Here is a 576,716-nt window from a genome sequence, read left to right as displayed (position 1 = left end):
TGAAATTAAATGCAAAAGGTAAAACTAACTTTATAATTGAATGTGATCTTGAATATCCAAAAGAATTACATGATCTTCACAATGATTATCCTTTAGCTCCTGAAAATATTAGAGTAAAACTATTAAAAAAGAATTTGAAATAGGAAAAAGTAAAGTAAAAAAATTAGTCCCAACTTTAATGAAAAAACAAGACTATATTGTCCATTTTAAAAATCTTGAATTATATGGACAATTAGGATTAAAAGTAACAAAAATACATAGAATATTAACTTTTGATGAAAGTCCTTGGTTAAAAGGATATATTGATTTTAATATTCAAAAAAGATCTAAAGCAAAGAATTCGTTTGACGTTTTTAAACTCCTGAACAACAGTGTATTCGGTAAGACGGTGGAGAATTTACGCAATAGAATCAATATTAAATTAACACATAATGAAAATATTTTATTAAAGTATATAGCAAAACCTTCATTTGTTAGTTCAACAATGTTTAATAAGAATTTGTTTGGTATTCATAGAATAAAAGAAAGTTTGTTATTAAACAAACTTTGTTATGCTGGAATGTGCATTCTTGATTTATCAAAATATTTAATGTATGATTTCCATTATAATTACATTATGGAAAAGTATGAGGATTCAGCAAAGCTTTTATTTACTGACACTGATTCATTATGTTATGAAATAAATACTGAAGATGCATATGAGGATTTTTATAAGGACAAAGATTTATTTGATAGTAGTGATTATGATAGTAATTTAAAATTTTATTTCGATAATAATACAAATGTAATTGGAAAATTCAAAGATGAAGCTGCCAGCATTCCCATTGTTGAATTTGTTGGATTAAGAAGTAAAATGTATTCATATTTTTTAGAAAATGAAGTTAACATTAAAAAATGTAAAAGAATTAAAAAACATGTGGTAAAGAAAACAATAGTTCATGAAAATTACAAAGATACTTTTGTTTAATTCAACCCAAATTAACCATACCTTTAAAGTTATTCGTTCTGATAAACACACTCTTTCCAGTTATGTTATTAATAAAACATCTTTATCATGTTATGACGATAAAAGATATATTCTTGTTAATGGTATTAATACATTAGCCTACGGAGTTTCAGCTCCTGATGAGCTTTAGCTCAGCCCGGTCACAGAACCATAAATTGTTAATTGAATATTCTCCACGTTTAAACCATATATATAAAAAACATCATTTGTTTTAAATTGATCAGCATAATTAATAGAAATAGATTCATTTTCTTCTGTTATTTTTTACATTGTAACTTTGAAGAATTTTATTTTCTTTGCTTTTTAATTCTAATTTAGCTTCTCCTTTATCTAATTTAATTGCATCTATAAGAATAATTAAAATGCAATTTTGTTTGATAGTTACATTATTACCATTTTGAATTAAACCAGGACTAGCATTTACAACATTCCATTTAAATAATCCAACAGCATCTTCTGTTTCAGTTGTTAAAACAATGGAGGTTTTCTTACTGTTTGTCTTTCTATTTTACTTACTTTTTCATTTATATATTGAATATTATATAAAATGAAAATAAATGGAAATAAATCAATTGACTGGATTAACCAGATAGATTTTGACAATAACTTCCTGGTTCTATAGTAAAATCCATCGATATGTCTCTGTCTACATTTAGCGAAATTTCAAATGTTGTTCCTCTGCTTAAATTAATTTTAATTTTTTTCTTAAAAAACAACGTTGTATTTTTAAGCTCAGGTGTTATATACTCTATTCCATTTGTTTGAAAACTCCGCCAGTCAAAAATAAACGAATTCAAAATTTTACCAGGGTATACAATAATAATGTTGATTTCAATTATGTAATCCCGATCTTGTTGGATTTCTAATGCAATATCTCCCGATTCTTCGTAGCCGGCGATAATACGTGTCTTTACGTTTTTGATAAAACTTTTATAATCTATAATCTTATTAACTCGTATTCCAAATAATGCAAATAAATATACGGTCTTTAATACCTTTAGTTGTAACTGTTTAACTTCAATATCAAATTGTGTTCCACTAAAACTACTCTTTACATGTAGTTGTCTGTTATTGTATTGTTCAAAAAGAAACACTTCACGTTTTACTTTTTCTAGTTCTTCTTCTGTTGCTTTATAATCTTCATTAAGTTTAAGAATTGCTTCAGCCAAATCATTAAGTCGTTTTGTTGTGGCAACTTCAGAAGCAGACAAATTGTCAACAGTATTTTTTTGTCCTAGCTAATCGTGTTTCTTGTTTTAAAAAAAAAACATTTTTTACTTTTTTAATTTCTTCTGCATTAGTGGAAATTGCTTCAGCATTAGCGGTTATTGCTTCAGTATTAGAGGTTATTGATTCTCCTTGTTTAACTGATTCTTCAACTACAAAGTCCAGTTCATTTTTATGTTTTTTTTTTCAATTTTATCATTAAATTCGTTAATATCTTTTTGTAACAAACCTGTAAGTTTAATTAATTCCGCGTACTTTAAATTGTGACGTGTGTCAACATTACTAATCAAGTTCCGAAGTTGTTTCTTATTTTTTTCTATTTTAGAATCAAACTCTTTTTCAAGGTTATCTAATGTTGTATCATGGTCATCACCTCTTTGTGAAGCTGCCTTTTCAAATTCAGATTTATATTCTGCAAGTATATTTGAAAATGTGTCAAGTAAATCTTGATTCTTTTTTGTAAGGTCAGTATTTAGTTTATTCATTTCTGTTCTGATTTCTAACTGATACATATTTTGTAACTTTTCTCAGCTTCAGTAATCTTGTCTTTTAGTTCTTTATGTTTAATCATAGTATTATTTATTTCCTGAACTTGATTGTATAAGTTTTCAAAATTGGTTCTGAATACTTCTTTTATCTGATTATCTGACAAATCAGATTTCTCTTCAAGTTCTTAAATAGAATTAACCATAGCTTTCATTTTTTCTTCAAATTTTTCTCTTAACTCATCTATTAATGCTTGATTGTTTTTTAAGTCTTTTGTTAATTCTTCAGTATTTTTTACTTGTGCTTCTAGTGTCTGTTTTATACTTTTGATATCTTCAAGATTATAGTCTTCTATTATACTTTGAATTTTTTATATATATAAACCATCTTGGGACTGCATCAGCGGGTTTATCTGGATTTCCTAGGTTAATTATTTCATTACCTCCCATATCTAATGGTCTGTTCATTTTGTTATCAAGTTCCTTATTTTATGAAGATACGAGTCCATGTCCTTTTTAAGCTTTTTGAATTGTTTTTTTTTTTGTTTACATAATCACTTAAATCAATATCAAGATTAACTTTACTTATACTGCCGGGTTCACTTATTTGTTCTTTATTATTAAAAACTCCCATTATATAATTATTATATAATTCCCGTAAAGTTTTTTTCTTAAAACTTCCTTGGTTTGTCAACATATAAGAAATCATTTGTTTGTTTTGTTGCATTAGTAAAAGAATCACGATTTATATTTTGTTCATTACAAATCATATCATTTTCCTTTTTACCTGGACTTTCAAACAAAACATAATGTGAACAGTTAATTCAAATATTTTTTGGTGTTTTATAGTAAGACTGACTTAAATAAATAATAGAACAGTTTTTGTGACGTCCTTGAATAAAGTATTTTGTTATTTCTTTTTGAACCTTTTTTTGTTCACAAATAAAATCATCACATATTACTATTTTTTGTTTATCTGATTCAAGATCATTAATCAATTATTTCATTATTAGAATATTCAAGTATTTCATTTGGATCTACTTTAATTCTTTTTGCAATTTCATTTAAGTGGTCTATTAAATCCTGATATTTAGATTGTTCTAGGTTTTTAGCATATAGGTATAATTTATCATAATATATAAGAGGTTTTCGTAGCATATGCATTAATGTATTTGTTTTTCCTGATCCGGAAGATCCACATATTAACATTCTAAAACATGAATCTGACATAAAAGGATAAAATTGCTTAAAGTTATTAGATTTATCGCTTTTTATATCAAAATTTGGAATTTCCATTATATAATAATATTACATTATCTTACATTATCATACATTATCTTACAATATCTTACATTATCTTACATTATTATATAAATGCAATCAAAACTAAATGAAATAAGAACAAGAAAAAACTTAGTCGGGCAAAAGGTAAGAGCTAAGAGAGATGAAATAATGAGAGAAAAAATCAGAAAAGCTACTGGTCGGAAAATGTATACTGAAATTTATAAACCAATTACAAAGGAATAGAAAGTCAAAAAGAACAATTATCAAGACAATTAAAAGCATTGCCTGGAAATAAAGAACAATTAGAGTCGCTCGATGACGAAATAAAAGACATACAAACATATCAAGGTTTAGCACAGCTATTCAAAGAACCATAACCATTATTACCATCATTACCAGACTCCTCTATACGTGTTGAAAATCCTGATATATTGAAAGATTATGAAAATAAAATAAGAGAAGAACAAGAAAAAGAAAAAGAAGAAATATATATATAAAAAAAAATAAAAAATTAGAAGAAGCATATAATAAAGAACAAGATGATGAAAAAAAAAAAAAACAGTTTTTAATACATGAATTAGATGAATTAGAAAATAAGCTTAAGGATTTAGATCCGGATGAGTACAAAGAAGCTGGAGAATCGGGGGTATATGAATTGGACGCAAATAAATGTGTTGATTTGGACTTATTAGATAAAAATAAATATCCCATACCGCAAGAAGGTCTTGGCTCATTTCACAAAGGAGAATTAACGAAAAAAGGTATAGAACACATTATAGAAAAAGCAGAAGAAGATAGAAAAAACTAAGCGCTACAGCTACCGGAAAACGAAATAAGAAAAATAAGACAAAAGCTGATGAGAAAGAAATAAAAGATTTAAGAAATAAAGCAATAAATATGGCGAATTATAAAGATTCGCTCGATGATATTATTAGATCAAAAAAGTATAAAAAGGGGAAAGGAATAAGACAAGAGAATTCATATAAAGTTTCACCAAATGGACAATATGGTAATTTGATCTTAATAAACTTTATGGTCAAAAGAAATTAATTGCTAAGGATAAAAGAACTGGAAAAGAAGTAATTAACGTTAAGATAGATAACGACCTAATTGATTTGATTAATAAAAGATATAACAATAATAAAACACATTCAATACTTTCTAGAAATATATTTAAAGAATTAACAGAAAAATCAGGATTACCTATCAATATAATATATATATTTTTTATAATATTTGATGAATATGACAATAAAAGAATTCGTTATAATAATGGTAAAGAATGGAAAGATATTATATTTACAAATGGTTCTTACAGTTATACGGACATTGATAATTATATCAGGGAAACACTAATAAGTAATGGTGATTTTGAATTTGATAAATCAGACATTGCTGCAATAAGTTTGGAATTTGATTTAAGTAGTTTTGAAATCCTAATTCCAATTCATGATAATTTTATGTTGGATTTAAGAATGTCAAATTTTCATACATTGCTTGGATTTGAGAAAAAAGCTTTGAGAAATACTGAATGGGGAACTACGACACCAAATATAATTGTGATCTTATTGATAATTCACTTGTTGATGGTAATTTTAGTGAAATTATCTATGCTTTAAGTACTGCAGATTTAACAAGAGCTTATCCATTTACGAAAGAACCACAAAGAGTCGGATATTCTGAAATTAATAAAAATGTTATAAATTCAGTTAGAATATATATTACAGATGTGTTTGGTAGAACAAACAATTTTAATAAAGTTGAAACAGGTTTTACACTAATTTTAAAAGAAAATATAAATATATAATGTACAAAAAGGTTTATGATAAAAAAAGGAATATTTATTTATGTTGATGCTCAAACCAGAGAAGAAATTATACAAGGTTCAGGTATCTTTGACACTTTAACAAAATTGTTTTCATCTTCTGTTTCATCTTCAATTGGTAGTGCTGGAAAAAAAGGCTCTGGAAACTGCAGGAAAAACTGCCCTTGAAAGTGGAACAAAAAAGATTGGAACGGAAGTCGGAAATTTAGCTGCTAATAAAATTAAAGAAAAAAATCAAAAGTTTTATAAAACCTGTAACACCTGCTGTTGGTAATTTAATTGCTAAGGAATTACAAAAAAACAAATTCAAATAATGAGGAGAAGAATATTAATATAAGAATAAATAAAATATTGTCGGGATCTGGAGCTTTAGCTCAGCGTAAACGTATTAACAAATGAATTTATAAAAAATAAAATAATATATAATATACATGTTTAGAACAAAACAATATTGTGAAAGATACGAATTAACTTCTATTCAATTAGATACAGCTTTAATATCTTTAATATCCGTCTTAGGAAATAATGTTAAACAGCAAAAAAAAAAAATGGATATCATTTTACAATTAATGATACAAGTTCACATTTTGATCTGTTTAATGCCTATTTTGAAGTAAGTTTTAAAGTAAATAAACTTGCTAATGGCAATAATTATGCTGATGGAGATCAAATTGCTTTAATTAATAACGCAGCTTCAATAATTGATCAGCTGATAGTTAAACAAAATGGAAAAATTGTCTATGATTGTAATAATTTATACAAGGTAATAAATGTAAAAAAATTAGTTGAACTATCTAAGGATTATGCAGAATCAACTGGAACAAATGAATTTATTCATTTAGATAATACCGATAGTGCTGAAAGTAGGGATGACCAAGCTGGATATAATAAAGGTTTTGCTATTAGAAAGGGATTAATCCAGGGTGGTAATGAGATAAATGCTAAAATTCCGTTAAATAATTATTCATTTTTTCAGGGTTTGGAACAAAACATGTTACCCCCAAGTCAAATACAAATAACACTCCAATTAACAGATGACGATGAATTAATTTACAGAGCTAATGCTGCCAATGCAGGTAGGGTAATTGTAACTATATTAATTTTGTGGGTTCCACGTTTAATTTTTAATGATTATGGACTTAATTTAATTTCTGAAAGATATACAAATGCAAGGTAGAAATACCTAAGAGAAATGATAACACAGTTAACAGATACACAACAGATTAATATGCCTTTTAGAATAACAGCTGGTGTAACAAAACCCAAACATGTGTTTGTTTATTTACAACGACCTGATAAAAGTAATTCACAAGAACATAACCCACATTTATTAGATACATTTAAAGTTAATGCAGCAAATAATAATTGTAATAAAGTTGGTAATGGTGTTGTTTTTTTTTATCCCGAAACGGAATATACAAGTATATCAAGAATTTACGATGATGTTCTAAATGATTCTTATAAACAAATTAATAAAACCACTGGAAGTCTCTTAAAAAGATTTAATTTTCAAAGTTTGTTTGGATTTGTTTATTTTAACTTAGAATATAAAAAGGAAGAAATTGCAGAAGATCCTAAGCATATTACATTAAACTTACATTTAAATACACTTCCCACTGCAAGATATCGTGTTTACGCAATTGTATTGTATGAAGAAACAGTTGAAATAAATACTGTTAGAAATGAACTTGTTATTGTTTAAATAAAGTATATATAAAATATATAATGACATCAAATTATATTGAATATAAAGTAGATTTAACAGATGGACAAAAGAAAAATTTAGCACAAGCCTATAACAACAAGATCCCATATACTTTTAGGTTAAAACATGAACAATTACGTGGAAACTTTCCTTTGCTTTTAACAAAAACACAAATTAATCAAATTGAAGTCTATTAGAAATAAGAAGGGATTAAAAATTACTATTTAAAAAAAAAACAAAAAAACAAATGTCCAGCCAAGGCCAAAATGGCAGATTTTTGGGAGCTTTGGCTGGTCTGTTAGGTCGGACAGTACTTCCGGTAGCTGCAAAAATAGCTCCAAAAATATTATGACCGTTAGGCGTCGGAGCTTTGTCAGGATTTGCCTGAACTGGTGTTAGTAAAATACTTGGAAATGGTATGATTTCGGTAGCTAATGATAAAAGAAACTTGATATCACCATATGTTACACCTAATCAAAGAAAACAAGTAGTGGGATCTGGAGTAATTAAATTAACACAGAAACAAAAACAAGACGGCGGGTTCTTAGGTATGCTTGCTGCTAGTCTCGGAATACCTTTGATTACATCCCTATTACGTGGTAAGGGACAAGGTCAGGGTATACAGATTGATTCTCAACGGAGACCTTACAGACGAATTCCTATAGTAAAAAAAAATACAATTTATAAACAAACCTATTTCTAACTTTGAAATTGAACAATGGGTAAAACAATTGAAAATTAAAAACTTTAGGGGTGTATTTAGTAGAAATAGTTTACCAAAAACATCAATAAAAAACAAGTGTGGAATAATCAATTTAGATGACTCATTTTATTTCTGGATTACCATAATCTGCACATTTTTATTACTTAATAATATGTAAATTTATGTTCTCTTATGAAATAAATTGTTTTAATTTTGGTGGGTATCGTCTTGTCTAACATAACGCCTCACTGCTAATCCGCACCTGTATTTGTATTTATAGTCGTATCAGTTCAAATACTAGTCTGACAAGTTTTAATCCCACGGGATTTTCATGGGCAAATTTAGTGCAGTGACAAGTACATTCTTTATCGGAAATCCGTAGAGAACAGATCGTTTACAAAAATTCCCTCCCACCCTTCCCATTACAGTAACTTTGTTGTTTTTTAACATATTTCTGCCGTCAAGTTTAATCTGTTTCAGGATCACAATGGTGAATCATACTGCTGAACCCTGCCACAAAATGTACTGCTGCACCAAACATGTCACGCCGCTTCTGTAAATCTATGGTATATTAGAGAACAAACTCTTTACAGTGTGTGTGTATAAACTCAATTTTGCTAGTATGCTTCTGTTGGTACATTTAATCATCATGGAACAATACGGTTGAATGAAACCGGCTTATTTCTTTCCTTTACTATATAACTAATACCAAACAAACAACTTTAACTGATTTCAAAGATGGTGGTTAACTACTGTTCATATAACAATCAATATCCCAATAACGCAATGCATCAATAGAACGCCTTCGAAATATATATAGACAGAAATATCATAATTCTTTCCAAATATGCATGTACTTATGCAATCAATATGCCGAAAGAAACATAAACTATACCGGACTATTTATGAACATATGCAGTAAGACAGAATACAGAATGGACAATTCATATGTAATATGACAAATACTTGTCATGTTATCTTAATCTTTACGCATTATTATTATTATTTTTGTTTTGTTTTAATTTCATCTAAAAACTACCCAGAAAGACAGGTTAATCGTATGCTGCGAGCCGGCTGCCCCAACCCTAACTCTTTTCTATTTTTTATGATATTTTTATATAAGAGGGGGGAGATAGGGAGAATCCGAGGCTCTGACCAGCGAAAAGGCTCTCTCCACCCCCTGCTTTCCGAGTATTTACTATCATCAATGTTTCTAGTAGATAAAATAAATGTGCCAAACAGAACAAAAACAACACGAAAAACTGGGTAATGTTCATGAGCTGTCATCGAATTATAAATCGATGTACAAAACGATGTCCTACAAAATATTTCAATTATGTTGTTTTTTGTTTGTTTTTTTTTTACAGAATAAATGACATTAAGACCATCTCGTCATATTTCTGCAAATACAATGCCAGAATTTGGCGAACCTGCATGCTATCGCTTTGTGTAGTAAACCCGCACTAATTCGTGATATCTTCTGCTTAAATTCAAACTAAATTTAACAAAAAAACAACAAACAAAGTACCAAAACGAAACAGATAGTAACATTCGGAATGTTTATAAATGAATACATGCAGTTAAAAATCAAGGCGTGTATGCGTATATAAACTTGATTTTATTAGTAAACATACATTATTTGCATTGACCTGATTTCATCAATTTAGAATTATTTTATTGTCGTGACTTAAATGGCGCTTACAAATTGTAATCTTTATTCGGGGTACAGTAAAGAAAGTCTTCTTTATTAAAATGTTTGGCTCAAGTCAATTCTAATTTCATGTTAATTTTTGTCCGTGTTGTGAGCAATATTTAGTGATCCACAAAATATTTTATTCTTGTATACCACGGCAGTATCAAAATAAAAGCTCACTTGTCTAGGTTGACCTTCTCGTATCTGCAACCTCGCGCTCGGTTGGTCATCTCTTATTATTGGTGTTATTGGGCGGGCGCTCTTTAACCGTTAGAGGGGGTCTTGTACCATGTGGTCGGCCATTTACCTGGTCCATGGATTGACTGTGTCTTATATAAACAGGGTTGTTCAACTTATCGGCCATACGATTATTAGTGATCAGTCGAAAGTTGCATTTGTTATATGTACGTGTAGGTCCGTACATATTTTTATAATTTGTGGATCACTTTGCTACAAACCTCTAACACATGGGTTATGTTGAAACAGACAAGTAAATCCCCCCTGTTTTCTTACGTTTCCAGTCTGCTGGTTAGCTCAGTCAATCGCTTGGATGGATTATATTATTATTGTAGCATAGTTTGCTATAACCATTCCCTCGCATCGGTCCGTTTGTTCATATATTACATTGAAACAATTCTTTCAATATTTTAATATTTTTGTGCGTTTGTTTGCTGAAGACTTTCTTGACTTACATCAGATTTTATTTTGATCTTGGTGTTATGTTTCATTTCGCATTTACTTAATCTAGGAAGAATATTTTTGTTGATATATCATCTTATATCATAGAGATCGGTGAGAGCATCTTTGCATCGTTTCTCATTAGTGCGAAGTACTAGAACCTACAATTTCCTATTAGGTCTGGTATGTTCTGCGCTTATTTTCATAGTTTTCTGCACCTTCGCGCTGCTATGTTGCTTCCAGGCATTTTAGCTGGAGCTTTGTCTTTCATATTTTCTCATCATTTTCATATATACCATGCTATATATTTACAATATGCCATAATATTCATTTGAAAATTTACAATAAAGTCACGGCCTTGTCCCACATAATTTTGTTTTGTTTTTGCTATATTACTTGGAACATTCACCTTTGTCTTAGAACCGATGAACTCCCTTATGCAGTCAGACCCGTACTGTAGACAGCCTCCAAAAAATATAACCTGCTTACTATGGTCACACGTCACCTGTCTTGAGAAAATATATGTTTTCACAAATACTGGCATTTTTCACCCACCAACAAATTAAACAGTAAACTTTTTATATCTAATGAGTGAAAGCGTGCTAAATGTTTATTTAGAAATATGTCTTTAAAAGTTGAACCCATCAAAACATATGATGTGTTTTAGTCGTTTTATTTGTTCTGAAGAGGACATATCGGATAAATCTAATCATACGGTTACCGTTGTAGTTACCATACAGTAATAATGTAAATTGCAGAATTTGGAAATGTGTCTTTTCTATCCAGAAAAGGAGAACGCAGACAAAAAGATCTTCACCGGTTTCCTGAACGGTCCAACGATACTTGAATGGTCAATACTCATTCTAATTATTGTATTGATATATGTAGGCAAACTAGAAAAGACAATAGGAACAAGTAACAATGTAACTATAATTCTAATTAAAAACAAAAATACAAATATGAATACATTGAAACTTTATACAAAGCCTGGTTGTCAGCAATTACATGAAAATGTCACAAAGTTTATAAAATCGTGCCCCTCCGCCAAAAATTATAATGATTTGAATATTTCTTTGTTTAATATACATAAATTTGCATCAGTTTTTGTCTGCATCTACGAATTAAGTCATGCCTAGCATCGGAATAATTTTGAATATATTTTCTTTTTGAGGTTGACAAATCATAATAGGTGAATTTCAAGGACAAGCAGTTCAGTTTGGATGCGAATTTGCTTCTTTGGTGAGTTTTTAACTAATAAACGTGTAGCCACTGTCTGATAAAAAGTAACAGAAACACCAGACATTGGCTGGTTTTTCCTTCGTTATATATTTGTTTTGTAATCTAAATTATCTATTTGCAGCTGGTAAAAGTCTGATGAATTAATCGTACATTTTTGACTTCCCGACATTAAAATCCGAAGAAAAAACATATTTCAATTTGTCAGTAAATTTAGAAACAGAGATTGAAAATAAACAAATTATGAAAACATTTCGAGTCACTCAGATTGAAACAACCTCTTAGAAACAGCAACAGTGACATTTGTGAAAAAAATATTATTTTCTGTTTAATGCGCGGTGAAAACAATCACACATGTTTGGAGATTATACGTGATACTGAACGAACAGGTAACAAAAATTTTCACTTGAAAAGGCCGAAGACTATACATTATCTGTAAGTGCCATATGGCCATAGACTGTAGAGGTATCTGTAAGATGAAGACGGCTCTAGACTTTAAGAACCGAACGGCTGTGTAGGTATCTGTAGGTGCCAGATGGCCGTAGATTGTAGTGGTATCTGTAAAAGTCTGAGGGCCCTTGACTGTCAGAGTCAGATGGCTGCAGAGGTATCTGTATGAGCCAGATGGCTATAGACTGAAGAGATTTTTGTAAGATTCAGACGGCCGTAGACTATACAGGTACATATGCGAAAATTTGACCCATTGTGAAAATCACCACAAAAGCCGATAAATTTGGCAAGGTTAATCGGCTGTCGGGACTGTTCGGCAGTACTTGGTGTACTCCGCTATTACTGGCCGGTGTCAAAGAGGCAATCCCTTCTCCGCCAGTGTACCGTTATATTAAATGTCCATAATGCTTAATTTTTTTTTATCTTAAAATCAGATGAAACCGCTTTCCAAATAGATGTTAGCATGCTTCCATGGTTAGAAAAGCACTACTTTTAATATTGCACATGAACTGTTATAGTTAGAGCCTTAAAGGGTGGTAAGTAGAATAATAGATTCAATAAAACATTCTAGTATATTCTGTAATATTCAAACCTTTGACAAATGTCAAAGAAAGTAATAATCTGAAATAAGATTTAACAAGAAATTAATGTATTTTATGTTCATAGCGGAAAATGTGACAGCCACATTTTAAACAGTCATTATGTGCCTTTAATAGTTTTGATCATATGGATTAAACATATATAATAAAATCTAATTTACACTGCTTGCAACGATAAATGAGAAAGATTATTAACAAAAATAAATTGGCCAGCCAATAAGAACCTAAATATTATTTGGTGAGTTAATTAAAATACATTTATAACGGTATTCTCAACAAAAACAACGGAATAATCACTTTGCAAAAAATAATTTCCCAGATAGAAGTCGGGTTTTGTAATACTTTGTTTGTTTAGCATAACAATGAAATAAAGGTTTTAAATACTTGTGTGTAATCAAGTGACTGAGGTTGTAAATCTATTATCAAATTGTTAGCCATGACACTGTCACCAATTTCTAACTCGCCTATAATCTTATGTCAGCTCGAAGATCGAAATTCAACTTCATAACTTGCCGAATTTCGATCCCAAGCTAACACTTAAGATCGAAATTCAAATTTTCAAAAAGTCTAATTTCAAAATAGCCAGCTCAGTGATCGAAATTTATAATGTTCCAAAAACCGAATTCCCACCTGGTATTGAATTAACAGCCTCTTTCAGAGACAGATACATTTCGCTAGCTCGAAAATTGAACTTCAAATTTTGAAAAGCTACCTTTCAATATAATACTAGATCTAATACTGGGGCCTGCTCAAGATCCTAATTTTAAGTTTAAAAAATCGTGCCAGATAGGGTATATAGAAATTCAAGTTTTTAAGAATCTAAATATATTACTCCTGTTATTATACATTTTGTAATTCAAGTCTGCTCGAATTTTCAAAACAATCGAATTTAAAGCTAGAATTGAATGTGAAACAAACCTTTCAAACAGCTTGCATCACACATGTACCCGGATAATCTTAACTCTGTTCAGCGACCCTCACTAAGTGCCAACATGGCGGATGTAAAGCCGATACAACTTTGTTTTCTGTGTAATAACGATGTATAAAGGAATGTTTCGGTTGTTATATCTTCTCCATTGATCAAGTGTATATTTATTCCAAAATACATCATGTTAAATATATCCACCCTTGTGTTTTCAGGTGGAAAAACGACGAACAAGGCAATTTTTTCAATGAAAACTTTTACAAAAAATCTTTAAAAATGCTTATATGCTTTTGATGCCTCGACTATTTTGTTGTTTGAAAGAAAAATATACTGCTTTATAGGCTCGTTAACACTATGTTGTTAACCCACTACATGCTGACACAATACATGTTCAAATGTACTGACAGAGAGAAAAGGGATAAAAACCTAACTTTGAGTTAATAAAAACCGAACTCAGTTTACATGAGGAATGGATAAAAACCTAACTTACACGAAATTGTGGGAAGGATAAACACCTTACTGACTAGTATTCTATAGAAATGAATGAGTTGACATGTGCATGGTCTGATTATTGTAAACATTACTTTATACGCGGTATTGTCTTCAAACTTTGTCATTAATTTTTTAAGATGTTATATGTATGCTCACTACAGTAAAATATTTTTTTCATAATTTTAATATTATGCAAATAGCAATGTTTGCAAAAATCTGGATAAACCCTCTAAAATAACTCAGTATAAAAGTCAAAATTATTATATAATTATATTAGAAATTATTTAATACCACTGATGTTCGAAGTTCTGTAACCCCCGACCCTCTCTCCCTCCATCTCTCTCTCACACACACTGTTTCAGAAGAATTGTGTTTGTTTCAAATCGTATAGTGTAAGAGATTTTTATAGAGGTGATAATGGAATATTTTTGATATTGTTTAAATGGGATTAGATTTATGATTAATTATTTAATTTGATATTTTTTTCAGACGGTAAGTAGGGAAGAAAAGTGTGTGTGTGTGGTGGTGGGGGTGGGGGAGTGATGCATGGACTGACAGGGCAGGGGTGTGGGTATCCTTACATTTGGCCATGGACACTTAAAAATCCATTTGTCCATAGTCAAATTTCACTTGCTCTGATTTGTAATATTAAACCTTCATGAAACTGCAAATAGACTGGAGATCGAGTTCTTTATTTAGGACAATGAAAAGAAGAAAAGCATATCACAGTAACTGTGGTAAAAAATAAGCTGTTAAAATATTTGCCTTTTAACGTTTATAAAAGTCTGAAATAGCGTAAGCAGGGTTCGGGATCTTTTGATGTCATGCCTGAAACACTGCCCACGCAATGGTGCAAAGCGATCTCTGTGTGCTTTTGATTTTAATTTGGCTGACTACTGGCTCCCATATTTCCGTTGACAGTGACTTATTGTCTCAGCAGTTGGAATTCTACCTACAAACTTGTCATATTACTTTTTTAAGCTCTTTACATTTCTGATATTTTATCATAGTCACCGAGTTACAGTGTGCGCGAGACCTAGTCAAAGAACCGGCAAAAAATCACGAGTCGGACAAGTTGGACATAGGAATCCCACATCCCTGCAGGGGTGGATAAGTCAAAGAACTTCGAGCATCTATAATCCATAAATAAAGCACAGACGAACAGCTATTTTCGTTTGGTTAGGTGTTTATCCATTCTAAGTTCGTATTTATCCAGCACTGTTTCCTATACCATTTAGGAATTATCCGCAAATTTAAACCCACCTCATAATCAATACAATTTTTAAGCTATAAAAATCAATTTCAAACTTTGATACTGTTAAACATTGTCAAAGAGATGTTTATGGAACTAATACAGTTGATAAGTAAGGTCTTACTGCAATTTCTGGTACTTTAAAACAGTTAGAAACATAAAACATGTTCATTTTGAAGACTTCTTGAGTACATTTTAATGAATTCCAGCCACATAATGTGACTTTTCGATTGAAATATTTAGTACACAAAACATGTTATCAATACAGGATATTATGACTATCAAAAGTTTTACGCTAACATTGCATACTAGCATAAAAACATGAAAAAGACGAAGAAATTAACTACATACATCGTCTTTCTGTCAGCCATGTTGGCACTAAGTTAGGGTCGCTGAACAGAGTTAGGATTATCCGGGTACATAGTGTGTTGCATTGAATTTAATTTCGAGTCCGCCCGACGTTTCGAAAATCTAGTACTGCATGTCGAACCAGCTAGGACATCAAAATTCAAATTTTCAGCTTGAATATCGAGCAGGTATTGAGTTTAGAGCCAGCCTGAAAATCGGAATTTTACCTCGAAATTCGGTGTTTTCTTTTGCTTTTAATTTAGATTCCCGAGTTTGCTCGAAATTCAATGTCAGCGAAATTCAACGTTATCTTGAATTTCGATCTTCTAACTTGCCCAAATATTTCGCTCCAAAATTTAATGTTTTGAAAGTATTCATTTCTTTCAATTTACAGGCTCGATTAGTTTTCCAATTTCGACAGATTCGAAGTCGACAGATTCGAAGTTCAATGCTTGCTCGAATTTAAGGCTGAAAATTTCAGTTCCGAGCTTCGAGCTGGATCTAAATTCGATGCGAAATCCTCAAGCTGTTTAAAATTGGCTGTTGACTATAAATAAAATCAGATTATGGAGCGTCCACTAATTTCTAAATCCGTACGTTTATGCAGTTTAGCAGGTGAGAAGAAATCAGCCTTTACCATTAGGGTAGAATTTTCGGAAAAATACGAGAATGTTCGAGTCTTGCCGATAACGAAAAAATACCTATGCTCATCTGCAAAACGCTAAAAATGTCCACTTTCTTTTTTCACATAGAAAACTGTAAGAGCAAAACGGCTGCAGACTGTACAGGGATATGTAAGAGAAGGATGGCCATAGACTGTACAAGTATCTGTAAGAGCCAGATGGCCCTACACTAGAGGTATCTGTAAAAGTCAGACGGCCGTGGACAGTAGAGGTTTTTGTAAGAGTTAGATAGCCATAAACTTGATTTCAAAGGTGTCTGTTAGAGCCATAGGGCCATAGACTGTAGAGATATCTATAAGAGCTAATTGGTCGTAGACTGTAGAGGTATCTGTAAGAACCAGACGACCGTAGACTGTAGAGGTATCTGTAAAAGCCAGACGGTTATAGACTATAGAGATATTTAAGAAAGAAATACTACACACTACCCTATCGATAGAGCCTTACCAACAAGTGCGTTTAATTAAACAAGCCTTGGAAATATTAATGTTGAAATGTAAAACCTTTTACAAAAATTTAAGAACGATCACCTGCTGTTTTCGCATAATAAACAGTTATCGAAAAATTTTTTGAAACAATGCCGCGAAATCTCTGAAATACAGTGTCTTAAGAATTTTTTTTATACTTTATTTAAGTGATTTTCGTGTGAATGAGATGGCCCCCTAAAACTTTTTTCAATACACATAAAAAGTAGCAAATTTTGTCAAAATGTATATCAAAATACTGTAAATGCAGTGAAAAATCTCAACTAAAAAAAATTAATTCTTGGGTTTGTTTACATGACTGACCAATCAAAACGCAGAGACGTTACCTTATTCCCAGGTATACACTTACCTCATTCTATGTACTTTTTTGAATTGGTGGTTTCTGACCTGTAGGGTCATACATTGTAGAGATATCTGTAAGAGCTAAATGGTCGTAGACTGTAGAAGAATTTGTGTGAGGAAGAGTGTGTATAAATAGGAGTCAGATGGCCGTGGACTGAAAAATATCTGTAAGAGCTAGATGGCCGTAGTCTGTAGAGTGTAGAGGTATTTGTGTGAGAAAGAGTGTTGTAGACTTTAGATGTATATATAGGAGTCAGATGGCCGTAGTCTGTAAAATATCTTTAAGAGCTAGATGGCCGTAGACTGTAGAGGTATTTGTGTGAGAAAGAGTGTTGTAGACTGTAGATGTAGATATATGAGTCAGATGGCCGTAGACTGGAAAATATCTGCAAGAGCTAGATGAACGTAGACTGTAAAGGTATCTGCAAGAGCTAGATGGCTGTAGCTTATAAAGATATCTGTAAGAGTTAGATGGCCGTAGGCTGTAGACATTTCTGACGAGACAGGTGTCCAGTGACCATAGAGGTATAATTATTATGTAAGAGCTAGATGTCAGTAGACTGTAAAGTATCTGTAAGAGACATACGACCGCAGATATTTGTATGAGCTAGAGGTTATAACACACTAAATAGTTTTTGTTCTTTATTCTATATAAAATTGACCTATTTCCAATGGCCGCAGCACACACCAGGACCCATTTTAAATGTCTGTAACCTACATTTTCTTGAAGAATATTGATAGTGCTAAAGAAAAATCAAAAGAAAAGTAGGGGTCATGTTTGATGCAAGAAAAATAATTTCAGTCAAACACACAAACTGCAAAATCAGCTAAAAAATGAGACCCCAAATTATACTAGTGGTGTATGATCTAAGTTTCCATGAAACATTTTGTCATGTTGTTATTTCATTATGAAAATGCTACCTACATGTCAGTAATAGGTATGTCATGTGATTTTAGCAAAAAGAATTGCAAAGAAAATAAGGAAAATAGCTCTACAGAGCAAAAAATCTGAGGACTATTTGTGTCCGCCATTATGCATTTTTCTATTTAGTGTCTGTATGCCTAGACGACCGTAGACTGTAGTGGTATCTGTAAGAGCCAGTTTTGAAAAAAGAAAAATACGTGGATGTATTACTGACATTTCGAAACAATAAAAACAATAGAAGAAGGGAGTAAACCTTTATGGCATAAGAAGGCAATTTTGAAGAATACAATATATCGGGGTACTCTTTTCGAATAAAGTTCAGAAATGTTTTAGTTATGCCTGCTTTTAAAACTAATGATTGCTTGATTTGTTTTTCTCATATGGTAATTTCATAAGGAAACTTTGTCACAATTGCCATCTGGCAATGAATAAACAATCAGCAGTGTCCGTATAACATTAAAATGCAGTTATGTGAAAACAACGGTATTACAAGTTGTGACGTAAATGTCATTTTGCATGCATACATCGCCATAAATTAATTAACCTTCAGGCTTTATTTTCTCCTTGATGGAAAACATTTTAAATGAAAAAAAAATCATACTGTCTAAAACAAATAAAGCTGACATTACTGTTTATGAAAAAGCACGGCTGACATTACTGTTCATGACAAAGCACGGCTGACATTACCTTATAGCGATGTTGTAAAGAACTGCCAGTAACTCAACTCATGCGTTACATTGATGTCGTTGACTTAATTAGTATGTATTTAATAAATATCAATAGGGATTGTTTTTCATAGCTTTTATTATCACTCTTTGCGACAACGTTTCGGCCCAGGGCCTTTATCAAGTCACATTCACAAGTCTTAGATCACATATTCTGCATTTTATCTTGCTTACAAATACATAAGATAAGTAACGTTATATGGAATCACGGAAATGACATTAACGTAAACAATACAAATGACGTACACCCGCCAATAATAAAGGGAGGTAATAAATCAATGATACGTATGATTTTTTATTGAAAAACTGTATCTATATAAGTAAGTCTTGGATTTCGCTTAGAATATAATTTTTATAATTTGGAAATGGAAATTTTTAGGAAAAAGAAAAGAACAGGAAACCTGTGCAATTGTAATGATAATCGGATATAAACAACAAATGTGAATTCTGCTACTTCTGAATAAAAACATTATTATAGACCACAATGTCCGTATGACGGAATGGATCGCAAGCTTGGCAGTTGAAATTATGTAACATTAAAATGCGTATTATTCTTTAATTTTACAAAAATAAATAATGTCAACGATATTTAACAATAGAAAGATAGTACTGTGTGTTATAACCATTATACTGTCATATATACCATAAATGTTAACAACTAAAATATTTATTTACCACGTTATTTTCTGAGTGGAAACGGGCACATACTAACTATAGGGATATTATTTTGTTTAAACATACCTATATATAGTTTAGCTCAAATGTATATAGTAGAGAGAACTTCTAACCGTACAAACAAACACGCACATGCCACAGCAAGTCCACTAACCCAATAAGAGTCGTTTCGACGCTGCTTTATATATGAGCCCGCATTGTACTACACATTCGTACTGGTTCAACATTTGCATATATATAATCAAATCTCTGTTTTCATGTCTCACAAATCAGTTGTGACATTTTAGTCTTTTTAATTGACTGGGACCAGAGAAGCTATATTTTCTCTCTCTGAAAGTAAACTGGATCTCGAGGATACGTTGAATATATATAGATAATTTGCATTAAGGGATATAACTATATTCAGAACAGTTGACAGTATATATCTACAGTCTGTTAACAATGTTTACTTGTATTCACGCCATAAGACACCTAAACTTGATTTTTATTTATGCCCAGTGGTGCTTCAGTTTCTATTCTAGTCCAGTCTTTAAAGGTCCATTACTAAGGGAAAGTGAGTTGGCAATTTTTTTCATAGCCAGTGCATAGACTTCTGCAAGACACTAAATAATGAAGATTGGCAGGTCAGAATTTACAGAAGGTCTTTGGAACTCAAAGAAATGTATGTGTATTACGTTGAAATTTCAATGAATCGACAGAATGACCCCCAGGTCTTTTTAACTTTCTTCATACTTCATAGAAAAATAATTGTACATATACTGCGATTTATTTCGAATTTCTACATACCAACTTTCATTTTCCAATAAAATGAAATAGTTTCTGTGCTTTTTAAAAGAAATTAAATGTTCACTTTCCTTAGTATTGGATCTTTAATCTGCCTGTAATATTTTGACTGGTCTTTTACAAGTTCTAGAAAGTTCACTCCCATGTTATCTTCACTGTGACCTGTTGCATTGAAATGGAGTGCTACTGACTTTTGTCTCTTCAGTCTTACGTCCACCTTGTGTTCTTTCATCCTTTCCTTCACCGTTCTCGACGTCTCTCCCACGTAAACAACTTTTTCACAGAGTGTACAATATATCCCGTACACAAGGTTAGTTGACTGGCATAACTTTATTTAGCTTTCCATGTACGAGCATATCTCCCAAGTTTCTATCACGTCTGAATGCAACTATTGTATTGTATTGTAATTATGTGTCGAATATCTATGTGAATGTTATGATGCAGATTCTTGCCATTATAGAAAAAAGAAAACTTTGGTTTTGCTGGTCGTTTGAAATGTTATTGGCCGATGTAGCTGGGCACCATTTTTATCGCTTTTTTAGTTACTGGAATATTTTAATAAATTATTTTCTTTTGATTGTAATGTAAAATTTCGCATTTTTTTTCATAAAATTTGATTAAATTTTACTGGGGCATCTTGATATTTGTCTCAAAATATTAACGACAAATTGTGTAATACAAAAGGTACAAGGAAGTATGGTAGAATAAGATGCATAAACAGACATAACATATCACTTTATGATTTTGAATTTAAATGTTGACGATATAAATTACACATGTTTTTTCTTGGCGCATTATCCTGACATTGAATTAGACTTTTCTGACTCTTATAGTTCTTTCTTGCACATAAAACATTGCATAGAAAGTGATTAGTTTTATTGGTATATATAACTCACTGTTGCTTTGGTATGGTTGTTAAAAGCACCAGTAAACAAGGAGGAAATGACTACTGTAATAATATATTGTAGAAAAACTCGACATGGGAAAGTTTAGTTTGTGTAGTGTCTTTGTGTTTCTGATGGCGAAAGCAGTGGACACACAAACAACAAATCATCAGGTATGCATGCTAGTACCAGAGGCAACACACGCATGCTTCAGGAGCTTTGAAGGAAAACCAATTGGTCAGCTCGCAGCTAGAATAAGTTGCTTACAGGTACTTTTCATTTTTTCGATAGAGTTTTTCAAAACGATTTGCATTTTCGCAACTGTCGAATTATGAACAAGCTGATTACGAATTGAATCAATATATCATGAATATTTCATTACATATAAAAAGGATCATATACGTGTGCACGTAGTCGTGTTTTGTCGAACGTGTCTAGTAAGTCAAACTGTTGTGCTTCTCAGTTACGCTTGATAATTTGATTATTACACATTACGTTTAACTGCCACCTTCAAAAATGATATCTTTAGGACATGCATTTCTTTTTTAGATTTAATTTTCTCGTGCACACGACATCTTATCTCATGCGCACGATATACTGTCTCGAGCGCACGACATCTTATCTCTAGCGCACGACATCTTATCTCGAACGCTTGACATCTGATCTCGATTTCTCGGCATCTTATCTCGAGCGCTTGACATCTTATCTCATGCGCACGACATCTTATCCTGAGCACTCGACATCTTATCTCAATCGCTCGACATCTTTTCTCGTGCGCGGGACATCCTATCTTGAGCGCATGACATCTTATCTCGTGCGCTTGACATCTTATCTTGTTCGCACGACATCTTATCTCGAGCGCTCGACATATTATTTCGTCCGCACGACATCTTATCTTGAGCGCACGACTTATTATTTTGAGCGCTCGACATCTTATCTATATATATTTTAAAAGGCCTTTTGTGTGAATTTAGGTCATTAGTAAAAACATACGGACAAGTAGATAATTAGGGTCCCGTCTATTTAAATGTTATCTAAACTTCCCGCAAGGACAAGTTTATCACATCATTTGGGAAAGGAGTGCACATAATTGGTCATCCTATCTTCAACATTTAAAGAACATAATTAATGATGCTACTGCATGTTAGAGTAGCTACTAATCGCAGTTGACTGACAGCATCAAATGGCACATGGTCAGAAATGGCATGAATTAAGATGGCACGGGAAAATTCTTTAATATATGGGCAAAGCCTACATATTAAATCTTTATTTTGTCAAGGACTTATATATTCCTTTGCGTCATTACCAGATTTTTGCTGGCTTTTTTGTTCAGTTTGTGTATTTAAATAAATACCCTGCAAACAAAAGTATAAACGAAACAAACGCAAAAACGGTGGCAGTCATACTGATGACCTGAATACCCACAAAGGGCCTTAATATATATAGATAAGATGTCGAGCGCTCGAAATAAGATGTCGTGCGTTCGAGATAAAATGTCGTGCGCACGAGATAAGATGTCGAGCGCTCGAGATAAGATATCGAGTGCACGAGATAAGATGTCGAGCGCTCGAGATAAGATGTTGAGCATACGAGATAAGATGTCGTGCATACGAGATAAGATGTCGTGCGAACGAGATAAGATGTTGAGCGCTCGAGATAAGATGTCGTGCGCACCTGATAAGATGTCGAGCGCTCGAGATTAGATGTCGAGCTCACGAGATAAGATGTCGTGCGCTCGAGATAAGATTTCGTGCGCACGACAAAAGATGTCGTGCACCCGAGATAAGATGTCGAGCGATCGAGATAAGATGTCGTGCGCACGAGAAAAGTTGTCGAGCGATCGAGATAAGATGTCGTGCGCTCGAGATAAGATGTCGAGCACTCGAGATTAGATGTCGTGCGCACGAGATAAGACATCGAGCGCTCGAGATAAGATGTCATGTACTCGGGATAAAATGTCGTGCACACGACATCATTTATTCTGAAAAAGATATATTTGCATGTCCTAAACATACCACCGTATTACAGTAAAAACTTTTTGACGTGTTGATATTAATTTACATGTTGTAATTATTAGTTTAACATATTATATATTGTACATTTGTACACTTAGCTTGTAATAAGCTAAGAAGATTAATGCAACATGGTTATGTTTATGAACAAGAGGGCCAAGATGGCCCTAGGTCGCTCACCTGAGAAACACACCATAACAGTGTAAACATGTTTGACCTAGTGATTTCATGGAAAAAAATATTCTGACCAATTATCATTAAAATTGGAGCAAAAATCTTCAGTATAAATAAGCATATTTTTTTTTATTTGACCTAGTGACCTAGTTTTTGAACCTAGATGACCCATATTCGAACCTGACTTAGATTTCATCAAGGCTATCATTCTGACAAAATTTTATGAAGATCAATTGAAAAATACTGCCTCTGTCGCATACACAATGTTTTTCTTTGATTTGACCTAGTTTTTGACCACAGACTATCCATATTCGACCTTGACCTAAATTTAATCAAGGCAACCATTCTGGCTAGATTTTTTGAAAATCCAGTGTAAAATGCAGCCCCTATTGCATACACAAGGTTTTTCCTTGATTTGACCTAGTGACCTAGTTTTGAAACCTAGATGACCCATATTCGAACCTGACCTATATTTCATCAAGGCTATCATTCTGACAAAATTTCATGAAGGTCAGTTGAAAAATACAGCCTTTATCGCATACACAAGGTTTTCCTTTGATTTAACCTAGTGACCTACTTTTTGACCCAGATGACCCATATTCGAACTTGACCTAGATTTCATCAATACAGTCATTCTGACCAAAATTCATGAAGATTAATTGAAAAATTCAGCCTCTGTCGCATACACAAGGTTTTTATTTGATTTGACCTAGTGACCTAGTTTTTGAAGCCAGATAATCCATTTTCAACCTCAACCTAGATTTCATCAAGATAATCATTCTGACCAAAATTCATAAAGACTAATTGAAAAATACAGCCTCTATCGCATACACAAGGTTTTTCTTTGATTTGACATAGTGACCTAGTTTTTGACCCCAGATGACCCATTTTCGAACTTGATCTAGATTTCATCAAGCTAATTATTCTGACCAAAATTCATGAAGATTAATTGAAAAATACAGCCTCTATTGCATACATACACTTTAATTTGACCTAGTGACCTAGTTTTTGACCCCAGATGACTCATTTTCGAACTTGGCTTAGATTTCATCAAGGTAACCATTCTGACCAAATTTCATGAAGGTCAGTTGAAAAATACAGCCTTTATCGCATACACAAGGTTTTCCTTTGATTTAACCTAGTGACCTACTTTTTGACCCAGATGACCCATATTCGAACTTGACCTAGATTTCATCAATACAGTCATTCTGACCAAAATTCATGAAGATTAATTGAAAAATTCAGCCTCTGTCGCATACACAAGGTTTTTATTTGATTTGACCTAGTGACCTAGTTTTTGAAGCCAGATAATCCATTTTCAACCTCAACCTAGATTTCATCAAGATAATCATTCTGACCAAAATTCATAAAGACTAATTGAAAAATACAGCCTCTATCGCATTCACAAGGTTTTTCTTTGATTTGACATAGTGACCTAGTTTTTGACCCCAGATGACCCATTTTCGAACTTGATCTAGATTTCATCAAGCTAATTATTCTGACCAAAATTCATGAAGATTAATTGAAAAATACAGCCTCTATTGCATACATACACTTTAATTTGACCTAGTGACCTAGTTTTTGACCCCAGATGACTCATTTTCGAACTTGGCCTAGATTTCATCAAGGTAACCATTCTGACCAAATTTCATGAAGATCAGTTGAAAAATACAGCCTCTATCGCATACACAAGCTAAATGTTGACAGACAACAGACAGACGACAGACGACGGACGCCGGACATCGAGCGATCACAAAAACTCAGCTGAGCATTGCTCAGGTGAGCTAAAAATGAGAATACTGTAATAATTTTATGGAAACTTGGAAAATATTCATATAATTCAATGTGTTTTAATAATTCCACGAGAAAAAAAGTATATATAAATGGCATTTACCTGTTTGTTTTCTACTGACTAAAACTTTCTTTTACAGGATTTGATGTGGAACATCGTCCCTGACATGTCATTAAACGAGAAAGATCGATCAGTCTTGAGAAATATATCAGCGTCTCTTGGTATGGAACCTATTCAAGAACCTTTTGCAATGCAATCGAATGCTGGTGAATTCGCAGGGAGTACTCAGGCCAGGACGTCTACAAAACGTCGCAGGATAAGCCAATACCCGCCGTCTGGTAAACGCACACGGAAAGAGTACCGGACGCTGTCTCCTAGAGAAAGGGAAAGGTTTCACAGAGCTTTGAAAAGATTATATATGGTACTGTACCTCCTTTCATTATTACTGCAAGTTTTTTTTTAGAGCTTTTATAATAAACTAGCCAATGTACAATAGTCATCGCGTGTGCAATAGTACACGTACAGAACACATTGTCATGAAAATTCTTTCATCCTTTGAATATATTGAAAATATATGAACTTTTGCTTGTTCTTAACAACAGTTAAATGCATAAGCGTACAATACACGGGGGAGGAAGTGTTACACGAAGGACGGAGTTCTTCTGATAACCTGTCATGTTTTCTTCTGATAACTGTTACGGCGTTCCTGGAAAACGTTACAGAGTTCTTCTGATATCTGTATGACAAAACAAGAAATCTGTCGAAGAAATGGTAATTATCAGTCTTTAAAAAGAGAGAATGGGGTGTAAAACTAAAGTCTGGTGATCAAGGTTGCCTCATGTTTTGTGCTATGCGTCTGAAAAAACTGTTTAATCTAATAATCAGCGCCACTTCTTTGAAATCAAGACATTTTGAGCAAAATATCGAAATCTTTTGTTTAGTCATACATATTAATCTATTCATTCACGTTCTTCATTCTCACCATACGCAGTAGCCTAATTTTAGTGCAAAGCTGCAAACATAAACCACTATCTAACAATTTTATGCCCGATTTTTCAAATGTTACGGAGTTCAGGTGATAACTCTGAAGATGTCACAGAGTTGATATGATAACTTTTGTTACTGCCATGGTGTTTCTTGAGCTATGTTATGATATTTTTTAGCTAATTTTATTATTTAGAAAGGATTTTAATCATGTTCTAATGTAATATGTTTATCCACGGCACAGTATTGTGGTTATATAATGTATGATATGAGTCTTTTGTAAAGTTTAAAACTATGTGCAGTATAATGACATATATATAGTAAAATACGAATAGGTAACAAATGCAGTAAATTGTATTGTTCATTCTATCAATGGATGTGCTAATGTTCATGAACAACGGTTTAGTGGATTCCGTTTGGATTGATCACTGAATTAAAATCAAATCCTTTATCTTTAATTTAGGGTACATCTAAATGCTGAATTTGCAGGAGCTGTTTTTTCTGAAGTGGTTTATTTGCATTACTATGTATGATTGCTGTTGTCATCCCATGCAATTCAATTGCTGCATATTCATATCATGACCTTTACGTTGAATTGATATGTGGTAGGTTGAAAAGGCCAATATGCTAGGTAAAGCTTTAGATAGTTGTCCTTTTTTTCAGATGCGACAGCCAGTTGTAAATACTGTCACAAAAGATTCCTAACACCGTCTAAAGCAGTTGCTCATGTTGTAAATATTCATCCTGAAAGGAAAGTCGCGATTACAACATTGAGGCCGTGTGACAAAATTAAACCATGCGTGACCATGCTATGACAAGAAGGAAATGATTCTAAATTAAAATTGTTATTGTATGATATTTGTTGATTAGGGACCATAATTTGCCACGCGACAGTAGATTATACTCTATAATCAACAAAAATCGTACAATAACTAATTAATATACGTAAACGGCGACAAGAAATTATACTAAAACACACCAAAATTATAGCTTCAGATGTACATGACAATATACATATAATTTATCAAGGATAATTGTGTGTATGCGATTTTGTTAATGTTTATCGCATGACCATTTTCATTAAGTTATAGACCCAAAACATTTAACCTTAATCCGAACGCTTTCGCATACTACTTGTTATTGTATTCATATCAATAGATTTTCATAAAGAATGTAATAATGATAATAATAATGCTATATATTATCAGTAATATAATTATAACTCTACCATCATAATTCTTCTAATCATTCATACAGTAGAATTTTAAAATTTGACGCTGAAAAAATACAGTCACAATGCGACATTATACAGAGGGTGAATTTAAATGTGACTGGCGTAAATTCTGCGATCAAACTTAATTGGTATTGTCATAACATCTTACAGAATGCATATAATTTTCAATGCGCTGAATACTGCGTACCAAAAAGGGGGTTGTCATCCTCATACATGCATATACTATTTGTCTTAAAGAATGTCATAATGCATATTAATGTGAATTTTAAAGTGCTGTCTATATCAGTCCTTCACCAGAAACGACCTTTGCATTTGCCAAAATGCTATAAGATGAATATGAGTACATTTTGAGTTTAGTTGTAAAAGTAAGAGGAATAGTTAGCTAGACCATCATTATGAGCGTACACAGTCCCTTTAAAAGTAACATCTAGTTAGAATTGAAAATATAACACTAAAACGTTATCATTGGAACTCAAAAACACACATACCATACATCATATAACCACAATACTGTGCCTTGGATAAATATCTTACATTAGAACATGATTAACACCCTTTCTAAATAATAAAATAAGCTAAAAAGTATCTTAACATAGCTCAAGAAAAACCCTGGCAGTAACAAAAGTTATCATAAGAACTCTGTGACATCTTCAGAGTTATCACCTGAACTCCGTAACATTTGAAAAATCGGGCATAAAATTGTTAGACAGTGGTTTATGTTTGCAGCTTTGCACTAAAATTAGGCTATTGCGTGTGGTGAGGATGAAGAACGTGAATGAGTAGATTAATATGTATGAATAAACAAACGATTTCGATATTTTGCTCAAAATGTCTTGATTTCAAAGAAGTGGCGCTGATTATTAGACTAAATAAATTTTTCTGACACATAGCACAAAACATGAGGCAACCTTGAATGATCATCAAACTTTAGTTTTACACCCCATTCTCTCTTTTTAAAGATTGATAATTACCATTTTTTCGACCGATTCTTTGTTTTGTCATAGAGATATCAGAAGAACTCTGTAACGTTTACCAGGAACTCCGTAACAGTTATTAGAAGAAAACATGACAGGTTATCAGAAGAACTCCGTCCTTCGTGTAACACTTCCTCCCCCGTGCAAAAGGTAACGATGTTTTAAAGACAAACACAAAAAGGAAGACTTGTCAAATAAAGAGAAAACTAGATATATGTCCATAGTACACTGATGCCTCCACTTTCTGTCTCTCCATGTGTACTTGTCGGCAATGCTATACTAAGTAAACTTTTATATTTCCTTCGACCGGGGTGCCTGGCGTTTGGGAGGTGGTTGAAGGGAGGTGGTTGAGTGTGTGTGTGTGTGTGTGTGTGTGTGTGTGTAGGGGGGGACCACTGAGAGTAAAATATTTAAATCCTGTAAAGCTTAATGACTCAAGGGCAAATATATTTTAAAATATGTACGGACTTTTAGGACCTTTATGCATATCTTTGACAGAATCAAGGGTCATAACTCTTGTCTTGCTGAGTTAAATCCCAAACAAAACACCAGGTGCATAACTTAAAACATGCTGAATTTTATTCCTACACGGTTTCATCACTATATTTGAAATGCTTTTTGAGATATCAAGGGTTCAACGCAGTAAAGGCCTACCTACATTTTTGAAAACTGTACAGAAGAAAAAAAAACTAGATTGTTTTCTTCTGTTTTCAGTTACATACAAATTTACATTGATTTTTCATTTAAAATTAGACATTTTATATGAAACACTTAACAACATTTACAAAGTTACAGTATAGTTTAAAACATATAACTTAAGACCATATTGCAAGATTTTTCATGTACGAATGCCGTTCAATATGTAATGTTGCTCTGTATGTAGTTCCGTAACCGCTTGTTATTTTAAGATGCGGTTTTCAGCAACACAATGTTATATAAATTATAAAAATTGGTAGATTCAAAGTAAAAATATAATCATTTGAGTGAGGTGTACTCGGGTATACTGACAATTTTATGTCCAAAATATTGAGATTGTAATATGCAATTCCTTGATTCTACTATTCAACAACTAGAACTAAAGTTCAATTTTCAGTTTAAACAGATAAAACAAATCATGATCTTTACAAAAACATATGAAAACTAAAATAAAAAGGTTTATAACAGTTTTAAATTGAGTGTGTATATTTTTACTCGAAAAATGATAAGGTGAGTACAGTAAATAAAATCTGGAAAGTAGAGTAAGCCTCTGCAATTTTGTCAGGCGCGATAATCATCCATTAAAAAATCTGGTATTTTAAGTTGATACTAGCATCTTAATTCTCGATTGCGAAACTAGTTCTTGCAACTTCGATTAATCGCTCTCAGCGCCCATTCAAGATGGAATCAACCTCGAGTTTAGATTTTTTAGTTGTGTTGTAAAATTAAAAATGCAATAAATAGTTTAAAACAAACGCAAACGCATCACAAATTGCTGTACCTCGTAGAAAGATGTTAGAATTTTGCGATTTATAAGTTATTCTATTTTTCTAAGACTCTGGATGCTCAGGACAAACCTAAATTATAATTATGGTCCAGTGTACCTGAGTACACCTCACTAAAATGATTATATTTTTATTTTAAACCTGCCGATTCTTATAATTTATATAGCATTGTGTTCCCAATAAATTGCTCTACAATGTGCTGAAAACCGCATCTAAAAATAACCAGCGGTTACGGAACTACATATGGAGTAACATTATATATTGAACGCCCCTCGTAAATCGGGGGAAATATTATATGCAAGATCGGCGCCTCCATTACAGGAAAATTTCTAGTTGTGTCACGTAACATGGTAGTATGTACAACTAAAGCATACTTACACTTTTATACTCATTTTAAATGCAACATTTAATAACATAATTAAAATAGAAGATTGTAACAGTATATTTTAAAGTATCAGACTTATTGCAAGATTTTTTTCTTGTAAATCCGGAGATTTTGTTTGCAAAATAGACAATGTTCTGTTTAACCTTTGCAGTAAAATTTTCTATTAAAATTGTGATGAATTTATCATTTTTTTAAGCTCGACTATCTAGCTTTTCTACTCACTCTGACGTCGGCGTCGGCGTCACACTTTGGTTAAAGTTTTGCATGCAAGTACGTATTGCTATCATTTAAAGGCATACAGCTTTGAAACTTATTTTCTCTTTTTTCTAGGTCAATTACTAACCTCACTGGGTCAAATGTATTTTGGCCAAATTATGCCTCCTTTTTTTGGTAAGCGGGCATAAATGTAGAAATCTTCAAATAAATGGTAATACATTAAATATGCTTTCAACAAAATCATTTTCTGAACTACTTTACAATTTTCAAGGGCATAAAAATAATTTTAAACCATGATGCATCTTATAAAGCTGTAAGGCTGTGGATTATAGTCTTGTTTCAACCATGATACACGTTTTTGAAATATTCAAAGACATAGGAATATTTCCTACGACGATACACCTTTAAATGTCCCCAAGAATAAGAATACACCTTAAAAATCTTTAAGAATACAGAATATAGACTTATTCCTTCAAAAGTCTTCAAGAATACAGAATATAAGCTTTTTACATGTATCAGCATAGCCCAGTTGACATTTTGAAACTGTTAATTCTGGATAAAATGTAATGTTCATTTTTTTTATAGAAATCTTTCTGTTTGACAATAATTAATATGGAGCTAACCAGGCTGCTGGGCTTTTAGCACAGTTAACTGCGATTTGATGAATGACAAGTCTATCATTTAATTGTAGCTTAACTTGAGGTTAACGGTCATCCATGCATACAGGGTGAATAGTACCCCTCCCATCAGCATAAAAAAGCTTTTCTTGAAGTCAGTGTCATAAAATGTGACAATACTACATTTAGTTTAAGAATCATGCTTCAAGATAATGTCCTCAGTAATATATGATGTCATCAGTTAACTGTTTACACAAGCCTGTGTTGCAGGATAGATAGACTACTGCTTACTTTTTTGCATGTAATATGGTAATAAGTCAACTTACTTCCATATTGCATGTAAAAAATGAGGTCATCTGAGATATGCCCTTATCTTGCCTCCTACACGTTTCTTGCATTTCTACTGGTCAATAGATGTCACGTGGAGACAGGATCCTGCTAGTACATTTCAGATATGAATTTTGATTCAAACAAATGGCTGCCGCTTTGTTAATTTACAAAAGATTATATTATAGCATGTAAGTAAAGGGTAGTCGGCAAGATAAAATCGTTACACAGCTTGTTGGTGACAGGATACGGGATATACGCTGTCGAGGAAATCGACAAGCTGTGTAACTAATATTATTGCAATATCAAAATAAGGATATAAATAGCTGAAACATTTTGTTTAAGTTTTCACAGTATATAGTTAGGTAAGAATAAAGTGAAAATCAGAAAAAGTGGTTTGGGGTAAAATACGTAGATGCGCCCTGTGGATGCATCTCATCGGCTCTCAATGTTCAACAGTGAGCCGTTTTGTTACAGGTCATGCTTCAGTCGTTTTGATTTGTCAAAGGGCATGTAATGTTATAACATTTTTCAGATGGAGAAGTATGGGTTAAAGCTCATATTTTCTAGTTAGCCCCTATTGCGTTGAACCCTCGTTATGTTCGACACAAACATTTAGGCCCTTTAAGCATATTTTATGCCCCCCTTCGAAGAAGGAGTGGTATATTGTTTTGCAGATATCTATCTGTCGGTCGGTCGGTCGGTATGTCGGTCGGTATGTGGAACAATTGGTTTCCGGATGATATCTCAAGAACGCTTGGGCCTAGGATCATGAAAGATGATAGGGAGGTTGGTCATGACCAGCAGATGACTCCTGTTGATTTTAAGTTTAAAGGCCAATGTCACAATGACCAGGAACATTTAAACGGTTTTCGGATGATAACTCAAGAACGCTTAGGCCTAAGATCATGAAAGATAATAGGGAGGTTGGTCATGGCCAGCAGATGACCCCTATTGATTTTGAGTTTAGTAGGTCAAAGGTCAAGGACACAGTGACCTGGAACAGTTAAACGGTTTCCGGATGATAACTCAAGAACGCTTAGACCTAGGATCATGAAAGTTGATAGGGAGGTTGATCATGACCAGCAAATGACCTCTATTGATACTGAGTTGAGTAGATCAAAGGTTAAGGTCACAGTGACCCGGAACATTTAAACGGCTTCCGGATGAAAACTCAAGAACGCTTGGGCCTAGGATCATGAAAGATAATATTGAGGTAGGTCATGACCAGCAGATGACCCTAAAGATTTTGACGTCAGTAAATCAAAGCTCAAGGTCACAGTGACCCGGAACAGTTAAACGGTTTCCGGATAATTACTCAAGAAAGTTTGGATCTAGGATCATGAAATTTGATAAGGAGGTTGGTCATGTCCGGCAGATGACTCCTGTTGATTTTGAGGTCAGTAGGTCAAAAGTCAAGGTCACAGTGACCTGGAACAGTTTAACAGTTTCCGGACAATAACTTGAGAACGCTTGGGCCTGGGATCACGAAACTTGACAGGGAGGTTGATCATGACCAGCAGATGACCCGTATTGATTTTGAGGTCAGTAGGTCAAAGTTCAAGGTCAAAGTGACCCGGACAGTAACTTGAGAATGCTTGGGCCTAGGTTCACGAAACTTGATAGGGAGGTTGATCATCACCAGCAGATGACCCCTATTGATTTTGAGGTCAGTAGGTCAAAGGTCAAGGTCAAAGTGACCTGGAACAGTTAAACCGTTTCAGGACGATAACCTGAGAATGCTTGGGCCTAGGTTCACGAAACTTAAAAGGAAGGTTGATCATGACCAGCAGATGATCCCTATTGATTTTGAGGTCAGTAGGTCAAAGGTCAAGGTCAAAGTGACCCTGACAATAACTTGAGAACGCTTAGGTCTGGAATCACGAAACTTGATAGGGAGGTTGAACATCACCAGCAGATGACCCATATTGATTTTGAGGTCAGTAGGTCAAAGGTCAAGGTCAAAGTGACCTGGAACAGTTAAACCGTTTCAGGACGATAACTTGAGAATGCTTGGGCCTAGGTTCACGAAACTTAAAAGGAATGTTGATCATGACCAGCAGATGACACCTATTGATTTTGAGGTCAGTAGGTCAAAGGTCAAGGTCAAAGTCACCCGGAACAGTTAAACCGTTTCAGGACGATAGCTTGAGAATGCATGGGCCTAGGATCACGAAACTTAAAAGAGAGGTTGATCATGACAGCAGATGACCCCTATTTATTTTGAGGTCAGTATGTCAAAGGTCAAGGTCACATTGATTTGAGGTCAGTTCCAAGTAATTTCTGTTCCTTGTGCAGCTACTGAATGCATCAAGGGGGACATTTCGTGTTCTACGAACTCTTGTTATATTCAAGTGTCATAAGGAATCTAGGTCAAATACTTTTGCAGACGTTCGATGCAAAATTATAGGTCCTCTTTAAGCACTCTGATTGGTGCCGAAATATTGTTACCATAATTCTGGTCTTACTGGGTGTAATCTCAAACAAACTCACCAACCCCACCCTCCCCACAAAAAAAAAATTCAAAAAAATTCACATGCTCAAAAATGTTATCGTTGTTCTTTTGAAAGTTAATTGAAAAATACAGGTAAGGTTTTAAATTAGTTTTGTGACCTCTACAACGATATATACGAGAAGAAGTACTCACAAAATCATCTTATATGTTGAAAACATGTCCGAAGACTACTGCAGAGGGGCTATATACATTATTTGTTAAACAATCCATGTACTGTTTAACTCTTTGTCAATTTTCCTTTAAAACATACGTTGTGGTATTTATTCGCTTGTTACATAAAACATCTGTTTCAGGATGGTTATATTGACCTATTTGCCAAGATTCACGCCGAAGCTTCAGATAAACACCACAGTGGTGCTTCCTTTCTACCATGGCATAGAGTTTATATAACCATGTAAGTGATTAAGTGCCACAAAAGATATTCTTTACAAAGCTAAATAATTTAACCCTTATCATGCTGGTCACGACTGGCACTGCCTTTGCGACCAGTGCAGATCATGATCAGCCTGCACACCCGTGCAGTCTGATCATGATCTGCGCTGTTCGTCATTCAGTCAGTATCTTTTTAGTATGCACCCCTTTTAACAGCTAATGGTTCTGTCCAAATTGAAAGATCAGCTTGTAATTTTGCATAGATAGAATAATGATAAAAATAATAATAACTTTATTTAAAGAAGGTAATATACGACATTTTTAAACATATTACGTATCTTAAGTTTCCATCTGATCTTCTTTGAAATAGAAAATTAAAGAATATCTAATCATAATGAAAAAACACACAGAAGATCAGTTTACGTAATACACATTTTAACGTAAACATTCGATTTTGACAAACACTCCATTTCATTTGAATATATGTATATTAATTCACAAAAACGAGAAACAGTCACACAAAATAAGAGGACAAACAATAGTGTTGGCAGAGAAAATGCAGCTTATTAAAGTCCTAAAAGATATTTTTATTTACTAGAAAGTGAATCCGTTTTAAAAATATTCCGCGAGATATACTCTTTATTTCCATATTCCATACTTTAGAACTAAGTGCAAATGTATAGCCAAAATGACTTTTTGGTATAATTTGTGCGATATTTCCGTTTATAATTTCATTATGTACAACTTTTCTATGGTCATAATTTTCTTCACAAAATAATCACTCTCAAACTAAGATTGTTTTACTTATAACAGTCATCGCTCATTCAAATAATCCGTAAAGCACGTGTCTATCGCAGTTTTCTTACAGTTAGGTTGACAATCAGCTATTCTTTTGAAATTATCTCCCTTTTTATGCAAAATTAATTTAATATTGAGCTTGGTATAAAGCGAAAACAAAACTGCTTGTGAAAATCAATGTTTTCCGATGTTTTTGAAAGTACTTTATCAATTACTAAATTAAATAGCTTTGATTTAGATTGGTTCAGCTGCCGAAACATCAATGAGTTTATAATACAGGCCCGGCGCCAGGTCGAGACCCAAGGGGCCCGTTGCACACCCTCCCCCTATTGGCTTAGAAGTGACCTACACTCATCAAAGTTGTTCCCAACTATTTTAGCAAAGGAATAATATTTCTCAAAAAGTAGAATAAAAAATGCACCAGAGTAGGCCCTCTGACCCCACTCTCCACTTAACATGGGAGAAAGGCCCGCTCACCTACCTATACCTATGCGCCTCGCCGGTGACTCCTCCGTTCCAAACTTTTATACCAACTTGAATCACCAAGGAAGGCGTACGGAGCCCGTACGGCGAAAGTAACGCTCTGCGAGCCCCGTGTGGCCATCGCACGTTATCAACACGGTGATCTTACCGGTGTTACCCGTGCGAGTCCCGTGCGATAGTCGTGCGAGCATCAGCAAGCCTCTCAGTTTTCCAAATCCGCACGGACATACTAAATGTGATCCGCACGGTTCCCGTACGGGCTCTTGCGAGCTGCTCCCGACTTCGAAAATCGCAACGAGCTCGTAGGGAACTCGGGAGCTTGATGAACATTTTCACCAAGTTCCCGAGTCCTCTACGAGTTCAAAAAATCCGTACGGCGCTCGTACAAGTCAATGATGTCCGTACGGACGCCGTACGAGTTTGCCAAAATTCGACTGAAAACCTACTCGTACGGAGCTCGTCGGGGTATTACCAAGTTATGTTACCGAATTTCTTTCGATATACTAAATGTCATTAAATTCGCTTAACTGAGGAGATAGAGTGTTTAAGTATATTTCCTCCCTTGATTACCTTGCGTACGTGTTGGTGTTTTTGCTTTTAGCTTATACAGTATATAGTTTTAAATATACCGATAAAAACTGATCATTCAAAATTAGAATAAAACGGTAGAGTAAAACAAGAATCATAATTGAATTTTCAAGTATCCCGCCCCCCACCCCCCCCCCCCCTCTCCCCCTCCCCAATATATCAGGAACATCGCTCCAACCTTGTAAATAAATTTGAGATTTTTCCTCCAAAACAGAAGTAATAAATTGATTATAGTAAAATAAAACGTTATGAATATTTCAGACAATTTTAGAGAAAACTATACTCTCCTTTAACACTTTGAAGGTTTGAAGAAGTATTGCGAATGTACGACCGTTCAGTGTTCCTTCCGTACTGGGCAAGCACGTTCGATGACGCCATGAGCAATCCTGTTAACTCTATACTTTGGACTGATTCATACTTTGGTAACGGAGAAGGGATAGTAACAAGTGGTCCGGCAGCGTATTGGGTGACAGGACAAGGGGGGTTAGAGAGGAATTATGGCAGAGGCACTACACTTTTCAAGAAGGATCAGATTCAGCAAGTCTTGTCTCAGTGCTATTTAGCTGTAAGTATCAGAATTTTACCAGTTTTCAGCTTACAGTCAGGACCACCCCCTCATCCACTCTCTGCCAATAGTCAGAAAACACCTTTTAACAATTAAAAGCGAACTGTATTTTCTACAAATCATATTTCACTCGGCTAAATGCACAATGATAGAATGTTGTTTTTTATTTTTAAATCTTAGATCTATTCCTTTAAACTGAATTTTGTATACTATTAACGTTTTAATGACACACACGCTGATGGAAATAGTTATAGATTATAATAATAAGTTTAAATAAACCATGTTTTGCACTAGTTGATCAAGTTTTTTACTTGCCAGTAGAGAAAACACAAATATAGGCAATGTATAAATAAGAATGCCTTGGTAGTGAAATGACAAAATAGCAGCAGTTTGCGGTTTAATTTTATACAATGATAGTCCAGGTGAAGGCTTGTTCTGAAGATACTATTTTACCATAAAATCGCCTATTCCGTTTTTAATGAAATTTATTTCTGATTTTGAAATTCTAATAGGGGAGTAAAACCTTATTATTTGATTTAAAAATTCTGTAACAGATTTTTGTGTCTTCTTTCTTTTTCAAGTACCAAATGAAAAATATGCATTATTCCAAATGCCTCCATGGGTAAAAGTAGGAATACACTTTTTGAATTTTGAAGACACCTTTAATTATCAAAAACATAAGTACCCTTCAGAATTGCATTGCAGAAATCACAAATAATAAATTTAAAAAAAAAATGACCCATCGTTACGCATTAAAATGCTATTATGCCCGATACGAAATACAGACGTCAATATCACTTATTTTTGATATACACTACACTACTCCCCACCATTATTTGCTTTAACTTAATTTATTATACCAGAATTACCATTGTTACTCTGGTAATGTTTTGATTACTCATTCATTATAGTTTATATTCACTTATGAAATGAATAAATTCTTATTGATGTATTAATCAATAAGGTCTTAATTTGATATGGTTAAATAGTAATACGTTGAAGAAACTCAACAGCAAAATCAATGCTTTTCAGAACATATCAAGACCTTCGGCCCCATCTGTCTATGACCTAGAGGGTTACCACGGCGGTCCACATGTTTGGGTGGGTGGAGATATGAGCGCTTTTTCAACAACTGGTTACGACCCTGTATTTTATATGCATCATGCTTATGTTGACTATATTTGGGAACAATTTCGACGCAGACAAAGATATATATGCAGAGTAGAACCGACAAGAGATTATCCTGAAGTTCCTGTTGGCAATAGCAACCACCCAGATGCTTCAATGACAGGCTTTGAATGGTACATCAATAGGGATGGAGTCGGACCACAATGGATCAATAACTGGTTTAATTATGACCCAGAACCAAGTTGCCCTGACTGCTGTCCTAACTGCCCCTCTCCAGCGCCACTTTACTGCGATAGTGTTAAAAACACGTGCGTATCTCGATCAAAACTACTAGACAGTAGTGGTCAATTAAGTGGGGGCTTTGCAGGTGCAATGGCGATAAGCTCAGCAAGAATGGGATCTGGACAGCAAGAGCGTCCTCCTAGGAACAGAGGTAGAGAATTTGACGCACCACCGGGTGATGGTAGAACTGCGGCAACAGCTTTACAGGACGCTATGGCCGCAGCTCCAGCAACGCTTCAACAACAATTTCGAACATTTCTGTAGTCATTTTAAAGATTTATCTGCAAAATGCAACGAATGTATTTTCGCGTATATCATTTTGAAAATGAAAATATTATACTATTTAAATAGCTAAATAAATAGCAAATGTAAACGCAACAAATTGCAATTTTTATGCACTCACTTGCTGTATTGTGACTTTGTCCATACTTTGACATATCACGATGTGACGCCGATATTTGCACAAAAATAGTTATAATACACAGAAAGTTTTATTATCATGTTCATATTTGCTACATATAAAGTGGTCTATGTTGTTGATCATGTGTTGTTCGGTGCTTTCTCATTATTACGTTCTTTCAGCGCTTTCTAACGATCATGCACATTCCTTGGCATTATGTCGACCCTTGACTTACGGATTTTGCTTTCTCTAGGTTACCACTGGCACAAATAGTTTTGAGTGGAAAATTGCGATGCTTTCTCTGCGCCCGTATGAAAGACGGGACGTACTATGGGAACAATCTTGGCGGGCGGGCAGCATCCATAAACTTTGTCCAGAGCATCTCTTCTTCATGCATGGAGGAATCTTGATGTAACTTGGCTCAAATATTTACCATCATATGACGGAGTGTCATGCGCAAGAACCAAGTCCCTAGGTCTAAGGTCAAGGTCACATTTAGAGGTCAAAGGTCAGATACAAGAATGCCAACTTTGTCCGGAACATTTCTTCTTCATGCATGGAGGGATTCAGATGTAACTTGGCACAAATGTTCACTAGCAAAAGACGGAGTGTTGCGCAAGAACCAGGTCCCTAGGTCTAATTATATAACATGGTCAAGGTCACACTTAGAGGCCAATGGTCAAATACAATAATGACAATAATGTCCGGAGCATTTCTTCTTCATGTATGGATGGATTTTGATGTAACTTAGCACAAATGTTCACCGCCATGAAATGAGACTGAATGTCATGCACAAGAATCAGGTCCCTAGGTCTAATAAAATCTGTAAAAAGATCCTTTGGAAGCGAAGAATGCAACCATTAAGAATAATAGCAGATTAGGTTTGATTGAGTCTGTTCATGAGAGTTATACCTCTCACGCCCCACTAGCACCGGCTTAAGCGGAACTCTATTACACATATGTTGAATGGACTCAATGATCCCAAAGGACCAGAAAATATAACAACACTGAATCCAAGTACGGGGAGACTTTTTACAGCCGCCACACGGCTCTGAAAGATTGCTGTTGTGATAGTTAATAAAATCTGTAAAAAAGATCCTTTGGAAGCAAAGATTGCAACCAAAAAGAATAATAGCAGACTAGGTTTGACTGAGTCTGTTCATGAGAGGTAATGAAAATTACAACACCTCTCACGCCCCCACCCACCTTCTAGCACCGGCTTAAGCAGAACACTATTACACATATGTTAAGTGGACCCAATGATCCCAAGGACCAGAAAATATAACAACACTGAATCCAAGTATGGGGAGACTTTTGACAGCCGCCACACGGCACTTAAAGATTGCTGTTGTGATAGTTAATAAAATATGTAAAAAGATCCTTCGGAAGCAAAGAATTCAATCAAGAATAATAATAGCAGATTCGGTTTTAATTGAGTTTGTTCATGAGAGGTATTGAAAAGTGTAACACCTCTCACGCCCCATAGAACCAGCTTAAGGGGAACTCTATTACACATATAATGAATGGACTCCGTGATCCCAAAGGACCAGACAATATAACAATACTGAATCCAAGTACGGGAAGACCTCATGCATGGAGAATTTTTTATGTAACTTGGCACAAATGTTCATCACCATAAGACAGAGTGTCATGTGCAAGAACTGGGCCCCTAGATCTAAGGTCAAAGTCACACTTGGAGGTCAAAGGTCAAATATAAGAATGAAATTTTCTTGTATGGCATTTAGTGGGTTGATGAATGCTTCTACATATTGTCACTAAACTGTATATGCAGGTCCCCCATGACACCCATTTGGAAGTCAAGGTTAATAGGTAAAATGTCCAGGTCAATGTGACCTTTATTATACAAATGCATATGAAAGGTGTATGCTTCCACATGTTGTCACCAAACTTTATATGTAGGTCACCCATGACACCCATTTTGAAGCTCTTTTTATAGACCTGTTACGGAAAGGACATTGTTAATAGTTCACATAATGACAGGAGACATTGGGAGGAAGTACAATGTACAAGAAACTTCGACTTGTTAATACTTTGAATTATTCATACTTTGTTTTTGTACAGAGTATAACTCTAATTTGTATGAATGATTCTATTGCTATTTCATAAAATGAAAGAGAACATTAAAAGATAGTGTATTAAACAAAAACAATTTATTTAACAATTCTTTAAATGTGTCGTGCATAACAATTACGACCCAGGAGCTATTTGGGTGAAGATCAAGGTCATAATTATTATAAAATACGATCTCAAGACTTGTTGTGTGGGTATCTAGACTACAAAACCTATTCAGAATAAATTTCTTAACTATACATCCACTGACAAATATGCAATTCGGGCAGCATCCATTTTTAAAGATAGCCCTTGTTTTCGTATATTTGAAAATACTGTCCTGATATTTGAATCATATGTGCAGTTCTGTAACAAACACCTTTCTTCTAACAAGCTCTTGATGGGCGTACTTTGTGACTATGGCACCCTTATTCACATTGGTTGACTACTGAAGAGGGTGAGAAATTGCGATGATTTGATAAAACTACGCAACTGATTATCAACAAAATGCCCACGGCGAGTCGCGAAAAAAGGTCTCAGTGGGTCGCGATGAAGTGCAATGGCTCGCGATATATACATACTGTATTGTCTACTGCAGTTATATTTGCGTCGATAATATTACAAGATTTAGGAATTTAAAGTCTCATAATGCCTTTATTTCCGCCATGAATACAAAAGCTATTAATATGTTGTTAAATCGAAAATTTGTTATCTACATTTTGTCGAAGTTTTGAATATTATGAATATAGTTGAAAGTTTATTCGAATTTTTTGTTTTAGGTTACTTCCCTCTATGTCTCTAACTGTATACGTTCATGTACAGTATTAAAAGTAGTGCTTTTCTGACCATATAATTGTGCATATCATCTTTTTCGACAGCTGTTTCATTTGTTCTTAACATAAAAGTTAAAGTCTTATGGAACTTTAACTAGTTCATAAAATTAGTGTTAAGAAGTAATTATTTTATTCGTTTAATTAGGTATTAAATTGAATAGCCTATCCTTCCTATTAAATTTCCAATTGTACATGTATTGTTATCTATGCAATGTTTTGTAGTTTTTGCAAGGTTTATTTCAGTCAGAAATATATATGAATTATTTTTTATAGGATAAATATTATATTCATTTCCACAATCAAACAGAAATGTAAGATAAGTACAGCATTCCGCATAGAAAGTCGCACGTGGTTTGTAGAACTGAAGCAGGAGAAACATTAACTTACCCGTTTCGCACTTCCTAAAAGAGTAAGTTTTTATACCCTATATTGCCATCATGTTTTGACACTTGAGACTTTTCGATTTCTGTAATGACACAAATACACATTGTGATATATTTTACTTGTATAATAATTAATAATTTTTATTTTTTTCTACTCTTAAGCGTGACCAGTTAGATATAATGTATATGAGTATTTCCTTATAATAATAGGATCTGTAATTAACCAGAGTTATATTCGTTGTACTACAGTTGACTGAAAATGGCAAAATAACTCATGAAATCAAATGAGATATTATTGATTTATATAAGAAGTGGCTAAAGCAACTTGCATCATGCGCTCTGTGAGTGCAAAAGGACATATTTCGTCGTGGCAAGAAATAATTTTTTAGATATACTGGGTGTTTTCAACCAAATGATTCTAAACCTAAAGTGAAACAGTTCAAAGTTGTTTCGAACCGTGATGTTTAAATAGTAAAGTAGTCGCTACACATCAGTTAAAGACAGTCAAGTTAACAGCTTCAGGTGGAACTTAAATGTGATGGAGCAGAACTTATTCGTGCAACGGGACTTAATTGTGAAAAACATAAGTACCCACAATTTTAGGTCTCTGCCATAACCATAAATTACTTCAACTATATTAACTTTGTCACAATATCACTCAAAACCAAAATCATTTGGTTTAAATACATTTAGCAAGCAGATGGCAGAAGATTAATTACACATGTTAAATGACTTAATGATACTAAATTTTGTAATGCTGATATTTTAAAAACAAATCCAATCTTATCGTAAAGTGTTTAAAAGAAACACTTACAAGAGAACAGATATACCACATTAAATGTTTGACAAGTTAAAACAATATGTTCACTGTCTTCAATTTTCCTCTACAGCATAATATAGAACTTTGTACATGGACAGCTTATAACAGGCCGCAATATACACTTGTCAATCACCGTGTCAATCAATTAACGTACAATCGGCACTTCATCGCGGTGCGCCTCTATCTGTCCCAGAGACACATCTCAATCGGTTTCGCGGTGAAATCCGTACCATGTAGTTCGGGAATGCCACGAAGGAAAAAGCGCGCATTGCCCGCGGTTCAGGAAATTGTTCGCGATATGGTTCAGTCGTGGGGAAGCATCGAAATTTAATTGGGCAGTATCACAAACACTTTATTTCATCTACAGACAACAACTCTGACGCCACTTAAGACAACTTAGCCCGAGAGCCCACTGACTTTTCTTGTAACAATTGAGGCCAAAAGATGTTTATACATTTTTGGAAACAATATTTCATATCCTCCATGAAAACCCATTTCTTAAGTGTCAAACCGTATTTTGTTCGCTAATGTTTGTGATAGGGGAGGTAAAACTTGCTTGTGAAAATATTTAGGGCTAGGGTAAAGTTTACATTTACCAGTTTTTTCACTGTTTGATTGCAGTAACTATCTGATTGTCAGTCAATGTATATAGAACAGAACAGAACATATAGTTTATTACCTGCGGCCTTCAGGCCGCAGGTATATTGGAATGCAACAAGTAGTGTAGCACATGGGGACTGGGTGATTTCACGTGACTTTTTACCGATATGCGATTGGCTTATCGCATTTATGTAACGCCGTTTTTGCAATATAGCTAGCACTCTATATGATATTTAGAGAAATGTTTGTGACCTGAATTCCTCATTCATTATTTCATATAATTTATTCAAACTTTCAGCAATGATCAATATTGATACCTTGTTGTGCATAAGGGTTTTTATGTTAATTGCTCGTCAATTTCCTAGATCATTATGGTCCTGTGTTGTCAAGCAAGTCCATGTGAAGGAATGAATCACATTTGTGAAAGCTCTAGTAAAGTATTTCAATAGTCAAGGAATGCGACCAGTTGAGCTAAAAGTTATGTTATACATGAAAGGGAAATATAGTTATTTTTGCTCAAAACAATAACTTTCAGAATTAAGAAATACATAGTTCATATATCTACTTGTAAATCATGTAGAATGGAGTAATATTTCTTACATTAAAGCGTAATGGTATAATAAAAAACAAAACAAGTACGTTATTTACCCATAAGTTACTATCATGAAATTCTGGTCTGTATAACTTCTGGCCGCAGGAAATCTTTCGACTTGTTTAGACTTGAGCAGAATACTCATCGTCATAACAATGTGTTTTATACATGTAAATAACAATACATGCGTTCAGAGAGAGCGAATACATGATAATAATAATAAAAATAAAGATACCCGAGCATGTCAATAACACAATATAACAAAGTCATATAGCAATATAGAAACATTAATCTAATTCATTGTCTCGTCTTTCAAAGGCTCTAATACAAAATAATGCCAACTTTTGCAGTACTGATTTTTGATCTTCGTTTAACAATTGTATAAATTTATGAACACTAGGATTAGTAGTTAAATACCTTGAAATATACATATATAATTTCTCAAATCACTATACATCGGACATATCAATATAAAATGAAATTCATCTTCTATGTCACCCGTATTACATAATGTGCATATTCTTTGGCTTCTGTCTATACCACTGTACCTTCCTGTTTCAATTAATAATTTATGAGAACTCAGTCGTATTTTGGCTAGCATATTTCGATGTTTAACGTTTTCTAATACACTAAGATATTTGGATTTTTCATAGCAATTTTTCAATTCTCTATATATTTGTAGCGACGAACATAGTGCCATACCAGCATGCCACTGTGTAATATAGATATCACGAAGTCGTAATCTAAACAGTGGAATGAACTGATTTATAATAACTGATTCTGGAAACAACCATACATCTAGGAAACCTGCATTTTGTAACATATCCCGAACTTTGGAAGTCCAATTTACAACAGCTTGGTTACTAATGATATCATTTCTTTGACTTTGTACGATCGATGACAAAATGCAATGTTCACTCTTATTTCCATGTAATTTTAACCAGTATTTAGCTATCCTTACATACCTCTCAATATACAGTGGAAATCTACCTAGTTCTGAGTACAACTGTGTTCGTAGACAATTTAACATTCAGTAACCATTTACAATTTTTTTATGCACACGTTCAATATTTTCTGCTTAAGCAAAGCCCCATACTTGACAGCTATAATTTAAAACTGATAAGACATAAGCATCAAAAAAATTTAACATTATTTCTACGGTGGCATCTAACTCTTTTGTAATGTTGCACAATGAATTCATTGCCCTTAGGCCTTTGCCACTAGGGTATTTGTTGCTGGTATAATCGAACCATCACTTGAAAAAACAATACCCAAATAATTAAAGTTCTGAACTGTTTCAATATCTTTACCATCATATGTCCATTTGAATTCTTTATTTAGTTTCCCACCTTTTCTGAAAACAACTATTTTTGTTTTGTCAACATTAACCGTGAGATTCCACTTTTTACAATACGTTTCTAGGTTGTCAAGAGAATTTTGTAAACCTTCTTTTGTTTCGGAAAACAAGACAGCATCATCAGCAAATAACAACAGGTAAATAGATATTTGATCAAGCGTTATACCGCCATTCAAATCTTCTTGTAAATACAATTCAATATCATTCAAAAACAAAGAAAACATTATAGGCGAAGTTATTTCCCCTTGAAATAGACCAATTTCACAGCTGAAAAAATCTGATAAGCTATTTATATGCCTGACACAAAGTTTATTATCGTACATAGCGCGAATAATCGACAACAATTTCCCATCTATACCCGACGTTATAAATTTGTACCATAAACAATTTCTGTCTATCAAATCATAAGCTTTCTTTATAATCCACAAAGCAACACATCAACTTGTTCTTATTTCTGATTGGTTTTTCAACTAAAGCATTCAATATTAAAATAGGATCGATAGTGCCATAGTTCTGTTTAAACCCGAACTGTGCATCAGTCAAATTATCTATATATCAAATAATGTCAGCAATAAGAAATTTATCAAAAAAGAATGAAGGTCAAACTTGATATTCAACGTCAAAGGTCAAATTTAGGTAAAAATTACAAAAATTGGCATATTTAAATTTATTTTCAGTCTTCAAAAATAGTTTGTGATCATAAGTCACTCATCTTTATTTATGTAATGTGTATATATCAGCCAAAGCCAGCAATGCAGATCTTAACGTAAAGAGTCAAGGTCAACCCTGGTAATTAAAGGTCAAAGTTCACGTTCATGCAAAAATGTTAAAAATATTTTGTTTACTTTTTCTCATCTTTCTTATATATGTGTTAAAATTATTAGTCACTGAAGTTAATTCGTTTTAATGTTTGTATGTCAGGCAAAGTCAGCAGTGCAGATGTAACCACAAAACTGCCAATCAAAGGTCAAAGGTCAAATTTATGTAAAAATCGCATGAATAGCTTCCTGTTTGCAGTACAACAGATATTTTTTATCATTAGTAACTGGTCGTGATTTATTTTAATGTATATATGTCCCAGAATGTCAGTGATAGAGAGATTGTCAGAAATTAGTCAAGGTCAAATGTGATATTAAGGGTCAAAGGTCATTTTCAAGTAAAATATTGAAAAAATAGCTCTTCAACTTTTCTCTTTGTGAATAATATCTTGTCGATATTAGTCAATGATATCAATTCATTTTAATGTGTAAATATTGGGCGATGTCTGGTATGCACTTCTAATCTCAAAACATTCAAGGTCAACCATAATATCAAAGGTCAAATGTCAAAGAAGTGTGTTAAATGTTGCAATAAAATCACCTTTTTGTAATAATTTTTATTGTTTAGTAGTATTTTTTTTGTCATTGTAGTAACTGATCGTTGTTCATTTTACTGTGTATATGTCAGACGATGTCATGGAAGAGATTATCGAAAATAAGTCAAGGTCAAACCTGGTATTTAAGGTCAGTGGTCATTTTTGTGTAAAAAATTAAAATGTAACATACTTACTCATTTCATATCTTGTTGTTGTTATTTATTGTCAGCAATTTATTTTAATGTGTACATGTCAAGCAATGTCAGCAATGTAGGTCTTATCCAAATCAGTCAAAGGCAAACCTATCATCAAAAGTCAAATGTCAGATTTGTGTGAAAATTCGCAAAAACAGCATTTTTTGCAATTATTTTTTTTTATTGTTTTATGGTATTTTTTGTCAAAACTGGTAACTGATGATCATTATTCATTTCAAGTATATATAATGGACGATATCACCGTTGAAATAATAATGAAAAATGAATCAAAGTCAAACCAGACATTAAAGGTTATTTTCATGTAAAAATTCAAAATACAGCATATTTATATTTTTCATTGTTAAAAATTATCTTGTCATTTTTTTCATTGAAAATAATTCTTTCTTATTTATTTTGTAAGGCAATGTCAGCAATGCAGATCTAATTTCAAAAACAGTAATTGGTAAAGCTTATATAAAAAGTAAAAGGTCCAATTTGTGTAAAAGATCGCAAAAATAGCATTTTTGTAATAATTTTTACTGTTTAAAAGGATTTTTGTCATTATTAGTAACTTACAGTTGTTCCTTGAAGTTTCATATATATATGGGTTAATGTCAATGATGAAGATATCATTAGACAAGAGTCTAGATCAGCCCCGATGTTAAAGGTTAAAGTTCATTTTTGGGTAAACATTCAAAAGATAGCACTGTTATTTTATTTCTTCGTTAAAAAATATAGTCATTACAAGTCATTGATGTTAATTCTTTATGTAAGCAACGAAGGTTGTTTACCAAAACAGTCAAAGGAAAACTTGATAACAAAAGTAAAGATGAAAGTTGTATAAGAAAATCGCAAAAAAAAACGTTGAAAGTTATTTTATGTCATTATTATTTACTAATCGGTATTCGCTTTAATGTATATATGTCCAACAATGTCATCGAAGAAAATATCATCAAAAATGAGTCAAGATCAAATCTTATGTTTAAAGTCAAATGTCATTTCCTTGATAAAAATCTAAAACAAAATGTCATTTCTATTTTCCTTATCAGTTTTAAAATATTTTATCATTTTAAAACACATATCCGTAGATATTTCAAAATACATGACACTGTCAGCAATACAGAGTTCAAAGATCTAACCTGAAATTAAAGTCAAACGTATGCTTCGTACGGAAATCGACATTTCTTGTAATTTATAATTTTGTATTGTTCGAAAAACATTTGTCAAGGTAGAACCAACTATTTACAGATAGGTCAAACATCATCTTAATTTTAAAATCTGAAAATGTGGCTTTTAGATAAAATCAGTGTTAAAACATTATAGAAAATAAAGATCTGGGACAAAGGTTGGAAATATGTTTTTTTTTGTTGGTATTAACGTCACATCAACAATATTATAAGTCCAGCTTTTCGTGGTGATGGAAGACCACAGGTGCCCCTCTTGGCATTATTGCATTACGGGCGGGTCCATGGCTAAATAGAAACGACATTCTGTAAGTCAGCTGGATGGCTTCCTCACATGAATAATTCTACACTCCGAGTGAAGCTCGAACCTACCTCGCCGATGTGCAAGTTCTTTAATGTCAGTGATCTTAACCACTCAGCCACGGAAGTGAACAGTAGTTTGTAAATTTAACAAAATAAGTCTGTTATTTTCTTTTTTTTTTTTTAGATTTTTACGTCATGATGATGTTTAAATGGCAGGTTTGGCCTTGACACATCTTTTTTTAAAAATGCAAATTAATAAGTTACAAGAACTGCTATTTTTCGTGAATCATTTATGTATAAATTAAACAAAGTTATAGATACTGATGATTCATTAATAATGATGAAATATTTTAGAATTATAGAGAAATCAGTAAACATGGCATTTTACGATTTTACCTGAATATGACCTTTGACTTTTAATATGAGTTTGGCGTGACTCATTTTGATGACCTCTTCATCTCTGACATATATATGTATCAAAATGAGTAATGATCATACTCTGATAATGACAAAAAATGTTTTGCATTTTTTTGCGATTTTCTAACGTAGATTTGACCTTTGACCATTGTTATTACTTTACCAATTGACTGTTTTGGTATATGACCTTCATTGCTGACATTGCTTAAGGATGAAAGAGCGTTTTTTTCAGGATATCCGCCATTTTGAAAAAAAAATGTTTCTTAGAATATTGCTTTCTAACAAATGTTTTGTCAAACATTAATGTCAAATGATTAGAATATGGCTAATAATGTAACATTTAACCAAAGAGATTCTACTTTTGCGGAAATTTTTTTTTTCACCCTTATTTTTGGCTGACATTTGCCTAAAATATACGTAAAATTTACAATGGGGTAGGGGTAGGTAATTTCAAATATCTTTTAAAGTAGATTAGGTTTGGTTTTGATATTTTTCTGACTGATACATTTAACGATAGGCTATAATTGAAAATAAAAGTTTTCAACATAGCACTTTATTTTATCTATATAATATAAATTAAAACTAAAAGAACAAAAATATCAAAATTCACCAGTTTTTAACAGATTTTTCTTAATAAATCTCTCAGATGCATGGTGACCCCAACTTTTTTCTTTCCATTTTAAAGCACTTTTGTGTGTCATTAGAATTGCAAAATATTTTGAAAATCTAAATCACTATATGCTGTCACGTGACCTGGTGTACGGCAAGAAAAATGCGAGATGGCGGACGTGGATATTGAAGAAAGGTAGGCTTCTTATTTGTTCATTGATTTGTCTGTTAATATTCCTTTAGATGAGAATTTTTGTCGTATAACACGGCACTGACATTTGTCATTCATCGGTTGTATACCATTACTTCAGACGACGGCTCGATTTTCTAGACTTTGCCCTTGAATGCAACAGAAACAACGGAAAATAAATTTAAGTGAGGAGAGACTAAGTTTTCGGAATTTTTCATCCCTTTCTTGTGCGATTTCTGCCATTTTATGAAGAAAACGTGGACTATGTACATAGGCAAAACGTGTGTATCAGCCAGTTCCCTGAAAACCGCATATTTCTTAAAAAACAATACTCGTTTTAATATTTGCCAAGTGCACGGCAAGAAGGCCGAGGTTGTTCTATCGGTGTACGGGAAGACGTCGGCAAAAAAGTGTACGGTATGAAGACAGAACTTCAAAGATTTACATAAGAAATGGTGTACGGAAAGAAGACAAAATCCTGACACGATCACTTATTGTCTACGAACTTAGAAGCATTAATGTGGTCTATATTTCGACATTAGTGCTGCCAATTTTCAATGTTTTTCAAAACAAGAGCTTCAGTCTTTCTAAGCCGTACAGAGTTTTAAAGATTATTAAAAAATTAGAATGAACTTGTTTCTGTTTTTAGCTCATTTGAATCTAAATCGTTTTGGATGTTAGATAGATTTGCATATAATCTGATAGATCTATTCTTGCTTACGCTTTCTTTAGACGACCTTAATTTGTTGGGAAGGAAAGTAGGGAGAGATTCTAACCTTGTAGTGTTTTGTTTTACCTGAACATTTGAGCTCACTTATGTCATCATTATGTGAAACCTTCGTGCAAATGCAAAGTATTATTTAATATTTCACACGATTTTTGTGTATAGTTTACCAAAATATGGCATGCTGCTCTTTTAGAAGAAACTTTGGAGTCGCCATTTGAGATGTTATTTATGATCGACATTTGAAATGTTATTTTGACGTATCGGATTAGACAAGATCAGGTAGGGATTTTCAATAAGTGCCATGTAATGGATCATTTACTGAAATATGCTTTAAAATATAGATATACTGATGGCGGCATGTTAAAGTTCAAATGAAGACCTTTCCACAGATATATTTGACACCTTATAGGTACTATTATTAGTGTTTACGAAAATCAACATAGAGATCAAAAATGCCTTTTTTAGCGTAATGCTGACGCAAAATGAATTTCAGTATTTTGTAATAGAGAAAATACACTTATAACAATAAAAATTATAAAATATTGATTTAGTAGGTATGTCACTAAAGTTGGTAATCAAGTTTGGCTACTTAATATAGAAGTGTTAGTGGAAAATGTGAGTATATACCTGCGTTATGTTTTTATCTTTTGCGGGGTTGTGTTGCATAAGTCATTTAATTTTCAACTAAAATGTTGCAAATCATGCTTTAATTACTGTACTGATTATATACAAGTGTTATTGTTGAGTGTTTCAAAGTCGGCATATGAACTTATGTGAATATCAGTATGTTGAATACCTGCCGTGTTGAAACGCGACATATTTTTGTAGTGTCCTTAGCCCTATTTAAAACTACAGCATAAACACACATCTTACATGGCATAATCACATGTTTACTATCTACTGTTTCATATCCACAGAGGGTATGACATTTCAAAAAGTTTTCACAAAAATGATTGTAGTTTATAAGTTGCGGGTCAATATTTGCTATTCTAAGCATATTAGTGTCCGTAGCCCATTGAAATTATCCATTTTTAAACAGATTTTCTCCTGAATCAATCATGTTCATAAAGTGCATTCATTTTATTAGTTATTATACTGTATATGAATAATAGAACCACTTTGGATGAATTCATGTTTTGGTCAATATCTAGTAAAAATATATGAAGTGGAATTTTAACAGTGGACTTATGAGAATTGCGTTGCTCATTCTTTCCTTAAATATATTTTATGCGGTCTCTAAGGTTATTAGGTGTACGCTCTGAGTGCAAAAACAGAACCCTTATTCATGCAATACCGTTACACTTTTGCGTTACAGTTTATGTTTTCTGTGCATTTAGCAGGCTGCGGATCAATAGAAACTCTAACTGTTTCGGCAATTTTAGATCATTTCAGTGAAGTTTTCCGTGAATATGTTGATCAATATTTACTCTAAATCCGGTCTTTATTAAATTATGACCATGTTTCTGGAAGAACTATTCACAAAATTGATGGAAACATTCCCAGTCCGTGATTCGAACCATAGCACAGTTTGCGTTAGGCTGATTTATGACTGAACTCTGATTTACTTAAAATATGACAGAATCACAGTCAAATGGATAACAATTTGCTATGCAAACATTCATTTTCGAAATATAGTGATAAATCGTAAGAAAATAACAGCTTGTATATTCATTTGTTCAGGTTAGCTCATATGCTCAGGTAAAACAAAACACTGTAATCTCTCCGTACTTTCCTTCCCGAAATATTAAGGTCATCTAAAGCAGGTGTATGAAAGAATAGATCTATCAGATTATATGCAAATATATTAAACATCATTCAAATGAGCTAAAAACAGAAACAAATTCATTCTTTTTTTTCAATAATCTGGCTTAGGGAGACTGGAGAATTTCTTGGAAACACATTGAAAATTAGCAGCACTAATGTCGAAATATAGACCACATTAATCCTTCTAAGTTCTAGTATAAGGACCATCACGATAAAAATGCAATTTTAGCAGCCCGAGGTGCAGATCCTGATCAGGCTGCACTGAGGCGCATAACGGCCTGGCTCTGCACTGATGGCAATCCTTTATAATTCAGTTTAAAGAAGTTAAGGGTTGATTTACATTGATAATAAAAGAAAAATGATATCTTTGAGCAACTGTTATAGGCAAATAGTTTTGGATTTTTCTCTTGCTGACACTTAGTTGAGTTTTGTGTTTTTGTTTTGTCTTTTGTGTGTATAAGTAACCCTCTGGACAGTCCACAGGCAGAGTGTCTTTTCTTAGAAAATCATCAATATAATACAATATACTATATATATATATATATATATATATATATGTATAAGTATAAACAGGGTTTCGACTTCCACTTTGTCTCTTATTTTTAAACTGTTGCCTAAAATCCTCGAATCTGATTTGGGTTCATTGTGTGGATGGCTGGGTCCAAGCTTCGCACATTATGTTATATACAAAAGTTAAAGGGAACCAGATATTTGATAGAGCAAGTACTCGTTGTAAAACGTTATGTTTGAATTTGGACCAATCAGAAACAAGTTCTAAAAATAGCACGTCTGCTGGGGTATAAATAGGTAGATGGATGACAAACAGCTCATTCGGTATCCAGCGGTTGAAGAAGACACATCGAGGATTCAACTAATAATTTATCCCAGTACCTTGATAAGGAGACTATTGCAGTTACCCTGTCAGGGCGGATAAATTATTAAAAAGAAGACTTTGGAAGTTCATAGACTAAAGAAGAGTTGCAGAATTTCAATAAGGTTTCGAGCTATAGGGCCAGCGCATAGGAGTTTTACCTTTATGGTAGTTGAATGCTATAGACTATAGCAAATATAGGCTGAGCATCGGAAAGCTGAGACAGAGACCCAGAGTTTGGTAATCTACTGAGAGTAGGAGAGTTCCAGCTTATAGACGGTTCAGCGTTATTGGCGGAGTACAGCCAAGGCATTGGGGATATACATATATGGTAGTTGAATGCTACATGTGATAGCATATAGGCGCTGAGCATCCAAGAGTCAGGGCAATCATATAGAGTTGTAACTTCAATTAAGAGGACGGAGGCCGAGCATCTATGCGATAGGACTCGTATGTTGTTGATTCAAAGACATTGTCTGACGGGAACTTCAACAAAAAGACCAGTTAAGTATAGTCTCCAGCCTATATGAGTTTGAGCTATTGAAGATTGTTAGTTTGAAACATTTAGTGATTTGCCTGATCCCTGAAATTGTCTAGCTCATAACTGAAATCATTTACGAATCATTGGTACACGAATCATTTAGGAGAGGTAGCCAGAGGAAAATTCTATATACGAGATACTTGGTCTCACCAACTATACGTTTTAACAAAAGGACATTCTATTTCGTTTGTCAGCTAGTCTAAGACATAGTCACCTTAGCGATTGGACCCATTTCATTGTTCAAGATATTAAAGGCGTGACATTTATGCTTATATAATACTGACATCTCCTTGTATTCATATTAACCTCAAATCCCTATATCATTAAGTGGAATATTATATGTTATATAAAGTATCACCATTTTTTCAATTTTACAAAATTTCAGAAATGCTTAAACAGTGGGTGAAGAAAATGCCCTATAAAATTAAAACGAGTCCGATGACCTTTGTTTTTTCTTCCCTTGTTTGTCTTGAAAACTAATGTTCTTCAAGCTCACAGAGTATGAAAAATTCTTAACGTTAGAAAAAAAATCGTTCCAACATCCTAAACATGTTTGCATTAAAATGAATTAAAATCAAAGAGTAATAATGCCAAGATATTTTTGAACAAAGAAATAAGATAATCCGAAAATGAACTTTAACCTTTAACATCGGGGCTGATCTAGACTCATGTCTGATATCACATTGACCCACATATATGAAACTTCAAGGAACAACTGTTAGTTACTAATAATGACAACAATACTTTTAAACAATAAAAATTATTACAAAAATGTTATTTTTTGCAATCTGTCATACAAATTTGACCTTTTACCTTTGATATAAGCTTTACCAGTCACTGTTTTTGAAATTAGATTTGCATTGTTGATATTGCCAAGCAAATATACATAAGAAAGAATTATTTTCAATGACAAAAAAATGAGAAGATAATTTTAAACAAAGAAAAAAATTAATATGCTGTATTTTGAATTTTTTTTACATGAAAATGACCTTTGATCTTTAATGTCAGGTTTGACACTGACTCATTTTTCATTATTATTTCAACAGTGATATCGTCTGTTATGTATACTTTAAAATGAGTAATGATCAGTTACTAGTTTTGACAAAAAATACCATATAAAAATAAAGAAATATCATTGCAAAAATGCTGTTTTTGCGAATTTTCACATAAATTTGACCTTTGACCTTTGATATTAGGTTTGCCTTTGACTGATTTGGATAAGACCTACATTGCTGACATTGCTTGACATGTATACATTAAAATAAATTGCTAACAGTGAATAATAACAACAAGATATTTTTTAACAAAGAAATGAGTAATTATGCTACATTTTGATTTTTCTACATAAAATGACCCCTGACCTTAAATACCAGGTTTGATCTTGACTTATTTTCAATAATCTCTTCTATGACATCGTCAGACATATATACAGTAAAATGAACAACGATCAGTTACTAAAATGACAAAAAATACTTTTAAACAAGAAAAAATATTACAGAAAGGTGACATTGCAACATTTAACACACTTCTTTGACCTTTAACCTTAGACCTTTGATATTATGGTTGACCATTAATGTTTTGAGATTAGATGTGCATACCAGACATCGCCCAACATTTATGCATTAAATGAATTGATATCATTGACTAATATCGACAAGATATTATTAACAAAGAGAAAAGTTAAAGCGCTATATTTTTCATTCTTTTACTTGAAAATGACCTTTGACCCTTAATATCACATTTGACCTTGACTAATTTCTGACAATCTCTCTATCACTGACATTGTGGGACATACATACATTAAAATAAATCACGAGCAGCTACTAATAATGATAAATAATATATGTTCTATTCTATCGCTATTCATGACCTTTGACCTTTGATATTAGCGTTACCCTTGGCAGTTTTGGGGTTTCATCTGCACTGCTGACTTTACCTGACATTGAAACAAACTAATTTTGAAGACTAAAAATAAATTTCAAATATGTCAATTTTTATGATTTTTACATAAATTTGACCTTTGACGTTGAATATCAAGTTTGACCTTCATTCTTTTTTGATGAATTTCTTATAGCTGACATTGTTTGACATATATACATTCACTGACAATTAGATAGTTATTGTAATCAAACAGTGAAAAATGGTGGTAAATGTAAACTTTACCCTACCCCTAAATATTTTCAAAAGCAAGTTTTACCTCCCCTATCACATACATTAGTAAACAAAATATAGATAGGCACGGCTTTGACACTTAAGAAATGGGTTTTCATGGAGGATGTGAAACAGTGTTCCAAAAATGTATAAACTTCTTTTGGCCTCAATTGTTGCGATAAAAGTCAGTGGGCTCTCGGACCAACTTGTTGAAGAAACATATCTCTGCCTTGAGTTATTTCTAAAACTGTAGACAACTGTTTTATATTGAATAAATTTAGAATTATCCCCTATTTGTACTTAATTCTTTCACATTTTTTTACATTTAAGGCAAAAGCTATGACTCTATCAACGGGTACTGTTTTGCATTTAGGGCGAAAGCTATGACTCTATCAACGGGTTTACATTTAAGGCCAAAACTATGACTCTATCAACGGGTACTGTTTTGCATTTAGGGCGAAAGCTATGACTCTATCAACGGGTTTACATTTAAGGCCAAAACTATGACTCTATAAACGGGTACTGTTTTACATTTAAGGCAAAAGCTATGACTCTATCAACGGGTACTGTTTTGCATTTAAGGCAAAAGCTATGACTCTATCAACGGGTACTGTTTTGCATTTAGGGCGAAAGCTATGACTCTATCAACGGGTTTACATTTAAGGCCAAAACTATGACTCTATCAACGGGTACTGTTTTGCATTTAAGGCAAAAGCTATGACTCTATCAATGGGTACTGTTTTACATTTAAGGCAAAAGCTATGACTCTATCAACGGGTACTGTTTTACATTTAAGGCAAAAGCTATGACTCTATCAACGGGTACTGTTTTACATTTAAGGCAAAAGCTATGACTCTATCAACGGGTACTGTTTTACATTTAAGGCAAAAGCTATGACTCTATCAACGGGTATTGTTTTACATTTAAGGCAAAAGCTATGACTCTATCAACGGGTACTGTTTTACATTTAAGGCAAAAGCTATGACTCTATCAACGGGTTTACATTTAAGGCAAAAGCTATGACTCTATCAACGGGTACTGTTTTGCATTTCAGGAGGGCATATTGCTACCGTAGGATAAAATCATTTACGTAAGCTGAATAAAATTGGAGAACATTATTTGATGATCAAGTTAAGTTTGCGGTTAACACTGTAATGCATGTTATTTGGCATTCTGTCAGTAGCGTTCCTCAAAACTCTGTTTAAATTCTTCAAGTAGTTTCATTACAATATTTGACCCAGTAATGGCAGGAGTTTCAAATGAGTACTTCATATCGGATGCAAAAGAAATAAGTCAGTATTTGTTGAACCATTGATAAAGAAGTTTCACTGCTATGTCAGTCTTGTAAACTGTTTCTTATAGGAGGATTTTTACCTGGCGCTGCGCAACTCCAAGTATCTTAAAATGCTGTTCAAATTGATAACAACTGTAAATGTAAATGAATTTGAGCTTAATTCGTATCTCTTACAAAATGAGAATCGTTTTCAATTTTGCAGCAGGACTAAAAGAGATATCCCAAGCAATGAAATTGGATTAAGATGTACCAAAGAATGATTCAAGTTTACAGAACGTATTATTAGCAGTTTGAGAGCCGCCAACAAACATGGTACAATTAAAGACTACGACATATTTAAATTGGACCGCCGGAAAAAAGGTAGAGAACTAAATAAAAATGATTAGAAAAGGCCGAGATAAAGAAATGCAATGTAGCTATTAATATGGAGAGTAGAGGAATATTAGAGACAGGTGAAGGATATGCTTGAGAAACGACATGATAGAGAAAGAATGAAAGACTTACCGGGGCAACGTAATCAACTACAGTATCAAGGATCACCAATGCATTGTAACTTCAAAAGAGGAGTCAGTGCCCGTAGAAAAGGAAAATGATTTAGTGGTGGAGGGAGGGAAGAGACTATCTGGAGGTTTAAGACGTGGAACTCAACAGTATGAGCGTCAAAATGCAGTAGGTAGCAATATATATTTTCACCTGGCCGTTACTTTAACTGTTATTAGACTGGACGTCTTATATGCAATTGTTCAAATGTGTAGATGCTGTGTTACAGGATCAAACAAAAGCACATTTAAATATAATAGTAAAATCTTATATATTTTCTCCTGCCTTTTGCTTGTAATTGAAGAATTTTCCTAGCACTGTCAATCCATATTCGCTTTCAGAGTTACTAATCACTTTTCAAAGGTCATTCCATGTCCCGTTCTTATTAAAGTTAGTTACTCGTCTGCTCATAAGCTTTTCATTAAGTAATATTGAAATTTTGGCCATGAAGCTTCTCCTTCTCTATCTTCCTCGAATTATCTTATCCTCAATGTTAACTTTCACATTTTAGGGGTTTAATCCTTACTTATATCGCCTTCGTCCTCAGCTCCTAAGGCTTTCATCAATAAACTTGTGTTCAGCTTTTCAAATAAATCTTAAATGCCTTTAAAGCTTCAATTAATGCTTTTTCCTCCACTGACATTTCTTTTGCTGCCGCAGCCACGTCGGTGATTTCACCTTCTACTACTCTCCCGCCACGGTATGCAATATTAAAATCAATATGGCTGGCGATAGTTGATGAAGTTCAATTCAAGATTTTGAATACTTCAAATAATATTTTAATTTGTGGAAGTATAATATTTACATATAAATATATTTCACTACCTCTTCTCTCACAAGCTCTCAACACTAGTTTTCTTCTAACAATACCGCATCCAAACCAGTACCTTTATAAGTACACATTGGGCGTCCTTGGGCGCTTCGTTCTCCTTGTTCTTCTGTGTCCGACACGAGATAGAATCGCCCTAATGACACGAACAAGGCCCAAGAACATTGTTCTCGGGTCAAAATATCATACCACCTCCTAATCGGGAGGACCGCGAACAACGCGAGAACAATATGGCGGAATGAGAAGGCATGATTTTCAGGGCAAATAAACATATGATAAATTTATAACTAAATAAAATATTATTTGAATGAAGAAATTACACTATTTTTGTAGAAATGTTGGTTTACCCCCGTCGATAATGTAAACAAGCACCGTAAACAAGGCTGTAAAACTCTACTTCCAGTTTCCGGTGTTAGAGTGTTTTACTCGAGCTACTTGATCCGACTCGACTCAATTCCACCCGGGGAATAAAAAGACGCCCATTAAGTACAATTTAAATCTTGCACGAAACAATTACCATTTTAGCTAACGTTACCTTTAAAGTTAATAGTTTTTAGTCAACTGTGATATAAGGAACACGAACACTTGTACTATACATAGTTTTGGACTGAAATATTTCTGCAAGAGAAACTAAATTCAAATTTATCAAAAGGAAACTTACAAATCTTCTATTACTGATGTGTACTGTAGAAACACGATCGGTATCAGATCCAGCCCTATTTCACTTCAAAACAGCTTTCACACGTTGCATCTTACACGTACAACAACTTCACTTTAAAGGAACTAGCCCACACATGTAAGACGAAAAATAATTTCCCTCAAAAACCCATAAAAACTAAGTACTCTTAAAGTGACTAGTGGTACAAACTTATTGACGTAAGATTTTTACTTACTGGCTCCATTGTTTGGTAGAAGTCTATAAATAACTTATAGACCTCTTAAGTAATTATCGGGCCTGTCCTACTTCTATTGTCTACAATGAATAGAAGACGAGAAGTCCGTGCATATCATTACAAAACAATATAAAAGTGTGCGCGTAAGTGACTAGGTAAATTTATAGTTACCTGTTATAAAAAAGTTTGTTTTAAACATAATTAGTTTTACATAAAAATATATTTTCAGATTTGTTCTAAATATTTAAATTAATTTTCATAACATGTCCCGGGATTTGTCTAACTCTTGAAACGGGCATAATTACTATAATTGTCGTGAGGTATCTTCCAATGCTTCGTGAAACAGCATCGTTTCAACAGAAATTATAACGACAAATGATAATATCGCAAAAAAGACAAACACCACCATCTTCCTCAGGGTTTATTATTAATGTAACAGTCAGAATTGTAACGATTGTAACGAACTATTTACATGCAATATAAGTTTCAAACTTGTATTTTAGAAGGTCCAATTTTACTATTCCGGATATACTTTATAGCGTTAAGGGGTTCGTCTGAAAATGGATGAACCTACAGTTTATTTTTTTTTAAAGACAGCAAGTTTCTAAGTAGTGGAGATGGGTGGGAGATTTGAGAAAATACGTTCCTTACGTCAGTTACTATACTAGAATTTCTGGGGTAATTTTAACTCCACAAGTGACTGACAACTTCTTTTTACAACCCAATTACCTTTTATAGACACATTTTCCAGTATAAAGTTTCATACGCCAGTAAATGTAAGAAAAGTGTTTCGATGAGTTTCAGGCGGTATTGAACATACTTGAATGCTCATTAACGGTCAATTAAAAAAAAGAAACCTCTGTTAATTGCGAGAGTTACATAGGAAAATGTTGAAGTAAAGAGAAATAATTCAGCTTCGTCATGTATATGATTATACAAGTCACTTTCTCTCTTCTTTTTCTTTTTTGCTGTTGTTTTGGTGTACATCTATTTGGAGGCATACTCATTTACCCATTTAAAACTGTGCATAATGACCTTTGCAGATGTGAAGCTCTACATAATATGCCGAATATTCAAGCCACTGCATTATGTTATGCAGATTTCTGGGTTTCAGATCAGTGCCATGACACTTGCAGACCTAGATCGAGTTAATACATTCTTCTAGGCGGATATATCCAGACTAAGTGTTCAGTAAAGCTATTTTAAGTGAAACTTTTAATAACTGGAGCCTATTTAAAAGTGCCTGTTACACAATAATATAATTTAGAATATGGCTTACTATTGGATCGTTTGAGGCTTATATCTTACTTAAAACATTGTTTTTATGACACAAGCAATAAAGAAGTACGTATAAACAATTGACGTAAAATATTCATAAATTATTTTGGTTTTATTTACTTTACCGCATTTAATAATGGTTGCTGTATGATTATGTAATACTCTGTAGATCCTCATGACAATACGCACGTTTTTCTCATAATGCACGATTGTGCTTTTCTCGTGTTTCTCGCCTTTGTAATATTGGACTTTCGTTAGCCCGGGATTCTCGTGATGCTATTAGCCATGTTAACTCATGTACGGAATATGCAATTTTATTTCACCGAGTGAGCTTTGAAAGTAGTATTCTCACGAGTGGCGGAGCGAGGAAAGAAATTTTGTGACATTTCGGAAACAAATACTGGATTTTTTTTTTAATTCATGGCAAGTTAAAGTGCTTTTGTTGGAAAAAAATACTGCTACAAACAAGTGCACTAAATGAGAAAATGGTTTATTTGTTTACCTGCCTGGCAATATACTGTTTAGACTTTTTAGTTCAATGACAGTTTTTGCTGGGCTGTACATGGATATGCCCGAAAATCTTCAAATTTGTGCAAGAATCCTTTACAGAACAGACGTTTTCACTATATTATCGGATACAGCTACTGGTAAGTCCAAACCATACTAAATGGTAAGTCCAAACCATACTAAATGGTAAGTCCAAACCATACTAAATGATAAGTCCAAACCATACTAAATAGTAAGTTCAAACCATACTAAATGATAAGTCCAAACCATACTAAATGGTAAGTCCAAACCATACTAAATGATAAGTCCAAACCATACTAAATGGTAAGTCCAAACCATACTAAATGGTATTATTTTCGTTTCTGTTAACTGGTTAAGGTGCCGCCATAATCAAAATTCAACAGCAGTTCATATTTTCAAGCCGAGTATTTTTCTCTTGAATAATGCACTAAAGTCAATAATTAAGTCATAACTTATGTTCTGAATATCTATTTGAACATATGCACGTGAAAGGATTTGCTTTTCACTACCTGTATTATGCTTTTATTAGATATTTTTCTCTGGCTAAAATGACAAAATTATGCAATTTTACATTTAGTCAAATTCAATGTATAAACTGCTTCGCCCCGCATGGGCTCCAAGGGTGAGCATCCCGGATTCTCCACCAAAATGTAACAGTCTCAGGAAAAATGTGCAGCCTCGACCAGGACCCGAACCTCGGACCTTTGGCTTACCGTGCCAACGCTCTACCAATTGAGCTACCGGGGCCACCCGATACCAGAACCGCTACACACCTTCCCTCTTATTGCGAGACATTGGCACTCCTGGCCAATGTCTGCCGCAGACTGTTAACCGAATTCAGATGCACACCCCAGCCAAACTGCTTCGCCCGCATGGGCTCCAAGGGTGAGCATCCCGGACGAGCCCCCAAATGTAACAGTCTCAGGAAAAATGTGCAGCCTCGACCAGGACTCGAACCTAGGACCTTTGGCTTACCGTGCCAACGATCTACCAATTGAGCTACCGAGGCCACCCGATACGAGAACCGCTACACATTCAATCATGTAAAAAAAGCAGACCGTAAAGAACACAGTCTTAGAGAATTTATTTTGAAATTTTACCTGGTTACTGAATTATACACAAAAACCCAAACACCATAAACTTATCCAATTTGTAAATTTGTTCACACATAATATACAGTTACATAATAACAGGTGATATTATAGGTTGACTGTACAATGAAAAACTATCTTATCTTCCAATATAAATCATTAAAGTTAGTGTAGTGTTGCACTGGTTTACCTAGCTAGCTGTGGTCAGTAACGCATGTACAAACAACTTTTTAAATTAAATTTACAAGGAGTTGTATTTTTGTGTCAAATGTAACAACCAGGGACAATTTTGACAAACATTCCATAAGATTTTGCAGTATACATATTATACTTCAAAAAGAACTAAATTTTGTCTTTTGTAAATATTTGTTTAATGGAGTTTGAATGCCCGTAAGATTTCAATATTTTAGGGTAAGCTTTCGGTCTAAACGAGACTCAAACATTTCCCAAGCGGCGTATGTACTATAAATCATCATGTGCTTCCATATTTGATGATAATTTGACCAACTGTTAAGACTTTAATGCAATTTTTAAGAGAAAAATACTCGGCCTGAAAATATGAACTGCTATGGAATTGTGATTGTGGCGGCACCTTAATACACGGCGCATAGCGAGGCGGAAGCTAGAAACTAAGAAAGACTTGGTTTCGATATGAATTTTATTTATACACCTGAAACTACTCTTATCTTAGTAATTACAGTGCCTGGGGCACCCTAAGGGGAAATAAATTTAAAGTAGTCCATACTGGAGCACTGTAAAATATATTTGGTATCATTCACTTAGAATTTATTAAGTTAAATTTAAATATTTTTTCACTTATATCTCAGTATTTCACCCGAAAGTATAAAATGAAATAAAATATACGAGTAAAAAATTCAAAGATTCGTGTAAGTGCATGTATTTAAAACTTGGGCACCTTATTTGCAGATTTTTTTTCTTTTCAAATAGGCAGTCTGAACAAATGTGAGCAAATGCTTCAGACACAAGAAATGAAGGCAGTCTGTTATATGTAGGGTGTTATAAGCGTTTATGTTTTGAAAGGAGCAATTTGTTTTCTTTCTTTCCTTTTTTTTCAATACGGAAATCGCCAAGGTTTTCGACGGAAAATTTGGAGTATTGGATAAAATGTGTTAGAAGGACCTAGAATACTCACTGAAATTATTAAGCATTTATCGTTTTGAATATTAATACATTCCATAGAAAACCCACAATGTGTTTCACCTTTTCCACACTGAAGGTATACTCAAATAAACATGAAATCTGAACATAATGGTAGATAATTATTATGGTTAATGCTAAAAATTCCTCTCAATACTGACAACAAAAATATTATTTGCAGGTGTTTACATGAACATTCAGAAACGTGTAAGCATAGTTTAGTTTTTTCTATGTACAGATCGATGTACGGATAAATTCGAATAATGTGGATTGTGACATAACAAAAAATGGACTATGTATGAGGATGCAGTTATTCACTCAACTTTCGTAAATTATTACTATTATTTTTGTGACTGAAATACATTTAAAAAGGTAGTTAAATGTAAAACAAACACTACCGAATTATTATGGTTGATTTGTTTTCAATTAACGGTAGTACTGTAGTTAATTTTTTAATTTCAAAGTAAAAGCGAGTAGTAAGGACTGTATGTCTAGTAGGTCCTCCCTCCTCTCGAGATCCAGGAATTTACTACAGTACAGCCTCAATGAACTATCATCATTGGTCTTATAAAACTGCTTTTTATACAGAGAGGAATTAAATTCTCGCACACTTCTTAAAACTGGAAACGTAAACAATATTTTTCAAAGGAATTTGTTGCTCTAGAAGGGTGTCGTTCAGGGAGTAAGACAACGTCGTCGCATGTAAAAATGTAAAATGTTATTTTAAACATTTTGCGATTACTTCCTATACATAAAACTTGAGTTATGATATTTATTTTCTTTTTTATTATGAGTACTGTGTTAGATCTATACTATGTAATATTGGACTGCGTTCAGTTGGTTACAGTATTTTTTGTATGGAAATCAATTATTGCTAAATATTGGACTACACGAGTAAATTGAATGTGTATATCATTCTTTTTCCTCGTGCAGTCCAATATTAAATAAGCAGTCTAATATTAAACAAATATTTGACTCCACGTGATAAATACTGTACTGAGTCCCATTGGAAGCAGTCCAATATAAAATTACAGTATTGCGAGTACAAAGGAGCGACGTCATGACAATGTTTTAAGAAAATGAGAAATAACAAGTACAACTATATCTATTTACAAATTGACAGTGGTATATACAAGGCCGAGACAATGTGTTTAATGTCCAAATATATTATTAAATTAATGTAACAGTATGCACAGTACTTGATGTATTAAGGTGAGTTTAGACCACAATTTGTTTCTACAGTGTAAGATAGTTATTATTCTGTGTTAATGAAACTATACTGAAAAGAGAATGACTGAATAAGTTTGCAGATGAAATTGTGAAAACACATTTATTCGGGGGGGGGGGGGGGGGGGGGGGGGGGCCTAAATTGTCCACCTGTCATCTTGTAGAATAGCTGTATTATACCAGTATTATCAGAATGATTTGCACGAAGTTCATGTGGGAGGAAAATGTAGGTCACTAGGTCGTGGTGGGTTTTTAGTTGTCATTTAGTTTAGCACATTCCAACTTTGCATGCAGCATGCTATCACTTTGGAGATAGAATGGATCCCCCGTTCGCAAAATGAAAAGGCTGTTTATCTCTCTCTAAGATCGTAGATTACGATGACTGGGGCATTTCTTTCGGTATATCATCTATCATACAGAGTAAATTTGGTGCTTTAAGCATTGACTGGTTTGCGTCAAACATAACGCGGAATTACCGCGATTTTATTCAAAGTTTTTGAATCCCGCGTCTTTAGGCGTAGACGCCTTTACTGTTTCCTGGCCGTCAGAGACTGATGAACTACCATCGGTGGACCAGGTGGACCTACTCCCGCAGTTACTGAAGAAATCCAGGGCAAAAACACTTGTAAAAAGTACGAACTGGCTTTCAGACGTTGGGAAAATTAAGGTCTGCGTAATTCTTTAGTGAATGGGGACAACCTGCCTGCTAAAGTTTTACCGGTGGACATTTATCTGTCATCTTTGATTCAGTCTGTGAATAAGCCTGCTCCTGTTGTAGCAAGTTTTTATGCCGTAAAATGGTTTCACGAATGTAATGAGTTAGTTTCACCTACAGATTCGAAAGTCATCGTCAGTATATTAGAAGCTTCTTGAAGAATTTTAGAAAAGCCTACTAGTAAGAAAGAACCGATTTCTGTTGGCATTATTTTGTCGATTTACAAGTGTTTGTATCAAGAGAAAAGTATAAAAAGTCAGAGGATTATTTATGCCATTATTTTAGCGTATACAGGTTTTTTTGCGCGGTGCGGAGCTATTGAATTAAAAAATATGTGACAGTGTTCGAGCAGTCTTACATGGCAATTTATATCGAGAATAGCAAAACTGACAAATATAGAAATGGATACTTGTTAATGATTGCCAAGACATGAACTGTATTTTGCCCTTGTGAAAATGATTTAAGATATATATACTTGAGAAAGACGATGTTTTGTTATGTAACTTATCTAAAACTAAGAGTGGTTATAAAGTGAGAAATACCTGTAAACCAACTTCTTATACAAACTTACGTGAACTGTTTTTGAATAATTTGAAATCCCACTTGGTTGATGTAGCTAAGTATAGTTTACATTCATCGAGATCTGGCGGGGCTACGGCCGCAGCCAATTCTGGTATTAAGGATAATATGTTCAAAAGACACGACTTTATATGAATTCGTAAGCTTAATAAAATGATATGTTTGGAAGACATATATTTGATGAATGTACATCTTTTGGCTAGCAAATTAATATCTATGGATTATATTACCTTCACTGAGGATAATATTTTTTCGGCAATAAATTGTGGGGGAAGAGGATATAAGGGCCACAAGAAGATTGTAGCTGGTCTTGAGACTTTGTATCTTTCTACTATCACCCCCACCCCTCCCACGACGGAGTTAGGGCTGAGTAGCCGCCTCGCAGCACACTGTATGTTTTCCTTGTTAGAATTAAAGACAATTGATAGTTTATATAACTTAAGTTGAGCTGAACAGGGTATAATTATAAAGATGGTTTGCAGTTTTTTGCTTAACAGTATAAATATGTGCAGTTTTCGTTTACTTTGAAATGTAATTAAAAGTATATGCACGATGTGTTGGTGTTAAAGCTAGATAACGTGTTAACAATGTAGAAACATGACAATGCAGATAACAAATCCTAAATGTGAATTGATGCATTTGTTTTCCTTTCTTCCCTTGATTTACTTTGATTATAGGATAAATGATTTATTTACGTTTGAGCGTAGCGAATTAGGAAATAAGTGAATATTGACACTCGATCCCTATTATTTTAATGCTAAATTCTGACTTTAATCGTTACTTGGTATAATATAAGGAAAGTAAAACAGTATTAATGCATAAAGATCAGCCCAATCCTTACCGAGCATATAGACTTACAATGAAGAGAAAATAAGTAGTTCAACACGATTTATTAATATACACATATAAGGTAGTAACGTTAAGTTTGTTCGTAACCAACTGAATCCCAAAAATTGCAAAAACCGTTTCTGTAATTAGTAAGAAGGTTATTTTTAGGCGTAAGAAAGTGCATAGTAGACGTAACGTTCATGGCATATTTAGGCCACGTTAATGCAGGTGAGAGTCTTCCTTTGTTAGGGTCAAGAGAATAGGCAAAGTTTGTCCAGTACATTAGCATACTGCTTGCAAGTTGTTTCTCCTCAGAAGTTGGTTTTCCTACAAGCTGATTTTGAAAAATATAGCCAAGTTCAGCAGCATGACAGACGTGACCCTCACAGAACCACTCCTTACCCCATCCCCCGTGTACCACTGTTGCGTGATCGAAAACATATAAATATAAATGGCTGTTACTGCTTCTTAAAAAGTTTCTAGTCGCATTTCTGTTAGCACAGGTAAATAAAAAATCGGTGCCAACTGTACACAGATCGTCCCTGTAATCGTCTAAATCTGGTTTAGGTGCATAAAACTCTTCAATTTTTTCGAAATGGGACGGATGAACGACAGCTAATGCAGCTTCATATTCTGTACGTGTTAAATTTTTCTTCCAAGCCCCGTAGACAAACAACCTTGCTTCCTCTGTAGTTGTTCCAATTATAATCGGAATATTTCTGAATTTGCCTTGAGAAGCTGCCAGCATCGGCTGGGTGGTTAGTTCTTCACCATCAATTATAGGTCCAATCGGTTCATAGTATTCATTGAATTTTCCAGCAGTAACTTTTAATGTTATTTCCTCTTGAGCATCGTTAATTTCATCTACTGCTTTTGTTCTCATACATGTCGCAATATCTCTCTCCGGACATTTTAATATTTTTCTGACTCTTTCCGTTAGCAGAAGTGCCTCTTCCTTTTCCCTGTAAGGCACGGCAAATGGGGGGCTCTCCATAATTACGGCACGAAATAGGCCATTTGTCTTTGAAGACATCAAGTGGATAAATGTTGATTGGGCGCCTGCGCTCTGTCCAAACAACGTCACCTGAAAGCATAAGTATAAGATACTGTTAGCAACAATTACATCACGTCAACATAAACAGCAGGTCTGCAGACCCAGTGAACAATCAATTGATCCAGTCAACAATAACGCCAAGTATACATATACAGTCAGCAACAATTTCATCACGTCAACGTTAACAGCAAGTCTGCAGACGCAGTGAACAATCAATTAATAAAGTCAACTATACTGCCAAGTGTACATATAGAGTCAGCAACAATTATATCACGTTAACATTAACACCAAGTCTGCAGACGCAGTAAACAATCAACTGATAAAGTCAACAAAAACGATCAATGTACAGATACAGTCAGCAAAAATTACCTCACGTCAACATTAACAGCAAGTCTGCAGACACAGTAAACGTTCAATTGATAAAGTCAAAAACACAATGTGTACATATACAGTATGTCAACAAGTACATCAGTTCAACATTAACCACGAGTCTGTAGACCCAGTAAAATCAATTGACCAAATTATTAATAACGCAAAGTGTAAATAAACAGTAGGTCAACAATTACATCTACTCAATATTAAAAGCATATCTGCAGACACAGTTAACAATCATTTGATAAAGTTAACAATAACGTCAAGAGTACATATATAGTCAGCAACAATTACATCACGTCAACTTTAACTGTAACTCTGCAGACCAAGTAAACAATCAACTGATAAAGTCAACAATAACACCAAGTGTACAGATACAGTATGTTAACAATTACATCACGTCAACATTAACAGCAATTCTGCAGACGCAGTAAACAATCAGTTGATAAAGTCAACAATAACACCAAGTGTACATATACAGTAGGACAACAATTACATCACGTCAACACTGACAGCAAGTCTGCCGACGCATTAAATAATCAACTGATAAATTCAACAATAAAGGCAAGTGTACAGACACAGTGAGTCAACAATTACATGAAGTCAACATGATGAGTAAGTCTGAAGAACCGTTAAACAATCATTTGATAAAGTCAACAATAACGCCAAGTGTACAGATACAGCCAGCAACAATGACGTCACGTGAAAATTAACAGGAAGTCTGCACAACCAGTACACAATCAATTGATAAAATCAACAATTATGCCAAGTGTACAGATACAGCCAGCAAAAATTAAATGACGTCAACATTAATAGGAAGTCTGCTGACCCAGTAAACAATCAATTGATAAAGTAAACAATAATACCAAGAGTAATGATACAGTCAGCAACAATTACATCACGTCAACATTAAAAGCAAGTCTGCAATCGCAGTAAACAATGAAGGGATAAAGTCAACAATAACGCCTAGTGTACAGATACAGTTAGCAACACTTATATCTCGTCAACCAACATTTAGAGCAAGACTGCAGACCCAGTAAACAATCAATTGATCAAGTCAACAATAACGCCAAGTGTGCAGATACTGTCTGCTTCAATTACATCACATCAACATTAACAGCAAGTCTGTAGACCCAGTACACAATCAATTGATAAATTCAACAATAACGCCAAGAGTACAGATACTGTCAGCAATAAAAACATCACGCCAACTTTAAAAGTAAATCTGCAAACATAGTACACAATCCATTGATTAAGTCAACAGTAGGGCCAAGTATACATATACAGCTGAAAAATAACATCAGGTCAACACTAACGACAAGTCTGCATATCCAGTAAAGAATCAATTGATAAAGTCAACAATGACGCCAAGTGTACATATACAAATAGCAACAATTACATCACGTCAACATTAACAGTAAGTCTGCAGACCCGGTAAACAATCAATTTATCAAGTCAACAATAACGCCAAGTGTAAATATACTGTTTGTCAACAATTACATTACTTCAACGTTAACAGCAAGGCTGCAAACCTAGTAAACAATCAATTGAGCAAGTCAGTAATAACGCCAAGTGTACAGATACAGTCAGGAAAAAATACATCACGTCAACATTAACAGCAAGTCTGTAGAAACAGTAAACAATGAAGGGATAAAGTCAACAATAACGCAAGTGTACATATACAGGCAGCAACTCTTACATTACGTCAACATTAACAGCAAATCTGCAGACTCAGCTAACAATAAAGCGATCAAGTCAACAATAACGCCAAGTGTACAGACACAATATGTCAATTATATCACGACAACATTATCATTAAGCCTTCAGAACCGTAAAACAATCAATTGATCAAGTCAATAATAATGCCAAGTGTACATATACAATCAGCAACAATTATATCACGTCAACATTAACAGCTAGTCTACAGACGCAGTAAACTATCAATTGATAAAGTCAACAATAACACCAAGTCTACAGATACAGTCAGTATCAATTACACCACTAGTACATTAATAGCAAGTCTGCAGAGCCAGTAAACAATCAATTGATATTTAAAGTCAAAAGGTACGGCAAGTGTACAGATTCAGTCAGCAAGAATTACATCACGTCATCATTAACAGCAGTCTGCAAACACAGTAAACAGTCAGTTTAATAAAGTCAACAATAAAACTAAGTGTACATATACAACCAGCAACAATTACATCTCGTCAACATTAACAGCAGGTCCGCAGACCCAGTAAACAATCAATTGATGAAGTCAACAAAAACACCGAGACTACAGATTCCATCAGCAACAATTACAACACGTACAATTACCAGGAAGTCTGCAGACACAGTACACAATAAATTGATAAAATCAGCAATAACGTCATATGTACATATATAGTAGGTCAATAATTATATCACGTCAACATTAACAGTAAGTCAGCAGATCCAGTAAAGAATAAACGATTAAGTGAATAATAACACCAAATGTACAGATACAGTAAGCAACAATTACCTGACGTCAACATTAACAGGAAGTCTGCTGACCCAGTAATCATTCAATTGATAAAGTCAACAATAATGCCAAGGGTACAGATAAGTCAGCAACAATTAAATCTCGTCAACATAAACAGCAAGTCTGCAGACCCAGTAAACAATCAGTTGATAAATTCAACCATAACGCCAAGTGAACCGATACAGTAGGTCAACAATTACATCACTCCAACAATAACAGCAAGTCTGCAGAGCCAGTACACAATCAGTTAATGAAATCAACAATAACGCCAAGTGTACAGATACAGTCAGCAGCAATTATGTCTCGTCAACATTAACAGCAAGTCTGCAGACCTAGTAAACAATCAATTGATATAGTCAACAATAACGGCAAGTGTACTGATACTGTCAGCAGCAATTACATCACGTCAACATTAACAGTAAGTCTGCAGATCTAGTACACAATCATTTGATCAAGTCAACAATAACGCCAAGTGTACATATTCAGTATGTCAACAATAAATTACGTAAACATTAACAGCAAGTCTGCAAACCTGGTAAACAATCAATTAATCAAGTCAACAATAACGCCAAGATACAGTCAGGAAAAATTACATCACGTCAACATTATAAGCAAGTTTGCAGACACAGTAAACAATCAATTAAAAAAGTCAACAATACCGCGAAGTGTACATATGGAGTCAGCAACAAAAACATCACGTCAACATTAACAGGAAGTCTGCAGATCCAGGAAATAATCAATTGATAAAGTGAACTATAAAGCCAAGTGGTTTCTACCACGCCAAGTGTACATATTCAGTATGTCAACAATAAATTACGTAAACACTAACAGCAAGTCTGCAGACCCAGTAAACAGTTAATTGATAAAGTCAATATTAACGCCAAGTGTACAAATAGAGTCAGCAACAATTACCTTACGTCAAAATTGACAGCAAGTCTACAGACCCAGTAGACAATAAATTGACAAAATCAACAATAACGCCAAGTGTACATATACAGTAGGTCATCAATTACATCACGTCAACATTAACAGTAGGTCTGCAGACTCAGTACACAATCAATTGATAAAGCCAACAATAACGCCAAGTGTACATATACAGTAGGTCAACAATTACATCACGTCAACATTGATAGCAAGTGTACAGTCCTAGTACACAATCAATTGATAAAGGCAACAATAACGCCAAGTGTACATATACAGTAGGTCAACCATTACATTACGTCAACACAAATAGCAATTCAGCAGACCCAGTAGATAAAGTCAACAAATGTGTCAAGTGTATATATACAATCAGCAACGATTACATCACGTCAACATTAATAGCAAGTCAGCAGACCCAGTAAACAATAAAGCCAAGTGTACAGATATAGTCAGCGTCAAAACTAACAGCAATTCTGCAGGCCCAGTAAACAATTATTTGATACAGTCAACAATAACGCCAAGTGTACAGATAGAGTCAGCAACAATTACCTCAGTCAACATTAACAGCAAGGCTGCAGACCAAGTAAACAATCAATTGATAAATTCAACAAAAACACCAGGTGTACATATACAGAAAGTCAGAAATTACATCACGTCAACATTAACAGCAAATCTGCTGACGCTGTAAACATTCAAATGATAGCATAGCGTTGATATCAAGTCAACTGTAACAGCAAGACTATCAGGAAAGTTAGCCAGCACTTTTATCAAGTCAACTGTAACATCAAGTCTACCAGCAAAGTTAGCCAGCTTTTATATCAAGTCAACTGTATTAGCAAGTCTACCAGCAAAGTTAGCCAGCATTTATATCAAGTCAACAGTAAGATCAAATCTACCAGCAAAGTAAGCCAGCATTTATATCAAGTCAACTGTAACATCAAGTCTACCGGCAAAGTTAGCTATTATATCAAGTCAACTGGAAGAGCAAGTCTACATTTACAGTAATCAAAAAATCATATCAAGCGAACAGTACCAACATATCAACAGATGCAGTAAGCAAACAATAAGATCAAGTCAATAGCAACAGCTACCAGTTACAGCAAGTAAAACAGTTACAGCAATCCAACATGTGCAGCAAGCAAATCGTAGCAAACACGGACAGTGAGCAGACAGTTACAGGGATTTAATTGTTATGAAGAGCAAACTGTTACAACAAGAAACATAGGTAAACAAGTGGGCAGTTATTCATTGCATATACATCGTGATAAAGACATTTCTATGTATTACATAAAACTTGGTTCTGAAAGCATTTTTACTTTGAAACACTGGAGTCTAATTACTGGCGAAATGAAGAGTAACTGTAAAAAATCGCTTATTTCAACAAGTCTGTCCCATATGGTTTTTTTCTCAGCAATCAAATATCCGTATAGTCCGTGGATGATGGCAGATTGTTTTAGTCCCCTAATGATTTTTTTCGTCCATCATTCCACCCGTCCATCCCTCTGTAATTGCGTGTCCAGTCCATAAGTCTGTCATTAATTAAGATATTTGGAGCAAATATTCCCCATAATTAGACAAAGTGTCATGAGTGAAACCCGGACCATTAGCTCAATGGTCAACAGTCCGGCCTGTAACTCAGCAATTCATCATGGGATTTAATATTACTTGGTACAAATATTTAAAATAATAAGACGATGTGTCATGCGTAACTTTAAGATCTCTAACTTAAAGATCAAGGTCACACTTGCAGGTTAAATGTTAGCATGGCATTAACAGGGTCTGTTTCGTGTCCGGTCTAGAAATCTGCATCCATCAAAGGATTACAATATTACTTGGCACAATTTTCTCTATGAAAAGACAATGTGTTATGCGCAACACCAAGGTCCCTAGCTCTAAGGTCAAGGTCACACTTGGAGGGCAAAGTCAACAGGTTTCTATTTCTGTCCGGTCCATAACTTTGTCATCCATTACCGGATTTAAATATTACTTGGCGTAAATGTTCCCCGAAATCAGACAACGTGTCTTTCGCAACACACAGACCCCTAGTTCAAAGGTCAAGGTCACTCTTCAAAATCAACAATCAACACATATTCCCCTGTCTGATCCTTAACCCCGATCTATCAAAGGATTTTAATATTACTTGGCACTAATGTATCCAATAATGAGACGACTTGCTATGCGCAATACCAAAAAACCCTAGCTCAAAGGTCAAGATGAATCTTTGAGGTCAAAGCTCAGTAGTTTCGTTTCCTGTCCGGTTCATAACTATCAACCATTAGGGGGTTTCGATATTACTTGGCACAAATATTTGCCATAAAGAGACACGTTGTTGCGCTCAACACACAGATCCCTAATTCAAGGTCAAGGTCACAGTCAGAGGTACATGTAATTCCCACCAATTTAAAAATGACATGTTATTAAAAAACGTTTTAATATTTATAGATGTTATACTGAAGCTGTCAACAACCGTACATTTTATATATGCAACTTTTAATCCAAACATTGTGTGTTTTACTGTGTATATATAGCGCAGTATTGTAAGTATACATCATTGACAGATACCAGATCATTAGGTTGTGTTGCCGTTGAGATATTATAGTAACCTTCCAGTAAGGGACCTTGTATTGCATGGTGATACTTCAGTCACTTGTCTTTTTTTGTTCCAATTAATAATGAGGTCCTAGAAACAAACCTGTTTATTATCTCCGTAAATTGTATAACAGGGTTCGGACAGACGCATATATTCTCAAGTCTCTTTTTATCGTGTCTCACAAATCAGCTGTGACATTTTAAAGAAAAGAATTATGGGAACTTTCTCAGATGAAAGTTAACTTTAATTTTCTACTTTTCAACCATTACATATTGCGTATTAATGGAAGAAAAACACATACACAAATATACACACACAATCAGCTAGAAACTAATAACGAAGAAAAAAATGGTACCGTTCTTCTGCAATCGCCACTTTAAACGTTTGATTCTTCACCAGATGTTGGTTTTGAGTTATATCTAATGCGAATATTTGAAATGTTGTTGTCGACTCTTGTCTCCAGAGTATTTGTGGTTGGTCATACATTCAGATTATTGGCATGTTTTGATAAGATTTCTTTTAAAGATCATTTTATTTTAGCAATACGTTTCAATGTTAAGCATTAATTTTTTGATTTGCAAAGTCTGAATTATAATATAAAGCTTTGTTGTTTTGTAATTTATACACCGTCATACTGACTTTTCTACTTTTCTGTAAATCTAACAGTTTTGAATCATTTAACCAAATACCTTTGTAGGATTGCCTCCAAAGTTACCAATATTTTGCTGTACCCATTGTAGTGCTAATCTTTGATCCTGGATTCCATAATTACCATTGGCATCAGTAGGTGCGTCCCCAGTATATAAAAATCCCAACAAACCTAAAAAGGAAATGGACTTTGAACAATGAAAATGTATCTACCAATACTCCCACAACACCTTTTTCATTAGGTTATACATTTTGTTTTCATCAAAACAGTTTTCAGTCTGAAACTTTACTAGCACATATACGATAGCTTATCTGTTTCTGTACTAGGTTGTTTTCACTTGATGTTTTCTAGTATTTATAAGCTTTTAGCAATTTACCACTTCACGTTGAATTTATTATATTTGGACAAAGCAAGAAGTTAAAGCGTATCCAAGACTGTAAAAATATACGTAACTGTCAAATTATCGAAACACTATGTTAAATATTTTGGTCAAATCCAAGATTGCGATGGCAATGATATGAATGAAGACTATATTTTTTGCAATACGCAAAATAAAGTACTACTGATGAATCTAAAAATAATTATATATCAGTTGTTTGCTGCATAATTGATATATCACTCAAAATAAGTTATAAGATTTCCTTATACAGTAACATCTACTCACCTAAGTTATCGTTTACCGATCTCTTGTATTTCCAAAACAGAAGACATAGTTATACAGCTTTTATGAGTTTTAATTATGTACATATGATTTCATTTATGATAAATGTCTTTTATACGTGCATGAAACTATTTGCAAATTTGTATGTATATAATCCGATAAAACTGCAGGTCAAAGAGTAAACAATCAACCCAGAGGTCGTGGGTTCGAGCCCCACTGGGGTCACGATCACTCCTTTTCATATTACACCACTACTGGTTTTTCAAGGAAGCGGACTCGAGAGTAGTTCAAAAAAGCTTGAAGCTTTCATCACAGTCGAGCTAAAATAAATTAGTATGAACTAAACTACACAATCAAGATTTTCTAAATATTTTATAACTGTATTAAAGCATGGCATTTTGTATGGAAGTGGATGAAGGCTGGGTAATTTTACACAAAATGTCGCCTAATGAATAGCCATGGAGGACATGCCCCTTGTCAAACTCCAACATAGTATTACTTCCCCTTATCGGTACAGTACACACTGTCATCACATGTACATTGGGTTAATTTTTTTATTGTTCAAAGTTTATATCTCAGTAGTTAAATATAATAGCGTTATTATAACAGTAGCTTGATATGGGATGCGTGTGGATTTTGCCAGATCGGATCTCACGAGGCGTGCAAGCGCCGAGTGTGATCCGACCTTGCAAAATCCACGAGAGCCGAATACAAAGTCCCAGATCTAGCTACTGTTATAATGACCCTTTTATTATATACCTTTATCATTTTGATTCTTGTTTTTTGTTTTGAACGAAATCTTCAATTTTTATCGATATTAATAATCAAAGCCTTGAGATGTCTGGTGGTTGCGGGTTTTGCTAGGTTAATTTTCATTTTAAATGCCAATCTATAAATATACATGTATATGAAACAAATACTAATATGCCTTGATCTAAGATAAACTCTGCCTGACCTTACATGAACAGCTGGAAGTCAGTGATGTAACCATGGGCTGGAATATCTAATCATTGACAAAGCTTATATAATCTAAATGGCCAGTGTGAATGGATAGAGGATGAATAAGAAATGCTTGATCATTGATAATTCATCCGCATTGTTCATGAATGGGACTACTTTGTGTAGCACATGAACAAATTCCTTTAGTTGTGATCTGGAATCAAATAAAGATGCTACATGATTGTCAGAAATACACTTAACTTTGTTTGCGGGATAAACCCGCAACCAAAAATAGTCCGGCAGCGTACAATTCGGAAGGTACAATACGGAATTTTAAAGGTACAATACGGAATTTTTGTCTGTCTGTTCATATTTAATTGTGAAATACAAGCCGATTTTTTACAGAATTTATATAGGTATATAATAAAATGTTTTGTTTGTTACACGAGCAAAACACATAACAAAACTAAACAATAATACATTCTAACACGACCCGATTCGTTTTTCTATTAAACAAAGAAGGCTGAAAACTGTGTATTATTTAAGAAATATTATATCTCATTCAGTGATTTGTCGCTGAATAAAATAATTGTTTGGTGTTCAGACGCGAAGGAATTATATCACGAGGGCGGAGCCCGAACGACAAGCAATGATTTTATTCAAGAGCAAGTCACTAAATGAGATATATTATTTCGATTCTAACACGTTATATCTACCAAGGATTTTAAAGTACATCCTTGACGACATCTATTAAATATCTGCCTGTTTTCTGTTGGTTTCTTTTCCAGCACGCCGCTATGCCGTCCAACGCCATTACATAATAATTGTGATGTCAGAACAGTGAATTGTTGTAAAATAACACACAGTTTTCAACCTTCTTTGTTTAATAGGAAAATGGAATGGGTCATGTTAGAATTTTCATTCTAACAAGACTTGATTTGTTTTCCTATTAAACAAAGAAGGCTGAAAACTGTGTGTTATTATTCAACAATTCATTTTTTCTGACGTCACAATTATTATGTCATGACGTTAGACGGAAAAAGAAATCAACAGAAATCAGGCAAATATTTGATGGATATCGGCAAGGACGTAGATAATAATTCTTGATAACGTGTTAGAATCGAAAAAATATATCCCAAAAAGTGATTTGTGCGTGAATAAAATCATTGTTTGTCGTTTAGATGCGTATGATTATATCAAGAGGGCGCAGCAATGACAAACAATGATTTTATTCAATGACAAATCACTGTTTGGGATATATTATTTCTTAAATTATACAAAATACTTCCTTTTCCCGTGTTGTGACGCGCACCTGCAAAAATTACTTGACAGTATTTTGAGTACAATCAAAGAATCAAACGAATCGCTCTCATTATATCTTTAAAGATTGTAGCATAAATGACAATTTGCCTGAAGATTGCGACAAACATTTGCTTTTACCAGGCGTTGCCAAGCTTGTCGCCATTTTCAGATCACATGATTTTACTCACACCCTCACGACCCCACGATCTATAAATCATCGCTTTCCCTACTGAGTTGCGGGGGTGTAAATAGGAAGAACAAACATCAATAACAACTCTCGTTTAAGAAGTTAGTTTATAGCAACAACCAGTTGCAAAATGTCTTCCCAATCACATTGGTTCAATGTGTTTCTTGACAAGGTGACGTCATTAGATAGATTTTTGAAATCAAGTACATTGAATGTTGTAAATATATTCTTCTGTTGTGCGTTTGTACAATATCGGTCTGTGCAAATCGAATACTATCTACCCTTACATTTACTATCATTTCTGCAGTATGGACAGCCATCATCCAATATAAATGCAAGAACTTGAGAAAATATTGACTCTAAAGAACATATTAGGTAACGTAAAGTTATTGCTGTCACGACTTCAATCTCAATTTTAAAATTTGGTTATCAAAAGTTATGGTGACCGAAAATTCCTAGGGGTTGGGGGCACTTTAATTATCAGAAATGTTATTCCTTATATATTTATTTTTTAATATCCGTCATTAATTTATTTAATTCAACGAATAAATCTAATTCTGTTGCATTAATCATGCATGAACCTGCTGTCCTTGCAATGGGAATTACATTTTTTTTTTAATTTGAGCAATCTAAGTATGACAATAAATTGTATTGCGAACAATTTCGCCTGATTCAGATAAGAAGTCTCAATAAAGTGGATTTCAGAATTTATAAGATATTAAATATAAAACATGTCCCTTATTTTTTATGAAATCATTTCATTCAAAGTCTTTGCTTTCCTATTTTACGAACAGATGCTTATTTGCCGGTAATACATTTGTCATTTTGAAATTCAATTTACCAGAGTATTATAAAACGAAAAAAGTGAAACTGTAATTAAAAGGAAGCGATCTCAAGAAATCTAAATTCATATACTGAAAGTAAAATATTATTTCCATACTGACTTAAAAGAAAGGATGATCATGTTGTCTTATCAACGACTGCGGTAAAATAATTTACCCGTTTTATATCATCATGGTTTGCACATACCACATCTAGACCACCATCAAATGTTTGGCCTTCAGTTATTTAAGAAATAGGCCTAATATGTCACAGACAGTGATTTGTCGTTGAATAAAGTCACTGTTTGGAGTTTAGGTGCGAAAGAATTATATGATATAAAAATGATTTTATTCAGGCGCAAACCACTGTTTGAGATAAATTATTTCGATTCTAACACGCTATCAAGGATTATTATGTACGTCCTTACCGATATCCATCAAATATTTGCCTGATTTCTGATGATTTCTTTTCAAGCGCGCCGCTATGCCGTCTAACGCCATGACGTAATAATTGTGATGTCAGAAAATAAATTGTTGAATAATAACACACAGACTTCAGTAGAAAAATAAATCGGGGCGCGTTAGAATGCCCTTTTGACTTTGTTTTGCAATTTCAGAATTAAAAAATAAAGCGTTTATTTGACTTGTATCTGGGTTTAGCGTTTCCAATTTCATGGTCTATCTTGGAAGTAATATAGAAATAATGATTACAATTTCATCAACAAAGCTTAGATACCTCTTTTATTATACTTAAGTGCTAAATATGAAACTATGTATGTTTGGATATGAAAACACATAAATATCTCCCTCTCTCTCTACCCCCTCCCCCTCCCCACGCCCCATCTCTCTCTCTCTCTCATCTTATTTATCTACCTACCTATCTATTAATCTATCATATTCCCAATTTATCTAGTCTATAATCCATGTTAACAACTACCACCTCTCCCTCTAAATTTACCCAGTATATAATCCATGTTAACAACTACCACCTCTCCCCCTGAATTTACCCAGTATATAATCCATGTTAACAACTACCACCTCTCCCCCTGAATTTACCCAGTCTATAATCCATGTTAACAACTACCACCTCTCCCCCTGAATTTACCCAGTCTATAATCCATGTTAACAACTACCACCTCTCCCCCTGAATTTACCTAGTCTATAACCACCTCTCCCCCTCAATTTATCTAGTCTATAATCCATGTTAACAACTACCACCTCTCCCCCTGAATTTACCTAGTCTATAATCCATGTTAACAACTACCACCTCTCCCCCTGAATTTACCTAGTATATAATCCATGTTAACAACTAAAACCTCTCCCCCTGAATTTACCTAGTCTATAATCCATGTTAACAACTACCACCTCTCCCCCTGAATTTACCCAGTATATAATCCATGTTAACAACTACCACCTCTCCCCCTGAATTTACCCAGTATATAATCCATGTTAACAACTACCACCTCTTCCCCTGAATTTACCCAGTCTATAATCCATGTTAACAACTACCATCTCTCCCCCTGAATTTATCTAGTCTATAATCCATGTTAACAACCACCACCTCTCCCCCTCAATTTATCTAGTCTATAATCCATGTTAACAACTACCACCTCTCCCCCTCAATTTATCTAGTCTATAATCCATGTTAACAACTACCACCTCTCCCCCTCAGTTTATCTAGTCTATAATCCATGTTAACAACTACCACCTCTCCCCCTCAGTTTACCTAGTCTTTAATCCATGTTAACAACTACCACCTCTCCCCCTGAATTTACCTAGTCTTTAATCCATGTTAACAACTACCACCTCTCCCCCTGAATTTATCTAGTCTATAATCCATGTTAACAACTACCACCTCTCCCCCTGAATTTACCTAGTCTATAATCCATGTTAAAAACTACCACCTCTCCCCCTGAATATACCTAGTCTATAATCCATGTTAACATCTACAACCTCTCCCCCTGAATTTACCTAGTCTATAATCCATGTTAACAACTACCACCTCTCCCCGTGAATTGACCTAGTCTATAATCCATGTTAACAACTACCACCTCTCCCCCTTGAATTTACCTAGTCTATAATCCATGTTAACATCTACCAACTCTCCCCCCGAATTTACCTAGTCTATAATCCATGTTAACGACTACCACCTCTCCCCCTGAATTTACCTAGTCTATAGTCCATGTTAACAACTACCACCTCTCCCCCTGAATTTACCTAGTCTATAGTCCATGTTAAAAACTACAACCTCTCCCCCTGAATTTATCTAGTCTATAATCCATGTTAACAACTACAACCTCTTCCCCTAAATTTACCTAGTCTATAATCCATGTTAAGAACTACCACCTCTCCCCCTCAATTTATCAAGTCTATAATCCATGTTAACAACTACCACCTCTCCCCCTCAATTTATCTAGTCTATAATCCATGTTAACAACTACAACCTCTCCCCCTGAATTTATCTAGTCTATTATCCATGTTAACAACTACAACCTCTCCCCGTGAATTTATCTAGTCTATAATCCATGTTAACACAACCACCTCTCCCCTAAATTTACCTAGTCTATAATCCATGTTAACAACTACAACATCTCCCCCTCAGTTTATCTAGTCTATAATCCATGTTAACACAACCACCTCTCCCCTAAATTTACCTAGTCTTTAATTCATGTTAACAACTACAACCTCTCCCCCTCAGTTTATCTAGTCTATAATCCATGTTAACAACTACAACCTCTCCCCCTAAATTTACCTAGTCTATAATCCATGTTAACAACTACAACCTCTCCCCCTGAATTTAGCTAGTCTATAATCCATGTTAACAACTACAACCTCTCCCCCTGAATTTACCTAGTCTATAATCCATTTTAACAACTACAACCTCTCCCCCTGAATTTACCTAGTCTATAATCCATGTTAACAACTACCACCTCTCCCCCTAAATTTTCCTAGTCTATAATCCATGTTAACAACTACAACCTCTCCCCCTCAATTTATATAGTTTATAATCCATGTTAACAACTACAACCTCTCCCCCTCAATTTACCTAGTCTATAATCCATGTTAACAACTACCACCTCTCCCCCTGAATTTACCTAGTCTATAATCCATGTTAACATCTACAACCTCTCCCCCTGAATTTACCTAGTCTATAATCCATGTTAACATCTACCAACTCTCTCCCTGAATTTACCTAGTCTATAATCCATGTTAACAACTACCACCTCTCCCACTGAATTTACCTAGTCTATAATCCATGTTAACAACTATCAACCTCTCCCCCTGAATTTATCTAGTCTATAATCCATGTTAACAACTACAACCTCTCCCCCTGAATTTACCTAGTATATAATTCATGTTAACAACTACAACCTCTTCCCCTAAATTTACCTAGTCTATAATCCATGTTAAGAACTACCACCTCTCCCCCTCAATTTATCAAGTCTATAATCCATGTTAACAACTACCCACCCCCCCCTCACCCCCTGAATTTATCTAGTCTATAATCCATGTTAACAACTACAACCTCTCCCCCTGAATTTTCCTAGTCTATAATCCATGTTAACAACTACAACCTCTCCCCCTGAATTTATCTGGTCTATAATCCATGTTAACACAACCACCTCTCCCCTAAATTTACCTAGTCTATAATTCATGTTAAGAACTACAACCTCTCCCCCTCAATTTATCTAGTCTATAATCCATGTTAACAACTACAACCTCTCCCCCTAAATTTACCTAGTCTATAATCCATGTTAACAACTACCACCTCCCCCCCCCCCACCCCCCAACCCCCTGAATTTATCTAGTCTATAATCCATGTTAACAACTACAACCTCTCCCCCTAATTTTACCTAGTCTATAATCCATGTTAACAACTACAACCTCTCCCCCTGAATTTAGCTAGTCTATAATCCATGTTAACAACTACAACCTCTCCCCCTGAATTTTCCTAGTCTATAATCCATGTTAACAACTACAACCTCTCCCACTACCACCTCTTCCCCCTGAATTTACCTAGTCTATAATCCATGTTAACAACTACCACCTCTCCCCCTGAAGCTAGATTGTTGCCATCGTAGATAAAATTGGAACCGGATCCCCACTTGAAGGAGCCTCCGTGAATAAACACCATCACAGGATACCCGGATGTCCTAGTAGCATCAAGTGGCGTCCACACATTTAGATACAGACAATCCTCTGACATCTTAAACAAGAAACGAATTACAAATGAAAACAAAGTGTGCTTCGAATCCCTAGAAAAAATGAGCATAGCAGGTGTTAACTTATTTTCACTGAACAGTAACAATGCTTTACTAGTACCAAAAACTGTTTTGATGTTTCAAACATGATCAATGCAACTTTTCTTGACGTATCTGCAATAATTTATGACAAAATTAACAAAGCGCTTCAAGTGAGCAATTGTACATCAAGGAAGCCGAACATGAATTTTGAAGTTACGCTGACTGAAACCCTAAATGAAATGATCTTGGATGATTAACCAGAGTAAAATCACATTTATGCAAGTTCTTCTGTTAAAACATTAAAAAGAAATCATAAATTTTGCAGTAGTTCATCAGTATGGTTCATTAAAATCTTTAGTAATTAGGAGATTCAGTCTAGATGTACTCAAAATATGAGCCGTGCCATGAGAAAACCAACATAGTGAGTTTGCGACCAGCATGGATCCAGACCAGCCTGCGCATCCGCCTATTGGAATTGGAGAAACTGTTAGCGAACAGCATGGATCCTGACCAGACTGCTCTGTTCAGGAAACATGAATACATTAACATGCAATCTAACAAATAAATGAGAGGCGATATAGTATAAAGAAAATAAACATTGTGAACTTATTGACTACAGATCCAAATACTTGGTGTTGCACGAACATATTTAACATATTCTTTGTTAGAACAGACATAGAAATTATTGTGGAGTCTTATCGTATATAAGTTAACAAGTGCAATTACCACCTCCTATAAACGACTGTACTCCACCTCTTTCTATTGCGACCGATCAAAACAATAAGCTGACCGCTATAAATTGAAAAAAAACTATTTTAAAGTGATTAATGTGCTTTGTTGGTGTGTATATTTATATTTTATTGGAAGCTGAACATAATTTGTTTCTTTATATAATGTGTTAGTTTGATTACAGGAAACATTATAGCAAAAAAAAACTCGATTGATCACTGATTTTGTCCAGACATTGCACATTGTCGGCATCAAAAGTACATATTTTCTTGCTTGAAGAATGATCTACATATAAATCCCACTGTTTCGTGGATAAAAAAACAATACTAGTTTGGTAAAATTAAATAAAATCATTGTTAAAACCTCCAATTTGTTTATAACCTTCAATGAAAGAGGACTCGGTGTGATGTCCTGACTGTATGCATGTTTGCTTGCAGTTCTGTACAAATGTTTGCGACTTTCGTAAAAAAGACTGTATGCCCGTAAGCAACTGACTTATTTATTAGATACCGGCTTTTCCCATGCTCCTGTAGTATTCCTTCGTAATTATAACCGGCAAACGAACTTTGAAAGAGGGGGTGGGGGTATATAGGAGCCATGCGTCTGTTTGTATGTGTGTCCTCATAAATTTGGTCCTGCAATTACTTGAATACTATTACACCTACCTCTGTCAAACTTCACACACATAGACAATAAGTAGTTAATGCCCGTCCTCTTCTTTTCCTTTTCTCTTTACAATTAATGTCACACTTAAAAGGTCAAAGTTAAAATAAGGTTAAATTTTTCGCGTCCCTGCAATAACTTCTTCATGCATTAAGGGATTTTATACGACTTGTTCATGACCTATCCGTATTCTGTATACTACCTGTTAATGATATATCCTTATTCTATATACAACCTGCTAATGATCTATCCTTATTTTGTATACTGCCTGCTAATGATTTATCATTATTCTGTATACTACTTGTTAATGATCTATTCATATTCTTTATACAACCTGCTAATGATCTGTCCTTATTTTGCATACTGCCTGCTAATGATTTATCATTATTCTGTATACTACCTGTTAATGATCTATCCTTATTCTGTATACTACTTGCTAATGACCTATCCTTATTCTGTATACTACTTGCTTATGATTTATCATTATTCTGTATACTACCTGGTAATGATCTTTCCGTATTCTGCATACTACCTGATAATGACCTATCCTTATTCTGTATACTACCTGCTTATGATCTATCCTTATTCTATATCCAGTCTATCTTTATTCTGTATACTACCTGCTAATGATCTATACTCATTCTGTATACTACCTGCTAATGATCTGTCCGTAGTATGTATACTAGTACTATTTGCTAATGAGCTATTTGTATTCTGTATATTATTATTATTATTATAATACCAGATTTATATAGCGCCCTTTTCATGATCAATTTCACGTTCAAAGGCGCTTTACATAGTTCAAATGCAGCCATACAGGGCGCATAATTCATCCTCTACTAGTACAGACACAGAGCGATCTGACCAGAGGGACAGAGTGAGACAAAGCCCCCACGACAGAGAGATCAGAAATCAGATACAGGCTTGTCCTAGCTCGTTGTGAATAAACAGCCTGGTTTTTTAACGTGCCCACTCTGTATAGCACTGATACACGCAAGGATTGCCTGGGTTCCTGACCAGTACACCTCTAGTTGGGGTGGAAACACTAAAAAGCGTTTCTGAAAATTCCCGAGTAGCTGCCGGGGATCGAACTCCCGACCTCAGGATTGGAAGGCCAGTGTTCAAACCACTGAGCTATCCGTCCACCATACTACCTGCTAATGATTTATTTTTATTCTGTATATTATCTGCTTATGACTTTTCCTTATTATATGTACTATCTACTAATGACATATACGTATTCTGTATACTACCTGCTAATGACCTATCCGTAGTATATATACTACTTGCTAATGACCTATCCGTATTCTGCATACTACCTGCTAATGACCTATCCGTATTCTGTATACTACTTGCGTAGTATGTATACCACTTGCTAATGACCTGTCCGTATTCTGTATACAACTTGCTAATGTCCTATCCGTAGTATGTATACTACTTGCTAATGTCCTATCCGTATTCTGTATACTACTTGCTAATGACCTATCCGTAGTATGTATACTACTTGCTAATAACCTATCCTTATTCTGTATACTACCTGCTAATGATCTATCCGTACTCTGTATACTACCTGCTAATAACCTATCCGTAGTATGTATACTACTTGCTAATGATTTATCTTTATTCTGTATACTACCAGCTAATGACCTATACGTATTCTGTATACTACCTGCTAATGCCTATCCATATTCTGTATACTAACTGCTAATGTCCTATCCGTAGTATGTATACTACTTGCTAATGTCCTATCCATATTCTGTCCCAGTATACTTCTTGCTAATGACCTATCCGTAGTATGTATACATGTACTACTTGCTAATGACCTATCCGTAGTATGCATACTTCTTGCTAATGACCTCGTATTCTGTATACTACCTGCTAATGACCTATCCGTATTCTGTATACTACCTGCTAATGACCTATCCGTATTCTGTATACTACTTGCTAATGACCTATCCATATTCTGTTTACTACTTGCTAATGACCTGTCCGTATTCTGTATAATACCTGCTAATGACCTATCCGTATTCTGTATACTACTTGCTAATGACCTATCCATATTCTGTTTACTACTTGCTAATGACCTATCCGTAGTATGTATACTACCTGCTAATGACCTATCCGTAATATATATACTACTTGCTAATGACCTATCCATAGTATGTATACTACCTGCTAATGACCTATCCGTAGTATGTATACTACCTGCTAATGACCTATCCATTGTATGTATACTACCTGCTAATGACCTATCCGTAGTATGTATACTACCTGCTAATGACCTATCCGTAGTATGTATACTACTTGCTAATGACCTATCCGTATTCTGTTTACTACCTGCTAATGACCTATCCATACTATGTAAACTATTTGCTAATGACCTATCCGTAGTATGTATACTACCTGCTAATGACCTATCCGTAGTATGTATACTACCTGCTAATAACCTATCCGTAGTATGTATACTTCTTGCTAATGACCTATCCATAGTATGTATACTACCTGCTAATGACCTATCCGTATTCTGTATACTACCTGCTAATAACCTATCCGTAATATTTATACTACCTGCTAATGACCTCTCCGTAGTATGTATACTACTTGCTAATGACCTCTCCGTAGTATGTATACTACTTGCTAATGACCTCTCCGTAGTATGTATACTACCTGCTAATGACCTATCCGTAGTATGTATACTTCTTGCTAATGACCTATCCGTAGTATGTATACTACTTGCTAATGACCTATCCGTAGTATGTATACTACCTGCTAATGACCTATTCGTAGTATGTATACTTCTTGCTAATGACCTATCCATAGTATGTATACTACTTGCTAATGACCTATCCGTATTCTGTTTACTACTTGCTAATGACCTATCCGTATTCTGTATACTACCTGCTAATGACCTATCCGTAATATGTATACTACCTGCTAATGACCTATCCGTAGTATGTATACTACTTGCTAATGACCTCTCTGTAGTATGTATACTACTTGCTAATGACCTATCCGTAGTATGTATACTACTTGCTAATGACCTATCCGTATTCTGTTTACTACTTGCTAATGACCTATCCGTAGTATGAATACTACTTGCTAATGACCTATCTGTAGTATATATACTACTTGCTAATGACCTATCCGTAGTATGAATACTACTTGCTAATGATCTATCTGTAGTATGTATACTACTTGCTAATGACCTATCCGTAGTATGTATACTACTTGCTAATGACCTATCCGTATTCTGTTTACTACTTGCTAATGACCTATTCGTAGTATGTATACTACTTGCTAATGACCTATCCGTAGTATGTATACTACTTGCTAATGACCTATCCGTATTCTGTTTACTACTTGCTAATGACCTGTCCATAGTATGTATACTATCTGCTAATAACCTATCCGTAGTATGTATACTACTTGCTGCGTATTACCTGCAAAGGACAGCTTGCATTTGGCAAATACGTTGTGCAGTATTTCTGAGGACATCCTGGTTTGTGTGAAGTAGCATTGTACACATCTGGTCCCCAAGATGAAGGAACAACAGGTTTTGTCCATCTATTTTTACGAATAAATATAGAACACATATATTTGTGAAATGTAGGTATATACATCGTTGATCTTACTTTCTTGTGTTGCTGGTATATACTTCGTTGATCTTACTTTCTTTTGTTGCTGGATATTTTAAGATTGTTTTTCAGCATGCCTAAGCCTATAAATCTATTTAGAGATTTTCAAGATTATTACATGTAACATGTCCGAGCAAAGGACACTTTCTAGAGAGGATGTTTACATAACTTCTTTTGTTATATATGAAACATAAAGATAGAAATGTACATGTGAATTCGATCTTAGACAGTCTGAAAAGTAAATCACAAGAAGGTAAAATTACATGGATTATATGACATATATACCTTAAAACTCCTGTAGGAGGTGAGGCATACGGAATGCCAAGAAACTGCAAGCTTTTGTCCGTCCGTACGCCTCGAACATCCCCGTATAATGTACGTACAATTGGATCAGTCGAATTTACACTAAAAACTGCAGTTAATACTAAAATTAAGAATACAAGCTCCATTTTTTTATATTTATCTTATTTAAATTACAATTATACACCTTTATATGAAAATAAATGTATCAGTATTTTATAAACTTTAATCAATGGTTTTATCTAGGTTACAATGAAGGTCATATCACTGATTTTCAACCTCAATATCTAAACCATAACACGCCACTTTGATAAAGATAAATACTAACCTACGATAACGTGATTCCCGACGCCTCCATTTACATGAAAAATCAGTCGCATTAAGATGTTTTAAGACTTTTTCCATCGCTTTTCCTGTTTACATTTTGTTTATTTCTTTCATTCAAATACAAAGAGGATATTACAAGTATCTTTTCATCTTTTCCTATTGAATTTATTAAACGTGTTGAAAAAATGATAAAATGCGAGGCTTCGTTCAACGAATTTAATAAATTCAAAGTGGAAAGACACAAACATTCTTTTATCACAAGTTAGCTTTTCCTGCTGAAATATAAAAAAAATCTTGTTTCTTTACCTATTATAGACCAAGTCAACATCTACTCTTCAAACAACGTCAACGGCAAAGCTTTATTGCACTAGTGTAATACCAAAATTATCTAATGGTTTTATTTCACTTCCGCGACGTCAAACATGTGACAATTATAGGCTATTAGATTTGTATAGAGAAACAAAAGATAAAGGTAAAGGTCTTGTTTATTATAGTGTCACCCCTACTTACAGTTTACAGTTTATTTAATACTCAATTCATGACATGCATGACAATATGAGCTATAACGTAATATACATTAGAAATACATGAGGCAAACACATATATACATTAGACATACAAGAGGCAAACAAATCATCTTACATATAATATGTAAGGGAGAGACGTTATACATAATACAAACATTTTACATACATTTCATCACATATAAAGCTTGAAAGCAACAAATAATGAACACAATATTTGCAATTTACAATCAAAAAATTTCAATTTCAACTACGGGTTGACAAATTTCTTGATAATTTCTTTAATAAATACACAGAAGTGTCGGTATTTATCACATTGTTTCGAATCGATATTCATTATAGACTTAAACATAATTGCATTTGGACGTTTATGATATTGACGTTCTAAATGTCTTTTTCTCAATACAGATAATTCTTTGCATTCTAATATATAGTGGTATTCATCACCAATACTACCTATGCAATTACAAAGAGAACATTTACGTAGGTGAAGCTCAGTTCTATTCCAGCTTCCTGTTTCAACAGGCAGTCGATTATTTCGAGTTCTAAATTTGATTACGTATCTAAGTAAATTATGAGGTGTATTAACTAAATATGGTTCAAACTGGAATGTTTCCTTAAACATTCGGTAATTTTTACATTTGCACGAATTGTTTACTATGGAATACCATTCATTCCAAAATAAATCAGATAATCTCTGTTTTACACATTTAATCAACCATTTATGGTTTGGAAAATTTTGATTAGTCCACACATTCTGTAAACCACACTCAACAAAAATGTTTTGGATATGTTTTATCCATTGGAAAGTATGTCTTTTTACATTGACAGAATTATTAAATTTTCTAAGTAGTAAATAATACAACGTGTTCGATAATTTTAGAACATTTGGTACAGCTAATTTGGACCAAAAGCTTATCATTCTGGTGTCAATATCAATATGTAACGGTTTAACACCAGTTTCGCCATATACCATGCAACTGGGTGTACTTGACTTAAGACCCAATATATGTTTAAGATACTTTAATTGAACTTTTTCTAGTACACTATTGTTACCGTAACCCCAACACTCACAGCCATATAATAAAATTGGCTTTACTAGTTTATCAAACAAATCAATTTGCATATCTATCGGTAATTGAAGGTGTTTTGACTTTTTGATCAGACAATACATAGCCTTGGTAGCTTGGTTTGCAATATGAGCCTTTGCTTTTACAAAACAACCACTTCTACTGAATAAAACGCCTAAATATTTGTATTCTTCAACAGTTTCTAAAGTATCATTTTTATAAGTAAAGTTATATTGTACAGGTCTTCCTTTAGAAAATACAAGTACTTTAGTTTTAGATGTATTCACAGTTAATTTCCAACTGTCACAATAACTGGAATATAAATTAATAGCATTTTGTAAATCTTCAGGAGACTCAGATACAATAACAGTGTCGTCTGCATACAATATGACAAAAAGCTTCACTAATCCAAACAGTTCGTCATCATTAAGAGTTACACCATTTGCATTGCTGCTTTCAAAATATTGGTGTAGATCATTTAGATACAGGGAAAACAAAATAGGTGACAAATTTTCACCCTGTCTTACACCAATTGAACATGGAAAAAACTCGGACTTTTCACCATTTACATTTACACACGTTTTAGCACTATTGTACATACTTTTGACAACAATGAGAAACTTTCCAGTGATATTATAATGACTCAATTTTGTCCACAAATGTGACCTAGATATGGTATCAAAGGCACTTTTCAAATCGATAAAAGCACAAAAAAGCTTCTTTTTAGAGTTGTGTAACAAATCAATAAGCATTTTAAGTACAAACATATTACCTACAGTTGAATAACTCTTTCTAAAACCAGCTTGATATTGATTGATCAGATCATATTCTTCTGAGCATTTTTGTAAACGTATATTAAGTAATGTAATAGGTCTGTAATTGCAAGGTTCAGTAACATCACCTTTGTTTTTAAATATCGGATTGATAACACCAACAGTCCAACAATCGGGTATAATACCCGTGTTAAAAACAATATTAAAAAGCTTATGATACACATTTTTCAAAACAGGAAAAGAGTGTCTAATCACAGGTGCTTGAAGCTCTATCAAACGAAATATATGTGCAGGTTAGATCTCTTGAAGAGATCGTAGATCTCTGAAAGAGATCCAGGTTGGCAACTTTGCGCCTCGATTCGATTTTTTAAACGGCGATTTTGAATGCAAATGATGTTGGATTTTTGTCCATGATACACCATTCCAAAGAGAAAAAAATAACTTTTTTACGTACTTATATGTCTAGGACTCATTTCATGTATAGAATACACATTTTGCATATAAAGTACATAAAATGTTCTGGTATTCGGCCATTCCGTATTCAACTTCCGGTCAGTCGGAGAGAATGTATCGCTTAGCAACAAATTAAGAATCTTTCGTCCCAAAATATCTACGAACAAGGACGAGCAATTGTTCAACTCGTAAAAATTGGATAAGCGTCATTTATACTGGTCGTTGTGGAACAGAAAGAACATTTTTGCTACCCCTGGTTTGAAACATACAGGAATTTGAAAGTGTAAACTGTACAGTACCTGACACATTTAAGAAGCTGAATGTCCGATTTCCGAAGTTAACACGAATATGTTTTTCACGAAATCTCCAATAACATAGTTATTTCCAAAGTCCATTTTCACATTTTATCGCAACTGACATAATAAACATGGCTGCAACTATTTCCAAGTACTACTGTATGTATGTGACGTCATTTGTTATCTACGTCAGTAATGAAATGAAACCATCGAGGCCCGTCAAGTGTTTTATATTATTCAGTTTTGTGTATCGTGTGAAAGAAAGTTCATGCTCTGGAAATTATCGTTACTCAGACCGCTGGAATGCATAGCACTGAATTACTTCTTGGATAAATTAACAAGAAATTAGAAAACTTTTTTAATAATTGGAGAGCATAATTATGTAAATGTCATGGTGAAAAATATATAACAGCGACTCAGGCGCGTAGCTGGTACCTTTTTCATAGTACGCAGGCGTGGTAAAGAGGGTATAGGTGTATTGTCTTTGCATGAAGATCACTTTTCCCTAAAATTAGTCGAATTTTTCCATGCTTGCAAAAATAATTTAAACAGCCGTACAAAATCGTATGTTAATAAATGAATGGTACCGATATCCGATGCCGACGTAAATTATCGTCATCATCCATATCAAGGACATATCTGACTCACTGTCAGGTATTTCAATATATTTGCGAAGCACTAGCCGATTCGGAAACTTTTTTTTTCAAGAAAACATGTTTAAGTCGCTACGAAAACCCACATCATAATATTCCCAACAGACATTCTCATTTATAATTATGGGAAGTCACTAATGTCGCACACAATCATATTTACTGCAGTATTACGCAGAAGTTTTATTTGCTTATACGTGGCCTAACATGGATTTGAACTATTAAACTGTTGCACACGCGGTGTCGAATTGTTAAATCGCTTATGTATCAATGCAAAGTTAAACTGCAAAAATCGCGAACATCAATTTCTTTAAAATACTTGAATGATTTATGTTGAGCATGATAAAAAAAAACAAAAGCCACGTGTTCATTTGATTTGCAAGGTGAACTTACCTTCTGTTAGTTTTAAATCATATTTTGCCTCCAGATTAAAGCAAATGATAGACAGACCTATCATAAATAAATGCATTTTTGCAGTTTAAAGTATTAATGACAAAGCCAGCATCGTAAAAAGATTTTTTTTAAACTTATTTTACGTTGAAGTAAAAAAAAATGTGACTTGCGAAATATTTCATTTCTTTCCCTAAACATAACCTGCCTAAATTATTTCCGTTATATGTTAAATAGTATGTGGCCAAAAAGATCTCAAGTTGTTACTTTCGACTTTAGCCATTTAAAGGCACTGACCTCGAGATTTTCGCTTTAAGTTTGGTCATATTTTGAACATCAGAACACGAGTTTTTGTTTCTAATCTGTCTTAAAATGCTAAATCAAGAGAGAGAAGAGTGAGAGAAAACATCCTCGAGTTGGGAATCAAACCCGGGCCGCCGCGGTAATAAAAATTTTCCTGCGGTTTTGACTAATACACCATGGAGGAATATGCACGAATGGTCGTTAAATAAATGTAAAGCTTTTATGATTAAGGCTGTTAACCTCCAGTATCCCGATTTTTGAATGGAAAAATCGCAAAAACAACTGATCCTTACGTGTTTCTATAACATAATCTGTCAGTAACTAAGTTTTAAAACCTTAAGAAAAATATAGCAATAATTTTCTGATATCTATTTCTTTTGTCGTACGATCTGGAGGTCAGTGCCTTTAACACAAGTTTACTCAAACATATACTGCGTGAAATCATTATTCTAAAATCTGATGGAATCATGTCCAAAGGAATTGTCTTGTCGGCGTCAGGGCATGATACAGTGTATGATTTAATGACTCGACATGATTCTTCCGAGGCCATATTTCAGTAGAAACTGTGCAACATCAAGAAGTATAAATACATTTATTTTTATAGCTCTTTGGCTAGTTCGATTTATACATGTTCGTACACTGTCCGGCAGATTTTTAGTTGAACACACCTACATATGTGAACGTTAAGATGGAAACGTGAATAATAAAAGAACCAGCCTTTACGAAAAAAAATCCTGCTTAAATATGCGTAAATGTCGGGCCGATGAATTTCTTGTTAGAACCGGAAGCAGACGTTTCTTCTTTGTATTTTCGCGGGAAAACTGCACGTGCATTCCATGATGCTCCTTCGGTAATGACCGCGTGCTTATACAAAATCACGTATTGGCGTTATATTTTCGCGTCACCAGAATGGTTACAGTGTTGAAACTTTCATATAATTATGATCAAAATGCTCTACAACCAAATGAAAATGCATGCTTAAGAGCTTGAATTTATATCGTGTCTGTACGTCCGTGACAGGCTCTGAAATGTCTGAATTTATAATTTTTTATTAGAGTTCTTAATAGCCGGAGCCCGCCCGCTTAGCTCAATAGGGAGAGCGTTGGTCTACGGATCGCGGGGTCGTGAGTTCGATACCCGGGTGGGGTGTATGTTCTCCGTGACGATTCAAGCTGGGAAGTTGGCAACAGGTTTGTACTGGTACAGAATCCAGGAACACTGGTTAGGTTAACTGCCCGCCGTTACATAACTGAAATACTGTTGGAAGTTGGCAGTTACCAGTTACTTGCAGAGAATGGTACAGAATCCAGGAACTCTGGTTAGGGTAACTGCCCGCCGTTACATAACTGAAATACTGTTGAAAAACGGCGTTAAACCCAAAACAAACGAACAAACAAACTTAATAGTCGGAGGCGGTAAACGTACATGTTTTAGGAAACGTGCTTATAATAAATCTGGTGGGTGGGGTATACACATTTTTCTATTCTAGCGGCAAATTTTCGAAGCGGAATGAAGCATTTCAGTGACTCTTTGATGTTTTTGAGATATAGAAAGGAAAAAGGGTAAATGCTTCCGTCATTGGTTATAACAAAACTTCTCCATGTTTTGATTTTCGTAGATTTGATAATTATATGTGGTAGGGGTTAGTGGAAAATTCATAATTATGGGTAGTGGGGTTGGAGGAAAATTAAAAATCATGGGTAGTGGGGTTGGAAACAACCCCCATACAGTTAATTCTGGAACTGCCCTAACTATTGGTTGGCGCATAGGTTATTGAAACCAACCAAATAACAATAACATTCAATGTTAATCTATATCGTTTAGAGAAACGTTTTCGTTAGACGTATATTAAGATTTACAAATAAACCAACAAAGTATGACTTGTATTGAAAGTTTAGCGATCAAACATTAAGTATTGTAAATACATTTTAATATAACAGCAATGAATACGGTCAAATTGAAAATGATACATAGATCTACTAAAATGCTAGGTTTCCGTCGTCGCTCATCTCGATAAAATAAGCACACAGCAGAACCTCTTCATCCCAAGGCTGTTATGACGTCACGAACATTACGTCACAGTTCCTTGAAATCGTTGGGGATTTCCAAAGTAAATAAAAGTTTTACTGACTGTATTCAGCTCGGATGGTTTACAAACTGGCGTTTTATAATTCTTTAATCACCATTGTTGTTCGATACAAATTGTTATCGGTGAATTTAGGTTTTTCTCGGAGGTGATTCACCTCGAATTTTAAAACCGGAAGCTGGAGAAGGTATGGCGGAATACCAGTACGGCGATTTCGATAGTGTAAGATAACGAATGAAATGAACGACTTGGGTATGTTTCTTACTAGATGTGCTCAGCGTCCCGTTAGAGGAATGATTATTTTACTATTTGAAAGGGTGTTTTCATTGCTAGTTGACATGTGTTTCGATTTATCAGTCGATAAAAATTGATGAAAAAAAAGACAAGATTTACTTGCCAACCTGTACTATTTCATAGTATATCAGGTGGGTGGGATATGGTAATGCATATATTTATTGATACAGCTTCAAGCGCCTGTGGTCTAATGTGCTCACTGAAAGGGCCAGCCGATTTGGCTTATGACACCTTTATTGTGCGTACCAATTACCTCCCAACTCCTACCAATATGCCAGGCGCCAGGCGGATAGAAATCGGTAACCATTCATTTAACTAGCTCGCGGCTCACGAACAGGCCTTTTCGGAATGAGTTCCATGACAAACATCCCCCGGACGAACGCTCCCCATTGGGCTCGAACCTTCGACCTTCCGATCCCGAGGCGGACGCCTTAACCACTAGGCCACGGTGACCGGTGCAAATATGCACGAGTTTTTCAGCGGAAATATTGCGCGACTTTAGGAGCACAATATCATTCAGACGAAGAAAGAGTGCATATTTCTCGATGCAGATCTAATAATCTTTTTATTACATACACATACTACACTTTATTACATACACATACTACACTTATAATTATTATATAAATGATATAATTTGTTATTTAGCCTGAGAAAATTGAATATATTGCCGTTAAAGAACTTTTAAACGCGAAGAAAATTTAATGCATGAAACTGACGTCACAAATGACGTCACGCACCCGATATGAAATTTGAACGTCAATATGGAAAAATATTGACGTTTCAGGTTCCGCTGTAATTTAACGGAGTTTATAAATGCGTATGTAATAAATATTTTTATTTACCTTTTTTCATTATCCACGTCCTATCAATAACTATTTTGCAGATTACAATTCAAATTACGAAACATAAACGAGACGGAAATTTTCATTTTTAAAGCCTGAAGTGCCCTAAAAATAACATCATTGAAAAATAATGAATCGCGGTTCAACTTATATATCATGAATTAATTCTTTAAAACATCAGTTTGCAAAATTCGAATTGCAAAAAGCAAACTATTTTGTACTTTTCAATTCAAAGTACAAAACCTAAGGCGATTTTAAAGCCTGAAAACTATCTTTCTGAGAAAATGAATCGCTGTACAATATAGACATGATAGATATCTTGAATTAAAAGAAGGAAAATGCAGTTTTCAATCTGAATTGCAAAATGCAAGGTATTTTGCAGTTTACAGCTCAAATTACAAAGCACATTTATCATATCTTGTATCGCAAAATACAAAATCAGTTTGCTATTCGAATCTTATTAAAACCCAAAAATTATTTAAATTACAAAGCACAACGGGACTGAAATGTTCAATTTTAAAGCTGAAATACCCTATGAACCGTTTTTCTAGGGAAGCAAATCGCAGTTCAATAACTCGTATCTTGAATTGCAAAATGAAAAATATGTTTGCAGATCGAAATATTTCGCAGCTTTTAATTCAAATTACTAAGCGCAAAAGATGCCATTATTAACAATACCATCTCTCTAGAAACCGAATCGTGATTTAATATATCTTGAATTATAATAAAAATTCAGTTTACAATTTTGAATTGCAATATACTAACACTTTACATTTACAATTCGTAAAGTGAACTACAAAGTCGAACAGCAGGTCCAACTTAAGGATGTACGAGCGTTTTTTTTCAGGATATCCGCCATTTTGAAAAATGTTTCTTCGAATATTACTTTCTAACAAAAGTTTTGCCAAAAATTAACGCTAGATAATTAAAATATGACTAATAATGTACCATTTAACCAAACAGATTCTACTTTTTGCGAAAAAAAATAATTTCACCCTTATTTTTGGCTGGCATTTGCCTAAAATTGACGTAAGATTTACAACTGGGTAGGGGTAGGTAATTTCAAATATCTATGAAAGTAGATCAGGTTTGGTTTTGATATTTTTCTGACCGATATATATAATGATAAGCTATAACTGAAATAAAACTTTTTAAGATAGCACTTTATTTTATCTAGAAAATATAGATTAAAACATAAAGAACAAAAAATATCAAAATTCACGGGGTTTTACAAGTTTATTCTGAATAATCTTTTTAGATGCCAAGGTGACCCCAACCTTATTTCTTCCGTTTTCAAAGCAATTTGTGTGTCATAGAAGCTGCAAAGTATATTTTGAAAATCTTACCGGTCACACTTTTTTTTTTAGAACTAAAAACATTGTGGATCCATTGAAAATAAAGTGGGTGGGTACTTATGTCAACAAGTAAAAAATGAAAGAGATATGTTAGTGACATTATTAATGCTTATATAAATACTGACATCACCTTGTATTCATATTAACATTGTAAGACATAAATCCCAAAAAATTAAATGGGATATTAATATTTTTTAATAAATACCCCCATTTCTCAATTTTACAAATTACAGAAATGCTTCAAACAGTGGGTGAAGAAAATGACCTATAAAATCAACCGACCCGATGACCTAGTATGAAAAAAATCTTAACGTTAGAAAAAATTCGCTTCCTACATCCTTTACGTTTATTTTAAGGTATGTCCAATTAATACTGTACCACCCTTTTGAAGAGTATTCAATTCCTTACAAAAAGCCAATTTGACTTAAATATTTTCAGAGGCATAGGATCAAGCCCACTGGACCAATTTTATACCCCTATATATTCCCTTATTACTACTGAGTATAGTAAGATTTTTCCTTTTCACAGATTTATTATTGATTTTATTGTACAGAAGTGAAAATTTTCTTTGATAAGCGATTCTTGCTGTTCAAGTGAAATTTAACCTCTGAAACAGAAGGGGAACAGAGTTAACATACTTTCAAATACTGAGTTACATGCGGTAAAAATCTGTATTTTGCCTTTTAATATACTCTTTAGATTACATATTATGAAGAAATGTAGTAGATTTACTTCTGGCCAAGGTTATTTTTGAATGAAGTAGCAACAATTTAAAACCGTCCCACAGGACTCGACCTTCATATTTAATGTTGGATTTAGAATTCTGTCTCTTTAAAACCTTTGTACTTGGAGCACCATAGAAAAAATAATATTGACACCTTTTTTTTTGTGTGTGTTTATAATTGTTTTTACTACCAATAGCTTGACGTTCCTAATATAACAATTAATGGCTCTGCCAAACCTTTTTTGGACATTGGCCATCCCTTGAAATTTGTCTCTACTTGAGCTTGAGGAAATATCATGAATTATACAAAATTTATAAAAAAACGGCATGATAAAAGTTGTTTCAATTTGGGCATACAAGCTCTCATTGGATACAGTATATTGCTGTAACATTGTTTTGACATTTGAAATATTCACCATTAGGTGGCTCATACTTAAGTTACTTTAGTCCCAGATGAAAGTAAACTGACAAAGTTTTTTACATTTGAATTTTGCCATCCATTCCAGGACGCTGACTAATTCCCTTTTTGCAACTCAAGATATGATATATAGAATCTAAGAAAGATGGTACTTTTAGATGTCCGTGACCTTTGCAGCATAACAGCTTGGTATTAGCAGCCTAATAACCTAAAGTGAAAGTCTGACAACTGATAAAATAAGTCAGAGTAAAAACCTTTTTTAATACATAACTCGATCTTTTTTGTTTTCAGTTTACTACAAATGGCAAACTATAACCTAGCAAAAGAATATCTGTTATTTATAGTAATAATAATAATAACAATAATAATAATAAATTCTTTATTTTCAGAAGGTAACATGTACAGACATGCAAATAAAACAAGTACAAACATTGAATTACACGACAATCACTCAGGAAACATAATCTTAAATCGCATTCAATACTTAAAGCGACAACCACACAACGTGGTGTCAGATTTTAAAAAAATCAACTTTTTGCTATATCACCTATATGCTAACAATGTATTTTTCATCAATCTGTTGAAAATCGTTGTTTGCCAAATAAATTAAGATAAAAAACATCCGTCTACAATTTCTGATAGGGTTTCCCGGATTTATAAAATCAAAACCCTGAGAGGGCTGTAGGGAAGCGTAGCTTACAGGTATGGGCGTTTTAAATCGAGAAGCCAGACACGAAAAGATTCCATCATTTTGCAGTATTTCCACTAAATGCTTCCAGTTTTGTGAACTCATTGAACCCAAAAAAAGTAACCCACATATCCAGAAGACCAAAGTCAGTAAAAGGTTACTCAAATCAATAATCTTTGATTGACTCCTAGATCTAAATAGGGAACCAATGTTCTGTCTGTATGAGATCTGATTCGTCAGTAAACAGCATTCGAAGGCTTTATAGGTCGTTTTGACCAGTTAGGGTTGTTTATGTCTTTAGCAAGTCTAAAAAATGGAAACGAACTAGGCTTAAAAGCAGTTCGACCAGGCAATTCATGGCGGATCTTCCAAAGCAGAGATGTCGAAATGCATAAACCAAGAGAACAAATAGAGAAAAATGTTAAAATGTTTTATTTTTCTTAATTGTGTAACAATTTTAAAAATCTTAACAAAACTTGTTTACCAATTTCATTAAAGAGCTTACAAAACTGTGTAACAAATTTTAAAAATCTTTCCATCAAATAATTAATATCTTATTCACCGCATAGACAAAACAATACATTATAAAATTTACAAGTGTATCCGACAAAACCACATTTTTTATTTAAAAAAAAGTAATATGTTTCACATTTATTGGCTATCCATAATAAATTTGCATCGATCTGTTTACTTCTCGTATCTTTCCAATTCCTTTGTAAGATATTTAACTACTGTTAGGCGAATGCACGAGTAAAGTAGCATTGAACCGGAAACCAGTGTTCTTGGTCTTGGCACGTGATAAAATATTTACGTCCAAAAGTAGTAACAATGCGTAGACAAGAACTTATTATCCCTCCATATTTTTTATTTACAAAAACATAAAAGGGTTGTTTTACTCACATTTATTGCATATGCTAAATAAATGGTATCGATCTGTTTACTCTCATACTCTTTGAAATTTCATAGAAGTACTGAACTACTTTATTGCGTATGTAAGGAGAAAGTAGTAGGCAATTGTAACTACATTTCACCAATGCGTAATACGTAGTTTGGCGACTTTGAGGCTAAGCTTCCAAAAACGATTCCCGTCATCAAATATCACGTGACCTATCAATAGTGCGCAGAATGTATATGTCTCGCACAATATTGAGACCGTTTTGAAATAAAAAAAACAAACAAACAATAACATAAAATAAGTCATACACGCTTAGTTACTAATAAACTTTGATAATGTGGCATTGAATCCAATAATCACGTCATATATTATCTTGGGGTTGCATTGCAAAGCCAATATACTAGTTTCCTTTGCCTGTATAACAACAGAACGGCATAACACATAAATTGCAACTAAAGACCTTCAAATATGTCATAAAGAAAATATACAAAAGAACATTATGTGATAGATTTTAATTAGAATTTTGCATAATGACAAATCTTTAATCATGAAAAGTATCTGCACAAACAGAAACATAATATATCCACATTTAGCCTAATGCCACTAAGCAACATTACATCTTCTAATACTGATAAAATATTTAAGGATAGTCAATTGTGTAATACGAAATAGTCTAGTGGGTTAAATGATGGAAATAACATTCACATCCTGACATGGCTTAGTCGAAACCTTGATTAACCTTACTTTTTTCTGACTGATTTTAAGTTAGGATTAGATTTCATTGTTATACACTTACTGATATTTTATATATTAGTTATAACGTTTCAAAGAGGGGTGTTATTTTATATTATATTATTATTTTTCTTTGTTTTTAGTTTTCGTTTGTTATGTTGTATCTTTTTTTTAAAATATGTTTTATCAAAAATGCATTTATAATAATTTCAAATTTCAAATGAAGAAACGTTAACCTTTAAAATCATCTGTAATGCATATAAAACGTAATGCAAGGTCGCCAAATAGTATTGCACGGCATTAATTGCTGAAAAAAGATGCAAATACAAATGTATTCATTAAAAATCTTTAATAAAAGTTTTACAGTGTCTCGAACGCTAAAAAACGGAACAGCTAGAATAAAATGACTGGAAGGCAACGTGCTAGTACACGTGCTTATCGAGTCTTTTCCTTATTATAGCAAATGTTGTTTAATAACTCTATACCTACCTGTTAATTTACCTGAATTAGAAAATAAACAGTGTCGATTGTTTGAGGTCAACAACCACATATCAAAATTTATTAGTACTCCTAGTTTTAAATGTGTCTAAGTGTTGTTGTAACTTATAAAATAGACTGGCCGGGTTATATGTTGGTCAGGGCTACGTGATATGCGATATGTATATGTATTTGTCCATTATTTTTTATCATGGAACCACCTCATTTTGAAACGTCAGGTTTACAACATACGTTAGTTATTTTGGTGAGTACGTTTACAATGCAGTCAGTGATTGCTCGTTAATTGTTGAGTCTTTTATTTTCCTTTCAATACATTCAATGAAGACAAAAACGAGTTTGTAAATCTAGTTCTAACAATTTCACTAAAAATATATGTCACAACTGACACGTAATTTATGGTCTAAATACACTTCACCTTTTAATATGAACTAATGTTTTTTTTAAGCTTTCACTGTGATATTTTTAAACAATGTACAGTTAGTTTTAACAGCTTTTTATAACAATCTAATACTTACACTTAATAAAAGCATTGCCCGATCCATAATTTTAGATTGACTGATTTATAGATACTACCAATTTTAACGAAAATAAGAAACAAAACAATAAATAGAAACCAGAGAAATACAAACTTACACAAATACGTAATGCATACTGAAAAAAATGGGATCGAACTACCCGATGAAAGGTATAATACGAAAACCTTAAAGCTCGGCTACGGTAATCACTGACTTAATCGTAAACTTATAGTTGTATTGGCTTGATTTAAATTTATTGTTTTGTTTTCACTTCTAAACGTCATAATACTGTGCGCTACCTATAGTTCGGTTTTTGAGGTGAATCGATGTTTGTAATACATTTAATAATTGAACGGTCCCGTTTATTTTAGGTTTGTGTTATTCAGTACGATGAGTAAGATTCCTACGCTAAATAAGTCAAAGTAAATCATGCTACTTCCCTAATAATAGACGAGTACATAAATTGAACCCATCAACTACTGCGAAACTTATAAAAAATTATTTGGTTTGCTGCCGTCTAAATACTGTAGCGTCTCGTTCTAAAATTAACAATGTTTACAAAATAAAGCGTTGTAACGGTTTTAATAAAAGTTCATGAGAAAAAAACCGGCTAAAAAATCCGAATGTTCCCGTACTTTTCTGGTAAACTATAAACTGGTCAACCATTATGTTTCATGTACATAAGAAACAGTGGCGCATTTTGGCCTTTCGGTTTATAAAAACTTTAAAAATTACAAATCACAATGTGTGTGTTTAGTCGCCTTTAAACTTTATACGGAAACAGAGTTTAAGTTTAACAGTCAAAGACTACAATTTAAACAACACCTTAATTGTACATTCATGTAACAAATTTATAAGGATTTCAGTGACTTTTTAAATAAGTTTTAGAGATTTGGAGAACGGTATATTTTGTAGGAGTGTTATTTCCTAATATGTGGCAGAGATATTAAAAAAAGAAGCTTTCAGTAATTAGTTTTTCGTTGTTTACGTGTAACTAAATGTTACTAAATCGATCTAAGGCTATATGCATTGTTGCTGAAAAAGTTTAGCATATTTTTTATATAATTTGGTTAGTTTTTCTGAGCTTTATACAACAAAACCGCCGCGTCATAATGACACCTGTTTCTAAATGACAATCATTTCAGTTCATTAAATAATATAGAGTTCGTTTTGTCTAATTCATTGTTTTATTAGTTTGCCATTCCTTTCTGAATGCATATATATGGAGTTAAGCAACTTATTTCCTGTCATCCCCACACAGTACAATAATCTAGTGCCGATAACATATATGGATTGTAGTACAGTATCTTCTTAAAAAAGTAATATCTAATCTTTTTGAAGAGCGCTATTTTATTATTAATCTGATACATACTTTGTTTAATTGTAGCTGCCATGATAATGTATTGTCTACGTAAACACCAAGAATCTTTTGTGAAGTTACATTTTCAGTTTCAGAGTCGGCTATATCTTACTTTACATACAAATCTTTTTTAATTTTAAATTTATGGCTCGTAGCTAATATCATACATTTGGGTTTTGTGGGATGAAGAGACATATTATTTACTTGGCACCATTTATTGATAGCAGTCAAGTTTGTTTGAAGTTTATTCTGTAATACTAGAATATCAGAGTCAGATTAAACTAGCGTAGACTCGTCCGCGTAAAGATCTATATTTCCAGTATTCGTTTCCAAGGCAATATATTATTAATATAAAGGAGAAAAAAAAGCGAACCAGGACGAGCCTTGAGGCACCCCTGAAGTTTATACAATTTGATCAAGTTCCTTTGATATTGTATTGTTTTGTCTAATAACCTGAGTTCTATTGAAAAAAGATGGCGATTTGAATATATTAATTGTATTGTTTAGAAAAATGATACATTCCAATTTATATCAGGAGCATATGATAGTCACTTAAAGTCAAAAGCTTAACCGAAGATCAAGAAACACTGACCTCCAACATATTCCCATTAATATATATCTTCTTAACAAGTATCTGTAAAGTTAATAAGAAGCAGTTTGGCACAATGCCGTGACTAAAGCTACTGTGTGAATGGATATTTAGTCGACTTAAAAAAGATCTAAAGCAGGGAGCATTTCGAAAATTTTTTAGACATAGTTGTACAATTGAAATCCGGTCGATAATATTGGGTCATCTTTGTTACTAACATTTAATCAAAGTACTGAATGTACAAGAAGGTCTGGCTACCACAAAACACTGGGAAGAAAAACTGTGGCGGAAAGATTTGCAAATCTCAGATATTATGTTTTTTTCCATAACAAAGTAAGGCTACATAGTGTACTGTTGTGAAGAACATCTTGATAACTTGAGAAGGTAGTGTAAGGATATTATAGACTATAGAGGTGAGCAAACATACATTCTTGTTTGCTCCCTGGGAAACATAATTAGTAAGAAAACGGCCGCATAATGCTTACTTGGAAGCTGAAAGACGAAAGATTAATTTCCTAACAAAAAAAGTCAGTTTCTCGAGAACAACATTCCAACAAACCGCAACCCCGTACAGTGTATAGTATTATTTGTACATATAAACATATCCCTTTGGAAAATATAAACGAAGTAAACAAATTAATAGACAAACGAGATCAAAATGAACAATGGAAAGGATCACAGACCGTTATCGACTTGTAAATGTCAGTTGCAAAACACCACAGGTTAATTTAAACCGGGTTTATGCTACGTTTGTAACCTAAATTGGCCCCACCATGGTTACAAAGTTAACACTAAAAAACCCAAGTTGATTCACACAATGACTTATAATATAGCATGGATTTGTAACATATAATAAGTATAATCTCATATCCAATAACCGTGTTTAGGAGACAGGTCCCTAAGGACAAATGAGATTGCTTACATGTGTAAGTTTTAAGGGTACAAAAAGAGGCAATACAAGACTTTCTTCTGGTTAAGACATTGCAAACAAAACTGAGGTATTATCAAGAACAATTTCAAGAAATGGAGTAACTAAAAAGGAAGAAGAAGTAAAGAATGTGAAAAATACCAAATTAAAACTTATGAATAAACTACCGGCATTTACTCTTGAACTTTTGTAACGATTACTCATATTTTGAAACAACGTTAATATATGTTTATAAAGAAATGGGATATATAACGATATTTTACTTTTTGAAAAAAAAAAACATTGAGGGACATAATATCAGATAACATATAAAGGTAACAAAAACAACATCCATACTCTTCGATATACAATCCCCCAACAGTGGAAGAAGATCTTAAGTACCTCTCCGAGCTTTGCTACAGACGTTGGCGGGCACCTGGGTAGAATCACCAACTTTTGAGCCAGCTGGAGGGTGTTGGGTGGAGGGCTTCCTCAGAGCGAGGTCTCGAACCCACGTCAGGGACAAACACTTCAGGGTCAGTGAATTGATTAATATACACTCTCGAGAATAAACTTATATAAAAGTATTATGTTAATCATTATCTAAACCGCAGACATGTTTTACTAAAATTTTAAAGAATTAAATTGAGCGTTCCCTTCTCTTCGCTCCGTTGAGTGGTTTATTGTCAATTTCGTGTGTTTCTTTTCAAGTAAAAAAAAGTGAAAAAATATTTTCATGAAAGTTAAGGTATAATGGTATTAAAAAGCTAATTCAGATGCAAGTATAATTATGTAAAAGCCCTTTTAAAATATGCCTTGAATTACCTGCAAGATTATGAAAATCTTGATAAACAGCAGATAAATCTTCAATTTATAACACTATGTCGTGTCGCAAAGTTTTGTATAATACATGAAACATTGTCAGTCAGTCAGTATGCGGATTCAATGATCACATTTAGCTCATTGGAAAGGCGCCGTTTTTGAATAATCCGACAGAGTCGATGTGACATCGGACGGCGACATGCTATTAATGTTGCATGCGATACAATATCTTTGAAACAAAACATTTCAAATGTCATTATAGAGTGCTCGTAATTTTTGAATGCTGTTTGCATAGCAGTTACTACTATTACCTTGTCAACTAAAGCCTTCAGAAGCAGCTATTAACGTTCCGGAATAGTAGCTTTACTAGAAAAGCTAATACTGTAACGTCAGACATCAAGGCTTTGCAAAGCTGTAAGCACGCTTGAATGCGATAAAAATGTCAACTGCACACTTTTTTTTGCTGTCACACGAGACATTCTTCCAATATTCCATTTAATCCCTGTCTTAGTAAATAGGTTTTATGACTTACGCCTAAAAGTAAGAACATGTCTGGATTGCGAATTAAGCCTATTGGAGGTATGATGGGAATCTCAAATGATTTAGTCAGACAAAAGATAAAAAGATAGTTTGTATACATACACTGCATATTCAACAACAACATGAAGTTGCGACGTCTAAATCATTAATAATATGCCGAAAATTAAACTGCGAAGAATGGCGTATATCTTATATATCTTGTATATGCTGCAAACATGGCTTGATAAGTAGCTTAAAACGGGCAGCAGGTTGGTTATGAATGTGCATGTTGACTGTTGCTTATCAAAATGTTTGTGTTTCTGTACATGGATTTCAAAACCATTTGATGTCATTTTTGGTCCTCCAAGATGGTCGCTGGTAACAGAGAAATGAAGTCAAGGAGAAAGGCAAGCTACAATTTGAATTAGCTCTTGCTTTATAAATCGTACTAAATAGGACACTTTTCTTTTTTAGTTAATTACTATAGATCGCATTTTCACTTGCTTGCCGGACAGGACTTCTCGTGCTGGAAAATAGTATTTTCCCGTGTTTTTGCTGGTGCTAGAAAAACTCATTTTACACCCCGGAGTGTAAGATGACTCACGCGCTGAAATGTATGAATGAATGCGTTAAGTTTTACGCTACCATAATAAAATAGTGCTTAAAAGAAAAGCATTTGTTTTATTTTATTTCTTCTATTGACTGAAGAATACGGCATGCAAGAAAAAGAATCTGTCACTAGTTGAAGGTGGGGATGGAAATATATGACTCTCAGGTAACTGTTTTGCGGTACTCGGCAGAGCCTTGTTACCGCCTAAACAGTTACCCTAGAGCCAGATATTTCCATCCGCACCTGATTCTTAAAATCTTACACCCCGTGGTGTAAGATGACTCACGTGCTGCAATTTATGACTGAATACGTAAATTCGTGCACTACTGTAATAAAACTAGTGCTTAAAAGAAAATGATTTCTTCTATTAAGTGAAGTAACTGAAGAAGACAGCTTGCAAGAAAGAATTTGTCACTAGTTTGAAGGAACAGATGGAACATCTGATTCTCGGGTAAACTGGTAGAAACCCCGTTACCCGCCCCCCCCCACTTCCCCGCCTAAACAATTACCCTCAACAGCTATTTCAATATCCTCCAACTACAACCAGTGACTGGAGCGGTGGGGTTGGATTTTACTTGGAAATACATGCAATAGCTAAATACAAGTCTCTTAAATTTTTTTTTAAAGAAGCAGAAGCAAAATGGTTGAAAAATCTGCTATTTATGTACATATATAAAAACTATATGATTGATACCTAAAAGATGAAAGAGCAATAAGGGGCATAGCCAGCCAAAAATGAATGTTGAGAGATAAATTAATGGAGTGCTCCCACGGAAAAAAATTTGTGCATTTAGCTCTGGTGCATGTTGTTATATATTTGGAGATATAACCTCACCCTTTTATAAATTAATGAAAAAATAAATTATTCCAAAGAAAAATTATGGACAAGAAGCCCGTGTGCCTATTTAACGGGTAATATGTTAATTATGCTAATAGCTAATATGTACACTTCTTGTGCTTATCTGATCTATTCGATGATCCTTAATATAAAACTATGATACCAGGCAAGGTTTGCGAGCGCAGCGAGCAGAACATTCTAGGCCGATTTGTAGGCGTTTCTAATTAATAGGCTTGTTATTCTTTAGGTGGGCTTGGTGTAACCCCTGAATCGATAGAGAATACCCATATTATACATGTATATTTGTATCTGGTGTATTATCTTTCAAGTTTAGGGCCCGGATGGGGGAGACTGAGGGAGGGGAACCCTATCCTGCAAAATGTTGGTGTTTTAAACGCTTAATCCTTATTCTGCTGAGTTTTTAGAGAAATAAATTTCTATCATCAAGTGATTTGCGGTTGTTTCACCAGAAGAAAAGTTTGTATTTTAACTGACTTATTAAATGACTTTTTTTGTGATAAAGAATTAAAAATTATAAATATTGTTATTTCATTTTTTGTCTATCTGTTTGAGAACTATTCAATTAAATGGTCATCTTATTCTAGTTTTAAAATGGTGTTGCAACCTTTCTGTATGAGTAGTGTACGGGGGTCCTCCCCTGGAAATTTTTGCAATTTGTACATGTCACATCCTGAATTTTAAGAGGATTTCAACACTAAAATATGGCGGTCGGTTACTCTAGGTTTAAGTTAAATTATGTCATATAGAAAGAAACATGCTGTGTAACACATTTTCATACCTTGAAATAAATGCAATTAAAATTACCCCTTACAACTTTTAATCACTTTCAAACCAATCTTGCACACAGTCTTCGCAGTGTTTAATATTTAAATGTATATGGAAATACTGTTCTTCCTTCATAACGAAGAAAGAGTGTAATGTAATGACGTATATATATATATATGGAGTAGAAAGAATTTTAATGAAGTGACATATCACCAAATTCAATCGAACATGAATATTATATAAATTAACCTTATTATATAATAATAAAAAAAAATCTAAAAGCAATTCAAAAGCAAATAACATGGCTTTCAGAGTAATGGAAATATTTTTTCTTCTGAAAATGACCTGGGGCCAACTGTGGCAAATCTAAGTCAAAAAAAAAAAAAAAAAATCCAGGACAAGCCCCAGACACCCACCCACCCAGCCCCCTCCCCCCCCCGCCCCCCTCAAACACGCCCCAACACACAGAATATCAAATGGTCGTACCCTTATAATATTACAGTACTATTATTATTTTAATATTATTTTGAGTAGAAGGTCTTACAAAAGAAAAAGGTAGACTCAGTTTTATATATCATAAACAAAATTTTAATGTGAATATGTTAGGCAGTAATTATGGTTGTAGTACGCTACAGAAGAGCCTGATGTATCAGGTACATACAGTACTAGATATCAATCAGTTACATAAATAATCCTACATGCTATTTTCTACATGTATGACACTACTTAAGAAGGAACACCAATCTAAATGTATGGTCAAAAATTTGGTGATTTATCATTTCAATAAAATATAAATTTTCGAGGGAAATACTGAAGAGTTTTTACTTCTTTTTATGTAAAATGTGTGGTGCATATAACATTTTGTTTAGATTACAGCTTAGAAAGTGGATCTAAATTTATGCATTTATTTGACAAGTATCTTCTCGCAGAAATTATAACTGGTGATTATATATTTATCAATGACTTGATAGGTAGGACTATAATGTATATGGAAATAGAAAAGCTTAAACATCATACTGCAGTATGATCAAATAAACACTCAAATATCACATTTTTTTCTTAAATGTTAAATATAAGCACCAAACATTAGTTGTTTTTTTATTGTTTTTCATAATTTGATTTTTATTGTACTATCTCAATGCCAAGATTACTTGTTATTCAATTGATAATGGACGTTTAGATAATTACAGTATTAACGAGCCAAAGTTTAAAATCTTCCTATTATTTAAAATGACAGCAAGAACACAGGTTCATCGATACACAATTAATTTAGTATTAGCAAAACTAAAAAACTGCAAATATTTTTCAGGCGTTCATGCAAAATGTCGGAAAATCGATGAATTACGCGATTCAAAATGTCGTAAATAGAAGATAATAAATTATATTTCTAAGAAGTCGATATATACTGTCAAACTGATTGCCTTTTGGCTACGAAGAGACAAATTGCCATGCTAGATAAGCGTCATAAGTTACTTACAAGCTTTCAGTAATATGTTTTGTCTATAAACAGGTATAATGCCCGGGTACGCACTGCATTTTCGCTATAAAGAGACATTCAGTCCGGCTAGACATTCTTCATTTACTCGCTTTTTCCTGTAAATATGAATACAGCTCAGCTAGTCATGCTTCATTCAATGTTATATACAGTTCGGGTAGGCAGGTTTATGTATTTTTGTCATAAAGAAATCTATCGCTAAGCTATGCTCCATTTAATGTCTTTTTGCATTAAAAGGTATACTGCTTATCTAGACATGCTTTATTGTACCCCGCGACAACAAAGTTGTAAGTGGGAGGGGGGGGGGGGGGGGGGGAGGGGTATACTGGTTTCAGGTTGTAAGCCTGTCCATTTCTCTGTCTGTCTGTCTGTCCGTCTGTCCTTGGACACAATCTTGTGCGACCAAATTTCCTCATCCCCTTTACAGAATTTAATGAAACTACACAAATAATCAGTAACAACAGGAGTTGTGCATGGTGCATGTTATGTTCTTTTAGGAAAAGAAATTTGCAGAGTATGGACAATGGTTTTTTAATTACTATAGCTAATATTACAATGGGTTTGCATATGTAATCCTTGTGCGCAAACACTCTCCTCACGCCTTGACACACTTGAATGAAACTTCAACAAGTGATCAGTAACAACAGTAGTTGTCCAAGTGGCATGTTACGGTTTTCTTTCAGAAAAACAAACAATTGCAAAGTTCGGACTTTATTTTTTGTTAACTATACTATATACATAGAGTCTGCATATGCAATCTGCAATCTCGTGCGCGCATAATCTCCTGAACCCATGTACAGAATTGAATGAAATTTTACACAAGTGATCAGTAGTAACCCTAGTTGTGCATGGTCATGTTAGGTTCTTTCAGAACAAAATTCTGCATATCTATGGGACTTTGTTTTTTTTGTTAATATACTATATACATACAGTCTGCATGTGCAAGCCCTTGCATACAATTTAATGAAACTTCACACAAGCGATCAGTACAAACCTCTAGTTGTGCATTGGTGCATGTAGGGGGGGGGGGTTTGGGGGGGGGGGGGGGGGGGGGGGCTTCTTTTTGATAAATAATCGCAGAGTTATGGGACTTTGTTTTTTTGTTACTATGGCTATGTAATATACCTAGTAGTCCTGCATAGGCAATCTTGTGCGCGCCTATCTCCCAAAACATTGGCACATAATTTAATGAAACTTCACACAAGTGGTCATCACCGCCTACTTGTGACATGTGCATATGAGGTACCTTTCAGAAAAATATTCTGTCAGGTTAGGGACTTAGTTTTTTGTTACTATACTATATACATAAGTCTATGTATATCAGTCCAACATAATCACCACGCAAATGTGTGTGCGACCAATGCAATGTACTCCTGTCAGTGCGTGCGGGGGGTATATTCATCACCTTCAGTTATAGCTCTAGTTATTTTTTTTGTTCTGTAGAGATACTGACCAGCTAGACATACTCTTTAAATGGCGGTCTGGCTATAAAGATACATACTGTAAGGTCGGGCAAGCTCCATTTATGTCTTTTGATTATATATGGATATGCAGCTTTACATGCATCGCCCGTATAAAATTGCTTTTCTGGCTAGGAAAGGGACTACTTTCGAGCGACGTGCTCCATTCAGTGGCAGAATCTATAAGGTAGCAAACTGCCGTTAGACATGATTAAACCGATCTGGCAATTAGGCTGACCTTTCGTTCCCAGATATTTAATGAATTTATGCTAAAAACAGATATACCACTCAAACAGACATTTTTATTTAATGTCGTCACGCTATGAACAGATATTCTTTAAACATGTAAACATATTGTCCAGCTAGACATGTTTCATATGGAGAAAACCAAATGATCAGATGAAGAAAACCACTGTGGAAAGTGTGACATTTTCTGAAGTGAAAGGAGTAGAATTTATTTTAAAAAGTTAAAACCAACAGAATTTCACGAAGTGAAATTTGTTGATAAACCTACAGATTAAAAGAGAACAATCTTTTATGTATGCGACAACTATCTTGAACTACGAGACAATCAAGGAAAATAATTTCAGGACTGCTAGTTGCATGACTGTTAACCTGTATTGCGGGTAACGTAGATTTCTTTTCCATTAAATTGAAATAGCATGTATAGGATAAGAAATAACAAACGATATTCAGTCAACAAATTCACTTTATAAACAGATTATTCCTTCGAGTAAAGAGGGTTTACTTGTAACATGTGTAAATGTTGAGTTCTGCTCAACCCGGGACTAGAGGGCGTGGACGGTAGCATGTTTCACTACCGTTCATAAACAGGGCAACATCAAGACCGAGCCAGCAACAAACTTACATTTTTTGCGACCTGTGGAATTTCCTTTGTTTCTATTTATTATCATATCAGCTATTGTTTGTGCCGTTTGGCGGCCGTAAAAACGACACTCCATCCGCGGAACATTCAGGTCAAAGCTGTTATATATCGACCTTTCGCACGGCAATTATGTTGTGTTAGTAGTACTGTTTAGATTTTCAACTTGAACATTTCGGTTTGGGTGGTCCCAATACTCCAGCTTTCAAAGCTTTGAAAATTGTTTAATCACCCCTTGGATACGTTGCCTGCTTTTTGATTTTGTCTTTTCGCAGTTCCTGTGATATGCAGTTACCTTATCAGACTCGCACATTCTTATTATTATAACTGAACATAATAACTGTAACACCCAACAACACATCATTTTAACTGAACATAATTTTGTTACCATATGCCTGTTTTCTTTAAGAACTGAAAAAACGACCTTTACAACCGAGCAACACATTGACTTGACTGAAGAAAATATAATCAGCACACAACATAATGATAGTACCATTAACAGTTCTTTCACAACTGAACATAATTAATTATAACACACCAAGAGCATAATCATTGCAGCAGAAGATAATGTGAGTACTTGTTCAATTAATACACCTGTCTCACCTAACATAATGATAGCACTACTTCAACTGTTTTCTCAGAGAAGAACACAAGAGTTTAGCATCAAACAGCATACTGTTATAACTGTACATAATAATGTAACTCCCTACAGTGCATCCTTTTAACTGAAATTAATTTTGTTACCACATGTCTTATCCAACGCCCTCAATATTTTTTATCCAGACTCACCAAAACTACATTAAACCAGGCATATCAGTCATTCTAAACATAAGACAGTCTAGGCGTTCCATAAAAACCGAATCGTTTCAAGGCCTGAGGTTGTACGAGCAATCGAAGTGCTAACCTAATATGATGGTTGAGTATTTCAGAAAGGAAACTACTTTTCTCCTTAACTTGTCGTAGTTGTCAGTTACTAGTGGAGAACATGCGAGTAGTGCAAAGCGAATGCCGTTATATTCCATTTATTGTCTTATCAAACATACATAGACACAACAAACAATAATTATTATTAAAGTTCGTGTTATATATATATACATCATTTGGAAATCTCTCATTCCCTGAAAGTAATATAACTTCTAACATAATTTAATATTCATGGACAATTTCTTTTTAAATGACAAAATATCTGAAGCAATATTGAAAGTGGCGTACATTCGTTTTATATGTATAATGCGAGTACAATAAGACCCTAGCTTTTGAAAGTGCTTATAAAGTGCAGGGGCCAGTTTCTTAGTGTTGCCCTGTTACAGAGGCAACTGAATGCAAAAGGTAAATTCAGCTGTTTGATAAAGTATAAAGGCCTAAAGGATTCCCACGACAATAATGATATTGTAAAAAAAAGTAAAGTAAGCATCGACTTTGCTAGCTTCTAATGAATAGGCAGAGACTAAAATAATTACCTAGATCAGCTCAAATTTGCGAAAAAAAAAAAAACATAACTCATCACCATTATTGATATCTGTCTCTGCTAAATAAATATACATACGTTTTCAGGACAGTCATATGCCGATAATCGGACAGGTCACCACCAGGTAACGCAATATATATTTCTGTCTCCCCCACCCCCTGCCTCAAAGTTTAGTTTGGTGAAAGAGGTATTCAATCATTTTTATCATTACAACAACTGAATTAGCAGGCTGAGTGTCGCTCTACTGCCTATTGACATTCCAAAATTGTATCTTTATGATTTTTTTTGCACTGGTATCAACAAAGTTTGGTGGAATTTTCAAGTTTACTGAACCTGCCCTCGAAACTCTAGACGACACGCCGTGTGCACTAAACACGCCAGTGTGTGAACTGTCATCTATTTTACGTACACTCCAACTACTGCTGTTCTATTGCCCCCGTCCCTGTGAAATAGAGCACATACCAGTATAATGAGCCATGATTACTAAGCTTTTCCTGTAGCTGCCTAGAGCAGCCTAGAATTCCTTCCTGTAGTTTTTCGGCTGTACCTCTCTCGTTTTTATTTCGCTTTCCTTTTTGTTTAACACAACGTACCTTACTTCTGGCAATGCCCTCGTTGGTGAAGAAGTTCGATGTTCTGTCAAGGATATTTCTAGGGTGTTAGAATTACATGTTTGATCCACAGAGAATAATACAGTAGAGGAAACTTTCCGTTCGTGAAATCAATATATGTTTTCACCTAATTCTCGAACGGGAAACTAAGTTGTTACTTAATATAATAAAATATGTAAAAAGATCCTTTGGAAGGAAAGAATGCAACCAAGAAGAATAATAGCAGACTCGGTTTGATTGGGTCTGTTCATCAGTTTTTGACTTCCTTCAAAAGACACGGTGCATCACCGTATACCTGGTGTCTTTAAATGCCAAGTTAAACTTAGCTGCTTTATCAATATTTCTACCGTTCAAAATGTTTTAATGTCTTTACATTTTTCATTTATCTTTTTTATTTCTGAATTTCAAAGCTTCCCGAACAGGAAACATAAATTCCCAGTCAGGAAACACAGATATATATATATATATATATATATATATATATATATATATATATATATATATACGAGGAGTGATCGGGAGGTTCGTAGACTTTTGCTAGAAAATAAAACATGTAACGGAAAGCTTTCAAATTCAGAAATATAAATATATCTATTTACATAAAATTCCATTTAGAATTGTCCGTCAACTAAATTATCCTATCAAATCTGATCACACAGTAAGAAATTTGAAACCAAACGGAAAGAAAATCTGTGCAACATGCATACTGAGGCAGTTAAAAAAACAGTTTTTAGGAACTATCTGGAAGGGGAAAGAATATATTTTCTAGTCACTTCCACTTAAATCACTCATTGATATATCCTACCAATTTAATCGAAATATGACTAAACTGTTACCTTGAAACTTACTCATATTAACTTTATAAAAATCATATCATTAGTAAGTAAGCCGAGCACACCCCTTTATTGCGTTCAGTCAGAATTATGACCCCTTTTTAAATCAGAAAAATTCATTTTTTGTTTCAGATTTTTATTCAGGTTCGTATATAGGTTTTTGATAATGCATACTATTAGATGAAATGATTCTGGGCCAGTATAATTTTAAGCAACATAACATTTAAAACAAGAGCTGTATGTGTATGAGAATAAACCGTGTATTTGTCAGAAATAAGTGTTTAAATATCTGGAAATATTATGTTTAAGCAATCGTCAACAGGGAAATTTAAAAAAAGTGTTTTATCAGTATCATTTGTGTACTTAAATACTTTATGAAAGATAAGCAATTCAGTATAAATTTATGTATAAGCTTCCCGACTGGGAAGTATTGTTTCCAGTTCGGGAAATTTTGAAATTAAGTAATTTCAATTTTGAATAAAATTTCATTTAAAACATTTAAAAATATTTGAACGGTAGAAATTAGATACATTTCTAAAGGTTACAATGGTGTATTTCTTTAATGGTACCATGCATGTTCCTACGCACCGCCACTTTTGAATGGTACCATGCATGTTCCTACGCACCGCCACTTTTGAATGGTACCATGCATGTTCCTACGCACCGCCACTTTTGAATGGTACCATGCATGTTCCTACGCACCGCCATCACTTTTGAATGTTAACCATGCAATGTACCTACGCACCGCCACTTTTGATGATCAAGAAAAAAAAGTTATTTTTCATGAACGTGAAACAAGTAAACACATCAAGATATCTCTGAAAATCTCTAAATCTTAACAGTATATTTTTTAGCTTTTAAATGGTGTTTTTCCCATTTAAATTGAAACTGGAGATCGGTAATCAATGTCAACACGTTAAAAATCGAAAAAAGGGATGTGTTAGTGAGATTTACCTTTATGTAATATTGATATCACTGTATATTTATAGTAACTTGTTACATTATTTGGGATGTTATGTGTTTCTAGAGTACTCTCATTTTTTTACAAATCAACTTAATTTTAGAAATGCCTAAAGATTGGGAGAAGAAAATGAAATACAAATATGTACAATTCTATCGTCAGGGCTTCTTTCATTCATTATAAATTATGGATTTTTGTCCTGGCTACAATTTGTGTTCAGGCAGTGTATATTTAAACCTTCGTAAGGGAAATCGGATTGGGGGGGGATTTCCATCCGTTATTTCTGCTGGCAGTTTTATTCTACTTATTTGGTCATAGAAATTATACTGGAAACCACATGGATCTTCTTTCATGAACAAGACATACTGAATAAAACTATATGAAAATACAAAATTCTGAAAACCACATATAATCATATTTACTTTAAATCATAACACTTTTCTTTATATAGATTATTTCTTTATATAGTATATCTATAGTATACAGTAGCCATAACGATAATTGTTTTTCATGTTATCCTATAACAAATAAGAGAATTATACATTTATCTATGTTTGGCTCTCACTTTGTTGATATAAATCTGCTAACAATATAGATTAACTAAAGATGTAAATGTATGGTCCTACTTTCTTACAAACATGTTATGTTTAACTTGTAGCTTAAATGCTGATGTTCAGGTATGGCACAAAACAAAATAAAATCTGCATATTACAGTGCCGCAGCTTATTAATGGTAGCTGAACACGTTTGGTTAAGCAGATTGGCAAACAAATCAGATATCTTCTCTAGCCAAAATTAAACAAGATAGAATAGATCAGTTTAGCACAGTAAGAAAACAAACAAATTGCACATCTAATTCCTCTTAACTTGTTTATCTGGATTTATCCATATCTGGTTCACACGTGTTAACTTGTTTATCTGGATTTTTATTCATATCTGGTTCACACGTGTTAACTTGTTTATCTGGATTTATTCATATCTGGTTCACACGTGTTAACTTGTTTATCTGGATTTATCCATATCTGGTTCACACGTGTTACCTTGTTTATCTGGATTTATCCATATCTGGTTCACACGTGTTACCTTGTTTACCTGGATTTATTCATATCTGGTTCACACGTGTTACCTTGTTTATCTGGATTTATTCATATCTGGTTCACACGTGTTAACTTGTTTGAGTTCTGGTAAATATCTAAAAAAGTATTTGAAATATGGCTCTAAAATTTTGGTATAAAAAAATATGATATAAAACAAAGTGGAATAAGCAAAAAAGTGAAAATTGAAGAAAATGTCAGATATTCACTTATGGCTCTAAACCAACGATATTTTAGTATCAAGTTTCCCGTTCAGGAAGCAGGGAAAAACCCAGTGGTTAACCTCCCGAACGGGAAGTTTCCCCTCAGTTAATAGGGATAACAAACGTGGAAAATATAAAGAAAAAAGCTTCGTCGAAGCTAAGAGTGTCACATATTCTTTAATTCTGTTTGTAAATTTACCAACGGACAATACCATTAGACGTACTATAAACTTTCACACTCTTAGTAGAAAATTATTCCTTCTTCAGAATTCATTTCCTGTTCAACTAAATCGCTTTAAATTTTAGGGCGTATTAAATGATTAGAGACAGAGGTCAAATAAAATTTTGAAAGGGCATTAACTTAATTCTGTCAATTTAGCGTTCCAAAAATAATATCATATATCATGTGTATAAATGACATTTATGTCGTGAAGTAAAATTGCAAACCTCTAAAGAGAAGTCAACGCACTAATTATTTATAATCACAAATTTCCTAATGAACAGCAAAGATAAGAGACACTGCTATACCGTTATGCAGAAAGCCGCTGGTAATCTACTTTAGATAACGTCTTCGGTTCAGAAGTTCGCTGCTAAAGCATGTTGGTTATTATCGTCGTTATTTTAACTTTAAAAAGTTATATTTTTGCAGCTGTTTAATGTATACTATAAATATTTGTACAAACACGCTTGATACGGTAGATTTGTTTCAAACATTCAGCACGCGGGGCTTGGTTAGAGTGAAACTATAGCATTTTTCACAATCACTTTGTTCCTCCTTGTTCAGCCTGTAAACTTAACTGGATTCGTGTAAATAACTAAGAAATGTCATCTTTGGCAATTAATCAACGAAGTTGTCCATGCCACAAACTCTCCATGTAACAAATAATTGCTTGGTTGCACATGTCTGAAGCATACTGTTCAGTTACAATGCTGACCTATTCATAAACTGTTACTATACTTCGGAATGGCCAATGTGACATTTTGTATTCATAAATCTAGAAGATAAAAAATGAATTCTTTTTACTTTTCAATCATGCTTTTAAATCATAATAGTGTATACATTAAAAACATTATTCAATTACATACCGGTCTACATTAAAAAGGTAGGGTTATACTATGCGCGAAGCGGTAGGTACACGTATAGGAAATCCACTGAAAACTTTCACTTTTGTTAATAAAATAAACAAAACTGAAATTCAAATCAATATTTACATCTCACTATACATTAAAGACATTAGCCGAACAATGTATAAAGAGGAGTTACTGAGGTATATACTATATTTGGAACACAATGAAAGGGTAATAACTCTTGTAATTGCATCGGAACTTGCAATTCAAACCTATGTAAACTATTAAATATAATGTTGATTGACGATACAAAAGCTCAATATTGTAAAAAGATTGGAAAGGTGTTTATATATATGCTTATATATGACATATATTTATAACTCATCTCGGTCCAAATCCACACTATATCAGACAATAAATAAAGTGCCATATCTAAACTTACATGATCGAACTGAAAATCGATCCATATTTACAATGGATTTCAATGCGAGTCACCAGATATGGAAGAAAGTATCCCAATAACCGACGAGGACTTTGACATAAAACGTTTCATGTACAAAGAGAGAGGCAGACATGTAAAGTCTATGTATCCCACTTGATGAAGTTTGTTTTGATATTACAATGTTATTTTATTTACACTTTGGAGCATCACTGTATCTTTAACACTGTGCATTGTATATGTGTTTTCCCCACATTTCCATAAGTTCATTAAAAAAAAAAGAAATTCAAGTATAAGGATATCCCTTTTGTGGGAATGTCAAAACGTTATATGTTATTTACGGACATACCAAGAGTTTATACAATTTTATCTTAGCAGTATCTTTAGCATTATAAATAACCTACCAATACCTGATACTGTAACAAACATCTTTCAGAGAGACACACTCCCCAGTCCGTACATTACAAGTGAACTGTATCTGAGATCTATAATCACTTCTCATCGGCAAGAAAATAGTCTTTATAATATGATACATGGTCCAATCACACTGTTGTGAACACATTGGTCAATCCATTACCAACCGTATCAATAATATGAAACCAATAACTGTTCGATAACTTCGTTTGGTACATTGTTTAATGCAATAGGAGTCAATTTCACTATATTCCAGGTATAACAGAAGTTTGATTATCATTAAAAACTATACTCTGTTTCCGTAATCTCTTGAATATTTTGATTCTGTCATGCACGTGCGCACTGAGCGTTTTGCATATCACGAACCCTTTGATTGTCAGACACGAAAATAACTTCTACAATGTCGTAGATTCTTTAAAGTCGTCAAGGTTAATAATCACCCTTTTACCGTTCATATTTGGTGTGCCAGTTTTTGATTCTTCTGGACTGTCGTCCTTTTGAGCCGCCTCAGTCATGGCGGACAGTTTATGCTGCAAGTGTCTGTTACCAATCTTCATATTGCGATGTTTTAGCGTCTCTAACTGGGTGTAAAGTCTTCGAAATTCCTCCTAGAAATCACACAAAATAGTCAATATTAGAAGTGTAAATTTTATTAGATTTTTCACAGGCGGTTTTCAATGTATATTAGATTAAAGCCCACGTGCAATGATGCTTAATTCAATACTGCTTACTTAATCAGTAACAATTATCTTTCCAGGACTGAAGTTTAGAAAGTTTGGTTGCTCAAATATGCAGGCTGGATAATCTTTTTTAATTTTTTAAAATATTTTTTGTGCATTTCTACATTTTCTGTTTCAGCAAATTCCCTCTTAGTTCTGAGTATCTACTTTTTGAAAAGAAAAGGGGCATAACTATACAACATTTGAACATATTCTTGGGTACATTGCTTTCAAGCTATTAAAACATGATTTATAATATAGGCACAGTTAAGATTGATCATATCCAACATTGGCTAACCAGGACAATACACCAAAAATTTAGAAGGTGGCGTTTTTTATAAGCTCCAAAATATTATTTTCCGTAGTAAGAAACGCGTAATTTTCAACGTTTCTTGATACTAAACTACCGAAACAATTTAGTGTAATAAATAACATTATAGAAACGACAATCAAAAAAGCAAACACAGAAGGCGGAAAAACACACCTCTGGCTAAAGTTACGTCCAGAGGACACAACTGTGCCTAGGAGCAAATAAAAAAATCAGAACAAGACGGACACACAAAACTGTGCCTGAAATAACGTCCAGAGGAGCATATAAAAATCAAAACAAGACGGAAACACAAAACTGTGCCTGAAATAACGTCCAGAGGAGCATATAAAAATCAAAACAAGACGGAAAAACAAAACTGTGCCTGAAATAACGTCCAGAGGAGCATATAAAAATCAAAACAAGACGGAAACACACAATTGTGCCTGAAATAACGTCCAGAGGAGCAAGCATCTAAAAATCAAAATAAGAAGGAGACACGCAAATGTGCCTGAAACTACGTCCAGAGGAGCATCTAAAAATCAACACAAGACGGAAACACACAACTGTGCCTGAAATAACGTCTAGAGGAGCATATAAAAATCAAAACAAGATGGAAACACACAACTGTGCTTGAAACTACGTCCAGAGGAGCATACAAAAATCAAAACAAGACGGAAACACACAATTGTGCCTAAAATTACGTCCAGAGGAGCAAGCATCTAAAAATCAAAATAAGAAGGAGACACACAAATGTGCCTGAAATTACGTCCAGAGGAGCATCTAAAAATCAAAACAAGACGGAAACACACAACTGTGCCTAACATTACGTCCAGAGGAACATCTAAAATCAAAACAAGATGGAAACACACAATTGTGCCTAAAATTACGTCCAGATGAGCCAAGCAACTAAAAATCAAATAAGAAGGAGACACACAAATGTGCCTGAAATTACGTCAGATGAGCCATCTAAAATCAAAACAAACGAGGAATACACAACTGTGGTTTAAAAAAAAATTTACGTTCCAGAAGGAGCAACCATCTAAAAAATTTCAAATAAGAAGGAAACACACAACTGTGCCTGAAATTACGTCCAGAGAAGCATCTAAAAACTGTGTCTGAAATTACGTTTAGAGTAGCAAGCTTGCTTCAAGAAATCAAAACAAGACGGAAACACACCACTGAGCCTAAAATTACGCCCACAGGAGCAAGCATCTAAAAATCAAAATAAGAAGGAAACACACAACTGTGCCTGAAATTACGTCCAGAGGAGTATCTTAAAATCAAAACAAGACGGAAACACACAAATGTGCCTGAAATTACGCCCAGAGGAGCAAACATCTAAAAATCAAAACAAGACGGAAACACATAAATGTGCCTGAAATTACGTCCAGAGGAGCATCCAAAATAAGAAAAAAGACAGAAATACACAACTGATCCTAAAATCACGTCCAGAAGAGCATCTAGGGTCTTCCTTTTTTCATATTAAGCTTCAAGTCGCCGATTGAAATAAATAATGTCTATGTAACTTAAAACCAGCAACAAGTGGGTCATGGCGGACATAGATCGCTAACCGGAGTTTCACAGATTGCTTGAAAACTTTGGTAGAGTGCCGCGCATAGAAAATATTTGTAATATTACTTTGAAATAGGGCCAATATATTCTGACAGATATTTTTTAAGTTTCTACGATATGCATATAGAAAATACTGTATAGGTATATGGAAAAGTAACTTTCCCCTCTGGTGGCCTTTTTTGTACACGGAGTTACAAATTTATCCTTCTATGATTTGCCCAAATGACCTAGTTTTCGACCTGGTTAATACAGACTCAAACAAGACCTAGATTTCATTGACACAAATATTCTGACAAAATGTTGTGACGATCAAGTAAAATGTGATATCTAGAGTGTTAAAAAGTATTTTCTATGATTTAACCTACTGACCTAGTGTTTGATCCTAAAATTTTAATGACCCAGGAACGAATTCGTCCGGAATTTTATTTAGGGTAACATTCTGACCAAGTTTCACTAAAGTTTGGCAAAAATTGTGACCGATCTCTAGAGAGTTATCATAATTAACACAACTTTTTGACGACAAACGACGACGGAAGACTGACCCTTTTATTTATGTTGATCAAGCAGAAAATATGACATTTTAATGTGTTAACAATGTTTTTCCTATGATTTGACCGAGTGACCTGGTTTTTAATCTCATGTAATACTGTTTTTAAACTGAACTAGACTTCATAGAGACAAACATGCAAAATTTTATGATGATCACAAGAGGGTCATAACGGCCGAAGATCGCTCACCTGACATTCACAACTGGATGGAATAATTTTGGGACAAGGAACAATGCTGTGAACTTATTTTGAAATTGGGCCAGCGGTTTCAGCGGAGAAGATTTCCAAAAGGCATAAAGGAAAAACTAGTCCCGCTCCTTGACATCCACTTTTTTGTTTTTTAATAAAACGGAATGATTGAAGAAATAAGTAGCGGTAACCCAAGGCAAACCTTACAGTAAAGTGATTTTCAAATCGAGCCAGCAATTTAACAGGAGAATATTTCCATACAGTCGTATATAGAAAACTAGACAGCCATGTTTGAACAAGTCATCATTGATTGCAGAAATTTGGTAGAGGATCACACAAGGGGCATTGCTGTCAAATTATTTTGAAATCGGTCTAGCAGTTAGAGAGAAGATTTTCGAAGATTTCCATATAATCATATAGCGAAAACTAGCACGTCCCCTGGCGGCAATATATTTTTATGAAACAGAAGGGATTTAGTAGAGGGTTGCCGAGATATTGCTGTCAAACTATTCTGAAATCGTGCCAGCAGTTTGAGAGGGGAAGATTTTCAAAATTTTCCATATAGCCATACAGGGAAAGCTAGCGTCAACCTCTGGCGGCCATTTTTTTAACGAAAAAGAATTGTTTGGAGGAATTTAGTAGAGGGTCACCAAGGAATCATTGTTGTCAAATTATTTTGAAATTGGATAAATAGTTTCAAAGAAAATATTCTATTCAAAGTTTTTCATATTACCATATAAGGAAAATTCGTCTGTCCCCCTGCCATGTTCTTAATTAGAAGGAATTTGGCAGATGGTTACTCGATGAACATTGTCGTAATTTTATTTTCTGAAATCAGACAAGCAGAAGACGATTTTCAAAGCTTTCCATATAGCCATATGGGTAAACTGCCCGCGTAAAATTATCTTAAATTCGGATTTTTAAAGCTTTCTTTTTTGTTGCCATTACAACCAGAAATCTGCACGATGGTATAGATTTGAAAGACATCCAAGAAAAATGCCTGTAATATTTGCTTGAAATTGGTATAGTGATTTAAATGTTGACGACGGACAGACGGACGACAGACATCCAGCGATCATAAAAGCTCACCGTAACAACCAATAGCCTGTGGAACAACCAACATTCCTCAAGCCCGTTAATTGCAGCAGAACAACCAATATTCCGAAAGTCAGTTAATTAAACCATCATTCCACAGACCAATTAATTGGAGTAGAACAACCAACATTCCGAAAGACAGTAACTACAGCAGAACAACCAACATTCTGCAAACCAGTTAACTAAAGTAGTAGAACAAACAACATTCCGGAAGCCAGTTATTGTAGTAGAATAATCAGCATTCCACAATCCAATTTACTACAGCAGAACAACCCGCATTCCGCAGGCCCGATAGTTAATGTAGAACAACCAACATTCCGCAAGCCCCTTAATTACAGTAGAGTAACAAATATGCTGCAACACAGTAGCACAACCAGCATTCTTTAAGCCAATTGATAACAGTAGAACAACCATCATTCTGCAAACCATTTAATTACAATAGAACAACCAACAATCCGCAATCCGTTTTGATACCAGTAGAACAACCAGCATTCCGCAAGCTAGTTAACTACGACAGAACAACCAGCATTCCACAAGCCAGTTCACTACGGTAGTACAACCAGCATTCTGCAAGCCAGTTCACTACAGTAGTACAACCAACATTCCGCAAGCCAGTTACCTATGATAGTACAACCAACAATCCGCAAGCCAGTTACCTACGATAGAACAACCAACAATCCGCAAGCCAGTTACCTACGACAGAACAACCAGCATTCTGCAAGCCAGTTCACTACGGTAGTACAACCAGCATTTCGCAAGCCAATTCACTACAATAGAACAACCAACATTCCGCAAGCCGGTAAACTACAATAGAACAACCAGCATTCCGCAAGTCAATTCACAACGGTAGAACAACCAACATTCCGCAAGCCAGTTAACTACGATAGAACAACCAGCATTCCGCAAGTCAATTCACTATGATAGAACAACCAGCATTCCGCAAGCCGGTTAACTACGATAAAATAACCAACATTCCCCAGGCTGGTTAACTACGATAGAACAACCAGCATTCCGCAAGTCAATTCACTACGATAGAACAACCAACATTCCGCAAGCCAGTTAACTACGATAGAACAACCAGCATTCCGCAAGTCAATTCACTACGACAGAACAACCAACATTCCGCAAGCCAGTTAACTACGATAGAACAACCAGCTTTCGCAAATCAATTCACTACGATAGAACAACCAGCTTTCCACAAGCCGGTTAACTACCATAGAGCAACCAGCATTTCGCAAGTCAATTCACTACGATAGAACAACCAACATTCCGCAAGCCAGTTAACTACGATAGAGCAACCAGCATTTCGCAAGTCAATTCACTACGATAGAGCAACCAACATTCCGCAAGCCAGTTAACTACGATAGAACAACCAACATTCCGCAAGCCAGTTAACTACGATAGAACAACCAGCATTCCGCAAGTCAATTCACTACGATAGAACAGCCAGCATTCCGCAAGCCGGTTAACTACGATAGAACAACCAGCATTCCGCAAGTCAATTAACTACAGTAGAGCAACCAGCATTTCGCAAGCCAGTTAACTACAGTAGAATAACCAACATTCCGCAAGTCAGTTAACTACGATAGAACAACCAACATTCCGCAAGTCAGTTAACTACGACAGAGCAACCAGCATTTCGCAAGCCAATTCACTACTATAGAACTATCAACATTCCGCAAGTCAGTTAACTACAGTAAAACAACCAACATTCCGCAAGTCAGTTAACTACTGTAGAGCAACCAGCATTCCGCAAACTAGCGGGGCGACTCACCAACACTGTTCAGGTACCAGTGATTCATCATCAGCACTGCTTTTCCATGATACCAATATTTAATTTCTATGTTACTTTAAAAAATGTCATATTCCCCTCTTTTTTTAAACTATTAGATATCAAAAATTATTTTCCAGTTCTTTTATACATACATGCACACTGTCCAACACATTTTCACGAGGGAACATTAATGGAGTGTTACATTCACATAGATAATTCACAGAATTATACATCGATACTTGAAATAATGAAAAATTTATAGTGCAACCCTTCTAAATTTCTCCCCTTAATAGACACGTACTCTCCCTATCGATGACATAGTCTCATTTGTTATATTGTTAAAACATGACAATGTCAGAAGAGCATCGTTTAGTAGAAATAGTTTACCCTAGAAAAGGGAATAAGAAAAAATGAAGGAGATTACGACCAGCAGAATAGCGTCTGTTAAAACTGTGCGTATTTGTGCAGGTTTCTTAGACCCGAGCAATTTCAGCTTTTGAGCTGACACATTGTCTCAAATCAACTTAATTCCGCAGAAAACATTACTGTCTTATACAAAGAAAATTAGTCCGTTTTTGCTGTATAACCTCAGTTTGTCCGAAATAGTTAATATTTACCTTTGTGTGTTACATGGACATATTATGTTTATACTACATTTAGAGGAAATTTCACCAATGTCTGATTTTTTAAACATATTATAGCTCTAATTGTAAAAAAAAAAAAAAAAAAAGAAAGAAAAAAAAACAAACAAAAAACAAAAAACAAAAAATGCAAAAAAACATGCGCCCACGACGGCTTGTCGGTGGTCATGGGATATTTCATTTTCAGAAATAAGTATGCTAGTTAAATATTCAAAAGCTAACATTAAAATCTGAGCCGAATTCCAAGGGGGGAGGGCGCGGTATTGAATTTAAAGCTCACTCGAGGATCGAAATTTAATGAATGAATGACAGTCGACCTTAATCATAATACTAAATGATAGCGAATGCTATTGAGGGGGTATTCAGTTTCTAACTTTTGTTTCCATCATGAAACTTGTAAAATTCTTGTTAAAATTCAGTCAATGCTTACTGTCTTCTCAGTTCGTATTCTGCTAAAAATTCAGTGTAAGCTATATTTCACTGATACATTAAGTTCATACTCTAAAACACACCAGAGAAATTTGAGCAGTTCTTGGCCATTTGTTAGGTATCCAGATCCATGTTGAATGTAAAATGAAATAAATACACACAAATGTATGATGTCCCTTTGATGTTTTAAGAAGAGTTACATTTCCTTGATGTTATATATAAAAACTAAATGTTCATAACTGCACTTTTGGTTAAAATATTATAAAGGTATCTATATTTGAAAAATATATCGACATTTGCATGTATTGCAAAGATTTTAAGCTTCATACCTACGTTTAGAAAAAATAGGTACTGTCTATACATTTAGTTGGATATGTTACGCTCTTAAACCATTTAGAACAGTTATTTGTAACAATTAATTAGCGCAGCAGTTTCTCAAGTCACAATCTCACTGTGATTGTGAATCTACGCCAAATATTTACTCAAGGATGTTTTGTTTGCATTTTGATTTAAATACAGTTCTAGTATGTGAAGATTTTTTTAAAACGTATTAAGATTTGCATTAGTGAAGCAAGTTATGGTAGAAATCTTAAAAGAGATCCACCATTTCTACACGACGGTTCATACAATGTAGATTCTCATCATTTTACTATATTAAAACTTGTCATCAAAATTGTAAGAAAAAATGTGACAAAGAGAAATTGAACTAAATCAAAAGCGCTAGGAAGCAGCCGTTTCTTAAAGGATGTTCAAGTCTTGAAAATCAAATGATAGCAATGATGACAAAATTGCTACAATTAAGTAAAAATCTGTGACCGAAGTCGCTTTAGTACATGTTGGCAAAATATTGCTTGAAAAAAAAATATTTTGTTATAGAATCGCCAGTAAATCATCCAGAGTCATACATTTATGTAAGTTTAACAATTTCTTTGTTCTGTATTGTTAAGGGACCTCCGAACCAACAAGAGTGAAAATAAGTGCATCATAAAACTTGAATTTACACATTTACATACATGTATTATGTATGTTACTACTGTTATTCCTTTAAAAAATAAGATCTTAATAAATCTTTGCTTGTTGTTCGTGTTTGTAAGAAATATATTATCATGACCATAATGATTTGTGTTGCTAAGTGGTAACGGTTATGTTGGATTTAACGGTCAAGTTAGTTAGCGATCATGTTGGTTTTAACGGTCATGTTGGTTAAAGCTCATGTTGGTTGTAACGGTCATGTTGGTTAAAGCTCATGTTGGTTGTAATGGCCATGTTGGTTGTAACGATCGTGTTCGTGTATCATCATGTTGGTTGTATCGGCCATTTTTGTTAACAGTCATGAATTATGTAACGTTGTAACGGTCATGTTGGTTGACGGTCATGTTGGCTGTAACGGTGATGTTGGTTCTAACGGTGGTGTTGGCTGTAACGGTGGTGTTGGTAAACGGTGGTGTTAGTTAACGGTAGTGTTGGTGGTAACGGTCATGTTGGTTGTAACGGTCATGTTGGCTGTAACGGTAGTGTTGGTTGTAACGGTGGTGTTGGTTAACGGTAGTGTTGGTTGTAACGGTCATGTTGGTTAATTGTCAAGTTGGTTCACGGTCATATTGGTTGTAACGGTCGTGTATGTTGTAATGGTACTGTTGGTTAAAAGTCGTGTTGGTTGTAACGATTTTTGTTGTATCAGTCGTGTTGGTTGTAACGGTGATGTTGGTTAATGGCACTGTTGGTTGTAACGGTCATGTTGGTTGTAACGATCGTGTTGACTGCAACGGTGATGTTGGTTAACAGTAGTGTTGGTTGTAACGGTCATGTTGGTAAATGGTCAAGATGATTCACGGTCATGTTGGTTGTTACGGTCGAGTTGGTTGTAATGGTCATGTTGGTTAACGGTCTTGTTGGTTGTAACGATCATGTTGATTGTAACGGTCATGTTAATTAACGGTCATGTTGATTAACGGTCGTGTTGGTTGTAACGATCATGTTGGTTGTAACGGTCATGTTAATTAAGGGTCATGTCGATTAACGGTCGTGTTGGTTGTAACGGTTTTTGGCTGTAACGGTCGTGTTGGTTGTAACGGTGGTGTTGGTTAACGATAGTGCTGATTATAACGGTCATTTTGGTTGTAATGGTCGTGTTGGCTAAACCGGTGATGCTGGTTAACGTAGTGTTGGTTGTAACGGTCATGTTGGCTGACGGTCATGTTGGTTGTAACGGTCGTGTTGGTTGTAATGGTCATGTTGGTTAACGGTCGTGTTGGTTGTAACGGTCATGTTGGTAAACGGTCATGTTTGTTGCAACGGTCATGTTGGTTAACGGTCATGTTTGTTAATGGTCATGTTGGCTAATGGTCATGTTGGTTAACGGTCTTGTCAGATGTTACAGTCATTTTGGTTTTAACGTTCATGTAGGTTAACGGTCATGTTGGTTGTAACAATCAAGTCAATATATTGCAAGTAAAATAATTTCGTAAATGTTATTGCACACCAGTATGTTGAATTATTTCGAGAAACGTATGGATTACTTTAAGCTAGACTGCAATTTGAGTTATCCACAATTGTAATTACCGTCAATTATATATCAAACCGAGATAATGTCAATAAAGCTTTTATCGAACAATCCATTTTACTGTCATTTTGTCTATAGTCTAGACTAGTTTGTTATTTCCTAGATGATTACATCGCAAATGTTTTTATGGAGGAATCACGGCATAATAATGCATCTTTATGCAAGGTTTGCACAATATTTTGTCATTTATTTTGTAGCCAAACATGCTAAATCGTATCTTGATGTCAGAATATGTTAACATTGGTTGTATTAATATTGCTACAAAATCAAAATCTAACTTCCTTTTCACAAAGTGCTGAAGGTTAATGTTATCGAACTGTGCCCATCGTCCGTCGTCGTGCGGTATACTACGTGTGTCTTGCGACTAGCGCCGACATCAGTTCTACAGAGGACATGTCCCCCTAATCTTTGTGAATGCTAGATCAAATGTGTACACTTAATAGAGCGCTCATTTCCCACCTGACCTACACGAAATATTTTTAGAATGTTTGTATTTATGAAGTTTATATAATAACGTTTTAAACTTAGCAATCAGGCCCTAATTTAACGGAAAACCTTAAGTAATTGCTTAGACAAGTCTGTTTTTTTTTTTTCAAATGCTTTTTTTTTGCCTTTATACGTCTTCAATGTTGATTTTTTCATCTATATCAGAACCGTATACGATTGTTTCATAGATCAAAACACAACAATTCTGAATTTTACAGAAAACGAAGTATAAAATAAGAAATATACTTTAGCAAATACTAAAGTTCGTTATATCGTGCATAAATAGAAATATAATATTTGCGAGACTGAAATAAGTACTGCAGACAAATGCTACAAACCACAGTATAATTTAGCTATAAATATATTGTTATAGAAAAAAATTAAATAACAATAACTTAATCAATGGCACGATTTTAAGTACGAGCGTTTTCTTTTCAGGATATCCGCCATTTTGAAAAATGTTTCTTTAAATGTTTCTTTCTAACAAAATCCATGCCAAAAATTAATGCTAAATAATCAAAATATAGCTTATAACGTACCATTTGACCAAACATATTCCACTTGGTGCGATTTTTTTTCACCCTCATTTTGGCTGGCATTTGCCTAAAATTGCTGTAAGATGTACAGTGAGGTAGGGGTCGGTAATTTCAAATATCAAATATCTACTGAAGTATATCAGGTTTGGTACTGATATATATATATAATGATAAGCTAGTTTTCATCATAGCACTTTATATTATCTAGGAAGTATACATTGAAACAAAAAGAATTAAAAATCACGAAATTCACCAGTTTTTAAACGTTTTCTCTAAATAAATGGTGACCAAAACTTCTTTTTTTTTCAATATTGAAGCATTTTTACGTGCTATTAAAACAGCAACATATTTTTAAAAGCTTAACGGCAGAATTTTCTTTGTAGATTTAAATACGATTTTTTTTTTTATTCAAATAAAGTGGGTGTGATAATTATGTCAGCATGTAAAAATGGAAGAGATTTGTTACTGACATTTATGCTTCTATATCACCTTGTATCATAGTATTATAACCTGTACGACCTGAAATCCCTATAACATTAAGTGTTATATTATATGTTTTATAAAATACCCCCATTTTTTAAATTTTATATAATTTCAGAAATGCTTAAACATAGGGTGAAGGAAAATCCCTATAAAGTAAAAATGAGTTCATTGGCCTGTGATTTTTCTGCTCTTGTTTGTCTTAGAAACTAATGTTCTTCAAGCTTACAGAGTATGAAAAAATGCTTAACCGGTAGAAAAAAAAAAACCGATCCTACATCCTTAAATAGTAATTACTTGATTTTTTTTCCGTGAAATTGGGGCCTTGTGTCGTCTATGTGATTTTTACTTTTAAACTAGAATCTCGGTCTTGTACATAATACATTGCCTTGAATGTTGGTGTTGAAAACTGTTTATTGAGTCATGAATACAGAAGATATAGACTGGCTGTCATTTCTGTTAAGTCATTTATGACGGGGGAGAATCGCCATTCTTTTGTAAGGCAACGAAAGAACCACGGATGCGCGTATTAGAACTTATGCCTCGCTTCGAAAATGACAATATGTTTTGTAGCCGGTGCCGTCTGTGCATAAAAGACCCATTACCTAAGGCAGCTAGGTTTTATGATAAAATCTGATAAAATTTGATCTAAAACGTGCAGAGTTTTGCAAAGATATGATTATTCAGACATCGGTACCAATAAGGGCAAGCAAAATAATTATGTTTGTTACTGTGTAACTCTCACGTGCAGTGGTTGGATTTATAAAGAAACTTTGAAAGTTTCTATCTCAGTGAATTCATTAAATTCTGTTTTCATCCTGTACGAACGGAATTTAATTACTTCTCTCGGATTTCGTAGCAGCGAAGACAAATGACATTAAAGCAGTTCCATCGAACCAACAGATGAAACGAAAATAATTACTCTGTAATGAATTAATTAATACAAAAATATACATGCAAGAAAACTACATTTGCGGTGCTGCTAGATTTTCAATACTACCATGTTTCGTTTGAAATTGTTTTAAAAAAAATATAGTGGCACAAAACATTTTTATAGAAATCTTACAATGGTATTCAATAACTTACAATTCGATTCATAGAAAAAAGTAAATGATACTAACAAATCTTTCGCGCTCGCCTAAAACAGTTAAAAATAACAACTGGAAAGTTGAGTTCTAAATTCGAAAGATAATAATTAAAGAGCATAAATTTTTATTTTAGCCACTATCAGCGATTTTGGTCAAAATAATTGTCAAGAAATGCACTCATATCAAGAAAATTTTGTTCCGTCATCACCATAACATAAAACATTTCAAAGACTTCTAATCAGTATATTTACATTTAAAGATATGTAGATCTACATATTTTGTTTCAAATGACTTTTGTTTCTCTATTATTTTATTAGAACGGCAACTTAAGTTTTTAAACAGTAAATAATAATTGTTATATTTTAATACTAAAACAAGTTATTGTGTTATTTGTCAATTTGGAATAATGTTGAGAGAATAATAATAATCTATGTTATCAATATTTCTATATTCGCCAAGTCATAAACATTTCTGTGAAGTTCGCACTTCTTTAAACAAGTTTACTGTAACTTGCCTTTTAAAAATATCACTTTATTCCTAAAACTTCTATAAAAATTGAAGAAGGATACCAATTTACATGTCAGTTGCTATTAAATTAAATGTACATGCTCGTCACCATTTAATGAATTTCAATTATTTCTTCTAAACTACAAATCATTTTAGTAAATGTTCTTTTTGTCGTGTATACTCAGTAAAAAGCTAAGTTGTCACTGCTGCATGAGCAGTGACACTGAAGGTGGATGGTCTGGTGTCCATTACATAAACAAAGTTTCCCCCGAGACTATAAGTCATAATTACATCATACTCGATCTGATGCGTCGTAGCAAGGTCTTTTGAACGATTCCGCTTTGAGCCTTTAAGAGCTCGTCGGAGCTAAAAATAATATAACCTTAAAGTCTATTCTTCTCATGAATCACTTAAAGCTTAACCCGGTTTGTAGCATCCTTTCGAGATTCTCTCTCAAGTTTGTTCGGCACCTTTTAGGGTCCACCCAAGCCACAAATAGATATCTTTAAACGACTTCTCCTCACGAACTACTTGATGGATCTCCACCAAACTTGGCCGATAACATTGTTTGTCAGAATAATTTGTATATTTGATATACTGCTAACATAACAAATAAGCACAGATAGCGCTTGCCTCTTTTTTTTTATTCTATATAATTATAGCTGAATTGTTGCTGTAAATAATAGACTTTGGGTCATTTATGGTCGATCTGGGATATTTACAGTGATTGCTGGATCCCAGCCTCACACATTATGTTATATACAAGAATAAACATGAACAGCAAGTATTCGTTGTTAAATACTATCTATGAATTTGGACCAATCAGAAACAATTTCTATAAATAGCACCAATCAAAGCGCACTTCTGCTAGGGTATTAATATATATATGAAGTAGACGGACGACAATCATCGGATATTCATTCTGTATCCAGGGATTGATGTAAAAACATTGAGGATTCAACTAATAATGTATCCCAGTACCTTGATGAAAAAGCTATTGCAGCTACGCTGTCAGAGCGGATAAATTAGTAAAAAGAAGACGTTTGGCGTTCATAGACTAAGGAAGAGTAGCAGTATTGAAACAAGTTTCGAGCTTTAGGGCCAGCGCATAGAAGTTGAACTTTTACGGGATTATGATATATGATAGCAAATGCAGGCTAAGCATCGGAAAGCTGAGACAGAGACATATGGTTTGGTAATCTATGAGACAGTAGGAGAGTTCCAGCTCACAGACGAGGTTCAACGTTATTGGCGAAGTACAGCCAAGGCATTTGGGTCATACCTATATGGTAGTTTAATGCTAATTATGTTATAGCATACAGGCGCTGAGTATCCAGGAGTCAGGGCAGTCATATTGAGTTGCAGCTTCAGTTAAGAGGACAGAGACTGGACATCTATGCGACAGAACTCGTATGTTGTTGATTCAAAGAAATCGTCCGACGGGAACTTCAACAAAAGGACCAGTCAAGAATAGTATCCACAGCTTATAGGAGTTTGAGCTGATTATCATTAGTTTAAGGTTGTTAGTTTGAAACATTCAGTGATGCGCCTTATCCCTGAAATTATTTAACTCATAATTAAAATCATTTACGAATCATTGGTACACGAATCAATTAGGCGAGATAACCAAAGAAAATTTTTATATATGAGAAATATGGTCTCACCAGCTCTTCGTTTAAGCAAAGGACATTCCACATAGTTTGTCAGCTAGTCTGAGACATAGTCACCTTAGCGAATAAACCCATTTTATTTCTCAAGATACTAAAGGCGTAGGAACTTCCCTAGGTCATGTAACTCGTATCCTGACATTGTTGTAAAATACCCTCTCAGCTTTATCAACATGATTTTGCTAGATCCCTTTAAAGGGCAATCAAAGCTAAAAATATAAAGTAGAACATTTGTAAACGACTTCTATTCATCATTTAAGGATCTTTACCAAACTTGTCTTGTAGAGCCTTGTAAGGTTCTCTCCAAAGTTTGATCAAATGGATTTGTCTGATCAAACAACGAAAAAAAAAAAAAAAAGATTCAATCCTTTACATTAATTAATCCTCGCTAATAACGAATCTGTAAACAATAGTTTTCGGATATTTTCACACCTATTTACCCCAACGGTTGATTGTTGTTTATTGCACGATATAACAAAGCCAGGTGTTGATTAATGTGTTACAACTGAAACAGGTATTTAATTTCTATCAATAAAAATCAATTACAATCAAATTTAGATCAGAAAATATATTGGCCCTACTTTTTTCTAAGTTTTTAAAATCGAATGTAGATTACCGCGGTGCCGATTTTGATGGGATCCGGACATTTGCCCCTCAGGACATTTGCCCCCCAATGAAAAAGTGGACTGCTGGACATTTGCCCCCAGTTGAAATGGTAGATAGGACATTGCCCCCAGTGCTTATTTCTGAAACGGACATTTGCCTTCAATATGTCTGTCCCCCAGTGATTTTTTAGGAACTTGGTACAATACATTCATCATATTTTAGGGACAATATCTTTGTTTTATACAATCTTGTAGTAGATAATTGCCAAATTAACAGGTTTGAATGTTAAAAACATTGCACTAATTAAGATATTATAACGCTGTTATGAGCACTTTTATTACTCAATAATATGCTATTATTTACCTTAACACCTAAAAGTAACTAACATATTTATCAAATTATTATCAATAAAACAGGATTTTTACTGAAAACTGACTTTTAGAGTAATTTTGATAATAAAACAACAAAAAATACAGTTATATATACTGAAGTAGTTTTCGGATTTTTCACACCTATTTACCCTTGTTGATTTTGTTTATTGCATGATATAACGAAGCAAGGTGTTGATTAATGTGTCACAACTGAAACAGGTATTTAATTTCTATCAATAATCAAAGCACTGAGAGGACTGATGTGGGCAGCGGTTGACAACTTTTGGTAATGGGCATGAACAGTTAGCTTAAGTTTGGTGATTCTAGTTAAACTACTTTTGATTAATAAGCATTTTCAACCTTTCTTTTACCAAAATCAAGGGGCAAAACTTTGCTTTTACTGTGTCAAAGGGGAAAAAATAATATATGAGCAAAGCTCGTGTGCTTATTAAAAAATTTGTGAGGTTTGGTTAATTTTGCTCAAAACCTTTTTTTGATAATAAGCGTTTTTTAAACAAATCAATGGGAAACACCCTGCTTTTACCGGAACAATGGGAATAACAGTAAATGTGAGCAAAGGTCATGGACTAATTGATAATTATGTATTATTTGGAGATTCTAGTTATAACAAGAGCTTGTAGAACACTTGCATGACTTAACTGACAAGGAACAGAAATTATTTGGTCACTGCGTACTGGACAATTAACGTATTGATCTTAAATCAATAATCACGGGTCATTTACCAGTCTTAAATGACCTCCGTATCAAATGTAATCTTAGACCAAAGCATAATCTAGTTTTCTGGCAAAAAAGTTCTATTGTCAATGTGATATTGACCTTTGACCTACTGAACTCAAAACCAATAGGGGTCATTTGCTGGTCATGGCAAATCTTCCGATCTCATGATCCTAGGCCCAAGCGTTCTCCAGTTATTATCCAGAAACTGATTTGTCTACAGACCGACCAACATCCATCATCAAACATTAATATTTACAATATACCCCTCCTCTTTCGAATGAGGACAACTAAATTTCCAATTAGAGGATGCCCATGTCTCCCTAGTCCCCCAATGCATTGTCGTACTAGGCAAGAAGTCAATAGAGGATAGGAGCGAAAGACAAAGAGACACTAATGTTTGGCTGCAATAGAGATCATCTACTTGGCATGTCCAATCACCATATGAAGTTACAAAATTCTTGGTCAAATGGTTCTCAAGTAAACCGTGTTCCATGTTCAGGCCCCTGTGACCTTGATCTTTGATCGAGTGAGTCCAAAATCTACAGGGGTCGTCTACTCTGCATGTCCAGTCATCCTATAAGTTTCAACATTCTGGGTGCTCTGTGTCAAATGATTCTAAAGTTATTGGTTGGAAACTGTTTTCATATCATCAAGTGACCTTAACTTTTGATCAAGTGATTCAAAAATCAATAGGGGTCATCTACTCTACATGTCCAATCATCCTATGCAGTTTCAACATTCTGGGTCAAGTGGTCCTCAAGTTATTGATCAGAAACGGGTTTTCCATGTTCTGGCCCCTGTGACATTGACAGGTGATTTTTTTTTCGGCGACGCCGTCTAAATTCGTTTTCGTTACCTATGCCACGTGACTTCAGTTTGCAAATCAAAATACTCGATAACGCATTATAGATAATTTATCAAGATGGAAGATTTATGTAACACTCTGCCTGATTGGACGAGAGTGTCAATTTCTTTCACTCTGTTGATTGTGCTACGCTGAGTGAAATGTAGACAAAGCGTTTATCCTAAACGACGCTGTTCACAGTTTTGAAGCTAACTTTGGCTCAGTATATTTAGCAAGAATATTGATATATCTCAAAATGATAAGTAAGTTTAATAAATATGATAAAAACCTGTTCAAATACCAACATATATCAAATTAAAGAAAGAGCTGAATACGGTCTGCGTATCACATGAATAAGGGTGTGATAAGAGTCTTTTATGCAGAGAAGTGCTTTTTAAAAGATTTTCCTTGTTACAATTGTCGTCTGAATATGAAAAGGTTTCTTGCTTTTGTGACTTATTCAGATTGCATATTAAAATGAGTACTTGTTTGCTTTGATATATTTGTTATAAATTATTTAACTGATTTATTATATATGAATATTTTTCTTTAGTATGGTATGCAAATATTGAACTCAGTTGAAATCTGTTTTATTATATATATGCTATATAATGACTGAATCTCATTACACTGAAATGAAGGTACGCTGCATACAGTTTATCTATGTGGTATGACTACGATCAAACTTTGCTTATGAAACAGAAATATTGAAATAATTACAATTGTATGTTTTGCTTGACCTTCACTTTTTTATAGGTGTGACGTCATTGTCCAAAGATTCAAGAATAGCGAATATGCATTTGTTAAAGCGGGATCAGTTGGCCTATTTTAGAAATAAATAAAAATAATAAATAAAAAAATCCTTTAATTGATTTTTATCTCATGTATTTTAATCAAACTTGATTTGTAGCATCTTTATTAGGCCCGCAGCCAACTTTGTTCAGCTGGGACATTTGATCTCTTTTAGGGGCAGTTAGAGCTAAAATTAGAAATGCCTTTATACAGCGTCTCATGAACAGCTTGGTGGATCTTTGTCATACTTGGTCTGGAGCATCATTATAAGGTCCTCTTCCAAATTTATTTATATAGGAACTTGGGCCCTATTAGGGACCACTATAGCTAAAAGTAGATATGCCTGTCTTTGCATTAACAACTCAAATGTAATGGATTTTTATCAAACTCGATGTGTAACAATATCATAAGGTCTCCTGCTATTTTGTTACAAATGGGGATAGGGATAGGGACCATATTAGCTAAAAATATAAGCACGTTTAATGACCTCTTGTCATGAACCGCTTCATGAATCTTCATCAAACTACTGCTGTAATTATTCGTCTTAGGATACACGAAACAAAATTGCAACCCTACGAAACCTTTACGAAAAATTAATAGAAAACCATTTAAATTGTTAAAGTGCGGTGTTTAGTTTTGTAATTTGAAAAATGTTAGATGAAAGATGACTGTTAGATGAAAAATTCATAAACTTCTTTCCTTATTACAATTCGCCGACCATCATTTTTAAAGATATTTCTTGTTTCCAAATGAGATCTCATCTTGGTAAAAGCAGGCTATGAATATATTATACATAAATTACATAGATAAAAGGCACTTCAGAATAGTTCTTAAGCTAAAAACAACCATAAAAGAATATTTACAATGAAATTACATGTTTTTTTCAATTTTAAAACAACCAAACCAACTACTACTATCTCCAATATCAGCACACAACATGATCTTCGGGTTGCATTTAGTCAATTTTCAGCTGTAGATTAATATAATATGCCTCATAATCATGCCAATATGCATGTTTTAGTGTTGTTATATTTTCTGGTCCTTTGGGATCATGGAGTTCATTCAACATATGTGTAATAAAGTTCTGCTTAAGCTGGCGCTAGGGGCACATTTCATTACCTCTCATGAAACAGACTCAATCAACCCGAGTCTAGCTGCTATTATTCTTCTTGGCTGCATTCTATGCATCCAGAGGATCTTTTTACGAATTTTATTGTTCAAATTCAAATATTAAAAACTGGAATTTTTCCACCTTTGTTTGAATGATCTCGAATTATTTCATTGCAGTTTTCAAAATCCCGCTATTGTATAATTATCCGAGAAGAAATCGTACGTCAGAACGTGAATATTTGGGGACGAAAACACCGCAAATCTACCGGCGATTAAAAAGGCGAATTTGTTAAAAATAATGCTTCTTTCAAATTAATTATACTCTTTAATGATATGTCAATCACAAACACCAGCTGGAATGTAATATTAAAGCAAATTGAAGTGCATACGATCGTATTTTCGGGAAACAGGTACGAATTTTTCGCCCTCTCCGTTACGGCTGTAATTATTTTCCTAAGTCGTGCAAATAAAAATTATCTACGTAAATATTATGAAGTGATCGTATCTTTCTCTATGAAAAATAAATAGGCTAACACCTCTTCTGTTGATTTCATGCATTATATCTTTCCATAAACCCATTTCTATGCTACAAAGTTCAACGGATGCTTGGGTGCAATTTTATCCGAAAATAGAATGCACGCCGTGCTAGTTAGATGTTTTCTGATCATGTGACCAAAACAAGCTCGTTGGTGTTGTTATGATAATAAAATTTCGATTAACTTTTCTAGCAGGAACTAAGTTTTAATTTTAAACGTTCACGAAAGACGCAACTTGGTTTTAATACCGATTATAGATGTACGCGGATGGTGCTGAAGTAGCCTACTATACTATATTCTCGTAGGTTATTTATAGTTTATTTTGGTCACGTGATGAAGAATTGTTTTGGTCATGTGATCAAAGCAAGCATGCTCATTTTCATACGCGTTGTTTTTGTTATAAAATATAGATTACGGCAAATTTGTACTTAAGCAGTGCATTTTTTGATAAAGTTGAATCTCAGAAGCTTTCTGAAAGTTAAACAGACTTCAATTACGTAAAATTTATGGAGGACATAGAGCTACTTGTTCTTCGGTTTCGGATAAGCATTTTGACTGTAAATTTGTGGTATGGTAAATCTGTGGTCACGCTTCGCTGCCCACAAAAATCAATTACAATCAAAGTTAGATCAGAAAATATATTGGCCCTACCTTTTTCTATAAGTTTTTGAAATCGAAAGTAGATTACCGCGGTGCCGATTTTGATAAACATTTCTCTTAAATAATTTTAGTAAGAGAAGATGTCAAGGTAAATATTGATATCAGGTACTGTTAAAGCTGTTAAACTGTTTTTGCATCATCATAGTTTGTCAAACACATCCTTTAAATTGGAGATATGAGCAATGTTTACAAAAGCGTAGTAGTATCCGGACAGACAATTTTGGATATCCAGATTTTAAAATAATTTTACTAGTTTTATTTTCGAGGAAACTAAGTGGGTTCATCAAAGACGCAGGTCGATCCATTTCCTAAACAGAATGTTGAATTGTTGATAAATGTAATATGAGAGTAAAAATGAAAGTCCACAAGTTTGTTTTTACTTTAATTCGTTTTTGCCATTTGTCTTGACTTGTACTCAGGGGTTCGATTTATGTATAAATAGCTGTCATTTTGAATATATAAGGCTTCATTTTGTGAGTTTAAACTGAAATAAATCTCATGTTGATGAAAAGGACCCTTCAGCTGAAATCCTAGGAGTCTCTATGTACACCTTTTCTAATTTCAAGAGTCAAAATCCCAAATCCGGGTCAAATGGAACCCCTGCGTACCGTTGTTTTAAAAATAAAAAATAAAAAAATAAAATTCTCATCCCCCCATGCCCCATTTTTAACCAAAATTTGGATGATAATCTAGGAATTAATTTATTATGGCCTTAATTACCTCTCATGAACAGACTCATCAAACCGAGTCTGCTATTATGTCGATTGGTGGCGTTCTATGCCTCAAAATGATCGTTTCACAGATTCGTAAAATGAAAAAAAAAACTGCTGCATCTTCATACATATTTCAACAGGTGTATCTGGGATTATCGCGTTAATGACTATTATTGAAATCTGCTAGTCCTAATTCTTGCATGGCTGACCTGGAGAACATGGTCTACTAAAAGATACAACGAGGGAACTTTGGATGATCCAAACATTTCTTTGAGTTTACTTTTGAACGAAGAGAAATTATTAGCAACCCCTGGGTCTACACCAATTTCGTATGATGATATGGTTGATCTCAATAAATATGGAGCCGACGTTCCACAGTGGCATAATCATCATTATTTCGTAAGGAAAAGGTCACTGCTGCAAAATCAGAAAGCGGGAACTGTTGTTAGGTCTCCATTTTAGTATTTATAGACTAAAATTGTTTTTGCATTGTTCTCCTTTCATTTAATGTGAGCCAGCCTATATCTTTCAAGAATAATTCCGAAGAGATTGTGAGTACCAATTCTTGCCGCGTTATATTGCATTTTTGCTAGTAACCTTTTCTCGTAAAGGGTACAGTCATCCCAAACTATCGATGCATATTCTAGAATTGTTAGTAGAATATATATAAAATTTGAGTTAGTGTTAAAACATTAACAGTCGCACAGATCCTAGAACAATTCTCGTCGATTTTGTTATACCAGAAATGTTCTTGTAAGTTCCATTGTCATTTAATGTGACTTCTAGGAACAAAATTTAACGGCGTACTTTGAAAGTATAGTGAAGGGAAATTTCATAATCTATGTCACGGAGGAGTTAAACTGTACACCTATTGATGTGCTCACTCTGACATGATCTGAAGATCATGACTGGTGGTAGCGTCATTCAAACTAACAGCCAGAGAATATGACAGAATGCTGAACACCAATGATAAAACTCCGTGAGCTTGGCGCGTCAATATGCCCGTTTATTTAACAACATTGATACTATACTCTGTGAGCTGGTCGCGTCAATATACTATTCTAATAGGACTAACAATGCTTAAATCATCACAACGATGTTATGTTGACGTCACGTCAACGTGATATTTAGCGCCATGTACGAATCAAGAAGTAGCGCTTTTAAATTTCATGAAATATTTTACTTAATAACATGTTTTAAACGAAATGTCACATTGCACAAATGTTTTGATTAATTTATACACATACTGAATTAGTTTTTCGCTTTGCTGAATAATTCGCAATAATTTTCGCTCGAACTGAATTCTGCCGCAAGACGTAATACCGTTTCCGGTCCTAGCGTGTTTTAACAAATACCTACTATTGGCGCCATCCTTGTGCGAAGAAACAGTGCCATCATATTTGATATAAATTTTACAATAAAGAACATATTAGCATCGAAATAATTTATAGCAAAACAGTGATTTATCACTATTTATACAGCTCGGGCGGTTATACGTCGTCCGAAATAATTTCACGAGGGCGCATACGTATAACCGCCCATCGTGTATAAATAGTGATAAAGCACTGTTTTGCTATAAATTATTTCTTAAATAAACTTACCACCGTTGATACGACTCTGTGAGCTGGGCGCGTCAATATACTAATAAACTTAACACCGTTGATACGACTCTGTGAGCTGGTCGCGTCAATATACTAATAAACTTAACACCATTGATACGACTCTGAGAGCTGGTCGCGTCAATATACTGATAAACTTAACACCATTGATACGACTCTGAGAGCTGGTCGCGTCAATATACTGATAAATTTAACACCATTGATACGACTCTGAGAGCTGGTCGCGTCAATATATTAATAAAATTAATACCATTGATACGACTCTGTGACCTGGTCGCGTCAATATACTAATAAACTTAACACCGTTGATAGGACTCTGAGAGCTGGGCGCGTCAATATACTAATAAACTTAACACCGTTGATACGGCTCTGTGAGCTGGGCGCGTCAATATACTAATAAACTTAACACCATTGATACGGCTCTGTGAGCTGGTCGCGTCAATATACTAATAAACTTAACACCATTGATACGACTCTGAGAGCTGGTCGGGTCAATAGACTGATAAACTTAACACCACTGACACAACTCTGTGAGCTGAAACTTAACATCATTGATATGACTTTGAGAGCTGGGCGCGTAAATATACCCAGACTTAGCACCATTGATACAACGCGTAAATATACTAATAAACTTAACACTATTGATACGACTCTTTGGCTGGGCGCGTCAATATACTAATAAACATAACACCATTGATACGACTCTGTGAGCTGGTCGCGTCAATATACTAATAAACTTAACACCATTGATACGACTCTGAGAGCTGGTCGCGTCAATATACTAATAAACTTAACACCATTGATACGACTCTGTGAGCTGGGCGCGTCAATATACTAATAAACATAACACCATTGATACGACTCTGTGAGCTGGTCGCGTCAATATTCTAATGAACTTAACACCATTGATACGACTCTGTGAGCTGGTCGCGTCAATATACTAATAAACATAACAACATTGATACCATTCTGTGAACTGGCCGCGCGAAAATGCTAGCATAAATAACACCAATGATACTACTCTGTAAGCGGGACGCGTCAGTTATTCGATCAATATGCTAGTATGCTAAACACCTCTAATGCAACACAAATAGCTAGGCGTGTCAGTACGCCTGCATGCTCTGTGAGCTATGCATTGATGCAGCTCTGTCAGCTGGGCGAGTCAATATGCTTGTTAACTCGTACTCAACGCCATTAATACAACTCTGTGAGCTAGGCATATCAATTGCAACATGCTTGTATACTCGTACTCAACGCCACTAATACAACTCTGTGAGCTAGGCATGTCAACATGCTTGTATAGTCGTACTCAACGCCACTAATACAACTCTGTGAGCTAGGCATGTCAACATGCTTGTATAGTCGTACTCAACGCCACTAATACAACTCTGTGAGCTAGGCATGTCAACATGCTTGTATACTCGTACTCAACGCCATTAATACAACTCTGTGAGCTAGGCATGTCAATTGCAACATGCTTGTATACTCGTACTCAACGCCACTAATACAACTCTGTGAGCTAGGCATGTCACCATGCTTGTATAGCCGTACTCAACGCCACTAATACAACTCTGTGAGCTAGGCATGTCAACATGCTAGAATGCTTAACTCTATTGACACAACTATGCGAGCTGGGTGCGTCCATATGCTGAACTCTACTGACACAACTATACGAGCTGGGCGCGTTCATATGCTGAACTCTATTGACACAACTATGCGAGCTGGGCGCGTCCATATGCTAAACTCTACTGACACAACTATTCGAGCTGGGCGCGTCCATATGCTGAACTCTATTGACACAACTATGCGAGCTGGGCGCGTCCATATGCTTAACTCTATTGACACAACTATGCGAGCTGGGCGCGTCCATATGCTGGTGTAAGATATAATCAATAATGAAATAAAATGATTCTTTAGTAAATATAAATCTTCGACCATGTAATATATAAACAGCAGAAAATATTTCACACAAACTTGATAAATATACAGGACAATAGAAAATCTGCATTTTAATGCCGTCGAGTGTTATACTAAATTTTGTTATAATAAGGTCATTTAAGATATGATCATCATATAAAACTTTACAACTGGCTTGTTTACGTTTGTGAATATACATCTTATTCTGTGACAGAAAACTTCAGATTAACAATTACGTTAAAAATAACGTCAACGATGTTCTTTTTAACCTACCACTTGTACATTGTTTGAAATCTGCGATGCTCACTTCCCTGTTAAATGACATTAGCTATGAATCACTTGGCGGCTGACAAATAATCATTTAAGACGAATGTAAGATGTCAAATCATGTTTACACTACAGCTTTACAGATTTTTCAAAATGTCAGACAAGCGATAAATTGCTCACATAAAGTATAATGTGAATCCATGTTTTAGTGGGCTTGTAAAACACCGAATGCTGAATTTTAACGTTTAGCATATAGCACATTTTTCGTATTCGGTAGAACTCGTAGCTGATTTGCTAAAATGACTTCGGTTCGAAGCAATTTTATCTATTTGCCTTCGTCGGTAAGAGATGGATGACTTGAAAAATTGACGGTAATTTCACGATGTTGCAAACTTCTAGGTCAACGCATAGAAAAACATATCTTTGTTGTCACATAAACAACAAGAGATGGAAATGGAATGGCCCCAGTAAATTGAACAACTACAAAGACTGTTCAAAGCATTAGAGTTGATATTGCGAAAATAATAACAAAAAAAAAAGATGTTTCAAACATCGCTAAATCTACACAGAAATTTAATATAACAATTAAAAATTTCAATTTTGTTATCAAGATACAAGGCATTCAAGTTGTCACATTTTAAATGGTATTGTTGACAGGGTGCGTATTTTAATGAACATTAAATTGCGGAAATATGATCCGATGCCTAACACTTCTTTTACAATTAAGTTTTAAAATCAGTATCAGTATTTGTTCAGCTATACCGTTGACAACAAGTACGATTTCCCCGATTGTGGCATTGAGACGTGCTCAATATTCTTCAATGTGGATAAGATAAATTAACTTTCCGCATGAAATGGTATCTGATAGTATCTGTAATTGAAACAAGTTTTCCAAGTATATCTTTTAATTATATCAGTCAGACTCTATTTACAAAATCTAAGCATTTATCTTAACTGGGAATTTCGTTTATAAAAGAGTACCACACGACTTTCAATGTAAGAACGCTATTAAGATAAGAAAACATCAGAAACGTCTCAAGAATAACGTGTGTTGTTCAGAAAATTACACGTTACTTGGGAATAAAAAAATAAATACACGCGTGCCATGTACAGTTACTTCCATCGGAGAAAAGTATTGTTCAGTTAGTATGTTTGGCATTTTTATTTCTAAGCCATATGGAGTTCTTTAAGAAATTGCATACCCCATGTCTTGATCAGACAGTATGTCTAAGAAATAGAATGTGGGAGTAAAATTACAAAAATGCAAGGGACAGAACCTGAAGTGTCGAGCAAGAGAATTGGTTGCAAACTTGCAATATGGCGGATATTTGTTAAAATCATTGCACATTCGCTTTTTTCACCAGTTAATTGGGTTTCTATGGTATTTTGAACTCTACTGATATCTGCATGCGTCAATTTTATGTCTACGTCGCGCTCGGTTTTGCGTTTCAACGTCTAGGATTCGAATTGACGAAGTTATTGAAGGTATAAAATGGTCATGTCCATGTTTTGATATTTAAACGGTGTGGTTTCTTGCCGGCTTTATAATTCTTATAGTCAAACTAGCCTGTTTTGTGGGTCCCTAAACTAGACACAACAACTAATTGTGAAGAATTTATAAAAGTTTTGTTCTGTATGTTTCATAGATGATTCTATACCGAAATAAATCTTGTTCAAGCTCTTTTTTGTTTCAAACTTGAACTTCAAGCAATATCGGACGTAAACATTTACTCCAACTCTTGGAACATACTGCAATCTTATATTTACCGGCATTGATAGAAATGAAGAATATCAACAAACTATAGATGAAATTAATGAGACGACTTCATTTTCGACACATTAGGTAAAATTTCTTCTTCTTGGATTTTATTTGAATGGTTTTTTCTGCAAACAAATCACACTCCTTTAGTTTCCAATGATTCCGCTGTATTAATTCCACTTAATTTTTGGAAAATCTATCGTACATTTTTGTTCAAGAGTTCTTAATGACGAAAAGGTCATGCGCCTCTTGAACGAATATCTGTATTTTATGAATCTTGGAATGGAAATAGTACATCTCTTTAAAAAAAAACAAAAACAAAACTATGCTTGTCCGGCATCTCTTCGTTGCGCTGTTTATTGCACTGGTTTGCTTTTCGTTTGCTAAACTTAAGGACTTTTTTATAACTTGCCTTGACGGAAATTCATCTCCAGCCTAAAATGTGAATAGGACATTAGATTTTTTTTTTTAATTATTATTTAATGAGATCATGTTATAGAGTTTAATATAGTCAGTGCATTCAATTGTTAGTCGTGCAATACTCGCTACAAAGCTCCACGAAAATATTACATATATCCGAGAGTTGGGCACTATTATTTAAGTAAAAGTTTTGCGTCCAACATTGCTTGAAGTACAAGTTTGCCCCTTGAAATGGAGATTTTGATTATAAGAATATTAATATTTTCAAATTAAAGTCAAATAAAATCACTGCTTGAGTGCTTACCGTCAATGTTTTATGTTTAAAGTCACCAAATAGCAGTATTGAACTTCTTAAAATGACCAAACATTATATTATATTCGCAACTGTACTCACTACCAATTTTTGGACGGATAGTCGAAGACAAATCCGTCCAGTGGAACCACAATAATATACGATTTCGGCTTAATCGATTTTTTGATAACCAAACCATATTTCACACTCCGCCGAGAGAAAATAGATCTCAAATGGGAGCACATAGAACAACTGGAATTACTACGCTTCACTGTGCGCTTTAAATGATGCAGACGATTAGTGTAGAAGACGATGTATCCGCTGATCAATAAACTAAGTACGCTTTATAGGCATACAGACACTAAATAGAAAAATGGCGCGAAAAAAAATGGTAGTCACATAATGGCGGATACAAATAGTTCTCAGCTTTTTTGCTGTGTAGAGCTATTTTCCTTATTTTCTTTGCAATTGTTTTGCTAAAATCTGACAGATTTATGCTTGACATGTAGGTAGCGTTTTCATAATGAAATAACAACAAGACAAAAATTTTCATGGAAACTTAGATCATACACCACCAGTGTAATTTGGGGTCTCATTTTTTAGCTGATTTTGCAGTTTGTGTGTTTGACTGAAATCATTTTTCTTGCATCAAACATGACCCCCACTTTTCTTTTGATTTTTATTTAGCATTGACAATACTCTTCAGGAAAATGTAGGTTACAGACATTTAAAATGGGTCCTGATGTGTGCTGCGGCCATTGGAAATAGGTCAATTTTATATAGAATAAAAAACAACTATTGTGTAGTGTGTTATAACCTATAAGATGGCATTGGTAAAAAATGAAATCTGGCCAGATGATGGTGGAAATGGGCTACTTTGATCAGAATTTGATGTAAAATGACAAAAGTATTGCAATTTTGTTGAAAATGAGGATAAAACCAAACAATATCACATTTTCACTGTTTTGAGTGTATTTTTTTTTCAAAAACTGCCTACTGATTGCTAATTTCTGGCCATAAGAGGTAAAAGTGAACATATTCAACAGTTTAAATGTGTACTTTGTATACAGATCAGAGTAGAAAATGTCAAAACAGGGCAAAACAAGGCTGCAAAATTATGTCGCGACAGCTATTTTTGACAAAATCTAACGTTTTGTCCTATGGTACTGAAAATGCCATTAAACCTTAGAAACTGTTGATATCAAGCTAAAACCTTGTATTTTTTCATGCAGTTAGGTTTCTTGTACATTTCAAATGAAACTGGCACAGTGTCAAAGAAAAAAGTTTTTCTTATACGAGACAGTGTTCTTATCGCTGGAAGACGGACATTTCATTGTAACTTTTACATCAATGGAATTCACAAATAAATTAGCTGTACTAAAAAAAATCAGAATTTAGGGGAAGTAAAGGCTCGGATATTTGTTATTTTTAATCACCACAAAGAAGTGAAATAGAATAAAAGAACTTTGATAGATGCTTTTGATAATCAAAATAAGTAAACGACTTTCCCAATAATTTTTATTATGATACTTGAAAATTTTTTGAGACAGGAAATTATTATTAATTTGCAACGCGGTAATCAGTTAATTGTGTATTCCAAAGTCTGATTGTACCTTCTATAATAAGTGACCTTAGAATGTGTTTCAGTACTGTTCCCTATATTATTATATTAACTTTGATGTATATTTGCCCAATAGTTCTTACAATATGTATGATTGTTTTGTAATCATGTGTATGTGTCTACTTGCACATCTGTGCAGTCTGATCATGATAGTCTGCGTTCTTCATATTCAGTCATTATATTCACAACGAACATAGACATTTGGCAAGGAAATAGTTACACTGTTGTAAAAAAAAAACCGAAAAAGACGTTTACTAGTTTAACAGTCCCGACAGAAAAGGGTCGTGGCTGATCTCGGACCTGACAAAGTCAATACATTTCAAGACAAGCCGTCCTTTCAGTATTTACAATGCTTTGATTGTTGTCGGTTTCAGTAAAATCAAAACAGTGGTTCAAGAGATGTTCTGATAAGGTTTCCTGATCAAAAAGCAAGAAAGGGCGACATCTCCATGAAAAGAAATTCGATCTGAACATGCTGTGATATGTAAATATACATTATACTTGCCATTGCTTTATTACAACCTAACCGTAAGTTTATAGGGCTGACAAGCACAATTTATACCATCCAGTCAATAAAGTGTTTATCAGCTCTGATAAATCAAAGAAGTATAAAATACTATATATTTTTATAGCTCTTTGGAATGTGCGTGAAATTAGCCAGAGCAGCCAGAGTAGCCAGAGTTCAGCCAGAGTTTAGCCAGAGTTCAGCCAGAGCTTAACCAGAGTAGCCAGAGAAGTCAGAACTCTGGTTACTCTGGCTAGCCAGAGTAGCCAGAGTTAAGCCAGAGTAGCCGGAGTTTAGCAAGAGTAGCCAGAGTTCATCCAGTAGCCAGAACTCTGGTTACTCCGGCTGGCCAGAGTAGCCAGAGTTTAGCAAGAGTATGCAGAGTTCATCCAGTATCCAGAACTCTGGTTACTCTGGCTTGCCAGAGTAGCTAGAATTCAACCAGAGTAGGCAGAATTTCTAGATTTTTAACATGTTCTGGCTACTCTGACCAGTCAAAGTAGCCACAGTAGCCCGAGAGTCACCAGGGTATCATTTGCTCTGGTTACTCTGGCTGTTTCTAACAGAGTAGCCAGAGTTCAGCCAGAGTAGCCAGAGTTTCTAGGATTTTGACATGTTCTGGCTACTCTGGTCAGCCAGAGTAGCAAGAGTAGCCACAGTAACCAGGTCCCGTGCTCGCAAAATATTTTCAGTCTTAGCTGAGTTTGATTATGAAACTTAATATGTCATTTCTATGTAAATACCATATTTAAAACTGAATTTTAAGTTAATTACTATTTTCAAGTGGTTAATTAAAGTAGCTCTGGTTACTCTGGCTGGCCAGAGTAGCCAGAGTTCCTGGGGTTTTAACATGTTCTTGCTACTCTGGTCAGCCAGAGTAGCCAGAGTAACTAGGTCCCGTGTTCGCAAAACATTTTCAGTCTTAGCTGAATTGGATCTTGAAACTTAATATGTCATTTCTTTCTAAATAGTATGTTTAAAACTGAATATTTTCAGTTGACATTTATAGTAGCCATAGTAGCCAGAACTCTGGTTACTCTGGCTGGCCAGAGTCGGCAGAGTTCAGCCACAGCGACCAGAGTTCTGGCTACTCTGGCTACTCTATATAGTCACTTGAAATAGTTATTAACTTGAAATTCAGTTTTAAACATGCTATTTAGATAGAAATGACATATCAGTCGCGCCATGAGAAAACCAACGTAGTGGGTTCGAGACCAGAATGGATCCAGACCAGCCTGCGCATCCGTGCAGGCTGGTCAGGATCCGTGCTGTTCGCTGACAGTTTCTCCAAGTCCAATACGCTTTAAAAGCGAACAGCATGAATCCTGACCAGACTGTGCGGATGTGCAGGCTGGTCTGGATCAATGCTGGTCGCAAAGCCACTATGTTTGTTTTCTCACGGCACGGCTCAATTATAAGATTTCATAATCAAATTCAGCTAAGACTGAAAATCTTTTGTGAACATGGGACCTGGTTACTCTGGCTACTCTGGCTGACCAGAGTAGCAAAAACATGTTAAAATCCTAGAAACTCTGGCTACTCTGGCCAGCCAAAGTAACCAGAGCAAATGAAATCCTGGTGACTCGGGCTACTCCGGATACTCTGGCTGACCAGAGTAGTCAGAACATGTTAAAATCCTAGAAAATCTTGCTACTATGGCTAAAATCCGGCTATTCTGGCTGAACTATGACTACTCTGGCTGAACTCTGGCTACTCTGGCCAGCCAGAGTAACAAGAGTTCTGGCTACTCGTGCTACTTCAGAGTAATCAGAGTTCTGGCTACTCTAAATAGCCACTTGAAAATAGTAATTAACTTGAAATTCAGTTTAAACATGCTATTTAGATAGAAATGACATATTAAGTTCCATAATCAAACTCAGCTAAGACGGAAAATGTTTTGTGAACCAGGTTACTCTGGCTACTCTTAAAATCCTAGAAACTCTGGCTACTCTGGCCAGCCAGACTAACCAGAGCAAATAAAATCCCGGTGACTCAGGCTATTCTGGATACTATGGCTGACCAGAGTAGCCAGAACACTTTAACATCCTAGAAACTCTGACTTTTCTTGCTGAACTCTGGCTACTCTGGCCAGCCAGAGTAACCAGAATTCTGGCTAGTCTGGCTGAACTCTGGCTACTCTGGCTAGACAATGTAACCAGAGTTCTGACTTCTCTGGCTACTCTGGCTAAACCTTGGCTGAACTCTGGCTGAACTCTGGCTACTCTGGCTAAACTCTGGCTGAACTCTGGCTACTCTGGCTGCTCTGGCTAATTTCACGCACATCTCTCTTTGGATAAATATATACTGTTAATTTATCAATTTTATTCATAAAGCATTAACTTTCGCGAATAGTTTGTTTGTGTAAATCCGCGAAATTATACCTAAACAAACAAAGAATATTCCTTTCTATTTCATCTTAAATAACAGATGCCTAATTCAGCAAGGAGTACTGAGAACAGTAATCGCTTGACTGGATTACTATATTCTTTATTTCTTTCAAATCTCTGTGTTTATTTCTGCTGAACCTAAAGAAGACAGTCTCCGATCGGCTTGCGAAAAGTCCCAAAACTGGCATCTGCTATCTTAACTTTAACCCACACGGGTTGGTTTTTTTGTCAAAACTGCGAACATTTAATGCTCACGAAATTAACTAGAGCTATCCCTAAAGGTGATGAATGTATCCCCCGCACGCACTGACTCAATATATTGCAATTTGACGCACACAAGATTGCCAATCTGACTAAAGTACTTGATCTTCTAAACGAAGATCTGAGAACGACCCATTCACATTCGTCTTCTGTATATTTTGGATTTCCATTATTGCTATTTTTATGTTATCCAATCAGACGACGATTGTCAAAGGATAAGAAAAATGTTTACCCCTCGCTTACAAAGCAAGTGGCCTACCGACTGAGCTAGCCGGCTATCTGATACATTACGACATAAGAATTGTAAATATCAAAAGTCAATGCTACATGTAGATTTGCAAGATGTTGTAAGCTAGGCTCTGATTGGCTAGCGAAAGAGCCGTCAGAACGAGGCAATGAATAGGTCGTTTTCAGATCCTATGCGTAGCGTAATATAGGAGATGTACTTTAGTCAGATTGACAAGATTGCATAATTATGTGGACTGTATGTACACAGACTGTATATATACAGTATAGTAACAAGAAACAAAGTCCCATAACTATGCAGAATATTTATCTAAAAGAACGTAACATGCACCTCGCACAACAAGGGTTGGTACTGATCACTTGTGTGAAGTTTCATTACTTGTGTGCAAGGGTTCGGAAGATTAGGTGCGCACAAGATTGCATATGCAGACTGTATGTACATAGTATGTTAACAAAAAACAAAATCCCATAACTCTGCAGACTATTTATCTAAAAGAACGTAACATGCACCCTGCACAACTATGGTTGGTACTGATCACTTGTGTGAAGTTTCATTAAATTGTGTGCAAGGGTTCGGAAGATTAGGCGCGCACAAGATTGCATTATGCAGACTGTATGTACATAGTATGTTAACAAAAAACAAAGTTCCGTAACTCTACATTTTTTTTCTGAAAGAACCTAACCTGCCCCATGCACAACTACTACTGTTACTGATCACTTGTGTGAAGTGTCATTAAACTGTGTCAAGGGGATAAGGAGAGATGGTGTGCACAAGATTGTGTATATGTATATAGTATAGTAACAAAAAACAAAGTCCCATAACTCTGCAGAATTTTTTTTCTGAAAGAACCTAACATGCCCCATGCACAACTACTGCTGTTACTGATCACTTTAAATTTGTGAATTTTCATTAAATTGTGTCAAGGGGATGAGGAGAGTTGGTGCGCAGAAGATTCTGTCTACGGACAGACAGACGGACGGACGGACAGACAGATAACCTGAAACCAGTATACCCCCCCCCCCACCACCACTTTGTTGTCGCGGGGTACAAATATAATGATTCTACAGTATTCCATGAACGATTTTGAAATAGAGACCTTGCAAAGCCTTGCAAAGCCGCTGTTGTGGTTAAATTTTGACTTGAGTCAAGTACTTGAATTTAAAAATAACTACCGAAATGAAATAAAAGGAAAGAGGTTCAAATTATCTGCTACTAACATCAGTACTTGCGAAATGTTCAAATGCCGTACATGCTGACCATGTCTGTACACTTTTTATCTAATTATCATCTATCATTACATAAAGTATCTGTTACATCCAATTAAGAATTTCGCATTATTGCAAAAGAATGGAAAAGCAAGTACAAAGAGGGGGAATAGATGAAATTTGATTTAGACAGTGTATTCTTATAAGAGACAATATGCCTCATCGGGAAGTGAACTTTTAATTCCGTTTTTATTTACATTTAAAAGCTACTACAGATGAATGCCTTTGACCACTTGGTCATGGTGGAGACTGGCTATACCGCGCCGTTACCTTGAACATACTTGTCCAATATACAATCGCAACCTTGTTTTTTCTATAAACTACAAGTTTTATTTGTACCCCTAATAGTAATGTTTAAAAAATGGCATTTGCTTGGTACATTCTTAAAGTTGACCATGTTTCGCACTGTGCTGCAAATTTTAAACAACTTTTACCGTACCGTTTTTTTTTTTTGTAAATTTTGTATAATTTATGGTATTTCCTCAAGCTCAAGTACAGACAAATTTCAATGTGATGGCCACTATTTAAAACGTTTGCAGAGAATTCATTACAACATTAATTTTGATAAAAGAAACCTCAAACTATTGTCAAACAGTTATAAACACAAAATAAAAATGTAAATATCATTTTTTCTAGGGTGCCTCAAGTAAACAGATTTAATGAGACAGAATTCTAACTTCAACATTGAAAAAATAAGGTCAAATCCTCTGGGTCTGTTTTGAATTTTGCTCACTTCATTCAAAAATAACCTTGGGGCAGAAGTAAAACCTACCTGCATTTCTTCCACAATATGTAATCTAAAGAATGAAGGCAAAATAGAGAACTTTTACCGCACATAACTCAGTATTTTTAAAGATGTCTAACTCTACCCCTCCTGATTCAGAGGTAAATTCACTCTGAACAGCAAAAAAATCACTTATAAAATGAAACTTTTCCACTTTTGTACAATACATCCATAATAAGTCTTGAAAGAAGTAAAATCTTCCTAGAAAAAAGGAAAATATGAAAAACAAAATTTGGTCCCAGTTGGGCTTGAACCTACGCCCCCATGAAAAATGCAATCAAAGTAGATTTATGGTGAGCATTGAGTACTCTTCAAAAAGTAGGTACTCTTTTACGGTTCCAATACCTTAATATATCAATCTAAATGTTATTAAGCCAGACACTATGTTTGATTTTTATTAACGGTGATACTGTCGTTTGGCAAGCGTGCTATAGACATAGGTTCTGAAACAGATAAATATTTCGTCTAAGTTTAATAAAATTTACATGTTTATTTTGATTAATAAATTCTATAAGAACAGCCTTTAGAAGCATAGGAAGTTAAAGGTCCATTACTAAGGGAAAGTGAGTTGGCAATTTTTTTCACAGCCAGTGCATGGACTTCTGCAAGACACTAAATAATGAAGATTGGCAGGTCAAAATTTACAGAAGGTCTTTGGAACTCAGAGAAATGTATGTGTATTATGTTGAAATTTCAATGAATCGACAGAATGACCCCCCAGGTCTTTTTAACTTTCTTCATACTTCATAGAAAAATAATTGTACATATACTGCGATTTATTTCGAATTTCTACATACCAACTTTCATTTTCCAATAAAATGAAATAGTTTCTGTGCTTTTTAAAAGAAATTAAAATGTTCACTTTCCTTAGTATTGGACCTTTAACAAACAAAATAATAGCTCGGTTTCATGTCTGTTCATGAGGGGTAATGAAATGTACCGGTTTAAGCGGAATTCAATTACAGTAAAAATAAATGTATTCCATGAACAACACTGAGTGAAAGTATGGGAAAACTTTTTACAGCCGTCAAAGGGCATTATTGACGTCAATTCGATGTATTATTTGGCGCCGAACAGGCGCCGAGAAATAGTGCAACAATATTTAAACATCGAAATGATATCACAGAATGAAATGGTGTAATATTTAATTCACATTCTCTGAATCGAACATTTAGCGCGCACAAAAATTCATAATAGCGATACGCCTACGTACTCCTTAATTATTCCATGGGACGAGTACACTTTTTGCCCAGTTTAGTATTATTAAACATATAACGTTTACCTGCTATTACATGCCATACATGCGTCATAGAATACTGTTTCTCTGTTTCATCTACTTGTTAAGGTAAAAGACAGAAATCGAAATGATATGTAGCAGAACCATGTTTTAATACATTCTGACATATGTTATTTTTTACTATGACACTGTACACAATATTAATTTGAGGTCAACACGTCAATTTCATTAGCGTAACATTTCACAGAAGTGTTATAAACATACCTTAGCGGGCTTACAAGATAAAGAGCTGATACGAAATAAAAGGGATAGAAGGAACTATACGAGGTCTCATTGAAAACAAATATTCAATGGGGAAATCATGAACGGGAAACTTGTCTGTGAAAAGCCACTAAACCGAATCGTGGCGATGGCCCAATGCTATGAAGTTTTATCAAACTCCGATCTAAGCTTTGGGAGATGAAGATCGAATAAAAACCTCTAAGAAAACCAAAGAGTTATTACAAAATGAAAACACTGAGCCATAATGAGACGGCAAAATGCACTGAGGTTAGATTTTTACGAGAAAACTGTAAATAAAAGACAAAGAGAAACATTCAATGACTGGTCATTACTCCGAAAAGAAGTTATTCGAGTCGAACGTCCCAACCATATACACAGTGTGACAATACTCCATTTAAATTTCATTAAAATTTGCCCAGGTAAGACAAGCTAAATGTTACGACGATAACAAATAGACGGATGACAAAAGCAATAATATAACTTACGTAATAAAGATGCAATTATTCTGTTTAATATTTTCACGAAAGACCTTAATACAGAATATAGTTCTTTTCACATAGAAAATGTATTGATGCTGATTCAGTCTCGACATACCATAGGTTCTAAAAATATCCCCGCTTGACTTTAATCCGTGGTCCCTGGCTACATCCTATGGACTTCCATAAATCATTACAAAACTTGGAAGACGAAAGCGTAAACCAATCCATATGAAGGCAGGAACAACAAATAGCTCAAAGGGTTTGTGTTGCAGAAGGCAAATTTTTACACAAGCTTTTACAAAACCACTTCATACACTAAGATATTGCATAAAAAGGTATTTGTAGCTTTTCCTAGGCAAAAACATGTAGATTTTGAAACTGACTCATATAAAGTCAACTCCATAAAATCCTTTGAAAGGCCACTTGATAAACGAATAGTCCATTCAAATTCTAAGACATTGAAAGTCTTCTTTCAACTGATTATAAAGAAAACCTTGTGAATTCTGTCTTGAAGCGATTGTCAAGTAACAAATACGCATGGAAATTAGTTGGGAGCGAAATAATATATATAACAAGAGCTGCCTGATGACAGCGCGCTTGACAATCCGAAGAACTGATGGAAGTATGGGGTCAAAATATTACCAGAGATTTTCAGACAAAAGAAGAAAAATAGATAAGACAAACAATGTACCTGTATTTGTGGATTTGGATAAGTCTTGCACTATATGGCAATGTGTGACCATGATGGTAAGCAAATGTTCAAAGTTTCAAAGCCATATATCAATTTAACTAATTTCTATGTCAAAAAGGGCCATAACTGAGCTGAAGTCCTTGTTCTAGTTATGTAGTCTTGCCTACATATGTAGACTATGATGGTAAACAAGTGGTCAAAGTTTCAAAGCCAAATGACAGGTTAGGCAAAATATGGACTGGTATGAAAAATGTAACTGATTTCCAAGTCCAAAAAGGGCCATAATTCAGCCAAAATAGTTGACAGAGTTATGTACTCTTGCCCACAGAAGGCGATCATGACGATAAACAAGTGTTCAAAGTTTCAAAGCCACATAGTCAAATATCAATGTTAAATTGGCAAATGGCATATCATACAATGATACATGTACCTTACTTTTCAAAATGCAGTTAAATAGCATAGGGGGTGAAGTAGTAAGGGTGTCCATTAGTAAAATTCAATAGCAATTTGTTCATGTGGAGTAGTCGTAATCTATGGATGTTTTTGTAGCAGGATATTCCTTGATATGTAATGTTGTCATGATAATGCCATCAAAAATCACAAGTGGTGAGGTGGTAATGTGAACTGAATATTACTATATCTTCATACTGTTGACACATTCTGCTATATTATGTAACATAATATGTGTAAGAACATCTGTTACGTTTTACAACTGAACGTACGTTCATACTTTAATTACAAACCTGTATATCTTTTTCGAGAAGACTCTCTGACTCTCCGTCATTTGCTGATTTTTCTACATATTTGTCAACAAAAGAGTTTGCATTGGAAGTGAGTGTATCAGTATTCATCGCGGCTTGTTTATTTCCATACATGTGTCGTGAGCCGCCGCCCTTCGACATCATTGTTGTATGTTGAACCTCGTTATTTTTACCACGATATTTATATACAAGATATGCCTGTAAAATAATAGCAAGTTTTAGATAATCATCACACAAAATTGAAAACAATGCTCGATATATTCTGGCTCATAAGATATCGTTTATGTTGGGTGCTTTATAAAATATTTAAATCAAATACGCAATTAGTAAATCAGCATTAATATATATTCTGAGATCTAGTAGGTATTTGTAGATATTTCAAAATAATATCTGGTCGAAATTATCTTTCGAGCAAAAAAAACAACAACAAAAAACAAGGAGCTGCATTCAATAAACGCTTGATGCCCCCGAAGGCATCCTTGTCGATACAAAGCAACCTAAGTCCAAAACGAGGTCAAGGTCAAACTGAGGTCAGGTGATGTTTGAAGATGAGGAATGGTCACAGGTTACATCTGTATTAGTATCAATTCATTCTTGTAAGCGGTATTGATGCTAGACGAAACGGTCCCATTTGGGTAACCAAGAGATGGCCCATATAAAGCAACCTAAGTCCAAAATGAGTCAAGGTCAAGGTCAAACTGAGGTCAAGTGATGTTTGAAGATGAGGAATGGTCACAGGTTACATCTGTATTTGTATCAATTCATTCTTGTAAGCGGTATTGATGCTAGACGAAACGGTCCCATTTGGTTAACCAAGAGATGGCCCATAAAAAGCAACCTCCTAAGTCCAAAATGAGTCAAGGTCAAGGTCAAACTGAGATCAGGTGATGTTTGAAGATGAGGAATGGTCACAGGTTACATCTGTATTAGTATCAATTCATTCTTGCAAGCGGTATTGATGCTAGACGAAACGGTCCCGTTTGGTTAACCTCGTACGTACGGACGGACGAACGAACGGACGGACAGACGGACGGACAGGACGATCACTATATGCCTCCCGCATCAGTAGATGCCGGGGGCATAAAAACATGTTTAATTTACCAGAAACGAAAGCCCCATCGCATGCTCGTAAAGATCACATGCTTCATTTAATGTCACTAACTCGATGCAGTTTTCAAATAAAAGTGTATACTGTTAATAAATCTTACTTTTCTTTTTGCTTTAAAACGATCAGTTTTGCTATGTTCTTTTAGTTCTATAATTATCAAATTATCTAAAGACAATACATAATTTACTGGCACATTACTTAGTTTATATATGCCAAACGAATACGGGCGAAATTTGTTCTGTGATAAATAATGTGTTTCTTACATGAACGGGCATAAAATACAATACTTAATATGTGTATATATCAGGATTAATGACAACCGCCGAAATTCCAATTTAAAATTTAACTTTTTTCTGAAATTGTCTATGAATATCATCAAAGTGAATTATTTGAAAATTCAATACACTTTTATCGTAAAGCCTACAGTGCCTTCTTTTGATAAAACCCTGTCAATAAACTGAATCAAAATAATTCTTATACATTTCTCCTATGAATCATGAGTTGCATTGCAGTAACATTTGAAGGAAATACGGCTCAATTAAAAAGACTTTTAACAACAGTTTACAACTACTTATACATGTTCGAATAAGTCCCTAATGATTAATGAGCTTCTGCAACACGAACACACATGAAATACAAAATAACACATTAAGTATCGCTATAACCACAAACGGTAACCCCGGTGCAGTACGTGCAGAAGTCTTCGTACAAAACAAACTAACATGCTAGTTTTTGATCTGTTTAGAAATAAATCAAAAGAATATGTCAGCTTCATCTCTGTTTAGATATTTGCATTTAATAAACATCAGATATTAAACGACCCTATCACTGACGATCACATATACGGACAGTTCAGATGTATGAGGCAAAAGGCAAAGTTTTCTTTATGGTAATCCTTTTGACAGCTGATATACACAACGCTACGTAAACATTTTGAAATGAGCCGTTTGCTTGTAATTTCATTGAATGACTCGAACAGTTATACTACTTCGTATCAGTGTTCTTAATAGATCCATGTTAAATTGTACTTCTACTGGAAATTGTCATTTAACTTGTTGAGACACAAAACTTCCGACGGCCACTGCACAGGGGCTTATACAGATCTTTAGCAAAATATCACAAATTTAGCCTACTTACTTTACTACCAAACAGGAAAGCTAACGTTACGGTGGTTGTTAAATTCGAATGAATGAAAATGACAAGGTACAACAAATCTGGATTCGCTGGAAATGGATCCTGTAAAAATATCCTGAAAATACAGATAAGAATTGTGTAATAGGTTGTAATGAGGACAAGCTTAGCTTTGTAAAAAAGCTAGTATGCGACCCGTTGTCGAATTAATTTCGTCACAATAGTTACTTTAAGATGTTTTAAACTTTTAGAAAGTTCGTTCAAATATAATTTTATGATACGAGGATTTGCTTGATTTTACTAGAATAGTCAGATTTACATGTATAATCAGCACGAAAATAATATATCAGATACAAAATTAATTTTTACACTAATTAATTTAAAGTGAATCCTGAAACAAGTTCTACCAACTTAGACAACAGTCTCCGCATCTCATTCATGCGAGATAACGAGTTTGAGAGAAGAGCCTGCTCTATCCGCATAATGCTGAGCATATTAAGGGAGCTCCTGGTACCATTTATCACATCCTTGGTACGCGACCGGGGATCGAATCCGTGACCTTCCGCACCGGAGGTGGACGCTAGATATCACCTGACCTTCCACACTGGAGGCGGACGCTAAATATCATTAAACAAAATTACTTCATTGAAAGTGGAATCGTGTGTCATGATAGCTTAGTGGTAGAGCGTCCGCCTCCGGATCGAGAGCTCCGTAGTTTGAGCCACACCGGAACGAGAGACAGAGAGACAAAGAGGTCACAGTTAGGCAGAGTAGCTGGTCCAGCAAAGAGACTTTATTATTGAGAGAGTGTCTTCATATTACAATTAAGCACAGCTGCTGGTCCAATACAAAGAATTTATTCCTTGGCGGGAACCTTTTCATCGAGTGTCTTTTCTCCACAACCGAGATTTCCGGACTTTATCGTAGATTTTCATATAAAATTTCTATCGTAATATCGTTCCGCCGAGGCGAGCCGAAACAAAATAGTATTTGAAATAAGCAGTTACATAAATGATTTTGTTTTACATCCCACAATATTCTACTATTTTCATTGGTTAAAAGGTGGTCACATGGTGATCCCCTTTATTTCTATGGATCTACAGGTCGATTTAGGTTAAAAATAAGAAGTTGACAAAACAAATCAATAATTGGCTCCGTTAGTGACACTCCACGGAAATATAAAAAGGTGACTAATTATTTATCATACTGACCTCACACATTTCTGTGGAGGATCACAAACAAACCCAATAACTAATAATCTAATATGAAAAATCTATACACATTTCATTAAAACACGGCAACATTGACGTCACGTCGACATATTATTTGGCGTCATGCAGGCGCCTGGAAAGAGTGCTTAGACCACATTTAATCTACTTTTCTATATAAAATACATTTCAGAATCGAAATGAAGTAACAGAACCGTGTTACACTTAACTCCCACATACAGTATCAATATACCTTATTCCGAGGGACGTGTTACTTCCCGAATTTCAACACTGTACAAACACGGTTAAGCGTTGACGTCACATCGCTTGGTGGCATATATGCGCCATTAAATTCTGCTTCCCTATTTCATCTACTTGTCTGTCCCTATTTCATCTACTTGTCTGTCCCTATGAACTATTTCATATACTTGTCTGTCCCTATTTCATCTACTTGTCTGTCCCTATTTCATCTACTTCTTGTCTGTATATAGGACATACAAGAATCGAAATAATATATAGCAGAACCATGTTTGTAATGTATCTCAACCATACGAGTCGGTTATACCATTTGAGTGTCTAAAATTAAACTAAAACTATTGAATTATTCAATGTGATTATTACATTTCAAAGGCAGAAAACTATTTCATACTTTCTGTCTTTTAGGAGCAACTGACCTGTTGCTATGGTAAAGTAAAAGCGAAGCTTTTGACAGTCATCATATTTCGGCATGTTAAAACAAATAACACACGCATGCCTGATCTGTTTATACGATATATTAATAAAGCATCAGCGTCTAGAATATCGTGTGTTATCATGTTTGTCAGGTAAAACTATTCTATATTATCCTCGCTGGCTTGTGAACACCATAATTATAATTTATTATTTATTTATTTATTTTGTTGGGTTTAACGTCGATTTCAATGAGCTTAAAAACATTTTCTAGCACAACTATTGCAATGAAACTTATTGTTTTGTTACATACTATAATGTTCTACCAACATACCCACAAAAGCAATGCATATGAAGAATGGAGAGATAAAAATAAGTTCGACAGATCGTGAAAACTAATGACAAAATTTGACAAATGGAATATGACTCATGACCTAATTCCTACTGTTTCAGTCACCTGACACTAATTAGGGCCATTCAAAACGTTTCGCATATATATTGAGGATGTATCTAATGAGCACATGTATTGGTAACAAAGTTTAAATACCTATTATGCATAACGGTACTTCAAAATATCTCAACCGTGACGTGTCCTTAACCGATTTTGTTATAAACAACTTTTGTTTAAAATATTTGTCATAAACGTTTGTTATGTTAGCTCCATGACACTCATAGAACAGAACAGAACAGAACGGTAAAAATATTGAGGTAGTAGATAATTTCAATTATTTAGGGACTGTATTTAACTACACTGGAAATTTTGCACTTATTCAAGAATATATCACAGGTAAAGCGCTTAAGGCATTAAATGTTTTAATAGTTAACTGTAGGAAATACAGTCTTAAGCCAAAACTATTATGTCAGCTTTTTGATCCTTTTGTTGGTTCAATTTTATCTTATTGTTCCGAAATATGGGAATTTACAAAGTCAAAAGAAATTGAAAGGATACATTTAAAGTTTTGTAAAACGATTTTAAATGTAAGATTAACAACCAGTTCTACAGGTGTTTATGGAGAGTTAGGAAGATATCCACTTTATATATCACGTTATTTACGTATTGTTAAATATTGGTTTAAAATATTAAACGCTGATAATATTATTCTACGCTATGTGTATCAAAAAACATTAAGTGATTGTAATAAAGGATTAAATAATTGGATTTTAAAATTTAAGAATCTTTTATGTGATTATGGTTTTGTACATATTTGGAATAACCCTTATGTAACTGAGTGTAAAAATTTTATGCATATATTTAGGCAACGTGATATTGACTGTTTTATTCAAGGTTGGCAGGTATCTAAAGAAACTAGTGCTGTGCTAGAGTTGTACAATAATTTTAAATTCAATCTTACTTATGAAAATTACTTGGATCTATTACCAAACAATTTGAGATTGTATATAACTAGACTTAGAACTTCTGCACACAGCCTTAGAATACATACTGGACGATACGCCAGAAATAGATTACAAAGAAATGAACGTTATTGTCAATGTTGTAATGAAAGGGATATAGAAGATGAGTTTCGTTTTATCATTGTATGTCCTTGTTACACAGATGTAAGAAAACAATATATCAAAAAATATTACTATACAAGACCAAGTATGTTCAAGTTTTTAGAACTGATACAAAGTAACAATAGGAATACACTGTTCAAGTTAGCAATGTATTGTAAAAATGCCACGAATATCAGAACTTCGATTTTGAATAATGTATTGTAATATCACATTATCATGTTGTATGTTTTCTTTATTGCTTCATTATACTGTTCATCCTCAAATAGTTTGAAATACTGCTGTACCAAATATCGCATTAGACCTATATATTGTTAAAAATTGAAATTATTGTATGTTTGATGATTTACGTTGTACAAGTCAAAATAAATTATATGTTCTGTTCTATTCTGTATAGACCGTGTTGACAGCTTTCGGCGGACTTTGATTTTGGTAAAGGAACGTTATTTAAACATGCACCGGTAAAGAATAGACTGAATGAATAGCAGTAGACCTTAGTCATAAAATATTTTGACAGCAAACGCTAAGGCGTAAAAAAATTGTTTGTTTCCGGTATCCCGACCTACCCTAAATTTTTGGCCCGACCCTAAATGTTTTTATGGCCTTGGAGAATATTTTTTTTCAATTTTTTGACAAAAAAACCTGCACTTTTTATGCTTTAAACATGGCCAGTGATGTTAGAAATCAATTTATTGATGCTCTAAAGGCATAACCCCCTTGATTGTATTTATTTTTGGACACAAAAATAATTTCCGAAAAGTCTCCCTTAATAAAAAAAAATTCCAAAAAATTTTTTTTTTCGACCTACCTACACTAATTTTTTTTAGCCTTTTACCGGAAACAAAGATTTTTTCAGGCCTAATGAACATATGTATGCGGAGAGGTATTTAATTTGTAACTGTAATTTACTAGCCATTGAAATCCCATCGAAATTCGTAAAATCGTTGTTGAAATTTGGACAAAGCTCGCTGTCATCCACGTCCGCCTGTGCTAAAATAGCAAATATAAGCGATTCCTTCTGGACAAATGATATTACAATGGGTCTATCAGTTAGAAAGTAAAAACGCGTAAGAGACGTTTTCATCGAAAAACTAGATTAAAACTTATTGTTTACACGAAAACTGCCTTTAGCGTAAATAATTCAATAAATCAAAGATCCATGTTACTGTCACAAAATGGTTCCAGCTGACGTAATGTAGTCGGGTGGAGAATAAGGGTGCACTTCCCTGCCTTGCTATAGTACCTGTAGTAGTGTTCATACGGGACAGGTCATTGGACCAAGTCCTGGTCAGCGTTTAAATATTTGCAGACTATTATAAGATGTATTAGCATGTCTATTCGATGGGTATCGGACTGTTCCACTGTTGACACTTGAATGTAAAGCTTTTCAATTTCATACCTAAGATTTGCAAAAAATAGGGTCTCTATTTGGTGCATAACTACAAACATTTGACCAGTCCAGTTGTGATGAAAACAGAAAACGATCGTTTTTGCTATAACTGAAGTTAAATTATAAAGGAAAGCATACCACGTAATATTTTTTTTATTTTGCTTAATTAAGCTCTCGCAATAATAAGCTGACAGTTTGGTCCATACACAATGTGTTTATTGACTTATCTTGAGATGAATCATGTATGACAATAGAAATGCATTTCTATGGAGAGCAAATATACGTCCAGTGTATTCAATTAACAGCACATGTTTTGTTCTACTTACATGGAAACATTGAGGAATAACGACAAAAGAGTTTCGTTATAAATGGCCCAGCTGATGAAACGGCTTTCATTGAATTCGGATGGTGCCTTTCTAACTACTATACACAAACGTATACCCCAGAGTAAAAATAACAGTTCGGCTGAAATAGAATAGAAACAATACGGTTTTAGACAGATTTATTATGTTTCTTACGATAAACTGTCAGAAAACTCATTCGTTTGACTACTGTGTTTGATATAATACAGATCATCCTATTTTGCGATGAATAAATTGCATATAATATGTTATTTGGAATGCTTAATGATATGTATGTTGTAAGTGAGACAAAGATATCAACCATGATCTCAAGCACGTAAGAATAAAACAACATTATTTCGAAACCTTACTGTCTTAAGTGATTTCTCATCAATGTGGCTTCATGTCGAACATGCTCATGTTAAACGTTTTTAAATATTAATTCGTAATAATAAAACAAATGAATAGAGAAAGGTAACGTTATTCTTGTGCTAGGTCTTCTTAAATCATCAAAGGCAGTGGAAGATTTTTAAAACAATTGCCTAACACAAGAATTACGAATATTGCAATGGCAACGTAAAATATCTGGAAGATTAGATTTGCTTTGAATATTTATTTAAACTTTATTTCTTACATTATCAATTTTTTCAGTCTACTTTTTCGAGGCAGAATAATAGAAATTTTCAAGCGTTACATCTTAAACTCAACATATGTTATATACTGGTACTGATGATAAACCCGAACAGAAAATGAGGTTTTTTACCTGTAACTTTTTTATTTCTGCAAATTGAAATCAATGGTCGGTATCAAAATAAAGCTTAACCTTTGCTGAAAACTTTACCTAATTCAAATTTATATTTAGTAAGCAAACTACACGAAGAGAGGGCCTGAAAGGGGTATGCACAAAGGGGACTTTATGAACGTTGACTGATGATAAATTCGAACCCTTTGTCATTTACAAAATTTTCTTGGTATTATTATATTGAAACTTTCCACAAAAAGCTGCAACAGTCATTCCTGATCAAGTAATGAAAAGTTAACAAATGTCAGGCCTTCGTGTTTCGACAGTGAGCATGTGCAAAAACACCCTCTTCCCCAGTAACTTTGGATACATTTTTTTTTATACAAATTTATGTAAGTCATTTATTTATACAGAATATTTACCAATTTTGTTTTTGTTTTCACCAGTTGGTGTTGTAAGTGGAAACTATTAGATGGTGTGTTCAATTTTATAAATAACCGATTGCAATCGAATATTTCCAAGGTGTTCGACTTTATCATCTGTCCGGGTTTATCATCAGTACCAGTACTATAACATTTATCAATCTATGTTGAAAAAGGCATACGCCAAAATAAATCATTGAGCAGTGCGTAAATGACATGACGTCATTTCTTTATTTTCAGTCCGCTGTATCTGTATTCAGTATTTATAATATCAATGACATTTACAAATATATATTTTTCGTGTGACTGTTTTGCTTTTATTCGACGCTGCTATGTTTACAATATGATTCCATATAAAAGACTGGTTATGAACGTGTTTATTTACATTCACTATATGTTTCGTATAGAAAGATAAAAGCGTTTATTTTTATATAAACAATATTGGTGCAATATTATCAAGGGTGTCCCTTTCCGCGAGGTTCCAAGCGTTTAAAGCATATGGAAATTGGCATCGTTTGAAAACATATTTCCAAATTTTACTCCAAGGTTTCAAAAAAGAGTATTAAATTATAGCTAATTCTTTTTCCTGGATCGAGACGGCTAAACGACTTTTTTCTATATTTTAAGAATATTTGAAATTAAAATCAGGATTTGTAATTTTATCAGAAGCCGAATTACAATTTAACTTGGGCGGGTCTTTTTAGTTCTTCTATTTAAATGTTGAAAAGATCGATATGAATACATTTATTTTGAAATTTCTGACACGCGTGGAAAGCAAATATCTTATTTTGTAGGAAACTACTGTAAGAATGTCAGTATAACGACTGAATGATATTTTGTGTGCGTTTGGACGAATATTTACTATATTTGGACTTCCTGCAAATCATCCAAGAATCTATGGATTTACAAAAAAAACAAAAAAAAAAACAATGTGGTTTATACCCGTCAAGACGCACAAAAAGCATTATTTTTTAAAAGCATGCACATTTTCTGATTACAGATATTAAAACTGATGTTGGTAGGCAAACATTTTCAACAGAAAAAGGAAACCTTAAGAAACATAGTTTCACACTTTTCCTAAGGAAGTATTTTTTTATAATATATTCCGTATCTCAGATTTAAAAAAACGAGTCGTGATTATACATTCAAACAACATCGTAAAGCGTAAAGGAAATGTTTCCATGGAGAAAAACAGTAAGTTCCAAATTAAGCAAATCACTCAGTAGCTGCTGACAGATGTAATGCCACTAAATAACAAAAAAGAAGAGAAAAAACAACAGGAGAGCAAATCAGCGTATTGTGTAAATAGCTGTTGTACTGATATGAGAATATGCACTATGAGAACAAAATTGTGCATAAATGAAAAAACTAGCATATGCAAATTGTACCTACCAATAGCCGCAGAGTGGTCCCACCAGTCTGAAGAACACTGGAAGGCTTTTAGACCACTCACATGTTTTCCTGTGATAAAAATATTATTTAAACTAAGATATAATTGAAGCTGTCATTTCAGAAATTGGGCTTTATTAGTACAAATGCAAGCATGTATTAAAAATTAATGAACGATTTTAATAACGAATATACCAGGACCGCATTGTCAACATATTAAGTGTTTGAAAACTGTCCAGCTATGGTGCGTTTTATTCGACCTGGCGGGGCGGAGTTAATCTCTGACTTATGCAAACAATGGTAATCACACAAGAAAACGAGCAAAATCGGTTGAGCAAAATATTTTTTTTAATTCCGTAACCAACGACTAAAATTCAACGCTACATTGGTTACAATGTAAAGTGGATGACCACTGAATAAGAAATCAGGTTGCCGAATATACTACATATTCTGCACAATAATGCGGTGGACCGTCGCGAAACTCCGCCCCGCCAGGTCGATTGAAAAGGACAATATCTTATATATCAGTGAAGTTGTTAGTAAATGAAACTTCAGTTAATTTTGACCTAAAATGAATAAAGAACAACAGTAACATAACCCAATTTAATATCACGAAATTATTTTGAACAATTTGCGTCATTTATCACCAACCGGAGCTCTAGGACGATGATGTTAGGGGAAATGAAAAACGTTGAATAATTTATTTCTATTTAACGAAAGAATAGTGACAATACATATTCGTGCTCGGCCTTCAACTTGGTCATAATACAAGAATGACCAATACATCCTACAATACTAAAATAGAATGATAACAGTATAAGCCTGCAACACTTCCTAACCTCGCCTGTTCAAAAAAAGCATGGGCTGTTTGTAAAACACATGTTCCCCAATAATGGTCTGTCGGGTCAAATGGGTACAAATGAACTTGACCTTTAAACTACAGACACAAAAGTTATTAGGGGTCATCTGTTGACCACAGAAATCATTCTATGTAAACTGGAAGTGGTAGGCCAAAGGGTTCTTAAGTTATTGAGGGGAAACAATTTTCAGTCTCGATGTCTCTGCTAACTTGATCTTTGATCTATTGACTCCAAAACAATAGAGGTCATTTATTGATCAGAGACAATCATCCTATAATGTTTAACGTTTAAAATGTATATGCCAAAGCTGTTTGTTTTTGAGTGAAAACAGTGTTCAGTCTCAAGGTCAATGTGACCTTGACCTTTAACAACAATAGGATAATTTACAGACCACAAGCAATCATCCTACAAAGTTTGACGACTATTTATTACATATTTTTCAGTGCATTATCAAAGATTAGAGTGAAATGTATATGGTATTTACATAGTGAAAAATATCAAATATACTTTCACTGGTAAGAAACATTAAAATGGGTAAATTTAGTAAAACTTGAAAAGAAAAAAGAAAGTGAAGACCAAAATATCTTTCAATCATAAACACCATATGTTACATTTTCACTCGTGGCTATGCTACTCGTGAAGATACTGCATCTGGTGTTCGCTCGCAAAAGATATTTCAATCTTATACTGAAACAAACAAATATCCTTTATTCATTACTTCTTTGGGGGAAACCTTTTTCAGTCTCAAAGTCGTTGTGATATTGACCTTTAAATCTACTGTCCCTCAAAACACTGAATGTCAACTGACTACAAGCAAGAATTCTATATAGGTTTCAGCGTTCTATAGTTACTGAGCGGAAACCGCTTCAGTTTCAAAGTTATTGTGACACGGACCTTTGAGTTTCAGACCCTCAAAATATAACGTCCAAGAATGATCTATGTATTGACCAAAAATCAAAAGATCTAAAACGGATCTATAGACAGGCAGACATACAGATAGAGGGAAAACGAGCAAAAGAATATATACCCTCTCCTGCGAGAGGGGTGGGGGAGGAAGGAGCATACAAGATACCCTCTCCTGCGAGAGGGGTGGGGGAGGAAGGAGCATACAAGATAGCCTCTCCTATGAGAGGGGTGGGTGAGGAAGGAGCATACAAGATACCCTCTCCTGCGAGAGGGGTGGGGGAGGAAGGAGCATACAAGATACCCTCTCCTACGAGAGGGGATTGAGGAGGAAGGAGCATACAAAATACCCTCTCCTGCGAGAAGGGGCTGGGGAGGAAGGAGCATACAAAATACCCTCTCCTGCGAGAGGGGATGGGGAAGGAAGGAGCATACAAGATACCCTCTCCTGCGAGGAGGGGTGGGGGAGGAAGGAGCATACAAGATAGCCTCTCCTACGAGAGGGGTGGGGGAGGAAGGAGCATACAAGATACCCTCTCCTACGGGAGGGGGTGAGGGAGGAAGGAGCATACCTGCGAGAGGGGTGGGGGAGGAAGGAGCATACAAGATACCCTCTCCTGCGAGGGGGGTAGGGGAGGAAGCAGCATACAAGATACCCTCTCCTGCGAGAGGGGTGGGGAGGAAGGAGCATACAAGATACCCTCTCCTACGAGAGGGGATGGAGGAGGAAGGAGCATACAAAATAGCCTCTCCTGCGAGAAGGGGCGGGGGACGAAGGAGCATACAAGATAGCCTCTCCTGCGAGAAGGGGTGGGGGAGGAAGGAGCATACAAGATAGCCTCTCCTGCGAGAAAGGGTGGGGGAGGAAGGAGCATACAAGATAGCCTCTCCTGCGAGACGGGGGGGGGGAGGAAGGAGCATACAAGATAGCCTCTCCTGCGAGAGGGGTGGGGGAGGAAGGAGCAGACAAGATACCCTCTCCTGCGAGAGGGGTTGGGGGAGGAAGGAGTATACAAGATACCCTCTCCTGCGAGAAGGGGTGGGGGAGGAAGGAGCAGACAAGATACTCTCTCCTACGAGAGGGGTGGGGGAGGAAGGAGCATACAAGATACACTCTCCTACGAGAGGGGTGGGGGAAGAAAGAGCATACAAGATAGCCTCTCCTACGAGAGGGGCGGGGGAGGAAGGAGCCAACAAGATACACTCTCCTACGTGAGGGGTGGGAGGAAGGAGCATACAAGATACCCTCTCCTGCGAGAAGGGTGGGGGAGGAAGGAGCATACAAGATACCATCTCCTGCGAGAGGGGTGGGGGAGGAAGGATCATACAAGATTCCCTCTCCTGCGAGTAGAGTTGGAGGAGGAAGGAGCATACAAGAAACCCTCTCCTACGAGAATGGTGGGGGAAGAAGGAGCATACAAGATACCCTCTCCTGTGAGTGGGGTTGGGGAGGAAGGAGCATACAAGATACCCTCTCCTGCGAGGAGGGGTGGGGGAGGAAGGAGCATACAAGATACCCTCTCCTACGAGAGGGGGTGGGGGAGGAAGGAGCATACAAGATACCCTCTCCTACGGGAGGGGGTGGGGGAGGAAGGAGCATACAAGATACCCTCTCCTGTGAGTGGGGTGGGGGAGGAAGGAGCATACAAGATGCCCTCTCCTGCGAGAAGGGGTAGGGGAGGAAGGAGCATACAAGATACCCTCTCCTGCGAGAAGGTTGGGGGGAGGAAGGAGCATACAAGATACCCTCTCCTGCGAGAAGGGCTGGGGGAAGAAGAAGCATACAAGATACCCTCTCCTGCGAGAAGGGGTGGGGGATGAAGGAGCATACAAGATACCCTCTCCTACGAAAGAGGTGGGGGAAGAAGGAGCATACAAGATACCCTCTCCCGCGAGAGGGATGGGGGAGGAAGGTGGATACACTCTCCTACGAGAGGGGTAGGGGAGGAAGGAGCATACAAGATACACTCTCCTACGAGAGGGGTGGGGAAGAAAGACCATACAAGATAGCCTCTCCTACGAGAGGGGTGGGGGAAGAAGGAGCATACAAGATACGCTCTCCTACGAGAGGGGTGGGGAGGAAGGAGCATACAAGATACCCTCTCCTGCGAGAAGGGGTGGGGGAGGAAGGAGCATACAAGATACCCTCTCCTGAGAGGGGTGGGGAGGAAGGAGCATTCAAGATATCCTCTCCTGCGAGAAGGGTGGAGAGGAAGGAGCATACAAGATACCCTTTTCTGCGAGAGGGGTGGGGGAGGAAGTAGCATACAAGATACTCTCTCCTGCGAGAGAGTGTGGGAGGAAGGAGCACACAAGATACCCTCTCCTGCGAGATGGGGTGGGGGAGGAAGGAGCATACAAGATACCCTCACCTTCGAGAGGTGCTGGGGGAGGAAGGAGCATACAAGATACCCTCTCCTGCGAGAGGGATGGGGAGGAAGGAGCATACAAGATACCAACCAATTCCAAACACTGCGTAACAGGAAAATTGGTACATACGGCAAAATTCAGCTAAGGACTGGGGTAGCAATATCATATCTACGTTGCTGAAAAACAGTTCCAGTTTGCCCACATTTTCTCAAAAGATCATATGAGAAACAAACGAAATACATGACCGCTGGATTTATCTAAAAAATATGTATGCAAACTGGTGTGAAATGAGAAAATGAAGGCTGACAGGAACCGGTCCGATATTTGATAAATAACGAACTACTGACATTGCTTGATCTGTGAAGGGCTCTGTTCGCATGAGTGTCTTTCTTTCTCTTTGTTTTACCATCTTTTGACATTTTTATGTTAAAGAACACTTCACTTAAAATAGTAAAAGGTAACGTTTATCTATTTCTAGGAAAAGGTATACGATTGTTGCAGAATGGACTGGGCCTTAACACAACACATTTGTTTTTATTTACACAACACATGTTTTTTTTTCGTTTTTCTTACAATTTTTTACTAATGACATATTTTATATACAAGTGACTTTATATGGTATACCTTGTACTACTCTAGGCGTCCCAGCTACTGTCCTAGCAGCCGAGTATGCAGCAAATATTAGCGCTATTATGACAAGTCTTTTTATAAGGTCTGTATCGGATATTTTGATCCGTTGTGCAGATCTTACTCGGAAAACTACTGATATTCTGCAAAATAATGAAAAACAACATTTAAACGAAACAAAGTTTGTAAACAAGTTTTACAGATTTTATCATTTATTCATAATGGTTTGTACCCTGTTGGACTTCTCGTGCATTTTACTGACTAAACTTTTTGTTTTCAATATATATTATGGCTGATATCTAACAGTGAATACTCCACTCAATATCACAGTTACAGTAAATGGTAGCAGAAAGGATTTGTTCTTTTAAGCTGCTGTCGATGGTTCAAAAGTCGCTCTGGCAGTACTTGCTCTAGAAGACATCAGTATCAGTCACCAGAATGGCGTCATTATCTTCAACCGTTCATTAGCAAAGTAATTCACATCTTTTACAGAAGTTATATAATTAGAAATCGTACTTACCTCCATGTTTTTAACAGTAAGGCCCCGTAAGAAATAGAGAAACCAATTTCTCTAAACCAAAACCGTAAACAACACGTCAGTACACTGGCTTCGAAATAACTTACTATCAGCTGTAATACAAATAGTGGTAAATTAAAAACAAACATATTATGATTAATGACACGAGTAATATTGAGTCGACTGCACTCTGTATACAGCAGGACAGATAAAAACAGTTTCTGTATGTACTGTACTATAAAAATAAATTTGGAAATAAATATTGCAAACTCTGCAAGTAGGATTGAGGCGAACGAAGTAAGAAGTGTAAGAGTCCAGCCCGGAAGACTTTCAACGTTTTTGTGGTGCATATACAGAACGTTCCTGTGAATGGCATGATTCTAAATCACCTTTTCCTTCTATGGCTATAAAAAGCTGCCATACTGGATCTGGTGCAGTCAATTTTCGTTCACACTGAAACCAAAATGAACGAAATGACATAACGTCAGAACGTTTGTTCGCCATATTAAACGAAGGAGGAAGGATGACATTTCATAGGGAGGAATTGTTTGAGAAGTCAATACTTCGGTATTAATGAGATATGTAAAGAAATGTATTAATATGAAATCCTTTACTTTACAGAGCTGACTTTCATATGGAAAGTCTTTTAAAACAGGGTATTTCCTTTTTCTACGCATATAATCAATGCTTTACTTTTATCTATTTCATCTTTAGTACAAATAACATTAATTCAAAATACATAACAATATTAATACATACTCATTATCCATTATTCAAGTAAGATATACAGCCGTCTCTCTCTCTCAACAAAATAAACAAGAGCAGTGCGCTGCCAACTAACAAGTCTTTCAAGTTTCACCTAAACACATACACCCGGATACGGTACTACAGAGGTATTATGGTCTTAGTTAAGGTGTCACCCCGGTATAGAAGTACTCCCGGGTCGTTGTATCCTAGAAAGTAGTTCTTTGAAATTTTGAAGTTCCCAATTTAACGCTATCCCTACTTTGACATGTTATATTCCAAATGTATTTATTGATACTGTGTACATTTTTTGTCATTTCTGATGTCTTTAACAGTTGTTTTATGTGTGTTTTTCAGGATTACATTTCTGTGCGGAATGATCAAAAAACTACACCAGACTGGTGGCCATGACAGATGTCAGTGGGAAATTTAAACATGGACTAGATACTTTGATGTGTAGCAAAAAAGTTTATCGTTGATGGTGCTGTTTTTATGTGATATATTGACTGGGATAGTATTACCCTTCGGAAATACAGAGCTGTCAATGCTGCAATTTTGTTGTGAAATTCACAATCCATGTCCAAATGTGCTTGTTTTACTATACAGCAAAGAAGGAGAAATTGTACTGGGCCGACACCTATATGGCAAATTCAGAAAGTGGAATATCTCAGCAACCATAGTGTTTACAGTCATGAAACTTCACACACTAGTAGCTGATAACAGTACAAATCAGTGGCTAAAAGGATATTTCTAAGGTTTGTGAAATGTTAATTTTATTCAAATTTTAAAAATTCAGTAGTTGAATTTTCTTTGAAATTTGAGTAATAGTTGTCTCCTCTTGATTTGTCAGTCTTCTACTATAGTGCAAAGACACTGAACAAGCAGGAAGCTTTAAAAATGCTATATAAAAAGAAGACACATAGTTTTTCACTATAATTTTAAGAAAAAAATATAAATTTAAATTTCTTAAATTTTTTTTTAAAAAAATTCTATTTCGCATAGCGTCTCTTTTCCGAAGAATTTATAAGTATATATATGTAAACATGTTACATAGTGCCGCAATAGACCGTGGATGAACGGTGTCGTATGTGTGGAAGCTGTACATTTTGGACCGGATGGGTTTATAAATGAGGCTATAGTCGGTTTCGTAACAGGACTCGGAGAGACTGATTGCTTGTCGGGCCTGGATCTCGAACCGGTCACGGTGTTATTACACTGATGTTAAAGCCAGTCAGCAGGCGTCTCATATATGATATAAAGAAATTGCGTGAATGTTCGTTCCCTTGCGTATGAGACGCATAACTAATATTACACGAAATAATTATTTTTCTCATTTCAGTCAAATCCGATGTGCTACCGGCATTTTGGCATTGAAGGACATTGCTTACCGGTGTGCCGAGTGCATTTGTCGGCATTATTAATGTATAACAAGTTTTCTTTACACTGACAGGACATTGGTTGTATTACACAGGATATTACATGGAGGTTGCTTCAGTGTGATAAAATAGTTGTTGTTGTTGTTTGTGTATTATTTTATTTATTCATTTGTTTTTTCAGTTTAGAACATATTCCGAGCTTTCAGCTTCAGCCCGCGTCAGGCCGTCGTCAGATACATTCTGCCTTGAATGGGATGCTTCTATTCTGATTTGCTTTTCAGGTTTACAATGCAGGTCTGTGTTACTAAGAAAATATTTAACGGGGCTGATTTCCTGGGTCGGCCTCGTGCAGTTACCTTAATATGTATTTGTCCTGGTACCGACTGGAAACACAACTTGACGGTATTTGTATTTCAGTTTTGCTCGATTCATTCTACTTTATTCTTTAGATAGGACTTTTCCTGTTGGGACTTTTATTCATGTTTTTCTGTATGTTGTTTTTTCGTAGCATTTATGTGTTTCAATTCTTTTAAATGTGCATTTCAGATACTTTGTTGTCTGTGCTGAAAGAGGTTGTCTGGTAATACTTATTTTAATATTCTTTTCACTATTTCAGCTTACATATATATGTAGAAAATTATTCAGTTGCAGTGTTTTAATGACAGACTTCCTGTAAAGCTCATGAACCAGTTGATATCAGAATGATAAAGAAATGATAGATGGTACCAATCTGTGAATATTATGTCACTTTTTTCTATAGGTGTTCCTGATCACACTTAGAACTATACACACACACTCGGTTGTTTCTCAAGAAAGGCCGACACCGGTTCACAATCTTTCTTTTGTCATTTGCAGGCGATGAATTCCATATGTCAGTAGGAATTTAGAATCGTACAACCAGTCAGCAGCTACCCATAAAACCAGACCATCCTATTAAGTCGAGCGGGCAGAAGCTGTGATTCCCAGTGTAACACCGCAGAATGACGGCTAGTTTTCGGTAAGCGATTTACATGTTCCACCGGTGCATTTCCCTCTGGTCCTAATGTCTTTAGTCAGAACTGTAGCCTTGCCAGTAACTGCTTGACAGTTTCAGGGGTACCCTGAGCTGTGTCTGGCTCCAGTTGGAGTTCTTGACCTTCCGCACTTGCCTGCTTCCAAGATGGCGCGGATCGGCTTTGCATTTGACGTTTCAGGCATTGCCAGGCTTAGTTGAAGAAATAGTTCATTTTAAGATAGGCTGTGATGTATTGATCTGTTTTACTTTCAGTAATTGTCATAAATATAATCACATTGGTCTTTGCTTGTGGGTTCTGGTCTTTCAATCATTAAAAGTTTCATTTTTCTGCAATTGTAGTGGGTAAATTATGCATTTTTTACTAAAAATTGCATATCTTTAAAGTAAATACTCATTTTGATACATCATTTTTCAAATAAATAAGCTTAAAGTTACATAAAACATACTATAAGCATTAACTAGTGATATCACAGTTGATTTCATGAAAATCTGATTGAAATTTTCAGAAGGAAGGCAAATTTTGTAATGTGCCTTTTTTCTTCAAAATTCCGGTTCCGAGCCAATTTCTCCGCAAAGTAGGTCTAATGTTTGAAATGTTTCTGCGGTACAAACTTTTCTTTGCGATAACAATGTCTTGTGTAACTTTTCTCGCAAAACCCTAAGTTACAAGATTTTATGGGAAAAAATTTGGCTAAATTAAAAATTTGATAAGATTTAGGTGTCACCCCGGTATAGAAGTACTCCCGGGTCGTTGTATCCTAGAAAGTAGTTCTTTGAAATTTTGAAGTTCCCAATTTAACGCTATCCCTACTTTGACATGTTATATTCCAAATGTATTTATTGATACTGTGTACATTTTTTGTCATTTCTGATGTCTTTAACAGTTGTTTTATGTGTGTTTTTCAGGATTACATTTCTGTGCGGAATGATTAAAAAACTACACCAGACTGGTGGCCATGACAGATGTCAGTGGGAAATTTAAACATGGACTAGATACTTTGATGTGTAGCAAAAAAGTTCATCGTTGATGGTGGTGTTTTTCTGTGATATATTGACTGGGATAGTATTACTCTTCAGAAATACAGAGCTGTCAATGCTGCAATTTTTGCAATTTTGTTGTGAAATTCACAATCCATGTCCAAATGTGCTTGTTTTACTATACAACAAAGAAGGAGAAATTGTACTGGGCCGACACCTTAACCTTGCTTTAATTCATTAGCTGACATTCCTAGCACAAGTTAGCCGTGAGATTCTTGTACTAAGCCGGTCTAGCGACACCTAGTTTCAGCTCCAGCCACTTTTATTCAATATGATTTTAAGAGCAATTTCTGGTAATTAAAGTCAAATGGACCTAGAAAATGTTTATTAATTAAGAGACCTTTCGGCTTTACAATTAAATATTTTTGAGTATTATGAAGAGATTAACGAATCTATTTTACCTCATCATTCGAAGGTTCGAGCTCGCGGTCATAAAACTTACGGTATTAAGGCTGGCAATTTCTCTCATTAGAATCCTGTGTGCGTGCAATGCAACGCCGATTCCTTCTCACCAGGGTGGCAGTTTTTAAGGTTTATTTCGTAACACCCCCTTTCTCGCCTAAAAGGATATCATATTAATACATATACATACCCCTTTAATACCTGAGCTTTTGCGACTAATGACTTTTCAAACTTTTCTTCTCAGTCTAAAATGGCGAACAAATATACTAATGTGACGTCATTTCGATTACATGAGAAATAATGCTCAATCCCGAAAACTGACTGCACCCAATCCAAGATGGTGGCTTTATACAGACGATGAAGGCAAAAAGTTATCTAGAGTCATGCCCTCCACTACTTATATTTAACGTGTGTTGCTTCTATAAGACAGAAAAGCTAACAGAAACATGCATTTGAAAATTAAATGCACTCCAAAAGACGGATTTTATTTACTTCAAAAGACTTAATCATGACATTGAATAGACAATAGGTCTAAGCAATGGAGGAATCGACATGTTTATATCAGATAAGATTCTTAGATCAAAGGACCTGGAAAATAATTAACGGATGTACCCATAGTGACATTTAATGACAGTAAGCTAATGTAAAAGAGCTTAAACCTCTTAGAATCAATATTATGCAGACAAAAGATTTTGTAAGAATATGTCTAGATGGTATTTAACGGTAACAAAATGACAAACAAACAAAGCTGTACTATGTCAATTAGTTATTTCCAACGACATATTACACGTAAGAAAAGACTACCAGACTGCTATCTCATTTCTCAAATCTGCCGCAGAAAGTCTTGCCATAAATAAAAAAACATCTGAATGAGGCTACTTTAAGTAACATTTTACAGAACTGGAAACCAGCAAACTCCGGTATGGTATTAGTGCTATAAAAGTAAATATCGGGAGACCACATGTTATCATGCTGTCCGGTCAACCATTGCCTTTTAAACAAATTCGGGTAACAATTAAAACGATGTGTTGCGAGAAATATTCAGATACCGTAGCTAAATGTACGGAGCCACACTTAGTGATCCTTTTTTACAGAAACATTCACCACTTAAAGACAAAATGCAGCGTGCAAGATTCAGGCCTTTGCTTTGAAGGTCAATGCCACACTTGTATTACAAAGATATTAGGAAGCCTTTACTACAAACTTTATGAATACATGGATAAAAGTAACACAATAAAGAGACATTGCTCACTTCTGTAAAAAGTAACTTTTGTAATATACATGATCTTATTGATAAAGATTATAACTGACTAAATACTATCTAAATGCACAAGACTATCACTGTTAAATTACATATTATTGTTTGTCTCCTTATAGTACAGAGCCAATTTATAAAGTATATTTCTGTTCCTCCCGCTTTTCGGCCCCTCCTTTTTAGTCTTATTTTTTGTCAAAGTTTCCTAGATTATGATTAATATAATTATGATGTAAAATATGTGTTAATTTAAAAACTACAATCTGTTTTGCTTTATACCCGATCGTATGTAAAAGTGCAGAGTGCATGCACGTTTCGTAGCTTAAAGTGTGCATTGACCAATGCGGCCGTGTATCTTTTTCAAAGATACTTCAAACAGTTTTTCTTTTTTATCTTCATCTGACATTTTGACATATTTGTATGATTAGTTCAGTTAAATAAAGCATAACAACATTTAAAATTGTAAGTGAATTCATTGAGATATTTCAGTTGCAATAAGGTAGCAAAAATGAAAAGTCACACAAAAATAATGCAACTTGGTGCTGGTCGCTATGTGGCAAGTAACGCCATCTGCGAAATTCATGATTTATGCGGCCAGTGTTGCACTCTTCAAGGGATAGAATAGGCTCTTATCCCGACATTTGAAACTATTCTGAGAGTGTATATTAGTAGTTAATCAATTTTGTATCGAGACATATACACGAGTTTTGCGATGGAGATTTTGCGTGATATTAGTTGCGCGATATTTATCAGCGAATAAAAAGCGCAAAGTTCTCGATGCAAATTTATCATTATTTTATTTTACTTATTAAATGTTACACATTTTGCTGAGTAAATTTGAAAATTACCGACGTAATATATCATCCATTAACTTGATGTCATTAGTGACGTCAAAAATCTGATTTGAAATGTACAGGTCAATATTGAAAATACTGACGGATAATAAATTTCTACAAAACAAAGTTGAAATATTAGTATATAATAAATAAATTCGAATTTCTTCTTTCAGTAGGTTCCAAGAGTACTGCTATCATTTGGGATTTACAAATTATTTGACCTTTGATTTAAAGGTTACATAATAGTAACAATTACGTGTAAATAAATTTACTTCCGCTTGTTATCGTTGTTGAAATAAAATGAAATAATAATTAAACGCTGTGGTCGAATTTCATTCAAATCTTATACAATTTAGCAGACATAGAAACAACAACAACAAAAAAGCATGTATGGAGTTAGACTTTAGCCTGATGGTATGAAGTACGGGTTAACATCATCCACACATGTTATATTTTGATTATAAATCAAATTTTTATTGTGATAAACTTTTGTAGGTGTATATGAAATAATGACACTCCTATGACAATTAGAATTAAGCAGGCGATTATTTGAATCCCTCTGAAAATTTGACATACTGAAAAACTTAAATATTTTAAAATCAATATCGAGATACTTTGATACCCCGTTAATTAACATGAATTCGATAATCAATATAGATCAGAAACATTAAACCTAATTTAGGACTAAAAAGTTTGTTGCAAGACAAACTCACGACCTTCATGAAGAATTTCAAAGCACAACATTGGAATGTTGTTTATTTAATTGTTTTATGAATTCAGAACAAAAGTCTTTCTATCAAAAAACTATATAAGTGTTCAAATACGAAGTATAATATTCTGTGCATGTCTTCAGATTCTACTTTCGTCAGTTCCTAATTATCTCTCTTAGTTTAGATGTGTAAAAGTAGCATTTTAATAGCAGTTTACGGTCCAAAATATGATATCTTTTACCTTATTAATCGACTGCAATAGTGTTTGTGTAATATGGATCAAAATGAAAAATAATCAAAGAAATATAGTATTATGTACTAATTGAAAAATTAGGTATAAATTATGATATCTTTATAATGAGATGTTACGCTGATTTTGCCCATTGGGAACTATAAGTAGTCTTGGATATTACATTAAACGGTCAGTCATTATTTGATTTATGTACATTAATTCTAGCAGAATGATAGAATTGTATCTGAAAATAGACTCACAGATTGGTGGCGACCTTCAATACATAATATATATTATCAATGATGCCATGTATTATTACAGTTCAGAAAGTATTTTCATTCTCATTTTATTAGCCAATTATCACATTATCATCTTGCAGCCGTACTGAACATCGAAACATGCTAGCAGACAATGGTTTGCCTCCAGGTAAGCACGCGAAGTTGATAATGATATGCATGGGATACTTCAAGTAATTACTGAAAGGTGTCTGTAAGACAATCACATTAAATGCAATCATTTTATTATTTATCTTAAAAACAAAAAAATCTAGAAACGACTCACTGATGTTTTAAAATATTTTAATGTGCTGCTGATTCTGACTGATTTAGGTATTTCTTCATAGAATATAGTCAAGAAAAGATTCAAAGGACGGACGAAGAGCGCTGTTAACTGAGTCTGGTTTAAAGGTATTAATAAGAGTCTTACGGAATGAATGTTCACCTATACAATTGCGGGCTACACAATTTTTAACTTTTAACAAAAATTGCTATTTATGATGCATGTTTTGTAATTATTGTATAACTTTCTTTCCTGTACAAAAGTGAAAAAAACAATAATTTCATGAAATATGACTGTAATTGGCAATATCAAATTTTAATCAAGTCTGTCATGGCATAGAAATTCTTTCAATAATCTCTGAACAGTCTTTTTTCTCCAAGTAAGTGGACTTTTTTCTCCAAAGTTCTTCTACTTATTAGGTCTCCTAACGTGATATTCGTTAGATTCTTACGCAGGTTCTACGCATTAAGAACACTTTGTATGCAGCTCGTATCATAATTTCCCAATAAATAAACCTATCCATTCGGCAGTTTCGTACTTTTCACTTTTAGCACCAGATTTATCATATCGGATTTGAAGCAGATATTGAAAGAAGGAATCACACACTCTATAAAAGGAACGGAAATTAAATTTACAGGCAAAGAAAGTAATCTTGTACAAACGGAAGAAATCTATAGTGTTATACAGAACACTACTTGACGCTTGGTGCTTGCCTGGCACACTTTTATACATGTGCCCTAGATCGTTACGACAACTTGTATTAAACTATATTGAAAGTGACAAGTTTCATTCTGAGCAATCGGAAAAAAATACTAATTTTTGTATCTAAAATGTATTGCTAATTAATACCTTTACTATTATAACATACATAACATCTTTAAGCCGCTTCGGTTATGTGTCAAATAATTCTGATTAACAACGGTTTTACTACACATATGCATGATGATATTGAACAATGGGCTTACTTCTTCATATGTTTTGAGAAAGTTCAATACTAATGAACTATTCCGTTAGGACCTAATTGATCTAGCTATGTGCTATAAATAAATGAGCTCTGAAATTAATACTGCATGAAACATGATTAGTTGTTAACACTATGCAAGACGGAGACTGTAATTATGTTTGATCCTCAGCAATTGGCAATTTCCTGTTCAAGAGAAATGAACAAGAAACGTAATTCCATTCAAATACAGTACTTCAACTAATAACTATGTCAAGTTAAAGAGTGTCCGTGTATGCACTTGTCAGGTCTAAACACTTATATTTAAAACTCCAGTGTGATGACAAGATGATAGGCTTGTAACTGTACTTAGAAAACAATAACACATTAATGCCATACATAAAACGTAGAAAAATGTCTTAAACAACTGTACGTACTCTGTTTCTGGCTTTTATATTAAATAATCAAAGACAACTATTCTGTAAAGGCTCAATAATTTTCATTAAGCTTTCTTTTCACACGCAAACATTTCAGTTTCAACCAGACAATACATGCAATCATAACAAAATGAAACAAGACTAGGATAAAAACAATGAAAACACAAAAAGTAGAGTATTTTGAAAATTATAAATCAATAATCATTATGTATGTAAGCCCTCTTAATTTGCTGCTCCATCTTACATGTACCCAGAAAAATAAAATATTCGAAGCTCGTGCAGCATGAAATTGCAATGGTATGTTCTGGACGTATGTTTATTTGTACGTAAGTAAGAACATATTAGACCATTGTCGTCTTTACCATACTGTCGTCTTTACCACTATAAGGATCTTACATGCCTGCCTGTGTAAGACGGGGTTTTCCCTACCCGAGGGACAGAGTGGAATGGAAAACCGAGCGTTAGCGAGGTTTTTTATCCATGCTGTCCCGAGGGTTGGGAAAACAGCTGTCTTACACAGGCAGACATGTTAGATCATTTTTCTTGCCTATCACTTTCAAAAAAGATCGTGGGGACAAAAAGATTTGGGTATTTCCTGACATTATTTATAAAGTTTATGACGTCACAATGGTGCCAGTATTATGTGATGTCACTTTAGTGCACGCTATTTTAGACAAGGTTTTTCCCTAAGGAAAGACAGGAATATCTATCACCGGCGCGTGCTCGGACAAATGTATACTTTCCCCGCTGGGTAGGCAAGAAACTGTCGTCTTTACCATACTGTCGCCTTTACCATACTGTCGTCTTTACCACACTGTCGTCTTTACCACACTGTCGTCCATACTGTCGTCTTTACCATACTGTCATTACACAGACGTGACGTTAGTAGAATGTGTACGGTTGCCATGCTCACAGTTAACATATAAGATACTCGTACTTACCGGACAATAAAGTAGAAATGCCCCAAGTAAAATTATCCGCAATAAAACTGGACTAGCTGCTTTTAGAACCTGTAATAACAAAATTAAAAACAGACAACAGTAAAAATATAATAATGAAAGAGTTATTATTTTTCAGTATATATACAATAAGAGGACAAGTCGAGTCAGCATTTGATAGAGATAGTTCAACACTCTAGTGACAACTCTTCTGAAGAATAGTAACATGCCTATAAACATTGTCTATACAGACTACATATAGTACTTACTAAACTTTTTAATAACATCCGTACATTTTCCAAGCTATATAACCCTCAAATACATTAAGACACAGGTAAAATATTTGCACTTCGCAATATATAACATTTCAATATCAATATAACACAATGAAACAAAATGAAAAACATCTATATTATACAATTTTAGTATATTGATATCAACTCAATTTTACATTTTAGATACCTTGATATCTCTATACTGTACGGTGAACCATATCAATGCTGGAATACAGCACATAATTAGGGCAGAAACTGCAAGAACTACACTCCGCTGTAACCAGTTCAATGTAATAACGCATGCACTGGAGTCTTCACACGTGTCACATCCCTCAGCACAAGGTAAACACTCAAAATGGTTGTCGTAGAAATTACTTTCACCCTAAAAGTATGAAGAAATAACAATTTTTTTAAGATAAATGACCAAAAGTATCATTCTAAAATCTGAGATATACTTTTAAAGCATACATTTTACACTGCATGACCAAGCTGTGGTGAGAACACAATAAACATACCTATCACTGCCTACAAGTCTTCAATACAATAATTCGAATATATTTTATGGATATATATCTGCATTGAATGCGAATTAGCTAAATGATGCATATGTTTCAGTGAGGTACAGCGCCCAGAGTTCATTCAACAACAAACTACTTAAGTCATTTATGACAACTCCATATTTACAGAAAATATAAATTGAATATCAGACAAAAATCCTTCCAATTAATGAGGGGCGTCGTTTTCGACCCTTTACTTTGTTTTCATGCTCAGAACACAAACAGTTCGACCTTTACTTTTTCTGCCATACTCGAGACACGACCAATTCGGCCTTTATTTTGTTGTCATGCTTGAGACACAAACTGGTCGACCATAAGGTTAGTCATGCTCATGACACAAACAGTTTGACCTTCCCTTTGCTGTCATGCTCAGAATACAAACAGTTTGGCCTTCCCTTTGCTGTCATGCTCAGGACACAAACAGTTCGACCTTCCCTTTGCTCTCATGCGTAGAATACAAACAGTTTGGCCTTCCCTTTGCTGTCATGCGTAGAATACAAACAGTTTGACCTTCCCTTTGCTGTCATGCTCAGAATACAAACAGTTTGGCCTTCCCTTTGCTGTCATGCTCAGGACACAAACAGTTCGACCTTCCCTTTGCTCTCATGCGTAGAATACAAACAGTTCGACCTTCCCTTTGCTGTCATACGTAAAATACAAACAGTTCGACCTTCCCTTTGCTCTCATGCGTAGAATACAAACAGTTTGACCTTCCCTTTGCTGCCATGCTCAGAATACAAACAGTTTGGCCTTCCATTTGCTGTCATGCTCAGGACACAAACAGTTCGACCTTCCCTTTGCTCTCATGCTCAGGACATAAACAGGACACAAATAGTTTGACATTCCCTTTACTGTCATGCTCAGGACACAAACAGTTCGACCTTCACTTTGCTGTCATGCTCAGGACACAAACAGTCCGACATGCTCAAGACACTTATCAACTTTTACTTTGTTGCCATGCAAAGATGCCACAATTTATTTTAGACATTTAAACGTCAAATCAGTAATATTAATATAATAAATGATTGAACTTTCCTGATACAGTTTACTCGGGAATGTAAATGTTATGTTTGGAATATTTGGTATGTTTTTTTTGTAATATCAGGCATGTTCAGCATAAAGTTATTACGGCTGTTACTTGTAAGATTATAGCTGCTGGTGCATTTTGATTCATGTATACCTTTGTTAAGCTATAATGTTTACATCAGTTCTAGTGCAGTTGGTTGTTGGTGTTAAAGTCTTGTTACAGCATTTTTCCATTTCTTGAACCAAGTTTTCAGGTTACAGTTGTCATGTAGCATATTCTGTGCAAGGTATCGACTTACAAGGTTACAGCTGTATCAGCAGTTATCTATCCATTTAAAGACTTGTCAGCTAACCGTTATTGTTCTGTTCCATTCGTTACAGTTAATATAATTCCTTCTGTTCCACATACAGGCTTGTCAACTAACAACTATTATAGTATTTTCTGTTCCAGGTAATACGTGTCAGATTGAAACTATTACAGTACTTTATGTTCCATGTATTGACTTGTTTTATTTAAGTATTTATGTATTATTAACCGACTTTTCAGGTTACAGCAGATTGGAAAAGCACATTTATTGACAAGTTACAGTAGCTAAGCAATTGTTTTGTTCCATGTATTGAAGTGTATGGTAAACAGGTATTAAAGCACTTCCGTTCTATGAGTCGACTTGTGAAAGTTCGGTCAAGTAGTAGTTACAACAGCTTTTTACTTTCTGTTCCATGTGCCGACAGTCGGGTAACAGCTGTCACTATCCTTTCTGTTCCATGTGCCGACAGTCGGGTAACAGCTGTCACTGTCCTTTCTGTTCCATGTGCCGACAGTCGGGTAACAGCTGTCACTATCCTTTCTGTTCCATGTGCCGAAAGTCGGGTAATAGCTGTCGCTGTCCTTTCTGTTCCATGTGCCGACAGTCAGGTAACAGCTGTCACTGTCCTTTCTGTTCCATGTGCCGATTGTCATAAGCATTTTCTGTTCTAGGTAACGACTTGACAATAACGGATTTTCTTCGTGTTACAGAAGAGATTGATCAACTTTACAGAATGATGACTGTATCTTCAATAAACTATATATTTAGCAGAATTTATTCATTCAATTCGATAACATGAAACTGTAACATAGTTACCTAAGTACAAACTATTTATGTAAACCTCAAACTGAGAAAGAATTATTAATCACTTTCGGAAATGTTCCTTTTTTTATTCATGTAGACGACGGCCATTAGTATTTGATTTGCATTTGTCAGGGGATTAAATGATTGACGAGAACCCGTTTATGGTTCATAACGACAGGAAACGTTGACAGAACTTGCGGCCAAAGCATCCAGAAACAGCCGAATACTCATCATTTATTTACTAAGAAAATAGTATATTCTCCTCATTAGGTAAAGTTCTATTACCCCTTGGGTGCATGACCGTCATTAACACCAATGAATAATGAGAAAAGTAGAACGTTACAAAATGTTCTCTCTGTAATACTAGAAATTTCGGGCGTGTGCTATATAGAACGTTACAAAGTGTTCTCTCTGTAATACTAGAAATTTCGGGCGTGTGCTATATAGAACGTTACAAAATGTTCTCTCTGTAATACTAGAAGTTTCGGGCGTGTGCTATATAGAACGTTACAAAGTGTTCTCTCTGTAATACTAGAAATTTCGGGCGTGTGCTATATAGAACGTTACAAAGTGTTCTCTCTGTAATACTAGAAATTTCGGGCGTGTGCTATATAGAACGTTACAAAGTGTTCTCTCTGTAATACTAGAAATTTCGGGCGTGTGCTATATAGAACGTTACAAAGTGTTCTCTCTGTAATACTAGAAGGTTCGGGCGTGTGCTATATAGAACGTTACAAAGTGTTCTCTCTGTAATACTAGAAATTTCGGGCGTGTGCTATATAGAACGTTACAAAGTGTTCTCTCTGTAATACTAGAAATTTCGGGCGTGTGCTTGTTGTAGCTAATACATTACTTTACATTTAAACTAAAACTGCCCATACGAATCACCAGTCATTATCCTTATTCCGAACTAACTGACTCGTTATTTTAATGTACTGTCATTTAAAACGCAGCATTCATATACGGTACAATATTTCATTGCTGCATTCACGACTGTTTTCTGTTGATTTCTTTTTCAACGCGACGCTATGTCATCTGATGCTCTGGCCCTGTGTTCACAAAACATTTTCAGTCTCAGTTGAGTTTGATAATGAAACTTTATTTGTCATTTATATCTAAATAGCATGTTTTAAACTAAGTTTTAAGTTAATAACTTTTTTCAAATGACTTCCAGTCATTATTGATGGTCAGTTTCAATTGGAATTAAGTCTTGAAGTTTTAGTAAAATTGATATTAAAATTTCAAGCTCAAACTCAGCTGAGACCAAAAAATGCTTTCTGAACACGGGGCCTGACGTTATAATTGTGACGTCAGAAAAATGTATTATTTGGGAAATAGATTTTAGTTTTGCGTGCTTTTCGCTTTCAAATTTGATCAAATATTTTACTTAATAGCATGTTTAAAACGAAAAGTCACACTTCACAACTGAGTTGGTTATTCGTTTTGCAGAATAATCTGCCATCATTTTCGCCAAAATTGAACTCTTTCGCAAGACGTACTACAATTTCCGGTCCTAGCCTGTATAAATAAATGAGCGCGATGACCTACCATTTGGCGTCATGCGCAAAGAAAGAGTTATGTCATATTTGATCTAAATTTTACTATAAAAGACTTATAGCAAAACCGTGTTTGAATACTATACACTCGGGCGGCTATAAGTCGTTCGAAATAATTTCACGAGGGCCCTTAAATTTTATCCATTAATATATTAATAATTTTGTTAACATAGGCTATAAAACGAACTGGATCATAACCTCCGTGCGTTTTCATCTGTTTCTCTGATCGTTTGTAAGACTGAAAATCGTCAGTATGTTTCTTCCTAACATTAATGGAAACGGCATCAAAAGCTCCAGTAATGGCTCTGCGATTTTCAATGGTTATCAAGGTTTCATTGACTGAATATCAGTTATCCTCGGGTTTTTCTTGATTTTCATTTTCAATGTCTCCCTTTTTCAGTTTCGTTTGGTTTAAAACATTTTTACTCTTCTATGTATGTATCTTAATTATCTGCTTCTCTGAACATTGTCTTTAAAATCGAGTTTAATGTTTTCCTCTCAATGAACACCTGAGCTATTTCATTTTAGACCTCTAAGTGTGGCCTTTACTTTAGACCTAGTGAAAATGCGCGGTGTTCTCTGCATTTCATCTTGGAGATGTTAACAATTGATGCTTGTTTTATGAAAATGATTTCAATCGAGAAGAAGATTTGGAGACTTAAATTTAAGCCAAACTGATCTTTGACCTCCAAGTGTCACCTTGATCTTGGATGGAGTGACTTTAGTTGTCCGCTCTGGACAGTGTCTTCATAAGGTTTTTTATTTGATGCTATTTTAATGAAAATCTTCCAAGCGGGTTCGAAGATATAATGCGGACAAGAAGTTAAGCTATATGACATTTGTTTTCCTCTTTTCCTCTCACTTCTGCAAATTGATGTCTCAAAGAAATTCCGAACCAGTTAACAACGCTAATTTTGTTCGGCATTTATTTTTTTAAAATGTTTAACACGCATGTCGACAGTTGTTTGAATGTAGAACGACAAATGGAAAATAATAAACTGTCATCGGTTGCAGATGCAGATTGGAATATCCGGTGACAAGGGTAACTGTTTTTGGCAGTAACGAGACAGAGTCAAAACAATTAATCGAGAACAGGACATTCCTATCTGTATTTGCAACCAGTGGCAGATTACTTTTCTTGCATATCTTATTTCACGAAATTATGAAATAGATAAAGCAAAACGAAAAACTTTCTTTGTAGCATTATTTATTACAGTAACGTCTTCCAGCTAAGCATGGGAAACTAACGTCCGTAAACATAATTAACGTCATGACATTTCAATGACGCACAACAACAAAGTTCCAGTTGCGGTGTATTTTAACACGACCCGATTTGTTTTTCTATTAAACAAATAAGGCTGAAAACTGTGTGTTATTATTCAACAATTCATTTTTCTGACGTCACAATTATCACGTCATAGCGTTAGATGGCATAGCGGCGCGCTGGAAAAGAAATTAACAGAAATCAGGTAAAAATATTTGAAACGTACGGCATCATAATCCTTGATTACGTGTTATAATCGAAATAATATATCTCAAACAGTGATTTGCTCATGAATAAATTCATTGTTTATCGTTTAGATGCGTATTATTATATCAAGACGTCGAGGGCGCAAATAATTCCTTCGCATCTAAACTCCAAACAATGATTTTATTGAATGGCAAATCACAGTTTTGGATATATCATTTCTTAGACATTATGTTTTTTGTTACATAAAATTTTTTGAATCAAGAATTATACTAAAAGAAACGGAGAGCAACTAGATCTATATATCAATGTATTTTATCTTTTTATCGCATTTCACATAACCAATATATAATCAATCCACGAATCATTGAATCTAATTAACAGCACGAGAGCCATCTGGCATAGGGTTGCCAGTTGGGTTTTGCCAGCAGGAGTAAAATCACCGGAAACGCCACTCCGGTGTGCATGAAATTGTGTAGCAAATCTTAAAAGCATGCTTAAAAATCAAGCAGATTGATAACTGGTACCAAACTGCGTATAACTGCATAGAATTTACTAATCTGAATATAACGGGGACAATATTCAGTTGTAGTCGGTATGCGTATAGTTTCTGAACATCCCTCTAACACCATTGAACTCTAACACCATTGAACTAAGTTGATTGTATTAATCTGTAAACAACAATTAAAGAAACCGAATTTCTCAAGATTAATTATTTTAACCGGAATAACGACTGTATCTAAACGTTGTCATGGTAAACGCAAATCATGGAAATCACCTGGGATGATGAAAATATAGTCCTTCTAACAGTATTTAGTCTTTCCAAAAATAAGAAATGAGGGTCATGTTGCAGCCTTTTTGTTAAATTGCCCATTATGTATAATACTCACATATATCTTTTCTCTATATCGTATTTCTATTTCTGATCCATTGTAATATTTGTTCACTGCTTTTATATCTGGGAAGTAGTATCCATCTTTGCAAACACACTTGTAAGACCCTCTCCGGAAACCAAGGCCGCTTATAGGAACACACTGAAGAATAACGCACATTTATATAAATATTTAATGGTCTAGATAGATATGGTAAACTGTAGACAGCAGAAATATCATTTATATGTCGACTTGAAGCATTAAAAGATTCTTTTAGCTGTAAAGCTGGAAAACAGACGTCATCTTGATGTGAAATTAAAACTTTTTCTTTATTAACAATATTATCATACAAGCAAACATCATCTAAATTTATCACCTTCAACTACATAAGAACATTATAAAGATAACAAAAGTGACGCTTCTTCACAAATGTAACATAAAAAGATATTCAAAAAACCAGTGCCTCGTGACCTCATTGATGTTTAAGATATTATACATTTCCCAATGATCCCCAAAAGAGGAATATAAATGCTTTTAAAGGATTAAAACAACACTTACAACCTATTAAGACCGTGTTGTTTTACATTCTTGCATATAAAACTACTTTTTTTCACTGGTCCGCCCATGTATTAACGGGACAAAAAATCGTGTACAAACAAGGCAATTCACGTGCTGTTACTACATCATTTATATTTTTGAAATGCTTTGCCAGGGACGTATACATATTTATTACTGCTCAGATCATAACAGATGGACATCTGGTATCTGCGTCTTGTTTTTGTAGCATAAAAGATGCAATCTAATCCCTGGTTGTTTTGCTGTATCAGTTACCAACCCCAAACGAATTGCCCTCTACCCTACCGAGTCAACAATGTGCTTACTAGCATCTCCCTCTTTTTATTCCCTTTTGAACTCAGCGTTCGAAAACCGTCAATGTATTTAATCCATAGGAATCCACGTGCTATGATAGAGGGGAACATTTTTTATGATAGAGAGGAATTTTTTTGTTTTAAATGTTTTTTTTAGATGAAATTCAAGAACTTATATGTAAAAAAATCACCCATAAAAACATAAATATAGACAAGGTAACATGGTCAATCTCAATCTTGTCTACTACGTTCTTGTACCCCATGCTGTCGCGTCACATATTGGTAGTATCCGACTCATAACCACTGGACTACACGAGCAAAGGATCATTCTAACCGAAAATATATACTTTTCCTATGGGGCGCCGTTTTACTATTTTCTAGGCACTTATTGATATCAAGAAATGATTTCTTGATATCAAAAAATCGATTTCTTGACATCAAGAATTATTTTTTGATATCAAGAAATGATTCTTGATATCAAGAAATCGAATTTCTGATATCAAGGAATCATTTCTTGATATCAGAAAATTAATTTCTTGATACCAAAAAATCGATTTTTTTTTGTATCAGGAATTCATTTTTTAATGACAAGAAATGCTGTCTATTTTTTTATATCAAAAAATCGAATTTTTGATATCAGGAAATGAATTTTTGATATCAAAAATCGATTTTTTGATATCAGGAATTCGATTTCTTGATATTAGAAAATCATTTCTTGATATCAAAAAATTAGTTATATTTTTTGATATCAGGAAATCAAATTCTTGATATTAAGAAATCATTTCTTGATATCTAGAAATACGGACTATTTTTTGATATCAAGAATTCGATTTTTGGATATCAAGAAATCATTTTTTTGATATCAAGAATTCGATTTCTTGATATCAAAAATTCGATTTCTTGATATCAAAAAATGGCCACTATTTCTTGATATCAAAAATTCCCGCCATTCTAAAAATAGACATGCAATTAGGGATAACCCCTAATTAATTCATTTGCGGGGTATGGAACGCCTAGACTGTCTTGACATAATGAGTATCAGTTTGCCAATATCTTCGGTACAAATCATAATCTTTCTTGTAGATAAAGCAGTTTGTTATGTAGATTTACTAGTTTGTCCGGTACATTTCTTAGTTTATTTAAGTCGGTGAAGAATGCGTGTATTTTTATCATTACTAACAAACATTTCTTCTTTTCCTGCCAGGACACAAGAAAGGTCACATGATATTTTTTTGTATCAGTCATCCAATCAGAACACAGGTTTCATGAACTGTGTTTGACGATTGTCACGTGATATCAACATGTCGAGAAATACAGGAAAATAGAACGAGAAAGACAAAATACACGAATTCTCTATCTATAGAGCTTTCCGAGGTGTGTAAATGTTTGCAGTTAGTGTATTTATTATCATTCTTAAGAACCATAACTTGTTTCACCACGTTCTACCGCTATTTATTGCATTTTACACCTGAACATGACCGTGTAAATATTTTACGCGAGTGTGTACCTGATGTAAACACAGCTGTGTCGGCATATAGAAAATTATAAATTATGACTTTGTGGAGCATTTTAAGGTGGAAAAAGTATACATTTTCGGTTACAGTGATCCTTTGCTCGCGTAGTTCAGTGGTTATTTCGGATATTACCAATAAGCACTTCGTAGTACCTGAAGAAAGTCACTCCCTGACCTACATTATCGATTTGTTTTTCGCCATTGATGACGTCACAGCTTTATTACGTCACAATTGGCGCATTTCATTCACTGTCATGTATCGGTACCGGATAGCAGATAATGGGGAACACAACGTCTCAGGCAAATTCTTAGTGTATACACGCATTATTATTTGTATATTTACCACGATCTAAAGATAATTACATCATATGAAAACAAAACAGATCTTGGGAGAGATCTATTCGTATCTATTCTCATGTTCTTGTTCCTTCAGGAACACCCGGAATAAAGTTTGGTGAACTAATCGAGCACGACTTCGCACTGTGCTAAATGCTGTACATTCATGCATATATTTGATAGTTGTTTTTCTATAGTTTTTTATGCAGAACATGTCAAATAACGTTTCTGTTCACGAGATAAATGTAATACCAACAGGAAATTAAAATATTTCTTTTGTTTTTTGGGTTGTGTACTCTGCATTTCGTCTTCTTGATGTTAAGGACGTATGCTAGAATTTGGTGCGAAAATTTTCCCAATAACAGAGTTTCTTCAAACTTTGGATATTGAAGGACAATCATCTAAGAAACAAAAAAAATGCAATAAAAATCATAGGTCACTGGTATCGAAAAAGAGTTATTTGCCCTTGAAAACCGCATTTTCCCCAAAAATGGTGTTTTCAAGGGCAGATAACTCTTTTTCGATACCGGTGACCTATGAATTTTATTGCATATTTTTGTTTCTTAGATGATTGTCCTTCAATATCCAAAGTTTAAAGAAATTCTGTTATTGGGAAAATTTTCGCCCATCTCATATACAGGGAATTCTAGCGTACGCCTTTAATAATTGATGCTAGTTTTATGAAAATGATTCCAATGGTGAAGAAAATATAGAACGGACAAAAATTGAAGCCAACTGATCTTTGACCTCCAAGTGTCACCTTGAACTTTGACGGAGTGACCTGGGTTAGCCACTTTGGACATTGTCTTGATGAGGTAATTGTTTTATGCTAGTTTTATGAAAATCTTCCAAGCGGTTTGGAAGATATGAAGCAGACAATAAGTTAAGCTATTTGACCTTTGTGTTCAAAGTATGATATTTAACTTTGACCTTAGACCTAGTGATCTGGATTGTGCGGTCTGTAAATCGTCTTAATGAGGTTGATGCAAGCTTTATGCACTCTTTAAGGGGATATGGAGCCGACGGACGGACGAACGGACCTTCTGACGGACATGATGTTTCCAATATAGCCCCCATGAACTTTGTACCTGGAGGTTTTATATGTAATTTACGTGTTGCGTAAATATGAAAGTAAACAAACAGACCAAGTGTAAATCTCGGAGAGTAAAACTACCAGTAGTTTTGCCATAATCCTGATCCTAAGTGATTTTGAACCGAACTACGTGTTATAAGCCTGATGTCTTGTTCTTTCGCGGTGTCCCCACTCCTACGCACGCACTCACGCACACACACGCACACACACACACGCGCGCACGAGCACGCGTACATACATGCAAACATATATCCACGTTTCGTTATTGTTGAATAAAGGTATTAGATCACTAATAGTACTGTTTACAAAATGGCCTTTGCTTGGTATATTCTGAAAGGTAACCGTGTTTTGCACTATTTTCCAATTTTTAAACAACTTTTACCATGCCGTTTTTATAAATTTTGTATAACTTATGGTATCTCCCCAAGCTCAAGTAGAGTCAAATTTCAAAAAGATAGCCACTATCCAAAACGTTTGTAGAGGACTCATTTGCCATTAATTTTAATTAAAGAAACATCAAACTATTGGTAAACAATTATCAAACACAAAACAAAAATGTCAATATCATTTTTTCTATCGTGCCTCAAGTAAACGGATTTCATGAGACAGAATTCATACTTCAACATTGAAAAAATAAGGTCGAATGCTGTGTTTCTGTTTTGAATTTTGGTTACTCCATTTAAAAATTACCTTAGGGCATAGGTAAAACCTACCTAAATTTCTTCCAAAATATATAATCTAAGAGTGAAAACAAAATAGAGAACTTTCACCGTGTGTAACTCAGTACTTTTAAAAATGTGTGACACTACCCGTTCTGTTTAAGTAGTAAATTCACTTTAAACACCAAGAAATCGCCTATAAGATTCATCTTTTCCATTTTTGTACAAGAAATCAATAACCAGTCTTGAAAGAAGTAAAAACTTACTAGATAAAAGGAAAATAAGGGAAAAAAATTTGGTCCCAGTAGAGCTTGAACCTACGCCCCGCTAAGAATTGCAGTAAAAGTAGGTTCATGGTAGGAATTGAATACTCTTCAAAAAGGAGGTTCTCTGTTAGTGATCTAATACCTTAAAGGTACATGTATAACACTCCTGATCTGTAATATCTTCCATTAGGCCACACCAAACTGATCGTCTGTTCGTCGGATATCACGCACCGAAACCAATAAAAACTAACGAAAGATGTTTTGTTTATTCTTACCGCTCACGCGGAATAAAACCGTCGAATTATCCCCCAACCCCTTTCAATTCATGAACTGTTTGTTTATAGGCCTAAAAGTTCTAAGGAAACCACTGCTCATCTTGTGTAGTCGAGTAATGGCGGACAAGACTTTACTTTGAGTAGCCACACAGAGGTCTAAATTAATGCCAGTGATTGTTAAATATCATTGTGGATATATATGTGACCTTTATGTAGAAGAAAATGATAAAGTTGTATTTGGTGAAATAAAACTCAATTCTATTCGGAGCAGTAACACTTATGTGATTTTGCAGTAAGCAAATGTGACAGGAAAGATTCTCATATAACCCCTACTTTTCTCTTCATGTAATGTCTGTTTGAGAATTTTCTTAAACTGATGTTAGGAGTTTTACTCTAAAATGGGACCGTGTATGTGTGGTAGCACAGTGACAAATGACCATTTTATATAGAATCTATAGGGAACAATATTTAGGTACGTGCAACCTATAAGAAAAACAAAATTAAGATATGACCAGATATTGGTATAAATGGGCTTTTTTGGGTCAAATTTTGATAGAAAATAAACATTTCATTGCAGTTTGCTGCAAAAATTGATACAAACCAAAACAATCACATTTTCACTTTTCGTGCAGTTTTTAAAAATGCATATTTACAGAAAAAAATGACGATTTGATATATTGTGTAATTTGACTGCAAATTAGAGTAAAACTGACAATGGCAAAAATAAGCTAAAGCTAGGAGAACTGGTTGAAAGTTATGTCGTGACAACTATTTTTGAGAAATTGCTTCAGTGACATGCGAAATGCTATAAAACATTGAAAACATCTTCAAGTTGGAATTTTCTCATGCATTTCAGTTACTTGTAAATGAAATTGACAATATTATAGACAACCAGTTCTGTCTAATAGGCCTAACAGTACACGGAAGCCATCTGGTCTAGTCGTGTAATGGCTGACAGGTTATTGAAAACTATTTTTTCACTCTAGTGGCAACATATATCTAAATTGAGAAAAAATGTTGTATTTGATGAAGTAAAGTATTACATCATGTGTAAGTTTAAACTTATGAAATCTATCCAATCTTTACTACAATCTACTACAAAATAATAGGAATCGTAAAATCAGATAAGAAGACATACTGTACGAACTTCACGCTCAAGAAAGATGGAAAAAGGTTGGCAAAACTTTCTCATTGACAGTTTAAACGGAACCGAACTAAACATGGACATTGATATATTTGTTTATCTAAAAGGCGGGATTTTGTTCGCCTAGTATGTTAAAACAAGCAGGGGCGATTTGTTCTTATTTTTTTTTGTTGGATTTAACGTCACAACGACACCTCTATAGGTCATATGGCGACTTTCCAGCTTTGGTGGTGGTGGAAGACCCCAGGTGCCCCTCCGTGTATTATTTCATCACGGGTGGACACCATCGACCTTCCGTAAGCCATCTGGATGGCTTCCTCACATGAAGAATTCAACGTCCTGATTGAGGCTCGGACCCACGTTGGTGAGGGGCAAGTGATTTGAAGTCAGCGACCTTAACCGCTCGGCCACGGAGGCCCCGATTTTGTTCTAGATCAATTTAGTCAAAGACAGAAAATACCACTCATAGTTTGCATTTAAATCTCAATAATAATTACTGGTCGGTGTTCAAATATTTTGTACTATAAAAATTATTACGCCCTGTACTTTGACACTTCTTGTTTTTTGATACATATTTATTTTGTATCAAACAAAAATTTGGTTATGCCATTAAAAAGAAGCGTGAGGGGAATTGCACATTTCATTGCTTCACATGAGCAGATTACTTTTAATAAAGAAAACTGAATTTGTTTTCTTTATGAAGAGGTTCCGTCTGGTATTAAATTCAACTGGTTATAACTGAATAGACGATGCTTCAATGGCGTATTTTATTGGTAGAGACAGACATGCCCGAGGGTTTATATCAACAGAAGAAACCCAGACACGGATTAAATAGTCGACTGATAATAATAATTGGGTACTTTTATCACATTATTTATGGTACCGCCTTACTTATATCTTAGAAAGTTGCGACATTTTTCAGGATATTTTGATGGTAGATTACAAAATTCTTTCTAAGCTATGAGTCATTCAGTAAAAGCTCTATTATCTTTTTAAAGAGTTTTAATGATAAACATTCCAGTCCTTGATCTGGTAATACATGTATCATACATCTGCAGTAAAACCGTTAAGGCATTAATATGCACAATTTAAACAATTAACAAAAGGAATGTGTGTATATAGATGAAGATTATAGTAATTCAGATCAATTAAGCTCGTTCTTGTGTCGACAGCTTAAGACAAGTCTTTCGCAACTTCACGCCTGGTAAACAACAGAGCTACCTCTTTCAGAGGTATATGGTAAATAGCTCTGTCGCAACTTCCGAGCTAGTACATGCCGCGATAAAAGGACGTAAACAAAGGTGAGTGTCATAATATTTTTTGTATTTTCACAAACATTGTATGGAAAATCAAAAATCGGGGAATGATAGGCGGTGTAGATTTTATTTAACTTTACATTAAAGTTCGTTAATTCATTTTTAATTTGAGGCCGTGGCGATGTTTACAAGCAAACTAATTTAGCGGTAAACTGAGCCGTTTTGTCAAGAAAGCACTTTCATTGTCACACATTTACATTTTAACTGATATCCAGAAGCAAATGAGTAGGTGTGAGATAGCTGTAAGGTATACAATGTATTTGGAAATAAAATTTGTACCGAAAATGGTTTGCGAGAAGAAATATTCACTTTTTTATTGTGAGAGACAGCTCTGTCGTGAAGAAGATAGTCATGTCGCCAAGGAGACAGCTCTGTGTTCATGATTTTTATGCTATATTAAAGTTTACAATATCTACATTGGGTTGTCCTCTTTTGAAATAATATACAGTCACTGTTCCATTGAACATACATATATGTATTAATTTGCCTAGTATTTTGATATAGATATTTCATACGGTTATATTTGTACAATTTTGTGGGTCATGTTTGGACGATAGTTCCGCTAGCCAGTCAGAACCTTACTTTCGACTTTTTGAAAGTGAAAGTAGAAATTTAAAAAATATATATGTATAAACCTGAGATTGTAGCTTTCGATGTATGATTTTCACGGATTTATAGTTCTTATGGCTGCGCACTCGCGTTTTTTTCTTTGCGAAGAAATAAATAATAAAGCAAAAAGAGTATATGTTATGGACAGGCGTGGGAAATAATTGTTGTTTTTCCATGTTTTTGCATCGTTTATAATGGTGTAGCGGAGGTGAACTGCCTTTTTTTGACCATTTAGAAGTACGTATTTCATCTCGGTATTGCCGCGGCGGCCCCGGTTCGATTACCGGCTCAGGCATGTTTTACTTGATTTCGCATTTTTATGATGCTTATGCTCTTACAGTACATCATGATATGATGAAATTTCAATTTTAAAGAAAGATAATTTTACCCTAAATCTGGAGTCCAGTCCCTTTCAGCCAAAAATAAAAATAGACTGGTGGAAATGAAAATAGCAATATTAGAATTCCAATTATATAAGAAGTAACATATAGAAAATCGACCACTTTAGTCATTTTTGTCAGTTATTTTATGTGTAACTGAGGTTCCTATTTTAATACGTACGTTGTTAACAAACTAAATACATCGTAATAATTTTCTACGAAAAGTTGTCCTATAAATTTTATTTAGCTGATAAATCAGTATGACTGATTTAAGATTCATCAGTGTATTTGAACGTGCTCGAACAATGATCAAGTCACAGCGTCTCTGTTATTTGAACAATTGTATTTTACATACAAACAAACTGGCTGTGTCCTCCATGAAAAGTAATTATGGCATCATTATAATCAGATTTGATTTTACAAGTATATATATATATATATATATATATATATATATATATATATATATATATATATATATATATATATATATATATAATATTATATATATATATATATATATATATACTCTTTATTTCCACATCTGAGTGATTTACATAACTATGACAAAAAATATAATATAACATCACAGAAAGGTAACATATACACAAAACTATAAACTAAATAATTGAAATATAAATATTGAACACATTTACATAATTTGGACAATATGAGCATTGGTTATGATTAAAGATTAATCTCTTCATCTCAATGTAATACTAAACATAGATCATTGCATATTATATCAATGACAATGCTACAAATAATTGTGTTGTTTTGAACAAAATAAAACAGACATTCAAACATATACATATAATGTTAGCGCAATAGTAATACAGATTTGTTAAAGTTGTATACCTCTAGCATTTTTAATACAATGGTAAACATATTCTATCGCTATTCTTAGAAAATGTTTATGAACATTCCTGTTCTGTAAAGATAATAAGCGTCTCCCTATAAGTTTTTGAAACTTGGTTTCACTATCACCTGACATAATTTCTGAAACTACCTGTGCACCAAAGACATCATATAAGGTTCTGTGCAATTTCTCTCTGTAAATGTTCATTCTATTACAGTTAACAACAACATGCTTTATGACATCACAACACAAGGTTCCACAATTAAGACACATAGATCTAATATATGTATTTTCATATTTACAAACCCATATTTTGCTGATTTTATAAGCATGTAATAAGCTTTCAGAAGTATCCGCACATTCCCATATTATCGCTCTTTCTATATTTGTGTGCAAAAATCGAAATCTTGTGAAGTCATCATCATTTACCATTCTTTGAGTCCAATTTTCAGTTTCAAAATTTTGTATATTTTTCCAACATAGTGTTTTCCATACTTCTTTAGGCGGAAAAGTACCTGTTTCTATATATTTAATAAGATACATTGACAGATTATACTTTTTAAGAATATTTACAATATCAGGAACAAAGCCACGTTGTTTTTCGTCTATACTACAAACATATTCTGACAGTCTGGCGTTGAAAACATGTTTTGAGAGAACTGAATTTGGCATATTGCATAATCTTCTTAAAAATCCTAACTTTCTATATTCTATCTCATATATAATACCTTTCCAACCTAGCATACTGAGACACATGTCTGTTCGTGTTAAAATAGTAAATCCTTGTATCTTTTTTGCAGCTAGCCTAAGGAATCTGTCTAATTTTGCATAATCAGATTTCTTAAGATTATTCCATATTTCACAACCGAACAATAACCTTGGAATACAAATTTTTGAGATATGGGAAGCCGATTTGATTGGATTTATGTAAGTCGGGTCAATTTTAAGGGATAGGAGAGAAAAGAGGGACGCTTTTGCTTTTTCGCATGCATGTTCTACCTTTTCTGTATCGTTTAATGTATCATTAAGGTATACGCCTACATGTTTAACACTGCGCACTTGGTCAATGGGACAATTTCCAATCGATAACTGAATTTGGGGCACTTTTCTTTTTGTACTGAAGACAATTAAATGGCTTTTGCCGGTTTATGTTATATCTGTATTTGCATGAATACCTATGCGTGATATTCAGCATTCGCTGAAGGCTTTCGGGACTAGTCGCTGATAGGGCTATATCGTCTGCTAGAGTTGTCGACCCTACAGATAGATTTAGGATACAAATTCCTAGACCGCTATTTTCTAATTCATTTATGAGTTCATCAATGAATAGTTTATATAACCAAGTAGAAATGGTCCCTCCTTGTCTAATTCCTTGCTTCACGGAGAAGAATTCAGATTGCAGGCCGTTTGCAGCAACACAGCTTGACATATCTGTGTGTGCGTCTACTAATAATGACCAATTTTTTCCATTTATACCTAGTTTTGACAATTATAGAAAACGCCATCCAGCCATACTGTATCAAATACCTGTTTGGTATCTAGCATGCATACATATGCATTGCTTCTAAGTTCATTGCTTTGGTAGATGCCTTCTTGTAAATTAAAGGAGACCGTTATAGCACCTGTATGTTTTTGGTAAGCATTTTGCTGCCGATTTGGAAATTCTATTTTATCATCATTTATCCAATTGTTTAATTTTTCATGCAATATTTTTTCAAATAGTTTATAAATGCATGGCAGGAGGGTAATTGGGCGGTAATTGATGGTTTGCGTTCTTGACTTTCCATTATTTTTAAAGACGGGGATAATCATACCCATTTTACACCTTTGTGGGATTTTTCCTGTGTGTATAATGAGATTAAATAATTCTGTAATTGTAACCAGCAACCTATAACCACCGTGTTTAATATGTTCATTGCAGATCATATAAAACGAAGGAGCTTTTCTATTATTCAGTGACCTGATATGCCTTGATACAATTTCTGGTGTAAGGTTTGGTAAAATTTCAGGACAGTTCAAATCGGTTCGTGTCTTCACTTTCAACAAAGCTTTTAAAATCATTATCAAAATACTCTGATTCTAATGGTGAGTAAACATTTTTGTAGAATCTCGTAAAGGTATCTGTTATAACCTCTGGGTCTCTTGTTAGGCCCGTTTCTGTCTCTAACTGAGAACAAGTTAGGAGTTTTCTCCCTTTTCTCATTCTAACAAGATTCCAAAACAATTTATTGTCGCATTCTGCAGCTTCATCAAGCTCTTGCATGAATTTATTTTCTACCTTTTCAATAGCTAATTTTTGTGCCACCTTAAATTCATATTTGAGACTTTTATATTTTGTGTAGGATTGGTGATGGAACTAAATTTTATTTAGCTGATAAATCAGTATGACTGATTTAAGATTCACCAGTGCATTTGAACGTGCTCGTACAATGATCAAGTCACAGCGTCTCTGTTATTTGAACAAAGTACATTGTATTTACATACAAACAAACTGGTTGTGTCCTCCATGAAAAGTAATTATGGCATCATTATAATCAGATTTGATTTTACAAGTGTATATATATATATATATATATATATATATATATATATATATATATATATATACTCTTTATTTCCACATCTGAGTGATTTACATAACTATGACAAAAAATATAATATAACATCACAGAAAGGTAACATATATACAAAACTATAAACTAAATAATTGAAATATAAATATTGAACACATTTACATAATTTGGACAATATGAGCATTGGTTATGATTAAAGATTAATCTCTTCATCTCAATGTAATACTAAACATAGATCATTGCATATTATATAGTGTAATACGTAATGTAAACAAGTTTCAGAGCCATTGCCACCAAAGTTGGTGTCCTAAAAAATTACGGGTAACCCTGTGAACGTGTCTATTGCTTTGCACAAACTAATTTCACGTAATATATTTTCTCTAACTGAACTTATTTATTTTAGAGAAAAAGTCGCACATATACATTCAAAGAAAATAAACTCCAACAAACTTGAGACTTAGAGTCTAAGAAAATATAGCCCGCTTAGCTCAATAGTGAGTACAGATCAATTGATCGTGGGTTTTGAGTCTGATCCCTGGTTGAGGCGTATGTTCTCCCTGAATATTTGACAGTGTGTCTGAAATCATTTTCCGTCTATGACGCCATGATTCATATGGAGAAGTTGACAATTACTCGCGGAGGACAAAGTAGTACTGGTGCTGAATCCAGAAGTGCTGGATAAAACGGCACTAAATCCAAAACAAGCAAAATAAATAAAAGAAAATATAAAGCAATATGTATTATACACATGTTGTATAAATATAAAAATGTGATAACTGTTTTGTATCTCGTAAATGAACATTACTACTATCCTGTTACTATCAAAACTGTTCAAAACTGTAAATGTAACACAGAACTATCTCTTTGGCGACATGACAATCTCCTTCTGCTGTCTCTCACTATGAAAAAGTGAATATTTCTTCCTGCAAACCATTTTTGGTACAAATTTTATTTCAAAATACATTGTATACCTTACAGCTATCTCACGCCTACTCGGTTTGCTTCTGGATATCAGTTAAAATACAAATATGTGAAAATGAATGTAATTTCATCACGAAACAGCCAAGTTCACCGCTAAATCAGTTTGCTGGTAAACATCGCCCTGACCACAAATCAAGAATGAATAAAAGAACTATACGTTCCCTGTAAAGTTAAATCAAATCAACATCGCCTACCATTCCCCGATTTTTTATATTTAAGACAATGATGATAAAAATGCAAAGAAATATGATGACACTCACCTTTGTTGACGTTCTCTTATCGCGACATGTACTAGCTCGGAAGTTACCATATACCTCTGAAAGAAGTAGCTCTGTTGCTTACCAGGCGTGAACTTGTTTGGAAAGAAATCATGAACAGATTTTTTATAAAGCTGATTATTTTGCCTACTTTACTTGTATTGTAAATTTCTTAAAAACTAGCACTTTCAGTTAATACAGCTTAAGAGGTGAAACTGTGTTCCTTAAATAGACCATTGTTAAAATCTTTTAATTTTACCGTTCGATATATAGGTCGCAGGGTTCGTTTCCATGGTACCATTAACGTAGTACATGATACCAAGCTTTTATATTAACGTGTGGACATTTTTAGCATAGTTATTAGTACAGTGTATATAAATACAGAATAACCAAAGAAACAGGTATTACATATAATACTGCACATTTTCTAATTGGAAAAAATCGTGATAATAATTAACCTCGAACCCATATATTTTCCCAATAAAATCAGTCACCAAAATTCCGCATGCCATTTCAACACAAATAATATTGGTCATTAAAAAAACGGAAGACTCGTGAAAAATATTTCGGCAAATTGTAGCTGTCTAAAATATAAACGTCATCACTGTCTAAAATATAAAGCTCAAATACACTTACTTTCAACATAGAAGCTATCAATTTTGCGCAGTTACTGACACGTAATGTCTTTATTTGCGCATTTAGGCCATAATTAATCTCATACATTTTGTATTTATATCAATAATGTAAATTTGTATGATACTGAACTCGAACTCCTATCTGTATGGAAGTGGACCTGAAATACAGTAGTTGCTTATTTTTCTTGTGTTTCACAACCAGTTTTTCAGCTGTTTAATTGTGACTTAACCACCGAGTTAAGGAGTGGTTACTCACGGTTGGAATAATTTAGCATTATTGTAATATACAATATGTATCCAAATATTATGTACTAAGTAGATAAATCCTCAAGATATATGTGAAAATAGGGTACCGTATCTGTTTGACTAATGACAACATTGCGACTGGCCCTAAGTAGTGTCGGGTGGCTTTCATACGTGATTCGGATAGAGTAATAGTCATTTATTTTACTATTAGTCTATAATACATAAAAGACTTTTTAAGAAAATCGTACTGGAAGGTGGAAATAAAAGTAAGTTTTAAATAGGTCATAATTCATCATCCAACTTTCAAATTTTGACATAAGTTTTCACGAGCTGTCAAATCATGTTTATTTCTCCTTTCTTCATCTGAAATGTTTTAGTAAGAAACATCGTAAGACGTTGTTGTGTGTATCATTACAATAAATTCCATAAGTGCCTCAAATTGTTTTGTCCAGCTCAATCAAGCCGTGCCTGAACATTTCTTCATTTATGCCGTGTAGACTCAGCGACCTGTGGAGTTTCTATTTCTGGTACTTAGATAAAGTTGAAAATACTTGATGACAAAGCGAAACAATTTGTCCGACGAGAATTGTGATGAGCCAGACATAGCTTCATTTCAAAACGTAAGTCTATGCAAACACAATTGATACAGACTAACCTATTTAAATTATCATGCATCGATTATTCGTGAGCCAGTCAGGCTTGCATAGAAAATTGACGGAAATGCCGGTGTAATGAAGTATTTCGACCCCCATAGAATAATGACCCCCCGGTCATTATTCTATAGAAAAAGTGACCCCCGGTCATAGTATTATGACCTCCAGGTCATAGTACTATGACTCCCCCACGTGAAGTAAACTGAACCTCACGAAGAATATTGACTCCCATAAAAAAAACGACCCCCGGTCATTTGGTAAAATTTAGTGATAACTCATGTATCTAAGGCCTAACTGCTGCATTTTATGCCCCCCCCCCCCCGGGGGCAGGGGGCATATAGATTTGCCCTTGTCCGTCCGTCCGTCCGTCCAACCGTTTGACCATTAGCCCCAGCTACCATCACTTGATACAGAAATCAGAGCATTCCGCAACGAGAAAAGGGATTCTATTTCTAGACGCTGTATCTTGGTGTATACATTTTTTTCAGGAAAATAACAATTCACAATACGTTCACAAAACACGGCATACTACAAAACATGGAGTGGAGTCGTGGAGTGGAGTCACAGAGTGGAGTCAAACTTGGAGTGGAGTGGAGTCAAAATTGAAGTGAGGTCATGGAGTGGAGTCGTGGAGTGGAGTCAAATTTGGAGTGGAGTCGTGGAGTGGAGTGGAGACAAATTTGTTTTATCTGTAATATTTATCTATTTATATTTTCATAACTATTCAACATAATGATGTGTTTGTCTTACATTGATAGTAGGCACACGGAACAGTGTTCTTGGTCAAGTTGTTAATTGTCAGTATATTTTATCTCTTTGGTTATAAGAAGATTTTAAAACATCACATAGATATAAAATAGAATTCTATTTATTTGAGTACAGTTGTAAAAAATTGAAAGGTGGTCAACCAATGGGGACATATTCAAATAGACCACAGTATAAAATAATGGTAAAAAGTTATAACCAAGTTTCCAAACTTAGTTCCAACTGAACACATGTAGGAACATGTTGTAAGTACTACTTCATGTATTCTCTGATGGATTGGGTATAATGATACACAATATTTTTCATAACCTATATCAATGAAAAATATAGTACTCCTATCTTTCAAGGTAATGACTAGAAGGCTTAATATACATTCTATACCTGATAAAAAAAACAAGAAAAACAACATGTCATCTCCATTGTGATGAACATTTATATAAATGCAAATGCCATTTTGAATTTAAAATGATAAATCCAGTGCTACATCATGGAATGCTATAAAAAATCATCATTTTTAATTGGAATTGACACCAGAATAATGCACAACCTTTCTCCTGTCACTTATAATGAACTTATTGTAGGCAACAACCATCCAATATACTCTAATAAAACCTTCAAATATTTAACCAACCACATGGTAGGTGTTAGAAATACATGGTACTAGAAAGACTTTTACATAGACACGATATTCATTATTTCAGAAATAATAACATGATGACTCGCATGGTAACATGACAAAAAGAAAAAGTTGGAGGAGCCAACTTCTCTCAACTACACAACATTTTCACAAAGTTGTAGGCAACAACTTTCTCTAAAGGGCAATAAATCAGTATGTTGTTATCAGGAATTTTGATGGAGTTTCTCAGGCCTAATACAACATTTAAAAATTTGACTCCACTCCACGACTCCACTCCAAATTTGACTCCACTCCACTCCAAATTTGACTCAACTCCAACTTTGACTCCACTCCACGACTCCACTCCATGACTCCACTCCACGGCTCCACTCCATGTTTTGTGGTATGCCACAAAACACACCAGTGTCAATAATCCCTGCAAGCTTCGGTATGAAGTAATTCTTCAGAAGAAAACTGCACAAGAAACTGCTAGCATAGAACTTAGTATTAATAGAAGTTGCAATACTTAGCAGTGGCAGTAAAGTACGGTAGCGGCAACAATAGAAAGTAGTAGTAGTAGTAGTGGCAGTGGTAGTGGCAGTTGCAGTAGCAGTAGCAGCAGCAGCAGCAGCAGCAGCAGAGGAATAAGTGACAGCAACAACAGCAGCAGGAGAAGAAGAGGTAGATGTACAAGACGTATTAGTGGAAGCAGGTATAGTAGTATCAGTAGTAGTAGTTGTAGTTTTAGTAGTAGTAGTAGAAGTAGTAGTAGTAGTAGAAGAAGAAGAAGAAGTACATGTAGTAATAGCAATAGAAGTAGTGGCACCAGTAGTAGTAGTACAATCAAAATGTTAACTATTGGCAATGGAGGGTATTAGAGTTGTAGATCTAGTAAAATTGTCCGTTAGGTTTGGTGGGGATCACTTTTTAATAGATATTATCGTCGAAAGTCTTTTTAGGAGCCGGTGTTTTACACGGAGAGAGTAACTTTTTTAAATAGAATAATGTCCGGGAATCGATATTGTATGAGAGTTCGAATGTAGTAATTTCGGCAGTGAGTATTTTACATGGAAGGAGTCACTTTTTCTATAGAATAATAACCGGGGTCGTTATTCTATGAGATTCGAAGGGAGTCATCTTTAGGGAGTCAGTATTTTACTTGGAGGGGTCAGTTTTTCTATAGAATAATGACCGGGGAGTCGTTATTCTATAGAGTTTTCAAAGGGAGTCAATTTTTTATAAGGGGAGTCAATATTTTACAGGAAAGGAGTCACATTTTCTATAGAATAATGACCGGGGGGTCATTATTCTATGGGGGTCGAAATACTTCATTACACCGGCGTAGAATTGTGTAGGGAACTGACGGCATGGCCGATCACATAGAATTTTGTAAGGAACTGACCGTATAGCCTATCACGTAGAAATGTGTAAGGAACTGACGGTATAGCCGATCACGTAGAACTGTGTAGGGAACTAACGGCATAGCCGATCACATAGAACTTTGTAAGGAACTGACGGTATAGCCGATCACGTAGAAATGTGTAAGGAACTGACGGTATAGTCGATCACGTAGAAATGTGTAGAGAACTAACGGCATAGCCGATCACGTAGAACTTTGTAAGGAACTGACGGTATAGCCGATCACGTAGAACTGTGTAGGGACCGACGGTATAGCCGATCACGTAGAATTTTGTAAGGGACTGACGGTATAGCCGATCACATAGAACTGTGTAGGAAACTGACGGTATAGCCGATCACGTAGAAATGTGTAGGAAACTGACGGTATATAGACGATCACGTAGAATGGAACTGACGGTATAGTCGATCACGTAAAGATGTGTAGGGAACTGACTGTATAGCCGATCACGTAGAAATGTGTAGGAAACCGACGGTATAGACGATCACGTAGAATAGAACTGACGATATAGTCGATCACGTAGAGATATGTAGAGAACTGACTGTATAGCCGATCACGTAGAAATGTGTAGGAAACCGACGGTATAGACGATCACGTAGAATAGAACTGACGGTATAGTCGATCACGTAGAAATGTGTAGGAAACCGACGGTATAGACGATCACGTAGAATAGAACTGACGGTATAGCCGATCACGTAGAAATGTGTAGGAAACTGACGGTATAGACGATCACGTAGAATAGAACTGATGGTATAGTTGATTACGTAGAAATGTTTAGGAAACTGACGGTATAGACGATCACGTAGAATAGAACTGACGGTATAGTCGATCACGTAGAAATGTGTAGGGAACTGACGGTATAGTCGATCACGTAGAAATGTGTAGGGAACTGACGGTATAGTCGATCACGTAGAATGTGTGGGGAACTGACGGTATAGTCGATCACGCAGAAATGTGTAGGGACAGGTATAGCCGATCACGTATAAATGTGTTTCATGCTAGTTTCCTTATCTTTTAAAGTGAGAACTGGAAGTTAAAAGAAAAGCTCAAAATATACCTCCTCCCATCCCTCGAAACATTTACATTTTTTCCGAAATTTTGGCATGTTCTCTGCAAACATTGGTTTACAGAAGGTGATGACATGTTACACTAAATGAAGTTAATGATTTATACAAAATGAATGTCTTATTCTTTAAATATTGAATAATTATATTATACTTTATACAATAAAGTCATATGCAAACGTAAAGATACAATCGCATATATTTAATACATACATTTATATCAATAATAAGTGCATTTTCATAAATAAGAAGTAGATATTATAGTGTCTATAGTGTTTGTATTCAATTGAGAGGCTATACAAGATGACCATTTGATAATACTTGAAATCGTTCTATTTCCTGTGTTTAGGTATCTTGCCGAAACGACATTACAAGATATCTAAATGGAAGAACTGCATATGTCTTCATCAAGTACAAACATGTATAGTCTAGGGCAAAATTAAGTTTTATTTTAAACTAACAAAATAATTTGTATGCCCGCTGTAGAGTGCAAATGAAGTTATACGTCAAATTTATGTTGTACCGGGACCTGCTAGCGTCTAATTCAGGATACAAGGATCTATAAATGCTCTGGACTGTCATAGCAAATGTACTGGAAGACTAACAGTCCAAGGTTTTGGGGAACTGTTAGCAAAAATGAGTTTCTAATTTCGACGAAGACATGGCAATCAGAAATAATGTGTCTGTCTATACCGCTCTCTAAACATTGACAAACTAGACAGCTTACCACGACCGTTAGTAGCAACGTAACGTGTAAGTTGTTTCGGGGAGCATGCTTTATGAACTGATCGAAAGTGACAGAACTCATGGTCTGATTCCATTCTCTCTTCCCAGTTAATGTCCTGGTATGCTGTTTGTGACAATGGTTCTCAAAGTCCATTTGGCCAGGAATATCGAAAATTGGAAATTAGATATTATAGTCATTTAGAAATTAAAAAAAACAACTTTATTTGACCAAAATTCTGAAAATCCGTCCGTCAACACGGGATTCAAATTAAAGCCACACTAAGAGTGAGAGGACGATATCAATACGTTTGGTAAATTTTGGATAGTTTGTAGTTCCTAGTCGCAAAGAAGCGTTCAAGTAATTTTTCGTGATTCTTTTTTAGGCCAAAAACATTCTTTTTTCCAGTAACATGCTAAAAAAATAGGGTAGGTAGGTTGGAAACTTTTTTTTTTTGGAGGGGGGGGGGGGGGGGGGGGGGCGGGATTTCTTTTTTTATTAAGAGAGACTTTTCGGAAATTATTCTTGTGTCAGAAAATGAATACAAATAAGGGGGTTATGCCTTCAGAGCATCAGTAAGTTGATTTCTAACACCACTGGCCATGTTTAAAGCATAAAAAGTGCAGTTTCGCAACTTTTTGTTAAAAAAAATATTCTCCAAAGCCATAAAAACAATTAGGGTCGGGCCAAAACTTTAGGGTATGTCGGGATACCGGATACAAACAATTATTTTACGCCTTATGAGTCTTTTTTGGTTAGGTTATGCCAAAGTTCGCGCCATTACAATTCGACTGGAGGTTCACCAGAACTAACGGATTTACTTTCCCCGGTATGAGAACATGGATGACTTGACTTTTCTGCGTCGTGTATAGACAGCACTAGAGCTGAGTAACGATTTATGAAGCTCAATATGTTTAGTGCTACAACCGGAATTTATACTGGAGATTCAAAAGTTTAATGAGTATTCAGATGACCGTAAATCAACAAATACAACTAGTTTAGACTTTTAGCCGTTGAACAGATATTTCCAACGTATCGAGTAGTTTCCAACAGTAATGTCAAGTTAGGGCACACTAAGGTCATCTGCAAGTGTGGGACTGCCGCACTACAGACGACCTGTAATACACACGTTATCACTTTGCTGTAGGGTGTTGAGTAATTCATTTATCTATAAAAGTTAGAGCCAAATAAAGGTAGAGCCATGATTTGAAGATTGCTGAAATTGTGCAAAACCCTTGCTGTAATAAAAATGTATATTGTACAGTCATTCATGAGCTTGCTTGCTGACAGAGGTAAGCCTGGTATTCGTCTAGAGCTAAGTGTACCCTGTTTCTTGCACCAAAATAAGTACAACACAGCATAACTTAGCAAGTTTGCTAATAGTCTTTCACAGACCTGCCGAGTAATTTTCTGCATTTGAAGTCTGCGCAATGATCTAGCTCTGGGATATTAATTTATGAGATTATTTATGATCAAAAATTTGATATCACTAGGTGAACATTGTTTACACACCAGAGGCCATGATTTATATTCGATCTTAATGAAACCTGGTTAGGAACTTCAAATCAATAAAATATAGATCTAGTTAGAAACTGGATTATCTGGCATTAAAAACTGGGTCAAAAGATTTTATCATAGAAAAAATAATGTTAACACTTATGAGGCGATATATTTGCCTTTATCAGATGTAGGCTAACTTTAAAACGGAGCCAAAAACTAGGTCACTAAGCTTTGTTAACACACTGCTAGTAATTTGCTTACCTGATCTATATGAAACGTAGTCATAATGTTTACCTTAATCTAGGCTAGATTGAAACTGGCGTTAAAAGGTAGGTCACGTAAGTTAAATCATTCTTAATACTCTAGATGCCATACTTTTAACATGAAACTCAGTCAGAACATTTCTCTTTATAAATTGTAGAACGAATTTTAAATATGGTTATCTAGGATATAAAAGTAGGTCACTAGGTCATATCATAGCAAAACATTCTTGACACTCTTAAGGCCTATTTCTACCTGATCTACATAAAACTTGGACAGAAAGTTTGTCTTTTTATAAAATCTGGGTCAAGTTTAAAACTCTGTTATCTTATCTTGGGTCACTAGGCAGAATCATAGAAATACCTTCTTAACAATATAGAGGCAATATTTCTATTTGATTTATATGAATTTAGTCAGAATATTTAACTTCAGAAAGTTTAGATCAATTCAAATAGTGTGTTATCTAGGATTAACTAGAGCTATCACTAAATTTAAAGGTGATGAATGTACCCCCGCATGCACTGACACAGTACATTGCAATTTGACGCACACAAGATTGTATAATTATATGGACTGTATGTATATAGACTGTATGTATACAATATAGTAGCAAAAAACAAAATCCCATAACTATGCAGAATATTTATCTAAAAGAACGTAACATGCACCATGCACAACTAGGGTTGGTACTGATCACTTGGAAGATTAGGCGCGCACAAGATTGCATATGCAGACTGTATGTACATAGTCTGTTAACAAGAAACAAAGTCCCATAACTCTGCAATTTTTGTTGTTGAAAGAACCTAACATGCCCCATGCACAACTACTGTTGTTACTGATCACTTGTGTGAAGTTTCATTAAATTGTGTCAAGGGGATGAGGAGAGATGGTGCGCACAAGATTGTGTCTATGTATATAGTATAGTAACAAAAAAACAAAGTCCCGTAACTCTGCAGTTTTTTTTTCTGAAAGAACCTAACATGCCCCATGCACAACTACTGTTGTTACTGATCACTTGTGTGAAGTTTCATTAAATTGTGTCAAAGGGATGAGGAGAGATGATGCGCACAAGATTGTGTCCACGGACAGACGGACAGACAACCTGAAACCAGTATACCCCCCTTACACGTGGGGGGGGGGGGGGGCGTACAAAAACTAGGTCATAATGTCAAATATAAAAAAAAAATGCTAACCATCTTTTGACCAAGTTTCAAATTAATCCAACATTTTGTTTAGTCAAACATTCTGACAAAGTCGAAATCTGAATTGGTCTAGAATTGTGGTCAATGGACACGACGGACGAAGGATACAAGGCGATCATGCTAGCTCACCTTGACCATTTTGTCAGGGATACACAACTTCTTAGTTAGAAGAGCATTTTAGTAAAGTGTTATAACGGTAGGTCAAATACTTTTGGCCGATATGTGTAACATAAATTTTCTCTGACGGACGGACGGACAGACAAGGTGCAATCTATATACCCCCGCAAAGTGGTTGTATAGTAAGTCAGACCTTATTACCGTTCTGGATATGTTTTCCTACAACACAGAATATGATAAAATTATGTTGAGATGGTCCCCTTAAAATATCGATCGTAGTAAACATGATAACTGACTTAAAAGGCCATCGTCCATTACTGAGGAAATAACAGTAAACTGCTGTATCAGTCTATTGCAACAGCTAAACTGTAAAGGATTTTCAGACAAAGTCACACATATCCATTACTCTTATTGTAAAATAAAAAAAGGGCAAGTGTGTATAGCAATAAAATAAACCCGTGTTTATATAATGAAATCCATGTTTTTTTTTAAGTCAACAGATGCAAAACAGATTAAGGTATTACCTTCGTGGTAGCATTTTTACATCTCGCAGAGTTTGCAAATACATTCAACTCCTCTCCAGGCTCATTTGGACACTGGTCAATATCAACTTTCTGTAAATCAATGTCAAGACCACTTGTTCCTCTGAAACGAATAAAAAATAAAACTAGAGTTAGAGCTGTCACTCTCAGTGGTTAATAACCTCTTTGCCTGTGGACTTACTGAACTACCCTTAAAACTTCAGGCATAAATGTATCTGAACATCAGAGTGATCTAACATGTATGAAGTTCAATAGAATCTATTTAAAACTGTAAAGTTGTCTGAAACAAAAACTTGTAATAATAATAATAATAATAATGAATACAATAGCAGCAGCAAAGTTGGTGATAGACGAATTTTTCATGTGACCCTCAATTATGGCCCTTGATTTACTCACAAATGCGGAAATTCAATGTAACCGCGTAAGTAATTTCGTAAATCCAAGCCGTACTTGAATATATGAACAATTTACGTTAGTTAATAGCCAGCCTGTTCGGACCATCATCTGCATGACAGGGTCTACTTAATAACTTTTTATTCATTTTTCTTTTGCTTTAAATATTTGTCGCTGTAAAATCTAGGTCAAGCTCGATAACCAAGACCAGAATCTGTACAGTTATGGCCCTTCATATGGTCAAAATTGCGAAAATTGTCAGCGTCCACTCTAGAAATAGAGTAATTTAAAAATCAAAATCAAGCAGCTGTGAATGGGAGGTATATTATGACTTGGGCACATTTGTTATTCAAACTGCACACGCTTTGTTTTGCAACAGAATGTAAGGTTAGCTCTTTTTGTAAAAGCTATTCAACATAACTGCGACTGTAAATTCTGTGAAATACATAAAACTGGTATACCATCGAGCAGTTGCACAAAATAGAAACAACTTTCATTTAGAAACGTCTGTTTATGTATATTGCAATAGCTTGTTCTCAGCTTGTTCTCAGCTTAGCAATGCAATTGCAATTTAGGTAATTTTATCGTTTAATTAAAATCGGTTAATTATTGAGAGCTTAAAGTTTTTCATCAGATCTCGTTTTGTTTCGCCTCCTCTGATTGGCTAACGGTTTTATTTATTTGAAATCTATTTGTCTTAATGTATTAGATTTTGACAGGTTTAGTTTTAATCAAGTCAAATTGTTCATCCCAATTCTTTGTCAGATCACGTAATGTTTTTGAGTCTACTTGTACCAAGTGTTGATACATTTTTGGGTCTATTCGAAAGAAATGGCCTATATAGTAAGCATTATATAAGTACTAAGGGCCATAACTCATATGTTCCAGAACCAACTTCACTGAATTTTGCAGGAACACATTACCCAATTTCCCTACAGCATGCAACATTTCTATCATGTGTTATTGAAATTCATTAAACCATGTCTGAGATATTACTGCGGACGTACAGAAAATTGACTATTTAGAAAGGTCTTTTACAAAAAAAGCTCACCTTATTATATTATATATGTTCCATAAATCTTAGCAGTTAATATTTCTACCATTTTTTTTAAATCTATCAATCCATGTCTGAGATATGACTTTAAACGGACAGAAAATGGAATTAAACAATATGCAATGCATGTACAAAAGGTCATTACTCTTGTCTTACTCATGCAATTTGACTGAAACTTGCTGGGTGGCATTTACATTTCTTAAATACTCCTCACCATGTTATAGATATGGTTTCGTTCGTACGTACGGATGGACAACGCCAAAACTATATCGCTCCTCCTCCGGCGGGAGATAAAAAATGTCTCCATGGGATTCGATGGTTTCGGTCGTTTTCCTAGTTTTTAAACAAAAAAAGCTATTGTAATACCAGCCCGTGGAGATGGGCCGGAATAATAATCAAGTTTTCACATAGAGTAACTCAGTACTGTCAAAACTGTAAAGTGAATAATGCAGTTTACAGAAGAAAACAAGAGATATCAATAAACTGCTCCCCGAATGTATCATGAAAGTTGGAACACAGTGCTGATTTTAAGTGTCACGGTTAAATAGTTTTAAAGAAAAGTGTTTACATATCTTTTGTGAAGTGGACGCCGATAAAGGGAGACTACAAAACCTCTACTAATGAAAAATAGAGGGGAGTAGTGTTTATAGGTTATATAGCAGTAATTCGGTTGTAAGCTTCCGTGGTGTAGTCGAAAGAAGTGCCTATATAAAAAATAGTAAATCTTTTTGGGGGCATAGAAGCAAATTTCATTGCAATATATACATAATTTTTGAATTAATTGTTGATTTGGACATATTTCCTTTAACAGAAATGTTTACTTTAGTGTTGTTTTGGGTATTTACTTGAACAGGAAGTGCAAAAGTGAAAGTAGATTTTCTGGGAATTTTGCGGATGAATACTGTGTAAACACAACCAGGACAGATTCAGTCAGCCGGCATTTCACTGCATACTATTCGACACCCACTTTTTTTTTTTATATTTTTCTATTGTAGAGAGACAGAGGTTTCAGAGAAGGTATGGCTGCCATGGCGTGAAAATTTATAAATGTGTTTAAAAAGATTGTATTTATTGTAAACTTTATATAGAGCAAAGAACAATTTTTTATTGGTATGTGACCTTATACATGACCTTTTAGTACATGTATATCTTAAATACATACTACTGTATACGGAGTACAGGCGGGTAATCAATATAAAAAATACCCTATTTTTATTTCATCTTGTTTTGCAAATAATAGTTGGGGCGGGTGGGGTGGCGTGGGGTGATGTCATTAAAACTAGATATAAACCAAATGCTGATTTCTAGAGTTTTAGGATAAAATTGATGGCACAGAATAAACGGATGTAATGTATGTACAAAAGGTCATAACTCTTGTCTTACTCAAGCAATCTGACTGAAACTTTCTGGGTGGCATTTACATTTCTTAAATACTCCTCAAAACAAAATATCTGTAATTCCCTTCAAATGATGGGGAATTGGGATGTTTTGGGGACCTGACAACCACGCTTCTGTTCCTACTATTCCCTTCCACATTGCAATCTTTAGTGCTTAAAAAGACACCAGGTTAGCTTTTAGCATTTGTAAAATATATAGTTAAAGGCGTTAATGCATGGTGGCTGTCTCACAGGAAGTGAAAGACTAAAAATGCTGATAAAAATATGTTATAAATTGTTATTTTTACATAGAAAATAGTAGCGGAGATATTTTAAAAATACCATCTAACCTATATCTCGTCTTTTCACACTACGCCACCGCTATTAAGCGTGTTTTCGTCCCATGCCCCCGCTGTGTCCCATTCCCAGCCTTTCAAACTTTCTTAACGTCGTGTTTACTCGAAAACATAATTCAATAATCTAAATGCGGAGTCGCGCTGTGAAAACCCGACGAAAAGAGTGTGATAATTAGCATTTGTTTTTGTTTTTGCTCCGCGGCTCCGCTTTTATGTCTGTTAAATAAACGCGGCCCCGTTAGCATGTTTTTTTTCTGCGCCCCCAACCGTTTCATTTAAAAAATCTCGACTTCATTCCCGCGCCCCGCCATTCATACGTTTTCGCTCTGCGGCTCTGTCCTTGTCTTTTTACCCCGCGTCTCCGCTAATTAGCGCGTTTTCATCCTATGCTCCACAGTTAAGCGAGTTTTTCCTTGGGCCCCTGTCGTTTTGCATCTTATCTCCGCGCTCAGTAATTATCGGGTTTTCGTCTTCCGGTATGAATCTCCGTCATGCACGTGAGATGCATTTTTCATGTCATACACTGCTATAAATGGTATCACTACAACTGTTAAAAGGCACTCGCTACAGTTTTTCCGTACGGGGCGATATTTACCCCAACACCGTGTCAAGCTCACTGCAGACTTGGTGGTTGGACTTCTGCGCATGCCCGGAAGTGATTATCTAATGTCGCGTACGGCAAAAATTCGCAAATTATTGTATGTTCGCATGCATTTAATGTACACAATGTATAATATACTGACTAAAGGTTAGGGTAACTATCACCATGGTTACAAAATATATACATTTAAAGTACCTTTAGTTCAAATTGCTTCAATCCGACATATACTGGAGTCTGTTATTTATACCAGCGATCAAATTCTGCATTGAGTCACAGCTGTTTCTAATCCCGTACCGTACATTCGTAAACTATAGGTTTTGTTAAAAAAAAAGGGCAGAAACTTTCATCGTTCTATGTCATCAAAATGCTTCAGAAACACCTTAAAATCCGCGTATTAAGAAATCTGCCGTTTGATAATTTTATATATATATATATTTCTAAGTCATTTGCTCAAACCCTGAAATAGTATTTCGTGCCAACCTGCGTTGTGTAAATGCCCGCCACACCCCACCTCGTTGTAATTTGATTTAAGCGAAATCTAATATGGTGACCTATCAATTTTCTTTTTGTTTTAGATTAGGTAGACATAACCAAAGGTATGTGCAGAGTTTGATTAAATTCTATTATGTGAAACTCGATAAAATAGCAGAAGTACAAACTTAAAACTGACAAAAATATGCAAAAATAGCCCTTGGGTCTGCTGGACAAGTATTCCTTTCTTTACAAAATCATGTTCTTTTGATTTCTCTGAGCATGTTTCAAATAGATATATTGTTTTCCGTTATAAAAATGCTTAGATAATCAAATTTATGCTGATTATTGTACTTTACTGAAAGATATTTTAGGATTACAGAAATTTTGAAAAATGTTTAAAATAGCTACATACCTAGGGGCAAATTAAATAGAAACATAGCTAGTGACCTAGTATTTTTATTTCATTTTTCAATACATCATAACATGATCTTTTAATACAAATCATTTCATCAAAATCTATTATTGAGAAAAAAATTACGAAACTGTATTGAGCGTCCTTAAAAGCATCCTACATGCAGTAATGTATAAACAGGACAATTGTAAATAGTTATTGCTTTAAAAAAAAACATGTTCATAATTCAGTAGGATCCATAAGTAAAGAGTTTTTAATTTTAATACCTCATAAAGCAGTATTTATATTATATGTACTATTTAACCTGCATTAGCGGTTACAGGTATACAGCCTTACAATGCACCTTGCAGAGAGCTGTCACCCTCTAGTCCGACCGTTTGAGTTTCCTATATTATGACCCTTTATATACTGTGATCCTGTGTAACGCGGTCAGTGTCCGTAGAAAAGTCACTATAACGGTCATGAAAGCTCTTGTTGTAAAATAAATGGATGCCATATATGTGCAACGATACAATTGTTAAAACATTTCTAAAGTATTGATATAATTTAGCTGTTGTAAAAGCATGCCACATTTAAAACTGAAAGCTATTATCACGAAAGAAAAGAGGAAGCCATTACATATTTTGGAAAGAGAAACCGCTGTGTGCGAATTTACCTTAATTTCAGATAATATGATCATGTTTTAAAGCTTTTCATGATACATTATTTTAAACATTACACCTTATGCATATAATAAGCATGGATAAGTTTTAAACTAATGTTGATGTCCTACATCGAACACCTGGATATAGTGGTCACTTTCAATCAGTCCCTCCGATGACTCCTTTAAACAGGTTAGACTGTACTGAAGAAGTATGAAATACCTTCAAGTCACCATATTGGAAATGTATTTTTGTCTTATATAACTTGTTCTTCCATTGCCCAAGTTGTATTTCGTAGAAAATATCATACTTCTATCTTTAGATATATTTCTCTTACTTTTTAGCTATTATCTAACCCATTCATCTAGGTACTCTCAGTAATGAGAAATGAATAACATGAATATTTTAAAGGTGCTTTATCAGAGTTATGTCAAGTAATGTATTTGTTTAAAACTTCAACATCTGATCAAATATTTACGTTCTATGAGTAGTTAATTTATGCTAGATTTTCACTGGTAGTATTCAGTTTAATTTTGAGTTTCGTATTCCGGTTGCCCAACCAAGGTAGAGTTATTTTAGCATAAGTATAAATTTTGCAATCAGACTTATATTAGACTACAGAATTATTTAGTTATAAGAACTATTGTATTATATTTGTCACAAAGAGTTGCATTTACAAATTTAACTGAAATTCACAAGAAGTGCAAAGTTGTAAAACTATTATTACCTCCCTTTGCCTATCTTTGTTGCGCAAGCAAGACAGGTTGGAAATAGATTAATTCCGAAGCTACACACAGTTTATAGACGTGCCCATTGGTTTCGATTGTTGAATATCTCAATGTATATTAAATGCAAATAAGAAATTATGCTGAAATTGAAAGAAATACTCATATTTTTAATACTTTCATATTAAGGTAAATATTAGGCAAATAAAAAGATAGGGTCGTGTGTTTGATTTTTTTCAATATCATTTTGCATTTCTTGCAATTTTTAGATGGACATGTTTTGAAACATTTTCAGCACTCTGAGTATTTATATTTAAACACCAATATGCCTTTAAGGGCTCATAATGCCTTTGTTTAACAAGTGGCCGCCACTTTTCCCGTTATGAACATAAAATTTATTAATTTCGTGTTAATTCCTATTTCCCATAATTATTTTCTCTAATATTTGTCAAAGGTTTGAATACTGATGAACGAAGTAGAAAGTGTTATTGGATCTGTTGTATAAGTCTCTATCTGAAAGTTCATGTGCAGTATTAAAAGTGGCGCTTTTCTAACCACACCATTATGCATAACATCTATTTGGGCAGCTGATTTTAATATAAAAATTTTAAGTCTTACGGAACTTTAAATATTACGTGCATCAAATAGAAGCAGCGAGCGATATGAAAATAATAGTACATGTACGCTGCTATGGCGACTCTAACCCACTGCTAAAAGAAAACAAGACATCAACAAAAATACATTCAGTTTTCAGTAATTTCGTAGCATCTGCTTTTACCCATTTGGCAAGCTAACCAATTTTTATTTCATACGCCTGTTTTTTTTAATGGGTCAAAGGTCAAGGGCACATGGACCTGGATACTGGAAATGGTTCTCGGACGCTAATTCGTAAAGTAAAATAGCCTAGGCTTTCAAATTTTAAAGGGCACGTCACGGACAAGATATTTTAGCATTATTGTAATCCTCAATCGGTACTGAAGTTTTATTTCCAACATATGCGCTTATTCGATAAATCCTCAACATATATGTGTAAAATAAGGGATCTGTTTTGACTAATTACAATATTGTGAATGGCTCTAATTTGTGTCAGTTTTTTGAAACAATAGGAATTATTTGCATAGAGAAAACGACAGATAGTTAACAGTAAGTCCTTTTAATGTTTTAACTTATGAGTTGTAAACTAGGGAATAGAGGAGCCTTTTTAAGAGAATCGATCTGGAAGCTAGAAATAGTAACAGCAAACATTGTCATTGGTTTTCACGATCTGTCAAAATTAGTTTTATCTGTCAATTCGTCATATGCATTAGTTTCGCAAGTATCTTGGTAGTGCATTGTAGTGTGTAACATAACAATAATGTTCATAACAAATGTTGTGCTACAAATTGTTTGGTTGAGCTCATTGAAGTCACATAATAATTTATATTGCTTTAGTCAATTGTTGGTAATGAGGACATCAATCTCATTCTTAATTACGAAAGACCCGTGGTGACTTTTCAACTTCATTATTTCACGATTTCTGCTTCATGATTTCACGATTTCCACTTCGTGAATTCACGAATTCACGATTTCTTCTTCCTGATTTCACGATTTCCACTTCATGAATTCACGATTTCACGATTTCCACTTCATGAATTCACGATTTCACGAATTCACGATTTCACGAAAAAACTTCAGGATTTCTTGATTTCACGATTTCGTGATTTCACGATTTCTCGACTTCACGATTTCCACTTCATGAATTCACGATTTCTGCTTCCTGAATTCACGATTTCCACTTCATGAATTCACGATTTCACGATTTCCACTTCACGAATTCACGATTTTCACTTCACGAATTCACGATTTCACAATTTCCACTTCATGAATTCACGATTTCACGATTTCCACTTCACGATTTCACGATTTCCACTTCACGATTTCACGATTTCCACTTCACGAATTCACGATTTCCACTTCATGAATTCACGATTTCACGATTTCCACTTCACGAATTCACGATTTCACAATGGTGAAATCGTGAATTCATGAAGTGGAAATTGTGAATTCGTGAAGTGGAAATCGTGAATTCGTGAATTCATGAAGTGGAAATCGTGAATTCAGGAAGCAGAAATCGTGAAGTCGTGAATTCATGAAGTGGAAATCGTGAAATCAAAAATCGTGAAGTTTTTTCGTGAAATCGTGAATTCATGAAGTGGAAATCGTGAAATCGTGAATTCATGAAGTGGAAATCGTGAAATCAAAAATCGTGAAGTTTTTTCGTGAAATCGTGAATTCATGAAGTGGAAATCGTGAAATCGTGAATTCAGGAAGTGGAAATCGTGAATTCAGGAAGTAGAAATCGTGAACTCGTGAATTCATGAAGTGGAAATCGTGAATTCAGGAAGTAGAAATCGTGAATTCGTGAATTCATGAAGTGGAAATCGTGAATTCAGGAAGCAGAGATCGTGAAATCGTGAATTCATGAAGTGGAAATCGTGAAATCAAGAAATCGTGAAGTTTTTTCGTGAAATCGTGGAAATTGTGAAATCGTGAATTCATGAAGTGGAAATCGTGAATTCAGGAAGCAGAAATCGTGATGAATTCACGATATCACGATTTCCACTTCACGAATTCACGATTTTCACTTCACGAATTCACGATTTCACAATTTCCACTTCATGAATTCACGATTTCACGATTTCCACTTCACGATTTCACGATTTCCACATCACGAATTCACGATTTCACAATTTCCACTTCATGAATTCACGATTTCACGATTTCCACTTCACGATTTCCACATCACGAATTCACGATTTCCACTTCATGAATTCACGATTTCACGATTTCCACTTCACGAATTCACGATTTCACAATGGTGAAATCGTGAATTCATGAAGTGGAAATTGTGAATTCGTGAAGTGGAAATTCATGAAGTGGAAATCGTGAATTCATGAAGTGGAAATTGTGAATTCGTGAAGTGGAAATCGTGAATTCGTGAATTCATGAAGTGGAAATTGTGAATTCGTGAAGTGGAAATTCATGAAGTGGAAATCGTGAATTCATGAAGTGGAAATTGTGAATTCGTGAAGTGGAAATTCATGAAGTGGAAATCGTGAATTCATGAAGTGGAAATTGTGAATTCGTGAAGTGGAAATCGTGAATTCGTGAATTCTTGAAGTGGAAATCGTGAATTCAGGAAGCAGAAATCGTGAAGTCGTGAATTCATGAAGTGGAAATCGTGAAATCAAAAATCGTGAAGTTTTTTCGTGAAATCGTGAATTCATGAAGTGGAAATCGTGAAATCGTGAATTCATGAAGTGGAAATCGTGAATTCAGGAAGTAGAAAACGTGAAGTCGTGAATTCATGAAGTGGAAATCGTGATTTCAGGAAGTAGAAATCGTGAAGTCGTGAATTCATGAAGTGGAAATCGTGAATTCAGGAAGCAGAGATCGTGAAATCGTGAATTCATGAAGTGGAAATCGTGAAATCAAGAAATCGTGAAGTTTTTTCGTGAAATCGTGAATTCGTGAAATCGTGAATTCAGGAAGCAGAAATCGTGAAATCGTGAATTCATGAAGTGGAAATTGTTAAATCAAGAAATCGTGAAATCATGAAATCGTGAAATCAAGAAATCGTGAAGTTTTTTCGTGAAATCGTGAATTCATGAAGTGGAAATCGTGAAATCAGGAAGCAGAAATCGTGAATTCGTGAATTCATGAAGTGGAAATCGTGAAATCATGAAGCAGAAATCGTGAAATAATGAAGTTGAAATGTTACCACGGGTCTTTCGTACTTAATGCATACGAATGGTTCCTTCCGATGGGTGAAGAAACATATCAGTGGGACGTTAACAACTGAATGTTTTTTGTTATTTGACACAGTCCTGAAATTTTCTTTGGATGGCTTGTATTTCTAGATATTATTTCAATACTTCTAAGCATATATTTAGGTAGAAAAAATGCTCTGTCCAGCAGTTACTTTCTCAACTTTTTTTCCCTGTGAATTTTTGTGGGTATTAACTCCTTAGTAAATCGTCTGTTTGTTGACAATTTTCAGTACAAAAAATGTCACACTTTCCCAAGAGCATTTCTTGGTTTGATCTTTACATAATTTTCACTGACCACTGCATTAATTATGAGGTAAATGTAAATGGTTTGCAAGAGATAATAGATACATTGTCACTTAAGCCTTCAATAAAATTTTATCGGCCTTGTCTCCATATTTCCAAATATCTTACCCAGGATCATTTTATTTTCACCTCAAGTAACTGTCTTTCAGAAAATGATCCGAGGATGATGCAGTTAACTACACATATAGTGTCTACTAGAAGTATTTCAGTTCCGCTGCCTCTATGAACTAAGACGATTCAGTGCGTGTATCACTATCTATAAAACCGCACATATAAACGGCAAACTATGTAAAAAAAACTCTCTATAAATTCGTCGGAATTTTATGTTGTGGATCTACGCAACCAAGAAATCCACGAAATGAGTTCACAGTGAATATCACTAATTTCATAGTTAATGGTAATGAAGACACTTACCTGCAAATGGTCGTTAAACTAACCTTAGTCTTAAGTTACTTTTTTGCTACAGTTAAGATATCTCGAAGGTCTTTGACTGGCATGCAGGCTCTGACTCGAATGTGACACATTTACAGATTCTATAAGACCCGATTCAAGATTCTATAAGACACGATTCAAGATTCTTTGTGACATGATTCAAGATTCTATGTGTCCCGATTCAAGAATATACAACGTATATAACACGATTCAAGACTGTGTGACACGGTTCAAAATTCCATGTTACAAGATTCAAGATTCAGTGTGACAAGATCACAATTTTGACTTTATTGTCGATTTACTGGACATTCAATCAGATGAACAATTTTCACAATTTATTACAACTGACATACGGATCATATAAAAATGATGAACAGTGTTAATAGTGACTAAAAGTATTATATGACTGCAGTCACACAATTTTGATTTGATACAAAATGAAAGAAATAGAACAGAACAGAACAGAACAGAAATTTTACTTAAGACTTGTACATAGTACATCGTCATATAAATAGTTCATAAATACAAATATTTTGTATCACGTGATGATGTGCTTGTTGCAAAAAAACACAAAACATTTTTATACAGTATAACAAAGTTAAAGGTACAAAGAATAGAAGATGAACAACAGTATCAATTATTTAACAGTGTCTTACAGACATAGCAGCTTTAACATATTTTGCTAAGTTTTTTATAACAGCATGTTTAGTGTTTGTAAACAATTGTATCATTTTAAAAAATATCTTTTAATATATTTCTTCCTTAAATTTTCATAAGACGGGCATTTAAATTAAAAGTGAAAATCGTCCTCTAAATCTAACAAATTACAGTGCAAGCAGTATCTTTCATTTCTAGGTATTCTGTTACGTGAATAACGACCAGTCTGTATTCTAAGAGAATGTGCAGATAACCGTAATCGTGTGTAGTACATTCTAAGATCATAGGGTAATACATCCAAATATGGTTCATAAGATCTTGCTTAAAATGTTTGTAATGATCAAGTACTGCACTGTTAGCTACAGCAGCATTCCATTCTTGAGTATAACAATCAATGACACGTTGCTTAAAGATACTTGGAAACAGTTTAACATCTACTATAAAATTATTAGAGTTTAAAAATACATCTGCAAATCCAAATTCACTAAGTAACTTTTTTACATTTGAAACCCAGTTAGTATGGCCATTTTTACAACCTCTTAAACCTTGTTCATATGTTTTTGCAATATGATATTATCTGAGTGTAATAATTTACACCAGTATTTGATTATTTTTACATATCTTGTTATATATAGAGGATATCTCCTTATTTTATGTTTTTCGGTGGTTTATCGAAATATAACGGTGAATTATATCCTGATAAACTCACTGGCCACTCAGTGAAAATTATCAAATCTGATACCCGGATTAATGTCAAAAAGTTTACCGAGCGTACTGAAAGCCGGAAACAATATGACGATGACGTCGTTAAAATGACGTCATCTTTGCGATGCTTCCCGATAAAATTTCCCGCAAATTTCGACATTTTATTGAAATAAACACAACAAAAGTAGAGTTTTAGACATAAAATATAATATCACGGTAATTTCACTCGTGAACACCAAAAGTTGTTATTTTCACTCGTGGCTGCGCCACTCGTGAAAATATCACTTCTGGTGCCCACTCGGTGAAATTATAACGTGATATTACACCGAAACCAACAATTATCCTCTATCTAGCTCGCCGTAAACACCTACGCTGCATGTTGAAGTTCTAACATTTAAAATACGTTTACAAACTTTTAGATGGATTCTTTCAATTACTTTCGATTTTGTATAACCCCATATTTCTGACGAGTAGTTTAGTATAGCATCAACAAAAGCATCAAATAGCTGGCATAAAATTCTACGTTTTAACTTTAACTTATTACATTTTATTAAAAGAGTACATTTAAGGCTTTTAATGAAAGAAATATAGCCGTAATTTTATCATACGTTTTGTACATTGAAATATCGACTTATATACTACTTTTAGTTTTTTTAGTACAAAATATAGAAATGATAAATTTTATGATAGTGTCTCTAAGCTGAAACAATACTTTTATAACACAGATGTCACTTGAATATATTATTACGTAGCAACATGTTTTAGTTTTATGTAAACAGAAACGGATTTAAGTCTGGGGAGCTGAAAATACAACTAAGAATGGCATTTGGAATTCTTACAAGGCGGACGTTTCTCAGATGAACTTTCCTCGTGAACGGAAATTAAATCGTGTTTGTTAGGACCGGCCTGAATAAAAGAATGAAAAGTGATATTGGTTATAGGAATGCCTGAACAAATTGTTAATGTTAAACACATAACAGTCTCTTTTTTGCTTTTTAAAAACTTCTATAAAAGCAAAACATATTTACAGGATTTAAATTAATTAAATTGACAACTTTCTGTAAAAAAACTTATGAATGCCCCCAAAATATTTCCAAAATACAAAATATTGTCATTTATGGACTGTAATTTGTTGTTTTAGACGAAAGGATATATTTTCATACTGCTTTGCTATTAAATTGGGACCAAAGTGCCAAGAATCAAGTAGTTCTAAAGATGAATTCGTTAAAAGGAACTGAGACTTCACAAATAAGAGGCCCTGTTGCTCGAACATCGGACCGTTAAAGAAAATTTCATTAATATGATATAGTGCTTATAGTAACCATTACTCACTGAACACATTTTAAAACAAAGTTCTTTCTAAAAGGTATGTTGGCGAAGTAACAGAGTTTAATCTTATTTCAAAGTCTTATTATTGATTACATTGTAATGGAAGAGAAATACTGATGTAAATTCAGTTATATATTTTTTGAAAGCATGCCTCAATTTTCACAAAATATCATTACTTCTTACTGTAGTATTTCACACTAAAATTTACAAAAACAACAAAAAAGCCAATATAGTAGCGCTGTGTTAAAATTTTGCTATCGTGAGAGCGATATGTGGTTCAGTTCAGTTTCTGTCGTTAAAAAGTAAATTTATGTCCCATTTCTATTACAAAGAGGACGCTTACATTGTCTTTAAAGACTTTATCATAAATTATGCACAGTCATTCCATTTTATTAGATGTTTATGAATTTGCCATACTGGCTCGGACTGGGCTAAAAACTGGATTCAAAATCTTCTCTTTTTACCCGACAATCTTATTTGATCCTTTAGAGCTACCCGAGGGCTATACAAAATATCTAATCACAGTGAAGACCTGTTCTTCTATGTATAGGTTCGACTTTCAACTTTCGAAATTTTAGTATGTCGAAATTAGGAGTTAGTATCTAATAAATAACAATCAGTCGTAGTTCTGTCAAAATAGGTGAATAGATAAACTATAGCTACCGTCTGAAGATTTAACTTTTAAATACATATAGCAGTCGTATGCAGTCGCAGATTCAATTTGCTCTCAGTGTTTTGGCGGCAGGCGTCAGCACCCCTTCCCCCACCCCACCCCATTGGATTTCATAAGATGATCATACGTCTGCAAATCAGTACATTACACTTTTCACCTTTAAGTTATTGAAAACCAGACAAAATTGTTGCTAGCACTCATGAACCTCCGTGACCGAGATATTAACAAATATCAATACTCATATTTTTCATGCCTTTAATATAAAATCTAATACGGAACTTAAAATATTAAAGGCTTTCAAAATGTTTGCTTTCTTGCGTTTACATTAAAAAAAAAACAGTAACAATGTTTCTTGTCAAACTCATCATTTCTGCCACAAAGGTATGATTTTAAAGAATTACAACCTGACGCAGAATAAAGTATTAAATGCATTATGTCAGTACGTGCGCTTATTAACAGAGTAAGCATTAACTGTTGAAAACATAATTTTAATGAAATGACAGTTTTAACTCTTTCCCGGAAGAACATATCAACAACAACAACAACAAAAATAAACAAGAGCACCGCCTTGAGGATGCAGACGCTCATCTGATTTTTTTGTCTCTGTATAACAGAAATATTGTCCTACCTGTGCGTTTTTATGATATTTTCTAAGTCCAAAGCAATGTAGAATTACAGTACTTGCTGTGCAGAGTCAGCTTTTAACGGCGAATAACTGCTCCAAGTTTTAAAGCTATTAATAAGGAGAAAAGATGACCTAAAAGCAGAACTTAACCAAGAAATCTGATATTTTCTAAGTCCAAAAGGGGCCATAATTCTTGCAAAGAAGCAAGATGGAGTTATGTTTCTTGCTGTACAGAGTCAGCTTTTGATGGTGAACAAGTGTTGCAAGTTTTAAAGCAATAACTTTGATAGTTTAGGAGAAAAGCTGACCTGAACATAAAACTTAACCAGGCAACGCCAACGCCGACGCCGACGTCGACGTCGATCAAGTGATGGCAATAACTCGTCATTTTTTTCTCAAAAAATTAGATGAGCTAACGAGAAAATCCGTTGTGAAATATGTACACGTTTTTCTCCCCGTTTGTGCATCCCCAAAATCGACGTCGAAAAATCATAAGGCCATTATCTTTTGCTTTCGCGCAATATCTCGATTGAAAAACTCGTGCATATTTCTTTCTCGATGCAAATCTAATAATGTATGAAATGTTGACAGTTTTGTTATTTGTACGACTGTTACAGGCTTAAAATGAAATATCATGTTATTAATTAGTGAAGGTTCTTGAGCTTAAAACAGACAAAATGGAAACATATTATCTGTCAAGAATTCCACAGACACATATTCCATGAACATCTTGACGTTTTTTTTCCAAATACGTCGTAAAATATGTTTGATTTGCTGACAACAAATAATGTAACGCAAATGATGCATCTGCTATTCATGTATATATAAATATGTTTGATCTCAACTTTGAATTTTGATTTACACTTTAAAAAAAATTCCGCTCTATAGGTTTATTAAAAATAAATATAATAATGTTTTAATTTGCATTATTGGGTTTAAAGAAATCTGTTCTTTCTTCTTTTTTTTAATCAAAAGTCTACCTGATGCTGTCGAAACGACAAACGATATGTTACTTTGTTGTAAAAAGTTTATCTCTGTTTCTATTCAAAGGAATACTAGTACCTGAATGTTGAAAGACTTTAGATTTCATTCTGTTTTGTTTCATAAATATTTTGACCTCATAACCTTTATCAGAATGATAAAAAATACAAGTAATATATTATCGTTGCGTTCTTTGAATACTGCAACAAATTAAATACCATACCGAAACGGACGTACCGCTGCGTAACGTTAGCGTCAAGTCCCGGTAAGAACACACTTACATATGAACTGTCTTTTTATTTATAAAGTGCTTCAAATTATTCTGAAATAGTAAAGGCATATAGGGTGCAATGGAAATGTGTTATCCCAATTTAACTACTATACATTGTTCAGTCTTCTTTTTGAAAAAATTCCACCAAGCGAAGTGATCTTGGATCTACCTTTGCAACGTAAAAGTTCTTCCGAAGGGCTTGCGGTTCACACCCCGTTGGTGACAGCTAATACCCGAACAATTTCCCTCACCGATATTTTTATCGAATCCTATTGCTATATTTTTACCGTCATCTATAAACAACTTCTATGAGTTTGGAATTCCAGTGGTGCATTTTCCATTGCTTGGATGTTTGACAGAATAATACCTCGCAATGGAGCATTTTCTCTTCGAGCAGACGTTTTACATAATGACAGTCAAAAATGGAAAGATTTTGTTGTTTTTGGTGTCAAATCTGCATGTACTCTGTTACTATACCAGCAACTTCCAAACTGCTCCTGAAACGGATGGGCTTTCAACATACAAAAATTCTCGATGAAAACGCGTGGCGTAAACATTATCTATCTGACTGATTTTCACGTTACAAAAACAATCACTTTGCTACATGTACTTGATCTCCCCTAAGAAACTTAATTTCTTTAATAAGAAAATTAAGTTAAAACTATTCATGACTTCTATTCTTGTGTATGATTTACGTTCGAAAAGAAATGTGCCATAACTTCTTAATACAACAATTTTACCACTATGGGTATGTCATGTTTGATTTCGCCGTGTTCTCGTCAAAATCCACAGGCATATTTACTAACGAGGACACTGGATTGCGTCTTCTTGAGCATTGAAACCAACAGCTGTTTCAGAGTCATTATTTATGTGTGGCAGTGATGCGGTAAAAAGCTGTTTAGAACGAACATTTTTGGTGTCAGTCTTTTCCATTTTCACTGTATCAACCTGGAGCGTTCCAATTTATTTTGAATAAATATACTCTAGCTAGTTTCTTCACCTTGCAAGTTATATGATCTTCTGAAGATATGTTGCAAGTTGCAAGAACTAAGACCTTATTTCTAGGGTTTAGTACACTAATGGGGCCGAGATCTACACAGCTGGGACAATTGTCTGGCAAAACATTCAAATTAGGCTTTTTTTTCATAAACTACTTACATTTTTAACAATAAGCTAGTTTTTATGACAATATAAGGAAGCGAAAGTACGTGAAGTTCTTTGTTTATTATAGAGTCAGCCCTACTGAAAAGGCCAGCCATGTTGGTTTATGAGACACCTACATACATTGAACAGCGTTACTTTCCGATTCCTTCTTTCTTAATGCCAGGCACCAGACAGGTATACGTAGGCAAGGGTAACCATTATTTAACTAGCTGGCGGCTCACCAACCGGCCTCTCTTCAGTAACAAACCTACCTCTGACAGGGCTCGAACCTTCGACCTCCCGATTGTTGGGCAGGTGTTTTATCAATTAGGTCATCTTAGGTTCCAAACTGACTAGAACACCCACAAGCTGACCAATGGAAATATTTGCGTATGGTCCTTTATTCCAACAAGAGGGTCATGATGACCCGCTCACCTGAGTAATTTGAGCTACATGGACAAGTGTAAGAGATCAGGCAATAAAGTCAAATATGGTTAGCATTGAAATATTTTCCTAGTTGTTTGAACATGTTTCAAATGTCAAACTAAAGCTAAAATATTTAGAAAGTAGGTCAGTAGGTCACATTCATGGTCATCGAAAGTCAGTTTTAAGATCGGTGTGCAAAACTGTATATGTAATAAACATTTAAAAAAAGTGTATGTATCTTAAAAAACAAGAAAGTAAGTCAGGTCAAAATCACAATCAAGTGACCCTAATTACTTGGGGTCATCAGGTAGTTATAATTAAACAGTCTAGGAAATATGATCAGATAATTTTTTAAGTATTTTTTCCTATATAACTCATATAAAAACTAAGTGACCCCGGGACGGGGCTTTAAATGGACCCTGGGTCATGATTTTAACAACCTTAGTAAAGGACCACTACACAATGCCACATGTAAAATATCTAAGCTATGTGCCTCTCAGTTAAAGAGAAGAACATGTTTTCCTATAGAACTCTATGTAGATTCAAGGGACCACGAGGCGGGGCCAATATTGGCTCTGGAATCATAACTTGAACAGTCTTGGTAAAAGTTCACTAGACAATGCCACATACAAAATATCTAAGTTCTAGGTCTTCAGGTTTAAGAGAAGAAGATTTTTGAAATTTACAATATAACCATATAGGGAAAATAAGCCTCACCCCCTGGCAGCCATGATTTTTTTATCGAAATAGAACGGTTTAAGCAATTTTGGTAGAGGGTCAGCTAGAGATCATTTCTACAAAATATTTTTGAAATCCGGCTAACAGTTTATTTTCCTTTCGGTACCATGGCAACCACAGTTCTAAATGGATTTTAATTCTTTGGGCAATTTTGATATGGGGCCACCCAAGGATCATTTCTATGAAGTTTAGTGTAAATCTGCCTAGTGGTTTTGAAGAAGTTTTTTGAAATTTACAATATAGCCATATAGGGGAAATAAGCCCCGTCCCCTGGCGGCCATGTTTTTTTTACCGAAACAGAACGGCTTAGGCAATTTTGGTAGAGGGTCACCTAGAGATCATTTTTACAAAATATTTTTGAAATCCGGCTAACAGTTTCTGAAAAGAAGATTTTTAAAGATTTTCCTTTCGGTTGCCATGGCAACCAACGTTCTGCATGAATTTTAATTCTTTGGGCAATTTTGAAAGGGGGCCACCCAAGAATCATTTCTAAGAAGTTTGGTGTAAATCTGCCCAGTGGTTTTGAAGAAGAAGATTTCTTTTTGACAAACGACACACGACGGACATCGAGCGGTCACAAAAGCTCACCTTGAGACTTTGGCTCAGGTGAGCTAAAAAGAAAATGTAAATATATCGTCACAAATCCGTTACATCAATATAATCGTCTGGATATCTGTTTCACTTTGCTCCAAAATCCGTTACATCTTGAAATTAAGCATAATGCTGTAATGACTATGCTCCTTTTAGACACATTTTCGTATAACAGGTAATGTACAGCAGTATGTGCGGTCTGGAGGATAGAGGAATAGGACAGTTTTATTTAATTGTTCACATTTTTAAAACGTTTGACAGCGTTTGAGTTCTGCAGCGGGAATATTGCGCAACTTGCTTGAGGAGAGCAACATTACTGCGCCAAAGAACAAGTGCATATTTCCTGATTCGGAACTAAAAGTCTTTTATTACATATACATATTAATATTATATGAATTTGTTCAAAAGCCTGAATTAAATTAACTAAACTTGGCCCAATTCCACAAAAATAAAAAACCTTAAGTAATTACTTAGTTAGGTCTGTTATTTTAAAATCGTGCTATTGCTTAAACTATTGTTATTTCATGTTTTTCTTTTATTTAACAATGTATTTATAGCTAAAATATAACGTGGTTAGTAGACTTTGTTTGCAATGCTTATTTCAGTCAGACAAATCTGATATTTTTATTTCTGTACGATATAAAGAACTTAAGTATTTGCTTAAGTAAATTTCGTATTTAAATTCGTCGTGTTCTGTAAAATTCAGAATTGTTGTGTTTTGATCTATGAAACGGTCATAAACGGTTCTGATATAGATGAAAATCAACATTAAAGACGCATAAAAGCAAAAAATAAGCATTTGAAATAACAGACTTAGTTAAGCAATTACATAAGTTTTTTCGTGAAATTGGGATCTGACGTAAATGAAAAATTAACGCAAAAACGCGCATTAAAATGACGTCACGAACCCGATATGAAATTCAGACGGTAATATGGAAAATTTAGCGTAGAATAAAAAAGAGCATATAATAAACGAAGTTAGCTGACGGTATCTATGACAAAATTCGTCATTGTTTCAGTAAGATGCAGTTCTTCGCCAGTCTGTAATATTGAACATAAGATTTTTCTTGTTGTTAACGTAAATATTAACTGTGTATTACTGTTAATAAAAAGGTGCTACTTCGGGAAATTTTAGAAGCGGAAGAAAGTATTGAAAGAAAATATGATATAAAAACAATATAAAACACCTTAGTCATTTCAGAAAGACAGTGTTTTTAAACTTGTAGATATTTGTTTAACAGTATCTATTAATTAAACTATTGATGTGACTACAAAGCACGTTACTTTAAAGGATGGTTAAGCACCTAAAACTTATAAAACGAAATTACAGATTGTTTGTGATGCAATGTTAGAGCATTAGTCTCCGTAAACATAAATTATTTGTGAACAAGACTCAACACTTTACTTGTGGTTTTGAAGACATATGGGACTGTTTTCTATTTGTATATAGGCAAATATTTTCCTACAGACAGAATTTCTTTAAACGTTGTGTATTGACTGAGAATCAAGTTAAGAACGGATATTGTAGTAATAGTTCTTATAGTAGAGATGTACACAAAGCGCTGGAAATTAACGTTCGTAAACAGAAGTGGGGTTTGCAAGAAAATATGAAAAAGACACTGTGACAAATGTTCTTAAAACTAATATCGCAAAGTCCTGGTCTTTTCCATGGACCGAATTTCTTTAAACTTTGTATATTGACTGCAAATGAAGTCTGAAACAGAAATTTAAATCAAAATGCGCAATTTCCTTGCCTTGATTTTGAATTGTATCTGCCCTTGAAAATAGGATGTTTTAGTATTTTCAGATTTTCAAGGGCAGATAATTCAAGATCAAGCCCGGGTACCTTTGATTTTGATACATATTTCCGTTTTAAACTTGACACTCAGTACACAAAGTTTAAAGAAATTCTGTCCGTATGAAAATGTTTGCCTATAGACATAGAAAGTTTTAAAGCATGCTGGAATAGTACAGTATTCGAAAAAGCATTTAGTATACGAAAAATCTAATTTCTGGTGAATACAATTGCCTTCAGGTTTGATTACAACAATTACTTCTATAGACGATGCGGAAAACACTAAGAGTAATCAGTTATATAACCATGAATACCCCGTACTTAAAATAGTCTCACGTTCAGTCGGATGTGAAAAAATGAAGTAGAGCCAAAATCCATCTTAAGTGTATGTAATTTTAAACAGTTATGCACTGAATTAATACTCATTTATTTTAGCTCGGTTCTGATTAAGGCTTGAATTAAGCTTACTTGAGTCATTCATAGTTCTTTTAAATCAAAAAAAAATTGTAACGCGATTTTTGTTTTCTTACAAAAGTCTCCAGTACTTATGTTGTGGCTCAGAGTAGTGTTTTACCTCTTGTTCTGGTATTTGTTTAACTGGTTCTAACAAAATAAGTATGGCTGAGTATACTTCTTTCCAACTCCAATTTAATTAAGTCGGAAAATAGATCTAGCTGATACATGTTTCTAATACCAGAAGTCATATAAAAAGTTGATTGACAACGATTTTATCCGACGATGTCGAAATTCTTTTCACTAAAATACGAAAATATTTATGGGATTGTTACATGAAATAATGTATGTCTTAATAAGTCATCTTTACAATCTCTGTACAATGAACACAACCGTGCATTCATCCTAATTGACTTTGTTTATTGTATACAGTGTACATTAAGTGATCTAAAGAATAGCTCAAATATATTTTTATTTCATGAGAGCTTGCAGAAGCTAAAACATATTCATTCCGAATGAACTTTGACAATATCAAGAATAGCTCAAATATATTTTTTATTTCATGAGAGCTTGCAGAAGCTAAAACATATTCATTCCGAATGAACTTTGACAATATCAACATCGGATAATTTTTAGCCCGCCCGCTTAATAGGGAGAGCGCAGATATACGGATCGCGGGGTCACGAGTTTATCCCCGGGTGTGGTGCATGTTCTCCGTGACGATTTGATAAAAGACGTTGTCTCTGCAATCATTCGTCATCCACCTCTGATACATATGGGGAAGTTGGCAGTTACTTGCGGAGAATAGGTTTGTACTGCTATAGAATCCAGGAACATTGGTTAGGTTAAATGCCCGCCATCAAATAACTGAAATACACGTTAAACCCTAAACAAACAAACATTTATTTTTGTTTAGGTTTTAACCTGTTAACAGCATTATAGACAATCACGTAATTTTTGTCGAACCAAAGTTAACTCTTCTCTCCCACAGATTGACGACACGAAACATGTTACATATTCCCAATTCCCAAACTGTCGGATGGGAGACTGAACTTCTACACCTTTTTGATTATATTCAAGACAATCGTCAGATTAGTCGTTTACAAGAATTGTACAAATTTCCCTATAGATGTGCGTTGTATCTGATTATATGAATGAGAACATACTTTTGTTTCGAACAGTATGAAGTTGAATCTATTACTCTAGCTCCAGATTTATTGTTCTTTTTGTACTAGATCATTCTGTTTAGCGGTACTGATATTTTTGATAAAATTAGTGACCAGACAAAATATATTTTATGTAACTTAGGGTCTGTAGCAATCACATTTCGTCCGCATACTGTTTTACTAAAGCCTGTTTTTATTACATAATCTGCATCGGACTTTACAATTTCTAAATAAGTGTTATGGCTGATTGACTGGGTTTTGAAATATACAAATAATCGGACGTCTCGTCATATATGGTAGCGCAGTATTACAGGTTAAGTTTAACCTACTGTCGTTGTACATTTTACGTCTGTGGGCTCTCCTTTACGTTATTATATAATTTTCGGAATATATTTTTTGTAAATACTGTTTGAAAATAAAAACATAAATATTTATAGCCTTGTGTCTTCTTGACAAAATTTCTTGCAGTGCAGGTTTTTTAGCCACACAGGTAGTTAACGCTCTAAATTGCATTTCCTCTTATACATTTAAGTTTAGTGAATATAATCTATCCATGCCACAAAATACAGTAAATATAGGAAATGGGTATTAAACAGCTTGTTTATCAATTAAAGAATGTCCCTTTACTAAACCTAGTTTTTATAAACCTGAAGGACCTAAAGTTCCAAGATTGACCCCCTAAAAGAGGGAAAGAAAATAAGGGGACTGCATGTAAGTCACTGAATATGTGAAACCTTCAAGCAATCACAAATTATTTGGTATCGCACATTAAAACTTGCATTTTTGGGGGGACGGGGACCTAAAATTGTATATTTCGAAAACACGTTTTGACATAAGGACGAGAAAAATAATTAAAATCTAATTTTCAGGAATTTAAGGGTAGATTACAAAGTATTTAAAATGCATAGTAATTCACGGACTGTCTACCATTTTAGTCCTTTACACGATGGAAACGAGATAAATAGCGGTTTTAAGCCATTAAATTTTAAGACAAAATGCTGTCCTTAATCAATAAAACTAGCCCGAATAAGTACCTCATTTCTGCAAATTGTAGCTGATGTATTAATGGATAATCGTTTACATTCTGTAAAGTGGAACGTTAGGCAAGCCATCTAGCTTCTGTTGTCTCGAAAGAGCCAGGATATTTGGTTCACGCTTTCAATAACTAAAGTTATTGTCTTCAATGAGAAAAATTGTATGACTCTAAAGGATAGATTATTCTAAAGTTGTGTTTAGTGCTATTACAACCCATCATTGTAGCAATTTGTATTTAATTCCCTTCGAAGAATACTGCTTATATTTGACATGCTCTGTCATAAGAAATATATCTATTAATGTTTCATAGTAAAAACACAATTTAGCCTTTGTCACCAGGAGCATATATCGACGTTACGTATTTTCCCATATTTCCCCATCGTCTGTCGGTACTGATCTGTGTGACTGAATATCATTGTTATCCCTATAGTTTAATTGTTTTAACAAATTGTAGATTGTGTTTAGTACATAGATATCAGCGATATGTTGCGTAGAGGGATTTGTGGTATAAAAGATAAAACGATTGAAATTTATGACGTTTTATCATTTGTACTGTAATAAAAGTAGCGCTGATACATGTTTCTAATACCAAAAGTCATATAAAAAAGTGATTGACATATCTGTGTGTTAATCTTACTTGTTAAATTATTCATACATCAGATAAATATTAACATGATCCTATGTTTATCAATATTTATGATATTGAATTATTTTCTTTTTCGCAAAATTGACCATGTTTTACCAATTGTAGTATTTTAATTTCAGTAAAGAAATACTAATAACTAAATATTGTTTTCTTTTTTTTCTGGAAAAATATGGGTACTAGTAAGGTCAATGAATTATGCATATTCAATTACCCAGAAACAAGGAGTCATAACCTGTATACCTAAGGGGAATAAAGACAAACTTTACTTAAAAATTGGAGACCAATTTCATTATTGAATGTTGCTTACAAAATCGCCTCTGCTTCAATCGCTTTTCAAATCAAAAACATCTTAGTAAATATAAATGAAAACCAAACTGGATTTCTACCAGGCAGACTAATGGCATCAAACATCAGTATGTTATACGACTTGCTTTTTATACAGAAAAAAATAATGTGCCTGGTTACTACTTTTGATTGACTTTGCGGCTGCGTTCGATACTGTCTCATGAATTTTATGCACCAAGATTTTGACTTTTTAAACTCTGGCCATCAATAAAATTAAATTATTTTACACAACTATTGAATCCTCTGTCATTGTAAATGGAAACATGCCTGAATGGTTCTCATTACAGAGAGACTGTCGTCAAGGGGATGCCCTGTCACCCTACCTGTTCATTCTATGTGCTGAAATACTTTAAATATTTATTAAAAATAACCAAACTATAAAAGGTATAATAATCCATGGAAAGGAGTATAAGATTTCCCAGTGTGCAGATGACACTAATTTTTTTTGGATGGTACAAACAAATCCCTGAAGAACACAATGGTAACATTAAAATTTTATGCTAGAATTTCAGGCCTTAATGTCAACATGGAGAAAACAAAAGTGATTTGGTTTGGATCACAAAATATAGTAATACCATTCTTTGGCCAGAACATAATTTGTCATGATGGAATAATGTTCATTTATGGTTAAATCCTAGAATCAAAGTTTAAAACTCAAGTGTTTGTATAAATTGATGGATCTCCGGTGGACTTCTGTTTTTAGGTGATCTTTTAAATCAAAATGGACAATTCTACAAATATAATGAATTTTGGCCACTTGTTGTAACTTCTAATGTTGTATTAGAAGTAACTTTTAGAATATACTGTAGGGGTATGTTGACAGCAGTAAATGAATTTCTTGAAGTAAACAATATCCAACATTTGCCAAAGAAAATCATCTACTTATATGCATATTCCGCAAAGTCTGGCATTAATAAATAAGGATAAAAAAGGATGTAGATCAATCTACAAAGCAATGCAGAGTGTAGAACATTATCCGAATTCTTTACAAAAATGGAAAGATGAACAAAGAAAATTTGATACCACTAAAGAGTTTTTTCAAAGGAATTCAATATATGATATGGCTTATAAATTCACAAAAAATCCAAAAATAATATGGTTCCAATTTAGGATCAACCATAGAATCCTGGCAACAAATTATTTGCTGGAAAAAAAAAAGATTATTAATGAAGACTCTTGCACTTTTGTCAGAGTGAGCAGAAACTTTGTTTCATTCCTTTTATGACTGTGAAGCAACTAAACAATTTTGGCTGCAGCTTCGATCTTACATAAAAAATAAATGTAACCTGAATTTTGAAGATTCAGATTTCAGATAGTTTATTTTGTAATACAGAAATGGAAAGCGTATTAAACAAACTAATATTATACGCGAAACATTATATATGTTATAGTAGGTTGAAACAAGAGGACCATGCAGGTCCTGAATCGCTCACCTTTCCACATGCAACCCAGTTCATTGTGGCTCAGTTTCATAAAAACCTATTGACCTAGTTTTTGACCGCATTGACCCAGTTTCAACTTCGACCTAGATATCATCAAGGTGACCATTCTGACCAATTTTAATGAAAATCCATTGAAAAATATGGCCTCTAGGGAGGTAACAAGGATTTTTTAATTTTAGACCTACTGACCTAGTTTTGTACCGCACATAACCCAGTTTCGAACTTGACCTAGATATTATTAAGATGAACATTCTGACCAACTTTCATGAAGATCCCATGAAAAATGTGAGCTCTAGAGTGGTCACAAGCAAACGTTCTATTTTAAGATCTACTGACCTAGTTTTAAACCGCACATGACCCAGTTTCGAACTCGACCTAGATATCATCAAGCTGAACATTCTCTCCAACTTTCACAAAGATCCCATAAAAATGTGACCTCTAGAGGGGTCACAAGCAAACGTTTACGCACGGACAAACGGACGACGTAGACATACTGACCTAGTTTTTGACCGCAGTTGACCCAGTTTTAAACTTGACCTAGATATCATCAAGATGAATATTCAGACCAACTTTCATACAGATCCCATGAACAATACCGCCTCTAGAGAGGTCACAAGGTTTTTCTATTATTTGACCTACTGACCTAGTTTTTGACGCAGTTGACCCAGTTTCAAAACTGACCTAGATATCATCAAAATAAATATTTAGACCAACTTTCATACAGATCTCATGAAAAATACCGCTTTTCTATTATTTGACCTACTGACCTAGTTTTTGATCGCATGTGACCCAGTTTCGAACTTGAACTAGATATCATCAAAGTGAACATTCTGACTAATTTTCATGAAGATCCATTGAAAAGTATGGACTCTAGAGAGATCACAAGGTTTTTCTATTTTTAGACCTACTGACCTAGTTTTTGACCGCATGTGAAGCAGTTTCAAACTTGACCTAGATATTATCAAGGTGAACATTCTGACCAATTTTCATGAAGATCCTTGAAAAATATGGCCTCTAGAGAGGTCACAATGTTTTTCTATTTTTAGACCTACTGACCTAGTTTTTGACCGCAGTTGACCCAGTTTCGAACTTGACCTAGATATTATAAAGATGAATATTCAGACTAACTTTCATACAGATTCCTTGATAAATATCGCCTCTAGAGAGGTCACAAGGTTTTTCTGTTATTTGACCTGCTGACCTAGTTTTTGATTGCACGTAACCCAGTTTCGAACTTGAACTAGATATCATCAAAGTGAACATTCTGAGCAATTTTCATGAAGATCCATTGAAAAGTATGGCCTCTAGAGAGATCACAAGGTTTCTCTATTTTTAGACCTACTGACCTAGTTTTGGACCGCCCATAACCCAGTTTCGAACTTGACCTAGATATCATCAGGTTAAACTTTCATAAAGATCCCGTAAAAAATGTGACCTCTAGAATGGTCACAAGCAAAAGTTTACGCAGGGACGCACTGACGCACGGACGACGGACGCTGCGCGATCACAAAAGCTCACCTTGTCACTTTGTGACAGGTGAGCTAAAAATATGGCCTGGTCCAGAAATTTTAAGACCCAAATTGTTGCCACATATAACATTGAAAAATCTGTTGCTAAACAAACTCTCAAATATGAAAAGTTTGAAAAGTCATGGAAGAAGTTTAGAAACTTGGTTCTTATAGAAATATCTCAATAAGAGAACAAGCAAATTCGATTATTTGGTATCCGCCGAAAGGGTTTGTGGTGAGGAATGGCAAAAAAATATATCCGGCAAAAAGTTAAGGATGTTGATAAGAAGCAAATAATTTCATTAGTCAAAATCAATTTAACAGAAAACAAGGCAGTCTGAAAGACAGCTAAATCCCCCGCCACTGCTATGGATAGTGAAAGGGTAAAACCTTTGATTTTAGCTGTGACCTTGACCTTGAACTGACATGGCTGACTCATGAATTCTGCACAACGTCTTGATGAGGTGATCATTAGACTAAAGTTTCATGAAAATCCTTCAAGGGGTTTAGGAGATACAGAGCTGAAACCTTTGACCTTCAGTTGTGACACTGACCTTGAGTTGACATGGCTGACTCATGAGTTCTTGATGAGGTGATCATTTGACTCAAGTTTGATGAAAATCCTTCAAGGGGTTAAGGAGATACAGAGTGGACACCAAATGGAAGGCTCAAACCTTCGACCCTTAGTTGTGACCGTAACCTTGAGCTGGCATGGTTGACTGATAATTTCTGCACATCGCCTTGATGAGGTGATCGTTTGACCCAAGTTTGATGGAAATCCTTCAAGGGGTTTAGGAGATATAGAGCGGACACAAAATGGAAGGTTCAAACCTTGACCCTAAGTTGTGACTTTTACCTTGAGCCGGCATGACTGACTCATGGTCCTGCACATCGTCTTGATGAGGTGATCATTTGACCCAAGTTTTATAAAATTCCTTCAAGGGGTTTAGGAGATATAGAGCGGACACACAATGGCAGGCTCAAACCTTTGACCTTGAGTTGTGACCTTGACCTTGAACCGACAAGGCTGACTCATGGGTTCTGCACATCGTCTTGAAGAGGTGATCATTTGACCCAAGTTTCATGAAAATCCTTCAAGGGGTTTAGGAGATATGGACCGGACACGATTTTGTTACGGACGGAAGGACGGACAGACGGACGGAAGGACGGGCGGAAGGACGGACGCAGACCATTCCTATAATCCCTCCGCCACGGCGGGGGATTAACAAATGTTTAATTAAAGAGTACATAATAAATGTATGATACTTTGATCCTGACTAAAGAATTTATTTTGAATGGGATATGATTTATGTTATAAACTTAGCTTTTAAAATTAAATGCAGTTAATTGAAATGTGAGCTTGAAGTTTAACTGGAACGAAATATTGTCTTTGAGTAGTTTGGCATCAGATGTTGCTGTTTAACATGTGCATTTGAACTTAAAAGATGTCCTTAAGAGAACACAGGTAAGATATCTTGAACAATGGCTGAGGGCAAGGTTTGTGCAGTCACAACTTAACATGTTGAAGGTTTGAACATTTTAAAAAAAGAAATGGAAATATATATATGTATATATTTTCTAGGGGGTGGGGGTGCGGGAGTGGAAACAAAATTTCACATGTTGATTATAAATATTGATGGAAAATTAAAAATGAAAAAAAGGGGTAAAGGATGAAATTGCGGGGGGGGGGGGGGAAGAGGAGGAGGGCAGAGGATGAATGATCAGTGGTAGGCATGACTGGGTGGAGGAGTGAGGTGGGGGAATGGTACAACTTGCATGTTGATAAATAATCATGGAAGGTTTGAAAAAAATCTAAAATAAGAAATGAAAAAAAAAAAATATTTTTTTTTTTGGGGGGGGGGGTGGGGGAAGGGGGTTGGGAGGGGGAGTGGGTGTGACCAAGGCAAGTGGTTGACCATGTACCGGTGTGGGTGCGCAACTTCACATGTTTATAATAAATGTTCACAGAAAAGAATGAAAGAAATTTAATGAAATTCTACCAAATGGTAAGTTTGTTATGTAGAAATATGTGGATTTTTAGACAATTAAAGGGCAATAACTCTGAAGTTACAAAAGAAATCTGTACGAAATAGTGTGTGCACAACCACATTGTAGTGCTCTAAATTCTTTAAAAGTTTCATAGTTCAAGGTCAAATATATCAAAAGTTATGATGCAGAAATTGCCATATCTATTAGATCTATAGTACCCTATATAGTTAACACTAGAAACTTCTAAGATTCATAACTCTGGCGTTACTTAAGCTAAAGCAATCTGTCTTCTTTTTTTTGCGGGGGGGGGGGGGGGGGGGGGGGGGGGGAGGGGTGTGATCAAGGTAAGGGAGTGACCAGGTGTGGGTACACAACTTCACATGTTTACAATAAATTTTCATGGAAAAGAATAAAAAAAAATGAAATTCTACCAAATGGTAAGTTTGTTATGTACAAATATGTGGATTTTTATACAATTTAAGGGCAATAACTCTTAATTTACAAATAAATCCGAACGAAATTGTTCGTACACAACCACATTATGGTGATCTAAATTCTGTTTAAGTTTCATAGTTCTAGGTCAAATATATCAAAAGTTATGACGCAGAAATTGTCGTATTTATAGTACCCTATATAGTTAACACTAGAAACTTCTAAGGGCCATAACTCTGGTGTTACTTGGGCAATCATCTGAATGAAACTTGACGGGCCGCAAGAACTCATAGTGGTGAACATGTATATGAAGTTTTAAATAAATATTCCCAACCATTTCCTAGATATGACTCAGGACGGACGGAAGAACGGACGGAAAGACTGACGGAAGGACGGACGGACGGACAACGCCAAAACTATATCCCTTCGACTTTCGTCGGGGGATAATAATATACATACTATATGAAAAGTTTGATGTAATTTTATCTAAAGTTACAAACCTCTTTTTATGCCCCCGAAGGGAGGCATATAGTTTTTAAACCGTCTGTCGGTCTGTCCGCAATTTTCGTGTCCGGTCCATATCTTTGTCATCGATGGATGGATTTTCAAATAACTTGGCATGAATGTGTACCACAGTGAGACGACGTGTTGCACGCAAGACCCAGGTCCGTAGCTCAAAGGTCAAGGTCACACTTAGACGTTAAAGGTCATTTTTCATGATAGTGCATTCGTGTCCGGTTCATATCTTTGTCATCCATGGATGGATTTTCAAATAACTTGGCATGAATGTGTACCACAGTAAGACGACGTGTCGCGCGCAAGACCAAGGTCCGTAGCTCAAAGGTCAAGGTCACACTTAGACGTTAAAGGTCATTTTTCATGATAGTGCATTCGTGTCCGGTCCATATCTTTGTCATCCATGGATGGATTTTCAAATAACTTGGCACGAATGTGTACCACAGTAAGACGACGTGTCGCGCGCAAGACCGTAGCTCAAAGGTCAAGGTCACACTTAGACGTTAAAGGTCATATTTCATGATAGTGCATTGATGGGCGTGTCTGGTCCATATCTTTGTCATTCATGCATGGATTTTAAAATTATTGGGCATGAATGTGTACCACAGTAAGACGACGTGTCGCGCGCAAGACCCAGGTCCGTAGGTCAAAGGTTCTAAACTCTAAAATCGGCCATAACTATTCATTCAAAGTGCCATCGGGGGCATGTGTCATCCTATGGAGACATCTCTTGTTTTAATAACCATTCCGTATGAGATCAGTACTAGAAAAAAACTGAAGCCATCGCCACTACAATGAGGTCCATCACCAGCATCATCAATCCTTTTTATGTTAGAAATGGAACTAATATAATTACAAAAGTTTCAAATATTCCTTAAGAGTGCAGAGGTTTTCAAGTACTTTGCACCTTTATTAGCTAAGAATCCTATTGTTTATAATGTACATATATACAGCAGGGTGTAAGAAATTCAAAGACGACATTACATGTACAAAAATGTATTATCAAACTCCATACCGAATAGTTTCTGTACAACTAGATGCCCACGGGCAACATGTCGAGCCCGCCAGTTGTCTAAGTCCATACAGAAATTTTTACCAGTAGAGATAGGTCAAAATACACCCCAAAATTGGATGTAACATGCATATTGTACTACAGAAAAGTGGTCTTGATTTTTCCCTACGACCAGTAATAAAAAAGTTACGATATAAGCTATTAATAGTAACAACAAGGGGAAGTAATTCTAGGTTCTTGCACATGACACTCCGTCTCATGATGGTGAACAATTGTGCCAAGTTTCATCAAAATCCCTCCATGCGTGAAAAAGAAATGCTCCGGACAAAGTCATTCTTGTATATGACTTTTAACTTCTAAGTGTGACCTTGACCTTAGACCTAGGGTCCTGGTTCTTGCGCATGACACTCCGTCACTTTGTTGTGAACATTTGTGCCAAGTTACATCAAAATCCCTCCATGCATGAAGAAATGCTCCGTACAAAGTCATTATTGAATTTAACCTTTGATCTCCAAGTGTGACCTTGACCTTTAAGATAGGAAACTGCAGTTTGCACACGACACTCCGTCTCACTGAGGTTAAGATTCATGCCAAATATAAACGAAATTGCTCCATGCATGTCAAAGTTATTGTCCGGACAAACAAATCCGGACGGACGGACGCACGCACGCACATACATCGAACAGCCATTTGGTCAACCATGTCTTCGCTTCCGCAAGCGGGCTCGACAAAAACGTGTTACAATATTTCTTACATAGTACAAAATAGGACTAATCTGTGTTTGGAACTAGGGTATGTAGATAATGGAATTCATATATTTGGTACTTAGTTTCTTTTTGAACTCTGAAACAAAATGTTAGATTTTGTTGTTATATTTTCTCTCACATGTAATAAAAATTTTCCCTCAATTAAAAGTACCATAGTTACAGCTTAGATTTAAGATACTGAAACTTCAGTAATGTCTGAAACATACTTTAAAAGTCTTTTTTATATACAATTCTAACACGACCCGTAGCATTTGCTATATAAACATATAGTGAACTCGCCTATACATGAATCTACGATAAAATATAGCTGTTCCATTCCACCCTACGATTGTAACATGACTGTGACTTTGTTGTATGCCGACAAAAACAGCTAAATACTCGACTTTTTTCAGTGCTTAATGAGAGCAGTAGAAAGTACATAAATTTTTCTGAAACAAACAATCTCTAACTGATGAATATATTTGTTTATATTTTAGCCGTAAGAAAATGACAGTAAATCAATTTTAATTCATGCTCCAATCCTCCAGACTCAAATGCTTACGCGTTTATATGCCACAATGTTCTGGTGTTGCAGTGTCATCAAAGGTGACGTGTACTATTTTTAGAAACTGCATATATAAACCTTGAAAAAAGTATTTATTTCTGATCTTTTCCGACCTAAGATATTATTCACAGCAGTAACTTCTTAATACTTTTATTAAAATTTACCGAATATCGGAAAATTCCGTTATGCAACGCTTTCAAATCGTGGGGAGGTTTTTATAATAGAATAATATTATGGCCAGCCGAATGACGTATTGAGTTAAAATGTAGTGCTGTAAAATGCGAAGAATTTGTGTGGTTAGAATCAAAATAATAAATCTGTTCCAATAATTTTATCAGTTAATAAAATATTGACAGTCGTTCGGATGCGAATATTAAATCACTCGTGCTATGCACTCGTGATTTAATAATTACGCATCCGAACTCCTGCCCATATTTTATTAACTGATAAAATATAGGGACATATTTATTATTTCTTAAATATATGATATCTGCATTAGGTGAACACATCAAACCTGATGAAATGTAGAGTAAAATTTCTATACAATACATGGCATTTGGCTTTGGCTAGAAAAGCACAAACACAAATTTTGTGAAATGATAAAGAAAATACAAAAGAATTGAAACTAAGTTAAAATAACTGTATCTTTATTATTATTTAGGAAAATATTATATGTTTAGTTGTCATATATTACATAATTTTGTAAGGTGGTGGATGGCTCTCCGACCCCGCTCTTCACAATGACGGGGATAATAAATGGGTAACATTTGTTGTTGAAATTTAAAATATATATATCTTGTTTTCTTTTACATTGCTGTGAGTGTGGCTTTTTGTTCCTAACTGCCTTCGCCTGGACACCAATCTGCTCGTCCACTGTCCGATTAATGTATGCCGGTCCAATACCTTCGCCATGCAAGGAAACGTTTTGAAAACATTTGTCATGCTGTGCAAGATTTTCAGAAGCTTAGCCACATACTCGAACTTCAAAGATTTATGATATATTTTGTGTCCGTTCCATATTTCTACCTTCATGAAAAACATTTAACATTGGTAGTCGGCGGGCCGCGTGCAAGATTCACTCCCCTTCCCAATGTCACATTCATTTATACATAAATTGATAGTAAAACATTCACAATAACAAGACAGTTTGACAAGTAGAAGATTTACAACCATTCCTAAATGACACATGTATTTATAAAACATGGATTGATGCTCGAACTTCAAAATCAGACGATCAATGCTCGCATATTCTTTAATGCTTGAATGCATGTTCAAATGACTTGACTCAATACAACAACTTGTTGCATTTGTTCGTCAAAAATATACTTATCAAATACTCGTTTCTGATATTCAGTTTTCCTGTTCCTGTATGTTAACATTTACTTCTATATATATTATATTTCCTACAAGAAACGTCTTATCAATATTAAATACCTTGTAATTACTGACCGTTCTAAGGCGGTACTCGTAGTTTTGTCCGTACAGTTTTATATGTTAAGTATGTTGTCTTGGTATATATACTCTCCGCCCCCTCACCTTCTACCTTCATCTCCCATATTTTTATCTTTATATAATTCTTCGCGCCCACAGGCTGTCTTTTATATAATTCTTCGCGCCCACAGGTTATCTTTTATAGCGAGCTCGAAGAGCAGGCCCGAAGGGCCTGCTCGAGAATCGAGCTTTACGGTAACGCAAGTATACTTTCACACTTGGTGATGGATTTCAAAAGTTTCGTCGGAAGTTTTAAAAAAGCGCACCCTAGCGGACTGGTGCTCACAGGAAGTACTTCTTTCCGGAGTGAATACAGAACTTCATTCAATTGCTAAAAATTATTCATCACTCAACAATAATGAAAGAATGATTTCCAGTTGTTTGAAAAAAAAAACTTTTTGCATTTAAAAGAGTAAGCATCGGCCAGAAAATGGAAAAAAAATGTCATTAATAAGCAGAAAGAAACGGGAACGCGGCGGTAATGACGTCACCGTGACACTGGCTCCCATAAATTTTGCAACGTATGATATTCACTGTTATAGGCATGGTGACACTAAATGTAGACTTATTCAAGTGAATAGGTTCTCCTGAATTCTTGTGACTAGTGAATAGTTTCTTTGTGACAAATAAATGATGCATAATATTTTTAGATAAATCCGATTTCTTTGAGCTCGCTTTGAGGCTTTGCCTTAGTTCATATTATAATTCTTCGCGCCCACAGGCGCGGAGTATTTGTGATAGCTTTTTGTGAGTGCTGTGTATATGTCGTAAATGACGATTTCTTTCCTTTCGATATGCAAAATTTTAAATTCTTATCTAATGTCTGATCTGACCCACAATAATTAAACAATTCAACAAGTTTCACTAGGAAAAAAGAAGAAGGAAAGGAGTCAAAGAGCAGAAACTTATTACACAGTACGTACGTCAGGAATAAATATTTTTTGTTTAATACTTTAATTATTTATTTTTAGGTTAAGTATTTATGTGTTTAATGTTTGATATGCATAATTATAGTCGAACCTTTTATAACTGTCACCGAACAATAAGGCAAAAAAAACAAAAAAAACTGGCCTTTGAACCAGGGTGACTTTCATTTTAAAGTATCCTTGATCTATTATCTCAATGATCTCAATGTAGGTTTCTTACAGGCTGACCTTTAGCAATATCAGAACAATGGTCTTTCTTAAGAGGTGGCTGATTGCACAACATTGACTGTTTGTCCTTCCAAAATACCAGTTGATCAGTAGTAAAGGTGTTTATAGTAGTGAACTCTTAAGTCAATATTCATTGCTGCATATTCAGAAGCTGTTCTCCTAAGGAGGAGGTGAAGAAAAAAAACAACAACAACAATACCCTCTAAGTAAATACACCAACGTAATCGTCAACATATAACACTTGGGTTATAATTTTCTTGTTTCTTTTAAATTATGAGTTTCACGCCCCTAGGCGGGATAAAATGATGTTTGTTGTGTTTTATTCATTGTACATCTTAGTCCTTCCTCATCATTTAACTTGAAAGTATCTTATTGAGCCCACATTCTTGATTAGACCAGAATAATGGCCTTGATAACATCTGAGTTTAGTTTGAAACTCAGTCACTACGTAAGTCTGAATTAAAGCACAACCTTGTGTAAACAATACATTTCATTCCATATACCGAAACTTAGAAGTCAATTGCGCATATGGATCATGATCAGTCAAGAATTAGGTCATTAAATACAATAATAAAAATCCTGCTCACACTGCAAAGGCAATGTTTTTTCCCCAACATTCATGAAAACGCACCAGACTGTCTGTTTGCCTAGGGTCTACCACAAAGACACAAGTACCGTTATATCATCTCCTGTTCTATAAGTACTAAGTACGCTGCTTTGTTTGGCGCGGAGTTTCCAACTGCTATATCTTTCCGGAACGGATTCTATGTACGGATGGACTGATTTGCGATGTGTAGATATGTTTACAATGCTTAAGGCATCAAGGGAGTTTACTTATTTTTATTTAAACCTGTATTTTAGTTTAATATATCAATTATTAAATGCATCTTGTTTCATGTTGTATAAGTTACAAACGCTTAAAATGCGTAATTAAATTTCACGTAAAAGATCCTCTTTTAGTTTGATATATCAATTAATGAATGCCTCTTGTTTCATGTTGTAAAAATTACAAACGATTAAAATGCGTAATTAAATTTCACGTAAAACACGGGTATAAAGGTGTTCGTCTCTATCGTATCCTGTGTTTTAAAAGAATAATTGTTTTCGTATATTACTGGGTAGCTTTGGTTCACATATCAGTAACATTATTCCAGAGGATATATTTTACATTTCTTAAGGGGTATGCAGGTGCTCTGAGCTGTATTGTTAAGGGGTGTGCATGTGCTCTGAGCTGTGTGGTTAGACAGTATAATCCGTTGCAAGACTCCTGTGGAAATAGCTTACGTCATAAACCTGAATCCCCTCGGTAGTGAAACTGCGACAGAGTTCGACTACAAACCTTCTGATACGGAGTGATCTCCTTTAAACGATTTACAGTCAACTCGGCCCCTAGTCAACTCATCCCCAGCTTTGGTTGCGGGTTTATCCCGCTACCAAAGTTAAAGTGTATTTCTGACAAGCATAGCATCTTTATTTGATTCCGAATCACATCTAAAGGATGTTCATGTGCTACACAAAATAGTCCCATTCATGAGCAATGCGGATGAATTATCAATGAACAACAGTTCTTATTTAACCTGTATCCACTCGCACTGACCATCTAGATTATATAAGATCTATCAATGATAAGGTATTCCAGCCCATAGTTACATCACAAGCTGGGTCAGGCAGAGTTCATCTTAGATATTAGGCACATTAAATTTGTATTTGTTTCTCATTCATGTATATTCGTAGACTAGCATTTAAACAGAAAATAAATCTACCAAAAACCCGCAACCATCAGACATTTCAAGGCTTTGATTGTCATTTGGTATCCCTTGACGATTTCAAATTGGTCATTTCGTCCCCCACGTTTCGATCCCTCTTCAGTTTATTCTTATTTTTGTCAAAGTTTCCTCGATTATGCTTAATACAATTATGATGTAAAATATGTGTTGTGTAAAATATGTTCTACTTAAAAAAAACATGAGAATACATTTTGTTTTGCTTTATAAATACCCGATCGTATGTAAACATGCATATTTCGTGGCTTAAAGTGTGCATAGGCTAATGCGGCCGTGTATTTTTCTTAAAGATACTTCTTGTTTAACACTAATATCGGTTTCGAGTAGCTTTGTAAAACAAAAACTTAACTAATACGTTACTTTGAGCCCAGAAACCTAAGCATCATATATTCATAGATTTAATTTTGCAGCTTGAAAATATAAGCTTGCCTGTCGATAACATGGCAACATGGCAACAAAGCAACTACAACAAAAATACGTTTTGTTGACTCAAACGTACTTTCGGTGTTTCAATGTTTTTTTCTGATTTCCTTTTTTGGACACAATAGATTATTTAAAACTTTGACATGCAAGGCCATAAAATACCAGTGTTCAGGGTCATTGGACCCAAAAAGAAGCACAATATTTTCTCTTTTAAATATTTTTATAATATTAATTTCATGAAGAAGTGTTATAAAAGGTGAATATAGTAATTAATCAAATACCTTATGAATGGATTTTAACTAATGTTACCAAAATGTCCCTAAAATGAAATATTTGCTTTATTTTTCCAAGATAAAAAGCTGTTTTTGTTGGGGCTTAATTTTAGCATCGGCCAGGTAACCCTGACCACAGGTATTTTTACTTGTTCTATTTTTTTTTCTGAAACTGATTATATGGAAAAACTGTTCCTTTATTTTTGCAATACGGAGCAACCTGCTCGTAAACACATCTCTAACAAGCTGTGTCTAATTCCTGATGTTATATTTCAACTGGAATACGGTAGGCACAATGGGAACTTTGTACTTCTTACAGAAGTTTAAATCCCATACACGCACTCTCGAAGTAAACCAATCCCTACAAAATCTTATTAAGTCATTTTGCAAAATAACAAGAGCTGTCTCTTGACAGCGCGCTCAACTAGTGGAAGAACTGGTGTAAGTATGGGTTCCTAGTTATTGTTCGAATGGTCTAGCTAAAAAGATGTGAGTAGAAAAGTTATGTACTCTTGCCGTGATGGAAAGCAAGTGTTCAAAGTTTCAAATCCATATATCAAACAGTCTAGACAAAAGATGGACTGGTACGCGAAACTTATTTCTATGTCAAAAAGGGCCATAACTGAGCCAAACTCTTTGTCTTAGTTAGGTAGTCTTGCCTACATATGGAGACTATGATGGTAAACAAGTGTTCATAGTTCCAAAGCCATATCTTAAACAGTTTAGACAAAATATCGACTCGTACGAAAAACTTAACTGATTTCCATGTTCAAAAGTGCCAGAAATTCAGCCAATTATCTTTGCTATAGTTACATACCTTTGACTGCAGACGGAGATCATGACACTGAACAAGTGTTCAAAGTTTCAAAGCCACATGCCAAATAGTTTTGACAAAGCGTGGACTCGTACAAAACTGAACCAATTTCCAAGTCAAAAAGGGCAATAAGTCAGCCAAATACTTGACAGATTTATAATAAACAAGTGTTCAAAGTTTCACAGGAATATGTCAAACAGTTTACACAAAATATGAATTGGTATGAAAATACGAAAAAATAACCAAGATTTAAGTTAAAAGCGGCCATAATTCAGTCAAAATCTTTGACAGAGTTATGTACTCCTGCCTAAGACTGGATATGGTGACGATACACAGGTGTTGAAAGTTTCAAAGCTATATAGACAAAAGGTTTTGTCAAATGTGGACTGGTACGAAAGACTTAACCAAGTTGTGACACCGACACTGACGCCGTGGTGAGTAGGATAGCTCTCCTTATTCTTCGAATAGTCGAGCTAAAAATGCATGTAAGTTTATCTACCTCAACATACATTTAATTAAATGTTAAACAATTGATGTTGCATAAAAACACAATTTTCTTTTGTATTACTGGAATGGATTAGATCGTTCTCTCCAAAGCTACATAACATATACTAGTATTTCTTTAATAACAGTAGTATCACTATACAGACAATACAAACCGGAAATAATGAAGCCATCGAGTTATAACCTTGTCTGGAGACTTTCTTTTACCATTAATCCCGAGTTACTCACTGATTGTTGCTTTGGTATGGTCAATAACAGCATGTCAGTGACATGTTTGCTCTTTAATTCTTTGAGTATAGAAGTATGTAATTATGAAGCCTTATTGTTATCTAGAAATAAATTCCTGGAAAGGTACTTGTCAATACGGAAAACTGGATTTGATTACATATCTAAAAAATTTATCAGTTCGTAAGCCATTTAAAGCTTAAACAGTAGAACAGTTCTGACGCTTTGTATCCGACAAACAAAAACACCTTTTTTCCGCTTATAATCAGGGATCAAGACGACATTATCGAATTTAACGATATAGTGTGCACGAATACTAGGAGATTTGCTAAAGCAAAATACTCAGTCAGGGAGAAAATTTTACGCAAATGTTTAATGATGCGTGAAATAAAATTCTCAGGATCACTACCAGAATATTCTAGGGGAAACATTTTTTGTTTTGCAAGACATCACTTTTTCAAAATAGATGTAAGTGTTCGTGTTTAGATTGTTGGTGTCTTTAATTGTAACTAGAGATGCTTTTGAGAAAAGCGCATGTCTCCCATAACTGCCTTGTTTGTCTGGATTGTTCAGACGAATGGTTCCTATCAAAAATGTCTAGTTTGTCTAGATGGTCTAGACGAGTGGATCCAATCAGTAATTCAAAGGCGATAATTCAAAAGTGCCTAGGCGGATTTGGCTAGTTATCGAACTTGGCCAAGGTCTTATGATCACTGTGTGGTGGGAGAGATAAATAGATGTATGCCGTAACAAGAGCTGTCACATGAAACAGTGCGCTCAGCTATTTCGATGCTGGATAGTGAAACTGGGCTCATCTGAGGAAGCTGGAGCTGTCACTGGAGTGTTTAATTACTCCAATGTGGATGAAGATATTGGACAATAGCTTAGGTCTGTGTCAAACGAATTTAGTAATAACAGAGATAGAGAAGTGTATCAAAACATTAAATAAGTATTAAAGGGACATAATTTATGGAAATTTCTGCAAAAGTAATGCACCATAACATTGTGTCATATCATGTGGCTAATAATGTTGAGCAACTATTTGAAGTTTGAATCAATTAAGTGAGATAGAGCAGAAGTGCAAAAAGGGGACATTAGTCATAGTCTTTTGGTACTAGCATCATGGACATTGTGTCATATGATGTTGGTGACTATGTGGAACAACCGTTTAAGTTTGAATAAAATCCATTTAGTAACAACAGAGATCTAGTGAAAAAGCATCAAAATTAAACTGGAATTCTGAGTAAAATGGGGACATAAGTTACTTAATATTTGTACCAGAATTATGGACCTTGTGTCATATGATGAGGACGACGATGTAGAAGAACTATTTTAAGTTTAAACCAAATTCATTAAGTCATTACACAGTTTAAGTGAAAGTGCACCAACACTAATCTGTAATCTGAAATTCTAAGTGAAAAGGGAGAATAATTTATGAAATATTTGTGCCAGAGTTACAGCCCTTTTGTCATATGATGTGGTTGATGATGTGCTACAACTATTTTAAGTCTGAATCAAATCTGTTTGGTAATAACAGATATAGATTGAAAGTGCATCAAAACTTTCCACTTAAGTGCTGTGTGGTTCAAAACAGTAAAAGCAATAAAAACGTGTTACAGTAATAACGACATAAGCTGATACAACCATCATACATTTTGTTGGTAATGCGACTAAGCTAAATGTCTGTATTTATATACGTCACAAGTATTAAGAAGGGACAGGTTTATACTAGAATTGCGTGATACACTTTTTGTTAGAAAGACTTCTCAATACACACAGGGATAGAAAGCTACATTTGAAATCTTAATAAAAATCTCGTAAAATGCTGGGGAAAAGGAATTTTCAATTTATCGCGATCCCGCGTGTCGCTATGAGAATAAAATATCGCGTGCGTTTATGCTATCCTGTCACTGTCCGTCGCAATTTTCGATTTCTGATAATTTCCTTAATTACTGTGCCTAGAGTCAGGAAATAAAGGCATTGAAAATCATTTATATGGTAATGTCGTTCTTAAATCGCTGTATCGAAGTTAATTGTGGCACTGCCATCTGCTTCGGTATGACTAGAAACGCATGTACATTACATCTTTATAACCAGCTCACCTTGGCAATGGGGAATATTTACAGCAGCATTTAACTTGACCATGTACGAGTAAACGAAAAGTCTTTTTTTTTTTTTTTTTTGTTTTTGTTGGATTTAACGTCGCACCGACACATGATAGGTCATACGGCGACTTTCCAGCTTTGATGGTGGAGGAAGACCCCAGGTGCCCCTCCGTGCATTATTTCATCACGAGCGGGTACCTGGGTAGAACCACCGACCTTCCGTAAGCCAGCTGGATGGCTTCCTCACATGAAGAATTCAACGCCCCGAGTGAGGCTCGAACCCACATCGATGAGGGGCAAGTGATTTGAAGTCAGCGACCTTAACCACTCGGCCACGGAGGCCCCCAAACGAAAAGTCAGGTCAGTGGCAAACTTTTAACAAAAACAAATTTATTCAATGTAATATTAAAGTAAATGAAATGCGTGAAACAAAGTCCTTAAATATATGGTATCCATGGACTGAATGAAATCCTAGTTCTGTAGCTTTATTAATGTTCCACAATGTCAGTTTATGTAAACGCACTGCCGGAATAATTTCCACAATTTGTCAAAATATAATTTTTACTGAATAAATCTTAATTAAATCCATTATTCTGGTAATAATGCTTTCTTGGAGTATTTAACTGTAACTTAAATGTAATCAAACATTTAAGCTCCAAAGATAAGCAGATTAGAAATGCACTTCCTTATGCATGTATAGGAACATAAAATATTTCTAGCACATTCTATATTTTCCATACTTTTCAGCAAGGTAATACTTACTTCAATGTTCCTTATTTGGAAAGGAAATTACCTGAAATTTTCAAAAGTGTCTACATATTGAATAATAAGTTCCAGAATGTTCTTCTAAAATAAGAATGGGAAAACCAATAGCTCATTAAGGTAATGACTAGCAACGACTAGTGGATAAACAAACGCTAATTAAACTAAAAATAAATTCGTATACATTTGCATATAGAACAATTATAAATTCAATTGAAAAGTTATAAATCACTGTTAGACACGCTCATTTTTGTCAGGGATCATATCTGAAAAAAACTCCTAGAAATATCGTTGAACAGGGTAGTTTCTTAAAAAGTATTTGCATGAATTGAAATAATATAACAATGTAAGCTTAGAGATGAATGTCTGAAAGCTGCGTGACGAAATCTTCACAAGTAATTATATTGTTTATTAGATATTTAATCCGCAAAACGAGGAACCTGTCTCAAAGTGAGGAAAGCGTATTTCGGTGGTGTCTTTTTGCAGCGTCATTAAGGAAAGCATACGTCAAAAATATGATAAATGTTTTCAAGAAATATTCACACATATTTGATATTCAAACAAACCTTTCAGAGCTTATAGTAACCTACGTAATCAGACAAACTCCATTTTCCAACAACAGCTGTCCGTAAGACAGCGCTCCACTATTCGGCGATTTGACAGTAAAATGAATTTATGTCTCAATAAGAGACCTCCACTTTAAAAGGAAGATACACCAAGATATGAAAAGACCCTACTACTCAGAGAGGTTAAAGGTCAAGTAGGAAGGGGTACTGACATTCTTTATTTTGACGGAATTGAAGTATATCAGAAAAAAACAGTAAGATATAAGCAATAGTAACAAAGATATGACAGAAAAACAAAGTTTGCCGAAAAACTTTAACCTTAAAAATTAACCTAAGTATAACACCTTGGTGACCTTGTCCTTAGGTATAATGGGCCCAGCCCTTGCAATACTCTGTTTGTATGCTGGACAACGTTTATGTGAAGTTACAGTAAGATATAAGCAATATTAACAAAGATATGACAGAAAAAAAAAGGTTGCCGAAAAACTTTAACCTTAAAAATAACATAAGTATAACACCTTGGTAACCTTGACCTTGGGTATAATAGGCCCAGCTCCTGCACATACTTTGTTTGTATGCTGAACAATATTAATGTGAAGTTACAGTAAGATATAAGCAATAGTAACAAAGAACAAGAGCTGTCCGTAAGACAGCGCGCTCGACTTTTTCAGTGCTTGACTCTGAATTAGAGCTTTGCCAGTAAAAAATCCAAGTTAAAAAGGGACATAATTCTGTCAAAATTCACTTCAGAGTTATGGGAATTGTGTCTCCTGGTGTAGATTTTGATAGTAAATAACTATTTTGAGTTTCAAGTCAAAAGCTTTAATAGTAACAGAGATATTTGACTTTATCAAAAAGTTTAACAAAAAAATCTAAGTTAAAAATGGACATAATTCTGTCAAAATTCAAACCAGAGTTATGCGGAATGTTTCTCCTGGTGTAGACTTTGATGCTAAACAAGTATTTTAAGTTTCAAGTCAAAAGCTTTGATAGTAACAGAGATATTTGACTTTATCAAAAACTTCAAATAAAAATTCTAAGTTAAAAAGGGGCATAATTCTGTCAAAATTCAAAATAGAGTTATGTGAATTGTGTCTCCTGGTGTAGATTTTGATAGTAAATAACTATTTTGAGTTTCAAGTCAAAAGCTTTAATAGTAACAGAGATATTTGACTTTATCAAAAATTTTAACAAAAAATTCTAAGTTAAAAAAGGGCATAATTCTGTCAAAATTCAAACAGAGTTATGGGGATTGTTTTTCCTGGTGTAGACTTTGATAGTAAATAACTATTTTAAGTTTCAAGTCAATAGCTTTGATAGTAACAGAGATATTTGACTTTATCAAAAACTTTAACCAACGGCGACGCTGAAATTTGGAAGTTATTATATAGTTTTTCCATATTAAGTCATGATCCTTTGCCATCTTCCATTGTATAAAATTGCATTAAACTTTCAGCTGAGTATTGACGTAAATGTTTGAACTGTGAAAAAACTAAGCACAAGTTGTGCGGAAGATAATGTATTTTAATAAAAAGCAGAGCTAAGGTTCTTACATTACCAGACAATTTAAATTTCTATCTGTGAATTTCGAAATTCTTATCGCCTTAAATGTGTTGGTACGGTTGAATTGGCCAGACTGACAGTGATTCCGAGATATAAAAACCATTTGGCGGAGTTAGAATTCATCAAAACATTGGGTGATTAGCTCTAATATTGATAATAAAAAGTTTGTTTGATCTTAATTTCAAAATCAAAATTTCTTGTAATACAAGTAGCACCTTTCTTTGCTTTAATCATATGGAGTTAATGAAGGTAGTGAAAAACAATGTTTAGTTTTTGTTTAAAGTTAAGTTTTAAACACCAAAGTGTATAATGTTGATTTACTGAAAATCTGCTTCTTTCAACTATTAAACACACATTTTACAAAATATTAAAAGATAGCATACGTACTGCTTGAGAAAGTATTTGTATGTCAATATTTGAGAAAATGACCCAATACAAAAGTAATACCGGTGTGCTGCATATGTTCTATGTTAATTTCAAGTTCTATATGTTGGAAAAGTTAGTCTTATAATAATTATCCGTAAAAGTAAGCATAAACACTAATGTTGTACGAGTCTTACAGACAAAGAAACAACCAGAACATAATTCAATTGTGCACAACATGTAAAGTGCATTTCTTCTGTACATACGGCTGAAATCTTTGCACAAAAATGAGAAATTGACAAAATTTATATGTCAATTAAAAACTAAACGTTTACTACTCAAATTAATACGTGTTAAAGCATTACCATTCACTTTGATATCTTTCAAAATATGTAATACCTCGTTATATACATATAAAAAATTTGAAACTGGTTTCATACTTACAACTTCTCATCGAAGTTTAGCTTTAAACACCAAATTTCTGAAAATAATGTATATACTGAAAATCTTTGTTAGCTAATTAATAATGTATTTGATCTGTATCAGCTGTATCGTATTTAACATTAATTTGATCACATACTGAACTGATAAAGCTTTACATGCATTTTAAAGTTAATTCCAGTATCTTTACTAAGTGTTTCAATACAGTTTGCCTACGAGAAGTGCTTATCAAATTGTGACAATATTTAATGATATGAAAATGACATTGGGACAGCCAATGACCTAAAACTGTAATGATGGTCACTTTCGCAAGACTTTGTTATCAGTAATAAATTCAAAAGCTCTTGTCTTATTTTTCAAATTTTAAAGGACTTACATCTTTAAACTTTCCCATTGGAACACTATTAATCTTCACTAGGAGTTGCAACAGCCCTGAGCAACTTTATTCTTCAGTACTTCCAAAGACAATAAAATTGTAATAATTAATTTTACTACAACTCTTTACAATTAGAAAACATTTTTCAAGTTTCTTTACAAAGGCTATACCTTTATGTTGCTTTTATATTTTGAAGATAAAAACGGACCAAATGGCTTAAGCTGATACAAAAGTAACTTCATGGGTTGTAAAGTGTAACAAACTAATGCAAACATTCAAACCTTTAGTTCGTCTCAGCAATTAAACTGCTATAACAGTAGCTGCACAGCTAGCGTGTCTTGGAATAATACGACAGAATTAATTAACTTTTCACGACACCAGCATAACATCAAATTTGCATGTGCTATTATTCATTTGACAAGGCTTTTGAACATTCTCTGCAAATTATGAAACCTGAATTTAGAGACTCGCCCCAGAATAACTGTATTCTTTTGTACTTCCATGACGGTAAGTATACACGATTTGCATGCACAAATTGGGAAATACAAGTATATAGTTACAAATCGACATTACGATATGTTAGGCCAAGACAATATGTTTAAATTCTTAACATTTTGATAAATTTACTTATCATTTGAACGGTACACGATAATTTAAATTGAATTTAGACCACACTGTAAACAAGTTATTTGTCTATGTTTTAAAAGCTATATTGAAAAGGTATTGACTGAATAAGTTTGCAGATGAAGTTGTGAAAACACATTTATCCAGGAAGGGCCTTCATTGTCCATCTGTCATGTTGTAGTTTAACAGTAATATACCAGTATTATCTGAATGATTTTCACGTAGTTCATGTGGGAGAAAAAGTATGTCACTGGGCTGTGGTGGGTCTTTAAGTTCTGTTAGGTGCTTTAGTAACGTATAAATTTCCTTATATAACCCTATATATAAAAGTGTATAAAACTTAAAATTGAGAATTCTCCGGCATTTCTGTTTGCTCTAAATTCTCAGTATCAATTGTTTGTAAACTGTATGTATCAACTGATCCAACATTGTGAAAACTAATTTCTATTTAAGCAAAGAAATACAAAAGTGGAATTGAATCCAACAAAATTTTATAGGGTTACAGTTCTTGACCTACTTCAATCACCTGATAATACTAAACAAGTATACAAAATTTTACATTTTAAAGCTTAAGCTCTTAATGATTTAAGTCATAAAGATATGTTGAGTTAAACAAAAGAAAAAAGAATAACCAACAGCCCCGCCCCCCGTATCGCAACCCAGTCTGTGGACGTGCACATGCTGGGTTGCGGTATAGGGAGACCGTTGGTTGTTCACACACAAAGCAAACACACGAGGACAAAACGAACAAATAAAGGAACACAAACATTAACCAATAAATAATAATTTAGGACATAATTCTGACAAAATGCATTAAAGAGTTAACAAGTGAACAATGTTTAAAAGCTATAACTCTTTGAGTACTCAAGAAAGTTGGACTTAAAAATGAAACACAAATTTTCAACAAAAAGAGTCACTTATCTATGAAAATATGTTAGAGAGTTAGAGAGTTATGGTTTCTTGTCTACCTACATAACTTATAATTACGAACATATACAAAAAGCGTCAATGCTACATGTCTATAGATTTTTGGGACATTAGCATCTAGGCTTGGCTTTTTTAGAAGAGGTCCTATTCGTGAATGTTTGAACTTTGGCACATACGCAGCGTCTAGAGATGCATTTATAATTTTTGTTATCACTGGTGTTATGTTCATCAAGACATTCTTTTAATAACCATGTTGAGATAGGATCTAGTTCACAATATTTGTTTGCTGACTTTTTAATGTGTGTGTGTTCGGGTTTAACGTCTTTTTCAACAATTGTTCAGCCATATAAACGACGGCGTCTACATGTAGCAGTGAGCACAATGCCCAACCTTATAGTGCTGCCTCACTGGAATATCACGCCGTAGACACGTGGCATGATACCCCACCCAGTCACATTATACTGACACTGGGCTGACCAGTCTTAATGCTGAGCGCCAAGCGAGAAAGCTACTAGTACCTTTTTTACGTTTTTAGTATGACACGGCCAGGGATCAAACCCACGACCTCTCGCACTCGAAGCGGGCGCTCTACCACTAGGCTACCACTGCGCCACCGTGGAATTTTCTAAGTGTGAAGATTAAGTTATCCTTACCTTGAACTTGACCCCAATGACCCCATATATAATCCCAACCTTGGATTTTCTATAAGCTACCTATAGGCCAATTTAATTTCAATACATCAATGCAAAGTAAAGTTATTGTGCGGAAACCATTTTTTTCTACTTTTAGCAACAGCGACTTTGACCTTGACCCAGATGATCCTAAATGCAATTCAAACCTTCGTCTCCTTACCATCTATCTACAGGCCAAGTTTGGTTTCTATAGCTTGTTCCAAACTTAAGTTATTGTGCGGAAACCAGGTTTGACGCCCGCCCGCCCGCCCGACGACATACCCCAATCTAATAACTGGTTTTCTACGAAAACCTGGTTAACTATCAACGTTTTATAACAAGTGGATTCTTCCCTGATCACACAGCGACAAATTACGTTAAAAAAGAAGTACATCTTCCTCTGACCACATAGCGACAATGTACGTTATACAACAAACAGATTTTCGTCTGATCTTACAGGGACAATCTACGTTATATTACAAACAGATATATATACAGGGACAATCTACGTTATATTACAAACAGATACGTTATGTTATATGAATCCCAAGCTTCTCGTAGATATTTTTCCTTTTAAAATTGTAGATCTCAACGATATTATGCATTTATAATATTTCTCATATCAAGTGAGACTATCTAAACATACAGAGCAAATGTGTACAATAATCTTGCTTATTTCTCAAGAGGCTTTAGTTACTGAATGAATATCTAAGACTATCATTTTTGGTGTTTTGCAATGAAATTGACTAAATGTTGTTAAACCGTTTAAACCCTTTGTACAAAGATGTTATGCATTATTTCTGTAGAAAATTGAAACTGCCTGTTCTGTATATAATAAGCCTCTTTTTATTTCTATTTCAAGAGTGCATTCCGTCTTTAACGTTAGAGAGACATCTATCGTTATATATGTAACAAAGAAAGCGGCGGTGACTTATTTCTCCTGCTACAGGGAAATTCGGAGGACGGTTCAACGTGCTTGAACATATTTTATCAAAGTATGTCAGAGCTTGATACGGTGATTAATGGTGCGTATGTCAACAAATTACAGCAAAACGGAAAGTAATTTGTCTAAATCAACCTTGAGCGACATATACAGACGCTTAAGTAATGTCAATTTCCTCGCAATCCCAAATAATCTTGATCCAGTTGATTTCAAACCGCTTGTCACCAGCTGCAGATATAAAACGCAGTACTATTCCTCCTATAATATTGGTGTATTTAAGATAAATGTAGGACACATGTAACTCTGCAAACGGAAGCGGACACTTACTGACAACATATTTTTTACGTCATAACGCAAAATCGATTGGCACTGAGTCCAGAAAGCACACGTGTATGCTATTCTGGAATAAAATGTAATGTGTTTAAAAAGCAACTATTTAATTAGTTTATACACACGACCTTCTGTCTTTCAGTACGTGTGTGCATTCTGGGGTCGTGGGTCCGCCGTGTGTAGGCATTCATTAACACTGACAGCGAGGTAAAGCGTAGTAATATTTCTGTTACGACATGTTTAACTGCAGCTAAAACAACCTTGAAAGAAATATATTTTTGCAATTTTATACCTAATCAATTTTAAGAACATCTCTTCTGTTTTTGTGAGTATAGTAATATAAATGATTCCAGGGTATTCATCCAAGGGTAACATACGTTGAAAGCATGAACAGACTTTGGTCTGTGGGCCAGTTTCTGTACGTCCTCAAGTTTTTCGATTTCGTAACCCGGAAATTAGGCAAAGGTATATTGAGTTCAGCCATTAATACATTCATTCCGATATTGTTTAAGACAGGATATCGCTTCCTAACGTATGTCAAACAAAAATTTTACTCAATTCAGTAACCCTTTTGTATGAAAAATGCGGAATTCTCTCTTTGAAAGTGTTACTGACTACACACAATTTTTAGTAGATTGTTTTAAAACTGAATTTTAGTTTTAGCGTTTTGCTTATAAAACTGTTCTAAATCAATTAAAGGCTCACTGTAACAACTTATTCCAAATTTTGATGATTTATACCAAAATATAAGGGTTAAAATACCCCATCCACCCGAGCTACGTTTTCGCCATTTTTAATAACTCATAAAATTATCAAAATTACTGAATTTTTAATAAAACATCATCAAATAATTGTGTTAAGATTCGCAAATTTGTATATTTTCATGAGAAAATATAATACTTTACAATCAATTTAGCTTATAGACAATGTGCACACAAATGTAATACATATAAATCACAAGCTGTTTCTCAATAAATCGAGCCTATCTGTATTTCACTCAGAAAGGTTTGGGGTACCAATAGTTTCCTTTCTATTTTAGATGTCAAAGTAAGCTTACTTGTATAATTTTGACTTTTAGTTGATAAAGATACTTTAAAATGTAACATACGTAACAGTCGCCACTCAAATTTTCCACTTTGAAGAATTAGCAACATTGCAAACACTCCAACAACTGCATTTGTATGCGTTTAAGCTATGACATTTACGTAGATTATAGATTCATTGAATCGGTTACTACAAATAAGAGTGCATGAGTACATTTAAAGATCTTGCCGAGTATATCAAACAAACTATTGTGCGTTTCATTCGACCTGAAGGGGTGTAGTTAATCTCTGACTTATGCAAATAATGGTAATGGTCTCAAAAACGAGCAAAATTATTACAGCAATATAATTGTTTAATTATTCCGTAACCAACGACTAAAATTCAAAGCTACATTGGTTACAATGTATCAGTCAGTCAGTCAGTGTTTAAGTTTATTTAAGGGTCCATTCGCCCTTTCAGACACAGTATAGCATTACCATTACGCTATGTAAGAGACCATTACGCTATGTAAGAGTACAGACCCCCGGCATAGTTAAAGATGATTTTTGAAGCCAAAGTGGTGAAATTTACCTCTACGGAATTTCCGTAGAGTGTATGCTAAAGATAAGTAATTCTGAAGCCAAAAGTGGGTCACTGTCACGATCAATGAGACCTAAATGACAGCTCCCCCATGGTAGCCAATAGACAATATATGGAAGGCAATGTGTGGCAAGGGTCGCCCTTTAAAGGGCGGTAGATGCCGCAGGTGCAGGCTGGTCCCTCGTGGTGTTGGTACCCCTCACCGCTCGCCCCTCACGTTGAGCGTGAAGTTTGAGCAGCTCGGGGTTTTCTCTGCATGCCGTCTGTGGATTCGTTGAAGTACTGGCAGGTCTTCTGTCTGGTCAACACGACTGTGCCACTCAGAAGTGTCCCACGAAGAAGATCTGCCGCAGCGTTGAGGTGTTCATTGCCGTCTGTCGCCATGCAGGGGTTCCATCATTACCATACGAGTTGAATGGAGCCGGGTGGCCGAAGCCTTTTTGTGATTAAACTACCGAAGTAGAGTTGTCGGCTCCCCCGTGTAGAGTCATTGGAAGTCTGCATGACCCATCCTCGTCGTCCCATCTCCCACTCCACTCCCTCCGGATTAGTCAGGACACCGACAGTTGTCTTGGCTTCACGTATGGCGATGCCCTGTGCCTTCTTCGCGACGTGCACGCTCCGGAGGGAAGGAGAAGTGGTTACAATGTAAGGTAGATGGCCACCGAATATACTACATATAGCTTGACATTATAAAAGTATGTTGTTACTTATCAATAACGATGTAACTTTTTTCATTACATTCACAAGTTATAACTTCACAGTCGGTCAGCAACGTTCGGAATTAACACTGCAAAATTTAATTACACGAACTTCCAGCGGGGTACATTTAGAAATTACTGATTAAAAATCTTGACACAATAGCGTTGTATTGAACAAACTTACGCTCTACAAGTTTTACCCGAAGCTACACGATATTTCGTTATTGAAGAAATGCGTTTTGATTATCTCGGCTATAAAAAAAAACATCAAAGAAATTTATATGATTGCTTTTATTCAAATGTTAAGCCTCCAGCCAGTTGCGATATATTCAATAATAATAACTTATTTTTTATAACTGAAAGTAATTTTCAAACAGCGTCGTTCATAATCATCGCTCAAGGTAATTTCAGAATTACAAATGCGTTTAAGCGTCTAGTGTTGATTTACTCGTAATAATGTTTACTGTGTGTAATATGACATCTTCTCTTATTTGTTTGTCGCGTTCCATGTCATTAAATAATCATGTTTTATAAAATATTGACCAATATTGTTACTAGTTCTCATATAGCGATAACAGTGACAATGACAAAGACAGTTCTGTTCTGTAAGATATAGATCGATATTTTCAGAAGTTTTGAAGATGGTAACGACAACAAAGGTTCGAAAACAATAAAAAGATCGACATTGTTTAACGTTCTTAATATGGAACAGGCAAAGGAAGTTTTATAAAATATAACCTGGTGTTGTGTTAATGACAAATAAAGATCGCCATTTTTAGTTTAGTTTTAGCGGCAATTAAAGTTAAGAATAGCGATAGAGCCGAAACCTATCAAGGAAGTAAGACAATGACATAAAATCCAAAATTGTTTGATCTTTTTTGGTATTGAATAAAGTATCGCTTTGAGACTAATATTAATTCTATACGCAATATATATACGACATGTTTTTATGTCGTACTTAAGTTATACGATATTATTGATAACGCAACAAAACATATCTATACTTTTCAAGACATGTATCCATTTCCAGACAAGGACAAAAAATACATTTGTAGGATTATTTAGGATCTTCTTTGTTGGTAAGGACTACAAAGAAGATATACCGATAAGCAAGGCAAATCCAGTCCAGTAAGCTTCTAGGTACAGATTCTATTCACAGATCTCAGTATAAAGATAAGGTAGCTGCTGCAAGAGTCGAGTTCAAACCTGAAAGTGAATACCGTTTTCTGCTTGAAGTGTTTCTGATGTGTGGCTTTGATTAACAAATACTTATGTTGACATATACGAAGTAAGCTTGATTGCATTACAACTACGCTTTGGGCGTCATAGCAGTAATTCGATCAAAGATATTCTTCCGCGGTGCAGTTGAAAACAAAACCTTAATAATGAGATTCTTTTTGTTTATTTTCATCGCATTTTCAGGGGACAAGAAAGAGGAATGTATTTTTTTTAAAAATAGACATTTTTCATACTTTATTTCGCATTTTTTCGGGTTGTCTACTTCAGAACGAATATACGGTGTTTATGTCTTAGTGATTATCTAGAAAGTATACTAGTACTATGCCCCAACGATAACTTGATATTTACAAACATGACTATAAATAGATTAAAATGGAACATAGGGAATTCAACATTTTACTAACATGTTACAATCTAAATATTTGGAGGTTTTGTACCAGTTAAGAATTAGCTCAGTGGTAAAGCATACAGTCCATGTTCAACAGATGTTTTGCCGTGTGGGTTCGAAACTCAGCATCAACATTTTTTTTTCACTTTTGAATAAAAATTAAGATTCCTTCATGAGCTCTGTGACAACACGACAGAGGTATCTAAAGGCGAGATGACAGATCGGAAGTGTATTACATAACAAAGATGATATTATTAAATGCACTAAGCCATGCAAATAATGAACATACTAGTGTCTTATATAAAGACATATATACAAATACAAGTATGCCCACGGGCAGAATGTCGAGCCCACCAGCACCTTTGACCTCTAAGTGTGACCTTGACCTTGGGACCTGCTTCTTACGCATGACACTCCGTCTTATAATGGTGAACATTGATGCCAAGTTACATCAAAATCCTACCATGCACGAAGAAAAAATGCTCCGGACAAACTTTAATTTGACCTTTGAGATAGGAACATGGGGTTTGCGCATGACACCCTTCTCATTGAATATTAATGCGAAATATAAACAAGATGTCAAAGTTATGGTCCGGGCAAAATCGTACGGACGCATGCACATACACCGAAAGTGGCGTCCATCAAAGAAAGAAACAAAAATACGGAAAACAAAAAGGAAAAAAAAACTAAAAAAAAAAAAAAACACTCGTGAGGATTCGAACCCACAAAACGATCTGCTTGTACCCAATTATTATCTGCCTTTCGCCCAATTGAGCTATGTTGCCATATACTTAGTGGGTATTTGAAATGAAAGAAATACTAATATTTACTTGTCAAGTAATGTGCAAGCATTATGAATGATTATTTCATCCGTTATCATGAATTAGACTCGTCCTTGCGTTTCGGCGGGAACCACGTTATCGTTGGGGATTAGTACTTATATCGATCTGAAGCTCTTGAATTTTATACGATACAAAGACAATTTCTTATGTTTTTGTATATAACCGATGAGATATATATCAGCATTTAGCTCCACGTAAACATAATATCAGAAAATGAGTATGCCACTCAACAGCTGCACTATATCTAATTACAGATTATAACATTCAGTCAAATCGTCGAAGAACACCTCCTCATTATTTAGATTATTTCAGATCAAATTACCAAAGAACTGTGTAAACTGGTCACACATTTCAGTGGCGTACTAATCTTTAAGCTGTTGTTGAATCAGATACATACCTAGTTGGTGCGGAATTTTGAGTAAAAATGATTTTATATCGGACGGTTGGATAAATAGAACGACCTCGATCTTTATATTGTCTTCGACTAACCTAATATTCTCTATATATTATTCAAAACTGGACACATTTTCTTTGAAACTGCTTATTCATTCATTAAAACGTATGCGGCTTATTTCCTTTAATTTCATTAATGGCCAGTTCATCATTTTTTTAAATTTTAATTTGACAAGTTTCCAAAGAGAATTACTGAAAATTATAATTTTCTGGGATTCAATGTTTCCGAAAACTTCGTAAATAAGTATTTATTCTATACAGCTATAAAGTTTAAAGATATATGCATATAAAATAGAGAGAGATAAAACAAAAGATCAGGCAAAAAAGAAGAAATAAAACAAGAAAATATCTGTCACAGAATATATGACTAAATCTTCTATATTGAAAGTTTAACCGGTGTTTTCATTAAAATGTAATGATTCCTACCATTCATTTATGGAAATTATATAGAACATGATTATAATACATAAAACAAAATTTACTCTGCAAGCTAATTCAATTAAAATACCATAAATGGCCTTTTATTGGACGTGAAATACCCCTAAATAACGAGCGATGATCACTCTGTCCTACTTGCGGAATTCCAAACAGATTATAGTATTAACGGGTTAACAAATAAAAACAGTCCCCGCAAGGTTCGTAACAATTTAAAACGTATTCCGGAAGGCTTTATGACTAGCGTGCCGTCTAGAGCGGCGATTGTGCGTATAATCAATACAATAGAAACTGCGAGGAAAAATCAAGGGGCTATTGATGCAATTTATCAGGACCTTTGTGAAACAATTAAATTAGAAATGGAGGCAAATATTCCTAAACATGGGTCTTCTCATTCTATTAAGAAACGGTTGAAAAGCAAAAAAAAAACCCCTTCTGAAACGATGATTTGTAGGCACCGTGGAACACTAAGCGAATTAAAGAAACTGAATTTTTAAACTGTCACGGCAGTAAAACAGTTAAATCCCGTTTACGTATGGTTTATATAAGTGCTAGAAACTCATCTGATAAGCTTTTAAGGCAGTATGGATGTGCCCACAGACGATCCCAAGCGTTAGATATTGAGGACATGTCTACGAATAACCCGAATGAATTCTGGCGCACATCTTGCACCGCAAAAGGACAAACGCATTCCGATCGAGATTGTTGACAGTCAGGGAAATATAGTCCGCGACGAGCATTTCGTTTTTGAGCGGTGACACGAGAATCTTATCATTCATACCATTGTGTGGAAAACGGTGATTTCGGCGAAATTCACTATGATCGCGCAAAAATTCATAAAGTACTGTTAGAAAACAATATCAGTGACCCTTTGTAGGAATCGAACACGTTACTGAATTCAAACATAACTTTAAAAGAAATATCTTTCATTGCTGAAAAAGCAAAACGTGGTACAACTTCTGTTTCAGTAAATGTTTGAGTATTATACCTTCCATATCCTTTCCGCAGCCTTAACGTACTAAAACGTATTAGCGTCTGATGGCCCTTTCACGCTTCCGTAGAAACAACATTTATGACACGAAACTTATTTTGAAAATATTTCTGAAATGTCTAGGTCTGCAGCTCTCAAATACGGTTATATCTTACATCTGAGGCATATACTGACACTCTCAGACAACATCAAAAATGACATTTTGAGCGATTTGATGAAGTTCCAAAATTATCAATGTACCATTGGTCCGTTACGGACCCCTGTGGGATTTCTGTTTATCTAGAGCTCATATATTTTTTCATAGATTAAAAGCTGACATGCTGTACTAAAGCCCAGGTAATTTCAATTCATAATAAAGTACATTTAGACGGGGTGACCCCTGCGCGTGACCCCTGACTATCTACGAATCAAAATGCGGCTTTCGTTTTCAAGTTTAGCATTTCTACTTTCATTTTATTTACTTCCGGAAATAGCTAAAGGGCGAGTGAGGTCATTTTCTGTGTTGTCAAAAACATACGTATGCCTGGCGAGATTGCATAAATATGTGCTGGCCGTCCTAAGGTTATGGCGAAAAGCCTAAATTTGTCCAATATAGAAAGATTCTAGTTGTGATGGTCGTATTCCGATGAACTACCGAGGAATTTACCTTTTGTCATGTGTAAGCAAGCTTTATACCCCGTTTCTTAATAAAGATCTTACTGTGTACCTTGAACAAATGACATTCTAGCTGATGTCAGGAAACAACACTCGTGCGAGGAACATGTATCAACATTAAACAGCGTAACAATAAATAGCAAAGAAGTGTTTACAGCGTATATTGACTTAAAACGTTGTTTTGACTACATTGACAGGGACACGCTTCTGTACAAATTGTTGATTAACAATACTGACGGGAAGTTGTATAACTCCATAAAAATATTGACACCAGTTCAGTATCTTGTATCCGTATCAATAATAAAACTATAGACTGGTTCGACTGTTATACTGGGGATATAACAGGGCTTTAATTTGTCTCCTACGCTCTTTTCTATTTTCGCCGATGACCTCAAGAAAGAGGTCAAAGACATTGACTGACCTTGGAATACCAGTAGGTGATAGAAAGCTGTCTATTTTGATGTATGCCGACAATATCGTCCTCATGGCTAATAGCGAAGAGAAACTACAGTCAATGCTAAAGCTGGTGCAAGCGTTGGAGAGTGGTAAGCAATGCAAACAAATCTAAATGTACGCATTTCTGGCGTGGAAGAACACAAAAAACTGACTTTCAGTTCAAAATTCGCGACACTATTTAGATACAGTGGACAAATACAAATATTAAGATGTTCTATTTCACGAGAAAAAAATGACTTTGCATACAACTGTGAGGCTTTACGCAAAGGGGCAGGTCGTCACTGGGCAGCATTATCAATAAAATACATAACATGAAGGACTTTGGCTTTAAATCATAGGATAAACTCTATAGATCGTGCGTCGTTCCTATTCTTGTCTACTGTTCTTCTATCTGGGACTATAAAAATTATCAACAGATTGACAACACTCAAAAGAGAGCGATGCGCTATTTTCTAGGGGTACATCGTTTCACTCCTGTTTTAGCCATGATTGGAGACACTGGCTGGTTACCCAGTCAGTACAGAAGGTGTGGATCTATCAATCGTATGTGGAATCGACTTTTACTAATGGATGACAGTAGAACAAGTAAAAGCAAAGCAAAAGTTCCTTTTAGGGCACATCTATATAAATATGTAATGATCATCTTGTAAAATTTTGGTTGCAATGTCTGTTTCAAATATTGGTCATCAGTGTGTGGAACCCCAGGATTGGACGCAAGGACAAGATCATTTTACCTTCTTGATATATATTCGCTTTTTTCTGTTTAACTTCCTAATGTAGTAATTTGATGCGCTAACAGTCTACGTCCTCGCACACAACACACCTAGTGGTCATTGATCATGCTATTCATGGCTATAATTTAGTAGTATCTGTCCTAAATCTCGTGAGTGTGACATCCGGGTTCGATGCGCGAGTTTGTTGCGCACAATGAGAGGGTCGCAATGGGGTTTGTTTTCACATATTGACCACGCATTCGAAGGTAGAGACGTATGTTAACCTTTGTGACAAATAAGAGGTTTAGCATGTTTCAGCAACGCTACTTTTCCATCCACGGGTTTAGTAACATGTATTCCGCGGGGCTCGTTCAGCAGAGAGTCGCCTCAATTACGAGGGAATAATTTTAACGTCACAGGTTATTTCTAAGGTCACGGAGTTTGACTGGCAAGCTTGTAATGACAACAGTTTACGAGGTAAGTTGCTCAGTCAAGTGAGACTTACCAGTTCTAAGTTTTCCTTCTCAAGAGAAGGAACAATTACAAAACAGGTGTTTAGCATAGACTACTTAAAGTGTAACAGTGTCTGGTCGTCGGACATTAAAAGCATGACGATAACGGTAGGATTAGAGCATTTTTTTCAACCACAGAATTGTTGTTGACTTATAAATGGCGAATACATTAATTCACGAATAATATGCAAGACTTTGGTCGCAAGATATTCAGCATGTGTCTAAACTAAGAACATATATAACTTTTAAGAGCCATTTTGATACTGAAACCCATTTTTATTTAAATCTTAAGAATAATGAGCGTTCTGTTCTGTTTCGCACTGGTATATTACCGCTAAGAACTGAAACAGGAAGATATGTTGTTGAACCGGTTGACCAAAGGATTTGTAAATTCTGTTTATCTGGACATGTAGAAAATTGATTGCACTTCCTGTTTGACTGCGACTTGTATGGAAACGTAACACATTGACCATGTCATTCTGGATAGAAAATATTTGTAAATTTTTTGTGGGGCTCCCTAGAGGGCACTTTAATATCACTATGTATGAATATGTCGATCAAAAGCTATACATAGCTTATGTTTATAATGTTATTTTATCTACCGACAATAAACAAATATTGACTTGACTTGACTTGACTTGACTTGTGACCAGAAAGGATTTATAAGCATCGCGTCATAGCTAGGCAACAGAAAACCGTTGCTCGTGCACCTTGAACAATATGACAGTTCATTTGAAAGCATTTAATCTTAAATTTATCCGAGACTGAAAAGAATGTAGCAGTGGTTGCATCATATATTAAATAGCCGCGTCCATATATCAAAATATATGGAAGCAAGAAACAATGGCATATTTTCGAACCATTTCAGAATAATGCATTTTTTTTCAATGCACTTGTTATATGCTATGGTGTACAAATATACATTTGTTCGTCTGGTTATAATATTGCAACGTTATCAGTATAATGATATCCCTATAAATTTTACATAAAAGCAATCGTCTCAAAATTGAAAAAGATGTCAGACTAGATACTATTTAAAGGTTACGTTTGGGTCGAACACGTCTGTTTAGTTTTACATGTATCACCTTAATATTTTCCAACACTCGAACGTGCTATCTCCCTTTTGGAGAAAAACACATGAAAGATTATTACAGAAATTCAAGGACAGTCTTTTTTAAAATCCATAAAAACTAGAGTTAAGTGCGATATTGTAATTTAAGTTTCTGATCAATACGGAGAAACTTTTGATAAAATTCATTTTGTCAAAATGAACATTGTTAACGTGCGTTATATTTTTTAGCGTAACGTGTCCTGTAATACCATTAACATGCCAGCGAAGGCATTTTAGTCAAATTTCGATACTAGGTCAGTCAAAATGTTATATTAGACGGTCCAGTTGAGAATAACATAGAAACATTCCTTTGTCTCAAAATATGTGTTGACTCGTTCATTTACTATTCATTTGCTGACACAACCGACACCTATAAGGAAAACTTGAGTAGAATTGGTATATTTTATACATAATACTTTGGCAATGAGAGTAACATCTACTTTAATGCTCACTTAATCTTTAAATTCCATGATACTTCTTTTACGTTCCTCTACATCATCTAATCTACAAATGAATGACGAATGACGGCAAATGACACGCTGAGTTCATGGAGTTGAGCGAAAAATAAATCTGTTCATTCCAGAATGTTCAAAGAAAATGTTTACTATAGAACGCAAGTATAATCGAAATGTATTCCATTGCTGAATAACGAAAATGTAACAGTGCAGATATTAAGTCAAACATAAGGCCACACCAAATTGATAAGTTATTCATCGGATTTTTTTCTGAAAAATTTGAGGCGGCGAGTGAAAAAATAATTTAAATATTTTTTTTGGTTTTTGAGAAAATCAGGAGCGAGCGAAGAAATATATTTGTCTTCATTTGGCTCTCGACTGACTAATAAAAACCTTAAAATAGAATGTATAGCCCTTTTAAATTAAAAAGTAAGTCCCCAGGGATTGTGAAAATCTAACCCGCAGACGCACAACAAAGCGAACTCGTGAAAAAAGGTAATAACATTGTCATACAGTACACTGTAATCAAATATCGAATCGAATATTTACTGCTATGAAAATGTAGCATTCTTAGCTGACTTTACAAAGTTTTTGATACATCAAATATCTATGTGAGTGTTGCTAGATCTATTAAAGCTTCTGATTTGAAACTTAGAACAGTTATTTACTGTCAAAGTCTACACCAGGAGAAACAATATTCTTAAGTCTGAATCTAGACAGAGTTATGCCCCTTTTTAACATAGAATATTTTTAATTAAGTTTTATATAATGACCAATAGCTCTGTACTTTAATAGCTTCTGACTATTATGCCCCTTTTACTGGCAAAGATCTGATTTAGAAAAGTCGAGCATGATGTCTTATGTACAGCTCTTTTTTCTAACTTTAAACTTTCATAACATATTAAATTTGTTGAAACAAAGTCTCAATTAAAGTCTGAAATGGAGATTAACGTGCATTAACATTAGTCTACTAAATGATTGGAAAATTTGAAAATCAAAACTGTCCTGAAAATAATTCGTAATGTAAATTCCTTACCCCACTAACTTTTGTATGCAAATGCTGATCATTTGGACAGGAAAAAACAGAAAACAGATCAGTGACATGCATCAATAAGTATCTACCCTTGCCAAAATAATGTAGATTGATGTTATCAAACAAATAAGTATGTTTTTCTTCATCCAGTTTTCAATGAAATAAATCGATTTTTGGAGTACGTAATTTGGTAAACATTTGAAGAAAATGGCGTAACTGCATAAAGGGGAAATAACTTTAATGCAACTAAAAAGTATTATGATTTATTATAGACCATGTGTGCGTAGTATGTATTTATTTTGATTAAAATCCATTTGAGAACAATCTGGGACTGGAAGTATAAGCGTTTATACACTTTTACGTCCGTAAAAAGTAGCGCACCAAAATATTTTGTGTTGATTTTTTTCAATGAAGCGAGCGCAAGCCAAAAACAAAAACAAAAATTTTTTGTGTGTTTCTGAAAATATACGAGCGGCAAATCCGATGAACAACTTTTTAATTTGGTGAGGCCTAAGCAATAAATCAAGTCAAATCATTATTCAGCCAAACAATCTACGACAGAAGTAAGATTACACGGCTATACATTAATACATTTATAGACGTTTTGACATCAATTATTGCAGTATAAATGTTGATTCTGTAGTTCTTGGCAAAAGACAGGTATAACTGAAACACAATAATTTCCAGTAACAGTGGTTGCACGTGTATGATGTACATTTTTTGTAAGTATTGTTTATAACTATAAAGGAAACTTCTATGACAAAATAGATCTGTACTTTATTACGTTTTATAACTATCTGAAGGTCATTTAAATTAGATTTTTTCTTCACAAAATGAAAATATTTTGATGTTCTTCGTTAGTCCTTTTTAAAGAACTCCAAAATACAGGCGTAATGGCGATGGTTAAAACACTGAAGGAAGCTTAACCGTCTTTCCTAGCCCTCCCGCTTAGCTCAGTAGGGAGAGTGCAGATCTACGGATCTCGGGGTCGTGAGTTCGAGCCGTGGGCGAAGCGTATGTTCTCCGTGACGATTTGATAAAATACATTGTGTCTGAAATCATTCGTCCTTCACCTCTGATTCATGTGGGAAAGTTGGCAGTTACTTGCGGAGAACAGGTTTGTACTGGTACACATTCCAGGAACACTAGTTAGGTTAACTACCCGCCGTTACATAGTGGAAATACTGTTGAAAAATGGCGTTAAACCCAAAACAAAACAAATACCCGTCTTTCCAATTAACAACTTCTATGGTAATTTCTATATTTAACTAGAACTGTCACAGGATTGACTCATACCCCCACCATACGGTCTTGTCACAGAAGAATGGCAACCATAAGAAATCTTAAAAATACTTTGGAGTACTTCATCCTGGGCTTCCACAAATAAGTAATACTAGTATAATACTAGTATAGTAATACTAGTAAATATATTAAATCTCTAATATTAGAGATACACTAAAAGTGAGTACAAAAAAGTGTCTTACCGACCCTTGTTACCACAGAAAAATGTTTTTACTTTTTACATAGGACTTATAATAAAAAAGTTAGAAAAATACCTAAAATATTGAAAATCTAAAAATAGGATTTCTAAAAATAGACTTATTCCTGGAATTTAAGGGGAAGAAACTCAGTACAAAAGTTAAAAAAAGGTTACTTCCCTTTCAGTAGTAACTGAGATATAGTGAAAATACATCAAAATTAACCTTAAATTCTAAGTAAAAAGGGGCCTAATTCATGAAAAATTGGTGTCAGAGTTATGCACCTTGTGTCACATGATGTGGGTGATGAGCTGGAACATCTATTTTAAGTTTGAATCAAATCCATTTTGTAATAATTGAGATATAGTGAAAATACATCAAAATCAACCTTAAATTTAAAATAAAAGGGGACGTAATTCATAAAAAAATTTATGTCAGAGTTAAGCACCTTACGTCACATCATCTGGGTGATGAGGTGGAACAACTATTTTAAGTTTTAATCAAATCCATTTAGTAATAACTGAGATATAGTGAAAATACAACAAAATTAACCTTAGATTCTAAGTAAAAGGGGACATAATTCATGAAAACTTGGTGTCAGAGTTATGCACCTTGTGTCACATGATGTGGGCACATGATGTGGGTGATGAGGTGGAACATCTATTTTAAGTTTGAATCAAATCCATTTAGTAATAACTGAGATATAGTGAAAATACAACAAAATTAACCTTAAATTCTAAGTAAAAGGGGACATAATTCATGAAAACTTGGTGTCAAGAGTTATGCACCTTGTGTCACATGATGTGGGTGATAAGGTGGAACATGTATTTTAAGTCTGAATCAAATCCATTTGGTAATAACTGAGATAATAGATTTCGGGACGCGACGGGACGGGACGGGACGGGACGCGACGGGACGCGACAAAACTGACTCCTATATACCCCCCTCAAACATGTTTGGTGGGGGTATAATTAAAGACAGATGCAATATATTATTTCTTCTTGAAATCATTGAACAACAACAAAATCTCTGACGATAATTATGCATACACATTTTCTGGTTGTGATTTATACAAGAGTATGGTTTTACTGGGATCATGGGATCATAAAACATCCAGTATTCGCATGACAATGACAGTCTACTGAAGTTGTTTTGGAATTTGCACAAAACACAAAAATGTATACTGTGCATATGAACTGCAATTTTTGTTTGAAATTGAATTCGTGTACATACCTTTCTCGTCAATGCAGAATTTTTACATCGACCCAAAGTGTGTCAGTTGGTAAAACAATTGAAGATTCAAAATATATAAGAGAAAATGCTGTTTACTTCTTTATAGGTGTATAAAATACTGAAACACTAGCAGCAAACAAGCCATCATAGCAAATTTACCTATGTACATGATTACTACCATTTTACAGAAATGTACAAAATTCCACACGACCAGTACACAATCGAAATCTCCTTCAGGTCTCATGTCACCTAGATGTAGTTATGTACTACAAAGCCATAAAAATATTCGAGGATTTTTTTCCTAATATATTGACACCAAGGGATTTTTCTAGAAAATAATCAGTGGTTATTGTCAGCTTAAACAAATATAGGGTAATAAAGACGTCATCATCTCTGCAGGGGGTTGGTAGACCTAATTTCGTTGAGCACAACAATCGCCAAAATCATCCGTTGGGACATGCCTGTAACGGCTGCAGTAGCACATAATTCTATATCAGCGGATAGGCTCACAGCAGTTTATATTAAGTGTACAATTTTATGTATACTTTAATTAATGTCCTACTTCTCAATTTCAACGGGCGTTTGTCTCAAACCGAATCAGTCGATGAAATTGAGTTGTATTGAGTCTCTTAAAAATTGTACTAATGTTTGATAATTAAGGGTTATCTTTTTCTGAAAGATTGATGTGGTATACAACTACATCAAATATCTGAAATTAAAACTTAACGAACATTACGGAATATTACAACACAGCACGTCTAAAATAAGTCTAAATAAATTATATCACTTCAAGTTCATATAGCATTATTTTAAAAACATACACGTTAAATAAAAAGTACTGACCGATCTGAACAGAATGAAAAATTAAGACAAAGTTCCTAGAAGAGTAAGAATTTTAGATACAATCATGCCCGGCTAACTTAGTATCTTAAAAGCCTTACTGTATTGTATACGGTTTTGCCTGCTTGAGAGACCCGTGCTACAGGTGTGATATTTGTCGTGGCATAGGATTATTCGCCCTTCATCATACAACATAGTTAATAAAACTGAAACAAAGTTTTTAAAAATCTGCTAAACCGTTCTCTCAATACAGCTGACTGTCGAGACATTTTATTCCTTAATTAGTAGTGATCTGTATCTGTATACTAAAGTTTGTTCAAACTGTTTAGAGATTTAAAAGGCCTTTCCAAGAGTAAATAGGTTTTTATACTTTTTCATTATAATGAAATATACAAACCCTAAAAGATATTGGCAAATAGAATTTCATGAAACGTTATACTCCAACTTAATGTGCCCAGTGTAGAGCACTGATGCAAGCACAATCCTCCTACTGTGGGTGACACTAAAAAACATCCCGGAAATTTCCAGTGTTGCCATGACAGGGATTCCAACCCCGTAACCTGGTAAATAATACTTCATCTTTGACCTTAACATATTTTAAAGGTGGAAAGCGGTAGTGTGTGTGTTCGGGTTTAACGTCTTTTTCAACAATTTTTCAATCATATAAACGACGGTGTCTACTTGTAGCAGTGAGCATAATGCCCAACTTTATAGTGCTGCCTCAATGGAATATCACGCCGCAGACACGTGGCATGATACCCCACCCAGTCACATTATACTGACACCGGGCTGACCAGTCCTAGCACTATCCTCTTAATGCTTAGCGCCAAGCGAGGAAGCTACAAGTACCATTTTTTACGTCTTTGGTATGACACGGCCGGGGATCGAACCCACGACCTCCCGCACTCGAAGGAAAGCGGTAGAGAGGTATCCTAAATGTTATATGTGTCATGTAAGCATCCGTATACTTTTAAATACAATGATAAGAAACAAACTTACTTGAATTTAAAAGTGCCGTTTTTGTATCCGAAGAATGGTACTGTATATGTCATCATCCAAATATATCCTCCCCCGCAGTCAAAATATGGAATACTCCAGTGTCCGTCGTCATAGGTAACAGTTATGGTCGAGTCCATCTCCGGAGGACCTTGTGTAGTGTCATTGTATCTCCACTGTGAGGTTCCTAGAAAGACAAATTACGAAATACTTACTAACCATATTTTGAGAAGACTGCCGCCATGTTAACATACACATTGCTTTGCTTTATGTTTGTTAAGATCACGTTTTATATATTAATGCCTTTCAGATTTTAAGATAAGCATTCTGTTAATTTTGTCTTTTGGCAGTTTCTGTGATATGCAGGCTCCATACCTCAGATCCCCTTTGTTTAGTTCTGCCCATTGTTTTCTCGTTTAGGGCAAAACCATTATTTTATCTAGGGACCATACGCCGCTTTTCATGGAATTGAACTCTGTGTATCATTGAAGGTTCCATGTGCGTCGCCGTATGAATACATCTGTGGATGTCTCTAAATTGTATGCTGGTACTTATAATGTGTGTAAATGTTGAGTTCTGCTCAACCCGGTGCTATAGGGCGTGGACGGTAGCTTGCATTTCAACTACCGCCCGTGAACAGACTGGATCAAACCGAGCCTGCAACATTTTCGTTTATGTCGTGTTGGGCGACCGTGTTGGGCGACCTGTGGTTTATGTCGTGTTGGGCGACCTGTGCTTTTCCACTTCTTCTATTTTGATAGTCACAAGCAACACATTGTTTACAGTAATTTTGCACGTTCGGAATTTATTTTTATTAAAAAATATATTTTTTTTAAAATTTCAGAATATAAATGCAAACTGGGCATATAAAACGGATAGGGTTATGTACCGATTTGAAAAGATTTGACCTAGCGCAAGTTTTCATAATCGGTGCCTATGCGAAAATCAGTTTCGATTAGAATGTTTTCCAAAATACAGATTATGATTAAACTGCTCACAGTCATGAATAAACATGTGATCTATAATATAGTGAAACAAAATTTACTGATCCGTGTGCTTTTTTTATAGACATCTACCCATGATTAAAAGAGATCGGCTGATTGTAAGACATTATTTTAGTTTTAAATGTGTCAAATCTTTAGAAAGATAGTGACGTTGCCGTTTTAATAAATTTACTCATGGGTTGCCATTAATTCATAAAACGATTTTCATTTCCGTAAAAACAAGTTCAAGCTTTATTTTACGTTTTCCGGATAAATGACATTAAGCCATCAGACTTAAACCAAGGCATTCGAACGATAATTAACATGATGGTTTTTTTTTCCTTTTATTTTTGAAATTGAAGGTAATCCTATATATTTTCGTACTGACAACACATTGACAAAAACCCAGTAGGCAAATGAAAACAAAATGGGTGATGGAGGATTAAAACGGTTAACAGTTATTTTATCTGTATTCTAAGAATAACAAACTTTATTATATACCTATATAAATTCTGTAAAAAATCTGCTTGTATTTCACAATTAAATATGAACAGACCGACAAAAATTCCGTATTGTACCTTTTAAATTCCGTATTGTACCTTCCGTATTGTATGCTGCCGGACTATTTTCATTAATATGCATGACCCGACACATTTCTATAAAAGCGCACATAAAAACTTAACTATGTTCCATTTAATATCGATAAACATTGAAGATTTCGTTCAAGAACAAAACAAGAATCAAAGTGGTAAAGGTTTATAATAAAAGGGTCATTATAACAGTAGCTAGATCTGGGACTTTGTATTCGGCTCTCGTGCATTTTGCAAGGTCGGATCACACTCGGCGCTTGCGCGCCTCGTGAGATCCTATCTGGCAAAATCCACTCGAGCCAAATACTGCATCCCAGATCAAGCTACTGTTATAATAACCCTATTTTATCCAAGGGAAGCAAGGGCGGCATAAGAACTGTTGCCTGAGGCTGACAGGCGCATAGAACAATTTATTATAGAAGTGAACTGTTAAAACTAGTTCATTCCTTATGCAGGATGATAAAATTAGCTTGAAACGGATGCAATTGTTGGCTATTTAGGAAGTTTTGTTTCCATGAACTACATTGAATTATTGTCGTTTAGAATAGGGCACTCTGTTTATATGTTATACTGATCGCACGAAAAAAAAAAAACTTTTGGGGACCGTGCGTCTCATCCCGTCCTATTTGTCTCACCCTGTCCGTCCTACCTCGTCCTGTCCGTACCGAATTGTTTTCTATTGCATTTTTCGAACCGAAAATAGGTATATGTTTCGTGCTTGATAATTGTATTAATCAAACACTTAGCATAACCTCATTTTAGGGAGCATTTAAATGATGGGATTCTGTTATTAACATATCCAGGTCTATAGACAAATGAAACAGGAAAGATTCAAAGATAGAAACACATTATATTCAGTCTAGAATTAAATTTTAAACTCCTAAAAACAAAATTATTTTCCAAATGTGAATTTCATGAACGCTTTGTTTATATCGATAAATGAAATATTGAGATTTTCTTGTATCTTTGTTTGTAAACAGTAATTACTCTTGTCTCAGGTGCAGGTACTTATCAGGTTCTTGAAACATTGATACCTCTATCATTAAACCTTTTATAGAAATCGCCGGTCCAGTTTGTGCTTTATGAACAGTCTACATTCAAAACATGTTTTCTGGTCCTATTAAGTCAACAATTTAAAAATAAATCTATGATAATTTATTTCCGTTATTCTTCAGACCTCGGACAATAGTGTTGACTATTTACTAGCATGGCATTTAATAAGAGCATATTAGTTAACTTTAAATGCATTACCATGACTTAGTCGAAAATGAAAACAGGCACCATAATATTATTATAGTTTTCAAAACCACTATAATAATACATTTGTTTATGATTTACCATTGCTTCACCGCTTCAGATGTTTTCTCGGCTTATTTATGGAAACGAAAAAAAGCAAAAGCTTTTAACAATTCAAATCCGATAATAATAATGAGAAGTACCACTAAGAATTTTATGATAAAGATACTTCATTCTTGCTTGTAACAAAATGTCAGTTTTAAGAACAAAACAGGTATGATTAGTAAAGAGGTGTTTATTTCGGTCAATAGTACATGCACCTAGAAAAGGTCATCCATTTTTTTTTCAGTATTAACGCTTGTGAAAGACAAAGCACGAAACGTTTTCACTCTGATTTGCATTGATTGCAGGAAAACAATTTAATAACGTATCAAACATGTTGACCTTTAATTGTGTCGGTGTGACAAAGATCAAACAAGTTACGCTAGTTAAGTGGTAAACAATGTATGCATAGCCACTGTGAAAACATGTCAACTACTTGATCACCCGACTGCAACGTACACAACGGCCTTCCGTTCTGATCAGCTAGAATTCTAAACCATCATATGTTGCTTGCACGCAAATATTGCACTTGTTACCTTAGAAATTCAGAAGGAATTGACATTTCAAATTATGTTATTCTGTACGATACTTTATAGTTGCAATAATTTCATTTTCATTCAAATGTTCAGTCGTTTCGCCCTTTTCATTAAGAAAAACAATCAGCTAAAATACGCTGTGTTTATCTACAAGTTAATCACAATTGCGGAATAGTTATCTGAAAAGTGACTAATACGGCCTTCATGTGGTCATTCTTCCGCAGGCAATTATCTCTGAATGTGAGATTAACACCTTTGATGTTTTTATGTGGGCAACCCAAAGTTGACTGAACTTTATCGGAGACCGGCTTTCATGGTCGTCTTTTAAACTACGTCATTGTACACAAGCATGTATACTATTTGTATCAGTCTGCAAGGAGGCCTGAAGGCGATTATACATTATTCGGACTAATTATTGTTGTTTTGTTTTGCTTTGATGGAAACGTGAAATATTAATGTTTATGGGCTAATGGATAATTTGGGAGATCTAATAATTGAATAAGTATTTCATGGTGTACATTGTAGATTAATACTTGGTATACTTTGAGGATGAAAGTTTGTCTTCATCACTGATTAATATGGATATTTGCTTATGTGCCTATATACTGAATAATTGTGAAAGCCTTACCTGCATTATCATGATTATGTCATGCATCACGCACAATGAAATAAATAAAGGTCAAGCGGTACATTATGTTTTGCTTATGCATTGTACAAACTTAAGCAGATGCACTTACGTAAATCTCTTGGAAAAGGCACAGATGTCTGCTAAAGGACATTGATAACTTTCGAGGTAAACTTCATTTAAGTTTACATACCTAAAGTGAAAAAATTCCCCATGACATCACCTGAAACTTTAAATTAACCACCAGAAAAACGTCCGGATGCTGGTGTAATGGCATAACATCCTCACACGGGATATTTTCAACCCATCTTCATGTCTTCTTTGACAAATATGAACATTTATAAGTTTCAGCTTTCTACACACCTCAGCAGAATCCAACTCCGAATTCCAGTAGTAGCATACTAATTTATTTTAGTTCGATTGTAATGAAAGCTTGAAGCTTATTTGAATAATTTTCGAGTCCGCTTCCTAGAAATAACAGTACTTGTGCTATATGAGATGGTATAGTAGTGACCCAATGGGACTCGAACAGACAAACTCCAGATTGGGCGGCCGACACTCTAACCACTAGATCGCCACATTTCTTATTTATAAACGCCTCCCCATAGTTTCAGTCAAATGTTCCCCAGGTTGCAATACATACACTGATTATATTTAAAAGTCAGTGCTAGATCAGTTGTCGTCTAAATCAATTATATTCTAACGTTTTCACAAAATACTCTAGTCATTTCTCTTGAAAACAACAGTTCTCGGGATTGATGCCCGACTAACAAAAGTTGATATAGCAGAACGTTCTATTTTCAAACATGTCAGGAACTTAAGTCTCTAAAAATGCTGAGCTTGACAAAGCTTTTCAATATTATCGAAACAGAAAGGTTAAATTAACTACTAAGTTTTGTGCCTTAGAAATCGGTGCCGGATAGTACTGAACTGGATGCTATATAACCTGTTCTTTCATGGGTTTCCAAAGGAAAAGATACTTTCAGCCAGAAAATCTGGAAATTGTGCTAAACTTATTATATACTATTAAAAGGAATCACTGGGTAATCTTTTTGCGTCTGAGGTAATAAAAATGAATGAAGACATAGTCTTAGTGCATAATACAACAAGCGCAAACAAAGACCGGGTGTTGTCTCGACAAGGTTCTAGTTAAACAAGATGTACAGGAATTTTAGAAGAGTTATCATAATGCGAAGAAATTTTTTTCCGATGTTAAGCCACCTAACGCTGACGGTGCCAATGTGTCTTCTACTTTCTGATGACAGACTCTCGGATATCACCTTACCCGATACAGAAGGCACGGATGAAACCGTGCATATTGAACCGACTTAATGACACGTCACGGCTGAAATATTTTAGCATTATTGCAATACACAATTGGTATTAAAACTGTGTTTCCAATACAAGTGCTTATTAGATAAATCCTCAATATCTATATGAAAATGAGGGATGTGTTTTGTATAATTTTAACACTGTGAGTTGCTCTAATTAGTGACACATGACTGAATCAATCGGAATTCTTACATGATTTGGATAGACAAAACGATATAGTATTCTTTTATTGTTTTAATTTATGAGTTGTAAGCTACAATATTGAAGAGCTATTTTAAGAAAATCAAACTGGAAGGTATAAACAAAAGCAAACTGTTAATTAGGTCATGAGTCATCATAAACCTGTCAAAATTTGTCATTAGTTTTCACGATCTGTCAAACTTATTTTTATCTTTCCATTCTGCATAAGCATTGTTTTTTGTAAGTATCTTGGTAGGACATTGTAGTGTGTAACTTACTTTACACTCCATATCAATATTTGTTCTTTAAATCGCTTTGCTGAGCTCACTGAAGTAACGTAAGAATTGCTATTGTTTTAGTCTATTGTCTGTAATAAAGGTACCGAACTTCGTATTTAAGATATAAGAATTGTTCCTTTTTGATGGGAAAAGGGAACTCTTCGGCTGAATTATAATATAACGATTTTTGGAAAGAACTGAATACTCTTTGTTTTTTATCATTCACCGGAAATACAAAACGTGATACCACCTTAACCGATAATTATTGCGAGCGAGCAAATCCGGATGTAGACAGCCTTAACGTTTGGTTATGATCAGCGCTAAGAAAAACACCAAACAGTATAGAGGGATTTACATTTGTACGAACCTTAGCAACGCACGCGCACTCTACGTAGGGCAAAAAGACATGACCGCCCAATATAAACTACATTAAAGTTATATTACATTTCAATCTATTTGATCAATACGAGTCTGTATTATAATAAATTACCACTGCAGGACAAAGGAAAATATATGTAAATCTTTGTACATCCACAACGGCCTTGTTTAAAATGTGATAATTTAACTAATGCGCATTTATAACTGATAGCTGGAACGACTATAGGCCTTCCTGCTGATAGTTAGGGATTCATAATGAACAGGCAATAAATTATTTTTCAGCAATATTGATCTTTCATCTCTACAAATTTAGGTTAAAGAAAAATTGATATTTTCCATCATTTTAAAAAGCTTATGTTTGTATGGACATTTCTTAACATGGTCTGACAGAACTTACAACCTGTTGCAATTAGCTTACGTGATAATATCATTAAAAGTCTTAAAAATTAAAAGTTTAATTAAGAGAAGTTGAAGTTAGATTTCAAAAAGTCAAAAACTAAAGATTTTCGACGGGGTTACAGATTATTCCAACTGATGTACCCCCCCCCCCCCCCCCCCCCCCCCCACCCCCCCCCCCTTTAACATAAAGTCCCCCACAGTCCCTCATGCTAAATTTAACAAAGACGGACACAATCCCACTTTTGATTTTGTATCCAAGTATACCCAAATGAGGATCAATTCATTCAGTATTCAAATGGGTAATTAGCATCTTAATTTATTATTATTATATTTCTATTGATTCTTTAGATTTTAAATTTTTCATTAACAATATTAAAGTGTTGGGGTGGTGAATTTAACACAGAGGGGACAGGTAGCGGGAGGGGTGTTTACGCTCAAATTCTTTATCTGTTGTTAGACCATGATCTATTTTTTAAGGAATTCAAGTTTATTATAATCTTAATTATGATTTTAAGAATTCAAGATTAATGATTTCTGCGCAAGGTACATTTTCGATTATAGTAAGAATATAAAAATGATCCTGAATATAAACATTAGAGATATATTAGATATTTTCCTTAGGTAAATAAATTCCAAACACAGTCATAGAGCCATGCATCGCAAAGTAGGCCCGAAACAAAAAGAAACTGTAACGGAAAAATATAGTAGACGGGTTCTTCAAAAATCCAACACCAAGTGCATTTTATATCCAAAATACATAAGGCGGGATAAGGGGTAGACAAAAGGGTAATACCTCAATCTAATTTTGAAAAGTCACAAAAATACAGGTAAATGCTTATAATAAACGCACGATTCTTTCGTTATTATGAAGGAAAGTCATGAAAAAAGCAAAATTAATCCTTTATGCTGCCATATTTTAGACAAAAAATATTTGAATTTGGTATGTGATCACATATCAAAACTAATTTCATATCTACTGCTCAATATCCTTATAAATGAATGTTCTTATAGCAAACACTTCAAGTGTATTTCTGTGACTTTAAAAATGGGTAGCGGTCGTAAAATGAATAACATAATACCATTTTATTGTTCGATTTTGTTGAAGTTTCTATGTGCTATTTATGACATATTTGTTTAAACGTATGCGAAATTTCATAAATGTATTACTTGCGGTATGAAAGATATTGCAAAAATATCGAGGGGTGTTAGAAGTTTAGACGGGTATAAACAATGTAACACTTTCTGCAAATCACCCAAGCATTGCTAGCGCGAGTCATGGATTTACAGCGTGCAGGTAATAATTCAAAGAAACCACCCATTTACTTGTACATTATTTGTAGTAAAACTGTTTTTTTTTTCGTTCGGGAACACACGTATTGATATAATATAAGAAGAATGAACGGCACCAAAAGTTTAGAATATGATATCACTGAACATGGCTCAAGTACAGTATAACAAATGTTGTGTCAAGTTGTGATTGTTCACAGACCCGTAATGGATATTAAAACTTGATGGTTACATGGGACAATAGACAACAAATGTTTCCATATTGGAGTAATCTACATATAAAATAACAGATAACTCCTACTCTAATAATAAAAGACGCTCTTTCACGCGTTAATGACTGTTCTTGGTTTGTGTCTGTGAGACATAACGTTCAATATATTTACGGATTGGGGTCATGGCGCCGTATTGATTTCGCGGTGTTGGGACTAATACAGTTTTACAACGACAACATTGTGATTCTGTTTATTATATCCATTGCTCGGTGACAAATGATATTTCGGGAAGCGAGAAATTTTGAATCCTGCGAATAAGGTACTTTAGGTAATATTGAAAGGATACTATTTATTAAATAAGTTGACTGTCAATATTTTTCAGCTTAACAAAATTTGTAAATGTCTGCAAATTATATGAATCCTACCTTGGTCATCCGATGTTCCTTTTCATTTTAGAAATAATAATAACAAAAATAATTATAAAACTAGAATTTTTTTTATATTAATGTTAAAGGTCATGTTCTGTTTCTTTATTGAATATAGTTTATGACGGTTCAAGAAATAATAAGTTTCACCTTATCTGTTTCCAAAGGATATCGATGAACCTATGTGTTATCATGTGACGTACGTAGTCAGTCCGTCCTTCCGTCTGTCAACATTGTTTCTTTACTGACTGGAGGTATCGTAAAGTAAGGATTATATACGGAACAGGTAATGACGGTGACCAAATTCATGTAGCAAAATTTGGCAAGGTGAATTATTTTAATCTTAAGTGGAAAGAACTGGAATGGCAACAGGCTTTCTCAGCCTCCATGTCAAGTTGCAGACAAACATCATATATGCACCTGTCAATATTTTGCCCGCCCGGGGGAGCGACGGGCATACACGTGACTTTAGACAGAAGAACATTCCCGACAGGCGGGAATTTGACAAACATTTGATGTGCCAACCAGGCTGTAGGGTGGGATTTAGACCAAAAAGGTTGTCTCTAGGGTGGGGATTTAGACAACAAAATTTTTGAAATGTCAAATTCCCCTGGGTCAGCCCGCCGTCCCCCCCCCCCCACCCCCGCACGGACGGGCAAAATATTGACAGGTGCAATATGCCTGTTGCCGAGAGTTATTCTGCGTACATCTCACCAAGAAACAGACTTGCCTACTTTAACATACTACATGTTTTCTTCAAAATACAAATACTATAGGCACATGCTTCATAAAGATCTAATTTGGAGACAAATCCTATAAATACGTTTTGGCTCCAGATATGTCTCTCATACTTGCATTTAATGAACATGTAAGTTAGGATTACTGGCAAGAATAATAATCCACAAGCCTTTATATTTTCATGAGCAATACACAGTTTCTCTGCCTTGTGATTCGACATGATGGGGATTGACAGTATGTCAATGTTACGTTTCAATTGGATAATTAACCCGGTACATTCACACAATAATGATAAGCATAAATTTAACGTTGATTCTGCACATTTGTAGTAACAATTGTTTCCTTTTCGAGTTTAAATAATGATTTTGTTTGGAAACAATCAGCAAAAACATACTTATTTAAACTTTTTGAATCCCCTGAACATACAAATATATTTAAAATCATTATTGGAAGAGACCTAAGTTGAAAACTGGAATTAATAAATTGTTTAAGACGTTTCGGTCTCATTTGTATTGAGATGATTTTAAGAGATCTTTACTACATTTCATTTCTTTAATGGATATAGTAAAGGTAAAGTAACACAATATTACATAACCGACAATTGTTTTCAAAGACAATATTAAAGCTTTAATGCCAAGATAACATTTGTTTTGCTTTCACGCAATTTATATTCATCACTATCTCATAATATGTATTTAGCAGTTATGTTATCACAATGGTTTTCTGTATTGACCAGTTCTACTGATTTAAATCAAAGAAAACTCTTTTTCCGCTGGTGATAGGCCATACTTTGATTGTGCAATTGTTTTCTAGTAAATAACAAGCTGTCTAACCGGATATGTTCTTCGAAGTAGAAATACAGCGAATCCCGTGTGAAATACAGTGAATACGGTGTGAAATGTCCATGATTCTCAATTCTGGTCTTACAGATAAATCAAATACAGTATAGTTTGTTAGCAATCGATAGCAATAATGAACCTTTAGCACATCTTTTACACGATCAAGTGTTTGCCGCAGTAAGGTCATGCCTACTCAGGAAGATTGGTGACTAAATTGAATTACCTGCAGAGATATGTTCTGACCGCTTCTGTTAGTTTTTGAAGATCTGTACATATATAAGCTGGTTTAATTGATATAAATATCTCAGAATTGGTTTGCATGTATAAAATTACACATTTTGTCTGTTGACTAACGAGGACTTGGGGGAAACGTTTTATATGCCGGTGCACATAAATGCATGTACCTGTCTACTAAAGAGCGTACGTTCTATTTGCATGATATTTGAAGGGCACTGGTTCTTTTTGATGGCTAATATGCATGGAGAATATTTCAAGATTGTGAAAGGGCACGTGTTCCATTTGAACGATGGTTTACGGGCGTGGTTCTGTTTGCATTGTAGCTGTAGAGCATGTTTAATATTTGCTCCAACGAATTTAAATGAACAATGTGGAATTGTAAGGTGTGAAGCGGCCTATCTTCGTGACGAACTGACAAGGTAGATACTTTTGTGGAAACACGTAGTATTTAGCTGGATGATATCAGAAAAACTTGAAAAATTGAGAAACGTTTTCGTAGTTTTTAAAGCTTTTCTTCGTCAGACATTTAAAATTTACAAGTATTAACAACTGGAAAGGACATTCTACAGAGTAGCGTCATGCTGGGCACATTTCAAATTTGCTTTGAATGAATGAGAGTAGTGAGCAAAAACACAACGATGCCATTGAATTTGAGCCGCTAACAATATGCCATAATACCGATTAACGTATCAGCGACTGAAAGAGAGTGAAATTATATCAACAGATAACGTTAATGACGGTAATAATGATGTACTTGTCTCCTTTGATCAATGAACAACAGATGATAACTACTATTGTGTTAACGGTAATGATGCTGTCTTCTTTCAGAAATAGATACACCCTAATGATATACATGTTTTGCGGAACGCATCTGTTGCATTTTTGTATACCGTTTTGAAAGATAATGCAACCATAAAGACAGGAAATACCAGGCCGCAACTACATTTTGTATTTGAAGAGCTCAAATCCAATAAAGACTCGAATTCAAGACTGCAAAAGCGAGTTCTCGGCGGAAAAGCTTGACAATGGTATTCACACGTCGATATAGGAGAGGTGTGGCGAATACTATGTGCTTATTAAAGAACTTCTTAGTGAGTCCGAGAAAAAGTTAGTTGTTGATAATACAACAGCTAAAATTTTAAAGTAACCATCATGTAATATAAAGATACTCTATGAATCACGCAAGGATACAGTTTCTGCTTTACAAGGAGAGTTGCTGATCATGAAACAAACAAACCAACATGCAAACATCGTACTGTATTTTTGAAACTGTGCAATAAGCGAGTCACGAATTGTACAGTCGCAGTTTTGTCAAATTTGGACTAAGCGCAGTCGCGAATGATTATAACTGTTGTTATAATTATTATAATATAACATTTATATAGCACTCTGTTCATGTAAAAGAGCTTTATAGAAATCATTCTGTTACAGCTTCATCTACAGTAACATGTATATATGTTTGTTATTCAGGTATACTTACCTTTCTCTTTTGAGATATTTCAGAACTATATAGATATTAAGTTTAGAGAAAATAAAGACCAGCTATTGTCTTGTTTTTGTCTGATACCAATTGTGTTTCTTTAAACAAATTAGAGAGTTGTACAGAGTTGTACAGGGGCTAAATACTCATTTACTCATTTATCTCCAATGATGGATATCATGATTATCTCATGACACATCTACCATATTTGAATACCAAAAAGTTTGAGTGTACATTTTAACTGTATTGCTGTTCTCTGTTTCACATATGTAATAATAAAATAATATGTTTTACAGCTGTTAAACAGCCCGTTCTCGTATAAGTTGTATACAGTATAAATGCCTCCGGAATAATTTTTATAGTTATGGTTTTAGTTGCTGAGATCAAATATAAGTTGTGTACAGTTAGGCTAATTAAAAATAAACACCTCCATCCCTGGAATGATTTTTATAGTTATGATTTTAGTTTCTGAGATCAGTTATAGCTTTCGCATGAAGTTATTAAGACGCACCTTGCAGATAGGGTGTCATTCTCCACAGTGAGAAATTATCTATCACTTTAAAAATCCTACAAGAAAGGTTTTCTGTCTGTTGAATATAACGTTCTTATTAAGAATAAAATTTGGAATGAAACTGGAAGTTATTTCTCCAGGTTTTCAAAATATTTTGTAAAGTAACTACACAGATCGTTGTAAAATAGGTGTATCTTGAGAACAGATGCTAATTCTGGATAAAGTTCAACTTATAGACTGAATGCTACCAAACTACGCACAACTAGTCAAAAGTAGTCCAAATATTAATAGTCCTAAACTGTCTTCCTTTCCTCGTGTCCTTTTTCAATAGTCTGGCTCCTTGGCTGCATGGTTATTTTTTATAGATACTGTTGACATTGTAAAAGTAAATTTTAAGCCTCTATATTAGAACATTTTTGTCTGATGGCAAAACCTTCCTTTGTTCGGAGCCACGAGCAATAAAAATGTCAGTATATATAGAAACAACCTGCTGGAGTTACTTCGACTGTTAATGAAGAAAACACATATATATATATATGAGACATATGACAGAACATATATAATATACGAGAACCTACTTTTTAACTAACATTTTGTTTTTCTACTCTACTGCATTACAATATGTATGTGTAACATTCTATCGAAATCGCCATATTCCTATTACGTGCTTGATAAAAATGGCGGCGTAAGAATTGTAAGTCTCGGAAACAGACACTGAAAGAAGCGAAAATGAGTAAAATCAGCGGGTTGTATCTTTCTTATATAAAACTTCTTTTTCTACAGTAGCGAAATGGTTCTATATGGGAATATAAGTCTCTGATATGCTTTAAAATGTCGGAAAAAACGTTATTAACCTTCGAGTAAATACTCTATCACGATTTTTCTATTTCTTTTGAGTAATGATTAATTTTATTGTAGTAAAGTTTAGGAAAATGTAAAGTCTGATTTCCTTAAGCTCGCATTGAGGCTTTGCCTTATTTCCTATTAATGAGAATTTTTGTATTTCATATTTAAAGAGTTAGTACAGCTGGATAGCTTTAAGTGAAGCAGAAGCAGAAGCACCTATTGATAAGAACTTAGATACCTAAACGGAGGTTAATGGTCATATCATATTTCATCCACTGAAATAACAAAGTAATTGTACAATTATACAAAACAAATGGAAATGAAATATTAATCCTCTTAACTGTCGATAAATGTTCAAAATAACGTTTCATCAAACACATGAATAGAATTGTTTGTACCTTTAGGAAGTAGTATACCATAAAATTTGAATGTGGCATGTCCAACTGGAAGCAAATGTTTTTTTCGACAACATTTACAATAAAGTAAATGTTTTTGTAAATCATTCTTCTGGGCAATTACATTAACCTGTCTCCAATATGATGTTAAATGGTTTGATAATGCCAAAATAACAAATGATTTATTTCAGAAACACTACAAAATGTGATTGCATCAGGACTGTACGTGTCAATAACCTCACAAAATTAATAGCCTTTATCTTGAAAATACGTGATTTTAAGCATTGTTTTATCTTAAACTTTAAACAGCCGAAATATTCTCATGAATTTTCCATCTTGAAAAATGATCAATAGATTTTTAGCTTTCATGCTCTTATATTGAAATGTTAGAAAATGGTTTGTGATAACTGATTTTATTGGGAGGGTAGGCGGTTGAAAGAATAATTTGGAATTCATATATTAAAAACTAAGATTGTCCTTGTGTCAGTAAAAATTGTGAAATCCTGAACAAAATTAATGTTACCATGATATCTATCATTAGAATTTTAAGGCTTTGGCACACTATTAATTCAATTTTTAGTGTATTTCAAAATAGTCAATGAGAATATTAATTGGAAAAAACACATGACTTTTTTCATATGAAAGTCAGATGAGGCTTGAACTTTTTAACTATAATTTAAAATGGTCCATGAAAATAACAATTGCAAGCACTCGTGATTTCAGATGAGGTGTACTATTGCAAGTATTTTAATCATTGAGTTGTGAATGAAACAAATGAAACAAACATATTACTCACATCAAACTAGTGCGGTTTTCCCATTTTCAGTCCAGTGATCACTATACTGACCCCCAAAACTAGGGGTCATCTACTTTAAAAGCCAAAATCATGCTATAAAGTTTGAAGTTACTTGATCAATTGGTTCTCAAGTTACTCAGCAGAAACGTTTTCAAGGTTTAGACCCCTGTGACCTTGACCAATGACTTACTGAACCAAAAACACAATAGCAGTCTTCTACTTCATTAAGCCCAGTCATACTATAAGTTTGGAGGTTCGGGGTCAAGTGGTTCTCAAGTTATTAAAGGGAAAGTGTTTCAAGGTTCAGAACCCTGTGACATTGACCTTTGACCTATTGACTACAAAACGGTAGGGGTTATCAACTTCAAACGCTAGATCATGCTACCAAGTTTGAAGGTTTTGGGTAAAGTTGTTCTCAAATTACTATGCAGAAATAGTTTTCAATGTTCAGGTCCCTGTGTTCTTGACCTTTGATTTATTGTTTCCTCGAATAGTAGAGGTAATCTACTTTATAAGCCCAAACATGTTATAAAATATGAAGATTCTAGGTCAAGTAGTAATTGAGTGGAAACCGTTTTCAAGATTAAGACCCCTGTAACCTTGACCTTTGACCTATTAGCTACAAAACAATATGTGTCATCTACTTCAAAAGACCAATTATGCTATTAAATTTGAATGTTCTGGTTCAAATGGTTCTCAAGTTATTAGGCGGAAACTGTTTTCAGTTTTCAAGCTCCTGTCACCTTGACCTTTGACTTATTGACCCCAAAATACTAAGGGTCATCTGCTTTAAGTTTAAATGTTCTGGGTAAAAGTTGGTTTTCAAGTTATTGGGCGGAAACCTTTTTCAAGTTTCAGGCCTCTGTGATATTGACCTTTGTCCTACAGACCACCAAAACTATACGGGTCATCTTCTTTAGCAGCTAAATAATGTTACAAAGTTTGACGGTTCTTGGTCAAATGATTCTCAAATTATTGAGCAGAAACCGTTTTCAAGGTTCAGGCACCTGTGCCCTTGACCTTTGACCTATTGACCCCAACACGATAGGGGTCATCTACTTTATTAGCCAAATCATGCTACCAAACTTGATATTTCTGGATTATGTGGTTCTCAAGTTATTGAGCGGAAACCGTTCGACCTACCGACAGACGGACCGACTGACGTTCATTAACGCTGATATTCCATTTAGATAATTAAGTAAATGACACTGAAGTCGTTGAAAAACTTGTGTTTATCTTTAGTTGCTCATATATTAGAGAAAATGCGTTACTGTAGAAACATGAGCGCCGCGACATTTTAAGCTCCTGTTATATCTTTAATACTACATTTTACAATGACATTTAAGTGTGAACTGTTTGAAACGCACAATGATGATATGAATGTTGTACAGGAGTTGAAAGATTGGTATGTGTGAAAACGAATTACATCTGTCTTTAAGGTTTACTTTGACTGATTCTTTTATCTTTCTTGTACCATGTTAAAGAGAAATATCTCTCAACATAGAAGCATGTAGCTTTTAGACACGTGCAAGCATATTGCTATGAAATGTTGAGATCTTGGTTGAATTCCATTTCTGGAATGAACAGAAGCGGATGAAAGAATTTCCTCCGAGATATGTGCTAAAAAACTTAACTACTTCCATCCTATTTAAATAACGCTATACTTGTTTTCTAATCATCGGACATCTGTCTTAATTAATTGGTCTAACAACATAAATTCATAACACTATCAGTGAGACCATTCAAATGTAAAACATCCAAATTTTTATTAAAAGAGTCATCTCACGGCAAAAAAGAGAAATAAATTGGAACATTTCAGAGTCGATCTTGCTTTACGTCACTCATGGATATGTCGTATCTGATGTTTACACGGCAGACTGTACAAACAAACAAACATACAAACATTATCTACATTTTCAATACTCATGTTTTTCTCCTACTTTTCAGCATTATTGGTCGTCAACTATCAGTATAGGTCATCAGTCGTCCGCATCTTTACTGTTAACGCCACAAAGAGGTCATGACCTTGACCCAGTCTTACTGAAACCTGGAATTCTAGTTCGATTCTGATTCTAGGGTGTCTGAGGTCAAAAACGTAAGTCACTAGGTCAGTTAATAGAAAAAAATGTTAACTACCAAGAAACCACATTTTCAACATGATCTACTTTAATTTTGGTCACAATGGTTCACTTAATGACTTCCAGGTGATATGTGACACTGTGTTACTTGGGTTGAAACAATGGCATTGAGGTAAACTATATAACAATCTTGTAAAATATCCACTGGCCACATTTTCAACCTGATCTACAAGCAACCAGGTTTAAACAAAATTTAGTTAACGTTTAAATTTGATCATCTGGGGATACAACCTCGGTCATAATAGAAAAAAAAACACATTGTAACACTCATTAATTTTCAATTTCTACCGATCTCCAGAGAACCTTATTACTTAAAAATACGAAACACGTCGGCACATACATTATTTAGGTCATGTCGAAAACTGTGTTATCTGGGTTTAAAACCTAGATCACCAAGTCCAGTCATAAAAGCTTTGTAAACAATGCAGACAGCTCTACCACACGTTTTACCCGAATCTCTATGAAACCGGATCAGAAAAACAGGTCAAACCTTTTGTCTTCACGTTTTTATGTCAAGTTCAAAACCTGGTTATCTAGGGTATAAAACTATGTGAGTAGGACAATCTAGCATATTCTACCCAATTTACATTTACATGTAGTCCTATCAAATATGATAAACTCTGTGGCCATATCAAATCTGGATCACCCTGCAATTGGAAAAAAAACGAAGAAAAAGCTTTTTAAAGCTCTAGAAACATCTTTTTGTATAACCATCTAAAACCTCTTTTTGATACATGGATGGCTAGCCAAATATACTAGCACTAACATTCTGTATATCAAGACAACATGTCATAAAGGTCAAAATAATTATGGTCAATTACGATATGTTTTGGTTTAGGGTAACAAACACACTGACATATGTAGTAAATTTACAACGGACAACTACTGGCTGGTATCACTCTAAAGATTATTTCGGCTAAGTTATATTATAGCGATTGCACTTATTCCTTCACCTTGTCAAAAAGAGCAATGATATAAAGGTAGGCGACTTAGGACCATCATTGCCCTCCTTGTTTATCGTATTTTTTTTAATATTTTTGCTCATTTTTTTGTCTAAACTGGTCACAGATCATGTAATTTTCAAAATTGTGCACAATCGTTTGAAAGTTTTATTACATGTTGACGTCGTGGGAGTTAAATAAAGCCATGTTACACTAGTTAAATAAAGCGGTTTTGAGTATAGGAAACGTTGGTAGATTTGAGTAAAGAAACAAGAAAGTTTGATGTGTCAGGGGAAAAAGCTAACATGTGATTAAAAGAATATTATGTATCTATTTCTACACTGGATTTATTAAACTCGTTGAATAGAACTGATTAAATTCTCGACAGAGCCTCGCATTTCATTATTATGTTCAAGTCTTTTAATAAATTGAATATGAAACAACATTCATGTAATATCCTCTATGACTATTTTTGTCTTGGAATTCTTCGCAAAATCATATTACGTGTAAGTTATTATGTACCACACTGAAGAGCATATGTTATATTACCTTCGTCAAAAGAATATGCTTTTGCTTTACGGATTCTTGTAGATAAATTAGACTGGTAAATCATTTTAAAAGACCAGTATTTGCTATGATTTATCAATCCTTATTTCTTTCAGTTTTGTATAAGAAAATTTAATATTACTTAACAGTTACCATGAAATAGGTCCTTTTGCTTGCGTCTGATAGAGTTCTGAGCCAAATCAAGAGCTTGTGACTGATACAGTACTGAACCAAAAGATAGTGCTTGTGACTTATTTAGTCCTGAGCCAAATTAAGTGCTTGTTGCTGATACAGTCCTGAGACAGACCATGTGCTTGTGACTGATACAGTCCAGAATCAAGTCAAGTACTTGTGACTGATACTGTCCTGAGCCATATTAAGTGCTTGTTGCTGATACAGTCCTGAGTCAAGCCAAGTACTTGTGACTGATACTGTCCTGAGCCAAGCTAAGTGCTTGTGACTGATACAGTCCTGAGTCAAAACAAGTGCTTGTGACTGATACAGTCCTGAGTCAAGCCAAGTGCTTGTGACTGATACAGTCCTGAATCAAGCTAAGTGCTTGTGACTGATACAGTTCTGAGTCAAGCCAAGTGTTTGTGAATGATACAGTCCTGAGTCAAGCCAAGTGCTTGCAATGATACAGTCATGAGTCAAGCTAAGTGCTTGTGACTAATACAGTCCTGAATCAAGCTAAGTGCTTGTGAATGATACAGTCATGAGTCAAGCTAAGAGCTTGTGACTGATACAGTCCTGAATCAAGCTAAGTGCTTGTGACTGATACAATCCTGCGTCAAGCCAAGTGATTGTGACTGATACAATCCTGAGCCAAACCAGGTGCTTGTGACTGATACAGTCCTGAGTCAAGCCAAGTGCTTGTAACTGATACAATCCTGAGCCAAGAGTCAAGCCAAGTGTTTGTGACTGATACAATCCTGAGCTAAACCAGGTGCTTGTGACTGATACAGTCCTGAGTCAAAACAAGTGCTTGTGACTGATACAGTCCTGAGCCAAGCCAAGTGCTTGTGGCTGATACAGTCCTGAGTCAAGCCAAGTGCTTGTGACTGATACAATCCTGAGCCAAACCAAGTGCTTGTGGCTGATTCAGTCCTGAGTCAAGCCAAGTGCTTGTGACTGATACAATCCTGAGCCAAACCAGGTGCTTGTGACTGATACAGTCCTGAGTCAAGCCAAGTGCTTGTGACTGATACAATCCTGAGCCAAGCCAAGTACTTGTGACTGATACAATGCTGAGCCAAACCAAGTGCTTGTAACTGATACAGTCCTGAGCCAAACCAAGTGCTTGTAACTGATACAGTCCTGAATCAAACCAAGTGCTTGTGACTGGTACAATGCTGAGCCAAACCAAGTGCTTGCGACTGATACAATGCTGAATCAAACCAAGTGCTTGTGGCTTATACAGTCCTGAATCAAACCAAGTGCTTGTGACTGATACAATCCTGAATCAAACCAAGTGCTTGTGACTGATACAATCCTGAATCAAACCAAGTGCTTGTGACTGATACAATCCCGAATCAAACCAAGTGCTTGTAACTGATACAGTTCTGAGTGAAGCCAAGTGCTTGTGACTGATACAATGCTGAGCTGAACCAAGTTCTTATGACTGATACAATCCTGAGTCAGATCAAGTGCTTGTGACTGATACAGTCCTGAGCGAAACCGATAGTTTGTGGCTGATACAGTCCTGAGCGAAACCAAGTGCTTGTGACTGATGCAGTCCTCAGCGAAACCAATTGCTTGTGGCTGATACAGTCCAGAGCCAAGCCAAGTGCTTGTGGCTGATAAGTCCTCAGCGAAACGAAGTGCTTGTGGCTGATACAATCCTGAGCCAAACCAGGTGCTTGTGACTGATACAGTCCTGAGTCAAACCAAGTGCTTGTGACTGATACAGTCCTGAGTCATGCCAAGTGCTTGTGATTGATACAATCCTGAGCCAGACCAAGTACTTATGGCTGATACAATCCTGAGTAAAACCAATCCTTGTGGGTGAAACAGCCCTGAGGCAAACCAAGTACCTGTGGCTGATGGAGCAAATCTGAGCCAAACCTAGAAGATTGCTACTGATGTAGTCCTAAAAGAACATTACGCTTGTGGCTGATACAGTTCTTAGTCAAGACCAAGTGCTTGTGACTGATACAGTCCTGAGCCAAACCAAGTACTTGTAAGTGATACAGGATCGAGGAAAACCAAGTGCATGAGACTTATACAGTTCTGGGTCAACAAAGTGCTTGTTTCTGATACAGTCCTGAGCCAAACCAAGTACTTGTAAGTGATACAGGATCGAGGAAAACCAAGTGCATGAGACTTATACAGTTCTGGGTCAACAAAGTGCTTGTGACTGATACAATCTTGAATCAAACAAAGTGCTTGTAACTGACACAGTCCTGAGTGAAGCCAAGTGCTTGTGACTGATACAATGCTGAGCCGAACCAATTCTTGTGACTGATACAGTCCTGAGTCAGATCAAGTGCTTGTGACTGATACAGTCCTGAGCGAAACCGAGTGTTTGTGGCTGATACAGTCCTGAGCGAAACCAAGTGCTTGTGACTGATGCAGTCCTCAGCGAAACCAATTGCTTGTGGCTGATACAGTCCTGAGCCAAGCCAAGTGCTTGTGGCTGATACTGTCCTCAGCGAAACCAAGTGCTTCTGGCTGATACAATCCTGAGCCAAACCAGGTGCTTGTGGCTGATACAGTCCTGAGTCAAGCCAAGTGCTTGTGGCTGATACAGTCCTGAGTCAAGCCAAGTGCTTGTGACTGATACAATCCTGAGCCAAACCAAGTACTTATGGCTGATACAATCCTGAGCCAAACCAAGTACTTATGGCTGATACAATCCTGAGCCAAACCAAGTACTTATGGCTGATACAGTCCTGAGTCGGACCAAGTGCTTGTTTCTGATACAGTCCTGAGCCAAACCAAGTACTTGTAAGTGATACAGGATCGAGGAAAACCAAGTGCATGAGACTTATACAGTTCTGGGTCAACAAAGTGCTTGTTTCTGATACAGTCCTGAGCCAAACCAAGTACTTGTAAGTGATACAGGATCGAGGAAAACCAAGTGCATGAGACTTATACAGTTCTGGGTCAACAAAGTGCTTGTGACTGATACAGTCCTGAGCCAAACCAAGTACTTGTAAGTGATACAGGATCGAGGAAAACCAAGTGCATGAGACTTATACAGTTCTGGGTCAACAAAGTGCTTGTTTCTGATACAGTCCTGAGCCAAACCAAGTACTTGTAAGTGATACAGGATCGAGGAAAACCAAGTGCATGAGACTTATACAGTTCTGGGTCAACAAAGTGCTTGTGACTGATACAGTCTGAGCCAAACCAAGTACTGTAAGTGATACAGGATCGAGGAAACCAAGTGCATGAGACTTATACAGTCTGGGTCAACAAGTGCTTGTTTCTGATACAGTCCTGAGCCAAACCAAGTACTTGTAAGTGAACAGGATCGAGGAAAAACCAAGTGCATGAGACTTTACAGTTCTGGGTCAACAAAGTGCTTGTTTCTGATACAGTCCTGAGCCAAACCAAGTACTTGTAAGTGATACAGGATCGAGGAAAACCAAGTGCATGAGACTTATACAGTTCTGGGTCAACAAAGTGCTTGTGACTGATACAGTCATGAGCCAAACCAAATGCTTGTCGCTGATACAGTTCTGAGCCAAAACCAAGTGCTTGTGACTGATACAGTTTTGAATCAAGCTAAGTGCTTGTGACTGATACAGTCATGAGCCAGACCAAATGCCTGTGATGATACAGTTCTGAGCCAAACCAAATGCTTGTGACTGATACAGTTCTGAGCCAAAACTAAGTGCTTGTGACTGATACAGTTTTGAATCAAGCTAAGTGCTTGTGACTGATACAGTCATGAGTCAGACCAAATGCTTGTGATGACACAGTTCTAAGCGAAAGCAAAAGGATTGTGAGTGATATAGTTCTGAGCCAAACCATGGGCATTGGGCAGAGATTTAGAACATAGAACGAGTCTGGTCGTCGAAAAAAGATCTACATTTTTCATAAGTTTTCCAACACTTATCAGAAAAGTAGATACTCGCACAGCATGGATATACTTGATAAAAGAAAATACTGTTAATTGTTTCGTGCGTTTTTGAAGTATATTTGTGTCGTCTGGCATTGTTTATATACAGATTTATAATTTTAAACTATTTTGGAGGAAATGTATTTGGGTGTGTTTCATGCTAAGAAACATTATGATTTTGCTTTCATAACTGTCGTAATTTTGGGTATAAACACAGAAATTGGTTCAATTATTCTCAATGACAAAACTAAACATGATCAGATTCACCGACCAATGCATTTTGCATGGATCAGGAATGTGTACCAAGTTGTGTAACGCTTTCTGATAATTCTGTGTTTCTGTTTGCAATACTGGAATTATAGATCGATAAATCATGTCAAATATTTGTTATTTTAAAATGTTTTACTACGCACAAACACATGCACGCGTGCACGCACGCAATCACAAACAGGTTTTAAATTTAACGGTATATATCGGTAATGGTGTGGTCAAGTACTAATGTGTATCTGAAGGCCATTCAGATAGCGTATTGATTATTTAATGATGTGACCAAGCAAACATTATCGATAGGGTCAAGTAATAACTATGTGATACCAGCCTCCCATCAATTATAGAACTATTGTCGATTTGGATGATTCATCATGTCCGCTCCTTAATGGTCCCGTAATGATCAGAACATGACAATCTAGTACTTTTATCGATAAATGTTGGATTACTTAAAAAACGGTTGCCCAAAACTGTAATAAACAAATTTCATGTCAAAAATCAAGTTCACAATTTTTTTTATTTCTGTATAAATTATACTGTAATTCAAGGCGTAGCAAGGAGCGGGATGATGATTGGGGCGACGGGTCTGAACACAACCCCCTTTCTGGCAAAGTCGGCAAATTTTATCTCATACACATATTTTCAATGCGATTTGTATATGCTTTTTTGTATTGTTTGGCTCTTGTATATATTGATAATTTCTATGATGAAATATAGTCTTGTTAACTTATGAATTTACACATGTAATATCTTAAAATAAGTTGCACATAACGACCATTTGCTAAACGACACATCAACACATCGAAAAAAGTGGTAGTTGAAATAGATAATTCCCACCAAGATCTTACAGTACAACAGTATGATCTTTTTATAAAAACATAACGAATGTTTACATAGCATTGATGCTACCAGTTAAATGTTTGTTTTTAAGACATCAAATAAAACGAGTATTCAACTGTACACGCCCTGACGTGTTGAGCTAAGCTGTAGATAGTACATTAATCATTTAGATATATTACAAACGTTACATATCCATATACATATCTTTACTACCAAAACATTCAGTATATACTAATTTGTTTTAGCTCGATTGTGATGAAAGCTTCAAGCTTATTGGAACCACTGGAGACCGCTTCCTGGAAAATACAAGTACTGGTGTCAAATGAGAAGTCATGGTCGTGACCCCAGTGGCGCTCGAACCCACGACCCCTAGATTTAGCGACCGGTATCTTATCCACTAGACCACCGCTCCCCTTAAAAACAAAGCGAAACATTTAAAACATTAATGCTATTTGATTTCCCTTTTTCTATTTACAAACAATTATAAATATACAATCCGTTTAATAAGTCATGTTGCACCACAAAAATGGTATTTTGTATCGCCAAAACATTCTGCAATTATATAAATTGATTACGGTTGACTAATAGAGGCTTCGCACACACAGTGTATTTTTATGTCGCATTGTGGTATTCAGATTAACCATTTCACCAACAAAACAGACACTATCTGAGAGACAGGTCCATATTTGCCTATTTCATACTAAAATGCGTCAGATAGCAGGACAATGTCTAAATATGTGGACCTGTGTACTTAATAAACGAAATCGGTTTACATCAATCTGGACTGTATAAATGTACGAAACACCAAAATTCAGATAAAGTCATAAAGGTAGACAGATTGTGAAATCCACGATTCCACATTTTCTTTGTGAAACTCGGTGTGATATTGTGATTCAAAAATAATAATCATGTGTGTTCCAATGCATGTGTAGGTTTCAGAAATATGAAAAATATCATTCTGAGACATTTTCCAAAATAATGTTAGGGTGGTAATTTTGTCAAACGGAGAGTCAGAGTCATGGAACCTGGTATGCGAACTTGTCTTATGATCCTAAAGAAATGTTTTTAATTTCAAAATAGTACCATTTTTATCCTTACCGGTTCCAGAGATATAAAAGACAGGCCATTCGGGACGTGAATTTTTCCAAGTGCAAAAGGGACCTAATATTAACAAAAGAAAAGTCAGAGTTATAAGACCTGGCTTATGAACTTGTCTTGTGATCTAAAAACATGTTTAAAGTTTCAAAATAATATTTTTATCGGTTCCAGAGATATTCGAGGATAACAATTTGAGATAGAGGAGACGGAGACAGGACAAAGTGATTCATATGTAGCCCGTACCCCAAACCTTGTGTGTTGGGGTATAAAACTACAATGTCAAAAATATGTGAGAATGATTAAATCTGAACACTTTCTTTACTCCATTCTGATGTCACGTGTGTGTGGTTGCCGGGTCAAATGAAACATCGCTATCTACAAATAAACTCCATATTCAAGGGGAGTTTTGGACAGAGATAGTTTGGTTTTATCACCTTTTGATGGACATATTCATTACCAGTGGAATCTTTGTTGCGACGGTATTGATTGAAAATCTTCCGTTATGAGTCTCACAAGAAGCGACAATGTAAATAACCATTTTGTGGCGAAATCTATCTGTTATTTTATTAGAAATTTATATTTTCATTAATGTTATAATGATTCTGTAATGAACGTGATGTAAGAATGGCAAGATTTTAGACCATCATTACAATGGCTGACTTTGATCCGTCAACCAAAAATAGTGTCTATATGTTAATTTTCAGATATATAACCTTATGACATTATCTTTTGAAAGTTAACAATGCCTTTTTGTAGTGTCGCCACTACTTACGGTAAATATCGTTGCTTGTAAACACAATATGAATCCAGACTACAATGGAAATTGCAGTTACCGACATTTTTTTCATTTGTGATTTATAACTGGAATCTTCCTATCATTTAAGATTCCAGCAAATTTAGACAGTCTGACATATTCCAGATTAGCTTTTTTATCTATAAATATACATTGTACTTCCAGGGGCCTCAACGGACGCCGAATGTCATGTTATTTTGGTCTTAAAGAATAAATGTTTGGATATCTACAACTGGTAAGAATTACAGGTTTGTCCTGCATTTTGTTATAATCTTGCCACGGCACTACCTGATACCAGCTAATTAAAAAATACTTCGAAAAAGAAGAAAGAAACACTTTCATATTAAAGTGAACAACCGATATTGTAAAGGTGAAGTTGGTTGTTAAAACTTATTTTCCAAATGTTATTTGAAATAACACGCATCATATCTTATAACAATTTCATTTCTTTCAAATCTGAATGTTAAACGAAATAGACGAGCAACTTTTTTACGTGAAAGCCGAGTAGTTTTCGTGGAAGTCTTGTTGTGAACGCATCTTAATGACAATGTACTATCAGTATCTCAGTGACATATCCAGTTTTGATCAAATGTCATTAAACACAGCAGTTAATAATACTGTCAAATGGGCTAACTCGGACATCAGAGAGGTTAACTGTGTAAGAAAGAAACAACAACAAAAAGCAGCAGTACGAATTAAGAAGAGATATCGGATCTCAGCGAGGATGATTGGTGTTTACTTCTACGGAATGAATCTCAGAGCAAATAAAAGAAGTTTGCCCCAAATCAATAGAAGAACGTTATCTATAAATGTTATGTCAAAACAAATAAATGTATGTCACAAACTGAAATTAATGACTCTGGGAACATAGATAACAAGGCCGGGGATTAGTTCCATGGGATTTTATGTTGATATCCAATTAGAGAAATAGACAGATTATTTTAATAAACTACAGAGACGTAACAGCCTACATTTAATCGCAATTGATTTCCATTTAAAGGGCAATTAAGACATATTCGCGAGCTTGTAAAGGAATAATGTTGATGACGTACTAAGCATTTAGGATGATGTGTCACTTCACTAGATCAATATAAACACTATAGTTGGACCAATTAGCTCAAATAATAATATCTACATTTTACAGCGTATTTGTAACCTAAATGTAGATATTATTACACTAGCTAAAAATTAGTTCACTTACTCAACTGATTTTAAGTACTTTTATAGTATAAGTTGGTCTGATCTTAAGTTACCGGTGTAAACAGAATGTTACCGATGTTATATAAAGTTCTATTACATCTAACATTATGAAGTTAATTAATGATAACTCAGCTATATTATGTTACACAATCCTATTTTGTAATATTTAATCTTATTGCCTTCATCAAGATAAGCAGTTATAATTGGCTAACAAAAATGCCCATGATGGAACCCATGTCCTACGTCATTTTGGGAAAAGTATCGACATTTGGGTTCTGATACTACAGAACCGTAAAGAGCCCTCGACACCCCTGGTAGGAAAACATATAGTTGTAAGGAAGTAGTTGATATCAGAAAGAAATTTGTTGTTTTCTTGTTTCATTGTTAATCATTCAAGTTTCTCTTTTATGATTTACATTAAAGTATTAAACATCAAATAGTGTTTTGATAAAGTTGTCATTTTAAGTGATTTCATAATGGTTTTGGCAATGTGTCTGGAAAGATGTCATTCAAATTATAAGGCCATTATGAAATCACTCAATAAAGTTTTCTTCTTAAGTGTAAAGATATCAACAAAGCAAAACCTTTTCTGTAATGAATTTGTCATTACTGTCGCAGGTAGAGAGCTAATTGTACGTGTATTCAGCTGGTCTGTTAAATCCATGCGGCCTGATAAAATCGTGACATCTGATGAAATGTCCGTACAACTTAAGTGTTCATCAAATTACAAACAGTTTTGCATCTGCCAAATGGAGTAGTCAATCTATAAATTCACAAGCAGCATACAAATAGGTCAGACATGTAGAAAATGGGATCATTTTCCTGCTCCGATAATTCCCATTCAAATGTTCATTCTCATGATGATTCTGACATTGGTTATTGTATGTTTCTAGACAATATTGAAGCCATTTCAGCGCAGAAGTATTTCATTAAGGGAATCTTAAAGCAAATAATTTATAGAAATTGCTTACATTTACTTGTCTTGTGGTATTCAATTTATATGCAATTGATTTCAATTTCTTTGCCTAGAACTGTAATTTTACGCCTTGTGACCAGAAAAACGTATAAATTCCTATTATCGTCTATTGTAATTGCGATACATCTATGGTGGCCAGCTATAGCATCAATATTGTAAGTGCGATACAACTATGTTGGCGCGGTAACATCAAAATTTCACCATCACTTACAACATCTAAGTATGTAACATCAAAAAGAAAAGTGATGACACTAAACATGAAAAGACTTGAAGTGACATGTACATAAAATAAGTGTGGTTGGTCGCTGAAACAAACATGCAAATAAATAGTTTTTTTAATGTTTATTGCTTATAAGAGACTCGTCAATATACATGAAGTCAATATAAATACTTATCAATGTAGGGATAACGCATTTTTTCGTGTTGAAACATCTGCTGAATCCCGAGGGATTGGTTGGTGCCCAAACCCGGTAGGGCCTTGGTACCAACGTTTCCCGAGGGATTCTGAAGATGTTACAACACAAAATGAACATGCGTTAACGCTATTCTAGCATAAAACACGTAAAATATTATATTATTTCTTAAATATATCTCATTTAGTGAGTTGTCGCTGAATAATCATTGTTTGGAGTTCAGATGCGAAGGAATTATATCACGAGGGCACAGCCCGAGTGATCTAATAATACGCATCTGAACGACAAACAATGATTTTATTCAAGAGCAAATCACTAAATGAGATATATTATTTCGATTCTAACACGTTACCAAGAATTTTAAAGTACATCCTTGACGACATTCATTTAACATTTGCCCGTTTTCAACTGGTTTCTTTTCCAGCGCGCCGCTATGACGCTTGACGCTAAGACGTAATGTTTAATTGTGACGTCAGAAAAATGAATTGTTGTATAATAATTCACTGTTTTCAGCCTTCTTTGTTTAATACGAAAATGAATCGGATCTTGTTAGAATTGTATTTAATGTTTATACTTATGAGTAGGCTTGATTTAATAATAAAACAATTGTTGCCTTTTAAGTTCGGTCGATAATTTTAAAGTTTAAATTCTCTGGAATATTTTCATATCTCCCTGCCACTAATTGCAATTTCACATCAAAACTTAGCTTTGACATAATATTGATGTTGTAAAGACAGAATTAACTGTTAATATGTATGTATAAATAGCTTAATCGTTTCTTTGTTTGTTACGACGTCCTTTTCTGGATTGAACAATATCACTTTGAACTTATGTCTTCTTGCATTAACAAACTCATCAATACAGCTATATAAAAATTATTACTAAAGTATTTTCATGACAATTTAAACACATATGAGAACTGTAATGTATTAATGCTTGACATATGACGAGAGGAATTGAAACTGCCCGGTTTAAACTAATGTTATTTTCATTCATTTAATTTCATTAACTGGCAAATCGGTATCACAAATGCCTTTGACAATTTACAGTGTCATCTGGGGATGGGAGATGCCAGATGGGGTAAAATCATCTGGAACGCCAGTCCAGTGTAAAAGAAATATATTTCTCATAAAAGATTTCTATAATACTCAAATGTTGGTACATTTTGAATCCACTATTTCCAGTTAGTGTAAACATTATTTAAACATCCCGTTAAAGTTATAATTGGAATGAAAATTAGACATTATTTAAACCTAAAATGTCTAACAAAGATCCATATATTACTCGTACAATACAATCTTTAAATATGCTAATTCTAAACATCTAATTTTAATCTATAAAATATTTTGCATCAGACTGCCACAGTTTTACATGCGGGGGGTTCTAAGCAAATTTACCGTAAAGAGTATTGTTGGGTGTATTTTACTGGTACCTTGAATGAACAGCACGTCTTGAGTGTGTATTATAATATTGTGGAAAATTATGTGACAAATAATTCTAAGTGCTTCAAACCAATTCAGGCTGATTCAGAAAACTAAAAAAAAGACAATAAGATCCTCAGACACAGCACTAACATGCAATACTGTCGTAAAACCTTTACAATCGTGGTGCTGTCCAGACACTTTGTATGACAAGTTTTGCAGTCACAAAACCAGGTAACATCATCCAACAATAAGCCGATGTATGTATGTATATCTATAAGTAAGCATTACAAGTAGAAACATCCAACAATAAGCCAATGTATGTATGTATATCTATAAGTAAGCATTACAAGTAGAAACATCCAACAATAAGCCAATGTATGTATGTATATCTATAAGTAAGCATTACAAGTAGAAACGTCGAACTATAAGCCAATGTACGTATGTATATCTATAAGTAAGCATTACAAGTAGAAACGTCGAACTATAAGCCAATGTACGTATGTATATCTATAAGTAAGCATTACAAGTAGAAACGTCGAACTATAAGCCAAGGCATGTATGTATATCTATAAGTAAGCGTTACAAGTAGAAACGTCGAACTATAAGCCAAGGCATGTATGTATATCTATAAGTAAGCGTTACAAGTAGAAACGTCGAACTATAAGCCAAGGCATGTATGTATATCTATAAGTAAGCGTTACAAGTAGAAACGTCGAACTATAAGCCAAGGCATGTATGTATATCTATAAGTAAGCGTTACAAGTAGAAACGTCGAACTATAAGCCAAGGCATGTATGTATATCTATAAGTAAGCATTACAAGTAGAAACGTCAAACTATAAGCCAAGGCATGTATGTATATCTATAAGTAAGCATTACAAGTAGAAACGTCGAACTATAAGCCAAGGCATGTATGTATATCTATAAGTAAGCATTACAAGTAGAAACGTCGAACTATAAGCCAAGGCATGTATATTTATAAGCAACATGTAAAACATGATCAACACAGATTTGCAGGTAAAATCGTTTAAGTATACGCAACAAGATAAATCAAATATTACTTCTTCATTGTATTTTTCATTATTTTTTTTTTGTCTTCCTCTTTTTCATTTTTGAACTTCATTATAAAATAAAATGTTCTTTTATTTCGTGTAAATGCGACGAAACATAATTACAACAGGGAAAAGCATCCAACAGCAAGCCGCCAAGGTACGTATATCTGTAAGATACACGCGAAACATAATTACAAAGGGAAAATCATCCAACAGCAAGCCGCCAAGGTACGTATATCTGTAAGATACACGCGAAACATAATTACAACAGGGAAAAGCATCCAACAGCAAGCCGCCAAGTACGTATATCTGTAAGATACACGCGAAACATAATTACAACAGGGAAAAGCATCCAACAGCAAGCCGCAAGGTACGTATATCTGTAAGATACACGCGAAACATAATTACAAAGGGAAAATCATCCAACAGCAAGCCGCTAAGGTACGTATATCTGTAAGATACACGCGAAACATAATTACAACAGAGAAAAGCATCCAACAGCAAGCCGCCAAGTACGTATATCTGTAAGATACACGCAAAACATAATTACAACAGGGAAAAGCATCCAACAGCAAGCCATAATTACAACAGGGAAAAGCATCCAACAGCAAGCCGCCAAGGTACGTATATCTGTAAGATACACGCGAAACATAATTACAACAGGGAAAAGCATCCAACAGCAAGCCGCCAAGGTACGTATATCTGTAAGATACACGCGAAACATAATTACAACAGGGAAAAGCATCCAACGGCAAGCCGCCAAGTACGTATATCTGTAAGATACACGCGAAACATAATTACAAAGAGAAAAGCATCCAACAGCAAGCCGCCAAGTACGTATATCTGTAAGATACACGCGAAACATAATTACAACAGGGAAAAGCATCCAGCATCCAACAGCAAGCCGCCAAGTACGTATATCTGTAAGATACACGCGAAACATAATTACAACAGGGAAAAGCATCCAACAGCAAGCCGCCAAGGTACGTATATCTGTAAGATACACGCGAAACATAATTACAACAGGGAAAAGCATCCAACAGCAAGCCGCCAAGGTACGTATATCTGTAAGATACACGCGAAACATAATTACAAAGGGAAAATCACCCAACAGCAAGCCGCCAAGGTACGTATATCTGTAAGATACACGCGAAACATAATTACAACAGGGAAAAGCATCCAGCATCCAACAGCAAGCCGCCAAGTACGTATATCTGTAAGATACACGCGAAACATAATTACAACAGGGAAAAGCATCCAACAGCAAGCCGCCAAGGTACGTATATCTGTAAGATACACGCGAAACATAATTACAACAGGGAAAAGCATCCAACAGCAAGCCGCCAAGGTACGTATATCTGTAAGATACACGAGAAACATAATTACAACAGGGAAAATCACCCAACAGCAAGCCGCTAAGGTACGTATATCTGTAAGATACACGCGAAACATAATTACAACAGCGAAACATAATTACAACAGAGAAAAGCATCCAACAGCAAGCCGCCAAGGTACGTATATCTGTAAGATACACGCGAAACATAATTACAAAGGGAAAATCACCCAACAGCAAGCCGCCAAGGTACGTATATCTGTAAGATACACGCGAAACATAATTACAACAGGGAAAAGCATCCAACAGCAAGCCGCTAAGGTACGTATATCTGTAAGATACACGCGAAACATAATTACAACAGGGAAAAGCATCCAACAGCAAGCCGCCAAGGTACGTATATCTGTAAGATACACGCGAAACATAATTACAAAGCCGCCAAGGTACGTATATCTGTAAGATACACGCGAAACATAATTACAACAGGGAAAATCATCCAACAGCAAGCCGCCAATTAAGGTACGTATATCTGTAAGATACACGCGAAACATAATTACAACAGGGAAAAGCATCCAACAGCAAGCCGCCAAGGTACGTATATCTGTAAGATACACGCGAAACATAATTACAACAGGGAAAAGCATCCAACAGCAAGCCGCCAAGGTACGTATATCTGTAAGATACACGCGAAACATAATTACAAAGGGAAAAGCATCCAACAGCAAGCCGCCAAGGTACGTATATCTGTAAGATACACGCGAAACATAATTACAACAGGGAAAAGCATCCAACAGCAAGCCAAGGTATGTATATACATGTAACATGTATAACACAGCTAAACTAAAGCTGAAGTATGACAACCGACGTAAAGTAATGCAAAAATTCAATGCTTTCCATTGTCATTAAAGACGAAATCATCAAACCATTGTGTCTCAAAGAATGATACGAGAAAATCCATTTACGGGGAGACTTGCACGAACATTGGTCATCACGAATAATTTCTGTTCAATTCGACAATAACTAAGAATAACAAAGTATTTTACTGTTTCTCGCCCTGATCGTAATTGAAATGTCAAGGAAAACACATACTTCAATATTAATAATGGGTACCATAAACACACTGCGCGCATTTATTATCTAAATAGGACTGTGAACATAAATGATGAAATCTGACATCAACTGCAAAAGCGTGAAAATGCTCACACAAAAACTAAGAAAATGAGACTGGTGGACGGCGGAAGATAAATTACCTTACCGAATTACTTTGCAAAGCTGCGAGTTTTAGGCGAGGAATGCACTAAATGCCTGAAATGGCTAGTATATTTTCCGTTTATAATCATGCATAGGGGTAGGGTATAACACGTACAAAGGCGTTTTCTGCTCAGTATGGTACTGGTGACATAGACAAAATAACGAATGTGGCAAAAATTATACACCATAATTATATTTAGGAGAAGCTATGGAAGTTCAAACTGTCATTTGTTGTCGCTTAAAGGCACTGGCCTCCAGATTGTACAAAACAAAAACAGAGAAATGTTCATGTATCAGGAAATTAATGCTATAATTCTTAAGAAAGCTAAGACACGTAATTTACTGACCGATTATATGTTATGGAAACACATGAGAATTAGTTGTTTTACTCATTCTTACACTGAAAATTGAAAAGCTTTTGTAACGGTTTAATCGAGGTAAACTGTCTTAATTATAAATATCTATATCAAACGGCCGTTAAATACTTTTACCTCCGTGGTGTATTGGCAAAGACAGTGGGAAAGTTTTTATTGCCGGCGGCCAGTTTTTACCCCAGTCAGTTCTTTCCCAGGGGAAAAAACTGACAAGTCAATTCTTTCACCCGGGGAAAAAACTGACTAGTCAATTCTTTCCCCCGGGGAAAAACTGACTAGTCAGTTTCTCCCCCCCCCCCCCCAAAACCCCCCGCCAGTCAGTCGCCCCCCCCCCCCCCCCCACACCCTCCACTTTGGAATTAGTTTTTTCTGATAGGGGAAGAAACTGACTAGTTAGTCAGATTTTTCACCGGGTAGTCAGTTCTTTCCCCCTAGTCAAGTTTTCCCTGCAAGTACTGGTTTCTTTCGGTATTCTTATTAGAGATACAAGTGTGTATTCATTTTCCGTTTAAATTTCAGATGAAATAGGTATTGTTTTTTATTTGAATAAAAACCTATATGTTTCTTTTTTTTGTAACTTTAATCAATGTCTTTTTTTTTTGTCAAATGAATTTTTTAAACTTCTGTTATTATTTTTTAAATTGATTGCCATTACTATTTAACATCTGTCAGGTGCGGGGAAGAAACTGACCGGTCTGTTTTTCCTCAATAGCATGTACTTGACATTTTTTTCTGACCTGTTAAGTGGGAGAAGAAATTGACCGGTCAGTTTATTACTTGACCTGTCAGGTAGGGGAAGAAATTGACCGGTCAGTTATTTCCCCCCAAGCCAGTACATGACCTGTCAGGTAGAGGAAGAAATTGACTGGTCAGTTCTTTCCCCCCTAGCCAGTACTTGACCTGTCAGGTTAGGGAAGAAATTGATCAGTCAGTTCTTTCTCCCCTAGCCAGTACTTGACCAGTCAGTTATTTCCCCCTAGCCATTACTTGACCTGTCAGATGGGGGTAGAAATTGACGGGTCAGTTCTTTCCCCCCAAGCTATTACTTGACCTGTCAGGTAGGGGAAGAAATTGACCGGTCAGTTCTTTCCCCGCTAGTCAGTACATGACCTGTCAGATGGGGGGAAGAAATTGACCAGTCAGTTCTTTCCACCCATAGCCAGTACTTGACCTGTCAGGTGGGGGAAGAAATTAAGTAAGTAAGTACTGGGTAGGGGGAATGATCTGACCGGTCAATTTCTTCCTCTACCTGACAGGTCAAGTACTGGCTAGGGGGGAAAGGACTGACCGGTCAATTTCTTCCCCTACTTGACAGGTCAAGTACTGGCTATGGGGGGAAAGAACTGACCGGTCAATTTCTGCCTCTACCTGACAGGTCAAGTACTGGCTAGGAGGAAAGGACTGAACTGTCAATTTCTTCCCCTACTTGACAGGTCAAATAATGGCTAGGGGGGAAAGACCTGACTGGTCAATTTCTTTCCCCACCTGACAGGTCAAGTACTGGCTTGGGGGAAAGAACAGACCGGCCAATTTCTTCCCCACCTGACAGGTCAAGTACTGGCTTGGGGGGAAAGAACTGACCGGTCAATTTCTTCCCTCACCTAACAGGTCAAGTACTGGCCAGGGGGAAAAGAACAGACCAGTCAATTTCTTCTCCCACATAATAAGTCAAGTACTGGCTATGGGGAAAAAACTGACAGGTTAGTTTCTTCCCCCGTCCAATAAGTCATGTATTGGCTAGGGTGGGGGGGGAGGGGGGGAGGGGTCAGAACTGACCGGTCAATTCACTTCCCCCACCTAACTGGTCAAGTATTGGCTAGGTGGGAAATGAACTGACCAGCAGTAATTTCCTTACCTTTGAAGAAATTGAAACAGGAAAAAGAATGTAACAGAAATTGAAATAAGTTCATTTAAAAACATTTCTTTAATTTACACAAAATATGAAACATATTTCTTATTTTAGGTCTATATGAAATTTAAATGAAAACCGACTATCGGAAATAAAAAACAGGCTAGTTAAGAATAACCAAGAATAACTAGTTCCAATTCACTAACATAGGAAATAATTGACTAGCCAGGAAAGTTGACGAGGGTGGGGGCGCGGGGGGGGGGGGGATGAAGAATTGAATAGTTAGTTTTTTCTCCCCATAAGAATGATCAAGAGTAACCAGTTGCAATTGGGGAAAAACTGACTGGGGAAAAAACTGACTGTTACACCGGGTTCGATTCCAGACTCGGACATCATTTTTTCTTGAGAAAAAGATTGAAAGATATGCCTTTTTGATATCACATAGATCCCAACTGGTGTCACCATGTACATGGATCATCAGGAGAATGATACATAATGATTAATGAAGTCGCTAACGTAGATAATAAAATAATAAAACTGAAACTTGTATCACTTAAATAACTTGTTACATAAATTCTCCGTAATTGTAGATTCTGCAAATATGAATAGTAAAGATATAAAAGGTAGAAGTAGACAAACAAAAACAGAATATCAACAGCCTTTTAAAAGTATCGTGAAAATTAAGTTGCAACGTGAAAAGCTATTACATAACATAACACTAATAATGTAAAGTAAAAAGACAGGACGCCTTAAAGTTACAGTCACACATACGGAGACACGGATAAGTACGGAGCAGTAGGTCTTAGTACGGGAAAAAATGGTGAACAAAAAAATACAGGACGCGAAAAAGTACGGATAGATACGGCATACTACGTTGAACTACGTTTTACTGCGCCTGGCAACTTGCCCGGCGCGTGGACGGGTCTACGGTGAACCACGTTGAACTACGCTTGAGTACGGGCAGCCTCGGATAACTACGTTCAGCTACGGCAAGGTACGTTTCAGTACGGATAACTACGTTTTAGTACGTTTAACTACGGATGAATAACCTTCAACCAAGTTGGACTAAAGTCACGCTCGAGTGGCTACGGGTCGCTCAAACTTTTGTGCATGTTCAAAAGTTGGAGAAACTTGCAAGTTTGGGATAAGTCTTGAATACGTTTAGAACAAGTGTTGGTACGGATTGATACGGATTACTACTTTGAGGTACGGCTCAGGTACGGATCGATACGGATTACTACGTTTCTATCCGTGGCTAGACGTAGCTATCCGCGCCGTATGTGTGACTGGGGTTTTAAACCTATCCGTACTTATTTGCGTCCTGTATTTTTTTGTTCCCCGTTTCTCACCATTTTCCCCGTACTAAGACGTACTGCTCCGTACTTATCCGTGTCTCCGTATGTGTGACTGTAGCTATATACCCCAGTCACACATATGGCGCGGATAGCTACGTCTAGCTACGGACAGAAACGTAGTAATCCGTATCGATCGGTACCTGAGCCGTACCTCAGAGTAGTCATTCGTATTAATCCGTACCAAAACGTGGTCAAAACGTATTCAAAACTTATTCCAAATTTGCAAGTTTCTCCAACTTCTGAACATGCACAAAAGTTTGAGCGAACCGTAGCCATTTGAGCGTGACTTTAGTGCCTATTCATTCGTACTTAAACGTAGTTATCCGTGCTGTTACGTCCCTCGCCGTAGCTGAACGTAGTTATCCGAGGCTGCTCGTACCTAAGCATAGTTCAACGTAGTTTACCGCAGACCCGTCCGTGCGCTTGGCAAGTTGCAAGGCGCAGTAAAACGTAATTCAACGTAGTACCTCGTACCTATCCGTACTTATTCGCGTCCTGTATTGTTTTGTTTGTTTCCTGTTTCTCACCGTTTTGTTTGTTTTCTTTCCCGTACTAAGACGTACTGCTCCGTAGTTATACACCCACAGACTAATCCTATCCGCACCGTACCTTAACGCACGGACATATCCGTATGTGTGACTGTAGCTTTAAGGAAATCCGTGTTTTTACGTGTGTTTTAGTTTTTGACTCCACATAACCCCCACACCCCCAAGACCAATCCCATCCGCACCGTACCTCAACCCACGGACATATTCGTATGTGTGACAATAGCTTTAAGGAAATCCGTGTTTTTACGTGTTTTTTGGCTCCGCCTTTGAATCAATACGACATTTTATTATTGATCATGTGACTACATCTAGACCAATGGAAAGGACTATAAATATAGATTTAATAATAAACGAAAATAATATATTCGTAAACTATCGTAGCAACGTGTATACAAACGTGGTCGAAAAGTCTTAGAAGGAAACGTTTCCTATACCATTATTAACAAAACTTAACAAAAGTCGGTACTTATTTTAATTTATACCAAATATTCAGTAAATATTATACTAAAACATCTCTACATTTTATCCTTTAGATTATGACTGTCAAGACACGGCAAGTAATTTTCAGTTCGGAACGGGCTTGACGAGAAGCGCTGTAATCATCCGATTGTCTTTTCAAATTATCTTACAGAAAAGTAAAACATATTACATGTAAGTTATATATTTCAAAACTGAATTAAGAATTAAGTAATATCTCCTTCCCCCCACTCCACCCACTCTTGTTATAAACCATTTCCAACGCTATTAACGAAGTGTCATAGTAATAACTGACGAACAAGCCGGTATAGGAACGTTCACTCCAAATATGGCGGCTATAGAAAATAAACGCGGCTTAAACGGTGCTTATCTAATTTCAGATTAGACTTTTGCTTTCTTCGATCTTTCATTGAACTGTTAATCATCAATGTACCAACATATATCTATTGACTATGCAAATATTCAGGTGACCGAGAATCAGCTGACGCCAAAAGTAAATCTTAGTCAAGTTTCAAGTTTCGTGTTGAAACATTTTGTCAATGGTGGTTTACAATCATTTACATAAGGCGGCCTGGAGGCCGCAGATATATTGGAAAGCAACAAGTAATGTAGCACATGGGTGTTTTCGCGTGATTTTTTTACCGATATGCGATTGGCTTATCGCATTTATGGAACGCCGCTGGCATAGATTATTTTCAAGCATCAATTTATTGATAATAGTAAAAACAAGAGGGCCATGATGGCTCTATATCGCTCATCAGAGTTTATCAGGCCTACTGACCTAGTTTTTGACCCCAAATGACCCAGTTTCGAATTTGACCTAAAGATCATCAAGACAAACATTCTAACCAAGTTTCATACAGATTGAGTCACAACTGATGCCTTTAAGAGTGTTCACAGACTTTTCCTTTGATTGACGATGTGACCTAGTTTTTGACCCCAAATGACCTAGATTAATACTGGACATAGAAATCATCAAGACAAACATTCTGACAAAGTTTCATAAATATTGGGTCACAACTGTGGCCTTTAGAGTGTTCACAGGCTTTGATTTGGCCTACTGACCTACTTTTTGATCCAACATGACCCAGATTCAAATTTGACCTAGAGATCATCAAGACAAAATCACATAAAGATTGAGTTACAAATGTGGCCTCTAGAGTGTTCAAACGCTTTTCCTTTGATCAGGCCTACTAGCCTAGTTTTTGTCCCCACATGACCCAGATTCAATCTTGACGTAGAGATCATCAAGAAAAACATTTTGACCAAGTTTCATAAAGATTGAGTAAAAATTGTGGCCTCAAATGTGTTCACAAGCTTTTCCTTTGATTTGACAAGGTGATCTAGTTTTTGACCCCACATGACCCAGATTCAAACTTGATCTAGAAATTACCAAGACAATCATTCTGACCAAGTTTCATAAATATTTGGTCACAACTGTGGCCTCTGGAGTGTTCAAAAGGTTTTCCTTTGATCTGGCCTACTGACCTAGTTTCTGACCCCACATGACCCAGTTTCAAACTTGACCTGGGGAGTTAATGTGTACAGAGGTATGTTGTATTGCATTCATCATGTTGTCCGTGCAGTTAATGTGTACAGAGGTATTTTGTATTGCATTCGTCATGTTGTCCGGGGAGTTAATGTGTACGGGGGCCAATAAGGTCTACCATGCACCCCCTACCCCCGCCAGACATTTTTTCATAGGTACCAAATTGTTTGGCAGGACCAACTCTTTCAAAATAAAATGTTCCCATGAAAAAAATCTTTTGAACTATGTATGATTTCACTGTTTCCATGGCAACCGTTCATTTTTGAAAAGGACAACCATATAGATGATAATCAGTCATATCTTGGTCAGTTTTTGTGATAAAACAATAAAAATGGTGTCAAAATGGAGCTAAGACATTGGCCTTTAAATACCAGTAGGGGGGATGCATGGTAGACCTTATTGCCCCACACACCACCTATATGTTATATTGCATTCATCCGTACAGAGGTATGTTCATTGCATTCGTCCTCTTGTCTTGGGAGTTATATTGTATTCGTCATCTTGTCTGGGGAGTTAATGTGTACAGATGTATGTTATACTGCATTCGTCTGTACAGATGTATGTTATATTGCATTCGCCCTATTGTCCGGGGAGTTAATGTGTGCAGTTGTATGTTATATTGCATTAGTCATGTTGTCTGGGGAGTTTAATGTGTATAATTGTGTGTTATATTGCGTTTGTCCTGTTGTTCGAGAATTTTAGCGTGTACTAAGTTATGCTATATTGCACTGGTCATTTTGTCCTGTGAGTTTAACATATACTAAGGTAAGTTATATACTTAACATTCAGTCTACTCAATTGTCGCTACTTGTTAGAATATGGAGAACATAGTACTGGACAGGGAATAAATAATTACTGCCTTCTGAGGTACATAACACACTCTCAAAAGTATACAAGCCATCAAGGATTGGGGGTGGTGGAATTAATGTATTCTATATCTGGGGAGTTAAATTGTACCAAGTAATATTAATGTTGTATTCATTCAATATCCAGGGGGGCTTTAAATGTACCAGTTTGACGCACTGACTATTCTATTTCATGAGGTCGATAACAGTATAACTTTCACAAATTCCTAGATATCTAACTTAAAATAATTGTTATTCTTTAATACAGGACATTCATACTTTCTCTCATGACTGCCATGAAATAAATCTAGAATTCTGACGATTTATGACACTTTTATATGCTAGACACAAGGTAGATCAAATTTCTGAAATTTACCCTGCCTATAGGATGAATTGCTGTTAATTACATCACATCAATCAAAACGTTATAGTTTATTCATTTTACGGCCCAATTTGTAAAGTCACAAAAATGCACATATAAGTAGCTTTTTAAGAAAACGAGGTTTTTTTTAGAAAACGAGTGAATGCCAATAAAAAGAAAATACGTGGTATGTACTGACTTTTTTTTCTAGAAAATGATTAAATATCAAATAGTTTTTTTCGTTTCAGATAGTGTACGACAACGACATTATTTTGTTTTATTGCAGCCTTAATTAAATGAATCAATTTATATGATGGCATAGTTTGAATTTATTGAAATTGTAAAATACAATCCACAACATACTGTCCTGCGCGTTTGCCAAATTTCGAGAAGTACTTTTAGTAATTTTAAAATATTGGCAAAATAACAAATTGTCTAGCATATGTGTCCATGCCAAGTTGAACAACGTTGCTTATTTTATGTAGTTTTATGTAACTCTAAACCCGACTGTCCATTTTCAACGACATTTTCTTAGTACCAGAAAGTCTTATTCAAGTTCTTCACTCCTGTTAGAATTGTTTGGAAGTTATGAGCCACAGAAAAGGGTTAGCGGAATCAGAGTATTTATACACTGTTTTCAAATACAACATGATGCTTTTTTTTGTTATGCAACTTCTGGGTTTATATTTTGATGCGACAGTAAAAGTGTATTAAACCTGCCCATTTAAGTTAAGGAAACCACAATGCATATGATCATTATTTCAAAGGATTTGGTGTAAAATGCATATATGATATTGAGAACTATGAACAATTGTGCAACCCTTTATTATAGTATTTCTATAAATCCTTGCATAACGTCGATGTTTGCTTTCTACATGTATAAATATTTTGTATTTATAAAAGACAACTTTGCAGCATTATACTAAAAGCTAAAGGCAGCGCCTAGAGATTGTTACCGGATCTCTACACAGCCTGTATATGAGTTGTCTAGAGGTCCAGTAATAAAAGTGAATACTGAGAGGAAATGTCTGGTCGCCTGGTAAACGGACGCTTAGCCTGCATGCTGGCCGTCTGGTAATCGGTCGCCTAGCCTGCATGCTAGCCGTCAGGTAATTTTTTTCTGAAACTACAAAATGATTTTTGCAGAAATGATCCTTGAAACAAGAGATAGTTTCAAAAATTAAGATACACATTAACATTACTTTGTTAATTAAATCTCGCTTGTTTCGTTGCTTGTATCGCAACTGACAAAATAGTAATAAAATCTATTGATCATAGAATCTATTGATAATACTTCAATCCCGAGGGGAAGAAAACGATCGCAAACTCGATAAATTATTAACAGTTATAAGAAAGTGTACTCGTCAAATACGTCTTTTTTCACAGGATCAAAGGACTTAAATAACAATATCATGATTATTTTCTTTAGTATTTTTGCATCTTATCTTAAATTGTTGAATTTGCTTTACTTTTTTAGTTAATGCTGACTATCAGAAATCGGCTTCAACCGAAGTGAGAGCTATTTATAAAAATATGTACAAAAATGTACTTGACATCATCAACTTTATGACAACTAATAATTGTTTTTCCCAGCAATTACCGTATACACCGGTAATACAGTAACCGGTAATACAGTAACTGTATATCGATTTACCATTTACACCGATAATACAGTAACTGTATGTCGATTTACCATATACACCGGTAATACAGTAAATGTATGTCGATTTACCATATACACCAGTAATACAGTAACTGTATATCGATATATTTCCTTTACTAAAAGCAGATTTTACCAATATGAATTTTAAGACTTAGGTCCATGTTTCAGAGAAAAAAGGTTGAACATCACCAAATCATAGAAAGAAAGCATTGTTTTACATGAAAATTAAACATCATATAAAACATGTATATTATTCCACAAAACCATTGTCAGTTTACTCAAATATGTATTGAAATCCGGAAAAGGACTGCATTAAGGGTCCGCTTTTCTGGACAGTTCAGCACCCTTAAAAGCTCACCATTTTTAAAAAGGTGTTACATGTCTTCGTTTTTGGTGCATTTGCAACAATGTTCCAGTGTTTAAACTTAACATAATTAGGTAAAACATCGTTTTTGACAATTGTTTACATTTATTTCTTTACAAATGGCATTCTGTTTTAAAGGGGGACAACTCCTTTAGAATACTTTAAGTATCCAATTCCGTGGGACAGAACAGTAAAACATGTATTGGACAGATAAGTTGTTTGTCAAGATGTTGTAAGTTTACTAATAATTTCTGTTGTTTTGTGATATACTGCTAAACCTTAACAAATTGAGAGCAATGCTTAAATCTTGGATCACCGTCCACATTTCACAGGTATACAATTATCGCAATGACGTGATACTGCCATTTCATCGACAACCACGATGCTTAATTACAACTGCAACTGAAATTACGCGTTCCTGTGTCTAATACAGTTATTAGGCTGTCTCAAATTAACTTAATTACAATGACAAAAACCGACTCAACATAAAACAGCTTATCTGTTCTAACTCATTCCAAGTTTAAATTACACTTCACTGAAACCGTAATAAGAAATACCCTAACATATTTTTGTCTTAATGGTCTGCTATATGACCGACAGTAGACATTTTATTATTCCCAGTTCTGTAAAGAAAACACGTCTTTGAGTCCCAAGGATCACAAATTAACGAGTTCTTCTAAAAGCTTTTGATACTTAAATCATCGGCAATTTACGGTCAATGAATACATAGGAATCAACAGAATTGCTTAGATGAGAATGGAATAGCATGAACAAAAACCAGTACTTAAGCAAATAACAAAGGCACCGATTAGTGCTCCAAACATCTTCCCCCTAGTATACAATACAAAATCAATAAGTTTATGTGATTAAATGATTCCCACAACAAATTTCATTTGTAAAGTACTTACTTGTTCTAAAAAGTAATATAAAACTTATATATACAGTGTGCTGGTATGGATAATTTCATGACTGTCTTCATCATACTTTTATACGTTTGCACATCAGTGTTAGCTCAGATGTCATTCTGTTTGATTTGTTTGTTTTGGATTTAACGTCGTTTTTTAACAGTATTTCAGTTATGTAACAGCGGGCAGTTAATCTAACCAGTGTTCCTGGATTATGTACCAGTACAAACCTGTCCTTTGCAGGTACGTGACATTTCGGCGGTCCGTACTACTTGCAGAACAGCTACGTCTCTAGTTTCTGTGTCAGGAATGAAACTTTTTCGTCAGCTTCTAAATTATAAGTACAGATAAAAAATGCAGATGCTTAGTGACAGCTGATGGAATGGAATAATCGGATTACAAATGAACTTAACATTTTAAAGTTCTAATGTGTTTTAAGTTTTATTATAATACACAGTTTTTTTTAAAGTCCGGTATATAGTATACCTTTCCATTGTTGATGATAATTGTTAAAATATGTTTATAATATGATGTCTCCGCCTATCAGAAACATAATCCATTTATGTAAACACAGTTTTGTACTCTCTCATATATTCTTATTCGTATAGAAGCAAACTGGGGGATTAAGCAAATCCAGACGGCTATGGTGTTTTTCCTTCACTCCCAATGATTTTTTTTGTGTGGTGTGGGTGGGGGGGGGGGGTTAACGTAGCACCGACACAATTATAGGTCATATGGCGACTTTCCAGCTTTGATGGTGGAGGAAGACCCCAGATGCCCCTCCGTGCATTATTTCACCACGAGCGGGCACCTGGGTAGAACCAACGACCTTCCGTGGCTTCCTCACATGAAGAATTCAGCGCCCCAATGTTTGGTATTATACCAATACCTTAAGTGGTCTCAATATTGCCATATGACGTCATATTTGTCACATGATAGAAATTTTGAGAGAGCAGTTATGCTGTGCCTTATGCACCCTGTTCCGTGCTTTGTTCTCAATATTCTAACAAACGGTCGAGACGACTGACTGTTAAGTCTACGAATAGACTTACATTAAAGTGTTATCTATCTCATATGAGTTTATCATATAAAAGTGTCATAAATCATCAAACATTCTAGATTTATTTCCTGGTATTCATGATAGTAAGTATAAATATCCTGTGTTGTGGAATAACAATTATTCAAAGATATGTGTCTGAGACTTTGCGAAAGTTATACTGTTTTCATCTTCATTTGAATGGGAAGAGAAACAGAATAACAATTAATGCAGTGTGTCAGTATAGATATATCAAACAATCATACATGTTAAACCCCAGACAATAGGAAGAATACAACAGAACATACACACGTAGTACAAGTTAAACTCACCGAAAGGAAGGACAAATGCAACATAACTTACGTTAATGCACGTTTAACACCCCGAGCAAGAGAATGTAACATAACTTACCTTAGTACACGTTAAACTTTTCGAACAACTGGACAAATCCCACATAACTTACCTTAGTACACGTTAAACTTTTCGAACAACTGGACAAATCCTACATAACTTATCTTAGTACACGTTAAACTTTTCGAACAACTGGACAAATCCCACATAACTTACCTTAGTACACGTTAAACTTTTCGAACAACTGGACAAATCCCACACAACTTACCTTAGTACACGTTAAACTTTTCGAACAACTAGACAAATCCTACATAATTTACCTTAGTACACGTAAAACTCTCCGAACAACTGACCAAATCCCACATAACATAGCTTAAGACACGTTAATCTCCCCGAACAACTGGACGAATGCTACATAACTTACCCAAGTACACGTTACACTCCCCAAACAACTGGCCGAATCCCACAAAACATATCTAAGTACACGTTAAACTCCCCGAACAACTGACCGAATCTCACATAACATAGCTTAAGACACATTAAACTCTCCGAACAACTGGACGAATCCCACATAACTTTCCTTAGCAACTAGATGAATCCCACATAACATACATTAGTACACGTTAATCTCCCCGAACAACTGGACGAATGCTACATAACTTACCTTAGTATAAGTTAAACTCCTCGAACAAGATAATGCAATGTAACATACCTTAGTACAAGTTAAACTCCTCGAACAACAGGATGAATGCAACATAACGAATGATTTCAATGTCTTTTATCAAATCGTCACGGAGAATATACGGCCCGCCCGGGGATCGAACTCGCCACACGGCGATCCGTAGATCTGCGCTCTCCCTATTGAGCTAAGCGGGCGGGTAGTAAAGGTTTGAACAGGTCAAAAGGGTATATAAGATATTGTACTTTTAACACTCCGACCTCTTGTCCGAGTCGTAAACACTGTAACCTGTTTCAAGTTCTCTACTTCACAAATAAATGCACATTACATTCCTGGAAATTTTGTGAAGAAAATAACCATGACAACTCAGACACAACAAAACTGCCTTAAGCATAAAATAATTCGCTCAATAAAATCTTGTTCTAGAAATGAGGAAATGCTGTGGGATGTGATTAGTGTCACACGACCTTACAATCATGAAAGGGAAGGAATTATCTTTTACTTTTTTCTTATTTAACGTATTATGCCTCCGTTTTCTTTATGTTATACAACCTTTTTGCTCTACAGCAAACGATTGTTTTACATTACTGAGCAGATAATTAACTGAAAATAGTCTCAACTTTTCTTCTCACGGTGTGGTTGAATTAACAGATGTCAGAGGTGTTTTCATATTATGTATATTTTGTATGCATAGTTGTGCTAATGTATAGAGGCCAAAACTACATAATGCAACTGCGCTCAACTGTACTGACGACAAAATTACCTAATGGAATTGCGTTGAATGTATTGAGATAAAGACCATATCATGCAATTTGGGTAAATGTATTGGGGCCAAAATTAACAGTGCATAATACGATTTGTTTCCTAGGAATCAGACTTGACGATTTCTGAGATGACATCACAACTTTGCGTTATTAAAAAAAAAATGTCTCATTATTTATAACATTGCTATAGTTCAGATTATATTCAGAATAATAAGAAATAGTTTTTGGACAGTATAATAATCAACTAAATATCTTCAAATATGAGGCGATACTTTTAGGAAAACTAATCTACTAAATGTCTACAAAATGTAAAGCTACTACCGACGAATATCTACTAAATACCTAAAATGTGAGAGAATACTTTTTAGAAAGCTAATCTACTAAATTTTTACAACATGTAGACAATGATTTTATTGTTTTCATAGTATTCAGGACAGCTTTTTTTTGCAATCCTGTTCAAAATTGGTATTTTGCGAAATATGTCAATTCGAGACAACTGCAAGTGTCAACTTTGAAAAACCCTATATGAAGTCAAGTAAATCATTTCCCAATATTTGAGCTTGATTTTCAAAGATGATCCGTTCCAGTTTGTAATATAAATCAGTTCTGTATTAAAGTCATTGGAAAACTGCTGTGGCCGTGTGTAATAAGATTTTTTTACAATGTAACTTAATGGCGGTGGCAATCAAAGTGAATCCGGTTCTCTTAAATGAAAATTGGAAACAATCAGAGAGAAGCGAATTGATAGGATAGTCTGTCTAAATGCTTATGGCGATATTGTTATTCCTTAATTCTGCGTCTGGATATAAAATGAACGAGAAATTACCATGCAGAACGTAATAAGGCAGCAACTATGATGTGCTAAACCAGGAATAATGCTATATTGTTCCAAGAACCAATTACAGATATAGTTATTTTCAAATTATTAGAACAGGCAAATGTCATTAAAGGGAAAAATTTCAAAATGGAGACTACTGAACAAGCGGGTATTTAGTCGAAAAGCTGAAAATTGAAAGAACTTGACTGTGCCACGTAGACTAAATACATATCTAGGCATCATAGGTCAAACGTAATTCAACCAAATATTCTAAATACACTTAAAGGCATCATAAATAGAACATGACTGAATCTACACTTTAGGGCATATTAATAGAATCTTGTATCGTGAATACACTTTAGGGCATATTAATAGAATCTTGTATCGTGAATACACTTTAGGGCATATTAATAAAATATGATTAAATCTTGTATCGTGAATAAGCTTTAGGGCATCTAAATAGAATATGATTGAATCTTGTATTCCTAGTACACTTTAGGGCATATTAATAGAATATGATTGAATCTTGTATTCCTGAGTACACTTTAGGGCATATTAATAAAATATGATTGAATCTTGTATCGTGAATAAACTTTAGGGCATCTAAACAGAATATGATTGAACCAAACAGCAAAAGGTCACTTACAAACAATATAATACAAACTTACTGAACCAATTAAACTGAATATATTAGAGACATCATAAATAAAATGCTGGTACACACACATTCTGAACACACGTGTACTCATCGTAGATAGAATGTGACTGAACCGTCTAACAAGCAGCATAGATAGAACATGGATAGACCACAAAGCTCGAATACCCTTACAGGTGTAATAGGTCGCACATAACCTGAAAACATTTACAGGCATCAAGGACGGAATGTGACTTGAGTCTTATCGACTGGATATCCTTTTAGGCAGCATAGATAGGACAGGCTGAACCGTTCTATTAACGATCTTTTAAGGGTATTTAACTATATGGTCCAGCATGTCCTATCTATGCTGCCTGTAGGTGTATTCAGGCTTTAGAGATACGTTCTGTTAACGATCTTCTAAGGGTATTTAACTATATGGTTCAGCATCTATCTATGCTGCCTGTAGGTGTATTCAGGCTTTAGAGATACGTTCTGTTAACGATCTTCTAAGGGTATTTAACTATATGGTTCAGCATGTCCTATCTATGCTGCCTGTAGGTGTATTCAGGCTGTAAGGTTTAGAGATACATTCTGTTAACGATCATCTAAGTGTATTTAACTATATGGTTCAGCATGTCCTATCTATGGTGCCTGTAGGTGTATTCTAAGGTTTAGAGATACGTTCTGTTAACGATCTTCTAAGGGTATTTAACTATATGGTTCAGCATGTCCTATCTATGCTGCCTGTAAGTGTATTCTAAGGTTTTGAGATACGTTCTCTTAACGATCTTCTAAGGGTATTTAACTATATGGTTCAGCATGTCCTATCTATGGTGCCTGTAGGTGTATTCAGGCTGTAAGGTTTAGAGATACATTCTGTTAACGATCATCTAAGTGTATTTAACTATATGGTTCAGCATGTCCTATCTATGCTGCCTGTAGGTGTATTCTAAGGTTTAGAGATACGTTCTGTTAACGATCTTCTAATGGTATTTAACTATATGGTTCAGCATGTCCTATCTATGCTGCCTGTAAGTGTATTCTAAGGTTTTGAGATACGTTCTCTTAACGATCTTCTAAGGGTATTTAACTATATGGTTCAGCATGTCCTATCTATGGTGCCTGTAGGTGTATTCTAAGGTTTAGAGATACATTCTGTTAACGATCTTCTAATGGTATTTAACTATATGGTTCAGCATGTCCTATCTATGCTGCCTGTAAGTGTATTCTAAGGTTTTGAGATACGTTCTCTTAACGATCTTCTAAGGGTATTTAACTATATGGTTCAGCATGTCCTACCTATGCTGCCTGTAGGTGTGTTCTAAGGTTTAGAGATACGTTCTGTTAACGATCTTCTAATGGTATTTAACTATATGGTTCAGCATCTCCTATCTATGATGCCTGTAGGTGTATTCAAAGGTTTAGAAATACGTTCTGTTAACGATCTTCAAAGGGTATTTAACTATATGGTTCAGCATGTCCTATCTATGCTGCCTGTAGGTGTATTCAGGCTGTAAGGTTTAGAGATACATTCTGTTAACGATCATCTAAGTGTATTTAACTATATGGTTCAGCATGTCCTATCTATGGTGCCTGTAGGTGTATTCTAAGGTTTAGAGATACGTTCTGTTAACGATCTTCTAAGGGTATTTAACTATATGGTTCAGCATGTCCTATCTATGGTGCCTGTAGGTGTATTCTAAGGTTTAGATATACGTTCTGTTAACGATCTTCTAAGGGTATTTAACTATATGGTTCAGCATGTCCTATCTATGATGCCTGTAGGTGTATTCTAAGGTTTAGAGATACGTTCGGTTAACGATCTTCTAAGGGTATTTAACTATATGGTTCAGCATGTCCTATCTATGGTGCCTGTAGGTGTATTCTAAGGTTTAGATATACGTTCTGTTAACGATCTTCTAAGGGTATTTAACTATATGGTTCAGCATGTCCTATCTATGCTGCCTGTAGGTGTATTCTAAGGTTTAGAGATACGTTCTTTAACGATCTTCTAAGGGTATTTAACTATATGGTTCAGCATGTCCTATCTATGATGCCTGTAGGTGTATTCTAAGGTTTAGATATACGTTCTTTTAACGATCTTCTAAGGGTATTTAACTATATGGTTCAGCATGTCCTATCTATGATGCCTGTAGGTGTATTCTAAGGTTTAGAGATACGTTCTGTTAACGATCTTCTAAGGGTATTTAACTATATGGTTCAGCATGTCCTATCTATGACGTCTGTAGGTGTATTCTAAGGTTTAGAGATACGTTCTGTTAACGATCTTCTAAGGGCATTTAACTATATGGTTCAGCATGTCCTATCTATGATGCCTGTAGGTGTATTCTAGGGTTTAGAGATACGTTCTGTTAACGATCTTCTAAGGGCATTTAACTATATGGTTCAGCATGTCCTATCTATGATGCCTGTAGGTGTATTCTAAGGTTTAGAGATACGTTCTGTTAACGATCTTCTAAGGGTATTTAACTATATGGTTCAGCATGTCCTATCTATGCTGCCTGTAGGTGTATTCAGGCTGTAAGGTTTAGAGATACGTTCTATTAACGATCTTCTAAGGGTATTTAACTATATGGTTTAGCTGCCTGTAGGTGTATTCTGATCTTCTAAGGGTTAAACCATATAGCCTGAACACACGTCTAGCTGAATAAAAGATTAGGCATCAAAGGTAGAACGTGACTAAACAATATAGCCTGAACACACGTCTAGGTAGCACAGGTAGAACGTGACTAAACAATATAGCCTGAACACACGTCCAGGTAGCAGAGGTAGAACGTGACTAAACAATATAGCCTGAACACACGTCTAGGTAGCACAGGTAGAACGTGACTAAATAATATAGCCTGAACACACGTCTAGGTAGCACAGGTAGAACGTGACTAAATAATATAGCCTGAACACACGTCTAGGTAGCACAGGTAGAACGTGACTAAATAATATAGCCTGAACACACGTCTAGGCATCACAGGTAGAACGTGACAAAACAATATAGCCTGAACACACGTCTAGGTAGCATAGGTAGAACGTGACTAAACCATTTAGCCTGAACACACGTCTAGGCATCACAGGTAGAACGTGACTAAACAATATAGCCTGAACACACTAAATACCCTTAGAAGATCGTTAACAGAACGTATCTCTAAATCTTACAGCCTGACTACACCTACAGGCATCATAGATAGGACATGCTGAACCATATAGTTAAATACCCTTAGATGATCGTTAACAGAATGTATCTCTAAACCTTACAGCCTGAATACACCTACAGGCAGCATAGATAGAACATGCTGAACCATATACTTAAATACCTTTAGAAGATCGTTAACAGAACGTATCTCTAAAGCCTGAATACATATACAGGCAGTATAGATAGGAGATGCTGAATCATATAGTTAAATACCCTTAGAAGATCGTTAACAGAACGTATCTCTAAACCTTAGAATACACCTACAGGCATCATAGATAGGACATGCTGGACCATATAGTTAAATACCCTTAGATGATCGTTAACAGAACGTATATCTAAACCTTAGAATACACCTACAGGCATCATAGATAGAACATGCTGAACCATATAGTTAAATACCCTTAGAAGATCGTTAACAGAACGTATCTCTAAACCTTAGAATACACCTACAGGCACCATAGATAGGACATGCTGAACCATATAGTTAAATACCCTTAGAATATCGTTAACAGAACGTATCTCTAAACCTTAGAATACACCTACAGGCACCATAGATAGGACATGCTGAACCATATAGTTAAATACCCTTAGAAGATCGTTAAGAGAACGTATCTCAAAACCTTAGAATACACATACAGCTAGCATAGATAGGACATGCTGAACCATATAGTTAAATACCATTAGATGATTGTTAAAAGAACGTATCTCTAAACCTTAGAATACACCTACAGGCAGCATAGATAGGACATGCTGAACCATATAGTTAAATACCCTTAGAAGATCGTTAAGAGAACGTATCTCAAAACCTTAGAATACACCTACAGGCAGCATAGATAGGACATGCTGAACCATATAGTTAAATACCATTAGATGATTGTTAACAGAACGTATCTCTAAACCTTAGAATACACTTACAGGCATCATAGATAGGACATGCTGAACCATATAGTTAAATACCGTTAGAAGATCGTTAAGAGAACGTATCTCAAAACCTTAGAATACACTTACAGGCAGCATAGATAGGACATGCTGAACCATATAGTTAAATACCCTTAAATGATCGTTAACAGAACGTATCTCTAAACCTTAGAATACACTTACAGGCAGCATAGATAGGACATGCTGAACCATACAGTTAAATACCCTTAGAAGATCGTTAACAGAACGTATCTCTAAACCTTAGAATACACTTACAGGCAGCATAGATAGGACATGCTGAACCATATACTTAAATACCCTTAGAAGATCGTTAACAGAACGTATCTCTAAACCTTAATTACAGCCTGAATACACTTACAGGCAGCATAGATAGGACATGCTGAACCATATAGTTAAATACCCTTAGATGATCGTTAACAGAACGTATCTCTAAACCTTAGAATACACCTACAGGCACCATAGATAGGACATGCTGATCCATACAGTTAAATACCCTTAGAAGATCGTTAACAGAAAGTATCTCTAAACCTTAGAATACACTTACAGGCAGCATAGATAGGACATGCTGAACCATATACTTAAATACCCTTAGAAGATCGTTAACAGAACGTATCTCTAAACCTTAATTACAGCCTGAATACACTTACAGGCAGCATAGATAGGACATGCTGAACCATATAGTTAAATACCCTTAGATGATCGTTAACAGAACGTATCTCTAAACCTTAGAATACACCTACAGGCACCATAGATAGGACATGCTGAACCATATAGTTAAATACCCTTAGAAGATCGTTAACAGAACGTATCTCTAAACCTTAGAATACACTTACAGGCAGCATAGATAGGACATGCTGAACCATATAGTTAAATACCCTTAGAAGATCGTTAACAGAACGTATCTCTAAACCTTAATTACAGCCTGAATACACTTACAGGTAGCATAGATAGGACATGCTGAACCATATAGTTAAATACCCTTAGATGATCGTTAACAGAACGTATCTCTAAACCTTAGAATACACCTACAGGCACCATAGATAGGACATGCTGAACCATATAGTTAAATACCCTTAGATGATCGTTAACAGAATGTATCTCTAAACCTTAATTACAGCCTGAATACACCTACAGGCAGCATAGATAGGACATGCTGAACCATAGTGTTAAATACCCTTAGAAGATCGTTAACCGAACGTATCTCTAAACCTTAGAATACACATACAGGCAGCATAGATAGGACAAGCTGAACCATACAGTTAAATACCCTTAGAAGATCGTTAACAGAACGTATCTCTAAACCTTAGAATACACCTACAGGCAGCATAGATAGGACATGCTGAACCATACAGTTAAATACCCTTAGAAGATTGTTAACAGAACGTATCTCTAAACCTTAGAATACACTTACAGGCAGCATAGATAGGACATGCTGAACCATATAGTTAAATACCCTTAGAAGATCGTTAACAGAACGTATCTCTAAACCTTAATTACAGCCTGAATACACTTACAGGCAGCATAGATAGGACATGCTGAACCATATAGTTAAATACCCTTAGATGATCGTTAACAGAACGTATCTCTAAACCTTAGAATACACCTACAGGCACCATAGATAGGACATGCTGAACCATATAGTTAAATACCCTTTGATGATCGTTAACAGAATGTATCTTTAAACCTTAATTACAGCCTGAATACACCTACAGGCAGCATAGATAGGACATGCTGAACCATACAGTTAAATACCCTTAGAATATCGTTAACAGAACGTATCTCTAAAGCTTGAATACATATACAGGCAGTATAGATAGGAGATGCTGAACCATATAGTTAAATATCCTTAGATGATCGTTAACAGAACGTATCTCTAAACCTTAGAATACACTTACAGGCAGCATAGATAGGAGATGCTGAACCATATAGTTAAATACCCTTAGATGATCGTTAACAGAATGTATCTTTAAACTTTAATTACAGCCTGAATACACCTACAGGCAGCATAGATAGGACATGCTGAACCATACAGTTAAATACCCTTATAATATCGTTAACAGAACGTATCTCTAAAGCTTGAATACATATACAGGCAGTATAGATAGGAGATGCTGAACCATATAGTTAAATATCCTTAGATGATCGTTAACAGAACGTATCTCTAAAGCTTGAATACATATACAGGCAGTATAGATAGGAGATGCTGAACCATATAGTTAAATACCCTTAGATGATCGTTAACAGAACGTATCTCTAAACCTTAGAATACACTTACAGGCAGCATAGATAGGAGATGCTGAACCATATAGTTAAATACCCTTAGATGATCGTTAACAGAATGTATCTTTAAACCTTAATTACAGCCTGAATACACCTACAGGCAGCATAGATAGGACATGCTGAACCATACAGTTAAATACCCTTAGAATATCGTTAACAGAACGTATCTCTAAAGCTTGAATACATATACAGGCAGTATAGATAGGACATGCTGAACCATATAGTTAAATATCCTTAGATGATCGTTAACAGAACGTATCTCTAAAGCTTGAATACATATACAGGCAGTATAGATAGGAGATGCTGAACCATATAGTTAAATACCCTTAGATGATCGTTAACAGAACGTATCTCTAAAGCTTGAATACATATACAGGCAGTATAGATAGGAGATGCTGAACCATATAGTTAAATACCCTTAGATGATCGTTAACAGAACGTATCTCTAAAGCTTGAATACATATACAGGCAGTATAGATAGGACATGCTGAACCATATAGTTAAATACCCTTAGATGATCGTTAACAGAACGTATCTCTAAAGCTTGAATACATATACAGGCAGTATAGATAGGAGATGCTGAACCATATAGTTAAATACCCTTAGATGATCGTTAACAGAACGTATCTCTAAACCTTACAGCCTGAATACACCTACAGGCAGCATAGATAGGACATGCTGAACCATATAGTTAAATACCCTTAGAAGATCGTTAACAGAATGTATCTCTAAACCTTACAGCCTGAATACACCTACAGACAGCATAGATAGGACATGCTGAACCATATAGTTAAATACCCTTAGATGATCGTTAACAGAACGTATCTCTAAACCTTACAGCCTGAATACACCTACAGGCAGCATAGATAAGACATGCTGAACCATATAGTTAAATACCCTTAGATGATCGTTAACAGAACGTATCTCTAAACCTTACAGCCTGAATACACTTACAGGCAGCATAGATAGGACATGCTGAACCATATAGTTAAATACCCTTTGAAGATCGTTAACAGAACGTATCTCTAAAGCCTGAATACACCTACAGGCAGCATAGATAGGACGTAATTGAACCACATAGCCTGAACAAACCTATATTTTCATAATATATAAAAGTGACTGAACCATATAGCTTGACTACACATCTAAGCATCATAGACTCCATATTCCATGAATATACTTCCGCACATCATAGATAGAACGTGACTGATCTACATAGCTCCAGAACACTTATAGGCATCATAGACAGAACGTGACTAAACAATATAGCCTGAATATATGTCTAGGCATCATAGACAGAACGTGACTGAACAATATAGCCTAAACACATATATATTCTTTTTGTTGGGTTTAACGTCGCATCGACACAGTTATAGGTCATATATGGCTAAATAATATAGCCTGAATACACGTCTAGATAGCATAGGTAGAACATGATTAAACAATATCCCCTGAATAAACGTTTAGGCATCATAGGTAGAACATGACTAAACAATATAGCCTGAATACACGTCTAGGCATCATAGGTAGAACGTGACTAAACAATATAGCCTGAACACACGTCTAGCTGAATAAAAGACTAGGCATCAAAGGTAGAACGTGATTAAACAATATAGCCTGAACACACGTCTAGGTAGCATAGGTAGAACGTGACTAAATAATATAGCCTGGACACACGTCTAAGTAGCATAGGTAGAACGTGACTAAACAATATAGCCTGAACACACGTCTAGGCATCACAGGTACAACGTGACTTAACAATATAGCCTGAACACACTTCTAGGCATCACAGGTAGAACGCGACTAAACATAATAGCCTGAACACACGTCTAGGTAGCACAGGTAGAACGTGACTAAACAATATTGCCTGTACACACGTCTATGTAGTACAGGTAGAACGTGACTATACAATTTAGCCTGAACACACGTCTAGGCATCACAGGAAGAACGTGACTAAACAGTTTAGCCTGAACACACGTCTAGGCATCACAGGTAGAACGTGACTACACAATATAGCCTGAAGACACGTCTAGCTGAATACATGTCTAGGCATCACATGTAGAACGTGACCAAACAATATAGCCTGAACACACGTCTAGGCATCACAGGTAGAACGTGACTAAACAATATAGCCTGAACACACGTCTAGGTAGCATAGGTGGAACGTGACTAAACAATATAGCCTGAACACACGTCTATGCATCACAGGTAGAACGTGACTAAATAATATTGCCTGAACACACGTCTAGGTAGTATAGGTAGAACGTGACTGAACAATATAGTCTGAATACACGACTGGGCATCATAGGTAGAATGTGACTCAACAATATAGCCTGAATACATCTCTAGGTATCGTAGGTAGAATGTGATTGAACAATATATCCTGAATACACATCTAGGCATCATAGGTAGAGCGTGACTGAATCATATAGCCTGAATACACGTCCAGGTATTGTAGGTAGAATGTGACTGACCCGCAACCATCAATACACTGAACTATATAAATATAGCATGATATAAGCACCAAAGATGACTACTCCATTTTCCTGAATACACACGACAGGTCAAATGCCACTGATCCATATAATCTTGATACACTTTGAGACAGCATAGGACATGAGTGAGCAATGTGTGAATACACTCACATGAAAGTCACCGGTCCATAGTGCATGATTACGCTTATCATCCATAGAATGTGACTGAACTATCTATTTAGACTGTATACACCTGCCAACACCACATGTACACTTTATGAATGCGTGAAGGTTGAATTCACTAAAACGGTATCAAAGCTGACATGAGCTAAATGGAAGGCTCAAACATTTGACCTTGAGTTGTGACCTTGACCTTGAGCCAACATGGTCCTGCAGATTGTCTTGATGAGGTGATCATTTGACCCAAGTTTCATGATTATCCTCCAAGGGGTTTAGGAGATACAGAGCGGACACGAAATGGAAGGCTCAAACATTTGACCTTGGGTTGTGACCTTGACCTTGAACCGACATGACTGACTCATTAGTTCTGCACACCGTCTTGATGAGGTGATCATTTGACCCAAGTTTCATGATTATCCTCCAAGGGGTTTAGGAGATACAGAGCGGACATGAAATGGAAGGCTCAAACCTTTGACCTCGAGTTGTGACCTTGACTTTGAGCCAACATGACTTATGGGTTTTGCACATTGTCTTGATGAGGTGATCATTTGACCCAAGTTTCATGATAATCCTCTAAGGGGTTTAGGAGATACAGAACAAACACGAAATGGAAGGCTCAAACCTTTGACCTTGAGTTGTGATCTTGACCTTGAACCGACATGGCTGACTCATTAGTTCTGCACATCGTCTTGATGAGGTAATCATTTGACCCAAGTTTCATGAAAACCCTTCAAGGGGTTTAGGAGATACAGAGCGGACACGAAATGTTACGGACGGACAGACGGACGGACGGAGACCATTCCTATAACCCCCACTACTCGTGGCGGGGGATTAAAAAATGATCCTGGGTTAAAAATTTGGAAAAAATGGAGACAACTCCGCTTTGACTTCATTGTAGGCTTTTTACCTCTAGGCACGAAAAAAGCATGCGTAATTGCTAAACTTGTGACATTTTTGGGGGTGAAATTTGTAAACAAACAGACGATTTTTTTAAAAAGTCAAAACCCAAAGAATTTCACAAGGTACTATATGTTGAAAAAGGTATTGCTGGAAAGAGAGCAAACTCCACCCATATATATACGTCAAAGTATGAGGAAAATATCTAGAAATATGAGAAAATGAAAGAAAACAATTTCAGGACTGTTAGATGCATGACTGTGTTATCCTGCATAGCATTTAATATAGATAGCTTACTTTTCCATTGCACTGATATAACATAGACAGGATAAGGAATTGACATATAGTCTCTACATATAGCTCCATGACACTCATAGACAGTTATAAGTTGAATGTTACTAAACTACTGACCAGTTAGAGCATGTCTGAACCCTACAACTTTAAGACACTTAAAAACCACACAGACAGAACGAGTCACAGATACAACATGCTATACCATTATAGTATGAAAACTTATAATCATTATAGATAGAACGTAACTATAGCAAGATTACACCTACAGATATCATAATTAAAGTGTAGTATTAAAAACCCAGGACGACACAATTTTCGCAGCATAAACAACTGAAAACCAACTTAAGATGGCTCTTCATTAGTTTTTATATTGTTCATAATTAGTCCAGCTATCAAATATATTTTTAATGTATTTTGTTCAATAAATTTTAAGCAAATTTTTACGGTTCATAAACAATCTTCATTAAATTCTACATGGCCAAACAATAAATCGTTAAGAGTTTCACAAGTTGTAAGAAAATAATACATTTCGTACACGTGTTTATGTATTTGGCACTCGAGGCATTGCATTGCTAGAAACAATACCAGGTTTATGAATCGTTTTTTATTGTCTTTGTGTTTAATTTACTTTTATTGAAACATTTACGGGTTCTGCTTATTTAAATTGAGAAAAAGTATAATTTTCAAGTAGAAGTTACATTGTCATAAAAATATAAGACACGTAGTGTATTGATTAATTAAAACTTTTAATATTTATTTCACAGGATGGGTACTTGTATAAGTAAATCAATAGTGATCTGTGAGACGGAAGACAATATGTAATTTCAGTTGCAATGTCAGCTTTTAAAGAAGACAACCTGAAATAGAATGTATACAACGCAGTCGCCTGTTGACGTTACTTGTTTCTAAATCACTTAAAACAGCTGGCTGACGGAAGGTCGGTTGTTTTACCCAGGTGCCCGCTCGTGATGAGATATTGTACGGAGGGGCACCTGGGGTATTCCTTCACCATCAAAGCTGATCTATGATTGTTTCGGTGCGACGTTAAACCCAACAAAATAAATTAATTAATTAACTAGTGGATGAATAATCTATTTTCGTTTGAGCAAAGCGAAAATAATAAACTTAAAAATCACAAGACGATATAGCGGCGAAAATCTGACTGAAGGTACTGAATGTCTCTACAGTTATTTCATATGTAAAAATATGCGAAAAATGTGTGGGATTTATTCGGGTGGAGAAATCACTATTGTTTCGTACGCCGTTGCTCGCTCGTGATGCGTAAACGGTTTGGAACTGGGTTTTGAAGTAAGGTTTTTCTGAAAGATTAATCTTTTGCCGAAAAGGCGGCCAATCATTGATAAGGAAATATTGTTTTGAAAAAAAAAAATACGGACCTGAAAGCAATGCACGTGTCAAACTGTTCATATCTACCTTTCTCATGGCCCATTGTCACAGGAGCAAATTTTTTTTCAAAATGGCTTTTTGTCATTTTTTCCCTAAGAAAACATTATAATTGTAATACATTTAAGTGCATATTGCTCATGGACGCATACTGCATCCTAGGTACGTTACTGCCACCTGTGTTTAAGATCTGTCTACTGGCAATCAAACAAATATCAAAAGGTTGACTTCAATGCAATAAAACAATGGTCACGTGACTGAGACAAGTGATAAACAAGAAATATCTTTAAAAATGATGGTCGGCGAATTGTAATAAGGAAAGAAGTTTATGAATTTTTCATCTAACATTCATCTTTCATCTAACATTTTTCAAATTACAAAACTAAACACCGCACTTTAACAATTTAAATGGTTCTCTTTTAATTTTTCGCAAAGGTTTCGTAGGGTTGCAATTTTGTTTCGTTTATCCTTAGACGAATAATTACAGCAGTAGTTTGATGAAGATTCATGAAGCGCTTCATGAGAAGAGGTCATTAAACGTGTTTATATTTTTAGCTAAATTGGTCCCTATCCCCATTTGTAACAAAATAACAGGAGACCTTACGATATTGTTACACATCGAGTTTGATAAAAATCCATTACATTTTAGTGGTTAATGCGAAGAAAGGCATATCTACTTTTAGCTATAGTGGTCCCTAATAGGGCCCAAGTTCCTATATAAAATTTGGAAGAGGACCTTATAATGATGCTCCAGAGCAAGTATGACAAAGATCCACCAAGCTGTTCATGAGACGCTGTATAGAGGCATTTCTAGTTTTAGCTCTAGCAGCCCCTAAAAGGGGTCAAATGTCCCAGCTGAACAAAGTTGGTTGCGGGCCTAATAAAGATGCTACAAATCAAGTTTGATTAGAATACATGAGAAAAAATCAATTAAAGGATTTTTTTATTTATTATTTTTATTTATTTCTAAAACAGACCAACTGATCCCGCTCTAACAAATGCATATTCGCTATTCATGAATCTTTGGACAATGACGTCACACCTTTAAAAAAGTGAAGGTCAAACAAAACATACAATTGTAATTATTTCAATATTTCTGTTTCATAAACAAAGTTTAACCGTAGTCATATCACATAGATAAACTGTATGCAGCGTACCTTCATTTCACTGTAATCAGATTCAGTCATTATATAGCATATATATAATGAAACAGATTTCAACTGAGTTCAATATTTGCATACCATACTAAAGAAAAATATTCATATATAATAAATCAGTTAAATAATTTATAACAAATATATCAAAGCAAACAAGTATTCATTTTAATATGCAATCTGAATAATCACAAAAGCAAGAAACCTTTTCATTTACAGACGACAATTGTAACAAGGAAAATCTTTTAAAAAGCACTTCTCTACATAAAAGACTCTTATCACACCCTTATTCATGTGATACGCAGACCGTATTCAGCTCTTTCTTTAATTTGATATATGTTGGTATTTGAACAGGTTTTTATCATATTTATTAAACTTACTTATCATTTTGAGATATATCAATATTCTTGCTAAATATACTGAGCCAAAGTTAGCTTTAAAACTGTGAACAGCGTCGTTTAGGATAAACGCTTTGTCTACATTTCACTCAGCGTAGCACAATCAACAGAGTGAATGAAATTGACACACTCGTCCAATCAGGCAGAGTGTTGCATACATCTTCCATTTTGATAAATTATCTATAATGCGTTATCAAGTAGCTTGATTTGCAAACTGAAGTCACGTGGCATATGTAACGAAAACGAATTTAGACGGCTCGCCGAAAAGACTAATATTATGTAAATATATCAAACAGTTATTGCATGATTATAAGTGAATATGCAAGTTTACAGACCTAACCAATGTGATATTCCCTAAGGCCAAAATAATACGAGACGTTCTTTCAGACAGACAACCCACCTATATCAACTACCCATCTAGAACATTTCACAGACGATGTACAGAATATAAAACTGTGATATTGTGTCTAAACTAATTACATTTAAAATAATAGTAAAACAAATTAATGTTATATACATGGACACGTTTGTTTACAAGAATGTCACTTTATGCGATGAATATCACTTTCTATGGACCTTCATGTGTTCTTTAACTAGCTTACCTGTGTCGGTAAAGTGCCTCAAAACGTGTTTATCATAAAAATCTTGGAAATGTCAAGACTGGGATGCGAACCCCGAATCTCTGGATTGACAGCCAAGCGTGTTACTACCACACCACCGGGCCACCTACATGGTTCCACTAAGCAGACATCGGAAAATACCTACATGTACTTTCATTTTCATTTTACTCAGCAAATTCGACACAAACTTTGACTTATATAAAGTAGCTTAAAATCCTCCAGAAGCATTCCTCTTTACAGACGAACATCAATAAAGTTTTCGTCTGGCATGGAAAATGGCCTTTACTAGGCGGGACATGTCACTATTTACTAATATGGACCATATTTGAGTAGGCACATCCGGCGAATTACTACCGCCATTCCGTTTGGCAGATGCGCATAACGTACCGTTGGTATCGGTTGATGATGGCACAAAGAGTTGAGGCTGCACGGACAGAGATCTATAGGGCATGTAGATTCACTCTCGTCTGAGACAGACACATCAATATGTAGACTTCATTATTGAAAATCGAAAGCTTGACAAATTATTTGGAGAGACAAGATAGTTGGAGAGCAAATTTCTATTGGAAAAGTCGGTAAAGGTTAGATTTAGTGGTACAAAATGAAGTGTCACATGAAAATGATCCTCCACGCTTTATTGATTTTAGACACAAATGACTGCTGAGCGGTGCGGAGAGGTTTTCTAGCATGTTAAACTAGTATAATTGTACCGCAGGTCTCTATATTCAAAACAATTCATTCCAAACTATAAAGTATTCATGTGGGAGACATATAATCTAAAAATTTTTTTTCAATTAAAGACATTCTCTTATTCTCTTAAAAATTTCATAACAACATACGTTATGATATTACCAACTTAATGATAATATCAATTGAACGACATAGGTTCGATAATTCTTGGTATCATTTCCATAAAAGTATGCCCCCTTTTGTACTTAGCTTCTGAACAAAGAGGCTAATATGGTCTGTTGGTCTGTCTGACCCCCACTACCCATCCCTGTCCCCCTCCTCCATCCTACCCCCTCCTCATCCAAACTTAAGAAGCAAATAATTTATTTTTAGTTCTAGTTACTTTTGTTTCTCGATATGGTGTTATCTTACCCACAGAATATTATCATCCAAATCAGCATCCACTTTACCTCACCCCATCATACATCATATACACATATTAACACCCCCCCCCCCCCCACCCCAAAAAGATTTCCTCTGTATCCCGATGTTGTTTCATAGATTAAATCCATTTCTCTCCTTTTGTATTAACCCCCTCCCAATCGTCATGCTCATAAACTTAACCACCTTTCCCAGCCCCGATCCCTAACCCCAATTTTCTTTTATTTCGGTTGCTAGTGTTTGTGGATATTGTTTCGTGCTTCGTAAGAAAATTTTACCCCCAACCCTACATATTGCGCCCACTTGGTGTTAGTTTCAATTACTTGTTTTTCGTGTTTTAGTACTATACGTTTAGCCCCAAGACCTTCTGCCGCCCATATAATTACTAGGTTTCATTTACGTATGTTTCTTGATATTGATTGATCCCGCATCCCTAACCCTCTATGTTTTTAATTTCCGTCACGTGTGTATCTTGATATGTTTTGTGTTTTCTAGAACACTTTAACCCACATCTTTCATTTCTATTTTGCCTTCAGTTTCTTGTCTTTCCTCAGGACTGTTCTTACATGACTGGCCCCGCAAAGAAACATTACAGGACATTTCAAAATCTGGTTTTGCAGAACGTTTCATCTTCGGAAATGAGTCTCAGAGTAAACCCTTATTTTATATTCATCTAGAAAGACGGTTAATAGTTAGTCATTTAGTAAAGCTATTATATGTCAATTTTCGATATTTTACTTGAATATCACCCAAACATACGTCAATGTCTGTCACGAGGGTATCAGCAGTTAGCGGAGAATAATCCACTACTGGGAAGAATGTTTCTCTGTGAAATTGATTTAACAAAATTATCGCTGAAGATATTATTTTGCTACAGAGTGGTAAAAAGTGATTATTAAACTATCATACTATCCCTTTCTTAGCAAAGTTAAATCAGATTTCAGAAGACAAGTGTTGAACAACACCGTCCCAAGAGGGGTATCAATTCCAGTGGTATAAATTGTCTTCATTGTTACAACTAAATCAACATTTATTAAATTTCAGTCGTATGGGACTACGCTTAAAGTCGAAGGAAAATAGATCATGATTTGGCCCAAAGCTAAAACTCTTTCCAAAGTATACAAAACAAAACTTTGTGACTCGTCGTTTAGATATGTAAAGAAATTTCGAGAATCGCATAAATTGTTTATCGTTTCCGGTCTGGGAAACGAGTTGTAGAAAATTTATTCCCTGAGAAATTCTTGAAAACTGGACAAGAAACTTCTTGTTGTTTGACGTTTTTTACAGCTTACAACTATTAACTATCAGATTTATCTCTATTTCGCATAAAACTGAGAAAAAATCGCCGAACAAGGGAAGTAACAGGACACAAACGTCAAAACAACCAAAATAGTACGGGCTGAATCTGGTGAGGATGATAACCTTCTAGATGAAATCGGTGAAGATTGACAATCCAAGTTTAAATCACGAACAAAAGAATTTGTAACAGTTCTTATACCAGTAGTTATTATTGTGCATTATTATTTAGTCAAATGCAACTGAAAAACACTCTGTTAAAACAGAGGTCTTTGGTCTTTGAAAAAAAGCTGAAACAAATATGTTAAGTAAGATTTTTTATAAAGAGAACAATGTACATGATGGGAAAACATTAGAATTAGATGCTGGTAACACGCTGACGGAGAGTGTAGCTGAGACTGACGGAGAGTGTATAAGATATTGATAAAGAGAACAATGTACATGAGGGGAAAACATTAGAATTAGATGCTGTAACACGCTGACGGAGAGTGTAGCTGAGACTGACGGAGAGTGTATAAGATATTGATAAAGAGAACAATGTACATGATGAGAAAACATTAGAATTAGATGCTGGTAACACGCTGACGGAGAGTGTAGCTGAGACTGACGGAGAGTGTATAAGATATTGATAAAGAGAACAATGTACATGATGAGAAAACATTAGAATTAGATGCTGGTAACACGCTGACGGAGAGTGTAGCTGAGACTGACGGAGAGTGTAGTTGCGGTAATGAATGAAATGGCATCACTTTGCTACAATCGAAACGAAACTACTGATGATAGGGATCCTCGAGAACACCTCCCCCTCCAATCCCACCTTTTTTAACGTAGAAGATAAAAGTGTTTTGTTGTATCTGAGAGTGGAATGTCAGCTATAAATCACAGTTCACTAACTCTTTTGATCATGCAGACATAAACCATTTAACTGGTCAATTAGGTGGTTTAGGTGGGATTTGTTAGAAAGCTTTCTGCTTAGATGAAAGTCTCACCAGCATATATAAAACAATTCTAGCACCTCTTCCATGAAGCTTAAATGTTCCTTTTTAAGAAGATCTTACATCCAAATGTTGAATAGTAATCTAAAACAGACATTTCTAGAATATAAGCACTGTGGATATTTTTATTGATATAACACCATTTTTTAGCTCATCTGATTTTTTGAAAAAAAATGATGAGTTATTGTCATCACTTGAGCGGTTGTCGGCGTCGGCGTCGGCGTTGCCTGGTTAAGTTTTATGTTTAGGTCAGCTTTTCTCTTAAACTATCAAAGCTATTGCTTTGAAACTTGGAATACTTGTTCACCATCATAAGCTGACCCTGTATAGCAAGAAACATAACTCCATCTTGCTTTTTGCAAGATTTATGGCCCCTTTTGTACTTAGAAAATAACAGATTACTTGGTTAAGTTTTATGTTTAGGTCAACTTTTCTCCTAAACTATCAAAGCTATTGCTTTGAAACTTGGAATACTTGTTCACCATCATAAGCAGACCCTGTACATCAAGAAACATAACTCCATCTTGCTTTTTGCAAGATTTATTGCCCCTTTTGGACTTAGAAAATCAGTTTTCTTGGTTAAGTTTTATGTTTAGGTCAGCATTTATCCTAAACTATCAAAGCTATTGCTTTAAAACTTGCAACATTTGTTCACCATCATAAGTTGACCCTGCACAGCAAGAAACATAACTCCATCCTGCTTTTTGCAAGATTTATGGCCCCTTTTGGACTTAGAAAATATCAAATTTCTTGGTTAAGTTTTATGTTTAGGTCAACTTTTTCTCTTAAACTATCAAAGCTATTGCTTTGAAACTTGCAACACTTGTTGACCATCATAAGCTGACCCTGTACAGCAAGCAACATAACTCCATCTTGCTTTTTGCAATAATTATTGCCCCTTTTGGACTTAGAAAATCATTTTCTTGGTTGAGTATTATGTTTATGTCAACTTTTCTCATAAACTTTCAAAGCTATTGCTTTAAAACTTGCAACAGTTTTTCACCATCATAAGTGGACACTGAACATCAAGAAACATAACTCTATCCTGCTTTTTGCAAGAATGATGGCCCTTTTTTGACTTAGAAAATTATGGGTAGGACAATATTTCTATTACACAAAAAAAATCAGATGAGCGTCAGCACCCGCAAGGCGGTGCTCTTGTCAATTAGAATTAAGCTTGACTTAAGTGATGTTATTCTTATGTCAGAAGTATAACACTCGCACAAAATGTGCGCTTACGCAATCTTTTGTTTGGTGTATTTTGGGCCTGGTAGGACCTGGTGCGAATTTGTGAAATTGTGTTTTCAAGACTAAAGTCAAAGATATCGGTGTATAAACTTACATAATGATCTCAATTTATGTGTAAAGTTTCGCCTAAATGTATGAATAGATTTCAGAAGTAATAAAAGAATTGTCAACTTTTTGAGACTTTCCAAGTGAAAAGAGAAAATAATTTTGTCAAAACAATAGTCAGGGTTATTGGACCTGCTATGTGGACATGGCTTACATTTTGAAGTTACAGTGCAATATCTTCATTGGTGTCAGAGATGATCAATTTTAGAAAACTTTAGAAAGTTATATAAGAACATTATTTCTTTTATTCCTTCATAACATGAAGAGATGAAATTAAGAAAAAAACCAAAGATACATGATAACATATTAAATAACTAAAAAAAACAATATTCACAATAAAATATATACGCTGAAGTGTATACATGAACAAGTAAAGAAGCTTTAGTTTCTTCACAATTATCTTTTAATAATAATAATATTTTAACTGGCATAAATGAAGAAAGAAATGTTTTGAAAATGAAAACTTTATCATAATTTCATTAGAATCAAGAAAGTCATATCTTTAACTGCATATAACCTCTACAATGTATAAAGAGTAATTGATTTTTCACGATTGTATCAGACTATACAACAAAACAACAGTAGAAAAAAATGATAAAATGTATTTACTGAAAATTAGCATATGTTAAACTGCCGGTCCAGACTAAATACGAAGCTGAAAAAGTTAAGCTAGACTGGAAAAAATTGTTAAGATATTAGTGAAGCTATTGAATGAACAACAACCGTATATTCAAATTATTGGATAAATCAGTCTGTACCCAGTCCGCTTAATTTCAAGAAACTTGTTAACACTAGACTTCGAGATCAGTTCATTCGAAGTTGGAATGGTGATGTTTAAACTTTAAGCAAATGTTTTTACCTATCGTATACATTTGTATATTTAAGTCAGAATTTGTATTTAAAGAATATTTTAACATATACTGCCTTGGCAACTTTCTTCCGCTTTGTTAAAGATAAAACAACATCAACGTCACCAGAAATGGAAACTTCATCTGATATAACTTCCACAGGAACGAAATTTCTAACATAGTAATTCACTCAGATTTTGCCAGTAGACTAAAAGATGAAAGTGTCGACGATACACTTTTTAAAAGTTGATCTGTAATGAAATTCAGTTGATTGTTTTGCCTTCAGCCTTATTATATCGACTCTTCTGTTGTAAGTTGGCAAGAGGTCTCGGTTAATTCATCAGACTACCAGGCTCTACATGGGTGTCATTTTCCACCACATATGTGGGACTTTGCCTCTTTTTATCTAACATACTTTGTTTAACATGAATAAATACCATCAACTGACTGATTGGCGACGTACCAGTCTGAAGCTTAGTGTAAATTTACACGCTTACCGTGTATTATGGTACCGCTCGAGCGATTTCAGACTTTTGACCCAAATGGTACGTCATATAGACATGCTATCGTCTACAGGTACCGACACTTCAGGATTATACAAAACGTCTGGAGGAAAATTTTACATCCAGACTATATACTTCACAACTTATCAAATTCAATGATCCTTATACTGGAAGTGAATTAAAAAAGCTATTTACATAAAAAATGAAAGAATTCTTAGACGGTAAATAACAGACACATGATAAAATATTAACTGGCCATATTGCACATTTTTAGCAATAAAATGCCCTCACATGTATCACCGAAAACATTCACGTGAACAATTTAAAGAAGAGAAGTATTTGGTTAAAGATCCGGGCCCACCGGGACCCACTTCAGCATTTTTGTATATGCGCTGTCTGTTTTGACTGTCATATAAATCTATCCAGCTGTAGAATATGTTCGTTCATTTGGTTTACGAGAAACCGTGTTGAGGTCTCGTGCATTAATTTTCATGGATCCTCAATTTCGAGTGCTTTTCTGACTTAATTCATTTATATAATTTTGTTTTGTTTCAAAAACAAAAAGTACTTATTTAAATACTGAATCATACAAAGAAGTTCGTTTAATTAACACAATCTATCGAATCTGACCACCTGAAAATCTAGTTCATAACATATAGGTCTGTCATGAAATAATCGGGTTTCACGTGTGAAAGTGATGTTATGAATGTATAATATAAAATCTGACTTCAATTTATCGTTATCAGATTATTGGTGTAGTCGGTGTGTGTGTGTGCGTGCGTGCGTGCGTGCGTATGTGTGTGTGAGTGTGTGTTCGAGTTTAACGTCTTTTCCAACAATTTTTCAGTCATATAAACGACGGTGTCTACTTGTAGCAGTGAGCACAATGCCCAACTTTATAGTGCTGCCTCACTGGAATATCACGCCGTAGACACCTGGCATGATACCCCACCCAGTCACATTATACTGACACCGGGCTGACCAGTCCTAGCACTATCCCCTTAATGCTGAGCGCCAAGCGAGGAAGCTGCTAGTACCATTTTTTACGTCTTTGGTATGACGCGGCCGGGGATCGAACCCACGACCTCCCGCACACGAATCGCCAGTTTCCTTCATATAGTTACTGGTCGTTCAAAGGCGGTGCCCCTATTGTATGGTTTGTATATTGTCTTGAATGTTGTCTATGTTACTTTCCCTGTTCAATCATCCCTACTTTTACGCCACCTCTCCTTACTATGAGTGAGGTTAGGTACACACTAAATACCGGTTGGAGCTCCGGCGTCCCTGAGAAGTGCATTTTTGTGTTTCTTTGTTCGATTTGTCCTACTTGTATTTTGTTTTGCTTTGTCTATGTGTATGCTTGTGTGCATGCGTGCGTGCGTCCGTCCGTGCGTACGTGTGGTATTTTGCGCGTCTATGCTTACACTGCTGCATGTGTTCTAATGATGCTGATTTTTTAACGTGTCTTACCCTACTGAATATTCGCCCGTCCCTAATCCCCTTTTTGTATCGCATCCCCGTGTTATATCTTACATATAATTAAAATGAACTTGTTGCTGGATTTCTGAAACAACCCGTCTGCTATATCTTTCCACTATATAGTTTTACGATGTTTGGTTTTGGCTGTGTTTGCTGTGATCTGTGCTTTCGGGAAATCTGCCCTTGCCTTTAATTTTGATAATTAAAGTTCAACCACTGTAATACTCATATAACCTATGCGAAGTTATCGAGTTGCGCCTATACAATTAATAATCTAATTTAATAACGAACAATTGGTAATGATTTCGTTCACCGCCCTGTTGGCGCGACAAGACGGTACCAGAATGTCACAATATACGCTCGTCATTAAATTTGTCACAGCAAAATATATTCTGTATAAGTTTGGTAGACAGTAAGCCCAAACAATGACATATTTAATTCTTACAACCAGGTTAAAAAGTTTCAAGAATAAGTTATTTATAGTAGCAACAAAGGGAACTAAGTCCGCAAGAAATCTATATTTTGTTTTTCTAAGTCCACAAAAACTCCTTACCAGGTAGAGATACATTAAAATACACCTAAAATTTGAAAGTAACATCTATGTTTTTCCACAGAAAAATGGTCTTGGTTTTTCCCTACGGTCAATTATGAAAAAGTTACAATATAAGTTATTTATAGTAACAACAAGGGGAAGTTAATCTTAAAAAAAAAAGAAAAAAAGAAAAAAAAAGTCCGCACAAAAATCCTTACCAGGTAATGATACGGCTCAGGACCAGACTTGTACATGTTTTTCTAATCCTAATTGGAATCTTTGTTTCCTGAGAACTATGAACAGAGTCATTTTAGCCTTCTTGGCGGTTATGGTACAAGTAGCAAAAACCTACCAATATTTCACGGACTTTGATTTGATTACTAAAAAGAGGAAAGTTTGTGTAGGCAGATTTACTCTATTGAGATTTTTCATCCAGGTATGGACCGAATATTGAAAAAAGTGTAGACCTACCATTCTGTCACGGCTCAAAACACGCGGTCGAACTATACAGACTGTTAGATACTTGCTATTTCTCATTCTCTTCATGCAAAGCGTGTAACATTACCATCATGGAAATACAAAAGGATACAGTTATTTTGTGGCGCGTCTTTAAGGTGCCGCCACAATTACAATTCAATGGCAGTTCATATTTTCAGGCCGAGTATTTTGTCTTGAAAATTGCACTAAAGTCTTAACAGTTTGTCAAATTATCATCAGAGAAGCACATGATGATTTATAGTACATACGCCGATTGGGAAATGTTTGAGTCTCGTTTAGACCGAAAGCTTACCCTAAAATATTGAAATCTTACATTCAAAATCCATTAAACACATATTTACAAAAGACAAAATTTAATTCTTTTTGAAGTACAATATGTATACTGCAAAATCTTATGGAATGTTTGTCAAAATTGTTCCTGGTTGTTGCATTTGACACAAAAATACAACTCCATGTAAATTCAATTTAAAAAGTTGTTTGTATGCATTGCTGACCACAGCTAGCTAGGTAAACCAGTACACATCGATTGTTGAATGCAACACTACACTAACTCTATTGATTTATATTGGAAGATAAGATAGTTTTTCATTGTACAGTCAACCTATAATATCACCTGTTATTATGTAACTGTATATTATGTGTGAACAGATTTACAAATTGGATAAATTGATGGTGTTTGGATTTTTGTGTATAATTCAGTAATCAGGTAAAATTTCAAAATAAATTCTCTAAGACCTTGTTCTTTACGGTCTTGCTTTACAATTGGTTGTATTTAATTTTTTTACATGATTGAATATATATTGAATTTGACTAAATGTAAAATTGCATAATTTTGTCATTTTAGCCAGAGAAAAATATATAATAAAAGCATAATACAGGTAGTGAAATGCAAATTCTTTTACGTGCATATGTTCAAATAGATATTCAGAACATAATTTATGACAAAATTATTGACGTTAGTGCAATATTCAAGAGAAAAATACTCGGCCTGAAAATATGAACTGCTATTGAATTGTGATTGTGGCGGCACCTTAAGGACGTATGCTAGAATTCGGGGCGAAATTTTTCCCAAAAGTAGAATTTCTTCAAACTTTGGATATTAAAGGACAACCATCTAAGAAACAAAAATATGCAATAAAAATCGTAGGTCACCGGTATTGAAAAAGAGTTATCTGCCCTTGAAAACGTCATTTTCCTATTATTTACTTACTGGTACTTTTTTTATTATTCGTTTGTTAAAAGTTAATTTTTTACCATATGCAAGTTGACAGAACCATAGGAACCATGTTTTGAGGGCTAAATCAAACACAAATGAATAAATCCTAAATGCTTTTGTTGTGCAAAAAGGTATGATATTATGTCTAAAACAGTTTTCATTTTCCACTCAATTGTGTAATTGCAAGGGAAGTAAACTAATAGATATCTCCTCTTATAAGTACTAGCCCAAGGCAAGAGTTGTCATTCTTTGTGGATCACAACTTTAAATTAAAAATTAAAACTTCTGTTATTGATATTGATAAAACTTTCATAAACTTCACATTTCTGAAATCATTTTTGGTTATTTCAAGGACTTGGAAATCAATTTCTAGACTTTATTTAATGTCTTACTATCACTGAAAATTTTAGGGTCTGTCTCTACACTATTCACTGATAACTATGGGAGAACTTCACAGTACCTTTATGATATCATATCCTATGTTTCTCTATCCCGTTTCATACCGAGAAGTCACTGAACATAACTCCTAGTAAAATATAAACGGCATCTTCGATAAGATAAGTTTGACGGCTAAGTCATGAGAAATCCGTGAGTGTATTTCACCCACAGTTTGCTCGCCAAAATCATAAGAACAACGTCGAAAGAAAATTTTAATATGTACCTGCATGTAACCTTTTCAGACCACGATAATCCGTAAATAGCCAGTCGTAAAGCAGTGTTGTACCCATCTATATTTCATATACAACAGTAAGATTGTGTATATATAAGATTATATATTGGTTTCGTGTCAATTTACTATCTAACAGTACCGGGTAAAATTTCAATGGGTTTAAAAATAAGATTGCTGCAAACATAGATGTATGACCTGGAGGTTAATTCAATTGACCGCAAACATATGTAACAAAATATAAGAATTATATCAGAATTATATCATACGTTGCAAGAATAGCACGATATAGTAGAATGTGTTTGTATTCCTACGAGCGCCTATGCATTAAATGTATCATAATAAACCACACAACAACAAACACCAACGATGGTTACTGTTTTATGGCTTCAATCCCAAGAACAAAGAAAGTTGTGGAACCACAGTTATTTTGTCATTTTATTCCGATTGGTGAAAAAACAGTTGTAGTATTTAAAAGTGATTTCTAATAGAATAATTTGTATATGATTACTAGCATGTAATCTAATTACCAGTACTTAAAATATCAGACAGTAATTCTTCTAACATGTTAACGTCCGATCTACTGTTAGCTTTTTATGGTTTTGGAACTTGTATAATGTCTCGAATCTAAGTTTCTGTCATGGTGTTTCGACAATATGCCCTCTCCTCACAAAAATATTGTTCAGCACTTCAGCTTCGAGTATTTTGGGAATTCCATATTTTAACTGTTCGTCACTGGCGACTAACTCAAAGAGTTGATGAACGTCAAATCTTTATAAATCCAGTATTTGGAGAATACTGAATGTATGCAAACTTGCATGTATACATACTTTCATATGGGCTACCGACAAATAAGCGCTGACGGTACAAAAATAATATCACTTACGAAAACAGCAGATAATAGTATAATCTTAATTCCTATAGAACACGTGGGACAGTTTTGAGTAATTACAGTGTCTATTAAGGTCGGACCGTATCTATTCGATATATACCCTGGCTGCGCTCGGGTATGTATTGAATACACACGGTCGGCTCGCGTAATGCATATGTGGTAAACATCATGTTGATGATAGTGTATTTCTGGTGTCATCAATGTGTTAAGAGCAAATGAGAAATCCTTTTCCAGTATGGATTCATCAGGATATGGCTCGGATGACATAAAATCACAGTTTTGGACCTCTTTCAAGAAACTATAGAGGCCTCCGTGGCCAAGCGGTTAAGTTCGCTGGCGTAGAATTAATTGCCACCCACCGAAGTGACGAAGCCGTAAAGATGTTTTACGGAAGGTTGGTGATCATGATTCTACCAATGTGCCTACCCATGCCCGAAGCAATGCCTGGATGAACACCTTAGGTCTCCACTAGAAAAATCGCCAATAATAAACAAAATTGTGTAGATATGACTCCCAAGCCCCACAAAATAAATAAAGTGACTGTAAGCTTGTATTTTTTTTTAGTTTGCTACATACATTGTACGATACACCAATGTATACATGCATTTATAAAGAGTACATTGCACCAAGAAAAATGTACGGCATCTGCTGTCTGGTGTAGTTTGCGCGTGCCCTTTATGTGATATATGAATCGCGCTACCGTGGGTTCCCCTGCATGTTTAGTTAATACTTTAACACACTTTGGGGAATCACATAAATCAAAATAATCTCTAAACCAAAATTGTATTTTGAAGAACATGAATAAATTTCTTACCAAGATAAGATATGAAATTTTAACATAGCCTAACATATGACTAATGAAAATTGTTAAATTATTATTAGACATTAATGACATCCTGTAATTACAAACAGTAAAGAAAAATAAGAAGTCTCAGTTTCTTAAAGTGTTCCAGTTAATCAAAGGTGACTGTGATTGAAATCTATGTATAGTTTTAGGATACATCTATGTTGCCATATGACAGGGCTGCGGTGGTATACGCCTCTACTGGTGTAGTTTAAGAATAATAAGTTCGAAAGTTTTTTATTAACAAATAGCTATGTTGACAACTTTGTATGATATATAAATCAACAAAGTATTGAGTTTATTCCGAATTTCGATTGATAAAAGTTCAGATTTTTAAACAAAAGCAAACCAGATAAAATTGTAAATGGGTATAATATCTGTACTGATGATACTGAGCTATAACAAAAATATTTAACTATATATTATGTTAAAACATAAGTATGAGAACATTTCTAGAGGTACTTTAACTTTAGTTTCTGTTTTAGCCCGAGCTGTATAATTAAACCCAATCGGCAGATGTATCTATCCTGTTAAACTAAATTTAATCAGTTACATCTCCAAAACAGGTTAAATCAACTTGGTCGGGTTATTTTCAGTTGATCAGGGTTTTAAGTAACATTAAAGAAGACAAGATGTTTGAATATTTTTAAAGAAAAAGCTTAGACACATATTTTCAATTAAGATTCGTTATGATGACAAATTTCATGAATATATATTTGAATTATTAAGCATTTTTCACTTCTCAAAATATGAAATTTTTAGCAAACGCTACATTTTAAAATTATGTTCTAGTCACCTTTAAGATAGGCCCCAATTATATAAAAAAAAATGTTGAAAATAGCATCTCCCTACGAAACAGCTGGCCAACTTGTAAAGCCCCTTAGAACGTGTTTGTCGTGTAAAGGGCCCTATAAAAATCTGGTATAATACAATATAATTACTCTACTCAGCAATCGGAAGTATAAAAATGCTGACATTAATTTGATATGAATTAGTGACATGCCGCAAAATAATAGACATCTCTTTTAGAAAATGAGGATTTTGTTGGTCAAATTCCTCACCGATCTCAAAGATATTAAAAGAACACTAGCTGTCTTTAAAACATGAAACATGTTTGTATTTCTTTTCATACAACATCGGAAACGTTATAAATATATAGTGAATAGATTGGTTTGACGACGAGTAAAGCACCAGCTTGATACCGATATATCTCGGTTTTGTACATTTTGTAGCGCTTGAAATAAAGTTCCTGTTGTTGTGGCTTTCCTGCGCACTAACATGCTTTATTTTGGATAACTATGTTTGACTTCCTTTATTTCCGATGCTTGTTGCCTTTTTAAAATGTCAAGGGTTGCAAAATTCAACTTTATTTGTGCATAAGCGGTTGTTAGTGATATCAAACTGCCGAAGTAGTTGTACAATTATGAATTTGTTATGTAATTCACTGTCCATATACTTTTCGAAGTCAAAAAAACAAAGCACTTGTCTCGAATTCTGTGTTTTATCTATTTTGTATAATTATTATGTCAAATTTGAATGACCTTCTATCAGTTTTAATCAAGATTTTGCAATGACAAACAACATGTACAAGTTGACTTTTAAACTTTGTTTTCCATAGCTAGAGTGGTACCCATTAAATGGAGTTAAACACGCTAGTTCTTGTTGCAGTCAATGGCGATACCACTCGGGATTCTGTCACGTTTCGCAAAGGATGATTGTATATTATAACATTGAATAAATGCAGCTTTATGGCTTTTGTAAATCATTATGGCGTTAAGCCTTTTCGTTGTTATGAGAGCATGTTTATTACAATATAATTGAAATATCAGATTAAAAGAAAATGTAATGATTTATTTAGAACAGAAAACATTTTCATGAAGTGAAACGACGTAGCTGATTTTTATAAGACTTGTACGTTATTGTTTTGTGAATACATGTATATATAGTTGGAGTTTCTGGATTTCCTGAAATATATTTGAAGGTGATCTCTGATATTGTAATGAACCTACCCAGTGAAGATCTGACAGAAGAAACTATACCTCAAGTCTCTGACTGATGCTGGGAAGTTGTCCGCTGTTTAGCAGAGAAACACAACATATAAACTAGGAACAGTGGCTATATAACCGCTAACATATAACAGACTGAACTACTTCTGAAATTCAATGTAAATTTGTACTTAATTTGTATCTCAATAAGGAATTTCCTTTACGCTTAAAACTTGTTTTAGTATGATTACGTCTTACTTGACTTAATACTTTCATAAATTATTAGATTGAACATGTATCCGGTTGGTATTTTGAATATACGACTCCATGTAATTCCCATGTACAGTATATTTTACAATTGTTGTGTGTACGGCTAGATAACCTATGAATCACTGAAGTTCGATCTTTAGATCGGCAGAGTTATAGCCAAGCAGATTATTTCTAAACATTAATTTTAGTTGCTACTACAATTACTCCTTCATGGGTAATTACAAATGTAGAAGTAGGTTTAATATTTGATACTGACAATGAAACATTTAAACTTTTCTATGCAGTGTGAATGTAGTTACGCTTTCAACCTACATGTAAATGGTGTCATTTCATAAATGGAAGTTGATAAATAAAGGTAATCTAGACAAAATAGTAGCATGTAAATTGTTGTTCTATCCGTTAGTTTTCATATCCATGTGCATTGGCAGCACAATTAGTTTTATTAAGCCTACAGTAAGTACTGAAAATCACTCGTCTGATATCGCGACTTGTCATTACTATTGGTATATGTTTTGAAATAATGAACATTAATAGGATCCTTTACCATATAAAAAACTGTTAATTAAATTGTTGACAGCCACATGGAATCAGTATGTAAAACTACTCCGCTTTGCATAATCACATTTAAAAATTAACTTTGTTATTATATCTAATATGCTGTTACATTTGTTACAATCCGCAGTTGGGCCTACGTTAGACGCCTCCGATCAATCAAACAGTCCCTGACAAATTTGTTTCTCTTTGATGGATTTCAATTGTATGAATGATCGATTTCATATTGGCATCTCCATTTTCAAGTTAATAGTTTATTACGGCATATTTGAGCAAAGGATACCTAATTCAATTTGAAGTCGGCAAATACCTCCCGATATCGCAAACAGCAAGATCATATCTGCATTGATTTTCACGTCAAGAATCGGCGAGAAGAATACTAACGCGATTTCATGCCATATAAGCCCGTCAAAACCCAATCACTGATATTTTGGTCTGAGATGTTCTTCAAGTGTGTGATAAACATTTACTCCGCAATTGTCGAATCTCATTCCGTAGTCTCTGGATTGATTTTGACATTGGATTTATCCAAAACGAGAAATAAACTGGTAACTTGATCATTTTACCATTAATCAAATTCTATGTCGTGCCGAAATGTCAATAATGCGTTTGAGGGAGACAAAGGCCACGTAATCAATACGGAGAAAAAGTTCATTGAAGTTTACAAATTAACAGTTAAATTATTTGACTATGATGTATTAATTACTACCCCCAATTGATAACTTCTTATCTTTTGTCTGTCATACACCAATGCTTTCTCCTCAACACTCAAAGTATTGTACCATGAACGCAGTTATCGATATTAATAAAAATATATTACCTATTTATGTCACACTAGCAATGTATAGGTTTGCTTGGTTCCTGTATCGGCAAAACATTGGTCAAGTAGGAGCTATTTGACGTGTTTAATGTCAAATTTCAGAAATTAGATAAAGATTTGCAGAAATATAGATTGCACACATACAAATGACTAACAAATGATTCATTTGAACAAATGTTAGGTCATGTGAACAGTTTAGACCAAGTTTATGCACTTTAATGGTAAGACACTGCTTGATGAAGGCACTTATAAAACTGTTTCATATCCCAAATTAGTTTCAAGAAAAATGTCTGAGCACATGTATATTATCTGTGGTCAATTTATTTTTGTCAAGGCTAATATTCATTCATGTTCGCAGAAAACGACACATGTAACAGTTGTAAAGAATTGTAAATTGAATTGACAATCAGCCTTCAAGAGAGATGTAATTTGATAGTCTAGTCTTAAAAACGAAAATCTTTCTTAAGCAAGAGAACTCTATTGAAAGTTAGTAGAATGTGTCAAGGAGGTGTCTTACACGTCTGTATAGTGTCTGCCAACCAGAATGCTGACGACCGATTACGGCTTATGGATAAAATGTAAACTGTTGTAGCCATCAAAATTGAATGTAAATTCAAAACTTTCCCAGAGTTTGGCAAAGTCATACGTGGCAGAAAAAGAAATCAGAAAATAAAACATGAAGAAAGTATAGAAAATAATAATGAAATATTAATTTGAGTTTTGAACTTTCAAGAAGTAGCAGAAATAGTCTTTGTGTCACCCCGCAGAAAAAGCATTAGAAAATAACTAAAAATAGCTGACAAAGTATACACTATCATATTTTTTTATCTATTCTGCCAAATATTTCATTTCTTAACACAACACTTCTAGGTCGGGGAAAGTTAATTATTACTTGAAAATAATATTTGAGACAGAGATCAACTTTTTCAAAATTTAAAAGTCCTCATTTTGATGTTCATTTTGGTTATTTTGAGGGAACTTTAATTAATTGCTCTATAACTAGGGTTTTCATTTACGGACATTTATGTATTTAGTTTAATATTCGGAACATGTTGTTTTATGTCTGCATTTTGCACGTGTTTCTTTTCTTTCTTTTTTTTTTCATTTGATGTCGGTCTTTTTCACTCAAAGCAGTACGTACTCCTTTGATTAAAAAAAACGAAGTGGTAGTGTTTTTCCCATTACACGCAGTTTTAAAAACGCAATATTGAATTTACTAAATGAATGATGTAATGATTTATATGTCTAGAAGTTAATTTAGGAATTTCCACATTTTCAAGCATTATTGGAAATCTTTAACCACCTAGAGTAATTCTTGGGCGGCTCTTACCCCATTACATATATATTGTTGTCTAATTTAAAAAACAATATGCGTCCTCGTTTAACGGATCTATTTGTTTGCATTGTAAATATTTCACCTCAAAAATAATTATCAGCATAATTTCTTAAGATAATTCAATTAACAAGAGCACCGCATGCGGGTTCCAACGCTCGTCTGTACATGTTTGACATTAGGCAATATGCAATATTTTAAAACTATATATATTTCTTTTAATATCAAATAAATGAACAAAAAATAAAATCTCCACAATTAAAAATTCACAATTACAGTTCCGTACAGTTAGGTATATCAAACTTATTGTTTACTGACCTCTTAAATATGCAAATAATTCAAGTAGGTGGGGATACTTAATATGAATTCTCACTAAATCGCGGAAAATAAATGAATAGTTTGTATATGAATCAAGAAGAGCCATGTTATATATGTTGTCAATATTTTGTTTAAAAAAAGAGAATTAAATACAGGTTATTTCATTGGTTAATATTTAACTCATTTGGTTACTGTAACTGAGAAATATTTACTTGCATGATAACGTTTCATTATTCTTACAGGTGCAACCACTTGTAGATAATTATCACAACTCCTTGATACCTAAAATCTGTATGAAACAGAGTCGCTATCACAAAATAATAGAATAGTTCTATTGTTGATAGTACAATCCATTACAAGCATTAAGAGGATAGTTCTGGTACTGGTCAGCCTGGGTGTCACAAGCTAAGCGTGATATTCCAATGAGACAGCACTATAAAACTGAGCGTTATGCTCTCTACTATAAGACGACACCGTCATTTATATCACTGAAGAAGTGTTGCAAAAATGCGCTTAACCAGAACACAAGCGTACGCACACACGCGCGAATGAACGCACGCACGCACGGACTCCATTTTTGGCCGTTAAATCCATTTTTGACAGTACAATTACTATATACATGTACAATAAAAGCATTCTCTGAAAAACGTAAGATGGCCGATCAGTGACATATTAAGGTATTATGTACTACAAATGTATGGGACTGAATATATACTATTACAATACTCATAATGATTGTATGGGTAATTTTGACAGTGTTAAATGTGATAAATGTAGTCATAATTTCATTATGTAAGATATACATGGTGATATACATATTCAGCGCATTTTTTGAGGTCGGGACATGAAAATGTGTTCGAAATAGCAGGAATTTCGAGATAAAATAGTTGGAGATATCGAGTTTCAACTGTAAATAAAACTTGTGATACATCTGCATTTTGCTGATGCGTTCACTAAGTACCGGTAAATCTGAGTATTGTTGTTGGAACGGGGCACTGGCAATACTACAAATAAATGCATATATTTACACAATGGCCAACTGTCACGTTAGAAAACTAAGAATCTCTGAAACGATCAACGTGACTTACATGCATTCAAGAACGGAAACCCTGATTCCAGCAACTGACCTAAACCACTTTCGATCGTGATATCGCTTACCAACATTAGCTTGGGATATGTTGGGCAGTTTATCTACCCCAGTTCCTACAACTCTGTGATTTGGAAAAAGAAGTGTCTTTACTACGCAAGCAGCTCAAGCATTTATATCATTTATGCCTTTTTTTATTACACTGTTAATTTCAGGACAAAGGCAAAGATATTGTACTAGTTACACTATAGAAGAAGGAAAATGTTTGGTATTCAATACTATATTTTTTTTTTTACAGAACGCTTTAGAGATCATTCATTTTAACTGCTCAAAGACAAAAGTAAAGTACTGTCTCCGCCCAGCCCAAAAACTAAATCTATATAAACTTTGCTGGGCACTATTTGGTTTTGCTTTTTATTTAATTTACAGTAGGTATTGGCGAAATGCAACTGACATACATTCTGTATGAATATATATTTGCATATAAAGGTCAGATACAGTATAAAACCTCTTAAGTGATCTAAGGTATTTTATACAATGTTTGAATACTTGGTTAGAGCTGGGTCAATGTCCGTCATCTTTAGCATTTATATTTGTCATTTTATTGTAGCGGGAAAGCTTTTATTGGGCGGATATGGAATTGCAATATCGATGCGTTTTCTGGTTTCGGATTAAATAATGCGAGGGCAAAACACGCTAAATACCGATATTTCAAATCATGAAATTTGATGCTGAAGCTGCATGTAACTGCTCATTAAAGTGAACAAATGTGAACAAATGTATTTGCGAATTTGACGGGAACAAATTGCATAAACACGAAAACACATTTCACCAATTCTCCTGACAGCTTCTAATGTTGCTAAAACTTCATTTAAGAAAAACTGGGTTTTTTCAAAGACGAAAAGAGAGTTTCCTCTCAGGAAGAACTTGTTTGGACAAAGAAGATGTTTGACGCGAAAACTGTCATTCAAAATTAAACAAATTTAGGTGAAAAAGAAAATGCAAGAAATGACATTAAAATCAGTTATCATTATTATGTATATTTTATAGTCTAGTCAATGTAGAGAACATATATTTACATAATCAATAAAAGTCAGTGAAATGTACATGTACCTTGCCACAAAATAAATTATAGTGTACTTGTAAAATGTCATGCAATAAGAGTCATCAGGTACATGTATAGTTCCACGCAATAAGAGGTATAAGGTACATGTATAGTTCCACGCAATAAGAGGTACAAGGTACATGTATAGTTCCACGCAATAAGAGTCATCAGGTACATGTATAGTTCCACGCAATAAGAGGTATAAGGTACATGTATAGTTCCACGCAATAAGAGGTACAAGGTACATGTATAGTTCCACGCAATAAGAGGTATAAGGTACGTGTATAGTTCCACGCAATAAGAGGTATAAGGTACATGCATAGTTCCACGCAATAAGAGTCATCTGGTACATGTATAGTTCCACGCAATAAGAGGTATAAGGTACTTGTACACTACTACACAATAATTCCTATAAGGTACATGTACGTTACAATGCCAAGGGAGTTTTAAGGTACATGTATATTATGCTATCCAGTAAGAGTTATAAACTACATGCACATAATTCCAAACAATATGAGTTATGCAATAAGAGTTATATCGTACATATGCACGGCCACGCAGTAAGAGTTATAAGGTACATATGCAAGGTCAAGCAGTAAGAGTTATAAGGTACATATGCACGGCCATGCAGCAAGAGTTATAAGGTAAATGTACATTATGCCACGCTATAAGAGTTATAAGGTACATGTACATTATGAGATGCAATAAAAGTATAAGGTACATGTACATTTGCGATGCAATAAGAGTGATACGGTACATGTACATTTGTCTTACAATGAGAGTTATGGGATAAATGTACATTACCACACTATAAGAGTTATAATGTACATTTACATTGTCACGCAGTAGGAGTTACAAGGCACATGTAAATTTGCCATGCAATAAGAATTATAAGGTAATGTAAATTGTCAAACAATAGAAGTTGTAAGGCACATGCACATTGCCACGCAGTAAGAGTTAGATGTCACATGTACATTTGCTACGCAGGAAGAGTTAGAAGATACATGTACATTTTCACGCAGCAAGAGCTTGAAGGTACATGTACATTTGCTACGCAGTAAGAGTTATAAGGTACATGTACATTTGCCACAGAACAGAAAATATTGTTCTTTAAATGTTTTGCTACACCATTTAACAGGCGTAATATTTGAAAACAAGAGTTCTGATATAATGTTCATATTCGGAGTAAAGAAAAGTTTTTGCTACATTAGGGCGGAGTATTTCTTAATGCTAATATATATCATGGGGGAATTTTAAGTTTTATAATTTGACAAATATGGATACAGAATTCAAACAATCTATTTCGCGGTAACGAATGCCATTCTTTTCGTAAACACGAAAACGACGGAAAACGTATTGTTGTTGTTGGAACGGGGTATTGGTAATGCTGCTAATAAATGCATATATTTACGCAATGACGAACTGTCATGTTAGAAAACTAAGAGTCTCTGAATCGATCAACGTGAAGTTATCCCTTTTGGAGGGAACAGAATTCTTTACATCAATTCAAGAGCAATCATATCAGGAATATATTGCTATATTTCTTAAAAAAAGCTTTGAAATTTTAATTTTGAAGAAAGATACTTTTGAGGCAAAGTCTAGAGTCCACTCCCTTTAAACACAAAAACCACCTTTGGACCAAATGGTGTGTATTTGCAAAATAAATCAGGTGTATAAAGGCTCTTGTGTACCAACTACTTTTTAAAGTTGGTTTTGCGTCCTTTTTGGAACAGGAAAAACCAACGCGTTTCAGCGAGTCTAGTGTACATGATGGTTACTTTACCTCTAAACTGAAAGGTGTATGATAAAAACAGCTTTTTTCTCAATTCTCATCTCTTGAACACGATTGCGTTTTGAATGTTTAAACAAAACTGATGCTTAAATCTCAACGTTATATTCATTTGAGCTTAAATGCATTTAATAAACAAAGTATATGCAGAATATTTTTGTCACAGGTGTTTGTGATAATGTTATATTGTGTAAACATTTTTGTCCTGAGATTGTAATAAATATATCGGATGCGGGCATCTGTTGTCATCTGGTGTGGACAATCAAAATCAAATCTAGGGAAATCGACCGGAGACATGAAAAGTTAATGTTGGTAAAACAATTGTGCACTGGTTCTGTCTTTTCTGTTCTAAATAGAATAATTCAGATTAACATTTATACCTTGTTAACTGTTAAATAATTTGACCACACCGTTTTACCTATATTCACTTATGGAGCAGCAAAATTTGGATAAGAAAATTTGGAAATATTTGAAAAAGACCATAATGATTTCTTCTAGGAAACTGACTTCCCTATACATGCTACTGGGCGAACTATCCTGTATCTGTCATTGTTAAATCCCGAACAATATCACATTACTGGGAAAGAAAATGAAATATTGTTCGAAATTTACAAATATATGATCAACGATCCTAATCATGAGTTAAAATGGAGAGATTTTGAACTATGTAAGTCAACCAGATCTCTGGTAGAATCAGGTCCAAATTAATCACGGGTTTATCCATAAACATAATCGATCAATATACAGTCATGGCATGCATATCTTCTCCAGTCGAATAAAGGTCTATTTTACACAGTTTAAAAGAGTATCTTTGTTTTGAAGAATATTTCAACTGGTTAGGTCAAAAAGAATGCAAACTTAGAACTGCAAACCATGAACTCCATGTTGAAGTCGGGCGGTACGGTGGTACTCCGCTTAAAGAAAGAAAAGTGTACACTGTATAACTCGGACCAAACTGTCACAGAGTGACATTATTTATTACATTGCAATTTAAGATAATTGTTTATGCAAAGCGCAGCACTTTCCCAAAGACGCCACCGCTATTAGGTTCTAACAACGTTTTAGTCTTACGAAATTTAGTAAAATTCCTTGATGTTATTATGAAACAATTTAAAAGATAATCCCAACTCCTCCTTTTTTTACTTTTTTATATTCTTACAAGCATGGGATTGGAGATAAAACCCAGATCCAGGTCCAGGTTTAGTTTTACACTCAATACCGTAATATGACTAAAGAACTGCTGAAAAAATGGGATAAAACGTAAAAGTCGTATTTGCCAGGGAACAGTGGGTCCTTCAACTCCGTCCCTCAGATACCGGGTGTCCAATATCATAGCCAAACTGCTGGGAACGGGCTGTTTAAAGAATAGTATAGGATAGCGACCGTCTGTGAACTCAGTTTGTATGTGCATGTCTCCCTTAACACCATACTTCGAAAGAAAATAAAATAGGAAGTTATTCATGCTTGTTGAATGTTTTCCTTAGGTAATAAAATTCTGAGCACTAATGTCGTAAACATGGCGAGATCTAACGCTTATAAAAGGCTGCTTAGTACGATTGAATAATTCAATGTTTAAGTTATATGTTTAAGAACCATACCGTAAATATTTCAAAAGGCCTAGAAATGTCCACATTACATTCATTTAGTTCCTGTTTGGTTTGGTAAAAATTGAATCTTGAGGCCTCAACTTCAGTTTTTAGAGCATTTCAGTGATATTATCTCCATATATAGCAAGTTAGTATAGCATGCCCATTTTTACCGAATATAGAGATAATATTGTAATGTTAGAGTATTTTTAAGAAAAATAATCCGTTCTGAAAAAAGCTCCCTTAGAAAATGCAATAACATTTATGTAGACATTTACTCAATGAATAAAACTAAAACCTGGAAATTCACAATGGAAGTGGCCTAGATTTTTTCTCAGTATAATCAGTAATAAAACTTTGTCAAACATATAACTGCCATATTTTATATGACTCAATATACCATACTTCATTAACAACATGGAACTGCATTTTGGATTACTTCACACGTAACACTGAGTAATCACTCCGCGTATTGGTGTAAACAGTCCATCAATAAATGTCCTAAGATGCTTGATTCTGTTATAAATGAAGTTGTTAGCAACGTCAAGAAGCGCTCAGTATCTGTCTGTCTGCCGAGGAGTTAACACTATGAAAACATACAAATGATTACAAAATGCTATTGAGTTCTTTACCTGCTATCATAATCTTAGCCTTAAATTCAAACACAGTTTAGGGTCACAACCATATAAATCCTATATACATGTTTTGTTCATAACCAGTTATTTGATAAACACTTGTACACCGGTTTAATAGTTAGCAAAGAAGCACTTGGAAAACATAGTTGACATTTTGAAGTAGACGTGTTTTTTTTAAAGAAATATGTACAGTAAGTAATCATATAACATCATGTTTAAAACATTTGACGAGGTCATGTCGTGTCGTGCTGTGTGGTATTGTGCTGTGTTTATTACGAAATGTCATGTTAAATGTTATTTTGTGTTACGGTATTTCATATGCTATTTTATAATTATTTAGAGGTTAATACACGACAGCCCGAGGGACATTATGAATTCAGGGCCGATTATCACCTCCCGGCCCGGCTCTGGCGTGTTTTAATGTCTTTAATACATATGTTTGGTTGCACCACACAAGGGAAGTAATTACAACTGACGCTAATTATACTTTCTTGACGGTAAGGAGCGAAATATACATAAATTCGTATTTATTTATGTATCTATCACGCTCATCAAATGGTTCGCCCCTCTAATAATTCAATAAAATCATGTGTCCTTTTCCGACACGTTTATAGCAGCATCCAAGTTTTATAAACGGTTTGCTAACGACTCCAACGTCCGCTCGCCCGCCATGTTGAAAGCGCATTGGCCATGATGACGTTATATGTGGCCGTTGGTTTCACGCGCACGCGTTCACCGGGCCGATTATGATTATGAGTTTTCGGCCCGGGCCGATAAGTGATAATCAGTGCGAGAAAGCAATAACCTGCTGAAAACGCATTCATTTTTGTTACTATATATAGTAACATATGTATTAAATTCTGATTCACAACAAATGATATTTTTGGCCTATGATATAATCCATTTTTACTTCCTGTTGTCTGTGAAGAATGATGAACATTAAGTTAAACTTCCCGATGGTTAGTGGTAACACGTTTGACTGTCAATCAAGAGGTCCGGGGTTCAAACCGTGGTCCAGGCAATGAAAATCTCTGAGATAATCTTGATAACTAACTAAGAGAGTTGTACTGGTTCTTACACCGGGTACGTTAAAAATCCGACTGTCTATTCGCAAAGAGCTAGGCTAAAATCCTGTATCTAAATGATTATTCTCCTTTTTGTTCTGGGGTCTTACTCTCGCTCTGTCCCTTTTGTCAGATCGCTCTGATTCAGTACTGGTAGAGGGTAAATGTGGCGCCCTGAGTGGCCACCTTTGTATTTATATATACCGTCGAAAATGTTTAAAACAGACAACAAATATACAGCCTTTTCTGAAAGTTCTGTGAGTGTAATTTTCTTCGGGAATTGTGAGACTTATCTGAATATATTGAATATATTCTTATTTTATCTGATTGTTCTTGCCTTTAATCAGTTAAAATACTTAGTTTATATTATGCTCTATAAACAGGAGAGAGAAAACTGTAGTCCAACAATGCCATATTTTTTATTACAAATCATCAAGTACACTTTTCCAGAGATAGACACGTCTGCAGTTATCCGGCATCTTCTACAAATAAGTGCGTTACTTTTCCCGAAATAAATCAGGATTAGAAGGACATTTTAATTACTTATTTATGCTGATTTTCACCAGATTGCTAACACAACAGCAAGGATCGATACCGGGGTTATCTGTAGTTGCTGTCTGTTTAACAGGACTCTCATTTATTAAAGTGCGTTTGCATAATATCATATAAAATATTTTACTTTAGTACTGTGCCTTTTCAACAGTCATATATTTAATCAAGGATGTGTTCGCAATTAGAACGTTGTTTGCTGTATATATTCGCACTAACAGTGATATGACTTATATTTACTGATTTGTTTTTCATATATACGCGTGTGCTGTTTTAGATGTAACGAAAAGTTACAATGGTCTGTATATTCTTCATTTTTATTAATTGCATCCAATAAATGTACCTGTCTACTTCTCAAATTCCCAGTCATTTATAAAATAGGTTAATGTTTAAATCTCTTACTGTAAAGTTAAAGCAAGATAACAACAGACAGACAGACGGACCAACAGACCGACGGACAAACGAACGTGTTTCCTGTCCTGTAATGGGCAAAATGGTATCTCGTTTACAATTCCATCGGTGTTGTTTGTTTGTTTTGGATTTAAGTCATTTTTCAACAGTATTTCAGTTGTGTAACGGCAGGCAGTTAACCTAACCAGTGTTCCTGGACTCTGTACCAGTACAAACCTGTTCTCTGCAAGCACTTGCCAACTTCCCCACACGAATCAGGCGTGGAGGAAGAATGATTTCAAACACAATGTCTTTTATCAAATCGTCACGGAGAACATACGCCCTGCACGGGGATTGAACTCACGACCCCGCGATCCGTAGATCTATGCTCTCCCTATTGAGCTAAGCGGGCGGACTCCTTCATTGTATGTATATGTATGAAAATGTAAGAAAAATCGTATGTACTTTTTATCTCTGGATACATTTTGTTATTGACAGATAGACAGTCAGAAAGTCAGACGGACACTACACATATAAGTACGGCACATATTCTCCTTATTTCCTTCTATCTGCAAGGTTGCAAGAAATAAGTTGAACTGCGAGGAGGTATTGCATTACGAACCAACTTGGAGATCGAAATTCAAATTTTCCACACAAAAAAAAAAACGAATTCAAAATTTAATTCGAGCTCAAATTCAGATTCATTTTAGACTTTAGGCATTCGCGACTTTGAACAGGCTGCTTTTTGAAAGTCTTCAAGCTGTTTGAAAATGTCTTGTAAACAAAGTCATATTATAGACCTTTGAAGTTCTTAACCCGCACATTTATACAGTTAAGAGAGTGAACAGAAATCTTTACTATTAGAGAAGTTAAATTACATAAGAACTGAAGGAAATGTACAAAAATGTTCGAGTAATGACGATAAAAACAGTTTACAGAACGCTTAAGAGACCCTTTTTAACTGCAGTTAATATGAAACTGTACCTTAATAAATATATATTACTAAGCCGTCTGCAATGGTCTTGAATAGAAAATAATAAACTGCTTATAGCAGTATTTTGCATAATTATGTTATCAGTATTTCACTTTATATCACATATAATGTGTATGTAAAATCGGCCATTTTTCTTTAAATCGATATTAATGAAAAAGACATTATTATTAAATCTATATTTATAATCCTTTCCACTGGTCTAGATGCAGTCACGTGATCAATGATAAAAGGTCGTATTGACTCGAAGGCGGAGCCAAAAATACGTATTGACATCCAGCTGTGACGTCATCACGGTTTGACGTCAAAACAATGCGACATCGTACACAATTTACCACGAAAAATGACCAAAGGCTGCAGATATCTGTACTTAATGTTTATACTTATGAGTAGGCTGGATTTAATAATAAAACAATTGTTGCCTTTTAAGTTCGGTCGATATGTGGATTTATCGACCTGATAAAAGCAATATCAACCTAAAAGGCAATAATTGTATAATATATTGAACATTATCATACCGTTGGCAAACCTAGAATACCCTTTTTCATAGATAAATAAAGTAAAAAACTCCTTCAAAAATACTTTCACATTTGTGAAAACATTTTTCTCATGCAGTGCGACACGACGCACAACAATATGACACGATGCACAATGTTTCGACAAGACGTATATATAGTATGTCGCATTTTTAAGATCTCGTGTCGCATTATTGCGATGTGGTTTAAAAATGTTTAGATAATTCAGTATTACATGAGGACAACGCTACATTACAACAATACGACAAGATTTTGCTACAGCGCACAACAATACAACAGGACTAAACATGACAATAGAACCAAATGACTGTAATGTCCCGATAACTCGCCGCAAAATAGTAATGTTTAGTGTCGCGTTGAACTGTCGTTATGTTGCTTCGTAATGTCATATCGAATTGTCAATATGTCAGGTCGTATTGTCGTAAGTCTCAATGTTGTGTCGTAATAGCCGGTGCAGGGCGAATTGCGACGGCCTCAAAAGGATTGATTTAATATTACCTCACACTGTTGTTATATCGTATTTTATATAGTATTACAGTGTGTCGCACTATCAAAATTAGTGTCGAAAGATATTAATGTTGTGCAACACTGCCTTCGTGTTGGGTTGTATGTGGGTTTCTGTGGAAAAAGATGAACTGCAAAAGGCTCTTGGAATATTGCACAAAAAACATTACAGTTGTAATTTTAGTAATTCAAAGTTTAAACAAGAGCTGTCGGAGGACAGCAACGCTCGACTATTCAACAGCCTTGTCAATTGAATGAATACAAAAGTTGAAAAAGGGGCATAATTTTGTAAAATGCAAAGTAGAGGTATTGAACCTCTGTACTGCATGTCATATCATGACAGTGAACAAGTGTGTGAAGTTTCAATCCTTTCCAATTTGTGGATACTGAGATACCAGCTTACATACAAAAACTTAACAAAAAACTGCTAAGTCAAAGGGGCATAATTTTGTAAAAATGCCAAGTAGAGTTATGGGACCTTCACAGTGCATGTTAGATCATGACAGTGAACAAGTGTGTGAAGTTTCAATCCATTCCAATTATACAAATGATACTGAGATATCAGATTACATACAAAAATTTAACCAAAAACTGCTAAGTCGAAAAAGGGGCATAATTTTGAAAAAAAAGAGAGTAGAGTTATGGGACTTACTTAGTGCATGTCAGAACAAGTATGTGAAGTTTCAATCCATTCCCATTAGTAAGTACTGAGATACCAGCTTACATACAAAACCTTAACCAAAAATTTCTAAGTCGAAAAAGGGGCATAATTTTGTAAAAAAGCAAAATAGAGTTCTGGAACCTGTGCAATGTAGATCAGGCCCCGTGTTCACAAAACATTTTTCGGTCTCAGCTGAGTTTGAGTTTGAAATTTTAATATCAATTTTACTAAAACTTAAAGGTTAACTTCCAACTGAGACTGACCATCAGTACTGAATAGCCACTTGAGAATAGTTATTGACTTAAAATTTAGTTTAAAACATGCTATTTAGATATAAATGACAAATAAAGTTTCATTATCAAACTCAGCTGAGACTGAAAATGTTTTGTGAACACGGGGCCAGTTCATCACAGTGAATAAGTGTGTGAAGTTTCAATCCATTCCCACAAGTGGTTACTGAGTTACCAGCTTACATACAAAACCTTAACCAAAAATTTCTAAGTCGAAAAAGGGGCATAATTTTGTAAAAAAGCAAAATAGAGTTATGGAACCTGTGCAATGTAAGTCAGTTTGTCACAGTGAATAAGTGTGTGAAGTTTCAATCCATTCCCACAAATGGTTACTGAGATACCAGCTTACATACAAAACCTTAACCAAAATCGGGACGCGGACGCGGACGCCGACGCCGACGCCGACGCGGACGCCGACGCATGGGCGAGTGCAATAGCTCACTATTCTATGAATAGTCGAGCTAAAAATGACGACCTATATCTGCCCCTGGTGTACCCCGAGATTCTCTCTTGAAAAGTCTGTTAAAACCATCTCTTTTTACAACATTTTGCAACAGATCAGATAATATTTTCATATAAAAGTTCAAAAATATTACTTTATCCTAAAGTTTGTTAATAATTCCGTTTTCCTAGTTTGGTTTTATGTCTGTTTGTTTATATTCAATTATAAAAGGAAAATGTTTTAATGACACTCTTAAGTACCGATTGCCATTTTCTGATCAGTTTTTTTTTATATTATTTTTTACGTATATTCATAACCAAAAAAACACAACCCCAAAACAGAATTTGAAACTTCAAATATGAAACATTTACTTGATGAAGTCTCATGATAAACACCAACCACGCTAAAAATTTAGTCAGGATTCTCAGACCCTCATCTTAGCATTTGATTTAATGTATAATATGTTCATCCAAAGTTATCTTATTAACAGTATACCATGGTGAAGTTTAAAATTTTCCTGTCAGTTTTGTATGTTATATGGCATGCTTTATCTTGCTTTTTCTTAAGGGATTTGTGGACAAAAGTCGTGTTTAAGCGAGAAAGCCTACACTTGATACAGTGTCCTTAAAATTACGGCAAATCTTGGATTGAGGATAACTGTTTCTGGGGTAACGTGGCTCTGCCGAGTTATCGCAAGACAGTGACCCGAGAGTCGAATATTTCCATCCACACATACAATCAGCGATATATTCTTTTATTTTTGCATACGGTATTCTCCAAACATTAGAAGTAACATAAAACGAATATTTTTCTTTCAGTCATCATTTGATTATAGAAGCTTAGGAATATAAGCATTTATCTCGCCTCCTACAAGATTCTTGCATTTCTATTGGTCAACAGACGTCACGTGGAGACAGGATATATTCCATATCCTGCTAGTACATTACAGATATGAAATTTGATTAAAAACAAAATGGCTGCCGCACCGCTAGGGTAATTAAAACAAGTCAGATTATAAGCCCAAGCTGTAGATATCATTTCCGTGATAAAAAAAATTAGTGTTGTCTTGCCGCTCTTATTTTTCCTATCTAATTTAGGTTCGTGAAGTGAGTAGAAATTATATATAGAAGAACAGTAACTCTGTATGGCACGGCCGCGATTGACCTTGACTGTTGACAAGTTGATGTTGTTTTAGTAAAATCATCGAAAAGCAAAGGAATTAACGCATTTGTAAGACAGCAGTTTGTTGTAGGATCATTTAATCTACCTGCAAGATAAAGGAATTAACAGGAAACGGGACTAAAGCGGAAGTTTTAAAAGACATTTCTGACATCGTCTAATCTGATGATTTTTCGAAAGGATGGAACGTAAAAGTTTTTCAAAACCAGTTCATAACCTGTATAAATGAGCTTCTGTGTTTTGTGATTCTGTCAAAATACAGTTCATTTTTCATTTTATGGCTGGTGTTAATCAACTATAATCAAAGCATGAAAACCAGGGAAGATTTCAGGATTCCAGTCTGCACTGTAAGTAGCTTTATTATAATATAAAATCTGTGTCAATCAGTACAGCGAGAATGTTAAAGGTAGTCGGCAAGATAAAATCGTTACACTGCTTGTTGGTGACAGGATACGGGATATACGCTGTCTCGAAAATCCATATCAGGCTCGAGCTACGCTCTCGCCTGATATGGATTTCCTCAACAGCGTATATCCCGTATCCTGTCACCAACAAGCAGTGTAACTAATAATATTCATAAACTACAGTCTGGGGTATAAGATAAGTTCTTCAAACGGTAAAATTCGGTATGCAAGAATTATATTTTTCTCTTACATTTTAATAAAGTTACGTGAGTGTTCAAGTTTTTGCTTTTAATGAAGTATATTTTGATCATCTATAATTCATATTATTCCGCATTCAAGTATTAGTGAAAATATATTTTTCACTGTGAATTTAAATATTCCACCGAAAACAAGTAATAAATGTACTGTATCTTCATTTTTTCTCACAGCAGCCATCTCAACCATACCTAGTTTTTCCATTTCAGTATGATATGAATTAGAAACAATTTTACACAGTTTTCTGGAATTCCTATATCAAATGATTTCACATTAATTAAGAACAATTCGATCACTCCGTTACCGCATAACTGTCGAGTATAGCGAGCGTGTTGAGGTCACTGCCGGTTCTCTCGTAGACATATCAAATGGTTTAATCAATCACGTCGTTGGCGTTCTGTTTACTTTATCAAATATTCTTGCTTTTGTCAGAGTTATGATACGTTTCCTTATGACTGATTTATTGAAAACATCAATTCAAAAATTAATAAAGACAAAAGAAGCCGGTTTTGGGGAACTGCAAAATTATCGAGACCTAGATAAATGACATAGTTATGAATGTTGAGAATATTTGTGTGTGCATTAACACTATTCTTTTAATTTGTGTATTTTCAGTTCCAACTTAATTAATTAATGTAGTCGTGCTGGAAAATCTGGTTTACTTGCATATTGACGGCCATGTTATGGGACATCATAATTTTCTCTTGAGATTACAGTAGAGTTTTTTTTTTAATTTTAGTAGAACAAATGAACGACGGCTTGTTGTAATGGTGGGGTAGAAAAAAATGAAAAAGAGTGGGTGGTACGCGGTGAAGTAGAACAAATGAAAGAGAGCTGGCGGTATATGGCGAAGTAGAACAAATAAAAGAGAGCGGTGAAATATTTACGTTCGCCCTATTCTTTTCCATTGAAACTTTTGACGTTCATTTCGTATGAACAACAAAAGGAAAGGCGCGAAAGTTACGTCACCGCTGCTTAGTGATAACCGACCGCTGTTTTGACGACGTCCGCGTATAGTCAGGGAGAACGTTCCTTAGATGACGTTGCAGTTGTTCCGTCTGGTGAACAGAATTGCCGGGAAGCTGTTTTTAATGTTAAATTCTACAAATTATATGCAATTCATAATATTACATAGTTTACAAATGGAAAGGAAATATAATGTAAATATAAGAAATGAAACTATTCTTTTTCGGTGTTCATGGGAAACGAACGACGGAATAAGATCGGCAAATTAAACATGAATCGCTAGCGCGCGATTCATGGATTTGCCGATCCTATTCTGTCGTTCATTTCGCATGAACACCGAAAAAAATCATTTCATTTCTTAATTGGAACAAATGAAAGAAAATGAGTGGTATGTGATGTAGTGGAACAAATGAAAGAAAATAGGTGTATGTGGTGAAGAAGAACAAATGAAAGAGAACGGATTGTATGAGGTGAAGAAGAACATTTGAAAGAGAGTGGACTGTATGTGGTGAAGTAGAACAAATAAAAGGGAGTAGGTTGTATGTGGTGAAGTAGAACAGATAAATGAGAGCGGGCTGTATGTGGTGAAGTGGAACAAATGAAAGAAAATGGACTGTATATGGCGAAGTACAACAAATGAAAGAGAGTGAGTGGTATGTGGCGAAGTGGCACAAATGAAAGAGAGTCGGTGTATGTGGTGAAGTGGCACAAATGAAAGAGAGCGGGTGTATGTGGTGAAGTGGCACAAATGAAAGAGAGTGGGTGTATGTGGTGAAGAAGAACAATGAAAGAGAGTGGACTGTGTGTGGTGAAGTAGAACAAATAAAAGAGAGCGGGTTATATGTGGTGAAGTGGAACAAATGAAAGAAAGTGGACTGTATGTGGTGAAGTAGAACAAATGAAAGAGAGTGGGTGGTGTGTGGCGAAGTGCCACAAATGTGGTGAAGTGGCACACATGAAAGAGAGCGGGTGTATGTTGTGAAGAGGAGCAATGAAAGAGAGCGGGCTGTATGTGGTGAAGTAGAACAAATTAAAGAGAACAGGTTCTATATGGTGAAGTGGAACAAATGAAAGAAAGAGGACTGTATGTGGTGAAATAGAACAAATGAATGAGAGTGAGTGGTATGTGCCGAAGTGGCACAAATGAAAGAGAGTCGGTGTATGTGGTGAAGTGACACAAATGAAAGAGAATGTGTGTATGTGGTGAAGAAGAACAATGAAAGAGAGTGGGCTGTATGTGGTGAAGTAGAACAAATGAAAGAGTGTGAGTGGTATGTGGCAAAAGTGGCACAAATGAAAGAGAGTGGGTGTATGTGGTGAAGTGGCACAAATGAAAGAGAGTGGGTGTATGTGGTGAAGAAGAACAATGAAAGAGAGTGGGTTGTTTGTAGTGAAGTAGAACAAATAAAAGAGAGCGGGTTCTATGTGGTGAAGTGGAACAAATGAAGGAAAGTGGGCTGTATGAGGTGAAGTAGAACAAATGAAAGAGAGTGAGTGGTATGTGGCGAGGTGGCAAAAATGAAAGAGAGTCGGTGTATGTGGTGAAGTGGCACAAATGAAAGAGAGTGGGTGTTATGTGGTGAAGAAGCACAATGAAAGAAAGTGGACTGTTTGTGGTGAAATAGAACAAATGAAAGAAAGTGAGTGGTATGTGGCGAAGTGGAACAAATGAAAGAGAGTCGGTGTATGTGGTGAAGTAGAACACATGTAAGAGAATGGATGGAATGTGATGAAGTGGAACGAATGAAAGAGAGTGAATGGTATGTGGCGAGGTGGCACTAATGAAAGAGAGTCGGTGTATGTGGTGAAGTGGCACAAATGAAAGAGAGTGGGTGTATGTGGTGAAGAAGAACAATGAAAGAAAGTGGACTGTTTGTGTTGAAGTAGAACAAATGAAAGAAAGTGAGTGGTATGTGGCGAAGTGGAACAAATGAAAGAGAGTCGATGTATGTGGTGAAGTGGAACACATATAAGAGAATGGGTGGAATCTGATGAAGTGGAACAAATGAAAGAGAGTGAGTGGTTTGTGGCACTAATGAAAGAGTGTCGGTGTATGTGGTGAAGTGGCACAAATGAAAGAGAGTGGGTGTATGTGGTGAAGAAGACCAATGAAAGAAAGTGGACTGTTCGTGGTGAAGTAGAACAAATGAAAGAAAGTGAGTGGTATGTTGTGAAGTAGAACAAATAAAACAGAACGGGTTGTATGTGGTAAAGTAGAACATATGTAAGAGAATGGGTGGAATGAGATGAAGTGGAACAAATAAAAAGAGCGGGCTGTATGTGGTGAAGTAGAACACATGTAAGAAAATGGGTGCAATGTGATGAAGTTGAATAAATAAAAGAGAGCGGGCTGTATGTGGTGAAGTAGAACAAATAAAAGAGTGTGGATGGTCTGTGGTGAAGTAGAGCAAATAAAAGAGAGTGGGTGTATGTGGTGAAGTAGAACAAATAAAAGAGGGCGGGTTGTATACATATAAGAAGAACAAATGAAAAAAGGTGGGTTGAATGTGATGAAGTAGAGCAAATAAAAGAGAGTATGCTGTATGCGGTGAAGTAAGACACATGAAAGAGAGTGGGTGAAATGTGGTGAAGTGGAACAAATAAAAGAGAGCGAGCTGTATCTGCTGAAGTAGAACAAAAAAGTGTGCGGGATTGATGTGGTGAAGTAGAACAAATAATAGAGAGTTGGTGGTCTGTGGGGTGAAGTAGAACAAATAAAAGAGAGCGAGCTGTATGTGGTGAAGTGGAACACATGTAAGAGAATGGGTGGAATGTGATGAAGTAAAACAAATAAAAGAGGGTGGGCTGTATGTGGTGAAGAAGAACAAATGAAAGAGAGTGTGTGGAATGTGATGAAGTAGAACAAATAAAAGAGAGCGGGCTGTATGGGGTGAAGTAGAAAAAATAAAAGAGAGCGGGCTGTATGTAGTGAAGAAGAACAAATAAATGAGAGTGGCTGTATGTGGTGAAGTAGAAGAAATAAATGAAAGTGGGCAGTATGGGTTGAAAAGAACAAATGAAAGAGAACGGCTTGTATGTGGTGGAGAAGAACAAATGAAAGAGAGTGGGTGGTATGTGACGAAGTAGAACAAATGATGGGATTGGGTGTATATGGTGAAGTAGAACAAATAAAAGAGGGCGGGCTGTATATGGTGAAGAAGAGCAAATGAAAGAACGTGGATGGAATGTGATGAAGTAGAACAAATAAAAGAGAGTGGGCTGTCTGGGTGAAGTAGGACACATGAAAGAGAGTAGGTGAAATGTGATGAAGTAGAACAAATAAAAGAGAGCGGGCTGAATGTGGTGAAGTAGAACAAATGAAAGAGAGTGGGTGTATGTGCTGAAGTAGAACAAATAAAAGAGAGCAGGCTGTATGTTATGAAGTAGAACAAATGAAAGAAAGCGGATGGTATTCGTTGAAGAAGAACAAATGAAAGATCGCGGATGGAATGTGATGAAGTAGAACAAATAAAAGAGAGCTGGCTGTATGCGGTGAAGTAGAACACATGAAAGAGAGTAGGTGGAATGTGATGAAGTAGAACAAATAAAAGAGAGTGGGCTGTATGTGGTGAAGTAGGACACATGAAAGAGAGTGAGTGAAATGTGGTGAAGTGGAACAAATAAAAGAGAGCGAGCTGTATCTGCTGAAGTTGAACAAATAAAAGTGTGCGGGATTGATGTGGTGAAGTAGAACAAATAAAAGAGAGTTGGTGGTCTGTGGTGAAGTAGAACAAATAAAAGAGAGCGGGCTGTATGTGGTGAAGTGGAGCACATGTAAGAGAATGTGATGAAGTAAAACAACTAAAAGAGGGTGGGCTGTATGTGGTGAAGAAGAACAAATGAAAGAGACTGTGTGGAATGTGATGAAGTAGAGCAAATAAAAGAGTGTGCTGTATGTGGTGAAGTAGGACACATGAAAGAGAGTGGGTGAAATGTGGTGAAGTACAACAAATAAAAGAGAGCGAGCTGTATCTGCTGAAGTAGAACAAATAAAAGTGTGCGGGATTGATGTGGTGAAGTAGAACAAATAAAAGAGAGTTGGTGGTCTGTGGTGAAGTAGAACAAACAAAAGAGAGCGGGCTGTATGTGGTGAAGTGGAACACATGTAAGAGAATGGGTGGAATGTGATGAAATGAAACAAATGAAAGAGGGTGGGCTGTATGTGGTGAAGAAGAACAAATGAAAGAGAGTGTGTGGAATGTGATGAAGTAGAACAAATAAAAGAGAGCGGACTGTATGGGGTGAAGTAGGACACTTGAAAGAGACTGGGTGAAATGTGGTGAAGTGGAGCAAATAAAAGAGAGCGAGCTGTACTTGCTGAAGTAGAACTATGAAAGTGTGCGGGATTGATGTGGTGAAGTAGAACAAATAAAAGAGAGTTGGTGGTCTGTGGTAAAGTAGAACAAATAAAAGAGAGCGGGCTGTATGTGGTGAAGTGGAACACATGTAAGAGAATGGGTGGAATGTGATGAAGTAGAACAAATACAAGAAGGTGGGCTGTATATGGTGAAGAAGAACAAATGAAAGAGAGTGTGTGGAATGTGATGAAGTAGAACAAATAAAAGAGAGCGGGCTGCATGGGGTGAAGTAGAACAAATAAAAGAGAGCGGGCTGTATGTAGTGAAGAAGAACAAATAAATGAGAGTGGCTGTATGTGGTGAAGTAGAAAGAAAAAATAAATGAGAGTGGGCAGTATGGGGTGAAAAGAACAAATGAAAGAGAGTGGGTGGTATGTGACGAAGTAGAACACATGAATGGGATTGGGTGTATGTGGTGAAGTAGAACAAACAAAAGAGGGCGGGCTGTATATGGTGAAGAAGAGCAAATGAAAGAGCGTGGATGGAATGTGATGAAGTAGAACAAATAAAAGAGAGCTGGCTGTCTGGGTGAAGTAGAACACATGAGGAAGCCATCCAGCTGGCTTACGGAAGGTCGGTGGTTCTACCCAGGTACCCGCTCGTGATGAAATAATGCACGGAGGGGCACCTGGGGTCTTCCTCCACCATTAAAGCTGGAAAGTCGCCATATGACCTATCATGTGTCGGTGCGACGTTAAATCCAACAAAATAAAATAAAATAAAGTAGAACACATGAAAGAGAGTAGGTGAAATGTGATGAAGTAGAACAAATAAAAGAGAGCGGGCTGTATGTGGTGAAGTAGAACAAATAAAAGAGAGTGGGTGTATTTGCTGAAGTAGAACAAATAAAAGATAGCAGGCTGTATGTAGTGAAGTAGAACAAATGAAAGAAAGCAGGTGGTATTCGGTGAAGAAGAACAAATGAAAGATCGTGGATGGAATGTGATGAAGTAGAACAAATAAAAGAGAGCTGGCTGTATGTGGTGAAGTAGAACATATGAAAGAGAGTGTGGTGAAGAAATACAAATGGAAGAGCGTGGGTGGAATGTGATGAAGTAGAACATATAAGAGAGAGCGGGCTGTATGTGATGAAGTAGAACAAATGAAAGAGAGTGGGTGTATGTGCTGAAGTAGAACAAATAAAAGAGAGCGGGCTGTATGTTATGAAGTAGAACAAATGAAAGAAAGCGGGTGGTATTCGGTGAAGAAGAACAAATGAAAGGTCGTAGATGGAATGTGCTGAAGTAGAACAAATAAAAGAGAGCCGGCTGTATGTGGTGAAGTAGAACACATGAAAGAGAGTAGGTGGAATGTGATGAAGTAGAACAAATAAAATAGAGTGGGCTGTATGTGGTGAAGAAATACAAATGGAAGAGCGTGGGTGGAATGTGGTGAAGTAGAACAAATGAAAGAGAGTGGGTGTATGTGCTGAAGTAGAACAAATAAATGAGAGCGGGCTGTATGTGGTGAAGTAGAACAAATGGAAGAAAGCGGGTGGTATTCGGTGAAGAAGAACAAATAAAAGAGAGCGGGTGGTATGTGATAAAGAAGAACAAATGAAAGAGAGTGGGCTGTATGTGGTGAAGTAGAACAAATGAAACAGAGCGGGTTGTATGTGGTGAAGAGGAACAAATACAAGGAAGTGTGTGTGTTTGTGGGTGATGTAGAACAAATGAAAGAGAGCGGGTGGTATTCGATGAAGAAGAATAAATGAAAGAGAGTTGTGGGCTGTATGTGGTGAAGTAGAACAAATAAAAGAGTTTGTGGTGTGTGTGGTGAAGTAGAACAAATGAAAGACAACGGGTTATATGCAGCGATGTACTTTATTTTCAAGGTACTGATCTATTAATTGCTTGCTTAATATGCATTTAGCTTTTTAACAATGTCGTTTTACAACTTCAAAACCTTATGATTGAACTAATCGCGTGGAATTTACACTTGGACAATGTTGAACGTATCTTTCAGACTTGATATGTGAATAATGTTTTTATGTGACGAAAACAAAACTTTAATTTACATATTACTTAAACGTTTGTTAAGTATAATCCAAAAAGTCCATCAATAAGGGAAGTTAAAACTCGACTTTGTTTTCAAATTTTCGGCCTCATGGCCTTTATCAAAAATTAATTTCAGTATCTTCTAAGTAACGTCCATATCAAAAGCACTTAAACAAAGACAAATGAATAAAATAAAATAAAATAGATAGTACAAGTTTTTATGACAAATGGCTTGTACGTTTATAGCTATGGAAGATTCCCGTAGTGGCTGATTTCTGCCAGTTACTTTCTACCATTGTCTAACGAAAGAAGGATTTTCGCCGTCTCTGCAACGAAAGAACGATACTTTGCTGCAGTGAGTGCGATCTTTTGATCTTTTGGATTGAGAGGGTGCATTTTACTATTTAAGACTAAACATTTCCTATGCTTAACGGAACGCGACAGAACAACAGAACAATACTTTGTAAAACATCGCCAGTCATGTTGGTATTGCGAGAGCGAGAGAATGACAGAGCGACATAACGATGAATAAGAAAACATCCGTAAGACGGCGGTGGGATGAGAAAAATGTTGTTACTTCATTGCTTTGTTGTTTCATTCTTCCGCCCTTGCAATTTCGACAGTACGGAAGCACAGCAGTTTTGGGGTGCGGCATCGGCTGTGTATGGGTGTCGTGCTTCCGCTCGGCCACACTGTATGGTTGTGTCAGTTTGGTGAGGACAACAGAGACAACAAAACAATGAAAAAGAAGCAAACTGTTGTTATATCGTTCAATCGCACTCGCCAAAGTGACAGGGCAGAAATTAGCCTCTATATAATCAACCTTTGTGAAAAACGACAGACAATTAGACAAAATAAAATAACATAAATATTTTCTCTATCGCCGTCTTTCTGTATGTCCCACTGCGGTCCTTTATCTGTTTGTTTTGTCACTATTGTCATAATTATTTCAGTATGTCAATGTTTTTATGTAAACATTAATCATTTGGTGCAGAATGGTTTCGTTTCGGGGAGACTGTCTTCTTGAAATGTAACAATTCTTATTGGATTTTTCTCCTTGTTGATTTACATTTTATAAGTAACAAGAGGATAAACGACAACTTGTTGAATAGATAATGCATAACAAGAGCACCGCAATGCGGTGCAATATACGCCCAAAGGTGTGACCTTTGACCCCTAAGTGTGACCTTGACCTTGAAGCGAGCCACCCGAAACACACGCTCTGCACGTCGTCTCGATGTGGTGAAAATTTGTGCAAAGTTTCTTTAAAATCTTTCAAGCAGTTCAAGAGTTTCAGAGCAGACACGAAACAAAGTCACATGACCTTTGACCCCTATGTGTGACCTTGACATTGAAGCGAGCCATCCAAAACATGTGCTCTGCGCGTCGTCTCGACGTGGTGAACACTTGACACGTTTCTTCGAAATCCTTTAATGGGTTCAAGAGTTACAGAGCGGACACGAAATTGCTAATTACTTTATAGTTTTCAATGATACTCCAACAGAAATCCAGTTACTACAGCGTAAGATTTATCATTTCCCAGTCAAAAATAGGAATGTAGTGATTCGTGCATATTATTATGGTCATCGTATTAACCAATTCTTGTTCAGCAGACACAACTCTTTCAAATGATACAAAAACATGGGATCACCAGGCATCGATATGGTATCTAGATGTGGATCGGGTACCTTAAAATCATTTTCTCATAATACACCATTACAGTTTTACTTTGATTGTACATTTTAAAGTATATGGCTTGACAGAAGTTTAAGATCACTGCCTGACAAGATTTTCATTGAACTGTGCTGTTTTTAGAAACAATACTCTAAAAAACTATCGATCTGAATTAAAATAAAAAAAGTTGTGTGGGATGATAGTAAAAATTGTTTAAATAATAAAGACATCACAATTGTTTATTGTTGGAATTGTTTATAATCTTGTAAATAGTGTGTACGATTTTAAAGGAAAACCGTCAACAATTGTTTACCTGGATTTCTTTGATTAATATCATTATATTTAGTATCACTTTCATAGTACTATAGTAATTTACAGTCTAGAATTAATTTATTTAGTGTTTAAACATGCACATGTGTTTCTGAAATATCGGGCGTATTGTTCAGTTTTCATTCTAAATGCAAGCTTACGTCATCCTATCGGCGCGTGACTGGACATTTGAATCTGAAATTAATAACAAACAGATAGTTCGTTTACTTTATCTAACAGATTAAGAAAACGATAATCTGCCTAAGCAGAGGGTACCAAACGTTGTCTAAAATTCTGATAAATAAAACTGAATTACGTTATTAATTCAGTTTTATTCATTTCACCGCATTTAATGATTATGAAGTGATCTGTAGATCCCCATTGCCATTTTACGCATGCTTTTCTCCTAATGCACGATTGTGCTTTTCTCGCGTTCCACATCTTCGTAATATTGGACTCTCATGTTGATATTAGTTGTTTCAACTCATGTACGGAATATTAAACATTTTGTCAAATCAAGATTCATGTAGGTGCATGTATCTGAAAAACTTTGACACCTTATTTGCAGATTTTTTTTTCAAGTACACATGTTAGCAAATGCTTCAGACCCAAGAAATCAAGAAATGAAGACAGCTTGATACATATAGAGTGCTATTATAAATGTTTATATTTTGGAAGGAACATGGAACATCCCCACTTCTATGCAATGTCAGACGTTTCATAAACGCATGATTAAGTAGGTTTATGTTTAAGGCAAAAAAGACTTATAGCGAGCCCAATATCAATTGTAATACGGCGTGCAAACATTTACATTTTTGCGATACGGATATCGCTGAAACTTTCGAAGAGAAACTGAGGGTATTACAACAAGTTGTGTTAGAATAATGGGTTAGGAGAGCCTAGAATAGTCATTTAGATCTAAAAAATATAATGGCTAATGCTAAAAATTCTTCATAGTACTCAAAACAAAAGTACAATTTGCACATACTAATTAATGGACTTATAATGAATGAAGAAGTAACCATCCACTCAGCTTTCGTAATATATTACTATTATTTTTGTGTCCATGTTTCTGTGTGATTGAAATACTGTTAAAAATTGTGTTAAACCTAAAACCAATTATGACTGGTTGGTTTTATTTTCTGTTAGTAGTAGTACCGAAGTTCATCATTTACTTTCAAAGCAGATAACCGGTTCGTTCAATAAAGGAGACTTGGGACTGCATGATCAATAGGTCCTCACCCGTCGCGAAATTTAGGCAGCTAGACTACAGTATAGTATCTCCGAACTAACATCATTGGTCTTATAAAACTGTGTTTTCTGAGGACAGGCGTCATATTCTTACACAATTCTTAAACTAGACATCTAAACATTATTTTTTTAACGAAGTTGTTGCTCTTGGACGGTCACGGTCGTTTAGACGAAGACTACGTCGACGTATGCAAAGGATCACTTCAGTATTTGTTAGGCATACATAAAATATAGTGTTTTGATATTTATCCTCTTTTGTATTCACAGTATTGTGTTTTTTCAATAGGATACAGTAATGTTATTTTCTATGAGAAATCCAGTTATAGCTAAATATTGGACAACACGAATAAAATATGTAAATTTATAGTTTTCTTATACACGCATTTTTCCTGGAGCAGTCTAATATTAAATAAATAGTCTAATATTATTAGGTTATTTAACATTGTTCTGTACAATACGGTGATATATTTGGACGAGTACCCAGCTGAGAAAACCATATTGGACGAGCCGCTAGGCGAGTTCAATATAGTTTTCTCAGCTGGGTACAAGTCCAAATATATCTCGTATTGTACAGTACAATGTTAAATAACCTTTTTATTCTATATCTATTTTATCTTACTATAATAATAGTTTAAATTAAAAATGTTTCACTGAATATTGTATTCCCGTCTTTTTTTCCCCGGCTTGGTATGAGTGCAAATATATAATTATTATACAGAACAATGTTAGACCTTAAATAACCTTTATATTCTATATTTATTTCACTTCATACGTAATATACGTAATTCATTGAATGTTGTTTTTTCTGCGTATCATCATTAAAAAAAAGTATATGGTGCAACCTCCCTACAACAGCCATTTGGCGATCAAAGAGTGCCTGGTACAATTTGGCTGGTTATCGAAACTGGCCGAGATGTAATGCCCACAAACATTCTCAGCAAGTTTGGTGAAGAGCCGACGAAAACTGAATTATAGAGCAGACATGTTTCGGATGCTGACCGCCCGTCCGCTGCCATTCATAGTCTTCTCCATTTTGTTTCTAACCGTTAAACAAAAAATGCTTAGGTAGCTATTCAGACACCAATTTCTAGGTTTCGTCCGGAACGGCTTCTTTTAGTGACTTTTCAAATATTCCAACATCTGATGATCCTTTTTACTGTATTTATTAACGAACGTTTTAATATCTAAATCAGATAGCGTTGTTATCCCTTGAATCGTTTTTGTGTGTTGTAAACAAAAAAAAAAACCAAAAAAAAAAAAAACAAAACAAAAACAACTAAAATTAAATCCAGATTTCAAGACGCATAATCAAACTCTGTACACAGAGCGCCTACTTCATCCGATTTACATTCGGAACATTTTCACGCGTTTCTGGCTTTATCATATGTTTAACATGGGACTGTTGAACCGTCCAAATACAGAAAATACAGGATTTTTTGTACGCGAGTGCGTCCAAATACAGAAAATACAGGATTTTTGTACGCACGTGCATCCAAATACCGTAATATAGTGTACGGTCACGTGTTGCAAATGAACGTTCGCGATTGGATAGATAAAATAGGTATAGAATAATAAATGAATATCAGACTCCATGTTGAAAATACAGTACTGAGCTCCATTGAAAGCAGTCCAATATCAAAGTATCAGTACAGCGAGTACAAAGGCGTGACGTCATGACGGTGTTTTATTTATTTGTATTCCAGAAGGCTAGGTCTAAAACAACCTAAGTTGTGTTTTTGAAAAATTTAGCCATATTCACAATTTTGAATGGTTCGTCAAGGATGCAAAAACTTAGGACTAGAATTTTCTTAATCTGGTTCAATAGGATTTATCACAACAAGCCATCAAAACCACAAATAATTTATATGCATTTTTCAGAAGAGTAAGCCGAAAGTGGATTAATTATAATATAAGAGACATTAAATCTCTACATATTAACCTTAATGTTGCTGTTTCAGGTGGATTAGAGCTGTTTCCTTTAAATATCTGTTATATCTACTCAAGAGAACCCTTAATTACTGGAATGAACATTTTACAATTCACAATGTATATTATGAAAACTCTCGTGAAATTGATAGAATTGGAGTCTGCTGGGCAAGATTATCAAGAATAAACTTAATCAGTTATGTTTTGGTACTATGATAGAGAATTTTAACAGAAATATTATCTATTTCTGCTCTTGCAAAGAAGTGTAAAAGATCAATATGCAGAAAAATGACATATGTCTAGAAATGCTACACATAATTTTATATTTATGTAAATTTCAAGAAAACATGAATTTGAAAGTTATTTCTGTTGTATTAAACTTTAAGAAAGTCATAAACTAGACTTCGCGTACATCCGTTGAAATATGTCGTTTATTATTTGTATTGAGGAAAGATAGGGTATATCAATTATTTATAGTATATAACTCATTTAGTTGATACTAATCTTTTATGACGCCCTCTTATAACATAGACATATACAAAGTTAAATCAAACAAAAACAACATCAATAACATCGCAAGTTGTACATGAGAAAAACAAAAATACCTACAAACATCAAAAATACAAATCATCGTAATAATTTTACATATAAGATAAAATATTTCAAACTATTGGACCTGAAAACAAAATAGCGAAAACTATGTTTGAACAGTTTTGTTAAAGTTTTAGTTGCGAAAAATTCTGTTCGTGTTAGACCGTTATACCAAAGACGTATCATTTGTCCTTATTTGGTTTGTACATTTCACATATGTAGTTTTATCACACTTTTAACAAATGTAGAGCTTGAATGAAGTCTGAGTAATTTGATCCTAATATTACCCTTCATGCACGTTTTTGCACTCTAATAATGGTATGCATTATACAGCAATAAGCTTTAATGCCAAGAAGGTTTTAATTTTGACTTTGTTGTTGCATTAGGCTTTTATGAAAAACAGTCAATTCATTATTTTCAAGAAATTGATGTCTTTGTTGGGTTGTTAAAAATATCACTTCTGTTTTCTGTATTAGACTGCATGCCATTTTCTTTGCACCATGTTTCTATAACGGACAGTGAATTTAGATTTGCTTGCAAAACAAGTTCGTCATTTTTTATATCACAGAATGTTGTTTCATTGGCATACAGACCTGTAGATTGCACAGTATTTCCTACTATAGATGGCAAGTCATAAATAAATGAAAGAAATAACAGAGGCCCTACAATTGATCTCTGTGGCACGCCATGTTTAACCTTGTTACAGCTACTTGATAAATAGTTATTGATTTGTACTAATTGATGACGGTCCGGTAAAAATATTTGTTTTAAAGGAACATCATTATACATTAGATCAAATGCTTTTCGAAATTCTATCATTACGGCCCCTACTAAATAGCGTTAGTCATGAATCAGTCATGACTATGCGTGCTGTTTCGATTGAATGAGATTTTCGAAATCCGCCTTATTTTTGGTGCAAAATATTGAAATTTGATAGATGAAACTGTGATAATTGGTATGATGAGACCGAGTATCATTTTTATTTATTCGTTGCAGATATATACGTATAGGAAGAAAGTGTTTATTACATGGCCTTCTCACTTAATTATACGTTGTTATTTCCAAGAACAGTGTTATGCAACGCAAAATACTAAATGTAAAATATGCATCCAAAGTCGGGCAAAATGTTTTTAAAATGTGTAAGGTATAGCTTTTATGCATCATAATTTATCATTGTGACTATGCATGTATGTGTGTTAGGTGATGTACGAAATATTTGTTATGTATAATACTAGTATTCTATCTAAGGTAATGTTAAACTTGTGAAATGTTTAATATAATGATATTTTCCCGGCCATTTTTCACTTTTGTACCATAATTAAATAGCCAACGGCACTGTATATATATAGATGTTGATTGCCAAATAAATTTGAGTTGAGATGAGCTGAACTGAGTATTAAAGACTATAATAAAAGTTTTTGTTAATGGTACTTGACACTACCTAAAAAGATGCCAACAAAATATTCTGATTCTATTTTTTCTTATTATTTTTACCTGTTCTGAAAGAAATAACAACATTTTATTATGTTCTAGTTAATTAGCAACTTAACTGTAACATCAAGAAAAGCTTTAATTTGTCATTCAATTGCCTATTTCTGAAAATAGAAAAATCTGGACTCCAAAAAGACCCTATAAAATGCGAAAGTCGGATACTGGTATTTATTTGCATATTGATTAATACATAGGTTGGAGTAAACTGATTAAATTGTAACTGAAACTAGTCTTTAGAGCTAGGTGATCCTTTGTTTACTGATGGTCTGTAGCACAGGTCTGTATGCAAAGATCATGCTCAAAATTATGTGTCTGTTATATTTATTCACAGGTTAGCATGAACTGAAAATGTTTGATTTCGGTAGGAATGAAACAAGTGTTCTGTAATGTCAGATGGGTAAGATCACATATAGATTTTCCGGATTAAGGTATAGATAACCAAGATGGCAAAATGTAACAGTAAGAACGTATGGCTTTATTTTCTTGATTATTTTGTTTTAACTACAACAGAACCAGGCACAATACTGGTTATAATCGAAACTTATATAGTTATGTGCTTGACTGCATGTATTTTCTAAATTTTTCATTTAGTGTTTTTGAAATAAACGAACCTAGAAGTAGATTGTAATGTCAGACTGATTTTGAATCTGAAGCCGGTCCTTTCTTGACCGTTTCTGGCTTCTTATAGCCGTTTTTTTTTTGGTTGCGGGTTTATCCCGCTACCAAAGTTAAGTGTATTTCTGACAATCATGTAGCATCTTTATTTGATTCCAAATCACATCCAAAGGAATTTGTTCATGTGCTACACAAAGTAGTCCCATTCAAGAACAATGCGGATGAATTATCAATGATCAAGCAGTTCTTATTCATCCTCTATCCATTCACACTGGCCATTTAGATAATATTAGATCTGTCAATGATTAGGTATTCCAGCCCATGGTTACATCACTGACTTCCAGCTGTTCATGTAAGGTCAGGCAGCGTTTATCTTAGATATGAGGCACATTAGTATTTGTTTCTTATACATGTATATTTATAGATTGGCATTTAAAATGAAAATAACTCTAGCAAAACCCGCAACCACCAGACATCTCAAGGCTTTGATTTTCAATCTAAAGATATTTTCAAAACGTAAACATATCATAAATACTCTGTAAAAAGTATTTGCACTTTCGGTGTAGGCAGGATACGGTATATACCATGGAAACGGAGAAATGTCAAAATATGGATTCGGTATAGACGGGACAGATGCATTTATGAGCAGAAATTTAACATATATTATAGGTACACGCATAACAAATACAAACTTGCCATGTTACTTTTATATTTAAGGATAATAACAGACATAGGTTTAATACATATGAAAGAGCTCAAAATGTAATGCCATGAGATTAACAAAGCCGAGAGTTACCAGTACTGGAGATCTCTTGTGCATGGTTAGATATATTAAAATGAACTTATTCTGATACATTATTTATTTGTGCATCTTCAAGAGATCCATCTTATTTAAACTAGCTTTCATTTTCAAGTCAGAGCCATTTTAATAACATGACCACAATAAAGAGTATGTCTAAATAAATTCAGTAGATGTTGAAACTTCGTCCTACAAATCATTATTTCAGCTGGCAGAAAAATTGAGATTCTAGAGGAGATTTTGTAACAGTGGTAAAAATTAATAAGAAATTCATTAATATTTACACAAGGCTATTCTAAATCAACGTCACTTTCTAGTTTGTTTAAGACACATTTTGCGAAGTTTAACAGCTACGTATTTAACCAGTACAAAAACTAATGATGTCATGCGACTCCCTGCTAAACTGATTCTGATGCCCTACTGATTTCAGGTAACTGTACGATACGTAACATAATTGATGCGAGTGGTATAATACTTATTTGTCAAGTTTAATTACCTTTAGAAATATTTCGTGTAAAAGAATCTACACCATATTATGTGTAAAGTTCGGTTTTAGTTTTTCAACAATTTAAAGGGAAATGTAAACATCCGCAAGCATTTCTTGACAGAGCTGTTATTAAAATGATAATATTTTATATAATATGTTACATAAAGTGTTAGTAAATTTAAAACGAGACAGTTTAAACTAACGAGCTATATTTATGCTCAGAAGTGTTAGTTGTTGAATTTTTAGTATGTACAACTACAACAAGAAAGGAAGAGGTTTCTTATACTTTATATGTAATTCCATCATGAGAGCTTGTAACACGGCTTTGAGCCATAGACAGATGCATTCATATGTATTGAATGTGGAAAAACAATATTAGACCAAGAGTGGTTTACGAAAAAACATACCGTAGAATGCGGGATAGCATAACAAAAGTAATTTTGCAACAGATGCATGTGCTTTTTTTAAAAAAAAATATGACATTGACAAAAAGTATTCTCAGCAGTGACTCCATTTACTGACAGTTTAAATACATAGGCATAGTGAATTAAAGTGCTTTAATTAATAGCACTTTGGGTTTCTTTTATTGACTAGTTTAACTTAGACCGTGTTGTCAATAACTATTATACATTACGCATGCTAAATCCTCTCAAGTATTTAAGGAGGTAGGCTACCTTGTTACCAGGGTAAATTCAAATTAGTTGAACTGCAGTAATTTTTTGCATTTCGTGTAATTTAATGTTTTAACTGCTATAATCTCAATTCGTTTACCTCAGTCCCTTTGAGTAGAATTTTTATCCAGGTTTGAAGTACTTGACCCTCCAAAGATATTTTATGTTGAAATAAGAAGGAAAATACGGATATTTAACACTTTTCCGTGTATTTTGGTTTCATTGTTATCCGTAGAAGTCTGCATAATTGATAATTTTACTAGTATGCGCGTTAGCTTTCTAATATAAGCGTAAAATGTATATGTCGCGGGGCTCGTGTTTCCATGGTAACGCATTTTCTCTCATTTTTAAACAAATATGTATGAAAACGGGTTTTTCGACGGCTTCAGTGCCATTTTGTTAATGATCAACATGGAATATTTGGGTAATATTACAAGCAAAATACCAAGCATTTTACATGGTACCTTATTTTTCTTAAAGTTTAAAGTAACCATGGCAACAGAGATGTTTAAAATAGCTTATATCTTGCTTTTTATCGTATTTTCTTATAAAAAGTATTAAATAAAATTATCTTTCTTGTTAATGTAGCTTTAAAACATCGTATTTCTAACGTAAGTAATATTTCCGTTTTATTCGCATTTATTTAAATAAATTTCACAGCTTAAAATACTTACAGCAGGTACTCTCGTCTGACATTTTTCATCGAAAAATCGTTCTGCTGGCTGCTATTATTCCTATGGATATTGTTGAAATGAAAATAAAAAGCCGAAGCTGTGTTCCTTAAATACACTAGTGTCAACGCTTTTGAATTTTACATTTAGATATATAGGTCGCGGGCTTCGTTTCCATGGTAACATCAATTTAATTCAAGAAACCACAATTTTCTACTGAAATTTGAACCAGTTTAGAGCTTAGTTTTAGTATATAAGTAACAAATTATCCACGGAAACTGATAAATAGCTATTACAAACCAAACTGCCCAATTTTTATTTGAAAATGGCCGTAATAAGTAACCTTTCACGCAGCTATATTTCCAATAACATCAGTTACCATCATCCATTTTCTTACATTCCGCATAACATTTCAATATAACTACATAAAAGAAGCAAAATATTGATCATTATTCAGAGCGAAAGACTCATAAAAATATTTCAGCAAGTAATAGCTGTTAAAGAAATAGTTCAAATAAAGAAAATGCACAGAATTACGTACTTTCAAAATAAAAGCTATTAATTTTGCGCGGTAACTGACACGTAACGTCATGACGTCAATGACGTCATTTTAAGGCAACAATGTTTTGAAGCGTTTCTGCGGCAATTTATTCATTATTTCTGCATTATTAAACCATTAAGCATCAGATCAGAGACAGGTTCATGATTTTTTTTCAGAAGAATGGATATACTTATAGTTTGTCGTAAACGTCGTCGTAAATCGTCACGTCAGCTTCCGGTTGGGCATGCGCACATACAAATATCAAGGTAACCTACCTCCTTAATGATTTGCTGGCACTCGGATATCTGATATATTCTTTTGGTGTGGGGGAGAGGGAGGGTACGCCCGCTTGAATAAATCAGATAATCTCATGTTCCCATACTCTGTATAATACAAAACAAACAAGTCCGGTCCAGACTTAACAATTTGTATTATATAATACTTCTATGTGTATGTACAGAAGTATATTATTAACAATAAGTTAGTCATTATGTTGCGGTATTGGATATAAAGACGGTTATGATTCTGGATGCACTTGGAAGACTGTTTGAATATTTTGGCGTCTTGTATGTGATTGCAGGCTCCGTGATTCTCATGACTTTTTGAACGGCGGAAATTTATGCAAAGTAAATAGTATAGAATAGACATTTAATCACTATCTCTACGATTCTGGTAAACAGTTATTTGCTTACAACAATATCACGGTTATCATATCGATTATTAAAGGAAAAGGAAAACATAAACATTTGCTGATTTATATTAAAGTCATCATCCAACTATTCATAAAGCTGAAATAATTTTCAGAATCTGAAGACTACAGTGGCAGCAGGTTAGCATGATTAATATGATATATTATAGCTGTTTTTAAGCCTTTTCACTTACCTAGCATTTAACCGAGCGAACACGACTTCTGGTTTTTTAAGCTTTTTCATTTACCTAGCATTTAACCGAGCGAACATGACTTCTGGTTGTTAAGCCTTTTCATTTACCTAGCATTTAACCGAGCGAACACGACTTCTGGTTGTTAAGCCTTTTCATTTACCTAGCATTTAACCGAGCGAACACGACTTCTGTTTTTTAAGCCTTTTCGTTTACCTAGCATTTAACCGAGCGAACACGACTTCTGGTTGTTAAGCCTTTTCATTTACCTAGCATTTAACCTGGCGAACACGACTTCTGTTTTTAAGCCTTTTCATTTACCTAGCATTTAACCGAGCGAACACGACTTCTGCTTTTTTAAGCTTTTTCCTATACCTAACATGTTAACGAGCGAACACGACTTCTGTTTTTAAGGTAGTAGAGGTGTAATAGCAATGTTTACAAAATGGCATTTGCTTGGTATATTCTTAAAGATGACAGTGTTTCGCACTGTTTTGCAGTTTTTAACAACTTTTACCGTGCCGTTTTTTCTAAATTTTGTATAACTTATGGTATCTCCTCTAGCTCAAGTAGAGACAAATTTCAAAGCGATGGCCCCTATATAAAACATTTGCAAAGAATTCATTTTACCATTAATTTTAATAAAACAATCATCATACTATTGGTAAACAATTATAAAACACAAAAAAATGTGAATATCATTTTATCTAGGGTTCCTCAAGTAAACGGATTTAATGATACAGAATTTTAATTTCAACGTTGAAAACATAAGGTCGAATCATATGTTTCTGTTTTGAATTTTGCTCACTTCATTAAAAAATAACCTTGGGGCAGACGTAAAACGTACCTAAATTTCTTCCACGATATGTAATCTAAAGAGTGAAAGCAAAATAGAGAACATTTACCACATGTTACTCAATATTTTTACAGATGTGTAACTCTACCCCTTCTGTTTAAGTAGTAAATTCACTTTGAACAGCAGGAAATCGCTTATCAAATTTTTGTTCCTTTTTTTTTTGTATAATAAATCCATCATAAGTTTGAAAGAAGTAAAAAAAATCGAAAATAAGAAGAAAAAACATTGGCCCCATTAGGGCTTGAACCTACGCCCCCCCCCCCACTGAGAATTGCAGTGAAAGTGGGTTTATGGTAGGAATTGAATAATCTTCAAAAAGGAGGTATTCTATTACACCTCTACTACCTTAAGCCTAGTAGTTAACACACCACTTTAGCAGTTAATTTATTTTATTGCATGTAATCAATATAAAACTCTATAATTGGTTTACAAAAAGTTTGAATGACATTGTTAATTAAATGACAAGCAATTGTCACTGGAGAACTGGTTAAAACGTTTGGTAAATAGATTATACTGAGCGACCGTCACAGCACAGATACGCGAGTAGGTAATTTCGGTTAAGGATAATCATGAAGAGTACGGAAAAAAGGAGCAACATTTACAAAATATAGGGGAATGATTTAAGCTGTTGAAATAGACGGTATATGTCCTAATGCTTCATATGCAATATGATTTCTTTTGCACTATGTGGTTGCTGAAAAAAGTAAGTCGGATATAATCACGAATTATACAAAAACAACCTTGATAATATATGACAGAATGATCATCATGTCACCAAATATACAAAAAATATTCATATTCCAAATACACACAGAATTCTTCTATTCATTTTGAAATACGTACTAATTTTATTTTTCATTGCAGTTTAATGTCGATGTTACTTGTCTTCTAATGTCATTTTGTCTTTCATTTTATTGTGTGTTCACATGATACGACCCTGTACTAATGGAGCACAGTCAATGTTAACATATAAAATAGCGTTATACAGAGCATTAGATTTGTTCGATTGTGTATCGCACCTGACTTGATTATTTACATCAATAATAGCATTTTCTTATTTACTTTCTGTCATGTTCTTGCTTAATTCCTTTATAATCTCCAACTCTTATCAATGAATAATTCCAGTGTGTGGTGGGGGAAGTGGGGTACGTGCGCGTGTTCAGTTTATTTATGATTACCATTGACATCAGTGCAAAATGGACAAACAGCTATATTTCATTGTATCACAACACAACATAACCGCCAAAGTTGTTGAAACTAGACCTCTTGTAAATTTTTCTCCGTATTTGCCGTATTAAGGTAAAGGTAGTTACGTCACATGTTGCTGCGATAATATTCGTTAACAAAGTAACCAATGTCCCTGCAGCGCGGTGGTAACGAACAGAACCTGTCAGTGAAATACAATTTTTGGATATATTGAGCCTAGACGCTAGGGTTTCTGCGAAATTTCTGCAGTGTTTACAAAAGGAATGACATACCAAGGAACAAGAATGAGTAGCGATACGGTAAACATGTTCTGGACGAATTTGACAGAGACTTAGTTGAAAACAAACAATATTTGAAATTCAAAGTCATAGTAATTTATACAATCACCTGTGGAAACCTGGATCTACCAGTTGCGCCACGTTTCCGATATAGTATCAAGAGAACCATGACGGCCTTATATCGCTCACATGAGTTTAGTTGCTTGCTTGAACAAATTTCTTTGCTAAAGCTTCAAAAACAAAAAACTATCTCTTTGCTGTAGCTTCAAGGCAAAAAAGTAAGTCAGTAGGTCAGGGTTAAGAATATTAAAGACGAGTATTGAAATCTGTATCAAAAGTTATACTCGTGGTCCAAATTTCAATGCTGTACCTTCAAAAACAAGGAAGTAGTTCAGTAGGTCAGGGTTAAGACTATTAAAGATGAGTATTGAAATCTGTATCAAAATTATACATGTGGTCCAAATTTCTTTGCTGTAAATTCAAAAACAAGAAAGTAGATCAGTAAGTCAGGGGTTAAGAATATTTAGGATGAAGATTGAAATCTGTATCTAAAGTTATAAATGTTTTCCAAATTTCTATGCTGTACCGTCAAAAACAAGAAGGTAGGTCAGTAGGTCATGATTAAGACTATTCAAGATGAATATTGAAATTTGTATCAAAAATTATAGATATGGTCCAAATTTTTACGCTGTAAGTTTAAAAACGAAACAGTAGGTCAGTAGATCAGTAGACCCAAGGGTCATGATTTGAACAAACTTGGTAGCTGACCACTAGACAATACTAAATATCAAATAGATCTGGGCCTTTTGGTTCTGCACAAGAAGATTTTTAAATATTTTTCCTTTATAAGTCAAGGTATAACAAGGGAATCCCTCACCCCCCAACCCCCCCCCCCCACCCCACCCCGCTCCCCCTGAGCGTAGCGTATATTGATCCCAGGGTCATGTTTTGAACAATCTTGGTAGAGAACCACTAGAGCATGCCAAATACTAAATATCTAAGCTCTGGACGTTATGGTTTAAGACAAGAAAATTTTAAAGGATTTTCCCCATACAAGTCTATTCAAACAGGGCGGGTCAGTTTTAGCCCCAGGGGGGATAATTTGAACAATCTTGGTAAAGGACTAATATACGATGCTACATACCAAATATCAAAGCCCTAGGCCATGTGGTTTTGTACTAGAAGATTTTCAAAGTTTTCCCTATATAAGTCTATATGAACCATGTGACCCCCAGGGCGGGACCATAATTGGCAAAATTGAACAATCTTGGTGTAGGACTATTAGATGATGCTACAAACGAAATATCAAAGCCCTAGGCCCTGTGGTTTTGGACAAGAAGATTTTCAAAGTTTTCCCTACATAAGTCTATATAAACCGTGTGACCCCCAGTGTCTACTTGTAGCAGTGAGCACAATGTCCAACTTTATAGTGCTGCCTCACTGGAATATCAAGCCGTGGACACGTGGCATGATACCCCACCAAGCCACATTATACTGACACCGGGCTGACCAGTCCTAGCGCTATCCCCTTAATGCTGAGCGCCAAGCGAGGAAGCTGCTAGTACCATTTTTTATGTCTTTGGTATGACGCGGCCGGGGATCGAACCCACGACCTCAAAGCGGACGCTCTACCACTAGGCTACCGAGGCGGTCAATTACTAAAGCCCTAGGACCTATGGGTTTGGACAAGAAGATTTTTGAAGTTTTTCCTTTCGGTTGCCATGACATCCAGAGTTCTGTATGGAATTGAATTCTTTGAACAATTTTTAAAAAAAATGATTGTCCAAGGAGCATCCCTGTGAAGTTTCATCAAAATTGGCCTGGTGCTTTAGGATGTTGTTTAAAGGAAAATGTTGACGGACGACGCACGACTGACGACGGACAATCACTGACCACAATAGCTCACTTTTGAGCACTATGTGCTCAGGTGAACTGATAAGTAACTGCGGTATATAAGTGAATTGTGTTCACACTTCTTGATGTTAACATATTACTCCTCCTGATTTACCATTTAAAGTCATATCTGATGCCACGCACTCAAGCTATCATGAAAACACAGTTTTAAGGCGTTTTGAAATGTAAACATGTCATGTTAACAAACCCTACGATGACAAAATTAATTCTATACATAATTTAACCATGCTTTAGTATAACGGCTTGTAATAGACACATTCAAATCGAGTCTGCTATTATGTTCCTTGGTGCGTTCTATACTTCCAAAGGATAATTTCACATATTTTATTGTAAGTTGTGCGTAAGAGAGGAACATTTAATTTCATCAATGTTGCCATAATTTTTGCAAAACGTACGCAAAATCAATGTAATACAAATTACATATATTGTTTGTTCATTTCATAAATTTAGTCTGTTGTGTAATTTATTTAAATAACATAGGGCTGTTTAACTATTTCTGTTCGCTGAACAATGTTAGGCTTCCGTTGAATAGTATCTAACCATTTCATTATATAATAAGCAGAAAATGCAAGTTTATTTCATAAACATTGGTTGAACATCCTCGTTATTTTACAAACATTCCTACTTGCGGCCGATACACCTTTTCTTAGTTATTTCCATTGTTTCGTCAAATTTAAGTATTTAAACAATAAAAATGGAGACTAAAACTAACATTTCTAGATCCACTCCTTTAACATTTGCACTAACTTCGCCTAACTTTGTTAAAGTGGTCCTGGTAGAGACAGGACATAAATTTTTCAAGCACAGTCTAAACACATTGAATAAAGCCTAGAAAACCAAAAGTTTAACAAATGTGAAATTTATGAAAGTTGTGTTTATATTAAAGGGGAAGGCAATGTTGTTCTTATGTTAATTCCGTCTGCTAGGATTTCATGAATCATTTAAAAATTTCAAAATCGATTAAGAATTGAGTAAGCTATGAGCATTTAAATATTTGATCAAAATGGTGGCCATTTTGTTTCGATGGCAACAAAAAACAATGTGGAGGATTTATTAAATTTCCAGATTGAACTGCATTTACTTATTTCTGTAAAAATAATTTCTCTACCTTTTCCAGCTATATTGACAGAAATTATTGACCATGTTTTACATCCTACACTCAAGAAACCTATGAAACTAATCTATTTAAAAGGTAATTTGCTTATTAAAGAATTCAGCAGTGTGTCTATGACATCATAAACACACTAAAATGGCTGCCTCCATGATCAGCCATTTTCTTAAATTTCAAACTGCCATATCTTTTTTAATATTGGTCCGATATCAAAAATTCTTTCAGCGTTATGAAGGCTTGAGGATGGCTTTCATATAAAATTAACTTATTGTCAGACATTCCTTGCCCTTCATAATTAATAACTGAAGTTTTGATATTTTATTGCATAAATATGGTGTTTGAACAGAATGACAACTCTTTCCTCAGGCAAGTACTTACAAGCATAACCTCTATTATTTTACTTCCCTTAAACGCAGCGTCAGCTTTTTATTAGAAAAAATGAAGCAGAATGAATAAGCATAACAAAATTATCTGCCTTCAACTTATAACAAAAACTTGTTGTCAGTTCGTGTAAACTCACGAACTTTAGACCTTATAAGTTCGTGTAAACCAGCGAACTTTAGACCTTTTAAGAAGTTAATCCCAGCACGGTCTCGGAAACTGTTGCATAATACCTGGCATGGAAGAGGTCCACTTTGTACTGGTTTGTTCACTGTGATTGGGGACTTTTACAAATCATTTTACATCACGTTTCTGTAGATGAAAGATTATTTAAAAGATTTTTTCGAATTTGAATTTTGTTTTGTTATATTTCCTTTCATGCTATTTATAGTGACATGCATGATATGTTTTTTGGTATGGGATATATCGGTCATATAAATAACAATTGTTACCAACTAACGATACAGTGTGTCTGACATGTACATGTCGTATACAAGGTCAAGGTCAGGTAAGCGATATAAGGCCATCATGGCCCTCTTGTTAATATGTGTTCCAGTAGTACATGTTGCCATTCCTTTCTTTAATGCGAATATTGTCTTCTTCCAGTGTCATTTACATGTAATTACAACATTGATTCCGTTTTAAGACCTCATCTTGTTAAAGCTAAATCCTCAATTATTGGTACAATGTAATGTTATATATATTGTAATCTACATCATTTATTGACTCTTTAGGATATAATGAACAATCGGTCATATGATACTATCACTTGGGAATGGTGCCATTGTGTTGCCTGAAAGTAGCACTGGCTGTCTTCATTCTTTTACAGATAATAGTTGTTTGGGAGACTATTACTTGGTAGGTATAAAGTTCTGTTAAATGCACATTTATATTATACTGTATCTGATGTAGCTAAGAGTCTCACCATTTACAAGATGGCGGAATTGAAATTCACGCGTACTTCAGAAGTCCTATACTTTTTACTAGCCTTTGTCTTCGTTCTTTTAACTATTGACGTCTATATTTCTCTTCTAGTTTTATTAGGAATATGATTCACAAAAAAATCTTTTCCAATATTGCTGGAATTTACAATGAAAAATGTCTATGAAAATCGTTTTTTTGACGATAAATTTAATGAAGATATTTCAAACATTTAGATTTTACACAGTTCCTATTACCACCATCGGAGTTCATTATGATTATATATAATACCAATTGTGTTGTCGTATAATTAAAGAGAAATCGGGGAAAAACCTTATTACAGACAAAAATGGATGAAATACCAAAATAAAGTGCAATTCTTTCTTCTTTCTGTCCCAACATCATGCGTCTTAAATCAACAAACTTTTGAATTTTGGAATTTTGGAATTACTGTATCTCTCATTGTGTAACGAAGTCGAAACAATTTAGAGCAGGATCGTGCGCGCTCGTGTATCATAATAAGCTGGAATGTGTGTTTGAACGTTACTGTCTCATAAAACTGTGTAGAAAACTTGTTTCCGATATTGCTTTAAAAGGACTGTAATTAATATTGCATGCGCTATTAGGCAACTTGACGGATTTAGAGAGAAAATGAGTATAAATTTCAAATAAAACTTAATTATTTTATATAATCGTTGAAGGTATGGTCTTAATTTACCATGTCCCATTTTAATTCCCAATGAAAACCCGCCGATATCTTTTTTAACATAATATTCTCTTCTTTGTTTCTTATCAGTCATTTGAATATTTTTTATTTGATTTACCGTAGTAACGGACAGCTAGATGTGAATATCATCCAAAGTAGTTGTTTCATGATTGAAAGTAAGAGCTTATTATACATAATGCAATTTTTATGCAATGTATTGTTGTAAAGAATTGGTATATATTAAACTTGTTACGTGAGTTAAATTGTTACTTTGCTGTAATCCATAATTTCAAAAATTAATCTGTGTAGATTACGAATATCCATAAGAGTAAAGAAAAAACACACCAAGGTGAGCTACTGGTACTTTTTATCTAAACATCATATTTTGCAATTGTAGCAAATGTCGTGTAATTGATTTCAGAGATATGTGAAATAACAGTGGCAGCATGTTACTAAAGACGAAAAGGTCGACATCATTCAAAATAAACCAATATTGAAAATACTGTCACAGATTCAGCATAATAAAACAAAAAGATATTTAAATATGTGTAACATATTTGAGTTTTTCAAGTTTTTACAAACATTGTCTGATTAAATTTTGATATAACTGATAAAAAATCTTCAGTATTAGACATTTTTTCCTCTTTTTTGTGTGTACAAAATATGTCACAGGACGGTAAGTTTCACATATTAGTCTCTTGCCAATAATACGTAACAAGGGCATAAAGTACACGATGTTACTCTTAGCTTTTCTGGAACTGCGTAAATGATTGATTCTTGTCTTTTCGGTGGCAGACAAATAATTTTCATTTTTAGTATTAAACACCCATTGACTGAACATAATTTAACGTTATGTTTCTGTAGGTTTTACAATGTATAGTTATTGTAGAATCTCGATGCTGTACATATAATTATTTGGCAGTAACCCGTTCCACTATTGTAATAATAGATTTATTAAACAACAGTATGTTAAAGATTTTACCTTCATGCGCATATAATATAATTGTTATTTAATTTAATTTGAATTTCTGAATGTCTCATTGAAAACGCTCTAGTTTCACATAGTTTAAATGTAATATTGTGTACAACATCCGCGAACAACCGAGGAAATTACGTGACAATGGCAAAACCATGTGACCCGAATACTTACCTGAAGAGGAAACTCCACTGACAGTGTGTAAGAGTTTGAGCCGGAAACAAACGTTTCTTGCAGGTAGTTTGGCAGGAAAACTGCAGGTGCCTTTCATAGTGTACACTTGATATAAAATTACATATGTTATATTTTCATGTAATAGAAATGTGTTTGATTTGAAATTAAGAAAATATATTGTACTAGCATCAACGGAAATGTAATTAGATTAAAATAATTACAATCAATTGAAATTTTGCGCTTCGTATCATAAATGAGCGTCGCTCGTTTACGACACCGAGACCATAAAAATTCTTTAAGCAGTCTGAATTCTTTATATTTATTTATGTTTAAGAAAAATGTTAATGTAAGTTCACCTTTAAGTGCAAGGTCGTAAAATATATATTCAAAAATAAGTGAATCATGAAATAGTGGAACTTTCAGGAAAAGTCATAAACACTACATTTTTTATAACCGGATGTGTGCCCATAGGACACTGGATCCCCATTCCTATCACTATTCGGTTATATGTTACTAGTGGACATCGTAAAACTAAATAAAGTTTTCATATTTCCTTGGGTCGGGTGTGAATGATCTGGGGGTTGTGGATACTACAAAGTATCATCAAGAAACACGAGATAGAAGAAACTTAAAGAGTAAAAGGTATCTTACGAGGACGTGGGAAATGATGGTGAAGTAGGAGCGGAGTAAATCCAAGGGTAAACTTCAACCCGTGCTCAATAATATTCCTATAATGTTTCATGACTCTAGGTCAAATACTTCTTTTAAGATATAATTATGCAATACAAACTTAAACCCCTTTATACATATGTTTTACTATGTCAAGTACCATAACAAAATCACAGGAGGGACACCTGAATAACAGTCATGTAATGTTTCATAAGTCCAGGTCAAATAATTCATGAGAGACATGTGAAATAAACTTTTAGGCCTTACATGAACATTTTGAACTAGGTCAAATGCCATAATTCTGGTCTGATTAAGTGAAATCCTAAACAGAAACCATATGTGCACATCTTCGCATGCTGAACAACAATCTTGTAACGTTTCTTGTCTCTAAGTCAGATACAAAATCCAGGTGCACATTTTCATATGCTGACAAACAAGCCTATAATGTTTGATGACTGTAGGTCGATTACTTTTTGAGATATGCACGTCACAATCAGACGGACGGAATGACGGGCGGACATCCCATCCGGGCGGACGGCAATACATTCATGTACGGACAATTGTAAATCTTAGTACCCCCTCAAAAACACAAGGGATCAGAAAAAAATAAACATTGGTAGAAAGGTATATCAGTCGATTTTACAATACAAGCTTTAACCACATTTGACTGAAATCTAGGGACAAACAATATTCACATCGTTGTAAATTTTCCAGGGAAACAATATAGTCATAAGAATGATCTAGTTGCAAGTTTGCACTATTTACTGTTTATAAATGCCTGAATAAACTTCGCTCTTTTGTTTTTGCGGTGAAAATGTTGTTTAATAACAAAATATTATATGGCATGACATAATTTGATAGTTTTCCCTTACAAAAACGACCACACATTTAAGAAATACCTTTAAATCATGTCGTCTCTCTGCTTTGTTTTCCCACCGGACAATACACTCGTACAATTTGCGTCAACATTATGATAAGTGCTCTCACAAGACTATTAAAAGACAAATGGAGACAAAGTAATCCATCGACAAATGTTACTTGAATCATTATTGAATTACTGTAGTGTATTAGAATAAAAAGATACTAGGAAATTCCCCGAAAACAAATTATTTCTAACAGTTTCTATTTCAAGTAACATAGACCATGACGTAATAGTTACCTTATGGCTAGAGGCAACACCCTAACCTTATTTCACAGAATTACCAGCTTGCAATTTGGTAGATTGGAAGGAGTTAAATGTCCCGGAGCACTGTATAAACCAAGTCGTCTCAGTCTTTATGTGTAGGTGATTTCAGACAAATACATTTAAAGAAACATCAAGTTAAATCAAGTGAACATTTAAACACTGACAAAGTCACATATTGTTTTAACTCATTCATAATATCAAACGATCACAAATTTTGTATTATATAAAATATGGCAGGTAAACTATTAGGAACATTCGTTATAATTTTTAAAATTACATAAAACTGATTACTTTACTAAATCAAAGTTTATAAAAAAGATAGATATGTATTAGGAAGAGAATTTTTTGCTAGTGTTTTAAATCTACAAAATATAAACAGTAATCATAGCAAAAGAGTAGATATTCCTTTCATACATAGTGTATTTAAAATGTTCATTAATGTTACAACTTTTTACGAATTTACCAACGTGATAATTAAATGTCAGATAGATAAATCTAGCAGTGATTTATACAATTTGCTCCGAGTCAAGGGTGTACCTTCCAATGATCAAACTGGTAAATTCAAAATTTTAGTATACAACAGAAAACTTTTTTTCTAACGAACACACTTGTAAAAGAGACATAGAAATTGTAATTTTCAGAAACGAAGGAACCATTACTTAAGATTATTCTTGCTAAAATGTGCAATAATCTCTTCATCACGCTTCTTTCAGATTGTGTGAGATCAAAAGTGGCCATTTTTCTGTATGGACAACATTTATACTTCTTCCCCGGGTCTTAAGCTACCAACTGCAATATCTCATTTCTTATTAGAGTTGTTGACCGGTAATCCTTTTAACTGTTTTTAGCAATAGCGACCCAAAATATAATACGAATCTGGCTTTTCAAATAAGCTTGCTGTACACCAAGTTTGGTGGCAATATATAAATCCAAAATAAAGTTACTAGCCGGAAACCCCCATGTCAATGATCCCAGCGGAAACAAAATATTCTAGCGAGTGTGCCCTGCCCTTGACCTTGATCCTATGGCACATAAATGACACTTTATTTGTTGCACCCACCCGTAAATGAAAAAGGGTACTACCCGTCCTCTGCCCTCCACAAATCCTACATTCAAAAGGTAAACTAGACTTAGGTCACTGCACTACCCAATGCAAATTCAACCGTAGTTTTTCAATAAGCTACCTATATGCCAAGTTTGATTTAAATACATCAAATCAAACTAAAGTTATTGAGCGGATTTTTAATTTTTTATTACAGTTGCCTCCACTGGCCTGAATGCAATTCCCGCATTGGTCGTACTATAAGCTATCTATAGACCTGTAAGTTTCATTTCAATACCTCAACCCATGCATAAGTTATTGAACGGAAATGAAGAACTTTACGCGGTCGATCCATCCTTTCATTCATCTATGACATCGCAAATCAAATATTCTGAAAAACCTGGTTAAAAAGCGCATACTATGTTTCAAAATAAGTACCCTACATCATGTACAAGCGTTGCCTCAAAATGTACAACATAGTGATTTATGCGGGTTGATAAAATCCTTTATTATCGCATATTTGTCTAGTTAAGGTGTAATTGTATTCATTTAATAGGGACATTCAAAACAACTGAAATATTTTCAACGGGAAAGACACTATTCGATTTCTACATGGCCTGTTGAGATGACTATCTATGTGTTATATACCACGACTCGCACATCTTTCAGACGATTGGAAATGGTAATTGTCTTACCTAGATAGGCTTTTTGAGCTGTAAAATATGTAACTTACTGGTGTACAGATACCTCGAAACGACCCTATTTAAGAAACAATAAGTATCAAAATTAGGTTTATCGTAGAACAATCCGAGTTTGGAGTTCTTATGCGTATGAATATATCATGAAGGCCTGCGTGATATATTTCTACGCATAAGAACGACAAACGAGGGTTATTCTACGACAAACCTTTTTTAGATACTTATTATTTCGATTCTAACACGACTTACTTCAATAACTTTAGACGAGAATCAGATGAGTATTTTCATCGAACATAAATTACAACTGCGTGCTACGCCGCAGCATTCATTTAGCCAAAACACGGTGCGCGCAGCATAGTTCAAGGTCGGTTTATTGCAGAATAACCCGAGATAGATATTGCTCTACATGTATGTATTGTGTTAGAATTTTATATAATCCGACAAGTTAAGTTCAATCTATGTGCGAGTTTGACCAGCAACAGACGTGATTTAAACCCAAGGAAATATTTAATCTATGTTTCTTAATTTAACCTGAAGTTCTATATGACTTTTCTAATGCTTTGTATGTTTGTAACATTGATCTTGTTATAATAACACATGCTTCAAGATTTATCGTTTATACCAATGAGATATCTTAGTAAAGTATGATTACGAGTAAAATTGGATTAGGCAAGAAAAGTCAAGAAATATGTGCCCTTGATTAAAAAATTGAGTATTTTACTATTTTAACATTCTAGCAACAACAGCCATAATCAGTATTACACAGAATGTGTGGTTTTATAAACAATAAAATATGTAAGACGATCCTTCGGAAGCATAGAATGCAACCAAACAAATTAACAGTAGACTCGGTTTGATCGAGTCTGTTCAAGAGAGGTAATGGTGTATCACCCCTCAAGCCCCTAGAATCGTCTTATGCGGAATTCTGTTACACAGGTATTGAAAATAAAATCTGGAAAGTAGATCCCTCGGAAGCACCGAGAACAAGGCAAACAGTGAAAATTGCAGAAAGCCATGGTCAGGTGTTTGTATGGAACAGATATTACGGATTGCTTTGTACTCTGTAATTATTGCACCGCTTTTGTTCAGACATTCCGTCACCAATGCTGGTCATATTTAAATGTGTATAAGAATTTTAAAAAAGAAAACATTTAGTCATTTGTTCCAGAAAGGTTTGAAGCATGACTACCGCTCGTGAAAATCGTACACGTATGTTTTGAAATTCATCTAACACGTGTATACTCCTTGTTCTTTCTCAGATACTCGTGAAATCGTGTTAGAAACCCATAGAAAAATCATAAAGGGTACTATTTACATTTTCTAGAATTAATAAAAACAAAGTGGACATACTGTGTTAAGAAATCGGCTAGCATTTATGGAAAGTGGACATTCATTATTACGATATTGCCTAGTTACAACCCCAAGTCCCTTTTTATATGAAATACAAGCATATCCGGATGTGTGATAACTACTGAATGCCATAAGTTAAAAGGAAAAAGTTACATTGAGTCAACTGTTTGCTTTATTTATTTTGGGTTTAACGCCGTTTCTCAACAGTATTCAGTTATGTAACGGCGGGCAGTTAACCTAACCATTGCTCCTGGAATCTGTACCAGTACAAACCTGTTCTCCACAGGTAACTGTCGACTTCCCCACATGGATCAGAGGTGGAGGACGAATGACTTCAGACACAATGTCTTCTATCAAATCGTCACGGAGAACATACGCCTCGCCTTTGAGTCTACTGAATGATGCACGTTGAGCATTTATGGTTCTTCCACATTTCAGGGCAACTTAATCGTTATACAGTAGATCCAAAATTATGTGCATACATACTGTAAAATACCGATGTGACTGATTTCCATTTTTTTCTCGCTATTTTCCTTAACGTTTAATTAAATATTAGCCAGAAAAAAGAACGCGTTTATCATTATTAATACACTTGAAGTGGCATGGAATTAAGTTCCGAGCTGTAAAGTTTGATCTCGTAACAATTTGAAATCGACCGACGCCAAATTTATTGGTTTATTTCATGCCATTGTTCCTTTTAAAGACGAAAATTCAATGAAGTGAAGTAATTTCACCATGATGATGTTCGTGTTAGGGTCACACATTCAGGACTCGTATTTAACGAAATAGCTCAAATGTAACTAAAAGGCACATTTGTTTTTTTACTGAACTTGATCTAAAATTATTCTATTCCAATGTTGTTGTGACAGTACAATGATAAACGATATTGAATTGATGATGATTGGACATGTTATTTGTCAATTTATAATAATCTTTCTGTTGTGATGAAGGGGTCAAAGAAGTTGTTTGATGAGGAAAAAGAAGATAAAGATAAAATGTGTTGCTGGATATTGCATACTGTCGGTCTTTTCTCGAAACAGGATTAAAGGTAATAAATGAAATGTTTAAGTTACTTCACTTTTTAGCTCGACTATTCGAAGAATAGGGGAGCTATCCTACTCGCCCCGGCGTCGGCGTGAGCGTTAGCGTGAGCGTCACAAAAATGATAAATTTTGCGTACTACCCCAAATATTTTCAAAGTCCATTGACATATTGCTTTCATATTTTGCATACTTGTTTACCATCATGACCCCAGTCTGTAAAAAGGAGGAGGCAACTCTATCAAGCATTTTGACTGAATTATGGCCCCTTTTCGACTTAGAATATGCTTATTGTAATGTTAAAGTTTTATTCATAGCTTATATTATACTATCAAACACTGAGAATAGTCGATCGCGCTGTCCACTGACAGCTCTTGTTGGAACTTACTTTAATATTGCTGTTTACCTAAAAATACATTTAGCAGCTAAACCAATTTTGATCTTGACAAAGGTAGGTGGCAACGATAGGAAGTGTAGAACTGGGACTCTGTCTGTAAAAGTTTTGAATATTCACCATCTTTAATATACGCTTGAGTTTTCTTATTTTTGATAATGATAACTATGCAAATATTGGACGGAATATAAAGAAATTTGTTCTAAAGATAAATAGAAATTAGAGCGGTGCAGAGCAAAAGAACCATAACTTGATATATTTTATGTATTCGACCTTTTTTGTGTAATAACTTTGAAACTTAGTAATTTTACAGCTACAAGTAAAGAACCACCACTCATAACCTACCTATTCGTTCTATAAAAGTTATATCGTTCATTTTGTATTACCCAAAAGACAAATGCGTCAAATTTACAATAACTTAACGCGCCACTGTTTTGAAGATGCCCGGTTGCAGTCAGGAAGAGCTCACTGGATGACGTCGCAGTTGTTGTACTTGCTGAACAGATTAACCGGGAAGCAGATTCTAATGTTAAATACAACAAAATGTTTGCAATTTAAAAAAGATATCTTGTGAACAAATGGAACGAAAACATAATTTAGATGTAAGAGATGCGATTTATTCTGGAGTTCATATGAATGAACGATAGTACTTGATCGGAAAATTGCCCATTAATCGCTAGAGCAATTTACGGATTTGCACATCGCATTCTGTCCTTCATTTCGCATGAACTACGAAAAGAAAATAAATTCATTTCTTACGTAATTACTGATTTATCCCAACTTGTATACTACAGTAGGAGGCGGTTGATATGGCTGTTTATCACGTATTTTATCCTAAATTTATCACATGTTATATCAGTAGGAAATAACGACTAAGAGACTGTCTTTAATGACCTTAAAACAACTCTGCGTTGTATCTACCGGTGACACCCCTTCATCGACCAGATAATAATGGAATGCACCTAGACGATAAAATATATGTGTTGCATAAAATTCATTTATATAATATTTACATTCACCCTATTCTTTTCCATTGAAAAGTTTGACGTTCATTTTGTATGAACGGCAAAAGGAAAGGCGCCAAAGTTACGACAACGCTGCTTAGTTATAACGGGCCGCTGTCACCGTGAGTTGTTCCGTCTGGTGAACCGAATGGCCGAGAAGCTGATTTTAAGGTTAAATGCAAAAAACAAAATGTGTGCAATTTATAATATAACCTTGTCTGCAAATGGAGAGGAAATATAATGTAAATATAAGAAATGAATTAAAAAAATTTCGGAGTTCATGCGAAATGAATGGGAGAATTCATGGATTTGCCGATCCTAATCTGTCGTTCATTTCGCGTGAACTCCGAAAAAAATATTTCATTTTTTAAATGTATGATACATAGCACTTTTGCTGGACAGTCTTCTCTGCTTTGATAATCCCTAACATTGTTGATTTTGTATCAATGATGGAACCATTACTTAATTAAGGTAGTTCTGCACGTGATGAAAGTGATGGCGTAACGTCATTTGACCGGAAAACGTAGAATAAAGCCTGGATTCGGCGTACGGAAATGAAAATCATTTTATGAAATAATGGCAACCCGTGAGCAAATTTATACAATATCACTGTTATTATCTTTCTAGAGTTAAAATATGATATCAAAACATCTGGCATGTTAAATAATTCAAATAATGTCTTAAAATTTAGTTGAAATTTGCGGTTCACTTTAATCATGGTCAAATATCTCAAAAATAAGCACAAGGACATATACATTTTATTTCACCACATTATAGAACATGTGTTTATTTACGACTGTGTGAAGTTTCATTAAAATCTACATTGTAGAAAAATTTATATTCGCGAAAATGTCATAAAAGTTGTGATTTTTCCATAGACTCCCATTATGAAAAATTGCATGAGGTCCGAATTTTTCAAATCAGTCTAGCAAAAAATCAAGCACACGACCCTATCTTTTTTATTTGCTGAATTTTCTAAGTATATTTTGAAGTTTTGAAAAATCAGGGTTTAATTAAATTCTACATTGTGCAGAACTACCTTAAAATTTTAAGGCACGCTATAAATAAAATTTTTATAAACCGTGCACTATTGCATTTTCCCACCATACCCAAAATAATAATATTTATCTCTCTTCTACACTCGCACCGACACCTGAATTGGCGTACCTTACTGTAGAATGACCCCTGTGATATGCTGACTGACGGCGGGGCAACTTTGATTAACGATTCTACCAAGTGTCTGACTTAGGCAAGCTAGATATGAGCTTGTCTTATATATAAAAGTGTGTGTCTTCTAATGCTATAGATGCAGCGGTTTCCTTTTGTTTGAAGTCAGCTGGGAGTTAAAAAGGAAGACTTTCAGTTATGTATGTGGTGCTTAGAGCGTGGTATTTGTTGCGTAAAGTAGTAAATCTTGGAGATTCGACAGCAAGACAGAATATTCAGAGCTGACGGACCAAGGGTTATTAATTTTCACCGATTGTGCTATCTTGAGAAATGCAGAACTACATTCTGCACATGATATTCCTGTGTTCGCATGAAATAACTATTTGGAAAATGCTGCAACTAAAATAAAATCTACGTTAATCTGTTGTATAAATTATCTGTTATGCTACATGCACGTAAAAATGTGTACTTAGAGTGGATTAGATTATTATGTCATCTCAAGATAACCTTTATTTGTCCAAATATTTGGTTACATCAGCAAGTTTTGTCACAGCATCGTTCAAAAATATTGTAAATATTGTATTCCAAGGTTTAAAGACCACTTTGGTCTGATTTAATGACTCTCGTAGATGTTTCAATTGTCGTATTTATAAAGAAGATTTTGTTTTTGAAAAATATTTCAAAATGCTATCATCACAAATTATCTATTGAAAAAAGCAGATTTTCAAGACAGATATGAATTTAGAACTCGTAAATCTTGAGGTGATGAATGTCATTTTATTTTCAGGTGTAATCACCTTCAATTGAAAGAAGGAAATATTGGTAACTGTATCATATCGATATGCAAACAACTGATATTTATACTCTCATTCTCCATTTCTGTATAAGTTATATTTCGTACTGTCACACTTTACTATCATTCCATTACTCATATTCATTCATTATCACTTGGCCCTTATTATTTTGTAGTTGTTTATTTTGTTCTTTTGTTACATCAGATGCTCATAATAAACCTTTTTGAGACTTGTAACTTAAAATAAATTAATAAATCTAAACAGTATCTGTAAGTGTTCAAATATAGTGGAGCATTTTTATTTCACTTCTCACAAAATCAGTCATAGCAAGGCACGAAACCACAATACAATGATTTAGTCAGCAATCTTATTTACTGGGCCGCAGAAATTCGAATCTAAAATTGTTTCGAAGCAATCAGCTTTATACTAATGTCATAAGGAATAAATATCAAAGTAAATGGTTAAAAGACTACTCTTGACATTCAATAAGATAATTTTACTAACACGTTTTATCTGTTAACGTGATGCTAATAACGTTTGTCTGATAATATGAATGGCTTTTTAACGAGGCTTCATGTTTGAGCAAGATCAATCTACAAAGGTTTAAGGAAAAAACTGTTTTACGTGTACATGTATTTTAGGATGCCAAACAACACAGTTTTTTAACAAGCATTAATAATGCAATCCTAAATCCTCCTTCAAAAAACCATGAATTGCTTGAAGACAATAATGTTTCTTCAAGCCACTATACAAGTTATGTTTATTTCACAAAGACAATTTAAAAAAAAATCAAGAAATGTATAAGTTTTTTTCTTTGACAAGAAAACCCTTTTAGCGATCATCAAGGTTTTCCATTAATTTTAAATTCAAGTGGCTAAGCTGAGTAATTTAATCTTTTTAACTGATGATGAATCTGTATGAAAATAAACACATCAAATGATTTCAATTCTGTCCTTAATTCCAAGCATATAAATATATTCAGCGTCTATATAATTCAAATCACAAATGGACATGCAAAAGTTGACACTGCGTTATGCCAGTGTCATTTTGCCTTTTGAAGATTTGTTAAATTACATGGTGACCCTTTTAAACAAATTATTTAAATTAGGGAAAACGTGCGCCTTGGGTGTCCCATGAATCAGCTAGTATATATGCAGTATTATATAATGTATATGTAAGTATGCCATATGTGTATGGGCGTTTTCAAATTTGGGATGGGTGAGAGTATGGAAGGGGGAGAACCGACACCCGTTCGAAGCGTGGGGTTGTACCTAGAAGAAACGCTATATCTTGCATTCTGTCACAAATGTTTCTAGGGTAGTATATTCAGCTTAGAATGTTTCATTTTAGAGAGTATTAATTTCAAGTATAAATATCGTCATTAACATTTTAGTGAGGAAGCCACCCAGCTGGCTTACGGAAGGTCGGTGGTTCTACCCGGATGCCCGCTCGTGATGAAATAATGCACGAAGGGGCACATGGGGTCTTCCTCCACCAACAAAGCTGGAAGCCGCTATATGACCTATAATTGTGTCGGTGCGACGTTAAACCCATTTTGACAGATCCTCTGGTGTAACTACATCCACATTTTCTCCATCCATTCATGATCAAAAACAAATGTTTCTGAGAATACTGTTGAATTGCCAACAAGACCTGTCAGAAATCGTAAAAATCCTATCAAGTTTGATGACTATGTTATGTACCAACAGTCGGCAGAAACAGATGTTGAGGTTTTTGTTTGATAGTAAAGGGTTGAATGTCACAGTACAATGTTTATGCAGAACAGTAAATGTTTGTTTGCAATTTTGTGTTTTTAATCTCTATTGTTTTATGTATGCATTGTTTTTATAACTGTAATTGATGTATATATGCCTAACTGCTGTTCTGAATAAAAAGTAGTATGTTTAAATTAAAACTGGGTGAGTTTAAATAAGGAACAAAGCTTGCAAGCATTTAGTTAGCTTGGTAGTAAATTAGAGAAATGTTGTTCTTAAAACAACATTTGTAAAATGTAGTACTCATCCGCATAGTTTAATTGTAATGTAGTACTTTAGTTATTACTATGAATGTGAACTGCATCTGATGATTTTATAATTTTATCATTGCTTTTCAGCTGCAGAAACCATTTCCTGATTTTGTTTAGCAACAAAATATTTTTTACCTTTTCAGCTAAATTTTGTTTTGGCTGATAGTACTGCCAGTTAGAATTGGAAGGTATACTTATAGCTGATATTCATATAATTATGTGTTGTATATAGTTATATATGCTGATAATATATTAGCATAAATATAAGTATATTACTATGTTATTTTTAACCATTTTGTTGTGTCAGGAGACATTTTTCAAAGCAGGGGAGAATGTCACAGTGAGTGAAATGAATTGGTATTGTAAAACCTAAATCACTGATGCGAGAGAGTATGTTAAACAAGTTTTGATTGGCTGCACACTAAAATCTCACAAAATCACGTTTTTGGCGGTAATTGAAATTATACACAGCACTTGACAGCTTTTCTCGAAGGGGGAAACATGTCGTTTTCACAACTACAACATTTCTTCTCTGATTCTAAAAGACTAACAGCTATTTTACAGCTCAGGTAAATCCCAGGTTATCCATTGTTCTGTCCCTTGTTCATGAATTGCTTGGTTAAAATTCCCTTTTGTCCAGTTTTCATGAATAATGACATTTCAGCTGTTTTCTAAACTGTCAGTTGTTTTTACAAGAAATTATTATTTTCATATAAGTAAATTTTCCATAGAATGATGCAATCTAGCTTTATTTGCTAATAGCTAACTGCTTTGATTTTGCTTTTATTTGCTTTTATTTTACATTCTGTTACAGCTTATGCTTGTGTTAGTTTGTTTGCAGGACACCCAGCAATTCTACTATCAATCAGTATCTGCATAATCTTCCAACAATGGAATAAATATCGACAAACCCTTATAAATCTTATTTTGTGACAACCCCCAGAAATAATTGTGTTCTACCAACTACACCTATGACACATTAAAAAAATGCACCAGATGCCATTTCATGCCTGTATGTCAAAAATGTCCAAGGGGAGAGCCTCCCTCTAACCCCAACCTCCCCCCCCCCCCCCCCCCCCCCCCCACCTCCCCCCAACCCAACATGGGCGAAGGCACCCCTCCAATACCTACCCGCTCTCAGCACTCGCTGGGCGTCTCGACGGTGAAATCTTCGTTCTAGACTGGTGTCCCCTAGTAAAAAATTTTCTGCCCTTAAGAAGATAACATGTGTGCTTAAATGTTATGTTAATACGTGATCCCGTATTTTTATTTTTTCTTATGTTTAATTAATGATTCTAACACGACCCGATTTGTTTTCCTATTAAACAAAGAAGGCTAAAATTCAACAATTCATTTGTCTGACGTCACAATTATTACGTCATAGCGTTAGATGGCATAGCGACGCGCTGGAAAAGAAAATAACAGAAATCAGGCAAATATTTGATGGATGTCGTCAAGGACGTACATAATAAACCTTGATAACGACTTTGAATCGAAATAATATTCAAATCAATTCAATTTCAATTTATTGCATAAAGCATGTAAATACAATGCCTATAGCAATTGATATATATCAAACAGTGATTTGCTCATAATAGATAAAATCATTGTTTGTCGTTCAGATGCGTATTATTAGATCTATATCAATCGGGCTGCGCCCCCGTGATATAATTCCTTTGCATCTTAACTCCAAACAGTGATTTTATTCAATCACTGTATGGGATATATTATTTCTAAAATATTTAGTTTTAGCATAGATCTACTGTTTTCGCAGCATCACTGGAAAATACACGTTATAGCATTTTTAAAGTTTTGTTAAGAAACCTACATTTTCTGCCTATATACATGTATATATATAGTAGAGAGAATTTATACGAACCACCACAATATACCAGACCAATTACGGCAAAGCGCCTAACAGTACAGACGAACACGCACATGCCACAGCAAGTCCACTAACCCAATAAGATTAATTTCGGTGCTGCTTTATATATGAGCCCGAATTGTACTACACATTCGTACTGGTTCAACATTTGCATATATATACTCAAATCTCTGTTTTCATGTCTCATAAATCAGCAGTGACATTTTAGTCTTTTTAACTGATTGGGACCAGAGAAGCTATATTTTCTCTCTCTGAAAGTTAACTGGATCTCAAGGATACATTTAATATATATAGAGATAATTTGCATTAAGGGATATAATTATATTCAAAACAGTTGACTTTCCCATACGTGAGATCCGCTAGGATACAAGTTCGCATTATAAATTATTATATAGTAGAGAGAATTTATACGAACTAAATCACCACCACAATATACCAGACCAATTACGGCAAAGCGCCTAGCAGTACAGCAGTACATGTATATATATATAGTAGAGAGAATTTATACGAACTAAATCACCACCACAATATACAAGACCAACCACGGCAAAGCGCCCAGCAGTACAAACGAACACGCGCATGCCACAGCAAGTCCATTAACCCAAAAAGATTAGTTTCATTGCTGCTTTATATACGAGCCCGAATTGTACTACACATTCGTACTGGTTCAACATTTGCATATATACTCTACTGCTGGGCGCTTTGCCGTGGTTGGTCTGGTATATTGTGGTGGTGATTTAGTTCGTATAAATTCTCTCTACTAGATAATAATTTATAATGCGAACTTGTATCCTAGCGGATCTCACATATGGTAAAGTCGACTGTTCTGAATATATTTATATCCCTTAATACATATATATATAGTGACGTCAATATTTTGTTTGCTTTGATGTACCGTAGATAATGGGCGTAGATAAGTTTGTTATGCTCAATGCCTTCAGGGTACTTTAAGGTCTTGCTATTTATACATTTAAGAACGGAGCTTAATGCTAATACATGTATATAGAATACACTACGGAAGCAGCATGACTGTCTGCTTGCACATTAAGCAAACACTTGCCGTGAAAAGGTCACTACATTTAACAACATGGACCTAGGTGGAGATGTCATAGTATGACAGATCCTAATGTGTTCCGTTATAGTCTTAACGCACAATAATAGGATGAATATATTTAAATTCAGACATTTGTCTGTCATTATTGAACTTGGCTTGGATCATATTTGTATCTATTTCTTATTTTGAGGCGCCTTGTAGAAAATTCATATGCTGCACCAAGTCGTCAAAGAGCTTTACTCTGGTAAGAGATTCATGTGTTTCGTTTTTAGCTTCACTTTCAATAAAGGAGCTATATACGAACGTATTCAAAATACTGCTCCTGAAGAGTTATATTCGAAAATAATTATGACAACTGCGCACAACAGAACATGTCGCTCTACTTTTTTCTCGTTTAAGTCTTCAGCCATAATAAATTCGACCGTTGCTTTAGGCCTTGTCGCTGAAATCTAACTGTGTTATACTATATAATAATAATCTATGATAACTATTACTAGTTTAATAGCATAATAACCGATATAAAACATGGGAAAGGGACTTGTGTGTTATTGTGTGGTACATGCATCTTTTCAAAATAACAAAGGTGTCTTATGAAAGCCGAATCGTATTAAATGAAAATAATTTATATAGATTCTATTTACTGGTAATTAAGAGAGACAATTTTCTCGTTATAACGAGATCTCGTAATCATGAGAAACGATACTGTTTTACGAGGAAAGATATTTCATCTATCACTAGCATTAAAATTTTGGTGCTCCATAATTAGACCATATTGTCTTTAAAAGATTTTAAACAAAAACAAACAAACACTTTTTCTCTTGATACCCATGAAGTGCACATATAATTGCAGAAAATGGAGTTGAAAAGAAAGTTTAAAAAAAGGTTATGATGTGTGGTTAGTTCCCGCAGATACACAGCAGTATTCCAGCTGGGAGGCTTATTCCCGCAGATACACAGCAGTATTCCAGCTGTGAGGCTTATTCCCGCAGATACACAGCAGTATTCCAGCTGTATTCCAGCTGTGAGGCTTATTCCCGCAGATACACAGCAGTATTCCAGCTGTGAGGCTTATTCCCGCAGATACACAGCAGTATTCCAGCTGTGAGGCTTATTTCTTGAAGGCTGCTGAATATATTCACCTTATTTTATTGCAAGTTTACTCCTGGTAGTTCCTCACGTAAGATCAACGCTGAAGTAATATTTTGGTATTTTTTCTTTGTGTACCATGAACATGCTATATGTTAAATGTTGCTCTACGATTGCAGACCCATGTCTACACTGAATTTTGATTTACGACACATGTTGATCTATGATCTAGACATTTTGGCTGTTGATTTTGAAATGTCTATCTGCAACATGAACAATTTTGAAAGTTTATCTAAGATTGTAGATATGGGTCCAAACCGGATATGTTGAAAAGTTTTGAATTCTACGATTGCAGACCCGGGTCAACATTGAATGTTAATATACGACCTGAGCATGTTTTGACATTTATCTGTGATCTTGACATTTTCAGATGTCGATCTGAACAAATCTGAATGTTAATCTGTGTTTGCCATTGAATGTCGCTCTAAGACATGAATAATTTTGGAGGTTGACCTGCAATAGCAGACCCGGGTCTGCATCAAATATTGATCTACGACCTGAATAAAATTGAAAGTTAATCTGTGATTGCAGACCCGGATCTGCAATGAATGTTGATCTACTACTTGAACAGTTTTGAATGTTGTTCCGTGATTGCAGACCCAGGTCTATATCGAATGTTGATGTAGAATTTATGACCTGAGCATTTTTGAACGTTGATCTGTGATTCTTGACATTTTGGAATGTCGATGTACGACCTGATCGATTTTGAATGTTGATATGCGAAAACATGTATATGATCTACAATGAATGTTGATCTACGACCGGAACAAATTTGAAATTTGATCTGCAATTGCAGATCCAGGTTTACATTGATTGCTGATCTGTAAACGTTGATCTGTGATCTGAACAGTGTACGGCTTGGTCAGTTTTGAACATTGTCATATCTCGAAAGTTCGATGGCAAGATCTATCTACAACTCCATCATGTCATCCAAAATAACGGAAACACCCGAATTTACTGGCAAAGAGTAATAAGCGTCAGGTAAATACTTACGCACAAAGTAGCAGACCCTTTTAATCGGCCTTGTTTTATGATCACAATGAAATACTAGTATAGTAAAAAACAAAACAAAAAAAAAAAAACAACAACAAACATCATTTAAACCACCTCGAAATTACGTGTTAGATAAGTGATCTAACTGGCTTTGTACCAGTGAATAGAAATATTTAGCATGATTTTGATGATGGTTACACATATGAATGCTAACTAGATAATTGAAATATAATTGCAAAATCTCAAAAATCAAATGTTCTTTAACAAAAGACATAGTGCCCTCTATTTAAGTACTTTCCTATTATATCACACTCACTCGTCTCCTATATCTCGCATATCGGAACTTCGTTTAATAATAATCATTCTTGTGGGACCTTTACCTCGAGGTAAATCACTCATGCTGGGTTCTATCGTTGTCACAACTTCATATGAATCGTTCTGTTGACATGATTTTATGTCTGCATATCCGTAGAGACTCAGCATCTGTAATTTCTCCACGCATAGAGATTGTCTACCGTGATAAGTAGTAAACAGTGTAACAAAATGTAGTTAACCAGTTATATGCATGATATATCTTACATTAAGCCAACATAAATGTTCACAGATACGAACATACGAAGCTGTGAATTTTCTAACATATGATATAAAAACTGTCCATTCGGCATGCTGCTTTTTCAACAGTAAACATTCAATACAAAATAATTGAAGTTTCTGAAACTTTTTCGAGACAGGAATTAAAGCTGTGTCACTATATACGTTAATGATTCATAGCTTACAAAATTAATATTTCTATCTGGAAAAGACACGAAACACTGTTAAGCATTCACTGTCACTAATAACCCAAACTCGAGTGCTGGAATCTGTTTAAGTTGTACCAAAATGTTTATCCATTAAATAAGCGCTTTAATAATAGGTTAAAGTATCTTAATCTTAAATGTCATGAAGTTTTGTTGCGCTCAGTCATTCGCTGATGACATGTAAAAGTGTTTTGTTTGTGTGGCAGTATTGTGAATAAACTATAGTATGTTCTTACTACATTAATGTGATTAACTTTTCCTCCGAATAACCCTAAAACTGGCTCGCAATTAGGTAGTGAAGATTTGTTAGGAATCAATTTTCACTTATTCAAACTCCGAAAAAAATATCACTGTGAAAGGCGACAACTGCAATGTAAATAGAGAAAACTATATTTCCTAAGTTAATCAGAAAGCTTAGATTCACCATTAATTCGTAGCTGTTCAAAGAAACAGCAATTTGCGAATTATGTATTTATTGATAGTCTGTAAAGATGGACAAGATTATTTAGGAAACAGTATCAGTAAAAATGTGGTGAACTTAAAATCATTTGGGAAATTTAACCAATATCTAAAATGTTGTTCAATTAAGTGTGCATTACAGTTTCAATATATATATATATATGTTCCGTCTACACACCTAGCGTTATGCAAATAGCCATTTATACAAATAGATATTTTTTCAACTTTATTGCATTCAGTTGACCGTGATGTGCGGTCAGGGAAGCAGGCCGTATACTGAAGTTCTCTTTAGATTGTTATTTTACTGTTGACTTGCTGCTGGACAAAACACCGAAAAATGTAGCATGGACTATTAATAATAGTACTTGAATGTAAGAGTGTTCCATTTCGACATTTAGTTTTATATAAATTTCAATATATTCCTCATTTAATGTATATTTTACATTTTTGATGAGTCTATAACTTTTTTCTCCGCAAGCACGCCTGTTTCCTTCAATTATGTGTCATGTAAAACGCAAACGATAGAATTTGACTAAAAAACTAACACGATGATGGAAACTTCATTTTCTGTCGATTGAAGGAAATACACCGAATTCATTTTCTCGTAATATTACATTACGCTACTCCTACCCCCAAATTACAAGTTAGCGCAATTGAGTATTTTTCGTACATATCCTCTTTTTAGACAAACAGTACTATCTTATTTTCTTAGCATAATTAGATTTAAATAACACTTAAAACAGTGTTGCCTTGGACGAAATTGTTTCAGTGTAGAACTCAGTTTTTAATGCTTAGATTACATTTAATATATGGCAATGCGACAAAATCGACACCCAACTACTGTTGCGCTGGATTGCGTTATTGTACCCCTACCCCAGACAAAAAAAATGCATAATTAAATAGGTTTTCATATGTCACGTGATCTAGACGAATACATTTTTAACAATTTCAAGCAGAATTTAATCAAAAGAGTCCTTTATAACAGTGAATGATTTTATTCAACGTTAAAATTACGATGATAAGATTAAAATTATTTATCTTGCAAGTTTATCATGTATCAATGTACACGGCGTTGTAAACATTTAGAAAAATAAATACTTTTATTTGAATTACCTTAACATTTTATTTTTTAAGTAAAAAAAATGAAATGATTTGTTTCGGTGTTTATGCGAAATGAGTGACAGAAAAGATCGGCAAATCCATGAATCGCTCATGCCGATCCTATTCTGTCGTTCATTTCGCATGAACACCGAAAAAAAATAGTTTCATTTCTTATATTTACATTATATTTCCGTTCCATTTGTAAATAAGATAATATTATAAATTGCACATATTTTGTGGCATTTAACATTAAAATCAGCTTCCCGGCCATTCTGTGCACCAGCTTGAATAGACTAGCCACTAGACTGATAATAATATATTTCTACATTTTTCCTATTTTTGACGAATTTAATTTCATAGAGACAAAAGCCAGTCTATTTTAGAGATTTTCACAGAGGAATGTTTGTTTTGGGTTTCTATGTTAAGGGGGCAGTTAATCTAACCACTGTTCCTGGATTCTGTATACTCAACAAGTAACTGCCAACTTCAACAAATTAAAGTTGGAGGACGAATGAATTCGGACTAATGCCTTATATCAAATCGTCACCCGCGCCCGGGGATCGGAATCACGATCCATAGATCTGCGCTCCTTCTACTGAGTTAAGCGGGCGAGGTAAAAGAAAGAAAACAGCGGTTATGATTGAGACTCGATGTTACTCAACAGCGGTTGAATGGTAAACGTGTAATACTGTGTTGCCATTATCTATATGGGCGACTCGGCGGCTCAACTTTCAACCCCTAGTCACAAGTTCGTATTTACATAACTTTAGCAACTTTGGGATAGTATTGGACTATAGTTTACATGTAATTTAGGGGTAGGGATAACGTAATATGGTATTACGAGAAAATAATTTCAGTGACCCCATAATCCTATTCCTACAATCGACAAAAAAATAAAGTTTTCGTCATCGTGTTAGTTTTTTGTCAAATTCTATCATTTGCCCAGTAAACACCTGACGTCGTACCGACGTTGGTTAGACGTTGGATTTTGGTCGCGACGTCGGCGACCTGAATCCAACGTCTAACCAACGTCATAACCATGACGTCTAATAGACGTCAGACTTAGACGTCTAGGAGACGTTGGAATTAGGTTGGAAAGGAAGTTTTCATTTATGAAATTAACTGGTGTTATTTTGCTCTTATAGTTTAAAGTTAGTTATGCCTGAACATGCGCTTATAAATAATAGTTCATTCGCACATCAAACATTATCATTAATTATGTTACAAAATCGCATGAGATTGTCTATTTTCGGAAACGGATTTCTTTTTTACCAATTTAAAACTGTTCTGGAAAAAAATGCATTCTATATACACATGTATAAATTATTCTAAATTCACCTAAGGATTCTACACATGTTGTTTATTAGTCATGCCTTCGCGAGGTAAGCCTGCATCGGTTTACACAAGTCTTCCGGTAATTTGATATTTGTGGGATAAGATAGGGCAAGTTTATAAATACTTTAGGCCTCACCAAATTAAAAAGTTGTTCATCGGATTTGCCGCTCGTATATATTCAGAAACACAAAAAAAATATTTTTTTTTTGTTTTTGGCTTGCGCTCGCCCCATTGAAAAAAATCAATCCAAAATTTTTTGGTGCGCTACTTTTTACGGACGTAAAAGTGTATAAATGCTTATAATTCCAGTCCTAGATTGTTCTCAAATGGATTTTAATCAAAATAAATACATACTACGCACACATCGTCTCACTTATATTTAGTTGCATTAAAGTTGTTTCCCCTTATGCAGTTACGCCATTTTCTTCAAATGTTTATCAAATTACATGCTAAAAAATCGATTTATTTCATTGAAAACTGGATGAAGAAAAGCTTACTAATTTATTTGATAACATCAATCTACATTATTTTGGTAAGGGTAAATACTTATTGATGCATGTCACTTATCTGTTTTCTGTTTTTCCTGTCCAAATGATCAGCATTTGGCAAATGATTTGCATACGAAAGTTGGTGGGGTAAGGAATTTACATTATGAGTTGTTTTCAGAACCGTTACGATTTTCAAATTTTCCAATCATTTAGTTGACTAATGTTAATGCTAATGCACGTTAATCTCCATTTCAGACTTTAATTCAGACAGTTTCAACAAATTTAATATGTTATGAAAGTTTAAAGTTAGAAAAAGAGCTGTAGGCTACAAGAAGACATCATACTGGACTTTTCTGAATTAGAGCTTTGCCAGTAAAAGGGGCATGATAGTCAGAAGCTTTGGAAGTACAGAGCTATTGGTCATTATATAAAACTTAATATTTGATGTATCAAAAACTTTGTAAAGTCAGCTAAGAATGCTACATTTTCATAGCAGTAAATATTCAAGTCACATATGTATGCGATAAGTATGATGTAAGGTTATGCATTGTTGTTTATTACAAATTTTCTAACAGCATTTTCAAAAGCATGCATTATTTGATTACAGTGTACTGTATGACACTGTTAATACATTTTTTTCACGAGTTCGCTTTGTTAGGCGTCTGCAGGTCAGATTTTCTCAATCCCTGGGGACTTACTTTTTAATTTAAAAGGGCTATGCATTCTATTTTAAGGTTTTTATTAGTCAGCCGAGAGCCAAATCAAGTCAAATATATTTCTTCGCTCTTCGCTCGCCCCTGATTTTCTCAAAAACCTAAACAAATATTTAAATTATTTTTTCGCTCGCCGCCTCATTTTTTTCAGAAAAAAATCCGATGAACAACTTATCAATTTGGTGTGGCCTTACACAAAGGGATCCACAACGTGAGTAGCAGATTTTTGAAAGTTGTAATAGCTCTAGCATAATTGTATAAGTTTTCAAATTTTATGAAATGATGAAACTGTCAAGTTTTATACATTTCAGATGGGAATTATAGCGGAGTTAAAGAATCATGCAGACATGACTAAACTTGAAAGTTTCAGTTACTGGATTACCTTTTTGGGATTTATGATATAAGACTTATGTCGCTATCATGTGAAATAAAGATAATAAAATACATGTGTTGATTACTTGTTTGATTGCAAATTCTGTTGAAAATTTGGTCAGATTTTGGTTGGAAAGTGGTTAGATTTTGGTTGGAAAATGGTCGGATTGCGACGTCTAGCCAACGTCATGATCCGACGTCTAAACGGTTTGCAAATCCAACGTTAATCCGACGTCGGGGTCCGACGTCTATACGACGTCTAACCGACGTCAAATGTTTACTGGATGGGTTTTACATGAGACAAGATTGAAAGAACTTTTTATTCAAAACTCAACGTCATATTTGTCGCTCTGACGTCATTTCAACTTAAATATCGACTTGAATATTAAAATTATCTCCACAAATCGTATACCCCTTTAAAGACATTTTTATATGAAAATATGATGAGAAATAAGTAAATCGGTACTTGTTGACTGAAAAGAACTATTTACGAAAAACCATCCGATGGTTCATTAAAATTGGACGTCAATTAATTGGCCTGTTTGAAGGCTTGCAGAGAAAAAAGTTACAGAAATATCAAAAATTTAACATATGTATTAACTGAGGAATATGCAGAATTAAACAAATTAAATTAAACAAAATGTCGAAACAGAACCATATAACTTCAACTCATTTCACTTTAGGCTGTAGAATAAAATCAACAAAAAGCGACATAGGTGATATAAGGTTATGGAATCGCCTTTGTTACATTATTGTAATACAAAAAAGTAATGTATACATAAAATTACTCACCAACTGTGATATTAAAATTTTCTATGTTGGCAGCATGCTTCTTTGCTTCATAAAACCATTCGGAAGTATTTCCCAAATAATCATATTCTATAGATAAGTCTTTAACGTTTATAGAACCATTTTCTGTCCGGTAGGCATAAGGGCAATACAGGTAGAGATCCTTATATTCCCTATGATCATAACAGTTACCCGCAGCAAATATATCAGGGTCCCCTTCAACGAAATTTCGGACCTGGGTATAAAAGAGGTATTCCGAATCAAGAACCGCTTGCGGGGCACTTTTCCATATTCTTGTTAGAAAATTCGCCCTATTGACAGTTACAAGAGCTTGTCTTTTGAATCTGTTTATTCCATATTGTTGAATAACTCCTTTACCTAAGTTGAACTGCGTACCAGGGATACATTTTTCCTTATTTCGTTCGTATTCTTCAACTTTTTCCAAAAATTCTGCAATAATGTCATAGCTGGAGTCATTTGTTGAAGAACGTCTTGGTTCTCCAGTTGTTGTTAAATTTAACACAATATCGGTATACACCGTAGCTGGTGTATTTACCGTATAATTCACCATTGTACTCGCAACGTAAGATAAAAGCAAGAAAAATATCCCACATCCAACTTTGTAAGCACGGTTGATAGCCATGTCGGTAAAGCTCGTATTTTTCACATAAAAATAGCTAAATATTTTGAGTGATTAGTTACATAACCCTTGAATGCCAAGAAGTAGAACACCATATATATGACTGCGTAAATACGGAAAGAAATGTTCATACTTTATAGAAACGACGATGGAGCAAACGTGCACGGAAGAATGTCTACCTTTTAATATATATCTTTTACAAAAAGAGTTACGCATTCTTTTCTATCAACTGATATATAAACCTTATTCACTTTAAAGAATAATGACATCTGTTCGTAACAATGTTTGACCTTTATTGCGAAACAAAACCCCTAAAATAATTGGTCACATTTATTTATCACTGTTTACATGGAGAAAACTTTTCCGAGTTTCCTCTGACCGAGATCAATTCACAGCACCCATATCTGCTCATTAAACTAATGCAATAAAATACTCCGTGAAAATAATGTTACTCATTTTCTTATTTCGCTTAAGTAAATAAGAAGAACTAAAACACCATGCAATAAATTTTTAAAATCCAGACAATGCTTGTAAGGAAGATGTTAGAAAATGAAAGCGCGTCCGCTGCTGTGGAGGAATTTCTATGTCTATAATCGATACACTGAAAGCCGCACTGCTGTGCGGTATTGAGACACAAGTAGAATGCTTAGACGATATATTGTAACATTGATAAAATCCTCTAATGACCATCATTCCCAGTTTTAAGTGAATTTCAACATTACCGTAAGAGTACTAATCCTCAGAAAATGTTTAAATTAAATGAACATAATAAATTTTTTTTTATCAGAATGTCCCAAAACACAGTTGTTAAATATCAAAAATGTAATGCATGAAAACACTGCCTAGAATTGTTATTTGAAACAGTGGATATATTATTGCCTGATCTCTTTCATAACTTTGGTTTGGAATTCATGTTAAAAGTCAGTTCTTTTGTAAGTTATATCACTGAACTAAATGAAGAATCTCATGAATTAAGACTGATTTTTATATGAAATTATCAAACGAATTATAAATATATACACATAATTTTGTGACAGTTTTAAAGCATTTAGTGATATTCAAAAATAATTAATATGTAATAAATTGTGATATCCATCATTCTAACATGGCTCGTTTTCTAAACATTGAAATAAAGAAGGAAATCAATCGTTGTGTATTCCACGACGAAAAAATGGTGAAGCGTAGGTGGACCGGTGAGAAAGCGTTGTGACGTAATTTGACACGTTTAGTAGCCACATGACGTCTGATTAATAAATGCTAGGATGAATAAAAAGTTAAGTGTAATTATTGTCATTATGTTTTTGTCAGCATGTCAAATCGAAACAAAACAAGATCTCGCGGTAGTTAATCGTCTGGTTTACTACGATTCGTTGTTCACCTGCTTGGACATTTCCTACACATCACAAATCAGACGATGAACAACGGACAACCTTGACTAAATGAATTGAAATTTCATAAAATTAATTCGTTCGCAAAATGAATTTGTGATATCCATTCATGTATATAGGAAATCAAAAAATAGTTGGACAAATCAAAACGGCACCCTATGAGCACCACAAGAATTTCGGCTGTCAGTGCGGTATATCGCTCCTTAGATTAATCATAGTTTCTGTAAATTATTTTAAACAACTATTAAATGAGTAAAGACAAATACATTTTGAATGTCATTAATAAGGTCCAATTGATGGTTGATAAAAAGATAAATAAAAGGTTTTAGAAATCGTATTGATATTAAAACAAACAATATTAATACCTCGGAGCCTAAATTTTCATCAACCCTAAATTTGCGAAGAAAAAGATATTTTGTATGAGTTTTAAAGCCTGTTATAAAATACAAATACGTTACTTAATTTATCGCAACTGGAACATTGTATTTACTTATACTGGCCGAGATGCATGAGGTCAGCAGATTAATCATAAACGGATCAAACTGCATCAATATGGGATGAGGTGAAACAATACTTATCAAACACTTTATTTGTCTTTAACAATTGTCATAAGGAAGTTTCAAAACGCATGTCAAGAAATACAAGCAACACTTTGTTGTCATCGCATTTTTAATGAATATGACAAAATTATTCGTTTTACAATAAAAACGGTAACTGCTTTTAACAACCTCATTGTATTAAAAACTTTAATATTCACATGGTATGATAAGATGTTTGCTACTTTTTGTACACAAACGGCTTGAAATGAGTAGTCAAAATTATAAAATAATACTGGTTTTATGGTCATTTGTTTGGCCTTATTGCTTGGGAAACAAAGCTTATTTGAGAGAAAGGTTTATTATCATAATTACTTTAATCAAAGCACTGAGAATTCTGGTGGGGCGGTGCATTTTTGCTGTATTTGTAACATTACAGAATTCACTTGCAGTGACCGTTAAGACAGCTATGTTACACCTACTGAAACAAAATTAACCACTATAATGATTTTAAAAAGGGACCTTCAAGGGTATGGTGAGTCTGCCCATCTGCAAACGAATTTTCTTTTACAAACCCAGAGCCCAATAAACACTCTTGTACCTTTGTGTGAAATACGTTACTTATCTGTAATTAATATCATTGTTATAGATGTGTGAAAGTGCATTCAGACAATGGGAGTGGGCACACGGCAAAACATTTGTACTCGGCTAATTTCGAACAGGAGCTTTACCATTTTTTATAAATTATTCTCAGATGTGGATACTGTACTTCCAACTTCCAAACATGCCTGTAATTTGCTTTAATTCAATTTGCCGATTTGTAAATATCAATGTCTTTCCTGGTTCCATTTAAGGATCTGTGTAGTCAAACAATAGCCCCAAGATTAAAGATCAACAATAGCCAGATTATGATTAAATAAGAAGAAAGTAGCTTTTTAACAGGACTACAATGACAGGTATTTGCAGTGACAGTGTGTATCTATCTTCCCTTACATGTTACAGCAGCATAGATTCGATGGCAAATACGGGTTCATACAAATTATTCCATCCTAATATTAAAAAACTTTCCACAAAATTTTCAGGGTGCAAAAACTCGAATTCAAGCACTCTTTCCATGCATTGCCAGTATTATATTTCGTGTAACAGAGACAGAAGTCGATCAGAGTACATGCCCGTGAAAACTCTTCATAGGCAGTTTCGTACCCAAACAGAATCGTTGTCAAGTGGAAAATGCAGTAATCTTACTAGTAATAATTTTGTTTCCTGTTTTTTATTTTTATTATTTTTTTCGGATTCCTTTGATAACAGCTAAAACATTTCAGCTTCAGAGATGTTTATGTGATGTTACGGATCTCTCTAAAAGTAAATGGACGCAACCATCAGAAAATAGAAATAGCGCCAGGCCAACTTTGCTAAATAAATATATAATCAGTCCTTCTGAAGAAAATCAGGAATCTGCCTGAAAATGAAATTCATCTTTTAAACGACAGCGCCGCATTGCAAATTATGCCCGGTCGTATGACAATGCAACAAATTCAAGCTTCCTTCCAATATGGCGGCTTCCAGTAAATTGATCGCGCCTTTTTGTCCCTGTGACTTAGCATCTGTATCAGTACTCGTTTTATATTTCAAAATAATTAGCTTTTTTTTACTTGGCTTAATATGAAATTAGGTGCTACCTAAAAGGCAGAGCTCCTTGAAAAATCACCAGTGCCCCATAAAAATTCAAAGAAGTGGTGTTATTGCAATGACTGCAAATACCTGGAATTACGGATCCGTTTTAGGAAGTTTATATTCTATTATTACATATATGATATTTGTATCAATGATAATCCATAATTTCTGAATGCAATATAAGTTTGTAATAGATCTTAGACATGTGAAAGCTTGACAAACATTCTAAACAAAAGAAAGTACAGTATAGATATACTTCAGCACCAAGATGATTTGAATAATTTCTGTTATTCATATTGACGTAGTCATAGCCTCTACTCCGCCTAAACAGGAGACATGCTGCCGTTTGGGGTGAAAGTTTGGAAATGAAGACTTAATGTAAATATGTTATGTTCCAATGTATATAGAAATCTGACTTTACGTAATCCTAGGATCATAGGCACTATTGTAATTCTTTTTCATGCCATTATTGTCAAATTACCTTCTTTTTGGAAGGAAGAATGGCACCAAATTTCGGCAAAAAACACTGCTGTGGTAGACCTCTAGTATAGGACAAACAACCATTTACATGTACATTTTTTGTTTTAAATTCGAAAGAAAAGCGATATTTAAAAAGTCATTGATCAGAATTTTACACAGAGGAAAAATCTGAACACAGAAATTCTCGAAAACCCATGTTCAATTTACCGAACTGCTAGCAGTCAAGGGCGTTTAAAGTTTTTTAAGCTCTATATAGTAGGGGTAGTAGTAGGAACCTTTTGAATGTAAATTAATTCTCATTTGTACAGCCAACAGTTTTTTTCCAAGTGTAAAAAGCGGTCAACGATTTCTAAGATAGTGGATGCAATACATGTATAAGTGAAAGGGGAGAGGAGCAATATGTGCTTTTCCAAATTCCACGCTTGTTAACTTGGACCCCCACATTTTTTAATAGTTTGATCTACTCAGAGTACTGTACAGGCAGTGCTTTGGAACCTGACATCGAAACAAAACATTTTTAAATTTTTGCATGAATGTTTTTGTGACAATATTTGCAAAATTCATGTTAAATATATCAAAAAATAATAAAACTAGTGAAATAAAAAAGTAAAAAATTCTGGTGGGAATCGAACTCCCGACCTTTTGAGCGACAGTGGAACTGTGACATCATACTTTAGTATCGGCAGCGTGATCGTTTCACTTTGAAATTTATGTAAATACTCTTTTTCTACATAGGAAATACATTGGTCACAAAAATTTTATTATCAAAAACACATATTAACATTGGTATTCAATGTTTAATATTTTAAATAGCGTTCATGGAACGCATCGCTTTATGCGTATATACCATATCAATGAAGAGTCACGTGGTTTGTTCCAGGTAAACAGATAAACTGCAGCCGAACCCAGGGCAGTATTTACAATCGCAGTACACTCACTGTCAATAGGTTATTTGGTTTCTAAAAATAGCCATAAAAAGGCCATATTCATGCGCTTTGTTGTAGCTGCACTTATTTTTCAGAGGATGTAGAATCTGTGTAATTTGCCGTTTTGCACTAAGAAGTGCAGTGAGTTTAATTTTCCCGTCTCTAATTCCATTGGAGGCGGAGCGCGAAAAGCATCGCCCCCAAAACACAGGCACGTAATTATAACGATTTCGTAATAAAACCATCCACTTTGTTTTAGAAGCCCATTTCGGTATATTGTAAACTGATTACTTTTAGCAGCGGTATACCGCTAGAACTGCTGAAATTTTATAGGAAAAATGCCGAAAGAAAACGTTCTTCTTTTTTCTTTTCTTTTCTTTTGGAAGGGAGAGTGGAGGCAATGCAGTGTGTAAAACTAAATCTTCGATTCATCGCGAGTATCAAACTCCATACATCATGTCGTTGGATGCCGATGTCACATATTTTCCATGTCGCTGAACTTCGGTGCCAATATTTCATATCCAGCACTAGCTTTTAAATGCAACCGAAAACAAAACTAAAAATTGACAGTGATCTTGACGTGGAATTTAAGGGTTATCAGTTCAAAATGTCCTCATATTATCTATTTTACAAATAAAGTCCTTCCAAGAGTTTGATCCCGTAGGTCAGCTGTCAATCACCAGAGCTATATATATTCCAGCAGATTTGAGATTTGAAACGTCAAAGGTATGACCAATCAAGCCGCAGATCATAAATCGCTAAAATACAGGATAGTACTTATCCAGTCTAGGCGAGAAAAACACACGACTGATGTTCGCACAAGCGTGCCATGTCGCTGACAGCGTGACGATAGCAGGGTGTTTCAGTAGCAATGTATCATGTATACGAAATTCAGTAACTCGTGCAAAGTAATTAAACAATTATTTCTTAAATAATGCATAAATCAAATGCAGAGCTGAAATATTCTTAATTTTCATTATGATGCTAATGTATTTAAGCATTCTTTATTCACACACATCTGATTTCAAGCCTAGTATCAGACCTATGCTGAATTGTAGGAGGGGCTTATCAGCTGGGTACTATCATTGGTTTCATACTGTGTATTAACTAGGTGGAGAATATAAAGCGGTACTATTATCATTCTATAAACAAACACAGCTGTCATATTTTTTTCCCATTTTTGTTAAAAGGTTATTAACTCGCGTTGGACGGAAACCCTCTTTTAAAAAATCATAAAATACGTTATCGATATGACATTATACAGACCGATGTGGTTTAACAAATTGTTTGTTTTGAATAAAAAAGTAAACTGCAAATATATTTTTCACCGGTACGGAATTAAAAGTAAATGCGAATGAAGAACATTAGTTTCTTACTTCTCTTGAAAAGCTGTATGATAAAGCGCAAGGATAACCAAATGCATCTTTGGTCCCTTTCAGTTGGATTTCTCTGACTTTTTCGTTATTACCTTTGTCCAAGATGTTGCTGTTTGTCAAAATAATAATGCTATTTATGTGTAGGATTCTAAATAAAAATGATTAATCAACCCTTAACTTTGCACAGAGTCACTAAAAGAACACATGTGGTTAATTATTTTCCAATCCAATAAAATTTAGCGCAGATATTGCTTAAGAAAATTACAAAGAAGTCAACGACAAAAACAGAGGAAGGACCAAATTACTTCTTTGACATAATCAGGGGAAGTAACTGACTAACGTTCCCCATTAATATGGTACATCAGTAACGGTAAAGATGGGTATATTTGTTTTTATGCCCCCAGAGTCGAAGACTCGCGCGGCATATAGTGTTTAAACTGTCCCGTCCGTTCGTCACACTTCCTTGTTTACACGACTCCTCCCACACTATCCATCAAATTTAAATGAAACTTGGCAACGTGGACATGTGCATATTTCGTGCATGTCAAGTTATTTCTTTTGGAGTAATGGCATGAAACACTTCAACTTCGTCAGAATATTGTTTACTCCATCAGTTTGAAATGAAACTTAGCATACATCATCAACATAAAATGGACATATTCAAGTTGCCAGGACTTTTATGTCCGATCTGTTCTTCTGGAGTTATGGCATTTGTTTTACTGCAACAACTTGTTGTATATTAATTCAATACTAATTCTATACTGTTTAGTATACGACTACAGTATGCAAAAAGTATAGCAATGTATTGCACACTAGTACTTTATGACCATCAGTAGTAAACTACCTCGTAAACGGCTGTGTTCATACCATTAATGTACCGTTGTACTTTACCACTGCAAGTATTTGATATTTAGTATTGTACGAGTATTGAACATAAACTTTAAGTATATAACTTTGACAACTCTGAGCAGTACATATTTAGTATACAGTTGCACATGTACTTATGATAATAGGTATGATTGCAAATTAAATGTTAAATGTGGTCAGTCACGTTTAACTATCACATTTAACTCATTTTATGAGTTTTAAGTTTTCGTACGTTATATTGGAGATTTATATATTAAGAGGCAAAATAAAACGTTACATATAGGTTAGATCCCTTTTAGAAATAAATGTTTTTATTACTTATTATGAGTTTTTGTAGTTATATTTTCAACTCTATCTTGGTTGTATAATAGACAAATGGAGGTAATATTAACTTTACACATTCGCATTTCTGGTGAATTTTGGCTGTGTAACTTCCAATAAAAATCTTTGTAAATTATAATACAATTGTTTTGACGCTCATGTCATTCCTGGTGTAAAAAAAGTTTATTAAATTCATACGTGCGATAAAATAACTCCATCTTAGTTGGGCAACCACAACAGGAAAATCAATTTAAAAAATACCTCATCTAGATTAAGCAGTCAGTGATTGACAAATAAAATTAATGTTAATGATCAGTTTTCGAACAAACCTATTTCTGGACTAAAATATGATTAACCATATTATAAAACGGTAAGGGTAGATTTCCCGAAAGCACAGAGCACCCAAAACACAGCCAGAGAGCCATGCACTGAAAAGTAGGCACACAACAAAAAGAAACTGTAGCGGAAAAATATAGCAGACGGGTTGCTCCAAAAACCGAATAAATAGTGCATTTCAGTTATATACAAAAAAAACAGGGCAGAAAAAAACAACAATGTCACCCTGAGCCTTCTCTAGATGAAACAAAAACACCTGTTGCCGACGGAGCAAAGCCAGCGTCCTGGTACCACATCCGGCCCCCCACTTCCGCACCCCCGCCCCCGCCCCCCCCCCCCCTCCCCCTCCCACGACACACACACACACGCACCACCACATAACACACATACCATCACAATACAATAGAAAGCCAAACGTCCATTTATATATAAAAATACCTACGTCTTGAATGTTATACCCTGATGAATATGTATTGTTTATAGATAAAACTGAATCTTCACTGTACATGTATGGAGGGTATATTTTTATATCCATTTATAGTTGCAAGTTCATTGTTTTTATATTGTGGTAAATCTTCTGTACATATAGAGATGCCATTGAATTTTGACATATCTGACTAAAGCAATTATTTTTCTTACGCCGATCAGTATATATAACAAGTATTGAGTATTTCATCTAATCACGGTGAATATGTGTACACCGGATATTGCCATTTAGTGATAAGGTATTTTCCGGAAAAGTGATTGTTTTTTATCAACCCCGATTTACTATTGTATTATACTACTTTAGAAGAACGAGAATTACTTTTAATAACCAGATACAGCTACTCACAAGCGTAAAATGAGTCAATCTTAATAATTAGAAACGCTAAAATGTGTGATATAACGACAACTTTATCATTTGATAAATGCATGTCGGGAACACATTTCTCCAGATACCATCACCTATTTGCATTGTATGGAAAATTCTGAATCGTACGATTTATTTAGTTACATACAAAGAAAAAATTTGCTAAATTTTAGCTTTATAATTGTTCAAATGACGGTTAAATCGGTTATAAATGAGCGTCGATGGTGTACTGTGTATTGAGTTTTCAAAACAATATTTGAACTGTGTTTTACAGTTTTGTGTACTGAGTATAATAAATATTGAAAGTCGTGCATATTTTCAGTATTGATGGTCATTAAGTAGACAAGGCATGTAAATGCATTGGCCCAAATGATAGAATGTCTTTTTCTGTTTGCAGATGGCATAAGACATCACAGCGAAAATAACAAGCACCAGTTTGAACACTGAAATAGCAAAATAATAAGCCAATAGTAACTCCGAGGAACTGTCTAAAGACTAGCCATTGCCAAGTACAGGCCCAGCCACAAGTACACCCGTGAAGTTTTATAATAATGTAAAACAGGATATGATTACGATAACTGTGGAAAGGGTTTCACTTTATAAGAAGCGCAAACATGAAAATATGTAATCCTGTTGCCTTTAAACTTCAAAGAGACATAAATCTTGGTCAGTAGATTGCCTCTATTAATTTTGGTGTCAGTAGTTCAAAGGTCAAATTTGTAGGGGCTATGAACTTTTAAGGTGGTTTCTCCTCAATAACCTTAGACTCATTTGACCTAAAACCTTCGAACTTCTAGTTTCACTTGAAAATTTCTTACTAATAATATAATCAACGCTTTAAATATATTGTTCTGAAAGGTAATCAGCTCACCATTTGCTTCATACGAAACAAAATAGGTGACATGTGCATAGAGCAATTTGTTTTAAAAGTAGGAGGAAACAGTGCCATGTGTTATTCTTGAAATATATTTTGCACACTTCATTTACAAGATATATGCCATTTTTATGCAAACAGTTCGTTATTACTTTTATGTGATCAACTTCCATGTTGGTCAGAATAGTATATTTCTTGTCAAGGTCAACTTTGAACAATAACAATAACAATTATCTAAACGACCAAGAACTGACTTGAAGATCATTCCGAATTTATGCATGTATTCATACTGTTGAATGTAAAATGTTTATGATCTTTGTTGTTTTATGAAATTGTGTTTACGTTTCAAGTTTGTTTAATAAATATTTTAATGAACATGACTATTTGTTCTTTATCAAAGTAAAACATGGCTTTTAAAATATTGTTTGTCAAATAATGTTTAGTAAAATAAATCTGTCACAACATAACCTATTCCAGTATCAATGCCAAGTCTTTTATGTGGGAATAATGTACACTCATCACAATTATGCAGTAACTAGCTGCTTCTTTTAATGTCAATAAGTCTTCGCCTGTCTGGCTTTTCTTTTCCTGTTAATTTAGCGTCAGAAATGTGGTCTCTGTTATGCAAATAGTTGTATAATTGTTAAATCCTCGGAAGTTATAAGCGTGTTCTTAAAACAACTTGCATTCTTCACTATGAGTCAGTCTTAGATACTAACCAAGTTGTCGATGGAAAACATCTTGCGACGTCAAGAAATACAGAAATCTATATCATTTAAAGGAAACTTTCCTTGGCAAACAAACTGATTAAAGGCTATGTATTCATCCATCTATTTTGCCACATTCTTTCAAAGACTTATAACAGTACATACTCTTCTAAAACCTCAGTCCATGGAATTGCACTCTGTGTATCATTGAAGGTTCCATGTACACCGCCGTATATGACATTTGTGGGTGTCTCTAAATTATAGTTTGGTACTGGTAGCATGTGTAAATGCTGAGTTCTACTACAGACGTGGATGGTAGCATGTATTGCCACTGCCGTCCGTGAACAGGCTCACTCAGACCAAGCCTGTATCATTTTTATTTATATTGGACGACCTTTTGTTTTCCATCTTTTCCTCATTTTCTGTTTAATCCTTCACATTTCACATTTTGCCCAAATCAAATTTGTCTTTACAACCTTTTTGAAGGGCCTTTCTGTTGGAAATTGGTCCTTTTTGTAAGTGGGTTCCTTTTTGAAACATGTATTTTCATATTTTCTAAATAAACTGTATTTTATGTGCCTTTTTTCTCTGCATATCCCTGGTGTTATCTTGTAATTTACTTTTTTGCAGTTTTGACTGTTAGCGTACTACCGGGGTATATTTATTTTCGTCATTTGGGTGGTGTCCAATAAAATAATATACACTGGCCTTAAACTCGTTCGTCGATTCAAACAGATGCTATAAACACACATAAACATTTGAATCTGCAACGAAAAAAATCACAATATAGTATTTATTAGTAGGGTCGAGCTTTCTGCAAGATATATTGAGAGTAACACTTTAGTTACATACCAATGCCAAATTTAAAAAGATACCGTTAAATAACTGTTTTTGAGATAATTCATGTAATATCAACTGAAACAATGCTCAACATCAGATAGAGAAAGAATATAATATACATTTACAACTGGTAAGCATAACAAAAATTATTGCCCACTGTTACACTATTGTGACTGTGAGTTACGATTTAGAGCTTATTACATGAAATACAACAAAGCAAACGCTATAAATGTCATTGTAAAACATCACGTATTTTCATGGCTGAAGACATTACTGTTTTATACTTTTAAAAGGAAATGATAATGTATATCTTGTATGATTTATTCTGTAAAACTCAGTGATAATATCATCATTACACAGTACAGTAAAATGTGATACAGGTCAATACACAGTACATATATTATCCAATAAACAGTACATCGTTGGTGCTCATTTATGACCGATTTCGTCGTCATTTGAACATTTGCAAAGCTGAAATTTTGCACATGTTTTCTTTGTATGTAACTAAATAAATCGTACGATTCAGGATTTTCACCACTCTTTCTTTGGTAGTGGTTTGTGATAGTATACTATTAGCTCATTTACATTTGAAATTTGTACTAATTATATAGTCTAACAGTATACTGGATACAGTTAGTTGTTTGTTCCCACTTTTCCGTTTGGGATGTGATCATATGCTTTTTTTACAAAAATACATGTGTTCAGTTACATCTGAAACACATGAAAAGAAATAAAAAGAATGTTGTTGTACGGCCATAAATAAGAACAGTTTATGTTTTTGTTATGTGAATCATAATAAGTGAAAAGGGTTTAATTAAAACCTTCGAGTCGATATAGAAAAATCAACTGAGTAGATCTAATAAATAATATTTTATTTATCTTTTTAGAACTGGAATATGTCTCAAAATGAATAAAATAATAGATTAAACATCACTTTATATTGATAAATATTTGGTATGTTATTACCAACATGCATTTAAAATTTCAAAAGTCAACTATCCGCTCTTCTTAAATCAGTGAATAACTGATTTTTTTTTATAAAAAGACATATTTATGGGTTTAGATATCAATTATTTCTATTATAATTTTTAATACAACAATAAAATGAATAGTTGCAAGAACACGACTTGGTGTTACCTTTAAGTATCATCAACAGTTACGCAAATTCCAAGGCAAAATTCGGTACTCAAGCAATTTCTTTTATTAATTAGTTTTTAGTGCCATACTTTTCATAAAATATAATTATTTGTGAATAATGCAAAGAAGAACTGCTCTTCAACAGATTGACGACTTTCCATATTGACCTTGTGTAGTCTGCCGGCTAGAAAGCTCTTGCAACAAGTATCTTAGGTTTTCAAACACTTTCAACGACACTGGCAACATAAGCCTCTTATTATTTTTTTATAAATAAGCATTCCGATGATGACATTTAAAAGAATCAGCATATGGCTTCTCTTTTGAAGCTATGTACACATAGAAAAAAAAACATGTCAAACTGAATGAGTCTCTAAAATCAAAAGTTGCAAGAAGCACATCTGTGTCAATATCATTGCATATTAATGTACCGATTGCAATACAAACAGATGACAGTTTTAAAAGTTAAAACCCACAGAATTTCACCAGATGAAATATGTTGATTAAGTTACAAATCTGATGAGAAAATTATCTGCTATATGCTTTAAATTATGGGAAAATGCCTAGAAATAGAGGAAAATCAAAGAAAACAACTTGACAACCGTTTAATGCCTGACTTCGTTATCTTGTTTTGCCACTTACACTTTTCATATAGAACATGTAAAACGATATGTTATGAACATTCATCCGCGACAAGAGTGGATTTTTTGGGGGATAAAAAGCATACAGAAGTCATAATCTTAACCAGAGGACGATCTCGGAAGTTGAATTTTACACCATAAAACTCTTCAATTTTATAGCAACTTTTGTTGGAGTGTTACGTAAATAAATGATATCGTAAGATACATGGTTTACTAGAATACGAAAACCGGAAGACTCCGTCGAATACAAACGACAAGTGGACGTGACTGAGAAAAGAAAAATACGTTATGATTCAAGAAATACCCTAAAAAAAGTGTGACATTTTAGCAGTTCTTTAGGGTGTTTCTTTTAAAGCTATACCCAAATACATTTGCAGTAATTATGCTATCTTTTTCTTTGCATGGAGATCAAAATTGATACATTTTAAGAATGCTCACAGAAATTAACATTATACCGAGTATATATAAAAAGAGCTGAAATGTAGGAAAGATAAATTGGGTCAAGTTGTCCAGGTAGGTAAATATTAACAACGGGTATAAGCCACTCAGTCACGTCCACTTGTCGTTTGTATACGACGGAGTCCTCCGGGTTTTCGTATTCTATTAATGCATTTTGCAATGTCAACATTCTAGATATCGCATTTCAGATACACATCTATAGTATAAATAAAATTTTAAACAATTTTCGGTTAACTTTACAGTGATTTTGCCTAACAAATATTTTTTTTTCAGGAAAAAAACCTACGCTTAGCCACGGGTAGGAAAATAAAACTAACTTGGGTCTGTATTAGTCTGTATAAGACAAAATGACACAAACATACAAAACAAATTTAACGAACAAGTGTCGTAAGCGGAAATGTGTTGTTCAAACGTGTACACTCGAATATGTCGCAAGTTGCCATTCAATCGCCAACATATACAGTAAAAGACAAAATGGATGAGGCCAAAACCAATTACAGACTCACCAAATAACTCAAGTGAACCAATTTATATAGAACAAGTTTTCGTAATTATTCTGCAATAGTTATTCCCTGTAATTGTTTAGTGAGAAGCCCCAATGCATGTGTAAGATATGTACATGAAAAGACAGATCCAGTAAAAAGTTGAGATTTCAGACAAATGAGACAAACAACATTCCTAACTTTGACAGTGAAGAGTCTGACGAGGTGTCAGAGGCAGTGAGATCTTTAACGAAACGTGTGAATAAGTGAATTTCTAGACAACTGTTCAAATTCATGGTCTCGAGGGATCCAAATATAGAAAATATATGAAAAACGACTGCGCCCACGTTAAACAGTTTCTAAAAAAAAGTCTGGAAAAGGTGTTAAACAATAGGAACAAGAACTTCTCAAGAAATGTTATAAAACAGTCATGACCCTGCATAGCATGTCCACAATGTGGAATTTGATTAAACCATAATTTTTAAAAACTGATGAATATACACAGGAAAAAAGATAGGATCGTGTGATTTAGTTTTTACTAGGCTGAAAAATGTGGACCTAACACAAGTTTTCGTAATAGAGTCCGTGAGAAAATCACAATTTTGATAAAATTTTCGCATATATAATTTTTTGTTACAATGCAGATTTTCTTGAAACTTCCCAGAGTTGTAAATTAACGTATTGTGCTATATACTCGTACTGGTGAAGGTTCAAGTGCTTGTTTTTGAGATATATGCCCATTACAATTAAATCTGGAAATCGTTGTTTTGTAGCATTTGTGTAGCTCGTCGTAAGACGACAAAATTTTAAGTTTTATTTTAAAGTTTTTATACATTCTATTTTTTCCGGAATTAGAAAATCTCATAAATACGTCATGTTGATATATAAAATTCGGGTGATACAATATAATCCAAAGGGTTTCTTTTCAGTTTGTACAAAACAAGCAGAAATTGATTTTCTGTAGAAATGTTGGGATATAATTTTGATGGATCATCACTACGTGTTTAAACATTGCATTTGTTATCTGAACATTGTTAAATGAGGAAATTGTGAACAATTTCAAATAATTTATAGTTTTCAATTCCTGTGAAGTTCTTTCTAATTTTCGAAATTTCCTTCTTGGATGATCAAAGTAAACCTTCCTATGATACGAGTTTATTCTTTTAAAGACTGCCATTGATGGATTCAAAACAACATTATAACAAGTTTGACCAGAGTCCAATTTTATCAGCAAGATAAATTTTTATATCCCATTTCTCTTGTTACTGCAGTATCATTTTTGACTGTCGAAAAACATGTATAAGCACATGTTGCAAAGGAAGATTCATTTTGATTAAACAAGTTTTAATTATTTCATATGTGCTCAGGTCATATAATAATATACTTCAGGAAAATTGACAATGTCATGGAATCAGATTTAACATTTCCTAAAATACGAACAATACAAACGTTCCAGGAACAAAGCCGCCCAAAACCAAACCCTAGGGCAGTGTATGTATGCATATGCAAATAATTGACATTTATATAAAAATATGTCGAAAGGGGTATCAATGATAAAACAAACACTGGCAACGCCTTGGAACGGTAAGTTGCGAAAACACTATGTAGGCAGAGAGCTTATACGAGCATAACACCACCATTTACAGTTATATCATAGGTCTTGTTCAGCATATTTTCAATGCTATATTTATAGAAACTGAACTTGATATGATTCTATGATTTTCATTTGTAGAATCGTCGCATAATCCAGGTCAATCTTTTATGATCTACACATATTTGTATGCTATTTATTCACACGTGTGACTACACAGAAGTAAATTTGACAGGAACGAGTTAAAATGAAAAACAAAACAAATACCAGCTTTAATACCTTATCGAATGTAAATTATTATATTTCATTATTATATCATTTGAATGATAAAATTTTAGTATTCATATCCAATATATTTGTACCATAGTATTTCAACAAAGGTCCTCATCGTGTAAATTAATCTTTTTCTGGTTCCTGTCGTTGGTAATTATGCGACAGCTAACATGTGAGCGAGAAGATGAATAGAAAAAATGTAAAGTGGCAGAGTTTGTTAAATCCTAAAATTCCGTTTTGTGTGCCAGTATAACTCCGTAAGCAAATCGCATGCCTTATTTTGAAACATGTCTGAACTTAATAACAGTATTAAAGCTTTGAGACAGTTTCTGATATGCAATCAACAATTTTATCTTCTAATGACTTTCCTTGCACGCAATACATTTCGTTCATCCATCCAAATTTCGCCGCTGAATACAGGACCAAAACCACTTAATGCTAATATTGTCGTAGACAATTGCCATGACTTTAACATCTGAGCTAAAAACTTAGTTTAAACAGAATATTTTCATCATACTAAATGTCGCATGTAATTTCTAGGTTTTTCTTTCAAATAAAAGAATGTTATATTATATCCAAATTTCATATTTAAAAACGTGAACAATTACTTCATATTAGAATTAACAAGTTTATGTGTATTAACGGTAAAGAGCATTAGGTTTAATAATAATAATAATGATGATGATGATGATGATGTTAATAATAATAATAATAATAATAATGAATGATGATAATAATAATAATAATAAAATCTTTATTTAATGAAGGTAGCATACAAAGTGTGCATAACATAAAAATGAAACGTATACTTATTTTCAGTATGGCCTTCAGTTAACAACAACAACAAAATACATCTATACAAACATTTGCAATTTCTCAAATCATATATCAAAAAAGGGTGTATCAATGTATAAAAAACTTCCCATTTTTTCATTCGACAGACACTCGCATATGTGAAGATTTAGAAAAACAAAAGCAACAAAAGTAAACAGTTTCATTATATGTAAAAAGGAAAGAACATATTCTATGCACTGGACTGTAACATGACAACTGATGTTTGAAATTATTGTTGATTGTTCGTTTAATTTCAGCAGTTATTTTATTCCAAATTTGTACGAGATGTTATATGCAAAACAAGATCTTTGTGGGCTATTGATTGTAAATTATGCAATTTAGTTTTTGAGAAACTCAATGTTTTAGTCAAGTAGGTAGGCACCATGTTATGCATAGACTTTGTAAGTTATCACTGTTGTGTGATATTTCACCCTGATACTAAATTTAAGCCTTTTAAGATCATTAAAATCTTCTAATGTAGGTGAACTTATCGGTCTGTTTAGTTCAATCTTGGTCGCTATTATCTGTATTACTTGTACTTTATTTATACAACATTTTGTACCTTTTCCCAAACTGTACGACAGTAATCGAGAATGTGAAGGATACATGCATTGTAGTACATTAACTTTACTTCTTCGCTAAGATATAAGATAATATTTTTCAGAAGTGCAAGGACTTCGGACACTTTCTATATGAATTTGCCTACTCCAAGAGTGAAAAATAAACCACTAAGAAATAAGTATTTAATTACATATACCATCAAAATACATATTTGAGATTATTTCTTAAAGTCAAATTTTTCAATATTTGTTTCATAAAATGGTAATTTTTGCTCTAAATAGAATTACGTACCCTGTTATATACATATAAAAGCTATTTTGCTTTAAAGAACATTGTTCCCCCCCCCCCCCCCCCCCCCCCCCCCCCCCCCCGTGCATCAAAACCATATTTGGCCAGCATATGTAGATATTAATTATACACATTTTCTGTGACTGTTGTGTTGATGCAAGGGGTGGAGCAGTACTTTTAAACAAAAAATATAACTACAGGGTGTTCCCAAATGTAAAGTAACCAATACTTTTTATATTCATTTTTAATAATTTGATGGTCACATATTTTTACATTTGTTTGTAACTAAAATACTATACAAATGTTTGAATGGGCACATATAGGCATTTTATACATGTAGAGTAGTGAGAGAAGCAAATACTGTTAATTCATTATTATTTGTTGTGTTAAATTTTCATTGGTTTATCCTGGTTCTTTGTTGTAGTAGATTGGCAAATGTGTGCTGTAAAATACTAGCAACACACCAGGTAATCTTCTGCATGCCCTCCTCGCGACGCGCACGCCACTAGCGATGAGGATGTAATTTGTTTTCCATTTTGTTTTTATTATCTTTTTATATATATATATATATATATATATATATATATATATATATATATATATATATATATATATATATATATATATATATATATTTCATTTCTTTATTTCTTCATCTTTTTCTGTGCATTTATATTTATTTCTTTTAGACACATACTACATGTGACACGCATTCATTACTTCGTGTTCTTCCTTCAGTGAAAACTGAATTGAAGATTGTTCTTTGCGGCGGACTAGGCCTAAATACAACAAAAAAGGGGCAATATGTGTACAACAGTTAATCTGATCCTGACTATAGTCTATCCAACAGAAATAAAGATTGGCACTGATATGCCTGTGATGCATAGGTCAAGAACAGTAGCTTCTTGGCAGGTCATATCAGTGACGGTTTCACATTCAGTCTGATGCCACGAAAGTGATGTGTCAAGTCGCTTTCCATGCAGATGGCATATACAAATACGGCTAGACGCGGAAACGAACTAAACGGTCCAGCCGAGTTTCAGGTGGAATTTTTATGCAGCGACCTGCTTCTACTTTAGCCCTACAAATGACACATTTCGAATATGTTTTGCCCACAACTTCAGCCCTGAATAGACAACATTATCTATAGATGGGTTGTTGTCAGACTTATCCTGATTTAACTTTTTCCGATCCAGCTTCCTTAGGCAAGCCTCAGAAAAAACTGTGATTTCGGATACATTTTTATTACATGTTTAAAATGAGCCGTGCTATGAGAAAACCAACATAGTGGCTTTGCGACCAGCGTGGATCCAGACCAGCCTGAGCATCTGCGCAGTCTGGTCAGGATCCATGCTGTTCGCTTTCAAAGCCTATTGGAATAAGACAAACCGTTAGCGAACAGCATTGATCCTGACTAGACTACGTAGATGTGCAGGCTGGTCAGGATCCAAGCTGGTCGCAATTGCATTATGTTGGTTTTTCTCATGGCGCGGCTCAAATATTATGTGTGCCACTGATACTTATCCCAAGCAAGAACCCACCCTACGGCCTTGATAAGATTACTGCCTTTTCTTAGTATTAATGTTTTACATCACACAAATATCTGCCATCACTTATAACAGAGCTATACAGACATATACATGTACTTAAATAACTACCTGAACCACTGTAATAAAACTGACCGGTCACTTATACATGTATACCTATCCACACATGTAATGCGTCAATAACTTTACATTACGAACAGTGTATAGATAAATCAAGTACAGGTTATTTGCAAAAATATAGTTCTCTTTTTTATTTATTTATACGATTTTAATCTTAAAATGTTATTTTTTCCTTAAATAAACAGATTGTGTCACTTTTTTCGACTGGAATTCACATATTTAAAACTTCGGTAAAGTGATGACATTATATTTTTACGGAAATTAAGGTTTAGCAGTATATCACAAAATAACAGATTTTTATAGTAAATGAACAGTACCTTAACGCACAACTTATCTGCCCAATACATGCTTTAATGTTCTGTACCACAGAGTTGGATACTTAAAATATTCTTATTGAGTTGTCCCCCTTTGAATAAGAATGTAATTTGCAAAGAAATAAATGTAAACAATTGTCAAAAACGATTTTTACCGAGTTATGTAAAGTTTAAACACTCGCACGATGTTGCAAATGCATCAAAACGAAGACATGTGACAGTTTTTTTTCAAAATGGTGATTTTTTAAAGGCGCTGAACTGTCCAGAAGTGTGGCCCCTTCAGGCAGTCCCTTTCCGGAATTCAATACATACATGAATAAATTGACAATGGTTTTGTCGAATAATATAAATGTTTTATATGCTGTTAAATGTTCATGTAAAACAATGCTTTCTTTCTATGATTTGATGACGTTCGAACTTTTTTCTCCGAAATATGGACCTATACCTTAAACATTTTATTTTTTCAAGAAAATATACCCTGGCCCAGATAAAATAAGAAAAACATCTTGATAGGAACAGATACAAATCAGTTTCTGCTGTAATAAATTAACTAATACATTGGTTTATCATTGACTCGAAAGGATTTGGGTATTGTTTAAATACTTCAGGAGAAATTTGCATTTAAAATGTAGGCTAGAAGCATATGATAGTGTCCGAAGTCCTTTCTGCATTCCATTTATTACATACATTGTCTGTCTGAGCATTCCAATTATTATAATGTGTATTATCTACATATATACCAAACATTTTTACAACACAATCCAATGTCTATAATATTCCAGTTGTACGTCACCTTAAAAGAAACGAAACAGAAAGGTGACTGACTGGAATAGAACTATTTTACTTCATGCAAAAATATAAACGGGTTATTGTAACAGTAGCTCGATCTGGGATGCTGTATTCGGTTCGAGTGGATTTTGCCAGATCGGATCTCACGAGGCGCGCATGCGCCGAGTGTGATCCGTCCTTGCAAAATCCACGAGAGCCGAATACAAAATCCCAGATCGAGCAACTGTTGTAATGACCCTTTTATCATATACCCCCATCTTTTTGTTTCTCTATTTGTAATCGAACGAAATCTTAAATGTTTGTTGATGTAAAAATGAAGTTAGTGATGTTTTGTGTGCGCTATTTATATAACTGTGTCAGCTCATGCATATTAATGAAAGTAGTCCGGCAACATACAATACGGAAGGTACAATACGGGATTTTTTTCAGCCTGTTCGTATCTCCTTGTGAAATGCAAGCTGTATTTTTGAGAGGATTTATATAGGTATATAATAAATAGTAATACGATATGAGAAAATAAACTGACAAAAAGTGCAAATTATCAGAATAATTATTTATATGGATATTCTTATTCACAACACTTGTAAATAGTCTTGTTATGGTCAAAACCTTTTCTAGAAAATTCATTTAAATTTCTGAATATTATAACATTACATACTAGTACTACTTTTCTAGAAGATTCATTTAAATTTCTCAATATTATATTATTACATACTATATTATTGGTTACCATATAATAATTCATTACGTTTCTTAAAAGCATTGTATATGAATGTTCCAAGCTTTCTTACAGTCGTTTTGTTTTCATTATTTAATAATTCTACAAAATACGTGTTTGGTCTTCTCCAATATTTCGATGGTATATATGTGCGTCTAAGTTCATTATATATTACACATTCTATATTAAATGATACTCGTCTTCTAAGACGTTATAAACATGACACAATCTTTCATTTAATAGCGTAGCTGCTGGTCTTGACCAACGCCCTGCTTCTGTTTGCAATCTATGGATGAAACTCTTAATCCTACTAATGCTTGACAAAATTTATCGTTTATAAAATATTCTAAGTTTGACTGGAACCTAAAATTTAAAATATTTCTGTAAAATAATGCTCTACTAGAGTTTTCTAATCTCTCGTGCCAATTTTGCATGAACTGATCTTGTAACCTTTGTTTAACTACAGATAGAATAGCAAATATATGGCATGTGATGTGTTTCGATATTGTATGATTTGTTATTGATATGCAATATTTTTTTATTTACTTGCTATATATGGCGTGTGATGTGTTGCAATATTATATCTTCTATTATTGTCTATCTTTATATATCCATCCAATGTCTTAGAATATTTATTGTAAATTCTAACATGGCTCGATTTGATTTCCAGTTAAACAAAGAAGAGAATCAAGCTCGATATATTCTGCGATAAACAACGGTTGACGCGCGGACCGGTAAGAGAGCATTATGACGTCATAATTGACGTCATATTGCCACATGACGTTCGATACATTACTCCTCGCGTAAAGGAAGTCCAGTATAATATCTATTAAAATATATCAATGAGCATGTCAGAATGAAAACAATCAAGGCTTTCTTGTTATTTATCGTCTAATTTACCACGGTTCATCGTTCAGATGCTTCAGTATTTAACCACTCGGGCTAACGCCCTCGTGGTTCAATTCCTACGCATCTGAACTCTGAACCGTGGTAAATCAGACGATAAACAACTCGAAAGCCTTGATTATTTGCTAAATATAATATTTTTTTCAATGTTTTCACATATTTTTCTATCTTTTGAAATGTTTATTGTAAAACTAAAAAAAAATTGCAATGTGACAAAATATTCATTCAATGTTTTCAGATTATTTGTTCAATCCTACAATTTTTTTTCTATGCAACAGTAATAATTTTGTGTAAAACGTAAATGTTTATTCTATCTGCTTAAATATTCGTGCGAAATAATTCTGGGTAAATTGCTTTTTTGTGAACATCCCTATTCTGCGGCTAAATTTGCGGCCAATCTGCGACCAGATGCGCGCATTTTATTACCTAAATGCTTATCATTGATTTCATCAGATAAAACGTTAGAGGGTATAGTTCATATCATCCAGGACAGAAATATACTAAACAAAAGCTCCGCCTAGCGGGGCAATATATACCCGAAAGGCTTTTCAGAGGAGGAGGGAAGCAAAATTTAAAGAAGAAGCATATTTAAAGATTATTTGGCGGGGCATGTGAGGGGCTAGGAGGGAATGGGGAGAAGGGTGTGAGTGCGCGGTGCTAGTGACATGAGACAGTTTACTAAAGAGAAAAAAAAACTAACTGAAAAAAATGGCATGGTGCGGATGGGGGGCGGGGGTTTGTGGGGCAGGGTTCAGGGTGCATTGTAGATGGGGTTGGGGGTGTAAGTGAAAAGAAAGATGTTTTTGTGGACCGGGGGATTTATATCTCTGGGTATGAAATATGATGGGCAGATGATTTGACTTTGACCTTTGACCTACCACCCTGGTTTTAGGACTCTGCACATCGTCTCATCACCACATACCTTAATCCCAAGTTTGAAGTCAATACCTTGAATGGTTAATAAGTTATGCTCCGGACGCGAAATAAAACTTACAAATTTGAACACTGAGCTAACTTTGTGACCTTAACCTTTGACCTAAAGAGCCGGTTTTAGTGCTCTGCGCATCATCTCATCGCCATCGTCTTAAGTCAATACCTTTAATGGTTATAAAGTTGTGCTCCGGACTTGAATTATGACTGATGGACAGACGGACGGACGAAAAGACGGACGCACGCGCCATCACATAATACGTCCGTTTTTTTTAAAAAACGGGCGTATTAATAAAATGCGCCGCAGTTGGCCGCAGATTGGTCGCAATATAGCAATTTACCCAGAATTCTTTCTAACAAATATTTAAAGCAGATAGAATAAATATTTACGTTTTACACAATATTATCATTGTTGCATCGAACAAATTTTTGTGGGATTTGATGAAAATATTAAATTATTGAATAAATATTTTGTGGAATATAATAAATATTTTTATTTTGCATTCTAACATGGTTCGATTTGTTTTCCAGTTAAACAAAGAAGAGAATCAAGCTCTATATATTCTGCGATAAACAACGGTTGACGCGCGGACCGGTAAGAGAGCATTATGACGTCAATTATGACGTCATATTGCCGCATGACGTTCGATACATTACTCCTCAGGTAAACGAAGTCCAGTATAATATCTATAAAATATATCTAATATAGCTAACGCCCTCGTGGTTCAATTCCTACGCATCTGAACTCTGACCGTGGTAAATCAGACGATAAACAACTCGAAAGCCTTGATTATTTGTTAAATAAATATTTTGTAGGATTGAAAACATTGAATACATATTTTGTCGCATTGCAGATATTTTTTTTATTTTTACAGTAAATATTTCAAAAGATAGAAAAAATATATGAAAACATTGAAAAAATATTTCGGTTTTACAATAAATATTTATAAACATTGAAAATAATTATATAAAGATAGGCAATAATTATAGAAAATATAATATTGCAACACATTACACGCCATAGTTATAGAACTACATATGAGCCGTGCCATGAGAAAACCAACATAGTGGGTTTGCGATCAGCATGGATCCAGACCAGCCTGCGCATCCGCGCAGTCTGGTCAGGATCCATGCTGTTCGCTTTCAAAGCCTATTGCAATTAGAGAAACCGTAAGCGAACAGCATGGATCCTGACCAGACTGCGCGGATGCGCAGGCTGGTCTGGATCCATGCTGGTCGCAAACCCACTGTGTTGGTTTTCCCATGGCATGGCTCATATATATTCAATAAAACATAATATTATGTATGTATGCTATTTATATTCAATGATTTGTAACTGATGGTCCATAATTTGTATTTATATGCTATAAAATTACATATATATGTGCAATAAAAATATATTCATATTCTTCAATTTTCAAATATTCTACAATTTCCTATTTATATTCAACGAATTTTAGTTTTATGCCATATTTTTATTTGTATGCACTAAGAATGTAGAATAAAACAACTTAGTTTATATACGCGATTACGCGTATGTTTCCCAGACATCAAAACAAGTGCGTGTTTTAAACAAACTGTCATTGAGATTTACATTATTGCTGGCAGAAAAGAAATCCTCTATGGAATTACACCGGCCATGAGCTCGTAAAAAATACTGTTGGAAGTAATTCTTGATTTCTAAGTCGGAAGTCTCAATTTGCGTTTTGGAGTACAGAGTCATTTCTGATACTGTCTGTCACGCTTGTGGTAGTAAATTTAATTGTGAAATGGATCACCGCGTCTGTGTGCAATAAATGTGATTACCGTTGATTTCTGATACATGACCATAGTATTGTGTGTGATTGCTGGCAAATATGTAAATTCCGTCTACTCCTCACAAAAAGAGGGGTTAACTAGAGTTGTAAAATCGTCAAAAACCGCTTTCAAACACTGGTAACTTAGATCGAACTTAGTAAGAACATATTAGTAAAATCATCAGAAATCCATTTCAAACATTGGTAACTTAGGTCGAACATAGTAAGAACATATTTCATCTCTGTACTAAATAATTATGATTATAGTAGACAACAACTGAATGCCTTGTGTGTCTCTTTTTGGCAGAATTTGTTACGTTTATTTGGCAAGTTCTTTTGAAGGGTTTACTAGTTATTTTGTGCATTTTGTAAATTTTTATGCGCATATGATAACTTTTCATGCATATTTGCATACTATCACCATGAAGTGTCACTATTTTAAGTTGGCAGACTTGGCGGCACAAATAACTCCACCCCACCCCACCCCAAGTAAAACAAATATGTACGTTTTAAGATATAGTCAGCTGAGGTATTACAGAGGCGTGTGTCCCATTTGATTTAAACACAATTTCATTTTTTTCTCTGACAAGGCAGTATCCTTGAATATTAATCACATTAAGTGATAACTCTAGTTTATAAGTACTTAATCTCTTTAAATGAGTACACGAAGAATTTGAGTCTCTCGTGTAAATGATTAATCTCTTTGACTTCTTCTTCCATTTACCTTAGGCTTTGATTTAAATGACAACGCACAACAAACCAAACACAACTCTGAAACACAAAAGATAATAGGTAAGGGTAGATTTCTCGGAGGCACAGATCACCACAAACACAGCCTTAGAGCCACACATTTGCCAAGTAGGCCCACAACAAAAAGAAGCTGTAACGGAAAAACATTACAGACTGGTTGCTTGAAAAATCCAACAAGTACATTTTAATTTTATGCAAATATATAGATAGTGTGAGAAAGAAGGGGTAAGGGGTAGAAAGGGGGTGGGGAGTGGGGGAGGTTGAAGGGGAAAGTAGACAAAGGATGAATATACAAGGGGAATGCTACGTTCCTTAATCACAGTTACACTACAACGTAAACCACAGTTGCGCAGACATTTATGTACCAAAGACAAACACACACACATACCCACACACACACAACTAACTAACATAGATAAACAGACAAGTAAGATAAAACAGAACTGTAGGGCACCGCCCAAGACACACAGACGCACAAGCACACAAACGCACACTGATAAACAGGAAAAAACAATAGTCGGGCACCGCCTTAGGATTCCGGCAGCCAAAATTAAGGTGGGCACGATAACTTACTTATAGCAAAGGGGGAGGGGATGCCAAAACAAGGGAGCGCAATTGCAAGGGGAAAGGACGGGGGCGATAGGGGGAGTGAGGAGAAAGAGGAAAGAAACGCTAACAACAAACAAGACAACATACGCAACACAAAATACAAGACAGACAGAAAACAAGTTGAAAATAGGGGCACCGCCTTGGAACGGTCAGTAACCTATATAAAGGAAACTGGGGGTTTAAACGCGTTTAGGGCATGCCAACCTCGCACTTACCCTATTTTCAACAAGTTAGACAACACAATGTAAATAAAATCCCCGCTGAGAAAGGCTCTAACATTAGTGAAAAAATACCAGATCATATTAAGTAAAACATAAAATTAAGATAAATCTAAGGTAATGTATTCAATGTACTCAACAACTTGTCTGAAGTCAGAGCACCAAGAGCCTAACTTTTAAGGGCACGACTAAGAAAGCTGCAAGACAAATTTCCACTCCCTCCGTCCATTTTATGTAGGATTTAGGAGAAAATCATCATGGAGTCTTACACTTCATTAGTCATCGCACCGTCAAATAGGAAAGCGTAGCGATTATAACTATAGAGGGGTCAATCACCAAACATGCACTGTGCTTCACGAATTTCGCATCGTATCCTCTTTTGATAAACTTTTTAACACATTTTACAAATATCTGATGAAAATAAGGACTATGTTTAATTTTCCGAGTCTTATATACTACATCTCCATAGTATTCCGGGTGTGTAAGTCCAATTTTTAAAAGTGTTTTTAGGTTAGTATTATATTTCTCTAACAGTTCGGACGATCTGTAGTAAAATTTAGTGAAAGCTTTCCGTAGCTTATAGAAACGGTACAAACCATTTCACAAAACATTTTACTGATCACCGTGTGGTAAATTCAAAGCTTCGACATACGACACGACGGAAACCTATGCCAGGTTCAGTTTATATTTTTGTACCCTTTGTACATTCAATAACTATATTATCGCAGGAGAAGTCTTACATTGCTTTGCCTATGTAATGATATCGTTTTCGGTATATACAATTCATTTCTTGTATATGCTATATACACTCACATAAAGCGCAATATCAAATAGATTCGAAAGATGGAAAAAACTTCATTCCGTGCTATGCATTCATCTTTATGGAATCGTACTTGAGCGAGAATTTTATCTAGTTTTAAAGACTAGATACGCTTCAGTATTACAATCTGCATTCGTTATATTGAAATGTAAATGTAAGTTTGCAATGATGAATGTTTGACGTTCAATTTGTTTATGTTTGAGTGACAAAGATTATTTGCTCAATTATGTTTGTAATTGCTTTCAGTATAGTATTTCTGAACTTGAGATTGATTCTCCTTTAAGTATTGTAATATCGTTGAACGATGTTCTTTGGTACTTAATCAGTTCTTCTAACACGCAACATGGCATGGTAACAGGTATCATATAATCACACCAGAAGAAACTTGGATGTCAGCCTGTGGCTATTTGTTTTGTAGCCGGATTATCCTTATCTGGGCGTCCGGTAATCAATTTAACAATTAAATAAAATTAATAAGGCTTATTAACAATTCATAAAAATGAAAATTTTAACATATATTTCAAACTGCATGCAGGTTTCAATGATGGTGGTGTTGTTGAAAACATTTACAAACTGGCTTAGGTTTAGTTGATTAATTGACAGTTTTATTCAGTGTAGAAAGATGGCAGTACTCATAGCTCTAGCATGTACACTTATAAATTATCTCCCATTTTGAAAGCGAAAAGAAAGTACTTGAGACATTTCAATGACACTTGAAATATAAATAGATACCAAAGCTAGGAGGTGTAGAGCAAGACAGCAGTACCTACACCATTTCAAATTAAATTTTCTTTTACTTATCTTTTCTTTGTTGGCTACATTACTGCAAAAATTACTGAAACACTTTCTATAAAATCAGCTCTGTCTTAAAATTTATCAGAAATAGGAGTGTCTTATCAATAAGAAATTTGGTATTTCTTGGTTAATTTATGACCACTTTTTAAAATAAAATATCAAACTATAGCTTTGAAACACATTTACCCTTGTTTTTTAAGTTTAAGACACAGAAATCAAATTTCTCTCTCATGCATTCTGTTAGAATTAAGGACCTTTTGTTCTATTAGAACAGAAATATTTTAGGTGGATATATTTAATTTAATTGCATGTTATATGGTGTGCATCGAATAACGATAAATGTACATAGAGTTAAAGCTAGAGCGCTGAAGATAGATACACATATGTCGGTAGTACGCTAATAGACAACATATAACTACTGACCGACATGAATAACAAATGTACATGTCAATAAATAATAAAAGTGTATTTAATAAATAGAATACAATATCAAGACATCACAGTGATGCATACAAATGTGGTTAAACCTATTATAATCCGCTTATCGTGGCACTATAGAAAGCTAAAAAGTAGTTAAAAGGAAATATAGGTTTTAACACTGAAACGAAAAAGAGCACTCATGCGTTTAGAAAACGGTTTAAGACATCTACCACATCAAATCAAATTTGTTAAGGACTGATTAACAGTTGCATTTCAGAAGACAATAAAGGAAAAATAAGGAACTGAGAGCATAGTAATCATAATAAAAGGTACTTGTAGCATTCTAAAGTAAATATAAAGCAACTTTATGAGCAACCAGGACATGCATAATATGGGCAACTATCACATTAGACTAAGCAAATCATACAAAGATTGATAGAGGATAGAAAATGACATAAACCAAATACAAGACAGGTATTTACTTTAAAAACACAAACAAAAGGAAATATAAGGCATGGAAACAGATAAAGCTGAAGAGCCGCGCAGCAAAGCATAAATTGGAAGCAAAGTAATTGCAGCACAGTAAGTACAGGCACATCTCTTCACCAAACTTCAGAAACAACTGTAATCTGATTGGTCCATACAATTCTGTGGAAGTGAGTTCCAAAGGCAGCACTGAAACTGAAAGAAAAGATGCCATAAGTTGAAGTCCTTGCCTTAGGTAAAACAGCCGTATTTGAATGAATGTCTGAAAGAGTACGAGGATTTCTGAACAGTTGGCAAATCATGTAGGTAAGTCAGTGCATATGTATTAAATATCTGAAATACTTCTAAAGCTATAGCTAGTAATCGTATAACCTTTAAAGATGGTAACATAGATTTGTGCAATTATTTACAATATGTGAAATGAATAAATGAAACGGAGTGTACGTTCCCGTATCTGCTCATTTTTGGTGCTCCCACTTCCCATTCTGTTTGTCCGGATTTCACACATCGTCTAAAAGCAAACAAAAAGCTTTAAAATGTGCATTAAAAAACTCAGGGATCTGAGTATTGATAGCTCTTCCAAACATTCAAGACATGACAGGATATATTTAACAGGTTGATAATTACCTTTATATAAAGTACTATTCTTTTTATGTAAAGATGTAGCATGTGCTAGTTTTAACTGATCTGGGAAAACGGAGGTCGAGAATGACTGATTAATAAAATTTGTTATAAGGTTTGGCTCATTTAAGCAATTTGCTAGAAATGTCAAAATACTTGATTTATTAACTTGTTTGTCTGTGAAATCAACCAAGTAAACTTAAAGTTCATAACATTTTCATATATTTTAACTATACTAGTATGGGCACTGATAACTGGTATACTCTCATTTCCAATAGCTATAGCAAAATTCACAAAAATTTCAGTGAAAATAATGCACATATCTTGTAGTTTATTTAAAAGAGACTCCTTTTCAAATAAATTTGTTTCATTGTACTTATTGTTTTATTTTTGTGACTTTGTTTTTTTTTTATTTATTATTATTATATTTATTTAAGAATATTTAAGAAATGAATTTTTTTTCCGGTGTTCGTGCGAAATGAACGACAGAATAGGACTAGCGATTCATGTTAAATTTGCCGATCCTATTCTGTCATTCATTTCGCATGAACACCGAAAAAAAGTCATTTCTTATATTTATATTATGTTTCCTTTCCATTTGTTAACAAGATTATATTTTAAATTGCAAACATTTTGTTGCACTTAACAATCAGCTTCCCGTCCATTCTGTTCACCAGACGGAACAACTGCGACGTCATCTAAGGAACGTTCTCTCTGACTATACGTGGACGTCGTCAAAGCAGCGCCCCGTTATCTCTATGGAGCGTTGACGTAACTTTCGCGCCTTTCCTTTTGCTGTTCATACGAAATGAACGTCATAATTTTCAATAGAAAAGAATAGGGCGAATGTAAATATTCTTTTTTATACAGTGCCTGTTTTAGAACTTTATTAATAAAGTACGCTGGCTTATCAATAACCTTTTCTTCTTAATGGGGGCATATTTGTCAGCTACACCAATAAATGCATTACTAAAGTTGTCATTGTTGGTGCTGACGTCTTCACAAAATGCAAGATTTGGCATCTCTTTATTAAGATTATTAAAGCTTCTATCTATGTTTACAAAAACGGTTCTTTAGTCCATACCAAATTGATTTGTCTTTCGTCGGAACTACCGCATCAATGATTTCATTCCCGAGGAAAAGAAAAAAAATTAACCCGCCCGCACGTACGTAAAAATCTCCGAAAAAACTTTTTTTTTGATTACGCGGTCCGGAATGATAACGGCAAAACAGATTTTATCGCTGTTTTAATGCGTCAAAGTGATATTGATCGGAATTCATGAGTTTGTAATACATGTAGCTGACTCAAACTCAAAAAGTCAGGAATTATGATGTTGTTCATCATTTGTTTTAAATCTGGAGTGTCTGTGCTAATGCCACACTTGGCCATCGATGTGCCGGTAGGTGATGGAGCAGGCACGTTCTACGATTGTTCAATACAGAATACAGTGAAAAGAACAGAGCCCGACTTGTAAGACATGCACGGGGATTCAATTAAAAATATTTGGATTAAACATAGAAATATTGTTCAGATAAAGTTTTCAAACTATTTGTTATCAGTTGTTTAGTTCAATATGTTAGATCTAGAGCCAAAGCAAAGTGCTTTCTTAAAAAAAAAAGAGTTTGTTCACATATCCTGACTGATCCGTCACATTAAATTTAATTGTCTCGGGGCCCAAATCATTTTGAACGTAACTTCTTTAGTACGGCAGTCAGATATTCTACCAAAATGCATATATTCAATTTAAAAAAATGTTTAGCTTTTCAAATAGGTGGTGTAGATATAAAGATAATTTCTGTCGTATTGTAACCCCAGTTTTCCCTGTTTGAATATTAATTGGCTTTGAATTGATTGAAAGAAAGAAACTGAAAAAACAAACCTTCTCAACTCAAAATTTCTTGGTCAATCAAAGCACAACAAATAACACTTTTAAGAGTGGCCATATTGGGATCATTTTATTGTCCGTCTGTTATCATTTTTGACTGAAATGAACCTCTGCCACAAAAACTTAAGCTAGCCTGATCTGTTAAAGGCCTAGAGTTTGGCAGTGGGCCAAGGGATTTTTGTCTTCTTGGGGGCTAATGACCATCACAGTATGGCTCCAATAAACAAGAGTCATTGTTTATTGGAGAGTCAGTCTACCTTACAAGTGTATCTATTAGTGAGAAGGGGAAACGATGTAATTTATTTTAAATTAATGAATAATTGATAATATTTATAGTTATACTAGTTTTTTCGGCATTTCTATGTAAAAAAAAAGTATTTGTTGATCAAACACAATAATAAAATAATCAGAAACTTATTTTCACAATATTGAAATAATGAGAAACTTACTTAAAGAAACATGCAAGTTTTTATTTTTTCAAATTCTGTCTGGATAATTGTGATATTTCTTATAAAGCTTGCAGAATACTGTAAACAACATTTGTCTAAATTGAAAACATAATATGAATTTCAAAGTTACAAAGCAAAGCATGAAAAAAGTCCCTTTTAGCAACATACTGAAAATGAAAATTGAGTATAGATGGAACACAATAATTTTATCTTCGAATAATGTTGATTACATGAATACATGAAAATCAACATGAAAATCAATTTCCAATTTGAAAAATATTGCTTGTCAGCACAAAGAATTCAGGAAATTTTCACTATACTTGTGTTTTATTATCATTATTGTTTTCAATATTATTACTGTATCTTTTATCATCCTATATGTAATATAATAATAATAATGATGATAATAATATACAAATGATAATATAATAAGAATAATAATAATTATGATTATTTCTATTATTATTATTATCATTCTTATAACATAAAAGTAATAGTTATTATCATCTACATGATATCAAAATACTAATTATTATTATTATCATTCCACATTTACTGAAGAAAAATTTATTTCTTTCAACTCCACTGCACACATCTTCATGGTCTAGTTGGGGTCCCTGCAGTGCTAATTGCCCTCTAATCAGTTGCTGTTACATAATCGCTGATAAGCAGCAGATAAGATGGGAGCTGTATATTGGATCGTGGTTGGGGGACACTTATATAGTAGTGAATCTAGGCCTTTAAGAAATTATTCCAGTGGGATTCGAGCAATGTCGAAACATTTGTGTGCCCAACTCTGTTTGGTCTCATTGGTCAAGTGATTTATTACTTTCCCCTCACCTCTACCGTTTGGAGTTTCACTAGGGGCACAAAGTTGCTCATGTGTCGAAGCCATCTAACTGGGTTTCAGAAGATATGTTATTCCACTTGGGTGCCCGTTTTGTCTTAAATATTCCTCATCCTCTGCCGTTAAATAGGCACGCCTTCAGATTAATGTAGAACAATCAAAATTAAAAATAAGACACTCATCCCTTAGTAATTATAAATACAAAATAAAAACAAACTGATTCAGTGAGTTTTGGCAAGAATTTATTTGCAAAACCAGTCATGTAGTCTTTAAAACATATAGAAAAGCTATCTACTGTGTTAGTCACACTGTAAATGTTTGATTTCTGTGTTATTCTTAAAGAAATGTTAACTTCATGTATAATCATAACTGGTTATGCCTCCTTTTAGGATCCAAGCTGGAAAAAAAATACCCGCTCGCTCCATGTAAAATCTACCCGCCTCTGAAAAAATCAAAATTGAGAGAAAAAAAAATTTCGCTCGCTCGCTCCCATTTTTTTTTTTTTTAATTTTCCAAAGAACTATTAATCAATTTGGTATGGCCTTAGTAAATGTTCCTCCTGTTTAAATTGAGCTCCAGCAAGGTTATGCACATCATTTAAACGTACCACTAAAGTAAGAGCTAATTTTTGTTCAAGTTATGTCCATTCTTTTTATAACAAGTATGTTTCTTTATAATATTTGTAAGATCAAAAATATCACAGGCATTGGTTGACATCTTTCTACATGTAATACATCAAAATTTAAATCGCAGAATACCATAAAATTATTAACATTTAACATGATTTTGTCCACAGTAATATTAAAATCATCTTTGAAATTGTCATTATATCAAGATGGTGGTTTGTAAGCTCCATAGACAATCTTTTTAGATCCATTCCGATTTACTTCTACAGAGATTGAGTCTATGTCTTTAAATTCCATATCACGTGACCAATCGCCAGCAGTTACAAATTACATGTATGCCATCACTCCAACCCCATTGACTGTCCTGTGTGCTCTCCACAGGTGAAGAGTGTCCAACATAAATTGTGCATTTTGAAATGAATGATCAACCTAGGTCTTATAAACGAACAAAAGGTCAACAATCCTTTTTTGTTTCAAGTTCCTGAATATTATAAAATTCAGTCCTGCCACTGTTAATATTTAAAGACACAACGAAAACGATTACTTAGAAGAAATATTGTATAGAACATTCTGTTGTTTTCTGTCATTGATACGTTCAAATCATCAAGTTGCTGAGGATGAAATGACTCCTCAAAGTCCGGGTCGTCGAACTGGAAATTGAACACGACTGGCCGGTCCACGGGGAGTCGGTATTGCCAAGCATTATACAGTTCTAAGTACTGATGCCTTCGCACTTGATACGCAACCAATTGTAACATACATCGCAATTAATCGCTCTGTGATTTACGTCTATTGGCCTATTGCATACACCACAGTAATTTCTCACAGGACCTGGGTGTAGCGATACAACGCCACAGAGCGGCTTACAAAAGTAGGCACCCGTGCCGTCTGTTATTCTTACGGAATTGGTCTACCATATCTCATTACATGATGTTAAATTGTCAACTTGTTATACGTAGGTGCTTGTATGAAAGTAAAGTTCCGAAGAATATTGCTGTCCAGAACTTCTACTATCTGGAATACTAAGACACTTTCTGATTAAGTTTGATCTCGAAGAACCAGATGGACGAAGAGAAGAATATACCCAGTAGGCACACAACGTTGAATCAACGTTGAAACTTGGTTGTGACGTTGATCAACCTTATTTCAACCTACAACAACCACAGGAGATGCTCTGTTGAAGTTTGATCGCTACCTGACGTTGAATCAAAGTTGGATATTGGTCATGTTTCAACCTTCTTGCAAGGTTAAGATAAAAGAGATGCTTTAAAAATTGTTTCAAGATCACTACTGACTTGCCTAACTCATACACTCAGATTGCCGGTATGACATTAAAATACATGTTGCATAAAATATTGTTCATTGTTGCGCCTGTACATGTGACATGTTACTTTTTTTACTTATCTTAATGGTGTGATTCTAATTCTTTTTACAACTGACAATAAAATTCATAATTTCAGACATATATTGCGACTTAATTACGATACATGTAGTTACTCTATAACAGTTTCTTCGATTTTCAAAAAAAGTCTCAGATATCTATCTATCTATCTATCTATCTATCTACCTGTCTATCTGTCTGTCTGTTTCTGTCTGTCTCTGTCTCTGTCTCTGACTCTGTCTATCTCTATCTCTATCTCTATATCTGTCTCTTGTGTCTCTTGTGGAGCCGCCGTAGCGCAGTGGTAGCGCGTCCGCCTTGAGATCGAAGGGTCCCGGGTTCGATCCCGACCACTGCCTTAGTGGTAGTGTCCTTAGGCAAGACACTTTAATTCCACATTGCCTCTCTCTCTCTGCTCTTAGAGGTTGGTTCCATCTGGAATGAGTCTCGAGAGCCATTAATATAAGTTGAAAGAACTTGCTTGGCAATCGAGAATAAATAAATTAGTATAAACTATATCTGTCTCTGTCTCTGCCTCTGTCTCTGTCTCTGTCTATCTACCATAAGCTCTTTATAAACAGAATTAGTGTGTAACATTTTAAGGGATTACTTGCATTCCCTTTGTGTCAGTTGGTCATTTATCTCCTGATGTCCTGATCTTATATAGAGATAGACCTTAAAAATTTCAACGATAGAAATACATTAAATTAAATCTAGAAATTGATTTCTAAGTCCTTGAAATAATCAAAAATGATTTTACAAATGTGAAATTTATTATAGTTTTGTTAATATCAATAACAGAAGTTTTAATATTTATCTGCAAAGAATGACAACTCTTGCCTTAGGCCAGTACTTATAGGCAAAGATATCTATTGAGGGTTTAAGACACAATATTATACCTTATTGCACAACAAAACCATTTAGAATTTATTCATATGTGTTAGATTTACCCTTTAAAACCTGCTCCATATGATTTTTTTCAGCTTACATATGGTAAAAGTTAAATTTTAGCTTGTATCAAAATGTCACAGTAGAAGCACTTTTGTAATACAGAACAGGTAAGACTTTTGTAATACAGAACAGGTAATAAAGGTGCAATTACATTGATCTCTATTTCCTATGCCTATTTTATTACATATTATATTATTCCTTTTGAAGACAAAATTCTCTCGCAATTCTGTTGGCATTGCTTTACACATCTTTAATGTTATAGTTATAACAGTTGGTGAGAAGGAAAATGAAAGACTGTTCGTGTTTTCTTATACTAGTAAATACACTAGATGTTATTCTGAGATGCATTTCTGAAGATAACACACAGCTATTTTTTCTATTTATATTGGCTGTGGAAGAGTATTTAGTAAACCTGACTAGAAAATTAAACATACAAAGTCAACTATAAAAGCCATTTCAAATAATGAAAAATTCATAAGACTTGAATTTTAGTTGTACTTATCAATAATTAGCCAGATTACTTTATACTTTCAGAAAAAATGCTGCACACGATTATCATATCGGATCTCAAATGTGGATGACTGGATATAAATTTGGACTTGATACAGTTTTTTTTTAATCATGAAAATTTGAAGTGAATATGTCCTCAACCATTTATCAACGTTATTTCAACGTCTAACTAATCCCAATTTAGTAGTTACTCAAGTCCTTGGAAAACTATCAAGTCTATAGATATCAACCATTGTCAATACAGGATCTAATAATCAGCAATAATTTTTCAACCTAAATTAAATAATACTTTGTTGACTTCAACCCGAATTCAATGTTAAATCATCGTTGAAACAATGTTGAATCAACGTTATTTCAACCTTAAAATCAACGTTGAATAATGGTTGAAGCTTCAACGTTGTTTCAACCTTCAAAATCAAGTATAAATCCAACCAAAACTCAACGTTGAAGTTAGCAGAACAAGCCCGAGAAACCCGAAGGGGAATGGCCAAGTAGAGCGCTACAATAAAAGTCTCCTGAAAATGATAAAAGCTTTCCTCATTGACCAGGATGAGTGGGGCCTTTTCGTAGGATGCATAGCTGGGGCATACCGTTCCTCTCCCAACGAGTCGACAAAACTTACACCAAATCTGATGTGCTTTGGGCGCGAGGTTTCGACTTTAGAAGCGCAATATTCTTCCACTAAAGAACGAGTGCATATTTCCCGATGCAAAGATAATAACTTTTTTATTACATAGGTATCTACACGTATAAATATAATGTAAATATTATGAATTTGTTCAATAGCCTGAATAAGATTGACAATACTGAACTAAAAAAAAGAATTAATGCAACGACACACAATGCATTACGTCACACATCCGATATGAAATTCAGGCGTCAGTGTATGGAAAAATATTGACGTATCCGGTACCACTGTAACTTAACGGGGAATAGAAACGAGTATGTAATAAGATATTAAACAGACATCAGTTTGCATCAATTATTCGTTATGTATACAAAACAAATAACAAAACCTCATTAAAGACCTAAGAAATTGAGATATCAGTCATTTCCGTATTATAGTCCTTCTATATGTAACAGTACTTATAGTAGTACATAAGTTACCAAGTGTAATGATCATAATATTGAACTATAGTAATTTAAATTTGAATCTTACTGTATAATTGCTTTTTTATTAGTACGAGAGACCATGTCTATTCAAAGACCACTTGCATTTAGAGATCACATTTATAGTTTCTGTTCATGTTGATAAAGAATAAATCATGTTGTTTCAAGAAACAACTTTGTTAAGAAACAACTATGTCAGGAAACTACAATTTGTATTTCCCTTAGGTGGTCTCGTAAGACAAGTTGAACGGTATATCATGAGAATAGATTATCACTGTGAACACCATGTAACATATTCTCAACAAAATGTTTCAGTATGGGTCAACTGTTTTTTCTGAGCTATAAAAAAATGTTGCTCAAATGAATATGACAGAACACTTTTTTAAAAAACGTTCACGGTATTTGAATTTTAACAGCATTTTATGAATGAGTATGTTACGATCATATTTATGCCTCATTTACTGGATATTATTTATCATTTACCAAGTGTATTTGATTATATTTTGGAAAATAATGTCATTTACGTTTATTTAATAAATAACGTTACTAAATACAATTCCTTTGAAGTACAGAATTTAATTTATTTTATGTGAGTGTTCATGATAATGTTTGATATGGTCAAGAATATATTAATTAAATACCCCTAAAATTTGTAAAATATATTTCATAAATTGATTGCCTTTGTGTATATAATATAAATCTAAATTAGGCTGAAATGCTTCATTTGAGCTTTTGAAATGTATATTTAAATGTTCAACAGATCTTACTAAGTATCCTTTTGAACTGTACCAAATGGTTTGAATTGTTTCAAATATGTCTGAATAAGCATGTCTAAATATGCATACAATATGATTGAGAGTACTGCACATAATCTACATCATGATTATGTTCCAGTGTGTTAGTTACAGAATGTGCCCAGTATGTCTCAATAGGTTCTGACTGTTTTCAGTATATTCGGACTGTATGCTGTTTACAAATATTTCTGCATTTGGCATAAAAAAAATTCTTAAAGCATTCAATGTGTATTAGCGTTTACAAATACTGTAGTTATTTTCAATGGTGGTTGAGTAGGAACTTGGCAGGTCAAATTCACTAAAACTGTAAGCGGATAGTTGTTGTACAAAAGATTTTTCCTGTAACAACAACTTCTCTTGAGGATGTTTCATGTAATGTTACCAGAACTAATGGCTTATTCTACCGCAAGCAACAAACACCTGTATAACCGTTCTAATGTAAAGAAAATAAAGAAAATAAATGTAATGTAAAGAAAAAATGGACATAAACCCTTTCTCAATATTTGTGTATGGTGTGCATTTATTTTTCGTCATTCATTTATTTGAGAAATATTTCCATCTATTGCTAATAATAAACAAATCATAAAAAAAAATTAAGTGTTGCTTATTTCATTACATCTCACGAACAGACTCAATTAAACCGAGTCTGCTATTATGTTTCTAGTTGCTTCACGAACAGACTCAATTAAACCGAGTCTGCTATTATGTTTCTAGTTGCTTCTGTGCTGTGCTTCCAAAGTTGATTGCTTTCCTATTACATTTTTGAGATTCAGTAAATACATCATTTATTTATTATTATTATTATACCAGATTTATATATTTACAGCAAAATGCCTTCATTTCAGATTTGTAGGTTTCAATCTTCCCTATCAAATCACATATATCTTTTTTTTTTACAAATTGATTGGAATAATAAAAAGAACATTAGTGTCAATGTAATCGAAATTTTTTCACTATGTTTGTTATTTTTTCTTCTGATTTTAGTTGTTAATGATGCCCCTGCAAGCATGTAAGGGAAGCATAAACACTTAAAGTGAAGAAAAAATCACAAAAACTATAGTGGTTGCTCATTCATAAAAGTTTTATTTTCTTTTTTTTCAAACGTAATTCCGGGCATATTGCTTTTTTCTAATGTAATTCTGTGAGCATATTGCATGTCTTGTACTAAAACATGGTTGAATTGGGTAACAGTATTAAGGCTTTGGGACAGTTTCTGACAGCAATCAAATACTTTAACATCTAATGACTTTAGTTGCACGCAATACATTTCCTTCATCCATCGATGTTTTGGCGTTAAATTTGAGAATAAAACCCCTTCATGTTACAAAAGTCGTGGAAACATGAGGCATAATTGTACAAGTTACTGACGGATTGACAGGTCTGTAAAATTGAACATCAAGCTAAAGGCTGGATTAAACAAAGTAATTTTCGTCCTATCAAATTTTGTGTATTTTCTTCTTTTTAATAAAAGAAGGCAATGGAAAGGATAAAATGTAGAAAATAGCCATTGACAAAAAATAAAACGAAACAATTCACGTTCTAAGCCTATCTCAAAATAATATATATTTCAACACAAAATAGACAAAAATGGCAAAACAAACGCATATAGGAATATAGTGGGCACTTATAGTCTGGGGCCTTACAGTGGGAAAACCATAAATGACGATTTAAAAGGGTTATTAGCGCACAGTCCCCCGTTCTCGCCACCATGTTCAAAACTTACAGGACAGTGTAAAAACGTTTTTCCCGCCAGATGAATCCCTTATTCGTGATTAAAGTGGAATTGTGCGATTATGCGCATTTTTTCAAGTAAAAATGCAACTGAAATAGATGTGTGTGTAAAAAGGGTGGAGGAAATTGTAGCTTTTAACCCAATATACCAAACTCTTCCTGTTACCAGTACGAAATAACTTTCTAAACATGACTTTTCTTATTTTGACTGGGGCAGTCTTTTTAAGAAAAGTCAAACTGCACGCAGGAGTTGCTTCCCTTCAACTTCAGAAATTTCTACCTATAGGTAAGGGAGAAATACATTGACTGCGTAGACGCTTGGAGAAAGGAACTATTATTTTATTAGTCCAGTTTCATTTTTATTTCTAAAGCATCAACTTCAAATACTTCTGCGGCATTATCGTTTAATTTAACACAGCCGCCGAAAATTACTTTTATAAAACATTCACCAAAAACACACTACATGTATATGCAGTAAGATGCGACTCTTAAGACCTAAGACTTAACAAAAGATTTTAAACCGATGTAAGCATCAAAGACAGGTGTACATCAGTATTGTATACACTGTTGTCTCTCTTTTCCCTACACACATCTACTTATAATAAATGTTGATATATATACTAAAATGCATTAGTGCCACTTGAAATTTCGGCTGATGCAACATGAGATTTCGACATTCATAACTCGAAATTTCGGGTTATTAACTGCAAATTTTGACTTAGAATCTCGATGTCCAAACCTCAAAAGCCTTTGAACTTCTGTCCGTCTGTCAAAGGCCACTACTTCTTCCGGGCACTTAAGCTTGGAAGTGTACTGACTTTTAGATACTATCAAAATTTAATGTATGACCTATCCAAGACTCGAGTTATTCCAGATTTCAAACTGTATGCAGGATAGATACCAACATTTAGATGTATGGTGCATTCCTGTGTAAGGGGCTCGAAGCAGATCGAAAACTTTTCGGATATTTTCAAAAATAGTGATATATCTAAGTTCGAACACTACCCGGTCACCTTCTTTGACCTTCTGTCTTCTTCTAAAACTCTAGGACTACCAAAGTACCCGGGGTAGCCAGGAAATATAACTACACAATAATGCATGGCATGTTCATATTTCCTTGCCAGTTTGGCTAAAACTGGATCGAAATCACCCAGACGTAAACATCTTAAAGGTAGTAATATTTTTAAATTAGAATGAATACTGCCTGAACACCTTATATGATTTTCTCTAGGGCTATCCGAGGGCTACACAAAGTACCCTTATCTTGGTCAAGACCTATGCATATACGAATACTATCAGTTATCACCAAAGTTCAGGTTCAAAAACAAGATGCACCTAGAGCTAATGATATGCCTTTCGTTTGTACAAAACTGTAACTGCCTGAATATATGTTTAATATGGACAGCGCTTGCAGTGAAAAATTAAAACTGATAGAAAATTAGAGATTACTGTCGAGTGGTCTTTTACATATGCACATGGATTTTTTCTGTCTTAAATATAATAGCATTTTCTGTGTTCGAATTTTCGGTCAACCTTTCCAATGAATTTTCGAATATTTGGTCATTAGCATTTAATTTGGACGAAATATTTTCTTCACTTTAACCTCCGGGTAGGTGCAACTTTACATCCTTTCCCTCCATCAAATTACTTTGAACTAAATATTGCTTTAGGTAAAGACAGTTGTCTCCCTATACTGCTTCACTGAGGGAAGAGTTATTACATATGCAATTTTTATTTTGTGATATATTCATTTTCAAATATTCAAAATACATTTGTCATAGAGTGAAATTAAATGATCATCCAATAATACTTCGTTGTTTTTAATTGTGCGTTTTCATAACTTATGACACATCTCCAAAACTTTCTCTTTTTTTAGTCCAAGGGAAATAAGTCAATAATTGTCCAATATATATCCTATAAATGAACCTATATAAAACGTATGCACGTGATCACTAACAACCAATCACTGCACTGGTCACTTTTTAAGTCAATTTTCAAGATGTCTGATGCATTTTAAGGTTCTTGTAAAGCCTTTTGAAACCCCCCATCGGGTGAATATTTGTTTTAGTTTTCTACGTCTCATAGGCCTTTGTTTATCATAAAGAATATACCAAACTGTTCATAATAAGCAGAAGAAACTTTCAAGCAGGTTAATTTCTATTAAACAGTACATTTTGTCCTATATCACATGTTCTTGAACTGTTCGCGTTCTATTTTGTAGAAGATATCAAGCTTCTTTTTCGAAAGTATTCTGTCATTACTTTTATGATTATTGTGTGTCTAACATATTACTCCAGGTACTCCGGGAGTTGAAAATGTGACAAACCATGTACATTTCAAACAAATGCAAAAACTGCAAAATGAAAGTAAAAGTAGAGCTGTCAAAATGACAAAAAATCTGCAATGTTTAAAAAAAATATTAAAGTTAACTATTTTCCATTTCCCGGAGTACCCAGATAAGTATGTTCGACACACAACAAAAACAAATTTAGAGAAAAAATATGTTTGAAAAAGAAGTTTGATATTTCCTACAAAAATAGAACGTGGACAGTCAAAGTTCATGTGTTGTAAGACAAAATACGTATTACCAAACAATGTGACCATTATAGAAAGTATTTTCTCATTCTTCTGAACAATTCGGTATATATATGTTATGAATATTACGGGTATGTCAGGTATAATTTCCAAAATGAAAATTTACCCGAGGGGTGGTCTCAAAAACTTTACATGATCCTTAAGCCGCTCATATATTTTATGTATTTTTGTATTTCAACTGGAATTTATACATTTCCAGGTAAATAATTTGACTTATATATTCTTTTACCGTCAGTACATAATTGAATGAACTTTATTTGTAAACAAATTACATTTTACCTGTAAAGGTCAACCACGTTTTTTGAGCCGTGACTAATTTATTCAGGACAGCTGAGTCGCCAAAAAAAGGGTAGGAAAATACATATGTAATACATAGTAAAGCGGTACAAGTTATCGATGAATGTAAACGAATGCATGGCCCAACGGATATGGCGTTGGCTTAACAAACTTGCATTTCGAGGTTCGAGCCTTGGTAAGTTCACATTTTTAAAAACTTTTTAATCGTTTGTTTCAATAAACATTGTACGTTATATATTGCTATAGACGATCTTCCAGCAACGGTGATCATCGAGCTTAACTCGGATTCCGATACATCATCTGACTCAGAGACTCACACAGCAGAAGGGTCGTCAACAGACACAGCAAGTAAAAGTTGAAATTATTTGACATGAATTAAATTGAAATAAAAGTATCCAAATATATTAAAAATATAGAAACAATGGGAAAACAATAAGCCAAACATTATTATTAAAATATATAAAATGTTTTTAAAAAGAGTCTTCAAAGATTCTTGACTGAAATAAAATAAAAATCATGTATACTAGAGAAAAAATACGGCCGTAATTTGGGCTTGAGCTTGCACCTCACGGTTTGTAATCATTACGCTCTACCAATTGCGCCAGCGATATAAATCAAGTTCATGGTAAACAAAACATATATATTAACTTACTCTATAGAGATTTTTCAGCCAGGCATGGACCAAATATCGATATACCAAAATGTGTATCATTCCGTCACATCTCAAAACACGCGTACGAACTATAATGCAATAACGCTAAGCATGATTGATTTTATCAGGTGGTCAATGTTTGTTTACATATTTGACGGCTGCCATCTGTCATATCGCGTTGTAATTTTGACATTTGTTTAATAGTTAATATAATTGAATTATTTTTATTTCAGAATAGGATACCGATACACATTTACATACAAGTATCCATATCAAACATCTGTATCACCGTGATCTTGGTACAAGAAAGAGACATTAAATTAATTATTACAGTCTGCAAATTTTCTTTTGGTTGTCCCGTATTTAAAGGAACCCATCCCATAGATACCATGATTATAATCTAGCCGTGGCAGTACACCAATGAAAGATAAATATCTATAAGGACGAGTTCAAAATTAATAACAGATAAATAAAGAGGGGCTCTTACAAAATTTCAAATCTTTTCGATTTCCTTCGATTTCGTATATCCCCATATTTCACATGAAAAGTTTAAAATAGATGCAATAAAAGAATCAAACAATTGACAATATGTTTATTATATGTTTATATTAAGTATATTCACATAGCCTTTAAAGCTTTTCCAGACAGCATTTGCTGGTTGCTACTGAAACCTCCAATACAATTATCTATACACAAGAAAAACAGGAAAAAATTCTATGAAAGAGTTTTTTTTTCAAAATTTAAAAATATATTCTTCACTATGGGTATTTTTCACTTATTGTGCTGTCTTGATGTACACTTTGGTTGGTATTTGTAAGATAGCAGAAAATTATGAAAATGTTGAAAAATCGCTAGCCGTTTCAGAAACAATAGGTGTGTTCAAAACAATTTTTCACAAAAACAAGCCTGGTGACCTATTGTTTTTATTTGTTCATTGTTTTCAGCACAAATTTTCCTATCATATATGTGAATTAAAAAAAATTCTATTAAAGGAAAAAAACTATAGGAATTCTCTTTAAATTGCCCCGTTTACGAAAAACCATAATCTTAGTTTTACCTTTAATCCCAACTTATCACAATATGATTTTAAAACATTAAAACTATCTTGTAATTCCTCCGGTGTTTCCGCCAGAAGAGCCATATCATCTGCGTACAACAATAAAATAAAGGTAATATCTTTTACTGACAATACATTATTCGCATTACACTGAAAAAGTAATTCAATATCTTCAAAAAATAATGAGTAAAACAGGGCGAACATATTTCACCTTGTTTTAAACCAATAGCAATGTCCATGAAGTCAGAGTATTGTTCACAGTGTTTGATTTGGCATCTTACTTGGCCATACATTGAGCGCATAATTCTTAACATTTTCCCGTTTATAACAAGTTTATACAGTTTATACCAAAGTGCATTTCTATATATAGAATCAAAACACTTACACATATAGAGTTCTATGAACCCGCAATATAAACGTTTTCCATTATTCATATAATGTTCAGTTAACGAGTGTAAAGCAAATATTGCATCAACTGTAGAATAGCCCTTCTTAAAACCGAACTGGGCATCTGAAATTACATTATTTCTGTCACTCCATTCGTACAGTCGTTTATTGATCACTGAGCTAAATAATTTGACTAATATACTTATTAACGTAATACCTCTAAAATTGCCAACATTACTGTCGTCTCCCTTTTTAAACACTGGTACTATAATATCTTCCATCCCATTTTTTCCGGATCTAAATATTAAGTTGAATAAGTCTACAATATGGGATATCAATATGTCATCAGCTTCTATAAAATACTCGTTTAACATATTCTCATAACCAGGGGATTTATTTCGTTTTAAATCGCTTATGCACCTCCGTACTCCCGTTATTGTTATATCCACATCAAGCTTTTCAAACATGGGGTCATTATTACTTTTAAAACTATTAAAAACTCTCTAGGGCGTCTAAATATATCTTTTTCCTGTCTCTGCACTCTTGATGAAACCAATCCGATTGTTTATATGGGTATTTAACATTAAAAGTCCGCTTAGGTTTGTAATCATGCACTTTAGTACAAAACAATGGCTCAGCTGTGAGCCTCACTCACCTGCTCAATATCGTTTACATCTACAAGTTCCTCGAGGTCTTCATTCTGCAAAATCGGCAATGTTCTATTCTCAGTCAGGCATCCGATTATCAGAATATTAATCAGAGCTTTCGACTGCATATCAAGTAACGTGTCCTTCGTCTTCTTTGCATCCTCTTGTAATTGCTTCAGATCATCTTTTGTTCTATCGATTTCAAAGTCGTTCAAGTCTACTTTGTCTCTTACAAAGTATATAGCATTTTCATTTTTAGAGACTCGCTTGTCAATTTCACACCAGAGTTTATTGAGCTTAGTATCGACTTCATCTATTTTCCTCTCTATCATTTCTATTTTTCTGGCCTTTTATTCATTTCTTTAATTTTTTTCGAAAATTCATTGTATTTTGCTGACATAAATTTCATAAGTTCATTGTTACTCACACTAGCCATCGTACATTTCCCTATACTAGTGCTCTGGCAATTCTGACTCGGGGACGTATTAAAAACGTTGCTTGTTTGGGGCAAATTTACTGTTTGCATGGTGTTTATAGAGTTGTGAGGACTATGATGGAAACCGGGAGATACTTGCGATAGGAATCCATCTGGAGTATTCATTTGGGTCAACATTTGGTGACCATTGGTACTATTACTGTTACTATTGTTCCCATCCATTACTGTTGTATGAGCCAATTGTCCTGACTGTGGTTATATACCGTTAAACACTTGATCGCTTGGACTGGTTACCTGCACTGAGTTTCCAATACTGACTGTACCGTTATTTCGCGAACCAATATCTGACTTTGAATTGCCTCTTTTGTCCCTTTTGATGATTTAGGTGTTTCACCTTTACTGCTATTTTTTCGTTTATTCCTATTGTTTTTGGCATACTTTCATTACCATCACTAAGTACAAATGTTTACAATTTTGCACATATAAAATTTTACATTTTTTATATCCAAGTTCGCTTATAAATCCCCACAATTTTTTCTGACCTACACTAGTTTACTCGACCTTGAGAGAGTAAAAACCGTTACAATGATTGGAATGTGCTACTCTTGGTGGTATATCTAGATGGTGTTACCTTTATTGTGTTTACTTTTAGTGTTCAAAATCTGTGTTAGATTGTAATTAAATGTAAGATAAGACACACATTTATACTATCAATCTCTTTTTGTTTTAATAATGCACTTGTAATGATACTACCTTAAAGTGTAAGTTCCTTCCCTTTGTTTTTAGTAAACATTTTGTTCATAAGGTGCAGTGGGATGCAGTCGCTCTCGGGTGTCTCGGAGACTGTAGCCTGTCAGCCAGGACAAGCAACGTCATATGGCTAGGAGGACCACTGATTGAATGGGAGCTCTCCCTTGCTTTTCGAGACGCCACTGTTGTTAGACATAAATTTGTGCAATCTAACAGACCAGAATGTAGTCCTAAAATCCGAGACAATGCTAATTTGTATTCCTTGATTCTGCCTTCTCGGGTTAGAAATCTTTTCAAGCCCTGCTAGGAATGCTGATCCCGGCAGAGTTTAGTAGGTTCCTGCCAAGTACGTAGCTGAAAGCGAAGCACATTCAACTGTAAGGGCACCATAGTGTTAATACAATATCGATCCCACTTTCTGGCAAATTTCTTTTGTCTTAATATTTTGAGTTTCCTTGAAAGAGTTTAATAAGGGTCAAAATGTACTGTTTAAACCTTTGGAGAAGTTGGACTTGTCTGTCAATAGAAGAGATAGACAGTACACAGAAGTCATCGTGAGGGATTAAAGAAAGGTCAAGAAATGAAATTATAGGGGCTCTCAAGTCAGAAACTGACCTCCTTAAGAACTGGCAAGGGATAGTGGGTTAAAGGAGGAACTCCTCCTGTATTCCTCAAAAACGAAGCTCTTAACTCCTGGAATAGAAACGGAGTTTGGCCAGTCCGAGTTAAATACAATCAGTTCCTATGTAGTTCGTGTTAGACACTGTGAGGGGGCAATATGACCACATGTAGTCGGTAAATACAAAATCTTTATCACATTGAGACATCTGTTAGATAAAAATATAATTAAAAGAGACGAAATCATAAAAGGGATTTTATGTCAGTACGAGAAAAGCTCGTGACAAAATATTTATGTTTTTCTATATATTTTAAACGCGTTTGTTTTCATATGAAAAACATTGGTGAAATGATATCACGGATGGCCCTCTCTGCGAGATTGCATGTGCGAATCTGACGCCACTTGCAAAAAATAAACATGAACAAAATGGTGTCTTTCGAAATTGTTTGCAAAATTGGACACTCTAAAAATCAATAAATTATGGCTAAAACAAATTTTCTGACAAGAAAACTGAATTGACAAGACCATGTGATAGTTCACTTGATTTAACGATATTTTAAATAAAAACCAGGAACTGTATTTTTTATAATTGCACGCGGACAGGTTCGTTTGGCTGTTCTTTTTAGATGTTGAAAAGATTGATATCCTGATATTTAATCTGATTTTCTGATATTCATGGAAAGCAAAACTTACCTACTGTAAACATGTATAAGTACTGAATGCTATTTTTGTGTGTTTATAAGGGTATTAACCACATTGTGACCTCTTGCAAATCATCCTAGAATTGCTAGCGCGATTCATGAATTTGCAAGAAGTCCCAATGTGATTTATACCCGTATAAAATCACAAAAAGTAACATTTGATTCTTAAATGCTGGGACAACCGAATGTCAATGAATTTCGTGAGTTAGGTACCTCATCCGATAGGTGGAACAGATATCACCTCCAATATTTCATACGTTGATATGTCCATCGCCCAAGAAATAGAAATGGCCCTGAACTTGTTAGAAAACTGTTCATCAGAGTTCCTTCAACACTAAATACAAATACAGGATTACTCACAAACTAAACACGGGGAATTACCATGTAATTGGCCTGCACCTTTTTAAAGTGCAACACCCTTAACACTCCCTAGCATTGGCTTTAGCGGCATTCTATTACATAAATATTGACCCAAAGGACCAGGCAATACAACACTGAATCAAAACGCGGGGAGACTTTTTACGACCATCACACGGCACTGAAAGAATGCTGATGTGATAGTTAATAAAATCTAAATAATTTTATGTAAGAGTAGGGAGAATGCTGGTGTGGGGATTAGTGGTCTCATGCCGAGAGTAGGCTTGCAAACAACCCATAGAATGTTAATTCTTCCAGTGATCAGAGCTCAAGGGAGTTAGTGACGAATTTCCCCCAGGTGTGCAGCGTATTGACCTTTAGCCCACTTGATAACTTTGGTTCGAATGAGGTAACACTGCAGTAAGTCATGTAAGTCATAACGCAAACACCTTAAATACTACTTTCAGTAAACCTAATAGTTTACTCCAAACAGGTTAAAACTTAGAAAGAACGTCCATATAGAGACCGTATTTACTCTTGATCCCAGCACTACCCTACACTATTTTTGACATATATCCAACAAATACCGCATTTAAGACAATACGGATACCGGATTCAGTCTTGATTGGGTTTGCACTAAGACGCGGATACCTTAATTACCCTTGTTGCCACCACCCAACGGAAATGAAATAGTGCTCAACTTACTTCGAAATATTACAGGGGTATATACCTCAAACGGTGAAGTCTCGTTGTTTGAAAATAATGTTTTACACAACGCCATCTTTTTAATTTGTTCTATTTGTTCTCTTTCCAGTAGTCGCTTTCTTAACAAATTTTACCTTTTGAAATTCTGTGGGTTTTAACTTTAAAAGAAACATCTGTTTGTTTGACAAATTCCACACATTTGACATTTAACAAAATTGTCATTGCAATGTTACACTTTCTGAAGGACATTTCTTAATTTGATCTTAACATATTCTCTTTTTCATAATACTGACCACTGTAGTAATTATGTATGCTTTTTCATGCCTAGAGGTAAAAATTGCATGGTTTTCAGCAGATAATAGCTACATAATCAACTAAGCTTACAATAAAGGTTTAACAAAGTTGTCTCCATTTTTTCCAAATATTTTACCCAGCATCTTTTTTCAGGTCAAATAACTCGTTTTCTGAAAAGATACTTTAATTTGTTTTCAGACTGTGCACTTTGAAAGAGTTGACTACTATATAGTGCCTTCTTGATGTTCACATTTTTAGTTCCACTGCCTACTTACAGGTTTTTAAGATCCTGGATGCACCTCTGTCACAACTGTCACAAGTTCTTAACGTTTTGTGATAAGGTTTGATTAACAATGGAAGTAAGGGAAGCAAAATTGATATAAATCAACGAGAATAAAAGCTTTAACAGACATTAAGTCAATAAATGTTAGTTAGAACCATGAGCAATTCTTAATTTGATACGAAATTTGTGTAACGAATTTGACAGTAAATTGATATGCAATTGATAGTTTCCCATTTGGTTAATAGGATGATAGGCAGAGAGCAGCAAATGTCATAACCGTCTATTAAATCCATCACTAAAACATTCATATTAATTTTTCACACTGTTTTGATCGTACTATAAATATCTAAGGATCTTCGAAATACTATTTTTGAAGAATTATATCAACCTATCAGAGGTATTTCTAAACGCCCACCACACATTTAGTAAAGATTTTCAAAATTTTACTGCAAATATCGGCAAATCATTGCCTTTGGCAGTATTTTACAATTCGATATTTACATTCATACAAACCAGATATAAAGAAAAAAGTACAAATATAAAAGTTATGATCCTTAAATTGTTTCGGTAGCAATAGACTATAAAGTAAATGCTTAATCAAGAAATTTACATAATTGCAACATTTTACCTTTTTTGTTCGTTGACAGTATATAATAGAACTTACTCCTTCTTGGAAAAAATACATGCTTTTGTAAATGAGTTTCTTAGCTTTGAATATAAAGGACAGCTTATAACGAAGTGATATTCTGATTCAACATTCTTTGTGTATACACATTTTACAAAGTTTATCATTTCTATTTGTCTTTGTACCTTCTATTCCTGTTTCACTTTCGAAAGAATGACAACATAATCTATAGCAAGACTTACGTGAACGTGCATTGTTATTCTTAACAACGTTGACATATTAAATTCCTGGAAACAAAAATATTCTTTTAAATCTTTAATACGGTTTTAACTGTCTGCTTTAATTCAAAAATAGTTAGCCGGAGCGAATGTTACATTTCTTGCAAGTAATTTCAATACAGCATTAATAAGTTTTGATTGTCGCCTTGTTGAGCATTGTACCGTGAGGACCTGCAGTTAGTAAACCCTATCCTTCACTATTTATGTCCGATTACGATAATCACTTACAATTATTGCGCAACAACCATATAAGATGTAAAGAAGTGAAGCTGCTCAAAATATTTTTGAGAAATCTTCGAATGACCAGGATAACTACACAAATTAACATAAAATTTATGATTGAATTTCAAATTACGAAAACAATGACAACATGGTTAAAATGTCAGATCCCAGTTCAGTGCACAATTTATGCGAGTTTGAACATAAAAAGACAACAATGGTTGATACACACATTTAAAAAGTGCCACTGCAACTCAGCATCTTCCAAACATGAATTCCTGGAATCTTATTTTCTCCCAGCTGGTAAGGTACCTCGTGTTCATGCTTAGACCACTGATGTAACATTTATAAATTGTTTTAAGTTTAAACTTTTTTACTTCCTAGTTTCCAGGTCAGCAAAAATGACTGTGGATAAAATTCATTTGAACAACCGCGGCAATAAAAATTTGCCTGCGTTTTTGACCACTACACCATAGAGGAACGCTTTATAATTAAGACAGTTTACCTCCGGTACCCCGTTACTAACACTTTTCAATATTAAATGAAAAACATAGGAAAACAACAAGTAATTCTCATATGTTTCTATAAGCTTTCTTATTTAAAGAAAAAACACGAGGACGCCGCCATAAGAAATATAAACCCTCGATAATCGAAAACTGGAATCCCAGGTAAAATAAAAGATTTTTTTCTACACTTTTGCTTTCACTTTCAAAATGTTGAAAGCAAGGCTCTGATTGGTGAACGTGGGACTCACTAGCCTGTCTTCAGATCCAATGCGTAGCATTAATAAGAGCTTATTTAATCAAGTTGGGTTGTTGAACATTCCATTTTCTCTCATGAACACAATCAAACTGAGTCTGCTATTACGTTGCTTGGTTGCGTTCTATGCTTCTAAAGGATCTTTCCACATATTTTATTATTTAATGAGTACGAGATATGTACCCATGTACTATAAAATTTTATCTACTTTATGACCATGATTTTTATTGTTTTTTTTTTTTTTTCTTTTTTTGTTTTTTTTTTTTTTTTTTTTTTTTTTTTTTTTTTTTTTTTTTTTTTTTTTTTTTTTCGTTTTTTTTTTTTTATTTAGGTTTTAAGTTTGAAGGTGAAGGTCATATGAGAGTCAATGTCATTTATATACAGGTCAGTTTGTAGGTCTTGCCACAAAAATGCTGAATGTATGAACTAATTCGGGTCATTAATGTGGGTTATAGGCGAAACGGTGAAATTTGGTACGGACGGGGGGAAGTTCAATCGCTATTAAAAGGGGCTACAAAATCCATTTTTTTAAATTTTTCTTTCACTAAAAATTTGCTTTTGTAGTAAAATGTGCTCATGTTTTCGTATTACAATGATTAACGACAATTTCTTGGAAAAGTAACGCAAATTTACCTAAAGATATATTATTTAAATCTTTAATTCCCTGAAAAAGTGGCCACGTGAGGTTTTTTTACGGGGGGATCCGTCACAACAGTTGCTTTGACGATATCTTCTCCAAAACCCCACGGGCCATTTTTAAAGCACTTTTTTTCCACTACAAAGTCTTTTAAAAAATCACGCCATTGGCGCAAAATTGGAAAGCCCCCCCTGGCTTTACTTTTTTTTTGGGAAATTTTTTATTAAGGAAAATTTTTTTAAAAATCTTTTGCAAAACAACTTACCCCCTTTGACTTAGATTTTTTGCATGTAGTTTGTAGTGGCCCTTTTTAACAAAATAAAAAAGGCAAGAGAGATTTTTTTTTTTGCGTTGCCTCTCCCCCGTCCGTCTGTCGAGCTAACATTGATACTTTTTTTTGCGGGGTCCCAATTTTGCAACCCCTTTTTTTTTTAAAATTGTGTCCACATGATACTCAAACACATAAATGAAAAATATAAATATAAAAAAACATATCATTTAAACAGTTATCTTTTTTTCTGATGATCATAAGCAAATAAAAGCTTTCGCCTACATCTGTTTCCTTTAGAATCACAAGGATCACAAGCGTCGGAGCCCTTTAAAAGGGCGCAGTTAAAATCATGACTGGAGAACAAAAAACAAACTGAAATTAAAAACACTTCAAAATGAATTTTTTTATTTTTGGGTAAGACCACAATTGAAAAATTGTTTTTACAAATTCCTTATCAATTAATCATTGCTGGGATGATGTCAAACGCGAAAGCAATTTAATATCTCGGTGCATTTCTTGATGAAACCTTAAATTTTAAAGTCTTTGTAAATCCAAAATGTGTACAACCATGTTGAATTCCTACGATTAAGAACATCCAAAATATTAAAAAAAAGCCCACTGAAATTTTAGTTTTGTTTCGGTTATTTCACATCTGGATTTTGCAATGTAAACTTATGATTAGCTAATGTGAGGTGCGTAAGATGCAACGTATTCAAACAGTGCGCAAAACTTGTCCTTAACAGAAAAATTTGAATTTTTCAATATTTTTTTTTTTTTTGCCCAATTTAAAGTAAAATACTTTTAAATGTGCACGTCAAATGTTAAGTTTTGGGTTGTCTCTTTTTTTTTGACAACTTTTGAAATAAATTGCTTTATTTGTTTTATAAAAAAAATGATTTAGTCACAAATTTTTTAAAATTTTCTTGAATTAAAATTCTTTGATTTTTCCTTCATTGTTTCTAGTTTTTTTGCAGTCAATTTTAAAGTTAAAATTCTGAGATAGCCCTAATTTTTGGGTTCCTTTTTTTTTGGTACGGTATTTCGTTAACCCTTGTAATGGTATCATAAAAAAGCTCTTTAACACATTTTATTTGGTTTCTGTACTTTATTTTTATTTTTTGGGTACATTTTTTATAATTCAAACCGGGTCTAAAAATGTACCGTTTATGAATAAACTTTTTAACTACTGCTAAAAAAAATCCCATTTTCGTTTAGAAATCATGACATTGATAATCTGTTTTTGTCCCAAACTGCTATTTCATGTCTGTTTTGAATCGAAATTTGGAGTATTCAAAAATAGAATATAAATTTGTTGCAGGCCAAATATTAATAGTTCACAAAGGGCCAGACCACTTTCAAGAGGTTTTTGGCATTTTTCCACCCTTAATTTAGAGAAATTTTTGCCCCCTAAAGTAAAAAATTTTCTTGTAAGGGAAAAACTTATTAATCTTTCCAAGTGTCAAAATTTATTCTTTTTAAGCAGCTTAACTTAAAACTATGAAAAAAAATGTGTTAATTTTATCATTTTTTAAACCACCGGAATCAACATTTTTGTTAAAATTGATCTCTTTGTCTTTGGGTCCAAAAAAAATTTAAATGCCAAAATTTAATTGTTAACAAAGATAGATGGGGGTTTCGTTAAGCACAAATTTCAAAATTTAAGGGGGGTTTGAAACTTTTAAATTTTTACCTATAAGTGATGTTTTCTTCACCACGGGGCATCACATTTTTTACATTTTTCTAAAAAAAGGGACTTTTAAAATCCCAAATATTTTTTAAACCCCAGGACTCAGTAAAAAAGGAAAATGGCTCCCCCCAAAAAATGTAAATCAGAAAATTTAAAAAAAACCTTTAGACATCCTTCAGTTTTTTAAAAAAAAAATTTTGAAAACTCAAATAAAATGAAAATTATTAAATATTTTTTTCCCTAAATCAATTCTCTAAGTTCTAATTTTTTTAAGAATTGTTTAAAAAGGGATACAAAGATATCTCTTGGAGTTTTTTGCTTCAAAAAAACAAGAATTTGAAAATTTTGACGTTAAATTTAAAATCTGAACTCTGCATTGGTATGTATAAAGAAAGGCAGTCAGCAGGAAAATGTAAACCACGGTTTTAAATCGGGAAAAAGGCACCATTGTTCTAAATAGCGTTTTTATCACACGGGCTACTTTACTGACAAGCTTGCAGCTGGTGTTGAGGTAATTTTAAAATTTAAATGAAAAAAAAGGATTATGACACTTATTAAAAAACCTAAATAAAACAAATTAAAAAAAATATATAGAAACTTTTTTTTTTTTTTTTTTTTTTTTTTTTTTTGATAAATAGTTTTTTACTGAAATTTCCTACAAATGTTTACTGTGTTTTTTTTTTACTTCAAAAGCCCAGATCAAAGACTATTTAAACACTTCGAATCAAATACAAAATATGATAAAGTTAAATAAAAATATGTACCAATTGAATCCATAATATTTTTACTTTAAAAACCCGAAAGTGTTCTTTGCACCTAAAAAAAAAAAGGAGATGTTCAATAGCCCCTTTTTAGAATTCAACTGTTAACAATTTACTTATGATTTTCCATTTTCTTCAATCAACTAAATTCAGCAGTAATTTAGGGAATACTCCTCGACCTTATGTACAGTGTAGCTGAGATACTCTACAAATTCTTTTTCGGGTCAGTCAGCTGATTCCCCTGGAGGGAACAAATGCCCTTTTGATTTCACTCACATTCAGTTTTTTTTTAGGAAGCTCCTCCTAAATTTTGGGTGTAGGGCCTACACCAGACTAGCCGAAAAAGTTACACCTAGGTGTTTGCGACCAATCTAACTGTAAATCTGGACATAATTTATCGATAACTGACCCAAAATGCTCTTGCCTTTTCAATCTGAAGTTTATCAAATGTGTCGCGTAGAGTATAGAAATAGTTGCGATCGTTTGCATATTAAATCTTTTATATTCTTTGTTTTTAAAGGGTATCCCTTTAAAATATTATTGTTTTTTCTTACACTAACCAAGTATTTCTGTAATAAAGAAAAAAAGAAAAGGGGATTTTGGGGTCTCTGTGACAGGAAAGGCCAAACCCGGCGACAGAAAACCATCAAAAAAAAATCAACCCCTTACAATTTTTACAAATTTATTTACATAAGATTATTTAAATGAATAATATGAAAAAAAAAAAAAAAACCTGTTTAAAGAAAAAAAAAAAAAAATTTCAGTTCTTGATACAAAAGTTCTTAAATTCCATTCTAATCTGCGTGAACGGTCTTAATGTAATTGTAAACTTTAAGTAGCACAAACAAAACAGTTTTCAAAATTTCACCCCTTTAAAAACCGTGAATACTTTGTTTCCCTGTGGCCCCTATGGGGGTTTGGTGATTGCCCCCCTGAGCTGCTTCAGAGGATAACAAAAATCATCTTTTTGGGGTTTGGGCCCAAAAAACCATGGGACGAAAGCTCTGCGGGGGGAATATCACATCCAGGCGAGTGAAGAAAAGTAACCTCGGGCTTGTACTTCGGGTTATGACACACCAGGAAAAAAAAATCGTCTGGGGGAAAAGCTAAAATAAAAAAATATGGAAGCACCATAGCAAAAAAAAAAGCAGGGAAATAAACTGCCCTTTGGGGAAACCCCCTCCTCCGTGGCTCCCAAAAATTAATACTGCTACTTATACAAAATATATGTGCTACTAAGTTCGACTCAATGATTAAAATACGTCACTTTTTTACTTCCATTATTAAAAAAAAAATTATTTACTTAAAAGACTAAGTTAAAGTATGAAAAAAATTGAAAATTTAAATGTGAAACATTATAGATAGGGGATTTTGAAAACTGCACCCATTATTACAACTAAAATTTAACAAAATTCAATGTAAATCAAACTTTTAAAGGAGTTGGGCCCCATAAAATTTTCTAATGCCATAACTACAACGGACTTAATTAGTTGTATGACTGGCACACAATACAAATTACAAAAATATATTAAAAACATGGCACTAGATTTGCCATATAGATTTTCATAAAAATTTCAATGCAGTAATGGCTTTTCCATTTTTTAACAAAATGTTTGACATAAGTTTTTGAAAACAGTGCTTTAAAATTATCACGATACAAATTTCAGTATAAATTTTACATTTATATAAACAAACTTTTAGACCCCTCTTTCTAAAAATTTACAAAGTCTAAAAAATTTAAAAAAATTATCCTGACATCCGAAATACCAAAAATCATGTAAAAAGTAAATTTTACAAATTTGTAGAATGAAAAAAAATTTTATCAAATAAAAATCGTAAGAAAAAAATATAAAAAATCTAAAAAATAAATTTTTTCCCTTTCGATCGGCAAAAATTTTCTACAAAAAAAATTCAGACTGATTCGTTATAAAGTCGTAAGGTGGTGTGCGCAAGGCATATCTAGTCCAGTCTATTTAAAGATTTAATGTCCCGCCAAATACTAAATTTCATGGGATTCAGGGCTAAGCGGGACTTTACTTTGTCATTTTCACGGGATTCACGATAACCCGGGGAATTAAACTACTTTGGCGCAAAATTTAAATTGACAATTTGGGCCCATTATAGTGGTTTTGGGGATAAAAACACGAATTACTAAAGTTTAAAAAAACAATTTTCTATTACAAACCGAATTTAAATGAAATTTACGGGAAAATTTTAAAATTTATGAAATACAAAAAAAACAGAGAGGTATTTCAGCGTGAAATCGACATTTACCTCAAAACTCAAAACTTACAAAAAGAGATGCAATACTGCTTTTACAAACAGTAAAAAAGGCCCGTATGTCAATTTGTGACACACGCCCCCTTAAAAGAAAATTTAAATTTTTTTAAATGAAAACAAATGACATACTAAAAAAGCAAACCAAAAAAAAAAAAAACAAAAGCACTATCTGTACCCCATAAAAACCCAAACCTGTCTACCTCTACTTAAAAAATTGCCCCTACATTTTCTCTCCCAGGAATTGCTCTGATTGATCCATAGGGCTGCAATGCCAATCCCCCTTCATCGCCGGGAAAATTGCAAGTTTCGCTTGTTTCAAATAAGTGAGCGGCTGATATCTGTTCTAATAAAAATCTTTCCCGAACAAATCCCGGTGAAACTTGCTACCCCCCTTACTATCGAAAACACCCCTTTCTCTACACTGGTACTTTTGCTCCTAGGTAGAAATTTTTCTCTCATACGCTACAGGAAATTTCTCTCCATATTTCCTGAAGCAAAACTGACCCCAAACCTAAATTAAACATCTTCCAATAAAAAGTCTGTTTAAAATCTGGCAACTTCAAAATAGGGGACCATTAAGCACCTTCAAATCTGGAAAGCTTTTCTGATTTTCACCCCACTCTAAAAGATTTGGCGCCCCCTTTTTCGTCAAATCTGGAGGGAACTGCAATGGCGCGACATTTTAGATAAACTTAAAAGTTCAAAAGAAAATGCATCAAAATAAATATCTGCAATACCTTTTAAAAATTTTCTAACAATCTCTTATCCGTTTACATGTAGGTAACTTGGATTTATCCTAATCTTTTTACGTTTCTGTCCCCGCTTTATAGGCACAAAACTTATCCTTTTCTACTCTATCGAAAAAATCATCACTACTTTCATTCGGATCTAATTTTCATAATCTCTGATCCCCCTCTACAATGCTGCTCCAAACCCTTTTTAAAATACCCTTTTCTGGGATGACTTTCTATACCTTCCTTTCACAGTACTTTTCAGCATGTTTTTCATGAAAAGTTTTCAACTTTCCCTTACATCATCCGTAATTGTCTATTTACTACCTCTTTAGTAAGTATGGACCCCCTTTCCCTGTAACAAACTTATTTTTTTGTAGGTAACAATACAAGTACCTTACCCCCTTAAAACCCCCTACTCTAGCCTTTCCCATTTTATACTTCTTTTATCTAAAAACCTTTTTTTCTAATGTTTCTGAGCTTCTTACACGTATCTTAACTTTTTTTGCAAATCCATAAAATATGGGAAGTGGTTTTAACCCCATCATTCTCCGTCTTACACCCATAACTCCCTTTGCAAGTTATCGGTCCCCGGGTTGTTCTGCGTAAAGTAAATCAAAGGGAAAATCCCAAACTTTCTTGCGGAACTTTTACGGGAAGCAACAACAAGCAATTTAAAAACCTATCCCCCAATCTTGGCTCTCACTACACATAGCTTAAATTTGCTTTAAACTACCGTAAACTTTCTCTACTAAACCCTTACACATAGGGTGATACGGTGTTTTAACTGCCTTAATGACAATAAAACCCCTTTAAATTCTGCCATAAATTCTGACGTAAATGGATTTCCCCCAATCGGTAAGCATTTCCCTTTGGCCTCCTAATTACGTACAAATTACTAATGCCCTGCTACTCCTCAGTTTCAATACTAGGTAGTGCTATGGCTTCTGGGGTTTAGTAGCTAACTACCCTAGTCAAAATGTACCGTTTTCCCATCAGTCAAGGTTTGATCGGACCAACGAATCGACGGGAATCTCTTAAAAGGAGTACAATCAAAAGGATTTTTCCCAAAGGAACTTTCTTACTTACCCTTTGCTTGTACGTTTCAAATACTCAGACTGCGTACCTCCTAACCCCTGCCATTACTCCCGGCCAGTAAAATTCGCCTAATACCTATACTAGTTTCCTTTTACCTAAATGGCCTGACAGTAAGAAAATGTGCAACTTTCATCACGTTTTTTTTAAGAATTTAGGGCAATAACTGTTCTTTTGTCTAATTCTGGGCGGATACTCTTTTATAACAATCATTCTTATCTCAAACCTAAATGAACCTTTACCTCAACCCGCTTAATCGTACCTTTTTCCCTTCTTTCTACAAAAATCAAAGTGCTATCTTTCTGTGCTTTTTAAGAAATTCCCCTCTAGATAAACAAAATCTGGACGGAACTTTAAGCTTTACTTTCTTTTTCTTTGGGTTGCCCCCAGTTTTACCTGACGCTAAATACTAAACTGAGGGGCTACGTCCTCTACAATTTCCAATTTTAAAACCTTGGGAGGATTATCTACAACCCAAGCCTCTACTGTACCTTTAAATACGGAAATCAATAAACTATTTAGCTACATCTAGCCTATGTTCACTCCCATCTATGTCTTACATCTACGGGGTTTTTTCTAAAATTTACTTGCTTTTTACTTTTGTTTCCCTTTTACTATCACCTGTACAAAACCCGATCCCGCATAGCGATTAATCCCTCCATTACAAGTACCCGGGGTTTTTTAGAATGTACTTACACAAAACTACCAAAATCCTCACACACTTAGTTCTTTAAAACTTTTTTCCCCTCTCTGACCTACTTGACTTATCCCCTTTTCTATCTCTATTTCTTCCTTACCTCTACCCAGATCGGTCACGGCCTCTACTCTATTTTTATTTTCCTTATATTTTATTCTCCCCCTTTTCTACTTTCCGTTCCTGCCCACCTCAAAATCTGCCGGGTTTTGGCCTTTTTACCGCCATATTTCCATCCTCGTATTGAGCTTGCCCTATTCGACCACACTTATTTTAATTCGTACCCAAAGGGTTGATAACCTCTTCCCTATTTGCAACATTGCTACTACCTCTTTAAGGCCTACATTACGACTCTAGGAAAATGTCCTGAGGGATTTCATTTGGTTTAAAGTAGGGCCTTATTTGGGTTTGAATTTTACGCATATGGACCCCCTCGAGCTTTTGCAAACAAATCTGCTCTTTGCACATCCTTCTTTAACTAACCCCCTTACTCTCAAAATTTTGGGGTAGTTCTCTATTTCGAATCTAAAAATTGGTCCCTAAAATTAAAAACTAACAACCTTTGTATTTTCTTACCTTCTCAATCTAAGCCAAACCCTCTAAATATCTATTATTCTGGCTGAAACTCACAAATCTCATTTTTCCCGAGGCCCCTCAGTTCTAAAATTTTTTTTATAGCCATCGTCAGTGAGTCGAAATGAGTAGCAAAGCGGCTTTCAGTTTATCATAATCCTTTTAATTTTCCCAACGGAAGCCTATCAAAAACCTCTTTGCCCTACCCTTGAAGGAAAGGGGAAGTTAAGTGCCATTTCTTATCCCCCAATCCTGCGCAACAGCGTACGTTTGACACTTCAAGTACGCATCCTGGGAAACAATTTTCCATCAAAGGGGAGTCATCTTTAACCTTTACCTTTTTTCTTACCCTTTTTTAAGTCTGTCTTAAACTTTCCTGTTTTAAATTTTCCCACTTTTTGCTTCCTCCTTCTTTTTTTAACTTTTTAGCTAAAAATTAACTTTTCCTTTCCCCTTTCTAACTTATCCGTTCTAACTTCGTTCTATTCTTCTTTTCCCTTTTGCAACCCAGCCCCTAACCTTTAACCTTACTCTCTCGCTTCTAATCTTTCCTTCTCTGCTTTAAATACTTTGTTTTTCAATTTTTTCTTTTTTTCGTAAACCCAGCTTTAAATTTAATTTTCCTTCTTTGCTTCTAAATACTTTTTGTCATATTCATCTTTTCTTTTTGTAACCTACTTCTAACTCTAATTTTCCCTATCTCTTTCCTCTCTGTTCTAACCTATCTTTCTCTGTTCTAAACTACTATGTTTTCCCCGTTCCCTAGCCTGCTCTTCCTTAACAAAATTACTAACTCTCTCCTTCAAACCTAAATCCTTTCCCACCTTCGTTAACTCTATACACTAGTCATGTTTACACTACGTTAACACTATATAAACTACAGTAAACAGCTACTAAAACAACCTGAGACAAGTTAAACAAAGTGAGGGGAAATAACTAACTAGTTTACACTAAAGGGTTACAGTTACCCCGAACCAAAACAAAATCTATACCAGTATATCTACACAAAAGTCCCCCACTAAAAAAATACACTAAGTTGCGCAACAGTACATGTTAAAACAAGGGTTGGGATAGGAACAATCAACAAAAATACGTGACAGAAAACGTAACAATACCTTAGCCTTATAAATATCAATCAATGTAATGGGGTTAAAACTTTAGTGTAAAAAATAAAACAAAATAAAACCCAAAATCTTATCCAAGATAAGAAAGGGGATAAAAACAAAAAGTGTGCACAAAAAAAAAGGTAGGTTAAAAGTATATGAAAAACAAGTTGCAAAAAAAACAAATTAAAATACTGTATCTAGTATGTTAAGACACTATACAAATAGGATCACGGGGGAAGTAGGGCGACGCACAAATTTAAGATGGGTAGGGTAACTTCCCCTTTTCAAAGGGGGTCACTCTGCACAATAATGGGGTTAACATGAGTGACACAAAAAAAAACCAAAAAAAAAATAAAAGGGGAAAGAACTCACCCCAGAATCCAAGTGTCGAAAACAACTGTCTACAGTTGTGACCACAAAACTGGTTTTGAAGTACGGATCTGTCTTGGGTTTGGCTGAGGTAAACAACACTCTGAAAAATGAATAAAACTATTATAGTGTAACAATAAAAAAAAAACAAGAGGAATCTTTACAAATTATTGCTGCGTTAAAAGGGGTTAAATTTGTTCGAATAGACTGTGCTGGTCGACCAAACCCACTTCTGACACATTTTGACGGAAAGGCCGAACCGGCGCAGTAACCATCAAAAAAAATCAACACCTTTTCAATATTACAAATTATTTATTAAAATTATTATTTACAATGAATAGATATGAAAAAAAAAAAAAACCTATTTTAAAAGAAAAAAAAAAAGTTTAGTTTTTTCTGATACAAAAAATTCTTATACTTCCATTTTTAATTACGTGACACAGGGCTTTAAAAGTAATTTTAACTTTAAGTACCAAAAAAACAGATTTCTAATTCAGTCCTTTAAACCCTGAATCGTTGATTTCCCTGTTGGTCCCATGGTGGTAGGTGATTGCATCCCCGAGCTGACTTCAGAGGAAAAAAAAAATCATCGTCTTGCGGGGTTTGGCCCAAACCCTGGGACAAAGCTCTGCGCTGGGGAATCACACCAGGCGAGTGAAGACAAGTGAACCCCGGGATTGTACTTCCGGGTTAAGACATACCAGGTAAAAACGTCTGGCGGAAGAAGCTAAAAAATATTCAAGGAAGCCCCAAGCAAAACAAAAAAATCAGGGGGATAAAAAAGCTCCCTTTGGGTACACCAACCTCCCTGGCCCCATAAATAATGTGCTACTTATACAAAAAAAAAATGTGACTAAGTTCAGACGCAATGATTAACATACGTCACTTTTACTTCCCTTTTACAAAAAATTTCTTACTTAAAGATAAAGTTAAAGTTTTTGAAAAAATGAAAAGTATTGAGAAAATTATAGAAACGGACATGATAAACGCAGCCTTTTTACAATACAAATTAACAAAATTCAATGTAAATCAAACGTTATATGAAGTTGGCATCCTATAAAATCTAATGCCATACACTACAACGGAATTTAAATTTGAGTGATAGATGGCACACAATTACAAATTACAATATTATTACAAATGGCACTAGATTTCCATATAGTTTATACATAACAAACAATCTAATGGCGTTCCATAATTTAAAAAAGTTTGACATAAATTTTTTGAAAAAGGCTTTACAATTATCACGTACAAATTTCAGTTAAAATTTTACATCTTATATAAACGAAAAATTTAGATCCCTTTCTAAATAATTTCAAAAGTCGAAAAAATTTTTAAAAAATTATCCTGAAAAACCGAAAAATAGCCAAAATCATGTGCCAAAAGTAAAGTTAAGAATTTTGAAGAAAAACAAAATTATCAAATAAAAATGTAAAGCAAAAATCAACAAAAAAAAACAAATAAATTTTTTTACCTCGTTTGGCAAAAATTTCTAGCAAGAAAATAATTTGACTGATTGTCAAAAAGTTTGTAAGGTGGGTGCGCAAGGCATATCTAGTCCAGTCTATTTTAAAAGGGTAATGTCCCGCCAAATACTAATTTTTAGGGATTCAGGCTAACCGTGGGCTTTACTATTGTCATTTCACGGGGTTCACGATATACCGGGAATTAACTATTTGGCGCAATTTTTAAATTTCAATTTGAGGCCCATTATAGTGGTTTTTGGGGTAAAAAAAACGAATTTCTGAGTTTTTAAAAAATTTAACTTTCTTATTACTGAACCGAATTTAATGAAATTTACATGGAAATTTAAGTTATGAAATACAGAAAAACATGAGAGGTATTTCATGCGTGAAATCTGACATTTACCTCAATAACTCAAAAACTTACAAAAAGATGATGCAATACCTGCATTTACAATACAGATAAAATAAGGCCCGTATGTCAATTTGTGACAGTCTCCTTGTCTGCAGGCTCTTTCTAATCGTAAAAAATTCGGACAAATGTCATAGGCGGTAGGAGGTGTGGCTTAGGACAATAGAAATCCATTGTATTTACACCGTAACCACTTCACTCTTTTGTTCCTTAAGTGATCATTCTTTTGTTTTCAGTACCAAATCGTGGCAGATACCACCCGTCCGTCCGTCCGAAACGATGTCTATGACATGGTACGGAGTATTTATTTAAAACATAATAGAAAAGTTAACTGCTGTAGGGATATGCCACCCTGCAAGTTTGTGTCACATTGCATGAGTAAGACAAGATTTATAGCCCTTTGTACATGAATGTATTGTGTTTTATTCCATTTTTGTCCGTCTGGAGTTGTATCTTAGACATGGTTGGAAGAATTTCAATAAAACATGGTAGAAATGTTAACTGCTGAAGAGCAATGTGGCCCTGCAAGTTTCATTGAGACAATATTTAAAGCCCTTTGCTATTATGTATATATCACATTTTTATCGTTCTTATTCGATTTGTCCGTCGGGAGGCATATCTCAAAACTGGTTCCTGGGATTTCAGTAAAACAAGGTAGAAATGTTAACTGCTATAAAAGACGCGGCTCTGCAAGTTTTAGCTGGATTGCTTGAGGAAGTCAAGATTTATGGCCCTTTGTATTTATATATAGTACACAAAATAGTAATGGCTGGAAGAATTTCAAGAACTTCAATTTCAACGATGTGCTCTCCAACGCCTCTGTGGAGGGTAGAAAACATGGTAGAAATGTTAGATCCTATAAGGCAATGCCGCCCAGACTGGTTGAGGAAGACAGGATTTATGGCCCTTTGCAATTATATATATAATACATGTTTAGTGTTTTCATTCGATTTGTCTGTCCGGAGGCATATCTCAAAACTGGTTCCTAGGATTTCAATAAAACACGGTAGAAATGTTAACTGCTATAAAAAGCGGCCTTGCAACTTTTAGCTGGATTGCTTGAGGAAGACAAGATTTATTGCCCTTTGTACTTATATATATATATATAGTACACAAATAGTCTATTTTCTGTCCGTCTGGAGTCAAATCTCAGACATGGCTTAAAAAAAATCATTTTTAAGACATTTTCAAAGTGCAAAAAAGGGAACAGAAGCCGAGTTATAGAACTTGGAATATGAACTTTTCTTATGAACCTGAAACATTGTTGCAAATTTCAAAACAACATGCAGTGAAAAATAAACTCAGGTCCACAAATTCACTTCCTACATGATTTCATGACTCTAGGTGAAATATTTCTCAAGATCTTATAAGCACTTATGTGCATTTTTCACCAAGTCAAGGTCATAACTGTTTTTGTTGGGATTAATGTTGCACAGGCACATTTAAAGGTCATATGGCAACTTTCAAGCTTTGACGGTAGAGGAAGACCCAAGATGCCCCTCTCTGCATTATTTCATCACGGGCAGGCACCTGGGGAGAAGCACCGACCTTTCACAAGCCAGCTGGATGGCTTCCACACATGAAGAATTCAATGCCCCGAGTGAGGCCCTCTGCATTATTTCATCACGGGCAGGCACTGGGTAGAAGCACCGACCTTTCACAAGCCAGCTGGATGGCTTCCTCACATGAAGAATTCAATGCCCCGAGTGAGGCTCTAACCCACATCGGTGTCAGTAACCTAAACCACTCTGCCACAGAGGCCACTCACCATAACTCTGGTCTGGTTGAGTGACATTTTTGTGCAGACAAGACATAACAAGAGTTGTCGGAGGACAGCAACGCTCGACTATTCAACAGCCTTGTCAACTGAATGAATACAAAAGTCGAAAACGGGGCATAATTTAGTAAACAAGAGCTGTCTCCATAGGATGACACATGCCCCCGATGGCACTTTGAATGAATAGTTATGGCCGATGTTAGAGTTTAGGACCTTTGACCTACGGACCTGGGTCTTGCGCGCGACACATCGTCTTACTGTGCCACACATTCATGCGTAGTTATTTTAAAATCCATGTATGAATGACAAAGATATGGACCGGACATGCCCATCATTGCACTATCATGAAATATGACCTTTAACGTCTAAGTGTGACCTTGACTTTTGAGCTAGGACCTGGGTCTTGCGCGCGACACGTCGTCTTACTGTGGTACACATTCATGCCCAATAATTTTAAAATCCATGCATGAATGACAAAGATATGGACCAGACACGCCCATCAATGCACTATCATGAAATATGACCTTTAACGTCTAAGTGTGACCTTGATCTTTGAGCTACAGACCTGGGTCTTCCGCGCGACACGTCGTCTTACTGTGCCACACATTTATGCGTAGTTACTTGAAAATCCATCCATGGATGACAAAGATATGGACCGGACACGCCCATCAATGCACTGTCATGAAAAATGACTTTTAACGTCTAAGTGTGACCTTGACCTTTGAGCCACGGACCTGGGTCTTGCGCACGACACGTCATCTTACTGTGGTACACATTCATGCCAAGTTATTTGAAAATCCATCCATGGATGACAAAGATATGGACTGGACACGAAAATTGCGGACAGACGGACAGACGGTTCAAAAACTATATGCCTCCATTCGGGGGCATAAAAAGCAAAATAGGGTTATGGAACCTGCATAGTGCTTATCAGCTCATGACAGTGGACAAGTGTATGAAGTTTCAATCCATTCCCATTAGTGGGTACTGAGATACCAGCTTACATATAAGAATTAAACCAAAAACTCCTAAGTTGAAAAAGGGGCATAATTTTGTAAAATGCAAAGTAGAGTTATTGACCCTTTGCACTGCATGACGTCATATAATGACAGTGAACAAGTGTGTGAAGTTTCAATCCTTTCCCATTAGTGGATACTGAGATACCAGCTTACACACAAAAACTTAACCAAAAACTGTTAAGTCAAAAAAGGGGCATTATTTTGAAGAAAAAAATTAACAGAGTTATGGGACCTGCTTTGTGCATGTCAGATCATGACAGTGAACAAGTGTGTGAAGTTGCAATCCATTCCCATTAGTGAGTACTGAGATACCAGCTTACATACAAAACCTTAACCAAAAATTTCTAAGTCAAAAAAGGGGCATAATTTTGTAAAAAAGCAAAATAGAGTTATGGAACCTGTGCAATGTAAGTCAGTTTATCACAGTAAATAAGTGTGTGAAGTTTCAATCCATTCCCACAAGTGGTTACGTAGATACCAGCTTACATACAACACCATAACCAAATCTGGACGCCGACGCGGACGCCGGCACACGGGCAAATCCAATAGCTCTACTGTTCTATGAATAGTCAAGCTAAAAATTCCAACAAGAGGGCCATGATGGCCCTATATCGCTCACCTGTTATCATTGCACTTCAGGACAAGAAGGTCCTCAGAAAAAATATCTAAGTCCAAAGGACAGTAACAACAAAGGGAAGAAATTTAACCAAAAAGAAAAAAAAATTCTTACAAGGTTTTGGAGGTACCATCCATGTTGTACCACAGAAAAGTGGTCTCGATTTTTCCCTACGACTAGTAATGAAAAAGTTACAATAAAAGCTATTTAAAGTAACAACAAAGGGAAGTAATTCTAAAGAAGGGAACTGCGCATGACACTTCGTCTCATGATGGTGTATAAGTGTGCCAAGTTACATCAAAATCCCTCCATGCATGAAGAATAAATGCTTCAGACGAAGTCATTCTTGTATCTGACCTTTGGCCTCTAAATGTGACCTTGACCTTAGACCTAGTGACCTGGATCTTGTGTATGACACTCCATCTCGTGGTGGTGAACATTTGTGCCAAGTTATATCAAAATCCCTCTATGCATGAAGAAGAAATGCTCCGGACAAGGTTTTCATTCTTGTATCCTTTGACCTCTATGTGTGACCTTGACCTTAGACCTAGGGACCTGGTTCTTGCGCATGACACTCCGCCTCGTGGTGGTTAACATTGTGCCAAGATATATCAAAATCCCTCCATGCAAGAGGAAAATATGCTCCGGACAAATTTTTTAAAGAAAATATGATAAAGGGGAATAACTCAAAAAATAGGCAAGGTAGAGTTATTGTTCTTGCACATTGCACTTCCTCCCAATGTGTTCTATAAGTGTATGAAGTTTGAAGAAAATCCCTCCAGTACTTTTGGAGTTATGCTCCGGACAAATTTTTTTAAGAAAATATGATAAAGGGGAATAACTCAAAAAATAGGCAAGGTAGAGTTATTGTTCTTGCACAATGCACTTCCTCCCAATGTGTTCTATCAGTGTATGAAGTTTGAAGAAAATCCCTCCAGTACTTTTGGAGTTATGCTCCGGACAAAGATTGTTGCGGATGCACGGACGGACAGACGGACGGACGGACGCACGCACGGAGAGCATTTCTAATATCCCCTTCGCCTTTGGCGAGGGGATAAATAAAGGGAGGTAATTTGACATAAAATCAGTCCACAGTTATCTACCCTGATTGGCTCAGTCCAACTAATGATAATATTGAAATTTCAAATAAGTACTATAAGTACTTATGATATAAATCCATTTTGATTACAATCAGGGGAGGTAATCAGATATAAAATAACTCTGAACCTACGCTTGGATCTGATTTGTCATGGAATCCAAGAATTATTGTTGTTGAAGTTATTTTGGAAGTTTGTATCAAATAAAACCATAAATGAAGTCTCTATATGGCTGCAAAAGCCAAAATAGCCAATTTTGGACCTTTAAGGGGCCATAACTCTGGAACCCATGAAGAAATCTGGCCAGTTCAAGAAAGGAACCAAGATCTTGTGGTGATACAAGTTGTGTGCAAGTTTGGTTAAAATCGAATCATAAATGAAGCTGCTATTGTGCAGACAATGTCAAAATAGCTAATTTTGGCCCTTTCAGGGGCCTAACTCTGGAACCCATAAAGGAATCTGGCCAGTTCAAGAAAGGAACTCAGATCTTATGGTGATACAAGTTGTGTGCAAGTTTGGTAAACATCAAATCATAAATGAAGCTGCTATTGTGCAGACAAGGTCAAAATAGCTAATTTTGGCCCTTTTAGGGGCCATCACTCTGGAACCCATAATGGGATCTGGCCAGTTCAAGAAAAGAACCGAGATTTTATGGTGATACAAGTTGTGTGCAAGTTTGGTTAAAATAAAATCATAAATGAAACCTCTATCGTGCAGACAAGAAATTGTGGACGGATGACGGACGAAGGGCGATCACAAAAGCTCACCCTGTCACCCTGAGCTAAAAATGTTTTATACCTTTTTTTTTTTTTTTTTTGGATTTAACGTCGCACCGACACATGATAGGTCATATGGCGACTTTCCAGCTTTAATGGTGGAGGAAGACCCCAGGAGCCCCTCCGTGCATTATTTCATCACGAGCGGGCACCTGTGTAGAACCACTGACCTTCCTTACGCCAGCTGGATGGCTTCCTCACATGAAGAATTCAACGCCCCGAGTGAGGCTCGAACCCACATCGATGAGGGGCAAGTGATTTGAAGTCATAACTAAGTGTGACCTTGTCCTTGGAGCTAGGGATCTAGGTCTTGCACAGGACATATTGTCTTATTATGGGTAACATTTGTTCAAGGTAATATCAAACTCCCTTGATGAATGGCAGAGACATGGATGTGACCTGAAAAACAGACCCCGTTAACCTTTGACCTCTAAATGTGACCTTGACCTTTAAGCCAGGGGTCTTTGTCTTGAGCATGACATGTCATCTCATTATTGGGGTCATTTGTGCCAAGTAATTCCTTGATGAATGGCAGAGTTATAGACCAGACAGGTTAACAGGTTCTGTTTTGTGTCAGGTCAATACCTCTGCCATTCATCAAGGAATTTTAAATTACTTGACACAAATGTTCCCCATTATGAGATGACATGTCATGCTCAAGACCAAGACCCCTGTGTCTGGGTCTTGCATACCACTATTCGTCTCAATACGGGGAACATTTGTGCCAAGTAATTTCAAAATCCCTTCATGTGTGACAAGAATTATGGACCAAACATGAAGTGTGACAGATGGACAAACGAATAAATGAACGCAGCCAATTTCTTTGTCCCCTTTTTTTCTTTGAAAAACGATGGCGGAACAATGATTAGATCTAAGCAACATCAGATGAAATTTGCATTTTTAGTATATATCTAACTCAAAAATGGAAAATTTTGAAAATGAAGGATTGAATATAATTGACCAACCAATATTTTTAATTTTTTATAAAATTAAGCTGAATTAACAGAATAACAAACAAATCCAGTAACAGATTGTGAAAATAAAGAACACTTAAGAAGCATATGTATCTCGGATGGATATCTTTATTAAATAATGTAATACAAATACAAAAGACATACTGAAATTCAAGCTTGAAAACAAATTCATAAATGACATATAAGTGGCACAGTGTAAAATAAATAATGAAAATCCCCAGAAAAAATCATTTGAACAAAGTGCTTGGCAAAATTCATATGTAAAAAAGTATAACTCCTTACTTTTGTTCCTATAACAGAAAAGTAAGAACAACCATAGATTTTATAAAAACATGACCAAGTATAACATAGTACCAAGTTCTTGAACTATATTCTAATTACCTCACTGGCCTGAGACAACAGAATGGGAAAGACATGTACATGTCCCCTACAATATCTGAAGAAATCATAATATATGTATGTTCCATTTTAGAACAGGAGGGTGGTGAAGTCCCTAAGTCCCTCACACAAACTCAACTGTTTAGACTACGAACAGTAAGATGGAAGGTAACAGATGTATGAAACTAGACGAACAAAAAATGTGATTTCTACTCTTATTACTAATAAGTTGACCAGTCATCTTGATTTAATGCCAAAATAACCCAGTTTCACAAATGTCATTGATTTCATTCAGACAAAGCCTTTAAAGGTAGAAAATATGACTTCTAGTCCACAGCAAGTTGTCTGGAGCATTAACACAGTTTTTACAGGATATAACCTTGTGATCTTCTAAAACCCAGATGACCCTGAACTTCTATTTCATACAGGAAAACATTCAGACCAGGTTTCATACAGTTTTAATTGCTCCCCACCCCCTCCCCCCCACCCCCCACCCTCACCCCACCCCCTTGCATCCCAAGGATTTGCCTTAGAGTCTTCATTCTGGACCAAAAAATGATCCAGTTATACAATGAAACAAACATTCTGACCAGGTAAGATACAGATCGAGTAAAAATTGTTTTTTTTTAAAACTCACATGTATTTTGAATACCCTGTTTTTACTGAAGTTATGTCTGATAGGAATGTGTAACAAGAACTTGTTTTTCACAAAAAGCTTGTCTCCCACCACTTAAGTGACAGACATTGTAAAATGCTACAAGGGCCATGACTCCAGTGAAAATCACTGAACTCTAACATTCCAACAATATACACAACTAGTCTTGGCACTGATCACGCTTGTAAAGTTTTGTGGAATTCCAACCAGTGGTAAAGGAGAAGAAGCACAGACATAATAGAATCTGACAAATAAAGAGTCATAATTCTGCTGAACATCATTACTGGTAAATAGGAACATGCTACTGATATACACAACTACACTTCACACTGATCACTCCTGAGGTTTAATGAATTTCACCCCAATGGTATATATCAAATAGTGTAAACACTGTAAAATAAAACAGATCATGGGCCATAACTCTGCTGAAAATCAATGAACTTGAACATGCTTATAACATGCACAGTTTGGCTTTGCACTGATCACTCATACAGGGTTTAGTTGAAATCTACCCATTAAGACAAGAGAAGCAACCAAATCATCATAAAAGTTTGCAAATCTCCGCTGGAAACCAACTAGCCAGAACAAGCCGATGATATGCACAACTAGGCTTGACAATCAACATTTTTGTTAAGTTTGGTGTAAGTCCCTCTGGTGGTATCAGAACAGTTGTGCAAACAAGGTAAAATACAACAAATCAAAGGCCATAATTCCACTAAAAATCACTGAACCTGAACTTGCTGACAATATGCACAATGTGGCCTAGTACTGATCACTCCTGCAAGGTTTGGTGGAAATCTGACAAATGATATCAGAGAAGCAGCCAAAACATGATAAAATTAAACAATTCAAGGGCCATAACTCTGCTGAAAATCACCAAACTGGAAATGCCAACAACACACAACTAGGTTTGGCAATGATCACTTTTTGTTAAGTTAAGTGTAAATTTGCCTGACGGTGTCAAAGGAGTTGCACAGTCTAAATTTGTGACAGACAGACTGACGGCTTTAAATCAATGTCTCCTAACTACATGTGGGAGACATAATTACTTTCTTGGTTATAAGCATGTCCATTTACTTGTGACATGGCAAATATGAACATGTACCTCTGTAGTTTGCACCAAGCTAAAATAGCTTTATTTTCTCTTATATTTTTATTTCTTATAGCTACAGAAATGAAACTTACATCTGTATGTGCTTAGAAAAATTCATTCGAAGATAGATAGTACTTCATTCTTTCCATAACAAACTGTTGGAAAAAGGACAGAAAAATGACATTTTCAATTTTTTAGGCTTGTGAAAAATTGGTTCATCTAATTTTTGGAAAAAGGGCTCAGAACAATCTGCCATCTTTTTACATGTTCAAGAAAGAATAATTCACAATTCAGTCATTCTGTTACTGATGTTATGCTTACCGTTTCAAGACAATAAGACATGACATTTAAAAGAAAAAGATAACATGTACAGTGTATGACCTTTTAGGTAATGTATGTGTGGTTTTACCACTTCATGTAAAACTGCACACATAAACTGGATCGTCTCTTCTCTCAAATGTTAGTTAAATGTTAAATTTTCTAAATAGTTGGTATATATATTTATAACATAAGTGCTGAATGATCATAATTAATCTGGCAAAAACACAAGTAATAATGTAGGCAATGAAAAGACTCATTCTTCATTTTTGTCACCCAAAATGAAACCGTTCTAAAATTCTGATAGCTCAAGTATGTTATAACAGATACCATCATGCAAAATGTTCAAAAATAAAAACACTTTAAAAAAATATTAAATAGAAAATAAACTTTACAACTTAAAAAAACTAGATGTGTGTCCATAGGACACTGGTGCCCCTACTTTCTGTAACTGTATATGGGGTTTCATGACTGTAGGTGAAGTATATTTTTAAGATATATACAACACAGACTTTTAAGCATTTCATTTGTAGGACCATAACTTTGGTCTGGCTGACTGAATTCCAAAACAAAACACCAGGTGCACAACTTCAGAATAATTGGAATAATCTTGGTAGAGGGTTATATAAGGACCATTTGTGTGAAATTATTTCAAAATTAAGACTAGCGGTTTAGGAGAACATAATGTTTGTAGATTTTCTAGTTCTGGGGAGATATGTGCAACCAAGCAGAACGTTTTGAACAATTTTGGAAGACCATCCAAGGAACATCTAGGCCAAGTTTCACCAACTTCCACCACAAGGTTTGAACTTTGAACATATAATGTTGGGATAATACATGATTTTTCGTGTTATAACATCTATAGAAGCCACAGAGATTGGTTGGTGCCCAAGCCCGGTAGGGCAAGAGTACCAACGTATCCAAACGATTCTGCAGATGTTACAGCATGAAATATACATGCACCAATGCTATTCTAGAATAAAATGTGTAAAAAGCTAAAGAGAGAATACTGTCTGTCAACTTTATTGATTAAATGTGCATTAAATGAGCTGGAATGTCAGTGTTGTTTGATCATGCTGACATCAACTCCATTCAAATTATCTGTTATGGGGCTGTAATACTTGAAACGCTTTGCCACAGAATGCTCATATGTAAAAAGGGGTGTCAACAATGCATGAGCCCGAGAATCACTACCCTCCTGTCAAGGACATCTCCTAGAATTTTCAAATACTTTATCAATTTCATCAATCATTAGGGTATGGCACCATGAATAATTTTAAAGTATAGACAGGATAAATGTATGACCAATTTAAAACTGGTATTCAAGCATGATAACTAAGAACTGAAGCAACATATGAATTAAATTTCGTGACAAAATGAATCTATTTACAAATTTTATAAAAATTTTACTTCTGTACATATAATATCACATAACTGATACAAATAATTACATAAATTCCGAAAGTAACAGGAAATTTCTTTTTCTAGTTTTTATTTCCGAGAAAAATTCTGGTATCATATACTAAAAACGTAACAAACAATGCACATCTATATATTTATCATAGCTTTTTTCAGTGGACAACTTTTTTCTTTTTTATTGTACGAGTGGCTTACATCACACACAACAGAACTAAACTATAAATATCACAGGTATCCATGCTTTTTTAGAGAAAATACACAGATTTAGACTGATTTTTACACAAAAAAAACAAGAGCTGTCCGTAAGAAAGCATGCTTGGCTTTTCTCAGTACTTGAATTAGAGCTTTGCCAGAAAAAACTCTGTAAAACTTTAACCGGAAATTTCTAAGTTTAAAAGGGGCATAAATCTGTCAAAATTCAGAGTTATGGGGATTTTTTCTCCTGGTGTAGATTTCGATAGTAAGTAATTATTTCAAGTTTCAAGTCAAAAGCTTTGATAGTAACAGAAATATTTGACTTTACCAAAAACTTTAACCAAAAAATTCTAAGTTAATAAGAGGCATAACTCTGTCAAAATTCAAACAGAGTTATGGGGATTGTTTCTCCTGGTGTAGACCTTGATAGTAAATAACTATTTTAAGTTTCAAATCAAAAGCTTTGATAATAAGAGAGATATCTGACTTTATCAAAAACTTTAACGGGTCAAGCTAATAATTCATATCTAGATAAAATATTTCAACAGATGTTTTTTTCTTTTCTTATTTCTGATAGCCCTAATTGTTAAATATGATTTCCTATACATATATTAACATTATAGATATAAATTATCACTTAAATATGCATTCATCTTCCAAGAAATAAACAGTAACCACCATATTATTACATTTTCATACATGTCCTATCATCTCTATTTTTCATTATAGGTTTTTACCTGCTGGAATTTACTTGGATAGTCTGATACCGTTCACAACTATTTAGCTTCAGATTTAACCTAAAAGGAGAATCAGTAGTTAACAGCTCAGTAATTGTACTAAAAGTTGCATAGTAAAAACTCCCAGAAATATCCCTAAAACACCCCCTGAAAATGACAAAAACGTTAGTTTAATGCTAGAATGACACATGAAAATTCAAAGAGGAGACTGGGCAGTGAAAACTTTGAAAATATCTAATACCTTACAAATCAATCATTATGATTCTTCAAAAATGTATGTAAATAGTACAGCACTTTTACATACACACATGTACTATAATCTATCTTTGGTAGAATAATTACCCATATGATAGAAATCTAGAAATGATTACATGTCAATAAGATGCTAAATGAAATTCTGGGGTCCTGCTAAGCTCCTGCTGTATATAAAGGTCCCCTTTTAAAGACAAGATTTTCATATTATTTACATTTGGAATGATATAACTATTGATATAAATATTTGCAACATAATTAGTCTTAAATGTTCTAAGAAAGATAAACTGTAATCCACAGAATTTTCTCCTTTTTAATTATCAGGAGAATGCATAATACAATATTTTTACCATATTTTATACGAGTGTCTGTCAAAAAATGTATGAATGAGTTAATCATTTGATTATATAATGTGTAACTGTTGATGGTGAGTGGAGTTACCTGTTAAGGTGATTACAGATGTTTCAGCTTTGATTATACATGTATGTTTTTTTATTTTTTACTTCAGAAAGCCACAATTTAAATAAGATGCACATAATTGTTTCTATATTTCTTAACATGTTGTATGTACCTTCTTTAAATAAAGATATAACTATTACCATCATTTATTGTTGAGGTAATAACTTAATATAAAAGTTCAGACAATATCCACATATCCACTTCATGTTGATCTGAGTCATACATAAAGGAGGTCATTAAGCAAACAACATAAACATGGACACGTTGATCAACATAAGCGTAACCGTTAACCATATTTCTTCATAGGCGTTACAAAAATAATACAAGACAGGCAGAATGACTGTCACTAAAGCTCCAATCTTGCACATAGCACACAGTCTCATTACGGAGAAATTTTGTGCCATACATGCATAGTAACATTATCCACAAGACATAAGACAGACTGAAATACACAGTTCAAACTTCCATTTCCCACAAACAGAGAGCTAAAAATCTAAAAAATATAATGTTGCAAAATATCTATTTGCCAGAGGTTATGCTCCCCTGATATATCACAAGAATTGTGCAGATAAAGTTATACTTTAAACAATAATTTAACAAGTGTCACACACAGTATTCCCTGGATTCAAAGTAAACATAATTTGGAGTGGAAAAGGGAGAGAACCATCTCCAACTGAATGGATGACCAAACACAGATTTAATGCTAAACCAGTAGGACTTCCTTTCCCATGCGCCTTGCTCTTTCTTCAACTGTTCTATACCCTGAAATAACAAGTATAAATAACTGGAGAACAACAGTAAGGTAATCTTCCATTCAAAAACAAGTTACTTGGCATAAATATTACATTGATTTACTATCTATATCTAAAATGAGCATAACATTATTTCAATTCTAATAATCCAGGAAGTAAACTTGTTTGCTGGTTATGTTACTCAGTTGTTTGGGGACATTCAATAAAAACATTTCAGAATGAGTAAAACAGCAAATTTTAGTGAACATAGTAAAACAAACATTGATGGCCCTAGATTACTCACAGCTCAACAAAAGCTGTTCATAAGACAGCCAATGCTCGACTATTTGAACTGTTGTCCCTCTAGCAAGAATATTACCCCAAATGTTAAAATATCTATAAAGTTTCACTCCAGTATCTACATTGGAGAAAATAACTTGCATGCAAAGCTTTAACCAGGATTTTCTCAGACCAAAAGGGGGCATAATTTGCCCAAAGTGCATGTCAGAGTTATGGGACTTGACCCAGTGAGGAAAGTAACTGACCTCAGCGTTTTTTTTCACCAAAATATTCGGCGAAATTCGGCCCCATTCCCCCCTCAAAATAGTATATTTTTTTCCCCTTTCCGATGCCTAAAATTCCCCTCTGAAAATAAAAAAAAATTCCAATCAATTAAATCATAATTCACTAGTTTATTTTATTTATTTTCATATAGAAAACAGTTCACCGCGGTATCTCGCGTTTTGTTTACATCGACACCGGTTGGAGTAACTTCCCTTGATAAATCAGAATCATCGAAGCGCTTTATTATTCTGCACAACAACGCTGTTGAATGTTAGTCTGTAGGGTAATGATTTGCATTCTATTTGTTTGGCCGGGTAGTGTTGAGTTTTCCATCTTCTAGTCAGTCAGGGTTTGATTTTATGCTTTGGGAAGGGACTAGTCCAATGCATACATTGTTTTTTACAGTTTGTTTTTATTGTGACAGGTCAAATGTAACAGTGACTGCAAATGTCAGACTTTGACAGAAATAAAAAACAGCCACTCACCGATTTGTTTAAGAAGGGACCTAATGTCTGTTGTAAATTTTGGTAGTCTAATGGATGTCTTATCCTCCACATTTGAAAAATTTATTTGGTTATCTGGTATTGATATGCTACATTGTGTTATATGTCATGTCAGATGCTCTTATGGGCCCTGAATTTATCAATAAACTTGAAACTGTAGTTTATTTCAACACAAATGAAAATTCCCCTTTTCTTAGTTTTACGTCGAATTTTTCCCCCTCCAAAGGGCACCGACCCCATTCCCCCAAAACTGAAAAAAATCACTGGACCTAGAAAAAGAAACAAGAGCTGTCACAGGATGCTGGATAGTGAAACTGGGCACATCTGAGGAAGCTGGAGCTGTCACTGGAGTGTTTAATGACTCCAATGGTGGATGAAGATATTGCACAATAGCTTGAGTCTGTGACAAAAGTATTAAGTTATAAGAGAGATAAAGATAAAGTGCATCAAAAAACCAAATAAGTACAATTCTAAGCAAAAAGGGGGCATAATTCATGAGTTATACATCTTGTGTCATATCATGTGGGTGATGATGTGAACAACTACTTCAAGTCTGAATTAAATCCATTTAGTAATTACTAAGATATAGTGAAAATGCATCAAACTTAACCTTAACTTCTAAGTAAAAGGGGGCATAATTCATGAAAAATTGGTGCCAGAGTTATGCACCTTGTGTCATATGATATGGGTGATAAGGTGGAACAACATTTTCAGTTTGAATCAAATCCATTTAGTAATAACTGAGATAGAGTGGAAGTGCACTAAAACTTTAACCTGAAATTCTAAGTAAAAAGGGGAGATTATTCATCAAATATTGGTGCAAGAGTTATGGCTCTTGTGTCATATGACATGAGTGATGACTATTTTAAGTTTGAATCAAATCCATTTAGTAATAACTAAGACAGAGTGAAAGTGCATCAAAACTTTAACCTGAAATTCTAAGTAAAAGTGGGGGATAATTCATTAAATGTTGGAGTTATGGACCTTGTGTCATATGATGTAGGAGATGATGTTGAACAACTACTTTCAGTTTGAATCAAATCCATTTAGTAATAATTAAGATAGAGTGACAGTGCATCAAAACTTTAACCTGAAATTCTAAGTAAAAAGGGGGATAATTCATGAAATATTGGCGTGAGAGTTATGGCCCTTGTGTCATATGATGTGGGTGATGATAAGGAATAACTATTTTAAGTTTGAAACAAATCCATTAAGTAATTACAGAGATAAGGAGAAAAAAGAGAAAGTGTAAAAACAAAGAGCTGCATTCAATAAACGCTTGATGCCCCCGGTGGCATCCTTGTCGATACAAAACAACCTAAGTCCAAAACGAGGTCAAGGTCAAGGTCAAACTGAGGTCAGGTGATGTCTGAAGATGAGGAATGGTCACAGGTTACATCTGCATTAGTATCAAGTCATTCTAGTAAGGGGTATTGATGCTAGACCAAACGGTCCCATTTGGTTAACCTCGTAAGGTCAGACAAACGAATGGATGGACCGACGGACAGGACAATCACTATATGCCTCCCACATTAGTAGATGCCGGGGCCATAAAAACTTTAACCAAGGTGAGGACGCGGAAGGACGCCGACGCCGGGTTGAGTAGGATAGCTCTCCATATACTTCGTAAAGTCGAGCTAAAAATAAGTTTCAAAGCTATATGCCTTTAAATTAGGGATGGGAACGAATATTTGAATATACGAATATTCGAAAATCGGTCGAATATTCGAATATGAAAATCAAATTCGAATATTCGTAAATTATTGTATTTTTTTTTCAAAACAAGTATCACTGATTTTGGGCAATATGAGCATGCTAATTCTACAGAATAAAACCATGTCATGTTTGTTTATCGAGTATCAAAAGATGTCCAATTAACAAGACAAGAGGGTCATGATGACCCTGGATCGCTCACCAGAATAATATGAGCTACTTGTTTCAAATGTCAAACTGATGACTTTTAGAAATTTTTTGGAAGATTTTCCGATGTACAATCAAGTAACCCCTGGGGCGGGGCCAATTTTACCCCGGGGGTCATGATTTGAACAAAGTTTGTAGAAGTCTACTAGGAAATGTTACATATCAAATATCTAAGATCTAGACCTTCTGGTTTATTTTTAGAAAATTTATGAAGATTTCCCTATGTACAATCAAGTAACCCCTGGGGCTAGGTCAATTTGACCCTGCGGGGGTCAAGATTTGAACAATTTTTGTAGAGGTCCACTAGGCAATGCTACATGTCAAATATCTAAGCTCTAGGCCTTCTGGTTTATTTTTAGAAAATTTTGAAGATTTTTCTATGTACAATCAAGTAACCCCATGGGGCGGGGTCAATTTGGCCCTGGGGGTCATGATTTGAACAAATTTTGTAGAAGTCTACTAGGCAATGCTACATGTCAAATATCTAAGATCTAGGCCTTCTGGTTTATTTTTAGAAATTTTTTTAAGATTTTTCCATGTAAAATCAAGTGACCCCTGGGGCGGGGTCAATTTTGACCTGGGGATCATGATTTGAATAAATTTTGTAGAGATCCACTAGGCAATGCTACAGGTCAAATATCTAAGCTCTAGGCCTTCTGGTTTATTTTTAGAAAATTTTGAAGATTTTTCTATGTACAATAGTAACCCCATGGAGTGGGGTCAATTTGAACCCGGAAGTCATGATTTGAATAAATTTTGTAGAAAACTACTAGGCAATGCTACACGTCAAATATCTAAGATCTAGGCCTTTTGGTTTATTTTTAGAAAAATTTTGAAGATTTTCCTATGTAAAATCAAGTGACCCCTGGGGCGGGGTCAATTTTGACCCCGGGGGTCATGATTTGAACAAATTTTGTAGAGGTCCACTAGGCAATGCTACACGTGAAATATCTAAGCTCTAGGCCTTCTGGTTTATTTTTAGAAAAATTTTGAAGATTTTCTTATGTAAAATCAAGTGACCCCTGGGGCGGGGTCAATTTTGACCCCGGGGTCATGATTTGAACAACTTTAGTAGAGGTCCACTATGCAATGCTACATGTCAAATATCTAAGCTCTAGGGCTTCTGGTTTTTGAGAGGAAGATTTTTTAAGATTTTTCTATGTAAAATCAAGTGACCCCTGGGGTGGGGTCAATTTTGACCCCGGGGTCATGATTTGAACAAAATTGTAGAGGTCCACAGACCATCCGCAGAATCGGTTTTCATCCGCAATTGGCCGTATTCGAATTAAATTTTGAAGTACTTTATAAAAAAATAACATATGATTGATGCATAAGTTCATGTTGAAGGAGGTTTAAGTCTGCCTTACTTGCTTTTTACACGACGATTTTTACACGCCGATTTAAATTTTCAAAATGGCGGCGGTAATACAACAGCGCATCACGTGTTTAAATGGGATGACCTGCTATTTTTAGATAAAATTGCGACGGTCTAAATTATAATTGTTTTAATTTTTTGTATCATTTTGAAGCTAAAACACTGAATTAGTTAAATATGTTCATGATTATACTGACAGAATAGTGAAATAAAACGCTAGGATCAGCAGGTTTTGCTAGGTAGGATCAGGTTACTCAAAAGAAAACATTTTTTGGCCTTATTACATACGATGATCCAGGCTTTAAACAAATGAATATGTTGTGTATATGCCAATCACTTAATAAGAATTTAAAGCTTCCATTAAAACAAACCGAATATTCGAATATGGCAAACCGAATATTCGAATATTGATTTCAGTATTCGTTCCCATCCCTACTTTAAATGACAGCTATACATACTTGGATGCAAAACTTTAACCAGGATTTTCTAAGTACAACAGGGGGCATAATTTAGCCAAAGTACATGTACATGTCAGAGTTATGGGAATTGGGACTATCACCTAGTTTTATAACCCTAAAGACACATTTGAAGTTTCCATTCAATATCTGCATGTTTTGGAGACAGTAATTTGCACGCATTACAAAACTTTAACCAGGATTTTCAAAGTGAAAGCGGGGGCATAATTTGTCCAAAATATATGTCAGAGTTATGGGACTTGACCCAGTGAGGTTAGTAATTGACCTAGAAAAAGAAAAATTAAGTTTCAAAGCTATATGCCTTTAAATGATAGCTATACGTACTTGCATGCACCTTATAACAATTCTAACCATTTTTCTACTTTTTAACTCTAGCAGCCCGTAAAAGGGGTCAAATTGAACCATTTGATTAGACCTCAGAGAGGACCTTGCCAGGATAATAAAGACTGAGTTTGGTGTTAGTCTGACCTGTAGTTTCAGAGAAGATGACTTTTGATGTCAACTGTGGATGATGGACGACTGACGACGACTGATGACAGACAATGGACTATCAACCTATAGTAATAGCTCACCCTAAACCTTCAGTTCAGGAGAGCTAACAACTGACAACAAACTATGACCATCACAAGTTACATAATCATCCACCTCTGCTGAATTTAAGTTAAAAAATCTTACAGTTTCATCTGAGCAAATTGCTGAGAGCTGGGAACCAAACATAATCGCTGTAAATATTCCAAAAAGTAGACCTTCAAACACAAGAAATATAAGGAATATTGTTGTAGCTGGGGGTGATACACCGGAACATCCTGAAATAAAACAAATTTTTGTATTCACTTGAAGCACTGTCACTGCAATACCAATATAATATCCCCAATTATGAATTTCAAATGTTTTGTTTTGCCTATTTTTACCAAGTTTTGAAAAACTTTCATTTTTTATTTATTTCTTGATTACAAAATGAAGCAAAATTTACATAAACTGTATGTTGGTGTTTTGTATGTATATATTTTCTAAGATTTTAATAAAAAATAATTATTGCATATCTAATAGCAATCCAACTATTCTCATTAGCTGATTACAAAATGTCAACAAAGGTATTTCTATTTTTAGCTTGAGCAGCCCCTCTAGGTGCCAACTGATGAGATGCTACAGACCAAATCTGATTAAGATCCAACAGGTGTTTCACAAGAAGAAGACATGCATACATTTTTTATTTTTAACTCTGGCAGCCTGTTAAAGGAACCACACTGAACTATTTGTGCAAACTTGATGATAGAGATCTGGACTATTGATTGTAAGTAACAGTTTAAAGTCTGGACCATTGATTGAAATCCGGACCATTGACTGTAAATAGCAGTTTGAAGTCTTACCTTTCCAATCTTTTCCTATACACAGTATAAAATGCTGTATGGCCATATATACTGCATGTATTGAAATCAAACAAATATATAACTGAAAAATAAAACAGAAAACAAAATTAAGATAGAACCATCTCATCTGAAATTGACTATTTGACTTTGAATATATCTATGACACTGACTTGAAAACAATAGTTACACTTCCTCTAAAGATCCACTGTCACTATGACAGACAGACAGATTGACAGACAGACACACTCACCACCACATAAAACATTCCATTTTCCGTGGCCAACAAACTCATGTAAGATGAAGCCATTTACCTTACAGAATTCGATGAAGCCATTTACCTTACAGAATTCGATCAAGCTATTTCCCTTAAAGAATTCGATGAAGCTATTTACCTTAAAGAATTCGATGAAGCTATTTACCTTACAGAATTCGATGAAGCTATTTACCTTAAAGAATTCGATGAAGCTATTTACCTTAAAGAATTCGATGAAGCTATTTACCTTAAAGAATTCGATGAAGCTATTTACCTTACAGAATTCGATCAAGCTATTTCCCTTAAAGAATTCGATGAAGCTATTTACCTTAAAGAATTCGATGAAGCTATTTACCTTACAGAATTCGATGAAGCTATTTACCTTAAAGAATTCGATGAAGCTATTTACCTTAAAGAATTCGATGAAGCTATTTACCTTACAGAATTCGATGAAGCCATTTCCCTTAAAGAATTCGATGAAGCTATTTACCTTAAAGAATTCGATGAAGCTATTTACCTTACAGAATTCGATGAAGCTATTTACCTTAAAGAATTCGATCAAGCTATTTACCTTACAGAATTCAATCAAGCTATTTCCCTTAAAGAATTCGATGAAGCTATTTACCTTAAAGAATTCGATGAAGCCATTTACCTTAAAGAATTCGATGAAGCTATTTACCTTACAGAATTCGATGAAGCTATTTACCTTACAGAATTCGATGAAGCTATTTACCTTACAGAATTCGATGAAGCCATTTACCTTACAGAATTCGATCAAGCTATTTACCTTACAGAATTCGATGAAGCTATTTACCTTAAAGAATTCGATGAAGCCATTTACCTTACAGAATTCGATCAAGCTATTTACCTTACAGAATTCGATGAAGCCATTTCCCTTAAAGAATTCGATGAAGCTATTTCCCTTAAAGAATTCGATGAAGCTATTTACCTTACAGAATTCGATGAAGCTATTTACCTTACAGAATTCGATGAAGCTATTTACCTTACAGAATTCGATGAAGCTATTTACCTTAAAGAATTCGATGAAGCTATTTACCTTACAGAATTCGATGAAGCCATTTACCTTACAGAATTCGATCAAGCTATTTCCCTTAAAGAATTCAACTAAAATGGATCTAGACAAAGATTTTAAACAAGAAATTCTAATGCTCTTAGTATAATATGGGCCTTAATAATTACAATATTCATGTAAAAAATCTGAAATTGAAACTGTTTTATTTGATTAAACGCCTATTTTTACGCAAAACATATTCAATGGCGTTTTACATAAAATAAAAATTTGACAAAAATTAAGATATTTAATGACATATAACATAAATGAGCATAAATATCATTGTGAATAAACTAGTTTATTCTTAAGATACATGCAATACAAACTTTTGAGCACTTTATCTGTATTTTTTTGGTTGAGTGAAATCCCAAACACAACACCAGGTGCATAATGTTTTATGACTCTGAATCAAATACTTTTTGAGATACATGTGACACAAACTTGTAATGTTTTATAATCCCGGGTCAAATACTTTTTGAGATACATGCAAAACAAACTTTCCATGCATATTTTTTAACTCTGGTCTGGCTGTGTGAGTTCCCAATTGAAATACCAGGTGCACAACTTCTCATGCTAAATAACAATCTGCTAGGTGAGGTTTGATGACTCTGGGTGAAATACTTTTTGAAATATGCACAACACAAATTTGGACGGATGGACAGACAGACAAGGAAAACTAGATGCCCCCTCCCCAAAATTTATGGGGGCATATTACAAATCTTAACCCATACAAATGCTGACATCCACAATCAAGTCACAACAATACCTGGTAGATTTTTTTTTAAATGTTGCCATTTATTACACTATCAGTATTTGCGCACAGATATTTGATGGAAATAGAACATGTTTTGTACAGCATACGCTGTACCAGTAGTGTTATGGACCGTGTTAAGAAAATCTTACAGCTACTAGAAGCCCAACTGACATTCATTGTAAGCCCTAAGGAATAGGCATATATGTCACTCTCACTTGTCATGCTGTCTCTAACCTCAAGGACATTTTGACCTTTGCGTATGAAAGTTTCTGCTTCCTTCTCACCAATATATCTATTTGCGTATTTTAAATGAACTTAATTTCAGTATAGATCTGTCTGAAGTTCACAACATGTCATTATTTTTTCAGCATATTCAGAGATAAATGAGAGTTCCTGCAGCACATGAATTTATTGTTAATTTCAGAAATGTACAGACTCCAGATAAATGCCATCCCACTGATAAATTGCCTCCTTCCTTTTACATCCATCTTAAGTGGTCCTGGGAGCTAAATGTCAATGGAAAATTTTCATCCCTGCAGGATGTTGTGCTGTAATTTTGGCATTGATTTTTCATGATTGTTCTCACATTATCTTCAATTGCTCCTAAGCAATGTAACGTTGCTTATGTTCAAGAAATGGATATCGTCATATAACTTGCTGCAATGAAAATGAAATAATTGTTGACCCAATACCACACATCTCCATACCTCACCCAGGTCCTTCATTCAATGTGGGCTAAAAACATTAAAACAAAACTTATCTAAAACATACTTACAGTAAAAAGAACAAAATATTTCTGGTTGGTCTCCCCTACACAGTTATTCACCCAAGGACAATGATGGTCCATCTTCCTGATACATCTCTGACAAACACTGAAGTATAAACAAGAAATTGTAACAGAGTTACCAATGTTAAACACTGAAGTATAAACAAGAAATTGTAACAGAGTTACCAATGTTAAACACTGAAGTATAAACAAGAAATTGTAACAGAATTACCAATGTTAAACACTGAAGTATAAACAAGAAATTGTAACAGTTACCAATGTTAAACACTGAAGTATAAACAAGAAATTGTAACAGAGTTACCAATGTTAAACACTGAAGTATAAACAAGAAATTGTAACAGAGTTACCAATGTTAACCACTGAAGTATAAACAAGAAATTGTAACAGAGTTACCAACGTTAAACACTGAAGAATAAACAAGAAATTGTAACAGAGTTACCAATGTTAACCACTGAAGTATAAACAAGAAATTGTAACAGAGTTACCAATGTTAAACACTGAAGCATAAACAAGAAATTGTAACAGAGATACCAATGTCCCTAGTCTAGGGACATTTTTCATAAAACATATTCCCAGATAATAACAAGAGCTGTCACTAATGGTGACAAATGCCCCCGCAGCACCTTGACCTTTGACCTGGTGACCCAAAACTCAGTAGGGGTGGTGTACTCAATAAGTACTATCAGCATGTGAAGTTTGAAGGTCCTAGGTGAAGTGGTTCGCGAGTAAAGTGCCTTCATGCAAAAAGTTAATGTTGGCCCCTGTGACCGTGACCTTCGACCTGGTGACCCCAAAGTCAGTAGGGGTGGTGTACTCAGTAAGTACTATCAGCATGTGAAGTTTGAAGGTCCTGGGTGCAGTGGTTCGCAAGTAAAGTGCCTTCATGCAAAAAGTTAACGTTGGCCCCTGTGACCTTGACCTTTGACCTGGTGACCCCAAAGTCAGTAGGGGTGGTGTTCTCATTAAGTACTATCAGCATATGAAGTTTGAAGGTCCTGGGTGAAGTGGTTCGCGAGTAAAGTGCCTTCATGCAAAAAGTTAATGTTGGCCCCTGTGACCTTGACCTTTGACCTGGTGACCCCAAAGTCAGTAGGGATCATGCATTCAATAAGTACTATCAGCATGTGAAGTCTGAAGGTCCTGGGTGCGGTGGTTCGCAAGTAAATTGCCATCATGCAAAAAGTTAACATTGGCCCCTGTGACCTTGACCTTTGACCTGGTGACCTCAAAGTCAGTAGGGGTGGTGTACTCAATAAGTACTATCTGCCTGTGAAGTTTGAAGGTCCTGGGTGCAGTGGTTCCTGAGTACAGTGCCTTCATGCAAAAGGTAAACGTTGTGATGAATGAAGGAACGAATGAACTAATGAACAGACGGACAGTTGAAAACTAATATGACTCCCTTCGGGGGCATAAAAAGTCCTCTACAGGATAAGGGGCAACATCATACACTACATCAACTGTTTTCATATAGCGGCCAAAAAAATAAAGGATCTTGCCAAGGTGCTACAGACCAAATTTGGTTTTATTCTGACCAGTAGTTTCAGAGGAGATCTTTATGTAAAATGTTGATGATGGATGACAGATGATGGATGCCTGACCATCCACCTATACTATACTAATAAAGATTAAATAGATCCTCTTACCTGCAGTGATGTGCTCTGTCTGGTTTAATGCTTATGCATTTTGGACATTTAAACACAACTTGACCCTCTTTTAATCCTAATTTCATAATGTTCTCTTTTGTGGCATTGCCTTTTGGAACGGCACCCTGTAATAAATATTTCTATTTAGTGTTAAGGTAACATCGCTACACAAGCCAACCATATGCTATGAGAACTGTGTTAACCTGCATAGTACATATCTGTTTGTCTTCATCCTGTAAAACTAAATGCAGAAACTTAATCAGTGACAAAATGCATTTGCTTTTGTTGTTGTTTTTTGGGGTTTAACGCCATTTTTCAACAGTATTTCAGTTATGTAATGGCAGACAGTTAACCTTACCAGTGTTCCTGTTCTCGGCAAGTAACAGCCAACTTCCCTATGTGAATCAGAGGTGGAGGATGAATGATTTCAGACATATATGTAACTTCTTTTATCAAACTGACACGGAGAACATAAGCCCTGCCCCGGGATCAAACTTGCGACCCTGCGATCCGTAGATCTGTGCTCTCCTTACTAAGCTGTGCCAGATGGCAAAATGCATTTGCTTAAAAAGTGCTATCAGATAAACAAATAATGCTAGTTATAAGGATTTTTTCCATAATTACTGATCAAACTTAAGGTTGAGAATTAGGCCTTGAGAAACAAAACTCAAACAACACCAAATCATAGAAAGAAAGAGTTGTTTGACATGAAAATTGAACAGCATGTAAAACATGTATATTACTTTACGAAACAAGTGCAGTATACTGATATAAATATTGAATTCCGGAAAAGGACTGCCTAAACTTTAGTAAAGGGGCTCCACTTCCGGACAGTTAAACGCCTTTAAAAACTCACCATTTTCAAAGAACAATTACACATGTTCATTTTGATGCATTTGCAATAGCGTGCGAGTGGTGAAATTTCGCATAACAAGGTGGAACACAGTTTTCAGCAATTGTTTATCTTTATTTCTTTACAAATGGTATTCATTTTCAAAGGGATACAACTTTTTCCGATTATTTTAAGTACAAATGGCATTAATTTTCAGCTGAAGCTTCAGGCAATAAGAATTTTAAAAATTTTCTTATGTAAGTTTATGTAAAACAAGTCATCCCCGGACAGAGACAATTTTAACACCACAGGCATGATTTTAACTAAACTGGCATTTTACACAATGCTAAAAGCCAAATATCTAAGATACTGGGCTTAACAAGAAGATTTAAGTTTCAAACAAGAAGATTTAACTTTCTCTTATAAACCAGAGAACAGGTTATGTTTTATCTTGATCACAGGGGCAGATTTGAACAGAAATGGTAGAGGACCACTACACAATACTACAAGCAAAATATCTAAGCTTTAGGCATTCAGGTTCTTGACAAAAAGATTTTTAACATTTTTTTACACATGTAACTAGGTTGTTTTTGTCACAAAAACATAATTATGTCTCCCCCTATGTATACCTTTAGCTCTGGCAGCCATTTGGCTTGGTACATGTACTGATCCTTGGTATTGTCCAGCAGTTTGACCTGTGAAAGCGGGACAAGAATTTTCTATTTTTAGCTCTGGCGGCCATTTTGTGAAGCGAAGCGGAACATGCCAGTGATATGCACAATAACAATAAGGTACGTACTGATCACTCCTGTAAAGTTTTGTTGAAATCCGGCCAGCAGTTTCACCTGTGAAAGCCAGACAAGTTTATTGAGGATGGATGGACGGGGCATGATTTGAAAGTGATTGGTAGAGAACTTCCACCACACAAATAGACAGACGAATGCAGATGATGAGTGTTCACAAGGCTCACCCTGAGCACTTTCAGGTGATCTAAAAAGCTATGTACTTACTGGATCTGAGAGCATAGCCCTGGAATGTGAAGCTCCAGCCATGAATGCCAGGAAGTTGAATAATATGGCATTTCCCCATTTATAACCAAAGTTGACATTTGGCATCAGCATTATGAACATGACCACATATTCTGCGTAGAGTATTAACATCCATGTCAGTATAACACAAATCACACCACAAATGTCCTTCACAAACCAAACTCTGCTGCTTTCTTTAGGTATAAGCCGGTGAAGACGAAACCTACGTAGACATGGTGAGCAGTCATACATAACTACCCCATCTTCTACAGGCCTTTTGATCTTCTGCTGCTGTATCAACCCTGGATCTTTTTCTTTATCATGATGTTTCCTATAATTAGATATTCTTTCTTTAGTTATATATTTCAATATATTTCCTGAATATATTATGAAAATATTAAACATCCCTGTGAAGTTTCATCGAAATTGGCCTGGTGGTTTTGGAGGAGATGTTGTTTAAAGGAAAGTGTGGACGGACAGCGGACGATGGGCGGACGGACGACGGACGGGCGCCGTACGGTGAGCGCTCACAACAGCTCACCCTGAGCACTTTGTGCTCAGATGAGCTAAAATAAGTTTCAAAGCTATATGCCTTAAAGTAAATTAAATAGCTATATAATTATGTACTTGCAAACAAAACTTTAACCAGAATTTTCTAAGTCCAAAAGGGGATATAATTTGGCCAAAATGCATGCTAGAGTTATGGCTCATGATGCTATCACCTAGTTTTATAACCCTGAAGACACTTGTGAAGTTTCAATTCAATATCTGCATTAGTTTTGGAGATAGTTACTTGCACATAAAACTTAACCAGGATTTTCTAAGTCAAAAAGGGGGCATAATTTGGCCAAAATACATGTCAGAGTTACGGGACTTAACCTAGAGAGGTTGGTAATTGACCTAAAGAGAAAGTAAGCTTCAAAGCTATATGCCTTTAAATGATAGCCATATCATTTATGTACTTGCATGCAAAACTTTAACCAAAGTGTGACAACGATGCAGAACGCCGATGCTAGGGTGAGTATAATAGCTCTTATAAATGTAGATCTGATAAGCAGGGAAAGCTTCAGAAAAGATTAACTAAACTTTACATAATTTTTTTATGTATTCAGTTTTTTTAGTCGTATCAATAACAAAAATAATCTACATGACTTTCCAGGCATGATTGTCGTGCAAATAAAAAAAAAATCTGCATGACCGTCATGCTAATAACGAAAATAATCGGCACAACAGTCCTGCGCATAAGGAAAATCCTGAGAAAAAAAAACACAAAATTGATTGATCAAGATTATATTACTATGCACAAATGGTTAATTACTATCAATAATTTACATGTATCAAAAATTCAAATAATAAATTATGGGATTGTATTTTTCTCGGGAATAAAGGATTATAAAATCTTCTGTTTCCGGTCACTTGCAATTCATGTATTTAAAACAATGGAGAAAGGAGATAATCACCTGTTTTTGATCTAGATAAATGAATAATTTTCCTCTCTGCAAATACCATTTTCAGTATTTATTATTCATATTGATTACTGGACCTCTAGACAGCCCTACACGGGTTGTCTAGGTCTCTGGACACCGGTAATCAACATGAATACTGCGAATGGTAATTACAAAGAGCAGACTATTATTTATCTTTAAAAACAGGGGATGATTTCAAAAGTTTGCTCTCGTATTTTTCTCATTGTTTTATACTGGAAACAGAAGTATTTATAATTCTTTAATCCCAGGAAAAATACATTGTCAATCACAAATTCGATAAATACTAAACAGCAATTTGTACGCCATAATCAGAAGCTTTTATCAAATTCTTGTTTTTCTCAGGACTGATGAATTAAAATATTAAGCTCAATGTTTTCTTTAGTATTTAAGATATGGATTGTGCTCATGAACTGTTAAATGCGTTCAATATACTGCTTGAGTAAATAAATAACGGTGACTATCGAAAATCGCTGTTAATTAAAATTTCATATTCAATATGCCTCGAACTCGAGTGAGAGCTTACTATAAATTTATTAAATATTTACAAAAAAAAACAACACCGTTATAACAGCAACTTTATGACAACTAACCGTACCTTTTACCAGCAATTACCTTACACACTGGTAATACAGTACATAATAGTACATGTCTATTGATTACCAGACCTCTAGGCTCCTGGTCTAGAGGTCTGGTTACCGAACCCCTAGCCTCAAGTAACCAACTAGCGACAGTTTTCATAACATAATTATAGTAAATTTCTGTGAATAACCTTAAAAATGTTTACATCAATATGTTACATCTTTGACATCACATGATTTCGGACAGTTGCCCTAGCTGTTTTTCTACAAACATGGTAATAACTTTCAATTTATAAGTATATAGCGTTAATAAAGAAAAATATAATATTTTGTTGATAATCATCTGAGGAACAACGAACTTCATGAAGTTAATCAATCTGCTTATAAAAAATTCCACTCAACCGAAACCGCCCTATTAAAAGTTCAAAATGACATTCTTCAATCGTTGGATAAGAACAATGTGACTATTCTTGTGATGCTTGATCTCTCTGCAGCATTTGACACTATTGACCACGGGACGTTGATTCATCGCCTTGAACGTCACTTTGGTGTTACAGGCAAGCCACTCGCATGGATGATGTCATACCTTAGTGACCGCTACCAGACCGTATGCATAGATGGCGAGCTATCACAACCAGTGCTAATGAAGTACAGTGTACCCCAAGGGTCTGTCCTGGGGCCAAAGAACTACACAATGTACACAAAACCAGTCGGAGCTATCTGCAGAAAGCACGGACTGAACAATCATTTCTATGCGGACGATTCGCAGTTATATCAATCCTTCAAACCAATAAATAAAATGTCTATTGAAGAGACCATTCATCGCGTTGAAAGTTGTTTAAAGGATATAGTAAGTTGGATGAATACTAACATGTTGAAACTCAATGCTGAAAAAACAGAATTAATCATATTTTCATCTGAACACAAGACACAATCTGTTTCAAACATATCTGTGAAAGTGGACGGCTCTGAAATCAAACAATCAGGCAGTGTCAGGAACCTCGGTGCTTTCCTGGATTCGAACATGAGGATGGAGCAACATGTGAATAGTGTGTGTAGGAATTCCTATGCACAGTTGCGGCAAATTAGTCACATCAGACAATATATAACCGCAAACGCAACCAAATCTCTAATCAACTCTCTTGTTACATCACGTTTGGATTATTGCAACTCTCTTCTATATGGAATTCCAAAACGGTCAATGAACAAACTGCAATATGTCCAAAACACGGCAGCTAGAATCGTAACCAGAACATCCAGATACGACCATATAACGCCTGTTCTGCGTGAACTCCATTGGCTTCCTGTGCAATGTAGGGTAGAATACAAAATTATAACACATACATATAACTTATAAGGCACTCAAAGATCAATCACCAGCTTATGTAGCGAACATGCTAGAAATATATACACCATCCAGAAATCTGAGATCGCAGAATAATGCATTAAAACTAGTGGTGCCCAAATGTCGAACAATACGATTTGGTGACAGGAGCTTTCAAACAGCTGCTGCGAGGTTATGGAATGCCCTCCCATCTGGCATAAGAGAGTGCAAGACCGTGCAAAGTTTCAAAAAAGCGCTAAAGACGCATTATTTCATACAATTCTAAAGCCTCACTGATTACCTGATTTATAATGTAGGTACTTTGCCGGCCAATTAATTACTTTAATTAAGAACTCCAGTGTGACAGAATAATATTGGCGGTGTTTTTTTTTTCTGTGGGATGTATCGTGGATGTTCTCCGGACCGTTTAGGTAGGGATTGGCCCAATCATCCGGGACGGTTTGCATGCTGTGATGCATGTCGCAGACATCATACCGTTTAATTCTGTCTGTTCAAAATGTAAGATATCTTCTGTTCTATTCTGCTCTGACCTGTGTCTTTGATAGGTCAGTTAATGTTTTATGATATTGTATTTTGTTTCATGTTTTGATCTGCCTACCTTCAAATTTAAAATGCTTGGTATCTTATTACCGTAATGTAATTTTAATTTCTTCTATAATAGTTCAATTCCCATTTTTTATTGAACATTATATAAATGTTTTTATGTAAAGCACTTTTGAACGTATTTTTATATGAAAAGAGTGCTATATAAATGTGGTATATAATAATAATAATAATAATAATTGGTATGATTTACAGTCAACTCGTCCCCTAGTCAACTCGTCCCCCAGTCAACTCGTCCCTGATTTGGTCATTTCGTCCCCTCGGCGATTTCATGGGTGAAAGTATGGAATATTGAAAATCCTGAAAAATTTGCTGGGGTCTTGGGGGCCGCTAGGGCCCCCGGTGGGTCCAGGGCAAAGTCCTGGTAGGGGGGCCAGGGGGGCAAAGCCCCCCGGAAGCTTCTGAGAATTAGTGATTTTGAACGCTTAGAACAGCCCTATTCTACCCTTATATGTGTGCCAAAAATTTACTTATTATATTGCACAAAATGCATGATTTTCAGTTAACAGTAACTTTTCTAAGTCAAGGACTTGTTTCAACAATATACCCTCAACATATTTTTGTAAGATTCAGACTGAAACTACCTGAAAATTCTAGCAACATTTTTGTTTTTTCATGACACCATATTTTAATGTTCTGGCACAACATTCACAAAATGCAGACCCTGCAAAATCCGGTTTTCGTAGCCAAAGACCCCATCGATCACCATCAGTGTCACATTCAGATAGCCAAGCCTATCTCCATTTGTTACCATGTTTGCTTTCTAAGTCCTAAGTATTGTACGCTGGCGGTAAAAACATTATTTTTCAGGCACTATCCCGTGCAGCCCTAATTACGGCGTGTTAATAAAGAAATCTTGATCTTCCTCCTGTTCCTCGTGGAAAGATTGATACTTTGGAGATAAAAAGCGTGCAAACCGTAGAAATCAAGACATGCGTGTGAAAGTCCGTGCAAACTTTGACGCGGCAACTTTTAGGCGCACGTGAAAGTCATGAAAAACGTGAGTGAATAGTTATATAAACGGTCGTCTAAAATGATGTTTTAAAACAAACAGTTGAAGTAAATTTCGGTACGTAACGGGATCGAGCAATCATCACTGCAATATTTTTTATAAAAGTGACTTTTCCGTGGTTGACGCTTGTTTTATAATTGGAACTCTTTACAAGGTGTGTATAATAAAATCCAGACATCACGAAAGTTGCCAAAAATGGCCGGACATTCGGTCCTGCACTGCCGGGACGAACATTAAATATGAAACAAACAGGAATCTTGCTTCCTTTTATCAGTATGCAGCTGTTAATTATTTTTCTTGTATCCTATCTGATCTAGATTGCTTTGGATTCGAAAATCCCGAAAAAATAATTATCATCAACCCACCCCTGTTCAAAGCCGAAAAAAACATTAACAATTATCGGTAAATATTCTGTTGATAAAATAAGTACTGGCCTTGTTTTCGTCATCAGTTAAAACCCTCTTAAAGAGCTAAAAGAAGTGTGTCGGTATCATGGCATCTGAAGTGGAGATCAAAGTTGCCCGAGATTGTCATGGCATTACGTCATGTTTTCGCGCCATGTGACACGTCACTGTCTGATCGTACCGCCTCGGTTCTTTAAAACAGTAAAAAAAGTATCTTCTTTAATTTTTTAAAAGTGAATGTGCAATATCCCGTATAAACTGACAGGTAAATGTGTCAAACGATAAGTGACCTATTTGCCCTAAAAAATTTTACATTATTGTTTGAGAAGAATATCTCACATAGTGTCGTGTCAAAAATACATCTACAAATATTCATTTACTTATCAAACTTATTTAAAACCACAGCGACATCATACTGCTTTATTTTAAAACCATATTTCTATTTACGTTCACGAGGTCACGTAAACCTATTCTGCCGCATTACACAGAAATCTGTTTGCCAAAAATTGTTTTACTCATGTATTGAAATAGCTGCCGCTTTTTTATTATTTAAGATTTTTTAATTCTGTTTTTTTGTACTTTCTTGTCAAAAGTCTGAATTTTATGACCATAGAATGTAGTATTTATTTACTTTTAGAAATAAATAAATATTTAAGATCGCGCTGTTTGAAATTTTACAAATAAATGTATGAAAATTCGATCGTTTTTATAGACTTCTGCCTACATTTCTGTCGATATCTTATTAAAATCGTTATAGAATTCAAACTGTATTACTTCTCAAGCGGTGTTGAAAATTTGAAGCGATTATATTAAAAAATGAATGCACTACGCGCGTTTTTTGTGTACGTGTCGATAAACAAAAGTAACGGCGATCTAGCCTAAATTAGATATTATTATTACGATAGGTCGCACGTGTTCGTGGAATGGAAAATTACTGGTATGACGTTTTGATATCTTTACGATTCGCGGGTAAATTCCAGTCAATCCATGTTATTTTTAGGGATGTAATTTCTGCATTTGGTAAAGTTACGAGGTAAAATCCACGCGTCCGATCGGATGAGCATACAGAGAGGCCCACTCGTCCCTATCCAGACTTTAACCCACCAATACTCGTATAAGACATAACTCGCAATATACGAGGCGGCTACATGTCCGTGGTGTTTGAAGATAAAATTGCATGCAAGAAATGCATGCTGCAGACAAAAGTCCGTGCAAATTCTGACGCGCGAGAACTTTTCGGCGCATGTAAAATTTATGAAAAACGTAACAGTTGTTTTCACTGAAGTACAGCGCCTATGCGGGCCAATCAAAATTGTCGTTACATATTGACAATATGCGAGATGCGCTGCAAACAGCAAATGTGATAAACAGAGTCGATTGTGTTTGTCGCCGATCGACTGATTTTTCAAGCTTTGTTGATTGATGACACAATACCAACACCCCCCCCCCCCCCCCCCCCCCCCCCCCCCCCATTTCGACCCGGATTTAGACGATTTGGAAAAAAGATCCCGGCCGAGATGGAAAATCCGGAACTTCGGGAGTATTCCGGAAAACTTTCACCCATGCGATTTCAAATTGGTCATTTCGTCCCCCTTTTTCGGCCCCTCTTTTTAAAGCGTATTTTGGAAAAAAAAATCAAAATATGATAAATTAAGTCGTATTTTTTTCAAATAAGTATATTTAATGCTAAAATATACTTAAAAATGATAGATTTAAACCCCCAACATTTCCTACCGGGGCAGACAGAAAATAGTGGGAGGAGCTACATTTTCTTACTGAGAAGCAGTAGCTAAAAATAACCATTGTAAATACAGGTAGCATGTAGCAGACGATCTTTCAAAATACAGAAGAGCATGCAACTTACTTGCTGTTTTCATTTGTAAATGTTATTAATCCAATTTTTGTAAATATTTTCTTTAAAATCACTAATTTTTCTTTTCTTCACAGGTACTTGATAAGTTTTGTGGGATTTCTTTTATAAGATATTGTTCTACAGGAAGTAGATTCCCTATCAATGTTATCATTCCAGTCAACAAAGCAAAATTTATTCTCATTTGATATGTTGTTTCGTTTGAGAAGTTATTTAATTAAATCCAAATTAATCAAGATGAATGTAACACTAGGACTGTGAAACACAGTGTCAAGACATGAAATGAAAATTTGGGGGAATTTTTGGAGGCCTGTTTCAGTCAATGTATTATCAAGAAAGTCAAGATAATAGGCAATTAGGGAGAACTGTCAAAACAATACACATTCATGACATCAAATTTACTGATAAGTTTGTAGCACTTTGCAACTGGACTTTCATACCAGATTATTCCCAAATTCAATTGAAAATAATGCATCGAGTGGGGAAAATGGAAAATAGTTACTGTGGAAACAGAACAGTCAGAAATTACAGTAAATAAACACTTATGTACTAAATGTACTAGTTATATAACAAGTATTTATTCACTTCATGCACATAATAAGTGTAAATCATTTTCTAAGATAAACACAATGGTGATAAAAATGCAGGTAAACCGAGGTGACTGTGAATGTTGTGAATAATCTTTTGCTGCAGCATTTTTGTTGATAAACAAAGCCACGTGCTTATTCTGTTTACATTTCTCTGCTCTCTGAGGTTATGACCTCTAAGCCCCTCCCGGGAAATTCAATTTTTTAACAGTTGAGATTTAAAAAAAAATCTATAAGTATACTTTCTTGACATTTTTTGAAAAAATTAAATGCACCAATAGAAATGATACATATCAAAGTATAAATGTGCATGTTTTAATTTTTTTTCATTCAGGAGTTCTTTCAGGATTTCAAAAATGGGTTCTCTGATGTTTACCATGCATATTCTATATAGAAACCTGCCCCAGTGCCATCTTCCTGCTTTTATATCCCAGTTGGGGGTTTAACAAAGAGGATTTTCTGTTTGGTTTTTTTTTTCGTTTTTTTTTTGTAAGTCTGCTACGACATGATTGCTTTTTTAATGTTCGTATTTGATGCTCCTCATTTTCAAACTCTTGAATAAGATTAAACTTTTTTATAACAAATAATTTCCTCAATCCAGTCAACTATTAATACATTTCATTCAGTCAATCAACAACTTCTCATGCAATTAAATACCATTAACACTTTCCAATCAGCCCAATCAATGACTTTTAATGTGATTAATAACCTGTAACACCTTTCGTATATACATGTAGGTATAGGCTCATTCTACCTTTTTTAGAAACCCCTGTCCCCTGACTTTTGAAGTATTATTTTTTATTTTAATGACAAAAATGAATATAAAGCATATATATGTTGGTTATCTTTAGTAATACATATGTGAGAGATATATCAGTTGTTTGTTTATATTTTTTATTGTATTTCTAATTAAAACTTTCTTTTATTATGACCAGGGATTAGGATTTATTGCTCTCTCTTTTCTTACAATACTTCTTAACAAGAGCTTTCACATGAGACAGCGCGCTCGACTATTTCGATGCTGGATAGTGAAACTGGGCACATCTGAGGAAACTAGAGCTGTCACTGGAGTGTTGAATGACTCCAATTGTGGATGAAGATATTGCACAACAGCCTGAGTCTATGTTAAAAATATCAACTTAAAGTAATAAGAGAGGTAAAGATAAAATGTATCAAAACACTATATAAGTATATCCTAAGCAAAAAGGAGCATAATTCATTAAATATTGGTGCCAGAGTTATGCAGCTTGTGTCACATAGTGTGGGTGATGATGTTGAACAACTATTTTAAGTTTGAATCAAATCCATTCAGTAATAACAGAGACAGAGTGAAAGTGCACCAAAACTTTAACCTGAAATTCTAAGTAAAAAGGGGGAATAATTCATGAAAAAATGGTGCCAGAGTTATGCACCTGGTGTCATATGATGTGGGTGATGATGTTGAACAACTATTTTAAGTTTGAATCAAATCCATTCAGTAATAACAGAGATAGAGTGAAAGTGCATCAAAACTTTAACCTGAAAATCTAAGTGAAAAGGGGGATAATTCATGAAATATTGGTGCCAGAGTTATGGCCCTTATGTCAGATGATGTGGATGATGATGAGGAATAAGTATTTCAAGTTTGAATCAAATCCATCAAGTCATTACAGAGATAAGTTGAAAAAAGAGAAAGTGCACCAAAACTTTAACCAAGGTGGGGACGCCGACGCCGGGGCGAGTAGGATAGCTCTCCTTATACTTCGTATAGTCAAGCTAAAAATTATGCTATCATATTTTTATTACTAAATGCACTGTACATGTATTTTTTTTATTTTATTTCATTTAATTGTTTTATATTTTCAGTATATTTCTTTTATTATTTTATCCAACCTAATTATTTAAAGTTAACCATTTCCAATATAACTCCTTCAAAACTCACGGTGATTTTAAATACCAATTTTCAAAGTCAAAGATATATTCTAAAAAGGAAGTGGCTATTCCTACGGTCCCGTAAGAATAGCCTCACAGGCTATTCCTTCTGCTCTCCCGTAAGAATAGTGAAATAGCCCGCAGGTGGCTATTCCTACGGCTCTATTTAAAGACAGTTTTGTATGTCCATCTTGTATTGCATTGTACTGAATTAATTCAACTGGTATATTTTCGAACAAATTGTTTACTTTTCAGTATCACATCCAGAGGAAGTGAGTTCGAATATAGGAAAAGGCTAATTTATGTCAAATGGGCAATATTGTTTTCATCACATAGAGTGTATTAGTTACAGAAAGCGTTTTATTATAGTTGAATATTTAACAGTTTTCAACTCTATCCAGTTGAATAGCTGTATTCAACTACATCCAGGTCATACATCGGGGAGGTCTTATCACAGAGAAGGGAACGTGTAACATGATATTCAAACATGATGTAAACTTAGAATAATGACATATTTATTACACACACTATTATCATTACATCCATTGAATTCAATGATTTGTTGCATATATCTATACATAGCATCATTCGATGACAACAATATTACACATAGACATAAGGCATAAAAAAAAATTGTTTGTTTCCGGTATCCCGACCTACCCTAAATTTCTGGCCCAACCCTAAATATTTTTATGGCCTTGGAGAACATTTTTTTCAACTTTTTGACAAAAAGTTGCAAAACTGCATTTTTTATGCTTTAAACATGGACAGTGATGTTATAAATCAACTTACTGATGTTCTAGAGGCATATACCCCCTATTTGTATTCATTTTTTGACACAAAAGTAATTTCCGAAAAGTCTCCCTTAATAAAAAAAATCTAAAAAAAAAAGTTTTTCCGACCTAACTACCCTAATTTTTTTTAGCATGTTACCGGAAACAAAGAAAATTTTTAGGCCTAAATTAGCTTTTTCCTTTATTCGAAATCACTTCCTATTCTCTCGATATGATACTGAAAAGTAAACAATTTGTTCGAAAATATACCAGTTGAATTAATTCAGTACAATGCAATTAAAGATAGACATACAAAACTGTCTTTAAATAGAGTCGTAGGAATAGCCACCTGCGGGCTATTTCACTATTCTTACGGGACAGCCGTAGGAATAGCCTGTGAGGCTATTCTTACGGGACCGTAGGAATAGCCACTTCCTTCTAAAAAAGAAAAATGCCTCATACATTTAGCCTTTTTTTAGGGGGACAAAATTACCAAACCGGGGACGAGTTGATCAAATTTTATCATGAGGGGGACGAAATTACCAATTTTGGGGGACAAAATGACCAAATCAGGGACGAGTTGACTGGGGGGACAAGCTGACTTGATAATTTGGTAAATGTCCATAATTTGTAACTGGAGGCTAGCCACTTCCTAGAAGAAAGTTTAGGCATTGGATAATTTAACACAAAATTACCTATTTTTAAAGTGATTATGAGTGTTTGAAGTTTGTATAGAAGTAAGTTGTAGTTAATCTATGTTATTTTATAGATATCTGGCGTAACATAAGCAGTTATTACACTTATCCGAAATTTGGTTTTGTCCGGACATGCATTCTTCACCTGGGCATAACTCTTAGATTGGATAAAATTAAATTTCGATTTCTTATTTGTGACTAAACTAAGACTTACTCTATTACATAACCCTGGTTTACTAACATTTTCAGAGTTGATATGTGCTGCTTAAGACAACTATGAATATTTTGGTTTTCCGTATCCTACATATTTTTTTCTGTTCGCTACAAAAGCAGGTGCCCGTTTAGGTAAAACAGTACTAAATGTTTCAACTCTGTTATTTTCAATGAAATAGCAATGTATCGCGTTGTTTGTCTTCATTTAGGCCTTTCACTTCAACAGAGGCAACCTTTCGAATTTATTTATAATATATGAATACAAGAAAAATTCAAGGAGGCAAACTATGAAAAAGCTGAAGGTTTATATGTGCAATAGGGGTAAAATGGTCTCAGGGGACAGGGTGCGGTCATGACTGTTTGTTTAATCAATTAAATAAATGTAACAAAGTCAAGTTTCACTTGTTTATTTCATCCAGTATTGATTTTGCTATTTTTTAAATCATTTACAGATACCAAGTTACCAAATTCAAGAAAGGCAACACCTGTTGGAATGTTACTCAACACTGCACTTTAGGGATTACATACCGTTTTTCCAATATTTAACTTTAATCATTTTGATTTTAGAATTGATCGAACATTGATTTCCACTATAAATGTTATTATTTTTTTCAGAAAGTCAGAATTTAAACTTCTCTTATTGCTGCTTATATAATACTCTTAGCTTCCAGAATGTCCGAGACATTCCAACAAATTTAAAAGAGGGAGTTTGTAGCAAAGTCAAGTTTCACTTCTTTATTTGAATTGATGAAATACATAAATTACAAATATTGATTTCATTATTTCTTCATTCGCAGAAGGTACATTATGCAGCTAAACAGAGAATATTTTACATGTCCGGTTATTCTAATGATACGGTTAAGTATACCACATACTGAGAATCAAATAACTTCATTAAATGACCATATTGCACAACAATATGCGTGGAAAATACAAGACAAATAGATTTATAAGTATCAGTTACATTGGCAGTACTTATCACAAATATATCTATTCTTATGAATTTTTGTTCAAATAAAATACTCGCATATTTCACACATGTGGTAAGTGCATGCATCTACAAAGCAAACATCTGACATGACTTATGGTTACAAGTGTTAGGGAACTTTTTGTTTGTTGACAACTTCTTTAAGAGCAATGATTAAAACTATAAACAGACTCAAAAGTGTCAAAAATGAGCATATGTATGTAGGCCTACTCTGTGTTCCGTTGTATTGCGTTGTACTCCGTGTTTGTCTTATCTTGCCCAGTCATGTGTCCACTCGTGCATATGAACTTGTTTTGTAAGACAGAAGACGTTTTGATGGGTCAGTTATGCTTTCACACAGATAACTTTTTGGCGCGGACTAATACTTGCACGGTCCTCTGTACATCATTCTTTAGAATCTGTTCAAAGTGAATACTTTATGGTAAACAGTCCTTACCTTTCGACAACTTACTCATGATTCTTTAGAATCAGTTACGAGGGAACACAAGTTCCTCCTTTTCCTTTATAGTAAACAGTCCTTACCTTTGGACAACTTACTATTCTTTAGAATCAGTTACGAGGGAACACAAGCTCCTTCTACTTAATAGTAAACAGTCCTTTAAATACCTTTGGACAATTTACTTTTTAGTATATTAAGTGTACCATTCATAGACGTATCTGGTAAGCTATCTTATTTGGCATATTTGTTCTTTTAGAATTTAGTAATAACCGCGAGAGATATATTTTGTGAAATTTGCGTATTTCCACGTTTGTTATTGTTGTATTATAATTCGTATTGTTTCTTGTTCCTGATTTTATTGTTTTATGCTTTTATGTTTTCTTTGTGTACTATACGGGTACTCTGCCCAATAAATGGATAAAAACTACAACATGGCTGAGTTCACCATAACCCAAAGTATACCACTACTACATAAAGTTACCATCATCATCATCATCATTATTATTATGTACAACGCCATTGAATATGTCATTTTATTCTATATCTATTTTTTCTATCCAATCGTGAACGTCCATTTGCAACACGTGACCGTACAATATATTACCTTATTGGACGCACGTGCGTACAAAAAATCTGTATTTTTCCGTATTTGGACGGTTCAAAAAGTCCCATGATAAACATACGATAAAGCCCGAAACGCGTGAAAATGTTCCGAATGTAAATCGGGTGAAGTAGGCGCTCTATGTACAGAGTTAGATTATGCGTCTTGAAATGAGGAAGGCAGAAATACAATATTCAGTGAATCATTTTTAATTTAAACTAAAATAAAATAGATATAGAATAAAAAGGTTATTTAACATTGAACTGTACAATACGAGATATATTTGGACTCGTACCCAGCTGGGAAAACCATAATGGACTCGCCTAGCGGCTCGTCCAATATGGTTTTCTCAGCTGGGTACTTGTCCAAATATATTTCCGTATTGTACAGAACAATGTTAAATAACCTAACAGTATAGAAATAGGCGTTTAATCAAATTCATTCAGTTTCAGTTTGGATGTTTGAGACAAGAATGCTTATTTTCTAATTCGTAAACCTTAATTCAGTGAGCATCTAAATAACAATAAATTCTAATTATGAAACTAAAATGTTTAGGATAGCAGATCTTATAGTATATTTTATTTTTATGTAATGTATTCAATTGTGTCGACTCTTCCGAGGTCAAGGTCCCTCCGGTTCAGCGCAGAGTGCATGGCGTAGACAGGACGAGAAGCGATTTGAAACTACACTGCAAGTGATATCAATACAATACAATACAATACAATACAATACAATACAATATTTCTTTATTACGTCAGGTTACATGTGCAACAACAGACAATGTAATAAACAAATCAGAAAAAACATACATATGGGTAACAACTAGAAAGTACATAGCAATAACTTCTTTTTTATAAATTTTATAGTAAACTCTGTATTAGGTAGGGTAGGGGACAGTGATATTCATTTGTCCGCTTAATTTATTTAAAGTATTGAATTTAGCACGGAAATTCAGTATTGTACTATAGGTAACCAGCGCACGATAAAATCGTGAGCTGATCCAAGTGAGTAAATAAGGAATGTCATTGACGAGATATACTACTATAATCAGTAAAGGGTCACGAGGAAAGTAATTCAATGTTGGGAGAATTGCACTTTATGAATGAGTAGGTATTATATAACAGTACAAACAAATAGGAGTACATGTGTTAAACTGTGATTAACTTGGATATATTTGGATTTATACAAACACATTTCTACTGAACGTGCTTCATAATGTAGGATATAAATGTGCTAAGATTTTTAAGTATTTTTGGATCCTTGCTGTTCATAAGTTGGCTGTATTTAATAATGTTAGGATTTCTGTAAAATTGTACTGGGATGAGCTGGATTCTTTTAACTCTGAAGCGATTACAAACAAGTAGATAGTGAAATTCGTCGCCTAATTCTCTGGAGCATGAGGAACATTTCCTATCATTGTATGGAACATTTGACCAGCGACCTGTCTCAATAGGCAATTTATGATTTGCAGAGCGATACTTAAAAAGTACAGATGCTTAGGTAATAATGTTAGATAGTTCTCACGAGCGTGTTGATCTTTAAAAAGGCCGTAAAGCTTACCCTTATTAGATGCTTGCATTTTACTGTGCCAATCCGAAAGGAATTGGTCAATCAATGTTTGTTTTACTAATAGGTGAATATTGTTGCAAGTTAGATTTGCTTGATTTAAAAATATGCCACTATTTCCAGTTGTATCAAAAATATTTCTAACATAATTAAACCATTTAAAATTACGTGTGCTATTTAACATAATATTATAGGCAATTCTGGAATACTTATTAGAGTCATCTATAACTAGTTTATTCCAATATTTGATCATTTTTGTGCGTATTAAAATGTCAAACGGATATCTGCCCAGCTCGCCATATAAAATGTAAGCAGGGGTACTTTTGCGTGAATTAGTGATTTTACGTAGAAATTCTAGGTGTACCTTTTCAATATCACTTGAATTTTCTATACCCCATACTTCGCAAGAAAAGGTCAGGATTGGTACTACCGTGTTGTCAAATAATTTTAATTGAAGATCTATTGGTAAATTCAAATTATAGATACGTCTGTATAAAAGATGCATTGCTTTTCTAGCTTGTGTAATTAGATGCATTCTAGCTTTATTAAATTTACCAGTTGGGCTAAAAACAACAACCAAATATTTATACTGATCAACAATTTCTATATCAGTTCCATTTAAAATAAATGACATATTCCGCGTACCGCGTTTATTAGAACCAAAAATCATGGCCTTTGTTTTATCTGTATTAATTTGGAGTTTCCACATTTGACAGTACGTATTAAAATCGTTCAGGCATTTTTGAAATTCATCCGGGCTATCAGCTATTAAGACAGTATCGTCTGCAAAAAGGAGAACGAAGATGCACAAAATTGTAACTATTTCATCAGACAGATACTCCAAACGGATTCCATGGTTATCTTTACATTCCAAAAAGTCTAAAAGATCGTTTAAGAACAAAGAAAATAAAAGAGGCGAAAGATTTTCTCCTTGTCGAACGCCACATTCACATGCCAGCATGGGGGAGAATTTACCATTGAGTTGGACGCAAGACTGTATATGATCATACATACTGCGAACTGTTCTAAGGAATTTCCCATTAATACCATTTTCAATTAACTTCTGGAATAACTGGGCCCTTGGTAAGTTATCAAAGGCACGAGAAAAGTCCACGTAAGCAACGAACAATTTACGTTTCTGGGTCTGCAGTAAATTTACTAGAAAATTTAAGGTAAAAACATGGTCTACGGTAGAATAATTTTTTCTGAAGCCCGCCTGATTTTCATGTATTATATTATATGTATCAACAAACTTAGTCAACCTCTCATTTAAAACCCCAGTAAATAGTTTACCTAAGCAACTAAGAATTGTGATTGGCCTATAATTTTCAGGTGATGAAGTAGAGCCCTTTCCTTTATAAATCGGGATAATATAGCCCTCAGACCAAGTAGTGGGTATAATTCCTGTATCTAAAATTAAATTAAAAAATTTTGTGTATATAGGTAACATTAAATCTTTGGTAGATTTGATATATTCATTGGTGATATTGTCGGAATTACTCGCCGCTTTTCCATTCTTACATTTGTTAATGATTTTTGAAATTTCATTAACAGTAAAAGGATCATTCAATATAGCATCATTATTAAATAAAATTGTTTGTTCAGCTTGAAATACATCATTTTCGTTTGGTGCAGAATTTACAGTTTTAAAGTACTCATAAAACTCTTCGACTGTAGGCGTTTTTCCGTTTCTTACAGAAGAAAGACTATTTAAAAACTTCCAGTACGATTTAGGGTCTGATTTTTGCATTTGTCTAAGTTTAGACTCATTGATAAAATTGTGTTTATTTAGGTAGTACTTCATAGTACGCTTGTAATCCTTACTGGCACCGTTGAGTAAACTTCTATTGTGGTCATTTTTGTTCAAAGTATACTGCTTTCGCATACGATTGTAAACAATACGCTTGTTGCGACAACGCGGCCCGTACCAGGGTTTATTTTTTGTAAAATTATTAGATCCGTGTAAATTACGATTACGCTGCTCATTTGACGATTGATATGTCGTGAACGTAAATTTTGCCGAGTCGTCGAAAATGTTAACAATACTCGTAATAATATCATTCAACTGAGTTTTTTGGTCACCAGAATCTAGTGAGAAATTATTTAATAATGAGTTAACCATTGCAATCTTAGTTACGTCAATATTTTGTACAAATTCATTTGATTTCCTATTTTGCCACCTGGGTATCGAATTTCGTCGAGTGTTATCATTTGCATTGATGTTTACATTTACTACATCAAAATTTATTTGTAATGAAAGTAGGGCATGACCATCTGAAAATATACTGTCAACTTCACTAATACTAAAGTCAATCAGGTTTTTCAACAAATTAGCAGACGATATAGAATAATCAATAATAGATGTGTTTTTAAAAGTAAAATTGCCAACATTCTTGTCTTGGCCAAAACGACCGTTCATAATAAATAAATTGTTGTTTTTACAAATGTCAATTAATTTACGACCTATAGTATTTATTTTGGGGTCTCGAGATGAGCGTAGTATACGCATGTCAAACTTACCTAAGGTTTCTGCTTGGTTAAAGAAATCAACAATTTCACCATCAAGGTCAAAATAACTAGTTAAAAAATCATCAGCTTCAGTAAAATCGCCAAGTGCAGCCGTATGGGCATTAGCATCACCAGTTAACAAAACATTAACATATGAATTGCACATATCGACAATTTCATTTTCAAAAATCAACAATTCGTCCTGGTTAAAATATTTAGAAGACTCCGGAGGAATGTACATAACACCAATTAACAAATCGTCGTTAGAACGTGCAGCATTTGTTTTAACTTTTAGCCACATAATATAATCTGAATCGGATTGTATTATTTCCACGTGATCATACAACATCCTTGAAACAAAAATACATATACCACCTGATTTACGCAGTACTGCCTGTTTTCTGGGCTGTTTTAACACTTTGTAATTTTTAAGATTAAATTCGTCATATTGATCTATTTTGCATTCTGTACAACAAAAAATATCGAACTTTCCCACCAAATCTGTGAATTCTTGGTAGTTTAAGGTTTAGCAGTATATCACAAAACAACAGATTTGTTTAACGAATGAACAGCATCTTGACACACAACTTATCTGTCCAATACATGTTTTACTGTTCTGTCCCACAGAGTTGGATACTTAAAATATTCTTAATGAGTTGTTCCCCTTTAAATAAGAATGCCATTTGTAAAGAAAAAATGTAAACAATTGTCAAAAATGATGTTTTACCTATTTATGTAAAATTTAAACACTCGCACGATGTTGCAAATGCATCAAAACGAAGACGTGAAACAGATTTTAAAAAATGGTGAGTTTTTAAAGGCGCTGAACTGTCCAGAAGTGTGGCCCCTTCATGCAGTCCCTTTCCGGAATTCAATACATATATCAGTAAATTGACAATGGTTTTATAGAATAATATAAATGTTTTATATGCTGTTAAATTTTCAAGTAAAACAATGCTTTCTTTCTATGATTTGATGACGTTCGAACTTTTTTTCTCTGAAACCTGGACCTATACCTTAACCTAGATTTAATGCCGCATACATTTAAAGTACCAATGTTCAGTATTTTGCGAGGAGGCTCGCTACTTGAGTTCAAGATAAAGTTGGAGTTCACTGGCCCCTGACTGTCCTATGTAGCTTTTTTATCCTGAGCCGTATCTTTCGATCGACTGCGTTATGTCCTTGACATGGGGCTATGAATTTGCGACGTGGTAGTCGTCTGCGCAGAGGTTAGATTTCCATCAGTACCCGGATGTGGCGCACGGGGACTTGGTAACAGTGAATGCGTACTAGATTTACGGCGGTGCTGGTCTCGTCGGCGAGAACGAGACCTACCTCTCCTTGCTTGATTGGATTGTGGTGATTTCCGGTTTGGAGAAAATAAACGTTTCTCGAGAGTGTTCGTATCATCCTCCGATTCCGACCCGGAAGTGATAATATGTTCGGGCTCGTTTGCGGAATCTGACATGAATACAGGCTGGGAAAAATGGTTTTTGACTGCATCCTGTTTTTCCTTCAGGGTTTCAATAATTCTCTGTCTAACATTTGTAGATCTTGACTGGTTAAGTACTGAGTACCAGTCTGGAAAGAGATCCTTATATGTGCGACCCTTGACGATTATTGCTGCAGGAAACACCAGCAGGCGTACATTTTTAGCACCATGGATTTCGCGTTGACGTTTGAATTCGCTCCACAATGATTTACGTGCATCTGAAATTTCTTTTGGATAATCACGTGAAATACCTGTTTGTGAACCTTTTAGCCGAGTTGCATTGTTTAAAATAAGATTCACCTGAGTAGAATTTCCAAAAGTCACAAGTATTTGACGGTGCTGGGGCTTAGTGGGCCGCTTGTCACCTGCATGCGGTCTGATTGTTCTACCTAACCTGAATGCCCGCAATATTTCAAATGACGATTTGTCTAACTTTAACGTTTCAATAAGAATATTGCTCACTATAGACGCTGTGTCTTCTCCAACGACTTCAGGACAACCAGAAAATAACAAATTTGTTTCCCTTTGACGGGCCTCAATGTAAATTTGCTTGTACTCTAACAACTTGAGCCTCTGATCCGCGACTTCATGTGCCGCACTATTAAAGTATACATACGACTCAATGTTATCTATTCTGCACTGCATAAGGTTCAATCGCAACATACCCTCCAGCAGCACATTTAACTTTTCGTCCGTCGTCAACTGTTTCAATACATCCATATCCTGGTCTAAACAATCTGGAGGCGGGTTTGACCCCACCCCACCCACTGAACCTGTAGAATGGCGAGCACGCTTGTTTCTCTGTACTGGCTTATACTCATCGGATAACACAGAATATTTACCCGTATATGCTGCAAATGTTTTAGCGCTATCATTTGGTGCACATGTAGCCATAATAAACTGTTGCTAATAATTAAGCTTCAAACACAATTTTTACGAATTTGGTTTGACACGTCTACGAAAACACGTCCGACGTGTTGGTTACCCATAAATCATCGATCAAGGTCAAGGTCCCTCCGGTTCAGCGCAGAGTGCATGGCGTAGACAGGGCGAGAAGCGATGTTGAAACTACGCTGCAAGTGATATCATAATGATTAATAACATCAGTAAAAAGATCCTTTAGAAGCAAAGAATGCAACCAAGCAGAATAATAGCAGACTCGGTTTGATTTAGTCTCACTGCCTGTACGGAAATAGGAACTGTTTTACAGCTGTAAAACGACTGTAAATGAACTGTATTTTGAAATTACAGCTGTAAAAAAATGAACAGAAATACAGTTGAAATTTATATGCGTAAAACATGCAGTTCTCAGAAATACAGTTGTAATATACACAGTTGAAAGTTACAGCTGTAAAATGTCCAATTTTGGTGGGATATAACTGAAGCTCACAGAGACACCACATCTCCTAAATATTGGAATGTTAACCATTATGGCGCAAGTGCAACTGTTTCATTATGTATTACGTTTGTAAAAGAAAATGTATAAGTACATGCATTAACTGTTTACACTATATTTGAAGCTGATAAGTTTAAAAGAAATAATTACAAATTTGTCATATGTTTTCATGACAAAGACAGTTTTATTAAAAAGATCTGATGCAAAGTTTCTACTTTGTATCCTACTCTTGAATTTTGCAAATGCTATACTCACGGTGCACAATCACGTGACTTGTGACGTTTCAACTGGGGTATCACGCCAAGCAGAATTTGTAAACAAAGCGGTGTTTTTGAAGGTAAAGTTTTTAAAGATATATTTTTGTAAAATGACACTTAGCTGGTGCAAGTCCTTATATCAATGCGTTCATCCGGTGGTATAACATATGTCCGTGTCTGCTTTAGTTTTGCTGGTAACCTAGACAAACCGCAATGCTTTCACAGCAAGCGTATTTTCAAATGGCTTGAAAACCAAACCCAAGCGACTGTTCCTTGATAAACGACCAACTAGTTGTCTTTGATATCTAAGATCATTTTGGTAGGATTGCGCTCAGAAAATGGCGTATTTCTGGATAGATCGCCGAACTCGAAATATGTCCATTCTAAAGTCGAAAAGCTCTCACAGAAAGCACTTTTTAGTTCGCGATTATTTTTATTACTTACAAGATTATTTATTTTGCCATTTTTGTAGCAGATGCTATTCTTTCTAGAGAATTACAATTCATCCTAAAACTTTTTGTATCTCTGCTTTCGTTCCTTAAAATAATGTCCTTCTTTTTTTCAACACCTATAATATTTCTACAGCTGTAACTTTTAAGGCGTTTCACAGCTGTAACTTTTTCATTTTTCTCATTTGCATATTTCAAACTGTTTTACAGTCGTTTTACGGCTGTAAATTGAAGTCTACAGCTGTAATATCAATGTTGTTATATGAAATCTACAGGTGGTAATTTGAAATAATCATGACTGTAATTTTGAACCAAGAGGTCTTTTATGCTGTAAAATTTCATACAGGAGTTGATAAGAGGAAATGAAATGTGCAACATCTCTCACGCCCCCTGGCACCGGCTTAAATGGAACTCTATTCACGTCTATTGAATGGACTCCATGATCCCAAAGGACTAGAAAATATAACAACACTGAATCCAAGTACGAGGAGACTTAATACTGTGAGCCGCTACACGGCACTTATTGATTGCTGTTGTGATAGTTAAAAAGATCCTTTGGAAGCAAAGAATGAAACCAGGCAGAATAATAACAGTCTCGGTTTGACTGAGTCTGTTAATGAGAAGTAATGAAATGTACAACACCCCTCACGTCCCCTAGCAACGGCTTAAGCGGAACTCTATTACACATTTATTGAATAGACTCCATAATCCCAAAGAACGAGAAAATATAACAACACTGAAAACTTATTTTATCAGATCAACGCCAAATTATTAATTATCTATGTTTCTTAAAACTTTAGTGAAAACAGATCGACTGTAAAAGCTTGCAGACGAAGTTGTGAAAACAAAGTAATTCAGGCAGGTTCTAAATTGTCTACCTGTCATTTTACTGATAGCTGTGTTATACCAGTATTATCAGAATGCTTTGCACGCACTTCGTGTTGCAAGAAAGTTAAGTCACTAGGTTGTTGGTGGCTCTTAAAAGTACATAAAAGTACAATATCATCACTTTTTCTAACTAACTACTTATCGCTTGTCCGTCGCGGCTGAGGTTCATGATTTGTTTATGACGTAGAATTCGGTATCCAACTTGCTCACGGAAGGTCTTTGATTCTACCCAGGTATCCCTCTGAGCCTGAAATTATACTCAAAGGTACACCTTGGGTATTTGTCCACCATTAAAAACTTGAAAGTCGCTGTAAAATCTAAAATTTGTCTGTGTGAAATAAATATCAGGAGATAGCTAGTTTGGCTCCGGTTTCCACGTGAACATCGGGATTACATTTTCTCATGACATGCTGTTTCGCCAGCTCAGTATGTGGATTACTAAAAGTACCTTGATCTGCAATGTTTTATTCGGCTCGGGTGGTTTTTGCCAGGTCTGGATCCTGCAAGGCGCTCTCGGCTCGGGTGGTTTTTGCCAGGTCTGGATCCTGCAAGGCGCTCTCGGCTCGGGTGGTTTTTGCCAGGTCTGGATCCTGCAAGGCGCTCTCGGCTCCAGTCTTGCAAATTCCACGAGAATGCATTGTTTTAATTAATGACCCTTTAATTATATACATGTACCTATTTCTACTGTTATATCAGCATAAATTGCTATAATTTTAGATAAATAAGATTGAAAAATTGTGAACTGTTTGACGGAGGGAAGGTCGAGGCGCAATCATTACGTCATTTACGATTGAAAATCCAATGGGAGTTGAATAATGGTTTTGTATTTATTAGTGAAATAAACTTTATAGACTAGTCGTTCTATTAAGGTATGTAATTGCGAACGACAAGAAGAAGAAGAAGAAGAAGTATGGTTTGTTTTCACTTATTTAAATGACATCCACTACCTGTTATAACTACTCGGAATGGAGTTATTTATTCTACCCACAGGAGCTCGAGGTCGGGAACGCAGATTTTTCTGCCTTATCCGGCCTTTATGTATTGACAGAGCTTACGGCCTTTATGAATATGATCCGAATTTTCCATAATCTCAACTTTTAAAAATTACTCACAAACTCGGGCATAGTATAATAGCTCCTGTGATTCTACCGCCCTAACCAAATTTTACAAACAAAAATACACATAAATATCTTAAAGTTAGAAACGAGCGAACTTCGTTATCAGACGGAAAATTTTGACAAAATAACATGTTTGTCTTGTCGTATCTTAGGAATTTAGTTTGAATTTGGTTTCATATTTGGCCATGTGATATGTCGGTGTCTACACTTCTGAATCCTTATAAATGATATTTATCCATTGTATATAAAAACACTTCTTGTATGTGTATATTTGTGACTTTTCAAATGTTGGTACACTCTCGTAAGATAAATGAAACGATGTCTTTACACAAATCAATTTTGTTGAAATCTTAATATTTCATCAATAACATATTGCTAAAATGTAGGAAATTTTATAATAGCATTAAAAGAATTATTGCTGAAAGATCCAGGAGGGTGTTAAAAGTTTTGATCAGTATGTTCAAATATATGATATTTAAATAGTAATAGTAACATGCTTAATATCAGTGTTGACCTGTAACAGTTAGCGTAGGGTTTCACACCTCATCAGTCAGACACGCAGGGTTGGAGCCTGCCAAACTTTTGTTTATGCACTAATACCTACAGGGGTTCAGGGGCGTGCCCCCTCGGAAAATTTTGATGTTCTATATCATTGCAGTTGCATTATAGGAGCATTTCAAGCCATAATTTGACCAAAAATAAAGTAAATATTTTTTATTTTGCCATTCAAAGATAATAATTACATTTGCTATATATCCGCCCCCCCCCCCCCCCCCCCCACAAAAAAAACAACAACAACAACAAACTTAATGCACACTTCAAAACAACTGTATATGTGCGCACTGCATATATATTGTGGCAGCAGACACGCTACTTTGGTAAACAGAGCTTACCAGCCAGTTAATATATAGGCGATGGATTATATTTTTTTAATTTTAAATAAAATATTTTCTTGTTTCTGCTATTGTAAATGTTCTTTACATATTAAATTGAACGCTTAGTACTTTATTTATTGGCGAACATGTTTTAACAAATGGAACATAAGCTATGAATAGCTTTTTACCGACATTCTTTAAAAAGACGAAAATCATTAATTTAGTTACAGATAGGGGAATGGCACAAAATTACGTCTTATTTTGGGCGGAACTAGTCAGCTGTTTTTAACAGAATTTATAATATTTATATGATAAGAACGCTTCTACGTTTTAGAATAATCAGTCTTTCTACATTCACTTAAAAGTGAATAACATATCCACACTGTTCGTAATATAACTCGGCATTATTACACGTTGTGTAAGAAGACATGTATATTGTTTAATTATTTTTTTTTCAAGATGTATGGGGAAAAGATAAATCTAATAATAATAATAATAACATATTTATTTATAGAACGTAGCACATGAAGAAATAGATTAGTACAAAGTACAAATGATATAAGGCGTAAAACAATTGTTTGTTTCCGGTATCCCGACCTACCCTAAATTTTTGGCCCGACCCTAAATGTTTTTATGGCCTTGGAGATTTTTTTTTTCAACTTTTTGACAAAAAGTTGCAAAACTGCACTTTCTTGTGCTTTAAACATGGCCAGTGATGTTAGAAATCAACTACTGATGCTCTAAAGGCATAACCCCCTTATTTGTATTCATTTTTTGACACAAAAAAATAATTTCCGAAAAGTCTCCCTTAATAAAAAAAATCCAAAAAAAAAATTCCGACCTACCTACCCTAATTTTTTTGAGCATGTTACCGGAAACAAAGAATTTTTTTAGGCCTAATCACTTTAGTGTAGATCTAAGTGCAAAATTAAATGTGTAGTTTTACCTAACCTATTTTCGCCTTCAAATTTTGATGCACAATATAATTATGTTATTCTTAGATATGATGGTTTGAGACATATTTATGAGAATGTCTCTAAGCTTCCTGCTCTTCCTTGAAAACTATATTGACGTCCATGCAATATTTCGTATTGCCAGTGACGACAATTAACCTACCTGTATCAATCCAAGATCGACCGGCCTGCAAATAAATAATTGTTAATTCACTCCGCAGCATAGTCTGTTCGTAGCACTGGGCATTTTTCCCCCCAAGTATCATGCTTGATTTTTTTTGTGCAAATCAAATCGAAGGGAAACTTTTTGAGTGAAATAACATAAATTGTGCTGTTTCCTGGTTACAAATGTATTCTATTTGCTGAATAGTTTTAGCCATATATCTTACTTATTTATTGCAGTTTTTGCCTTTTCTTATTTTTCATCTTTAAGAGAAACGTGTTGGCACGTATCTGACGTGTCTGTAGTAAGCTACGCAACTGATATGATATAAATAATAATATGAAAAGCATAAATGGGTTCTAGAAATATTCTCCCTTCGCACCAGCTCGGTATTTTGTACAGGTAAATCTTATAACGTACTTAGCGTAGGAGGAAGACTGGATATATGTTGCTAGACAACAACAACTAAAGTGTTAAACCTGTGTTTGAAAACACTATAAATGATACGGTTTAAGATTCCGAAATACATACAGGAATAGTTACATATTTTGTGTTATCGTACATTTCTAGAACGGCTGTAATATGAACAAGAGGGATAAATATGACATTCAACCGGAACCGAGGTAAACAATTCAGTAATTTGGCATTAAATTGTACATTGGAACCTCTGATAACATCTTCATTTTCAAGTGTTCAAGTGGTTTAACAACTAACTACTTATCGCTTGGCCGTCGCGGCTGAGGTTCAAAACTTTGTGACGTAGAATTCGGCATCCAACTTGCTCACGGAAGGTCTTTGGTTCTACCCAGGTATCCCTCTCAGCCTGAAATTATACTCAGAGGTACATCTTGGGCATTTGTCCACCATTAAAAGTTTGAAAGTCGCTATAAAATCTTTCAATTGTCAATTCACTTCCATTTACATCAAAAGAAGAACAGAGTTGGATGTCTTATAGTTACTGAACTGGATAAAATATATGAAAACAGTGTAGAATTTATCATTTGAATTTTGTACTGAATTTAATTTAAAATAGAAAACTATTTAGTATCGCTGCTACAGTAAATTAGAACGAAAATTTTGATGAACAGTATATTACTTGATAAGCCATCTACTTAAATAACAATTATGATCGACGTATAACCAATACAGACACAAACAGACAACAGTTTCATTCTTTCTCACTAACACTGAAAAGTTACAATATCCGCGGATGTATAATGTACCGCAAACCTATGCCTGTTAAAAATATTATCTCATCATCTTGTTAACGTTCATAATATTCGGAAAATCTTTCTACTTAACTTCATATTTATCTTGTTTTTAAAGCAGACATTGAGTATTTCCGCCGAAAATACCATTTTTAAGACTTCGATCCAACGTCGGTTTCCTGCCGTCGATATAAGATCCATTTTCTGTCGTCGATCAAACGTAGCTTTTGTGCCGTCGGTCCGACGTCAGTTTTCTGACACAGTCCTAATGCCGCATTGACTTTGAAAATAGTTTGAAATATTCTTTCGCCAGTAATAATGCTGTAATAAATGATCTAGTCAGCGGGGAACTGAAAAGCTTTAATTTCCAGATTTATTTTCGTATAAGATCTTACAGTATGTAATTATTTATCTCTACGGCATGGTATTTAAAACCTTCTAGATGAATGATAAAGTCAGTTGAAAATGTCTATTATGCCTACATAACAGAATGATACATACTGAAGGACAAAAGTTTTGCACGGTTAACTTAAAATGAAAAAAGGAATGGAGACCAAAATCAATTTTACCTTGGTTGAAGTGTAATAGTCAAATCAATTTATTACATGACTCTATATAAACCACCAATTCACGTTCAACACACTTTTACTGAAAAAAAAAAAAAAAAAAAAACTGCGAAAATTCATTTCCTGATGTCATTTTATAAAACACTTAGAGTGACTTGCCGGTCAATACTAAAAACTATTGGCCATTTGTCCTTCGAACGTCGGGCAATAGCATTGACTATTGACCGGCAGGCCAAACACTTACCAAAAGTCGAAATTATATTGGCCATCAGTCCCCTGGAACTCGGGCAATATGTAGTATAACCATTTAATAAGTATATTCTACGAGCATTTCAAAGTTTTGATGAATTTGATAAAAAGGTAAAAGGTTTTACAAGATTTTAGCACTGCTATCCAAATCTTTTAACGAGTTAATTAACCATTACAGTTTGTTTCGCAAGGTGGCATCTAATCAGTAATTTTTGTAGTTAAAATATATATCTGATATATTCGGTGATTCAAACATTCAGTGTGACATTCAGTGTGACATTCCGTGTGACAGTTAATGGAATTTTGTTGTTGTTGTTTCTTTTTGTATGGTACAAAACACATACATGAATGTGATTGATTTTGCATGAGATCTGCAGTTTTGAAATCAAAGTTGTTCGTATAAATTTGTTTGAGTGCAGGATTATGAAACCAGACCCCTAATGTATATTTGATAAAAAGTATTCGCCTATTCAACAGGAAACTTCAATTTTGCTCTCTGCTGCGCACGAATTACACATTTATTTGATATATATATCAGTTACTCCAATGTTATTTAACTATAAACCGGGGGTGCATTTCGTGTGCCGAGTATAGAGAGAAGGCAACGATGTGTTATTTCCAGGTACATTCAATAAATTGTCTTACTGACACACCACCTCTAAACAATTCACGTATCAAGGTTGTTCATGCATCTTCAAACTGAATATGTTTGGTGTTCAGCCAAAAGTTGTAAATGCATGATAGATACAATAAAAAGCGATAAATATACTATGCATTTCGTTATATTCCTGCAAATCGTAGCTTTATAGCTTCTCAATGGTGCGGAACACTTACATCAAGATGAAAACAATGTGGTATTCTTACGCGTACAGGTGTATATTGATGACTACATAATCGAAAGTCTCGGCGCTGACTGAGGCTGCCCAAACAGCATTTTCTGTGTTTTGTTTTTCATTTCTTTTTACATGTATTTGATTTATGCAGATATAAATATTGCGATCAAAGCATAAACTATATGAAACGTTAACTGATACATACGAATAAATAACAATTACACCGCTGTACTAGAGACATGACACAGTTATAGAACTTACACCGCTGTACTAGAGACATGACACAGTTATAGAACTTACGACGCTGTACTAGAGACATGACACAGTTATAGAACTTACGACGCTGTACTAGAGACATGACACAGTTATAGAACTTACACCGCTGTACTAGAGACATGACACATTTATAGAACTTACACCGCTGTACTAGAGACATGACACATTTATAGAACTTACGACGCTGTACTAGAGACATGACACAGTTATAGAACTTACGACGCTGTACTAGAGACATGACACAGTTATAGAACTTACGACGCTGTACTAGAGACATGACACAGTTATAGAACTTACACCGCTGTACTAGAGACATGACACATTTATAGAACTTACACCGCTGTACTAGAGACATGACACATTTATAGAACTTACGACGCTGTACTAGAGACATGACACATTTATAGAACTTACACCGCTGTACTAGAGACATGACACATTTATAGAACTTACGACGCTGTACTAGAGACATGACACATTTATAGAACTTACACCGCTGTACTAGAGACATGACACATTTATAGAACTTACGACGCTGTACTAGAGACATGACACATTTATAGAACTTACGACGCTGTACTAGAGACATGACACAGTTATAGAACTTACGACGCTGTACTAGAGACATGACACAGTTATAGAACTTACGACGCTGTACTAGAGACATGACACAGTTATAGAACTTACGACGCTGTACTAGAGACATGACACAGAACTTACACCGCTGTACTAGAGACATGACACAGTTATAGAACTTACGACGCTGTACTAGAGACATGACACAGTTATAGAGCTTACGACGCTGTACTAGAGACATGACACAGTTATAGAACTTACGACGCTGTACTAGAGACATGACACAGTTATAGAACTTACGACGCTGTACTAGAGACATGACACAGTTATAGAACTTACGACGCTGTACTAGAGACATGACACAGTTATAGAACTTACGACGCTGTACTAGAGACATGACACAGTTATAGAACTTACGACGCTGTACTAGAGACATGACACAGTTATAGAACTTACGACGCTGTACTAGAGACATGACACAGTTATAGAACTTACGACGCTGTACTAGAGACATGACACAGTTATAGAACTTACACCGCTGTACTAGAGACATGACACAGTTATAGAACTTACGACGCTGTACTAGAGACATATTTTAAAATTAGACGTTTTTCGATCTTCATGTGTAGTTTGAGATCAAAATTCGACAAGTTATGAACTTGAATTTCGATCTTCGAGTTGGCATAAGATTCAAAGCTAGTTGGATATTGAAGACGGTGCCGCGACTCACGACATAATAATAAATGTGCAGTTATTTGATTACACAGAACACTATTTAAGGTATTAGGCCCATAATAGAGTACCTTCTTTTTGAAGAGTATTCAATTCCTACCATAAACCTACTTTGACTGCAATTTTCAGGGTTGGGGGGGTGGGGGGGGGGGCGTAGGTTCAAACCACACTGGGACCAATTTTTTTTCCCTTCTTTTCCTTTTTTTTTTCTAGTAAGTTTTCACTTCTTTCAAGACTTGTTATTGATTTATTGCATAAAAGTGGGGAAAATCATTTGATAAATGATTTCTTGCTGTTCAAAGTGAATTTACCTCTGAAACAGAAAGGTTAGAGTTAGACATCTTTAAAAATACTGAGTTACATACGGTAAAAGTTCTTTATTTTGCCTTCAATCTTTAGATTACACATTGTGGAAGAAATGTAGGTAGGCTTTAATTCTGCCTAAAGGTTATTTTTGAATGAAGTGAGCAAAATTCAAAACAGACCCACAGCATTCGACCTTAATTTTTCAATGGTGGAGTTAGAATTCTGTCGCATTAAACCCGTTTACTTGAGGCACCCTAGAAAAAATGATATTGACGGTTTTATTTTAAGTTTTATAATTGTTTACCAATAGTTTGATGTTTCTTTCATAAAAAATAATGGTATAATGAATTCTCTGTAAATATTTTAGATAAAGGTCATCACTTTGAAATTTGTCGCCACTTGAGCTTGAGGAAATACCATAAATTACACAAATGGCCGGTTTTTCAACTCTAGCACTAAGAAAGGCTCAAACCAGTATTAGTTAAGCCATTGCTCAACCTTGTTTTCTAACGGATTTTTACTAATACCCGTCGGATATATTTGCGATGTATTAGTTAAGCCTTGGTCACACACTATGAACATGTAGATACAGTCATCGGACCGTTTTCGCATATTTTTTTCATATATAAAACGTTTTACTTTGGTGATTTACTACTTTCGAAAAAGAAATTCTCATAGAAATCATATGGCCAGTTTTTCAACTCTAGCACTAAGAAAGGCTCAAACCAGTGTTAGTTCAGCCATCGCTCAACCTTGTTTTCTAACGGATTTTTACTAATACTCGGCGGGTATATTTGCGATGTATTAGCGAAGCCTTGGTCACACACTATGAACATGTAGATACAGTCATCAGACCGTTTCGCTGTATTTTTACATATATAAAACGTGTTACTTTGGTGATTTACTACTTTCGAAAAAGAAATTCTCATAGAAATCATAGAAAAATACAAAGACGCATTAAAACATAAAAGCACTAGCGCCCGTCTAATGAATGAAAAAAAAAATATTTGCTGGGAAAAGGTGAATTTAATTCAAGGTAAGACTACAAGCATTCCTATGTTTGCTCACTGTCTTATTGTTTTCATTATTCTTAAATGTTCCACCTTCCATGTACAAAACACGTGCAATATGCACTTGTAATTAGGAATGCATTTGTAAATTTAAATTAATAGTATAGGTACTCAAACTCCACTGAATTTCAAAATCCACATGTGATTGAAATGAGACGTATATATGTAGACGTGCTTATCCATATATGTATGTTCAACTACATATTTTTGCGCACTTATATATTTATGCAAACACGTATATTTTGAAACGTGTACAAACGTAGCAAATTTAGCAAAGTTAAAATTGAAGAGTTGAATCTGTTACATTTTTAGCTCGACTTTTCGAATAAAAATAGAGCTTTTGCACTCGCCCCAGCATCGGCGTCGGCATCGGCGTCGGAGTCGCCGTTGGTTTAAGTTTTTTTATAAAGTAAAACATCTCTAATACTAGCTTTACTGAAACGAAATCTATCCAAAAGTCCAAATCGTCGTACATAACGAAAGGGTTTGCTCAGTCCCGTATCATTCCCTCCCTCCTCAACATTTCTGCTTTAACTTCATGCTGGAAATTTAAATCCATGTCTAAATATTCTGCCTTCATCTTTTCTTAAACCACCTATGCCCCAGGTTTAAAATAACAATAGAAAGATAAGCCATTGCTGACACCGCTCAAAGTAGAAAAATCCAATCGAAGGTTTAACTTTTGCCGAGCCCCGTTATTCACGTGCTGACTTAAGCGTTGTAAATATATCCGACACGGCTTAAGCCGGAGCTTAAGTCTTTACTTAATAGTTGAAAAACTGGCCAATAGAAAAATACAAAGACACATTAAAACACAGAAGCACTAGCGCCCGTATAATGAATGAAAAAAAAAACCAAAAACATTTGCTGGGAAAAAAGGTGAATTTATTTCAAGGTAAGACTACAAGCATTCCTATGTTTGCTCATTGCCTTATTGTTTTCATTATTCCTAAATGTTCCACCTTTCATGTACATAACACGTGTAATATGCATTTGTAAATTTGAATTTATAGTATAGGTACCCAAATTGCACTTGCAAACGTGTAACGCTGCGCGTGTTACGTGAAAGTTTCTTTGGGGAATTTTTTTTTTTTTAAGTGTTTAGCTTAAGTCTGCTTAATTGAGGGAATTAGCAAAATCCAGATTCTGTTTCTTCTTTTATTCAGTTTTCAACAACAATATATGGATGTCCACATAATAACAATAATTTCTATAAACACAATTAAATTAATTAAAACTTTGTAATTATCTAGTCGGATATCTCGACATGAAACACAGAAGTATATGTCCTTCTTATTTCGTAGGTAAAACTCTTCTGTCCACAATTATTATTGACTTTTTATGATGTTCATGACAACAATAAAATCAACCAATAATATTGCAGTAAACCTACATGTCCCCTAGCAACAAATCTCGCATATCGCGATACCTAGTGAGATTTCACGTGATTTCACGGGGCCAGGGACCTTTGTCTGCGTGTCAAAAGATTATTATCTTACTAAACAGATATAAAGATTATGTAATAAAATGCAATAAGACCATTAACAGACGTATAATAGCAATTAGTTTGACACTGCAAAATCTTATCAATGTTTAGTAAGAAATAAAACATTTTTATAATGCAGCATGTAAATTCTTTTTGTTCTTTTAAATTATTATTAACAAAGTTCGAGATTTTACATTCAACTATTTTTAAACATTTTAAAACAAATTATTTGAAAGTTTTAAACACTAATGTCACCGCATGACATCACCCCCTCTTCTATTTTTTTTTTCACTCCCGTGAAATGAAATATAAATAATATACATATGTTTATTATAATATTTTTAGAAATTATCAAATTTTTGAATCTTAACACCGCTATCAAAAAGGAAGAATTTTTTTTTTTTATAAATTTGAACTATAAATTCCAGTCTTTGTAATTTTAGTCAACGCACCAACTATCACTTTTTGTTATCTTCTGAAATAACCACGTCCTCTTTAATTCTGCGGCACTATGGCATTACTTATTATGTCCAAATGATAAAACACAGTTCCAGATTATCTTCTTTATTTTTCTTCGGTGGAGAACCACACAGTCAACAAATAACAATTTTCACACGGTTATCCGTATTATATAACAATTAGAAAAAAGGTTTAAGTATTAACAATTCTAGTGTTCTAGTGGAAAACCACGATGTTTCTACTTGGAAATCCAAATCTATTCTCCTCAAAAATCTGCTGTCTTGAAAATATATTTTTCTCACCATATAATAACTGACCAATTAAAATGACCCTTATTGTGACTGTAATTAACAGTATAAACCAATCAAATTCAAGAAAGCATACATGGTAATAAAATTACAAGTATTTAGAATATTAACAAATTTTGACAGCAATCAACACCTTATCAGTTAGGAAGTCTTAACATTTAAATTATCCAGACGTCACAATGACCTTATCATAAATACATTTAGAAACCTTTTAGCACATTCTGGACTATTAAAGATTAAAGTGCATAAATGTGTCAAAGTTTAGACAACAATAAAGTTTTGACAAGTGTCATAAAAACAAAGAATTGAAAGAATTGCAACTTATACATAATTAGATATTTTACACTTTTTTTTCGTTGATCTGGTCTTTTACAAAAGTTATTAAATTTCTGTATTGAATCTTCATCGTATACTTTTTTATTCAGACTATTTTTCTACAAATGAATTATACCGATTTTCAGCTGCACAACACTTCTCCCTCCTTTAAGATTATTTCACTCCTGTGAAATGTGGTAATGTACCATGCATTAATATATAACTACCAGTTAACCAAATTAGATATTGTTTACCTTAAGTCAGCTTTACAGAAATGTATTGTGAATATAAAGCACCGAAATGGCTGAAAAGCATAAGTACCATCCACTAAATAATACATTTATGTTACTGTTTTTGTAAACAACTTATTAGATTTCAGTAGTGTTCATTATGCCGGCATTGTCTTCTGTGCCCTTGACCTCGTCCACGATAGGATTGGCCTCCTCTTTGTGCTTTGGGGAACCACACTCTGCACTGGGTATCTGAGGGATCGTGATGTGGGTTTCCATTATGTACATGCTGAAAACGTTGATTTCCTCTTTCGTTAGGCTGATTTTTGGTTTGTTTTTGAAGCTGCGCAAGTTCATTTTTCAAAGTGTTGTTTTCTGATTTAAGGTCATCTATTTGATCGTTCTTGGTTGACTCCATAATCATTATTTCATAAGCTTTCTTGTTGTGCATAAGTCTCAGCTTTTCATAATCATTATTTAGTTTCTTAAGTTCTTCAATAATTCTGTCCATTTTCTCAAGTTTAGGAGTTGCGACTGTTAACTTTTCTTTTAGTGAGTTGATCTCGCATGCAGATGTTTCTCGTAGATTCTTTAATTTTGATTTACTGATAGAAAGTTCATTCTGCAGTTGTTCATTAAAGCTTTTCAGTCTTTGATTTTTCATAATGAGAGACACATTCTCTGATTTCATACCATTAATGGTTTTAGACAAAGAATCAGCTGATGATTTTAACTTCTGAAATTCTGCAAGAGAAACTCGACTTACAGCGTTGTTCGTTATGTTGTGCTGAAAGAAGGCATCTTCTTCATTGTAGAATGGTAAGATACATTCTGCTGTCTTGCGATTAATGAATGCTGTCATGCGTTCTTTATCACGTTGTTTTGACATTTCCGACTTTTGCCTGGCTGCTGGAAGAAGACAAACTCGAGCAAAATGTCCAGTTTTATTACATTTGTTGCATCTCGCCTTTTGTGCACAACACTTCTCCTTTTCGTTAACATGGTAAAGTCCACATTTTCCACATGACACAGAAATTCTGAATGGCAATCCACTTCTAATCATTTTTGTTTTCCGTGGGGAATTTTAATATCTCGCTCGCTAAATTGAGAGGTTGGGAAAGACCCCCTTTCCCACCACGTGTGATGCCGAAAAATATTATTGAATGTTTTAATTCTGCGGCACTATGGCATTACTTATTATGTCCAAATGATAAAACACAGTTCCAGATTATCTTCTTTATTTTTCTTCGGTGGAGAACCACACAGTCAACAAATAACAATTTTCACACGGTTATCCGTATTATATAACAATTAGAAAAAAGGTTTAAGTATTAACAATTCTAGTGTTCTAGTGGAAAACCACGATGTTTCTACTTGGAAATCCAAATCTATTCTCCTCAAAAATCTGCTGTCTTGAAAATATATTTTTCTCACCATATAATAACTGACCAATTAAAATGACCCTTATTGTGACTGTAATTAACAGTATAAACCAATCAAATTCAAGAAAGCATACATGGTAATAAAATTACAAGTATTTAGAATATTAACAAATTTTGACAGCAATCAACACCTTATCAGTTAGGAAGTCTTAACATTTAAATTATCCAGACGTCACAATGACCTTATCATAAATACATTTAGAAACCTTTTAGCACATTCTGGACTATTAAAGATTAAAGTGCATAAATGTGTCAAAGTTTAGACAACAATAAAGTTTTGACAAGTGTCATAAAAACAAAGAATTGAAAGAATTGCAACTTATACATAATTAGATATTTTACACTTTTTTTTCGTTGATCTGGTCTTTTACAAAAGTTATTAAATTTCTGTATTGAATCTTCATCGTATACTTTTTTATTCAGACTATTTTTCTACAAATGAATTATACCGATTTTCAGCTGCACAACAAACGCATGAATTTCAAAAATCCACACGTCATTGAAAGGAGACGTATATACACAGACGTGCGTATCTTTATATATATGTTCAACTACATATTTGTACGTTACATGTACTTATTATTAAATACATGCACTTATATATTTATGCTTGCACGTATATTTTGAAACGTGTACAAACGTAGCGAATTTGGTAATGTTAAAACTGAAGTGTTGAATCTGTTACATTTTGAGATCGACTTTTCGAATAAAAAATGAGCTTTTGCACTCGCCCCAGCGTCGGAGTCGCTGTTGGTTTAAGTCTTTTTTTTATAAAGCAAAACATCTGTAACACTAGCTTTACTGAGACGAAATCTATCCAAAAGTCCAAATCGTCGTACATAACGAAAGGGTTTGCTCAGTCCCGTATCATTCCCTCCCTCCTCAACATTTCTGCTTTAACTTCATACTGGAAATTTAAATCCATGTCTAAATATTCCGCCTGCATCTTTTCTTAAACCACCTATGCCCCAGGTTTAAAATAACAATAGAAAGATAAGCCATTGCTGACACCGCTCAAAGTAGAAAATTCCAATCGAAGGTTTAACTTTTGTCGAGTCCCGTTATTCACGTGCTGACTTAATCGTTGTAAATAAATCCGACACGGCTTAAGTCATTACTTAATAGTTGAAAAACTGGCCAATAATTTATAAAAAACGGCACGATAAAAGTTTTTAAAAATTTGCAACACAATGTAAAAGCACGGTCAACTGTAAGAATATATCAAGCAAATGCCATTTTTAAACATTACTATTAGGGGCCTAATACCTTAAAGACCTGCTCCAGTCCTACCTTTTAACCTTAAATTGTCACTGAAAAAGCATGAAAATCCTGTCTATATATGAACACTGACGCCTGTCAAAATAGAGTCTATTTTATATACAGTTCTATATACCTGTGGTTTTGCGTGTTAAAGTGTGGCGCGTGACCGTCAACTGTTACCTATTGTAATCATTGGGTTGCATACACACAATAGAATTTGAATAGCCGCGGAGCAGGGCTTTAAAACCTTTATTTGATAATCATGATCATCAAACAATGTATTGTAAAAGCGAGCTTCTATCTCATTGTAAGATAGTTGAATTTATTTTTGCAAAGTGATTATTCCGTGTTATAATAATGTGTTTGTTGAGAATACCGTTACGAAGGTATTCTGATTAATCCACCAAATAACATTTAGGTTCCGATTAGTTCCAATTTATGTTCTAGTTTATCTTTGCAATCACTGTAAATTAGACTTGACAATATTCCTAAATCCATATGATCAAAAGTATTAATGTAACGGTACATTGGCGGAGAATGGATTACTTGTTAGACATCGGCCTAAAATAACGGAGTAGACTGAAATCTACCGAACAGTCTCAACAGCCGATTTACCTTCGGCTTTAATAGTGATTTTCACGATCATGTGACGATGGGTCTAATTTTCCCATATGAACTGCATGAAACCAACTGAATGGCTTAGGTAGATGTTTGGTTGTCGATTCATAAGGATTCATTTCTGTATTTTCTGGGTTCATATATAATATCAAATTTTAAGCTATAAAGTCATTCAAGTTGCACGTGACTTTGCAAATGCAACGGTTATACATTCATAAAAAAGAAATCAGCCGTATATTGTCAATAATATTATAATATTGAACATCAGAGCACTTTCACGGGTTCTGTTTGACTCGAGAAAAGCAAGTGTAGTTGAAAATAGTCTAAATATCCAGGTAGGTTATTGATCAATACTATTATTTATTTGAAAACGCAGGATTAATGGAGCTTAAACATTTTAATCAAACTATTAGATATACACCTATATTTTTGTTGATATAAATGATATTTCTACATTCAGAGCATCTTTGACAGAGAAGTTTGCGTCATACTATGGAAACCTAAGGGGATTACTGTTAGGCTCGAACTTAACAGGACGGCGTGCTGCAAACGTTCAGGAAAACCCGTTCTCTGAAGATGCACAGCTAACTGCTTACCAAAAAGATAAAGATAAGGAGGGAAAAGAAGGTTTGTACCATGTTGTATTGTGAGTATGCATGTTGATTATTATTATTATTATTATTGTTGTTGTTGTTGTTGTTTATGACATTTTCCATTTCCATGAAATCGATATTGAATATTGTGTTTTCGTACCGTATAAAATAGAAGATTGCAGTTAAGAGCTCATCGTTAGAGAATGTACCCAAAGCATAACGCCAATAATATGAAGGCATTTCTGCCAGTATTAGCAAAGCTATAAACAGATCTATGTCTTATGGTCAATACTTATATGGCCTATTGAGCATACATCTAATCGTGTTGATTTACTTACTCTTCCCCCCCCCCCCCCCCCCCCACACACACACACCTCCACCCCCACCACACACACACCCCTTATCCAAACATTTACTCTTTATGTTTTTTATAGATATCAACATCCTGTATTACCTTCAGACTCTCAAAATAAAAGAGGTTGAACTATAATTTTACTACACAGGATCAGCAATCTGGAGTATGTCTTTCAAACTAATAGGCATGCTCTTTTTATTCAGCTATTCAAATGCTACTTACAGGTAAAAAAAAGATACCTGCAGGTATATAATGGTATCGTTAAATAACCGTTTAACCCTTAGAAACAAACGAAACTGAATTTTCTTTAAAACCGACCCTATATTAGAAAAATATCAATATGATCAAAACAATTGCTTGTTACATAGCAGGTTAACTCATTCAGTATATCAATAGAACGAATTTTAAACGAAATAGTTTGGATTTCTCTTTCTGATCACAGAATAAAAAAAGATGATTTTAATATTCAAAGGGGAAAAATGATACTCTATCAACATATTTACATATTTTTTCCCGTTATCAATGATTTATGCCCATAGAATTTAAGAAACCATGTCGATTTTGAAATTTTAGCCAAGCATATTAAAATTAACTTTCATTACATTATTCCGTATGTGATAAAATTATACTATTAACTGAATATCAAAATTGTCAGTTACCAACTCTTTTGAATTCCATAGTATTCCTTATTATAATTAATCGGTGACAGACGGTACTGGCTATGCGGTGACAGACGGTACTGGCTATGCGGTGACAGACGGTACTGGCTATGCGGTGACAGGCGGTACTGGCTATGCGGTGACAGGCGGTACTGGCTATGCGGTGGCAGGCGGTACTGGCTATGCGGTGACAGACGGTACTGGCTATGCGGTGACAGGCGGTACTGGCTATGCGGTGACAGGCGGTACTGGCTATGCGGTGACAGACTGTATTTGCTTTGCGGTGACAGACGGTACTGGCTTTGCGGTGACAGACTGTACTGGCTATGCGGTGACAGACTGTACTGGCTATGCGGTGACAGGTGGTACTGGCTATGCGGTGACAGGCGGTACTGGCTATGCGGTGACAGGCGGTACTGGCTATGCGGTGACAGACTGTATTTGCTTTGCGGTGACAGGCGGTACTGGCTATGCGGTGACAGACTGTACTGGCTATGCGGTGACAGTCTGTACTGGCTTTGCGGTGACAGACTGTACTGGCTATGCGGTGACAGACGGTACTGGCTATGCGGTGACAGGCGGTACTGGCTATGCGGTGACAGGCGGTACTGGCTATGCGGTGACAGACTGTATTTGCTTTGCGGTGACAGACTATACTGGCTTTGCGGTGACAGACTGTACTGGCTATGCGGTGACAGACTGTACTGGCTATGCGGTGACAGCCGGTACTGGCTATGCGGTGACAGGCGGTACTGGCTATGCGGTGACAGGCGGTACTGGCTATACGGTGACAGGCGGTACTGGCTATGCGGTGACAGACGGTACTGGCTATGTGTACGAAACAAATGAGAGATATTAACAACAGGGAAAATCCAGTGTGTGGTTGCACTTCAGAACAGAAGAAACAGAACACTATTTCTATAAAGAAGAAACATAGTAGAGAATATTTGTTTGTTTTAAGATTGATATCGAAATATATTTTCACCGACAAGGGAGGCAATTACATAATTTACAAACTCAATTCAAGGCGAATTTTCTTTTTATCTTATGCTTAGGCCTATTATCACTACACTATTTCTGTTGTTTATATTATTATATAATAATAATAATTTTTTTTTATTATTATCATTATTATTATCATTTTCATGTTATTATTATCATTACTGCATAATGATACATAACAACTTTAAAGAAAGTTGAATTTAACTTCATTTTACATTTGACATTAATGTTATGCACTTGGGAAGAGCTGAATTGTAATGTTGTAAATACATGTAGACCAACCCATTTGCTTTTGTTTACCATTATGTATTAATACAGTGAATGTATCCAAAAACAATGAAATATTATTCAATCGAAAGTTTTAGCCGAGAATTTTCAGAAGTTTTATTTATATTCCTGCACCGGGACACTGCCTCATTTTAAACCTGAACACTCCGTGTTCAAAGCGATTTTTATGTTGTAACATATAGGCATCCGAGTCCAAATACTATAGCGCTATTCACAATTGACAATTTTTATTCATAACCGTTTGTTCTAGACTGATGGTTTTATTGAGTTATAGCCCTTTCTTCACTTTAATAATGAACCCACCTACTCGCTTTTCACCTAACTTTTCCAGCAACTTATTACGATAAAATTCAATAGTAATTCGTATAGGAAGACAAACAAGAGTTGTCTGTTGAAGAATTAATGTAGGTGTGGGTTTCTAGTTATTTTTGAATGGTCTAGCTAAAAAGATGTGAGTAGAAAAGTTATGTACTCTTGTCTACTCATAGAGACCATGATGGAAAGCAAATACTTAAAGTTTCAAAGCCATATATCAAACAGCCTAGACAAAACATGGAATGGTACGCTAAACATAACTTATTTCTATGTCAAAAAGGGCCATAACTGAGTGAAAATCACTATTCTAGTAATGTAGTCTTGCCTACATATGGAGACTATGATGGTAAACAAGTCGTCATAGTTTCAAAGCCATATGTCAAACAGCTTAGACAAAATATGGACTGGTACGAAAAACTTAACTAATTTCAAAGTCCAAAAAGGGCCAAAATTCAGCCAAATATTTTTGCTATAGTTCCAGACTCTTGACTAAAGATGGAGATCATGACAATGAAGAAATGTTGCACAGAACTTGTACAAAAAAAAGAACTGAACCAATATCAAAGTCCAAAAAGGGACATAATTTAGTCAAAATACTTGACAGAGCTATGTATTCTTGCCTACAGATAGAGCCTGTTATGATAAACAGGTAGTATAAGTTCCAAAATATGAGCTGTTACGAAAAAAATTAACCAAGATTTGTAAGTTAAAAGGTAGGATAGCTCTCCTTTTCTTCGAATAGTCGAGCTAAAACAACAATGAATTTCCAGTGTTATTGCCTTAATGTTTTTGTCCCTTCCAACTTAGGTAGTCACTTATATTTGTCTGTATCCTTACATCTGTCCGTCCGTCCATCCAGTTGCCCGTTCGTCCGATTCGTGTCTAGCATATTTCAAAAAGCTTTTGACCTAGAGTAATTAAATCTAACAGAAGTGTTTGTCAGCATATTAAGGTGTGACCTGGATTTTGTTCTGGATTTCACTCAAGCAGACCGGAGTTATGACCCTTGATTTGGCTAAAACCATGCAAAAAGGGCCTAAACGTTAGTGTCGCACATATCTAAAAGGTATTTGACCTAGAGTAATTTAAAATTACAGGAATGCTATCAAGCACGTGAAGTTATGCATCTTAGGTTTTTACTCAACCGCACTAGAATTATGGCTCTTGACGAAGTCAAAAATATGCTTGAAGGGCATAAAAGATTGTGTGGCATCTATGTTGATCCAGAGTTATCAAACCTTACAGAAATATTATTATGCATGTGAAGCTGTGCACACCTGGGGTAGGTATTGTTATATCCTACGTGAAGTTGTGTACCTGATGTTCCGTTTGGGATTCGCTTTACCAGACCTAAGTAAGTTAGATATGTGCAGAAGGAAACAGTTTGTGTTTCATATATCACAAAAATGACCTAGAATCATGAAACCTTATAGGAATATTACGCAGCATTTGAGTTTGTGCACCTTCGTTTTTTTAGAATTCGAGTCTGCAAGACATGAGTTCTTGATTAAGTTAGAAACATGCATTAAGCCTTTTTGAGATACATGCGACATATTTCTTCTAATTATGTCGCACTTATCTAAAAAGTATTCGATCCGGAGTCATGAAACATCATACGAATATTGCTCAGGATGTGAAGTTGTACGCCTTGTGTTTTTAGTTAGAATTTAACCCACCTTACCTCTTTCCCCCAAAAAATAAAAGAAAAACATATAATAATATTATAATTTACTCTTTCATTTTCCCTTACCTAGTGTTTATTGATGTTTGTAGTATCGATACCGTATCCCCACCCACTCTATGGTGACTCATACCGTATCCCCAGCCACTCTATGGTGACTCATACCGTATCCCCAGCCACTCTATGGTGACCCATACCGTATCCCCAGCCACTCTATGGTGACTCATACCGTATCCCCAGCCACTCTATGGTGACTCATACCGCCAAACAAAGGTCACATAAAAGTTTACTTAGTCGACAGAAAGTTGGGCACTTATATCCTATGGACACTCATCTAGTTTCCACTGTAACTTGTCATTTTTACATTTAAACGCAATATGGTTCATCTTCCATCACTGAGCTCTTATAAACAAATACCTTCCCATTTACCGTTCTCTTTTTATTCTTTTCACTAGTTTGCTTTTATCGGTACGAAATGCATGGGGAGACATCCATTTCTTCGTAAAGTGAAAGTAAATGTATTCTGTCGTGTACTTTTAAATTGTACTTTCGGAATTTAAACAGTAAACAGAACGAAATCATTTCTATACCAAAAATAACATAAGCTTAAACAGGGATACTTTTTTCCCAAACACTTAATTATTTATCAGACAAATACCAGATCAAGATAAATAAACATTACGGATTCTTCCTTGCACAACCCTTTGAAATATGGCAACGTGCAAACCATCAAACTTTAATATGAATCTTAGTTATCCAAGGACGGATCGCTGTGCTACACAGACACGTTCGGGGTTTCCCACCCTAAATAGTAAACGTGCATCGAGAGTTATATCAGATGATTACGAAATATGTTTACAGATGATATGTTTTATTTTAAGTAACAGATATATGATTGGTTGTGAATGTACCTTCACCTTTGCAATGGCTTTGCCTTCCCTGTCTATATGTCAACATGTGATATCAGTCATACGTATTCTCAAACCGCTACGCTTTTTTTTTTTTTGCAGCATTTGTTCTCTATTATAGCATCCGGGCATTTTTGTCTGTAACCTTAAATAGTCACTACCGATCATGCTTAAATAATCTGTATTAGTCTCCATATATCAAAGTCTCAATGCCTATCTGCTAGTCTCTACCATACATTTTGCCTATTGTTTTTCTATGCATACATTGCCTCAATGCCTATTTGTCTTGTAGCTAGAGATCTTTGTTTACTTTTGCTATTATTCACCAGCATTATCTTGTAGCTAGAGATCTTTGTTTACTTTCTCTATTATACAGCAGCATTATCTTATAGCTAGCGTTTTTCGTTTAATTTTGCTATTATTCACCAGCATTGTCTTGTAGCTAGAGATCTTTGTTTACTTTTGCTATTATTCATCAGCATTATCTTGTATAGCTAGCGTTCTTTGTTTACTTATGCTATTATTCACCAGCATTATCTTGTAGCTAGCGTTCTTTGTTTACTTTCTCTAGCGTTCTTTGTTTGCTTTTTCTGTTGAATACCACAAGCACTGCCACACTAGTATTGGACAAAGTGTGGTCAGATTGGTAAAAGAAACTTGTTAAAATGAAAAATACTTAGTTAAATATAAACGATTTCATAGAATATAAATTTGATCAAATGAAGTCCAGATATAACCTTCTTATCGAAACAAAAGCAACACAGACGTGCACAGAAGTATAAACATTATTGAAAAAATAAGTTCATTTGTTTATAACAATGCTAATAGGTTTACGGTCGTCAGCCAAAGTAAATAACCTACAATAATAGTTACATGCTTTCAGGTACACTGTTAGCTGTGATTCTAGGATTTGTTCACATTCTTCAAGTTATTGCTTTCAAGTCACAGGTATATTTGAATGTGCGTTGTTACAGTTTGAATAAGTGCTAAAATGTTCAGAAAACATAAGACTGAGACCCGGAAGAAACAGTTTGATGGAATATATGGAATAAATAAAGAATTTACCAAACTTTCTACTGGTTGTATTTCTACAGTTTGCCAAACAAAAGGTTAGTTGTTCTTGTTTACCATATATTATTAGCTCGACATTTTGAAGAATAGTCTAGCTATTCTACTCACCCTGGCGTCGGCGTCACACCTTGGTTAAAGTGTTGCATGTAAGTACATACAGCTATCATGTAAAGGTATATAGCTTTGAAACTTATTTTTTCTTTTTCTAGGTCAATTACCAACCTCACTGAGTCAAGTTCCATAACTCTGACATGTATTTTGAGCAAATTATGCCCCCTTTTGGACTTAGAAAATCCTGGTTAAAGTTTTACATGCAAGTTGTTATCTCCAAAACTAATGCAGATATTGAATTGAAACTTCACATGTGTCTTCGGGGTTATAACAGTTGTTGATAGCATCAAGTCCCATAACTCTGACCTGCATTTTTGCCAAATTATGCCCCCTTTTGGACTTAGAAAATCCTGGTTAATGTTTTGCGTGCAAGTACATACAGCTATTACTAAAAGGCATGAAGATTTGAAACTTATTTTTTTCTTTTCTAGATCAATTACCAACCTCACCGGGTCAAGTCCCATAACTCTAACATGTATTTTGGGCAAATTATGCCCCCCTTTTTGACTTGGAAAATTCTGGTTAAAGTTTTACGTGCAAGTTACTATCTGCAGAACAAATGCAGATATTGAATTGAAACTTCACATGTGCCTTCGGGGTTATAAAACTAGTTGATTGCATCAAGTCCAATAACTATGACATGCATTTTGGTCAAATTATGTCCCCTTTTGAACATAAAACTTCTGGTTAAAGTTTTGCATGCAAGTTACTATCTCCAAAACTAATGCAGATACTGGATTGAAACTCTATAGATATTTTAAAATTTAGCGTAATATTTTCCTGCTTCTGGACAATAATTCGAATAGTCGAGCATTAGCTGTCTTACGGACAGCTCTTGTTTTATATAAGGAGTGATTCGGGCGTGATAATGATATACCTGGAAGTTTTAAGAAAAGCATTTGTTCATATAAATACATCACAATGTCCATGAGGCTTTTATAATTAAGTAGCTTGATTCATATCATTTTACTGATATTTTCTGAGGCGTTCAGGCAACACATATAATTTTTCATCAATGCTATGTTTATTTCATGTATTCGTTACGCGATCTGCTTTTTACATCTATTTAAATTTCATTTATATAACATTCATTTGACATATGAATTTATAAATGTGCAATCTATTTATTGTATCTGTGCACTTATTCACCAAGAATATGTTCACAAACTGATAAAAACACAACAATATTCTGACAAACAAAATAATGCACAGCAAATAGAATAAAATATCGAAATATGTGTCATAATTTGGCTGGCAAAACACGTGAATGATACTTTACACTTTTTTTTTTTAATTTTAAGTGCACTTATTTTGATTTAATCATATTTTATTGCTTCTGAACACATAATACATAGCACATATACATAATAAGTAACAAAAGCAAATGGGTTGGGCTACAAGTTATTGCAACATTAGAAGTCAGCCCTTCCCAAGTGCGTAACATTAATAGCAAATGAAAAATGAACGAGTGTATTAGTTTAATTAAACATTACACTCAGGCAAGAACTGCCTTTGACTTCATCTATGTCAAAACATTAGTACTAAAAGATTGTAATGATGCTGGTCAGAAGCAGCGATAATAACGATACATTAGTTATACACTTTGAATAACATTTTTATGTCTTCCTAGGGATTTCCACGTATGGAACGAATCCTGGTGCAAGCGTCCAGACTTGCCACCAGGGTATGATGGATGGCAAGCATACGATCCTACCCCTCAAGAGTGCCTCGAAGGTATGCTACTTTTACCTAAAACATAATGTTCAAAACAAATGTAGACAACTTTTCTTGCATACTGGACTGAAAATTCTGGAGTTTTTGCTGGATATAAATGCTCGAAAAACTCGAAAGTTTTTGTCACACGTATCTTAAAACCTATTTGACTTATGGTCAAGTTGTTCACATGGGGTTTTATATGGGATTACTGTAGGTAAGACCAGAGTTATGGCCTTTTATTAAGTTTAAAATATGCATAAAGGCCATAAAAGTGTTTTACTTAGAGTCATAAACCATTAGGGAATCGTTAGTGTAACGATTACTGAATGCATAAAGGGAAGTAATTGCATTAATATGCAGATTTGTAAACCTGTCAATTGTCACTGGAGTGAAATGACAGTATATGTGCACATTAAATCACCTTTGGTGATGAGCTAGCTTTTCACCGACGGGATAAGTGTGCGACTGAAACGTTGTGCGACTGAAACGTTATAAATGGTGGCAGCGGTGGGATGAAGTCAACTGCCGGACTGGAGTTGCCTTACCCATGTATTTCCTAGGCCAAATCTCGGGACGAGATTTCTCGGAGGGGAAAGTAATGTAACGATTACTGAATGCATAAAGGGAAGTAATTGCATTAATATGCAGATTTGTAAACCTGTCAATTGTCACTGGAGTGAAATGACAGTATATGTGCACATTAAATCACCTTTGGTGATGAGCTAGCTTTTCACCGACGGGATTAGTGTGCGACTGAAACGTTGTGCGACTGAAACGTTATATTAGCATGTTAAGTTATGCACCTGGTGTTCTGTTTGGGATTTCACTCAGCTAGATCAGAGTTACGGTCCTTGGCATAGTCAAAAACACATAAAGTGCTTAAAAGTTTGCGTCGCATCCAAATATTTCACCTAGAGTCAAGAAGCCATGTACATTGGCAAGAAGTGGCTGTACCTGTGTGCTACAGGCACACAACTATTTTCTTTGTAATGTTTGTCCAATAATACAGTATTCTTCATTTAAGTGCCCCTTTGCATCTAATCACATCCTGAACTTCCTGGTGGTAACAATTGAGTGGTCTGATTTAAGACCATTCTTAATATGCTATTGATAAGATATTTAGATGTAAGAAAACAGTCCAGTCCACAAAATACTAATGGTCTCTAAATGGATTTAAAATTCTCCACATGTCAGTTTATTTGCCCCTTTGCATCTAATCACATCCTGAACTTCCTGGTGGTAACAATTGAGTGGTCTGATTTAAGACCATTCTTTATATGCTATTGATAAGATATTTAGATGTAAGAAATCTAAGGTTACATAATAGGGAATAAATTCACTCTGTATTCAATATGCAAATTATTACGTTGTTATTCGTAGTAATATTAAATAATTTAACATTGTTCTATACAAAATAGCGTCGTATGTGGACGAGAATCCATTCTTTTAACAAAAGAAACGGGCTTTATAGCTGAAGTGATTTCATTACATGAGCTACAGTGGTAAATAATATAATAAATTAGCAAGGATTTCACTTGGTTGTCGGCCTTAATTTTTAAGATCAGAAACATAGAAATGTATAGTAGTAAGCATTTTATATATCCTTTTTCTTGTGACTGATGCAGTTCTGGTCCAAACAAAGTACATTGGCTAGTGAAAGAGAACGTCAAAAAAGTAGTCAAATATTAGACATTTCAAAATGATATATTACTGTTACTCATCTGAAAAATTCTCTAGAACAAATTAAACGCGTGTTTCTTTAGCTGAGGTAATACTTTCCCTTCAATATGACCATTATTCAGCCTACATAGGGTAATGCGAAAAAAGGTCAGTTCCAATCTCCTTTTTTGTTTATTTTGCTATTTTGTAAATAATCATAAACTTTATGAAACAAGTTTACGTCATTTCTATTTTGCCCATAAATATTTATTACTGTAATTCTTGTTTTAAGGTAGACAGAGGTGAAAGCGAGTAGTCTTCTCTTTTCTACTAAGTAATCTAATGCTACTTAATAAATATGAAAACTTTTAAAGCTATAGGTTTTATAGTATTCATGAAAAGTGGATTTAGACAAAAAAATTAATGAAGAAATTCCAATTTTCTATAAAGGGTCATAATTCTAACAGCATGCAAGTGATAGTTACCGTTCTTGGCCAACATATTCTCCTTATTGTGATTAACAACTAAAAATTTTAAGCAAAGCCGACAGTCAAGTGACAACAGTATTTCATAGATCGGACGAATTAATAAAGCTAAACCTATCAGTGTGTACATTTGCCACATTTTGAAGTCATTTCAGTTTACGTATAAACATTTCATGTGCTTCATTTACTACGAATCTGTAAGAAAATCGTGCTATGAAGGAAGTAGTATTCGTTTACAAGAAAAGAATTTATCACTGGAATAGGTGAAAATGGAAATATCTGGCTCTGGTGCCATTGTTTTGCGGGAAGGCGTGTGGGTCTACTTACATTTGCATACTTAGGTGGCTATAGGAACAATAGGTAACTTTACTTTTTCTTTCGTGTCATTCATTCCATAAGCTTTTATGTGGCTATTTTTTCTTTTACGTGGCTAAAAGAACAATAGAGAGAACAAAAGAGTAGCCACATAAATTCCCATATGTAGGTACGTCCGTCTGCCCGTCCGTCCATCCGTCATATTTCTTATCAGGAAAAAAAAGTTAATAACCATTGAGACTTGGCGGAATTCCATTACAATAAAACTGAATGTACCCCATGATCCCAAAGAACCAGAAAACATAACAACACCTCAAACTTGGAACATAGGTAACTGGCGATGAGACGATGTACAGAGCGCATGAACATTGTCGATAGGTTAAAGGTCAAGGTCACAAATTGAGTTCACATGTCAAATCTGTTCATTATATCCTACAAAACTATTCAATGTACTTTAAACTTAGAATGTAGGTGGATGGTGATGTCACGATTTTAGGAATACAACAATCTACATTACTTCCCTCACACTCCACCTCCAGACACACATTAATGTCCCCTAGTAACCAAAAACATCAGTGTCTTGTTCCATAGTATTTCATCAGTTCCCCCAACAACCCCAGCCGCACCCAGCGCCACATTACATCCCCACCTATGACACGCACACGCAAAAAAAATCTTTAAATTTTACATCCTCCTCCACTGATTAAGAACTGCGTGCGTACATAGCCCCGCTTTGTGGAACTCTTGTCAAGACAATCCCATGGTGCGGGGAAATATGCAGCCAGACATGGATTCTAACTCGGAAAACTATACCAATGCTCTTCCAGGTGAGCTACCTTGGTGGGTGATTTCTGCCATTTCATGTTGGCGTGTTGGCGGGGCGAAAACACAACACGAAAATTGGAGAAAAACCTAATTTGTCGAGTTTTCGTGTTGTCGTGTCGGCGGGGCGAAAACACGAAAACACGGCACATTTTACGCGAAAACTCGACGTTTAGAGGGCGCCGACACGACAAATTTATCTGTCGAGTTTTCGTGTTGGCGAGTATAAATCTGTCGTGTTGGCGCCCTTTATTTATCGTGTTTTCGCCCCGCCGACACGAAAACACGATAAATACTATCTGTCGAGTTTTCGTGTTGGCGGAGCGAAAACACAACAACACGACAAATACATTATTTGTCGAGTTTTCGTGTTTTCGCCCCGCCGGCACGACAACACGAAAACACGACAAATACTTTTCAGACATCTCTTATAAAACGTAGAGTTAATTTGAATCAAGTGGCAAGGGGTTTTAGATTCATTTTTCTTTCTATTCGAACGAACCGTCAATTCAGATATTTTTATATTCACTAAAGCTGCATAAGGAGATCTGAGATTATAAAACAATGCAATAATATGTCAGATGTCAGTTATCGTTTTAATAATACAAAGTGTATGTATAACAGACTCGGTTCCAGAAATATATTTCATTGGGATACGGTGAGCGGCAACAGTTAAAGAAAGAAGGCGGCATCGGCGAGCCGAGTGGGGTTAGGTACGGAAGGGGGTAATCCCTCATGTTAGGTAGGTCAGGGCGTGTCCGCCTGGAAATGTTTGAAATATATTAATAAAATGGTGGCCCCTGCTGCATTTTTTGAGTCCAATTTTTGAGGTACGAGGGTAATGACAGTGGAATCACAGGGTCTCTCCTTTGTCATTTTTGAAATGTAGGTATGAAATGGTGGTCCCTGCTGTATTTTTGTCCAAAATTTGAGGTACGTGAGGGGGTCATGCCCTCCTATTTAGTGGGTCAGATGGTATTCCAACGGAAATTTTTGAAACATGGGAATGCAGTGGTGGCCTCTGGTGCATATTGGGGTCTAAATTGTGGGAATATTTTATTTTGCTATTCGACCTTCGTCTTTCGATATCTTTTTATGTAACAAAATGGTATTCGGTCGAAATATACATAGAACATGAAAATTCGACAAATAAGATATTTGTCGTGTTTTCGAGTTTTCATGCTTTCGTGCCGGCGGGGCGAAAACAAGACAACTCGACAAATAATGTACTTGTCGTGTTTTCGTGTCGGCGGGGCGAAAACACGAAAACTTGACAAATAATGTATTGTCGTGTTTTCGTGTCAGCGGGGCGAAAACATGAAAACTTGACAAAGAATGTTTTTGTCGTGTTTTCGTGTCGGCGGGACGAAAGCACGACAACACGAAAACTCGACAAATACCTAATTTGTCGAGTTTTCGTGTTTTGGGGTCGGCGGGGTGAAAACACGACAGCACGACAAATAAAGGGCGCCAAATCGACATATTCATACCCGCCAACATGAAAACTAGACAAAAAATATGCCGTATCGGCGCCCTCTAAACGTCGTGTTTTCGTGTTGTCGTGTTTTCGCCCCGCCGACACAAAAACACGAAATGGCAGAAACCAGCCACTAGTTACAAGGCCGCTAAACAACCAATTAATGTAGTGATGGTCTCACGTTAACAGTGGTGCAGTATTGGAAAAAAAATGTACACTAACCGGGAATTGAACTCGGGGCCTCAGAATTCTGAACCGCTGCTCTACTGACAAAGCTACTAGGACTCTTACATTTTTTCTCCCTATATTATGAATCAAGTCATACACCGTATATATTAATTTCTAACAGGGGTATTTACATGCGGTCCAGCGTCGGTGAAAGCAGTAAGACAAGGGGAAATTTTCTATGGTTACGATACAAAGTTTATCTTTGCTGAGGTAAATGGTGACAGGGTACATTGGACAGTGGATCAAGAGGGGAATATGATACCAGTATGTGTCGAGGAAAATCTTATGGGCCAATACATTAGTACTAAAGCGGTTAGTAGAATATCGAGGGAGGATCTCACAAACACATACAAGTTCTCAGAAGGTATGTTTCAAGAGAACGGAAAATTACATATAGAAAGGACATAGGTCATTTGATAGGACATCTTAAAATCACTCTTCCTGTAGAAAATGTTTGAACGAAAATATTGTTATGCCTTATTTGGAAATTTCTACAATGTTATGTTGATGGGAAATTTTATCTTTGTCTGTATACAAACGACTATGTAATTATCCTTTTCTATACAAAACAAATATAACTATGACACTATTAGCAAGCTATACAAATAATATTGAAGATGATGAAGAGAAAGACGTTACAGCCGAGCTAGCAAGAAAGCTTAGTTATCGAAGAATACCAAAGGTACAAGAACCCAACTCGCTTGATGTTGAGTTTAACATGACGACAGACATGCAGCGTTGTGGGAATTTCAGCGCAATAATGAAAATTAAGAACTCGAGCGACGAATCTCGAAAGGTGGATGTACACATGTCCGCATTATCTTGTCGATATACAGGAATCCCAACTACTGAACTTAAAGACACAAGCTCGGCTACTGTTCTGGAACCAAATGCAGGTATCTGTTTTTTTGAAATCATTTAAAAGGGTTTTTCAGAACGAAATGCTATGTAATTGTCGATAGGCATCAGAACGTCGCAAAAAGTATTTTGACTTTTCAAGAGTAATTTGGCTTATTGGTTTTTGTATATATATTTATAAAAGCATAAGAAAATAAGTGTTGGCCTAAACTTACTGTAAAAAGTTAAATTTACCTGAATGTGACGAGTGTTTATATAAAATGCTTGTTATGTTTCAGAGACGGAAGTGTCTTTGCAGTTGAAGTGTGTTGATTATATTGGCAATGTAGATTCGGACAGTCACCTTAATCTTTATGCAATTGCCCAAGTAAAAGAAACTGGGCAACACTTTATTTTACAAGAGCCAGCATGGATAGAGAAACCACATTTAGAACTCAAGGTATATAGTTAACAAAGGCAATATTCTTATGGTAGATTATAACCATTTATGACATTTCATTCGCTAGAAATTTCAAATGTTTTTTATCTCTTTTTATATTCAGAATAACATAACATTTTTGGAAAGGTCTTTTATAAATCTAAAACCATTTAAGGCAAAGGTATTTGTGACGACCAACAGCTGTAGGTCATTAAAGGAAATAAAATGTTTATCCAATACAATATTTCAAAAAAGGTTTAGTTCGGGCTATGTTTTCCGGATGTGACGTGCAGAAACACCATAACCAATTCCACTGTGATCCGCGATTACATATCATTCCTACTTTCAGACGGAAGGCAATGCTCATGTTGGCAAAGTGTTTGATGTCGTGATAAAATTAATAAATCCATTAAGCGTTCCATTAACTGGAGGTCTACTTAATATAGAGGGACCGGGGATGCAGAGGACGTCGCAAGTGAAAGTGAAGTAGGTTTTGTATTTTTTTTCTATTTTCTTATTATATAATAATAACGTTATAAGTGTTTGATTAAACACAGTAGGATACACGGTGGAAGCAGGTTTGTAAGGCAATCTTCAGTTCGTATTCAAGTCAATGGCAAATTAAGTAGTTGAAAATAGTTAACAGGTAGAAATGAACTGAGCTCTTTTCGGCGAGAGGATGTGATATCTGATTTATGTGCAGACATGTAATTGAGTACTCCTCCTTGGCCGCAACTTGACACCGCTCTTCTTCTATCAGCCAGACATACGTAATTAATAAATAATTATTTTAAAATGTTTTCTTTTCTACAGAAAAGCTTTAGCTCCAGGCGAAGAGCTACGCGAAACTGTACAAATGAAGTCAAGGCGGTTAGGAAGAAAGGAAATCATTGCAAGTTTCCAATGCAGACAGCTCAGTGATGTGACCGGTGTCATAGAGATCGACGTCATTGGTGAAAGCAGAACTTAAAAACACTCAAAAGATATACCAAGAGTGCAAAGCTAGTGCATGTGTGGCAGAATGGATTTTTCTTTATTTTTTTCCCCTTTAATAAGTGAGCCCTTTAGGAATTATTGGAGTTAAATCCTTTACAGGTGAATATGTTGGTGCAGTCCACAATGAAGCAATAATCGCCCGAAGAATGATAATTGCCTGAAGACGTACATCTGAAAGCGATTATTCTCTCAAGTGCAATTATTGCATCTTCGCAGACACACTATTTTAGTTATCTGCGAACAATCTTAAATTGATTGAATTTTATCGGATCAGTTAGAAATGAAATCGGTACAAGTTGTGTATAGATAAAGCTAATGTAAAAATGGCTGGGAGCCAAAATGAGAAAAAGTAAAATATCAGATATTTTGAACATCCCTCTATACAAAGCCGTGCAAGGTGTTAATCTTAAGGGGATTTGGCAACGTGCATCTTGCTCGCTGTTGTAAATACAAATGTACGTAATATCCAAGACGGCGGCCTCTAAGAGCATGAAAATTGGTGAGAATTATTTACTTTAAAACACTTTCAGTGAAATGTAAATGTTGGAATAAAAACAATGTACACGTCATGCAATTTCTAACACCTTCTTGACGGTTTTACAATATCTTTCATTTTACAAACAATACATTTATATATGAAATTTCTCACATGTTTAGAACAATATGGTTTGAATAACTTATTCAAATTTCAACAAAATTTAAAAAATGTCTTCATATCTTTTCATTAATTTTGCAACATAACCAAATTAATCAATATCTAAAAATACAGATAAATGCCTATAATTAACAAATGAATGTATTTCGATATAACGCAAGAAAATCGTGACAAGAGCAAAACGATTTCTTCATCCTGCTATATCTTAGATGGCTTGGATTCAGTGTTGTTATATTTTCTGAACCTTTGGGATCATGGAGTCCATTCAATATCTGTGTAATAGAATTCCACTTAAGCCGGTGCTTGTGTGTGTGTGTGGGGGGGGGGGGGGCGTTTTCTATTACCTCTTATGAACAGACTCAATCAATCCGAGTCTGCTATTATTCTGCTGGTTGCATTCTATGCTTCCAGAGGATCTTTTTACAGATTTTATTGACTTTTGATCCAGTATCGGAAATAATTCAGTTAACGTTTATTACACAAAGCATTTAGTATACTTTTGTGGCTTTTAAAATATGAGAAACTGTCGTAAAATGAATAAAATGATGTCATTTCATATATAATTTTTTAAACATCATACCTGAAGGTTGAAAGATATTGTAAATAATCGAGTGGGTGTTACAAGTTTAGATTAGTATCGTATGTTTAATGTATAAGTCACTAGAAAATCAGTTGGCAGAACCATGTTTTGATATATTTAAACATGCTGAAGAGGTTACATGCCTACGGAATAAATTCACTGGGCCGACTCATATTTATCAAATATAGACGATATAACAACGCTGTTGTTTAACCGGATATTTTGATTTTATTGCACATGCGCTTTATACGTGGCAAAACGACAGTTCAACAATAAGTAAGCCTACATAAACTCATTATTATATTACGAATTGTATTGCCTCAATAAAATATTTTGATCATAGAATGCCTTAAATAAAGAAAGATATCTTACTGATTATATCTGACCTGAGATTTCGCCTTTTTGTCTTATTTTTGGTCCATCCGCAAGCATTCTCAAATCTCGATCCACTCACGAAATAAACATAAAACTTGTTCCTTACATTTGAAAATGCCACATTTTCTTTCAAAACATGGTTCTGTTATATATTATTTCGATTCTTACATGTCTATCACGTAATTCTCGACGCATGTACGACGCTGAACAGTACGTCGACATATTGTCAACGTAATTGTGCTTAATGGAAAAGCGTCAACAAGAGTTAACCTAGGTTTTTATTGATAAATGGATACAAAATACATGGAGGCAATATTGGAGTCACGCGTGTCCTTTGGTCCATCCGTCCATCTTGTTAACCACTGCAAGGATTTTTAAAAAACTAGCATGCATTGTTAACCACATCAAGACGACTTGCAGAGTGTACAACCAAGGTCACCAGGTCCAAGGTCGAGGTCACACTTGAAGGTCAAAGGGCATGATCACAATTAACGTATCAAAACATTGCGGCATTGCCACTGCAATATCGCTGCTTTTCCGGTTTCAAAATAATTGTACAAAGTTTGTTTTAGTATAACAATGAAACCAGTAACATTTTATGAATATCTAAACATATTTATCGATTCTGCGTTACTGGAAGTTGCAAGTCGACAAATAACATGATGACGTGACGTCAATATTGCCGTGTTTTAATGAAATAAACGCATTAGATTGTTCATTATATCTGCCTTCGATTTTTAAACATATCGGTATCGTATCGTTACCGTGAATCTACTTCTATTGCTATACGGGCATTGTATACATTAAATATAAGTTGTACCGTGCAGATTTTAAAGAGATATAAAACCAATCGTTTTAATAGAAGAACTATTCTGAGAAAGTGCAGCAGAAATGAGCTTGCTATCATGTAATGCATTATGTAACGTCGCTAGATTGGCGACCAAACTTGAATATTCTAGGAAAACGACTCATTTAACTAATAGTTTTAGTATTATACGACTTAATTAAAGATATGTTTTATACACGTATGTTATGTTCCCTGTTTATAATGATAACTACAACGTGTACGTAGTTAGGAAGTATATATCAAGTATATATTAACATATTTATAAATTACTCAGCATAGCCAACTGCAATATTTTCTTACTCTTACATTGACTTTCTTTCGTCAGTGCACAAAATATACCAGTAACTGGCAATAATCAGATTTTCATTTTTCTTTGCGAACAAATTATCGGCAGCTTTTGACAATATTTTGTAGGTATCTATTTAGTACATGTCTTGGTGGCTATCCAATGTGACTTCTTCTGTGACGGGTCCATAACATCGATTCAGATTTTTCAACGATGTAATCATCATTCGTGGATGAATTTTAAAGTAGTGTGGCGTAAAAAAAGAAAAGATTTGCAAGCGATTTTCGGAAATAACAATGTTTTATACAAGCACCTTCTAGTATTTTCAAACATTCAAATATTAAAATCCACGGACACAGTAGATGTATCGAACAAGTCAATTTAATGAATTTACACTCATTTTGGAAGTAAACAAATATTTGTGTCATTTACCTAAAATGTTGGGTAGAAAACTGTAGCGACCAACTACGTTTCTGTCAAAATCTGTAAATTACAATTGAAAGAATTTCGACTTACATTTAGCAAAAACAAGAAATTTATCATTCAAATTTTAAGAACTCTTTTTTTTTTTACAAATTCTTCGAACTAATTTCGTTTTAGAAATTTCACCCCATTACTGCATACATTTGTCATTTTAAAGGCCATATCATAATGTTATGTTGAAGATTTGCAATTTACAGTCCTTTCACGTTTGTTACAAAATAATAACATGAAGGTCAGTTTAGTACAAGATATATATTATAATATATGAATTAGATAAGAAAAATAAATTAAATTATATTCATATTCATATTAAAGATATTTCATAAGCTTTCAGTTACAAGTTACCTAGGCAATATTCAAATGCATACGTATGACATCCTGCATTAACACTCTCTCAACACTTGTTCAAGTATACAACACAACAATTACATTGTAATCCATTGAAGTCTTTAAATGCAAATTTAAATATAATGAAACAGTTCCAACAAAACCTCTGGATAGTTTTTATTTACAACATTTATTTTGGGTCGTTAATAGCTCACTTTTCACGGATCATATTTCTCACATGTATGAAAAATCAAGGTAGGAATGTTTTTCATGTTTAAGATACTCGTACATGTTTTCTCGTTGAATTGTTCATTTCTATAGAACTTTGAACCGGAATGCATTCATAAAACTTTGTCAAGCCAGAAAATTCTTTTCTGGTTCATACCTTTTGTTTTAAAATCCGTCCAAGAATAGTAATAACTTCGCCAAAAATCTCATCAGTAACAAAATTAAAAATAGTAACAAACGTGATTATGTCCTAGAATGTTACTTGAGATAGCCATCTTGCACACAGGACGTTTCAGTAAGAAATGAAGTTCGTCTTCAATTACCATCAAACAAGATTTGCATTTCCGTTCTACTCTCTGTATGAAGGTATTGTGTTAGTATAGTCTTAAGTTTTATGTTCACTGTATAGTGTTTGTAGTAGAACAGCTTAGATGACCTTGTCGAGACTTGTTCTTCAGCTTTACAAATATTGATATGTTAATGAAAATTTTGATAAATTGAATTTCGTTGTTTTCATTGATTACAAATATAGTTGAAACAATTTTGGTAATACACATTTTTACTTTAGGTACACAATTAACATTGCCAGTATTATATGCATCATGGAAACGCCTTTTAATTCATTTATGTTTTGGCATTACAAGTCCTCTATAACAAGCTAAAGTGATTCATATCTCGCAAACTGGTATGCTAGAATGACTGTTTGTACACGAATTTCGGTGTACATACATTATTAAATATATAATGTTTCATATCAACACTTATGCACAATTTCTGTACTTCTACTGGTTGTAAATCTCCATTTTCTGACCAATTAAGTAATTGATTTGAGATTTAGATTGATTTCAGATTAAAGTATCAAAGGGTTTACATATGGCCAAAACTCACACAGAATGTCTGACTGGAGTTGAGGACTTTTGATTGGCATTGCAGACCGTTGTAGAACTATAATTCCCGTTCAGACCTTAGATTGGCGTTTCAGACCTATTACTCGCGATGCAGACCTTTGGTTGGCATTGCAGTCCTATAATTGGCATTGCAGTCCTATAATTGATCTTGCAGACCTATAATTGGCATTGCAGCCCTATAATTGGCATTGCAGCCCTGTAATTGTAATTGCATACTTATAATTAACATTGCAGCCCTATGATTAGCATTGTAGCCCTATTATTGGCGATGCAGACCTATGACTAATATTGTAGACCTATGATATGAGCTAAATCCGAAATCTGTTCGACATAATTCAACTCTTCTTACATCACTTGTTTGTATTATTTCGGCCAATTCATTCATCAAAAATATGAAGAAGTTCGATGAAGCGTTCCGCAGTGCATAACCATAGTTTGCATTTTTGTTTGAGAAATATGCTAAGTAATAAGTGTAAGAGATTGAAGACTAATGCTGAAAAAGTACTTCTAAATCCAGTTTTGCATTTATTCATTTTTACATGCAGTCGAAGTGATTTGTAATAGAAAACAGTGTGTGACCTTTATAAACAGGTTTTATGGTAGTGGCCTTTATTCAGAAGGTGCTTTTAGCACAGGTTTGACGGTGTATACAGTTGTATACAATATTAGAATTTTGTTGATGATATTTGTGTCTAAATTTTTACGATATATCTAAAACAGAAATTCTTCCATTGGGCTGAGGCTTTTTCGGATGTGTAACGAGACAAAAGTCCACGAAAGATTTCAATCTTTAAGGTATTGGACCCGTAATAGAGTGTCTCCTTTATGAAGAGTATTCAATTCCTACCATAACCTTCTTTGACTGCAATTTTCAGGGGAGCGTAGGTTCAAACCCCACTGGAACCAACATTTTTTTTTTACATATTTTCCTTTTTTTCTAGTAACTTTTTACTTCTTTCAAGACTAATTATGGATGTATTGTATAATAGTGGAAAATTTGTTTTATAAGCGATTTTTTGCTGTTCAATGTGAATTTACCTCTGAATCAGGAGGGGTAGAGTTAGACATCTTTAAAAATACTGAGTAATGTGCGGTAAAAGCTCTATTTTGCCTTCATTCTTTTGATTACATATTGTGGAAGAAATGCAGGTAGGTTTTACTACTGCCCCAAGGTTATTTTTGAATGAAGTAAGCAAAATTCAAAACAGACCTACAGGGTTCGACCTTAATTTTTCAAAGTTGGAGTTAGAATTCTGTCTCATTCAATTTGTTTACTTGAGGCACCATAGAAAAAAATAATTTTTACAGTTTTATTTTATGTTTTATAATTGTTTAACAATAGTTTGATGTTTCTTTTATCAAAATTAATGCTGTAATGAATTCTCTGCAAACGTTTTAGATAGTGGCCATCACATTGAAATTTGTCTCTTCTTGAGAGTGAGGAAATACCATAAATTATACAAAATTTACAAAAAATGGCACGGTAAAAGCTGTTTGAAATTTGCAACAGAGTGTGAAACATGGTCAACTTTAAGAATATACCAAGCAAATGCCATTTTTTAAACATTAGTATTAGGGGTCAAGTACCTTAACTTAAGCAGCTCTTATCCGATGTTTGCTAGACCTGATCAAAATAGTTATGGACATAATCCTGGCCAGTTCGGTAGACAGGTGGATCTTGCTAGTCTATCTTGAATTAATAGAAATTGCGAAAATTGACAGTGTTCGTTCTCTAACTTAAGTAGTTCTTATCCAGTAGTCACCAAACCTAGTCATAATGTTAATGGACATAATATCTCAGATAATGTCGATAACCACCCGGACAATTCCAGTTAGTCTTAAGTTATGCGACACTTAATAACTAAGGCTGTTTGTATCCAGTGTTCACCAAACTTATTTAGAGTGGGTATATCATCTTGGCCAAGTCTAATAACCAGCCGGTGCCCAGTACATTAAATGGGCACCATACTCTCAACGTAGCAGAAATATGACAATACTCCATTTGAATTATTGTCGTTGAAATAGATTTGTTTTGATACAAAGCAACCAAGAACAAATGCACACCTGAACAAGGTGTAGTATACCCGTTCACAAGCAGAATCGGGCATGGCAGAAAAACAGATGTATAAAAAATGGAGAACAAGAAAATTATAACCCAAGTGTTATGTGTTGACGATTACGTTGGTGTATTTACTTAGAGGGTATTCACCTCCTCCGTAGGAGAACGGCTTATGAATACGCCGCAGTGAATATTGACTAAACAGTTCACTACTGTTAACACCTGTACCACTATAAACAGTCATATACTGATCAAGGAAGGACAAACCGTCAATGTTGTGCAATCAGCCACCTCTCAAGAACCATTGTTCGGATATTGCTAAAGGTCAGCCTGTAAGAAACCTATATTGTGAAAATAGAGCAAGGATACTTTAAAATGCAAGTCACCTTGGTTCAAAGGCAAGTTTTTGCCTTATTGTTAGGTGACACTTGTAACAAGTTTGACTATAATTATACATATCAAACATTAACATAACTTTAAACAAGAGCTGTCAGTAGACAGCGCGCTCGACTATTCTCAGTGCTTGATAGTATAAAAAAAGCTATGAGTAAAACTATAACATTACAATAAGCATATTCTAAGTCGAAAAGAGGCCATAATTCAGTCAAAATGCTTGATAGAGTTGCCTCCTCCTTTTTACAGACTGGCATGACGGTAAAGACGTATGCAAAATATCAAAGCAATATCTCAATGGACTTTGAAAATATTTGGGATGGTACGCAAACTTTGACATTTTTTCTAATTCGAAAAGGGGCAATAATTCAGTCAAAATGATTGACAGAGTTGCCTCCTCCTTTTTACAAACTGGGGTCATGATGGTTAACAAGTATGCAAAATATCAAAGCAATATCTCAATGGACTTTGAAAATTTTTTGGGGTGGTACGCAAACTTTAACATTTATTCTAAGTTGAAAAGGGGCCATAATTCAGTCAAAATGCTTGATAGAGTTGCCTCCTCCTTTTTACAGACTGGGGTCATGATGGTAAACAAGTATGCAAAATATCAAAGCAATATCTCAATGAACTTTGAAAATATTTGGGGTGGTACGCAAACTTTAACATTTATTCTAAGTCGAAAAGGGGCCATAATTCAGTCAAAATGCTTGACAGAGTTGCCTCCTCCTTTTTACAAACTGAGGCCATAATGGTAAAGAAGTATGCAAAATATCAAAGCAATATCTCAATGGACTTTGAAAATATTTGGGTGGTATGCAAATTTTAACATTTATTCTAAGTTGAAAAGGGGCCATAATTCAGTCAAAATGCTCAATAGAGTTGCCTCCTCCTTTTCACAGACTGGGGTCATGAAGGTTAACAAGTATGCAAAATATCAAAGCAATATCTCAATGGACTTTAAAAAAATTTGGGGTGGTACGCAAACTTTAACATTTGTGTGACGCTTACGCTAGCGCTCACGTTCACGCTAACGCCGACGCCTGGGCGAGTAGGATAGCTCCCCTATTCTTCGAACAGTCGAGCTAAAAATAATCAAAGTATAAAACTACAAATATAAGACACTGTTTATGGATGTTTGTTCCAGACGTACAGAAATAGTAGTATAAAACTTACTTATATACATACCAATAAAAGTAACACAATAACGTCGGTTTAAAAAATAGCATAAATTAACTTTACATGCATGTACAAAGCAGTATCCGGGATTTCGGTTGGATTAAAAGACCTATACCCCCTATCATATGAAATGAATATGGCAAATAACAATGCCTGCAATATAATAAATCAATATTTAAAATAAAATAATACAAAGTCCCCCACTGGAAGGCACCTATTTTTTACTACTGCAGTATAACATAATGAACTGATATCTGCCAATAATGTATAAACAATATTGTACTATATATAACATACAAATATGTTATAACAAAACACTTGGATTAAAATTTGCATATATAAAAAGTTGTTTTCATCCGGAACTTTTTTTGGGCCAACTATAAAAAAGGTATCATATAAGTTATTTATAGCAACAACAAAGGGAAATTAATCCTAAAAAAACATTCTAGTGCTGACTGATATTTAAACCTGTCTTGCATGACAAAGTTATAGACCAGACAGGAAAAAAAGCTATTTGACCTTTAATCTCGAAGTGTGACCTTGACCTTTAAGCTAGGGTGCTGGGTGTTGTGCATGACACGTCGATTCATCATGGGAAACATTTATGCCAAATAATATTGTAATCCCTTGTTAGATAACAGAGTTCTGGACCGAACAGGAAAAAAGCCCTGTTGACTTTGACCTCCAATTGTGACCTTGACCTTTGAGTTACGGGTCCAGGTTTTGCGCATGACACGTCGTCTCATCATGGGGAACATTTGTGCCAAGTAATATTAAAATCCCTTCATGGATGACATGAGTAATTGACTGGACACGAAATTGCGGACGGACGGAAGGACGGGCGGACGAAATGACGGAAAAGCGCATTCATATAGTCCCCGAAACTGGTTTTCAACTAGTAGGGGACTTATAAAATTATTACACATGGAAAAGGCAGATGTTTTTAAGGATCAGAATGGTGTAACTCCATAAAGTTAAAAATGGTCAAATTTTTATTATTCCATATTTTTTCATGGAATAAAAGGTCAAATAGGGAAGGACTCGTATAACTAATCATTTGAAATTAAACACATCTTCGCCGAACTTCCATGGCAATATTTTTGGCGCTTATGCGCAAGCGCAAAAACTACGTCACATGATCATGGGCAAAATGATATGACAAAAGAGAAATACTCATAGGTCTTTATTTCATATAACACCTTATTTTCAATATTTTAGAGTATCTCAATGGTATGAAAACCATGTATTGCCAGGTAGTGTAACATGTCCTTTTACCAAAAAATAAGAGCACTAGATTATGCTTTTGTAGAAAGGAACATATTTCCCCTAAAACATGGTAGTAATACGCAATAGGGACGGGAGCGAAGGCCAAAGAGACACTGCTGGTTGGCTAAGTGATTGAAATGCAATAGAGATGATCTACTCGGTATGTCCAATCATCCTATGAAGTTTCAACGTCCCGGGTCAAGTATTTCTCAAGGATTGTTGTGGCCCCTGTGAACTTCACCTTTGCAAGAATAGCCCCAAGATCAATCATCCCGTGAAATTTCAATGTTCTGGTTCTAACGTTATTTCCATAGTCTGGTCCCTCGGAAACGGTTTTCAATGTGCTCCTTGTGACCTTGACCTTTGATTGAGCAATCCCATAAACAGTGAAGGTCATCTACTAATTAAGCCCTATCAGTATTTGAAGTTTAAAGTTTCCGGGTCAAGTGATTCTCAAGTTATGGATCGGGAACGGGTTTTCCATCTTCAGGCTCTGTGACCTTGACCTTTGATCGAGTGATTCCAAATGCAATAGGAGTCATCTCCTTCGCATGTACAGTCATCCTATGAAGTTTCAACATTTTGGATCAAGTAGTTCTTAAGTTAATGATCGGAAACGGTTTTCCATGTTCAGGCACCTGTAAACTTGACCTTTGATCGAATGACTCCAAAAACAATAGAGATCTTATATACTCTGTAACTCCTATCACCCTATAAAGTTTGAAGGTTCTGGGTTAAATGGTTCTTAAGTATTTGACCGGAAACGGTTTTCCATGTGATCAACAGGAAGCAAAAGCTGTGACCATAGGAGTCATCTACTTGGCATGTCGAATCATCCTATGAAGTTTCAACATTCTGGGTCAAATGGTTCTCAAGATATTGACCGGAAACGGTTTTCCATTACTGGCCGCTTTGACCTTGACCTTTGATCGAGTGGCCGCAAAAACAATAGGGGGTCATCTACTTGGCATGTCCGATCATCCTATGAAGTTTCAACATTCTGGAACAAGTATTCTATTTGCCTCACGAGTTTTCCTTGGCTATTCATCGAATGAGTCTGATCTTGACAATCATATGTGATTAATGTTCCATATGTTATGCAAATTACGTATTATCTTTAATTTTATAAATACAATATAATATGTGTGGATTATATATTACCGAAATGGAATTTCTTTACTCTCCGCAATAACATGGTACACGGTTGCATCCTATTTTCGTAGGACTGGACATTCATTGGCATTTCAACATCTTTATCTATCGCTGTAGTAAGTGTTTTTAAAATCCTTTCACTGACAGTTGTTTTGTACAATATATCGATTAGGGAAGAATATTTGTAAATTGAAATTTATCAAAATAATGGTAGTTAGAATATATAAAAGTTTTATTTAATCTTAACTGTGTTTTCTAGTTTTCTAAAATCAGTGTCGTAACCAGCCCTGAAAAAACACCGAGGCAGAAGAGTTGTAACATAGTTACATGTTTGTATTGTCACGTGTTTATGAAATATTGTTTTGTAATTGATTTTATTTACATTTGATGTCCATTCTAATCGTATACATGTATTACATATAATATTGCATTTCAATTTTGTCTTAAAGTTATACATGTAACCAACTTGGCTGATCACGAATTCTATTTGCAAAGTTGTAAACAGCAGATGTTATATTAGTGCTACATCACGTTCCTTATTAACATTTCTGTAATATTCTCCGAACTTTTTCACGTGCGTTTAAATTCCTAATTTATATCTTTAGTAATATGTTAATTTAGACGTGATATATATGATGTCTATCTAATCAGTATTCTAACTAGTGCGTGATGTGTAATATCCGCCATGCCACCAAAGTAGATAGAAATTATAACTTAAATGACATTCAAAGATGTTTTACTGTAAGATCTAAATGTGCTATAAAAATTTGTGTTCCTCTATATATCGTAATCATTCTTTTCTGTTTTGTTTTTTATCTGAGTAAACATGAAGTAAGAATAAAAGTTATAGTAAACCTTCTAACTGAACTTGTTGTTAGTAACTATACGATCACGGGTGTGACTACGCTATAGAGTGTTGCGTATATGTGCTTAGATACAAACCACGCTTTTACAAGTCAGCATTTGATTTGAACATTTTTCTTCAACTATAAACATGGAGTTGTGGCATATGTTAAGGTAGGGTTGCAGGGGCACATCTTGAAAAATATTTTGAAATTCTGCGAGATATAATGGTGTATTTTAAGTTATTTCAGATAAAACAGTTTTGAAATGTACACACAACTCGTCTGCAAAAAGTTTTGACACAATACAATACAAGCGAGTTTCAAGCGATTTCTGACAAAAATCTGAGCAGATTAGAGTAAAATGTACACACTACACGCCTGCATAATTGGAGTTCACGTAGAGGGTTGGAATCGGGGTCCTCCCCAAGAAATTAATTATTTTGAAATTATAAAAGACAAAGCTGTGCATTTTTAGCAACCTTCGAAAAACAAAATCTGAGCAAATAAGATAAAAAAGTTTGCACTTAGTCGCCTGCATAATTGGAATAAAGGTAAAGATAGGATTTCAAGGGTCCTCCCCAAGAAATTTTGAAATTATTAAAGAAAAAAAATGGTGCATTTTAAGACATCTCCGATAAAGAATTTGAGAGAATCAGGTTGAAAAGCACACATTACTCGCTTGCATAACTTGAGTGGGGGTCCAGGGTCCTCCCCGGGAAATTTTGAATTGATACAAGATAAAATGGGGCATTTACGCCATCTCTTACAATTTTTTTTTAGCAAATCAGGTTAAAATGTACGCACACGCACTACTCGTCTGTGTAATTTGAGTAAAAGTAGAGGTGGGGTTCGGGACCCTCTTAGAGAAATGTGGAAAATTCATTAAGGCAAAACTATGCATTTCAATCATTTCAGACAAATGAATCTGAGCAACTCAGGTTGACAGGTTTACCATACTAGACTTGTAAATCGGAGAACAGGTAATGGGCTCAGATGTTGTTAAGTTTCACAAGAAATTGGTACGTTTTTAAAGCCAGTTAAAACATGAAATTATTAGCAAAACGTTATGTGATTCACAAGAAAAGGTACAAAATTAAATGCTTACATGAGAAATGGTTGGAGGGAAATGTGTGACTATGTTTAGGAGTTAACTAGTGACTATGTTTAGGACTCTACCACCACACAAAAAAACAAAACTCATTGTCTCTTCCGTAAGTAATTATAAACAAGAGGACCAACATGGCCCTAGGTCGCTCACCTGAGAAACACACCATAACAGTGTAAACATGTTTGACCTAGTGATTTAATGGAGACAAATATTCTGACCAATTTCATTAAGATTGGACCAAAAATGTGGCCTCTTGAGTGTAGACAAGCATTTTCTTTGATTTGACCTAGTGACCTACTTTTGACCCTACATGACCCAGATTCGTGCTTGTCCAAGATTCCATAAAAACAAACATTATGACAAAGTTTCGAGAAGATTGGAGCAAAAAAAGTGGCCTTTGAGTGTATACAAGCTTTCCTTTGATTTGACCAAGTGATCTAGCTTTTTACCCTATGTGACCCAGATTCAGATTCGTCTTAGGCTTTATAATAAAAACATTCTGACCAAGTTTTATGAAAATAGAATAAAAAAAGTTGGCCCCTAGAGTGTAAACAAGCTAATTCTTTGATTTGACCTGGTGACCTAGTTTTCTTACCCCACATGACCAAGAAAAAAGTCCATCCGAGATTTCATGCAGATAAACATTTTGACAAAGTTGCATGCACTTCAATGGAAAAATGCAGCCTCTATTGCATACAAAAGTTTTCTTTTATTTTAATAGGTGACCTAGTTTTTGAACCCCTATGACCCAGATTCGAAATTTGACCTAGATATCGATCATCAAGGCAAACCAAATTTCATGAAGATATGGTCATAAACGTGGCCTCTAGAGTGTTATCAAGCTTTTCCTTTGATTTGACCAGATGACCTAGTTTTTGATCCCACATGACCCAGATTAGAACTTGACCAAGAGGTCATCAAGACAAACATTCTAACCAATTCTCATGAGTTTCAAACTTAAATTGCGGTCTCTAAGAGTGTTAACCAGACTTCCCTTTGTTTTGGCCTACCGGCCTAGTTTTTTAACCCCACATGACCCAGTTTCAAACATGACCTAGAAATCACCAAGACAAACATTCTAACCATGTTTCCTAAAGATTGAGTCACAACTGTGACCTCTAGAGTGTTCACAAGGTTTTCCTTTGATTTGACCGGGTGACCTAGGTTTTGACTCCACATGATCCAGATTCAAACTTGGCCTAGGGGTCATCAAGAAAAACATTCTGACCAATTCTGATGAGTTTCAAACTTAAATTAATTGTGGTCTCTAGAGTGTTAACAAGATTTCCCTTTGAACTGGCCTACTGACCCAGTTTTTGACCCCACATAACCCAGTTTCAAATTTGACCTAGAAATCATCAAGGCAAACATTCTGACCAAGTTTTATAAAGATTCAGTCATAACTGTGGCCTCTAGAGTGTTCACAAGCTTTTCCTTTGATTTGACCGGGTGACCTAGTTTTTGACCCCACATGGCCCAGATGCAAACTTGAATTAAAGATCATTAAGACAAACATTCTGATTAAGTTTCATAAAGATTGAGTTATAACTGTGGCCTCTAGAGTGTTCACAAGCTTTTCCTTTGATCTGGCCTACTGACCTAGTTTTTAATCCCATATGACCCAGTTTCAAAGTTGGCCTAGAGTTTATCAAGACAAACATTCTGACCAAGATTCATAAAGTTTGAATCACAACTGTGGCCTCTAGAGTGTTCACAAGGCAAATGTTGACGGACGACGCACGACGGACGCCGGACAATGACGGTCACAATACCTGACCTTGAGCACTTCGTGCTCAGGTGAGCTAAATATCAAGACGAGGTATCATTTTCATCAATATATATTATGACTTGGGCACTTCTTAATGGGGCACATCAAAATGAGTTTTCAGTACACAGAAATACTAAAATGGACAAAGAAATATATACATTACAAAAGTAATATCCACCGTTTACAAAAATAAATTTGCCTCATTGAATATATAGACTAGATCTGCTAGACCGAGTATTTCTCTATTGAACATGTCATGAAAACAGAGAAAAACAGGAGACAAATCATGTTAGATATTTGTATCAAATACAATGTATGTCTGTTTTGTTTAGAGCGAAA

The 576,716-nt window shown here is 34.7% G+C and overlaps 5 protein-coding genes and 1 long non-coding RNA gene across 7 annotated transcripts; 3 read left to right on the top strand and 3 right to left on the bottom strand.

Moving 5' to 3' along the window:
- The first annotated feature begins 11,868 nt into the window (after positions 1-11,868).
- Positions 11,869-38,598, top strand: LOC128558020 (putative tyrosinase-like protein tyr-3). Its single transcript, XM_053546768.1, has 6 exons — positions 11,869-12,231; positions 21,492-21,676; positions 25,525-25,806; positions 34,412-34,512; positions 36,663-36,924; positions 37,957-38,598. Exons 1-6 carry the CDS (start codon positions 12,174-12,176, stop codon positions 38,596-38,598), a joined length of 1,530 nt encoding a protein of 509 aa, XP_053402743.1. The 5' UTR covers positions 11,869-12,173.
- Positions 38,599-66,697: 28,099 nt separating this feature from the next.
- On the bottom strand, positions 66,698-88,377 carry LOC123549114 (cAMP-regulated D2 protein-like). Its single transcript, XM_053546767.1, has 6 exons — positions 88,207-88,377; positions 87,727-87,850; positions 82,668-82,857; positions 79,887-79,925; positions 74,781-74,911; positions 66,698-67,738 (listed from the first exon to the last, which is right to left on the bottom strand). Exons 1-6 carry the CDS (start codon positions 88,368-88,370, stop codon positions 66,746-66,748), a joined length of 1,641 nt encoding a protein of 546 aa, XP_053402742.1. The 5' UTR covers positions 88,371-88,377; the 3' UTR covers positions 66,698-66,745.
- Positions 88,378-119,374: 30,997 nt separating this feature from the next.
- On the bottom strand, positions 119,375-420,502 carry LOC123549113 (probable G-protein coupled receptor CG31760). The gene is made up of 13 exons (XM_045336939.2): positions 419,845-420,502; positions 277,452-277,635; positions 212,575-212,695; positions 189,739-189,882; positions 183,317-183,511; positions 182,858-182,926; positions 172,377-172,486; positions 171,854-171,999; positions 167,100-167,168; positions 164,529-164,667; positions 159,430-159,541; positions 157,167-157,382; positions 119,375-120,024 (listed from the first exon to the last, which is right to left on the bottom strand). The coding sequence occupies exons 1-13, from the start codon at positions 420,482-420,484 to the stop codon at positions 119,812-119,814; spliced, it is 2,358 nt and encodes a 785-aa protein (XP_045192874.2). The 5' UTR covers positions 420,485-420,502; the 3' UTR covers positions 119,375-119,811.
- LOC128557692 (uncharacterized) lies at positions 173,485-176,607 on the top strand. Its single transcript, XR_008371322.1, has 3 exons — positions 173,485-173,872; positions 175,349-175,490; positions 176,415-176,607. It is a non-coding gene; the product is annotated as an uncharacterized LOC128557692 (long non-coding RNA).
- Positions 420,503-495,042: 74,540 nt separating the features above from the next.
- Positions 495,043-520,490, bottom strand: LOC123549112 (palmitoyltransferase ZDHHC3-like). 2 transcript variants are annotated; one of them, XM_045336938.2, is made up of 7 exons: positions 520,336-520,490; positions 508,839-509,187; positions 506,997-507,121; positions 505,342-505,438; positions 502,488-502,569; positions 501,793-501,923; positions 495,043-496,310 (listed from the first exon to the last, which is right to left on the bottom strand). In XM_045336938.2, the coding sequence occupies exons 1-7, from the start codon at positions 520,362-520,364 to the stop codon at positions 496,152-496,154; spliced, it is 972 nt and encodes a 323-aa protein (XP_045192873.1). In that variant the 5' UTR covers positions 520,365-520,490; the 3' UTR covers positions 495,043-496,151. The 2 variants fall into 2 exon arrangements, with proteins under 2 accessions (XP_045192873.1, XP_053401635.1); XM_053545660.1 differs by having other exon boundaries at positions 520,363-520,472.
- Positions 520,491-534,414: 13,924 nt separating this feature from the next.
- Positions 534,415-562,623, top strand: LOC123549111 (hemocyte protein-glutamine gamma-glutamyltransferase-like). Its single transcript, XM_053546766.1, has 10 exons — positions 534,415-534,650; positions 546,422-546,588; positions 547,134-547,154; positions 547,619-548,402; positions 554,575-554,678; positions 559,768-560,010; positions 560,264-560,542; positions 560,783-560,943; positions 561,272-561,408; positions 561,736-562,623. The coding sequence occupies exons 1-10, from the start codon at positions 534,610-534,612 to the stop codon at positions 561,890-561,892; spliced, it is 2,094 nt and encodes a 697-aa protein (XP_053402741.1). The 5' UTR covers positions 534,415-534,609; the 3' UTR covers positions 561,893-562,623.
- The last annotated feature ends 14,093 nt before the right edge of the window (positions 562,624-576,716 follow it).

This window comes from Mercenaria mercenaria, chromosome 6, assembly GCF_021730395.1.
Source record: "Mercenaria mercenaria strain notata chromosome 6, MADL_Memer_1, whole genome shotgun sequence".
NCBI lineage: Eukaryota > Metazoa > Mollusca > Bivalvia > Venerida > Veneridae > Mercenaria > Mercenaria mercenaria.
Note: the sequence above shows the minus strand (reverse complement) of the source record. Positions and strands in the feature narration are given on the sequence as shown.

Coding starts and splice junctions, on each gene's coding strand:
- LOC123549113 (XM_045336939.2), bottom strand. CDS start 420,484: ATGGCTATCAACCGTGCTTACAAAGTTGGATGTGGGATATTTTTCTTG. Junction 167,169..171,853: donor GACGCCTAGAGTAGTACAAG/GTATACCATATA, acceptor TTTTTATCACAG/GAAAACATGTGAGTGGTCTA. Junction 120,025..157,166: donor TTCTCGAAAAAGATATACAG/GTTTGTAATTAA, acceptor TGTGATTTCTAG/GAGGAATTTCGAAGACTTTA.
- LOC123549111 (XM_053546766.1), top strand. CDS start 534,610: ATGAACAAGAGGGATAAATATGACATTCAACCGGAACCGAG. Junction 534,651..546,421: donor GACATTCAACCGGAACCGAG/GTAAACAATTCA, acceptor TTCTACATTCAG/AGCATCTTTGACAGAGAAGT. Junction 560,543..560,782: donor TGTTCTGGAACCAAATGCAG/GTATCTGTTTTT, acceptor GTTATGTTTCAG/AGACGGAAGTGTCTTTGCAG.
- LOC123549114 (XM_053546767.1), bottom strand. CDS start 88,370: ATGGAGCTTGTATTCTTAATTTTAGTATTAACTGCAGTTTTTAGTGTA. Junction 87,851..88,206: donor CCTCCTACAGGAGTTTTAAG/GTATATATGTCA, acceptor TCGTAAAAATAG/ATGGACAAAACCTGTTGTTC. Junction 82,858..87,726: donor ATGCAAGCTGTCCTTTGCAG/GTAATACGCAGC, acceptor TTCTTGTTTAAG/ATGTCAGAGGATTGTCTGTA.
- LOC128558020 (XM_053546768.1), top strand. CDS start 12,174: ATGCGCGGTGAAAACAATCACACATGTTTGGAGATTATACGTGATACT. Junction 12,232..21,491: donor ACGTGATACTGAACGAACAG/GTAACAAAAATT, acceptor AATATATTGTAG/AAAAACTCGACATGGGAAAG. Junction 34,513..36,662: donor CATAGAGTTTATATAACCAT/GTAAGTGATTAA, acceptor AACACTTTGAAG/GTTTGAAGAAGTATTGCGAA.
- LOC123549112 (XM_045336938.2), bottom strand. CDS start 520,364: ATGTTAGTAAACCAGGGTTATGTAATAGA. Junction 507,122..508,838: donor GGGCTATGCTCTCAGATCCA/GTAAGTACATAG, acceptor TATTTATTACAG/GGTGCCGTTCCAAAAGGCAA. Junction 496,311..501,792: donor CAATTTGCTCAGATGAAACT/GTAAGATTTTTT, acceptor TTGTTATTTCAG/GGTATAGAACAGTTGAAGAA.